This window comes from Narcine bancroftii, chromosome 6, assembly GCF_036971445.1.
Source record: "Narcine bancroftii isolate sNarBan1 chromosome 6, sNarBan1.hap1, whole genome shotgun sequence".
Taxonomy (NCBI): domain Eukaryota; kingdom Metazoa; phylum Chordata; class Chondrichthyes; order Torpediniformes; family Narcinidae; genus Narcine; species Narcine bancroftii.
This window is the reverse complement of record NC_091474.1, coordinates 227,370,395-227,886,311: the sequence shown is the minus strand read 5'-3', so window position 1 is coordinate 227,886,311 and position 515,917 is coordinate 227,370,395. Positions and strand designations below refer to the sequence as shown.

Genomic DNA, 515,917 nt, shown 5'->3' with positions numbered 1-515,917 from the left:
CTGATTGTGGAGGGGTAGCAGCTGCTCTTGAAACTGAGGCATGTACACTATTTTCCTGATGGGAGCAGCGAGAACAGAGCATGTACTGGGTGTATGAATCCTTGATGATTGCTGCTGCTCTCCAATGGTCACGTTCCCTGTAGATTTTCTCAGTGGTGGGGAGGGTTTTCCCTGTTCTGATGTACTGGGCTGTGTCCACTACCTTTTGCAGGGCTTTCTGCTTCGAAGTATATTCATCCTTATCAGGCTGTGATGCAACCAAACATCACACTTTCCACTACGCATCTGTCGAAGTTCACTATGGTTTCCGACATCATACTGAACCTCTGCAAACTCCTGAAAAAGTAAAGGTGCTGACATGCTTTATTCACAATGGCATTTGAATGTTGAATGCAGGAAAGGTCCAACACGAAAGTAACTCACAGGTATTTAAATTTGTTAACATTCTCCACCTCTGATCCCCCAATGATCACAGGATCATAGTCCTCTGGTTTTCCCCTCCAGAAATCCACAATCAGCTCCTTGGTTTTGGTGACATTGAATGAAAGGTTTTTAGTACACTGTTCAACCAAGTTTTCAATCTCCCTCTTGGATGCTGACTCATGCCCCCTTTTTATACAGCCCTCTACTGTAAATTTGAAAATTGCACTCAAATGTCACCAAAACTAAGGAGCTGATTGTTGATTTCAGGAAGGGAAAGCCAGGGGTATAAAATCCAGTGATCATTGGGGGATCAGAAGTGGAGAGGGTGAGCAAATTTAAGTTTTGGGAGTCACTATCTCAGAGGATCTTTCCTGGACCCAACACATAAATGGCATCGTGAAGAAAGCACGTCACTGCCTCTACTTCCTCAGGAGTTTGCGGAGGTTTTGTATGACGCCAGAAACTCTGGTAAATTTCTACAGATGTTTGGTGGAAAGTGTGACTGGCTGCATCACAGTCTGGTATGGGGAAATCAATATCCCTGAGCATAAAGCCCTCCAAATGGTAGTGGACACAGCTCAGGACATCATAGGCAAAACCCTCTCCACTGTTGAGAACATCTACAGGGAACACTGCTGGCGGAGAGCAGCAGCAAACATCAGGGATCTATACCACCCAGCACATGCTCTGTTCTCACTGCTGTCATCAGGTGCCGCAAGACTCGCACCACCAGGTTCAGGAACAGCTGCTACCCCTCCGCCATCAGACACCACAACAGAAAATTCAATCAGAGACTTATTTAAGGACTCTTACTTGTGCACTTTATCAATTTTTTTTATTCTCTCTGTATTGCACAGTCAGTTTGTTTACATTCATTATTTACAGTTCGTGTACAGTTTTTTTTGCACTACCAATAAGTGGTAATTCTACCTTGTCCACAGAAAAAAGAATCTCAAGGTTGTACAATGATGTCATGTATGAACTCTGTCAATAAATCCAAAATCTGATCTGAAATCTGAAATGGTGTTGTTGTTCTGAGCTACACAGTTGAAGATGTAAAGTGATTAGGGCAGGGGGCTAAAAATGCAGCTATCTGTTGCTCCAGTACTGATGGAGATTGTGAAAGAGATGTTCCTACCAATCCTCACTGATCGTGGTCTGGAGGTGATGCAATCCAGTATCCAATTACACAGTGGAGGTATTGAAGGACTGGTGTTAGTCAGTCCTCTTCATTTTAAACTAGACCATAGTGAGCAGATGGGACTTCAGTTTAACAGCCCATCCTGAAGAATGAATCCAGACAGTGTAAGGCAACCTCAGTACTTAATTCTATTGGCATTGAACTATTCCTCAGCGGTAACCATTTACATTTAAGCACCAGAGCCTGGTGAAAATTCATAAATGTTAAATTCTGTGCACAGTACAAGAATTGCCTGATACCGACCAGTGAACTTGGAGGAGTAAGAAGTGAATGTTTGGACTATTAAAGCAAAGAACTTTCTTGAACACATACACATTACATACACATGCACTTAGAATTAGAAGGGGGTTAAGTTGATAGTAATAAGTTAAAGTTTGATCCTGTTTATATGTTTAAAGAAAATTAAAAGCAACTTTTATTTCAGTAACTATTTGTCTTGGTGAATTTCTATTGCTACTGAATTTGAGGGTCCTCTGGGCTCGTAACAATTGCAATTGATGACTGTACATCATACATCAAAGAGGCAAGAGAAGCAAGGTCAGCTTCTCTTACGGGCTTCATGGACCCAAGCTGTCTGCCGTATTGCTGGACTCCAATCATAAACATTTGTTATGCTCCTCAAGAGATTAACATTGTTTTTAGCATTAATTGTAAGGAAAGTGTAGGTTGAACAAAGGAGAAAGAAATTAATAATAGAGTTACAGTAGAAATCCAAAAACCTCTATGCTAGAAATTTTTCAAAAACTCTCAAAAACTTTTAAAATTTAGCGGGCATTTGTGTGTGTGCAAGTGTAAGCGCCACAGATGCACAGCGGCAACAAGCGACTGTTTAAGTCGAGCTCCTGTCAAGCCACACAGTACAAAACTTTATTGAGTCTTCATTGAGTCACACTAGTGGGAATGAGTGGCACCAGTGGTGGGTAAACAGAGTCACCTCACTAGTACTGTTTGAACCTCATTCAAAAAACAGTCACAGGGTACAATATTCAAGACATTTTTCTGTATACAAATTGGATAACTTTCTTTGAAGGTATTGCTACAACTTACATTTTACATTTTGCAAATCCTCTTCCTAAAGACAGGGAAATGATTTGTTGTTGATCATTTACTCCCATGTACCAGTTGTAAGTAAGAACATTCTTCTGGTATACAAAAAATGAACAGAAGTCTGGAAGGGTTATTCACAGTACACATTAGTATCTATTCTCAGCCTGCCTGATGTCTGGTTTCCAATTTACACATGTAAATGGAAGGTTTCATAGTAATCTTAGATTCTTGAAGTTGAGGATGGTGGCCAACACTTCAAAGCAGAAACAATTCAGGGACTGAGTGGTGCTGGACACTTATTGCAGATGGTGTCTAACAGTAGTCAGTTAGCACTATTTTGTAAAAGAGATCAGGTATTAGAATATGGCTCAATAGAAGAGGTGAGAATTGATTCCTATCAGAGAGTTTGATAGCCTTAAGCTTGTACCCTCATAAACTCATAACGATTTCTGTGTGGCTATTTTCAAACACCATTTCTACTTTATTTTTCTTGAAAACTGCTTGTTTTGATAAATGAAGCATTTGATATTTAATAATGAATAAACTATCAAAATTTACCTGTTCATCTCTACTTTATTCCTCCTTAAATTTCAATTTTAAAAGTGCTGCCGAGAATCTGAAAATCTGGACTGACCCAATCTTTGAGCTGTCGAGATTTTTGGACTTCTACTGTCGAACCTTTAGTCAAAGATACAGGTCAAGCAACTGATGGCCAGATCATTCACATAGCAGATGCAACGAGGTTTACATTGTTCTAATACTGAGAAGCAATAATAAGGATTGGGTGTGACAGGAATAAAAAATCAACTTCATGTTCATGGGGCATCAGCAAAGATAGATAAGTAATGACAACTGGTTTGAGCCCTTGCATGCGGGAGTAGAAACCTATAAACTAACACACTTGAACTGCCACCAAGTTAAATAGAAGCAAGTGGGGCAGACATGCCCTCAGGCTGTTAAACAAGAAAGTCTGCAGTCCTGCTTGCTACGTGAGCTGCTGAGTTTCTCCACCAGCACATTTGTGTATTACACATGACCTCTTGCTACAACACACAAAAGTGCTAGAGAGACTCAGCAGGCTATATTGCATCAATAGAAAGCAGAAGGCAGTCCACTGTTTCAGCCCTGAGCCGTTCTGTAAGTGTCCATGAAGTACCCATGGAAATAAATGGCAATGTTTAGGGCCTGAGAATGGCAAAAATAGGTGTTAATGACCTCCATTTATTATCTATTGAATATTTCAACCAGTATCCCGCCACATAACTAATACAAAGCCAGACAGAATGGAGCCATGGTTTGCTTGGAATTCAAATTTCCCCCTGAAGTCATTATCCTTTGAAATGGATAGGAGTGGGCCTCCTGACTTGCCTGCTGGTGAGACTGGCCAGAAGAGGTGTTAATGACAACTTTTTATTATCAATAGAATATTTCAAACAGGTCCAGAAGACAAACAATACACAGCCAGACAGAATGGAGCCCTGATGCACTTGGAATTCACTTTTCTCCCTTAAGTCATGAATAGCAGTGGCCCTCCCATCCATTGATTGTTCAAAGCAAGAGGCCATAGGAGGAATATAACTTACTCTCCCCACCACCACCCTGTACCCAGCTGCAAGCAAGATCCACTCTGGTGGTCAGCAGCAAAAGGCTGTTTTAGTTCGGGCCTCCACCTGGAGACCGGCTACGAAGCAGATAGGAATCTGGAACTTACCATTCAGACTGCAACCCAAAAAGGCTGCTCCAGCGTCCCATTCAAAGGAGAGGCTCCTTGTAGCACCCTCCGGATCCCCGTGGAGGTGGGCCGACTGTTACCATAGTTGGTGCTCAGATTGAGACCCAGCACATCCTCAGTAAGGCCATTAATCCCATTAAAATTCTGATGTCCGTGAGGTCTGAGAATCATGTCATTGAGATAAGAAAATTATTCCTTCAGAGGTTATGGAGAAGCAGGAGACACTTTGAGCTGGCAAGGGAAGCAGAGTGTAGGTGCTGCAGATGAAGGCAAATGCTGCTTGTTAGCCGAATAGCTCTGATAACAAATTGGACTCTGCGGAGGTTGGACAGATTCCAGGGAGCTGAGATTTGGAGTGATGTCCTCACCAAATTTGATGATGAAGAGTGGAGGAGGCACTTTTTTATGTCGCATGGTGTCTTTCACTTCATGCTGGAACTCATAGAACCTCACCTAAGGCTTCAGCCAACAAACTGGCAGTGGCCAATCGAGCCTGGACTCCGAATGGGTGTTGCCTTATGGTGGTATGCCAGCCCTTGTGAATATCGATCTATCAGTACCATCTGTGGCATAGATGTCAGCTCTGTGTGCGTGGAGGTACGGCAGGTGACTGGAGCTTTGCAGAAAGTCCTCAGTTTCATCTCCCTGCAAGTGGAACGCGTCTCCAGGAGACAATTGATGGCTTCACAGAAAGGGGCTACCCAATGTGTGCTGGTGCCATTGTTGGGTCAAATATTCCCATTATTTTCCCCGTAGTGGAAGCTGCGGCCTACTACAATCACAAAGGGTGGCACTCCATTGTTCTGCAAGTGGTTGTTGACCACAAGTTCTGGTGAGTTGACGCCTTTGACGTTTCCCACTTCATGTTTCTCCATGTGGATAATTGCAGTCTGACTTTTGTACAGCTTCACAGATGTGTTCGTGGGGTGGCCCGGCCGCACACACGATGCACGAGTGCTAGCCAACTCTTCCCTGTACAGAAAGTCAGAGAACCATGGAGGATACCTCTTCCCACGTGATGTGAGCGTATTCCCTTCCAACCCCTTTACACCACCATTAATCAAGCTTCCAGCTCCCTCAGCAGTTTTCAGTGCACGGCTGCTGACCAGAGTGTGGGGCAAGTCTCACAAAGCACAAGCCTGCAGCGTGGAGAGCAGTGTGGCACCAGATAGGTGAACTGACATCATACCTGCATTGCTGTGACCACAGGTATCCAGAGATGTGAATGGAGTGGAGGTCCCAGCACACCTTGTGGGTAACACGGCATACCACCTCAGAACATGGCCAATAAAAGGATTCACGCAGCACCGCACACTGGATCCAGGACAGCAAAATTTTAACAAAGCCCTGAGTTCCGCAAGGATAGTGGTGGAATGTGCCCTCGGCTGTCTGAAAAGCCGATGGCGGTGCCTCTCCAAGCGCCTTGATATTGGTACCACTTTTGTTCCAGATGTTGTGTTTGCATGCTGTGTGCTCCACAATATATGTGAACACAACAAGGATCATTTTCAGCCAGAGTGGACGTCCGTTGTGACAGATCTCCCGGTGCTAAACAGTCAGGATTATAAAGATCAGCAGGCACATGGACACCAGGCCATCCGTTCAGCAATTATGTCCATCATATAAAGGGGAGGGGGGGGTCTCAGGTGTTATCAGTATCAACGGGATTTGTCCCTGCCACCCACCATCCCCACTTGTTCCCAAAGCGGTGCCATGAGTCTGCTGCATGGTGTGCTATCTGTACTTGTAAGCTCCTGATGCAAACAGAGAAAGAAATGAATCACAGGAGACAATATGACATTTTGGAAGCTAAATAAAAATTGTTTTCTATTGTACATGAATGGTTTTTTTAAAATATTCAAGTTACATAAATATGCTAAAGGCCACACATGACAGGACAAGGGAACACATGGCTGCCTTCTCCAATCACCTGTGCATTTCACGTGTATCGTTACAAATGACAGGTCATAGCTTAAAACCATCAAAGGTGACTACATATATAGTGCAAAAAGCTATCATCGTGACCCACCACCATGTTTTTGCACTCAAGAATGTTATTCCATTGAAAAGTGCACAGCGCATTGCACACATCAGTGTTTAATTCATAAAGTTATGCTCATTAAACACAAAGTGTCAAATACCTGAGTAGCATAAACATAATGCCCTTCCGTAGTCATTTCAGACCTACACATCAATTCAGCATGGGGTCGGGGGGGGGGATGACGACTCTCCAAATGACCCAGCCACCTCACTCGTCTCCATGTGGCCACGAAAGTAAAGTGTGAAATGAAACAGCATGTTGATGGCTGGTGGTTGGTATATGGCATTCGGGGGACTGTTCAGCTGTGGGAATGGCTGCTGCGGAGGGAAGCAATTCTCAAATCGAGCTACCATGTTGTGAAACATGGAGGACTGACTGCCTGTTCACTGCAGTGCTGTTCCCGCAAAGCAGATGACAAGGCATTCATGCCTGCGCCTGCCTGCCAACGTCAGCCCAGCGCACTGTATCCTCTTCCTTCGTAAGATTGGCAAGCAGAGCTCTCTCCTGCTGCAGCTGCATCTCAGCACACAGGCGATCACCCTCTCTGTCCTCCTCGTCCAGTGAAGTCATCATGGCCTCCTACTCCACTGAAAGAACCTGCGCCTTCATCAACCTCTGACGCTAGCGTCTCGGACAAGTTACTGCGGATCACATCAGGAAAAGGGGATCAACGGTGAAATTGCGTGCTTTTCCACACATGAAACATTGACGATACTATACCCATCTTATCGGGTATCCTTCCTACTTCGGCCTTCCAGTGCCATTGATTTCAGCCACCACCTCATCGAGTTTGGAGATGCCCATATCAACGCCCATAGAAACGTCAGAAGTGACTGGCCCTTCCTCGCCCGACGGGTCGCCACCATCAAAGCTACTAGTTGACGCTTGAGATAACTCAGGGATGAGCACTGGGGAATCAGGGCTCTCCCACGTACTAAATACATTCAGTGGTGTTGCTGAGCAGCTTGTTCCCCAGAGGTTGTGTCATTGCTCAAAACATAGCCAGTCCAAATGTCCGCTGCCGCTTCTCCTGTTATGATCCAGCACAGAGTGGAACTTCTTCCTCAGGCTCTCAAGATTTGTAACTCCCTGGACTTTACTACAGCTGTGACCACGTGCTGGAAGTGCACTGGCCAGTCGCTGACTGACCAACCTTCACTGTCCCTGTGAGCTCTCTTTTCTGGCCTTCCTCAAACAAGAGATCAAGTAAGGGAATATTGGATGTGGGAGTTGTTGAAGTATTTTATGTTTTAAATGTGTTGTCTTACATTGAGTTTAAACAGGGAAAACTGAGAGATGAAAATGGGGAAAAGGGTAATGGTGGTAGTGAGGAAGCGGAAATGAGGTGTAAACAGGGTATGAAATGGCCATGTTGAATTATATGAATTTAAACATTAATGGAATACATAACCAAATTAAATGGAAGAGGCTATTGAATTTATTGAAAAAAAATATAGACATAGCATTTGTGCAGGAAACGCATCTAACTGAAGTGGAACATAATAAATTAAAGAGAGACTGGGTAGGGCACGCAGTGGCAGCATCATATAATTCAAAAGCTAGAGGTGTAGCTATATTAATTAATAAAAATGTACCAATCAAAATAGAGGAGGAAATAATAGATCCAGCAGGAAGGTATGCAATGATAAAGTGTCAGATATATTCAGAATTTTGGAATTTGATCAACATATATGCACCTAATGAAGAGGATCAAAAGTTTATGCAAGATATTTTTTTGAAGATTGTGGATACGCAAGGGAATATATTGATAGGAGGGATTTTAACTTTAATTTGGATCCAATGTTGGATAAAACTGGACAAAAGACTAGCAAAAAGAATAAAGTGGCCAAATTTATGGTTAAATCAAATGCAGGAAATGAAACTTATGGATATATGGAGGAGGCAGCACCCAGGGGAGAAGGAATACTCATATTATTTGAGTAGGCATAAAACATACTCAAGGATTGATATGTTTATGTTGACGGCCCATATTCAAGGGAGAGTTAGGAAAACTGAATACAAAGCTAGATTACTATCTGATCATTCACCCCTGTTATTAGCAATAGAACTGGAGGACATCCCACCAAGAACATATCTTTCTCTCTTTTTGGCTTGGCTTCGCGGACGAAGATTTATGGAGGGGTAATGTCCTTGTCAGCTGCAGGCTCGTTTGTGGCTGATAAGTCCGATGCGGGACAGGCAGACACGGTTGCAGCGGTTGCAAGGGAAAATTGGTTGGTTGGGGTTGGGTGTTGGGTTTTTCCTCCTTTGTCTTTTGTCAGTGAGTTGGGCTCTGCGGTCTTCGTCAAAGGAGGTTGCTCCCCGCTGAACTGTGAGGTGCCAAGATGCACGGTTTGAGGCGATATCAGCCCACTGGCGGTGGTCAATGTGGCAGGCACCAAGAGATTTCTTTAGGCAGTCCTTGTATCTCTTCTTTGGTGCACCTCTGTCTCGGTGGCCAGTGGAGAGCTCGCCATATAACACGATCTTGGGAAGGCGATGGTCTTCCATTCTGGAGACGTGACCTACCCAGCGCAGTTGGATCTTCAGCAGCGTGAATTTGATGCTGTCGGCCTCTGCCATCTCGAGTACTTCGATGTTGGAGATGAAGTCGCTCCAATGAATATTGAGGATGAAGCGGAGACAACGCTGGTGGAAGATGATGCAAACAGAGGAACTACTGACATGGTCTTTGCCCTCAGACAGCTCCAAGAAAAGTGCAGAGAACAAAACAAAGGACTCTACATCACCTTTGTTGACCTCACCAAAGCCTTCGACACCGTGAGTAGGAAAGGGCTTTGGCAAATACTAGAGCGCCTCGGATGCCCCCCAAAGTTCCTCAACATGGTTATCCAATTGCACAAAAACCAACAAGGTCAGGTCAGAGACAGCAATGAGCTCTCTGAACCCTCCTCCATTAACAATGGCGTGAAGCAAGGCTGCGTTCTCGCACCAACCCTCTTTTCAATCTTCTTCGGCATGATGCTGAAACAAGCCATGAAAGACCCCAACAATGAAGACGCTGTTTACATCCAGTACCGCACGGATGGCAGTCTCTTCAATCTGAGGCGCCTCCAAGCTTACACCAAGACACAAGAGCAACTCGTCCGTGAACTACTCTTTGTAGACCAAGAACATATAGATGGAGGTTAAACTCCATGCTACTTAAAAGGCAGGAATTTAGAGTTTATTGAACGTCAAATTAAAACATACTTTGAAATAAATACAGAATCAGTGAAAGACAAATTTATATTATGGGACGCAATTAAAGCCTTCATTAGAGGGCAGATAATAAGTTATGTAACTAAGATGAAAAAGGACTACAATCGGGAAATAGAACAGTTGGAAAGGGAGATAGTAAGTACAGAAAAAGAACTAGCAACAAGGGATGATATAACAAAAAGAAGAGAATTGGCGGACAAAAAAATAAAATATGAAACATTACAAACGTATAAGGTGGAGAAGAACATAATGAAAATAAAGCAAAATTATTATGAGATAGGAGAAAAAATGCACAAAATATTAACCTGGCAACTAAAAACAGAACAAGCTAAAAGAACTGTATTGGCATCAAGGAAAAGGACAAACAAATTACATATAATCCAATGGAGATTAATGAGAACTTTAAGGAGTTTTATGAACAATTATACCAAATTGAGAATGAGGGGAAAGATAATAAAATAGAGTTTTTAGCTAAAACTGAACTGCCGAAATTGCAAGAGGAGCAAAACAAACTGATAAAAACATTTGAAATAGAGAAAGTACAGGATATATTAAAAAAAGCTTCCAAACAATAAAATGCCTGGAGAGGATGGATTCCCAATAGAATTCTATAAAACATTTAAAGAGTTATTAATCCTCTTGTCCTGGAAGTAATGAACCAGATAGAAGAAACACAAAACTTGCCAGATTAATGTTAGACTGCAATAATTACAGTAATACCAAAGACGGGGAAGGATCCACTAACACCAGCATCATATAGACCAATATCTCTACTTAATTCAGATTATGATTATTAGCAAACAGATTGGCCGACTGTGTACCAAAAATTGTAAAACAAGATCAAACTAGATTTATTAAGAAAAGACGAACAGCAAAGAATTCTAATTCATGCAGTACAAGGAAATAAGAAGACAACAATGGCTGTTGCTTTAGATGCAGAAAAAGCCTTTGACACGGTAGAATGGAATTATTCATTTGAAGTATTACAGAGGTTCAATCTACCAGAAAAATATATTGATTTGATTAAAGCATTATATAATGGACCATTGGTGAAGGTAACAGTAAATGGATATGTATCGAACCAATTTAAATTAAGTAGGTCAACTAGGCAGGGTTGTCCATTATCTCCCTCACTGTTCACTTTAGCAATAGAACCATTGGCAGAACTGATAAGAACAGAAAATAAAATAAAAGGGATAAAAATAAAGGAGAAGGAGTATAAAACCAGTTTATTTGCAGATGACATCATAGTATACTTAACAGAACCAGAAATATCAATAAAAGAACTACATAAGAAATTGAAGGAATATGGAGAAATATCAGGGTACAAGATGAATGCAAATAAAAGTGAAGTGATGCCAATGAGTAATGCGGATTATACAGAATTTTAAAAAGAATCACCGTTTAAATGGCAAACACAAGCAATCCAATACCTATGTACTAGGTTAGATAATAATTTAAGCCACTTGTATAAATTAAATTATCAGCCACTAATAAAGAAATTGCAGGAAGACTGAGAAGATTGGAAAGAATTACCCCTAACATTGATAGGGAGGGTAAATTGCATTAAAACTAATGTCTTCCGAAGGATACAATACTTATTTCAATCATTACCAATTCCCTTAACAGAGAAATTCTTTAATGAACTAAAGAGAATAATAAATAAATGTTTATGGAAAGGGGGGAAACCGAGGATAGCATTAGATAAATATTATAGAGCAACACAATTAAGGATTTTATCAGATAAGGGAAAAACCAGACTAGACTAAGATAGAACTAGATAAAATAGAGGAGATGGTATACTTTATAAGTGGGATGAAAAGCTGGTATGATACAAAAGCTCACCAATATTGCATCATTTACTCAATATATGGAAGAAGATTCACTTAGAAAGGAAAAAAACAAATTATCAAATACCAAAATTATTATTGACGCAAAACAGCTAATCCCTTTTACAATAGATAACCTTTCCTTTAGAGAATAGGAAAGAAAAGGAATTAAAAGAATAGAAAATTGTTTTTTGGGAAATAATTTATTAACATTTGAACAAATGAAGTACAAATATGGAATAACTCACGGTACATACCATCAACTGAAAGCTTACTTAAAGGATAAATTGGGAAAAAGACAGATTACCAGAAGGAAGTAGCTTTGAATATGTGATTACAGGCACAATGATAATTAAAAGATTTATAACAAACATGTACATGGGAGGAGTCACGTGATGGAGTAGTGGCCGGTCTGGGAATTCCAGCCCTCTCTGGAAAAGTTGAAAAAAAACACACAAAACACAAAGGTAGAAGAATAAAAATTAAAACAAAGTAAAAGTAAAGGTGAGAAGAAAATGGCAGCGAAGAGAGAAAAGTCGAAAGCAACGGGAAGAAGAGAAGAAGAAAGAACGTCGGAAGAAGGTGAAGGCCTTACCTGCCTGAGGAGGCCGTCGCGGAGAGAGAAGCCCGCTCCCTAAGGTCGGTGGAAGTCCCGAGCTTGGGACTACAAAAATGGCTCGCGGAGCTGAGTAAAAGTGCGCAACCGCGCATGAAAAAAAACACACTGACGGGAGGGGGGAACAGCTGAGGAGTCGATCTCCACAGCTGAGAGTGACAGCTGCAACACAGCAACAGAAAGAGAACACAGAAAACAACGAGAACAAGAAAGAAGAGAGCAAAAAGAAAACAAGGAAACAACAGATGGCCAACCCAGAGGAAGAAGAAGAAGAAGAACATAGAGAAATGGAAGAAGAAGGGAAAGGCAGGACAATAGATGTATTTTTTTTTAAATAATATATGGAATCAGTAAAAGAATGGCAATTACAAGAATTTAATGAAATAAAAAGAAGAATTAAGAGTGCAGAAGAAAAAATGAATAAAATAGAAATGGTCATATCAGAGATAGGAAAAAGAGTGGATAATGTGGAAGAACGAGAAATAATCGTAGAAATGGAAGTAGAGGAGTTAAAAGAGAAATTAGAACAATCTAATAAAAAAGTTAAAGAGGCACATGAGCTGTTAGTTCAGAAGACAGATATAATGGAAAACTATAATAGAAGAAATAATATAAAGATAGTGAGCCTTAAGGAAGATGAAGAAGGCAAGAATATGAGAGAATTTATAAAAGATTGGATCCCCAGGGTCCTAGGAAGACCAGAATGACAGGAAGAAATGGAAATAGAGAGGGCACATAGAACACTAGCCCCGAAACCACAACCGCAGCAAAAACCAAGATCCATTTTAGTAAAATTCTTATATACAACAAGAGAAAATATATTGGAGAAAGCAATGAAGAAAATAAGAGAAGACAAAAACCCACTGGAATACAAAGGTCAAAAAATTTTTTTCTATCCAGACAGAAGTTTTGAACTCGTGAAGAAGAGGAAGGGTTCAATACAGCAAAAACGATCCTATGGAAAAAAGAATATAAATTAATGTTAAAGTACCCAGCGGTACTTAAAATAGTTATTCCAGGGCAACAAAACAGACTATTCTCGCATCCGGAGGAAGCACGAAAATTTGCAGAACAACTACAAAACAAGCAGAGAGATGAAGACATGTAATGAGAGTAAAAATGACCATGAACTATATGTATGTGTGTATATGGGTGTGTGTATATATATATATATATATATATATATATAAATATATATATATATGTAGATAGATGTGTATGTATATATGTGTGTACATGAGTGTATCCATATTTAGAGGAAAATATAGAGAGTATAGATAAGAATTAATAAGGGAATGAAAGGGAACAGAGGAAATAAGGAGGGAATTAAAAGAGTGACCTTTGTTATATGTGAAAATTGAAATCTTTTCCGGGGGGTGGGGGCTGGGTGGGGAAGAGTTACAGTCACTGCAAAATCAGTTGACGCTTGCGAGTGAATTCGCAAATCCAAATGGAGAGGGGAGATGTGGTTGCCTGACAAGGGATAAAGGACAACTCAGGAGGGGGAGGGGAGAATGGGGTTAAAGAAGTTTTAGATAGGAGAATAAGGAAAATGTTTGATGTTTTAGAAATGTTGTCTTATAAAGTGTTCAAAACAAGAAAGCAGAAATGGATAAAAAGGAAAGGTGATGATGAGGAAACGGAAAGGGAAGATAAAGTATGAAATGGCTACGTTGAACTATATGACTTTAAATATTAATGGAGTACATAACCAAATCAAAAGGAAGAAACTGCTAAATTTACTGAAAAAAGAAAAAATTGATATAGCATTTGTGCAAGAAACACATTTAACTGAATTGGAGCACAAGAAATTAAAGAGAGATTGGGTAGGACATGTAACAGCAGCGTCGCATAATTCAAAAGCAAGAGGAGTAGCTATATTAATCAGTAAAAATGTACCAATTAAAATAGAAGAGGAAATAATAGATCCAGCAGGGAGATATGTAATGATAAAATGTCAGATATATTCGGAGTTTTGGAATCTACTCAATGTATATTCACCTAATGAAGATCAAAAGTTTATGCAAGATATTTTTTTGAAGATAGCAGATACGCAAGGGAACATATTAATAGGAGGGGATTTCAACCTTAATTTGGATTCAAATATGGATAAAACTGGGAAAAAAAATAACAGAAAGAACAAAGTAACCAAAGTTATAATTAAATCGATGGAAGAAATGCAACTTTTGGATATATGGAGGAAACAACACCCAAAGGAAAAGGAATATTCATATTATTCGGGTAGACATAAAACATACTCAAGAATAGACCTATTTTTGTTATCAGCTCGTATGCAAGATAGAGTAAGAAAAACAGAATATAAAGCTAGAATATTATCGGACCACTCACCCCTGATATTGACAATAGAGTTAGAGGACATCCCTCCAAGAATGTATAGATGGAGATTAAACTCCATGCTACTTAAAAGGCAGGATTTTAGAGAATTAATTGAAAGACAAATTAAAATGTACTTTGAAATAAATACGGAATCAGTGAAAGATAAGTTTATACTATGGAATGCAACGAAAGCGTTCATTAGAGGGCAAATAATAAATTATGTAACCAAGATGAAGAAGGACTATAATCAGGAAACAGAGCAGTTGGAAAAGGAAATAGTAAATATAGAAAAAGAATTAGCAATGAAGGAAGATACAACTAAAAGAAGAGAATTGGCGGATAAAAAAATAAAATATGAAACAGTACAAACATATAAGGTGGAGAAGAACATAATGAAGACAAAACAGAAACATTATGAACTAGGGGAAAAAACGCACAAAATTCTAGCATGGCAGCTTAAGACAGAACAAGCTAAGAAAATGGTATTGGCATCAAGGAAAAAAGACAAACAAATTACATATAATCCAACGGAGATCAATGAAAACTTTAGAGAATTCTATGAACAATTATACCAAACTGAAAACGAAGAGAAAAGGCAAAATAGATGAATTTTTAACTAAAATTGAACTACCAAAATTACAAATAGAGGAATAAAATAAATTAACGGAACCATTTGAAATAGTAGAAATACAAGAGATAATAAAAAAAACTACCAAATAATAAAACACCAGGAGAGGATGGATTCCCAATAGAATTCTATAAAACATTTAAAGATTTATTAATTCCTCCCCTCCTGGAAGTAATCAACCAGATTGACAAAACACAAAGCTTACCAGATTCATGTAAAACAGCAATAATTACAGTAATACCAAAGCAAGGGAAAGATCCACTCGCACCAGCGTCATATAGACCAATATCTCTGCTAAACACAGATTATAAGATAATAGCTAAATTATTAGCAAACAGATTAGCAGATTAAGTACCTAAAATGGTAAATCTAGACCAAACTGGATTTATTAAAAAAAGTCGAACAATAGGCAATATTTGTAAATTTATTAACTTAATTCATGCGCCAACAGTAGCAGTTGCTTTAGACGCAGAGAAGGCCTTTGACAGAGTAGAATGGAATTATTTATTCAAAGTATTGCAAAAATTCAGTTTACCAGAGAAGTATATTAATTGGATTAAAGCATTATATAAGGGGCCATTGACGAAAGTGACAGTAAATGGATATATATCAAAGCAATTTAACTTAAGCAGATCAACAAGGCAGGGATGCCCACTATCACCCTTATTGTTCGCGTTAGCTATAGAACCACTAGCAGAATTGATAAGAACAGAAAATAATATAAAAGGGATAAAAATAAAAGACAAGGAATGTAAAATCAGTTTATTTGCGGATGATGTTATAGTATACTTAACAGAACCAGAACTATCAATAAAAGAATTATATAAGAAATTGAAGGAATATGGAGAAGTGTCGGGTTACAAGATTAACGTAAATAAAAGTGAAGCAATGCCAATGAATAATGCGGATTTCTCAAAATTTAAGAAGGAATCACCATTCAGATGGCAAATGCAAGCAATAAGATACCTAGGTATACAAATAAATAAAAATCTCGGCCATCTATATAAACTCAATTATTATCCACTAATGAAAAAATTACAGGGCGATTTAGAGCATTGGAAAGATTTACCATTAACACTAATAGGAAGGATAAACTGTATTAAAATGAACATTTTTCCAAGGATATTACACCTATTTCAGGCATTGCCAATACACTTGACAGAGAAATTCTTCAAGGAGTTAAAGAAAATAATAAGGACATTTTTATGGAAAGAGGGGAAACCGAGGATAGCACTAGATAAATTAACAGAATGGTATAAACAAGGAGGCTTACAACTGCCAAACTTTAAAAATTATTATAGAGCCGCACAATTAAGATACCTATCAGATTTTTATCAAACAAGGGAAAACCCAGATTGGACTAGATTAGAACTAGATAAAATAGGGGAAAAGATACCTGAACACATATTATATAAATGGGATGAAAAATTGGAACAACTTAGGAGTTCTCCAGTATTACATCATCTGCTCAATATTTGGAAGAAGATTCATGTAGAAAACAAATTACCAATTACCAAAACTAATATTGATGCAAAATCAGTTACTCCCTTTTACAATAGATAACCTTTCCTTTAGAGAATGGGAGAAAAAAGGGATCAAAAGAATAGAAAATTGTTTTTCAGGAAATAGATTATTATCCTTTGAACAAATGAAAGGTAAATACAATATAACTCAAGATACAGTGCTGGCATATTACCAATTGAGATCCTACTTGAAGGACAAATTAGGAAGCAGTCTGAGTTTACCAGAGGGAAGTAAGTTTGAATATGTGATTACAGATACAATGATAATCAAAAGATTATAACAAATATGTATATTAAACTTCAAGAAAAGGAGAATGAGGAAACAAATGGTAAAACTAAACAAAAATGGGAACAAGATTTAAATATAAAGATAAAAAAGGAAACATGGGAGAAGTTATGTTCTGGAATGATGAGAAATACAATAAATACGAGGTTACTTATGATACAATATAACTGGATACACAGGCTATACATTACACCTCAAAAGTTAAATAAATGGGACCCAACAGTATCTGACAGATGTTTTCATTGTAAAAAAGAAATGGGGACAACAATTCATGCAATCTGGACATGTGAGAAAGTAGAAAAATTTTGGGAAGATCTAAACCAGATATTAAATAAAATTACAGAAAACAATATACCAAAAAACCCAGAGATTTTCCTCCTAAGTAACATAAAAAAACAAAGAATTTGGACTTGATTTGGATGGTGCACAAAAAAGATTTGTTAAGATAGCTCTAGCCGTAGCAAAAAAATTAGCAACCTGGAAATTGGAAGATAATTTGAGAATACAACAATGGTATATAGAAATGAATAAATGTATTCCATTAGAAAAAAATAACATATAGTTTAAGAAATAATATTGAAATATTTGAACAAATATGGGAGTCATACATGAAACACAATAGAGATAACCTACCGGGGACATTTACCACCTAAATTAACAAAAGGAGAAGGAAATGAAAAGAATTGACTCAGTGGAATTTCTTGTTTATTTTTATTGAATGACAACAGTGTTTGACTGGTTTAATGTATCTTAGATTTTGTACTTTAAATGGATGGGGGGGGAGGTAGGGAGGGTGGGATGGGAGGAGGGAGGGGGGAGAAAATGACACTGTATATATTTGAAAAGGAAAATGTATGTATCATGGTCAATGTGGTTTATGGTATGAAAAATAAAAAGTTTTAAAAAAAAGGAAGGAAAATGATGAAATAACCTATAATCCTAAGCAAAAGTGGGGAAAAGATTTAAACATAAAGATAAAAAATGAAACATGGGAAAAGTTGTGTTCTGTAACTATGAAGAATATAATAAACACAAGGTTATACATGATACAATATAATCAGTTACACAGGTTATATATCACGCCTCAAAAGCTTAAAAAATGGGATCAGATTATCAGATAGATGTTTTCCCTGTAAGAAGGAAATGAGAACAACAGTACATGCAATTTGGGCATGTGAGAAAGTGGAAAAGTTTTGGGAAGTTCTAAATCAGGTATTAAATAAAATCACAAAAAGCAACATGCCAAAAAATCCAGAGATCTTTCTTCTTCATAATAGAAGTAAAGAATTAGGCCTCAAACTGGCTGAAGTGCAAAAAAGATTTATTTCAATAGCCTTAGCTGTAATGTATAATGTCAACTTGGAAATCAGAAGAGAGCCTGAGAGCACAGCAATGGTACATGGATATGAATAAAGGTATTCCATTGGAAAAAATAACAATTTAAAAAATAAAGACACATTATTTGAACAAATTTGGGAACCGTACATGGAACATAACAGAGAGGGCCTATCACGGACCTCCACCCCCTAAAATGATAGAATGAGAAGCAGACAAAATGAACTGACCCAGTGTGTAAAAGTAGATGACACAATTTTCTTGTTTATTTTCATTGTGTGATGATACTGTTTAATGGGTTTATTGTATTATATATGTTGAACGTTTAGTGGGTAGGGAGGGGGGTGGGAAGGAGGGAGGGAAGGGAGGGGAAAAAGGGGAGAAAGTGACACTGTATATTCAAGAGGGAAATGTCTGTGTGCATTTTGGATAATATGGTTCATAGTGTGAAAAATTTTTAAAAATTAAAAACTGGATGAAGTGCAAAAAAGATTTATTATGATAGCCTTAGCTATAGCAAAAAAAATGTATAATGTCAACTTGGAAATCAGAAGAGAGCCTGAGAGTACAGCAATGGTACATGGAAATGAATAAATGTATTCCATTGGAAAAAATAACATAATTTAAAAAATAAAGTCACATTATTTGAACAAATTTGGGAACCGAACATGGAACACAACAGAGAGGGCCTACCGCGGACCTTCACCCCCTAAAATGATTAGAAGACAAAATGACTTGATCTAGTGTGTAAAAGTAGATGACATAATTTTCTTGTTTATTTTCATTGTGTGATGACATTATTTAATGGTTTTATTGTATTGTATATGTTGAATGTTTATTGGTTTTGGAGGGGGGTGGGAAGGGGGGAGGGAAGGAAGGGGGGATAAAGGGGGAGAAAATGCCACTGAGTATATTTAAGAAGGAAATGTTTGTATGTATTTTGATTGATATGGTTCACAGTGTAAAAAATAAAAAAATTATTAAAAAGAAAAAGAAGAAAGAAATTAATTTATAATGTAACAAGGTGTCTCCAAGCTTTATATAGGTTAGGGTCTTACCAAGTCTAAATCCGGTATTGCTGTACCACCACTTTTTTTTCTTTCTCCTGGTGACTGCGTGGGGTGGGTATTCCCTGGAGACAGGTGTGATGTCGGTGTATTGCCTGGGGCTGGGAAAGGGACAGGATTCAAGGTTGAGGCCCCAAGTCCCACCGCCGATATGTGGAACTCATGGCGGTAGTGTTGTGGACCAGAGCTCTTCAATTGATTGTCGTGCTACCACCAGTTATCCCTGTATCCAGCAACAATCTGTGGTGAAACTATTACTGTATGTACATTACATGACCTTCTTCTCAGTGGCTGGTTCGTGACTCCTCCCCTTTCTCCCCGATAAAGGCTGTCATACCACAACTCTGCCCCCAGTTTGAGACCAGGTCAGTGTGAGCCACCAACATAAGGGATGCTGTCCATCTCTTGCTCATAAAAGCCTTCAGTTCCAATAACTTCGGTCTTTGTGCAATTGATTGAGCATCAATTTTACTAGCAAGACTTGGATTTCCTCAGAACATGGACAAATCCTTGAATTTGGATCATTTAGAAATCGACCCGAAAGAACCAGAAGCAGCTGACAAATTCGTGCTCTGGCGCCGCTGTTTCAAAAAGTTCTTCACAGCCTCTTCAGCTGCGATCCAGGTCGACAAAGACAGACTCCGCCTGCTACTTTCGTACATCAGGCACTGAGTCTATCGAGTGGTCCAGGGCTGCCAGACATATGGAGATGCCATAGAACCCTAAAAGACCAGTACAAGGTACAGATGAATGAAGTCTATGCCCAGCACATACTCCGCTCGCACAGGCAGTGACCTGGGGAAACTTTCAATGACTTTGTCAGGGCCCTGCAGGAGCTTGCAAGGGATGTAATGGCCAGGCTGTGAGTGCTGAACAGCCCCAAACTCAATCACCATATTCGACATACGGCCACTCCATGCTCCAACCCCCCCTGCCCAGTTTGCTAATCTCACCCCTGACTGTAAGCCCATCACTACTAAAAGTTGGCGATATAGGGCATTTATTAAGTCAGAGGTGAGACGCCTCTTTGCTGAGGGGGTGATAGAACAGAGTATGTGCCCCTGGAGTGCCCAGGTAGTAGTGGTGAAGAATGGGGAGAAACACCAAATGGTCATAAATTACTCAATAGGTTCACCCGGTGTAGAGCTCGTCGAAAGAATCAAGGATTTGTTGATCCAAACCAAGGCTTTTATTAGCAAAAGACAGGAGCTCTTCACAGGTGGCCGACCAGTCCGGAATGATCCAACCTGGCTAGGGACACAACCCTTTAAGGCCCAGACAGTAGGCGTGGCTTAGCTCTCAGCCAATCGCTGTAAGCACAGTCTGGATACTGTAACTATATACACTATATACATTGGTGATAGATCTGTACTATCACACCCGGCTGGATGTATACCCCCTGCCCCGCATAACCAACATGGTGAAGCAGATTGCACAATATAGGGTGTTCTTGACTATAGTCCTTAAGTCTGCCTATCACCAGCTCCCCATTCACCCCGAAGACAGCCAGCATACTGCTTTCGAGGCAGATGGCCGACTGTACCATTTCCTTAGAGTCTCTTTTGGGGTCACATATGGAGTGCCTGTCTTAAAGGGAGAGGGATTGGATGTTGGACAAACGGGCTACGGGCCATTTTCCCATACCTCAACAAAGTCACCATCTCCAGCCATGATCAGCAGGACCATGATTGGAACTTCCACATTGCAAAACACCTCAACCTGACGTATAACACAGGGAAGTGTGTCTTCAGCACACGTCGCCTGGCTTTAGTAGGCTGTGTTGTGGAGAATGGAGTCAATCAGCCCCAGCCCCGACAGCATACGCCCCTGTTATAACTTCCACTCCCCTTGTGCCTGAAGGCCCCAAAAAGGTGCCTGAGATTTTTCTCTTATTACACCCACTGGGTTCCCAGCTATGTGGAGAAGGACCAACCCTCCATCAGGGCCACGGTTTTCCTCCTGTCGGCAGAAGCCTGCGAGGAATTCAACTGTAACAAAGCTGACATTGCAAAGCCCATGATGCACACAGTGGATGAGTCCATCCCGTTCCAGGTGGAGAGTGATGCATCAGACTTTGCCCTGGCCGCCACACTTAACCAGGCAGGCAGGCCCATGGCATTCTTTTCACTCACCCTCCAAGGCCCCGAGAAAGAGGTCCAGGCTATCATTGAAGCAGTATGCCACTGGAGGCACTACCTCGATGGTAAGCATTTTACGCTGCTGACTGTCCAATAAGCATTTGCCTTCATGTTCAACATCAGCAGTAGGGTAAAATCAAAAACGACAAAATCCTGAGGTGGAGAATCGAGCTCTCCCCCTACAATTATGACATACTGTACCGGCCCGGAAAGCTCAACGAGCCCTCGGATGCAGTCTTGGGGGACTTGTGCCAGTGCGCAGATGGACCGGTTGCAGGCACCGCATGACGGCTTTTGGCACCCAGGGATCACCCATTTTTATCACTTCATCAAGGTCCATAATCTCTTACTCCATAAAGGACATCAGAATGCTGACCAAAAATTGCCAGATCTGTTTGGTGTGCAAACTACACTTCGACCAGCCTGACAGGTTACATCTGATCAAGGCCACTCGCCCCTTTGAACGTCTGAGTATGGACTTCAAAGGACCTTTACCCTCCATGAACCGCAATGTGTACTTCATCAACATCATCGATGAGTACTCGCAGTTTCCCTTTGTCGTCCTCTGCCTGGACATGACCATAACTACCATTGTAAAGGCTCTGAACATCCGTTCACCATTTTCAGCTACCCCTGCTACATCCATAGTGATAGAGGTTCGTCCTTCATGAGCGATGGGCTGCATCAATATTTGGTGTCCAAGGGCCCTCGGCTCTAGTCAGACCACCAGCTATAACCCCAAAGGGAACGGCCAGGTGGAGCAGGAGAACGGCACGGTTGGAAGGCAGTACTACTGGCCTTAAAGCCCAAATATCTACCCATCCCTCACTGGCAAAAGGTCCTCCCAGAGACCCTCCATGCCATCTTGTCCCTTCTGTGTGCAGCCATCAATGAGAAACCTCACAAAAGACTCTTTACATTCCCCAGGAGATTGGCATTGGGAACCACCCTACCTACCTGGCTGACATTCCCTGGACCAGTCCTACTTCGCAGGCACGTGAGGACCTACAAGTCTGACTCTCTGATCGAGAGGGTTCAGCTGCTCCACACAAAGCCACAGTACATTTATGTGGCGTTCCGGATAGATGCGAAGACACAGTATCCATCCGGGACTTGGCAAATGTGGGAACATCTGGACCTCCTCCCCACACCCCCCAGCCAGCAACAGGTATAACCCACAGCTCTCCAGGTCCTTAGTTCCCTACCTCACCATCCCAGAAACCAATACAGCACTCCCATCCTCCCTAATCAACCAAGTGCCCCAGCCGGGCCATCAGAGATGTATTAGCCAGATTCGACAGAGACCCCCAGAAACCCCGGGACAGACACACGCCAGTCACAATGCAAAAGGAGGCCACTGAACAGACTGAACTTATGAGGTCACAACAACCACCGCACCCCCCCCTCCCGGACTTTTTAAAAAGAATATGGTGAAACCACTCTTGTATATTTAAAAATGACATGACCTTTTATGTTCGACCCTGCTCTCACTGACTTTCTCCCCCATAAAGGCATACCACAAGCCTGCTCCCGGTTCAAGTCAGGTCAGTGTGAGCCAGAACACACGGGATGCTGTCTATCTCTTGCTAATAAAAGCCTCCAGTTCCAGTAACTTCAGTCTTTGTGTAATTGATTGTGCATCACAATCTAAGAGGTTTAATTTGTGTACCATAAAGGTTGGTGGGGGGGGGGGGGTCGTCCTGAAATTCTAGGGGTTAGGAAGGTGTCAGGTCAGAAGACCTGTCGTCTTCCCTCAGACTCAATGGGGTTCACTCTGCCATTTAAGTATGCCTTGCTTTACTGTTCTCACTGGCCCATTTTCACAGTATGATGCGCTGCTGCAGCAGGAAGCAGGCACAAAACTCGAGAAAGACTGTACAACAGGCTTTATTCAGTTAAAAGTCTCTACTACAGTGGTCGCTGTACTGATGACTCCTGAGTGACTGGCTCGGGAGGGGCCAGCTCAGGATTATATCCCGGGTGGTTGATTGACAGCCGGCTGGGTGGAGTTAGGTCTTTTCAGGTCGGCTGATTGACAGCCAGCCAGGTGTGGCCTGTCCTCCGGTGATCTTCCTGCAGATACAGAGATCGCCCCCTGCAGTAGGCTAGTGGTGTATCGCCACACTCAGCTATTACCTTCTGGGCAGCCTGAACACTTACTGACTGAGGGCCATGACAGAGATAGAGCTAGACCCAAGGGCCTCTATTGCTTTCGTGGGATATCCAATCGTTATAACATTTGGGGTGGAACTGGAAACCATGTTCTATAGCAGCACAAGAGGCAAAACTACTTTAACTCCACTATTTTCCTGACCATGCCTTTCAGAGAACGATCCATTCATCCCACTGTCCCACTGGTTTGAGGGTAACAGGCTGTGTGGAATTTTTGGGTGGTGTCAAATAACATAATTTCCTCTTGCATTACTTGACCCGTCCTCAACATCCATTGGAGCGCTCACACCCCTAACGTCGAGGTACTCGAGATGGCAGAGGTCGACAGCATCGAGTCCACGCTGCTGAAGATCCAGCTGCGCTGGATGGGTCACGTCTCCAGAATGGAAGACCATCGCCTTCCCAAGATCGTATTATATGGCGAGCTCTCCACTGGCCACCGTGACAGAGGTGCACCAAAGAAAAGGTACAAGGACTGCCTAAAGAAATCTCTTGGTGCCTGCCACATTGACCACCGCCAGTGGGCTGATAACGCCTCAAACCGTGCATCTTGGCGCCTCACAGTTTGGCGGGCAGCAGCCTCCTTTGAAGAAGACCGCAGAGCCCACCTCACTGACAAAAGGCAAAGGAGGAAAAACCCAACACCCAACCCCAACCAACCAATTTTCCCTTGCAACCGCTGCAATCGTGTCTGCCTGTCCCGCATCGGACTGGTCAGCCACAAACGAGCCTGCAGCTGACGTGGACTTTTTACCCCCTCCATAAATCTTCGTCCGCGAAGCCAAGCCAAAGACTTGACCCGTGAATTGGGAACACTGATCTGACTCAATACTGCGGGGAAGGCCCCCAACTGGTGAAAAACCTGCCAGCTTAGGATCTCGGCCGTGGCCTTTGGAGTATTGGTTGGCTTTGGAAGAGTTTCTCCCCATTTTGCTGAAGGAGTTCACTGTCACAACAATGTAGTTAAACAAGCAAGTCTGCAGGTGCTGGGGTCGAGAGCAACACACAAACATGTTTGGAGAAACCTAGCAGGTCACACACAGGATCCAAAGGAAGTAAATGGTAACCATTGATTTGGGCCTGAGCCCTTTGTCAGATAGAGGCACATAGAGGCTCATTGTGGGAGGAGGAGAGAAGAGAGGAAAACAGCAATGGTAGCAGTGAGAGAGACTCTCACAGAACACCCTTCAAAGATAGGAGGAGAACCCCTTCAGGTTAGGCATCCCTGAAGAGACTTCTCAGTGCTGCAGCTGTTCAGGCTGGGAGGGTTCCAACCAAATCAATTTGTAAATTTGCCCAGGGACCCTCTGCAGGTTGGCTCTGCCCTATTTCACCCTTGTGTTCACGCGATTTCTGGAACTGCTCACGTCTCCTCTCATACCTGGCCATCATGGCTATTGTGAAACTGCTTGCGCACCTCACTCTTCTTTCAGTCCAAATTCTCCGGTGGAAGAGCAATCAATAAATGCAATTGCAATGTTCCACAAGCAGACACAATAGGAATTTCCAGGGCACAACAACAACGGGGGACTACGGTTGCGCCATTACTGAATTGATTTAATAATATGGATCGTTTTGTATATTGGGCTTGTATATGGCTATGTTGTGTACTGTACTATCTCTGGTCTCGGTTAAGCCCCCCCCCCATCTCCTTTTTCTTCCCTTGTCACCTTTCCCTCGCTCTCTCTCAGTCCCCCTCTTCCCTCTGTCTTCTTTCACAGAGCCAAAATTAATTCTCACCTTTCCTCTTATCATGTCCAATTAACACCTTGGTCTGGACTCCTCCCCCGGCCGTGATCAGTCTTGGTTCTTCAGCCTTCCTGTTCTTTGCTTATTTCTTGAAGAAGGGCTCAGGCCTGACACATGGGTGTAATGTGCGAGATGAGCTGAGTTCCTCCAGAATTTCTGTGTGCTTTTACAGGAAAGGGATGATACAGGAAAGGGATGATCAAATCTGCAAACACACAATCAGATCACGAAGAGGACAGTGGCCAACCAGAACGAGGAGCAGAGAATCATAGGATGGTAGACCAAACTGATCTCAGACACTAGTGGAAGTTTTCATCCACCATCTATCTGCGTCAGACAGTAGCTCAGGTTATTGAGACTGACAAGATTAGATGTTAGTGACCACCTTTCATTATCTATTGAACATTTCAAACAGGTATCACTGCACGTAGATACTAACAATACAAAGCCAGACAGAACGGAGCCATGGTTTGCTTGGAATTCCAGTGTCCTCCTCAAGTCATTATACTTTGAAATGCAGAGCAGTGGCCCTCCCTCCTTACCTCTGATTGTTCAAGCCAAGATAAAGTTCTGGAAGGCGAGAGCAGGAGTACCACTAACCCCACTAGCTTACCATCAGCAACCCAGGGAAGAGATGACCCTATTCTGGTGGTCAGTGAAGACAGAGGGAGCGATATCCACACCCCGGTGGTCAGTGAGGGAAGAGGGAGTGTTATCCCAACCCTGGTGGTCAGTGAAGACAGGGGAAGTGATAACCGCATCCCAGTGGTCAGTGAGGGCAGAGGGTGTGATAACTCCACCCTGATGGTCAGTGAAGACAGAGGAAGGGATAACCCCACCCTGGTGGTCAGTGAAGACAGAGGGAGTGATAACCCCACCTAGTCAGTCAGTGAGAACAGAGGGAGTGATAACTCCATCCTGTTGGTCAGTGAGGGCAGAGGCTGTGATAACCCCACTCTGGTGGTCAGTGAAGACAATGCTGAGAAACTCAGCAGATCAAACAGTGAGCTTTTTATAGCAAAGATAGATACATAACCAATGTTTTGGGCTTGAGCCCTTCATTCAGGTGTGGAAAAATGGCAGCAGGCATCCAAACAAAATTGTGGGATGGGGAGAGGTAGGGGAAAGAGCACAGACCTAAAGGCAGATGAAGATAAGCCTCTACTGAGGACTGAGTGCTCCGTCTCAGAAGGGATGGTAAAGACTAGGCAGGGGTTGGAGTAGGAATCAGAGTGGTAGAGGGAGTTGGGAGGTCAGAGGGTAGAGATAGAAGGAAGGGGAAGTCAGAGGGCATGGATAAGTTGCATCAAAAGGCTGTTCTGTTTTCCTGGGTCACGACTGGGAAGTTAAGAATCAATCATATCTAAACTTAGCAAGGCCATGACCTCCTGTAACCATTGGATATGAGTAGGTGGACTGTTGTCTTCCCATTTCATCAACTTTGCCCGTCCAGCTATCGTTGAGGTAAAAGCTAAAGTTCAATACTACTTCCTTTTCTGGAGAAAATCCAAATAGGGCAATTAAGAGCTAACATTAAAGATCAAAAAATGAATTTTCACAAGACCTGGGGGCCGTTCATGGAGCACTACCATAATTTAATGAATTAGCGTGTTTGGATGCTCCCAAACAGCCCTGTCTGGCTTCCAAATGCTGTCATTCATTTCCTAAATATTTTAGATATAGAAGCAAATCTTGTTAACAGGGAAAGGTTTAATTAATGGTGGGAGAGGTGGGGGTGTTTCCTTTCTTTTTCTTTTGAGATTTTATAAAAGGGGTTTGACCAAGAGGAGTACATACACTTTTCATAGGTATTATTGGAGGAGTACAAATTTTTTTTATCTTTTAATCTTTCAATCTAGCTTTTGGATCAATATGTATTTTTTAAAAATTAAACTCAATAAAGATATTTTAAAAAGAATCAATCATATCTTCAGAAAAGCACAAGAGTTTTCCTTTCTAAAATCTATTACTGAACCTGATGTGTTTTTTTAAATGATTGCATGTTGACAACTGGTCATAACAGGAGTTCATATAGCTACTACTCATTTCAAAATGTAATGTACTTAATTTTAATGCTGCAGCTGTCCCAGACAGATTGGCACTTGTATATCTTAATCATTACCACTCACTAATCCAGTAATTCAGCCATTATGTTACTGTGAGTTGTTTAGCTCCTTGATCACGAGGCTACAGATCTCCCTCCATTTTACATTCAGCCTCTTGGAAGCTCCTGGCAAGGGTTGAATGGGAAACTCAATGGAGTTCATGCGGAGTGAAAGTCTGCTTAGCACACTCTACCAAACTTTTATTATACCAGGTTATAAATCAGCTAGAAGGGTGCTGGGCCTACCAGGCGAGAGTAGAAATGAGTGCAGTTATGGTCAGGACAATGGTCATAGAATCAGAGCTGCTTTGCATAGAAACAGGCCCAGCAGCCCAACTCATCCATGTGTCTGTTGTCTACCTCAGCTAGTCCCATTTTCCTGGGTTTGGCCTATATCCCTCCAAACCTTTCCTATTCACGTACCAGTCTAAATGTATTTTAAACATCGTAATTATACCCATCTCTAGAGCTTCCTGTGGCACATATATGCACCACCCTTTGTGTGAACAAGTTGGTATGCAGGTCCCTTTTAAATCTTATTTTAAACTCGTGATAATTACATATCACCACAAGGTCCTTGCACTTGAAGGACCCACACAGGCAATGGGCTGCTGGATACGGGTTCCAGGGAACTAGGTATCGAAACTGGGATTCAAGAGGGTGCTGAGGGCAAGAAGGGCTCCCAAAGGGCCTTGAAGTCTTCCTGATCACATTGGAGGTTTGGACCTGGAACTCGGATTGCCTATGGTTTGAACGGGTGTCTATGCAGCTACAGGAGTCCTGGAGGTGATTCTTGGTACCTCTGAAGGGAATCTCTTTCGTTTCTCTTTCTGCTATGGATAGGAATGCAGGGCACTCTACCTTACAACAGACAAAAATGTAAATAGATTGTGTATTTTACATATTATTACATGGAACCGTGAATCTTGAAAATGCTCATTTCTATTTTCTCTCCCAACATGGATGACCTCATATTTTCTACATTATTTTCCATCTGCTGTGTATTTTACATATCACTTAGCCTCTCTGTATATTCCAAAGCCTCTATGAATTTCCTTCAAAACCCAGCTTTGTCTCTTAACCTTATCATCTTGCAAATCCAAACATTAAATTATAATTCAAATGAATAATGGAAATACTTCGAGTCTTTCCTCAGTACTGGTTTTAAGTATTATGGTTACAGAAGGGTGGATTCATAAATTTGCTATACGCCAATAGTCAAATGGAAGAATTATGATCATTACTGTTGTGTGACTCAGCTAATCTTCAGCTTTTGCTTTAATATTGTTTTTGTTATGGATTGGAAACAGTTTTCCTCATTGGTTGTGCTGGGTTCTGGCTGTATGGGCTGATGTTCCATGGATACATTCCTCTCCAAATCAATGCATTAAACAGGGCGGGGAATTTCGGTCTAGCTCCATCTGTTCCTACCATCAATGTTGCTAAAATCTCCTCTGTGAAGTCTGAGAAGAAGAAGCAGAGGAGACAACCAACCAGACAGATCAGTTTAGGGGGGACATCAGGCATAAGCTCTTTTTTTTTTGCACAGAGTTGTGGGTGCCTGCATCACCTAGCCAGGGGTGGTGTTGGAGGCTGAAATAGATCAATCCAGACAACGTTCTGGTAAAAATCCTCTGCACCCTCTCCATAGCGTCCACATCTTTACTGTAATTAAGTGACCAGAAGTGAATGCAATATTCTAAATGAGGTCTCAACAGAGATTTATAGAGCTGCAATATGACTCTATAAATCTCTATTGACTATAAATCTCTGTTGACTCCTGAACTCAATCCTCTGACTAATGAAGCCCAGCATACCATAGGGCTTCTTAACTATCCTATCTACCCATGAAGCAACCTTGAGAGATCTATGGATGATTTAAAAACTTCATGAATATTGAACAGAAAGGAGGTAAATGGATTCCTAGTCAGGCAATATCTGTGGAAAGTGAGAGAGAACCCAGTCTCAAATCCTTTGTCAAAACTGGAAAAGCAGAATGATCCAAAACTGATCACAGGTTCAGCAGTGTGCTTGATAAGCAAGGATGGAGCAGATTGGGCATGGGCTTCATTGCAGTTTGTTACTTTCAACAAGGCCTAACCACAAGGCTTAACCCCATTCTCCTCTTCATATATACCAGTTGAGCAGGTCATACCCGTTCCACTTCAATAGTACTTAAGGACTAGGCAAGTAAAAGATTATTGCTGCGTTGTTATCTGTTATCCGACCTCTGTTCTTTATCACTGACTAACAGTAGCTATCCAATTACCCTTTGTAATCTTGACATGATCTCAGTCTGGGTGACCTCAACCTCTTTAATTTCAATTGTTTGAACAATTGTTCTTACTCAAACTCTAAACATCGTCAGTGTTCACTTTCTTTGATATGAAACCAGCAAATTCAATTTACAGACTAATTAACGCTGGTACCAGGTCAACCCTCTTTCTCAGACTCTGTTTGGGCTTTTATTGGTTTTGTCTAGTACCAGCATTGGGTATCATTTGCAAAATAACTGCAGTTACTCACCAATGTCACCCAGACCTGAAACCTCCACTACCAAGATGATCAAAGAAGCCAGGACAATCATTTGCACAAAAGTTTGCAGATGCTGTGATTGTAGTAAAAACACACAGAAATGCTGGATGAATTCAACCAGTCTTGTAGTGACATAGGAGAGAAAGATATATTACCAATGTTTTGGGCCTGAGCTTTCAAGGTACAAGCACAAAACAGAAAGACATCTGAATAAAGATTGAAGGGGGAGGGGGAGGAGTCCAGATCAACTATCAAAAAATGTTAATTGCATATGATAAGACAGAAAGGTGAGAATTTATTTTGGCTCTGTGAAAGGAGACAGGGAAAAGGGAGGAGAGAATGATTTGTAGACACTGAACAGTAGTTTCTGCATCATTTACTGCATCAGGCACTCTCAATGCAGCCTTCTCTACATCGGGGAGACTGGACAAATCTGAGATCACTTTGTTGAGCACTCTGATGCAACTTTAAGGACCTCCCAGAGGCCAATCATTTTAATTCTACACTGATAGGTCTCTCCATGGCCTTGAGTACTGCCACCTGTAAAATGGAGGAACAACACCTTTGTATTTCAACTTGGTAGTCTCCAAGCAGACAGCATCAACACTGACCTCAAATTTAACCTCCTCCTCCCCCCCAGCCTCTCTCTTTCCTTCAATGCTTTATCTCCCTTCAGCTCCCAACCCCTTTCTCTCCCTTCTCTTCTCAGAACTATCTTGCTTTACTCTCTCCCTCACTTCTCAGCTTCTTTCTCTTCATCTTTTCTGCCTATTGTCTCTTATCTGTTAGCCTGGGTTCCTCCCCCTCACGAACTGCACCTCTTTATCTGTTAGCTTGGGTTCCTCCCCCTTCTCCCCCTCACGAACTGCGCCTTTTTATTCAACCGCCTCCCTGATTTTCAGCATTCCTGAAGAAGGGCTCAGGCTTGAAACCTCAACCGCTTTTAGCTACTATGGATCCAGCGTGACCTGCTGAGTTTCTCTGGCGTGTTTGTGCACTGGTTTATTCGTTAACCAGAATTAGTACAGAACCTCATTTGTAGCTTCACCTCCTTCATGCTGATTTGGAAACATGTCTGTTACTTTTTTTTAAAAATTGAGACATACAGCATGGTAACAGGCCCTTTCAGCCCACGCTACCCAATTCCACCCAAATGTTCAATAACCACCCCCCCCCCCCCCCATCCCCATACACTTTGTAGGAGGAAACTGGAGCACCCGGAAGAAACCCACACAGACATGGGACAAGGTGCAAATGCCTTAGAAAGAGCACAGGTTTTGAACCTGTAACAGTGTTGCTAACACCGCTAATGTTCCTGAGCACTGGACAATAGGACTGTGGGAATACCTTCACCAAACAGACTGCTACACTATTAAGAAAACAACTCACCTCCACCATCTGTAGAGAAAATTTTAAAAAGGCATTATCTAATTTCTCCTTGGTATGTGTAAAATGTACAACATCAACATGGTAATTGTAGGATTGGTAGTGAAGAAGGCCTTGTTGCAGTTGTTGTCTCTATTTCTGAGATAGGTAACTAGGTCAAGGGTCACAAGAGATAAAACATCATGAAGTGGCGCCACAGAAAGGATAGAACAATCCTGGGATAAGAATTAGGTTACATTATGAAGAATGTAAAATGTGAAGTTAAAATGTGTGATCCTTCCTAATTGTGTGACATGCAGACAATCTACCGCTAAAGCAATACAGCATCACACAACTAATGTGGATAGTTCAAAGACACAGGACAACTGAACATCTGATAAGAGACCACGGTTGAGCACATAACAGGGCATCTGAAGAAAGTAAAGGAAAGATTCAGCATTAGGATGCAGACCCATCAAGTAAAATTGGCACCATCAATCACTGCGCTTCAGCTCTGTCCATCACCTTAGCATGGATCTCCGAGTGGCCACCCATTTCAAATCAGTGCCCAGTTCCATTGCTGACAAGTCCATGGTTTCATGCACTGCCGGAATGAGACCACCACAAATTGGAGGAACAACACCTCATCTTCCTTCTGGGCACCCTCCATCTGGATGACATTAACATTGACCTCCCCATTTTCCATTAGTTTCCCCCCCCCCCACCACATCTTCCCCTCTGTCTCCCTTCACAGAACCAAAAACCATCCCCACCCTCATAGGAACATAGGAAGTAGGAACAGGAGTAGGCCAAAAATGGCCCATTGAGCCTGCACTGCCATTCAATACAATCATGGCTGATCTAATTTATGACCTAACTCCACCTACCTGCCTTCTCCCCATATCCCCTAATTCCTCTATCATGTAAAAATTTATCTAACTGAATTTTAAATATGTTTAATGAGGCAGCCTCAACCACTTACCCGATTAGAGAATTCCAAACATTCACTACTATCTGGGAAAAACTATTTTTCCTCATCTCTGTCCTAAATCTACTCCCCCGAATCCTGAGACTGTGTCCTCTCATTTTAGTTTCCCCGGCCAGCTCAAAAAACCTTCCTACATCTATCCTATCCATACCCTTCATAATCCTATATGTTTCTATAAGATCTCCTCTCATTCTTCTGAACTCGAGCGTATACAATCCTAGACAATTTAATCTTTCATCATAAGTCAACCCCTTCATCCCAGGGATCAACCTAGTAAACCTCCTCTGGACCGTCTCCAAAGCCAGTATATCCTTCCTCAAATATGGAGACCAGAACTGGACACAGTACTCCAGGTACGGTCTCACCTGTACCTTATACAGTTGCAACATTACCTCCCTACTCCTGAATTCAATTCCTCTAGCAATGAAGGCCAACATTCCATTTGCCTTCTTAATAACCTGCTGCACCTGCAACCTAACTTTTTACGATTCATGCACAAGCACTCCCAAGTCCCTCTGCACAACAGCATGCTGTAGTTTTTCACCCTTTAAATAATATTCAGCTCTTTTATTTTTCTTGCCAAAGTGGATAACCTCACACTTACTAACATTGTACTCCATCTGCCAGACCTTTGCCCACTCATCCAGCTTAACTATATCCCTCTGCAGACTCTCCACATCCTCATTACAATTTGCTCTTCCACTCAATTTGGTGTCATCCGCAAACTTGGCTACACCACATTTTGTCCCCTCCTCCAAGTCATCAATGTAAATGATGAACAGTTGTGGGCCTAACACTAACCCCTGCGGCACCCCACTCACCACCAACCTGAAAAACTCCCATTTATCCCGACTCTCTGCCTCCTGTCGTCAGACAACCAATTTTCAATCCAGGCCAATAAACTCCCCCAGTCAATTCTCACCTTTCCTCTCTCCTGCCCTCTTATTTGATCCAATTAATACCCTTTGTCTGCTGGTGTGTACTCCTCCCCCTCCAATTCTTCCTTTACCCCCCTAGCCTTTTAATTCAGACACCTATGTGGTTTTTTTTCATCATACCTTGAGAAAGGAATCAGGCCCAAAATGTCAGAGGTAATATCTTTACCTCCGGTGGATACTGCGAGACCGGCTGAGTTCTTTATACAACAATCATAGCATCTGAAGACTTTCTTGTTTCAGACTATCAATCGATGGGAAAGGTACTGGATGCAGACATTGTAGGAATTCTACCTTAGACTTGGAATAGTATGACAAGTGCGAAGAGTCAGTGCTAACAAGAGAGGGATAAGAGGCAGTTGGAGAAAGAAGGCTACTGAACAAGGGGCTCCCATAACAATGGAGTGGATAACAAGTATTTTGGTGAGCATTTGACGAGTGGTTTGATATTATCTTGGTCTAATCACAAAGTAATTTTTCATCTTTATCAAGTATATAATGGTTCCTTTTTGGCCTCTTGCTGCTGGATCAAAAAAGATCAAGGTTCGAAGGTTCCTTTAATTGTCATGTAATGATACACTCCGCAAAGTGTTTGGCCTGGAAGTCAGCCTGAAGAAAACTGAGGTCCTCCATCAGCCAGCTCCCCACCATGACTACCAGCCCCCCCACATCTCCATCGGGCACACAAAACTCAAAACGGTCAACCAGTTTACCTATCTCGGCTGCACCATTTCATCAGATGCAAGGATCGACAATGAGATAGACAACAGACTCGCCAAGGCAAATAGCGCCTTTGGAAGACTACACAAAAGAGTCTGGAAAAACAACCAACTGAAAAACCTCACAAAGATAAGCGTATACAGAGCCGTTGTCATACCCACACTCCTGTTCGGCTCCGAATCATGGGTCCTCTACTGGCACCACCTACGGCTCCTAGAACACTTCCACCAGCGTTGTCTCCGCTCCATCCTCAACATCCATTGGAGCGCTTTCATCCCTAACGTCGAAGTACTCGAGATGGCAGAGGTCGACAGCATCGAGTCCACGCTGCTGAAGATCCAGCTGCGCTGGATGGGTCACGTCTCCAGAATGGAGGACCATCGCCTTCCCAAGATCTTGTTATATGGCGAGCTCTCCACTGGCCACCGTGACAGAGGTGCACCAAAGAAAAGGTACAAGGACTGCCTAAAGAAATCTCTTGGTGCCTGCCACATTGACCACCGCCAGTGGGCTGATAACGCCTCAAACCGTGCATCTTGGCGCCTCACAGTTTGGCGGGCAGCAACCTCCTTTGAAGAAGACCGCAGAGCCCACCTCACTGACAAAAGGCAAAGGAGGAAAAACCCAACACCCAACCCCAACCAACCAATTTTCCCCTGCAACCGCTGCAACCGTGTCTGCCTGTCCCGCATCGTACTTGTCAGCCACAAACGAGCCTGCAGCTGACGTGGACTTTTTACCCCCTCCATAAATCTTTGTCCGCGAAGCCAAGCCAAAGAAAGAAGAGAAGAAGAATGATACACTAAAAATGTAATATCCATGATATACTTCAACTTTTTTCTGCCATAAGGTGAAGAGCATTGCCCCCCCCGGAGCCCCTAACAATAGGAGAAATGAAAGAAAAGGGGTCTTCCTTCAGAGATACTGAGTGTCCATGGATTCACCTCCAGCACTTCTGCAACCGTACATACTCCAGTTCAAACCATTGGCAACCCGAGCTCCAGAACCAAACCCCCAAAAAGATCAAGAAGCCTTCAGCATTCAAAGACCTTGCGAGCCCTTCTTGCCCTCAGTGCCTTCTCAAATCCCAGTTCGAATACCTGGTTCCAACGAGCCAGTCTCTGTCAGCCTGTGTGGGTCCTTAAGCCGCTGAACCCTCGCTGGTCTGTTGCCATGATCACCATCCTGTAGGTTCTCCTGTGTTTCTCCTTCTCAAACAAGGGGTGCTTTCCCCGTTTGTGGTGTCCTGCATCAATCTGCTGCTCCCCTGGAGTCCGCAAACCCTTGTGATAGGCTTCTTTGCATGGGTACTGCCATCTTAGGCATAGACCTCTGAGGTTGCAGGTTTATTTTTTATTCTTGAACAGGCTGCTTAAGCTTGTGCAGAGCCATTGGCATCAGAACCGGGCAGAAAGACCCTGCGGAGCAGCACTGCATCCCTGCTCTCCCAGGTCCGCAGCAGAGCTGCCGTTACAGCAGCTCTGGCAGGACCGAATTTTAAAATATCTTTGTTACATCTTCTCAATGGAATTTGGGAGGAGCAATACATGCTGACTTATCCATGCTGCCCAGATCAGAAAAAAACGAGCTAAAGAAAAATCTAACGCGCTTTGCACCTAAGCACCAAACTTCTCCTGCCCTGAGCTTCATTTTGTGTTTTCTCTTTGCAACTCGCTTGTTGTACATCGTTAGAGGTTTTCTTACTGTTTTTTTTTTTTTTTTTTTTTTTTTTTTTTTTTTTTTTTTTTTTTTTTAAATTTTTTTATTTTTCACACCATAAATCACATTAGCCATGATATACACTATTTCTTTTCACACATATACAGTGACTTTTTCTCCCCCCCCCCCTTTCCTCCCAAACCACCCCCCCACCCCCCCCTCTCATCCATTTTAGGTATACAATCTAGGTTGCATTAAGCCAGTCAGACAATGTTGTCATTCAACCAAATTACACCAGAAATTCTACTGAGTCCATTCTTTTCTTTCCTTCTCCTTCCATCAACTTAGGTAATGTTTGTCCCCGGTAGGTTTTTGCTATTGTATTTAATGTAAGGCTCCTATACTTGTTCGAATATTTCAATGTTATTTCTTAACCAATATGTTATTTTTTCTAATGGAATACATTTATTCATTTAAATTTGGTAGTTTCTTCCTTTTAATTTGGTTATGTATTCCATTAATATTTAAAGACATATAGTTCAGCGTAGCCCTTTTATATTTTGTTTATCTTCTCTTTCCGTTTTTCCATCATTACCTTTCCTCCTTTTCCATTTCTGTTTTCTTATTTTCAACTCTTTATAAGACAACATTCCTACAACATCTAACATTTTCCTTATTCTCCTATTTCTATCTTATTTATCCCCAATCTCCCCTTCACCTCCTGAGTTGTCCTTTATCCCTTGTCGGACAACCACATCTCCCCTCTCCATTTGGATTTGCGAATCCACTCGCAAGCGTCAACTGATTTTGCAGTGACCGCTATTTCCCCCCACCCCGCCTCCCCCAGAAAAGATTTCACTTTTCATATGTCACAAAGGTCCCTCTTTTAATTCCCTCCTTATTCTCTCTATTCCATTACCTTCCCTTATTAATTCTTGTCTATACTATCCATATTTTCCTCTAAGTACAGATACATTCATGTATGCTCATTGTCTCTATTCACTCTTATACCTCTTTACCTGCATACATATCAATCGTGATCATTTTTACTCTCATTACCCGTCTTCATCCCTCAGTCTATTTTTGTCTTTACCCACATACATATCAGTCGTGATCATTTTAACTCTCATTACCCGTCTTCCTCCCTCAGTCTATTTTTGTAATTGTTCTGCAAATTTTCGTGCTTCTTCTGGATCCGCGAATAGTCTGTTTTGTTTTCCTGGAATAAATATTTTCAATACCGCTGGATGCTTTAGTATAAATTTATACCCTTTCTTCCATAAAATCGCCTTTGCTGTATTGAACTCTTTTCTCTTCTTTAGGAGTTCAAAACTTATATCTGGATAAATGAAGATTTTTTGCCCTTTATACTCCAGTGGTTTGTTGCCCTCTCTTACTTTTTCCATTGTCTTCTCCAGTACCTTTTCTCTTGTAGTATATCTTAGGAATTTTACTACAATAGATCTTGGTTTTTGTTGTGGTTGTGGTTTAGAGGCCAATACTCTATGTGCCCTTTCTATTTCCATTTCATGCTGTAGTTCTGGACATCCTAGGGTCTTAGGGATCCACTCTTTTATAAACTCCCTCATATTCTTGCCTTCTTCATCTTCCTTAAGGCCCACTATCTTTATGTTATTTCTTCTGTTATGGTTTTCCATTGTATCTATTTTTTGAGCTAGTAGTTCTTGTGTCTCTTTAGTTTTTTTATTAGATTCCTCCAATTTCTTTTTTAAGTCTTCTACCTCCATTTCTGCTGCTACTGCCCGCTCTTCCATCTTGTCCATTTTCTTTCCCATTTCTGTTAAGGTCATCTCCATTTTATTTATTTTCTCTTCTGTGTTGTTTATTCTTTTTCTTAAATCCTTAAATTCCTGTGTTTGCCATTCTCTAAATGATTCCATGTATCCTCTAATAAGAGCAAGTATATCCTTTACCTTGCCTCTCTTTTCTTCTTCTATTTCACCATACTCTTCCTCTTCTTCTTCCTCTGGGTTGACCATCTGTTGTTTCTTTGCTGCCCTTTCCTCCTCTTCTATCTTGTTTCTATTGTCTTCTGTGGTCTCTTCTTGCTGCAGGTGTTCTGCAGCTGTCGTTGCCGGCTGTGGAGATCGACTCCCCAGCTGGTCCCCCCTCCCGTCGGTGTGTTTTTTTTCATTCGCATCGCGCATGCGCGAAACTTCGCGCATGCGCGGTTGCGCACTTTTGTTCGGCTCTGCGAGCCATTTTTGTAGTCCATTATTTACCGACCTGAGGGAGCGGGTTTCTCTCTCCGCAGCGGGCCTCTTCGGACAGGTAAGGCCTTCACCTTTTTCCTCCTTTGTCTTCTCTTCCTCTCTTCTTACCGTTGCTTTCGACTTTTCTTTTTTTGTCGCCATCTTCTTTCCACCTTTATACTCACTTTTCTGTAACTTTTATTTCTGTGCCTTTGTGTTTTCTCTTGTTTTTCCCGACTTTTCTGGAGAGGGCTGGAGTTCACCGTCCGGCCACTACTCCATCGCGTGACTCCCCCACCACAAACACATTGATGGAAATCAAGAGTCGATACCCACTGCACAGCAGTAGTGACGGAGCTGCAGCCTCATAGGTCCAGGGACCCATGCTGCAGCTTAAACTCCAGCACTGATCGTGTGGAGCTTGCACGTGCTCACCAGGTTTTCTTACTGTTCATACAAACTACTTTTCCTTCATCTCTTCTGATGCCATAGGTGCTCTGTGATTAGTAAAGGGTTACTTAAGGTGGTATGTTCAGAACAACTGTAAACAGAAAGGTTCCAGAAAAAAAATGCTGATACTGAACAGCCAGGAAATGTCCACGGAAAGAGAAGCAATGCTGTAATGTTTTCAACCTCAGAGCAGGCCAAAAAGCTCTTGGACCTGACTGACTGAATCACTGAATTTTTTGGGTATTTTCAGTTCTGTAACATGTATCCCAAGGATTTAATGACCTTTTCAGTGTTGCTTTCTTGCCATCTTTGTTCAAGGACCAATAATCATATATGGAGATTGACAAGCAAGAGCAGTCACTCTCAACCTTTCTCTTTAACCCAGACACCCTGTATTCGTTGAATTACTATGGATCACCCATAACAAAGCATAAACTACCATTGGCAGTGAGAGAGGTTGGCTTGGGGACTGAGCTCAAATCTCTTCTAGGATCACCAAGGGATTTTTGCTTTGGTGGGAAAACTGAAGAATTTAGGGGTTTTTTTGCTGTAAAATTTACCAAGTGTTTTACATTTTTTTTATTGGATCAGTAACATTTGGTTTGGCACTTGTCTGCAGACTACCAATAGCAAAACCACAGGCCACAGGTTGAGATTTGAGGAACTAGAGAAAGGATGGCCAAACTACGAACCCCGGGCCAATTGTAGCTTGTTGCCCATTTTTAAGTGCCCCAGGCTAACTTTTAAAACTAGAATGCTGTTTATTGCTAATTATTTCCCCTCTCTCTCTGCCACTGCAATTTTCCCACGATGAAGTTTATACCTTCATTTTAATCTTTACTTCCTTCAAGTTCCTGCACTCACACAGGGTCATTTCAATCCCACAATGCAAATGATTGTTTCACACTTGCCTGATTGCAGTGCCGGCGTCTGCAGAGGCTGGGATTGTACTAGGGGGCAAGGCCTTCAATCTCTGGCGTGAGTTGACATCATCTGACGCTGGCGTTGAGCTGATTTTGCTTTCACACTAAACACTTTAAAGGCTGATCGGCCATTAATTCCTGGAATCACTTGCAAGTGTGAAAGGGGCTTTTGATGGCTCAGAGGTCTTTAAAATTAAAGGTCTCAAAAGTCTAAAAACTCCGCTTTTCTTGATTAAGAACTGCCGGGCTTAATATTGTTTGGCCTGTGACTCCATATATTTTTCTATATGTGGCCCACAACCAAAAATGTTTGGTCATCCCTGACTAGAGGCTTGACTGACGAGGAGTTGAGTTTTGTTCTGCTCCTTCAGCTGCCCATTTCTCCACCAGTCTTTCCTACTTTAATTCCCACCTTAAAATATATCAATATTTTAGAAATGTGTAAAGAGCATGTTTTTCCCCCCAGACCTAAAGCTTGGAGGCAGAGTGAACTGGGTGGGGGATAGTAACAGCCTCTGAGGAGATACAGACTGGCTGGTGGAACAGGTGGAGATCCAAAGTATGATGCACTGCCGCAAAAGTAAGCAGGCACAAAACTCAAGAAAGACTGGACAACAGGCTTTATTCAGTTAAAAGTCTCTGCTACAGTGCTAGCTGTACTAGTGACTCCTGAGTGACTGACTTGGGAGGGGCCGGCTCAGGATTATATGCCGGGCGGTTGATTGACAGCTGGCCAGGAGTGGTCTGTCCTCCGGTGATCTTCCTGCAGGTACAGAGATCGCAGGATCGTAGAGGAATTTTAATCCTGAAAAATGGTAAATGAGCAGAGACAATAGAAAGCAGAGGGCACAATTCTAAAAGGAGCAAAGTAACACAGGGAGCTGGGGCTAAGGCACACAGCCGTTGAAAGTGGCAGGGCACGAAGAAAAAGCATATGGGTTTTATTATTAGAAACAGTATAGAATTGATGGTGAACTTTCATTAAATACTGGCTCAGTCACAAATGGAGTATTGTGTCTTATTCTACATGTGATAACTTTAAAGAGGGCTTGATTTTAGAAATTGGAGGGGCCTTGATCATGTGGATAGACTGCAGAGGATAGGGTTTTACTCCTGGGAACAGAGGCAGTTGCAAACAGGTCCAAAATAGATATTTAACATCTTGATAGGTATAGAGAGAGAAACTGCTCCCATTGACAGAGTTAAGAATCAGGAAAGTAGGAGGAATGGCAATAAAATCTGAAGTGTCACAGGGAATTAAAGAGCAAACATAGACTTGGGTTGAATGCTTTCTCCTGATATAAAAATGACCATGATTCTGGTACAAAGGTTCCATTGCATTACTCATGATGGCCAAGGGTGGAACTTAAACCTTTGACTTTCTGGCAAGTCTGCCTACAACAGAAAAATGTTTAACGAACATTAAAGTGTCATCCGTGTGAAGTAGCCCTCCTTAGTGGAGTTAAATAATGTTCTATTTTGTCTGCTTGTATGTTGTTTATGAGACTGTGCATTCTGCACTTACTTTGTGAGTGTTTTGACCTTCTAGGTTACTGTCTCGATTGTCAGAGAGGAAAAAAAATGAGGGAAAGACAATAGTAAAAAAGGAACAAAGTTTACATGAAGAACATTTCTTGTTATTAGAAAGGAGAAAACATAGGGACACATCAAAGCAGTCCTATTTCAATTATTGTACCTTCCCTGTGTGATGTGTTCATTGTGGTGGGATACAAAGGAGGCTTCTGAGAACTATTACTTGTATCCCTGATAATAATCTCAAAGTAACAATGGCAGGAGTTTTTGTACAAATGTGTCTGGGGACACGTAACAAATTCCAGTATGACAGAGAGTCAAGTCGTGTTTATTTGTCGTTCATACCATAAACCTTGCAGAGTACAGTGAAAATGAGAATGCGTTTCTCCAGACTGTGGAGCTGATGACTTACGTGGATAAATTACCTCAGAAACAATTTTTAGAAATAACATATCACATTAAATATCATGTTATATATGCTAGCCCCATTTCCCTGGAGTTCAGAAGCCTCATGGCTTGGGGGGGAAAAGCTGTCTTGTAATCTGGTTGTGAGGGCCCAAACGCTTCGGTACCTCTTCCTGGAATGGCAGGAGGGAGAACAGATTGTGGGAGGGGTGTGTGGAGTCCTTCACGATGTTTATGGCTTTCCACAAACAACGGCTGTTATAAATACCCATTGTGGCAGGGAGAGAGACCCCAATAATCCCCTCAGCAATCTTTACTATCCACTGCAGAGACTTGCGTTCTGAGATGGTGCAGTTCCTGAACCAGGCAGTGATGCAGTTACATAGGATGCTCTCAATGCATCCCCATGTGGAACGTAGTGAGGGTGGAGGATGGAAACTGAACTTTCCTCAACCTCCGCAGGAAGTAAAGGTGTTGCTTGGCCTTCTTGGCAATGGATCTGGTGTTGATGAACCAGGAGAGATCCTCTGCCTGGTGCAAGCCAAGGAATTTGGCACTCTTGACTACCTCGACAGTGGAGCCACTGATGGTCAGCATAGAGTGGTCCTCTCGGGCTCTCCTAATGTCGACCACCATCTCCTTTCTCTTGTTGACATTCAAGTGTAGGTTGTTGTATCTGCAGCAGTCTGTCAGTGATTTCACCTCCTCTCTGTAAGCTGACTCATTGTTCTTTCTGATGAGCCCTTCACGGTCGTGATGTCAGTAAACTTGATTAGAACTGTATCTTGCTGCACAATTGTAGGTCAGCTGGGTAAACAGCAGTGGGCTGAGCACACAGCCGAGGGGGCCCCCGTGCTCAGTGTATTTGGTATTGGACATGCTGTTTCCAATCCAGAATGACTGAGGTCCTCCAGTCAAAAAGTCAAGGATCCAGTCACAGGGAAAGGTGTTTAGGCCAAACAAGTTCAACTTCCTAATCAGGTGCTGCAGTATGAAAGTGTTGAATACTGAAATTCGCACCAACATCAGATTAAAACACGGTCCCAACAAAGGCCAAGACGGGTTCCTCAACAGCCCACACAGTTGTTTGAGTATTGATTAATTGCATTAGTGGAAGAATTTCTTCTAAATTCTATTGGGCAATATTTATACAATTTCTGCTCTTGACAGAAACCTGGCTGAACAGAGGCGAGACTGCCCCTCTACATGACCTCTGTCTGCAGAACTGTAACTTTCTCAGCACCCCAAGGCCCTCCAGATAGGGTGGGGGTCTAGCCATTGTATTTAAAGACAGATTCAACTGCTGCATAGTAAACCCCGGAGAATTTTCTACCTTAGAGGTCCAAATAATCAAACTGGGCCTAGTCAATCCCATCTTAATTGTTCTCTTATCCTACCCACCAAAAATACACAAAGACCTCATTATCCAATTTGCTGACTTCCTCTCTAACACCATGCAAAACTTTGAGTTCTGAATCTCAGAAACTTCAACATTCATGATTGTTGCCCATCTAAATCCCTGGTAGGTGAGTTTATGCATCTACTGGAATCCTTCAACCTAGGACTGCTGCCGACTATACCCACCCATAACCTAGGCCACACACTTGATTTAGTCCCGTCAGCTGACCTCATCATCAGCACCCAACATTGACACAGGTGTATTAGACCACACTGCCGTAACATTTGACCTTTACCTGCCCTCCCCCTGTCACTATTCCCAATGTATTAACTCTCAGACTGCTGGGGAGTTTGCATAGCTGCTCCAGGTACTCCCACCATTGAGGTGCCCCCTCCCCACTGAGGAGCTTACTTCCCTGTTCAATGCGAACTGCTCTTCAATCCTGGACGTATTGGCTCCATTCAAATAGAAAAAAACCCAAGCCCAAAATGGTGCTCTGGCTTAACAATGTGCCAAGGGCCCTAAGGAGAGAATGTAGGAAGGCGGAATGGAGGTGAAAGCGAGACAAACTCCATTTCTCCCTTGAGATCCTAACACACAACCTGAACACATATCAGGATACTGTGAAGGCCAAGAGAACAAAATACCTCACCAACCTAATTGCCAATAACTCCCATAATCCCTCCTTTTTAGTACCATAAACTCGGTTTTAGACCCTCCACCCACTACAAATCTGGACATATTCCCTGCCAAATGTGAAGAATTTTAAAAATTCTTCATCGACAAAGTTGAGAACATTAGGTAAAACATCCCTCACCCCACCACCGGTAACCTAACTGGACTGCAGCTCTGTCCACTTAACCTGGATGGTTTCAGTCCCATCACACTACCCACCCTCAGAAAGATGGCGCTTTCCATGAAACCTACAATCTAAACCCCTTGACACTATCCCTACCACCCTCCTGAAGGATGTCTTCAACATAGTGGGTCCAGCTCCCTAGCCTCTGGCTCTGTTCCAACCTGGTTCAAACATGCAGTGCTTCAGCCCCTTCTGAAAAAACCCAACCTTGATCCCATTATCCCCAAAAATTACAGATATGCTTTAAAATTACCTTTCCTCTCCAGAGTCTTTGAAAAAGTCATACTTAACCAATTATCTCACTACCTTCACCAAAATAAATTAATGGAAAAGTTTCAGTCAGGATACAAAGCCCACCACAGCATGGAGTTGGCCTAGCAGAGGATATACAATGACCTACTCCTCACCACAGACTTGGGTGGTACCGCTGTTCTAATGCTCTTAGACCTCAGTGCAGCAGTCGACAGTCGATCACACTATTCTGATAGATCATCTCCAGCAGGAGGTTGGCATCAATGGTGTCACCCAGTGCTAGTTCTTACCTCACACAGATAGGGCTTTCATAGTCAAGATGGGCAAATAAACATTGGCCTCAGCCACCCTCTCCTGCAGGGTTCTGCAAGGATCCATCCTTGGCCCCACTCTTTTCTTGCTGTACATGCTCCCCCTTAGCCATATCATGCAGAAACATGGCATCTCCTTCCATTGTTTCGCCGACGACACCCAGCTCTACCTTTCCTTAAAACCAGATGACCAGTCAAAAATCACTAACCTCACCAACCGTCTGGAAGACATAAACTGCTAAGTGCCACAACTTCCTTCAACTTAATGAGACAAAATCTGAGATCATCCGATTCAGCCCCCCTAATTTCACCAAAATGTTACACGACTCCCTAGGTAATCTATCCACTCTTATTGAACCCCATGTTAAATCCCTTGGGGATTCGACCTTGCCTTAAAATTTGACAAACAGGTCAATGCCATGGTGAAGGCCTGTTTTTTCCAGCTCCACACCATTGTTAAAATAAGACCACACTTCTCACTCACGGACCTCGAAAGTTATTCACGCCCATATCCTCTCATGTCTGGACTACACTAACTCAGCCAGTCCTCCCTATCCCGCCTCCAATTGGTTCAGAATGTTGCTGCTGGGGTCCTGACAGGTGCCAAGAATAGGGACCATATCATCCCAATTCTGGCCTCCCCCCCTCAGAATTGACTTCAACCTTGCCCACCCTTCTTCCCCCCCCCCCATATCTCCAATCTACTTATGCCCTCTACTCCACTCCTAAGCTGCTCAGGTCAGCTACCGCAGGATGCCTGACTATTCAATGCACTAAGCACACTGTAGAGCTCGTCGAAAGAACCAAAGACTTGTTGATCCAAACCAAGGCTTTTATTAGCAAAAGACAGGAGCTCTTCATAGGTGGCCGACCAGTCCAGAATGTTCCGACCTGGCTAGGGACACAACCCTTTAAGGCCCAGACAATAGGTGTGGCTTAGCTCTCAGCCAATCGCAGTAAGCACAGTCTAGATACAGTAACTATATACACTATGTACATTGGTGATAGATCTGTACTATCACACACACACACAAAGGGGAGGCCAGGCCTTCGTGGTTGCATCCCCTAAACTGTGGAACAGCATTCCCCTGTCCATTAAACTCACCCCCTCCCTCAACTGCTTTAAATCCAGGTTAAAAGCATAACTTCTGTCGTTAGCATTTAACATCTGAAACCCTTTGTATGTTCCTAACCTCTAACAGCACTGCACTATTCACTACAATTGTGGTCTATTTATAACGCTTTAATCTGTTGTTCTGTAAATAATTATACCAGTTTCGATTAATTGCCTTGATTTGTACAGCAGCTTGGTCAACGCAAGTTGAAAAACAAAAGGGCTACATAAATAAAGAACTTGAACTTCCCTGTAAAGAGATCGTAAACTGGTCTAGTTATACATTTCAGTTCTTGGAGCAGAGTTGAGGTTTCAGCACATGATGGGAACAGGAGTATCGGTAAAAAATATCTGTAGTATCTGGAAATAAATTTAGGTTCACATTAAATTAACTTTTAATTAGATAACCAAATTAAACTCTCATCTGGGTTCTGCAGGTGCTGGTGAGAAGGAACACAAAAGTACTAAAGGAACTCAGCAGGTCACGCAGAATCCATGGAAAGGAACGTAGGCAGCCTGAGGTTGAAAGTATTGAATACCTAATACATTCCATGGATGCTGCATTACCGTTTTTAAAACCAAAAATACATTTTATTCACAATAAATTATTTACAAAAAATAAAACTGTTCAAAGTCCTTTTACACTGTAAGGTAAAACATCATGAGATGGGAATGTGTAAGGAGTTACCCTGTGCAGGGCTGTAACAAGATGTGAATGCATCCTTGTACTTACGAGATAAGAGAGACATTGATGGATTGAGAGGCAGGAAGCTAGCAGGGAAAGGATAGCAACAGTTTTAGTCATTGGACAAGTAATGATATGATGATGTTCTAAGCATGTATCCAAGGGTATAAAAAATCACCATTTTGCTGATAACGGCAGAATGCATTCTCCGACTAACATTGTTAGTCGCAAGTGTTACAATCCGGTAATAAAGAACAAAGAACCCTGATTTCGACTCAGTCTGGTGTTTGTCTCACTCATTCATGAACAAAGCAGACCTAACAACACCCATAATGTCAGTTATAGCTATACATTCCCATCAATCTACAGGTACTTCTCTACATACGAAGGGATTGCATCGTAAGTGGAAAAAAATTGTAAGTCGAAAAAGAATAGGTACTGCACAGTGCCTGGTTTTGGTGGCGCTGCTGTCGCTTGATAACACTCACCATTAACGTACACAGCTGAAGCAGCTTTGATTCCCACTCGGATCTTGCAACCTCCTTGATTGCAGGCAACTACCCAAAACAAGGTGAACTGTAAAATGGAGTTCTTCCAGTAAGTCTACACACTGTATCACTAAGTACGTATGATTGAAATTATACACTTTAAATGGAATAGAAAATAAAGCTAATACCACCAATGTCCCACATTTGTGAACAGCGAAACAATTCCAGTGTCAACACTGAGTGCCTTATGGTTTTCTGCTTATCTGCTTGGGGTGGGGGTCCCCAAAGTAGTGGTAAAGAACTCACTGCACTTTCATGTCAAGAGATACACACGGTTTGATCTGCACTCAGTTGTCTGATATAGCGAAAACAAGTTCAAATGGCCTTTTAACTCACAGGAAGGCAGTTCCCTCATTGTCAGCTTCCTTTTACTTCAATAGAGTTCAAACTTGAAGTAAAACAGCTGACAAGAATTTGAGAGACATTAATCAAAGTCACTAATGTCACTTATATTTACAACAATTAAATCCATATAAAAAATGGAGTCTTTGAGCTGGCTGTTACAATAGCTGAACCCGAGTTCAGCTCAGAAAGTGTAAAATGCCTTCTGTGTTTCTCTTGAGAAACTCGGGTGTTGACATCATAACTTTGAAAAATCGAAACATTTGTATATTTTTACCTTTGTTCTCTCAATACAATGTTCACACCACTGTGGCACCTTGTCGTTTCTCCCCCCCCCTCTGTGGGTTGAGAGACGTTCCCTCAGTGTCAGCCTTTCAATACCCAGTAATGGAAGGACTCTAGACTGTGGTTCTTTCCCACAGTGCCCTCGCGTTGGCCGCACCAAGACCCAGTGTGTCCCTCAGCATGGAATGCGCCAATTGGCAGCATTTCTGGACCAACACCTCAGTATGCTGAAAGACCAACAGGTTTCGGGCAGACCAAAGTGTGTCTTCCAGCAGTTCTGGATGTCTGACTCAAAGTGTGCCCCCACCCCCCCACCCCTGGGAACAGCCCATAGGTCAGATGCTGCACGATCTGCTGAGTTCTTCCAGCACTTTCATGCATTGTTCCGAAACTCTCACCTGCCCACGTTTTAAGAGATGCTCTTTCCCCTGATGGAAAAGCAAGAATGAGATAATGTCATTTTAAGGTGAGTGGTAAAATAATTAAACATTATGCAGCATATTCAGCCCGAGAAGGTAAGTTACAAATATAAATGTAGTTTTGAGGAAGGAATAAGGGAAGTAAATGAAGCAAAAGAAACTGCAAGGCTAGCAGGAAAGGGACTGTTTGCACAGATCTTTCAAAGAGCCCGCATGGCCATCTAACAACAGTGTGATTGCTCGACTATGTTTGAAGAGGAGCGATCCACTATCAGCAACATTTTATCAGCTCTATTTGACAGCTTAAACGGAGAGCATTCCTCAGTTTGCTGTGCTCATGAAACATCATTATTCCTAATACAAGGCAACAGCTAATTAGAGAGCTGTGGAACTTCAGAAAGGGTTGGTTCTGGTGGAGACTTGCACGTAGACCGACAGACTGACAGGATCACAAGTGACCATGGATTCTCTACATTTTCAAAGGAAACAAGAATAAAACTGAAAGACCAAGAATCAGTTCTGTAGCAAACAGTGTCCCTTTAGGTTAATCAGAACCTCTATTGTGTGCTGGAGTTCAGAAGAATGAGGGGGGGGCGGGGGTGGGGGACTTTATAGAAGCATTTTGAATGTTGAAAAGTCTGAACAGAGTAGATGTGGCAAAGCTTTTCCCCAAGATAGAAGAATGAAGGAGAAGAGGGCACAACTTCAGGATTGAAGGACACCCATTCAAAACAGGGATGTGAAGGAATTTCTTTAGCCAGAGGGGTAAACCTCTGAAATTGGCTGTGGAGGCCAGGTCATTGGGTGTATTCAAGGCAGAGTTTGATAGTCAGGTATCAAAGATGATGGTCTGAGTAGGAGATGGAATGGCAGAGAGGACTCAACAGGCTGAATAGCCTACTTCTGCTCCGATATCTTATGGACTGATACATTTAATGGTTCAATGTACTGTAAATGTATGAAGATTGGAAGATGCCGGATAAATGAATTTTCTGGTTGCTTGAGATTGCATGATTGATGAACTGACCATAAGGGGGCACCAATTCAAAACCTGTATTTTTTTTTAAACCTGAAATTTTTTTTGCCGATTGCTTGAATTCCGGATAATGGGGATTTTACTGTGCATAATGTTAGGTTTTTGAAATTTAGCCCAGAAACCTTTTGCATAAGTGACCAGCTTCTATACACTTGGGCAAAATTTTTGGGAGTTTGCTGCCACCATCCAAGCTGTTATTGGTCACAGATGGAAACATTCTTCCTGCATCCACCTTGTTGGGCACGGTTAGGTTTTTGCAAGTTTCAATTCTGTCTCCTTCATTCCTTTAAACTCTAATGCATACATTCACAGTCTTCCCAATCTCATTTGTGACCAGCCCACCATTCCTGAAACAAATCCAGTTAACCTTCATTGCCCTTCCTCTATGGTAAGTACATTGGTTCTTTTTTTTTAAAATTTTTTTTATTTTTCACACCATAAATCACATTAGCCATGATATACACTATTTCTTTTTCACACATATACAGTGATTTTTTCTCCCCCCCCCTTTCCTCCCAAACCACCCCCCCACCACCCCCCTCTCATCCATTTTAGGTATACAATCTTGGTTGCATTAAGCCAGTCAGACAATGTTGTCATTCAACAAAATTACACCAGAAATTCTACTGAGTCCATTCTTTTCTTTCCTTCTCCTTCCATCAACTTAGGTAATGTTTGTCCCCGGTAGGTTTTCGCTATTGTATTTAATGTACGGCTCCTATACTTGTTCGAATATTTCAATATTATTTCTTAACCAATATGTTATTTTTTCTAATGGAATACATTTATTCATTTAAATTTGGTAGTTTCTTCCTTTTAATTTGGTTATGTATTCCATTAATATTTAAAGACATATAGTTCAGCGTAGCCCTTTTATATTTTGTTTATCTTCTCTTTCCGTTTTTCCATCATTACCTTTCCTCCTTTTCCATTTCTGTTTTCTTATTTTCAACTCTTTATAAGACAACATTCCTACAACATCAAACATTTTCCTTATTCTCCTATTTCTATCTTATTTATCCCCAATCTCCCCTTCACCTCCTGAGTTGTCCTTTATCCCTTGTCGGACAACCACATCTCCCCTCTCCATTTGGATTTGCGAATCCACTCACAAGCGTCAACTGATTTTGCAGTGACCGCTATTTCCCCCCACCCCGCCTCCCCCAGAAAAGATTTCACTTTTCATATGTCACAAAGGTCACTCTTTTAATTCCCTCCTTATTCTCTCTATTCCATTACCTTCCCTTATTAATTCTTGTCTATACTATCTATATTTTCCTCTAAGTACAGATACATTCATGTACGCTCATTGTCTCTATTCACTCTTATACCTCTTTACCCGCATACATATCAATCGTGATCATTTTTACTCTCATTACCCGTCTTCATCCCTCAGTCCATTTTTGTCTTTACCCACATACATATCAATCGTGATCATTTTAACTCTCATTACCCGTCTTCCTCCCTCAGTCTATTTTTGTAATTGTTCTGCAAATTTTCGTGCTTCTTCTGGATCCGAGAATAGTCTGTTTTGTTGTCCTGGAATAAATATTTTCAACACCGCTGGATGCTTTAGTATAAATTTATACCCTTTCTTCCATAAAATCGCCTTTGCTGTATTGAACTCTTTTCTCTTCTTTAGGAGTTCAAAACTTATATCTGGATAAATGAAGATTTTTTGCCCTTTATACTCCAGTGGTTTGTTGCCCTCTCTTACTTTTTCCATTGTCTTCTCCAGTACCTTTTCTCTTGTAGTATATCTTAGGAATTTTACTTCAATAGATCTTGGTTTTTGTTGTGGTTGTGGTTTAGAGGCCAATACTCTATGTGCCCTTTCTATTTCCAATTCTTGCTGTAGTTCTGGACATCCTAGGGTCTTAGGGATCCACTCTTTTATAAACTCCCTCATATTCTTGCCTTCTTCATCTTCCTTAAGGCCCACTATCTTTATGTTGTTTCTTCTGTTATGGTTTTCCATTGTATCTATTTTTTGAGCTAGTAGTTCTTGTGTCTCTTTAGTTTTTTTATTAGATTTCTCCAATTTCTTTTTTAAGTCTTCTACCTCCATTTCTGCTGCTACTGCCCGCTCTTCCATCTTGTCCATTTTTTTTTCCCCATTTCTGTTAAGGTCATCTCCATTTTATTTATTTTCTCTTCTGTGTTGTTTATTCTTTTTCTTAAATCCTTAAATTCCTGTGTTTGCCATTCTTTAAATGACTCCATGTATCCTTTAATAAGAGCAAGTATATCCTTTACCTTGCCTTTCTTTTCTTCTTCTAGTTCACCATACTCTTCCTCTTCTTCTTCCTCTGGGTTGACCATCTGTTGTTTCTTTGTTGCCCTTTCCTCCTCTTCTTTCCTGTTTCTATTGTCTTCTGTGGTCTCTTCTTGCTGCAGGTGTTCTGCAGCTGTCGTTGCCGGCTGTGGAGATCGACTCCCCGGCTGGTCCCCCCTCCCGTCGGTGTGTTTTTTTTCATGCGCGGTTGCGCACTTTTACTCGGCTCTGCGAGCCATTTTTGTAGTCCATTATTTACCGACCTGAGGGAGCGGGTTTCTCTCTCCACAGCGGGCCTCTTCGGACAGGTAAGGCCTTCACCTTTTTCCTCCTTTGTCTTCTCTTCCTCTCTTCTTACCGTTGCTTTCGATTTTTCTTTTTTTTGTCGCCATCTTCTTTCCACCTTTATACTCACTTTTCTGTAACTTTTATTTCTGTGCCTTTGTGTTTTCTCTTGTTTTTCCCGACTTTTCTGGAGAGGGCTGGAGTTCACCGTCCGGCCACTACTCCATCACGTGACTCCTCCCGCATTTCAAATACATTGGTTCTTGAGGAGAAGACAATACCAATGCTCACTCCATGGTGCTGTCTCACCATGGACCTGCTTGCAAAACCTCATTCTATCAGTAATATTTTGCTCTCAGTATAAAGGCTAACATAGCATTTGTCTTTGGAATGCATGAGAGACTGCAAGATGCTGGAATCTGGAGCAAAAAGCATTCACCTGGAGGAACTCAACATCATTAGGGAGGAAAAGGAGTCGTCAATGTTTTGGGCCAGAACCCTTCATCAAGGGAACAATAAATGGAGGACTGCTGATAAACTCAATGTTATTTCTGGCCACTATTGCCTTCCCTGCCGCACCTCCATTTGGCCTTCAGTGAATTGTATACGCACATCCAGGTCCCTTTGAATATCAACAACACTCAGTCTCTGAACATTTAACAACTGCTCAGATTTTTTGTTATGTTCTGCAAAGCAGCTTTTGCACGGAAGGGACAAGACTATATTGAACATTGTTTTAAAGTAACATTCAATTTAACTTAGTCAATCTACAAAGGAACAACTGATAAAATCAGAGCTTCTGGCAGCCATGCAATGTTCCATTAAATGTTATTTAGCTTCATTGCCATTGTTAATCTTTTTAGCCTGACATTACCATCACTGATTGGTCGAGGCAGATCCTGCAAGTGAAATCTTTGTGACCCCAGGCAAAATAAATACAAATCACAAAGTAAATATTACTGGAAGCCCAACATTCAATATGAACAAAAAGAAGTAGGGGTTAGCCACTTGCCTGCATCAACACCATAATTTCTGTTCACCTTATTGTAAAAAACAAAAATTAGTTCAAAAACAGTGGACCCAGCACTGGTCACAGGCCCCCAATCTCCCTCCACTAACATCTCAGCTGTTTGGCACCTCACATGTTGAATGGGATAGACTCCGGATAGATGAAACAAAGAAAGCAGGGAGCACAATTCTAAAGTAAGTGATGGACTATGGACCATTATCATCCAGCTGAAATGTACACTACCATCATTTGTAACCTATTAGCCCAGCGTATCCCTCATTCTTTATGCTGTTAAACAAGAAAACCTGCAGATCCTGGGGTCGAATGCAATACGCAAAAGTGCTGGAGAAACTCAGCAGGTCATGCAGTATCCATAATATTGATTGCTTTTTGGGGGATCGGAGGCAGAGAGGGTGAGCAAATTTAAATTCCTGGGAGTCACCATCTCAGAGCACATTTTGACAACTGAACTATGTTTGGGTTGACCAGCTGGACAACTCCCAAAACAAACTCTCTCAATACTTTGGTACATGTGATAATAAACTTGATATTTTCACAAAAAGCAGGATAAATTCAATCCAACTAATCACCACCCAATCAATTACTCTCAGTTATTTGCAAAAACATGCAATTGACAATGTTACCTAGCAGCAGTTACTCACTTATAATCTACTCATCCACATCTGGCTTGGTTCTTGACAAGTCTACCAGGCTCCACATCTTTTAAATTTAGATATATAGCACAGTAACAGGACCTTCCAACACACGAGGCCATGCTAACCACATCCCCCCCCCCCACCCATATCCCTGAAGGGTAGGAGGAATTCAGAGCACGCAGAGGAAATGGACACATATGGGGAGAATGCACAAACTCCTTAAAAAGCCGGATTCAAACCCAGGTCACTTGCTCTGTGATAGCATTGAGCTGACCACTAAGCTAACCATGCTGTGATCTCATCACAACCATTGGCAAAACATGGACGAAAGACCAAAATTACAGTCAAAAGCACCTGCCCTCAACATCAATACAGTATTTGACTGGGATTGGCGTCAAGAAGACTATGTCAAAATGAAAGTTGCATTTGTTAGGGATCAACCATTCCAACCCCAGGATATTACTGTAGGGGTTCCTCTGAGTAGGTTGCTATGGCCTACCATCTTCAATTGCTTCACCCATTACCTTCCTTCTCTCAATAATGTCAGAGGAGAAAATAAAGTATCAGTGCAGTGCAGTGGAAAGAAGCGCAGGCAACTGAATGCAGTGGAGTGCAGGCATCTGGATAAGGCAAGCTTGGCAGCTGAAGACCTCCGACTGAGAACAATGAGTAGGATCAACAGAAACAAGTAGTGGCGGCTCCAGCAGCAGCCATCTACTGGTGTGTTATGAGCACAGCAGCTGAGGAAGCAAGATTTTCGACCACTCACCATCTTCGAAGGGGCTTTCTTTCCTTGCAAAATGTCACTGGAGCACTGCGAATCTTTGCTGGCCTTTCTCAGTACATGTGACCCTAACAAATAAATCTATATACTGGTGATAACACAACGTTTAATCCTATTTGCTCAGCAAATGAAGTAGGCTTCGTCTCTACATGCAGCAAGATGCAGTCAAAATTCATACATGGATCAATTTGTGGCAAGTAAAAGTCACACCATATCAGGCAAGCAATGACCACCCCTGTAAAGAGATAGCCTAACTTCCTACCCATGATACCCAACACATTAATCGATGTTCACTATCAATGTTCGGGGTCTTGACCATGAACTCAACTAGAATAACCACATATGCTCTGGAGCTATAACTGCTAAAGGTGAAAGATAGGTTTTAACAAAAGCAAACAGCTAAAAGTTACTTTTGTAGATGGTAAGTGTTGGGGGTGGTGGTGGTGGTGGGGTGGGGCACATCATTTAGTACTCACCAGCATAATATTGAAGGGTCAGGAAACCAGTTAGGCAGTGATAAAAGGAGTAAAACACAAAAGTCTGCAGAGGCTGTGATTGTCGCCAAAACACAGCATCAATAGGAGGCAAAAAATATATTACTGACAGAAGGAGGTCTTTTCCATGGGAGAAGACAAATTATGTTAGCTGATGATGATGTACAGGGATGTCGTTTTTTTCCCATTAGTTAGGATTTCGAAGTGAGACGAGCAACTCATCAGGAAAGTCAGAAGAGACACAGATACAAGGAAGAGAAGAAGATACAAACACAGGTGCAGACATAGAAGAAGAGGAAGAAGACCAAGATCTGCACAGAGAAATAGAAGGTAAAATAGATGGACAGTATATAGATAAAAAAAATTTCAAGAACAAATGAGAGCATTAAAAGAATGGTTGACATTAGAATTTAGTGAAATGAAAAGAAAAATGTAAAGTACAGAAGAAGAAGTGAGTAGAAAAGAGCTGGTCATGACAGAAATAGGGAAAAGATTAGAAAATGTGGCTGTAGAAATGGAAGTGAATAACTTAAGAAGAAAATTGGAAGAAAGTGACAAATAAGTTCAAGTCACAAGAGTTGTTAGCTCAGAATATTGATATAATGGAAAACTATAGTAGGCGAAACAACATAAAGATAGTGGGCCTAAAGGAAGATGAAGAAGGCACAAATATGAAAGAATTTATAAAAGAATGGATCCCAAAAGTGCAAATACAGGAAGGAATGAAAATAGGAAGGGCACACAGAACACAAGCCCAGAAACCACAGTCACATCAAAAACCAAGATCCGTTTTAGTAGACATTTTGAGATGTACAACAAGAGAAAATATACTGGAGAGGGCAAGGAATAAAATTAGAGAAGACAAAAAACCATTGGAATACAAGAGTCAAAAAATATTTTTTTTATCCAGACATAAGTTTTGAACTCCTAAAGAGGAAGGAGTTTAATACAGCAAAATTGATCCTATGGAAAAAAGGTTATAAGTTTATGTTATGTATTTAAGCTGTGCTTAAAATATTTATCCCTGGAGTGTAAAACAGACTGTTCTCGGTTCCGGAGGAAGCATGAGAATTTGCAGAACGCCTGCAGGACAAAAGGAGAGATGAATAGATGTAACAAGAATGAAGAATGGCGATAAAATATATAAAAGGATGTAAAAATAATGCATATATAAGAACTAAAGAAGGGAAAGAAAAGGGAAGAAAGGAATTGAGTAAAAAAAGAGGGTGAGCTTTGTTATATGTGAAGAAAAAAGTCTTTTCTGGAGGGGGTTGGGTGGGAGAGAATAGCCGTCACTGCAAAATCAGTTGACGTTTGCGAGCGGGTTCACAATCGAAATGGAGAGGGGAGTTGTGGTTGCCTGGCAAGTGATAAGAGGCAACTCGGGGGGGGGGGGGGGAACATTTGGGGTTAAGAGAATATTAGATGTGGGAGTTGTTGAAGTATTTTATGTTTTAAATGTGTTGTCATACATTGAGTTCAAAAAGGGAAAACTGAGAGATGGAAATGGGGAAAAGGTGGTGAGGAAGCGGAAATGAGGTGTAAACAGGATAGGAGATGGCCATGTTGAACTACATGACTATAAATATTAATGGAATACATAACCAAATTAAATGAAAAATGCTATTAAATTTCCTGAAAAATGAAAAAATAGACATAGCATTTGTGCAGGAAACACATCTAACTGAAGTGGAACATAATAAATTAAAGAGAGACTGGGTAGGGCACATAGCGGCAGAATCATATAATTCAAAAGCTAGAGGTGTAGCTATATTAATTAATAAAAATGTACCAATCAAAATAGAGGAGGAAATAATAGATCCAGCAGGGAGGTATATAATGCTAAAGTGTCAGATATACTCAGAATTTTGGAATTTGATCAATATATATGCACCTAATGAAGAAGATAAAAAGTTTGTGCAAGATATTTTTTTGAAGATTGTAGATACACAAGGAAATATATTGAGAGGAGGGGATTTTAACCTTAATTTGGATCAAATGTTGGATAAAACTGGACAAAAGATGAGCAAAAAGATTTATGGTTAAATCAATGCAGGAAATGAAACATGGATATATGGAGGAGGCAGCACCCAAGGGAGAAGGAATACTCATATTATTCGAGTAGGCGTAAAACATACTCAAGGATTGATATGTTTTCGTTGTCGGCTCATATTCAAGGGAGAGTTATAAAAACTAAATATAAAGCTAGGTTGCTATCTGATCATTCACCCCTGTTATTAACAATAGAACTGGAGGACATCCCACCAAGAACATATAGATGGAGGTTAAACTCCATGTTACTTAAAAGGCAGGAATTTAGAGAGTTTATTGAACGCCAAATTAAAACGTACTTTGAAATAAATATGAAATCAGTGAATGACAAATTTATATTATGGGATGCAATGAAAGCCTTCATTAGAGGGCAGATAATAGGTTATGTAACTAAGATGAAAAAGGACTACAATCGGGAAATAGAACAGTTGGAAAGGGAGATAGTAAGAACAGAAAGAAAACTAGCAACAAGGGATGATATAACAAAAGGAAGAGAATTGGCGGACAAAAAAATAAAATATGAAACATTACAAACATACAAGATGGAGAAGAACAATGAAAATAAATCAAAATTATTATGAGATAGGAGAAAAAAAACACACAAAATATTAGCTTGGCAACTTAAAACAGAACAAGCTAAAAGAACTGTATTGGCATCAAGGAAAAAGGACAAACAAATTACATATAATCCAATGGAGATTAATGAGAACTTTAAGGAATTTTATGAACAATTATACCAAACTGAGAATGAGGGGAAAGAAGACAAAATAGAAAAGGTTTTAGCTAAAATTGAACTGTCGAAGTTGCAAGAAGAGGAGCAAAACAAACTGATAAAAACATATGAAATAGAGGAAGTACAAGATATATTAAAAAAGCTGCCGAACAATAAAACACCTGGAGAGGATGGATTCCCAATAGAATTCTATAAAACATTTAAAGAGTTATTAATTCCTCCTCTCCTGGAAGTAATGAACCAGATAGAAGAAACACAAAACTTGCCAGATTCATGTAAGACAGCAATAATTACAGTAATACCAAAGACAGGGAAGGATCAACTAACACCAGCATCAAATAGACCAATATCTCTACTTAATTCAGATTATAAGATAATAGCAAAATTATTAGCAAACAGATTGGCTGACTGTGTACCAAAAATAGTAAAACAAGATCAAAATGGATTTATTAAGAAAAGACGAATAGCGGATAATGTCTGTAAATTTATTAATTTAATTCATACAGTTCAAGGAAATAAGATGCCAACAGTGGCTGTTGCTTTCGATGCAGAAAAAGCCTTTGACAGGGTAGAATGGAATTATTCAAAGTATTACAGAGGTTCAATCTACTAGAAAAATATATTAATTGGATTAAAGCATTATATAATGGACCATTGGCAAAGGTGACAGTAAATGGATATGTATCGAACCAATTTAAATTAAGTTGATCAACTCGGCAGGGATGTCCATTATCTCCCTCATTGTTCGCTTTAGCAATAGAACAGAAAATAAAATAAAAGGGATAAAAATAAAGGAGAAGGAGTATAAAATCAGTTTATTTGCAGATGACATCATAGTATACTTAACAGAACCAGAAATAAAAGAACTACATAAGAAATTGAAGGAATATGGAGAAATATTGGGGTACAAGATGAATGCAAATAAAAGTGAAGTGATGCCAATGAGTAATGTGGATTATACATAATTTAAAAAAGAATCACCATTTAAATGGCAAACACAAGCAATCCAATACCTAGGTATTAGGTTAGATAATAATTTAAGCCACTTGTACAAATTAAATTATCAGCCACTAATAAAGAAATTGCAGGAAGACTTAGAACATTGGAAAGAATTACCCCTAACATTGATAGGGAGGGTAAATTGCATTAAAATGAATGTCTTCCTAAGGATACAATACTTATTTCAATCGTTACCAATTCCCTTAATAGAGAAATTCTTTATGAACTAAAGAGAATAATAAGGAAATTTTTATGGAAAGGGGGGGTAACAGAGGATAGCGTTAGATAAATTAACAGAATGGTACAAACAAGGTGGTTTGCAGCTACCAAATTTTAAAAATTATTATAGAGCAGCACAATTAAGGTACCTATCAGATTTTTATCAAACAAGGGAAAAACCAGATTGGACCAAGATAGAGTTAGATATAATAGGGGAGAAGGTACCAGAACATATACTTTATAAGTGGCATGAAATGCTGGTGCAATATAAAAGCTCATCAGTATTGCATCATTTACTCAATATATGGAAGAAGATCCACTTAGAAAGGAAAAAAAAGCAAATTACCAAATACCAAAATTATTTTTTTTTATTTTTTATTTTTTTTTAAAATTTTTTTATTTTTCACACCATAAATCACATTAGCCATGATATACACTATTTCTTTTCACACATATACAGTGACTTTTTCTCCCCCCCCCCTTTCCTCCCAAACCACCCCCCCACCCCCCCTCTCATCCATTTTAGGTATACAATCTAGGTTGCATTAAGCCAGTCAGACAATGTTGTCATTCAACAAAATTACACCAGAAATTCTACTGAGTCCATTCTTTTCTTTCCTTCTCCTTCCATCAACTTAGGTAATGTTTGTCCCCGGTAGGTTTTCGCTATTGTATTTAATGTAAGGCTCCTATACTTGTTCGAATATTTCAATGTTATTTCTTAACCAATATGTTATTTTTTCTAATGGAATACATTTATTCATTTAAATTTGGTAGTTTCTTCCTTTTAATTTGGTTATGTATTCCATTAATATTTAAAGACATATAGTTCAGCATAGCCCTTTTATATTTTGTTTATCTTCTCTTTCCGTTTTTCCATCATTACCTTTCCTCCTTTTCCATTTCTGTTTTCTTATTTTCAACTCTTTATAAGACAACATTCCTACAACATCTAACATTTTCCTTATTCTCCTATTTCTATCTTATTTATCCCCAATCTCCCCTTCACCTCCTGAGTTGTCCTTTATCCCTTGTCGGACAACCACATCTCCCCTCTCCATTTGGATTTGCGAATCCACTCGCAAGCGTCAACTGATTTTGCAGTGACCGCTATTTCCCCCCACCCCGCCTCCCCCAGAAAAGATTTCACTTTTCATATGTCACAAAGGTCCCTCTTTTAATTCCCTCCTTATTCTCTCTATTCCATTACCTTCCCTTATTAATTCTTGTCTATACTATCTATATTTTCCTCTAAGTACAGATACATTCATGTATGCTCATTGTCTCTATTCACTCTTATACCTCTTTACCTGCATACATATCAATCGTGATCCTTTTTACTCTCATTACCCGTCTTCATCCCTCAGTCTATTTTTGTCTTTACCCACATACATATCAGTCGTGATCATTTTAACTCTCATTACCCGTCTTCCTCCCTCAGTCTATTTTTGTAATTGTTCTGCAAATTTTCGTGCTTCCTCTGGATCCGCGAATAGTCTGTTTTGTTGTCCTGGAATAAATATTTTCAATACCGCTGGATGCTTTAGTATAAATTTATACCCTTTCTTCCATAAAATCGCCTTTGCTGTATTGAACTCTTTTCTCTTCTTTAGGAGTTCAAAACTTATATCTGGATAAATGAAGATTTTTTGCCCTTTATACTCCAGTGGTTTGTTGCCCTCTCTTACTTTTTCCATTGTCTTCTCCAGTACCTTTTCTCTTGTAGTATATCTTAGGAATTTTACTACAATAGATCTTGGTTTTTGTTGTGGTTGTGGTTTAGAGGCCAATACTCTATGTGCCCTTTCTATTTCCATTTCATGCTGTAGTTCTGGACATCCTAGGGTCTTAGGGATCCACTCTTTTATAAACTCCCTCATATTCTTGCCTTCTTCATCTTCCTTAAGGCCCACTATCTTTATGTTATTTCTTCTGTTATGGTTTTCCATTGTATCTATTTTTTGAGCTAGTAGTTCTTGTGTCTCTTTAGTTTTTTTATTAGATTTCTCCAATTTCTTTTTTAAGTCTTCTACCTCCATTTCTGCTGCTACTGCCCGCTCTTCCATCTTGTCCATTTTTTTTCCCATTTCTGTTAAGGTCATCTCCATTTTAATTATTTTCTCCTCTGTGTTGTTTATTCTTTTTCTTAAATCCTTAAATTCCTGTGTTTGCCATTCTTTAAATGATTCCATGTATCCTCTAATAAGAGCAAGTATATCCTTTACCTTGCCTCTCTTTTCTTCTTCTATTTCACCATACTCTTCCTCTTCTTCTTCCTCTGGGTTGACCATCTGTTGTTTCTTTGCTGCCCTTTCCTCCTCTTCTTTCTTGTTTCTATTGTCTTCTGTGGTCTCTTCTTGCTGCAGGTGTTCTGCAGCTGTCGTTGCCGGCTGTGGAGATCGACTCCCCAGCTGGTCCCCCCTCCCGTCGGTGTGTTTTTTTTCATTCGCATCGCGCATGCGCGAAACTTCGCGCATGCGCGGTTGCGCACTTTTGTTCGGCTCTGCGAGCCATTTTTGTAGTCCATTATTTACCGACCTGAGGGAGCGGGTTTCTCTCTCCGCAGCGGGCCTCTTCGGACAGGTAAGGCCTTCACCTTTTCCCTCCTTTGTCTTCTCTTCCTCTCTTCTTACCGTTGCTTTCGACTTTTCTTTTTTTGTCGCCATCTTCTTTCCACCTTTATACTCACTTTTCTGTAACTTTTATTTCTGTGCCTTTGTGTTTTCTCTTGTTTTTCCCGACTTTTCTGGAGAGGGCTGGAGTTCACCGTCCGGCCACTACTCCATCGCGTGACTCCTCATACCAAAATTATTATTGATGCAAAATCAGCTAATCCCTTTCACAATAGATAACCTTTCCTTTAGAGAATGGGAGAGAAAAGGAATTAAAAGAATAGAAAATTGTTTTTTTGGGAAATAATATATTAACATTTGAACAGTTGAAGTACAAATATGGAATAACTCATGGTACAATGTTTGCATACCACCAACTGAAAACCTACTTAAAGGACAAATTGGGAAACAGACTGAGATTACCAGAAGGAAGCAGCTTTGAATATGTGATTACAGACACAATGATAATTAAAAGATTTATAACGAACATGTACATCAAGCTGCAAGAGAAGGAAAATTATGAAATAAACTATAAACCCAAACAAAAGTGGGAAAAAGATTTAGACATAAAGATAAAAAAATGAAACAAGGGAAAAATTATGCTCTGGAACTATGAAGAATATAATAAACACGAGGTTACGCATGATACAGTATAATTGGTTATACAGGTTATATATCACACCCCAAAAGTTAAATAAATGAGACCCAACATTATCAGATAGATGTTTTCGCTGTAAGAAGGAAACGGGAACAACAGTACATGCAATTCGGGCATGTGAGAAAGTGGAAAAGTTTTGGGAAGATCTAAATCAGGTATTAAATAAAATCACAAAAAGCAACATACCAAAAAATCCAGAGATCTTTCTTCTAAGTAATATAAGAAGTAAAGAATTAGGCCTCAAACTGGATGAAGTGCAAAAATGATTTATTATGATAGCCTGAGGTGTAGCAAGAAAATGTATAATGTCAACTTGGAAATCAGAAGAGAGCCTGAGAGTACAGCAATGGTACATGGAAATGAATAAATGTATTCCATTGGAAAAAAATAACATAATTAAAAAAATAAAGTCACATTATTTGAGCAAATTTTGGAGCCGTAGATGGAACATAACAGAGAGGGCTTTCCTTGGACCTCCACCCCCTAAAATGATAAGACGACGAAATGAACTGATCCAGTGTGTAAAAGTAGATGACACATTTTTCTGGTTTATTTTCATTGTATGATGACATTGTTTAATGGTTTTATTGTATATGTTGAATGTTTAATGGGTTGGGGGGGGGGTGGGAAGGTAGGGGGAAAAAGGGGGAGAAAATGCCACTGTGTATATTTAAGAGGGAAATGTTTGTGTGTATTTTGATTGATATAGTTCACAGTGTGAAAAATAAAAAAAGTTAGGATTTCAATGAAGAATGGCCAACAAATTGGCACTAACTGAGGTCTCAAAATGTGTGAAAGTTCTGCTCTGTTTTGCTGAGCATACCAACGTGAAAAGTGATATGTATCTGGACAAAAGCTACACTAAACAAAAGAAGGCTCCTTCCTCTCAGGCCAATCATCAACGAGGCTAAAATTCAGATGACAGACAGACAGAATGCAAACCAGTTTTCTGATATTCCATTCCCTTTGAAAGCACCTCTGCAATTCTTCTTTAGCTTCTAATAAGGTCAGAGGCTGTAGTTGGTCAGGTCCTGGGGATTTATCAAGCTTAATATGCTCCAATGACACTACCATCTTCTGGAAATTCAAATGTGGACCAAGACTTTGCAACTCTTTGCTTCATCATTCAACTAGGGGCAATCAAGACTCTGTCACAAAGGACATAATTTTTTTTACTTCTTGTGGTCAAAATTAGAAAAATAAGTTGAAAAAAAATGCTTTTTCTTACCATCTTATATTTAAAAGATAGGTACACAGTTCAAAATGTAATATCATCTAGATGACCATCCTTCATAACAGTTCAAAGCCAATGCCTAGAAGTGATTTGATCCCCTTGCTCAGAAACTCAAGTGGATTATGACTGATGTGAATACAAAGTAATGATCCATGTTGGGGTTCAATGCCATAAACAGTCTTATGCAGTAAATGTCTTCATTCAAATTCATGAATAGGAACATCAATAAGGAAATGGTCTCAAGGCATTATTCACACCAACTTTTTAATAATTACCTTGTGGTGGCTCACCACTAGGCAGGCGAACCGGCCCCGCTTGTAAGCCACGCGGTGGGGCAGCCAGCCAAAATGGTGCCGTTGGGGGTTTTCTCTTCCTCTCAGCACGGGGCTCAGAAGCCCGCACTGGGGGACCACGTGATGCCCGGGTGACGTCAGCGCCCTCCAGCGCGGTTCTCAGCCAGGTCCGGGCTGGGAGTATAAGTGCAGGCCAGCAGCTGCAATAAACCAGTCTATTCACTGAGCTCAACCCATCTGGTTGTGTGTGTTATTGCAGGAACAGTGTAGCCACCACTACAATTGGTGACCCCGACTGGTTCAAACGTCTTTGAACCCATCATGAGCGAGCCTGGGATCAATGCTATAGCCATGAAACTGCCTGAATTCTGGGTTCAGGAGCCGAAGACCTGGTTCAGCCACGCGGAGGCTCAGTTTCACCTCCGCCACATTTCATCCAACAAATTCTACCATGTAGTCGCTGCCCTGGACCAGGCCACCGCCAGACACGTGCTGGACCTCATTCAGCACCCACCCGCCAAAGACAAATACGAGAACATCAAGCGAGTGCTTACCGGATCCCTCTGACTATCCAGACACCAGCGTGCCGCTCGGATGCTGCACTTCAACGCCCTGGGGGACAGGTCCCTGATGGAGCAGATGGACGAGAGGCTCGTGCTCATGGGTGAGCACACCAATTGCCCATTCTTCAAGCGCATTTTCCTTGACCACATGCCCGGGGACATCCGGTCGCTGCTGGTCCAGGAGAGCTTCACCGACCCAAGGAAGGTCGCCCAGAAGGCCCAAGAGCTATGGCTTGCACGATTCCCAGAGGGCTCAGCAGTCCAGCAGGTCATGAGGCATGGGCACGACCACGCCAAACCCACCCTAGTGCTGCGGTAGAGCATCTGGCCCCTGCAGGGCACCCCAAGAGCATAACCAAGGCCACAGCATCCACTCCAGGCCTCTGCTTCTACCACCAGCGCTGGGGAGCCAAGGCTCGGAAGTGTCGTTAGCCCTGCTTGTTCCAGGGAAACGACCAGGCTGGCTGCTGTTAATGGCTGTGACGGCCAAGGACACAGCTTCCTCTACCTGCGGGACTCCAGTCAGCTGGCAGTTCCTTGTTGACACTGGATCCCAGATCAGCGTCATCCAGGAACCGACCTCATGGACCTCCCCTCCGTGCGGCCAACGCAACAGAAATCCAGACATATGGAGACAAGTCCACTTCCAGATTGGCCAACGAAATTTCGCGTGGAAGTTCATCATCTCATCCCTCCCGACCACCATCCTGGGTGCAGACTTCCTCCTTGCACACGGGTTTCTGGAGGACATTCAAGGTAGGCGCCTGGTGGATGCCCATACCTTCCAGGCCATTCGCCTCGACGCCTCCCGCTCGGAGCATCCGCAGATGGCCACGATTAGCATGCCCAGAGATGAGTTCCAGCGAATCCTGGACAAGTTCCCGACATTCCTCAAGCTACAGTTCTCCGCTTATGCTCTGGAACGATGAGAAATACAATAAATACGAGGTTACGTATGATACAATATAACTGGATACACAGGCTATACATTACACCTCAAAAGTTAAATAAATGGGACCCAACAGTATCTGATAGATGTTTTCGATGTAAAAAAGAAATGGGAACAACAATTCATGCAATCTGGACATGTGAGAAAGTAGAAAAATTTTGGGAAGATCTAAATCAGATATTAAATAAAATAACAGAAAACAATATACCAAAGAATCCAGAGATCTTCCTTCTAAGTAACATAAAAAACAAAGAATTTGGAATTGATTTGGAGGATGCACAAAAAAGATTTGTTAAGATAGCTCTAGGCGTAGCAAAAAAATGTATTATGTCAACCTGGAAATTGGAAGATAATTTGAAAATACAACAATGGTATATAGAAATGAATAAATGTATTCCATTAGAAAAAAATAACATATAGTTTAAGAAATAATATTGAAATATTCAAACAAATATGGGAGCCATACATTAAATACAATAGCGAAAACCTACCGGGGACAATCATTACCTAAGTTGATGGAAGGAGAAGGAAAGAAAAGAATGGACTCAGTAGAATTTCTGGTGTATTTTTGTTGAGCGACATTGTCTGACTGGTTTAATGTAACCTAGATTGTATACCTTAAATGGACGGGAGGGGGGAGGTAGGGAGGGTGGGTTGGGAGGAGGTGGGGGGGGGAAGAAAATGGCACTGTATATGTGTGAAAAGGAAAAAGTGTGTACCATGGCTAATGTGATTTATGGTGTGAAAAATAAAAAATTAAATTAAAAAAAAGCTACAGTTCTCCGCTGCCTCGCCACGCCACGGGGTGTTCCACCACATCCCCACCAATGGCCCACCGGTTTATGCCAAGGCATGCCAGCTCCCGCGTGACAAGCTCCAGGTGGCGAAGGAGGAGTTTTCACACCTGTTGGAACTGGGGATTATTCGGCGGTCTGACAGCCCGTGGGCCTCACCGCTCCACCCGGTCCCAAAAGCCTCCGGCGGCTGGCGTCCCTGTGGAGACTACCGACGGCTCAACAAGGCAACCGTTCCTGACCATTACCCCATCCCTTACATACAAGACTTTACAGCCAACCTGCACAGTGTGAGGTTTAAGTTGACCTGGTGTATGGATATCACCAGATCCCAGTGCACACCCTGAGGACATACCCAAGAAGGCCATCATCACCCTCTTTGGCTTGTTCAAATTCCTGCTCATGCCGTTCGGGCTCAAGAATGCTGCTCAGACCTTCCAGCGCCTCATGGACTCTGTGGGCAGGGACTTGGATTTCATCTTTATTTATTTGGACGACATCCTCATCGCCAGCAAGGACCAGGCACAACACAAGGCCCACCTACGCACCCTTTTCTCATGGCTGGCTGATTTTGGCCTTACCATCAACCTGGCCAAGTGCCATTTCAGGAAAGAGTCCATGCAGTTCCTGGGCTATACTATCACAGCCGAAGGAGCCAAGCCCACCGCTGTGTAGGTCGCCGCTATCAGAGAGTTCCCACGCCCAGACATCCTCAAGGAGGTGTAGGAGTTCACGGGTATGATCAACTTTTACAACCACTTCATCCCAGGAGGTGCGCACATTATGCAGCCGCTATTCGCCCTCATTGCAGCCAAACACAAAACGCACGCTTGGAACTCAGAAGCCTGCACTGCATTCGAGGCCACCAAAGATGCCCTCGCAAAGGCCGCCATGCTCGCCTACCCGCACACCAACCTGCAATATGGCACTCTCTGTCAATGCCTCTGCCATAGCCGTCGATGCCGTCCTGGAGCAGCAGGTGAATGGACATTGGAAGCCACTGCCATCCTTCAGCCTCCTGCTCCACCTGCCGGAACGCAAGTATAGTGCCTTCGACTGCGATTTACTGGGCATGTACCTGGCAGTGCAGCATTTCTGCTATTTTTTGGAGGGGAGGACTTTTACCATCTTCACCGACCACAAACCCCTCACCCAGGCGCTCGCGATGGCAAAGGATCCCTGGTTGGCCAGCCAGCAGCATCACCTCTCCTTCCGGAGTTTACAATCAACATTTGGGACAAGGCGGGGAAGGACAATGTGGTTGCCGATGCACTCTCGCGACTGGCCATCTGCGCACTGACGCCCGGCCTCATCTTCGACCAGCTCGCCCTGGACCATAAGTCTGATGAGGAGACAAGGGCCTTCAAGACATCCATCACGGGCCTGCGGTTCTGAGACCTCCCGATTCCGAGCAGAGATGGCACCATCCAGTGCGATATCTCCATGGGTACCCCGCAAGCAGGGGTCTTCCGTCACATCCACGACCTTTCACATCCGTCCATCAGGTCCACGGTCCGGATGGTGGCAGAACAGTTTGTATGGCATGGGCCGCGGAAGCAGATCGCCGGCTGGGCCAGAACATGCACCCATTGCCAGACGTCCAAGGTGCACAAGCACACCAGGGCGCCCGTACAGGAGTTCAAGCACTTCCGGGAACAGTTCAGCCACATTCACGTGGATATCGTCGGGCCCTTACCCATTTCCCACGGCAACCATTACTTGTTTACGATGGTGGACCGCACCATTCACTGGCCCGAGACGATCCTGATGCCAGACGCCTCCACCAACTCCGGCTCCCGAGCACTGTTGCATGGTTGCGTCGCCTTGTTTGGGTCCCAGGTCACCTCACCAGCAATCGGGGCGCCCAGTTCACATCTGCACTCTGGGCACAGCTCGCCAACAGGTTGGGGATCCAGCTACACAGCACCACGGCCTACCACCCGCAAGCCAATGGACTGGTCAAACATCTGCATTGCCACCTTAAGTCAGCACTAATGGCCCGCCTCACCGTTCCCGACTGGGTGGACAAACTGCCTTGGGTGTTTCTGGGCATCCGCTCCACTCCCAAGGAAGATCTGCAGGTGTTATCTGCTGAGCTGGTCTACGGTGTGCCCCTGGCACTACCTGGTGAGTTCGTCAATGCACCTCACAATCCCCAGCGGTCACCGCACGAACTACTTCCTCACCTCAGGGATGCTTGGACTTGTTCGAACCCCCACCGCCGTCCAGGCATGGCACCCGCCCGTCTCACGTTCCTGGCAAACTGCTTTGCGCGGAGTAAGTTTTCGTTCGGTGGGGCCCGACTGTGGCACTTCTGCAGTGACTGTACGAGGGGCTGTACAGGGTTGTACAGTGTTCCTGCTCTATGTTCACACTGGACATTGGTGGCAGGTGGGTGCTGTTTACCGTGGACAGGCTGAAGCCAGCGCACCTCGATCCGACTGAGCCCGTGGTCGTAGCCCAGCCCAAGAAGCCACCTAGCGAAAAAGGACATTGGCACCGGTTCTTGTGGGGGGTGTGTGTGGCGGCTCACCACTAGGCAGGTGAACCGGCCCCGCTTGTAAGCCACGTGGCGGGGCAGCCGCCTAAAATGGCGCCGTCGGGGTTTTTCCCTTCTTCCCAGAACAGGGCTCAGAAGCCAGCGCTGGGGGACCATGTGTCGCCCAGGTGACATCAGCGCGCTACAGCGTGGTTCTCAGCCAGGTCTGGGTTAGGAGTATAAGTGCAGCCCAGCAGCCTGCAATAAACCAGTCTGCTCACTGAGCTCAACCCATCTGGTTGTGTGTGTTCTGTCAGGAGCCGCTACCTCATGCCTTTTCATCACTTGGGCAACCTCTTTGCTAAACATTCGGAAAGCTTTTGATTAACTGGCCACATTTAATCTGCATCAAGGCAATTCCTTATCAACTTGGAAGTTCAAATTCCCTGGAATGCACTTTACTCCTGATCACTTTAATTATTAATTACAGAATTAACCAATTACCTAATTAGCATCCTACTGCCCGACTCTCATGTAGACAGATTGCTATGGACTTAAAACCCCCTGTTAAATGAGTTGACTAAATAAAAATCCTGCAGCCATAGAGACTGTGCTCAAGATAGTGGCACCTGTGCCGGGCAGCATACCACGAGAGGTTGCAGACACTGGGGAGCAGCAGACTGGCACAGGGAACCAGAAATGGAGAGAGCACCTCCTGTTGAAAAGGAGAAGGATAGGTGACAACCCTACAGGGTGTTGACCACGCAGTGGACCAGTGAGGGGCTTAGTAGATGAAGGACCCAAGCAGGCTGTGAGCTGCTGGTGACTGGGTGATGGGAACCTGGTATTAGAACTGGGATTTGAGAGGGTGCTGAGAGCAAGAAGGCCTCAAGAGCTGAAGTCTTCTTGATCGTATATGAGATTTGGATCTGGAGCAGGGGTTGCCGATGGTTTGAACTGGAGTCTGTGTGGTTGCAGGGATTGTGGGAATCCACAGACACTCAGCATCTCTGAAGGGAGTCTTTTCGGCTTCCCTTACTCTTCTTGCTTAGGGCAATGCTCAAGGCGACTGTTTCCTTGCCTCATGGCAGATAAAAGTTGAAGTATATCATGTTTTATTACTTTTTGTACATGACAATAAAAGGTACCTTTGAACTTTGGGTTAATCACAATCTTATAAACAAAAAAAGGATGGAATTTCTCCAAGTTAAAATAAAGGTCCTCTTATCTCAATGTTGCCAGCCGTACATTCTCTGTAGATGTCGATAGAGATATGTAAGAAACATAATTGAAGATACATGAAGGTATTAAAAACATGCAACTTGCATAGCTGGATCCATGGAACAATAAAACGGTGTTTAATGTTGTTCAGAATACAAGTTATCTCTGGTCAATATATTCATGCATTTTGTTTCATATCAAGAAATATATTTCTTTGTTAGGAAAATCTGCTCAAAAGTTTTTAATTGTTTGTAGCTCAGAAAGTGGTGGCTCACCAAAAAAAAGGCTTCTTTCATCAAGTAGAATACAGCAGATGCTGGTAGTCTACAATAAAAAATATACTGGAATTTTGACCATTAAATCAGTCACGTTCATTGTGAGCAAGTACAACCTGACAAAACAGCGTTCTCTGGTCCCCGGTGCAACTTGCACAATCAGATGTCGATAAACTTGACTGATTTAATGGTCAAAATTCCAGTATTTTTTTCCATTGTAGCCTACTAGCACCTGCTGTATCTTACTTGTTGAGAGAACGGCCTGTTTTTTTTTCTTGGGCAATCACCATTTTCTGAACTCCAAGCAATTATGGACTGTTGAGCAGATCTGGAACATTATGACAACTCCAAATGATACCAATGGCAATTAAACTATTTTGACAAAAAGCTGACATTTAACATTAAACACCCCCCCACCCCCCAAAAAAAGAAAGATAAGGTCAACACTAGCTCTTGATGCAGAGATAACAACACGTTTACATGAAAGACAACGTGCAGGTCTGCATGAATGCATGTGACTCTTCACTTGGTCGTTCTTGCTGGAAGGGAAACTTGGTTTACTTTCATTCGCTATACAGTGGTAGCAGAGAATTCTCAAATTTCACTTTCCCAGCAGTCACTTCATTCCACTTTCAGATTTTTCGGGCTGCTCTCTGCCTCATCATCTTCCACCCTCTTCTCCCCTTTTCTCTTCAGTCCTTTCATTTTTCTGGTCTGCAATTTGCTCAAGTCTTGCTTCTCCATATGGATTCGACCATATCTTGTCCCAAATACATCCTGAGAAATATTCTTCTTCTTCGTCTTCTTTGCCTGAAGCAGAAAATACCAAAACTGAACCATGAAAGGAGAATTCCTTTCCAGATCAATATCTGGGACTGATAACAAAATCATTTTAAGCCATTGTGGGAATATCCAAACAGCAATGTCTTTGGAGCTCATTATACCTTTGATATGCCATGTATTTCTCAGACATTCCTTTCAGATATGGAACCATTGCAAACTACAGCACAGAAACAAGCCCTTTGACTCATTTAGTCTGTGCCGAACTACTTATTCTGCCCAGACCCATCGATCTGCACTCAGACCATAGCCCTGCAAACTCTTCCCATGTAACCATATAATCTTTCCTTAAATGTCGAAATCAAACCCACATCCACTGCTAGCAGCTCGTTCCACTCACTTCCTGAATGAAGAAATTCCTCCTAATATTCCCCTAAAACCTTTTACTCTTAACCCATATCCTCTAATACTTGTCTCACCAAAACTCAGTGAAAAAAGCCTGGTTGCATTTTATCTATACTTCTCATAATTTTGTATTTCTCCATCAAATTTCTTGTTATTCTCTTACACTCCAAAGAAGAAAGTCCTAACCTATTCAACTTTTCCCCATAATTCAGTCACAGCAACATCCTTGTAAATTTTCTCTGGACTCTCAATTTCATTGATATCTTTCCTGTAGATCAGTGACCAAAACTGAACAATACTCCAAATTTGGCATCATCTATGCATTTACAACCTCAACGTAACATCCCAACTCCTGTATTCAATATTTTGACTTATGAAGGCCAATGTGCCAAAAGCTTTCTTAACAACCTTATCTGCCTGTGACACCACTTTCAAGGAATTGTGTATCTATATTCCCAGATACCCTGGTTCATCCTCCAAAAGAGCAATACCTCACAGTATTCAGTGTTAAATTTAATATGCCATTTTGCAGCCCACTTTTCCTGCTCCAAGCTTTGAAAGTCTTCAGTGTTCTCCACTAACCCCCAATCTTAAGTGCTATCTGCAAATCTCCTGACTCAATTTACATTATCATCCCAATTTTTGATAGAGGACAAACAATGGACTCAGCACCGATCCCTGAGGCACAGAACCAGTCACAGGTCTCCAGTCAGAGAGGCAATCTCTATTACTATTCTCTGACTTCTCCCATAAAGCTATCATCTTATCCAATTTATCACCTCCTCCTGGATGTCAAGTGACTGAACCTTCTTGACGAAAGTCCATGCAGAAACACCCACTGCATTTCTTTCATCAACTTTGCTGGCAATCTCCTCGAGAAACTCTTAAAATTGTTTAGATGTGACCTACCATGCATAAAGCCATGTTGCCAATCCTTAATAAGTCTCTGTCTATTAAATGTACTTTTATATCCGGTTTCTTAGGATACCTTCCAACAATTTACCAACTATGAATCTCAAACTTGCTGGCCTTGAATCTCCCAGATTATTCTTAGACCCTTTCTTAAGCACAGAACAACATTAAATAGTCTCCAATCCTCCAGCACCTCACCCGAGGCCAAGGATGTTTTAAATACCTCTGCTCGGGCCCCAACAATTTCTGCACAAGCCTCCCTTAAAGTCCGAGGGAATATCTTGTCAGGACCTGGGAATTTATTCACCCTCATTTGACTCAAGACAGCAAGCACCTCATCCTCTTGTAATCTATATAGGGTTCATGACCGTACTGCTCTTTTGCTTCACTTCTATAGACTCCATGTCTGTCTCCCAAGTGAATACAGATGCAAACAATTCATTTTATATCTCCCTGATCTCATTTGTTTTGCTCTTAATATTTCTGCAAAAGCTCATCCCTTCTTTTAAGTTGGGGAGTACCTATATTAGGTGGTCTATAATATAATCTATAAACATGGCCATCCCTTTACCATTCATTCTTCAGTTCCACACATATAACCTCAGTAGATGAACCCTCTAATCTGTCCTGTCTGAGCACTACCGTGACATTTTCCCCCACCTCCCCTTTTCATCCTTCCCTCTCCATCATGCCTAAAACAAGAATACCTCGAACATCGAGCAGCTATTTTTCCCCTCCTGCAATCAAGTCTCATTAATGGTCAAAATGCCATAACTCCATGAGCTGATGATCCATGTTCTAAGATCATCTGCTTTTCTTACAATATTGTTTCCACTGAAAGAGATACAACTCAGAACATTAATCCCACCATGCTCAACCTTTCTATTTCTGTCTTTGCATGCTTAACAACATCATTTTCCACAATCACTCCACTTTCTGGCCTCTGGTTCCCATTGCCATGTATCACTAGTTTAAACCCCCCACCCCCTCCCCGAGCAGCACTAGCAAACCTTCTCACAAGGGTATTAGTCACCCTCCAGTTCAGAAGCAAACTGTCCTATTGGTACAGGTTCCACCTTCCTTAGAAGAGAGCCCAATGATCCTGAAAACTGAAGCCCTCAAGCCTACACCATCTCATTAGCCAAGTGTTAAGCTGTATTGCCCTATTTCTAACCTCACTAGCACTTGGGATGAGTTAGGATGTTGAGACGACATGTTAGCACGACTACACATGGAAAATTCAGCAATTGAGCTGGAGAGGGAAGCAGAAAAGATTCAAAAGAATATTGTCAGGACTGGAGAGGGCTTGGGTCGCAAGAGATTGGATAGGCTGGGACTGTTTTCCACGGAATGAAGGAGGCCAAAGAGTGACCCGAGAGAGGTTTCCAAATTCATGATGGGCACAGATAAGGTGGACTGTCATGATCTTTTTCTCAAGGTAGGGGAGTCGAAAACTAGAGACAAAAGTTTTACGGCGAGAAGGGAATGATTTAAAATGGACGTGAGAGGCAAGATTTTCAACATGGGGAAGGACCATATAAGGAAAAGGTTGGCAGAGGAAGTAATAGAAGTAGGTAGAGTTCCAAACTATTGCACACTGTTACCCGAAATGCAAGGAGCTGGAAGGAAAATAGAATTTCATCTACAAGATGCATTTAGAAGTGGCTGACAGCAAAAACAGACAAAGCCAGCAGGAGAGTTGCAGAGGTGTGGTGCTCAGAAATAAGTAGTAGAAATCTTAGAACTAAAAGGCTAGGAAATAAACTAAATTAGAAATATGAGAAAAAAAATCCTCTTGGTTGAAACGGAATCAAAATTCAAATAGAAATATGAGAAAAAAGTCCTCTTGATTGAAATTGAATCAAAATTCAAAGAGCACCTGAAGATCAAATGAAAAATCAGAAAGGTCTTAATAACCAAGATCAACAAGCAAATCTCCCAATAAAAGAAGGTTCATTCACAAGGCAGCAGTGAACCCTGTGCTACATTTGCAACTCTTCACATCAATTGCTATTGAGCTCTCAGTAAGTTCTCCAAGGTCTTATAGGCAAAAGGAAAATAGTTTCAGTTTTATGATATACCTACAAAAAGCCCTAAATTCAATTAATGTAACATCTCATTACTGCAATTGTAGTAAGATGTATGTTATGTCCCATAGATTAAAGGGCCACAGCACTTGAACTGTACTACCAAAAATAGCTTCATGTTTGCTAGGTATCTCCTGCAAATATTTACTCTCCCACTTAGAGTTCTAATATGTGAACATCACGTTTGATATACATATTATTAAAATGTCTTGGTCTTGTGCAACGCTGAATAAAAGAGCTTTAATTATTCAAAGAACATTTCACCATTATGCACTCAGCAGTGCCAAAAGGGCCCAAAGCACAGAAAGAATGATAGAATTTAAAATGGTTACAAAAGTCCAAAATTTCAGGACAAGTTTAACTATTACTAAAGTTAAATAAAATCCAACAATGTCCTGGTCTCTTAACTTAGATTACCTTCAGGGCCTTTGGTTGTTGTAGGGACTTTTTGTATAGGTCATCAGAAGCCAAGTGGGTTCTCCTTAGCACAAAATCAAAGGCAGGTCCCATTTCTTCCAGTTCTATCCTGGGTGTTCTGCAACCGGACTTCTTTAACAACACCCTATGAACAAGGAAGATGCTCATCATATAATGGAAACAGGCCATGCAGCCCACTGACTCTGTGCCAACCACAAGGCATCAATTTACACTAATCGTACAGCAATCTCATTTTATTCATCCCACATTTCTATAGATTTTCCCAGATTCTACCATTAATCTATACTCTAAGGGCAATCAACCTACCAGCCCAGGAGTTAAAACAAGAAAGTCTGCAGTTTGTACAATGCACAAATGTGCTGGAGAAACTCAGCAGGTCACACAGTGTCCATAAGATATAAAGGGTTACCAAGATTTTGGGCCTGGGCCCCTCATCAGGAATGAAACTTTGATTGTCCTTTAATTGCTATGGATGTTGAGTGTCTACAAAATATTTGTGTAATGGAATTTACCAACCCACTTGTCTTTGGGAGGCATGAGAAAACAGAGCACTAAAAGGAAACCCATAAGATTGCAAGATTAGAGGTCAAGATTGAATCTGGGTCGTTGGAACTCGGTGACAGTAGCTCTGACAGAGGTGCCATTAAGCTGTTTTATTAGTCAAGGTCTGCATCATTAATGCTTTAGTGCTCGATGCATGTTAGATTAGCACAAAGGCTAAAAGTAATTCCAATCGCCTATCAAACCCTTGGACAAAATCTTCCCTGCAAATCAGCAGGGAATTCCCTGCTACATTCAGGTAGGTCCTTTCATAAGAATAAAAAATAGGAACATGGGTATGTCATCTAGCCCTTCAAGCATGCTCCACCATCCATCAAGATCATGCCTGATCTTCTATCTCTGTACCATTTTCTTGCACTATCCCTGTATCTTTTAATTATGAAATCTGTTGACCTCCATCTTGATCCAGGGTTGAGAATCTCAATCTTTTATTCTTCCTTGTACTATGACATTCAGCCTGACGAGTCGACAGCAATACCGTTCCCTCAATTATTTCCTGCAACCCCCAACTCCTCGATGATTCTTCCCACCAGCCATCTACATGCATAAGCCAGTCAATCGACCAACTAGCTGGCTTTTGGGACGTATGATAATTGACCAGGCCCAAGTAAAGATATTTTCACTCAATATAGTCCAAAGTGCCTTACTCTCTTCTCCTGTGACGCAGTCTTTAGATTCCTCAGCTTCACGGTAGTGCCATAAAACATTTACATGTTCTCTAAACTGTAGAAAACATAGTCTACTAACATAATTATACTCATACAACATAGAATAGTCCCTTTGGCCCATTTGTCCATACCGATCAAGCTGGCATTCTGGGCTAATCTCATTTGAATCAATATATACATATAATACTTGATCAAGAAGACGCTGTTTACATCCAGTACCGCACGGATGGCAGTCTCTTCAATCTGACGCGCCTGCAAGCTCACACCAAGACACAAGAGAAACTTGTCCGTGAACTACTCTTTGCAGACGATGCCGCTTTAGTTGCCCATTCAGAGCCAGCTCTTCAGCGCTTGACGTCCTGCTTTGCGGAAACTGCCAAAATGTTTGGCCTGGAAGTCAGCCTGAAGAAAACTGAGGTCCTCCATCAGCCAGCTCCCCACCATGACTACCAGCCCCCCCACATCTCCATCGGGCACACAAAACTCAAAACGGTCAACCAGTTTACCTATCTCGGCTGCACCATTTCATCAGATGCAAGGATCGACAATGAGATAGACAACAGACTCGCCAAGGCAAATAGTGCCTTTGGAAGACTACACAAAAGAGTCTGGAAAAACAACCAACTGAAAAACCTCACAAAGATAAGCGTATACAGAGCCGTTGTCATACCCACACTCCTGTTCGGCTCCGAATCATGGGTCCTCTACCGGCATCACCTACGGCTCCTAGAACGCTTCCACCAGCGTTGTCTCCGCTCCATCCTCAACATCCATTGGAGCGCTTTCATCCCTAACGTCGAAGTACTCGAGATGGCAGAGGTCGACAGCATCGAGTCCACACTGCTGAAGATCCAGCTGCGCTGGATGGGTCACGTCTCCAGAATGGAGGACCATCGCCTTCCCAAGATCGTGTTATATGGCGAGCTCTCCACTGGCCACCGTGACAGAGGTGCACCAAAGAAAAGATACAAGGACTGCCTAAAGAAATCTCTTGGTGCCTGCCACATTGACCACCGCCAGTGGGCTGATATCGCCTCAAACCGTGCATCTTGGCGCCTCACAGTTTGGCGGGCAGCAACCTCCTTTGAAGAAGACCGCAGAGCCCACCTCACTGACAAAAGGCAAAGGAGGAAAAACCCAACATCTAACCCCAACCAACCAATTTTCCCCTGCAGCCGCTGCAACCGTGTCTGCCTGTCCCGCATCGGACTTGTCAGCCACAAACGAGCCTGCAGCTGACGTGGACTTTTACCCCCTCCATAAATCTTCGTCCGCGAAGCCAAAGAAAAAGAAGATATAATAATGTAATAAAAACGATACAAAATGATATATAATTTTTTCTTTTTACCCCCGTCCCTCAAAGAAAAAGAGGGAAAAAAATAAAACCCCTGAATTTATTAACATTCACTGTTCATATATTCTTAACATATTATTCGATCCTATACATATTAATTGGGAGGAGTAGGTGTTATGGATGATGTGAATGGACTCTCACTAATGAAATCCATATATGGTTTACAAATCATTTAAAATTTTCAGGTATATAACTTAAATTATAAGTAATCTTTTCCAATGGTATACAATTTTGAATTTCTGTATGCCATCTACCGAACCGTATAAAAGTATCTGCCATACTCAAATATTTTCGTTCATATTTGTCTAACTTCACTTTAGTATTAATGACACATAAATCACCAAGCAAAAATATTCTGGGATCTTTTGGTATCTGTATCTTTATAATTTGTCCCAATAATAATTCAAATCTTCCCAAAAATTTCCCATTTTTTCACAAGACCAAACTGCAGGAATAAGGTTCCTGTTTCTTTGTTACACCTGAAACATTTGTTAGAACAATTTGAATTAAGTCCATGTAATTTATATGGGGTGTAGTATAATTGGTGTAAAAAATTATATTGTACCATTTGATATCTAACATTAATTGTATTGCTTACACTCTCCTGGCACAATCTTGACCAGGCCTCATCATGAATTTGTATATTTATTTCCCATTTTAAAAAACTTAAATAGTTCCTTTTTCTGCATTCTGTCATATACATATTAGTAATAAATTTCTCAATAAATGTATAAATTATTAAATACTCAAATGGGCTCTGTTCCAGAAGTCTAAAATTCACACCCAAGTCTTTTTTAAAATATGAAAATTTCTTTTTAAACTTAAGACATACAGCATGGTAACAGGCCTTTCTGGTTCACCGGCCTGTGCCACCCAGATAACCTACCCTTCAAATGCCCATGTTTTGAACAGTGGGAGGAGACCAGAGCACCAGGAGGAAACCACATATACACGAAGAGAATGTAAAACTCCTTACACTCAGTGCCAGATTCAAACCAATGTCACTGGTGCTATAATAGTGTTATGCTAACTGCCAAGCTAACCATGCCATCCAAATGTCATTTGAATGTTGTTATGTTGGCTTCTAGTTTCCTCTGGCAGCTCATTCCAGATACAGACTCCCAATGAGTGAAAAAAAAAATCATGATCCTCCTAAACCTTTGCCTCTCACTTTTAACCTATACCTTCTAGTTCCAGAATCATCTATCCCAGGTAAAAGATTGAGTATTCACTTGATCCATACCCATCATGATTTTGTAAACTTCTACAGCAATGGTTCTCAACCTTTTTCTTTCCACTCACATTCCTCTTTAAGTAACCCTATGCCATTGGTGCTCATGGGATTGCTTAAGGTGGTATGTGAGTGGGAAGGGAAGGTTGAAAATCACTGCTCAAGACCCAATTTTTACTGAAATATTTTGCCTGAGAAAAATTGTCATTGGCCTATTTCCTTTCGAGTTAGGAAACCGTGCATATAATGAGTCAATTAGGTATAATCTAAAACAGTGGATTTCAACTTTTTTCTTTCCACCCACATACCACCTTAAGCAATCCCATACTAATTATAGAGTACCTATGGCATAGAGAATACTTAAAGAGGTATGTGAGTGGAAAGAAAAAGTTTGAGAAAAACTTATCCTTTGCTTTAGCGAATAAACTCAGTCTATCCCACCTTTGCCTGTAGCTCAAGCTCTGGAGTTCTGGTAACATCCTTCTGAAACATCTTTCCTCAAGCAGCAAATCTGCAATCCCTGGAACCAGTCTGGTGAATCTTTACTGCATTCCTTCAATATGTTCATCCTCTTTTAGGAAAGAAAACCATTAACTGTATACGAGACACCATTATCATAGAGAAGAATTCCACATCCTTCCTTTATCCCTGTAAAAGTGAGGTCTAACCCACATGATTTAATATGGAGTTCTCATACAAGTTTTTTCTTACCTTCATAAAAAAGTGGAACAACTTTAATTTGATGCCATTCTGATCACTGGTAACTCTCTTCAAATGAGAAGGGTAAGGAAGCCAAAACTAATTGAATCAACTCATCAATCTGCTGCATCAATTAATTGACAGCAAATGTAATTGACACATGTTGAAAACACATTTCCCAGTTGGGCACAGGAGAGAAACTCAGTTTCTACACAAAAGTGGTTCAATGGAATCGCTGACAAAGCTGCTTCTTCACAATGCCCCTGTCATCTACTACTGCGTGAAACTTGCAGGTTTTCCCTATAACTGGGTTTCATCAGGTGATCTACTTTCCTCCTGAGTGGGAAAGGGACGATCGATGGACAGAAGATTTAATATTGGTACATAATGGCAGGAAAATTGAATTTTATTAGTATCGATATTAATGGAATTCAGAAACAAATAAATAAGAAAAACTGTTAAATTATACAAAAATGATTAAAGTAGATAGAACTTGTTTGCAGAAACTCATTTGACTGAAATAGAATAAGCAAGTTAAAAAGAGATTGGGTTGAAGCTGTATAGGCTTCTTCATTTCATTCCAAGGCCAGAGGAGTAGCTATATTAATAAATCAAAAATTACCATTTAAAATATTGGATACATATGTAATGATTAATTGTCAAATTTATTCAGAATATTGGACATACGAGTATATTCACCAAATGTGGATGATCGGAAATTTATAAAAGATATTTTTATACAAATATCAAGTGCCCAGGGGAAAATAATAATGGGTTTTTACCCTCTACACAATTACAAGCTAGAGTTCAGAAGATTAAATATCGAGCAAGAATATTATCAGATCATTCACCTTTAGAACATGTACACGATCCTTTATCCGGAACTCTTGGTTCAGTGTGTTCTGAATTTCGGATTTTTTCCAGATTTCAGAAAGCCCACCTGAATTGTGCTGCTGTATCCACCCCCACCCCCTTCCCCTTCCAGTCGCCCAGCCATCTCCCCCGACCGCGGTCCCTCGACCGTATTCCCTGACCGTGGTCCCTCATCCGCCGTGCCGCCTCCCCCGACCGCCAATCCCTCGGCGGCCTCCTCCGACCGCTGGTCCCTCGGCCACCTCCTCCGACTGCCGGTCCCTCGTCCGCCTGGATGCCTCCCCCCGACCGCCAGACCCCCGGTTGTCTCCCCCGGCCACCTCCCCCCACTTGCCGGATTTTTGGAGATTTCCGGATTTTAGATATCCAGATAAAGGATTGTGTACCTGTAATGTCAATTGCATTGGAAGAAGAATAAAATGTAGGTTATAGATGGAGATTTAATGCAGTACTTTTAAAGAGGAAAGACTTGTGAATTTATGAGACAACAGATGGCGAGATGGCATAGGAAGACCATCTCTCCCCAGCTGAACTATTCAATGCCTGGAAAAAATTTCTGAAGATATTTGAAGACATAAGAATATAATAATGGCTACAGATGTGAAGAAAGCTAAAACTCAATCACAAAAGAAATTGCCTTTTAAAGGTGCTGAAAATTTGAGGCCTACTTACCAGAAAGAAGCCACGGAGTCGACTGAAATTGCTCCTAAACCGCAGGCCGAGTATTACGCCGGTGCTCATCTTGCAGCCACAAGATGGCGCTGGCTCTGTTGGCCATCCGGCTGAGTCGGAAACGCGCACCCATGTTACCAGGCGCATGGACGAGGCAGCCGAGTGGCGCCTTGCAACGTCCTCCGCTAACCAGTGCGAGCCCATTAGCGTGGCTGGCGGCTCAGCGGTCCGCAACGGTACACAGGAAGACGCATCTATGCGGGCGTCGGGGCTTCTGGGCATGTGTGGAAATACACACGTGCGCAAACTGCTGGAGCGAGTTTGGATTGTGGAGGGTACCCGACCAGCACCGTGTCGAGGAAGTCGGCAGGGGTCCATACCCACAGTCAGACAGCGTACCCAGCAGCGACTGCAGGTGAGGAGGGGAAGGAAATTCCTGCTCTGCTGCGGACACAGGAACAAGAAATTTTAACTGAAGCAACCACAGTTAAGGAAGGTAAAACTCAGAGAAGAAGAATCTGGAATTGAAGCTGATTTTACTGTTTTAGAAGGTATTGCTAAACAGATGGAGAATATGTTTTTTCAGGTGACTTCACAGATGAATCAAGGATTTATGGATATGAAGGGCAGAATGAACCATATTTGTTAAGAAGTGTCATCTGTAAAAAAGGATATGTCTACAGTGAAAACTGATTAATAAATGTCTGAAGGCAGTTGATACAGTGCAGAAAAAATTTAATTAAAGCGAAGATGGATTTCTTGAATGTAGAGATCAAGTGGAACAAAATAGAGAAAAAATGGAAAAAGTGCAAGATTCTTTCATGGCCTGGGAAATTCAGAAGAGAGAATTGTTGAAGATTGATTCTTTGGAAAATCAAAGTCGGCGTAATAATGTGAAGATATGGGACTTCCAGAAGATATTGAAGGCTTGGATCCAGTTAAGTTTTTTAAGAAGTGGATTCCAGATATTCTGGGTGCTGAATTTTTCCCGGACGGCTTGGAATTGGATAGAGCACACAAGGCATTAAGAAAGAAACCTTTCCCAAGTTTCTGTCTTAATTCAATGTTTGAGATACCAGGATAGGGAGATGATTTTTGCAGATGGCTGTTCAAAAAGCCCATCAAAATCAGGCTCCACTGATAGTTCAGGGCAATAGAGTATTCTTCTATGCAGATTTGAGCCAAGAGATAATTAAGAGACATAATTCAGCTAAAGAGGTATTGTGGAGAAAAGGGTATAAGTTTACCTTTCAGTATCCTGCCGTGTTGAAAGTTTTCTGTGGGAATGATCAATCTCAATTCTTTGAGAGCGATCATAATGCATTAATTTTTGCAAATTATTTGCCAGACGTGCTGTTCGATCTGATCAATCACAATCACCTAAGAGTATCTGACAAGAGGAATGGGAATGAGAACGGGAAGAAATGGGAAATGATGCAAAGTCTGCTTGATATCAAGTACCCAGAACAATCCTTGTCTGGACTGGAGTCAGTAGGATGAATTTGAACAGGACGATTAATTTTTAAGTAGCTCAGCTGGGGGTGGGGGTGGGGGTGGGGGTGGGGGTGGGGATGACTGATACTTCCGAAAGTCTCCTGCCACTATTGGCATTGTCCACACCCAGTTAATTGGGGACTTACTACATTTGTTGTAGTTTTGGGGAGGTTTTTTAATATAGTTTATTCTGGGGTTTTTTTTAATGTAGTTTTACAAAGGAATTTTTTATTTACGCAAGGGGAGCCTTTTTTTTTGGCTGTGTGAGTTGTTTCTTTTTTTAGTAAAATATGGCTAATTTGAATTTTGCAACTTTTAATGTTCAGGGTCAATAATCCGATTAAGCGTAAGTGTCTATTAAAAAGATGAAGGTTGATATTGCTTTTTTACAGGAACACACACTTGACTGAGAAAGAACATATGAAGTTGAAAAGGGATTGGGTTGGACATGTTGCTGCTTCTTTTAATTCTAAGGCACAAGGAGTGGCAATTTTGGTACAGAAGAAGATACCGTTTGAATTGGAATCATTTTCTGAAACAGCCAGCAGAGATCGTTAACCTTAAGTAATGTCAATTGCATTGGAAGAAGAATAAAATGTTGGCTATAGATGGAGATTTAATACAATACTTTTAAGACTTGTGAATTTATGAGACAACAGTTTTTTTCTACAAATTAATGAACATTTAGTAGGAAATAAATTTATTTTATAGGACCCGTTGAAAGCCTATTTAAGAGGACAAATAATGTTACATATCTAAAATAAAGGAATATGAAAGTAGATCAATTAGACAAAGGTATATTATATTTAGAAAAGGAATTGCATGTTCGTAAAAATGAAGAGAAATTAAGATTATTGGAATCAAAATAACTGAAACAATACAATCTTATAAAGTAGAAAGAGATGTACTGTGCACATGACAGAAATATTATGAATTAGGTGATAGAGCCCATAATGTTTTAACACGGCAACTCAAAGCAGAGCAATTATCAAGAACAATAATAGCAAGAAAAAGAGAAACTGGTCACAAATTACATATAAAATGCAAGAAATTAATGATGATTTTAGGAAGTTTTATAAGCAATCATATCAGTCCAAATCTTTAAAGGGCGAGGAAAAAAATCTATCAAAAGTTACAGGTGCAGTGGTGTCACCTTCTCTGATGTAGCCATGACCCTCGACCATACTGTCTCTGCAGGAACTTGCTTTATTTTACTTTTGTACTTTACTTTTGTTGCAAGATTGCATCAGAATGTGAATGCTCTTTGGTGGCCTTTGAATGCCAGGCAAATGAAAGCTTTTCACTGTATCTTGGAATATGTGACAATAATAACCAAATCGAAAAATTGTATAGGTGAGTGGTGGAATCTGGGTGAGTTGAGGGAAATGTGGGGAGAATATAGGATTAGTGCAGGTGAGTGCTTGGTGAATGGCAGGCCAAAGAACCCTTATCCATGTTTCGTGACTCTCGGACTCATGATGTGCATGACAGAAATTTAAGACAGATTCCAAATTAGGAAACTTGCTGGCCCAAAATGTCAAAGCTGAATTTCCAAATGGAGCACTCAGTTTTCAGAGATGTTGTTACAAAGGCAAAATGCTGCACATGGTGGAAAGGTGAAATAAGAAGAGGGCAAGGTTGGAAATGGCAATAGATTTGGCAGCATACAATAAGCTGTTTCAGGTAAGTTATCAACTTGAGATGCTAGGTGTTTGACTCTTCTCCAATGCTGCCCAGTCTGAGTAACAGTAAAACTGATCAGTAAAGCCGATCTTGCTGGGTTGCTGTATGGAGAGCACACAGTTGCTATAGCAGGCTCCAGCTCAGGCTTGACCACAAAAGGAATGGGGAGGAGTAACATTGATAGAATTTGCAAGATTCACAGCCGCTCAGTGTTTGACCACCCTCCTTTACTTCTTTTTTTGAATAAGGACAGTGAACTAGTTGAAATCTATCAGTTGAATCTAATATACAAAAATGCAGGACAAACTCAGCATTCTTTATGTAACAGATACAAATCAGGGCTTAAGACTGAGCCATCACTAAGGAATTTTTGAATCTAATCAAGTTACACTGCCTATGGATATTGGCTATGAAACTGGATTCTACATCCTATTTGACATTTTGGGCCATTGTGCAGGCTTGACTAGGTTCCCTGTTTTACAAACAAGCACCTTTAAACGTGTTTTGAAGGTTGGGAAAGCCCTCTGCTGGCAGTCCTTGGGCTTGCATGCTCCAAATCCTGCAAGCTCAAGCCATCCACGCAGCGCAGAGTTGTTATACCACCACCAATGGGTTTTGCAGAATCAACCCAAATCCTCATATTCACCTGGCAAAACAGCAACAGTCCAACAAAAAAAAGTCTCATTAGGTTTAGTTCCAAAGTTATAACAGTCGCACAGCTCTACAGTATGGAAACAAGCCCTTCAACCTAACTTGCCAGGTGGACCAAGTTGTGCACCTAAACTAGTCCCATTTGCCCTCTAAACCTTTCCTATCCATGTTAATATATTTTAAACAGTGCTATTAGACTGCACCTGCCTCAACCTGGTAGCTTATTCATCCAGTGCAACTCGTCCACACTGACCAAAATGTCCTGCCCATACTAGTCTCTCCTGCCCGTGCTTGGCCTATGTATCTCTCAACCCATTCTATATACAGAACATTATAGCAGAACAAACAGGCCCTTTGGCCCTTCCAGTCTGTGCCAAACTATTATTTTGCCTAGTCCCACTGACCTGCACCCAGTCCATAGCCCTCTATACCCCTCCCAGTAACGTACCTGCCCAATTTTTAAAAAAATATCAAAATTGAGCCAGCATTCACCACTTCAGTTGGCAGTTAGTTCCCCACTCCCACTACTCTCTGTGTGAAGAAGTTCCCTCTAATATTCCCCCTGAACCTTTCTCCTTAAACCCCAAAATCACATCCTCTGGTTTCTATCTCACCTAATCTCAGTGGGAGCATCGTCTCCCCTCTTTCTTCCACGCTCCTGGGAATAAAGTCCAAACCTGTTTAACCTTTCCATGTAATTCAGTTCCTGAAGTCCCAGCCACATCCAAATAAATAATTTTGCACTCTTTCAATCTTACTGATATCTTTCATGTAGTTAAGTGACCAAAACTGCACACAACTCCAAATTTGGCCTTAGCAATGTCTTACACAATTTAACTAGAACATCCCAACTCCTGTACTCAATACTTTGATTCATGAAGGCCAATATGCCAAAAGCCCACTTCACAACCCAATCTACCTGTAATGCCACTTTCAGGGAATTATGTATCTGCATTACCAGATCCCTCTGATCTACTACACTCCTCAGTGCCCTACAATTTACCGTGTATGTCCTATCTTGATTTGTCCTTCAAAAATGCAATATTTCACACATGTCTGCATTAAATTCCATCTGCCATTTTTCTAACTGGTCCAGACCCCTCTGCAAGCTTTGAAAATCTTCCTTACTGTGTACAATGCCTCCAATCTTTGTGTCATCTATAAACTTGCTGATCCAATTTACCATATCATCAAGCATATCATTGATATAGAAGATAAACAACAATGGTTCCAGCACTGATTGCTGAGGCACACCAATTGTCACAGGCCTCAAGTTTGAGAAACAATCATCCGCTATCACTCTGTGGCTTCTCCCGTTTAGCCAGTTTACTACTACACCATGAATATTGAATGTCTGAATATTCCTGACTAATCTCCATGTGGGACCTTGTCAAAGGCCTCACTAAAGTTCATGAAGACAACATCCACAGCCTTTCCTTCATCAACTTTCCTGCTAACCTCCTCAAAAAACTCAATAAGATTGGTTAAGCATGACCTTCCACACACAAAGTCATGCTGACTATCCCAAATCAGTCTTTCAAGATAGTTTCCAATAATTTACCTTCTACTGATGTCAGGCTCAATGGCCTATAACTTCCTGGGTTATTTTTGGAGCCTTTTAAACAACAAAACATGAGCTACCCTCCAATTCTCTAGCACCTTTCATAAACTTCTACAGGTGTACTGTGGAGAGTATTCTGGCTGGTTGCATCACTGCCTGGTATGGAGGAGACAACTCTCAGGACAAGAATAATCTCCAGAGGGTTGTTAGCTCAGCCTGACATCACAGGCACCAGACTTCACTCCATCGAGGGCATCTATATGAACCGGTGTCTTAAAAAAGCAGCCTCTATCCTCAAAGACCCCTACCACCCGGGTCATGCCCTCTTCACTCTACTACTATCGGGAAAAAGGTACAGGAGCCTAAAGACGAGTACTCAACAGCACAAGGACAGCTTCTTCCCTGCTGTCATCCGATTCCTGAGTAATCAATGAACCAAAGACACTGCCTTTACTGTTTGTGCACTGTTCTTTTTATTTTTATATAGTAATGTTGTTAGATGGCAACAAAATACCAAATTTCACGACTCGTTCATAACAATAAATTCTGATTCTGACCTGTGGCTAAAGACATTTTAAATATTTCTGCCAGGGCCCCTGAAATTTCTAGAGCAGCCTCCCTGGGGATATATTTACCATTATTTGCTTCAAGACAGAAACCACCTCCTACTCTTTATTTTCTTTTTAAAATATTTTTATTGAGTTTAACATATAAACTGACATACAAAATTTTAAGGAAAACACATTACAAGTTATCTCATTTACACACAAGTTTAAAAAAAATGGATGGAACTACATTAGACAATTATTTTATCCACACAAGAAACAAATTAATCCAAATAAAAATTGCTAAAAAGAAAACAAAATCTAAAAACTAAATCTAATCTATTCCCTCCCTCTAATCAAGGTAACCATTGTAAAAAAAAAGGGAAATTATGGACATCAGAGACTCTCCGGAACATTCAAAATTCTTAATTCTTCCCATCATGATAGTATTCTATGAATGGGTCTCCTCCTTTTTAATCTGTATAGGTTCCATGACCTCACTGCCTATTTTCTTTGCTTCCCCAGTCTTTTTCCAGTTTCCTGAGTAAATACTGATTAAAAAAAAAACCAAGATCTCCCCCATCTCTTGTGGCTCCATAAATAGCTGCCCACTCTTCAAGGGGTCCAATTTTGTCCCATACTATTGTTAGGTCTGCTTTGTTCATGAATGAGTGAGACAAACACCAGACTGAGTCGAAATCAGGGTTCTTTGTTCTTTATTACCGGATTGTAACACTTGCGACTAACCATGTTAGTCGGAGAATGCATTCTGCCGTTATCAGCAAAATGGTGATTTTTTATACCCTTGGATACGTGCTTAGAACATCATCATATCATTACTTGTCCAATGACTAAAACTGTTGCTATCCTTTCCCTGCTAGCTTCCTGCCTCTCAATCCATCAATGTCTCTCTTATCTTGTAAGTACAAGGATGCATTCACATCTTGTTACAGCCCTGTACAGGGTAACTCCTTACACATTCCCATCTCATGATGTTTTACCTTACACTATCCTTCTGTTCTGAATGTATCTGTAGAAATTCTTAAAATTTTCCTTCACATTGTCTGCCAAATCAACCTCGTGTATTATTTTAGCCCTGCTGATTTCCTCTTTTGTCTTGCTTTTTAAAAAAATTCCTCAAATACCTAATTTGTTCCAAGTAGCTTATATGTGCTGTAAACCTCTCTCTTCTTTATATCTCCAATATACCTAAAAAAGCAAGGTTCCCCATACCTATTATTCTTGACAGGAACATACAAAACTACCTACCAAGCTCCAAAGAATAAAGCCCGATCCCTAATGTTCAGACATGTGAGTCTTGACAACATTCTCATAAATTAGGATTTGGACAAAGGAAAAAGTTCAGATAGCAACGTTCAAGGTTTGGTTTCAAACTCATGAATACCAAAGGGGGTGGTCTTTTAAAAATAAAAACGCATTTCTGTGTATTCCCTGAAGAAATTAATTGGCATGAAAGGGCCACAGTGAATCCAGACAAGTATTTACACACAAACCTGCTGTGTGTTTTTAAAGTTCAAATTTACTATCAGAGTACACACATGACATCACATACAACCCTGAGATTCTTTTTCCCGTGGGCCAGGCAGAATTTGTACTCATCAGTAACTGTAAACTGAACACAAGAAAGATAAGTATACAAGAGAGAAATGTAAACAAAAACAAATGGCGGTGCTGCTGTTAAATGGAGACAGCACTCCCCTGCGGGGTCCTACCACTCAGTCCTATGTCGAGAGCACCATGCAGGCTTTAGATGGCCTGCTAAAGGAGAGGATGGTATTTTTTTTAAATCTAGCGATGCAGGGTCAGAGCCCAAGATGGCATCACCTGTGTTTGGCAGCATCCTTGAGAGGGGGTCGCAGGCTCCGGGGGAGCAGTGGACTGGCTCAGGGCACCAGAAATGGTAAGAAACACACCCCCATTGAGAAGGAATAGCAGAGGAGACAGCCCCAAAGACAGAACAGTGATCACGGTGGCAGACCAGTGAGGGGCTCTGCGGCTGAAGGGCACACACAGACGGTGCCCTGTTGATGGCTTGTGGGGGAGGAACCCGCGCATGATGCTAAAGGTAAGAAGGGCTCTGGGTGTTGAAGGGTTCCTCATCATGTGAAAGATTTGGATTTGGGCTCAGGTTGTTGATGGCTTGAACTGAACTGGAGTCCTGTGCAGCTGCGGGCACTCTCTTTTACTTCTAGTTCTCTGACTGTAAGGGGCACCAGCAATGCTGATGCCAATTTCCTGTAATATTACATTTGTCTTTTAACAGATGACAATAAATAGGATCTGATCTGACTTGATTAAAGAAAGAAATGTAAACAGATATAAAAAAATAAAGATTCAGTAATAAATAATGTGCAAACTCAGATTCCTTAAATCAGATCAAGTCTAATGGTGGAGGGGTAGCAGCTGGTTCGTGAACCTGGTGGTGTGAGTCATGTGCACCAATACCTCTTTCCTGGCAGGAAGAGTTTTACCTGTAATGTACTGGACTGTGTCCACTAGCTTTTGTAGGGCTTTCCGCTCAGAGGTATTGCTCCCCCATACCAGGCCGTGATACAGCTGGTCAGCACACCTTTTGCGACACATGTGTATATGTTTGGCAATGTCATTACAAACCTCCGCAAACTCCTGAGGAAGTAGAGGTGCTGATGTGCTTTCTTCATGGTGACATTAGTACGTTGGGTCCAGGAAAGGTCTTCCAAGGTAGTGGCTCCTAGGAATTTCAATTTGCTCTCCCTCTCTACCTCTGATCCCCCAATGATCACTGGATCATATACCTCTGGTTTTCCCTTCCTGAAGTCTACACTCAGCTCCTTAGTTTTGGTTACATTCAGTGGGAGGCTGACATTAGTAAAGTTTCAATCTCCCTTCTGTATGCTGACTTTCGGCCCTTTGATACTGTGGTATCATTAGCTATGTGCTGAGCCACATAATCATAATGTAAAGTGAGTAGAGCAGGGGTGGGGTGGGGGGGTGAAGAACGCAGTGGTGTGATGCTCCAGTGCTGATGGAAGATTATGGAGATGTTCTTGCCAATCCATACTGATTGTAATCTGAAGGTGATGAAATCACCTTGGGGCAGTGAGGCTCAGGCCTTGAAGTTTGCTGATTTGCTGAAGGGATGATGGTATTGAATGGCGAAATGTAGTCAATAAAGAGCATCCTGATGTACACATCTTTGCCGTCCAGGTGGTCCAGAGTTTTATGTAGAGCCAGTGCTGTAGACCTGTTGTTGTGGAATGCAAATTGGAACGGATCCATGTAGCTAATCAAACAGGATATGCTTTAGCACCAGCCTCTCAAAACACTTCATCAGTAGTCATTTACCACATTCTTCTTGGACACTGACAACCTTGAGGCCTGTTTGAAACCATATCCCATTGAAGTGAAGCACTGAAGATATCCGTGAATACATTGGCTAGATGGTCAGATTTTTTTACTCCTCTCAAAACACTTCATCAGTAGTCATTTACCACATTCTTCTTGGACACTGACAACATTGAGGCCTGTTTGAAACCATATCCCATTGAAGTGAAGCACTGAAGATATCCGTGAATACATTGGCTAGATGGTCAGATTTTTTAGTTCCTGGTTGGGTACTCCTTGGATTTACTCTTCCGAAGGCAGCTCACACATCATCTTTGGATACTGACAGTAGAGGATCATCAGAGGAGGTAGGAATGTGCAGAGTTTTTTCCTTGTTCTGGTGGTCAAATCTGACATAGAAGGCATCAAGCTCATCTGGGAGTGAAGCTTTGCTGTCTTCTATTGCACCAAATTTAGTTTTGTAGCAGATTATGCCAATTAGGCTTGCCACAGCTCTCAGATATCCTTTGTTGTTTCCATTCTCATCAGGAATTTCCATTTCACCCATGGATTAACTTTCTGAAGGTCCTTGGATCTGCCTCTCAGCAGGTTCTGGATTTCCCTTCCCCACCTCCCCCACCCTCTTTTAAGTTTACAATGTATTTCATACCTATTGCTTATTTTATTCTGCTATCAACTGCTCAGCCCTCTGGGATGACAGACATTTAAACTTAAGGCTCCCAATTATCCAAAGTCTCCAAAGATTGATCACAATTAATCCTAATTCCAATAACATTTTATTCAAACTCTGTATGTAACATTCTGCTAAATTCAGTAACATCTTAAACACCAGAATCACACACATGGAACTACATTAAAGAAACAAAAAAAACTGCAGATAAACTATGTAGGAATAATAGGGTGAATTGAAATGTTTGGCTAGAGGAAGTTCAAGCTTAGACCCACAGAGTTTAGGTGCAATATGCAGAATGTGTGACCGCTTTGCTAAACACTCGTGCTAGGTCGCTGGGTCTAAGTTTGAACTTCCTGCAGCCAACCATTCAATTCCCTTCACCATTCCTCCATAGACATGTCTGTCCTCAGTCTCATCTATTGTCAGGGCAAGGCCAAATGTAAATTTGAGAAACAACACATCATATTCCTCTTGGACCACCTTAAGTCTAACACCATAAACATTTAAAAAATAATTGATAAAGGGTCAAGTCTTGATAAAGGGTCCCAACCCAAAATATTGGTAGACTATTTCTACCCATAGATGCTGTTTGTTCACTGAGTTCCTTAACAACTCATGATTTTCTGGAAATTCACTAAACCTATGTGGATTATCAAAGACATAAACAAAGAGGAATTTCACCTCTGAGAAGTGTGGAGGCAGTGACTGGCAGGTATTTGAAATACAGGCAACTCCTATCATTGGGTTCACGTCCCACATCACAATTTTCCATGAAGTGGAATAGCACCATTTGCAAATGCATCAAGAAACACAAGTTGAAAAAATGTCTTATTTATTTACCTTTTCACATAAATTCTGCACAATTAATTTTATTCCATCTCTCAAACTTTTTGGGGGGTAATTTGTGAATTCCCTTAGGACAAATTTCCATGATCTGAGCAGCCAAAAAAATGAGGGTCATCTGTACATGAGAGTTGCTGGATACATTGAGGCCAAGATTAATCTGCTACACACTGACAAAATGGCAGAATAGGCTCAAAATGATTGTCTCACTTCTGCTCCTTGTGCTTAAATTCTTGTGTCTTTTGTTCAGCATAAAATGTCCTTTTGGCCCATATCATCCATGCAATCATGGTGCCCATCTACACCAATCCTGTAATTGTATTTGCCTCTTCCACTTCCTCAGCAAGCTCCTTATAAGTAAAGCCCTCCATTTAAGACAATCTTATGGTGAATCTCTTCTGCACTCCTTCCAATGCTACCCCATCTTTCCTGCATTATGGTGACCAGAATGCACACAATGCTCAAAGTGCAGCCTGGTGAATGCCTTGTTCAGCTACAACATAGCATCTCAACTCTTACACTCATTGCTTCAACCTATGAAGGCAAGACTGTAAATGTGTGAAAAAGAAAAAGTGTATATCATGGCTATTGCGATTTATGGTGTGAAAAATAAAAAATTTATTAAAAAAAAACCTATGAAGGCAAGCATGCTGAATGCCCTATTCACACTCTTATCCTCCTGTGTCATAATTTTTAAACAGCTAAGAAGTTTCATTCATTAACACTCCTGAAGTCCCTGCCATTTTATATAAATGTCCTGCTTGTATTTGCATCCCAAGATGCATTACCTCACACTTGGATTAAACTATCTGCCACTGCTCAACTTTGCAACTGATCTACGTTCCTTTGTATCCTTTACAACTGTCTTTGTTATCTACTATTCCCCATTTGCTACTAACCTTTCGCAATTATGCAGTGTTGACTTCAACTCCTCAGAGAAACATAGAACACTTCATACAGCACAGAAAGCAGGCCATTTGGCCCTTCTAGTCTATGCTGAAACATCATTCCGCAGGGCCCACCGACCTGCACCCAATCCATAACCCTCTAGACCACTCCCATCAATGCATCTACCCAATTTACACTTAAAAATTAAGAGTGAGCCCCCATTTACCACATCAGATGGAAGCTCGTTCCACACTCCCACCACTCTCTTATTGAAGAAGTTTCCCCTAATATTCCCCCTTTCACCATAAAGCTATGTCCTCTCATATTTATCTCTCCTAATCTAAGTGGAAAGAGCCTATTCACATTTACTCTGTCGATACACCTTATAATTTTGTAAACCTCTATCAAATCTCCCTTCATTCTTCTATACTCTAAGGAATAAAGTCCTAACCTGTTTAATCTTTCCCTGTAACTCTACTCAAGACCCAGCAACATCCTAGTAGATCTTCTCTGCATTCTCTCAATCTTACTAAATCCTTCCTGTAGTTTGGCAACCAGAACTGCACACAATACTCCAAATTTGACCTCACTAATGTCTTATACAACCTCACCATAATGTCCCAACTCCTGTATTCAATACTTTGATTTATGAAGGCCAAGATGTCAAAAGCTTTCTTTATAACCCTCTCTACCTGTGTATGTATCTGTATGGCCAAATCCCTTCATTCCTCAGGCACTCCTCAGTGCCCTACCATTTACTGTGTATGTCCTACCTTGGTTGGTCCTTCCAAAATTCAACACCTCACACTTGTCTGCAGTAAATTCTATTTGCCATTTTCTGTCCCATTTGTCCAGTTGGTCCAGATCCTTCTGCAAGCTATGAAAGCCTTCCTTGTTGGTCCAGATCACCATCAATGGGATCAGCAATTGTCCACAGCAATCATGAGTGGGTGACAATAAAAGTGAGAAATCAAAGATTTTGATCCCATTATAAAATTATTTCTGATGAAAGGTCATCCATCTGAAATATGAATTCTTTTTCTCCTTAGATCCTACCACACGTGCAAATATTTGCAGCATTTTGTTTTGAATTTGGATTTGAAATTATTTTCTGATTTTCATCCGATTAGGCTCTGCTATATTTAAATCTAAAGTGCAAATGCCCTCTCTGACATCTATTGTTCATTAATAATCTAGTTGAAGAATACTAACACCTAAGTGTTAGAAGGACATTCCTCAGGAATATGAAAAAGCCCAAAAAGTATGCTCATGCACCAGAGTCGAGAGATTGACTTTTAAACACATAAGAATAGAAACATTCTGCAGGACACTCACTTGTAACTGCGCATGAAGATCTTTCCCATAAAAGCTGTAAAATGCAGAACCACTTCCAGGCCACCTAAGCGAATACATGGCACCGTGGGTCCTCGAAAGAAATCTAAGAAGTGCATTGAAGGGGATTAACTCATTTCAATATTTAAGAAAGAAAGCAAAAGCAGCTCAACAGCAAAACATTAAACTTTGCTAAGTTTACACAACACTGATGAGGATTCCCAATATGCCAGGAGCTTAGATAGTTGGGACAGAATTTATTCAGTGTATCCAGGAGAGTTTCTTGAAACAATGTGCAGGTAGTCCAACTGGGACAGGGTAGTACTAGACCTTACACTGGAGAATGATCTCAGCCAGGAGATCTGAAGTTTCAGAGAGGGAACATTTTGGGAACAGAGACCAGAATTCTGCAAATTTTAAGGCAGTTCTTGATAATCATGTCTGATCCTTGGGTGAAAGTGCTGAAGTGGGGTAAGGCCATTTACAATAATATTAGGCAGGAAATGGAGAAAGTAGATAAGAAGAATGACTGCTTCAAGGTAGATTCTCATCTTACACTAGAGTCTCATTGTCATATGTACAAGTACAATAAGAGATGAATTACTTGCTTCAGCTTTCCAAGAACACAAAATGCACAACACATACGAGAGAAAAATAATAATATAAAAAGGAAGAAGAAAAAAATTCAGATCCTGATCTTGAAAAGAGATGGATATTAAGTTCAAGAACCCTGGAAGACAAGATGTTTAGCTCAAAAAGTAAAAGAAACCAAACAAGGTTTAGAAAGCTGAAATCAAAACTGCCCCTTGATGAAAATAAAGAGAGCAGGAAATATCAAACAAGAAATTAAGATGGCTAAAGGGGGCCATGAAATGTTTTTGGCAAGAAAGATTACCAAGGACATTTGGCAAGGATATTTTATGGAGAACCCCAGGGATATTATATGTAATATTGTATATCAGAAGCACGAGAGTAGAACCAGAGAAGATCACAGCACAGAAAACAAGCCCTTCTCATCTGTGCCAAACTATAATTCTGCCTAGTCTCAATGACTTACACCCAGTCCATAGCCCTCCATATCCTTCCCATCTATGTGCCTGTCCAATTTTTTCATAGTTAAAATTGAGCCTGCATTCACCATTGCAGCTGGTAGCTCGTTCAACACACCCATTAGTCTCTGTGTGAAGAAGCTTCCCCAATGTTCCCCCTAACCCACGTCCTTTGGTTTGTATCTCACCAAATCTCAGTGGAAAAAGCCTATTTGTATTTACTCTATGTCCCTCAAAATTTTGTACATCTCAATCAAATCTCCCTTAATTTTTCTTTGCTGCAGGGCATAACTTTTCCCAGTATGACAGATTAGATTATATTTATATTGTATATTGATATGTTTTAAAGGAGATAAATTGTGGAAATTTTCAAAACACTTCAGAACAGATCTCATTTTAAATGCCAGAGCTTGGCTCAAGCAGACAGTCCAGGCTCATTGTGCCTTTGCCAAAACTTTGAAGAATGCCTATAAGGTTTTCACAAGTAGGTGTTAATTGGACATGCTGTGGAGTAATGGATTATTGTTTTGGAAAGCAGATGATCAAACTCAGAAGATTAGGTCCGGAGCCACAGTCTGTCTGAGTGCAGTTGGCTGTTCTAAGAGGGTCATGTGGTTTTCTGTGTGTGTGTGTGAGAGAGAGAGAGAGAGAGAGAGAGAGAGAGAGAGAGTGAGAGAGAGAGAGAGAGAGAGAGAGAGAGAGAGAGAAAGAGAGAGAGAGAGAGAGAGAGAGAGAGAGAGAGAGAGAGAAAGAATACAGTTCAGCAGCAGCAGGGACTGGAACAGGACAAGCTGGAAAGCTTGTGGAAAAAATCTATTTTGAAGATGGGCCGTGAGTTCTGAGTTCAGCCTGGTCAAAGCCCTTGTGGTCTGTCCAAGAGGAGAGGATTGGCTGCCTAATGTTTCATTTGAAATAAGGGAAACAAAAAGGAACTCTGTGGTTATCTGGAAAACCCTGATGGGGCAAGTTTCTTTAGCAAGACACTGAAGTGGAAAATCTGAAGGAATCAATCGTGGGTGTCCAACGAGCAACAAATCTCTCTCTGAAAACCGACAAGAACCTTCATGAGCGGTAACCATTTACATTTCAAGCATCAAAGCCTGGTGAAATTCATAAATGTTAAATTATGTGCACAGTATAAGAATTGCCTGCAACCAGTGAACTTGGAGGAGTGAGATTGGACTGTGAATTAAAGAACTTTTCTGAATTCATACACACATTACATACAGATACACTACACTTAAAATCACCAATGCCTGAAGAGGGCGCACAAAATCAGTGAACCGGTGCGGACTCGAAAGGCCAACATGGCCTGTTTCCACTCCGTAAATGGTTATATGGTTATACGAGCGCTTAGAATTAGAAGTGGGTTAAGTTAGGTTATGTTAATAGTAATAAGTTAAAGGTTGATCCTGTTTTCATGTTTGAAGATAATTAAAAAAAACTTTTAAGTAACCATTTGTCTTGGTGAATTTCTATTGCTGCTGGGTTTTGGGTCCTCTGGGCTCCTAACACCATTAATTCAGTTCCTGAAGTCCCAGCAACATCCTAGCAAATCTCTGCACTCTTTCAATTTTATAGATATCTTTCCTACAGTTAGGTGGCCAAAATTGCACACAATATTCCAAATTTGGCCTCAACGATATCTTAAACAACTTAGGGAAGCTATAGAAAGAGTAGGCCCATTCAAGGACAAAGGAAGGGATTCATGTCTAGAGCCAGAGGAAGTGAGTTAGATCAATGGTGAGTACTTTGCATGGATAATTACCAAAATGTTGAGATTAGGAAGGGTTATGTTGATATTTAGGAGTTTTGTTGGATGCCTTAAAAAACATTTGCATGAATAAATCTCAAGGTCTGATGGGAAGCAAAGGAGAAATTGCTGAGGTCAAGACATAGATCTTTGTATCCTTTTTAGTCACAGGTTAGATACCAGAAGTCTGCAGAATAGCAAATAAAAGGGCAACAGGGATACACCCAGGAAATGATCAGTCCGAGGGAAATTATTGAAGATTCTTACTTTATTTGGAAAAGCATGGACTTATTAGGAACAGTCAGCATGGGTTTGTGAGCAGAGGTCCTGCTTAACCAATATGAATGGCGTTTTTCTGAGGATGCGATGAAAATGATTGCTGAGAGTACAACAGTGGATGTTGACAATGTAATGAACTTATTATTATCATCTTAACCTAACTTAACCCCCTTCTAATTCTAAGTGCACGTGTATGTAATGTATTGACAAGATTCTTCACAATAGGTTGGTCACTTGGAATCAGTGAGTTGGTAGATTGAATATAAAATTGGCTTGGTCATAGAATACAAAAGTCAGTCATAGAACGATATTTTTCTGATTTTTGAAGTGGTGATTCTCTGTGACCATGATGTTATGCAAGAATCCATGATGAGATCTCTTTATAATACATATTAATCATTTGGATGAAAACATAGGCAGTCCGTTTAGTAAGTTTGCAAATGACAGCAAGATTATTGGTAGAGTTGTGAGAAAGGTTGTCAATGGATAAAACAGGATATCCTGCCCTACCCCAGTGCATCCCAGTTTGATTTGGGGAAATGCTCTGCCCAAGACTGCGAGAAACAGGAGGAAGTGGTAAACACAGCTCAGGCCATCGAGCAACCCAACCTCCTCTCTATCAATTCTGTCCACACTTTCCATCATCTCATAAAAACTGCCAACATAATAAAGGACTCATTCCACCTCAGTCACACTTTCCTTTCTCCATTTCCATCAGGAAGAAGATACATGTGCTTGAAAAGACACTTGCCTACTGTTATCAGACTCTGAAATTGAGTGCACACTGGCAAAAGGCAGTACCTTTGCATTAATCGTTTTTAGGCTGTAATTTTCTCTATTTCCCCATACTATGTTTTTGTACCTTTCTGCATACCATCCACTATTTAACTTATTATAACACTCTGATCTTGTTAATTTGTTACTATTGCACTACCTGCTGTATGAGTTGACTTGCATGGATAGCATACAAAATGAAGTTTCTTTGCTGTACTTTGGAACTGGTCACAATAACACTGCTAAATGTACACGAGATTTTTATGTGGTGTGTATTATATGTATACGTGTATGCACCATGAATCAGAGAAACGCTGTTTCATCTGGTTATATTTGTAGTCAGATGATAATAAACTTAAATTTGAACAATTCAATATACAGCAACTGAAAATGTGAGGTGATTGGTTTTGGGAGGCCAAATACATAATAAATTACAGAACAAGAAGGAAAATCGAGATATAAAGGGATACTAGGTTGCAAGCCCACAACTCCTTAAATGTGGCAACACAGGTGGACAGCGGACAGTCTTCATCAGTTGGGCAATGAATTTAATTGTAAGGAAGTCCTGCTGCAACTTTACAAAACTTCAATTAGGCCATATTTGGAGTATTCAAGCAGTTCTGGTTGCCATGCTATATGCTTATACTGAGGACTTGGAGGACACAGAAGAGATTCACCAGGAAAATAGAGTGGTAGGTTCATGGAATGCATTTCAGGGGAGGTTTTGGAAGCAGATAAGATCCAACATTTAAGAAGCATTCAAAGGACACATGTAGAGGCAGAAGATAGAGGGATATAGACCAAGTGCAAGCAGAAGATATTTGTTTAGAGCACTGAAACGATGGTAGGAAACCAGCAATTTTGCACTACTCTTCTGATGGCCTGGTGTATCCCACAGCCTAAATTCATCTACTCCAGCCTACTGACTGAACACTGAATATATTCCAAGATACTTCTTACTATTTTTAGTTGCTCTCTGTTCTTCCTGATCCCTGACTGCCTTCCACCTATCAGCCAAAAAGAGTGCCTCAATAGCTAAGCTTGTGAATGGCCTCATGCTCTCATTTCTCAGCAATCTCCTAAGTGATGCTAAAAACCTGCTTAGGAATGTTCCCCAATAATGTAAATATCTGTCTGTCCATTTTCTTTTTGCTAGGAGCACTGACTAAACATATCATAGCTGATTGAATGAACAAAGATTAAGTGCTCAAGCACCAGTGTCAAGCTTTTAAATACAAATCAAAGAAATATTCTCCAGTCAACTCACTTGTAGATTCAAATAATAAAGCAGCAAACTGATGAAAAATTACCAGGCAATGAGTATGTAAACATCTAACTGTCCAACTGTTATCTACACAACTGACCCACAAAGAGACGCACGTCTCAGTTCATTTCTGAGCAGGCCCATTATTGTACCAAGCTATAAACATGAAGTGATACCTTTTAAAAATTCTCTTTATGATGACATAGCAATATCTAGCATGAAAGTCTGCAGACACTCTGGTTGAAGTAAAAACACAATGCTGAAGAAACTCAGCAGGTCAAAACAAAGATAAAGGTACTGTGACCAATTATATTATATTTTATATTATGTATGGATATGGGTTTGGAGGCAATAGATTGTGGGGGTTTCGTGTAGGTCACAAACAAACACTTCACAAAACAGATCTTATTTAAAATGCAAGAGCTTTGCTCAAACCAGTCCAGGCCCCGGTGCCTTTCTAGAGGTTTTCATAAGAAGGTGCAAATAGAAGAACCCGAGCTCAAGAGACTTCACAAGAAGGTTATAATTGGACATGCTGTGAAGTAATGGATTATTGCTTTGAAAGCAACAGATGAACGAACTCAGAAGTCTGGGATCGGTGGCACAATCAGACTGGTTGCAGTTTGCTGTTGTAAGGTCATGTGATTTTGCAAGGGGGGGGGGGAAGAGAGAAAGAACTGGTTTCTGCAGTCACGGCATGCTGGCAGCTTGTTGAAACCCCATTTTGAAGACGGGTTGTGAATTCTGAGTTCAGCCTGTTGAAAACCCTTGTGGTCCATACAAGAGGAAATGGCTGGCTAGAGTGCTTCACCTGAATAAGGGAAACAAAAGGAACTCTGTGGTGACCTGGAAGAAGAGGTGATCATTTGGAAAACCCTGATGGGGCACGTTTCTTCGGCAAGACATTGAAGTGACTGATGGAATTAAATCAGTTTGTGTGTGTCCAACGAGCAATGAATCTCTGAAACCCATAAGAACCTTCCTGAGCGGTAACCATTTAAGCACCAGAGCTTGGTGAAAATTCATAAATGTTAAATTCTGTGCACAGTATAAGAATTGCCTGATATCACTGAACTTGGAGGAGTGAGAAGTGAGATTGGACTGGGACTGGGAATCAATTAACTTTTCTGAACTTATACACATTACATACACGTGCCCTTAGAATTAGAAGGGGGTTAATTTAGGTTAAGTTGATTTAATAGTAATAAGTTAAAAGTTTGATCCTGTTTTCATGTTTAAAGAAAATTAAAAGTAACTTTTGTTTAAGTAACCATTTGCATCAGTGAATTTTTATTGCTGCTTGGCTTTGGGGTCCTCTGGGCCTGTAACAATACATAACTAATGTTTCGGGCTTGAGCCTTTCATCAAGACATTGAAAAATGTCAGTAGGTGTCTGAATAAAAAGGTAAGGGGGGGGGGTTGGTGAAGCATGGTCCCAAAGGCAAGAGGTTATAAGTGGAGAAGGGAGGGAGGGCACAAGCAGGAGGAGGGATGGCTAAATGAATAAGAGGAAGGGGGTGAAGAGCTGAGGGAAAGAAGACAAAGGGAAGGAAAGGGAAGGGATAGAGAATTGAGAGTAGGTTAGCAGAAACCAGAGAAGTTGATGTTAATCCCATCCAGTTGGAGAGTATCAAGATAGAAAATCAGGTATTCCTCCAATTTACTGCCATGGAGACATGTGAGCATGGGAGTAGGGCACAAAATTTAAGTGCCTGGCCACTGGGAGATACCTGTAACTTATGAAGACAGAGTGAAGGTGCTCAGCTAAGCGATCTCCCAGTGTGCGCCAAGTCTCTCCCATGTAAAGAAGGCCATATCTAACCCATCCATATTGTTGTGCCATATCACATTCTCCTAGCTAATTACAACTATTTAATTCCTTCATTATACTTACATTGGAAAACTTACCAATTAGGAGGTTTTTCAGTCTTTTGTGATCATTATCCATTTCAAATGAATCTCCAGCAAACACCAGCATGGGTTTGGATCCTTCTGCTGATTTGCTATTCTGGAGGGGGAAAAAAATCCTTTAAATACATTTCTGCTTCATTCCTTCCAGTACAGGTTCAGAAGGTTCAAAGGGAAACCCATTTTTCATTCAAACATTTTTTTAAATATATACTCAAAGTGCTGGAGAACACAGCATCCTGAGGAAGCAAAGATACATGAGCAATATTTCTGGCCTGATCCCACGTCAAGGTATGAGAAGAAAGCAGGCTGGGATCTGAAGAAAAAGGTAGGGAGAGGAGCACAGGGTCAACAGGAGAGTGGTGGAGGGCAGAAGAGAAAAAAGCTGAGAGGAAAGGAAGCAGAAGGAAAGAGAAAGAAGGAGGGGAGGGACCGAATGGAAACTGGAGAAGTCAATGTGAATGCCATCTGGTTGGAGAGTTCTGACAGAATATCCTTCCTAGCTAAATTCAGAGTTTTACTCAGTTATCTTTACCTTAAAATCACTCAAGCCACGAAACCTTTCAATTCCAAGTTCCATCATATCAAGAACATGGTAATCAAACATACGGCCTGCAAAAACGGAGCAATAAATTGTTAAAATGTTTTATTGGGAATAACAGAAAAAGCATCTATTCTTTGCTTATCCTAAATATTTAATGAAATTATCTTGTAAACTAAAAAAAACCTGAAAAACTGCCTCACAAATTAGCTAGTCAAAATCACAGATGTGGTTCTTTGTACTTTCTTTTTCATATTTAATAAATCTTAAATCTAAATGGATTTGTATAGAAATAAGAATTCTGTGCCCAAGAACTTTCTCATAGTAAAACAAATTAGCAGAAGAAAGAAAACAATAATAGAATTATTTTAAAATAAATGTAAATGCATTGTATGGAAGATGCGATTAAATCTAAAAATTACACTTCAATCTAAAGCAAAAATATATTAATGAACTGCTCCCACTTAATAGGATGCCTTCAACTGGGAACTTGGGTTAATATTTTCTATAACTTAAAAGTCTTTTCCCTGGTCTCTCGGCTGAATCCTTTTGCATTCAATGCTTCTTGCTGATATTTGGATTAATATTTATACATTCCCTCATTACTTTTTGAAAGATTTCAATGTCTGTTGCTCTTTTACATCAAGCCTAAATGATGTTTTACTTCTTTAGTCACACTCTGCTAGTTCGTCAGCTTCCATGTAGTTCTGAGGAAGCTCATTAATATGAAAAGCACTAATTGTCCCAAAACCAGTCCCAATGGCATATTAACTGCACTTGGTGTACAATGAAGAAAATGTAACATTATCAAATTTATTAGAAAGCACAACCACAGTTAAAAGGTATAAAACTATTAAACATTCATACTGAGAGATATTTGACAAATTCCACGGTAGATTAGTCTGAAATATTAAACCACATTGGATGCAAAACTGGCATGGTGGAAGGAGACAGAGGTAACAGTGGAAGAATGATTTTATGATTTGAAACCTGTATCCAAAGTTACTGTGCCCACAGGTGTTTGTCATCTACATTAATGATGTGGGTGGCAATGAAGTTAACTTGATCAGTACATTTGTGGATGACCATAACAAAAATTGGTAGTGCAATGCAGACATTCTCAAAGGGCCCCCGGAGGGGGGGGGGGGGGGGTCAGAGCACAGTTAAGTTTTCTTCTTAACTCACATAGAATAATTTTTTTAACAGAAGAAACCAGAACTTGAGTGCACAAGAAGGGGACTCACAAACTTAGTCCTTTGTGGGGGGTGGGAGCCGGGAACTCTGACGTACAATGTGTGGCTTGCGGAAATATATTGGCTGAGATAGAAATCGTATGAAGTGGTGCTCACAATGGTAGGTTTAGTGGGAGTGGCTTGTGATTGATTATTATATGGAATCATACGAGCCAGTGCTCACAACGGTAGTTCTAGTGGGCATGGTTTGCGATTTAAAGTATTTGGTATGTATACTGTATAATAACGACACCATGTAATGATCAATGATCCCCTATTTTTGGCTCCGGCTGCCCTCCCATCTGAGCATCAGGCGCTCCAACCACAGATACTTGCCCTGGCCTGGACCGCTCACCAATCAGAGCTTCCGACACCCCGTCCACAGTATGTGTATTTTTTGATTATTGAAACTAATAAAAATTAGTTGCTCTTTCCAGAATTCCAGATGGTAAGAAATAAAAAAAATGATTGCAAATACAGGTATTGTACATGTATTCTTGATTTTTTTTGAAAATGCTGTTTATAGTGAACTCCACTTTTTTCATAATGCGATTTTTTTGGACCCAAACTGTCATGTTATAATGGGGGTTCCACTGAATATGAATAATTGTATCAGAATTTCTCAATATGTATATAACATTTTTATTACAAAATGTGGAATTAAGAGTAAAAACGTGTATGTTATACTTTTTTCACGTCTTGCAGCTCTCAAACATCTGAAATTTATAATATGTAGCTCTTATGTTAAACAGGTTTGGCTTCCCCTGCACTATGGCAAGTCAACTCAGGCCCAAGTGTGGGTTGTAAAACAGAGAGACCTTGGGGTACGGGTGCATTGCTCCTTGAAAGTGGCAACTCAAGTGGATAAATTGGTGAAGGAGACATTAGGAATGTTGGCCTTCATTGGGAAGGGTACAGAGTACAGAAGTTGGGAACATTTGTGAGACCACATTTAAGAGTACTGTGCACTGTCTGGTTGTCCAGCTGTAGAAAAGACATCAATAAATTGGAAGGGGTGCAGAAGAGATTCACCAAGATGTTGCTGGGATTGGAGGGGTTGAGTTATATTGGGAGAGGTTGATCAGGCTGGGTCATTATTCCTTAGAGCACAGGATGCCAGTGAATAATTTTAAAGAAATTTATAAAATCATGAATAAAGTAAATGCTTACAATGTTTTTGCTAGGGTAGAGGATTCTAGAACTAGAGGGCATAGGTTTAAAAATAGAGGGGAAAGATTTAGGAGTCACCCATGAGACAATTACTCAGAGGATGGTCCTTATCTGGAATGAACTGCCAGGGAAAAGTGTATAAGCAAGCACAATAACAAAATTCTAAAGACATCCAGACAGATTTATGGATAGGATATAGACCAAATGCTGGCCAATGGGATTAGCTTAGAATGCCAAATTAGTCAGCATGGACTAGTTGGGCCTAAGGGCCTTTTCTTTATTGTTTGTCTCAATGACTCGATTTGAATGTCCTAATACAAGGAACAGTTATCATGCACCTTAACCAAGGATTAGAAAAAAATATGCATTTGCCTTTATTACAAGACAGATGGAGTACAAGATTAATAAAGTATTGATCAAGTAAGACCACCATGTAGTTTTGATCCCCTTATTTAAGAAAGTAGATAGTAATCTTGGAGCTGGAGCAGAATAATTCCAGGAATGAGGCCACAGATTTTTATAAACAAGTAGTTATTTCTTATGATCGATAGACACCTAACACCTTCCCCACAACTGATGGTTTTCAAGGTTTGTAAAAGCATTTCTGTATTCTTACCTATTATCAAATTGTGTGGTCGTTTCTTATTGTGAGAACCAAACATAAACAAAGAACAATCGGACTTCTTTGAAAAAAATTCCTGTTAATACAAAGAGAAAATGAACACTACAAATTTTACCTTACGATAAATCAATAATCCTTATATTTCTCAGCAATCTATTTTAGGAAAAGAACCTTTGTTAAAAAAAATGTAAGCATATACTGGCAGTAGAAATCCTTGCTTTATTGACCAAACTTTCATCATGATGGGAGTTTGAAACCATTGTGCAGCCAGGTGGCAATCGGCATCCTTCAACTATCCTTTCATCAGAAGTTGTAAAAGTAACGTGCTATCAAGTGAATGAACTGATCATTTGATGAAACTCTCATTAAATGCATCTTTAGTTACAATAAAGAACTACGTGACTGATGAGAGTCAGTCAGTGGTATAAATAAAGCAAGTCTATATTTGCTGGGCTATATCTAGGATAACTATTCTTTACACTTCGACATGACATTTGCCTCATAACAGTCTATTCACACAGCTAAACATGTCCAGCTCCCGTTCCTTCATTCTCATGACAACGATATCTTAGCAGGAACAACAGGCAAATGGAAATTTAAAATGTTTTTCAACCAAGGTGAACTTTCAATCCTAGAAAATTACAATGTAACCACATACAACACTACAGTATCAAAGATTTAAATAACGTCTACTCACCAATGATGTTTGATCTTCGAAAGGACGAGTGATATTTTTTCTGGTTAAAAATAAGTTTAAATGTTTAATAAAACGTTTTGCTCTAAACCGAAGCAAGATAGCTAAACCATCATGTTGCAAAACCTGCATTTACAGATCAATATTGCATATCAATATCACATTTCAAGTACATTCTCATGTGTGTCAATGCAGCACCACATTAAAACAGTCATGAAACAAATCATCCATTAATCTATTGATAATGGTCGAGAAAGAAATGGCAATTAGGACAGTTTCTGTGAATGATCCTGTGAGACTTTTATTATCTATGAAGGATAAAGTTTGGGTTAGGGCAACAATACAGTGGAATTCTGTATTAGTATCCCAAGTCCAGTTTAACCCCCCCAAAAAAGGAGCCAAGGGATGAAATGGAAAGGCAGATCTTCCACTATTCCTTGTCAGGACTATAAATGTCTAGCCCCTTTCACACTTGCAAGTGATCCCTGGAATCAAACACCAATCGGCCTTTAAAGAGCAAAGGGTGAAAGCAAAATCAGCTCAACGTGCCATCTCGCGCTGGGGATTGACGGCCTCAACCCCTAATACAATCCCCGGCGTCTGCAGACGCTGGCATTGCAATCAGGCAAGTGTAAAATGGGTAATTGCATTGTGGGATTGAAATGACCCATGTTTTTGCACGAGTGCAGGAAGAAAAGATTAAAATGAAGGTATAAACTTTGCCATGGGAAAGGGAAAGTCACAGTGAGGGGAGGGGGGGGAGGAAGAGAGAGAGAGAGAGAGAGAGAGAGAGAGAGAGGAAATAAATAGCAATAGCAGACAATTTTTAAACAGCGTAGGGAAATTAGTAGCGCAATAGCACACGATTTCCCACTCTGTTTAAAAATTGTTCACTATTGCTATTTATTGCTCGCACATAAAAGATTTATATAGGTCAGCACAACATCAACAGGGGCCGAAGGGGTCATATTGTGCAAAACATAAAGCTTAATTATGTTATATTATGGATGATTAATTTTGTTCAAATATAAGTTCAAAATACATTGATCAGGATTTAGGGCAGGTCCACCATCACTCGATGCGTCATGACGTCACCAGTAGAAGATAGAACAGTCTTAACCCTGGGGAATGGCTCCTTGCAAGTGTGAAAGCGTTCAGTGCCCCAGTTAGGAGTGGTCAAATGTGAAAAGCCAAACCCCCATTCCTATCCCAAGACACTGAATGGACAATTTAGTGGGATGCAAGTGTGAAAGGGGTTTTAGACATTTAACCTAAGTGCAACTCTAGCAGGTACAATTTTTAATGTGAATGAACTAATTTGGTTCTCTAAACCCAATTCAATTAAAATCAAAATAGATCAAACTATTCTATTTCATCCCCTGGGGCTCAACTCTGATTACAAATCCTCCTTCACCGGAGTAAAGAAAGTTTTCTAAAAATCTCAAATCATCAATGCTACCAAGCAAAACCACAACTATTCTTGGACCACAAACAACTTAGCTAAATGTCTCAAGGCGTTTTACTGGAGCTTTATCAAATTCACAGCGCTGAACCAGATATATCAAAACTTCAGAACCTCTTTGAAACCGAGATCTATTTTAAAAACTCCCTACCAGTCCTGCATTTAAACATGCCCATTCCTTCCCCAATCTCTAAATTCCTCATCAATCATTCGATAATCCAGATCATCATGAACTTTCTTAACTTCCTATAATTTCCCTAAAGCTTGCCCATTAATCAACGTTGGTGGACACCTTCTTATGAATAATTAAGAATGAAAAATGTATTCTGATTCTGAACATTTAAGACTGGATCCCACTGGTCAATCACTGGAAATGTCCACTAAATCCATCAATCTTGCTCTAAGGCAACAGTACATTTAATGTTCAATTCTAAATTCTTGCAACTATATGAATCCTTTATTTCCCCCGTTGTTATTCCCCCCCTCCTTTTCATCCACCAATTCATCATAGACTTCAGTAGCCTTAGCCTATAATCCACAGCATCCTGAAAAACTACTCTGCATCTTTATACCCTTCTCTTTAAAAGCATCTACTTAACCCACGTTTGGGTTCCCCTTACATCCCCTGTCAATTTTGACCTCCCAATTCTTCTCTTAGCTCATTCAGAACTGCTCAACATTTAATATCGATGCATGTGATTGGTGCTTTCAATCTGAAAACATCAGATTTAAATCTGAAAACATCAATGGGCATTGGAAGAAGATCAATATTTAAAGCAGACCTCAAAGTATGAATCTCGTTAAGGAAGAGCCTGAAACTAGAAAGCCACATTTTATGTCTCTATTCCATGGCCAACATGTACTGTAGCAGAAGTACCCTTGAGATGACCAATCTTATAAATAAAATTAGATACTTACTTCTTATAGAGAACAGCATTTGGCTTCTTTAAAGAATACTGAAAAAAAGAACAGGAACATGAGCAAGATGGTTCATAATGCACAAACCTTGACTCTGTTCATTTTAAAATTACAACCTTAATCCTTATTATCCTTAATGATAGATAATAACTATTGCTTTAGATCCAGCATCAAAGTATAAACAGATCGTTAACCTGGGTTGGGAAAGGTAAAGGATGAAGAATTTTTAATTGCACTTTTTAAATAATGCCAATTTCAAATATAGTGTTCATTTTAAATTTCACTTGGAATGAATGACTGCTGCAAACAAGAAACAAGAAAAAAATCTTACCACCTACTCTTGTTATTCAACAGCATTATCAACACCACACCTACTATCATCAATATCCTAGGGCTCATCACTGACTAGAAACTCGACTGACCAGGCATGAAAATATCATGACCCACATGATTCACCTCCTGAAATTCTTAGTCGTCCATCCATCTACAAGGCAAGGTGGGGAGTGCAACCTCCACTTGCAAACTCACATCACCCACGATAAAACAGTTCGCTTGTCCAGTACCCCGCCAGTACTGGTGCACAGTGTACTATCTACAAAATAGACGAGCTATGTCCTCGACTCTAGGAACGTGAAGGGTAGTAAATGTATGGAAACTCCACCACTTGCAGATTTTCCTCCAAGTCCCTGACTACTATGTCCTAGAAATATATTGTCATTTTATCAAACTTCTGCAGGTGCGTTATGTATAGTGGCTGGTTACATCAGAGTCTGGTTTGGCAATTCAAGAGTCCAGGAATGCAGAAGGTAGCTTCCATCATGGGCTCTGACCTCCCATCCATTGCAGATATTCATGGGTTGTACTGCCTCAGGAAGGCAGCCAACTTCATAAAGGATCCCAGTCACACTGGTCACAACCTCTTCTCACTGCTACCTTCAGGCAGGACGTGCACAAGTTGGAAAAACAGCACCTCTAGGTTCAAGAACAGTTTCAGACTCTTTTGACCTCCCCTTGGTCAACCCATCACAGACTGTTCCAAAAGGATTGCCTCCACTACTGGAAATCTTTTTTTTTTAACTGTAAATATTTATTATGCATCTTGTGTATTTATTGTCTCTTAACTTGTTCATTTAGTTTACTCTATTATAGATTTTCTTTACACGAACCTGATCTGCTACAGGAATTAAAAATGTCAATGATCATGTACATCATACAATGTACATGACAATAGATTCATTATCATTCACTCATCAATGGCACATCTCAATCCTAGAACTCCCTACCTCATAGAACTGGGAAAGTTCCTGCATCGCAAGGATTGCAGGCATTCATTTAGATATGGGCAATGATTGCAGCATTGCAAAGTGCTTAAAACAAAATAAACTTTATAATGTAAAGTGGTAATTAACACTAAAAAAAGAAATAAAATGGCAACACTGCTGCTGGTGTGGACCCAGGAGAGACACAGCGCTGCTCTGCAGGGTCCTTCTGTCCGGTTCTAATGCTGATAGCTGCATTTAGGCTTTAAAAAGCATGTTAAAGGAGTTCATGGTGTTTTTAATTAAAATCCTGCAACCTCAGGTCTGTGTCCAAGATGGTGGCGCCGATGCTCAGCAGGAGCCATGAGGGGTTGCAGACTCCAGGCGAACACCCGAGAACACCCTCCCCCCCACCACTGTTGAGGAGAGTAGGAGATGACCGTGGGAGTGGACAAGCAAGGGGCTCAACAGCTGAAGGACCTGTTATGAGCCCAAAGGACACCAAAACCCAGCAGCAATAGCAATTCACCAAGACAAATGGTTATTTAAACAAAAGTTGTTTTTAATCATCTGTAAACATGAAAACAGAATCAAACTTCACCTTATTACTACAGTAAAACCTTGTTAGAATGCGATTCATTAATCCACAGAATAACTTATAGCGCGGGTGTCTGCGGACCCCGAAGTCCCGCGCCGGCTGCCCCAGCCCCGACATCCCGCGCCAGGGGGCTGTCAGCAGCAGGGAGGGGAGGGGGTGCTGTTGGCAGTGGGGGGGGGGGGGGGCGCTGTCGGCGGTGGGGTGCTGTCGGCAGTGGGGGGGTCGCTGTCGGCAGTGGGGGGGGGGTCGCGGTTGGCAGTGGGGGGGGCGCTGTCGGCAGTGGGGGGGAGCTATTTGGGTTTGATTATCTGTGGGCACGGTGACATATATACATCTGTTCCGTGACTCGGCAGTAACACGGAATGAAATCTTGGACCCAAACTACTGCGTTCTAACGCGGTTTCACTGTATTAACTCCCTTCTAATTCTAATCATATGTGTATGTAATGTGTATACAAGTTGAACAAAAGTTCTTTGATTCACAGTCCAATCCCACTTCTCACTCCTCCAAGTTCACTGGTATCACACAATTTTTATACCGTGCACAGAATTTAACATTTATGAATTTCACCATGCTTTGGTGCTTGAAAGGTAAATGGTTACAGCTCAGGAAGGTTCTTGTTGGCTTTCAGAGAGAGATTTGTTGCTCGTTGGACATCATCCACAACTGATCTATTTCGATCAGCCACTTCAGTGTCTTGCTGAAGAAACTTGCCCCATCAGGGTTTTCCAGATGATAATCACTTTCTTTCAGGTCATCACAGAGTTCCTTTTCTGTTTCGCTTATTTCAAGTGAAACATTATGCAGCCAGTCCTCTCCTCTTCTATGGACCACAAGAGCTTTCACCAGGCTGAACTTAGAACTCACAACCCGTCTTTAAAATGGGGTTTTCCACAAGTTTGCCAGCTTGTCCTGTTCCAGTCACAGATGCTGCTGCTGAACTGTAGAACTGAATTCTCTCACTCAGAGAAAACCACATGACCCTCTTCGAACAGCCAACTGCAGACAGACTGGGGCTCCAGACCTAATCTTCCCAGTTCATTCATCTGCTGCTTTCAAAAACAATAATCCATTACTCCACAGCATGTCCAATTAACATCTACTCGTGAAGTACTTATAGGCATCCTTCAAAATTTTTGCAATGGCACCCGGAGCCTGAACTGTCTGGCTTGAGCAGAACTCTGGCATTTTAAAAGAGGTCTGTTTTGAAGTGTTTGTATGTGACCTACACTAAAAAACCTGCTACAATTTATTTCCTTTAAAACATGTCAATATATAAAATATAACATAATCTATCACAGACCTTACAGGACGGCGATCATGGCAGCAGACCAGCTAGGAGCACAGCAGCAGAGAATTCATATAAGCTGCAGGAAGTCAGCCAACTTGACTTTCAGTTAAGGGACTCATGGAACCAGGATTCATGTGAGCGCTGAGGGCAAGAAGGGCTGCCCAAGATGCTGAAGGCTTCCTAGTCATGTTGGAGCTATGGAACTGGGTCCTTGTTTGTGCTATGGAACCAAGTTGCTGATGGATTGAATAGGTCTGTGCCATTGCAGGGGCTGTGAGAGTGCTGGAGACAATTCCATAGACAGGTCTCTATGGATTTGCTACTTTTTCTCTCTTACTGCAAGGGGCGCTGGCAATACTCATGGCGACTTTGTCTGGCTTGCAGGAGGCAGAAGGAAATTTCATGTAATATTACACTTACTGTATTATTACATAACAATAAAGGAATCTTTGATCTTTAAAATCAATTACAACATTGTCACTTGGGTAAATACAGTCATGAAAAATAATATTTTACAAATATGTAGAGGTATTCTGTACTCACAATATCTTTCAAAGCACGAGTCACAATTTCACTGGTATTTCCTCCTTTTATAAGCATGGCATTCTTGGTATTTTCAACGATTTTGGGATCCCTCTTCTCAAGAAATCTCTTTGCCCGTTTGGTCTTGGGCTTGCTTCAGTTAAAAATACATTGAAAGCAGTAAATTAACAGCATTTACTTGTCAGCAACAACAAATGGATTAAAGTTACTTCTCCCGTCACCAAATAGAACAAAAGCTAGCTTAGCAAAGAAAAATAAACAGCTATTTCCAACAACAACGGGCTTGAGGGATATTTTAGCAAACGATTCAAGGGGGATACGATTTTACATACTAGGATCTGAAACTCACTTCCTGAAACACAAAGTGGAAACAGTATCAAGGAATTCAAGAGAATTAGATAGACACACGATAGAATAAATGGTAGGGCAATGGAGAAAGAATGAGAGAATGTGACTGACAAGCCAATTCTGCCCCAATGGATCAAATGACTTTATTTATAGCTACAATTTCAAAAGAACTGTTTTCGTGGAGGAGTAGCAAAGGGAGTAAATCCAATTGTAGGTTTCAAAATGGAGATGAATGTTCAATGAGAAAAGAATCTGAAGGACTACAGAGAAAAGTCAGAGAATAACTTTGATGAAGGGCTCAGGCCCGAAAAGTTGGTTACACAATGCTTCCTATAGATGCTGTGTGACTTGCTGAGTTTCTCCAGCATTTTTGTGTATTGCAGAGAATAACCTAGTCAGATTGATCTTAAATTGTTAAACAGAATGGTGGAGAAACTCAGCAGGTCAAACCATGTACTTCATAGAGTGAAGACACATTCTTGTCATCGGATTGTACAAGTACAACCCAACAGAACAAGAACAGTGTTCTCCCATCCTCAGTGCAAAAGCATGCACACAACACAACCAGACATGACACACATACAGATAAATAATACATATGCAGGATAAGTATTATATCTATAAAAATAAAGTGTTTTGTACAAATAGGTGTCTCGGATGGTTGGTATGAGCAGTTTTTTTGATCCTTCAGCAATTTCAATGCCGATGGGAAGCTGTTCCTTGGCCTGGTGGTCCTGGCTCTGTTATTCCTGTATCTTTTCCCCAACAGGAGGAGCTGAAAGGAGCCGTGTGCAGGGTGGAAGGAGCCCTCATGATTTTGTGCACCCTCTTCAGACAACGATCCCAGTTCGATCATGTAGATTGGAGTGAGAGGGGGAAGGGAGATTCCAATGATCCTCTCTGCCATTCTTATGGTCCTATGGATCGACCTCTGATCCATTTCTCTGCAGCAACCGTACCACACTGTGACGCTGCCAGGACATTCACGATGGTAAGGTTGACATAATGGTGCCAGTAGTCTTGTCTGTTTCAGTCTTCTCAAGTAGTGCAGTCACTGTTGCACTTTCTCGACAAGTAAGGAAATGGTGAGTGTACACAAAAGGTCAAATGTTAAGTGAACTCCAAGGAACTTTGTGCTCTCCACTCTCTCTTCCCCAAAGTTGTTGATATGTAGTGAAGGGTGCTCGTTCCTGGTCCATGATCATCTCCTTCGTCTTGTCCACGTTGAGACTCAGGCTGTTACTCGCACCATCTCACGCCATTTTCCACCTCTTCTCTGTAGTGTGACTTATCATTGATGTGACTGTTGTGTCATCTGCAAACTTTTTTTTGAATATTTAAAATTTTTCCATACATGTAGTATTCAAGAATTACTATAATACGTTTCAAAAGAAGACAAATTTAAAAATTACATAAAATGATTGTATTTACCCACCCAAACCCTCTCCCTCAAAGTAACCAGCATGAAGAATACAATATAGTTATACAAATTAAAAGAAGAAAAAAATAGACTTTCCAGATTGCAGAGAGGGATGTCATCTAACACACACGTTTAAAGACCTTCTCACAGATGCGGAGGCATTAAAAGGAAAATTTTACAAATTTAAACCTAATATTTGGGTGTTAGGGCACCAAATTTGTAGAGATGTAGCATATTTATTTCTCAAACTACAGGTAGTCCTCAACTTACGACCATAATAGGGACCGAAGGAGTGGTTGTATCTCAGATTTGGTTGTAAGTCAGGGAATGGGGATCTGGGGCTACCACGGGGAACAGGGACTTCAAACTGCCACCGGGAGCGGGGACTACTGTATATAGTGTAGCTAGATGCTACAAGCTCTGGCTCTGCAGAGCCTATAGTGCAGGAGAGGTTAAAGCTGCATGCAAGTTAGCTCAGAAAGAACACGCTGTTTCCAGAAAGAACGACACGAACCCCAGTTGAACTTTATTGGGCTCACAGCCCTGCTTTTATTCTCAAGCTGAGGAGCGTGGTCAAAGCCCCCTCAGCGCTGATTAGTGCGTTTGCGATCCGTTTTCCTTGATAGGCTAATTAGGCTCCTTTAGTTGTGGCCAATTGGAGAGCAGCGCTGTGGGTCTCATGTAGCCTGCTGGATTGTCGCGTTCGTCCTTCATCTTGCGAGGCACCCCGAGGGGCCACCACAATAGAACTTTTAATACACAATATGTACTTGTACATAGTTTTAATAAAGATTTTTTAAAATTTGGTTGAATGTGCGGGTGGACATAACTCGCGTAGGTCAGAAGTCAATGTGATTTTTTTTTCCAAAGGAATACAGCTTTAAATCTCTGCATTCCATATCGAGATATATATCTGATTTCCAAATAACTATATAATACCGCTAATGCAACTTAACAAATTCCAGGTGATCTATTGACAAATTTAATTTAGGTCTTGTTCATTCAATATTTCCTAATAGAAATAAATCTTGATTTTGCAAAAATACACCTGTAACTTGTTCCAAAAAATTCCCTAAATCCACCCAAAAAGATCTTACCTTAGGACAAGACCAAGTTGAATGCAAAAAAGTTCCTACATCTTCACCACATCTGATAAATCTGACTTCAATCAATTCAATTTCTGGGGTGTACTGAACTAATCTATTTTTTGTTAATAGCATTAATCATACAATCCTTACATAAATCTGCCCATCTTTTTTCATCAATTACAATGTTCAAATCTAGTTCCCACCTCAGTCTGGATTTATGAACTCCATACTTGGTTCTTGCTTATAGTATCATGGATATAAATTTCTTAAAAATTCTTAACAATTCCTCCCCTAATAAGAAATTCTACTTCAGTATAACAAGGAAACAACATGGTTGGTCCCACCTTATCCCTCAAATATGCTTTTAATTGAAAATAGCAAAAAAAGTGTCATGAGTTATTACATATTTATTTCTCAATTGCTCAAATGACATTAATTGATCCCTTTCATAACAATCTTCAACATAATCCCTTTATGAAACCAAACATCCAAAAATTGATTAGCAATATAAGAGAATTATGAATCAAAGGCATTTTAGGTGATACCTATCTTCTTGCACCAATTTTATCATTTATTTAATTCCAAATATTAATCGAATCACCATCATTTTTGCATCTCATTTATATATAAATTTTTCTGCTTTTCTCTCTCCTATTTTATTCAGTTCTAATTTAACCCATGCCAGCTTCTCTTTCAAACAAGTATTAAGAAATCTCATTTTTGCCACTCAATAATTTTTGAAATTAAGAAGTTGTAATTCTCCCAATTCATATTTCCATGTTAACCTCTATAGAGGAAGCCACATCAGGGGCACCACATGCGGAAAAAGGGCTCCTACAGATGCACAAGTAGTACTTCTTCACTTGAAAAGACTGCTCCAAAAAGTGATGAGGGGAGAGATACATACAACTGTACCACTGGGGTAGGTACCAAGAAGGCAATTGGTGAGAAGGGTTGAGTGCTTAAGGGAGTCACTAAGGGAGTGATCGCTACAGAAAGTGGAGAGGAGGAATAAAATGTGCCTGGTGGTAGGATCCCATTGTAGGTGGCAGAAATTGCAAAGAATAATATATTGGATGCAAAGGCTGATGGAGTGATAGAAAAGGACAAGGGGAACCCTGTCCTTGTTTTGTCGGAACATAATAGAAGGGAAGCCACGTGCCCTGAAGGACATCAAAGATATCCTAGAATGGAAGGTCTTATCCTGGGAGCACATGCAGCAGAAGTGGAGGAATTGCGAGAAAAGAATACAATCCTTAAAGGAGACAAGGAGGGAAGGGTAACCATGGGAATTATTGGGTTTATAGAAGATGTTTACAGAAAGTTTGTCTCCCAAGATGGAGATAGCGAGATCAAAAAAGGAAAGAGTTGTCACATATGCACCAAATGAATGAGGTCAAGGTGAAAGTTGGCAGCAAAGTGACAGTTAATGAGTTCATCACGGGTGCAGGAGGCAGCATCAATGTTACAGAGGAAGAGTTGAAGACCCTTGCTCCTGTAGGCTTGCAGCATGGATTTATCTACATACCCAACAAAAAAACAGACAGAGGTGGGACTCATTCAAGTACTTTCTCTTCTCACCCCACCTTTTCATTCAGGTGTTTTTCTCGATTCCCAATGTCTGAATAAGTTAATTACCTTTTACTTCCTCTCTATGCTCCGTGACCTACTGAATTTCTCCAGTGTAGTATAATCCCATTATTGTGATTACAATTTTCCTATTCCTGAGCTCCATCCATTCTGGCTCACTTGATAAACCCTCCAGATGTCCTCTCTGATCAACAACTCCTCCATCCATTTTACATCTCTCTATCTGATCTCAAATATCCAAATCTTTGAGCTGACCTTTTCTCAACCAAGTCTCTGTAATGACTACATTGTAGTCCTATGGACTAATCCATGCGCTATATTCATTGGCAATACCTGCAATAATCCTCGCCAAGAAATAAACATCACCCATGTGTTTATTGACATGGGTCTGCCTGTCCTATCTTTACTTGATGCAACCTCTTCCTTTCCCATAATCACTCCACTTGATCACCAACTATTCTTACTCCCATTGTAGAAAGAGAGATAAAGTTCTGCAAAGTGAGTTTAGGGAGTTATGCAAAATGCAAGAAATCTAAGATCTCAAGATTAGAACTTGTGCCAATGAAGGTAGAAATGGGAGGCTATGACTTGTAAGAGGAAGGGCTTTATGTATTTGGTATTACTTCTGAAGTAGGTGGTACCTGCACAAGAAGAATGAGTATTTTAAGAGAGGAGGAAAAATTCAGGTCAGCGAGTTCCTCTAAGGCACACATGTCAAACTCTGGCCCGCAGGCCAAATTTGGCCCGCGATATAATTATATTTGGCCCGCAAGATCATTTCAAAAATGTATTAGAGGTGGCCCGCTGGCCGCCGCGCCAGTATAGCGCATGCCCAGTAATACAACAAATCCCAGAATGCATTGGCATCAGCCTGCTAATCGCCCCCACCTCCTCTGTTTACGTTGCAGGGTCTCACCGCGGACTCTGGTTTTGGGGCCTGGCCGGTGTCAGGGGAAGTCAAGGCTGCTTCCCAGCACCCGTAACCGGAGGCCTCGGGCCTGACCTCGCCAGGACCGTTGCCCACTCCCCCTCCCTGCCGCAGGCTGATCCACGACTCACGGTGACGGGGCCGCTGATCCGCCGAGATGCCGCCCTGCAGCGGGAGCCGATGCCCCCGCACTGCTGTTGTCCAACCCGATCGCCCGCAAACCCCGCCCTCCCACACACAGGCCTGAGTAAGTATTATGAACTTTAATCTCAGGATAAAACGATCTTCCAATAGTTTCATGTCACAGTGATAAATATATTCCTGGTTAAAAATGGTCCTGCACCTGGATACAAGCTCATTAGGCATAAAACTTGAAAAGTGTGTAAATCAAAGGATATCTGTACCAATGGAAAAAGGGCATGGCAAATAACCCTGCTAAAGTGCATGCCCACAATCAGTCACCCATTTGATTGTTTCAGGAATCATGTTATTCTCCCACATTCTCAATAGCCCTCAGATTTTACTATTCGACAGCACACTAGCAACATTTGACAAATCCTCTATAGAGAAATATTATTTATTGAATATTTTATTTCTCATTTGTTAATGCTTCTGGAAAGAGTTTATCCAAAACTATTATTAAACATTTATTTTAACAAGAAAAAGTTTAACATTACATATGTTGAAAGAAGAGAAAACATGCAGATGTTGTTGAAAATTTTCAATCAGTATTTAGTTCGGCCCTCGACTTAGTCCAATTTTTTAATTTTGGCCCTCCGTGAATTTGAGTTTGACACCCCTGCTCTAAGGAAAAGATGACAAGGTAGGATGATGAAATACATTTAAGTTCTGATTAGGGAAAAGGAGATGTTTAGCATGTCCAGGCAACTGGAATCTAGGCAATGACTTGAGGGAAATAGAGTAGAAAAAAAACAAGAGATCAGAAGGACATCATTCCATCACAAAATATCCTTGACAAGTAGGATTAAAGAGAACACCAAGACATTCTGTAATGAATAAAAAATACCAGTGCTGCCATAGCAACTGTAAAGGCAGCACTGCCACTGGTGTGGATCTGCTTGGAGTGGTGACAGAGTACTCCCTTGCTGGGTCCAATCGCCCAGTACAACTGCTCCATACAGGCTCGTTAAAGGAGTCAACAGTGTTTTATTTCAAAATCCTGCAACCACATGGTCTGGACCCAAGATGGCAGTGCCTGTGTTCAGCAGTGGCCTCAATGGATTGCAGATTCTGGGAAAGCAGAGGACTGGCAGAGGGCATCAGAAAACAGCCCTCATATGAGAAGAAGCAGAGGAGATGACCCATGAGATGGTGACATGGCGGTGGACCAGGATGTCAGAGGTTTGGATCTGGAGCTCAGGCTGACGATGGTTTGGACTCAAGATGCCGTGACTGCAGAGGCTGGGCTGGGGTAGAGAGGTCATTGCTACGATCGGAGAGAGGTCGCTGTTGGGGGGGGGGGGGGGGGGTGGGGGGAGTTCACTGCCATGAATGAGTGGGGGAGGGGGAAGAAAGCTCACTGCCATGATCGGGTGGAGGGAGGGAGAGGCCACTGCCATGATCGGGTGGAGGGAGGGAGAGGCCACTGCCATGATCGGGTGGAGGGAGGAAGAGGCCACTGCCATGATCGGGTGGAGGGAGGGAGAGGCCACTGCCATGATCTGGTGGAGGGAGGGAGAGAGGTCACTGCCATGATCAGGTGGGGGGGGGGGCAAGATGAAAGGTCACTATCGTGATCGGGTGGGGGGGGGGAGAAGAGGGGTTACTTCAGCGATAGAGCAGGGGGTATGGAGGAGGAAAAGAGAACTCACTGCTGCGATTGGAGTGGGGGGGAGGAGAAGTCATTGCCGCAATCAAGGGGAGGAGAAAGGTCGCTGCCACGATATTGGGGGGGGGGGAGAGAGGTCGCTGCTGTGGTGGGGGGGGGGGAAAGAGATGTCGCCGCTGCGATGGAGGGGGGAAGAGAGGTCGCTGCTGCTATGGGAAGGGGGGGGGGGGAAGGTCGCTGCCGCGATGGGGGGGGAGAGAGGTCGCTGCCGCGATGGGGGGAGGGGGTGCAAAGAGGTGCCTTAGGAGCCAAAGGGTAATTTGCACAAAGAATCAGGGAATGCAGGCAAGGTCCAAAACGAATCATTCTCACCTGTATTCACCAAGGAGAAGAATATGCAAGATGGCGAGTTCAGGGAGGAATTTGTGGATAATGTGGAGAGGATCATTATGAAAAGATGTTAGCTATGAGGGTATGCACCAGGTGTGATAAATCCTCAGGGCCTGATATGACCTACCTCAGGGTTGCTATGGTAGTAAGGAAGATGACAACTTCAGACCCTCAAGAGAATATTTGCATCTCTGTTAGCCATGGGCAGGGTGTCAAGAGGACTGGAGGATAGCCAATGTTATTTCTTTATTTAAGAAGAGCAAAAGGGTCAAGTCTGGAAACAACAGTCTGCACCCAATGGTACAGACATGTCTGAAGAAAATCCCAAGGGAAAGGATTTATGTACCTTTTAGTAAAAGGGGGGCAGCGAGCAAGGAAAATCCTGCTTTGTTAAATTCATTAGAGGCTGATCAAGGAATACAAAATTACAAGAGACTTTGACAAAGTAGCTACACGGAATATTTTTTCCATCAAAATATCAAAAAAGTCACATAGGTCAAAAGGTTGGGGGATTCTTTTTTGTCATGAACAATTGAATGCATGTTTATTGTCAATATGTGCATGCACCATATTTCAGATTTGATGGATCCACGGGATGGAAGGAAGACCAACTTCAATGCTATTAAATTGCAAACCTGAAAATGTAGCAAAAGATACAAGCAGTGTTTGGGAAACTTTGCATGCATCCAGTTAAGTCAGTATGGGTCGGAACAGACCGAAAGCATGGTTGCAGAGAGCAGTATGGACGCGGTGGGGGCAAGGGCCCGCTTCTCCGTTACACCTCGCCATCAATGCACACCGAGTGAACTCCATTCTCCTCCTACTCGAGGAGGAAGGGCCCAGCCAACCGAATGCAACTTCCCCGGGGCTCCAGACCCTCACAGTACCCAGCAGCGACACGGGCCCACGCCGGTCCGGGAGAACGCGAGAGCGGCGCCCACCGGACGGACGGACCGCGACGGTCGACCTGAGGCACGAGCGGCGCACCGGTGTGGGGGAACGGCGAGCAGGAGGAAACTCACGTGACCCGGTCCAGGTGCGTCATCCCGGCACTCCAACAGACAGCCGATGACACGTGCAAGCGGGAACGGTCGGGAGCACCGAGACCCCGCCCCCTACTCCTCCGTCACTTCCTGTGAAGGAACAGACCGCTGGAGGTTGATGGCAAATATCGTCCACTGAGCAGAAGGGGTCCAGGGCCAGCTGTGCAAGCCGGAACGGTCGGGAACACCGAGACCCCGCCCCCACTCCTCCGTCACTTCCTGTGAAGCAACAGACTGCTGGAGGTTGATGGCGAATATCGTCCACTGAGCAGAAGGGGTCCAGGGCCAGCTGTGCAAGCAGGAACGGTCGGGAGCACCGAGACCCCGCCCCCTACTCCTCCGTCACTTCCTGTGAAGGAACAGACCGCTGGATGTTGATGGCGAATATCGTCCACTGAGCAGAAGGGGTCCAGGGCCAGCTGTGCAAGCCGGAACGGTCGGGAACACCGAGACCCCGCCCCCACTCCTCCGTCACTTCCTGTGAAGCAACAGACTGCTGGAGGTTGATGGCGAATATCGTCCACTGAGCAGAAGGGGTCCAGGGCCAGCTGTGCAAGCAGGAACGGTCGGGAGCACCGAGACCCCGCCCCCTACTCCTCCGTCACTTCCTGTGAAGGAACAGACCGCTGGATGTTGATGGCGAATATCGTCCACTGAGCAGAAGGGGTCCAGGGCCAGCTGTGCAAGCCGGAACGGTCGGGAACACCGAGACCCCGCCCCCACTCCTCCGTCACTTCCTGTGAAGCAACAGACTGCTGGAGGTTGATGGCGAATATCGTCCATTGAGCAGAAGGGGTCCAGGGCCAGCTGTGCAAGCGGGAACGGTCGGGAGCACCGAGACCCCGCCCCCTACTCCTCCGTCACTTCCTGTGAAGGAACAGACCGCTGGAGGTTGATGGCGAATATCGTCCACTGAGCAGAAGGGGTCCAGGGCCAGCTGTGCAAGCCGGAACGGTCGGGAACACCGAGACCCCGCCCCCACTCCTCCGTCACTTCCTGTGAAGCAACAGACTGCTGGAGGTTGATGGCGAATATCGTCCACTGAGCAGAAGGGGTCCAGGGCCAGCTGTGCAAGCAGGAACGGTCGGGAGCACCGAGACCCCGCCCCCACTCCTCCTTCACTTCCTGTGCAGGAACAGACCGCTGGAGGTTTTTTTAAAATTTTTTTATTTTTCACACCATAAACCACATTAACCATGATATACACTTTTTCCTTTTCACACATATACAGTGCCATTTTCTCCCCCCCCCTCCCTCCTCCCATCCCACTCCCCCCTCTCATCCATTTTAGGTATACAATCTAGGTTGCATTAATTCAATCAGACAATATTGTCATTCAACAAAAATACACCAGAAATTCTACAGAGTCCATTCTTTTCTTTCCTTCTCCTTCCATCAACTTAGGTAATGTTTGTCCCCGGTAGGTTTTCGCTATTGTATTTAATGTAAGGTTCCCATATTTGTTCCAATATTTCAATATTATTTCTTAAACTATATGTTATTTTTTCTAATGGAATACACTTATTCATTTCTATATACCATTGTTGTATTTTCAAATTATCTTCCAATTTCCAGGTTGACATAATACCTTTTTTTGCTACGGCTAGGGCTATCTTGACAAATCTTTTTTGTGCATCTTCCAAGTCAATTCCAAATTCTTTGTTTTTTATGTTACTTAGGAGAAAGATCTCTGGATTCTTTGGTATATTGTTTTCTGTTATTTTATTTAATATCTGATTGAGATCATCCCAAAATTTTTCTACTCTCTCACATGTCCAGATTGCATGAATTGTTGTTCCCCTTTCTTTTTTACATCGAAAACATCTATCAGATACTGTTGGGTCCCATTTATTTAACTTTTGCGGTGTAATGTATAGTCTGTGTAACCAATTATATTGTATCATACGCAGCCTCGTATTTATTGTATTTCTCATCATTCCAGAGCATAACTTCTCCCATGTTTCCTTTTTTATCTTTATATTTAAATCTTGTTCCCATTTTTGTTTAGTTTTACCATTTGTTTCCTCATTCTCCTTTTCTTGCAGTTTAATATACATATTTGTTGTAAATCTTTTGATTAACATTGTATCTGTAATCACATATTAAAAGTTACTTCCCTCAGGCAAACTCAAATTGCTTCCTAATTTATCTTTCAAGTAGGATCTGAGTTGGTAATATGCCAGCGCTGTATCTCCAGTTATATTGTACTTATCTCTCATTTGTTCAAAGGATAAGAATCTACTTCCTGAAAAACAATTCTCTATTCTTTTAATCCCTTTTTTTTCCCATTCTCTAAAGGAAAGGTTATCTATTGTAAAAGGGAGTAACTTGTTTTGCGTCAATATTAGTTTTGGCAATTGATAATTTGTTTTATTTCTTTCTACATGAATCTTCTTCCAAATATTGAGTACATGATGTAATACTGGAGAACTTCTATGTTGTACCAATTTTTCATCCCATTTATATAATATGTGTTCAGGTATCTTTTCCCCTATTTTATCTAATTCTAACCTAGTCCAATCTGGCTTTTCCCTTGTTTGATAAAAATCTGATAGGTATCTTAATTGTGCGGCTCTGTAATAATTTTTAAAGTTTGGTAGTTGTAAGCCTCCTTGTTTATACCATTCTGTTAATTTATCAAGTGCTATCCTCGGTTTCCCCCCTCTCAATAAAAATTTCCTTATTATTTTCTTTAACTCCTTGAAGAATTTCTCTGTCAGTTGTATTGGCAATGCCTGAAATAGGTATAATATCCTTGGAAAAATGTTCATTTTAATACAGTTTATCCTTCCTATTAGTGTTAGTGGTAGATCTTTCCAATGCTCTAAATCGTCCTGTAATTTTTTCATTAGTGGATAATAATTGAGTTTGTATAATTGGCCGAGATTTTTGTTTATTTGTACACCTAGGTATCTTATTGCCTGCATTTGCCATCTAAATGGAGATTCCTTCTTAAATTTTGAGAAATCCGCATTATTCATAGGCATTGCTTCACTTTTATTTACGTTGATCTTGTAACCCGACACTTCTCCATATTCCTTCAATTTCTTATATAATTCTTTTATTGATAGTTCTGGTTCTGTTAAGTACACTATAACATCGTCCGCAAATAGACTGATTTTGTATTCCTTGTCTTTTATTTTTATTCCTTTTATATTATTATCTATTCTTATCAATTCTGCTAGTGGTTCTATAGCTAACGCAAACAATAAAGGTGATAGTGGGCATCCCTGCCGCGTTGACCTGCTTAAGTTAAATTGCTTTGATACATGTCCATTTACTGTCACTTTCGCTAACGGTCTCTTATATAATGCTTTAATCCAATTAATATACTTCTCCGGTAAACTGAATTTTTGCAATACTTTCAACAAATAATTCCATTCTACTCTGTCGAAGGCCTTCTCTGCGTCTAAAGCAACTGCTACTGCAGGTGCTTTATTTCCTTCTACTGCATGAATTAAGTTAATAAATTTACAAATATTGTCTGTTGTGCGTCTTTTTTTGATAAATCCAGTTTGGTCTAAATTTACCATTTTCGGTACCTGCTCTGCTAATCTGTGTGCTAATAGTTTAGCTATTATCTTATAATCTGTGTTTAGTAAAGATATTGGTCTATATGACGCTGGTGAGAATGGATCTTTCCCTTGTTTTAGTATTACTGTAATTATTGCTGTTTTACATGAATCTGGTAAGCTTTGTGTTTCATCAATCTGGTTGATTACATCCAGGAGGGGCGGAATTAATAAGTCTTTAAATGTTTTGTAGAATTCTATTGGGAGTCCATCCTCTCCTGGTGTTTTATTATTTGGTAATTTTTTTATTATCTCTTGTAATTCTACTATTCCAAATGGCTCTGTTAATTTATTTTGTTCCTCTATTTGTAGTTTTGGTAGTTCAATTTTAGTTAGAAATTCATCTATTTTCCCTTCTTTCCCTTCATTTTCAGTTCGGTATAATTGTTCATAGAATTCTCTAAAGTTTTCCTTAATTTCTTTTGGATTATATGTAATTTGTTTGTCTTTTTTCAATGATGCCAATACCATTTTCTTAGCTTGTTCTGTCTTAAGCTGCCATGCTAGGATTTTGTGCGTTTTTTCACCCAGTTCATAATATTTCTGTTTTGTCTTCATTATATTCTTCTCTACCTTATATGTTTGTAATGTTTCATATTTTATTTTTTTATCTGCCAATTCTCTTCTTTTAGTTGTATCTTCCTTCATTGCTAATTTTTTTTCTATATTTACTATTTCCCTTTCCAACTGCTCTGTTTCCTGATTATAGTCCTTCTTCATCTTAGTTACATAACTTATTATTTGCCCTCTAATGAATGCTTTCATTGCATCCCATAGTATAAACTTATCTTCCACTGATTCCGTATTTATTTCAAAATACATTTTTAATTGTTTTTCAATAAATTCTCTAAAATCCTGCCTTTTAAGTAGCATGGGGTTTAATCTCCATCTATACATTCTTGGAGGGATGTCCTCTAGCTTTACTGTCAATATTAAGGGTGAATGGTCCGATAGTATTCTAGCTTTATATTCTGTTTTTCTTACTCTATCTTGCATACTAGCTGATAACAAAAATAGGTCTATTCTTGAGTATGTTTTATGTCTAGCCGAGTAATATGAATATTCCTTTTCTTTTGGGTTTTGTTTCCTCCATATATCCAAAAGTTTCATTTCTTGCATTGATTTAATTATAAATTTGGTGACTTTGTTCTTTCTGTTAATTTTTTCCCCAGTTTTATCCATATTTGAATCCAAATTCAGGTTGAAATCCCCTCCTATTAGTATGTTCCCTTGCGTATTAGCTACCTTCAAAAAGATATCTTGCATAAACTTTTGATCTTCTTCGTTAGGTGAATATACATTAAGTAGATTCCAAAACTCCGAATATATCTGACATTTTATCATTACATATCTCCCTGCTGGATCTATTATTTCCTCTTCTATTTTAAATGGCACATTTTTACTAATTAATATAGCCACTCCTCTTGCTTTTGAATTATACGATGCTGCTGTTACATGTCCTACCCAATCTCTCTTTAATTTCTTGTGCTCCAATTCAGTTAAGTGTGTTTCTTGGACAAATGCTATATCAATTTTTTCTTTTATCAGTAAATTTAGCAGTTTCTTCCTTTTAATTTGGTTATGTATTCCATTAATATTTAAAGTCATATAGTTCAACGTAGCCATTTTATACTTTGTTTATCTTCCCTTTCCGTTTTTCCATCATTACCTTTCCTCCTTTTCCATTTCTGTTTTCTTATTTTAAACCCTTTATAAGACAACATTCCTAAAACATCAAACATTTTCCTTATTCTCCCATTTATAACTTCTTTAGCCCCAATCTCCCCTTCCCCTCCTGAGTTGTCCTTTATCCCTTGTCGGACAACCACATCTCCCCTCTCCATTTGGGTTTGCAAATTCACTCGCAAGCGTCAACTGATTTTGCAGTGACCGCTATTCCCCCCCACCCAGCCCCCCCCAGAAAAGATTTCACTTTTCATATGTAACAAAGGTCACTCTTTTAATTCCCTCCTTATTCTCTCTATTCCATTACCTTCCCTTATTAATTCTTGTCTATACTATCTATATTTTCCTCTAAGTACCGATACATTCACGTATGCACATTATACCTATACACTCTTATACCTCTTTACCCACATACATATCAATCGTGATCATTTTTACTCTCATTACACGTCTTCATCTCTCCGTCTATTTTGTAGTTGTTCTGCAAATTTTCGTGCTTCTTCTGGATCCGAGAATGGTCTGTTTTGTTTTCCTGGAATAAATATTTTCAATACCGCTGGATGCTTTAGTATAAATTTATACCCTTTCTTCCATAAAATCGCCTTTGCTGTATTGAACTCCTTTCTCTTCATTAGGAGTTCAAAACTTATATCTGGATAAATGAAGATTTTTTGCCCTTTGTACTCCAGTGGCTTGTTGCCCTCTCTTTCTTTTTCCATTGTCTTCTCCAGTATCTTTTCTCTTGTAGTATATCTTAGGAATTTTACTAAAATAGATCTTGGTTTTTGTTGTGGTTGTGGTTTAAAGGCCAATGCTCTATGTGCCCTTTCTATTTCCATTTCTTGCTGTAGTTCTGGACATCCTAGGATCCTAGGGATCCAGTCTTTTATAAACTCCCTCATATTCTTGCCTTCTTCATCTTTCTTAAGGCCCACTATCTTTATGTTATTTCTTCTGTTATAATTTTCCATTATATCTATTTTCTGAACTAACAGATCTTGTGTCTCTATAGTTTTTTTATTAGATTCCTCTAATTTCTTTTTTAAGTCCTCTACCTCCATTTCTGCTGCTACTGCCCGCTCTTCCATCTTGTCCATTTTCTTTCCCATTTCTGTTAAGGTCATATCTATTTTGTTCATTTTCTCTTCTGTGTTGTTTATTCTTCTTCTTAAAAAATTAAATTCCTGTGTCTGCCATTCTTTAAATGACTCCATGTATCCTTTAACAAGAGAAAGTATATCCTTTATCTTGCCTTTCCCTTCTTCTTCTATTTCACTGTACTCTTCCTCTTCTTCCTCTGGGTTGGCCATCTGTTGTTTCTTTGTTGCCCTTTTCTTCTCTTCTTTCTTGTTTCCATTGTCTTCTGTGTTCTCTTCTTGCTGCAGGTGTTCTGCAGCTGTCGTTGCCGGCTGTGGAGATCGACTCCCCAGCTGGTCCCCCCTCCCGTCGGTGTGTTTTTTTTCATGCGCGGTTGCGCACTTTTACTCAGCTCAGCGAGCCATTTTTGTAGTCCAATTTCTACCGACCTGAGGAAGCGGGTTTCTCTCTCCACAGCGGGCCTCTTCGAACAGGTAAGGCCTTCTCCTTCTTCCTCCGTTGTCTTCTCTTCCTCTCTTCTTACCGTTGATTTTGATTTTTCTTTTTTTGTCGCCATCTTCTTTCCACCTTTATACTCACTTTTCTTTAACTTTTATTTCTGTGCCTTTGTTTTCCTTTGTTTTTTCCGACTTTTCTGGAGAGGCCTGGAGTTCACCGTCCGGCCACTACTCCATCACGTGACTCCTCCTAATTTATCCTTCAAGTAGGATCTCAACTGGTAATATGCCAGCACTGTATCTTGAGTTATATTGTATTTATCTTTCATTTGTTCAAAGGATAAGAATCTATTTCCTGAAAAACAATTTTCTATTCTTTTAATCCCTTTTTTCTCCCATTCTCTAAAGGAAAGGTTATCTATTGTAAAAGGGAGTAACTTGTTTTGCGTCAATATTAGTTTTGGCAATTGATAATTTGTTTTATTTCTTTCTACATGAATCTTCTTCCAAATATTAAGTACATGAAGGTAATACTGGAGAACTTCTATGTTGTACCAATTTTTCATCCCATTTATATAATATGTGTTCAGGTATCTTTTCCCCTATTTTATCTAATTCTAACCTAGTCCAATCTGGCTTTTCCCTTGTTTGATAAAAATCTGATAGGTATCTTAATTGTGCGGCTCTGTAATAATTTTTAAAGTTTGGCAGTTGTAAGCCTCCTTGTTTATACCATTCTGTTAATTTATCTAGTGCTATCCTCGGTTTCCCCCCTCTCCATACAAATTTCCTTATTATTTTCTTTAACTCCTTAAAGAATTTCTCTGTCAGTTGTATTGGCAATGCCTGAAATAGGTATAATATCCTTGGAAAAATGTTCATTTTAATACAGTTTATCCTTCCTATTAGTGTTAGTGGTAGATCTTTCCAATGCTCTAAATCGTCCTATAATTTTTTCATTAGTGGATAATAATTGAGTTTATATAGTTGGCCAAGATTTTTGTTTATTTGTACACCTAGGTATCTTATTGCTTGCATTTGCCATCTAAATGGTGATTCCTTCTTAAATTTTGAGAAATCCGCATTATTCATAGGCATTGCTTCACTTTTATTTACGTTGATCTTGTGACCCGACACTTCTCCATATTCCTTCAATTTCTTATATAATTTTTTTATTGATAGTTCTGGTTCTGTTCAGTATACTATAACATCATCCGCAAATAAACTGATTTTATATTCCTTGTCTTTTATTTTTATCCCTTTTATATTATTTTCTGTCCTTACCAATTCTGCTAGTGGTTCTATAGCTAACGCAAACAATAAAGGTGATAGTGGGCATCCCTGCCGTGTTGACCTGCGTAAGTTAAATTGCTTTGATACATGTCCATTTACTGTCACTTTCGCTAATGGTCCCTCATATAATGCTTTAATCCAATTAATATACTTCTCCGGTAAACTGAATTTTTGCAATACTTTCAACAAATAATTCCATTCTACACTGTCAAAGGCCTTCTCTGCGTCTAAAGCAACTGCTACTGCAGGTGCTTTATTTCCTTCTACTGCATGAATTAAGTTAATAAATTTACAAATATTGTCTGTTGTGCGTCTTTTTTTGATAAATCCAGTTTGGTCTAGATTTACCATTTTCGGTACATACTCTGCTAATCTGTTTGCTAATAGTTTAGCTATTATCTTATAATCTGTGTTAAGTAAAGATATTGGTCTATATGACGCTGGTGTGAGTTGCTTTAGTATTACTATAATTATTGCTGTTTTACATGAATCTGGTAAGCTTTGTGTTTTATCAATCTGGTTGATTCCTTCCAGGAGGGGCAGAATTAATAAGTCTTTAAATGTTTTATAAAATTCTATTGGGAATCCATCCTCTCCTGGTGTCTTATTATTTGGTAATTTTTTTATTATCTCTTGTATTTCTACTATTCCAAATTACTCTGTTAATTTACTTTGTTCCTCTATTTGTAGTTTTGGTAGTTCAATTTTAGTTAGAAATTCATCTATTTTCCCTTCTTTCCCTTCATTTTCAGTTCGGTATAATTGTTCATAGAATTCTCTAAAGTTTTCCTTAATTTCTTTTGGATTATATGTAATTTGTTTGTCTTTTTTCCTTGATGCCAATACCATTTTCTTAGCTTGTTCTGTCTTAAGCTGCCATGCTAGGATTTTGTGCATTTTTTCACCTAGTTCATAATATTTCTGTTTTGTCTTCATTATGTTCTTCTCCACCTTATATGTTTGTAGTGTTTCATATTTTATTTTTTTATCTGCCAATTCTCTTCTTTTAGTTGTATCTTCCTTCATTGCTAATTTTTCTATTTTTACTATTTCCCTTTCCAACTGCTCTGTTTCCTGATTATAGTCCTTCTTCATCTTGGTTACATAACTTATTATTTGCCCTCTAATGAATGCTTTCATTGCATCCCATAGTATAAACTTATCTTTCACTGATTTCGTATTTATTTCAAAATACATTTTAATTTGTTTTTCAATAAATTCTCTAAAATCCTGCCTTTTAAGTAACATGGGGTTTAATCTCCATCTATACATTCTTGGAGGGATGTCCTCTAACTTTACTGTCAATATTAAGGGTGAATGGTCCGATAGTATTCTAGCTTTATATTCTGTTTCTTTTACTGTATCTTGCATACGAGCTGATAACAAAAATAGGTCTATTCTTGAGTATGTTTTATGTCTAGCTGAGTAATATGAATACTCCTTTTCCTTTGGGTGTTGTTTCCTCCATATATCCAAAAGTTGCATTTCTTCCATCGATTTAATTATAAATTTGGTTACTTTGTTCTTTCTGTTAATTTTTTTCCCAGTTTTGTCCATATTTGAGTCCAAATTCAGGTTGAAATCCTCTCCTATTATCTTGCATAAACTTTTGATCTTCTTCGTTAGGCGAATATACATTGAGTAGATTCCAAAACTCCGAATATATCTGACATTTTATCATTACATATCTCCCTGCTGGATCTATTATTTCCTCTTCTATTTTAAATGGCACATTTTTACTAATTAATATAGCTACTCCTCTTGCTTTTGAATTATACGATGCTGCTGTTACATGTCCTACCCAATCTCTCTTTAATTTCTTGTGCTCCAATTCAGTTAAATGTGTTTCTTGCACAAATGCTATATCAATTTTTTCTTTTTTCAGTAAATTTAGCAGTTTCTTCCTTTTGATTTGGTTATGTATTCCGTTAATATTTAAAGTCATATAGTTCAACATAGCCATTTCATACTTTGTTTATCTTTCCTTTCCATTTCCTCATCATCACCTTTCCTTCTTATCCATTTGTTTTCTTGTTTTGAACACTTTATAAGACAACATTTCTAAAACATCAAACATTTCCCTTATTCTCCTATTTAAAACTTCTTTAACCCCATTCTCCCCTCCCCCTCCTGAGTTGCCCTTTATCCCTTGTCGGGCAACCACATCTCCCCTCTCCATTTGGGTTTGCTAATTCACTCGCAAGCGAGTTGATTTTGCAGTGACCTCAACTCCTCCACACCCAGCCTCCCCCCAGAAAAGATTTCACTTTTCATATGTAACAAAGGTCACTCTTTTAGTTCCCTCCTTATTCCCTCTATTCCATTTCCTTCCCTTATTAATTCTTGTCTATACTATCTATATTTTCCTCTAAATACGGATACATTCATGTATGCACATTATACATATACACACATATACTTCTTTACCCACATACATATAAATCGTGGTCATTTTTACTCTTATTACATATCTTCATCTCTCTGGTTGTTTTGTAGTTGTTCTGCAAATTTCCTTGCCTCCTCTGGATCCGAGAATAGTTTTTTTTTCCCCATAAGATCGTTTTCGATGTATTGAACTCCTTTCTCTTCTTCAGGAGTTCAAAACTTATGTGTCTTTTTAGTTCTCAGTCTTTTGTACTCTCGTTACACGTCTTCATCCCTCAGTCTATTTTGTAATTGTTCTGCAAATTTTCGTGCTTCCTCTCGATCCGAGAATAGTCTGTTTTGTTGTCCTGGAATAAATATTTTCAATATCGCTGGATGCTTTAGTATAAATTTATACCCTTTCTTCCATAAAATCGCCTTTGCTGTATTGAACTCCTTTCTCTTCTTCAGGAGTTCAAAACTTATATCTGGATAAATGAAGATTTTTTGCCCTTTGTACTCCAGTGGCTTGTTGCCCTCTCTTACTTTTTCCATTGTCTTCTCCAGTACCTTTTTTCTTGTAGTATATCTTAGGAATTTTACTAAAATAGATCTTGGCCTTTGTTGTGGTTGTGGTTTAAAGGCCAATGCTCTATGTGCCCTTTCTATTTCCATTTCTTGCTGTAGTTCTGGACATCCTAGGATCTTGGGGATCCAATCTTTTATAAACTCTCTCATATTCTTGCCTTCTTCATCTTCCTTAAGGCCCACTATCTTTATGTTATTTCTTCTGTTATAATTTCCATTTTATCTATTTTCTGAGCCAACAGTTCTTGTGTCTCTATAACTTTTTTATTAGATTCCTCTAATTTCTTTTTTAAGTCCTCTACCTCCATTTCTGCTGCTACTGCCCGCTCTTCCATCTTGTCCATTTTCTTTCCCATTTCTGTTAAGGTCATATCTATTTTATTCATTTTCTCTTCTGTATCGTTTATTCTTCTTCTTAAATCATTAAATTCTTGCGCTTGCCATTCTTTAAATGATTCCATGTATACTTTAATAAGAGAAAGTATATCCTTTATCTTGCCTTTCCCTTCTTCTTCTATTTCACTGTACTCTTCCTCTTCCTCTTCTTCTTCCTCTGGGTTGGCCATCTGTTGTTTCTTTGTTGCCCTTTTCTTCTTTCTTGTTTTCGTTGTCTTCTATGTTCTCCTCTTGCTGCAGGTGTTCTGCAGCTGTCATTGCTGGCTGTGGAGATCGACTCCCCAGCTGGTCACCCCTCCCGTCGGTGTGTTTTTTTGCATGCTTTTACTCGGCTCAGCGAGCCATTTTTGTAGTCCACTTTCTACCGACCTGAGGGAGCGGGTTTCTCTCTCCACCGTGGGCCTCTTCGAACAGGTAAGGCCTTCTCCTTCTTCCGTTGTCTTCTCTTCCTCTCTTCTTACCGTTGGTTTTGATTTTTCTTTTTTCGTCCCCATCTTCTTTCCACCTTTATACTCGCTTTACTTTAATTTTTATTTTTGTGCCTTTGTGTTTTCCTTTGTTTTTTCTGAATTTTCTGGAGAGGGCTGGAGTTCACCGTCCGGCCACTACTCCATCACGTGACTCCTCAGTCCGCTGGAGGTTGATGGCGAATGTTGTCCACTGAGCAGAAGGGGTCCAGGGCCAACTGTGCAAGCGGGAACGGTCGGGAGCAATGAGACCCCGCCCCCCTACTCCTCCGTCACTTCCTGTGAAGGAACAGACCGCTGGAGGTTGATGGCGAATATCGTCCACTGAGCAGAAGGGGTCCAGGGCCAGCTGTGCAAGCGGGAACCGTCGGGAGCACCGAGACCCCGCCCCACTCCTCCGTCACTTCCTGTGAAGGAACAGACTGCTGGAGGTTGATGGCGAATGTCGTCCACTGAGCAGAAGGGGTCCAGGGCTACCAGCTGTGCAAGCGAAGTCGTTGCAGAGATTGGCAGGTATTTGATGAGCCAGGGCATCAAGGGTGGCAGGGAGAAACCCGGGGAGTTGGGGCTGAGTGGGTGAATGGAGACATCAGCTCACTCGATGGGCACAGGTGATCTAATGGAATCTTTCGCCTGCTTCTTGCCCACACCTTGACAAAGGGCTCAGGCCCAAACCCTTTGCTTTTGAAGGATGACTCCCCAGCACTTTGGAGTATCGAACTGTTGTTTAACTCTGCCCGCAAACGACATTCGTCCTGTATTTCTCGGCTTCCTTTTTCACTTCGGCTCTTAACACCTGCCGGATGACTTCCTTCCTCCTTGAGGAGATTCGCATTCCACTGAAAACCTGTGCAGGTGTACCAGGGAGAGCATTCTGGCTGGTTGCAATCCCTGCCTGGTAATGAAGCAGCCAACTCAGGATAGGAAAGTACTTCAGGATAGGAAAGAACTCAGCCTGCGACTTCACGAGTATGAGACTTCACTCCATTGATGACATCTCCAAGAGGTGGTTTCAAAACACCCCCACCCAAGCCATGCCCTCTTCACTCTGCTACCGTCGGGTAAAAGCTTGAAAATGAGTGCCCAGCGGCACAAGAACAGCTTTTTTTCCCCTCTGCTATCATATTCCTGAATGAACAATGAACCACAGACATTGCCTGACTTTATTTTCTTTTTCTTGCATATTTTTATTTATTTTGTAAGGTGGTTTAGATAAATGTTTGCATTGTGTTACAAGATCAAGCCAGCAATCACAAAGAAGGCATGTCACTCGGGGATAAAGATGAACAATTACTTTATTAATAAAATTTCACCTTCAAAATTTAATTCAAAATCCACCCCCCCCCCGCCTTTTATAACAATGGCCACTGGTTAATGTACAAATTTCTATAACAGTGTAAAACTTAGAAATTCCCCAGCCTAAATATAACATATGTAATCAAAGTCTAAGTTATACGAGCCCACAGAAAAAACTTAAACACAAAACACATAAGACTCACAAAACTTTGATTTCAATTGAAGTAAAGATCGTAAACAAAATTCAGTTTGTTTGGTAAACTGAAGCCAAAAGATCTTTTAGAGAGAGAGCACAAAATTCGAAGTGGTCTTCTTGTGTTGCTTGCAGAGAGAGGAAGAATGGCTTGGTCTGGATCCTTCTGGCTGCCTTCGGAATGTTCCTCCCTTTTAAAATGGCCAACATTCTAAACTGCCTCCCAGACAATGACTCATGTTTTTGGCCTCCTTCCACTCCACAGCCACACCCAGTGGTGGTTTGTCTTCCAAGTCCAGAAATTTCTAAATGAGCTTATGTACATGCCCAGTCCATCTCCCACTCTCTGCAGTCCACCTTCACCTTGGCTCTCAAAGGCAAACTGTAACTTTTTAACATAAAACCACACAACACATAGGTCAATACACAACACAGAACTCCGTAACACCTCCCCTGCTTAAAAAAAAATTTGGTCCACAAGAACAAATTTTCAACAATTAATGGAAGTATTATATAAATAAAATAAAATAAGCACTCCATTTTAAAGTAAGTATGTGATCAGATTCATATCTACCCAGATTAACATCTTGACAATTTGCTATTACATTATCCTTCCCCTTTATGTGTGTAATAATTAAATCATACTCTTGTAACATCCAGTTCAATAACCGTCTGTTCTTATTTTTCATTTTAGACAGAAAAACGAATGGATTATGATCAGTATATATTATTAATGGTTTCTGAGCAGGACAAATATACACATCAAAATGTTGCAACGCTAAAATAAGCGCTAATAACTCCTTCTCAATGGTCGAGTAATTTCGTTGATGGTTGTTAAACTTTTTTGAGAAGTACGAAATAGGATGTTCTACTCAATCACCATCCTTCTTCTGTAACAGTACAGTACCAACCGCTTTGTCACTGGTGTCCATGGCTAAAGAGAATGGCTTTTCAAAGTTAGGGGACACAAGTACAGGCTGATGGCATAAAATGGCCTTTAACTTCAGAAACGCTTCCTGGCATGCATCTGACCAGATAAATTTTTCTTTCTTTCCAAGTAGTTTTCTTAATGGGAGTGCAATTTCTGCAAAGTTTTTACAAAATCGACAATAGTAGCCAATCATATCTAGAAATCTCTGAAGAGCTTTATTATTACCGGGGATAGGGGACACAGTGATAGCCAATACTTTCACTCCAACCGGTGCTACCTGTCCCTGTCCTACCACATAACCCAGATAAATTACAGTGGCATGTCCAAAGTCATTTATGCAAATTCACTGTGAGGTGCGCTTCCACTAATCTCTGAAATAACTGCTCTAATTCAAGCATGTGTTCTTCCCATAGATCCATACTAATTACTAAATCATCGATATAAGCTCCTGCTTGCTCCAAACCCTGAATTACTGCATTAATCATTCTCTGAAATGTGCCAGGTGCATTTTTCATACCAAAAGGCATAACATTATACTCATACAATCCTGAAGGTGAAACAAATGCAGAAATCTCCCTGCCTTTCTCTGTTAAATGAACACACCTTTTAAGAGATCAATCTTTGTAAGAAACTTAGCCTTCCCCACCTTATCCATACAATCATCTATTTTGGAAATAGGGAATGCATTAGTCTTTGTCACCATGTTTACCTTTCAATAATCTGTACAAAACCAAATTGAGCTATTTGGCTTAGGCACCAGAACAAAGGGTGAACTCCAATTTGAACTTGATTTTCGGATATTTGAGCATATAATCTACCTCTTGATCCAACAATCTGCCCTTTTCCTGATTAATAGGTTTAGCATCACCGACCTCCACATCATGACAAGCCACAGTAGTTATTTTTGGAATATCTGGGAATATATTCTTAAATTTCATAAGTAATGTCTTCATTTCTTCCCTTTCTGATTTAGTCAAATGCATTAAATTGGTTTCTAAGTTTTGCAAAACTGGAATTTTCCAGCCTGGGGCTTATCACTTTCTGTGCTTCATGACCTTCCACAAAACTTATCTCCTCCTACTTTCCTCTATAACTAGCAGCTTGGTTGGAATCCTAGTCTCCCCCTCAGTCATTTTCTCAAAGTAATGTTTAAGCATATTCATGTGACAGGCCTGTGTCTCTTTTCAACGTCAATGACATAGGTGACCTTGTAAATTTTTGATTTCATCTTATATGGTCCTGAAAACAGAGCTCTCAAAGGGTTTGACTACATTGGAAATAAAGCCACTACTTTGTCACCAGGTTTAATGTCCTTATTTTTGCTTTTTGATCATAACGAATTTTCATTTTTCCCTGAGCAGTTTTTAAATTTTTCCTTGCCAAATTGCAAGCCTGATGTAATCTGTTTTTAAATTTGAAAACATTAATTCAACAGATTTGATTGTATATCATTATGTATCCACTGTACCTTCAACAATAGTAATGGACCGAGGAGTCACGTGACGGAGTAGTGGCCGGTCGGGGAACTCCAGCCCTCTCCGGAAAAGTTTTAAAAAAACACAGAAAACACAAAGGCACAAACATAAAAATTAAAATAAAGTGAAAGTAAAGGTGGGAAGAAAATGGCAGCGAAGAAAGAAAAGTCGAAAGCAACGGGAAGAAGAAAGGACGTTGGAAGAAGAAGGTGAAGGCCTTACCTGTCCGAGGAGGCCCGCCGCGGAGAGAGAAGCCCGCTCCCTAAGGTCAGTTGAAGTCCTGAGCTCGGGACTACAAAAATGGCTCGCGGAGCCAAGCAAAAGTGCGCAACCGCGCATGTGCAACTCCTCGCGCATGCACGATGCGCATGACAAAAAAAACACTGACCGGAGGGGGGACCAGCTGAGGAGTCAATCTCCACAACTGAGAATGACAGCTACAACACAACAACAGGAAGAGAATATAGAAAACAAGAAGAGAGTAAAAAGAAATCAAGGAAACAACAGATGACCAACCCAGAGGAAGAAGAAGAACATAGAGAAATGGAAGAAGAAGGGAAAGGCAAGACAATGGATATTTATTTTTAAAGAATATATGGAATCAGTAAAAGAATGGCAATCACAAGAATTTAGTGAAATAAAAAAAAGAATTAAAAGTACAGAAGAAAAAATGAATAGATTAGAGATGGTCATGTCAGATATAGGACAAAGAGTGGACAAGGTGGAAGAATGAGAAACAGCCGTAGAAATGGAAGTTGAGGACTTAAAAAAGAAATTAGAAGAATCTAATAAAAAAGTTAAAGAGACACAAGAGCTGTTAGCTCAGAAGATAGATATAATGGAAAATTATAATAGAAGAAATAATATAAAGATAGTGGGCCTTAAGGAATTTGAAGAAAGCAAGAATATGAGAGAATTTATAAAAGATTGGATCCCTAGGGTCCTAGGAAGACCAGAATTACAGGAAGAAATGGAAATAGAAAGGGCACATAGAACATTAGTCCCGAAAACACAGCCACAACAAAAACCAAGATCCATTTTAGTAAAATTCCTAAGATATACAACAAGAGAAAATATATTGGAGAAAGCAATGAAGAAAATAAGAGAAGACAAAAAGCCACTGGAATACAAAGGTCAAAAAATTATTTTCTATCCAGACAGAAGTTTTGAACTCCTGAAGAAGAGGAAGGAGTTCAATACAGCAAAAACGATCCTATGGAAAAAAGGATATAAATTTATGTTAAAGTACCCAGCGGTACTTAAAATAGTTATTCCAGGGCAGCAAAACAGACTATTCTCGGATCCGGAGGAAGCACGAAAATTTGCAGAACAACTACAAAACAGAGAGATGGAGACATGTAACGAGAGCAAAAATGACCACGAACTATATGTATGTGTGTATATGGGTATATATATATATATAATATATATATGTGTGTGTGTGTATGGTGTGTATGTATATATGTGTGTACATAAGTGTATCCGTATTTAAAGGAAAATATATAGAGTATGGATAAGAATTAATAAGGGAGGGAAAGGGAATAGAGGGAATAAGGAGGGAATTAAAAGAGTGACCTTTGTTACATATGAAAATTGAAATCTTTTCCGGGGGGGGGCTGGGTGGGGAGGAGTTACGGTCACTGCAAAATCAGTTGACGTTTGCGAGTGAATTCGCAAATCCATATGGAGAGGGGAGATGTGGTTGCCCGACAAGGGATAAAGGGCAACTCAGGAGGGGGAGGGGAGAATGGGGTTAAAGAAGTTTTAAATAGGAGAATAAGGGAAATGTTTGATGTTTTAGAAATGTTGTCTTATAAAGTGTTCAAAACAAGAAAACAAATGGATAAGAAGGAAAGGTGATGATGAGGAAATGGAAAGGAAAGATAAACAAAGTATGAAATGGCTATGTTGAACTATATGACTTTAAATATTAACGGAATACATAACCAAATAAAAAGGAAGAAACTGCTAAATTTACTGAAAAAAGAAAAAATTGATATAGCATTCGTGTAACAAACACATTTAACTGAAATGAAGCACAAGAAATTAAAGAGAGATTGGGTAGGACATGTAACAGCAGCATCATATAATTCAAAAGCTAGAGGAGTAGCTATATTAATCAGTAAAAATGTACCAATTAAAATAAAGAGGAAATAATAGATCCAGCAGTGAGATATGTAATGATAAAATGACAGATATATTTGGAGTTTTAGAATCTACTCAATGTATATTCACCTAATGAAGAAGTTCAAAAGTTTATGCAAGATATTTTTTTGAAGATAGCAGACACGCAAGGGAACATATTAATAGGAGGGGATTTCAACCTTAATTTGGATTCAAACATGGATAAAACTGGGAAAAAAATTAACGGAAAGAACAAAGTTACCAAATTTATAATTAAATCGATGGAAGAAATGCAACTTTTGGATATATGGAGGAAACAACACCCAAAGGAAAAGGAATATTCATATTATTCGGGTATACATAAAACATACTCAAGAATAGACCTATTCCTGTTATCAGCTCGTATGCAAGACAGAGTAAGAAAAACAGAATATAAAGCTAGAATATTATCGGACCATTCACCCTTGATATTGACAATAGAGTTATAGGACATCCCTCCAAGAATGTATAGATGGAGATTAAACTCCATGTTACTTAAAAGGCAGGATTTTAGAGAATTCATTGAAAGACAAATTAAAATGTACTTTGAAATAAATACGGAATCAGTGAAAGATAAGTTTATACTATGGGACACAATGAAAGCGTTCATCAGAGGGCAAATAATAAGTTATGTAACCAAGATGAAGAAGGACTACAATCAGGAAACAGAGCAGTTGGAAAGTGTAAGGTAAAACATCATGAGATGGGAATGTGTAGGGAGTTACCCTGTACAGGGCAGTAACAAGAAGGGGAGGTGTCCTTGTACTCCTGTTAGGTAAAACATCATGAGATGGGACCGGAGAAGGAGTCACCCAGTACTAAGGAGTAACAGAATGCATCCTTGTACTTACAAGATAAGAGAGACATTGATGGATTGAGAGGCAGGAAGCTAGCAGGGAAAGGATAGCAACAGTTTTAGTCATTGGACAAGTAATGATATGATGATGTTCTAAGCACATATCCAAGGGTATAAAAAATCACCATTTTGCTGATAACGGCAGAATGCATTCTCCGGCTAACATCGTTAGTCGCAAGTGTTACAATCCGGTAATAAAGAACAAAGAACCCTGATTTCGACTCAGTCTGGTGTTTGTCTCACTCATTCATGAACAATGCAGACCTAACAATTTGGTGACCCCGACGTGATGGGTGAGTGAACACTGGACGACGGTTTCTGTTTTTTCTGACAATCATCTCAGCCGGCTGATAAAAAGGTCCAGAGAAGCCTGTTTTAACAAAATTCTCTTTTTTTTTAAATCTTTATGATTGTCAGTAAGAACTGGAGATCGGACAAATTAGACGACCACAATTGAAGGTCGCATGCCAGGATTGTAACACGTAAGTGATTACAGACAAGATAAAAGTCCTTAAGGTGTTTGAATGACATTTATTAAGTGCTTCGCAAGAAACTACTAGAGTTTAAAAGTCTTTATTGTGTCGTTGCAAAGTCCAATAGAGTGAGAAGGTGGTCTATAAACAATTGAGGACCTGAGTTTTCTGCCCTAAACTGGTTATTAAGAGGAGAAATCTCCCACGTGAAGGTTGGGCTTTGAAAGAAAACAAAGGTTCAGGCTTATTGGCCTCAATTGTATCTGAGAGACTGACTTATAAATGTCCGGTAGGTATGATAATGTCTGTACACTTGAGAAGTTAAGAATTTATTTCCCCAATTCGCCGTGGTGGAATACCACAGCAGACACTAGAGACCTTGAGACAACAAAAAAAGTACTCAGGGACGCCTGCCTGGTGAACAAGAACGACGACAGAAGGCTGCGACAGCTGTGTCCGGATCAGGTAGGAGATATTAATGAAAAAGTTGACAAACTCCTAAGAGACACCCAGTTTATTCGAAATACTTTTGATAAGTTAAATGAGGGTATTCCCAACATCACCAAGGAGATAAAGTTACGTAAATTCATAGATTGGTACAGGGAAACAGGACAAAAGTATAGCCCAAATATTTGGTTTTCTAGTTGTAATTTAACTTTCAGACCCCTTTGGGAAAACAGAGAGTGGAAAACGAGCAATCAGAGTATACAGGACAGTCTGAAGTCAATTGGAGGACAAGACTTAGAGACTGTTCCTTTAAAAGATATTAGTCATCCAGCTTGCAAGGAGACATTTTTAAAAGCAATTTTCGTTGACATAGATCCCCTAAACGGACAAAAACCTAAATTAAAACAGGCATTAGAAAGCGGTCCCGCAGCTATGGCTGTACAGTTGCCTGCTAAGACTTTTGACCAAGTTATTAAGGAAATTAATCAGGAATTAGAGGAGCGAAATACCAGTAATGCGGCATTGGAAAAACAAAAAAATGCTCCGAAAATGTGTAGACCGCTGGAGGAAGAGGGGTTGGTTACCCGGGGGCACTGAGATGTTCCTGACAGGTGAGGGAAACAAAAATTTTAAAACGTAGAGGCTTAGATAAGCTGGAAGAAACAAAACACAGAAGGGAAAGGAAAAGTGCCTGTTTCCAGTTTCCAGCCACGAAGTGTCCGGGTTTGCTCTCTCCCTCCCTCCTTTCACCCTCCCCCCTCTCTCTTCTCTCCCCCCCTCTCTCTTCTCTCCCCCTCTCTCTCTTCTCCCCCCCCTCCTCTCTCACCCACTCCCCCTCCCAATCCCAATCTGTGGCGGTGCTGCCCTGAAATCCCCAGGTTGGGCAGGGCAGAGAAATACAATTTGGTTTTAATTTTGTGCCCACAATTCCAGCTCCGCATCAAATGGGATCCTGTTTTATCCTCTCTCCCTCCCTTTTTCCCGCACCCCCACCATTGCGGGATCAGGGCAGACATTGTGGGCTGACGTGTAGCTCACTCGAGGTGGGAGGGAAGGAAGGAGTGATAGTTCCCAGTGGTGGGAGACCCAATCTGATCCAGACCAGTGATCACAGGATGAGAACCTTTTAAAACCTTTGAAACGAAAGTGTTAATCTGAAGACTTTTCTCCCAGTGGGGCCAGTGCAAGGCATTTTCTCTCTCTATCTCTTGTGCTCTGTGTATCTGCCTCTCTATCTCTTTCTCTCGCTATGCTCTCTCTCTCTCTCTCTCTCTCTCTCTCTCTCTCTCTCTCTCTCTCTCTGGCACCCCAGATGGGACACTGGAGTCACGTCCCTTATATTCAGATATTGAGACACTGGGGTGTGACAAGAACCACGGGAATAGGGACACATCAGACGAGGTACAGGCCCCTTTAATAAAAATAGAAGGGGGAGTAATAGATGTAGAGACCCCTCTGGAGTCCAAGAAAATAGAAAAGGAGTTAGAGATACAGAAATGGAACATGAAAAAGGTTCAGGATAACATTAAAAACTTAAACAGAGATATTAATGTGCTGGGGCAGATCAGTGAGGATCAAAAAGATTTAATGGTAGGTGTATTGAAGGAAGTGGAAAAGATAACTACAACACTGTCAGGAGAAATTAAAGCTGAAGGAATGGTAATAGGAGTAAAGGACGAAAAGTGTAGTACAGAAGAGGAAACGAGATACGATCCACCATGGGAGGAAAGTAGAAGGAAAAGACTCGGGAGGGAGAAAAATAGACATGCCTACCTGGACATAGTTAGGACAAAAGAGAAAGATGTGAAACAACTAAACTATGGCCGAAAAGATTATCTTAGAGATGAACGTGACCAATATACCTTTGACCCTGAGACATTGGAAGCTGATAGGGACAGTGACAGTGACGAAGAAGAGTCAGAACAAGGTGGGATAAATAAATGCATGCCAAGAGTAAAGAAGGAGCAGAAATCCCCAAAATTGAGATATCAATGCCCATTACTGATCACGGGACGGGGAACTCAAAAATATGTACCCTGGTCACGAATGGACGTAGAGAGTTTAATGAAAAAACTACCTCCGTTGAGTAATGGGGCTAGTCCATGGATTTCTTGTTTTGAGCGAGAAACCTGCCAAGAACAATTAGCACTCACAGATGTCAGAACTATCATGATAAAATTAAAGGCAGAAGGGGCCCTGAAGCAAATAGAGAAAATTGTAAGAAGCAGTAAATTGGGGGATGAAATAGAATTTAACCCACTTCGGAATAAATTTTGGGAAGCACTTAGAGAAACATTTCCTACACCCTATAGTTTGGATGCCTTGGTAACCCTTCAACTAAAGGAAGGAGAGACTGCACACGAGTATTTCACTCGAGCATGGGACTTATGGGAAACAGGGACTGGAGAAAGACCCGACCACAGCCCCTTAGGAAGGGCTCACTTTCGTAATGGGATAATAAACGGACTACCTGCTACGGTTCAAGCAAAATTAAGGGACATTGTGGGAGTAGAGACAATGTCAGAGGATTTGTGGAAAAGACACCTGACACATGCAATCAAACGACATCGTCAATCTGAGCATGCTAAGTCAGAAAGTGCATCCCAGAAGGAGGTGGACAAAACAACCGATAAATTGGTGAGAGCCATAGAACATATAGGGGTTAAATTAGCGGCCCAACAGATAGTCCCACAGGTCATGGGGCCAGTGATAAATCCGGGACCCCAAGTAAGAAATGGTTGGGAAAGACAGCTAGGTACAATGTATAGAGGGGAACATGCAGTATGCTGGTACTGCCAAAATCCTGGACACTACCAGCGGAACTGTCCGGAGGCTGGGAGAGCAAGGGGAAAAAGATTACCCTCTATGAGAGGCTATCGGGGAAGAGGAGGAAACTTAAGAGGACAAGCAAGGGGTAGGGGTGGACACATTGATGGGCCCCAGAGAATCGGGGGGTGGCAGAGTGATCAACAAGTCCAGGCACCTCAGTGTAATGACTATATTGAGGAAGGTGCTGAATTTGATTATTGAAGGTGCTCTGGAGAATCAAAAATCACGCCTCCCTGGGAGCCACCAAAAATTTGGGGGACGGTAAATGGAGAAAAAATTGAATTTATGGTTGACACAGGGGCAGCAGTTACGACAGTGATTAAAAAACCCCCAGGGAGCACATTTTCGGGCAAAACATTATCTACAATAGGATTCTCCGGGATAAGGGAAACACAGCCCTATACAGATAACATCGACATGACATTTGGACGACAAAGGGTTAAAACGCCTGTCCTGGTTGTGCCAAGTTGCCCCATTAATTTATTAGCAAGGGACATTCTTACCAAACTAGGAATAACCATACAATGTTCTGAGAAGGGCCTTCGGTTAACATACCCAGGGGATACAATAAGAAGGGGAGGACAGTTTATAGTAATGACCCCATCTAACGCTTCAGAAGTATTTTCTGGAGTCGGCTACTGTATGATGAACCAGGCCCAGGGCTGATTAAACAGTTTTTTGAGTGGAGGGCCAGTATTCCTCGGTATGGGGATTACCATTATCCACTAGATCCTATGCATGTTACATTAAACTACACCATCCACCCGGACCAGGAATATGAGGAGAGGTGGGACTCTCTAAAAGAAGGGAAGACAGAAACGATACATTGTCCATTTATCTTTGTAGGTAAGGAGCGAATAGCTGCTATGGTTGTCATGACAGAAGAACAAATGGAGTGGTTCTGCTTAGGAGTAGAAAGTGTGCCTCATGTGACCTTGGGTATTGCCAAAGATCATCACGCTCGACAGCTGGGTCCGATGGTAAAGGAAGCGATAGGGTGTGAATACAGGCAGACAGAAATCCCGGGATATTCCACCTCGGAGGGAGGAAAATTTGTCAGACTGAATATTGAAGCATGGGACCAGGTAGTGAATGAGAAAGTAGAAAGAGACCGAGCCATAGAAGGAGAAAATATTGATCACAGAGACTCAGACAAATATCTTTCTAATCTGAGTCCACATATATGGACAACGGGGCCCTATGATGTGGGAGTAATAAAAGGAGAGGTATTTCTAGAATTGGCCAACCCCGGGCAGAAACCAATATGGAGAAAACAATACCGCTTGTCGCCCAGTCAGGAGGAGGGTATTAAAGGAACGATAGAAGGGTTAATGGAGTCAGGGGTTTTAAGGGCGGCACCTGACAGTATGTGGAACACGCCCATCATGCCTGTTCCCAAACAGGGTAGAAAAGACTGGAGGATGGTACACGACCTCCGGGAGATTAACTTGGCTACCAAGACCATCGGGAGACCAGTCCCAGACCCATATGTAGCACTTAGGGCTCTGAGTCCGGAGCACGAATACTATACTGTCATTGATCTGGCAAACGCATTCTTCTGCTTGAAATTAGCTGAGGAATGCCAAGACTGGTTCACTTTCACTTACCAAGCACATCGGTACACATACACTAGATTACCTCAGGGTTATAAGGACAGTCCAGGACTGTTCAATCAGGCCCTTAGCGAAATCCTAATGAAATTAAAGCTCCCGGAAGATGTTACACTGATTCAGTATGTAGACGACCTACTATTAGCAGGGAAAACGCCACATGGGTGCCTGACAGGGCAGCCAAACAGGTTACTGGTTATCATGAACATATACAGGGGATGATTTTGAGGTCCCATAACAAAAAAAATGAATCTGAAACTAAGGAGACTTGTAGCAGATTGAATGACTACACAGATGAGTTTTGTGGAGGAAGAGTGCTGTACAACTGGCTCCCCGCTAACTGGGATGGTCGGTGTGCTCTAGTAACCCTTAATGCGCCAGTGCTGATTGTCAAAAGGCAGGAGGGAGACGAGGATTCCCTAGAATTGCGCCACACAGAGAGTTGGCTGTGGAGAAAAAGGAGGAGTGTTGGACTCTTGGGGCCGGGAGGAAGGAACCCTGATGGGGTATGGATTGATGCCATTGGCCAAGCCCGGAATATTCCGGACGAATTTAAATTAGCCGATGAGATTGCAGCTGGGTTTGAAAGCTTTCCTGTTTTTAGTGCAATATTTCCCATCACTGTAAATAAGAATGTTAATAGGATCAACCTTATTCACTATAATGTCCAGCGCCTTGCAAATTTGACCAGGGACGTTGTTGAGGCAATACATCAACAACTGTCAGAAACTTCCCTTATGACACTTCAGAATAGGATAGCGATTGATATGGTCCTGGCAGAGAAAGGTGGAGTGTGTGCTATGTTTGGAGATCTATGCTGCACTTCTATCTCTAATAACACAGGGCCAGATGGATAACTCACTAAGGGGTTAACGAAACTTAGGGCATTGGCGAAAGAATTAAAAGCCCAGTCTGGAGTCTCCAATCCTGTTTTATCCTGGTTACAGGGAGTGTTTGGGAGATGGAGCACATTGTTAGGACAACTTTTGCTGGGTTTGTTCATTTCTGTATCAATTTTTATCACTTGTGGCTGTTGTTGTATTCCATGCATTCGAACGCTGGTCACGAGGACCATAGAGACAGCCCTTGCTGACCGTGATGAACTGCCTCCGAAATATCAAGCTGTGCAGGCTGTGGAGCAAGACTATCTCACATTACAGGAGGCGGAGAAAGTTGCTGAGATCGATCTGGAGTCTGAAGGGGAATGTGATGGGAAGGAGAGATTGTGAATTAGATTGTTACACATATAATTTTAACCTTGCTTGTAACCCAAATATTATAACATTGATTGTAACACAAACATTATTAATCAGATTGTAGACCATATGTTAACTTGGGTATTTACTAATGTACGGGGGGTTAGCTAGTTTTTTGCTTGGGGGCAAATGGGATGAAACTTGTAAACGGGCAATGGGATCGGGGTGACGGATGGGGGGTGTACGCAAAGGAGGGTTGGGGGAGCCCTCGCCCACCAGCCGAACTACCCTGTGAACAGAACCCGTATAGAGCTTGGCAATAATAGGCGAACTAATGTAACGCGGTGGTAGCATAGTCAGGGCGAGATTGTCCTCTAAAGAGGACAAAGGAGGGATTGTAAGGTAAAACATCATGAGATGGGAATGTGTAGGGAGTTACCCTGTACAGGGCAGTAACAAGAAGGGGAGGTGTCCTTGTACTCCTGTTAGGTAAAACATCATGAGATGGGACCGGAGAAGGAGTCACCCAGTACTAAGGAGTAACAGAATGCATCCTTGTACTTACAAGATAAGAGAGACATTGATGGATTGAGAGGCAGGAAGCTAGCAGGGAAAGGATAGCAACAGTTTTAGTCATTGGACAAGTAATGATATGATGATGTTCTAAGCACATATCCAAGGGTATAAAAAATCACCATTTTGCTGATAACGGCAGAATGCATTCTCCGGCTAACATCGTTAGTCGCAAGTGTTACAATCCGGTAATAAAGAACAAAGAACCCTGATTTCGACTCAGTCTGGTGTTTGTCTCACTCATTCATGAACAATGCAGACCTAACAAAAGGGAAATAGCAAATATAGAAAAAGAATTAGCAATGAAGAAAGACACAACTAAAAGAAGAGAATTGGCAGATAAAAAATAAAATATGAAACACTACAAACATACAAGGTGGAGAAGAATATAATGGAGACAAAACAGAAATATTATGAACTAGAAGAAAAAATGCACAAAATTCTAGCATGGCAGCTTAAGACAGAACAAACTAAGAGAATGGTATTGGTATCAAAGAAAAAAGACAAACAAATCACATATAATCCAACGGAGATTAATGAAAACTTCAGAGAATTCTATGAACAATTATACCAAACTTAAAACGAAGGGAAAGAAGACAAAATAGATGAATTTTTAACTAAAATTGAACTACCAAAATTACAAATAGAGGAACAAAATAAATTAACAGAACCATTTGAAATAGTAGAAATACAAGAGATAATAAAAAAACTACCGAATAATAAAACACCAGGAGAGGATGGATTCCCAATAGAACTCTATAAAACATTTAAAGATTTATTAATTCCTTCCCTCCTGGAAGTAATCAACCAGATTGATAAAACACAAAGCTTACCAGATTCATGCAAAACAGCAATAATTACAGTAATACCAAAGACAGGGAAAGATCCACTCGACCCAGCATCATATAGACCAATATCTTTACTTAACACAGGTTATAAGATAATAGCTAAACTATTAGCAAACAGATTAGCCGACTATGTACCAAAAATAGTAAATCTAGAACAAACTGGATTTATTAAAAAAAGACGAACAACAGACAATATTTGTAAATTTATTAACTTAATTCATGCAGTAGAAGGAAATAAAACTCCAACAGTAGCGGTTGCTTTAGACGCAGAGAAGGCCTTTGACAGAGTAGAATGGAATTATTTATTCAAAGTACTACAAAAATTCAGTTTACCAGAGAAATATATTAATTGGCTTAAAGCATTATATAAGGGGCCATTGGCGAAAGTGACAGTAAATGGATATATATCAAAGCAATTTAACTTAAGCAGGTCAACACGGCAGGGATGCCCACTATCACCCTTATTGTTCGCGTTTGCTATAGAACCACTAGCAGAATTGATAAGAACAGAAAATAAAATAAAAGGGATAAAAATAGAAGACAAGGAATATAAAATCAGTTTATTTGCAGATAACGTTATAGTATACTTAACAGAACCAGAAATATCAATAAAGGAATTACATAAGAAATTGAAGGAATATGGAGAAGTGTCGGGATACATGATTAACGCAAATAAAAGTGAAGCAATGCCAATGAATAATGTGGATTTCTCAAAATTTAAGAAAGAATACCATTCAGATGGTAAATGCAAGCAATACGATACCTAGGTATACAAATAAATAAAAACCTCGGCCATCTATATAAACTCAATTATTATCCACTAATGAAAAAATTACAGGGCGACTTAGAGCATTGGAAAGACTTACTACTAACACTAATAGGAAGGAAAAACTGTGTTAAAATGAACATTTTCCCAAGGATATAATACCTATTTCAGGCATTGCCAATACACTTGACGGAGAAATTCTTCAAGGAGTTAAAGAAAATAATAAGGACATTTTTATGGAAAGGGGGGAAACTGAGGATAGCACTAGATAAATTAACAGAATGGTATGAACAAGGAGGCTTACAACTGCCAAACTTTAAAAATTATTATAGAGCCGCAAAAATTAAGATACCTATCAGATTTTTATCAAACAAGGGAAAAGCCAGATTGGACTAGATTAGAACTAGATAAAATAGGGGAGAAGATACCTGAACATATATTATACAAATGGGATGAAAAATTGGTACAATGTAGGAATTCTCCAGTATTACATCATCTGCTCAATATTTGGAAGAAGATTCATGTAGAAAGAAATAAAACAAATTACCAATTACCAAAACTAATACTAATGCAAAATCAGCTAATCTCTTTTACAATAGATAATCTTTCCTTTAGAGAATGGTAGAAAAAAGGGATCAAAAGAATAGAAAATTGTTTTTCAGGAAATAAATTATTATCCTTTGAACAAATGAAGGATAAATATAATATAACTCAAGATACAGTGTTGGCATACTACCAACTGAGATCCTACTTGAAGGACAAATTAGGAAGCAGTCTGAGGTTACCAGAGGGAAGTAATTTTGAATATGTGATTACAGACACAATGATAATCAAAAAATTTATAACAAATATCTATATTAAACTGCAAGAAAAGGAGAATGAGGAAACAAATGGTAAAACTAAACAAAAATGGGAAAAAGATTTAAACATAAAGATAAAGAAGGAAACATGGGAGAAGTTATGCTCTGGAACTATGAGAAATACAATAAACACGAGGTTACGTATGATACAATATAACTGGATACACAGGCTATACATTACACCTCAAAAGTTAAATAAATGGGACCCAACAGTATCTGATAGAATTTTTCGATGTAAAAAAGAAATGGGAACAACATTTCATGCAATCTGGACATGTGAGAAAGTGAAAAAATTTTGGGCAGATCTAAACCAGATATTAAATAAAATCACAAAAAGCAATATACCAAAAAACCCAGAGATCTTCCTCCTAAGTAACATAAAAAACAAAGAATTTGGACTTGATTTGGATGGTGCACAAAAAAGATTTGTTAGAATAGCCCTAGCTGTAGCAAAAAAATGTATTATGTCAGCCTGGAAATTAGAAGATAACTTGAGAATACAACAATGGTATATAGAAATGAATAAATGTATTCCATTAGAAAAAATAACATATAATTTAAGAAATAATATTGAAATATTTGAACAAATATGGGAGCCATACATGAAACACAATAGAGAAAACCTACCGGGGACACCTACCACCTAAAATGACAGAAGGAGAAGGAAATGAAAAGAATTGACTCAGTGGAATTTCTTGTTTATTTTTATTGAGTGACAACATTGTTTGACGGGTTTAATGTATCTTAGATTCTGAACTTTAAATGAATGGGAGGGGTGGTAGGGAGGGTGGGATGGGAAGAGGGAGGGGGTGGAGAAAACGACACTGTATATATTTGAAAAGAAAAATGTTTGTATCTTGATCAATGTGGTTTATAGTGTGAAAAATAAAAATTAAAAAAAAACAATAGTGATGGACCCCTGACTTCATGACCAAACACCAATTCAAATGGACTAAATCCAAGAGACTCCTGAGTTGCCTTTCCAACAGCAAACAATAACAAATGGATTCCTTCATCCCAATCCTTATTATTTTCCACACAATAAGCCCTCATCATATTTTTCACAGTTAAATGGAACCTTTCCAAGGCCCCTTTGACTTTCAGGATGATAGGCAGACTACACAATTTGATGGGGGCCCAATTCATACACCACCTGTTGAAATATTCCAGACATAAAATTACTCCCTTGGTCCGACTGAATTTACTTTGGTAGGCCAAACAGTGTTAAAAATTTTAGAATAGCCTTCACAATCGTCTTCGCTTTAATGTTTCTCAGGGGATAGCCTCTGGAAACCTTGAAGTTGTGCACGAATGTTAACAAATATTCATTTCCCGCCTTAGTTTTTGGCAATGGGCCAACACAATCCACTATCACTTTCGAGAAGGGCTCCCCGAAAGCAGGGATATGTTCTTGATTAGGCTTGCCCACCAGTTGACAAGTGTGACAGGTTCTACAAAAGTTCACAATATCCTTTCTTAATTTCGGCCAATAAAACTGTTTCCTTAACTTTTCTACCATCTTCTTCACTCCAAGATGACCTCCTAAAGGTTTATAATGAGCCAACTTTAATATTTCATTTCTGTAAGTTTTAGGAATTACAACTTGGCTTATTACCGCCCAGTTTTCACTGGCAGGAATCACTTGTGGTCTCCACTTTCTCATCAATATTCCAGCTTGAACAAAGTAACCTACTGGCACAGTTTCAATTTTCTGTTTAGATTGAATCTTATCTCTTATCCCAGCAAGATCAGGATCATGGTTTGGTCTAGCTATTAATTTTTCTCTTGACAACAGCAAAGCTGGATCTTTAGGTGTGTCCTCAATGCTTGCCTCCACTACAGGATCATCACGGACTTTCTCTACCTCTACCTTTTTTATAGACATGGCTCTACTAATAGCACACGCAGGGTAGATTTCCAAATCCTTTTCGGACTCATAAACCAATGGCTTACTTGTGAGTTTCACTCTAGGTATGATTTTACCCTCTGCTAAATAATTTCCTAACAAAAGAGAAACTCCATCCACCAGCAGATTTGATCTTATCCCTATTGTAACCGGGCCATTAACTAAGTCTGATTTCATCACTATTCTATGCAACGGTATAGGCTCTGCTTCACCACCAATGCCTTTAATTAAATTCATATCTCCAGTATCGGTCTCCTCACCAAAATTCAAAATATTGCTTAATACAAGCGATTGGGCTGCTCCAGTATCCTGCAGGATTTTAACTGGAGCTTGATTGGATCCTTCTTTAACCAAAATGAATCCTTCAGTCATGAATGGTTTAGAAATATGCCTAACTTTCTCACTCTGAACACAGGCAGTTGGTACCACCCCTTTCTCTTTCTTCCTTTTCAGTACAGGACAATTTGCTATTATGTGCACTGGCTTCTTACAATAGTGGCAAATAACACTCTAAAAATTTTCCTTCACCCATCTCTCTTCCTTTAACCTCACTTCCAGATTTTCTCTCTACTCTACTTGGATTATCAGCAGTATTACTTTGAAAGGTTTTCCCTGATGTCAACTTAGGCTTGTGGGTTAAAGCATATTCCTCTGCAAATTTAGCCAATTCTTGCCAAGTTTTTATATTCTATATTTTTCTCTACACTTGAATATCATCAGGAACACAATGAGAAAGAGTGAAAGAGAATGAATGAATGAAAGAATGAAAGGAAGAGAACGATAGAAAGAAAGTGAGACAGAGAGGGGGGCATGGCAAGATGGCATAAGGAACAGACGTGCCTTCCAGTCCTCTACTGACTCTAACTTATTGTTTTGTCTTTAAGTGCCCGTAAAAATTTTTTAAAAAGTTTATAAATAGTATGAGATGTTGAATTAATACCTAATGGTACATTTGTTTAAAAAAAAGTAAAAGGAAACATCAACAGATTGTTAAAAAATTATTTTTTCCGAAATTATCTGAGCCTGCTTGTTTACAAAAAGCCACGACTCAGCGTGAAATGGATCCAGGAAAACAAGCGAAGAATTCGGCCTTGGAGCTCCGTTCTGATTCCGTAAGTCTTTCTGAAGGTCATTTTCAGAAGCCTTTAGAACAAAGGGCTGGCCGGATGCCAGTATTTCAAACAACGTCTACTGAGACTTTGACTGCTGAATTAGCTGGGGCGCCACCAGTTGGAGAGTTAAAGAGTCATTATTTGACTGATATACCACCAGTTATAACAGCTCTTCCAGATACTGACGTAACGAAGCTTTTAAAGGAGGTTTGGATCAAAGATAACCCTGATCATCAGCCTCCTGATACTTCTGGGGGGTCTGTGGCAGGGGCTCTTACACGGAGTCAAACTGCAAGAAAAGCTACTAAATTAAAAGAAGGGATAGAAGGTCCTCTGATTCCACAAGAACAGCAGAATCCCACCATGTCTGGATCTACTGACATTGATATACTTTTCAAGAGTCTTGAACATAAGATATTTTCTTCAATGATGCATTTAGGTGATTCTATGAATAATTTTACATCTAAGATTAATGCATTGGTGGATGTCAATACTCAACAGATGGCTGATTATGGAGCTTTTAAAGTTGAAACTATTGAAAGACTTGAGATGTGTGATCAAGGATTATCTGATGTACAAGATCAATTGCAAGATGTGAATAAAACAATTGAAACGTAACAGATTCAGAATAAAAATTTATCAAAAAAGGTTGATTATTTGGAGAACCAATCCAGACGGAATAATGTGAAAATTGTCGGCTTGTCAGAAGGCATAGAAGGGCCAGATCCAAGAAAATTTTTCACTGAATGGATTCCACAAGTGTTCGGACAAGATAAGTTTTCTGAAGGTTTAATATTGGAACGGGCTCATAGAGCTTTGAGAAGGAGACCTTTTTCAGGACAGAATCCAAGACCTGTTCTGGTTCACTGTTTAAATTACTGTGATAGAGAGACTATTTTACGTATGGCTATTAGAAATGCACAGCAAAACAAATTTCCTTTGATGGTTCAGAGTAATCGTGTTTTCTTCTATCCGGATTTGAGTCAGGAAATTATGTTTCAACGACGTGAATTTAATTCTGTGAAAGAATTATTGTGGAAAAAAGGATATAAGGCAACATTTAGATACCCTGCGGTACTGAAGATTTTTCAGGATGGATATCAACCAAAGTTCTTTGATAATCCTAAAGAAGCTATGGATTTTGCTCAGTCTTTACCAATTACGCAATTCCAGGAACGACGTAGTCCTCCACGGTCTCCAAAGAGGGCAGAGCTGCAAGAAGGGAATTTGATTTCTGGAAGAAATGGAAGAAACGGTGGTCGCAATGGCAAAGGAAACTCATTTAATAGATAAGGAACATTTGAAACTCAAACGTGAATGGGTTGGGCACGTTTTTTTATTCTTCGTTTAATTCTAAGGCAAAAGGTGTGGCAACTTTGGTACATAAGAATCAACCATTTTAGTTACAGAGTGAAGAGAAAAATGGTGGAAGATTATTAAAATTAAATTGTACAATCTTTTTTTTTTAATTTTTTATTTTTCACACCATAAATCACAATAGCCATGATATACACTTTTTCTTTTCCACACATTTACAGTGACTTTTTCTCCCTCCCCCCTCCCTCCTCCCAAGCCACCCCCCCACCCCCCCCCCCTCTCATCCATTTTAGGTATACAATCTAGGTTGCATTAATTCAGTTAGACAATGTTGTCATTCAACAGAAATACACCAGAAATTCTACTGAGTCCATTCTTTTCTTTTCTTCTCCTTCCATCAACTTAGGTAATGTTTGTTCCCGGTAGGTTTTCGCTATTGTATTTAATGTAAGGCTCCCATACTTGTTCGAATATTTCAATATTATTTCTTAAACTATATGTTATTTTTTCTAATGGAATACATTTATTCATTTCTATATACCATTGTTGTATTTTCAAATTATCTTCCAATTTCCAGGTTGACATAATACATTTTTTTGCTACGGCTAGGGCTATCTTGACAAATCTTTTTTGTGCATCTTCCAAGTCAATTCCAAATTCTTTATTTTTTATGTTACTTAGGAGAAAGATCTCTGGATTCTTTGGTATATTGTTTTCTGTTATTTTATTTAATATCTGATTGAGATCATCCCAAAATTTTTCTACTCTCTCACATGTCCAGATTGCATGAATTGTTGTTCCCCTTTCTTTTTTACATCGAAAACATCTATCAGATACTGTTGGGTCCCATTTATTTAACTTTTGCGGTGTAATGTTTAGTCTGTGTAACCAATTATATTGTATCATACGCAGCCTCGTATTTATTGTATTTCTCATCGTTCCAGAGCATAACTTCTCCCATGTTTCCTTTTTTATCTTTATATTTAAATCTTGTTCCCATTTTTGTTTAGTTTTATCATTTGTTTCCTCATTCTCCTTTTCTTGCAGTTTAATATACATATTTTTTATAAATCTTTTGATTAACATTGTATCTGTAATCACATATTCAAGGTTACTTCCCTCTGGTAAACTCAAGTTGTTTCCTAATTTATCTTTCAAGTAGGATCTCAGTTGGTAATATGCCAGCGCTGTATCTCCAGTTATATTGTACTTATCTCTCATTTGTTCAAAGGATAAGAATCTACTTCCTGAAAAACAATTTTCTATTCTTTTAATCCCTTTTTTTTCCCATTTTCTAAAGGCAAGGTTGTCTATTGTAAAAGGGAGTAGCTTATTTTGCGTCAATATTAGTTTTGGTATTTGGTAATTTATTTTATTTCTTTCTACATGAATCTTCTTCCATATATTGAGGAGATGGTGTAATACTGGAGAAGTTCTATGTTGTACCAATTTTTCGTCCCATTTATATAATATGTGTTCAGGTATCTTTTCCCCTATTTTATCTAATTCTAGTCTCGTCCAGTCTGGTTTTTCCCTTGTTTGATAAAAATCTGATAGGTACCTTAATTGTGCGGCTCTATAATAATTTTTGAAGTTTGGCAATTGTAAGCCTCCTTGTTTATACCATTCTGTTAATTTATCTAGTGCTATCCTCGGTTTCCCCCCTCTCCATAAAAATCTCCTTATTATCTTCTTTAACTCTTTGAAGAATTTTTCTGTCAGTTGTATTGGCAATGCCTGAAATAAGTATAGTATCCTTGGAAAAATGTTCATTTTAATACAGTTTATCCTTCCTATCAGTGTTAGTGGTAGCTCTTTCCAATGCTCTAAATCGTCCTGTAATTTTTTCATTAGTGGATTGTAATTGAGTTTATATAATTGGCCTAGATTTTTGTTTATTTGCACACCTAGGTATCTTATTGCCTGCGTTTGCCATCTGAATGGGGATTCCTCCTTAAATTTTGAGAAATCCGCGTTATTTATAGGCATTGCTTCACTTTTATTTACGTTTATCTTGTATCCCGACACTTCTCCATATTCCTTCAATTTCTTATATAGTTCTTTTATTGATAGTTCTGGTTCTGTTAAGTACACTATCACATCATCCGCAAACAGACTGATTTTATATTCCCTGTCTTTTATTTTTATTCCTTTTATATTATTATCTCTTCTTATCGATTCTGCTAGTGGTTCTATAGCTAGCGCAAACAATAATGGTGATAGTGGGCATCCCTGCCGCGTTGACCTGCTTAAGTTAAATTGCTTTGATACATGTCCATTTACTGTCACTTTCGCTAACGGTCCCTTATATAATGCTTTAATCCAATTAATATACTTCTCCGGTAAACTGAATTTTTGCAATACTTTGAACAAGTAATTCCATTCTACTCTGTCGAAGGCCTTCTCTGCGTCTAAAGCAACTGCTACTGCCGGTGCTTTATTTCCTTCTACTGCATGAATTAAGTTAATAAATTTACAAATATTGTCTGTTGTGCGTCTTTTTTTGATAAATCCAGTTTGGTCTAAATTTACCATTTTCGGTACCTGTTCTGCTAATCTGTTCGCTAATAGTTTAGCTATTATCTTATAATCTGTGTTTAGCAGAGATATTGGTCTATATGACGCTGGTGAGAGTGGATCTTTCCCTTGTTTTAGTATCACTGTAATTATTGCTGTTTTACATGAATCTGGTAAGTTTTGTGTCTCATCAATCTGGTTGATTACATCCAGGAGGGGCGGTATTATTAGGTCTTTAAATGTTTTGTAGAATTCTATTGGGAGTCCATCCTCTCCTGGTGTCTTATTATTTGGTAAATTTTTTATTATCTCTTGTATTTCTACTGTTCCAAATGGTTCTGTTAATTTATTTTGTTCCTCTATTTGTAGTTTTGGTAGTTCAATTTTAGTCAAAAATTCATCTATTTTCCCTTCTTTCCCTTCGTTTTCGGTTCGGTATAATTGTTCATAGAATTCTCTGAAGTTTTCCTTAATTTCTTTTGGATTATATGTAATTTGTTTGTCTTTTTTCCTTGTTGCCAATACCATTTTCTTAGTTTGCTCTGTCTTAAGCTGCCATGCTAAGATTTTGTGTGTTTTTTCACCTAGTTCATAATATTTCTGTTTTGTCTTCATTATATTCTTCTCCACCTTATATGTTTGTAATGTTTCATATTTTATTTTTTTATCCGCCAATTCTCTTCTTTTGGTTGTATCTTCCTTTATTGCTAATTTTTTTTCTATGTTTATTATTTCCCTTTCCAACTGCTCTGTTTCCTGGTTATAGTCCTTCTTCATCTTGGTTGCATAACTTATTATTTGCCCTCTAATGAATGCTTTCATTGCGTCCCATAGTATAAACTTATCTTCCACTGATTCCGTATTTACTTCAAAGTACATTTTTAATTGTTTTTCAATAAATTCTCTAAAATCCTGTCTTTTAAGTAGCATGGGGTTTAATCTCCATCTATACATTCTTGGAGGGATGTCCTCTAGCTCTATTGCCAATAACAGGGGTGAGTGGTCCGATAATAGTCTAGCTTTATATTCCGTTTTCCTAACTCTCCCTTGAATGTGGGCTGATAACAGGAATAGGTCTATCCTTGAGTATGTTTTATGTCTAGTCGAGTAGTATGAGTATTCCTTTTCTTTTGGGTTTTGTTTCCTCCATATGTCCACAAGTTTCATTTCTTGCATTGATTTAATTATAAATTTGGTTACTTTGTTCTTCCTGTTAATTTTTTTCCCCGTTTTATCCATATTTGGATCCAAATTCAGATTGAAATCCCCTCCTATTAGTATGTTCCCTTGCGTATTAGCTACCTTCAAAAAGATATCTTGCATAAACTTTTGATCTTCTTCGTTAGGTGAATATATATTAAGTAGATTCCAAAGTTCTGAATATATCTGACATTTTATCATAACATATCTCCCTGCTGGATCTATTATTTCCTCTTCTATTTTAAATGGCACATTTTTGCTAATTAATATAGCCACTCCTCTTGCTTTTGAATTATACGATGCTGCTGTTACATGTCCTACCCAATCTCTCTTTAATTTCTTGTGCTCCAATTCAGTTAAGTGTGTTTCTTGGACAAATGCTATATCTATTTTTTCCTTTTTCAGTAAATTTAGTAGTTTCTTCCTTTTAATTTGGTTATGTATTCCATTAATATTTAGAGTCATATAGTTCAGCGTAGCCATTTTATATTTTGTTTATCTTCTCTTTCCGTTTTTCCATCATTACCTTTCCTCCTTTTCCATTTCTGTTTTCTTATTTTCAACTCTTTACCAGACAACATTCCTACAACATCCAACATTTTCCTTATTCTCCTATTTCTATCTTCTTTATCCCCAATCTCCCCTTCCCCTCCTGAGTTGCCCTTTATCCCTTGTCGGACAACCACATCTCCCCTCTCCATTTGGATTTGCGAATCCACTCGCAAGCGTCAACTGATTTTGCAGTGACCGCTCTTTTCCCCCACCCAGCCCCCCCCAGAAAAGATTTCGCTTTTTATATGTCACAAAGGTCACTCTTTTAATTCCCTCCTTATTCTCTCTATTCCATTACCTTCTCTTATTAATTCTTGTCTATACTCTCTATGTTTTCCTCTAATTCCAGATACTTTCACATATGCCCATTGTCTCTATTCACTCTTATACCTCTTTACCCGCATACATATCAATCGTGGTCATTTTTACCCTCCTTACCCTTCTTCATCCCTCAGTCTATTTTTGTCTTTACCCACATACATATCAATCGTGATAATTTTTGCTCTCATTACCCGTCTTCATCCCTCAGTCTATTTTTGTAATTGTTCTGCAAATTTTCGTGCTTCTTCTGGATCCGAGAATAGTCTGTTTTGTTGTCCTGGAATAAATATTTTCAATACCGCAGGATGCTTCAGTGTAAATTTATATCCTTTCTTCCATAAAATCGCTTTTGCTGTATTGAACTCTTTTCTCTTCTTTAGGAGTTCAAAGCTTATATCTGGATAAATGAAGATTTTTTGCCCTTTATACTCCAGTGGTTTGTTGCCCTCTCTTACTTTTTCCATTGTCTTCTCCAGTACCTTTTCTCTTGTAGTATATCTTAGGAATTTTACTACAATAGATCTTGGTTTTTGTTGTGGTTGTGGTTTAGGGGCCAATGCTCTATGTGCCCTTTCTATTTCCATTTCTTGCTGTAGTTCTGGGCATCCTAGGGCCTTAGGGATCCATTCTTTTATAAACTCCCTCATATTCTTGCCTTCTTCATCTTCCTTAAGGCCCACTATCTTTATGTTATTTCCTCTGTTATAATTTTCCATTATATCTATTTTTTGGGCTAGTAATTCTTGTGTCTCTTTAGTTTTTTTATTAGATTCCTCCAATTTCTTTTTTAAGTCTTCTACCTCCATTTCTGCTGCTATTGCCCGTTCTTCCATCTTGTCCATTTTTTTCCCCATTTCTGTTAAGGTCATATCCATTTTATTTATTTTGTCTTCTGTGTTGTTTATTCTTCTTCTTAAATCATTGAATTCCTGTGTTTGCCATTCTTTAAATGACTCCATGTATCCTCTAACAAGAGCAAGTATATCCTTTACCTTGCCTTTCCCTTTATCTATTTCACTGTACTCTTCCTCTTCTTCTTCCTCTGGGTTGACCATCTGTTGTTTCTTTGCTGCCCTTTCCTCCTCTTCTTTCTTGTTTCCATTGTCTTCTGTGGTCTCTTCTTGCTGCAGGTGTTCTGCAGCTGTCGTTGCCGGCTGTGGAGATCGACTCCCCAGCTGGTCCCCCCTCCCGTCGGTGTGTTTTTTTGCATGCGCATCGCGCATGCGCGACTCCTCGCGCATGCGCGGTTGCGCACTTTTACTCGGCTCTGTGAGCCATTGTTGTAGTTCTTTTTCTACCGACCTGAGGTAGTGGGGCCCTCTCTCCACAGCGGGCCTCTTCGGACAGGTAAGGCCTTCACCTTTTTCCTCCGTTGTCTTCTCTTCCTCTCTTCTTTCCGTTGATTTTGATTTTTCTCCTTTTGTCTCCATCTTCTTTCCACCTTTATACTCACTTTTCTTTAACTTGTATTTCTGTGCCTTTGTATTTTCTCTTGTTTTTCCCGACTTTTCTGGAGAGGGCTGGAGTTCACCGTCCGGCCACTACTCCATCACGTGACTCCTCTCAATTGTACAATCTTTAATGAGGCATGGACTTTGCTTGATGTTTATGCTCCTAATGTTGAGGATACAGCTTCAACATTCAGGTGTTCTGCGGTACTGAAGATTTTTTAGGATGGAAATTAGCCAAAATTCTTTGACAATCCTAAAGAGGTTATGGACTTTGCTTAGTCTCTACCAATCATGCAGTTTCAGGAACGATGTAGTCCTCCAATGTTTCCAAAGAGAGTAGAGATGTAAGGTGGTATCCAGATTTTTAAAAGAAATGGAAGCAATGGTGATCGAAGTGGTAATGTTGATTTAAAAAAATAAATCTTTTATCTTTTTTTTGAAAAGAGTTTAAATAGTTTAAATAATGATGATAGTTTAATGAAATGGGAGTTGGGAGAGGGAACTGGGTGGGCACTAGTTTCTAGAAGTCATCAGCTACCTGTGAGTTATCTCACACCCAATATTTTGGGGGAGTTACCGCTTTGGGTGGTTTAAACAGGAGGAGGTAGTTGTGACCTCCGACCTGTTTTTTTTTCTTTTTAATTTTTGGGTTAAGTAGTGAAGGTTTTTTTTATTATTTTTTAAAAATAAATAATTATTTTTTTCTTTAACTCTTTTTGTTTTGATTGTAATTGAGAGGGAATTAGGAGGTTTTTTTCTCTCCTTTTTTTTCTATTTTTTTTGGGGGGGTGTTTTTCTCTTTTTTCTTTCTTTTTTAAAAGGATGATGTCACAGAAGATAATAAGTCAAAAATTGAGGATGTTGAATTAGATGAAGAGGAAGATGAGGGGAAAGGGGAAAAGAAGAAGAAGAAAATTAAGTACAAATACATTGAGGGAGAAGAGTTTAATAAAATTAAGTTAATTTTGATAGAGAATTTTATAAGAGTTTGAACTTTTTTTTCTTTTTTTTTCTTTTTTATATAAGGGAAGGGGAAGGGAATAAAAAGTTTATCTGATTGTTTTTCTAAGGCATGTTTTTGTTCTCTCGATGAATTATAAAGGAAACTTGGTATGAATGGAAATTCTGTATTTATGTATTATTAATTATGATTTTTTGTATAACAGATATGTGGTTAATATATGATTTTAATATTTGAAATTAGTTTTAAAGTGGATTTCATTTGTTAAATACATGAATTATGTTTGATTTAAATATATGTTTAAGGGTATTATTTTAGGATTGATTTTTTTTGTTGTTAGTAATTTTTGTTGTTGTTAAGTTTTATCCTTTTTTTTGTAAGTGGGGTTTTTTCTATTTTATTTACAACATTGCTAATTAATTCTTCACTCTTTATTTTGCGGGGGAGGGTTGGATTAATTTTAAATTAAATGATTAATGTGTTATAGTTATTGGGGGGGTTAATTTATGTAGTTTAATGATGTAGTATTCTAATTTTTATTATCTTATTTTTTATTATTTCTTTAAATGTCAGATTTATTTTATTCATGTCATAAAATTTTAAATAAAGTTTAAAAAAAAAAGAAAGTGAGACAGAGAGATAAATCGAAAGAAAGAAAAATGGATGGGTGGTGAAAGCCAAAAGCCTATGGCACCTGGTATTCCCAGGGGCTCTCCCATCCAAGAACTGACCAGGCCTGAGCCTGGTAAGCTTCCGAGATCAGACGAGATCGGGCGTTTTCAGTCTAGTACGGCCGTAGGCAGCAGGTGCCTGCTTCTGACACCCCTTAACCAATTCACCAGCACACACACATGGCCGCTGCACACGCAGGACAAATGAGACAAGCAAAACATTTCAATAGAGCCAATCCAAGAGGAAGAGAAAGAGAAGTGAGGCAGAGAGCAACCGAGGGAGCGAGAGAGAGAGACAGAAAGAGAGAGAGAAGTGAGTGACAGAGCGACAGTGAGTGAGTGAGTATGAGTGAAAGAATGACAAAGACTGAAAGAGAATGAATGAAAGGAAGAGAAAGAAAGAAAGAAAGTGAGACAGATAGATAAATCGAAAGAAAGAAAAATGGGTGGGTGCTGAAAGCCAAAAGCCTATGGCACCTGGTATTCCCAGGCGCTCTCCCATCCAAGTACCGACCAGGCCTGAGCCTGGTAAGCTTCCGAGATCAGACGAGATCGGGCGTTTTCAGTCTAGTACGGCCGTAGGCAGCAGGTGCCTGCTTCTGACACCCCTTAACCAACTCACCAGCACACACACATATGCCACTGCACACTCAGGAACAATACAACAAATAAGACAAGCAAAACATTTCAATAGAGCCAATCCGAGAGGAGGAGAGAGAGAAGTGAGGCAGAGAGCGACCGAGGGAGAGAGAGAGCGAGTGAAAGACAGAGAGAGACAGAGCAACAGTGAGTGAGAGAGAGAAAAGTAAAGAGAGAGTGTGACAGATAGAAAATAGAGCAAAAGTGAGTGAGACAAGAAAGTAAGAGAGTGTGAAAGTAGATTAAAGAAAGAGATAGAATGATGCAGGATTACTTAAAGAATGAGAAGGATTAAAAGGGAAAGAATTAATGAAGGAATAAAAGAAAGAAAGAGTGAGAGTGACAGAGAGAGGAAAGAAAAGAGAGAGAGTATGAGAGATATAAAATAGAGAAAGAGTGAGTGAGAGAAAGAAAGCAAGAGTGCATCAAAGTAGGTTGAGAAATAGAATGAGGCATAATGTGAAAGAATGAGAAGAATTAAAGGAGAATGAATGATGGAATGAAAGGAAGAGAGAAAGAAAGAGAAAAAAGATATAGAGAAAGAGAGAGAGAGAGAAGCAGAATAGAAGAAAAATGGGTTGGTAGTGAGAGGCAAAAGCCTACGGCACCTGGTATTCCCAGGCGGTTTCACATCCAAGTACTGACCAGGCCTGAGCCTGCTTAGCTTCCGAGATCAGACGAGATCGGGCGTTTTCAGGCTAGTATGGCCGTAGGCGGTAGGTGTCTGCTTCTGACAACACTTAACCAATTCACCAGCACACACACATGTGCCGCTGCACACGCAGGACAAATAAGACAAGCAAAACATTTCAATAGAGCCAATCCAAGAGGAAGAGAAAGAGAAGTGAGGCAGAGAGCGACCGAGAGAGCGAGAGAGAGAGAGACAGAGAGAGATAGAGAAGTGAGTGACAGAGCGACAGTGAGTGAGTGAGTATGAGTGAAAGAATGACAAAGACTGAAAGAGAATGAATGAAAGGAAGAGAAAGAAAGAAAGAAAGTGAGACAGATAGATAAATCGAAAGAAAGAAAAATGGGTGGGTGCTGAAAGCCAAAAGCCTATGGCACCTGGTATTCCCAGGCGCTCTCCCATCCAAGTACCGACCAGGCCTGAGCCTGGTAAGCTTCCGAGATCAGACGAGATCGGGCGTTTTCAGTCTAGTACGGCCGTAGGCAGCAGGTGCCTGCTTCTGACACCCCTTAACCAACTCACCAGCACACACACATATGCCACTGCACACTCAGGAACAATACAACAAATAAGACAAGCAAAACATTTCAATAGAGCCAATCCGAGAGGAGGAGAGAGAGAATTGAGGCAGAGAGCGACCGAGGGAGAGAGAAAGCGAGTGAAAGACAGAGAGAGACAGACCAACAGTGAGTGAGAGAGAGAAAAGTAAAGAGAGAGTGTGACAGATAGAAAATAGAGCAAAAGTGAGTGAGACAAGAAAGTAAGAGAGTGTGAAAGTAGATTAAAGAAAGAGATAGAATGATGCAGGATTACTTAAAGAATGAGAAGGATTAAAAGGGAAAGAATTAATGAAGGAATAAAAGAAAGAAAGAGTGAGAGTGACAGAGAGAGGAAAGAAAAGAGAGAGAGTATGAGAGATATAAAATAGAGAAAGAGTGAGTGAGAGAAAGAAAGCAAGAGTGCATCAAAGTAGGTTGAGAAATAGAATGAGGCATAATGTGAAAGAATGAGAAGAATTAAAGGAGAATGAATGATGGAATGAAAGGAAGAGAGAAAGAAAGAGAAAAAAGAGATAGAGAAAGAGAGAGAGAGAGAAGCAGAATAGAAGAAAAATGGGTTGGTAGTGAGAGGCAAAAGCCTACGGCACCTGGTATTCCCATGCGGTCTCCCATCCAAGTACTGACCAGGCCTGAGCGTGCTTAGCTTCCGAGATCAGACGAGATCGGGCGTTTTCAGTCTAGTACGGCTGTAGGCAGCAGGTGCCTGCTTCTGACACCCCTTAACCAACTCACCAGCACACACACATTTGCCACTGCACACTCAGGAACAATACAACAAATAAGACAAGCAAAACATTTCAATAGAGCCAATCCGAGAGGAGGAGAGAGAGAAGTGAGGCAGAGAGCGACCGAGGGAGAGAGAGAGCGAGTGAAAGACAGAGAGAGACAGAGCAACAGTGAGTGAGAGAGAGAAAAGTAAAGAGAGAGTGTGACAGATAGAAAATAGAGCAAAAGTGAGTGAGACAAGAAAGTAAGAGAGTGTGAAAGTAGATTAAAGAAAGAGATAGAATGCAGGATTACTTAAAGAATGAGAAGGATTAAAAGGGAAAGAATTAATGAAGGAAAAAAAGAAAGAAAGAGTGAGAGTGACAGAGAGAAGAAAGAAAAGAGAGAGAGTATGAGAGATATAAAATAGAGAAAGAGTGAGTGAGAGAAAGAAAGCAAGAGTGCATCAAAGTAGGTTGAGAAATAGAATGAGGCATAATGTGAAAGAATGAGAAGAATTAAAGGAGAATGAATGATGGAATGAAAGGAAGAGAGAAAGAAAGAGAAAAAAGATATAGAGAAAGAGAGAGAGAGAGAAGCAGAATAGAAGAAAAATGGGTTGGTAGTGAGAGGCAAAAGCCTATGGCACCTGGTATTCCCAGGCGCTCTCCCATCCAAGTACCGACCAGGCCTGAGCCTGGTAAGCTTCCGAGATCAGACGAGATCGGGCGTTTTCAGTCTAGTACGGCCGTAGGCAGCAGGTGCCTGCTTCTGACACCCCTTAACCAACTCACCAGCACACACACATATGCCACTGCACACTCAGGAACAATACAACAAATAAGACAAGCAAAACATTTCAATAGAGCCAATCCGAGAGGAGGAGAGAGAGAAGTGAGGCAGAGAGCGACCGAGGGAGAGAGAGAGCGAGTGAAAGACAGAGAGAGACAGAGCAACAGTGAGTGAGAGAGAGAAAAGTAAAGAGAGAGTGTGACAGATAGAAAATAGAGCAAAAGTGAGTGAGACAAGAAAGTAAGAGAGTGTGAAAGTAGATTAAAGAAAGAGATAGAATGATGCAGGATTACTTAAAGAATGAGAAGGATTAAAAGGGAAAGAATTAATGAAGGAATAAAAGAAAGAAAGAGTGAGAGTGACAGAGAGAAGAAAGAAAAGAGAGAGAGTATGAGAGATATAAAATAGAGAAAGAGTGAGTGAGAGAAAGAAAGCAAGAGTGCATCAAAGTAGGTTGAGAAATAGAATGAGGCATAATGTGAAAGAATGAGAAGAATTAAAGGAGAATGAATGATGGAATGAAAGGAAGAGAGAAAGAAAGAGAAAAAAGATATAGAGAAAGAGAGAGAGAGAGAAGCAGAATAGAAGAAAAATGGGTTGGTAGTGAGAGGCAAAAGCCTATGGCACCTGGTATTCCCAGGCGCTCTCCCATCCAAGTACCGACCAGGCCTGAGCCTGGTAAGCTTCCGAGATCAGACGAGATCGGGCGTTTTCAGTCTAGTACGGCCGTAGGCAGCAGGTGCCTGCTTCTGACACCCCTTAACCAACTCACCAGCACACACACATATGCCACTGCACACTCAGGAACAATACAACAAATAAGACAAGCAAAACATTTAAATAGAGCCAATCCGAGAGGAGGAGAGAGAGAAGTGAGGCAGAGAGCGACCGAGGGAGAGAGAAAGCGAGTGAAAGACAGAGAGAGACAGAGCAACAGTGAGTGAGAGAGAGAAAAGTAAAGAGAGAGTGTGACAGATAGAAAATAGAGCAAAAGTGAGTGAGACAAGAAAGTAAGAGAGTGTGAAAGTAGATTAAAGAAAGAGATAGAATGATGCAGGATTACTTAAAGAATGAGAAGGATTAAAAGGGAAAGAATTAATGAAGGAATAAAAGAAAGAAAGAGTGAGAGTGACAGAGAGAGGAAAGAAAAGAGAGAGAGTATGAGAGATATAAAATAGAGAAAGAGTGAGTGAGAGAAAGAAAGCAAGAGTGCATCAAAGTAGGTTGAGAAATAGAATGAGGCATAATGTGAAAGAATGAGAAGAATTAAAGGAGAATGAATGATGGAATGAAAGGAAGAGAGAAAGAAAGAGAAAAAAGATATAGAGAAAGAGAGAGAGAGAGAAGCAGAGTAGAAGAAAAATGGGTTGGTAGTGAGAGGCAAAAGCCTACGGCACCTGGTATTCCCAGGCGGTCTCCCATCCAAGTACTGACCAGGACTGAGCGTGCTTAGCTTCCGAGATCAGACGAGATCGGGCGTTTTCAGGCTAGTATGGCCGTAGGCGGCAGGTGCCTGCTTCTGACACCCCTTAACCAACTCACCAGCACACACACATATGCCACTGCACACTCAGGAACAATACCACAAATAAGACAAGCAAAACATTTCAATATAGACAGTCCTAGAGAGAGAGAAGTGAAGCAGAGAGCGACAGAGGGAGAGAGGGAGCGAGTGAAAAACAGAGAGAGACAGAGCAACAGTGATTGAGAGAGATAAAAGTAAAAAGAGAGAGTGACAGATAGAAAATAGAGAAAAAGTGAGTGAGAGAAGAAAGTAAGAGAGTGTGAAAGTAGATCAAAGCAAGAGATAGAATGATGCAGGATTACTTAAAGAATGAGAAGGATTAAAAGGGAAAGAATTAATGAAGGAATAAAAGAAAGAAAGAGTGAGAGTGACAGAGATTGGAAAGAAAAGAGAGAGAGTATGAGAGATATAAAATAGAGAAAGAGTGAGTGAGAGAAAGAAAGCAAGAGTGCATCAAAGTAGGTTGAGAAATAGAATGAGGCATAATGTGAAAGAATGAGAAGAATTAAAGGAGAATGAATGATGGAATGAAAGGAAGAGAGAAAGAAATAGAAAAAAGATATAGAGAAAGAGAGAGAGAGAGAAGCAGAATAGAAGAAAAATGGGTTGGTAGTGAGAGGCAAAAGCCTACAGCACCTGGTATTCCCAGGCGGTCTCCCATCCAAGTACTGACCAGGCCTGAGCGTGCTTAGCTTCCGAGATCAGACGAGATCGGGCGTTTTCAGGCTAGTATGGCCATCGGCAGCAGGTGTCTGCTTCTGACAACACTTAACCAATTCACCAGCACACACACATGGCCGCTGCACACGCAGGACAAATGAGACAAGCAAAACATTTCAATAGAGCCAATCCAAGAGGAAGAGAAAGAGAAGTGAGGCAGAGAGCGACCGAGAGAGAGAGAGACAGAGAGAGATAGAGAAGTGAGTGACAGAGCGACAGTGAGTGAGTGAGTATGAGTGAAAGAATGACAAAGACTGAAAGAGAATGAATGAAAGGAAGAGAAAGAAAGAAAGAAAGTGAGACAGATAGATAAATCGAAAGAAAGAAAAATGGGTGGGTGCTGAAAGCCAAAAGCCTATGGCACCTGGTATTCCCAGGCGCTCTCCCATCCAAGTACCGACCAGGCCTGAGCCTGGTAAGCTTCCGAGATCAGACGAGATCGGGCGTTTTCAGTCTAGTACGGCCGTACGCAGCAGGTGCCTGCTTCTGACACCCCTTAACCAACTCACCAGCACACACACATATGCCACTGCACACTCAGGAACAATACAACAAATAAGACAAGCAAAACATTTCAATAGAGCCAATCCGAGAGGAGGAGAGAGAGAAGTGAGGCAGAGAGCGACCGAGGGAGAGAGAGAGCGAGTGAAAGACAGAGAGAGACAGAGCAACAGTGAGTGAGAGAGAGAAAAGTAAAGAGAGAGTGTGACAGATAGAAAATAGAGCAAAAGTGAGTGAGACAAGAAAGTAAGAGAGTGTGAAAGTAGATTAAAGAAAGAGATAGAATGATGCAGGATTACTTAAAGAATGAGAAGGATTAAAAGGGAAAGAATTAATGAAGGAATAAAAGAAAGAAAGAGTGAGAGTGACAGAGAGAGGAAAGAAAAGAGAGAGTGTATGAGAGATATAAAATAGAGAAAGAGTGAGTGAGAGAAAGAAAGCAAGAGTGCATCAAAGTAGGTTGAGAAATAGAATGAGGCATAATGTGAAAGAATGAGAAGAATTAAAGGAGAATGAATGATGGAATGAAAGGAAGAGAGAAAGAAAGAGTAAAAAGATATAGAGAAAGAGAGAGAGAGAGAAGCAGAATAGAAGAAAAATGGGTTGGTAGTGAGAGGCAAAAGCCTACGGCACCTGGTATTCCGAGGCGGTCTCCCATCCAAGTACTGACCAGGCCTGAGCGTGCTTAGCTTCCGAGATCAGACGAGATCGGGCGTTTTCAGGCTAGTATGGCCGTAGGCGGCAGGCGTCTACTTCTGACAACACTGAACCAATTCACCAGCACACACACATGTGCCGCTGCACACGCAGGACAAATAAGACAAGCAAAACATTTCAATAGAGCCAATCCAAGAGGAAGAGAAAGAGAAGTGAGGCAGAGAGCGACCGAGAGAGCGAGAGAGAGAGAGACAGAGAGAGATAGAGAAGTGAGTGACAGAGCGACAGTGAGTGAGTGAGTATGAGTGAAAGAATGACAAAGACTGAAAGAGAATGAATGAAAGGAAGAGAAAGAAAGAAAGAAAGTGAGACAGATAGATAAATCGAAAGAAAGAAAAATGGGTGGGTGCTGAAAGCCAAAAGCCTACAGCACATGGTATTCCCAGGCGCTCTCCCATCCAAGTACTGACCAGGCCTGAGCCTGGTAAGCTTCCGAGATCAGACGAGATCGGGCGTTTTCAGGCTAGTATGGCCGTAGGCGGCAGGTGTCTGCTTCTGACAACACTTAACCAATTCACCAGCACACACACATGTGCCGCTGCACACGCAGGACAAATAAGACAAGCAAAACATTTCAATAGATCCAATCCAAGAGGAAGAGAAAGAGAAGTGAGGCAGAGAGCGACCGAGGGAGCGAGAGAGAGAGACAGAGAGAGAGAGAGAGATAGAGAAGTGAGTGACAGAGCGACAGTGAGTGAGTGAGTATGAGTGAAAGAATGAGAAAGACTGAAAGAGAATGAATGAAAGGAAGAGAAAGAAAGAAAGAAAGTGAGACAGATAGATAAATCGAAAGAAAGAAAAATGGGTGGGTGCCGAAAGCCAAAAGCCTACGGCACCTGGTATTCCCAGGCGCTCTCCCATCCAAGTACCGACCAGGCCTGAGCCTGGTAAGCTTCCGAGATCAGACGAGAGGAGGAGAGAGAGAAGTGAAGCAGAGAGCGACAGAGGGAGAGAGAGAGCGAGTGAAAAACAGAGAGAGACAGAGCAACAGTGAGTGAGAGAGAGAAAAGTAAAGAGAGAGTGTGACAGATAGAAAATAGAGAAAAAGTGAGTGAGAGAAGAAAGTAAGAGAGTGTGAAAGTAGATCAAAGAAAGAGATAGAATGATGCAGGATTACTTAAAGAATGAGAAGGATTAAAAGGGAAAGAATTAATGAAGGAATAAAAGAAAGAAAGAGTGAGAGTGACAGAGAGAGGAAAGAAAAGAGAGAGAGTATGAGAGATATAAAATAGAGAAAGAGTAGGTGAGAGAAAGAAAGCAAGAGTGCATCAAAGTAGGTTGAGAAATAGAATGAGGCATAATGTGAAAGAATGAGAAGAATTAAAGGAGAATGAATGATGGAATGAAAGGAAGAGAGAAAGAAAGAGAAAAAAGAGATAGAGAAAGAGAGAGAGAGAGAAGCAGAATAGAAGAAAAATGGGTTGGTAGTGAGAGGCAAAAGCCTACGGCACCTGGTATTCCGAGGCGGTCTCCCATCCAAGTACTGACCAGGCCTGAGCGTGCTTAGCTTCCGAGATCAGACGAGATCGGGCGTTTTCAGGCTAGTATGGCCATAGGCGGCAGGTGTCTGCTTCTGACAACACTTAACCAATTCACCAGCACACACACATGTGCCGCTGCACACGCAGGACAAATAAGACAAGCAAAACATTTCAATAGAGCCAATCCAAGAGGAAGAGAAAGAGAAGTGAGGCAGAGAGCGACCGAGAGAGCGAGAGAGAGAGAGACAGAGAGAGATAGAGAAGTGAGTGACAGAGCGACAGTGAGTGAGTGAGTATGAGTGAAAGAATGACAAAGACAGAAAGAGAATGAATGAAAGGAAGAGAAAGAAAGAAAGAAAGTGAGACAGATAGATAAATCGAAAGAAAGAAAAATGGGTGGGTGCTGAAAGCCAAAAGCCTACAGCACATGGTATTCCCAGGCGCTCTCCCATCCAAGTACTGACCAGGCCTGAGCCTGGTAAGCTTCCGAGATCAGACGAGATCGGGCGTTTTCAGGCTAGTATGGCCGTAGGCGGCAGGTGTCTGCTTCTGACAACACTTAACCAATTCACCAGCACACACACATGTGCCGCTGCACACGCAGGACAAATAAGACAAGCAAAACATTTCAATAGATCCAATCCAAGAGGAAGAGAAAGAGAAGTGAGGCAGAGAGCGACCGAGGGAGCGAGAGAGAGAGACAGAGAGAGAGAGAGAGATAGAGAAGTGAGTGACAGAGCGACAGTGAGTGAGTGAGTATGAGTGAAAGAATGAGAAAGACTGAAAGAGAATGAATGAAAGGAAGAGAAAGAAAGAAAGAAAGTGAGACAGATAGATAAATCGAAAGAAAGAAAAATGGGTGGGTGCTGAAAGCCAAAAGCCTACGGCACCTGGTATTCCCAGGCGCTCTCCCATCCAAGTACCGACCAGGCCTGAGCCTGGTAAGCTTCCGAGATCAGACGAGAGGAGGAGAGAGAGAAGTGAAGCAGAGAGCGACAGAGGGAGAGAGAGAGCGAGTGAAAAACAGAGAGAGACAGAGCAACAGTGAGTGAGAGGGAGAAAAGTAAAGAGAGAGTGTGACAGATAGAAAATAGAGAAAAAGTGAGTGAGAGAAGAAAGTAAGAGAGTGTGAAAGTAGATCAAAGAAAGAGATAGAATGATGCAGGATTACTTAAAGAATGAGAAGGATTAAAAGGGAAAGAATTAATGAAGGAATAAAAGAAAGAAAGAGTGAGAGTGACAGAGAGAGGAAAGAAAAGAGAGAGAGTATGAGAGATATAAAATAGAGAAAGAGTGAGTGAGAGAAAGAAAGCAAGAGTGCATCAAAGTAGGTTGAGAAATAGAATGAGGCATAATGTGAAAGAATGAGAAGAATTAAAGGAGAATGAATGATGGAATGAAAGGAAGAGAGAAAGAAAGAGAAAAAAGAGATAGAGAAAGAGAGAGAGAGAGAAGCAGAATAGAAGAAAAATGGGTTGGTAGTGAGAGGCAAAAGCCTATGGCACCTGGTATTCCCAGGCGCTCTCCCATCCAAGTACCGACCAGGCCTGAGCCTGGTAAGCTTCCGAGATCAGACGAGATCGGGCGTTTTCAGTCTAGTACGGCCGAAGGCAGCAGGTGCCTGCTTCTGACACCCCTTAACCAACTCACCAGCACACACACATATGCCACTGCACACTCAGGAACAATACAACAAATAAGACAAGCAAAACATTTCAATAGAGCCAATCCGAGAGGAGGAGAGAGAGAAGTGAGGCAGAGAGCGACCGAGGGAGAGAGAAAGCGAGTGAAAGACAGAGAGAGACAGAGCAACAGTGAGTGAGAGAGAGAAAAGTAAAGAGAGAGTGTGACAGATAGAAAATAGAGCAAAAGTGAGTGAGACAAGAAAGTAAGAGAGTGTGAAAGTAGATTAAAGAAAGAGATAGAATGATGCAGGATTACTTAAAGAATGAGAAGGATTAAAAGGGAAAGAATTAATGAAGGAATAAAAGAAAGAAAGAGTGAGAGTGACAGAGAGAGGAAAGAAAAGAGAGAGAGTATGAGAGATATAAAATAGAGAAAGAGTGAGTGAGAGAAAGAAAGCAAGAGTGCATCAAAGTAGGTTGAGAAATAGAATGAGGCATAATGTGAAAGAATGAGAAGAATTAAAGGAGAATGAATGATGGAATGAAAGGAAGAGAGAAAGAAAGAGAAAAAAGATATAGAGAAAGAGAGAGAGAGAGAAGCAGAGTAGAAGAAAAATGGGTTGGTAGTGAGAGGCAAAAGCCTACGGCACCTGGTATTCCCAGGCGGTCTCCCATCCAAGTACTGACCAGGACTGAGCGTGCTTAGCTTCCGAGATCAGACGAGATCGGGCGTTTTCAGGCTAGTATGGCCGTAGGCGGCAGGTGCCTGCTTCTGACACCCCTTAACCAACTCACCAGCACACACACATATGCCACTGCACACTCAGGAACAATACCACAAATAAGACAAGCAAAACATTTCAATATAGACAGTCCTAGAGAGAGAGAAGTGAAGCAGAGAGCGACAGAGGGAGAGAGGGAGCGAGTGAAAAACAGAGAGAGACAGAGCAACAGTGATTGAGAGAGATAAAAGTAAAAAGAGAGAGTGACAGATAGAAAATAGAGAAAAAGTGAGTGAGAGAAGAAAGTAAGAGAGTGTGAAAGTAGATCAAAGCAAGAGATAGAATGATGCAGGATTACTTAAAGAATGAGAAGGATTAAAAGGGAAAGAATTAATGAAGGAATAAAAGAAAGAAAGAGTGAGAGTGACAGAGATTGGAAAGAAAAGAGAGAGAGTATGAGAGATATAAAATAGAGAAAGAGTGAGTGAGAGAAAGAAAGCAAGAGTGCATCAAAGTAGGTTGAGAAATAGAATGAGGCATAATGTGAAAGAATGAGAAGAATTAAAGGAGAATGAATGATGGAATGAAAGGAAGAGAGAAAGAAATAGAAAAAAGATATAGAGAAAGAGAGAGAGAGAGAAGCAGAATAGAAGAAAAATGGGTTGGTAGTGAGAGGCAAAAGCCTACAGCACCTGGTATTCCCAGGCGCTCTCCCATCCAAGTACTGACCAGGCCTGAGCCTGGTAAGCTTCCGAGATCAGACGAGATCGGGCGTTTTCAGGCTAGTATGGCCATCGGCAGCAGGTGTCTGCTTCTGACAACACTTAACCAATTCACCAGCACACACACATGGCCGCTGCACACGCAGGACAAATGAGACAAGCAAAACATTTCAATAGAGCCAATCCAAGAGGAAGAGAAAGAGAAGTGAGGCAGAGAGCGACCGAGAGAGAGAGAGACAGAGAGAGATAGAGAAGTGAGTGACAGAGCGACAGTGAGTGAGTGAGTATGAGTGAAAGAATGACAAAGACTGAAAGAGAATGAATGAAAGGAAGAGAAAGAAAGAAAGAAAGTGAGACAGATAGATAAATCGAAAGAAAGAAAAATGGGTGGGTGCTGAAAGCCAAAAGCCTATGGCACCTGGTATTCCCAGGCGCTCTCCCATCCAAGTACCGACCAGGCCTGAGCCTGGTAAGCTTCCGAGATCAGACGAGATCGGGCGTTTTCAGTCTAGTACGGCCGTACGCAGCAGGTGCCTGCTTCTGACACCCCTTAACCAACTCACCAGCACACACACATATGCCACTGCACACTCAGGAACAATACAACAAATAAGACAAGCAAAACATTTCAATAGAGCCAATCCGAGAGGAGGAGAGAGAGAAGTGAGGCAGAGAGCGACCGAGGGAGAGAGAGAGCGAGTGAAAGACAGAGAGAGACAGAGCAACAGTGAGTGAGAGAGAGAAAAGTAAAGAGAGAGTGTGACAGATAGAAAATAGAGCAAAAGTGAGTGAGACAAGAAAGTAAGAGAGTGTGAAAGTAGATTAAAGAAAGAGATAGAATGATGCAGGATTACTTAAAGAATGAGAAGGATTAAAAGGGAAAGAATTAATGAAGGAATAAAAGAAAGAAAGAGTGAGAGTGACAGAGAGAGGAAAGAAAAGAGAGAGTGTATGAGAGATATAAAATAGAGAAAGAGTGAGTGAGAGAAAGAAAGCAAGAGTGCATCAAAGTAGGTTGAGAAATAGAATGAGGCATAATGTGAAAGAATGAGAAGAATTAAAGGAGAATGAATGATGGAATGAAAGGAAGAGAGAAAGAAAGAGTAAAAAGATATAGAGAAAGAGAGAGAGAGAGAAGCAGAATAGAAGAAAAATGGGTTGGTAGTGAGAGGCAAAAGCCTACGGCACCTGGTATTCCGAGGCGGTCTCCCATCCAAGTACTGACCAGGCCTGAGCGTGCTTAGCTTCCGAGATCAGACGAGATCGGGCGTTTTCAGGCTAGTATGGCCGTAGGCGGCAGGCGTCTACTTCTGACAACACTGAACCAATTCACCAGCACACACACATGTGCCGCTGCACACGCAGGACAAATAAGACAAGCAAAACATTTCAATAGAGCCAATCCAAGAGGAAGAGAAAGAGAAGTGAGGCAGAGAGCGACCGAGAGAGCGAGAGAGAGAGAGACAGAGAGAGATAGAGAAGTGAGTGACAGAGCGACAGTGAGTGAGTGAGTATGAGTGAAAGAATGACAAAGACTGAAAGAGAATGAATGAAAGGAAGAGAAAGAAAGAAAGAAAGTGAGACAGATAGATAAATCGAAAGAAAGAAAAATGGGTGGGTGCTGAAAGCCAAAAGCCTACAGCACATGGTATTCCCAGGCGCTCTCCCATCCAAGTACTGACCAGGCCTGAGCCTGGTAAGCTTCCGAGATCAGACGAGATCGGGCGTTTTCAGGCTAGTATGGCCGTAGGCGGCAGGTGTCTGCTTCTGACAACACTTAACCAATTCACCAGCACACACACATGTGCCGCTGCACACGCAGGACAAATAAGACAAGCAAAACATTTCAATAGATCCAATCCAAGAGGAAGAGAAAGAGAAGTGAGGCAGAGAGCGACCGAGGGAGCGAGAGAGAGAGACAGAGAGAGAGAGAGAGATAGAGAAGTGAGTGACAGAGCGACAGTGAGTGAGTGAGTATGAGTGAAAGAATGAGAAAGACTGAAAGAGAATGAATGAAAGGAAGAGAAAGAAAGAAAGAAAGTGAGACAGATAGATAAATCGAAAGAAAGAAAAATGGGTGGGTGCCGAAAGCCAAAAGCCTATGGCACCTGGTATTCCCAGGCGCTCTCCCATCCAAGTACCGACCAGGCCTGAGCCTGGTAAGCTTCCGAGATCAGACGAGAGGAGGAGAGAGAGAAGTGAAGCAGAGAGCGACAGAGGGAGAGAGAGAGCGAGTGAAAAACAGAGAGAGACAGAGCAACAGTGAGTGAGAGAGAGAAAAGTAAAGAGAGAGTGTGACAGATAGAAAATAGAGAAAAAGTGAGTGAGAGAAGAAAGTAAGAGAGTGTGAAAGTAGATCAAAGAAAGAGATAGAATGATGCAGGATTACTTAAAGAATGAGAAGGATTAAAAGGGAAAGAATTAATGAAGGAATAAAAGAAAGAAAGAGTGAGAGTGACAGAGAGAGGAAAGAAAAGAGAGAGAGTATGAGAGATATAAAATAGAGAAAGAGTAGGTGAGAGAAAGAAAGCAAGAGTGCATCAAAGTAGGTTGAGAAATAGAATGAGGCATAATGTGAAAGAATGAGAAGAATTAAAGGAGAATGAATGATGGAATGAAAGGAAGAGAGAAAGAAAGAGAAAAAAGAGATAGAGAAAGAGAGAGAGAGAGAAGCAGAATAGAAGAAAAATGGGTTGGTAGTGAGAGGCAAAAGCCTACGGCACCTGGTATTCCGAGGCGGTCTCCCATCCAAGTACTGACCAGGCCTGAGCGTGCTTAGCTTCCGAGATCAGACGAGATCGGGCGTTTTCAGGCTAGTATGGCCGTAGGCGGCAGGTGTCTGCTTCTGACAACACTTAACCAATTCACCAGCACACACACATGTGCCGCTGCACACGCAGGACAAATAAGACAAGCAAAACATTTCAATAGAGCCAATCCAAGAGGAAGAGAAAGAGAAGTGAGGCAGAGAGCGACCGAGAGAGCGAGAGAGAGAGAGACAGAGAGAGATAGAGAAGTGAGTGACAGAGCGACAGTGAGTGAGTGAGTATGAGTGAAAGAATGACAAAGACAGAAAGAGAATGAATGAAAGGAAGAGAAAGAAAGAAAGAAAGTGAGACAGATAGATAAATCGAAAGAAAGAAAAATGGGTGGGTGCTGAAAGCCAAAAGCCTACAGCACATGGTATTCCCAGGCGCTCTCCCATCCAAGTACTGACCAGGCCTGAGCCTGGTAAGCTTCCGAGATCAGACGAGATCGGGCGTTTTCAGGCTAGTATGGCCGTAGGCGGCAGGTGTCTGCTTCTGACAACACTTAACCAATTCACCAGCACACACACATGTGCCGCTGCACACGCAGGACAAATAAGACAAGCAAAACATTTCAATAGATCCAATCCAAGAGGAAGAGAAAGAGAAGTGAGGCAGAGAGCGACCGAGGGAGCGAGAGAGAGAGACAGAGAGAGAGAGAGAGATAGAGAAGTGAGTGACAGAGCGACAGTGAGTGAGTGAGTATGAGTGAAAGAATGAGAAAGACTGAAAGAGAATGAATGAAAGGAAGAGAAAGAAAGAAAGAAAGTGAGACAGATAGATAAATCGAAAGAAAGAAAAATGGGTGGGTGCTGAAAGCCAAAAGCCTACGGCACCTGGTATTCCCAGGCGCTCTCCCATCCAAGTACCGACCAGGCCTGAGCCTGGTAAGCTTCCGAGATCAGACGAGAGGAGGAGAGAGAGAAGTGAAGCAGAGAGCGACAGAGGGAGAGAGAGAGCGAGTGAAAAACAGAGAGAGACAGAGCAACAGTGAGTGAGAGGGAGAAAAGTAAAGAGAGAGTGTGACAGATAGAAAATAGAGAAAAAGTGAGTGAGAGAAGAAAGTAAGAGAGTGTGAAAGTAGATCAAAGAAAGAGATAGAATGATGCAGGATTACTTAAAGAATGAGAAGGATTAAAAGGGAAAGAATTAATGAAGGAATAAAAGAAAGAAAGAGTGAGAGTGACAGAGAGAGGAAAGAAAAGAGAGAGAGTATGAGAGATATAAAATAGAGAAAGAGTAGGTGAGAGAAAGAAAGCAAGAGTGCATCAAAGTAGGTTGAGAAATAGAATGAGGCATAATGTGAAAGAATGAGAAGAATTAAAGGAGAATGAATGATGGAATGAAAGGAAGAGAGAAAGAAAGAGAAAAAAGAGATAGAGAAAGAGAGAGAGAGAGAAGCAGAATAGAAGAAAAATGGGTTGGTAGTGAGAGGCAAAAGCCTACGGCACCTGGTATTCCGAGGCGGTCTCCCATCCAAGTACTGACCAGGCCTGAGCGTGCTTAGCTTCCGAGATCAGACGAGATCGGGCGTTTTCAGGCTAGTATGGCCGTAGGCGGCAGGTGTCTGCTTCTGACAACACTTAACCAATTCACCAGCACACACACATGTGCCGCTGCACACGCAGGACAAATAAGACAAGCAAAACATTTCAATAGAGCCAATCCAAGAGGAAGAGAAAGAGAAGTGAGGCAGAGAGCGACCGAGAGAGCGAGAGAGAGAGAGACAGAGAGAGATAGAGAAGTGAGTGACAGAGCGACAGTGAGTGAGTGAGTATGAGTGAAAGAATGACAAAGACTGAAAGAGAATGAATGAAAGGAAGAGAAAGAAAGAAAGAAAGTGAGACAGATAGATAAATCGAAAGAAAGAAAAATGGGTGGGTGCTGAAAGCCAAAAGCCTACAGCACATGGTATTCCCAGGCGCTCTCCCATCCAAGTACTGACCAGGCCTGAGCCTGGTAAGCTTCCGAGATCAGACGAGATCGGGCGTTTTCAGGCTAGTATGGCCGTAGGCGGCAGGTGTCTGCTTCTGACAACACTTAACCAATTCACCAGCACACACACATGTGCCGCTGCACACGCAGGACAAATAAGACAAGCAAAACATTTCAATAGATCCAATCCAAGAGGAAGAGAAAGAGAAGTGAGGCAGAGAGCGACCGAGGGAGCGAGAGAGAGAGACAGAGAGAGAGAGAGAGATAGAGAAGTGAGTGACAGAGCGACAGTGAGTGAGTGAGTATGAGTGAAAGAATGAGAAAGACTGAAAGAGAATGAATGAAAGGAAGAGAAAGAAAGAAAGAAAGTGAGACAGATAGATAAATCGAAAGAAAGAAAAATGGGTGGGTGCTGAAAGCCAAAAGCCTACGGCACCTGGTATTCCCAGGCGCTCTCCCATCCAAGTACCGACCAGGCCTGAGCCTGGTAAGCTTCCGAGATCAGACGAGAGGAGGAGAGAGAGAAGTGAAGCAGAGAGCGACAGAGGGAGAGAGAGAGCGAGTGAAAGACAGAGAGAGACAGAGCAACAGTGAGTGAGAGAGAGAAAAGTAAAGAGAGAGTGTGACAGATAGAAAATAGAGCAAAAGTGAGTGAGACAAGAAAGTAAGAGAGTGTGAAAGTAGATTAAAGAAAGAGATAGAATGCAGGATTACTTAAAGAATGAGAAGGATTAAAAGGGAAAGAATTAATGAAGGAAAAAAAGAAAGAAAGAGTGAGAGTGACAGAGAGAAGAAAGAAAAGAGAGAGAGTATGAGAGATATAAAATAGAGAAAGAGTGAGTGAGAGAAAGAAAGCAAGAGTGCATCAAAGTAGGTTGAGAAATAGAATGAGGCATAATGTGAAAGAATGAGAAGAATTAAAGGAGAATGAATGATGGAATGAAAGGAAGAGAGAAAGAAAGAGAAAAAAGATATAGAGAAAGAGAGAGAGAGAGAAGCAGAATAGAAGAAAAATGGGTTGGTAGTGAGAGGCAAAAGCCTATGGCACCTGGTATTCCCAGGCGCTCTCCCATCCAAGTACCGACCAGGCCTGAGCCTGGTAAGCTTCCGAGATCAGACGAGATCGGGCGTTTTCAGTCTAGTACGGCCGTAGGCAGCAGGTGCCTGCTTCTGACACCCCTTAACCAACTCACCAGCACACACACATATGCCACTGCACACTCAGGAACAATACAACAAATAAGACAAGCAAAACATTTCAATAGAGCCAATCCGAGAGGAGGAGAGAGAGAAGTGAGGCAGAGAGCGACCGAGGGAGAGAGAGAGCGAGTGAAAGACAGAGAGAGACAGAGCAACAGTGAGTGAGAGAGAGAAAAGTAAAGAGAGAGTGTGACAGATAGAAAATAGAGCAAAAGTGAGTGAGACAAGAAAGTAAGAGAGTGTGAAAGTAGATTAAAGAAAGAGATAGAATGATGCAGGATTACTTAAAGAATGAGAAGGATTAAAAGGGAAAGAATTAATGAAGGAATAAAAGAAAGAAAGAGTGAGAGTGACAGAGAGAAGAAAGAAAAGAGAGAGAGTATGAGAGATATAAAATAGAGAAAGAGTGAGTGAGAGAAAGAAAGCAAGAGTGCATCAAAGTAGGTTGAGAAATAGAATGAGGCATAATGTGAAAGAATGAGAAGAATTAAAGGAGAATGAATGATGGAATGAAAGGAAGAGAGAAAGAAAGAGAAAAAAGATATAGAGAAAGAGAGAGAGAGAGAAGCAGAATAGAAGAAAAATGGGTTGGTAGTGAGAGGCAAAAGCCTATGGCACCTGGTATTCCCAGGCGCTCTCCCATCCAAGTACCGACCAGGCCTGAGCCTGGTAAGCTTCCGAGATCAGACGAGATCGGGCGTTTTCAGTCTAGTACGGCCGTAGGCAGCAGGTGCCTGCTTCTGACACCCCTTAACCAACTCACCAGCACACACACATATGCCACTGCACACTCAGGAACAATACAACAAATAAGACAAGCAAAACATTTAAATAGAGCCAATCCGAGAGGAGGAGAGAGAGAAGTGAGGCAGAGAGCGACCGAGGGAGAGAGAAAGCGAGTGAAAGACAGAGAGAGACAGAGCAACAGTGAGTGAGAGAGAGAAAAGTAAAGAGAGAGTGTGACAGATAGAAAATAGAGCAAAAGTGAGTGAGACAAGAAAGTAAGAGAGTGTGAAAGTAGATTAAAGAAAGAGATAGAATGATGCAGGATTACTTAAAGAATGAGAAGGATTAAAAGGGAAAGAATTAATGAAGGAATAAAAGAAAGAAAGAGTGAGAGTGACAGAGAGAGGAAAGAAAAGAGAGAGAGTATGAGAGATATAAAATAGAGAAAGAGTGAGTGAGAGAAAGAAAGCAAGAGTGCATCAAAGTAGGTTGAGAAATAGAATGAGGCATAATGTGAAAGAATGAGAAGAATTAAAGGAGAATGAATGATGGAATGAAAGGAAGAGAGAAAGAAAGAGAAAAAAGATATAGAGAAAGAGAGAGAGAGAGAAGCAGAGTAGAAGAAAAATGGGTTGGTAGTGAGAGGCAAAAGCCTACGGCACCTGGTATTCCCAGGCGGTCTCCCATCCAAGTACTGACCAGGACTGAGCGTGCTTAGCTTCCGAGATCAGACGAGATCGGGCGTTTTCAGGCTAGTATGGCCGTAGGCGGCAGGTGCCTGCTTCTGACACCCCTTAACCAACTCACCAGCACACACACATATGCCACTGCACACTCAGGAACAATACCACAAATAAGACAAGCAAAACATTTCAATATAGACAGTCCTAGAGAGAGAGAAGTGAAGCAGAGAGCGACAGAGGGAGAGAGGGAGCGAGTGAAAAACAGAGAGAGACAGAGCAACAGTGATTGAGAGAGATAAAAGTAAAAAGAGAGAGTGACAGATAGAAAATAGAGAAAAAGTGAGTGAGAGAAGAAAGTAAGAGAGTGTGAAAGTAGATCAAAGCAAGAGATAGAATGATGCAGGATTACTTAAAGAATGAGAAGGATTAAAAGGGAAAGAATTAATGAAGGAATAAAAGAAAGAAAGAGTGAGAGTGACAGAGATTGGAAAGAAAAGAGAGAGAGTATGAGAGATATAAAATAGAGAAAGAGTGAGTGAGAGAAAGAAAGCAAGAGTGCATCAAAGTAGGTTGAGAAATAGAATGAGGCATAATGTGAAAGAATGAGAAGAATTAAAGGAGAATGAATGATGGAATGAAAGGAAGAGAGAAAGAAATAGAAAAAAGATATAGAGAAAGAGAGAGAGAGAGAAGCAGAATAGAAGAAAAATGGGTTGGTAGTGAGAGGCAAAAGCCTACAGCACCTGGTATTCCCAGGCGGTCTCCCATCCAAGTACTGACCAGGCCTGAGCGTGCTTAGCTTCCGAGATCAGACGAGATCGGGCGTTTTCAGGCTAGTATGGCCATCGGCAGCAGGTGTCTGCTTCTGACAACACTTAACCAATTCACCAGCACACACACATGGCCGCTGCACACGCAGGACAAATGAGACAAGCAAAACATTTCAATAGAGCCAATCCAAGAGGAAGAGAAAGAGAAGTGAGGCAGAGAGCGACCGAGAGAGAGAGAGACAGAGAGAGATAGAGAAGTGAGTGACAGAGCGACAGTGAGTGAGTGAGTATGAGTGAAAGAATGACAAAGACTGAAAGAGAATGAATGAAAGGAAGAGAAAGAAAGAAAGAAAGTGAGACAGATAGATAAATCGAAAGAAAGAAAAATGGGTGGGTGCTGAAAGCCAAAAGCCTATGGCACCTGGTATTCCCAGGCGCTCTCCCATCCAAGTACCGACCAGGCCTGAGCCTGGTAAGCTTCCGAGATCAGACGAGATCGGGCGTTTTCAGTCTAGTACGGCCGTACGCAGCAGGTGCCTGCTTCTGACACCCCTTAACCAACTCACCAGCACACACACATATGCCACTGCACACTCAGGAACAATACAACAAATAAGACAAGCAAAACATTTCAATAGAGCCAATCCGAGAGGAGGAGAGAGAGAAGTGAGGCAGAGAGCGACCGAGGGAGAGAGAGAGCGAGTGAAAGACAGAGAGAGACAGAGCAACAGTGAGTGAGAGAGAGAAAAGTAAAGAGAGAGTGTGACAGATAGAAAATAGAGCAAAAGTGAGTGAGACAAGAAAGTAAGAGAGTGTGAAAGTAGATTAAAGAAAGAGATAGAATGATGCAGGATTACTTAAAGAATGAGAAGGATTAAAAGGGAAAGAATTAATGAAGGAATAAAAGAAAGAAAGAGTGAGAGTGACAGAGAGAGGAAAGAAAAGAGAGAGTGTATGAGAGATATAAAATAGAGAAAGAGTGAGTGAGAGAAAGAAAGCAAGAGTGCATCAAAGTAGGTTGAGAAATAGAATGAGGCATAATGTGAAAGAATGAGAAGAATTAAAGGAGAATGAATGATGGAATGAAAGGAAGAGAGAAAGAAAGAGTAAAAAGATATAGAGAAAGAGAGAGAGAGAGAAGCAGAATAGAAGAAAAATGGGTTGGTAGTGAGAGGCAAAAGCCTACGGCACCTGGTATTCCGAGGCGGTCTCCCATCCAAGTACTGACCAGGCCTGAGCGTGCTTAGCTTCCGAGATCAGACGAGATCGGGCGTTTTCAGGCTAGTATGGCCGTAGGCGGCAGGCGTCTACTTCTGACAACACTGAACCAATTCACCAGCACACACACATGTGCCGCTGCACACGCAGGACAAATAAGACAAGCAAAACATTTCAATAGAGCCAATCCAAGAGGAAGAGAAAGAGAAGTGAGGCAGAGAGCGACCGAGAGAGCGAGAGAGAGAGAGACAGAGAGAGATAGAGAAGTGAGTGACAGAGCGACAGTGAGTGAGTGAGTATGAGTGAAAGAATGACAAAGACTGAAAGAGAATGAATGAAAGGAAGAGAAAGAAAGAAAGAAAGTGAGACAGATAGATAAATCGAAAGAAAGAAAAATGGGTGGGTGCTGAAAGCCAAAAGCCTACAGCACATGGTATTCCCAGGCGCTCTCCCATCCAAGTACTGACCAGGCCTGAGCCTGGTAAGCTTCCGAGATCAGACGAGATCGGGCGTTTTCAGGCTAGTATGGCCGTAGGCGGCAGGTGTCTGCTTCTGACAACACTTAACCAATTCACCAGCACACACACATGTGCCGCTGCACACGCAGGACAAATAAGACAAGCAAAACATTTCAATAGATCCAATCCAAGAGGAAGAGAAAGAGAAGTGAGGCAGAGAGCGACCGAGGGAGCGAGAGAGAGAGACAGAGAGAGAGAGAGAGATAGAGAAGTGAGTGACAGAGCGACAGTGAGTGAGTGAGTATGAGTGAAAGAATGAGAAAGACTGAAAGAGAATGAATGAAAGGAAGAGAAAGAAAGAAAGAAAGTGAGACAGATAGATAAATCGAAAGAAAGAAAAATGGGTGGGTGCCGAAAGCCAAAAGCCTACGGCACCTGGTATTCCCAGGCGCTCTCCCATCCAAGTACCGACCAGGCCTGAGCCTGGTAAGCTTCCGAGATCAGACGAGAGGAGGAGAGAGAGAAGTGAAGCAGAGAGCGACAGAGGGAGAGAGAGAGCGAGTGAAAAACAGAGAGAGACAGAGCAACAGTGAGTGAGAGAGAGAAAAGTAAAGAGAGAGTGTGACAGATAGAAAATAGAGAAAAAGTGAGTGAGAGAAGAAAGTAAGAGAGTGTGAAAGTAGATCAAAGAAAGAGATAGAATGATGCAGGATTACTTAAAGAATGAGAAGGATTAAAAGGGAAAGAATTAATGAAGGAATAAAAGAAAGAAAGAGTGAGAGTGACAGAGAGAGGAAAGAAAAGAGAGAGAGTATGAGAGATATAAAATAGAGAAAGAGTAGGTGAGAGAAAGAAAGCAAGAGTGCATCAAAGTAGGTTGAGAAATAGAATGAGGCATAATGTGAAAGAATGAGAAGAATTAAAGGAGAATGAATGATGGAATGAAAGGAAGAGAGAAAGAAAGAGAAAAAAGAGATAGAGAAAGAGAGAGAGAGAGAAGCAGAATAGAAGAAAAATGGGTTGGTAGTGAGAGGCAAAAGCCTACGGCACCTGGTATTCCGAGGCGGTCTCCCATCCAAGTACTGACCAGGCCTGAGCGTGCTTAGCTTCCGAGATCAGACGAGATCGGGCGTTTTCAGGCTAGTATGGCCATAGGCGGCAGGTGTCTGCTTCTGACAACACTTAACCAATTCACCAGCACACACACATGTGCCGCTGCACACGCAGGACAAATAAGACAAGCAAAACATTTCAATAGAGCCAATCCAAGAGGAAGAGAAAGAGAAGTGAGGCAGAGAGCGACCGAGAGAGCGAGAGAGAGAGAGACAGAGAGAGATAGAGAAGTGAGTGACAGAGCGACAGTGAGTGAGTGAGTATGAGTGAAAGAATGACAAAGACAGAAAGAGAATGAATGAAAGGAAGAGAAAGAAAGAAAGAAAGTGAGACAGATAGATAAATCGAAAGAAAGAAAAATGGGTGGGTGCTGAAAGCCAAAAGCCTACAGCACATGGTATTCCCAGGCGCTCTCCCATCCAAGTACTGACCAGGCCTGAGCCTGGTAAGCTTCCGAGATCAGACGAGATCGGGCGTTTTCAGGCTAGTATGGCCGTAGGCGGCAGGTGTCTGCTTCTGACAACACTTAACCAATTCACCAGCACACACACATGTGCCGCTGCACACGCAGGACAAATAAGACAAGCAAAACATTTCAATAGATCCAATCCAAGAGGAAGAGAAAGAGAAGTGAGGCAGAGAGCGACCGAGGGAGCGAGAGAGAGAGACAGAGAGAGAGAGAGAGATAGAGAAGTGAGTGACAGAGCGACAGTGAGTGAGTGAGTATGAGTGAAAGAATGAGAAAGACTGAAAGAGAATGAATGAAAGGAAGAGAAAGAAAGAAAGAAAGTGAGACAGATAGATAAATCGAAAGAAAGAAAAATGGGTGGGTGCTGAAAGCCAAAAGCCTACGGCACCTGGTATTCCCAGGCGCTCTCCCATCCAAGTACCGACCAGGCCTGAGCCTGGTAAGCTTCCGAGATCAGACGAGAGGAGGAGAGAGAGAAGTGAAGCAGAGAGCGACAGAGGGAGAGAGAGAGCGAGTGAAAAACAGAGAGAGACAGAGCAACAGTGAGTGAGAGGGAGAAAAGTAAAGAGAGAGTGTGACAGATAGAAAATAGAGAAAAAGTGAGTGAGAGAAGAAAGTAAGAGAGTGTGAAAGTAGATCAAAGAAAGAGATAGAATGATGCAGGATTACTTAAAGAATGAGAAGGATTAAAAGGGAAAGAATTAATGAAGGAATAAAAGAAAGAAAGAGTGAGAGTGACAGAGAGAGGAAAGAAAAGAGAGAGAGTATGAGAGATATAAAATAGAGAAAGAGTGAGTGAGAGAAAGAAAGCAAGAGTGCATCAAAGTAGGTTGAGAAATAGAATGAGGCATAATGTGAAAGAATGAGAAGAATTAAAGGAGAATGAATGATGGAATGAAAGGAAGAGAGAAAGAAAGAGAAAAAAGAGATAGAGAAAGAGAGAGAGAGAGAAGCAGAATAGAAGAAAAATGGGTTGGTAGTGAGAGGCAAAAGCCTATGGCACCTGGTATTCCCAGGCGCTCTCCCATCCAAGTACCGACCAGGCCTGAGCCTGGTAAGCTTCCGAGATCAGACGAGATCGGGCGTTTTCAGTCTAGTACGGCCGAAGGCAGCAGGTGCCTGCTTCTGACACCCCTTAACCAACTCACCAGCACACACACATATGCCACTGCACACTCAGGAACAATACAACAAATAAGACAAGCAAAACATTTCAATAGAGCCAATCCGAGAGGAGGAGAGAGAGAAGTGAGGCAGAGAGCGACCGAGGGAGAGAGAAAGCGAGTGAAAGACAGAGAGAGACAGAGCAACAGTGAGTGAGAGAGAGAAAAGTAAAGAGAGAGTGTGACAGATAGAAAATAGAGCAAAAGTGAGTGAGACAAGAAAGTAAGAGAGTGTGAAAGTAGATTAAAGAAAGAGATAGAATGATGCAGGATTACTTAAAGAATGAGAAGGATTAAAAGGGAAAGAATTAATGAAGGAATAAAAGAAAGAAAGAGTGAGAGTGACAGAGAGAGGAAAGAAAAGAGAGAGAGTATGAGAGATATAAAATAGAGAAAGAGTGAGTGAGAGAAAGAAAGCAAGAGTGCATCAAAGTAGGTTGAGAAATAGAATGAGGCATAATGTGAAAGAATGAGAAGAATTAAAGGAGAATGAATGATGGAATGAAAGGAAGAGAGAAAGAAAGAGAAAAAAGATATAGAGAAAGAGAGAGAGAGAGAAGCAGAGTAGAAGAAAAATGGGTTGGTAGTGAGAGGCAAAAGCCTACGGCACCTGGTATTCCCAGGCGGTCTCCCATCCAAGTACTGACCAGGACTGAGCGTGCTTAGCTTCCGAGATCAGACGAGATCGGGCGTTTTCAGGCTAGTATGGCCGTAGGCGGCAGGTGCCTGCTTCTGACACCCCTTAACCAACTCACCAGCACACACACATATGCCACTGCACACTCAGGAACAATACCACAAATAAGACAAGCAAAACATTTCAATATAGACAGTCCTAGAGAGAGAGAAGTGAAGCAGAGAGCGACAGAGGGAGAGAGGGAGCGAGTGAAAAACAGAGAGAGACAGAGCAACAGTGATTGAGAGAGATAAAAGTAAAAAGAGAGAGTGACAGATAGAAAATAGAGAAAAAGTGAGTGAGAGAAGAAAGTAAGAGAGTGTGAAAGTAGATCAAAGCAAGAGATAGAATGATGCAGGATTACTTAAAGAATGAGAAGGATTAAAAGGGAAAGAATTAATGAAGGAATAAAAGAAAGAAAGAGTGAGAGTGACAGAGATTGGAAAGAAAAGAGAGAGAGTATGAGAGATATAAAATAGAGAAAGAGTGAGTGAGAGAAAGAAAGCAAGAGTGCATCAAAGTAGGTTGAGAAATAGAATGAGGCATAATGTGAAAGAATGAGAAGAATTAAAGGAGAATGAATGATGGAATGAAAGGAAGAGAGAAAGAAATAGAAAAAAGATATAGAGAAAGAGAGAGAGAGAGAAGCAGAATAGAAGAAAAATGGGTTGGTAGTGAGAGGCAAAAGCCTACAGCACCTGGTATTCCCAGGCGCTCTCCCATCCAAGTACTGACCAGGCCTGAGCCTGGTAAGCTTCCGAGATCAGACGAGATCGGGCGTTTTCAGGCTAGTATGGCCATCGGCAGCAGGTGTCTGCTTCTGACAACACTTAACCAATTCACCAGCACACACACATGGCCGCTGCACACGCAGGACAAATGAGACAAGCAAAACATTTCAATAGAGCCAATCCAAGAGGAAGAGAAAGAGAAGTGAGGCAGAGAGCGACCGAGAGAGAGAGAGACAGAGAGAGATAGAGAAGTGAGTGACAGAGCGACAGTGAGTGAGTGAGTATGAGTGAAAGAATGACAAAGACTGAAAGAGAATGAATGAAAGGAAGAGAAAGAAAGAAAGAAAGTGAGACAGATAGATAAATCGAAAGAAAGAAAAATGGGTGGGTGCTGAAAGCCAAAAGCCTATGGCACCTGGTATTCCCAGGCGCTCTCCCATCCAAGTACCGACCAGGCCTGAGCCTGGTAAGCTTCCGAGATCAGACGAGATCGGGCGTTTTCAGTCTAGTACGGCCGTACGCAGCAGGTGCCTGCTTCTGACACCCCTTAACCAACTCACCAGCACACACACATATGCCACTGCACACTCAGGAACAATACAACAAATAAGACAAGCAAAACATTTCAATAGAGCCAATCCGAGAGGAGGAGAGAGAGAAGTGAGGCAGAGAGCGACCGAGGGAGAGAGAGAGCGAGTGAAAGACAGAGAGAGACAGAGCAACAGTGAGTGAGAGAGAGAAAAGTAAAGAGAGAGTGTGACAGATAGAAAATAGAGCAAAAGTGAGTGAGACAAGAAAGTAAGAGAGTGTGAAAGTAGATTAAAGAAAGAGATAGAATGATGCAGGATTACTTAAAGAATGAGAAGGATTAAAAGGGAAAGAATTAATGAAGGAATAAAAGAAAGAAAGAGTGAGAGTGACAGAGAGAGGAAAGAAAAGAGAGAGTGTATGAGAGATATAAAATAGAGAAAGAGTGAGTGAGAGAAAGAAAGCAAGAGTGCATCAAAGTAGGTTGAGAAATAGAATGAGGCATAATGTGAAAGAATGAGAAGAATTAAAGGAGAATGAATGATGGAATGAAAGGAAGAGAGAAAGAAAGAGTAAAAAGATATAGAGAAAGAGAGAGAGAGAGAAGCAGAATAGAAGAAAAATGGGTTGGTAGTGAGAGGCAAAAGCCTACGGCACCTGGTATTCCGAGGCGGTCTCCCATCCAAGTACTGACCAGGCCTGAGCGTGCTTAGCTTCCGAGATCAGACGAGATCGGGCGTTTTCAGGCTAGTATGGCCGTAGGCGGCAGGCGTCTACTTCTGACAACACTGAACCAATTCACCAGCACACACACATGTGCCGCTGCACACGCAGGACAAATAAGACAAGCAAAACATTTCAATAGAGCCAATCCAAGAGGAAGAGAAAGAGAAGTGAGGCAGAGAGCGACCGAGAGAGCGAGAGAGAGAGAGACAGAGAGAGATAGAGAAGTGAGTGACAGAGCGACAGTGAGTGAGTGAGTATGAGTGAAAGAATGACAAAGACTGAAAGAGAATGAATGAAAGGAAGAGAAAGAAAGAAAGAAAGTGAGACAGATAGATAAATCGAAAGAAAGAAAAATGGGTGGGTGCTGAAAGCCAAAAGCCTACAGCACATGGTATTCCCAGGCGCTCTCCCATCCAAGTACTGACCAGGCCTGAGCCTGGTAAGCTTCCGAGATCAGACGAGATCGGGCGTTTTCAGGCTAGTATGGCCGTAGGCGGCAGGTGTCTGCTTCTGACAACACTTAACCAATTCACCAGCACACACACATGTGCCGCTGCACACGCAGGACAAATAAGACAAGCAAAACATTTCAATAGATCCAATCCAAGAGGAAGAGAAAGAGAAGTGAGGCAGAGAGCGACCGAGGGAGCGAGAGAGAGAGACAGAGAGAGAGAGAGAGATAGAGAAGTGAGTGACAGAGCGACAGTGAGTGAGTGAGTATGAGTGAAAGAATGAGAAAGACTGAAAGAGAATGAATGAAAGGAAGAGAAAGAAAGAAAGAAAGTGAGACAGATAGATAAATCGAAAGAAAGAAAAATGGGTGGGTGCCGAAAGCCAAAAGCCTACGGCACCTGGTATTCCCAGGCGCTCTCCCATCCAAGTACCGACCAGGCCTGAGCCTGGTAAGCTTCCGAGATCAGACGAGAGGAGGAGAGAGAGAAGTGAAGCAGAGAGCGACAGAGGGAGAGAGAGAGCGAGTGAAAAACAGAGAGAGACAGAGCAACAGTGAGTGAGAGAGAGAAAAGTAAAGAGAGAGTGTGACAGATAGAAAATAGAGAAAAAGTGAGTGAGAGAAGAAAGTAAGAGAGTGTGAAAGTAGATCAAAGAAAGAGATAGAATGATGCAGGATTACTTAAAGAATGAGAAGGATTAAAAGGGAAAGAATTAATGAAGGAATAAAAGAAAGAAAGAGTGAGAGTGACAGAGAGAGGAAAGAAAAGAGAGAGAGTATGAGAGATATAAAATAGAGAAAGAGTAGGTGAGAGAAAGAAAGCAAGAGTGCATCAAAGTAGGTTGAGAAATAGAATGAGGCATAATGTGAAAGAATGAGAAGAATTAAAGGAGAATGAATGATGGAATGAAAGGAAGAGAGAAAGAAAGAGAAAAAAGAGATAGAGAAAGAGAGAGAGAGAGAAGCAGAATAGAAGAAAAATGGGTTGGTAGTGAGAGGCAAAAGCCTACGGCACCTGGTATTCCGAGGCGGTCTCCCATCCAAGTACTGACCAGGCCTGAGCGTGCTTAGCTTCCGAGATCAGACGAGATCGGGCGTTTTCAGGCTAGTATGGCCGTAGGCGGCAGGTGTCTGCTTCTGACAACACTTAACCAATTCACCAGCACACACACATGTGCCGCTGCACACGCAGGACAAATAAGACAAGCAAAACATTTCAATAGAGCCAATCCAAGAGGAAGAGAAAGAGAAGTGAGGCAGAGAGCGACCGAGAGAGCGAGAGAGAGAGAGACAGAGAGAGATAGAGAAGTGAGTGACAGAGCGACAGTGAGTGAGTGAGTATGAGTGAAAGAATGACAAAGACAGAAAGAGAATGAATGAAAGGAAGAGAAAGAAAGAAAGAAAGTGAGACAGATAGATAAATCGAAAGAAAGAAAAATGGGTGGGTGCTGAAAGCCAAAAGCCTACAGCACATGGTATTCCCAGGCGCTCTCCCATCCAAGTACTGACCAGGCCTGAGCCTGGTAAGCTTCCGAGATCAGACGAGATCGGGCGTTTTCAGGCTAGTATGGCCGTAGGCGGCAGGTGTCTGCTTCTGACAACACTTAACCAATTCACCAGCACACACACATGTGCCGCTGCACACGCAGGACAAATAAGACAAGCAAAACATTTCAATAGATCCAATCCAAGAGGAAGAGAAAGAGAAGTGAGGCAGAGAGCGACCGAGGGAGCGAGAGAGAGAGACAGAGAGAGAGAGAGAGATAGAGAAGTGAGTGACAGAGCGACAGTGAGTGAGTGAGTATGAGTGAAAGAATGAGAAAGACTGAAAGAGAATGAATGAAAGGAAGAGAAAGAAAGAAAGAAAGTGAGACAGATAGATAAATCGAAAGAAAGAAAAATGGGTGGGTGCTGAAAGCCAAAAGCCTACGGCACCTGGTATTCCCAGGCGCTCTCCCATCCAAGTACCGACCAGGCCTGAGCCTGGTAAGCTTCCGAGATCAGACGAGAGGAGGAGAGAGAGAAGTGAAGCAGAGAGCGACAGAGGGAGAGAGAGAGCGAGTGAAAAACAGAGAGAGACAGAGCAACAGTGAGTGAGAGGGAGAAAAGTAAAGAGAGAGTGTGACAGATAGAAAATAGAGAAAAAGTGAGTGAGAGAAGAAAGTAAGAGAGTGTGAAAGTAGATCAAAGAAAGAGATAGAATGATGCAGGATTACTTAAAGAATGAGAAGGATTAAAAGGGAAAGAATTAATGAAGGAATAAAAGAAAGAAAGAGTGAGAGTGACAGAGAGAGGAAAGAAAAGAGAGAGAGTATGAGAGATATAAAATAGAGAAAGAGTAGGTGAGAGAAAGAAAGCAAGAGTGCATCAAAGTAGGTTGAGAAATAGAATGAGGCATAATGTGAAAGAATGAGAAGAATTAAAGGAGAATGAATGATGGAATGAAAGGAAGAGAGAAAGAAAGAGAAAAAAGAGATAGAGAAAGAGAGAGAGAGAGAAGCAGAATAGAAGAAAAATGGGTTGGTAGTGAGAGGCAAAAGCCTACGGCACCTGGTATTCCGAGGCGGTCTCCCATCCAAGTACTGACCAGGCCTGAGCGTGCTTAGCTTCCGAGATCAGACGAGATCGGGCGTTTTCAGGCTAGTATGGCCGTAGGCGGCAGGTGTCTGCTTCTGACAACACTTAACCAATTCACCAGCACACACACATGTGCCGCTGCACACGCAGGACAAATAAGACAAGCAAAACATTTCAATAGAGCCAATCCAAGAGGAAGAGAAAGAGAAGTGAGGCAGAGAGCGACCGAGAGAGCGAGAGAGAGAGAGACAGAGAGAGATAGAGAAGTGAGTGACAGAGCGACAGTGAGTGAGTGAGTATGAGTGAAAGAATGACAAAGACTGAAAGAGAATGAATGAAAGGAAGAGAAAGAAAGAAAGAAAGTGAGACAGATAGATAAATCGAAAGAAAGAAAAATGGGTGGGTGCTGAAAGCCAAAAGCCTACAGCACATGGTATTCCCAGGCGCTCTCCCATCCAAGTACTGACCAGGCCTGAGCCTGGTAAGCTTCCGAGATCAGACGAGATCGGGCGTTTTCAGGCTAGTATGGCCGTAGGCGGCAGGTGTCTGCTTCTGACAACACTTAACCAATTCACCAGCACACACACATGTGCCGCTGCACACGCAGGACAAATAAGACAAGCAAAACATTTCAATAGATCCAATCCAAGAGGAAGAGAAAGAGAAGTGAGGCAGAGAGCGACCGAGGGAGCGAGAGAGAGAGACAGAGAGAGAGAGAGAGATAGAGAAGTGAGTGACAGAGCGACAGTGAGTGAGTGAGTATGAGTGAAAGAATGAGAAAGACTGAAAGAGAATGAATGAAAGGAAGAGAAAGAAAGAAAGAAAGTGAGACAGATAGATAAATCGAAAGAAAGAAAAATGGGTGGGTGCTGAAAGCCAAAAGCCTACGGCACCTGGTATTCCCAGGCGCTCTCCCATCCAAGTACCGACCAGGCCTGAGCCTGGTAAGCTTCCGAGATCAGACGAGAGGAGGAGAGAGAGAAGTGAAGCAGAGAGCGACAGAGGGAGAGAGAGAGCGAGTGAAAAACAGAGAGAGACAGAGCAACAGTGAGTGAGAGAGAGAAAAGTAAAGAGAGAGTGTGACAGATAGAAAATAGAGAAAAAGTGAGTGAGAGAAGAAAGTAAGAGAGTGTGAAAGTAGATCAAAGAAAGAGATAGAATGATGCAGGATTACTTAAAGAATGAGAAGGATTAAAAGGGAAAGAATTAATGAAGGAATAAAAGAAAGAAAGAGTGAGAGTGACAGAGAGAGGAAAGAAAAGAGAGAGAGTATGAGAGATATAAAATAGAGAAAGAGTAGGTGAGAGAAAGAAAGCAAGAGTGCATCAAAGTAGGTTGAGAAATAGAATGAGGCATAATGTGAAAGAATGAGAAGAATTAAAGGAGAATGAATGATGGAATGAAAGGAAGAGAGAAAGAAAGAGAAAAAAGATATAGAGAAAGAGAGAGAGAGAGAAGCAGAATAGAAGAAAAATGGGTTGGTAGTGAGAGGCAAAAGCCTACGGCACCTGGTATTCCCAGGTGGTCTCCCATCCAAGTACTGACCAGGACTGAGCGTGCTTAGCTTCCGAGATCAGACGAGATCGGGCGTTTTCAGGCTAGTATGGCCGTAGGCGGCAGGTGCCTGCTTCTGACACCCCTTAACCAACTCACCAGCACACACATATATGCCACTGCACACTCAGGAACAATACAACAAATAAGACAAGCAAAACATTTCAATAGAGCCAATCCGAGAGGAGGAGAGAGAGAAGTGAGGCAGAGAGCGACCGAGGGAGAGAGAAAGCGAGTGAAAGACAGAGAGAGACAGAGCAACAGTGAGTGAGAGAGAGAAAAGTAAAGAGAGAGTGTGACAGATAGAAAATAGAGCAAAAGTGAGTGAGACAAGAAAGTAAGAGAGTGTGAAAGTAGATTAAAGAAAGAGATAGAATGATGCAGGATTACTTAAAGAATGAGAAGGATTAAAAGGGAAAGAATTAATGAAGGAATAAAAGAAAGAAAGAGTGAGAGTGACAGAGAGAGGAAAGAAAAGAGAGAGAGTATGAGAGATATAAAATAGAGAAAGAGTGAGTGAGAGAAAGAAAGCAAGAGTGCATCAAAGTAGGTTGAGAAATAGAATGAGGCATAATGTGAAAGAATGAGAAGAATTAAAGGAGAATGAATGATGGAATGAAAGGAAGAGAGAAAGAAAGAGAAAAAAGATATAGAGAAAGAGAGAGAGAGAGAAGCAGAGTAGAAGAAAAATGGGTTGGTAGTGAGAGGCAAAAGCCTACGGCACCTGGTATTCCCAGGCGGTCTCCCATCCAAGTACTGACCAGGACTGAGCGTGCTTAGCTTCCGAGATCAGACGAGATCGGGCGTTTTCAGGCTAGTATGGCCGTAGGCGGCAGGTGCCTGCTTCTGACACCCCTTAACCAACTCACCAGCACACACACATATGCCACTGCACACTCAGGAACAATACCACAAATAAGACAAGCAAAACATTTCAATATAGACAGTCCTAGAGAGAGAGAAGTGAAGCAGAGAGCGACAGAGGGAGAGAGGGAGCGAGTGAAAAACAGAGAGAGACAGAGCAACAGTGATTGAGAGAGATAAAAGTAAAAAGAGAGAGTGACAGATAGAAAATAGAGAAAAAGTGAGTGAGAGAAGAAAGTAAGAGAGTGTGAAAGTAGATCAAAGCAAGAGATAGAATGATGCAGGATTACTTAAAGAATGAGAAGGATTAAAAGGGAAAGAATTAATGAAGGAATAAAAGAAAGAAAGAGTGAGAGTGACAGAGATTGGAAAGAAAAGAGAGAGAGTATGAGAGATATAAAATAGAGAAAGAGTGAGTGAGAGAAAGAAAGCAAGAGTGCATCAAAGTAGGTTGAGAAATAGAATGAGGCATAATGTGAAAGAATGAGAAGAATTAAAGGAGAATGAATGATGGAATGAAAGGAAGAGAGAAAGAAATAGAAAAAAGATATAGAGAAAGAGAGAGAGAGAGAAGCAGAATAGAAGAAAAATGGGTTGGTAGTGAGAGGCAAAAGCCTACAGCACCTGGTATTCCCAGGCGCTCTCCCATCCAAGTACTGACCAGGCCTGAGCCTGGTAAGCTTCCGAGATCAGACGAGATCGGGCGTTTTCAGGCTAGTATGGCCATCGGCAGCAGGTGTCTGCTTCTGACAACACTTAACCAATTCACCAGCACACACACATGGCCGCTGCACACGCAGGACAAATGAGACAAGCAAAACATTTCAATAGAGCCAATCCAAGAGGAAGAGAAAGAGAAGTGAGGCAGAGAGCGACCGAGAGAGAGAGAGACAGAGAGAGATAGAGAAGTGAGTGACAGAGCGACAGTGAGTGAGTGAGTATGAGTGAAAGAATGACAAAGACTGAAAGAGAATGAATGAAAGGAAGAGAAAGAAAGAAAGAAAGTGAGACAGATAGATAAATCGAAAGAAAGAAAAATGGGTGGGTGCTGAAAGCCAAAAGCCTATGGCACCTGGTATTCCCAGGCGCTCTCCCATCCAAGTACCGACCAGGCCTGAGCCTGGTAAGCTTCCGAGATCAGACGAGATCGGGCGTTTTCAGTCTAGTACGGCCGTACGCAGCAGGTGCCTGCTTCTGACACCCCTTAACCAACTCACCAGCACACACACATATGCCACTGCACACTCAGGAACAATACAACAAATAAGACAAGCAAAACATTTCAATAGAGCCAATCCGAGAGGAGGAGAGAGAGAAGTGAGGCAGAGAGCGACCGAGGGAGAGAGAGAGCGAGTGAAAGACAGAGAGAGACAGAGCAACAGTGAGTGAGAGAGAGAAAAGTAAAGAGAGAGTGTGACAGATAGAAAATAGAGCAAAAGTGAGTGAGACAAGAAAGTAAGAGAGTGTGAAAGTAGATTAAAGAAAGAGATAGAATGATGCAGGATTACTTAAAGAATGAGAAGGATTAAAAGGGAAAGAATTAATGAAGGAATAAAAGAAAGAAAGAGTGAGAGTGACAGAGAGAGGAAAGAAAAGAGAGAGTGTATGAGAGATATAAAATAGAGAAAGAGTGAGTGAGAGAAAGAAAGCAAGAGTGCATCAAAGTAGGTTGAGAAATAGAATGAGGCATAATGTGAAAGAATGAGAAGAATTAAAGGAGAATGAATGATGGAATGAAAGGAAGAGAGAAAGAAAGAGTAAAAAGATATAGAGAAAGAGAGAGAGAGAGAAGCAGAATAGAAGAAAAATGGGTTGGTAGTGAGAGGCAAAAGCCTACGGCACCTGGTATTCCGAGGCGGTCTCCCATCCAAGTACTGACCAGGCCTGAGCGTGCTTAGCTTCCGAGATCAGACGAGATCGGGCGTTTTCAGGCTAGTATGGCCGTAGGCGGCAGGCGTCTACTTCTGACAACACTGAACCAATTCACCAGCACACACACATGTGCCGCTGCACACGCAGGACAAATAAGACAAGCAAAACATTTCAATAGAGCCAATCCAAGAGGAAGAGAAAGAGAAGTGAGGCAGAGAGCGACCGAGAGAGCGAGAGAGAGAGAGACAGAGAGAGATAGAGAAGTGAGTGACAGAGCGACAGTGAGTGAGTGAGTATGAGTGAAAGAATGACAAAGACTGAAAGAGAATGAATGAAAGGAAGAGAAAGAAAGAAAGAAAGTGAGACAGATAGATAAATCGAAAGAAAGAAAAATGGGTGGGTGCTGAAAGCCAAAAGCCTACAGCACATGGTATTCCCAGGCGCTCTCCCATCCAAGTACTGACCAGGCCTGAGCCTGGTAAGCTTCCGAGATCAGACGAGATCGGGCGTTTTCAGGCTAGTATGGCCGTAGGCGGCAGGTGTCTGCTTCTGACAACACTTAACCAATTCACCAGCACACACACATGTGCCGCTGCACACGCAGGACAAATAAGACAAGCAAAACATTTCAATAGATCCAATCCAAGAGGAAGAGAAAGAGAAGTGAGGCAGAGAGCGACCGAGGGAGCGAGAGAGAGAGACAGAGAGAGAGAGAGAGATAGAGAAGTGAGTGACAGAGCGACAGTGAGTGAGTGAGTATGAGTGAAAGAATGAGAAAGACTGAAAGAGAATGAATGAAAGGAAGAGAAAGAAAGAAAGAAAGTGAGACAGATAGATAAATCGAAAGAAAGAAAAATGGGTGGGTGCCGAAAGCCAAAAGCCTACGGCACCTGGTATTCCCAGGCGCTCTCCCATCCAAGTACCGACCAGGCCTGAGCCTGGTAAGCTTCCGAGATCAGACGAGAGGAGGAGAGAGAGAAGTGAAGCAGAGAGCGACAGAGGGAGAGAGAGAGCGAGTGAAAAACAGAGAGAGACAGAGCAACAGTGAGTGAGAGAGAGAAAAGTAAAGAGAGAGTGTGACAGATAGAAAATAGAGAAAAAGTGAGTGAGAGAAGAAAGTAAGAGAGTGTGAAAGTAGATCAAAGAAAGAGATAGAATGATGCAGGATTACTTAAAGAATGAGAAGGATTAAAAGGGAAAGAATTAATGAAGGAATAAAAGAAAGAAAGAGTGAGAGTGACAGAGAGAGGAAAGAAAAGAGAGAGAGTATGAGAGATATAAAATAGAGAAAGAGTAGGTGAGAGAAAGAAAGCAAGAGTGCATCAAAGTAGGTTGAGAAATAGAATGAGGCATAATGTGAAAGAATGAGAAGAATTAAAGGAGAATGAATGATGGAATGAAAGGAAGAGAGAAAGAAAGAGAAAAAAGAGATAGAGAAAGAGAGAGAGAGAGAAGCAGAATAGAAGAAAAATGGGTTGGTAGTGAGAGGCAAAAGCCTACGGCACCTGGTATTCCGAGGCGGTCTCCCATCCAAGTACTGACCAGGCCTGAGCGTGCTTAGCTTCCGAGATCAGACGAGATCGGGCGTTTTCAGGCTAGTATGGCCGTAGGCGGCAGGTGTCTGCTTCTGACAACACTTAACCAATTCACCAGCACACACACATGTGCCGCTGCACACGCAGGACAAATAAGACAAGCAAAACATTTCAATAGAGCCAATCCAAGAGGAAGAGAAAGAGAAGTGAGGCAGAGAGCGACCGAGAGAGCGAGAGAGAGAGAGACAGAGAGAGATAGAGAAGTGAGTGACAGAGCGACAGTGAGTGAGTGAGTATGAGTGAAAGAATGACAAAGACAGAAAGAGAATGAATGAAAGGAAGAGAAAGAAAGAAAGAAAGTGAGACAGATAGATAAATCGAAAGAAAGAAAAATGGGTGGGTGCTGAAAGCCAAAAGCCTACAGCACATGGTATTCCCAGGCGCTCTCCCATCCAAGTACTGACCAGGCCTGAGCCTGGTAAGCTTCCGAGATCAGACGAGATCGGGCGTTTTCAGGCTAGTATGGCCGTAGGCGGCAGGTGTCTGCTTCTGACAACACTTAACCAATTCACCAGCACACACACATGTGCCGCTGCACACGCAGGACAAATAAGACAAGCAAAACATTTCAATAGATCCAATCCAAGAGGAAGAGAAAGAGAAGTGAGGCAGAGAGCGACCGAGGGAGCGAGAGAGAGAGACAGAGAGAGAGAGAGAGATAGAGAAGTGAGTGACAGAGCGACAGTGAGTGAGTGAGTATGAGTGAAAGAATGAGAAAGACTGAAAGAGAATGAATGAAAGGAAGAGAAAGAAAGAAAGAAAGTGAGACAGATAGATAAATCGAAAGAAAGAAAAATGGGTGGGTGCTGAAAGCCAAAAGCCTACGGCACCTGGTATTCCCAGGCGCTCTCCCATCCAAGTACCGACCAGGCCTGAGCCTGGTAAGCTTCCGAGATCAGACGAGAGGAGGAGAGAGAGAAGTGAAGCAGAGAGCGACAGAGGGAGAGAGAGAGCGAGTGAAAAACAGAGAGAGACAGAGCAACAGTGAGTGAGAGGGAGAAAAGTAAAGAGAGAGTGTGACAGATAGAAAATAGAGAAAAAGTGAGTGAGAGAAGAAAGTAAGAGAGTGTGAAAGTAGATCAAAGAAAGAGATAGAATGATGCAGGATTACTTAAAGAATGAGAAGGATTAAAAGGGAAAGAATTAATGAAGGAATAAAAGAAAGAAAGAGTGAGAGTGACAGAGAGAGGAAAGAAAAGAGAGAGAGTATGAGAGATATAAAATAGAGAAAGAGTAGGTGAGAGAAAGAAAGCAAGAGTGCATCAAAGTAGGTTGAGAAATAGAATGAGGCATAATGTGAAAGAATGAGAAGAATTAAAGGAGAATGAATGATGGAATGAAAGGAAGAGAGAAAGAAAGAGAAAAAAGAGATAGAGAAAGAGAGAGAGAGAGAAGCAGAATAGAAGAAAAATGGGTTGGTAGTGAGAGGCAAAAGCCTACGGCACCTGGTATTCCGAGGCGGTCTCCCATCCAAGTACTGACCAGGCCTGAGCGTGCTTAGCTTCCGAGATCAGACGAGATCGGGCGTTTTCAGGCTAGTATGGCCGTAGGCGGCAGGTGTCTGCTTCTGACAACACTTAACCAATTCACCAGCACACACACATGTGCCGCTGCACACGCAGGACAAATAAGACAAGCAAAACATTTCAATAGAGCCAATCCAAGAGGAAGAGAAAGAGAAGTGAGGCAGAGAGCGACCGAGAGAGCGAGAGAGAGAGAGACAGAGAGAGATAGAGAAGTGAGTGACAGAGCGACAGTGAGTGAGTGAGTATGAGTGAAAGAATGACAAAGACTGAAAGAGAATGAATGAAAGGAAGAGAAAGAAAGAAAGAAAGTGAGACAGATAGATAAATCGAAAGAAAGAAAAATGGGTGGGTGCTGAAAGCCAAAAGCCTACAGCACATGGTATTCCCAGGCGCTCTCCCATCCAAGTACTGACCAGGCCTGAGCCTGGTAAGCTTCCGAGATCAGACGAGATCGGGCGTTTTCAGGCTAGTATGGCCGTAGGCGGCAGGTGTCTGCTTCTGACAACACTTAACCAATTCACCAGCACACACACATGTGCCGCTGCACACGCAGGACAAATAAGACAAGCAAAACATTTCAATAGATCCAATCCAAGAGGAAGAGAAAGAGAAGTGAGGCAGAGAGCGACCGAGGGAGCGAGAGAGAGAGACAGAGAGAGAGAGAGAGATAGAGAAGTGAGTGACAGAGCGACAGTGAGTGAGTGAGTATGAGTGAAAGAATGAGAAAGACTGAAAGAGAATGAATGAAAGGAAGAGAAAGAAAGAAAGAAAGTGAGACAGATAGATAAATCGAAAGAAAGAAAAATGGGTGGGTGCTGAAAGCCAAAAGCCTACGGCACCTGGTATTCCCAGGCGCTCTCCCATCCAAGTACCGACCAGGCCTGAGCCTGGTAAGCTTCCGAGATCAGACGAGAGGAGGAGAGAGAGAAGTGAAGCAGAGAGCGACAGAGGGAGAGAGAGAGCGAGTGAAAAACAGAGAGAGACAGAGCAACAGTGAGTGAGAGAGAGAAAAGTAAAGAGAGAGTGTGACAGATAGAAAATAGAGAAAAAGTGAGTGAGAGAAGAAAGTAAGAGAGTGTGAAAGTAGATCAAAGAAAGAGATAGAATGATGCAGGATTACTTAAAGAATGAGAAGGATTAAAAGGGAAAGAATTAATGAAGGAATAAAAGAAAGAAAGAGTGAGAGTGACAGAGAGAGGAAAGAAAAGAGAGAGAGTATGAGAGATATAAAATAGAGAAAGAGTAGGTGAGAGAAAGAAAGCAAGAGTGCATCAAAGTAGGTTGAGAAATAGAATGAGGCATAATGTGAAAGAATGAGAAGAATTAAAGGAGAATGAATGATGGAATGAAAGGAAGAGAGAAAGAAAGAGAAAAAAGATATAGAGAAAGAGAGAGAGAGAGAAGCAGAATAGAAGAAAAATGGGTTGGTAGTGAGAGGCAAAAGCCTACGGCACCTGGTATTCCCAGGTGGTCTCCCATCCAAGTACTGACCAGGACTGAGCGTGCTTAGCTTCCGAGATCAGACGAGATCGGGCGTTTTCAGGCTAGTATGGCCGTAGGCGGCAGGTGCCTGCTTCTGACACCCCTTAACCAACTCACCAGCACACACATATATGCCACTGCACACTCAGGAACAATACAACAAATAAGACAAGCAAAACATTTCAATAGAGCCAATCCGAGAGGAGGAGAGAGAGAAGTGAGGCAGAGAGCGACCGAGGGAGAGAGAGAGCGAGTGAAAGACAGAGAGAGACAGAGTAACAGTGAGTGAGAGAGAGAAAAGTAAAGAGAGAGTGTGACAGATAGAAAATAGAGCAAAAGTGAGTGAGACAAGAAAGTAAGAGAGTGTGAAAGTAGATTAAAGAAAGAGATAGAATGATGCAGGATTACTTAAAGAATGAGAAGGATTAAAAGGGAAAGAATTAATGAAGGAATAAAAGAAAGAAAGAGTGAGAGTGACAGAGAGAGGAAAGAAAAGACAGAGAGTATGAGAGATATAAAATAAAGAAAGAGTGAGTGAGAGAAAGAAAGCAAGAGTGCATCAAAGTAGCTTGAGAAATAGAATGAGGCATAATGTGAAAGAATGAGAAGAATTAAAGGAGAATGAATGATGGAATGAAAGGAAGAGAGAAAGAAAGAGAAAAAAGATATAGAGAAAGAGAGAGAGAGAGAAGCAGAATAGAAGAAAAATGGGTTGGTAGTGAGAGGCAAAAGCCTACGGCACCTGGTATTCCCAGGCGGTCTCCCATCCAAGTACTGACCAGGACTGAGCGTGCTTAGATTCCGAGATCAGACGAGATCGGGCGTTTTCAGGCTAGTATGGCCGTAGGCGGCAGGTGCCTGCTTCTGACACCCCTTAACCAACTCACCAGCACACACACATATGCCACTGCACACTCAGGAACAATACAACAAATAAGACAAGCAAAACATTTCAATGGAGCCAATCCGAGAGGAGGAGAGAGAGAAGTGAGGCAGAGAGCGACCGAGGGAGAGAGAGAGCGAGTGAAAGACAGAGAGAGACAGAGCAACAGTGAGTGAGAGAGAGAAAAGTAAAGAGAGAGTGTGACAGATAGAAAATAGAGCAAAAGTGAGTGAGACAAGAAAGTAAGAGAGTGTGAAAGTAGATTAAAGAAAGAGATAGAATGATGCTGGATTACTTAAAGAATGAGAAGGATTAAAAGGGAAAGAATTAATGAAGGAATAAAAGAAAGAAAGAGTGAGAGTGACAGAGAGAGGAAAGAAAAGAGAGAGAGTATGAGAGATATAAAATAGAGAAAGAGTGAGTGAGAGAAAGAAAGCAAGAGTGCATCAAAGTAGGTTGAGAAATAGAATGAGGCATAATGTGAAAGAATGAGAAGAATTAAAGGAGAATGAATGATGGAATGAAAGGAAGAGAGAAAGAAAGAGAAAAAAGATATAGAGAAAGAGAGAGAGAGAGAGAAGCAGAATAGAAGAAAAATGGGTTGGTAGTGAGAGGCAAAAGCCTACGGCACCTGGTATTCCCAGGCGGTCTCCCATCCAAGTACTGACCAGGACTGAGCGTGCTTAGCTTCCGAGATCAGACGAGATCGGGCGTTTTCAGGCTAGTATGGCCGTAGGCAGCAGGTGCCTGCTTCTGACACCCCTTAACCAACTCACCAGCACACACACATATGCCACTGCACACTCAGGAACAATACAACAAATAAGACAAGCAAAACATTTCAATATAGACAGTCCTAGAGAGAGAGAAGTGAAGCAGAGAGCGACAGAGGGAGAGAGAGAGCGAGTGAAAAACAGAGAGAGACAGAGCAACAGTGATTGAGAGAGATAAAAGTAAAGAGAGAGTGTGACAGATAGAAAATAGAGAAAAAGTGAGTGAGACAAGAAAGTAAGACAGTGTGAAAGTAGATCAAAGCAAGAGATAGAATGATGCAGGATTACTTAAAGAATGAGAAGGATTAAAAGGGAAAGAATTAATGAAGGAATAAAAGAAAGAAAGAGTGAGAGTGACAGAGATTGGAAAGAAAAGAGAGAGAGTATGAGAGATATAAAATAGAGAAAGAGTGAGTGAGAGAAAGAAAGCAAGAGTGCATCAAAGTAGGTTGAGAAATAGAATGAGGCATAATGTGAAAGAATGAGAAGGATTAAAGGAGAATGAATGATGGAATGAAAGGAAGAGAGAAAGAAAGAGAAAAAAGATATAGAGAAAGAGAGAGAGAGAGAGAAGCAGAATAGAAGAAAAATGGGTTGGTAGTGAGAGGCAAAAGCCTACGGCACCTGGTATTCCCAGGCGGTCTCCCATCCAAGTACTGACCAGGACTGAGCGTGCTTAGCTTCAAAGATCAGACGAGATCGGGCGTTTTCAGGCTAGTATGGCCGTAGGCGGCAGCTGTCTGCTTCTGACAACACTTAACCAATTCACCAGAACACACACATGTGCCGCTGCACACGCAGGACAAATGAGACAAGCAAAACATTTCAATAGAGCCAATCCAAGAGGAAGAGAAAAAGAAGTGAGGCACAGAGCGACCGAGGGAGCGAGAGAGAGAGACAGAGAGAGATAGAGAAGTGAGTGACAGAGCGACAGTGAGTGAGTGAGTATGAGTGAAAGAATGACAAAGACTGAAAGAGAATGAATGAAAGGAAGAGAAAGAAAGAAAGAAAGTGAGACAGATAGATAAATCGAAAGAAAGAAAAATGGGTGGGTGCTGAAAGCCAAAAGCCTACAGCACATGGTATTCCCAGGCGCTCTCCCATCCAAGTACTGACCAGGCCTGAGCCTGGTAAGCTTCCGAGATCAGACGAGATCGGGCGTTTTCAGGCTAGTATGGCCATAGGCGGCAGGTGTCTACTTCCAACAACACTTAACCAATTCACCAGCACACACACATGTGCCGCTGCACACGCAGGACAAATAAGACAAGCAAAACATTTCAATAGATCCAATCCAAGAGGAAGAGAAAGAGAAGTGAGGCAGAGAGCGACCGAGGGAGCGAGAGAGAGAGACAGAGAGAGAGATAGAGAAGTGAGTGACAGAGCGACAGTGACTGAGTGAGTATGACTGAAAGAATGAGAAAGACTGAAAGAGAATGAATGAAAGGAAGAGAAAGAAAGAAAGAAAGTGAGACAGATAGATAAATCGAAAGAAAGAAAAATGGGTGGGTGCTGAAAGCCAAAAGCCTATGGCACCTGGTATTCCCAGGCGCTCTCCCATCCAAGTACCGACCAGGCCTGAGCCTGGTAAGCTTCCGAGATCAGACGAGATCGGGCGTTTTCAGTCTAGTACGGCCGTAGGCAGCAGGTACCTGCTTCTGACACCCCTTAACCAACTCACCAGCACACACACATATGCCACTGCACACTCAGGAAGAATACAACAAATAAGACAAGCAAAACATTTCAATAGAGCCAATCCGAGAGGAGGAGAGAGAGAAGTGAGGCAGAGAGCGACCGAGGGAGAGAGAGAGCGAGTGAAAGACAGAGAGAGACAGAGCAACAGTGAGTGAGAGAGAGAAAAGTAAAGAGAGAGTGTGACAGATAGAAAATAGAGCAAAAGTGAGTGAGACAAGAAAGTAAGAGAGTGTGAAAGTAGATTAAAGAAAGAGATAGAATGATGCAGGATTACTTAAAGAATGAGAAGGATTAAAAGGGAAAGTATTAATGAAGGAATAAAAGAAAGAAAGAGTGAGAGTGACAGAGAGAGGAAAGAAAAGAGAGAGTGTATGAGAGATATAAAATAGAGAAAGAGTGAGTGAGAGAAGAAAGCAAGAGTGCATCAAAGTAGGTTGAGAAATAGAATGAGGCATAATGTGAAAGAATGAGAAGGATTAAAGGAGAATGAATGATGGAATGAAAGGAAGAGAGAAAGAAAGAGAAAAAAGATATAGAGAAAGAGAGAGAGAGAGAAGCAGAATAGAAGAAAAATGGGTTGGTAGTGAGAGGCAAAAGCCTACGGCACCTGGTATTCCCAGGCGGACTCCCATCCAAGTACTGACCAGGACTGAGCGTGCTTAGCTTCAAAGATCAGACGAGATCGGGCATTTTCAGGCTAGTATGGCCGTAGGCGGCAGGTGCCTGCTTCTGACACCCCTTAACCAACTCACCAGCACACACACATATGCCACTGCACACTCAGGAACAATACAACAAATAAGACAAGCAAAACATTTCAATATAGACAGTCCTAGAGAGAGAGAAGTGAAGCAGAGAGCGACAGAGGGAGAGAGAGAGCGAGTGAAAAACTGTGAGAGACAGAGCAACAGTGATTGAGAGAGATAAAAGTAAAGAGAGAGTGTGACAGATAGAAAATAGAGAAAAAGTGAGTGAGAGAAGAAAGTAAGAGAGTGTGAAAGTAGATTAAAGAAAGAGATAGAATGATGCTGGATTACTTAAAGAATGAGAAGGATTAAAAGGGAAAGAATTAATGAAGGAATAAAAGAAAGAAAGAGTGAGAGTGACAGAGAGAGGAAAGAAAAGACAGAGAGTATGAGAGATATAAAATAAAGAAAGAGTGAGTGAGAGAAAGAAAGCAAGAGTGCATCAAAGTAGGTTGAGAAATAGAATGAGGCATAATGTGAAAGAATGAGAAGAATTAAAGGAGAATGAATGATGGAATGAAAGGAAGAGAGAAAGAAAGAGAAAAAAGATATAGAGAAAGAGAGAGAGAGAGAAGCAGAATAGAAGAAAAATGGGTTGGTAGTGAGAGGCAAAAGCCTACGGCACCTGGTATTCCCAGGCGGTCTCCCATCCAAGTACTGACCAGGACTGAGCGTGCTTAGATTCCGAGATCAGACGAGATCGGGCGTTTTCAGGCTAGTATGGCCGTAGGCGGCAGGTGCCTGCTTCTGACACCCCTTAACCAACTCACCAGCACACACACATATGCCACTGCACACTCAGGAACAATACAACAAATAAGACAAGCAAAACATTTCAATATAGACAGTCCTAGAGAGAGAGAAGTGAAGCAGAGAGCGACAGAGGGAGAGAGAGAGCGAGTGAAAAACTGAGAGAGACAGAGCAACAGTGATTGAGAGAGATAAAAGTAAAGAGAGAGTGTGACAGATAGAAAATAGAGAAAAAGTGAGTGAGAGAAGAAAGTAAGAGGGTGTGAAAGTAGATCAAAGCAAGAGATAGAATGATGCAGGATTACTTAAAGAATTAGAAGGATTAAAAGGGAAAGAATTAATGAAGGAATAAAAGAAAGAAAGAGTGAGAGTGACAGAGATTGGAAAGAAAAGAGAGAGAGTATGAGAGATATAAAATAGAGAAAGAGTGAGTGAGAGAAGAAAGCAAGAGTGCATCAAAGTAGGTTGAGAAATAGAATGAGGCATAATGTGAAAGAATGAGAAGGATTAAAGGAGAATGAATGATGGAATGAAAGGAAGAGAGAAAGAAAGAGAAAAAAGATATAGAGAAAGAGAGAGAGAGAGAAGCAGAATAGAAGAAAAATGGGTTGGTAGTGAGAGGCAAAAGCCTACGGCACCTGGTATTCCCAGGCGGTCTCCCATCCAAGTACTGACCAGGCCTGAGCGTGCTTAGCTTCCGAGATCAGACGAGATCGGGCGTTTTCAGATTAGTATGGCCGTAGGCAGCAGGTGTCTGCTTCTGACAACACTTAACCAATTCACCAGCACACACACATGTGCCACTGCACACGCAGGACAAATAAGACAAGCAAAACATTTCAATAGATCCAATCCAAGAGGAAGAGAAAGAGAAGTGAGGCAGAGAGCGACCGAGAGAGCGAGAGAGAGAGAGACACAGAGAGATAGAGAAGTGAGTGACAGAGCGACAGTGAGTGAGTGAGTATGAGTGAAAGAATGACAAAGACTGAAAGAGAATGAATGAAAGGAAGAGAAAGAAAGAAAGTGAGACAGATAGATAAATCGAAAGAAAGAAAAATGGGTGGGAGCTGAAAGCCAAAAGCCTACAGCACATGGTATTCCCAGGCGCTCTCCCATCCAAGTACTGACCAGGCCTGAGCCTGGTAAGCTTCCGAGATCAGACGAGATCGGGCGTTTTCAGGCTAGTATGGCCGTAGGCGGCAGGTGTCTACTTCTGACAACACTTAACCAATTCACCAGCACACACACATGTGCCGCTGCACACGCAGGACAAATAAGACAAGCAAAACATTTCAATAGATCCAATCCAAGAGGAAGAGAAAGAGAAGTGAGGCAGAGAGCGACCGAGGGAGCGAGAGAGAGAGACAGAGAGAGAGAGAGATAGAGAAGTGAGTGACAGAGCGACAGTGACTGAGTGAGTATGACTGAAAGAATGAGAAAGACTGAAAGAGAATGAATGAAAGGAAGAGAAAGAAAGAAAGAAAGTGAGACAGATAGATAAATCGAAAGAAAGAAAAATGGGTGGGTGCTGAAAGCCAAAAGCCTACGGCACCTGGTATTCCCAGGCGCTCTCCCTTCCAAGTACCGACCAGGCCAAAGCCTGGTAAGCTTCCGAGATCAGACGAGATCGGGCGTTTTCAGTTTAGTACGGCCGTAGGCAGCAGGTGCCTGCTTCTGACACCCCTTAACCAACTCACCAGCACACACACATATGCCACTGCACACTCAGGAACAATACAACAAATAAGACAAGCAAAACATTTCAATAGAGCCAATCCGAGAGGAGGAGAGAGAGAAGTGAGGCAGAGAGCGACCGAGGGAGAGAGAGAGCGAGTGAAAGACAGAGAGAGACAGAGCAACAGTGAGTGAGAGAGAGAAAAGTAAAGAGAGAGTGTGACAGATAGAAAATAGAGCAAAAGTGAGTGAGACAAGAAAGTAAGAGAGTGTGAAAGTAGATTAAAGAAAGAGATAGAATGATGCAGGATTACTTAAAGAATGAGAAGGATTAAAAGGGAAAGAATTAATGAAGGAATAAAAGAAAGAAAGAGTGAGAGTGACAGTGAGAGGAAAGAAAAGAGAGAGAGTATGAGAGATATAAAATAGAGAAAGAGTGAGTGAGAGAAAGAAAGCAAGAGTGCATCAAAGTAGGTTGAGAAATAGAATGAGCCATAATGTGAAAGAATGAGAAGAATTAAAGGAGAATGAATGATGGAATGAAAGGAAGAGAGAAAGAAAGAGAAAAAAGATATAGAGAAAGAGAGAGAGAGAGAGAAGCAGAATAGAAGAAAAATGGGTTGGTAGTGAGAGGCAAAAGCCTACGGCACCTGGTATTCCCAGGCGGTCTCCCATCCAAGTACTGACCAGGACTGAGCGTGCTTAGCTTCCGAGATCAGACGAGATCGGGCGTTTTCAGGCTAGTATGGCCGTAGGCGGCAGGTGCCTGCTTCTGACACCCCTTAACCAACTCACCAGCACACACATATATGCCACTGCACACTCAGGAACAATACAACAAATAAGACAAGCAAAACATTTCAATAGAGCCAATCCGAGAGGAGGAGGAGAGAGAGAAGTGAGGCAGAGAGCGACCGAGGGAGAGAGAGAGCGAGTGAAAGACAGAGAGAGACAGAGCAACAGTGAGTGAGAGAGAGAAAAGTAAAGAGAGAGTGTGACAGATAGAAAATAGAGCAAAAGTGAGTGAGACAAGAAAGTAAGAGAGTGTGAAAGTAGATTAAAGAAAGAGATAGAATGATGCAGGATTACTTAAAGAATGAGAAGGATTAAAAGGGAAAGAATTAATGAAGGAATAAAAGAAAGAAAGAGTGAGAGTGACAGAGAGAGGAAAGAAAAGAGAGAGAGTATGAGAGATATAAAATAAAGAAAGAGTGAGTGAGAGAAAGAAAGCAAGAGTGCATCAAAGTAGCTTGAGAAATAGAATGAGGCATAATGTGAAAGAATGAGAAGAATTAAAGGAGAATGAATGATGGAATGAAAGGAAGAGAGAAAGAAAGAGAAAAAAGATATAGAGAAAGAGAGAGAGAGAGAAGCAGAATAGAAGAAAAATGGGTTGGTAGTGAGAGGCAAAAGCCTACGGCACCTGGTATTCCCAGGCGGTCTCCCATCCAAATACTGACCAGGACTGAGCGTGCTTAGATTCCGAGATCAGACGAGATCGGGCGTTTTCAGGCTAGTATGGCCGTAGGCGGCAGGTGCCTGCTTCTGACACCCCTTAACCAACTCACCAGCACACACACATATGCCACTGCACACTCAGGAACAATACAACAAATAAGACAAGCAAAACATTTCAATATAGACAGTCCTAGAGAGAGAGAAGTGAAGCAGAGAGCGACAGAGGGAGAGAGAGAGCGAGTGAAAAACAGAGAGAGACAGAGCAACAGTGATTGAGAGAGATAAAAGTAAAGAGAGAGTGTGACAGATAGAAAATAGAGAAAAAGTGAGTGAGACAAGAAAGTAAGACAGTGTGAAAGTAGATCAAAGCAAGAGATAGAATGATGCAGGATTACTTAAAGAATGAGAAGGATTAAAAGGGAAAGAATTAATGAAGGAATAAAAGAAAGAAAGAGTGAGAGTGACAGAGATTGGAAAGAAAAGAGAGAGAGTATGAGAGATATAAAATAGAGAAAGAGTGAGTGAGAGAAAGAAAGCAAGAGTGCATCAAAGTAGGTTGAGAAATAGAATGAGGCATAATGTGAAAGAATGAGAAGAATTAAAGGAGAATGAATGATGGAATGAAAGGAAGAGAGAAAGAAAGAGAAAAAAGATATAGAGAAAGAGAGAGAGAGAGAAGCAGAATAGAAGAAAAATGGGTTGGTAGTGAGAGGCAAAAGCCTACGGCACCTGGTATTCCCAGGCGGTCTCCCATCCAAATACTGACCAGGACTGAGCGTGCTTAGATTCCGAGATCAGACGAGATCGGGCGTTTTCAGGCTAGTATGGCCGTAGGCGGCAGGTGCCTGCTTCTGACACCCCTTAACCAACTCACCAGCACACACACATATGCCACTGCACACTCAGGAACAATACAACAAATAAGACAAGCAAAACATTTCAATATAGACAGTCCTAGAGAGAGAGAAGTGAAGCAGAGAGCGACAGAGGGAGAGAGAGAGCGAGTGAAAAACAGAGAGAGACAGAGCAACAGTGATTGAGAGAGATAAAAGTAAAGAGAGAGTGTGACAGATAGAAAATAGAGAAAAAGTGAGTGAGACAAGAAAGTAAGAGAGTGTGAAAGTAGATCAAAGCAAGAGATAGAATGATGCAGGATTACTTAAAGAATGAGAAGGATTAAAAGGGAAAGAATTAATGAAGGAATAAAAGAAAGAAAGAGTGAGAGTGACAGAGATTGGAAAGAAAAGAGAGAGAGTATGAGAGATATAAAATAGAGAAAGAGTGAGTGAGAGAAAGAAAGCAAGAGTGCATCAAAGTAGGTTGAGAAATAGAATGAGGCATAATGTGAAAGAATGAGAAGAATTAAAGGAGAATGAATGATGGAATGAAAGGAAGAGAGAAAGAAAGAGAAAAAAGATATAGAGAAAGAGAGAGAGAGAGAAGCAGAATAGAAGAAAAATGGGTTGGTAGTGAGAGGCAAAAGCCTACGGCACCTGGTATTCCCAGGCGGTCTCCCATCCAAATACTGACCAGGACTGAGCGTGCTTAGATTCCGAGATCAGACGAGATCGGGCGTTTTCAGGCTAGTATGGCCGTAGGCAGCAGGTGCCTGCTTCTGACAACACTTAACCAATTCACCAGCACACACACATGTGCCGCTGCACACGCAGGACAAATAAGACAAGCAAAACATTTCAATAGAGCCAATCCAAGAGGAAGAGAAAGAGAAGTGAGGCACAGAGCGACCGAGAGAGCGAGAGAGAGAGAGACACAGAGAGATAGAGAAGTGAGTGACAGAGCGACAGTGAGTGAGTGAGTATGAGTGAAAGAATGAGAAAGACTGAAAGAGAATGAATGAAAGGAAGAGAAAGAAAGAAAGAAAGTGAGACAGATAGATAAATCGAAAGAAAGAAAAATGGGTGGGTGCTGAAAGCCAAATGCCTATGGCACCTGGTATTCCCAGGCGCTCTCCCATCCAAGTACCGACCAGGCCTGAGCCTGGTAAGCTTCCGAGATCAGACGAGATCGGGCGTTTTCAGGCTAGTATGGCCGTAGGCGGCAGCTGTCTGCTTCTGACAACACTTAACCAATTCACCAGAACACACACATGGCCGCTGCACACGCAGGACAAATGAGACAAGCAAAACATTTCAATAGAGCCAATCCAAGAGGAAGAGAAAAAGAAGTGAGGCAGAGAGCGACCGAGGGAGCGAGAGAGAGAGACAGAGAGAGATAGAGAAGTGAGTGACAGAGCGACAGTGAGTGAGTGAGTATGAGTGAAAGAATGACAAAGACTGAAAGAGAATGAATGAAAGGAAGAGAAAGAAAGAAAAAAGTGAGACAGATAGATAAATCGAAAGAAAGAAAAATGGGTGGGTGCTGAAAGCCAAAAGCCTACAGCACATGGTATTCCCAGGCGCTCTCCCATCCAAGTACTGACCAGGCCTGAGCCTGGTAAGCTTCCGAGATCAGACGAGATCGGGCGTTTTCAGGCTAGTATGGCCGTAGGCGGCAGGTGTCTACTTCTGACAACACTTAACCAATTCACCAGCACACACACATGTGCCGCTGCACACGCAGGACAAATAAGACAAGCAAAACATTTCAATAGATCCAATCCAAGAGGAAGAGAAAGAGAAGTGAGGCAGAGAGCGACCGAGGGAGAGAGAGAGCGAGTGAAAGACAGAGAGAGACAGAGCAACAGTGAGTGAGAGAGATAAAAGTAAAGAGATAGTGTGACAGATAGAAAATAGAGAAAAAGTGAGTGAGAGAAGAAAGTAAGAGGGTGTGAAAGTAGATCAAAGCAAGAGATAGAATGATGCAGGATTACTTAAAGAATGAGAAGGATTAAAAGGGAAAGTATTAATGAAGGAATAAAAGAAAGAAAGAGTGAGAGTGACAGAGAGAGGAAAGAAAAGAGAGAGAGTATGAGAGATATAAAATAGAGAAAGAGTGAGTGAGAGAAGAAAGCAAGAGTGCATCAAAGTAGGTTGAGAAATAGAATGAGGCATAATGTGAAAGAATGAGAAGGATTAAAGGAGAATGAATGATGGAATGAAAGGAAGAGAGAAAGAAAGAGAAAAAAGATATAGAGAAAGAGAGAGAGAGAGAAGCAGAATAGAAGAAAAATGGGTTGGTAGTGAGAGGCAAAAGCCTACGGCACCTGGTATTCCCAGGCGGTCTCCCATCCAAGTACTGACCAGGACTGAGCGTGCTTAGCTTCCGAGATCAGACGAGATCGGGCATTTTCAGGCTAGTATGGCCGTAGGTGGCAGGTGCCTGCTTCTGACACCCCTTAACCAACTCACCAGCACACACACATATGCCACTGCACACTCAGGAACAATACAACAAATAAGACAAGCAAAACATTTCAATATAGACAGTCCTAGAGAGAGAGAAGTGAAGCAGAGAGCGACAGAGGGGGAGAGAGAGCGAGTGAAAAACAGAGAGAGACAGAGCAACAGTGATTGAGAGAGATAAAAGTAAAGAGAGAGTGTGACAGATAGAAAATAGAGAAAAAGTGAGTGAGACAAGAAAGTAAGAGAGTGTGAAAGTAGATCAAAGCAAGAGATAGAATGATGCAGGATTACTTAAAGAATGAGAAGGATTAAAAGGGAAAGAATTAATGAAGGAATAAAAGAAAGAAAGAGTGAGAGTGACAGAGATTGGAAAGAAAAGAGAGAGAGTATGAGAGATATAAAATAGAGAAAGAGTGAGTGAGAGAAAGAAAGCAAGAGTGCATCAAAGTAGGTTGAGAAATAGAATGAGGCATAATGTGAAAGAATGAGAAGAATTAAAGGAGAATGAATGATGGAATGAAAGGAAGAGAGAAAGAAAGAGAAAAATGATATAGAGAAAGAGAGAGAGAGAGAAGCAGAATAGAAGAAAAATGGGTTGGTAGTGAGAGGCAAAAGCCTACGGCATCTGGTATTCCCAGGCGGTCTCCCATCCAAGTACTGACCAGGCCTGAGCCTGCTTAGCTTCCGAGATCAGACGAGATCGGGCGTTTTCAGGCTAGTATGGCCGTAGGCGGCAGGTGTCTGCTTCTGACAACACTTAACCAATTCACCAGCACACACACATGTGCCGCTGCACACGCAGGACAAATGAGACAAGCAAAACATTTCAATAGAGCCAATCCAAGAGGAAGAGAAAGAGAAGTGAGGCACAGAGCGACCGAGGGAGCGAGAGAGAGAGACAGAGAGAGATAGAGAAGTGAGTGACAGAGCGACAGTGAGTGAGTGAGTATGAGTGAAAGAATGAGAAAGACTGAAAGAGAATGAATGAAAGGAAGAGAAAGAAAGAAAGAAAGTGAGACAGATAGATAAATCGAAAGAAAGAAAAATGGGTGGGTGCTGAAAGCCAAAAGCCTACGGCACCTGGTATTCCCAGGCGCTCTCCCATCCAAGTACCGACCAGGCCTGAGCCTGGTAAGCTTCCGAGATCAGACGAGATCGGGCGTTTTCAGGCTAGTACGGCCGTAGGCAGCAGGTGCCTGCTTCTGACACCCCTTAACCAACTCACCAGCACACACACATATGCCACTGCACACTCAGGAACAATACAACAAATAAGACAAGCAAAACATTTCAATATACAGTCCTAGAGAGAGAGAAGTGAAGCAGAGAGCGACAGAGGGAGAGAGAGAGCGAGTGAAAAACAGAGAAAGACAGAGCAACAGTGATTGAGAGAGATAAAAGTAAAGAGAGAGTGTGACAGATAGAAAATAGAGAAAAAGTGAGTGAGAGAAGAAAGTAAGAGGGTGTGAAAGTAGATCAAAGCAAGAGATAGAATGATGCAGGATTACTTAAAGAATGAGAAGGATTAAAAGGGAAAGAATTAATGAAGGAATAAAAGAAAGAAAGAGTGAGAGTGACAGAGAGAGGAAAGAAAAGAGAGAGAGTATGAGAGATATAAAATAGAGAAAGAGTGAGTGAGAGAAAGAAAGCAAGAGTGCATCAAAGTAGGTTGAGAAATAGAATGAGGCATAATGTGAAAGAATGAGAAGAATTAAAAGAGAATGAATGATGGAATGAAAGGAAGAGAGAAAGAAAGAGAAAAAAGATATAGAGAAAGAGAGAGAGAGAGAAGCAGAATAGAAGAAAAATGGGTTGGTAGTGAGAGGCAAAAGCCTACGACACCTGGTATTCCCAGGCGGTCTCCCATCCAAGTACTGACCAGGCCTGAGCGTGCTTAGCTTCCGAGATCAGACGAGATCGGGCGTTTTCAGGCTAGTATGGCCGTAGGCGGCAGGTGTCTGCTTCTGACAACACTTAACCAATTCACCAGCACACACACATGTGCCACTGCACACGCAGGACAAATAAGACAAGCAAAACATTTCAATAGAGCCAATCCAAGAGGAAGAGAAAGAGAAGTGAGGCAGAGAGCGACCGAGAGAGCGAGAGAGAGAGAGACAGAGAGAGATAGAGAAGTGAGTGACAGAGCGACAGTGAGTGAGTGAGTATGAGTGAAAGAATGACAAAGACTGAAAGAGAATGAATGAAAGGAAGAGAAAGAAAGAAAGAAAGTGAGACAGATAGATAAATCGAAAGAAAGAAAAATGGGTGGGTGCTGAAAGCCAAAAGCCTATGGCACCTGGTATTCCCAGGCGCTCTCCCATACAAGTACCGACCAGGCCTGAGGCTGGTAAGCTTCCGAGATCAGACGAGATCGGGCGTTTTCAGGCTAGTATGGCCATAGGCGGCAGGTGTCTGCTTCTGACAACACTTAACCAATTCACCAGCACACACACATGTGCCGCTGCACACGCAGGACAAATAAGACAAGCAAAACATTTCAATAGATCCAATCCAAGAGGAAGAGAAAGAGAAGTGAGGCAGAGAGCGACCGAGGGAGAGAGAGAGCGAGTGAAAGACAGAGAGAGACAGAGCAACAGTGAGTGAGAGAGATAAAAGTAAAGAGATAGTGTGACAGATAGAAAATAGAGAAAAAGTGAGTGAGAGAAGAAAGTAAGAGGGTGTGAAAGTAGATCAAAGCAAGAGATAGAATGATGCAGGATTACTTAAAGAATGAGAAGGATTAAAAGGGAAAGTATTAATGAAGGAATAAAAGAAAGAAAGAGTGAGAGTGACAGAGAGAGGAAAGAAAAGAGAGAGGGTATGAGAGATATAAAATAGAGAAAGAGTGAGTGAGAGAAGAAAGCAAGAGTGCATCAAAGTAGGTTGAGAAATAGAATGAGGCATAATGTGAAAGAATGAGAAGGATTAAAGGAGAATGAATGATGGAATGAAAGGAAGAGAGAAAGAAAGAGAAAAAAGATATAGAGAAAGAGAGAGAGAGAGAAGCAGAATAGAAGAAAAATGGGTTGGTAGTGAGAGGCAAAAGCCTACGGCACCTGGTATTCCCAGGCGGTCTCCCATCCAAGTACTGACCAGGACTGAGCGTGCTTAGCTTCCGAGATCAGACGAGATCGGGCATTTTCAGGCTAGTATGGCCGTAGGCGGCAGGTGCCTGCTTCTGACACCCCTTAACCAACTCACCAGCACACACACATATGCCACTGCACACTCAGGAACAATACAACAAATAAGACAAGCAAAACATTTCAATATAGACAGTCCTAGAGAGAGAGAAGTGAAGCAGAGAGCGACAGAGGGGGAGAGAGAGCGAGTGAAAAACAGAGAGAGACAGAGCAACAGTGATTGAGAGAGATAAAAGTAAAGAGAGAGTGTGACAGATAGAAAATAGAGAAAAAGTGAGTGAGACAAGAAAGTAAGAGAGTGTGAAAGTAGATCAAAGAAAGAGATAGAATGATGCAGGATTACTTAAAGAATGAGAAGGATTAAAAGGGAAAGAATTAATGAAGGAATAAAAGAAAGAAAGAGTGAGAGTGACAGAGAGAGGAAAGAAAAGAGAGAGAGTATGAGAGATATAAAATAGAGAAAGAGTAGGTGAGAGAAAGAAAGCAAGAGTGCATCAAAGTAGGTTGAGAAATAGAATGAGGCATAATGTGAAAGAATGAGAAGAATTAAAGGAGAATGAATGATGGAATGAAAGGAAGAGAGAAAGAAAGAGAAAAAAGATATAGAGAAAGAGAGAGAGAGAGAAGCAGAATAGAAGAAAAATGGGTTGGTAGTGAGAGGCAAAAGCCTACGGCACCTGGTATTCCCAGGTGGTCTCCCATCCAAGTACTGACCAGGACTGAGCGTGCTTAGCTTCCGAGATCAGACGAGATCGGGCGTTTTCAGGCTAGTATGGCCGTAGGCGGCAGGTGCCTGCTTCTGACACCCCTTAACCAACTCACCAGCACACACATATATGCCACTGCACACTCAGGAACAATACAACAAATAAGACAAGCAAAACATTTCAATAGAGCCAATCCGAGAGGAGGAGAGAGAGAAGTGAGGCAGAGAGCGACCGAGGGAGAGAGAGAGCGAGTGAAAGACAGAGAGAGACAGAGTAACAGTGAGTGAGAGAGAGAAAAGTAAAGAGAGAGTGTGACAGATAGAAAATAGAGCAAAAGTGAGTGAGACAAGAAAGTAAGAGAGTGTGAAAGTAGATTAAAGAAAGAGATAGAATGATGCAGGATTACTTAAAGAATGAGAAGGATTAAAAGGGAAAGAATTAATGAAGGAATAAAAGAAAGAAAGAGTGAGAGTGACAGAGAGAGGAAAGAAAAGACAGAGAGTATGAGAGATATAAAATAAAGAAAGAGTGAGTGAGAGAAAGAAAGCAAGAGTGCATCAAAGTAGCTTGAGAAATAGAATGAGGCATAATGTGAAAGAATGAGAAGAATTAAAGGAGAATGAATGATGGAATGAAAGGAAGAGAGAAAGAAAGAGAAAAAAGATATAGAGAAAGAGAGAGAGAGAGAAGCAGAATAGAAGAAAAATGGGTTGGTAGTGAGAGGCAAAAGCCTACGGCACCTGGTATTCCCAGGCGGTCTCCCATCCAAGTACTGACCAGGACTGAGCGTGCTTAGATTCCGAGATCAGACGAGATCGGGCGTTTTCAGGCTAGTATGGCCGTAGGCGGCAGGTGCCTGCTTCTGACACCCCTTAACCAACTCACCAGCACACACACATATGCCACTGCACACTCAGGAACAATACAACAAATAAGACAAGCAAAACATTTCAATATAGACAGTCCTAGAGAGAGAGAAGTGAAGCAGAGAGCGACAGAGGGGGAGAGAGAGCGAGTGAAAAACAGAGAGAGACAGAGCAACAGTGATTGAGAGAGATAAAAGTAAAGAGAGAGTGTGACAGATAGAAAATAGAGAAAAAGTGAGTGAGACAAGAAAGTAAGAGAGTGTGAAAGTAGATCAAAGCAAGAGATAGAATGATGCAGGATTACTTAAAGAATGAGAAGGATTAAAAGGGAAAGAATTAATGAAGGAATAAAAGAAAGAAAGAGTGAGAGTGACAGAGATTGGAAAGAAAAGAGAGAGAGTATGAGAGATATAAAATAGAGAAAGAGTGAGTGAGAGAAAGAAAGCAAGAGTGCATCAAAGTAGGTTGAGAAATAGAATGAGGCATAATGTGAAAGAATGAGAAGAATTAAAGGAGAATGAATGATGGAATGAAAGGAAGAGAGAAAGAAAGAGAAAAATGATATAGAGAAAGAGAGAGAGAGAGAAGCAGAATAGAAGAAAAATGGGTTGGTAGTGAGAGGCAAAAGCCTACGGCACCTGGTATTCCCAGGCTGTCTCCCATCCAAGTACTGACCAGGCCTGAGCCTGCTTAGCTTCCGAGATCAGACGAGATCGGGCGTTTTCAGGCTAGTATGGCCGTAGGTGGCAGGTGTCTGCTTCTGACAACACTTAACCAATTCACCAGCACACACACATGTGCCGCTGCACACGCAGGACAAATGAGACAAGCAAAACATTTCAATAGAGCCAATCCAAGAGGAAGAGAAAGAGAAGTGAGGCACAGAGCGACCGAGGGAGCGAGAGAGAGAGACAGAGAGAGATAGAGAAGTGAGTGACAGAGCGACAGTGAGTGAGTGAGTATGAGTGAAAGAATGAGAAAGACTGAAAGAGAATGAATGAAAGGAAGAGAAAGAAAGAAAGAAAGTGAGACAGATAGATAAATCGAAAGAAAGAAAAATGGGTGGGTGCTGAAAGCCAAAAGCCTACGGCACCTGGTATTCCCAGGCGCTCTCCCATCCAAGTACCGACCAGGCCTGAGCCTGGTAAGCTTCCGAGATCAGACGAGATCGGGCGTTTTCAGGCTAGTACGGCCGTAGGCAGCAGGTGCCTGCTTCTGACACCCCTTAACCAACTCACCAGCACACACACATATGCCACTGCACACTCAGGAACAATACAACAAATAAGACAAGCAAAACATTTCAATATACAGTCCTAGAGAGAGAGAAGTGAAGCAGAGAGCGACAGAGGGAGAGAGAGAGCGAGTGAAAAACAGAGAAAGACAGAGCAACAGTGATTGAGAGAGATAAAAGTAAAGAGAGAGTGTGACAGATAGAAAATAGAGAAAAAGTGAGTGAGACAAGAAAGTAAGAGGGTGTGAAAGTAGATCAAAGCAAGAGATAGAATGATGCAGGATTACTTAAAGAATGAGAAGGATTAAAAGGGAAAGAATTAATGAAGGAATAAAAGAAAGAAAGAGTGAGAGTGACAGAGAGAGGAAAGAAAAGAGAGAGAGTATGAGAGATATAAAATAGAGAAAGAGTGAGTGAGAGAAAGAAAGCAAGAGTGCATCAAAGTAGGTTGAGAAATAGAATGAGGCATAATGTGAAAGAATGAGAAGAATTAAAAGAGAATGAATGATGGAATGAAAGGAAGAGAGAAAGAAAGAGAAAAAAGATATAGAGAAAGAGAGAGAGAGAGAAGCAGAATAGAAGAAAAATGGGTTGGTAGTGAGAGGCAAAAGCCTACGACACCTGGTATTCCCAGGCGGTCTCCCATCCAAGTACTGACCAGGCCTGAGCGTGCTTAGCTTCCGAGATCAGACGAGATCGGGCGTTTTCAGGCTAGTATGGCCGTAGGCGGCAGGTGTCTGCTTCTGACAACACTTAACCAATTCACCAGCACACACACATGTGCCACTGCACACGCAGGACAAATAAGACAAGCAAAACATTTCAATAGAGCCAATCCAAGAGGAAGAGAAAGAGAAGTGAGGCAGAGAGCGACCGAGAGAGCGAGAGAGAGAGAGACAGAGAGAGATAGAGAAGTGAGTGACAGAGCGACAGTGAGTGAGTGAGTATGAGTGAAAGAATGACAAAGACTGAAAGAGAATGAATGAAAGGAAGAGAAAGAAAGAAAGAAAGTGAGACAGATAGATAAATCGAAAGAAAGAAAAATGGGTGGGTGCTGAAAGCCAAAAGCCTATGGCACCTGGTATTCCCAGGCGCTCTCCCATACAAGTACCGACCAGGCCTGAGGCTGGTAAGCTTCCGAGATCAGACGAGATCGGGCGTTTTCAGGCTAGTATGGCCATAGGCGGCAGGTGTCTGCTTCTGACAACACTTAACCAATTCACCAGCACACACACATGTGCCGCTGCACACGCAGGACAAATAAGACAAGCAAAACATTTCAATAGATCCAATCCAAGAGGAAGAGAAAGAGAAGTGAGGCAGAGAGCGACCGAGGGAGAGAGAGAGCGAGTGAAAGACAGAGAGAGACAGAGCAACAGTGAGTGAGAGAGATAAAAGTAAAGAGATAGTGTGACAGATAGAAAATAGAGAAAAAGTGAGTGAGAGAAGAAAGTAAGAGGGTGTGAAAGTAGATCAAAGCAAGAGATAGAATGATGCAGGATTACTTAAAGAATGAGAAGGATTAAAAGGGAAAGTATTAATGAAGGAATAAAAGAAAGAAAGAGTGAGAGTGACAGAGAGAGGAAAGAAAAGAGAGAGGGTATGAGAGATATAAAATAGAGAAAGAGTGAGTGAGAGAAGAAAGCAAGAGTGCATCAAAGTAGGTTGAGAAATAGAATGAGGCATAATGTGAAAGAATGAGAAGGATTAAAGGAGAATGAATGATGGAATGAAAGGAAGAGAGAAAGAAAGAGAAAAAAGATATAGAGAAAGAGAGAGAGAGAGAAGCAGAATAGAAGAAAAATGGGTTGGTAGTGAGAGGCAAAAGCCTACGGCACCTGGTATTCCCAGGCGGTCTCCCATCCAAGTACTGACCAGGACTGAGCGTGCTTAGCTTCCGAGATCAGACGAGATCGGGCATTTTCAGGCTAGTATGGCCGTAGGCGGCAGGTGCCTGCTTCTGACACCCCTTAACCAACTCACCAGCACACACACATATGCCACTGCACACTCAGGAACAATACAACAAATAAGACAAGCAAAACATTTCAATATAGACAGTCCTAGAGAGAGAGAAGTGAAGCAGAGAGCGACAGAGGGGGAGAGAGAGCGAGTGAAAAACAGAGAGAGACAGAGCAACAGTGATTGAGAGAGATAAAAGTAAAGAGAGAGTGTGACAGATAGAAAATAGAGAAAAAGTGAGTGAGACAAGAAAGTAAGAGAGTGTGAAAGTAGATCAAAGAAAGAGATAGAATGATGCAGGATTACTTAAAGAATGAGAAGGATTAAAAGGGAAAGAATTAATGAAGGAATAAAAGAAAGAAAGAGTGAGAGTGACAGAGAGAGGAAAGAAAAGAGAGAGAGTATGAGAGATATAAAATAGAGAAAGAGTAGGTGAGAGAAAGAAAGCAAGAGTGCATCAAAGTAGGTTGAGAAATAGAATGAGGCATAATGTGAAAGAATGAGAAGAATTAAAGGAGAATGAATGATGGAATGAAAGGAAGAGAGAAAGAAAGAGAAAAAAGATATAGAGAAAGAGAGAGAGAGAGAAGCAGAATAGAAGAAAAATGGGTTGGTAGTGAGAGGCAAAAGCCTACGGCACCTGGTATTCCCAGGTGGTCTCCCATCCAAGTACTGACCAGGACTGAGCGTGCTTAGCTTCCGAGATCAGACGAGATCGGGCGTTTTCAGGCTAGTATGGCCGTAGGCGGCAGGTGCCTGCTTCTGACACCCCTTAACCAACTCACCAGCACACACATATATGCCACTGCACACTCAGGAACAATACAACAAATAAGACAAGCAAAACATTTCAATAGAGCCAATCCGAGAGGAGGAGAGAGAGAAGTGAGGCAGAGAGCGACCGAGGGAGAGAGAGAGCGAGTGAAAGACAGAGAGAGACAGAGTAACAGTGAGTGAGAGAGAGAAAAGTAAAGAGAGAGTGTGACAGATAGAAAATAGAGCAAAAGTGAGTGAGACAAGAAAGTAAGAGAGTGTGAAAGTAGATTAAAGAAAGAGATAGAATGATGCAGGATTACTTAAAGAATGAGAAGGATTAAAAGGGAAAGAATTAATGAAGGAATAAAAGAAAGAAAGAGTGAGAGTGACAGAGAGAGGAAAGAAAAGACAGAGAGTATGAGAGATATAAAATAAAGAAAGAGTGAGTGAGAGAAAGAAAGCAAGAGTGCATCAAAGTAGCTTGAGAAATAGAATGAGGCATAATGTGAAAGAATGAGAAGAATTAAAGGAGAATGAATGATGGAATGAAAGGAAGAGAGAAAGAAAGAGAAAAAAGATATAGAGAAAGAGAGAGAGAGAGAAGCAGAATAGAAGAAAAATGGGTTGGTAGTGAGAGGCAAAAGCCTACGGCACCTGGTATTCCCAGGCGGTCTCCCATCCAAGTACTGACCAGGACTGAGCGTGCTTAGATTCCGAGATCAGACGAGATCGGGCGTTTTCAGGCTAGTATGGCCGTAGGCGGCAGGTGCCTGCTTCTGACACCCCTTAACCAACTCACCAGCACACACACATATGCCACTGCACACTCAGGAACAATACAACAAATAAGACAAGCAAAACATTTCAATAGAGCCAATCCGAGAGGAGGAGAGAGAGAAGTGAGGCAGAGAGCGACCGAGGGAGAGAGAGAGCGAGTGAAAGACAGAGAGAGACAGAGCAACAGTGAGTGAGAGAGAGAAAAGTAAAGAGAGAGTGTGACAGATAGAAAATAGAGCAAAAGTGAGTGAGACAAGAAAGTAAGAGAGTGTGAAAGTAGATTAAAGAAAGAGATAGAATGATGCTGGATTACTTAAAGAATGAGAAGGATTAAAAGGGAAAGAATTAATGAAGGAATAAAAGAAAGAAAGAGTGAGAGTGACAGAGAGAGGAAAGAAAAGAGAGAGAGTATGAGAGATATAAAATAGAGAAAGAGTGAGTGAGAGAAAGAAAGCAAGAGTGCATCAAAGTAGGTTGAGAAATAGAATGAGGCATAATGTGAAAGAATGAGAAGAATTAAAGGAGAATGAATGATGGAATGAAAGGAAGAGAGAAAGAAAGAGAAAAAAGATATAGAGAAAGAGAGAGAGAGAGAGAAGCAGAATAGAAGAAAAATGGGTTGGTAGTGAGAGGCAAAAGCCTACGGCACCTGGTATTCCCAGGCGGTCTCCCATCCAAGTACTGACCAGGACTGAGCGTGCTTAGCTTCCGAGATCAGACGAGATCGGGCGTTTTCAGGCTAGTATGGCCGTAGGCAGCAGGTGCCTGCTTCTGACACCCCTTAACCAACTCACCAGCACACACACATATGCCACTGCACACTCAGGAACAATACAACAAATAAGACAAGCAAAACATTTCAATATAGACAGTCCTAGAGAGAGAGAAGTGAAGCAGAGAGCGACAGAGGGAGAGAGAGAGCGAGTGAAAAACAGAGAGAGACAGAGCAACAGTGATTGAGAGAGATAAAAGTAAAGAGAGAGTGTGACAGATAGAAAATAGAGAAAAAGTGAGTGAGACAAGAAAGTAAGACAGTGTGAAAGTAGATCAAAGCAAGAGATAGAATGATGCAGGATTACTTAAAGAATGAGAAGGATTAAAAGGGAAAGAATTAATGAAGGAATAAAAGAAAGAAAGAGTGAGAGTGACAGAGATTGGAAAGAAAAGAGAGAGAGTATGAGAGATATAAAATAGAGAAAGAGTGAGTGAGAGAAAGAAAGCAAGAGTGCATCAAAGTAGGTTGAGAAATAGAATGAGGCATAATGTGAAAGAATGAGAAGGATTAAAGGAGAATGAATGATGGAATGAAAGGAAGAGAGAAAGAAAGAGAAAAAAGATATAGAGAAAGAGAGAGAGAGAGAGAAGCAGAATAGAAGAAAAATGGGTTGGTAGTGAGAGGCAAAAGCCTACGGCACCTGGTATTCCCAGGCGGTCTCCCATCCAAGTACTGACCAGGACTGAGCGTGCTTAGCTTCAAAGATCAGACGAGATCGGGCGTTTTCAGGCTAGTATGGCCGTAGGCGGCAGCTGTCTGCTTCTGACAACACTTAACCAATTCACCAGAACACACACATGTGCCGCTGCACACGCAGGACAAATGAGACAAGCAAAACATTTCAATAGAGCCAATCCAAGAGGAAGAGAAAAAGAAGTGAGGCACAGAGCGACCGAGGGAGCGAGAGAGAGAGACAGAGAGAGATAGAGAAGTGAGTGACAGAGCGACAGTGAGTGAGTGAGTATGAGTGAAAGAATGACAAAGACTGAAAGAGAATGAATGAAAGGAAGAGAAAGAAAGAAAGAAAGTGAGACAGATAGATAAATCGAAAGAAAGAAAAATGGGTGGGTGCTGAAAGCCAAAAGCCTACAGCACATGGTATTCCCAGGCGCTCTCCCATCCAAGTACTGACCAGGCCTGAGCCTGGTAAGCTTCCGAGATCAGACGAGATCGGGCGTTTTCAGGCTAGTATGGCCATAGGCGGCAGGTGTCTACTTCCAACAACACTTAACCAATTCACCAGCACACACACATGTGCCGCTGCACACGCAGGACAAATAAGACAAGCAAAACATTTCAATAGATCCAATCCAAGAGGAAGAGAAAGAGAAGTGAGGCAGAGAGCGACCGAGGGAGCGAGAGAGAGAGACAGAGAGAGAGATAGAGAAGTGAGTGACAGAGCGACAGTGACTGAGTGAGTATGACTGAAAGAATGAGAAAGACTGAAAGAGAATGAATGAAAGGAAGAGAAAGAAAGAAAGAAAGTGAGACAGATAGATAAATCGAAAGAAAGAAAAATGGGTGGGTGCTGAAAGCCAAAAGCCTATGGCACCTGGTATTCCCAGGCGCTCTCCCATCCAAGTACCGACCAGGCCTGAGCCTGGTAAGCTTCCGAGATCAGACGAGATCGGGCGTTTTCAGTCTAGTACGGCCGTAGGCAGCAGGTACCTGCTTCTGACACCCCTTAACCAACTCACCAGCACACACACATATGCCACTGCACACTCAGGAAGAATACAACAAATAAGACAAGCAAAACATTTCAATAGAGCCAATCCGAGAGGAGGAGAGAGAGAAGTGAGGCAGAGAGCGACCGAGGGAGAGAGAGAGCGAGTGAAAGACAGAGAGAGACAGAGCAACAGTGAGTGAGAGAGAGAAAAGTAAAGAGAGAGTGTGACAGATAGAAAATAGAGCAAAAGTGAGTGAGACAAGAAAGTAAGAGAGTGTGAAAGTAGATTAAAGAAAGAGATAGAATGATGCAGGATTACTTAAAGAATGAGAAGGATTAAAAGGGAAAGTATTAATGAAGGAATAAAAGAAAGAAAGAGTGAGAGTGACAGAGAGAGGAAAGAAAAGAGAGAGTGTATGAGAGATATAAAATAGAGAAAGAGTGAGTGAGAGAAGAAAGCAAGAGTGCATCAAAGTAGGTTGAGAAATAGAATGAGGCATAATGTGAAAGAATGAGAAGGATTAAAGGAGAATGAATGATGGAATGAAAGGAAGAGAGAAAGAAAGAGAAAAAAGATATAGAGAAAGAGAGAGAGAGAGAAGCAGAATAGAAGAAAAATGGGTTGGTAGTGAGAGGCAAAAGCCTACGGCACCTGGTATTCCCAGGCGGACTCCCATCCAAGTACTGACCAGGACTGAGCGTGCTTAGCTTCAAAGATCAGACGAGATCGGGCATTTTCAGGCTAGTATGGCCGTAGGCGGCAGGTGCCTGCTTCTGACACCCCTTAACCAACTCACCAGCACACACACATATGCCACTGCACACTCAGGAACAATACAACAAATAAGACAAGCAAAACATTTCAATATAGACAGTCCTAGAGAGAGAGAAGTGAAGCAGAGAGCGACAGAGGGAGAGAGAGAGCGAGTGAAAAACTGTGAGAGACAGAGCAACAGTGATTGAGAGAGATAAAAGTAAAGAGAGAGTGTGACAGATAGAAAATAGAGAAAAAGTGAGTGAGAGAAGAAAGTAAGAGAGTGTGAAAGTAGATTAAAGAAAGAGATAGAATGATGCTGGATTACTTAAAGAATGAGAAGGATTAAAAGGGAAAGAATTAATGAAGGAATAAAAGAAAGAAAGAGTGAGAGTGACAGAGAGAGGAAAGAAAAGACAGAGAGTATGAGAGATATAAAATAAAGAAAGAGTGAGTGAGAGAAAGAAAGCAAGAGTGCATCAAAGTAGGTTGAGAAATAGAATGAGGCATAATGTGAAAGAATGAGAAGAATTAAAGGAGAATGAATGATGGAATGAAAGGAAGAGAGAAAGAAAGAGAAAAAAGATATAGAGAAAGAGAGAGAGAGAGAAGCAGAATAGAAGAAAAATGGGTTGGTAGTGAGAGGCAAAAGCCTACGGCACCTGGTATTCCCAGGCGGTCTCCCATCCAAGTACTGACCAGGACTGAGCGTGCTTAGATTCCGAGATCAGACGAGATCGGGCGTTTTCAGGCTAGTATGGCCGTAGGCGGCAGGTGCCTGCTTCTGACACCCCTTAACCAACTCACCAGCACACACACATATGCCACTGCACACTCAGGAACAATACAACAAATAAGACAAGCAAAACATTTCAATATAGACAGTCCTAGAGAGAGAGAAGTGAAGCAGAGAGCGACAGAGGGAGAGAGAGAGCGAGTGAAAAACTGAGAGAGACAGAGCAACAGTGATTGAGAGAGATAAAAGTAAAGAGAGAGTGTGACAGATAGAAAATAGAGAAAAAGTGAGTGAGAGAAGAAAGTAAGAGGGTGTGAAAGTAGATCAAAGCAAGAGATAGAATGATGCAGGATTACTTAAAGAATTAGAAGGATTAAAAGGGAAAGAATTAATGAAGGAATAAAAGAAAGAAAGAGTGAGAGTGACAGAGATTGGAAAGAAAAGAGAGAGAGTATGAGAGATATAAAATAGAGAAAGAGTGAGTGAGAGAAGAAAGCAAGAGTGCATCAAAGTAGGTTGAGAAATAGAATGAGGCATAATGTGAAAGAATGAGAAGGATTAAAGGAGAATGAATGATGGAATGAAAGGAAGAGAGAAAGAAAGAGAAAAAAGATATAGAGAAAGAGAGAGAGAGAGAAGCAGAATAGAAGAAAAATGGGTTGGTAGTGAGAGGCAAAAGCCTACGGCACCTGGTATTCCCAGGCGGTCTCCCATCCAAGTACTGACCAGGCCTGAGCGTGCTTAGCTTCCGAGATCAGACGAGATCGGGCGTTTTCAGATTAGTATGGCCGTAGGCAGCAGGTGTCTGCTTCTGACAACACTTAACCAATTCACCAGCACACACACATGTGCCACTGCACACGCAGGACAAATAAGACAAGCAAAACATTTCAATAGATCCAATCCAAGAGGAAGAGAAAGAGAAGTGAGGCAGAGAGCGACCGAGAGAGCGAGAGAGAGAGAGACACAGAGAGATAGAGAAGTGAGTGACAGAGCGACAGTGAGTGAGTGAGTATGAGTGAAAGAATGACAAAGACTGAAAGAGAATGAATGAAAGGAAGAGAAAGAAAGAAAGTGAGACAGATAGATAAATCGAAAGAAAGAAAAATGGGTGGGAGCTGAAAGCCAAAAGCCTACAGCACATGGTATTCCCAGGCGCTCTCCCATCCAAGTACTGACCAGGCCTGAGCCTGGTAAGCTTCCGAGATCAGACGAGATCGGGCGTTTTCAGGCTAGTATGGCCGTAGGCGGCAGGTGTCTACTTCTGACAACACTTAACCAATTCACCAGCACACACACATGTGCCGCTGCACACGCAGGACAAATAAGACAAGCAAAACATTTCAATAGATCCAATCCAAGAGGAAGAGAAAGAGAAGTGAGGCAGAGAGCGACCGAGGGAGCGAGAGAGAGAGACAGAGAGAGAGAGAGATAGAGAAGTGAGTGACAGAGCGACAGTGACTGAGTGAGTATGACTGAAAGAATGAGAAAGACTGAAAGAGAATGAATGAAAGGAAGAGAAAGAAAGAAAGAAAGTGAGACAGATAGATAAATCGAAAGAAAGAAAAATGGGTGGGTGCTGAAAGCCAAAAGCCTACGGCACCTGGTATTCCCAGGCGCTCTCCCTTCCAAGTACCGACCAGGCCAAAGCCTGGTAAGCTTCCGAGATCAGACGAGATCGGGCGTTTTCAGTTTAGTACGGCCGTAGGCAGCAGGTGCCTGCTTCTGACACCCCTTAACCAACTCACCAGCACACACACATATGCCACTGCACACTCAGGAACAATACAACAAATAAGACAAGCAAAACATTTCAATAAAGCCAATCCGAGAGGAGGAGAGAGAGAAGTGAGGCAGAGAGCGACCGAGGGAGAGAGAGAGCGAGTGAAAGACAGAGAGAGACAGAGCAACAGTGAGTGAGAGAGAGAAAAGTAAAGAGAGAGTGTGACAGATAGAAAATAGAGCAAAAGTGAGTGAGACAAGAAAGTAAGAGAGTGTGAAAGTAGATTAAAGAAAGAGATAGAATGATGCAGGATTACTTAAAGAATGAGAAGGATTAAAAGGGAAAGAATTAATGAAGGAATAAAAGAAAGAAAGAGTGAGAGTGACAGAGAGAGGAAAGAAAAGAGAGAGAGTATGAGAGATATAAAATAGAGAAAGAGTGAGTGAGAGAAAGAAAGCAAGAGTGCATCAAAGTAGGTTGAGAAATAGAATGAGGCATAATGTGAAAGAATGAGAAGAATTAAAGGAGAATGAATGATGGAATGAAAGGAAGAGAGAAAGAAAGAGAAAAAAGATATAGAGAAAGAGAGAGAGAGAGAAGCAGAATAGAAGAAAAATGGGTTGGTAGTGAGAGGCAAAAGCCTACGGCACCTGGTATTCCCAGGCGGTCTCCCATCCAAGTACTGACCAGGCCTGAGCGTGCTTAGCTTCCGAGATCAGACGAGATCGGGCGTTTTCAGGCTAGTATGGCCGTAGGCGGCAGGTGTCTGCTTCTGACAACACTTAACCAATTCACCAGCACACACACATGTGCCACTGCACACGCAGGACAAATAAGACAAGCAAAACATTTCAATAGAGCCAATCCAAGAGGAAGAGAAAGAGAAGTGAGGCAGAGAGCGACCGAGAGAGCGAGAGAGAGAGAGACAGAGAGAGATAGAGAAGTGAGTGACAGAGCGACAGTGAGTGAGTGAGTATGAGTGAAAGAATGACAAAGACTGAAAGAGAATGAATGAAAGGAAGAGAAAGAAAGAAAGAAAGTGAGACAGATAGATAAATCGAAAGAAAGAAAAATGGGTGGGTGCTGAAAGCCAAAAGCCTATGGCACCTGGTATTCCCAGGCGCTCTCCCATACAAGTACCGACCAGGCCTGAGCCTGGTAAGCTTCCGAGATCAGACGAGATCGGGCGTTTTCAGGCTAGTATGGCCATAGGCGGCAGGTGTCTGCTTCTGACAACACTTAACCAATTCACCAGCACACACACATGTGCCGCTGCACACGCAGGACAAATAAGACAAGCAAAACATTTCAATAGAGCCAATCCAAGAGGAAGAGAAAGAGAAGTGAGGCAGAGAGCGACCGAGAGAGAGAGAGAGACAGAGAGAGATAGAGAAGTGAGTGACAGAGCGACAGTGAGTGAGTGAGTATGAGTGAAAGAATGACAAAGACAGAAAGAGAATGAATGAAAGGAAGAGAAAGAAAGAAAGAAAGTGAGACAGATAGATAAATCGAAAGAAAGAAAAATGGGTGGGTGCTGAAAGCCAAAAGCCTACAGCACATGGTATTCCCAGGCGCTCTCCCATCCAAGTACTGACCAGGCCTGAGCCTGGTAAGCTTCCGAGATCAGACGAGATCGGGCGTTTTCAGGCTAGTATGGCCGTAGGCGGCAGGTGTCTACTTCCAACAACACTTAACCAATTCACCAGCACACACACATGTGCCGCTGCACACGCAGGACAAATAAGACAAGCAAAACATTTCAATAGATCCAATCCAAGAGGAAGAGAAAGAGAAGTGAGGCAGAGAGCGACCGAGGGAGAGAGAGAGCGAGTGAAAGACAGAGAGAGACAGAGCAACAGTGAGTGAGAGAGATAAAAGTAAAGAGATAGTGTGACAGATAGAAAATAGAGAAAAAGTGAGTGAGAGAAGAAAGTAAGAGGGTGTGAAAGTAGATCAAAGCAAGAGATAGAATGATGCAGGATTACTTAAAGAATTAGAAGGATTAAAAGGGAAAGAATTAATGAAGGAATAAAAGAAAGAAAGAGTGAGAGTGACAGAGATTGGAAAGAAAAGAGAGAGAGTATGAGAGATATAAAATAGAGAAAGAGTGAGTGAGAGAAAGAAAGCAAGAGTGCATCAAAGTAGGTTGAGAAATAGAATGAGGCATAATGTGAAAGAATGAGAAGAATTAAAGGAGAATGAATGATGGAATGAAAGGAAGAGAGAAAGAAAGAGAAAAAAGATATAGAGAAAGAGAGAGAGAGAGAAGCAGAATAGAAGAAAAATGGGTTGGTAGTGAGAGGCAAAAGCCTACGGCACCTGGTATTCCCAGGCGGTCTCCCATCCAAGTACTGACCAGGCCTGAGCCTGCTTAGCTTCCGAGATCAGACGAGATCGGGCGTTTTCAGGCTAGTATGGCCGTAGGCGGCAGGTGTCTGCTTCTGACAACACTTAACCAATTCACCAGCACACACACATGTGCCGCTGCACACGCAGGACAAATAAGACAAGCAAAACATTTCAATAGAGCCAATCCAAGAGGAAGAGAAAGAGAAGTGAGGCAGAGAGCGACCGAGAGAGCGAGAGAGAGAGAGACAGAGAGAGATAGAGAAGTGAGTGACAGAGCGACAGTGAGTGAGTGAGTATGAGTGAAAGAATGACAAAGACAGAAAGAGAATGAATGAAAGGAAGAGAAAGAAAGAAAGAAAGTGAGACAGATAGATAAATCGAAAGAAAGAAAAATGGGTGGGTGCTGAAGCCAAAAGCCTACAGCACATGGTATTCCCAGGCGCTCTCCCATCCAAGTACTGACCAGGCCTGAGCCTGGTAAGCTTCCGAGATCAGACGAGATCGGGCGTTTTCAGGCTAGTATGGCCGTAGGCGGCAGGTGTCTACTTCTGACAACACTTAACCAATTCACCAGCACACACACATGTGCCGCTGCACACGCAGGACAAATAAGACAAGCAAAACATTTCAATAGATCCAATCCAAGAGGAAGAGAAAGAGAAGTGAGGCAGAGAGCGACCGAGGGAGAGAGAGAGCGAGTGAAAGACAGAGAGAGACAGAGCAACAGTGAGTGAGAGAGATAAAAGTAAAGAGATAGTGTGACAGATAGAAAATAGAGAAAAAGTGAGTGAGAGAAGAAAGTAAGAGGGTGTGAAAGTAGATCAAAGCAAGAGATAGAATGATGCAGGATTACTTAAAGAATGAGAAGGATTAAAAGGGAAAGTATTAATGAAGGAATAAAAGAAAGAAAGAGTGAGAGTGACAGAGAGAGGAAAGAAAAGAGAGAGAGTATGAGAGATATAAAATAGAGAAAGAGTGAGTGAGAGAAGAAAGCAAGAGTGCATCAAAGTAGGTTGAGAAATAGAATGAGGCATAATGTGAAAGAATGAGAAGGATTAAAGGAGAATGAATGATGGAATGAAAGGAAGAGAGAAAGAAAGAGAAAAAAGATATAGAGAAAGAGAGAGAGAGAGAAGCAGAATAGAAGAAAAATGGGTTGGTAGTGAGAGGCAAAAGCCTACGGCACCTGGTATTCCCAGGCGGTCTCCCATCCAAGTACTGACCAGGACTGAGCGTGCTTAGCTTCCGAGATCAGACGAGATCGGGCGTTTTCAGGCTAGTATGGCCGTAGGCGGCAGGTGTCTGCTTCTGACAACACTTAACCAATTCACCAGCACACACACATGGCCGCTGCACACGCAGGACAAATGAGACAAGCAAAACATTTCAATAGAGGCAATCCAAGAGGAAGAGAAAGAGAAGTGAGGCACAGAGCGACCGAGGGAGCGAGAGAGAGAGACAGAGAGAGAGAGAGAAGTGAGTGACAGAGCGACAGTGAGTGAGTGAGTATGAGTGAAAGAATGACAAAGACTGAAAGAGAATGAATGAAAGGAAGAGAAAGAAAGAAAGAAAGTGAGACAGATAGATAAATCGAAAGAAAGAAAAATGGGTGGGTGCTGAAAGCCAAAAGCCTATGGCACCTGGTATTCCCAGGCGCTCTCCCATACAAGTACCGACCAGGCCTGAGCCTGGTAAGCTTCCGAGATCAGACGAGATCGGGCGTTTTCAGGCTAGTATGGCCATAGGCGGCAGGTGTCTGCTTCTGACAACACTTAACCAATTCACCAGCACACACACATGTGCCGCTGCACACGCAGGACAAATAAGACAAGCAAAACATTTCAATAGATCCAATCCAAGAGGAAGAGAAAGAGAAGTGAGGCAGAGAGCGACCGAGGGAGCGAGAGAGAGAGACAGAGAGAGAGAGAGATAGAGAAGTGAGTGACAGAGCGACAGTGAGTGAGTGAGTATGAGTGAAAGAATGAGAAAGACTGAAAGAGAATGAATGAAAGGAAGAGAAAGAAAGAAAGAAAGTGAGACAGATAGATAAATCGAAAGAAAGAAAAATGGGTGGGTGCTGAAAGCCAAAAGCCTACGGCACCTGGTATTCCCAGGCGCTCTCCCATCCAAGTACTGACCAGGCCTGAGCCTGGTAAGCTTCCGAGATCAGACGAGATCGGGCGTTTTCAGTCTAGTACGGCCGTAGGCAGCAGGTGCCTGCTTCTGACACCCCTTAACCAACTCACCAGCACACACACATATGCCACTGCACACTCAGGAACAATACAACAAATAAGACAAGCAAAACATTTCAATAGAGCCAATCCGAGAGGAGGAGAGAGAGAAGTGAGGCAGAGAGCGACCGAGGGAGAGAGAGAGCGAGTGAAAGACAGAGAGAGACAGAGCAACAGTGAGTGAGAGAGAGAAAAGTAAAGAGAGAGTGTGACAGATAGAAAATGGAGCAAAAGTGAGTGAGACAAGAAAGTAAGAGAGTGTGAAAGTAGATTAAAGAAAGAGATAGAATGATGCAGGATTACTTAAAGAATGAAAAGGATTAAAAGGGAAAGTATTAATGAAGGAATAAAAGAAAGAAAGAGTGAGAGTGACAGAGAGAGGAAAGAAAAGAGAGAGAGTATGAGAGATATAAAATAGAGAAAGAGTGAGTGAGAGAAGAAAGCAAGAGTGCATCAAAGTAGGTTGAGAAATAGAATGAGGCATAATGTGAAAGAATGAGAAGGATTAAAGGAGAATGAATGATGGAATGAAAGGAAGAGAGAAAGAAAGAGAAAAAAGATATAGAGAAAGAGAGAGAGAGAGAAGCAGAATAGAAGAAAAATGGGTTGGTAGTGAGAGGCAAAAGCCTACGGCACCTGGTATTCCCAGGCGGTCTCCCATCCAAGTACTGACCAGGACTGAGCGTGCTTAGCTTCCGAGATCAGACGAGATCGGGCGTTTTCAGGCTAGTATGGCCGTAGGCGACAGGTGCCTGCTTCTGACACCCCTTAACCAACTCACCAGCACACACACATATGCCACTGCACACTCAGGAACAATACAACAAATAAGACAAGCAAAACATTTCAATATAGACAGTCCTAGAGAGAGAGAAGTGAAGCAGAGAGCGACAGAGGGACAGAGAGAGTGAGTGAAAAACAGAGAGAGACAGAGCAACAGTGATTGAGAGAGATAAAAGTAAAGAGAGAGTGTGACAGATAGAAAATAGAGAAAAAGTGAGTGAGAGAAGAAAGTAAGAGAGTGTGAAAGTAGATCAAAGCAAGAGATAGAATGATGCAGGATTACTTAAAGAATGAGAAGGATTAAAAGGGAAAGAATTAATGAAGGAATAAAAGAAAGAAAGAGTGAGAGTGACAGAGATTGGAAAGAAAAGAGAGAGTGTATGAGAGATATAAAATAGAGAAAGAGTGAGTGAGAGAAAGAAAGCAAGAGTGCATCAAAGTAGGTTGAGAAATAGAATGAGGCATAATGTGAAAGAATGAGAAGGATTAAAGGAGAATGAATGATGGAATGAAAGGAAGAGAGAAAGAAAGAGAAAAAAGATATAGAGAAAGAGAGAGAGAGAGAAGCAGAATAGAAGAAAAATGGGTTGGTAGTGAGAGGCAAAAGCCTACGGCACCTGGTATTCCCAGGCGGTCTCCCATCCAAGTACTGACCAGGACTGAGCGTGCTTAGCTTCCGAGATCAGACGAGATCGGGCGTTTTCAGGCTAGTATGGCCGTAGGCGGCAGGTGTCTGCTTCTGACAACACTTAACCAATTCACCAGCACACACACATGGCCGCTGCACACGCAGGACAAATGAGACAAGCAAAACATTTCAATAGAGCCAATCCAAGAGGAAGAGAAAGAGAAGTGAGGCACAGAGCGACCGAGGGAGCGAGAGAGAGAGACAGAGAGAGAGAGTGATAGAGAAGTGAGTGACAGAGCGACAGTGAGTGAGTGAGTATGAGTGAAAGAATGAGAAAGACTGAAAGAGAATGAATGAAAGGAAGAGAAAGAAAGAAAGAAAGTGAGACAGATAGATAAATTGAAAGAAAGAAAAATGGGTGGGTGCTGAAAGCCAAAAGCCTATGGCACCTGGTATTCCCAGGCGCTCTCCCATCCAAGTACCGACCAGGCCTGAGCCTGGTAAGCTTCCGAGATCAGACGAGATCGGGCGTTTTCAGGCTAGTATGGCCGTAGGCGGCAGCTGTCTGCTTCTGACAACACTTAACCAATTCACCAGAACACACACATGGCCGCTGCACACGCAGGACAAATGAGACAAGCAAAACATTTCAATAGAGCCAATCCAAGAGGAAGAGAAAAAGAAGTGAGGCAGAGAGCGACCGAGGGAGCGAGAGAGAGAGACAGAGAGAGATAGAGAAGTGAGTGACAGAGCGACAGTGAGTGAGTGAGTATGAGTGAAAGAATGACAAAGACTGAAAGAGAATGAATGAAAGGAAGAGAAAGAAAGAAAAAAGTGAGACAGATAGATAAATCGAAAGAAAGAAAAATGGGTGGGTGCTGAAAGCCAAAAGCCTACAGCACATGGTATTCCCAGGCGCTCTCCCATCCAAGTACTGACCAGGCCTGAGCCTGGTAAGCTTCCGAGATCAGACGAGATCGGGCGTTTTCAGGCTAGTATGGCCGTAGGCGGCAGGTGTCTACTTCTGACAACACTTAACCAATTCACCAGCACACACACATGTGCCGCTGCACACGCAGGACAAATAAGACAAGCAAAACATTTCAATAGATCCAATCCAAGAGGAAGAGAAAGAGAAGTGAGGCAGAGAGCGACCGAGGGAGAGAGAGAGCGAGTGAAAGACAGAGAGAGACAGAGCAACAGTGAGTGAGAGAGATAAAAGTAAAGAGATAGTGTGACAGATAGAAAATAGAGAAAAAGTGAGTGAGAGAAGAAAGTAAGAGGGTGTGAAAGTAGATCAAAGCAAGAGATAGAATGATGCAGGATTACTTAAAGAATGAGAAGGATTAAAAGGGAAAGTATTAATGAAGGAATAAAAGAAAGAAAGAGTGAGAGTGACAGAGAGAGGACAGAAAAGAGAGAGGGTATGAGAGATATAAAATAGAGAAAGAGTGAGTGAGAGAAGAAAGCAAGAGTGCATCAAAGTAGGTTGAGAAATAGAATGAGGCATAATGTGAAAGAATGAGAAGGATTAAAGGAGAATGAATGATGGAATGAAAGGAAGAGAGAAAGAAAGAGAAAAAAGATATAGAGAAAGAGAGAGAGAGAGAAGCAGAATAGAAGAAAAATGGGTTGGTAGTGAGAGGCAAAAGCCTACGGCACCTGGTATTCCCAGGCGGTCTCCCATCCAAGTACTGACCAGGACTGAGCGTGCTTAGCTTCCGAGATCAGACGAGATCGGGCATTTTCAGGCTAGTATGGCCGTAGGCGGCAGGTGCCTGCTTCTGACACCCCTTAACCAACTCACCAGCACACACACATATGCCACTGCACACTCAGGAACAATACAACAAATAAGACAAGCAAAACATTTCAATATAGACAGTCCTAGAGAGAGAGAAGTGAAGCAGAGAGCGACAGAGGGGGAGAGAGAGCGAGTGAAAAACAGAGAGAGACAGAGCAACAGTGATTGAGAGAGATAAAAGTAAAGAGAGAGTGTGACAGATAGAAAATGGAGAAAAAGTGAGTGAGACAAGAAAGTAAGAGAGTGTGAAAGTAGATCAAAGCAAGAGATAGAATGATGCAGGATTACTTAAAGAATGAGAAGGATTAAAAGGGAAAGAATTAATGAAGGAATAAAAGAAAGAAAGAGTGAGAGTGACAGAGATTGGAAAGAAAAGAGAGAGAGTATGAGAGATATAAAATAGAGAAAGAGTGAGTGAGAGAAAGAAAGCAAGAGTGCATCAAAGTAGGTTGAGAAATAGAATGAGGCATAATGTGAAAGAATGAGAAGAATTAAAGGAGAATGAATGATGGAATGAAAGGAAGAGAGAAAGAAAGAGAAAAATGATATAGAGAAAGAGAGAGAGAGAGAAGCAGAATAGAAGAAAAATGGGTTGGTAGTGAGAGGCAAAAGCCTACGGCACCTGGTATTCCCAGGCGGTCTCCCATCCAAGTACTGACCAGGCCTGAGCCTGCTTAGCTTCCGAGATCAGACGAGATCGGGCGTTTTCAGGCTAGTATGGCCGTAGGCGGCAGGTGTCTGCTTCTGACAACACTTAACCAATTCACCAGCACACACACATGTGCCGCTGCACACGCAGGACAAATGAGACAAGCAAAACATTTCAATAGAGCCAATCCAAGAGGAAGAGAAAGAGAAGTGAGGCACAGAGCGACCGAGGGAGCGAGAGAGAGAGACAGAGAGAGAGAGTGATAGAGAAGTGAGTGACAGAGCGACAGTGAGTGAGTGAGTATGAGTGAAAGAATGACAAAGACTGAAAGAGAATGAATGAAAGGAAGAGAAAGAAAGAAAGAAAGTGAGACAGATAGATAAATCGAAAGAAAGAAAAATGGGTGGGTGCTGAAAGCCAAAAGCCTATGGCACCTGGTATTCCCAGGCGCTCTCCCATCCAAGTACCGACCAGGCCTGAGCCTGGTAAGCTTCCGAGATCAGACGAGATCGGGCGTTTTCAGGCTAGTACGGCCGTAGGCAGCAGGTGCCTGCTTCTGACACCCCTTAACCAACTCACCAGCACACACACATATGCCACTGCACACTCAGGAACAATACAACAAATAAGACAAGCAAAACATTTCAATATAGACAGTCCTAGAGAGAGAGAAGTGAAGCAGAGAGCGACAGAGGGAGAGAGAGAGCGAGTGAAAAACAGAGAAAGACAGAGCAACAGTGATTGAGAGAGATAAAAGTAAAGAGAGAGTGTGACAGATAGAAAATAGAGAAAAAGTGAGTGAGAGAAGAAAGTAAGAGGGTGTGAAAGTAGATCAAAGCAAGAGATAGAATGATGCAGGATTACTTAAAGAATGAGAAGGATTAAAAGGGAAAGAATTAATGAAGGAATAAAAGAAAGAAAGAGTGAGAGTGACAGAGAGAGGAAAGAAAAGAGAGAGAGTATGAGAGATATAAAATAGAGAAAGAGTGAGTGAGAGAAAGAAAGCAAGAGTGCATCAAAGTAGGTTGAGAAATAGAATGAGGCATAATGTGAAAGAATGAGAAGAATTAAAGGAGAATGAATGATGGAATGAAAGGAAGAGAGAAAGAAAGAGAAAAAAGATATAGAGAAAGAGAGAGAGAGAGAAGCAGAATAGAAGAAAAATGGGTTGGTAGTGAGAGGCAAAAGCCTACGGCACCTGGTATTCCCAGGCGGTCTCCCATCCAAGTACTGACCAGGCCTGAGCGTGCTTAGCTTCCGAGATCAGACGAGATCGGGCGTTTTCAGGCTAGTATGGCCGTAGGCGGCAGGTGTCTGCTTCTGACAACACTTAACCAATTCACCAGCACACACACATGTGCCACTGCACACGCAGGACAAATAAGACAAGCAAAACATTTCAATAGAGCCAATCCAAGAGGAAGAGAAAGAGAAGTGAGGCAGAGAGCGACCGAGAGAGCGAGAGAGAGAGAGACAGAGAGAGATAGAGAAGTGAGTGACAGAGCGACAGTGAGTGAGTGAGTATGAGTGAAAGAATGACAAAGACTGATAGAGAATGAATGAAAGGAAGAGAAAGAAAGAAAGAAAGTGAGACAGATAGATAAATCGAAAGAAAGAAAAATGGGTGGGTGCTGAAAGCCAAAAGCCTATGGCACCTGGTATTCCCAGGCGCTCTCCCATACAAGTACCGACCAGGCCTGAGCCTGGTAAGCTTCCGAGATCAGACGAGATCGGGCGTTTTCAGGCTAGTATGGCCATAGGCGGCAGGTGTCTGCTTCTGACAACACTTAACCAATTCACCAGCACACACACATGTGCCGCTGCACACGCAGGACAAATAAGACAAGCAAAACATTTCAATAGAGCCAATCCAAGAGGAAGAGAAAGAGAAGTGAGGCAGAGAGCGACCGAGAGAGAGAGAGAGACAGAGAGAGATAGAGAAGTGAGTGACAGAGCGACAGTGAGTGAGTGAGTATGAGTGAAAGAATGACAAAGACAGAAAGAGAATGAATGAAAGGAAGAGAAAGAAAGAAAGAAAGTGAGACAGATAGATAAATCGAAAGAAAGAAAAATGGGTGGGTGCTGAAAGCCAAAAGCCTACAGCACATGGTATTCCCAGGCGCTCTCCCATCCAAGTACTGACCAGGCCTGAGCCTGGTAAGCTTCCGAGATCAGACGAGATCGGGCGTTTTCAGGCTAGTATGGCCGTAGGCGGCAGGTGTCTACTTCCAACAACACTTAACCAATTCACCAGCACACACACATGTGCCGCTGCACACGCAGGACAAATAAGACAAGCAAAACATTTCAATAGATCCAATCCAAGAGGAAGAGAAAGAGAAGTGAGGCAGAGAGCGACCGAGGGAGAGAGAGAGCGAGTGAAAGACAGAGAGAGACAGAGCAACAGTGAGTGAGAGAGATAAAAGTAAAGAGATAGTGTGACAGATAGAAAATAGAGAAAAAGTGAGTGAGAGAAGAAAGTAAGAGGGTGTGAAAGTAGATCAAAGCAAGAGATAGAATGATGCAGGATTACTTAAAGAATTAGAAGGATTAAAAGGGAAAGAATTAATGAAGGAATAAAAGAAAGAAAGAGTGAGAGTGACAGAGATTGGAAAGAAAAGAGAGAGAGTATGAGAGATATAAAATAGAGAAAGAGTGAGTGAGAGAAAGAAAGCAAGAGTGCATCAAAGTAGGTTGAGAAATAGAATGAGGCATAATGTGAAAGAATGAGAAGAATTAAAGGAGAATGAATGATGGAATGAAAGGAAGAGAGAAAGAAAGAGAAAAAAGATATAGAGAAAGAGAGAGAGAGAGAAGCAGAATAGAAGAAAAATGGGTTGGTAGTGAGAGGCAAAAGCCTACGGCACCTGGTATTCCCAGGCGGTCTCCCATCCAAGTACTGACCAGGCCTGAGCCTGCTTAGCTTCCGAGATCAGACGAGATCGGGCGTTTTCAGGCTAGTATGGCCGTAGGCGGCAGGTGTCTGCTTCTGACAACACTTAACCAATTCACCAGCACACACACATGTGCCGCTGCACACGCAGGACAAATGAGACAAGCAAAACATTTCAATAGAGCCAATCCAAGAGGAAGAGAAAGAGAAGTGAGGCAGAGAGCGACCGAGAGAGAGAGAGAGACAGAGAGAGATAGAGAAGTGAGTGACAGAGCGACAGTGAGTGAGTGAGTATGAGTGAAAGAATGACAAAGACAGAAAGAGAATGAATGAAAGGAAGAGAAAGAAAGAAAGAAAGTGAGACAGATAGATAAATCGAAAGAAAGAAAAATGGGTGGGTGCTGAAGCCAAAAGCCTACAGCACATGGTATTCCCAGGCGCTCTCCCATCCAAGTACTGACCAGGCCTGAGCCTGGTAAGCTTCCGAGATCAGACGAGATCGGGCGTTTTCAGGCTAGTATGGCCGTAGGCGGCAGGTGTCTACTTCTGACAACACTTAACCAATTCACCAGCACACACACATGTGCCGCTGCACACGCAGGACAAATAAGACAAGCAAAACATTTCAATAGATCCAATCCAAGAGGAAGAGAAAGAGAAGTGAGGCAGAGAGCGACCGAGGGAGAGAGAGAGCGAGTGAAAGACAGAGAGAGACAGAGCAACAGTGAGTGAGAGAGATAAAAGTAAAGAGATAGTGTGACAGATAGAAAATAGAGAAAAAGTGAGTGAGAGAAGAAAGTAAGAGGGTGTGAAAGTAGATCAAAGCAAGAGATAGAATGATGCAGGATTACTTAAAGAATGAGAAGGATTAAAAGGGAAAGTATTAATGAAGGAATAAAAGAAAGAAAGAGTGAGAGTGACAGAGAGAGGAAAGAAAAGAGAGAGGGTATGAGAGATATAAAATAGAGAAAGAGTGAGTGAGAGAAGAAAGCAAGAGTGCATCAAAGTAGGTTGAGAAATAGAATGAGGCATAATGTGAAAGAATGAGAAGGATTAAAGGAGAATGAATGATGGAATGAAAGGAAGAGAGAAAGAAAGAGAAAAAAGATATAGAGAAAGAGAGAGAGAGAGAAGCAGAATAGAAGAAAAATGGGTTGGTAGTGAGAGGCAAAAGCCTACGGCACCTGGTATTCCCAGGCGGTCTCCCATCCAAGTACTGACCAGGACTGAGCGTGCTTAGCTTCCGAGATCAGACGAGATCGGGCGTTTTCAGGCTAGTATGGCCGTAGGCGGCAGGTGTCTGCTTCTGACAACACTTAACCAATTCACCAGCACACACACATGGCCGCTGCACACGCAGGACAAATGAGACAAGCAAAACATTTCAATAGAGGCAATCCAAGAGGAAGAGAAAGAGAAGTGAGGCACAGAGCGACCGAGGGAGCGAGAGAGAGAGACAGAGAGAGAGAGAGAAGTGAGTGACAGAGCGACAGTGAGTGAGTGAGTATGAGTGAAAGAATGACAAAGACTGAAAGAGAATGAATGAAAGGAAGAGAAAGAAAGAAAGAAAGTGAGACAGATAGATAAATCGAAAGAAAGAAAAATGGGTGGGTGCTGAAAGCCAAAAGCCTATGGCACCTGGTATTCCCAGGCGCTCTCCCATACAAGTACCGACCAGGCCTGAGCCTGGTAAGCTTCCGAGATCAGACGAGATCGGGCGTTTTCAGGCTAGTATGGCCATAGGCGGCAGGTGTCTGCTTCTGACAACACTTAACCAATTCACCAGCACACACACATGTGCCGCTGCACACGCAGGACAAATAAGACAAGCAAAACATTTCAATAGATCCAATCCAAGAGGAAGAGAAAGAGAAGTGAGGCAGAGAGCGACCGAGGGAGCGAGAGAGAGAGACAGAGAGAGAGAGAGATAGAGAAGTGAGTGACAGAGCGACAGTGAGTGAGTGAGTATGAGTGAAAGAATGAGAAAGACTGAAAGAGAATGAATGAAAGGAAGAGAAAGAAAGAAAGAAAGTGAGACAGATAGATAAATCGAAAGAAAGAAAAATGGGTGGGTGCTGAAAGCCAAAAGCCTACGGCACCTGGTATTCCCAGGCGCTCTCCCATCCAAGTACTGACCAGGCCTGAGCCTGGTAAGCTTCCGAGATCAGACGAGATCGGGCGTTTTCAGTCTAGTACGGCCGTAGGCAGCAGGTGCCTGCTTCTGACACCCCTTAACCAACTCACCAGCACACACACATATGCCACTGCACACTCAGGAACAATACAACAAATAAGACAAGCAAAACATTTCAATAGAGCCAATCCGAGAGGAGGAGAGAGAGAAGTGAGGCAGAGAGCGACCGAGGGAGAGAGAGAGCGAGTGAAAGACAGAGAGAGACAGAGCAACAGTGAGTGAGAGAGAGAAAAGTAAAGAGAGAGTGTGACAGATAGAAAATGGAGCAAAAGTGAGTGAGACAAGAAAGTAAGAGAGTGTGAAAGTAGATTAAAGAAAGAGATAGAATGATGCAGGATTACTTAAAGAATGAGAAGGATTAAAAGGGAAAGTATTAATGAAGGAATAAAAGAAAGAAAGAGTGAGAGTGACAGAGAGAGGAAAGAAAAGAGAGAGAGTATGAGAGATATAAAATAGAGAAAGAGTGAGTGAGAGAAGAAAGCAAGAGTGCATCAAAGTAGGTTGAGAAATAGAATGAGGCATAATGTGAAAGAATGAGAAGGATTAAAGGAGAATGAATGATGGAATGAAAGGAAGAGAGAAAGAAAGAGAAAAAAGATATAGAGAAAGAGAGAGAGAGAGAAGCAGAATAGAAGAAAAATGGGTTGGTAGTGAGAGGCAAAAGCCTACGGCACCTGGTATTCCCAGGCGGTCTCCCATCCAAGTACTGACCAGGACTGAGCGTGCTTAGCTTCCGAGATCAGACGAGATCGGGCGTTTTCAGGCTAGTATGGCCGTAGGCGACAGGTGCCTGCTTCTGACACCCCTTAACCAACTCACCAGCACACACACATATGCCACTGCACACTCAGGAACAATACAACAAATAAGACAAGCAAAACATTTCAATATAGACAGTCCTAGAGAGAGAGAAGTGAAGCAGAGAGCGACAGAGGGACAGAGAGAGTGAGTGAAAAACAGAGAGAGACAGAGCAACAGTGATTGAGAGAGATAAAAGTAAAGAGAGAGTGTGACAGATAGAAAATAGAGAAAAAGTGAGTGAGAGAAGAAAGTAAGAGAGTGTGAAAGTAGATCAAAGCAAGAGATAGAATGATGCAGGATTACTTAAAGAATGAGAAGGATTAAAAGGGAAAGAATTAATGAAGGAATAAAAGAAAGAAAGAGTGAGAGTGACAGAGATTGGAAAGAAAAGAGAGAGGGTATGAGAGATATAAAATAGAGAAAGAGTGAGTGAGAGAAAGAAAGCAAGAGTGCATCAAAGTAGGTTGAGAAATAGAATGAGGCATAATGTGAAAGAATGAGAAGGATTAAAGGAGAATGAATGATGGAATGAAAGGAAGAGAGAAAGAAAGAGAAAAAAGATATAGAGAAAGAGAGAGAGAGAGAAGCAGAATAGAAGAAAAATGGGTTGGTAGTGAGAGGCAAAAGCCTACGGCACCTGGTATTCCCAGGCGGTCTCCCATCCAAGTACTGACCAGGACTGAGCGTGCTTAGCTTCCGAGATCAGACGAGATCGGGCGTTTTCAGGCTAGTATGGCCGTAGGCGGCAGGTGTCTGCTTCTGACAACACTTAACCAATTCACCAGCACACACACATGGCCGCTGCACACGCAGGACAAATGAGACAAGCAAAACATTTCAATAGAGCCAATCCAAGAGGAAGAGAAAGAGAAGTGAGGCACAGAGCGACCGAGGGAGCGAGAGAGAGAGACAGAGAGAGAGAGTGATAGAGAAGTGAGTGACAGAGCGACAGTGAGTGAGTGAGTATGAGTGAAAGAATGAGAAAGACTGAAAGAGAATGAATGAAAGGAAGAGAACGAAAGAAAGAAAGTGAGACAGATAGATAAATCGAAAGAAAGAAAAATGGGTGGGTGCTGAAAGCCAAAAGCCTATGGCACCTGGTATTCCCAGGCGCTCTCCCATCCAAGTACCGACCAGGCCTGAGCCTGGTAAGCTTCCGAGATCAGACGAGATCGGGCGTTTTCAGGCTAGTATGGCCGTAGGCGGCAGCTGTCTGCTTCTGACAACACTTAACCAATTCACCAGAACACACACATGGCCGCTGCACACGCAGGACAAATGAGACAAGCAAAACATTTCAATAGAGCCAATCCAAGAGGAAGAGAAAAAGAAGTGAGGCAGAGAGCGACCGAGGGAGCGAGAGAGAGAGACAGAGAGAGATAGAGAAGTGAGTGACAGAGCGACAGTGAGTGAGTGAGTATGAGTGAAAGAATGACAAAGACTGAAAGAGAATGAATGAAAGGAAGAGAAAGAAAGAAAAAAGTGAGACAGATAGATAAATCGAAAGAAAGAAAAATGGGTGGGTGCTGAAAGCCAAAAGCCTACAGCACATGGTATTCCCAGGCGCTCTCCCATCCAAGTACTGACCAGGCCTGAGCCTGGTAAGCTTCCGAGATCAGACGAGATCGGGCGTTTTCAGGCTAGTATGGCCGTAGGCGGCAGGTGTCTACTTCTGACAACACTTAACCAATTCACCAGCACACACACATGTGCCGCTGCACACGCAGGACAAATAAGACAAGCAAAACATTTCAATAGATCCAATCCAAGAGGAAGAGAAAGAGAAGTGAGGCAGAGAGCGACCGAGGGAGAGAGAGAGCGAGTGAAAGACAGAGAGAGACAGAGCAACAGTGAGTGAGAGAGATAAAAGTAAAGAGATAGTGTGACAGATAGAAAATAGAGAAAAAGTGAGTGAGAGAAGAAAGTAAGAGGGTGTGAAAGTAGATCAAAGCAAGAGATAGAATGATGCAGGATTACTTAAAGAATGAGAAGGATTAAAAGGGAAAGTATTAATGAAGGAATAAAAGAAAGAAAGAGTGAGAGTGACAGAGAGAGGAAAGAAAAGAGAGAGGGTATGAGAGATATAAAATAGAGAAAGAGTGAGTGAGAGAAGAAAGCAAGAGTGCATCAAAGTAGGTTGAGAAATAGAATGAGGCATAATGTGAAAGAATGAGAAGGATTAAAGGAGAATGAATGATGGAATGAAAGGAAGAGAGAAAGAAAGAGAAAAAAGATATAGAGAAAGAGAGAGAGAGAGAAGCAGAATAGAAGAAAAATGGGTTGGTAGTGAGAGGCAAAAGCCTACGGCACCTGGTATTCCCAGGCGGTCTCCCATCCAAGTACTGACCAGGACTGAGCGTGCTTAGCTTCCGAGATCAGACGAGATCGGGCATTTTCAGGCTAGTATGGCCGTAGGCGGCAGGTGCCTGCTTCTGACACCCCTTAACCAACTCACCAGCACACACACATATGCCACTGCACACTCAGGAACAATACAACAAATAAGACAAGCAAAACATTTCAATATAGACAGTCCTAGAGAGAGAGAAGTGAAGCAGAGAGCGACAGAGGGGGAGAGAGAGCGAGTGAAAAACAGAGAGAGACAGAGCAACAGTGATTGAGAGAGATAAAAGTAAAGAGAGAGTGTGACAGATAGAAAATAGAGAAAAAGTGAGTGAGACAAGAAAGTAAGAGAGTGTGAAAGTAGATCAAAGCAAGAGATAGAATGATGCAGGATTACTTAAAGAATGAGAAGGATTAAAAGGGAAAGAATTAATGAAGGAATAAAAGAAAGAAAGAGTGAGAGTGACAGAGATTGGAAAGAAAAGAGAGAGAGTATGAGAGATATAAAATAGAGAAAGAGTGAGTGAGAGAAAGAAAGCAAGAGTGCATCAAAGTAGGTTGAGAAATAGAATGAGGCATAATGTGAAAGAATGAGAAGAATTAAAGGAGAATGAATGATGGAATGAAAGGAAGAGAGAAAGAAAGAGAAAAATGATATAGAGAAAGAGAGAGAGAGAGAAGCAGAATAGAAGAAAAATGGGTTGGTAGTGAGAGGCAAAAGCCTACGGCACCTGGTATTCCCAGGCGGTCTCCCATCCAAGTACTGACCAGGACTGAGCGTGCTTAGCTTCCGAGATCAGACGAGATCGGGCATTTTCAGGCTAGTATGGCCGTAGGCGGCAGGTGCCTGCTTCTGACACCCCTTAACCAACTCACCAGCACACACACATATGCCACTGCACACTCAGGAACAATACAACAAATAAGACAAGCAAAACATTTCAATATAGACAGTCCTAGAGAGAGAGAAGTGAAGCAGAGAGCGACAGAGGGGGAGAGAGAGCGAGTTAAAAACAGAGAGAGACAGAGCAACAGTGATTGAGAGAGATAAAAGTAAAGAGATAGTGTGACAGATAGAAAATAGAGAAAAAGTGAGTGAGAGAAGAAAGTAAGAGGGTGTGAAAGTAGATCAAAGCAAGAGATAGAATGATGCAGGATTACTTAAAGAATGAGAAGGATTAAAAGGGAAAGAATTAATGAAGGAATAAAAGAAAGAAAGAGTGAGAGTGACAGAGATTGGAAAGAAAAGAGAGAGAGTATGAGAGATATAAAATAGAGAAAGAGTGAGTGAGAGAAAGAAAGCAAGAGTGCATCAAAGTAGGTTGAGAAATAGAATGAGGCATAATGTGAAAGAATGAGAAGAATTAAAGGAGAATGAATGATGGAATGAAAGGAAGAGAGAAAGAAAGAGAAAAAAGATATAGAGAAAGAGAGAGAGAGAGAGAAGCAGAATAGAAGAAAAATGGGTTGGTAGTGAGAGGCAAAAGCCTACGGCACCTGGTATTCCCAGGCGGTCTCCCATCCAAGTACTGACCAGGCCTGAGCCTGCTTAGCTTCCGAGATCAGACGAGATCGGGGGTTTTCAGGCTAGTATGGCCGTAGGCAGCAGGTGTCTGCTTCTGACAACACTTAACCAATTCACCAGCACACACACATGTGCCGCTGCACACGCAGGACAAATGAGACAAGCAAAACATTTCAATAGAGCCAATCCAAGAGGAAGAGAAAGAGAAGTGAGGCAGAGAGCGACCGAGAGAGAGAGAGAGACAGAGAGAGATAGAGAAGTGAGTGACAGAGCGACAGTGAGTGAGTGAGTATGAGTGAAAGAATGACAAAGACAGAAAGAGAATGAATGAAAGGAAGAGAAAGAAAGAAAGAAAGTGAGACAGATAGATAAATCGAAAGAAAGAAAAATGGGTGGGTGCTGAAGCCAAAAGCCTACAGCACATGGTATTCCCAGGCGCTCTCCCATCCAAGTACTGACCAGGCCTGAGCCTGCTTAGCTTCCGAGATCAGACGAGATCGGGCGTTTTCAGGCTAGTATGGCCGTAGGCGGCAGGTGTCTACTTCTGACAACACTTAACCAATTCACCAGCACACACACATGTGCCGCTGCACACGCAGGACAAATAAGACAAGCAAAACATTTCAATAGATCCAATCCAAGAGGAAGAGAAAGAGAAGTGAGGCAGAGAGCGACCGAGAGAGCGAGAGAGAGAGAGACAGAGAGAGATAGAGAAGTGAGTGACAGAGCGACAGTGAGTGAGTGAGTATGAGTGAAAGAATGACAAAGACAGAAAGAGAATGAATGAAAGGAAGAGAAAGAAAGAAAGAAAGTGAGACAGATAGATAAATCGAAAGAAAGAAAAATGGGTGGGTGCTGAAAGCCAAAAGCCTACAGCACATGGTATTCCCAGGCGCTCTCCCATCCAAGTACTGACCAGGCCTGAGCCTGGTAAGCTTCCGAGATCAGACGAGATCGGGCGTTTTCAGGCTAGTATGGCCGTAGGCGGCAGGTGTCTACTTCCGACAACACTTAACCAATTCACCAGCACACACACATGTGCCGCTGCACACGCAGGACAAATAAGACAAGCAAAACATTTCAATAGATCCAATCCAAGAGGAAGAGAAAGAGAAGTGAGGCAGAGAGCGACCGAGGGAGAGAGAGAGCGAGTGAAAGACAGAGAGAGACAGAGCAACAGTGAGTGAGAGAGATAAAAGTAAAGAGATAGTGTGACAGATAGAAAATAGAGAAAAAGTGAGTGAGAGAAGAAAGTAAGAGGGTGTGAAAGTAGATCAAAGCAAGAGATAGAATGATGGAGGATTACTTAAAGAATGAGAAGGATTAAAAGGGAAAGTATTAATGAAGGAATAAAAGAAAGAAAGAGTGAGAGTGACAGAGAGAGGAAAGAAAAGAGAGAGGGTATGAGAGATATAAAATAGAGAAAGAGTGAGTGAGAGAAGAAAGCAAGAGTGCATCAAAGTAGGTTGAGAAATAGAATGAGGCATAATGTGAAAGAATGAGAAGGATTAAAGGAGAATGAATGATGGAATGAAAGGAAGAGAGAAAGAAAGAGAAAAAAGATATAGAGAAAGAGAGAGAGAGAGAAGCAGAATAGAAGAAAAATGGATTGGTAGTGAGAGGCAAAAGCCTACGGCACCTGGTATTCCCAGGCAGTCTCCCATCCAAGTACTGACCAGGACTGAGCGTGCTTAGCTTCCGAGATCAGACGAGATCGGGCGTTTTCAGGCTAGTATGGCCGTAGGCGGCAGGTGTCTGCTTCTGACAACACTTAACCAATTCACCAGCACACACACATGGCCGCTGCACACGCAGGACAAATGAGACAAGCAAAACATTTCAATAGAGGCAATCCAAGAGGAAGAGAAAGAGAAGTGAGGCACAGAGCGACCGAGGGAGCGAGAGAGAGAGACAGAGAGAGAGAGAGAAGTGAGTGACAGAGCGACAGTGAGTGAGTGAGTATGAGTGAAAGAATGACAAAGACTGAAAGAGAATGAATGAAAGGAAGAGAAAGAAAGAAAGAAAGTGAGACAGATAGATAAATCGAAAGAAAGAAAAATGGGTGGGTGCTGAAAGCCAAAAGCCTATGGCACCTGGTATTCCCAGGCGCTCTCCCATACAAGTACCGACCAGGCCTGAGCCTGGTAAGCTTCCGAGATCAGACGAGATCGGGCGTTTTCAGGCTAGTATGGCCATAGGCGGCAGGTGTCTGCTTCTGACAACACTTAACCAATTCACCAGCACACACACATGTGCCGCTGCACACGCAGGACAAATAAGACAAGCAAAACATTTCAATAGATCCAATCCAAGAGGAAGAGAAAGAGAAGTGAGGCAGAGAGCGACCGAGGGAGCGAGAGAGAGAGACAGAGAGAGAGAGAGATAGAGAAGTGAGTGACAGAGCGACAGTGAGTGAGTGAGTATGAGTGAAAGAATGAGAAAGACTGAAAGAGAATGAATGAAAGGAAGAGAAAGAAAGAAAGAAAGTGAGACAGATAGATAAATCGAAAGAAAGAAAAATGGGTGGGTGCTGAAAGCCAAAAGCCTACGGCACCTGGTATTCCCAGGCGCTCTCCCATCCAAGTACCGACCAGGCCTGAGCCTGGTAAGCTTCCGAGATCAGACGAGATCGGGCGTTTTCAGTCTAGTACGGCCGTAGGCAGCAGGTGCCTGCTTCTGACACCCCTTAACCAACTCACCAGCACACACACATATGCCACTGCACACTCAGGAACAATACAACAAATAAGACAAGCAAAATATTTCAATAGAGCCAATCCGAGAGGAGGAGAGAGAGAAGTGAGGCAGAGAGCGACCGAGGGAGAGAGAGAGCGAGTGAAAGACAGAGAGAGACAGAGCAACAGTGAGTGAGAGAGAGAAAAGTAAAGAGAGAGTGTGACAGATAGAAAATAGAGCAAAAGTGAGTGAGACAAGAAAGTAAGAGAGTGTGAAAGTAGATTAAAGAAAGAGATAGAATGATGCAGGATTACTTAAAGAATGAGAAGGATTAAAAGGGAAAGTATTAATGAAGGAATAAAAGAAAGAAAGAGTGAGAGTGACAGAGAGAGGAAAGAAAAGAGAGAAAGTATGAGAGATATAAAATAGAGAAAGAGTGAGTGAGAGAAGAAAGCAAGAGTGCATCAAAGTAGGTTGAGAAATAGAATGAGGCATAATGTGAAAGAATGAGAAGGATTAAAGGAGAATGAATGATGGAATGAAAGGAAGAGAGAAAGAAAGAGAAAAAAGATATAGAGAAAGAGAGAGAGAGAGAAGCAGAATAGAAGAAAAATGGGTTGGTAGTGAGAGGCAAAAGCCTACGGCACCTGGTATTCCCAGGCGGTCTCCCATCCAAGTACTGACCAGGCCTGAGCGTGCTTAGCTTCCGAGATCAGACGAGATCGGGCGTTTTCAGGCTAGTATGGCCGTAGGCGGCAGGTGTCTGCTTCTGACAACACTTAACCAATTCACCAGCACACACACATGTGCCACTGCACACGCAGGACAAATAAGACAAGCAAAACATTTCAATAGAGCCAATCCAAGAGGAAGAGAAAGAGAAGTGAGGCAGAGAGCGACCGAGAGAGCGAGAGAGAGAGAGACAGAGAGAGATAGAGAAGTGAGTGACAGAGCGACAGTGAGTGAGTGAGTATGAGTGAAAGAATGACAAAGACTGAAAGAGAATGAATGAAAGGAAGAGAAAGAAAGAAAGAAAGTGAGACAGATAGATAAATCGAAAGAAAGAAAAATGGGTGGGTGCTGAAAGCCAAAAACCTACGGCACCTGGTCTTCCCAGACGCTCTCCCATCCAAGTACCGACCAGGCCTGAGCCTGGTAAGCTTCCGAGATCAGACGAGATCGGGCGTTTTCAGTCTAGTACGGCCGTAGGCAGCAGGTGCCTGCTTCTGACACCCCTTAACCAACTCACCAGCACACACACATATGCCACTGCACACTCAGGAACAATACAACAAATAAGACAAGCAAAACATTTCAATAGAGCCAATCCGAGAGGAGGAGAGAGAGAAGTGAGGCAGAGAGCGACCGATGGAGAGAGAGAGCGAGTGAAAGACAGAGAGAGACAGAGCAACAGTGAGTGAGAGAGAGAAAAGTAAAGAGAGAGTGTGACAGATAGAAAATAGAGCAAAAGTGAGTGAGAGAAGAAAGTAAGAGAGTGTAAAAGTAGATAAAAGAAAGAGATAGAATGATGCAGGATTACTTGAAGAATGAGAAGAATACTTTCACATATGCCCATTGTCTCTATTCACTCTTATACCTCTTTTCCCGCATACATATCAATTGTGGTCGTTTTTACCCTCCTTACCCGTCTTCATCCCTCAGTCTATTTTTGTCTTTACCCACATACATATCACTAGTCCGGCCTTAGGCAGCAGGTGCCTGCTTCCAACAACACTTAACCAATTCACAAGCACACACACATGTACCGCTGCACACTCAGGACAAATAAGACAAGCAAAACATTTCAATAGAGCCAATCCAAGAGGAAGAGAAAGAGAAGTGAGGCAGAGAGCGACCGAGGGAGTGAGAGAGAGAGACAGAGAGAGAGAGAGCGATTGACAGAGAGATAGAGAAGTGAGTGACAGAGCGACAGTGAGTGAGTGAGAATGAGTGAAAGAATGAGAAAGACTGAAAGAGAATGAATGAAAGGAAGAGAAAGAAAGAAAGAAAGAAAGTGAGACAGATAGATAAATCGAAAGAAAGAAAAATAGGTGGGTGGTGAAAGCCAAAAGCCTACGGCACATGGTATTCCCAGGCGCTCTCCCATCCAAGTACTGACCAGGCCTGAGCCTGGTAAGCTTCCGAGATCAGACGAGATCAGGCGTTTTCAGTCTAGTACAGCTGTAGGCAGCAGGTGGCTGCTTCTGACAACACTTAACCAATTCACCAGCACACACACATATGCCACTGCACACTCAGGAACAATACAACAAATAAGACAAGCAAAACATTTCAATAGAGCCAATCCAAGAGGAAGAGAAAGAGAAGTGAGGCAGAGAGCGACCGAGGGAGCGAGAGAGAGAGACAGAGAGAGAGAGAGATAGAGAAGTGAGTGACAGAGCGACAGTGAGTGAGTGAGTATGAGTGAAAGAATGAGAAAGACTGAAAGAGAATGAATGGAAGAGAAAGAAAGAAAGGAAGTGAGACAGATAGATAAATCGAAAGAAAGGAAAATGGGTGGGTGCTGAAAGCCAAAAGCCTACGGCACATGGTATTCCCAGGCGCTCTCCCATCCATTACTGACCAGGCCTGAGCCTGCTTAGCTTCCGAGATCATACGAGATCGGGCGTTTTCAGTCTAGTCCAGCCGTAGGCAGCAGGTGCCTGCTTCCAACAACACTTAACCAATTCACAAGCACACACACATGTGCCGCTGCACACTCAGGACTAATAAGACAAGCAAAACATTTCAATAGAGCCAATCCAAGAGGAAGAGAATGAGAAGTGAGGCAGAGAGCAACAGAGGGAGCGAGAGAGAGAGAGAGAGAGAGAGAGAGAGATAGAGAAGTGAGTGACAGAGCGACAATGAGTGAGTGAGTATGAGTGAAAGAATGAGAAAGACTGAAAGAGAATGAATGAATGGAGGAATGAAAGGAAGAGAAAGAAAGAAAGAAAGAAAGTGAGACAAATAGATAAATCGAAAGAAAGAAAAATGGGTGGGTGCTGAAAGCCAAAAGCCTATGGCACCTGGTATTCCCAGGCGCTCTCCCATCCAAGTACCGACCAGGCCTGAGCCTGGTAAGCTTCCGAGATCAGACGAGATCGGGCGTTTTCAGTCTAGTACGGCCGTAGGCAGCAGGTGCCTGCTTCTGACACCCCTTAACCAACTCACCAGCACACACACATATGCCACTGCACACTCAGGAACAATACAACAAATAAGACAAGCAAAACATTTCAATATAGACAGTCCTAGAGAGAGAGAAGTGAAGCAGAGAGCGACAGAGGGAGAGAGAGAGCGAGTGAAAAACAGAGAAAGACAGAGCAACAGTGATTGAGAGAGATAAAAGTAAAGAGAGAGTGTGACAGATAGAAAATAGAGAAAAAGTGAGTGAGAGAAGAAAGTAAGAGGGTGTGAAAGTAGATCAAAGCAAGAGATAGAATGATGCAGGATTACTTAAAGAATGAGAAGGATTAAAAGGGAAAGAATTAAGGAAGGAATAAAAGAAAGAAAGAGTGAGAGTGACAGAGAGAGGAAAGAAAAGAGAGAGAGTATGAGAGATATAAAATAGAGAAAGAGTGAGTGAGAGAAAGAAAGCAAGAGTGCATCAAAGTAGGTTGAGAAATAGAATGAGGCATAATGTGAAAGAATGAGAAGAATTAAAGGAGAATGAATGATGGAATGAAAGGAAGAGAGAAAGAAAGAGAAAAAAGATATAGAGAAAGAGAGAGAGAGAGAAGCAGAATAGAAGAAAAATGGGTTGGTAGTGAGAGGCAAAAGCCTACGGCACCTGGTATTCCCAGGCGGTCTCCCATCCAAGTACTGACCAGGCCTGAGCCTGCTTAGCTTCCGAGATCAGACGAGATCGGGCGTTTTCAGGCTAGTATGGCCGTAGGCGGCAGGTGTCTACTTCTGACAACACTTAACCAATTCACCAGCACACACACATGTGCCGCTGCACACGCAGGACAAATAAGACAAGCAAAACATTTCAATAGATCCAATCCAAGAGGAAGAGAAAGAGAAGTGAGGCAGAGAGCGACCGAGGGAGAGAGAGAGCGAGTGAAAGACAGAGAGAGACAGAGCAACAGTGAGTGAGAGAGATAAAAGTAAAGAGATAGTGTGACAGATAGAAAATAGAGAAAAAGTGAGTGAGAGAAGAAAGTAAGAGGGTGTGAAAGTAGATCAAAGCAAGAGATAGAATGATGCAGGATTACTTAAAGAATGAGAAGGATTAAAAGGGAAAGAATTAATGAAGGAATAAAAGAAAGAAAGAGTGAGAGTGACAGAGATTGGAAAGAAAAGAGAGAGAGTATGAGAGATATAAAATAGAGAAAGAGTGAGTGAGAGAAAGAAAGCAAGAGTGCATCAAAGTAGGTTGAGAAATAGAATGAGGCATAATGTGAAAGAATGAGAAGAATTAAAGGAGAATGAATGATGGAATGAAAGGAAGAGAGAAAGAAAGAGAAAAAAGATATAGAGAAAGAGAGAGAGAGAGAAGCAGAATAGAAGAAAAATGGGTTGGTAGTGAGAGGCAAAAGCCTACGGCACCTGGTATTCCCAGGCGGTCTCCCATCTAAGTACTGACCAGGCCTGAGCCTGCTTAGCTTCCGAGATCAGACGAGATCGGGCGTTTTCAGGCTAGTATGGCCGTAGGCGGCAGGTGTCTGCTTCTGACAACACTTAACCAATTCACCAGCACACACACATGGCCGCTGCACACGCAGGACAAATGAGACAAGCAAAACATTTCAATAGAGCCAATCCAAGAGGAAGAGAAAGAGAAGTGAGGCAGAGAGCGACCGAGGGAGCGAGAGAGAGACACAGAGAGAGAGAGATAGAGAAGTGAGTGACAGAGCGACAGTGAGTGAGTGAGTATGAGTGAAAGAATGAGAAAGACTGAAAGAGAATGAATGAAAGGAAGAGAAAGAAAGAAAGAAAGTGAGACAGATAGATAAATCGAAAGAAAGAAAAATGGGTGGGTGCTGAAAGCCAAAAGCCTACGGCACCTGGTATTCCCAGGCGCTCTCCCATCCAAGTACCGACCAGGCCTGAGCCTGGTAAGCTTCCGAGATCAGACGAGATCGGGCGTTTTCAGTCTAGTACGGCCGTAGGCAGCAGGTGCCTGCTTCTGACACCCCTTAACCAACTCACCAGCACACACACATATGCCACTGCACACTCAGGAACAATACAACAAATAAGACAAGCAAAATATTTCAATAGAGCCAATCCGAGAGGAGGAGAGAGAGAAGTGAGGCAGAGAGCGACCGAGGGAGAGAGAGAGCGAGTGAAAGACAGAGAGAGACAGAGCAACAGTGAGTGAGAGAGAGAAAAGCAAAGAGAGAGTGTGACAGATAGAAAATAGAGCAAAAGTGAGTGAGACAAGAAAGTAAGAGAGTGTGAAAGTAGATTAAAGAAAGAGATAGAATGATGCAGGATTACTTAAAGAATGAGAAGGATTAGATAGAAATAGGAGAATAAGGAAAATGTTGGATGTTGTAGGAATGTTGTCTGGTAAAGAGTTGAAAATAAGAAAACAGAAATGGAAAAGGAGGAAAGGTAATGATGGAAAAACGGAAAGAGAAGATAAACAAAATATAAAATGGCTACGCTGAACTATATGACTCTAAATATTAATGGAATACATAACCAAATTAAAAGGAAGAAACTACTAAATTTACTGAAAAAGGAAAAAATAGATATAGCATTTGTCCAAGAAACACATTTAACTGAATTGGAGCACAAGAAATTAAAGAGAGATTGGGTAGGACATGTAACAGCAGCATCGTATAATTCAAAAGCAAGAGGAGTGGCTATATTAATTAGCAAAAATGTGCCATTTAAAATAGAAGAGGAAATAATAGATCCAGCAGGGAGATATGTTATGATAAAATGTCAGATATATTCAGAGCTTTGGAATCTACTTAATATATATTCACCTAACGAAGAAGATCAAAAGTTTATGCAAGATATCTTTTTGAAGGTAGCTAATACGCAAGGGAACATACTAATAGGAGGGGATTTCAATCTGAATTTGGATCCAAATATGGATAAAACGGGGAAAAAAATTAACAGGAAGAACAAAGTAACCAAATTTATAATTAAATCAATGCAAGAAATGAAACTTGTGGACATATGGAGGAAACAAAACCCAAAAGAAAAGGAATACTCATACTACTCGACTAGACATAAAACATACTCAAGGATAGACCTATTCCTGTTATCAGCCCACATACAAGGGAGAGTTAGGAAAACGGAATATAAAGCTAGACTATTATCGGACCACTCACCCCTGTTATTGGCAATAGAGCTAGAAGACATCCCTCCAAGAATGTATAGATGGAGATTAAACCCCATGCTACTTAAAAGACAGGATTTTAGAGAATTTATTGAAAAACAATTAAAAATGTACTTTGAAGTAAATACGGAATCAGTGGAAGATAAGTTTATACTATGGGACGCAATGAAAGCATTCATTAGAGGGCAAATAATAAGTTATGCAACCAAGATGAAGAAGGACTATAATCAGGAAACAGAGCAGTTGGAAAGGGAAATAATAAACATAGAAAAAAAATTAGCAATAAAGGAAGATACAACCAAAAGAAGAGAATTGGCGGATAAAAAAATAAAATATGAAACATTACAAACATATAAGGTGGAGAAGAATATAATGAAGACAAAACAGAAATATTATGAACTAGGGGAAAAAACACACAAAATCCTAGCATGGCAGCTTAAGACAGAGCAAACTAAGAAAACGGTATTGGCAACAAGGAAAAAAGACAAACAAATTACATATAATCCAAAAGAAATTAAGGAAAACTTCAGAGAATTCTATGAACAATTATACCGAACCGAAAACGAAGGGAAAGAAGGGAAAATAGATGAATTTTTGACTAAAATTGAACTACCAAAACTACAAATAGAGGAACAAAATAAATTAACAGAACCATTTGGAACAGTAGAAATACAAGAGATAATAAAAAATTTACCAAATAATAAGACACCAGGAGAGGATGGACTCCCAATAGAATTCTACAAAACATTTAAAGACCTAATAATACCGCCCCTCCTGGATGTAATCAACCAGATTGATGAGACACAAAACTTACCAGATTCATGTAAAACAGCAATAATTACAGTGATACTAAAACAAGGGAAAGATCCACTCTCACCAGCGTCATATAGACCAATATCTTTGCTAAACACAGATTATAAGATAATAGCTAAACTATTAGCGAACAGATTAGCAGAACAGGTACCGAAAATGGTAAATTTAGACCAAACTGGATTTATCAAAAAAAGACGCACAACAGACAATATTTGTAAATTTATTAACTTAATTCATGCAGTAGAAGGAAATAAAGCACCGGCAGTAGCAGTTGCTTTAGACGCAGAGAAGGCCTTCGACAGAGTAGAATGGAATTACTTGTTCAAAGTATTGCAAAAATTCAGTTTACCGGAGAAGTATATTAATTGGATTAAAGCATTATATAAGGGACCGTTAGCGAAAGTGACAGTAAATGGACATGTATCAAAGCAATTTAACTTAAGCAGGTCAACGCGGCAGGGATGCCCACTATCACCATTATTGTTTGCGCTAGCTATAGAACCACTAGCAGAATCGATAAGAAGAGATAATAATATAAAAGGAATAAAAATAAAAGACAGGGAATATAAACTCAGTCTGTTTGCGGATGATGTGATAGTGTACTTAACAGAACCAGAACTATCAATAAAAGAACTATATAAGAAATTGAAGGAATATGGAGAAGTGTCGGGATACAAGATAAACGTAAATAAAAGTGAAGCAATGCCTATGAATAACGCGGATTTCTCAAAATTTAAGGAGGAATCCCCATTCAGATGGCAAACGCAGGCAATAAGATACCTAGGTGTGCAAATAAACAAAAATCTAGGCCAATTATATAAACTCAATTACAATCCACTAATGAAAAAACTACAGGACGATTTAGAGCATTGGAAAGAGCTACCACTAACACTGATAGGAAGGATAAACTGTATTAAAATGAACATTTTTCCAAGGATACTATACTTATTTCAGGCATTGCCAATACAACTGACAGAAAAATTCTTCAAAGAGTTAAAGAAAATAATAAGGAGATTTTTATGGAGAGGGGGGAAACCGAGGATAGCACTAGACAAATTAACAGAATGGTATAAACAAGGAGGCTTACAATTGCCAAACTTCAAAAATTATTATAGAGCCGCACAATTAAGGTACCTATCAGATTTTTATCAAACAAGGGAAAAACCAGACTGGACGAGACTAGAATTAGATAAAATAGGGGAAAAGATACCTGAACACATATTATATAAATGGGACGAAAAATTGGTACAACATAGAACTTCTCCAGTATTACACCATCTCCTCAATATATGGAAGAAGATACATGTAGAAAGAAATAAAATAAATTACCAAATACCAAAACTAATATTGACGCAAAATAAGCTACTCCCTTTTACAATAGACAACCTTGCCTTTAGAAAATGGGAAAAAAAAGGGATTAAAAGAATAGAAAATTGTTTTTCAGGAAGTAGATTCTTATCCTTTGAACAAATGAGAGATAAGTACAATATAACGGGAGATACAGCGCTGGCATATTACCAACTGAGATCCTACTTGAAAGATAAATTAGGAAGCAACTTGAGTTTACCAGAGGGAAGTAACCTTGAATATGTGATTACAGATACAATGTTAATCAAAAGATTTATAAAAAATATGTATATTAAACTGCAAGAAAAGGAAAATGAGGAAACAAATGGTAAAACTAAACAAAAATGGGAACAAGATTTAAATATAAAGATAAAAAAGGAAACATGGGAGAAGTTATGCTCTGGAACGATGAGAAATACAATAAATACGAGGCTGCGTATGATACAATATAATTGGTTACACAGACTATACATTACACCGCAAAAGTTAAATAAATGGGACCCAACAGTATCTGATAGATGTTTTCGATGTAAAAAAGAAAGGGGAACAACAATTCATGCAATCTGGACATGTGAGAGAGTAGAAAAATTTTGGGATGATCTCAATCAGATATTAAATAAAATAACAGAAAACAATATACCAAAGAATCCAGAGATCTTTCTCCTAAGTAACATAAAAAATAAAGAATTTGGAATTGACTTGGAGGATGCACAAAAAAGATTTGTTAAGATAGCCCTAGCTGTAGCAAAAAAATGTATTATGTCAACCTGGAAATTGGAAGATAATTTGAAAATACAACAATGGTATATAGAAATGAATAAATGTATTCCATTAGAAAAAATAACATATAGTTTAAGAAATAATATTGAAATATTCGAACAAGTATGGGAGCCTTACATTAAATACAATAGCGAAAACCTACCGGGAACAAACATTACCTAAGTTGATGGAAGGAGAAGAGAAGAAAAAAATGGACTCAGTAGAATTTCTGGTGTATTTTTGTTGAATGACAACATTGTCTAACTGAATTAATGCAACCTAGATTGTATAACTAAAATGGATGAGAGGGGGGAGGGATGGGGGGGTGGCTTGGGAGGAGGGAGGGGGGAGGGAGAAAAAGTCACTGTAAATGTGTGGAAAAGAAAAAGTGTATATCATGGCTATTGTGATTTATGGTGTGAAAAAAAAAAAATTAAAAAAAAAAAAAAAAAAAAAAAAAAAAAAAAAAAAAGAATGAGAAGGATTAAAAGGGAAAGTATTAATGAAGGAATAAAAGAAAGAAAGAGTGAGAGTGACAGAGAGAGGAAAGAAAAGAGAGAGGGTATGAGAGATATAAAATAGAGAAAGAGTGAGTGAGAGAAGAAAGCAAGAGTGCATCAAAGTAGGTTGAGAAATAGAATGAGGCATAATGTGAAAGAATGAGAAGGATTAAAGGAGAATGAATGATGGAATGAAAGGAAGAGAGAAAGAAAGAGAAAAAAGATATAGAGAAAGAGAGAGAGAGAGAAGCAGAATAGAAGAAAAATGGGTTGGTAGTGAGAGGCAAAAGCCTACGGCACCTGGTATTCCCAGGCGGTCTCCCATCCAAGTACTGACCAGGACTGAGCGTGCTTAGCTTCCGAGATCAGACGAGATCGGGCGTTTTCAGGCTAGTATGGCCGTAGGCGGCAGGTGCCTGCTTCTGACACCCCTTAACCAACTCACCAGCACACACACATATGCCACTGCACACTCAGGAACAATACAACAAATAAGACAAGCAAAACATTTCAATATAGACAGTCCTAGAGAGAGAGAAGTGAAGCAGAGAGCGACAGAGGGAGAGAGAGAGTGAGTGAAAAACAGAGAGAGACAGAGCAACAGTGATTGAGAGAGATAAAAGTAAAGAGAGAGTGTGACAGATAGAAAATAGAGAAAAAGTGAGTGAGAGAAGAAAGTAAGAGAGTGTGAAAGTAGATCAAAGCAAGAGATAGAATGATGCAGGATTACTTAAAGATTGAGAAGGATTAAAAGGGAAAGAATTAATGAAGGAATAAAAGAAAGAAAGAGTGAGAGTGACAGAGATTGGAAAGAAAAGAGAGAGAGTATGAGAGATATAAAATAGAGAAAGAGTGAGTGAGAGAAAGAAAGCAAGAGTGCATCAAAGTAGGTTGAGAAATAGAATGAGGCATAATGTGAAAGAATGAGAAGAATTAAAGGAGAATGAATGATGGAATGAAAGGAAGAGAGAAAGAAAGAGAAAAAAGATATAGAGAAAGAGAGAGAGAGAGAAGCAGAATAGAAGAAAAATGGGTTGGTAGTGAGAGGCAAAAGCCTACGGCACCTGGTATTCCCAGGCGGTCTCCCATCCAAGTACTGACCAGGCCTGAGCATGCTTAGCTTCCGAGATCAGACGAGATCGGGCGTTTTCAGGCTAGTATGGCCGTAGGCAGCAGGTGTCTGCTTCTGACAACACTTAACCAATTCACCAGCACACACACATGTGCCGCTGCACACGCAGGAGAAATGAGACAAGCAAAACATTTCAATAGAGCCAATCCAAGAGGAAGAGAAAGAGAAGTGAGGCAGAGAGCGACCGAGGGAGCGAGAGAGAGAGACAGAGAGAGAGAGATAGAGAAGTGAGTGACAGAGCGACAGTGAGTGAGTGAGTATGAGTGAAAGAATGAGAAAGACTGAAAGAGAATGAATGAAAGGAAGAGAAAGAAAGAAAGAAAGTGAGACAGATAGATAAATCGAAAGAAAGAAAAATGGGTGGGTGCTGAAAGCCAAAAGCCTATGGCACCTGGTATTCCCAGGCGCTCTCCCATCCAAGTACCGACCAGGCCTGAGCCTGGTAAGCTTCCGAGATCAGACGAGATCGGGCGTTTTCAGTCTAGTACGGCCGTAGGCAGCAGGTGCCTGCTTCTGACACCCCTTAACCAACTCACCAGCACACACACATATGCCACTGCACACTCAGGAACAATACAACAAATAAGACAAGCAAAACATTTCAATAGAGCCAATCCGAGAGGAGGAGAGAGAGAAGTGAGGCAGAGAGCGACCGAGGGAGAGAGAGAGCGAGTGAAAGACAGAGAGAGACAGAGCAACAGTGAGTGAGAGAGAGAAAAGTAAAGAGATAGTGTGACAGATAGAAAATAGAGCAAAAGTGAGTGAGACAAGAAAGTTAGAGAGTGTGAAAGTAGATTAAAGAAAGAGATAGAATGATGCAGGATTACTTAAAGAATGAGAAGGATTAAAAGGGAAAGTATTAATGAAGGAATAAAAGAAAGAAAGAGTGAGAGTGACAGAGAGAGGAAAGAAAAGAGAGAGAGTATGAGAGATATAAAATAGAGAAAGAGTGAGTGAGAGAAGAAAGCAAGAGTGCATCAAAGTAGGTTGAGAAATAGAATGAGGCATAATGTGAAAGAATGAGAAGGATTAAAGGAGAATGAATGATGGAATGAAAGGAAGAGAGAAAGAAAGAGAAAAAAGATATAGAGAAAGAGAGAGAGAGAGAAGCAGAATAGAAGAAAAATGGGTTGGTAGTGAGAGGCAAAAGCCTACGGCACCTGGTATTCCCAGGCGGTCTCCCATCCAAGTACTGACCAGGACTGAGCGTGCTTAGCTTCCGAGATCAGACGAGATCGGGCGTTTTCAGGCTAGTATGGCCGTAGGCGGCAGGTGCCTGCTTCTGACACCCCTTAACCAACTCACCAGCACACACACATATGCCACTGCACACTCAGTAACAATACAACAAATAAGACAAGCAAAACATTTCAATATAGACAGTCCTAGAGAGAGAGAAGTGAAGCAGAGAGCGACAGAGGGAGAGAGAGAGTGAGTGAAAAACAGAGAGAGACAGAGCAACAGTGATTGAGAGAGATAAAAGTAAAGAGAGAGTGTGACAGATAGAAAATAGAGAAAAAGTGAGTGAGAGAAGAAAGTAAGAGAGTGTGAAAGTAGATCAAAGCAAGAGATAGAATGATGCAGGATTACTTAAAGATTGAGAAGGATTAAAAGGGAAAGAATTAATGAAGGAATAAAAGAAAGAAAGAGTGAGAGTGACAGAGATTGGAAAGAAAAGAGAGAGAGTATGAGAGATATAAAATAGAGAAAGAGTGAGTGAGAGAAAGAAAGCAAGAGTGCATCAAAGTAGGTTGAGAAATAGAATGAGGCATAATGTGAAAGAATGAGAAGAATTAAAGGAGAATGAATGATGGAATGAAAGGAAGAGAGAAAGAAAGAGAAAAAAGATATAGAGAAAGAGAGAGAGAGAGAAGCAGAATAGAAGAAAAATGGGTTGGTAGTGAGAGGCAAAAGCCTACGGCACCTGGTATTCCCAGGCGGTCTCCCATCCAAGTACTGACCAGGACTGAGCCTGCTTAGCTTCCGAGATCAGACGAGATCGGGCGTTTTCAGGCTAGTATGGCCGAAGGCGGCAGGTGTCTACTTCTGACAACACTTAACCAATTCACCAGCACACACACATGTGCCGCTGCACACGCAGGACAAATAAGACAAGCAAAACATTTCAATAGATCCAATCCAAGAGGAAGAGAAAGAGAAGTGAGGCAGAGAGCGACCGAGGGAGAGAGAGAGCGAGTGAAAGACAGAGAGAGACAGAGCAACAGTGAGTGAGAGAGATAAAAGTAAAGAGATAGTGTGACAGATAGAAAATAGAGAAAAAGTGAGTGAGAGAAGAAAGTAAGAGGGTGTGAAAGTAGATCAAAGCAAGAGATAGAATGATGCAGGATTACTTAAAGAATGAGAAGGATTAAAAGGGAAAGAATTAATGAAGGAATAAAAGAAAGAAAGAGTGAGAGTGACAGAGATTGGAAAGAAAAGAGAGAGAGTATGAGAGATATAAAATAGAGAAAGAGTGAGTGAGAGAAAGAAAGCAAGAGTGCATCAAAGTAGGTTGAGAAATAGAATGAGGCATAATGTGAAAGAATGAGAAGAATTAAAGGAGAATGAATGATGGAATGAAAGGAAGAGAGAAAGAAAGAGAAAAAAGATATAGAGAAAGAGAGAGAGAGAGAGAAGCAGAATAGAAGAAAAATGGGTTGGTAGTGAGAGGCAAAAGCCTACGGCACCTGGTATTCCCAGGCGGTCTCCCATCCAAGTACTGACCAGGCCTGAGCCTGCTTAGCTTCCGAGATCAGACGAGATCGGGGGTTTTCAGGCTAGTATGGCCGTAGGCAGCAGGTGTCTGCTTCTGACAACACTTAACCAATTCACCAGCACACACACATGTGCCACTGCACACGCAGGACAAATGAGACAAGCAAAACATTTCAATAGAGCCAATCCAAGAGGAAGAGAAAGAGAAGTGAGGCAGAGAGCGACCGAGAGAGAGAGAGAGACAGAGAGAGATAGAGAAGTGAGTGACAGAGCGACAGTGAGTGAGTGAGTATGAGTGAAAGAATGACAAAGACAGAAAGAGAATGAATGAAAGGAAGAGAAAGAAAGAAAGAAAGTGAGACAGATAGATAAATCGAAAGAAAGAAAAATGGGTGGGTGCTGAAGCCAAAAGCCTACAGCACATGGTATTCCCAGGCGCTCTCCCATCCAAGTACTGACCAGGCCTGAGCCTGCTTAGCTTCCGAGATCAGACGAGATCGGGCGTTTTCAGGCTAGTATGGCCGTAGGCGGCAGGTGTCTACTTCTGACAACACTTAACCAATTCACCAGCACACACACATGTGCCGCTGCACACGCAGGACAAATAAGACAAGCAAAACATTTCAATAGATCCAATCCAAGAGGAAGAGAAAGAGAAGTGAGGCAGAGAGCGACCGAGGGAGAGAGAGAGCGAGTGAAAGACAGAGAGAGACAGAGCAACAGTGAGTGAGAGAGATAAAAGTAAAGAGATAGTGTGACAGATAGAAAATAGAGAAAAAGTGAGTGAGAGAAGAAAGTAAGAGGGTGTGAAAGTAGATCAAAGCAAGAGATAGAATGATGGAGGATTACTTAAAGAATGAGAAGGATTAAAAGGGAAAGTATTAATGAAGGAATAAAAGAAAGAAAGAGTGAGAGTGACAGAGAGAGGAAAGAAAAGAGAGAGGGTATGAGAGATATAAAATAGAGAAAGAGTGAGTGAGAGAAGAAAGCAAGAGTGCATCAAAGTAGGTTGAGAAATAGAATGAGGCATAATGTGAAAGAATGAGAAGGATTAAAGGAGAATGAATGATGGAATGAAAGGAAGAGAGAAAGAAAGAGAAAAAAGATATAGAGAAAGAGAGAGAGAGAGAAGCAGAATAGAAGAAAAATGGATTGGTAGTGAGAGGCAAAAGCCTACGGCACCTGGTATTCCCAGGCGGTCTCCCATCCAAGTACTGACCAGGACTGAGCGTGCTTAGCTTCCGAGATCAGACGAGATCGGGCGTTTTCAGGCTAGTATGGCCGTAGGCGGCAGGTGTCTGCTTCTGACAACACTTAACCAATTCACCAGCACACACACATGGCCGCTGCACACGCAGGACAAATGAGACAAGCAAAACATTTCAATAGAGGCAATCCAAGAGGAAGAGAAAGAGAAGTGAGGCACAGAGCGACCGAGGGAGCGAGAGAGAGAGACAGAGAGAGAGAGAGAAGTGAGTGACAGAGCGACAGTGAGTGAGTGAGTATGAGTGAAAGAATGACAAAGACTGAAAGAGAATGAATGAAAGGAAGAGAAAGAAAGAAAGAAAGTGAGACAGATAGATAAATCGAAAGAAAGAAAAATGGGTGGGTGCTGAAAGCCAAAAGCCTATGGCACCTGGTATTCCCAGGCGCTCTCCCATACAAGTACCGACCAGGCCTGAGCCTGGTAAGCTTCCGAGATCAGACGAGATCGGGCGTTTTCAGGCTAGTATGGCCATAGGCGGCAGGTGTCTGCTTCTGACAACACTTAACCAATTCACCAGCACACACACATGTGCCGCTGCACACGCAGGACAAATAAGACAAGCAAAACATTTCAATAGATCCAATCCAAGAGGAAGAGAAAGAGAAGTGAGGCAGAGAGCGACCGAGGGAGCGAGAGAGAGAGACAGAGAGAGAGAGAGATAGAGAAGTGAGTGACAGAGCGACAGTGAGTGAGTGAGTATGAGTGAAAGAATGAGAAAGACTGAAAGAGAATGAATGAAAGGAAGAGAAAGAAAGAAAGAAAGTGAGACAGATAGATAAATCGAAAGAAAGAAAAATGGGTGGGTGCTGAAAGCCAAAAGCCTACGGCACCTGGTATTCCCAGGCGCTCTCCCATCCAAGTACCGACCAGGCCTGAGCCTGGTAAGCTTCCGAGATCAGACGAGATCGGGCGTTTTCAGTCTAGTACGGCCGTAGGCAGCAGGTGCCTGCTTCTGACACCCCTTAACCAACTCACCAGCACACACACATATGCCACTGCACACTCAGGAACAATACAACAAATAAGACAAGCAAAATATTTCAATAGAGCCAATCCGAGAGGAGGAGAGAGAGAAGTGAGGCAGAGAGCGACCGAGGGAGAGAGAGAGCGAGTGAAAGACAGAGAGAGACAGAGCAACAGTGAGTGAGAGAGAGAAAAGTAAAGAGAGAGTGTGACAGATAGAAAATAGAGCAAAAGTGAGTGAGACAAGAAAGTAAGAGAGTGTGAAAGTAGATTAAAGAAAGAGATAGAATGATGCAGGATTACTTAAAGAATGAGAAGGATTAAAAGGGAAAGTATTAATGAAGGAATAAAAGAAAGAAAGAGTGAGAGTGACAGAGAGAGGAAAGAAAAGAGAGAAAGTATGAGAGATATAAAATAGAGAAAGAGTGAGTGAGAGAAGAAAGCAAGAGTGCATCAAAGTAGGTTGAGAAATAGAATGAGGCATAATGTGAAAGAATGAGAAGGATTAAAGGAGAATGAATGATGGAATGAAAGGAAGAGAGAAAGAAAGAGAAAAAAGATATAGAGAAAGAGAGAGAGAGAGAAGCAGAATAGAAGAAAAATGGGTTGGTAGTGAGAGGCAAAAGCCTACGGCACCTGGTATTCCCAGGCGGTCTCCCATCCAAGTACTGACCAGGCCTGAGCGTGCTTAGCTTCCGAGATCAGACGAGATCGGGCGTTTTCAGGCTAGTATGGCCGTAGGCGGCAGGTGTCTGCTTCTGACAACACTTAACCAATTCACCAGCACACACACATGTGCCACTGCACACGCAGGACAAATAAGACAAGCAAAACATTTCAATAGAGCCAATCCAAGAGGAAGAGAAAGAGAAGTGAGGCAGAGAGCGACCGAGAGAGCGAGAGAGAGAGAGACAGAGAGAGATAGAGAAGTGAGTGACAGAGCGACAGTGAGTGAGTGAGTATGAGTGAAAGAATGACAAAGACTGAAAGAGAATGAATGAAAGGAAGAGAAAGAAAGAAAGAAAGTGAGACAGATAGATAAATCGAAAGAAAGAAAAATGGGTGGGTGCTGAAAGCCAAAAACCTACGGCACCTGGTCTTCCCAGACGCTCTCCCATCCAAGTACCGACCAGGCCTGAGCCTGGTAAGCTTCCGAGATCAGACGAGATCGGGCGTTTTCAGTCTAGTACGGCCGTAGGCAGCAGGTGCCTGCTTCTGACACCCCTTAACCAACTCACCAGCACACACACATATGCCACTGCACACTCAGGAACAATACAACAAATAAGACAAGCAAAACATTTCAATAGAGCCAATCCGAGAGGAGGAGAGAGAGAAGTGAGGCAGAGAGCGACCGATGGAGAGAGAGAGCGAGTGAAAGACAGAGAGAGACAGAGCAACAGTGAGTGAGAGAGAGAAAAGTAAAGAGAGAGTGTGACAGATAGAAAATAGAGCAAAAGTGAGTGAGAGAAGAAAGTAAGAGAGTGTAAAAGTAGATAAAAGAAAGAGATAGAATGATGCAGGATTACTTGAAGAATGAGAAGAATACTTTCACATATGCCCATTGTCTCTATTCACTCTTATACCTCTTTTCCCGCATACATATCAATTGTGGTCGTTTTTACCCTCCTTACCCGTCTTCATCCCTCAGTCTATTTTTGTCTTTACCCACATACATATCACTAGTCCGGCCTTAGGCAGCAGGTGCCTGCTTCCAACAACACTTAACCAATTCACAAGCACACACACATGTACCGCTGCACACTCAGGACAAATAAGACAAGCAAAACATTTCAATAGAGCCAATCCAAGAGGAAGAGAAAGAGAAGTGAGGCAGAGAGCGACCGAGGGAGTGAGAGAGAGAGACAGAGAGAGAGAGAGCGATTGACAGAGAGATAGAGAAGTGAGTGACAGAGCGACAGTGAGTGAGTGAGAATGAGTGAAAGAATGAGAAAGACTGAAAGAGAATGAATGAAAGGAAGAGAAAGAAAGAAAGAAAGAAAGTGAGACAGATAGATAAATCGAAAGAAAGAAAAATAGGTGGGTGGTGAAAGCCAAAAGCCTACGGCACATGGTATTCCCAGGCGCTCTCCCATCCAAGTACTGACCAGGCCTGAGCCTGGTAAGCTTCCGAGATCAGACGAGATCAGGCGTTTTCAGTCTAGTACAGCTGTAGGCAGCAGGTGGCTGCTTCTGACAACACTTAACCAATTCACCAGCACACACACATATGCCACTGCACACTCAGGAACAATACAACAAATAAGACAAGCAAAACATTTCAATAGAGCCAATCCAAGAGGAAGAGAAAGAGAAGTGAGGCAGAGAGCGACCGAGGGAGCGAGAGAGAGAGACAGAGAGAGAGAGAGATAGAGAAGTGAGTGACAGAGCGACAGTGAGTGAGTGAGTATGAGTGAAAGAATGAGAAAGACTGAAAGAGAATGAATGGAAGAGAAAGAAAGAAAGGAAGTGAGACAGATAGATAAATCGAAAGAAAGGAAAATGGGTGGGTGCTGAAAGCCAAAAGCCTACGGCACATGGTATTCCCAGGCGCTCTCCCATCCATTACTGACCAGGCCTGAGCCTGCTTAGCTTCCGAGATCATACGAGATCGGGCGTTTTCAGTCTAGTCCAGCCGTAGGCAGCAGGTGCCTGCTTCCAACAACACTTAACCAATTCACAAGCACACACACATGTGCCGCTGCACACTCAGGACTAATAAGACAAGCAAAACATTTCAATAGAGCCAATCCAAGAGGAAGAGAATGAGAAGTGAGGCAGAGAGCAACAGAGGGAGCGAGAGAGAGAGAGAGAGAGAGAGAGAGAGATAGAGAAGTGAGTGACAGAGCGACAATGAGTGAGTGAGTATGAGTGAAAGAATGAGAAAGACTGAAAGAGAATGAATGAATGGAGGAATGAAAGGAAGAGAAAGAAAGAAAGAAAGAAAGTGAGACAAATAGATAAATCGAAAGAAAGAAAAATGGGTGGGTGCTGAAAGCCAAAAGCCTATGGCACCTGGTATTCCCAGGCGCTCTCCCATCCAAGTACCGACCAGGCCTGAGCCTGGTAAGCTTCCGAGATCAGACGAGATCGGGCGTTTTCAGTCTAGTACGGCCGTAGGCAGCAGGTGCCTGCTTCTGACACCCCTTAACCAACTCACCAGCACACACACATATGCCACTGCACACTCAGGAACAATACAACAAATAAGACAAGCAAAACATTTCAATATAGACAGTCCTAGAGAGAGAGAAGTGAAGCAGAGAGCGACAGAGGGAGAGAGAGAGCGAGTGAAAAACAGAGAAAGACAGAGCAACAGTGATTGAGAGAGATAAAAGTAAAGAGAGAGTGTGACAGATAGAAAATAGAGAAAAAGTGAGTGAGAGAAGAAAGTAAGAGGGTGTGAAAGTAGATCAAAGCAAGAGATAGAATGATGCAGGATTACTTAAAGAATGAGAAGGATTAAAAGGGAAAGAATTAAGGAAGGAATAAAAGAAAGAAAGAGTGAGAGTGACAGAGAGAGGAAAGAAAAGAGAGAGAGTATGAGAGATATAAAATAGAGAAAGAGTGAGTGAGAGAAAGAAAGCAAGAGTGCATCAAAGTAGGTTGAGAAATAGAATGAGGCATAATGTGAAAGAATGAGAAGAATTAAAGGAGAATGAATGATGGAATGAAAGGAAGAGAGAAAGAAAGAGAAAAAAGATATAGAGAAAGAGAGAGAGAGAGAAGCAGAATAGAAGAAAAATGGGTTGGTAGTGAGAGGCAAAAGCCTACGGCACCTGGTATTCCCAGGCGGTCTCCCATCCAAGTACTGACCAGGCCTGAGCCTGCTTAGCTTCCGAGATCAGACGAGATCGGGCGTTTTCAGGCTAGTATGGCCGTAGGCGGCAGGTGTCTACTTCTGACAACACTTAACCAATTCACCAGCACACACACATGTGCCGCTGCACACGCAGGACAAATAAGACAAGCAAAACATTTCAATAGATCCAATCCAAGAGGAAGAGAAAGAGAAGTGAGGCAGAGAGCGACCGAGGGAGAGAGAGAGCGAGTGAAAGACAGAGAGAGACAGAGCAACAGTGAGTGAGAGAGATAAAAGTAAAGAGATAGTGTGACAGATAGAAAATAGAGAAAAAGTGAGTGAGAGAAGAAAGTAAGAGGGTGTGAAAGTAGATCAAAGCAAGAGATAGAATGATGCAGGATTACTTAAAGAATGAGAAGGATTAAAAGGGAAAGAATTAATGAAGGAATAAAAGAAAGAAAGAGTGAGAGTGACAGAGATTGGAAAGAAAAGAGAGAGAGTATGAGAGATATAAAATAGAGAAAGAGTGAGTGAGAGAAAGAAAGCAAGAGTGCATCAAAGTAGGTTGAGAAATAGAATGAGGCATAATGTGAAAGAATGAGAAGAATTAAAGGAGAATGAATGATGGAATGAAAGGAAGAGAGAAAGAAAGAGAAAAAAGATATAGAGAAAGAGAGAGAGAGAGAAGCAGAATAGAAGAAAAATGGGTTGGTAGTGAGAGGCAAAAGCCTACGGCACCTGGTATTCCCAGGCGGTCTCCCATCTAAGTACTGACCAGGCCTGAGCCTGCTTAGCTTCCGAGATCAGACGAGATCGGGCGTTTTCAGGCTAGTATGGCCGTAGGCGGCAGGTGTCTGCTTCTGACAACACTTAACCAATTCACCAGCACACACACATGGCCGCTGCACACGCAGGACAAATGAGACAAGCAAAACATTTCAATAGAGCCAATCCAAGAGGAAGAGAAAGAGAAGTGAGGCAGAGAGCGACCGAGGGAGCGAGAGAGAGACACAGAGAGAGAGAGATAGAGAAGTGAGTGACAGAGCGACAGTGAGTGAGTGAGTATGAGTGAAAGAATGAGAAAGACTGAAAGAGAATGAATGAAAGGAAGAGAAAGAAAGAAAGAAAGTGAGACAGATAGATAAATCGAAAGAAAGAAAAATGGGTGGGTGCTGAAAGCCAAAAGCCTACGGCACCTGGTATTCCCAGGCGCTCTCCCATCCAAGTACCGACCAGGCCTGAGCCTGGTAAGCTTCCGAGATCAGACGAGATCGGGCGTTTTCAGTCTAGTACGGCCGTAGGCAGCAGGTGCCTGCTTCTGACACCCCTTAACCAACTCACCAGCACACACACATATGCCACTGCACACTCAGGAACAATACAACAAATAAGACAAGCAAAATATTTCAATAGAGCCAATCCGAGAGGAGGAGAGAGAGAAGTGAGGCAGAGAGCGACCGAGGGAGAGAGAGAGCGAGTGAAAGACAGAGAGAGACAGAGCAACAGTGAGTGAGAGAGAGAAAAGCAAAGAGAGAGTGTGACAGATAGAAAATAGAGCAAAAGTGAGTGAGACAAGAAAGTAAGAGAGTGTGAAAGTAGATTAAAGAAAGAGATAGAATGATGCAGGATTACTTAAAGAATGAGAAGGATTAGATAGAAATAGGAGAATAAGGAAAATGTTGGATGTTGTAGGAATGTTGTCTGGTAAAGAGTTGAAAATAAGAAAACAGAAATGGAAAAGGAGGAAAGGTAATGATGGAAAAACGGAAAGAGAAGATAAACAAAATATAAAATGGCTACGCTGAACTATATGACTCTAAATATTAATGGAATACATAACCAAATTAAAAGGAAGAAACTACTAAATTTACTGAAAAAGGAAAAAATAGATATAGCATTTGTCCAAGAAACACATTTAACTGAATTGGAGCACAAGAAATTAAAGAGAGATTGGGTAGGACATGTAACAGCAGCATCGTATAATTCAAAAGCAAGAGGAGTGGCTATATTAATTAGCAAAAATGTGCCATTTAAAATAGAAGAGGAAATAATAGATCCAGCAGGGAGATATGTTATGATAAAATGTCAGATATATTCAGAGCTTTGGAATCTACTTAATATATATTCACCTAACGAAGAAGATCAAAAGTTTATGCAAGATATCTTTTTGAAGGTAGCTAATACGCAAGGGAACATACTAATAGGAGGGGATTTCAATCTGAATTTGGATCCAAATATGGATAAAACGGGGAAAAAAATTAACAGGAAGAACAAAGTAACCAAATTTATAATTAAATCAATGCAAGAAATGAAACTTGTGGACATATGGAGGAAACAAAACCCAAAAGAAAAGGAATACTCATACTACTCGACTAGACATAAAACATACTCAAGGATAGACCTATTCCTGTTATCAGCCCACATACAAGGGAGAGTTAGGAAAACGGAATATAAAGCTAGACTATTATCGGACCACTCACCCCTGTTATTGGCAATAGAGCTAGAAGACATCCCTCCAAGAATGTATAGATGGAGATTAAACCCCATGCTACTTAAAAGACAGGATTTTAGAGAATTTATTGAAAAACAATTAAAAATGTACTTTGAAGTAAATACGGAATCAGTGGAAGATAAGTTTATACTATGGGACGCAATGAAAGCATTCATTAGAGGGCAAATAATAAGTTATGCAACCAAGATGAAGAAGGACTATAATCAGGAAACAGAGCAGTTGGAAAGGGAAATAATAAACATAGAAAAAAAATTAGCAATAAAGGAAGATACAACCAAAAGAAGAGAATTGGCGGATAAAAAAATAAAATATGAAACATTACAAACATATAAGGTGGAGAAGAATATAATGAAGACAAAACAGAAATATTATGAACTAGGGGAAAAAACACACAAAATCCTAGCATGGCAGCTTAAGACAGAGCAAACTAAGAAAACGGTATTGGCAACAAGGAAAAAAGACAAACAAATTACATATAATCCAAAAGAAATTAAGGAAAACTTCAGAGAATTCTATGAACAATTATACCGAACCGAAAACGAAGGGAAAGAAGGGAAAATAGATGAATTTTTGACTAAAATTGAACTACCAAAACTACAAATAGAGGAACAAAATAAATTAACAGAACCATTTGGAACAGTAGAAATACAAGAGATAATAAAAAATTTACCAAATAATAAGACACCAGGAGAGGATGGACTCCCAATAGAATTCTACAAAACATTTAAAGACCTAATAATACCGCCCCTCCTGGATGTAATCAACCAGATTGATGAGACACAAAACTTACCAGATTCATGTAAAACAGCAATAATTACAGTGATACTAAAACAAGGGAAAGATCCACTCTCACCAGCGTCATATAGACCAATATCTTTGCTAAACACAGATTATAAGATAATAGCTAAACTATTAGCGAACAGATTAGCAGAACAGGTACCGAAAATGGTAAATTTAGACCAAACTGGATTTATCAAAAAAAGACGCACAACAGACAATATTTGTAAATTTATTAACTTAATTCATGCAGTAGAAGGAAATAAAGCACCGGCAGTAGCAGTTGCTTTAGACGCAGAGAAGGCCTTCGACAGAGTAGAATGGAATTACTTGTTCAAAGTATTGCAAAAATTCAGTTTACCGGAGAAGTATATTAATTGGATTAAAGCATTATATAAGGGACCGTTAGCGAAAGTGACAGTAAATGGACATGTATCAAAGCAATTTAACTTAAGCAGGTCAACGCGGCAGGGATGCCCACTATCACCATTATTGTTTGCGCTAGCTATAGAACCACTAGCAGAATCGATAAGAAGAGATAATAATATAAAAGGAATAAAAATAAAAGACAGGGAATATAAACTCAGTCTGTTTGCGGATGATGTGATAGTGTACTTAACAGAACCAGAACTATCAATAAAAGAACTATATAAGAAATTGAAGGAATATGGAGAAGTGTCGGGATACAAGATAAACGTAAATAAAAGTGAAGCAATGCCTATGAATAACGCGGATTTCTCAAAATTTAAGGAGGAATCCCCATTCAGATGGCAAACGCAGGCAATAAGATACCTAGGTGTGCAAATAAACAAAAATCTAGGCCAATTATATAAACTCAATTACAATCCACTAATGAAAAAACTACAGGACGATTTAGAGCATTGGAAAGAGCTACCACTAACACTGATAGGAAGGATAAACTGTATTAAAATGAACATTTTTCCAAGGATACTATACTTATTTCAGGCATTGCCAATACAACTGACAGAAAAATTCTTCAAAGAGTTAAAGAAAATAATAAGGAGATTTTTATGGAGAGGGGGGAAACCGAGGATAGCACTAGACAAATTAACAGAATGGTATAAACAAGGAGGCTTACAATTGCCAAACTTCAAAAATTATTATAGAGCCGCACAATTAAGGTACCTATCAGATTTTTATCAAACAAGGGAAAAACCAGACTGGACGAGACTAGAATTAGATAAAATAGGGGAAAAGATACCTGAACACATATTATATAAATGGGACGAAAAATTGGTACAACATAGAACTTCTCCAGTATTACACCATCTCCTCAATATATGGAAGAAGATACATGTAGAAAGAAATAAAATAAATTACCAAATACCAAAACTAATATTGACGCAAAATAAGCTACTCCCTTTTACAATAGACAACCTTGCCTTTAGAAAATGGGAAAAAAAAGGGATTAAAAGAATAGAAAATTGTTTTTCAGGAAGTAGATTCTTATCCTTTGAACAAATGAGAGATAAGTACAATATAACGGGAGATACAGCGCTGGCATATTACCAACTGAGATCCTACTTGAAAGATAAATTAGGAAGCAACTTGAGTTTACCAGAGGGAAGTAACCTTGAATATGTGATTACAGATACAATGTTAATCAAAAGATTTATAAAAAATATGTATATTAAACTGCAAGAAAAGGAAAATGAGGAAACAAATGGTAAAACTAAACAAAAATGGGAACAAGATTTAAATATAAAGATAAAAAAGGAAACATGGGAGAAGTTATGCTCTGGAACGATGAGAAATACAATAAATACGAGGCTGCGTATGATACAATATAATTGGTTACACAGACTATACATTACACCGCAAAAGTTAAATAAATGGGACCCAACAGTATCTGATAGATGTTTTCGATGTAAAAAAGAAAGGGGAACAACAATTCATGCAATCTGGACATGTGAGAGAGTAGAAAAATTTTGGGATGATCTCAATCAGATATTAAATAAAATAACAGAAAACAATATACCAAAGAATCCAGAGATCTTTCTCCTAAGTAACATAAAAAATAAAGAATTTGGAATTGACTTGGAGGATGCACAAAAAAGATTTGTTAAGATAGCCCTAGCTGTAGCAAAAAAATGTATTATGTCAACCTGGAAATTGGAAGATAATTTGAAAATACAACAATGGTATATAGAAATGAATAAATGTATTCCATTAGAAAAAATAACATATAGTTTAAGAAATAATATTGAAATATTCGAACAAGTATGGGAGCCTTACATTAAATACAATAGCGAAAACCTACCGGGAACAAACATTACCTAAGTTGATGGAAGGAGAAGAGAAGAAAAAAATGGACTCAGTAGAATTTCTGGTGTATTTTTGTTGAATGACAACATTGTCTAACTGAATTAATGCAACCTAGATTGTATAACTAAAATGGATGAGAGGGGGGAGGGATGGGGGGGTGGCTTGGGAGGAGGGAGGGGGGAGGGAGAAAAAGTCACTGTAAATGTGTGGAAAAGAAAAAGTGTATATCATGGCTATTGTGATTTATGGTGTGAAAAATAAAAAATTTAAAAAAAAAAAAAAAAAAAAAAAAAAAAGAATGAGAAGGATTAAAAGGGAAAGTATTAATGAAGGAATAAAAGAAAGAAAGAGTGAGAGTGACAGAGAGAGGAAAGAAAAGAGAGAGGGTATGAGAGATATAAAATAGAGAAAGAGTGAGTGAGAGAAGAAAGCAAGAGTGCATCAAAGTAGGTTGAGAAATAGAATGAGGCATAATGTGAAAGAATGAGAAGGATTAAAGGAGAATGAATGATGGAATGAAAGGAAGAGAGAAAGAAAGAGAAAAAAGATATAGAGAAAGAGAGAGAGAGAGAAGCAGAATAGAAGAAAAATGGGTTGGTAGTGAGAGGCAAAAGCCTACGGCACCTGGTATTCCCAGGCGGTCTCCCATCCAAGTACTGACCAGGACTGAGCGTGCTTAGCTTCCGAGATCAGACGAGATCGGGCGTTTTCAGGCTAGTATGGCCGTAGGCGGCAGGTGCCTGCTTCTGACACCCCTTAACCAACTCACCAGCACACACACATATGCCACTGCACACTCAGGAACAATACAACAAATAAGACAAGCAAAACATTTCAATATAGACAGTCCTAGAGAGAGAGAAGTGAAGCAGAGAGCGACAGAGGGAGAGAGAGAGTGAGTGAAAAACAGAGAGAGACAGAGCAACAGTGATTGAGAGAGATAAAAGTAAAGAGAGAGTGTGACAGATAGAAAATAGAGAAAAAGTGAGTGAGAGAAGAAAGTAAGAGAGTGTGAAAGTAGATCAAAGCAAGAGATAGAATGATGCAGGATTACTTAAAGATTGAGAAGGATTAAAAGGGAAAGAATTAATGAAGGAATAAAAGAAAGAAAGAGTGAGAGTGACAGAGATTGGAAAGAAAAGAGAGAGAGTATGAGAGATATAAAATAGAGAAAGAGTGAGTGAGAGAAAGAAAGCAAGAGTGCATCAAAGTAGGTTGAGAAATAGAATGAGGCATAATGTGAAAGAATGAGAAGAATTAAAGGAGAATGAATGATGGAATGAAAGGAAGAGAGAAAGAAAGAGAAAAAAGATATAGAGAAAGAGAGAGAGAGAGAAGCAGAATAGAAGAAAAATGGGTTGGTAGTGAGAGGCAAAAGCCTACGGCACCTGGTATTCCCAGGCGGTCTCCCATCCAAGTACTGACCAGGCCTGAGCATGCTTAGCTTCCGAGATCAGACGAGATCGGGCGTTTTCAGGCTAGTATGGCCGTAGGCAGCAGGTGTCTGCTTCTGACAACACTTAACCAATTCACCAGCACACACACATGTGCCGCTGCACACGCAGGAGAAATGAGACAAGCAAAACATTTCAATAGAGCCAATCCAAGAGGAAGAGAAAGAGAAGTGAGGCAGAGAGCGACCGAGGGAGCGAGAGAGAGAGACAGAGAGAGAGAGATAGAGAAGTGAGTGACAGAGCGACAGTGAGTGAGTGAGTATGAGTGAAAGAATGAGAAAGACTGAAAGAGAATGAATGAAAGGAAGAGAAAGAAAGAAAGAAAGTGAGACAGATAGATAAATCGAAAGAAAGAAAAATGGGTGGGTGCTGAAAGCCAAAAGCCTATGGCACCTGGTATTCCCAGGCGCTCTCCCATCCAAGTACCGACCAGGCCTGAGCCTGGTAAGCTTCCGAGATCAGACGAGATCGGGCGTTTTCAGTCTAGTACGGCCGTAGGCAGCAGGTGCCTGCTTCTGACACCCCTTAACCAACTCACCAGCACACACACATATGCCACTGCACACTCAGGAACAATACAACAAATAAGACAAGCAAAACATTTCAATAGAGCCAATCCGAGAGGAGGAGAGAGAGAAGTGAGGCAGAGAGCGACCGAGGGAGAGAGAGAGCGAGTGAAAGACAGAGAGAGACAGAGCAACAGTGAGTGAGAGAGAGAAAAGTAAAGAGATAGTGTGACAGATAGAAAATAGAGCAAAAGTGAGTGAGACAAGAAAGTTAGAGAGTGTGAAAGTAGATTAAAGAAAGAGATAGAATGATGCAGGATTACTTAAAGAATGAGAAGGATTAAAAGGGAAAGTATTAATGAAGGAATAAAAGAAAGAAAGAGTGAGAGTGACAGAGAGAGGAAAGAAAAGAGAGAGAGTATGAGAGATATAAAATAGAGAAAGAGTGAGTGAGAGAAGAAAGCAAGAGTGCATCAAAGTAGGTTGAGAAATAGAATGAGGCATAATGTGAAAGAATGAGAAGGATTAAAGGAGAATGAATGATGGAATGAAAGGAAGAGAGAAAGAAAGAGAAAAAAGATATAGAGAAAGAGAGAGAGAGAGAAGCAGAATAGAAGAAAAATGGGTTGGTAGTGAGAGGCAAAAGCCTACGGCACCTGGTATTCCCAGGCGGTCTCCCATCCAAGTACTGACCAGGACTGAGCGTGCTTAGCTTCCGAGATCAGACGAGATCGGGCGTTTTCAGGCTAGTATGGCCGTAGGCGGCAGGTGCCTGCTTCTGACACCCCTTAACCAACTCACCAGCACACACACATATGCCACTGCACACTCAGTAACAATACAACAAATAAGACAAGCAAAACATTTCAATATAGACAGTCCTAGAGAGAGAGAAGTGAAGCAGAGAGCGACAGAGGGAGAGAGAGAGTGAGTGAAAAACAGAGAGAGACAGAGCAACAGTGATTGAGAGAGATAAAAGTAAAGAGAGAGTGTGACAGATAGAAAATAGAGAAAAAGTGAGTGAGAGAAGAAAGTAAGAGAGTGTGAAAGTAGATCAAAGCAAGAGATAGAATGATGCAGGATTACTTAAAGATTGAGAAGGATTAAAAGGGAAAGAATTAATGAAGGAATAAAAGAAAGAAAGAGTGAGAGTGACAGAGATTGGAAAGAAAAGAGAGAGAGTATGAGAGATATAAAATAGAGAAAGAGTGAGTGAGAGAAAGAAAGCAAGAGTGCATCAAAGTAGGTTGAGAAATAGAATGAGGCATAATGTGAAAGAATGAGAAGAATTAAAGGAGAATGAATGATGGAATGAAAGGAAGAGAGAAAGAAAGAGAAAAAAGATATAGAGAAAGAGAGAGAGAGAGAAGCAGAATAGAAGAAAAATGGGTTGGTAGTGAGAGGCAAAAGCCTACGGCACCTGGTATTCCCAGGCGGTCTCCCATCCAAGTACTGACCAGGACTGAGCCTGCTTAGCTTCCGAGATCAGACGAGATCGGGCGTTTTCAGGCTAGTATGGCCGAAGGCGGCAGGTGTCTACTTCTGACAACACTTAACCAATTCACCAGAACACACACATGGCCGCTGCACACGCAGGACAAATGAGACAAGCAAAACATTTCAATAGAGCCAATCCAAGAGGAAGAGAAAAAGAAGTGAGGCAGAGAGCGACCGAGGGAGCGAGAGAGAGAGACAGAGAGAGATAGAGAAGTGAGTGACAGAGCGACAGTGAGTGAGTGAGTATGAGTGAAAGAATGACAAAGACTGAAAGAGAATGAATGAAAGGAAGAGAAAGAAAGAAAAAAGTGAGACAGATAGATAAATCGAAAGAAAGAAAAATGGGTGGGTGCTGAAAGCCAAAAGCCTACAGCACATGGTATTCCCAGGCGCTCTCCCATCCAAGTACTGACCAGGCCTGAGCCTGGTAAGCTTCCGAGATCAGACGAGATCGGGCGTTTTCAGGCTAGTATGGCCGTAGGCGGCAGGTGTCTACTTCTGACAACACTTAACCAATTCACCAGCACACACACATGTGCCGCTGCACACGCAGGACAAATAAGACAAGCAAAACATTTCAATAGATCCAATCCAAGAGGAAGAGAAAGAGAAGTGAGGCAGAGAGCGACCGAGGGAGAGAGAGAGCGAGTGAAAGACAGAGAGAGACAGAGCAACAGTGAGTGAGAGAGATAAAAGTAAAGAGATAGTGTGACAGATAGAAAATAGAGAAAAAGTGAGTGAGAGAAGAAAGTAAGAGGGTGTGAAAGTAGATCAAAGCAAGAGATAGAATGATGCAGGATTACTTAAAGAATGAGAAGGATTAAAAGGGAAAGTATTAATGAAGGAATAAAAGAAAGAAAGAGTGAGAGTGACAGAGAGAGGAAAGAAAAGAGAGAGGGTATGAGAGATATAAAATAGAGAAAGAGTGAGTGAGAGAAGAAAGCAAGAGTGCATCAAAGTAGGTTGAGAAATAGAATGAGGCATAATGTGAAAGAATGAGAAGGATTAAAGGAGAATGAATGATGGAATGAAAGGAAGAGAGAAAGAAAGAGAAAAAAGATATAGAGAAAGAGAGAGAGAGAGAAGCAGAATAGAAGAAAAATGGGTTGGTAGTGAGAGGCAAAAGCCTACGGCACCTGGTATTCCCAGGCGGTCTCCCATCCAAGTACTGACCAGGACTGAGCGTGCTTAGCTTCCGAGATCAGACGAGATCGGGCATTTTCAGGCTAGTATGGCCGTAGGCGGCAGGTGCCTGCTTCTGACACCCCTTAACCAACTCACCAGCACACACACATATGCCACTGCACACTCAGGAACAATACAACAAATAAGACAAGCAAAACATTTCAATATAGACAGTCCTAGAGAGAGAGAAGTGAAGCAGAGAGCGACAGAGGGAGAGAGAGAGCGAGTGAAAAACAGAGAAAGACAGAGCAACAGTGATTGAGAGAGATAAAAGTAAAGAGAGAGTGTGACAGATAGAAAATAGAGAAAAAGTGAGTGAGAGAAGAAAGTAAGAGGGTGTGAAAGTAGATCAAAGCAAGAGATAGAATGATGCAGGATTACTTAAAGAATGAGAAGGATTAAAAGGGAAAGAATTAATGAAGGAATAAAAGAAAGAAAGAGTGAGAGTGACAGAGAGAGGAAAGAAAAGAGAGAGAGTATGAGAGATATAAAATAGAGAAAGAGTGAGTGAGAGAAAGAAAGCAAGAGTGCATCAAAGTAGGTTGAGAAATAGAATGAGGCATAATGTGAAAGAATGAGAAGAATTAAAGGAGAATGAATGATGGAATGAAAGGAAGAGAGAAAGAAAGAGAAAAAAGATATAGAGAAAGAGAGAGAGAGAGAAGCAGAATAGAAGAAAAATGGGTTGGTAGTGAGAGGCAAAAGCCTACGGCACCTGGTATTCCCAGGCGGTCTCCCATCCAAGTACTGACCAGGCCTGAGCGTGCTTAGCTTCCGAGATCAGACGAGATCGGGCGTTTTCAGGCTAGTATGGCCGTAGGCGGCAGGTGTCTGCTTCTGACAACACTTAACCAATTCACCAGCACACACACATGTGCCACTGCACACGCAGGACAAATAAGACAAGCAAAACATTTCAATAGAGCCAATCCAAGAGGAAGAGAAAGAGAAGTGAGGCAGAGAGCGACCGAGAGAGCGAGAGAGAGAGAGACAGAGAGAGATAGAGAAGTGAGTGACAGAGCGACAGTGAGTGAGTGAGTATGAGTGAAAGAATGACAAAGACTGAAAGAGAATGAATGAAAGGAAGAGAAAGAAAGAAAGAAAGTGAGACAGATAGATAAATCGAAAGAAAGAAAAATGGGTGGGTGCTGAAAGCCAAAAACCTACGGCACCTGGTCTTCCCAGACGCTCTCCCATCCAAGTACCGACCAGGCCTGAGCCTGGTAAGCTTCCGAGATCAGACGAGATCGGGCGTTTTCAGTCTAGTACGGCCGTAGGCAGCAGGTGCCTGCTTCTGACACCCCTTAACCAACTCACCAGCACACACACATATGCCACTGCACACTCAGGAACAATACAACAAATAAGACAAGCAAAACATTTCAATAGAGCCAATCCGAGAGGAGGAGAGAGAGAAGTGAGGCAGAGAGCGACCGATGGAGAGAGAGAGCGAGTGAAAGACAGAGAGAGACAGAGCAACAGTGAGTGAGAGAGAGAAAAGTAAAGAGAGAGTGTGACAGATAGAAAATAGAGCAAAAGTGAGTGAGAGAAGAAAGTAAGAGAGTGTAAAAGTAGATAAAAGAAAGAGATAGAATGATGCAGGATTACTTGAAGAATGAGAAGAATACTTTCACATATGCCCATTGTCTCTATTCACTCTTATACCTCTTTTCCCGCATACATATCAATTGTGGTCGTTTTTACCCTCCTTACCCGTCTTCATCCCTCAGTCTATTTTTGTCTTTACCCACATACATATCACTAGTCCGGCCTTAGGCAGCAGGTGCCTGCTTCCAACAACACTTAACCAATTCACAAGCACACACACATGTACCGCTGCACACTCAGGACAAATAAGACAAGCAAAACATTTCAATAGAGCCAATCCAAGAGGAAGAGAAAGAGAAGTGAGGCAGAGAGCGACCGAGGGAGTGAGAGAGAGAGACAGAGAGAGAGAGAGCGATTGACAGAGAGATAGAGAAGTGAGTGACAGAGCGACAGTGAGTGAGTGAGAATGAGTGAAAGAATGAGAAAGACTGAAAGAGAATGAATGAAAGGAAGAGAAAGAAAGAAAGAAAGAAAGTGAGACAGATAGATAAATCGAAAGAAAGAAAAATAGGTGGGTGGTGAAAGCCAAAAGCCTACGGCACATGGTATTCCCAGGCGCTCTCCCATCCAAGTACTGACCAGGCCTGAGCCTGGTAAGCTTCCGAGATCAGACGAGATCAGGCGTTTTCAGTCTAGTACAGCTGTAGGCAGCAGGTGGCTGCTTCTGACAACACTTAACCAATTCACCAGCACACACACATATGCCACTGCACACTCAGGAACAATACAACAAATAAGACAAGCAAAACATTTCAATAGAGCCAATCCAAGAGGAAGAGAAAGAGAAGTGAGGCAGAGAGCGACCGAGGGAGCGAGAGAGAGAGACAGAGAGAGAGAGAGATAGAGAAGTGAGTGACAGAGCGACAGTGAGTGAGTGAGTATGAGTGAAAGAATGAGAAAGACTGAAAGAGAATGAATGGAAGAGAAAGAAAGAAAGGAAGTGAGACAGATAGATAAATCGAAAGAAAGGAAAATGGGTGGGTGCTGAAAGCCAAAAGCCTACGGCACATGGTATTCCCAGGCGCTCTCCCATCCATTACTGACCAGGCCTGAGCCTGCTTAGCTTCCGAGATCATACGAGATCGGGCGTTTTCAGTCTAGTCCAGCCGTAGGCAGCAGGTGCCTGCTTCCAACAACACTTAACCAATTCACAAGCACACACACATGTGCCGCTGCACACGCAGGACAAATAAGACAAGCAAAACATTTCAATAGATCCAATCCAAGAGGAAGAGAAAGAGAAGTGAGGCAGAGAGCGACCGAGGGAGAGAGAGAGCGAGTGAAAGACAGAGAGAGACAGAGCAACAGTGAGTGAGAGAGATAAAAGTAAAGAGATAGTGTGACAGATAGAAAATAGAGAAAAAGTGAGTGAGAGAAGAAAGTAAGAGGGTGTGAAAGTAGATCAAAGCAAGAGATAGAATGATGCAGGATTACTTAAAGAATGAGAAGGATTAAAAGGGAAAGTATTAATGAAGGAATAAAAGAAAGAAAGAGTGAGAGTGACAGAGAGAGGAAAGAAAAGAGAGAGGGTATGAGAGATATAAAATAGAGAAAGAGTGAGTGAGAGAAGAAAGCAAGAGTGCATCAAAGTAGGTTGAGAAATAGAATGAGGCATAATGTGAAAGAATGAGAAGGATTAAAGGAGAATGAATGATGGAATGAAAGGAAGAGAGAAAGAAAGAGAAAAAAGATATAGAGAAAGAGAGAGAGAGAGAAGCAGAATAGAAGAAAAATGGGTTGGTAGTGAGAGGCAAAAGCCTACGGCACCTGGTATTCCCAGGCGGTCTCCCATCCAAGTACTGACCAGGACTGAGCGTGCTTAGCTTCCGAGATCAGACGAGATCGGGCATTTTCAGGCTAGTATGGCCGTAGGCGGCAGGTGCCTGCTTCTGACACCCCTTAACCAACTCACCAGCACACACACATATGCCACTGCACACTCAGGAACAATACAACAAATAAGACAAGCAAAACATTTCAATATAGACAGTCCTAGAGAGAGAGAAGTGAAGCAGAGAGCGACAGAGGGAGAGAGAGAGCGAGTGAAAAACAGAGAAAGACAGAGCAACAGTGATTGAGAGAGATAAAAGTAAAGAGAGAGTGTGACAGATAGAAAATAGAGAAAAAGTGAGTGAGAGAAGAAAGTAAGAGGGTGTGAAAGTAGATCAAAGCAAGAGATAGAATGATGCAGGATTACTTAAAGAATGAGAAGGATTAAAAGGGAAAGAATTAATGAAGGAATAAAAGAAAGAAAGAGTGAGAGTGACAGAGAGAGGAAAGAAAAGAGAGAGAGTATGAGAGATATAAAATAGAGAAAGAGTGAGTGAGAGAAAGAAAGCAAGAGTGCATCAAAGTAGGTTGAGAAATAGAATGAGGCATAATGTGAAAGAATGAGAAGAATTAAAGGAGAATGAATGATGGAATGAAAGGAAGAGAGAAAGAAAGAGAAAAAAGATATAGAGAAAGAGAGAGAGAGAGAAGCAGAATAGAAGAAAAATGGGTTGGTAGTGAGAGGCAAAAGCCTACGGCACCTGGTATTCCCAGGCGGTCTCCCATCCAAGTACTGACCAGGCCTGAGCGTGCTTAGCTTCCGAGATCAGACGAGATCGGGCGTTTTCAGGCTAGTATGGCCGTAGGCGGCAGGTGTCTGCTTCTGACAACACTTAACCAATTCACCAGCACACACACATGTGCCACTGCACACGCAGGACAAATAAGACAAGCAAAACATTTCAATAGAGCCAATCCAAGAGGAAGAGAAAGAGAAGTGAGGCAGAGAGCGACCGAGAGAGCGAGAGAGAGAGAGACAGAGAGAGATAGAGAAGTGAGTGACAGAGCGACAGTGAGTGAGTGAGTATGAGTGAAAGAATGACAAAGACTGAAAGAGAATGAATGAAAGGAAGAGAAAGAAAGAAAGAAAGTGAGACAGATAGATAAATCGAAAGAAAGAAAAATGGGTGGGTGCTGAAAGCCAAAAACCTACGGCACCTGGTCTTCCCAGACGCTCTCCCATCCAAGTACCGACCAGGCCTGAGCCTGGTAAGCTTCCGAGATCAGACGAGATCGGGCGTTTTCAGTCTAGTACGGCCGTAGGCAGCAGGTGCCTGCTTCTGACACCCCTTAACCAACTCACCAGCACACACACATATGCCACTGCACACTCAGGAACAATACAACAAATAAGACAAGCAAAACATTTCAATAGAGCCAATCCGAGAGGAGGAGAGAGAGAAGTGAGGCAGAGAGCGACCGATGGAGAGAGAGAGCGAGTGAAAGACAGAGAGAGACAGAGCAACAGTGAGTGAGAGAGAGAAAAGTAAAGAGAGAGTGTGACAGATAGAAAATAGAGCAAAAGTGAGTGAGAGAAGAAAGTAAGAGAGTGTAAAAGTAGATAAAAGAAAGAGATAGAATGATGCAGGATTACTTGAAGAATGAGAAGAATACTTTCACATATGCCCATTGTCTCTATTCACTCTTATACCTCTTTTCCCGCATACATATCAATTGTGGTCGTTTTTACCCTCCTTACCCGTCTTCATCCCTCAGTCTATTTTTGTCTTTACCCACATACATATCACTAGTCCGGCCTTAGGCAGCAGGTGCCTGCTTCCAACAACACTTAACCAATTCACAAGCACACACACATGTACCGCTGCACACTCAGGACAAATAAGACAAGCAAAACATTTCAATAGAGCCAATCCAAGAGGAAGAGAAAGAGAAGTGAGGCAGAGAGCGACCGAGGGAGTGAGAGAGAGAGACAGAGAGAGAGAGAGCGATTGACAGAGAGATAGAGAAGTGAGTGACAGAGCGACAGTGAGTGAGTGAGAATGAGTGAAAGAATGAGAAAGACTGAAAGAGAATGAATGAAAGGAAGAGAAAGAAAGAAAGAAAGAAAGTGAGACAGATAGATAAATCGAAAGAAAGAAAAATAGGTGGGTGGTGAAAGCCAAAAGCCTACGGCACATGGTATTCCCAGGCGCTCTCCCATCCAAGTACTGACCAGGCCTGAGCCTGGTAAGCTTCCGAGATCAGACGAGATCAGGCGTTTTCAGTCTAGTACAGCTGTAGGCAGCAGGTGGCTGCTTCTGACAACACTTAACCAATTCACCAGCACACACACATATGCCACTGCACACTCAGGAACAATACAACAAATAAGACAAGCAAAACATTTCAATAGAGCCAATCCAAGAGGAAGAGAAAGAGAAGTGAGGCAGAGAGCGACCGAGGGAGCGAGAGAGAGAGACAGAGAGAGAGAGAGATAGAGAAGTGAGTGACAGAGCGACAGTGAGTGAGTGAGTATGAGTGAAAGAATGAGAAAGACTGAAAGAGAATGAATGGAAGAGAAAGAAAGAAAGGAAGTGAGACAGATAGATAAATCGAAAGAAAGGAAAATGGGTGGGTGCTGAAAGCCAAAAGCCTACGGCACATGGTATTCCCAGGCGCTCTCCCATCCATTACTGACCAGGCCTGAGCCTGCTTAGCTTCCGAGATCATACGAGATCGGGCGTTTTCAGTCTAGTCCAGCCGTAGGCAGCAGGTGCCTGCTTCCAACAACACTTAACCAATTCACAAGCACACACACATGTGCCGCTGCACACGCAGGACAAATAAGACAAGCAAAACATTTCAATAGATCCAATCCAAGAGGAAGAGAAAGAGAAGTGAGGCAGAGAGCGACCGAGGGAGAGAGAGAGCGAGTGAAAGACAGAGAGAGACAGAGCAACAGTGAGTGAGAGAGATAAAAGTAAAGAGATAGTGTGACAGATAGAAAATAGAGAAAAAGTGAGTGAGAGAAGAAAGTAAGAGGGTGTGAAAGTAGATCAAAGCAAGAGATAGAATGATGCAGGATTACTTAAAGAATGAGAAGGATTAAAAGGGAAAGTATTAATGAAGGAATAAAAGAAAGAAAGAGTGAGAGTGACAGAGAGAGGAAAGAAAAGAGAGAGGGTATGTGAGATATAAAATAGAGAAAGAGTGAGTGAGAGAAGAAAGCAAGAGTGCATCAAAGTAGGTTGAGAAATAGAATGAGGCATAATGTGAAAGAATGAGAAGGATTAAAGGAGAATGAATGATGGAATGAAAGGAAGAGAGAAAGAAAGAGAAAAAAGATATAGAGAAAGAGAGAGAGAGAGAAGCAGAATAGAAGAAAAATGGGTTGGTAGTGAGAGGCAAAAGCCTACGGCACCTGGTATTCCCAGGCGGTCTCCCATCCAAGTACTGACCAGGACTGAGCGTGCTTAGCTTCCGAGATCAGACGAGATCGGGCATTTTCAGGCTAGTATGGCCGTAGGCGGCAGGTGCCTGCTTCTGACACCCCTTAACCAACTCACCAGCACACACACATATGCCACTGCACACTCAGGAACAATACAACAAATAAGACAAGCAAAACATTTCAATATAGACAGTCCTAGAGAGAGAGAAGTGAAGCAGAGAGCGACAGAGGGAGAGAGAGAGCGAGTGAAAAACAGAGAAAGACAGAGCAACAGTGATTGAGAGAGATAAAAGTAAAGAGAGAGTGTGACAGATAGAAAATAGAGAAAAAGTGAGTGAGAGAAGAAAGTAAGAGGGTGTGAAAGTAGATCAAAGCAAGAGATAGAATGATGCAGGATTACTTAAAGAATGAGAAGGATTAAAAGGGAAAGAATTAATGAAGGAATAAAAGAAAGAAAGAGTGAGAGTGACAGAGAGAGGAAAGAAAAGAGAGAGAGTATGAGAGATATAAAATAGAGAAAGAGTGAGTGAGAGAAAGAAAGCAAGAGTGCATCAAAGTAGGTTGAGAAATAGAATGAGGCATAATGTGAAAGAATGAGAAGAATTAAAGGAGAATGAATGATGGAATGAAAGGAAGAGAGAAAGAAAGAGAAAAAAGATATAGAGAAAGAGAGAGAGAGAGAAGCAGAATAGAAGAAAAATGGGTTGGTAGTGAGAGGCAAAAGCCTACGGCACCTGGTATTCCCAGGCGGTCTCCCATCCAAGTACTGACCAGGCCTGAGCGTGCTTAGCTTCCGAGATCAGACGAGATCGGGCGTTTTCAGGCTAGTATGGCCGTAGGCGGCAGGTGTCTGCTTCTGACAACACTTAACCAATTCACCAGCACACACACATGTGCCACTGCACACGCAGGACAAATAAGACAAGCAAAACATTTCAATAGAGCCAATCCAAGAGGAAGAGAAAGAGAAGTGAGGCAGAGAGCGACCGAGAGAGCGAGAGAGAGAGAGACAGAGAGAGATAGAGAAGTGAGTGACAGAGCGACAGTGAGTGAGTGAGTATGAGTGAAAGAATGACAAAGACTGAAAGAGAATGAATGAAAGGAAGAGAAAGAAAGAAAGAAAGTGAGACAGATAGATAAATCGAAAGAAAGAAAAATGGGTGGGTGCTGAAAGCCAAAAACCTACGGCACCTGGTCTTCCCAGACGCTCTCCCATCCAAGTACCGACCAGGCCTGAGCCTGGTAAGCTTCCGAGATCAGACGAGATCGGGCGTTTTCAGTCTAGTACGGCCGTAGGCAGCAGGTGCCTGCTTCTGACACCCCTTAACCAACTCACCAGCACACACACATATGCCACTGCACACTCAGGAACAATACAACAAATAAGACAAGCAAAACATTTCAATAGAGCCAATCCGAGAGGAGGAGAGAGAGAAGTGAGGCAGAGAGCGACCGATGGAGAGAGAGAGCGAGTGAAAGACAGAGAGAGACAGAGCAACAGTGAGTGAGAGAGAGAAAAGTAAAGAGAGAGTGTGACAGATAGAAAATAGAGCAAAAGTGAGTGAGAGAAGAAAGTAAGAGAGTGTAAAAGTAGATAAAAGAAAGAGATAGAATGATGCAGGATTACTTGAAGAATGAGAAGAATACTTTCACATATGCCCATTGTCTCTATTCACTCTTATACCTCTTTTCCCGCATACATATCAATTGTGGTCGTTTTTACCCTCCTTACCCGTCTTCATCCCTCAGTCTATTTTTGTCTTTACCCACATACATATCACTAGTCCGGCCTTAGGCAGCAGGTGCCTGCTTCCAACAACACTTAACCAATTCACAAGCACACACACATGTACCGCTGCACACTCAGGACAAATAAGACAAGCAAAACATTTCAATAGAGCCAATCCAAGAGGAAGAGAAAGAGAAGTGAGGCAGAGAGCGACCGAGGGAGTGAGAGAGAGAGACAGAGAGAGAGAGAGCGATTGACAGAGAGATAGAGAAGTGAGTGACAGAGCGACAGTGAGTGAGTGAGAATGAGTGAAAGAATGAGAAAGACTGAAAGAGAATGAATGAAAGGAAGAGAAAGAAAGAAAGAAAGAAAGTGAGACAGATAGATAAATCGAAAGAAAGAAAAATAGGTGGGTGGTGAAAGCCAAAAGCCTACGGCACATGGTATTCCCAGGCGCTCTCCCATCCAAGTACTGACCAGGCCTGAGCCTGGTAAGCTTCCGAGATCAGACGAGATCAGGCGTTTTCAGTCTAGTACAGCTGTAGGCAGCAGGTGGCTGCTTCTGACAACACTTAACCAATTCACCAGCACACACACATATGCCACTGCACACTCAGGAACAATACAACAAATAAGACAAGCAAAACATTTCAATAGAGCCAATCCAAGAGGAAGAGAAAGAGAAGTGAGGCAGAGAGCGACCGAGGGAGCGAGAGAGAGAGACAGAGAGAGAGAGAGATAGAGAAGTGAGTGACAGAGCGACAGTGAGTGAGTGAGTATGAGTGAAAGAATGAGAAAGACTGAAAGAGAATGAATGGAAGAGAAAGAAAGAAAGGAAGTGAGACAGATAGATAAATCGAAAGAAAGGAAAATGGGTGGGTGCTGAAAGCCAAAAGCCTACGGCACATGGTATTCCCAGGCGCTCTCCCATCCATTACTGACCAGGCCTGAGCCTGCTTAGCTTCCGAGATCATACGAGATCGGGCGTTTTCAGTCTAGTCCAGCCGTAGGCAGCAGGTGCCTGCTTCCAACAACACTTAACCAATTCACAAGCACACACACATGTGCCGCTGCACACTCAGGACTAATAAGACAAGCAAAACATTTCAATAGAGCCAATCCAAGAGGAAGAGAATGAGAAGTGAGGCAGAGAGCAACAGAGGGAGCGAGAGAGAGAGAGAGAGAGAGAGAGAGAGATAGAGAAGTGAGTGACAGAGCGACAATGAGTGAGTGAGTATGAGTGAAAGAATGAGAAAGACTGAAAGAGAATGAATGAATGGAGGAATGAAAGGAAGAGAAAGAAAGAAAGAAAGAAAGTGAGACAAATAGATAAATCGAAAGAAAGAAAAATGGGTGGGTGCTGAAAGCCAAAAGCCTATGGCACCTGGTATTCCCAGGCGCTCTCCCATCCAAGTACCGACCAGGCCTGAGCCTGGTAAGCTTCCGAGATCAGACGAGATCGGGCGTTTTCAGTCTAGTACGGCCGTAGGCAGCAGGTGCCTGCTTCTGACACCCCTTAACCAACTCACCAGCACACACACATATGCCACTGCACACTCAGGAACAATACAACAAATAAGACAAGCAAAACATTTCAATATAGACAGTCCTAGAGAGAGAGAAGTGAAGCAGAGAGCGACAGAGGGAGAGAGAGAGCGAGTGAAAAACAGAGAAAGACAGAGCAACAGTGATTGAGAGAGATAAAAGTAAAGAGAGAGTGTGACAGATAGAAAATAGAGAAAAAGTGAGTGAGAGAAGAAAGTAAGAGGGTGTGAAAGTAGATCAAAGCAAGAGATAGAATGATGCAGGATTACTTAAAGAATGAGAAGGATTAAAAGGGAAAGAATTAAGGAAGGAATAAAAGAAAGAAAGAGTGAGAGTGACAGAGAGAGGAAAGAAAAGAGAGAGAGTATGAGAGATATAAAATAGAGAAAGAGTGAGTGAGAGAAAGAAAGCAAGAGTGCATCAAAGTAGGTTGAGAAATAGAATGAGGCATAATGTGAAAGAATGAGAAGAATTAAAGGAGAATGAATGATGGAATGAAAGGAAGAGAGAAAGAAAGAGAAAAAAGATATAGAGAAAGAGAGAGAGAGAGAAGCAGAATAGAAGAAAAATGGGTTGGTAGTGAGAGGCAAAAGCCTACGGCACCTGGTATTCCCAGGCGGTCTCCCATCCAAGTACTGACCAGGCCTGAGCCTGCTTAGCTTCCGAGATCAGACGAGATCGGGCGTTTTCAGGCTAGTATGGCCGTAGGCGGCAGGTGTCTACTTCTGACAACACTTAACCAATTCACCAGCACACACACATGTGCCGCTGCACACGCAGGACAAATAAGACAAGCAAAACATTTCAATAGATCCAATCCAAGAGGAAGAGAAAGAGAAGTGAGGCAGAGAGCGACCGAGGGAGAGAGAGAGCGAGTGAAAGACAGAGAGAGACAGAGCAACAGTGAGTGAGAGAGATAAAAGTAAAGAGATAGTGTGACAGATAGAAAATAGAGAAAAAGTGAGTGAGAGAAGAAAGTAAGAGGGTGTGAAAGTAGATCAAAGCAAGAGATAGAATGATGCAGGATTACTTAAAGAATGAGAAGGATTAAAAGGGAAAGAATTAATGAAGGAATAAAAGAAAGAAAGAGTGAGAGTGACAGAGATTGGAAAGAAAAGAGAGAGAGTATGAGAGATATAAAATAGAGAAAGAGTGAGTGAGAGAAAGAAAGCAAGAGTGCATCAAAGTAGGTTGAGAAATAGAATGAGGCATAATGTGAAAGAATGAGAAGAATTAAAGGAGAATGAATGATGGAATGAAAGGAAGAGAGAAAGAAAGAGAAAAAAGATATAGAGAAAGAGAGAGAGAGAGAAGCAGAATAGAAGAAAAATGGGTTGGTAGTGAGAGGCAAAAGCCTACGGCACCTGGTATTCCCAGGCGGTCTCCCATCTAAGTACTGACCAGGCCTGAGCCTGCTTAGCTTCCGAGATCAGACGAGATCGGGCGTTTTCAGGCTAGTATGGCCGTAGGCGGCAGGTGTCTGCTTCTGACAACACTTAACCAATTCACCAGCACACACACATGGCCGCTGCACACGCAGGACAAATGAGACAAGCAAAACATTTCAATAGAGCCAATCCAAGAGGAAGAGAAAGAGAAGTGAGGCAGAGAGCGACCGAGGGAGCGAGAGAGAGACACAGAGAGAGAGAGATAGAGAAGTGAGTGACAGAGCGACAGTGAGTGAGTGAGTATGAGTGAAAGAATGAGAAAGACTGAAAGAGAATGAATGAAAGGAAGAGAAAGAAAGAAAGAAAGTGAGACAGATAGATAAATCGAAAGAAAGAAAAATGGGTGGGTGCTGAAAGCCAAAAGCCTACGGCACCTGGTATTCCCAGGCGCTCTCCCATCCAAGTACCGACCAGGCCTGAGCCTGGTAAGCTTCCGAGATCAGACGAGATCGGGCGTTTTCAGTCTAGTACGGCCGTAGGCAGCAGGTGCCTGCTTCTGACACCCCTTAACCAACTCACCAGCACACACACATATGCCACTGCACACTCAGGAACAATACAACAAATAAGACAAGCAAAATATTTCAATAGAGCCAATCCGAGAGGAGGAGAGAGAGAAGTGAGGCAGAGAGCGACCGAGGGAGAGAGAGAGCGAGTGAAAGACAGAGAGAGACAGAGCAACAGTGAGTGAGAGAGAGAAAAGCAAAGAGAGAGTGTGACAGATAGAAAATAGAGCAAAAGTGAGTGAGACAAGAAAGTAAGAGAGTGTGAAAGTAGATTAAAGAAAGAGATAGAATGATGCAGGATTACTTAAAGAATGAGAAGGATTAAAAGGGAAAGTATTAATGAAGGAATAAAAGAAAGAAAGAGTGAGAGTGACAGAGAGAGGAAAGAAAAGAGAGAGGGTATGAGAGATATAAAATAGAGAAAGAGTGAGTGAGAGAAGAAAGCAAGAGTGCATCAAAGTAGGTTGAGAAATAGAATGAGGCATAATGTGAAAGAATGAGAAGGATTAAAGGAGAATGAATGATGGAATGAAAGGAAGAGAGAAAGAAAGAGAAAAAAGATATAGAGAAAGAGAGAGAGAGAGAAGCAGAATAGAAGAAAAATGGGTTGGTAGTGAGAGGCAAAAGCCTACGGCACCTGGTATTCCCAGGCGGTCTCCCATCCAAGTACTGACCAGGACTGAGCGTGCTTAGCTTCCGAGATCAGACGAGATCGGGCGTTTTCAGGCTAGTATTGCCGTAGGCGGCAGGTGCCTGCTTCTGACACCCCTTAACCAACTCACCAGCACACACACATATGCCACTGCACACTCAGGAACAATACAACAAATAAGACAATCAAAACATTTCAATATAGACAGTCCTAGAGAGAGAGAAGTGAAGCAGAGAGCGACAGAGGGAGAGAGAGAGTGAGTGAAAAACAGAGAGAGACAGAGCAACAGTGATTGAGAGAGATAAAAGTAAAGAGAGAGTGTGACAGATAGAAAATAGAGAAAAAGTGAGTGAGAGAAGAAAGTAAGAGAGTGTGAAAGTAGATCAAAGCAAGAGATAGAATGATGCAGGATTACTTAAAGATTGAGAAGGATTAAAAGGGAAAGAATTAATGAAGGAATAAAAGAAAGAAAGAGTGAGAGTGACAGAGATTGGAAAGAAAAGAGAGAGAGTATGAGAGATATAAAATAGAGAAAGAGTGAGTGAGAGAAAGAAAGCAAGAGTGCATCAAAGTAGGTTGAGAAATAGAATGAGGCATAATGTGAAAGAATGAGAAGAATTAAAGGAGAATGAATGATGGAATGAAAGGAAGAGAGAAAGAAAGAGAAAAAAGATATAGAGAAAGAGAGAGAGAGAGAAGCAGAATAGAAGAAAAATGGGTTGGTAGTGAGAGGCAAAAGCCTACGGCACCTGGTATTCCCAGGCGGTCTCCCATCCAAGTACTGACCAGGCCTGAGCATGCTTAGCTTCCGAGATCAGACGAGATCGGGCGTTTTCAGGCTAGTATGGCCGTAGGCAGCAGGTGTCTGCTTCTGACAACACTTAACCAATTCACCAGCACACACACATGTGCCGCTGCACACGCAGGAGAAATGAGACAAGCAAAACATTTCAATAGAGCCAATCCAAGAGGAAGAGAAAGAGAAGTGAGGCAGAGAGCGACCGAGGGAGCGAGAGAGAGACACAGAGAGAGAGAGATAGAGAAGTGAGTGACAGAGCGACAGTGAGTGAGTGAGTATGAGTGAAAGAATGAGAAAGACTGAAAGAGAATGAATGAAAGGAAGAGAAAGAAAGAAAGAAAGTGAGACAGATAGATAAATCGAAAGAAAGAAAAATGGGTGGGTGCTGAAAGCCAAAAGCCTATGGCACCTGGTATTCCCAGGCGCTCTCCCATCCAAGTACCGACCAGGCCTGAGCCTGGTAAGCTTCCGAGATCAGACGAGATCGGGCGTTTTCAGTCTAGTACGGCCGTAGGCAGCAGGTGCCTGCTTCTGACACCCCTTAACCAACTCACCAGCACACACACATATGCCACTGCACACTCAGGAACAATACAACAAATAAGACAAGCAAAACATTTCAATAGAGCCAATCCGAGAGGAGGAGAGAGAGAAGTGAGGCAGAGAGCGACCGAGGGAGAGAGAGAGCGAGTGAAAGACAGAGAGAGACAGAGCAACAGTGAGTGAGAGAGAGAAAAGTAAAGAGATAGTGTGACAGATAGAAAATAGAGCAAAAGTGAGTGAGACAAGAAAGTTAGAGAGTGTGAAAGTAGATTAAAGAAAGAGATAGAATGATGCAGGATTACTTAAAGAATGAGAAGGATTAAAAGGGAAAGTATTAATGAAGGAATAAAAGAAAGAAAGAGTGAGAGTGACAGAGAGAGGAAAGAAAAGAGAGAGAGTATGAGAGATATAAAATAGAGAAAGAGTGAGTGAGAGAAGAAAGCAAGAGTGCATCAAAGTAGGTTGAGAAATAGAATGAGGCATAATGTGAAAGAATGAGAAGGATTAAAGGAGAATGAATGATGGAATGAAAGGAAGAGAGAAAGAAAGAGAAAAAAGATATAGAGAAAGAGAGAGAGAGAGAAGCAGAATAGAAGAAAAATGGGTTGGTAGTGAGAGGCAAAAGCCTACGGCACCTGGTATTCCCAGGCGGTCTCCCATCCAAGTACTGACCAGGACTGAGCGTGCTTAGCTTCCGAGATCAGACGAGATCGGGCGTTTTCAGGCTAGTATGGCCGTAGGCGGCAGGTGCCTGCTTCTGACACCCCTTAACCAACTCACCAGCACACACACATATGCCACTGCACACTCAGTAACAATACAACAAATAAGACAAGCAAAACATTTCAATATAGACAGTCCTAGAGAGAGAGAAGTGAAGCAGAGAGCGACAGAGGGAGAGAGAGAGTGAGTGAAAAACAGAGAGAGACAGAGCAACAGTGATTGAGAGAGATAAAAGTAAAGAGAGAGTGTGACAGATAGAAAATAGAGAAAAAGTGAGTGAGAGAAGAAAGTAAGAGAGTGTGAAAGTAGATCAAAGCAAGAGATAGAATGATGCAGGATTACTTAAAGATTGAGAAGGATTAAAAGGGAAAGAATTAATGAAGGAATAAAAGAAAGAAAGAGTGAGAGTGACAGAGATTGGAAAGAAAAGAGAGAGAGTATGAGAGATATAAAATAGAGAAAGAGTGAGTGAGAGAAAGAAAGCAAGAGTGCATCAAAGTAGGTTGAGAAATAGAATGAGGCATAATGTGAAAGAATGAGAAGAATTAAAGGAGAATGAATGATGGAATGAAAGGAAGAGAGAAAGAAAGAGAAAAAAGATATAGAGAAAGAGAGAGAGAGAGAAGCAGAATAGAAGAAAAATGGGTTGGTAGTGAGAGGCAAAAGCCTACGGCACCTGGTATTCCCAGGCGGTCTCCCATCCAAGTACTGACCAGGACTGAGCCTGCTTAGCTTCCGAGATCAGACGAGATCGGGCGTTTTCAGGCTAGTATGGCCGAAGGCAGCAGGTGTCTGCTTCTGACAACACTTAACCAATTCACCAGCACACACACATGTGCCACTGCACACGCAGGACAAATAAGACAAGCAAAACATTTCAATAGAGCCAATCCAAGAGGAAGAGAAAGAGAAGTGAGGCAGAGAGCGACCGAGAGAGAGAGAGACAGAGAGAGATAGAGAAGTGAGTGACAGAGCGACAGTGAGTGAGTGAGTATGAGTGAAAGAATGACAAAGACAGAAAGAGAATGAATGAAAGGAAGAGAAAGAAAGAAAGAAAGTGAGACAGATAGATAAATCGAAAGAAAGAAAAATGGGTGGGTGCTGAAAGCCAAAAGCCTACAGCACATGGTATTCCCAGGCGCTCTCCCATCCAAGTACTGACCAGGCCTGAGCCTGGTAAGCTTCCGAGATCAGACGAGATCGGGCGTTTTCAGGCTAGTATGGCCGTAGGCGGCAGGTGTCTACTTCCGACAACACTTAACCAATTCACCAGCACACACACATGTGCCTCTGCACACGCAGGACAAATAAGACAAGCAAAACATTTCAATAGATCCAATCCAAGAGGAAGAGAAAGAGAAGTGAGGCAGAGAGCGACCGAGGGAGAGAGAGAGCGAGTGAAAGACAGAGAGAGACAGAGCAACAGTGAGTGAGAGAGATAAAAGTAAAGAGATAGTGTGACAGATAGAAAATAGAGAAAAAGTGAGTGAGAGAAGAAAGTAAGAGGGTGTGAAAGTAGATCAAAGCAAGAGATAGAATGATGCAGGATTACTTAAAGAATTAGAAGGATTAAAAGGGAAAGAATTAATGAAGGAATAAAAGAAAGAAAGAGTGAGAGTGACAGAGATTGGAAAGAAAAGAGAGAGAGTATGAGAGATATAAAATAGAGAAAGAGTGAGTGAGAGAAAGAAAGCAAGAGTGCATCAAAGTAGGTTGAGAAATAGAATGAGGCATAATGTGAAAGAATGAGAAGAATTAAAGGAGAATGAATGATGGAATGAAAGGAAGAGAGAAAGAAAGAGAAAAAAGATATAGAGAAAGAGAGAGAGAGAGAAGCAGAATAGAAGAAAAATGGGTTGGTAGTGAGAGGCAAAAGCCTACGGCACCTGGTATTCCCAGGCGGTCTCCCATCCAAGTACTGACCAGGCCTGAGCCTGCTTAGCTTCCGAGATCAGACGAGATCGGGCGTTTTCAGGCTAGTATGGCCGTAGGCAGCAGATGTCTGCTTCTGACAACACTTAACCAATTCACCAGCACACACACATGTTTCACTGCACACGCAGGACAAATAAGACAAGCAAAACATTTCAATAGAGCCAATCCAAGAGGAAGAGAAAGAGAAGTGAGGCAGAGAGCGACCGAGAGAGAGAGAGACAGAGAGAGATAGAGAAGTGAGTGACAGAGCGACAGTGAGTGAGTGAGTATGAGTGAAAGAATGACAAAGACAGAAAGAGAATGAATGAAAGGAAGAGAAAGAAAGAAAGTGAGACAGATAGATAAATCGAAAGAAAGAAAAATGGGTGGGTGCTGAAAGCCAAAAGCCTACAGCACATGGTATTCCCAGGCGCTCTCCCATCCAAGTACTGACCAGGCCTGAGCCTGGTAAGCTTCCGAGATCAGACGAGATCGGGCGTTTTCAGGCTAGTATGGCCGTAGGCGGCAGGTGTCTACTTCTGACAACATTTAACCAATTCACCAGCACACACACATGTGCCGCTGCACACGCAGGACAAATAAGACAAGCAAAACATTTCAATAGATCCAATCCAAGAGGAAGAGAAAGAGAAGTGAGGCAGAGAGCGACCGAGAGAGAGAGAGACAGAGAGAGATAGAGAAGTGAGTGACAGAGCGACAGTGAGTGAGTGAGTATGAGTGAAAGAATGACAAAGACAGAAAGAGAATGAATGAAAGGAAGAGAAAGAAAGAAAGAAAGTGAGACAGATAGATAAATCGAAAGAAAGAAAAATGGGTGGGTGCTGAAAGCCAAAAGCCTACAGCACATGGTATTCCCAGGCGCTCTCCCATCCAAGTACTGACCAGGCCTGAGCCTGGTAAGCTTCCGAGATCAGACGAGATCGGGCGTTTTCAGGCTAGTATGGCCGTAGGCGGCAGGTGTCTACTTCTGACAACACTTAACCAATTCACCAGCACACACACATGTGCCGCTGCACACGCAGGACAAATAAGACAAGCAAAACATTTCAATAGATCCAATCCAAGAGGAAGAGAAAGAGAAGTGAGGCAGAGAGCGACCGAGGGAGAGAGAGAGCGAGTGAAAGACAGAGAGAGACAGAGCAACAGTGAGTGAGAGAGATAAAAGTAAAGAGATAGTGTGACAGATAGAAAATAGAGAAAAAGTGAGTGAGAGAAGAAAGTAAGAGGGTGTGAAAGTAGATCAAAGCAAGAGATAGAATGATGCAGGATTACTTAAAGAATTAGAAGGATTAAAAGGGAAAGAATTAATGAAGGAATAAAAGAAAGAAAGAGTGAGAGTGACAGAGATTGGAAAGAAAAGAGAGAGAGTATGAGAGATATAAAATAGAGAAAGAGTGAGTGAGAGAAAGAAAGCAAGAGTGCATCAAAGTAGGTTGAGAAATAGAATGAGGCATAATGTGAAAGAATGAGAAGAATTAAAGGAGAATGAATGATGGAATGAAAGGAAGAGAGAAAGAAAGAGAAAAAAGATATAGAGAAAGAGAGAGAGAGAGAAGCAGAATAGAAGAAAAATGGGTTGGTAGTGAGAGGCAAAAGCCTACGGCACCTGGTATTCCCAGGCGGTCTCCCATCCAAGTACTGACCAGGCCTGAGCCTGCTTAGCTTCCGAGATCAGACGAGATCGGGCGTTTTCAGGCTTGTATGACCGGAGGCAGCAGATGTCTGCTTCTGACAACACTTAACCAATTCACCAGCACACACACATGTGCCACTGCACACGCAGGACAAATAAGACAAGCAAAACATTTCAATAGAGCCAATCCAAGAGGAAGAGAAAGAGAAGTGAGGCAGAGAGCGACCGAGAGAGAGAGAGACAGAGAGAGATAGAGAAGTGAGTGACAGAGCGACAGTGAGTGAGTGAGTATGAGTGAAAGAATGACAAAGACAGAAAGAGAATGAATGAAAGGAAGAGAAAGAAAGAAAGAAAGTGAGACAGATAGATAAATCGAAAGAAAGAAAAATGGGTGGGTGCTGAAAGCCAAAAGCCTACAGCACATGGTATTCCCAGGCGCTCTCCCATCCAAGTACTGACCAGGCCTGAGCCTGGTAAGCTTCCGAGATCAGACGAGATCGGGCGTTTTCAGGCTAGTATGGCCGTAGGCGGCAGGTGTCTACTTCCGACAACACTTAACCAATTCACCAGCACACACACATGTGCCGCTGCACACGCAGGACAAATAAGACAAGCAAAACATTTCAATAGATCCAATCCAAGAGGAAGAGAAAGAGAAGTGAGGCAGAGAGCGACCGTGGGAGAGAGAGAGCGAGTGAAAGACAGAGAGAGACAGAGCAACAGTGAGTGAGAGAGAGAAAAGTAAAGAGAGAGTGTGACAGATAGAAAATAGAGCAAAAGTGAGTGAGACAAGAAAGTAAGAGAGTGTGAAAGTAGATTAAAGAAAGAGATAGAATGATGCAGGATTACTTAAAGAATGAGAAGGATTAAAAGGGAAAGTATTAATGAAGGAATAAAAGAAAGAAAGAGTGAGAGTGACAGAGAGAGGAAAGAAAAGAGAGAGAGTATGAGAGATATAAAATAGAGAAAGAGTGAGTGAGAGAAGAAAGCAAGAGTGCATCAAAGTAGGTTGAGAAATAGAATGAGGCATAATGTGAAAGAATGAGAAGGATTAAAGGAGAATGAATGATGGAATGAAAGGAAGAGAGAAAGAAAGAGAAAAAAGATAGAGAAAGAGAGAGAGAGAGAAGCAGAATAGAAGAAAAATGGGTTGGTAGTGAGAGGCAAAAGCCTACGGCACCTGGTATTCCCAGGCGGTCTCCCATCCAAGTACTGACCAGGACTGAGCGTGCTTAGCTTCCGAGATCAGACGAGATCGGGCGTTTTCAGGCTAGTATGGCCGTAGGCGGCAGGTGCCTGCTTCTGACACCCCTTAACCAACTCACCAGCACACACACATATGCCACTGCACACTCAGGAACAATACAACAAATAAGACAAGCAAAACATTTCAATATAGACAGTCCTAGAGATAGAGAAGTGAAGCAGAGAGCGACAGAGGGAGAGAGAGAGCGAGTGAAAAACAGAGAAAGACAGAGCAACAGTGATTGAGAGAGATAAAAGTAAAGAGAGAGTGTGACAGATAGAAAATAGAGAAAAAGTGAGTGAGAGAAGAAAGTAAGAGGGTGTGAAAGTAGATCAAAGCAAGAGATAGAATGATGCAGGATTACTTAAAGAATGAGAAGGATTAAAAGGGAAAGAATTAATGAAGGAATAAAAGAAAGAAAGAGTGAGAGTGACAGAGAGAGGAAAGAAAAGAGAGAGAGTATGAGAGATATAAAATAGAGAAAGAGTGAGTGAGAGAAAGAAAGCAAGAGTGCATCAAAGTAGGTTGAGAAATAGAATGAGGCATAATGTGAAAGAATGAGAAGAATTAAAGGAGAATGAATGATGGAATGAAAGGAAGAGAGAAAGAAAGAGAAAAAAGATATAGAGAAAGAGAGAGAGAGAGAAGCAGAATAGAAGAAAAATGGGTTGGTAGTGAGAGGCAAAAGCCTACGGCACCTGGTATTCCCAGGCGGTCTCCCATCCAAGTACTGACCAGGCCTGAGCGTGCTTAGCTTCCGAGATCAGACGAGATCGGGCGTTTTCAGGCTAGTATGGCCGTAGGCGGCAGGTGTCTGCTTCTGACAACACTTAACCAATTCACCAGCACACACACATGTGCCACTGCACACGCAGGACAAATAAGACAAGCAAAACATTTCAATAGAGCCAATCCAAGAGGAAGAGAAAGAGAAGTGAGGCAGAGAGCGACCGAGAGAGCGAGAGAGAGAGAGACAGAGAGAGATAGAGAAGTGAGTGACAGAGCGACAGTGAGTGAGTGAGTATGAGTGAAAGAATGACAAAGACTGAAAGAGAATGAATGAAAGGAAGAGAAAGAAAGAAAGAAAGTGAGACAGATAGATAAATCGAAAGAAAGAAAAATGGGTGGGTGCTGAAAGCCAAAAACCTACGGCACCTGGTCTTCCCAGACGCTCTCCCATCCAAGTACCGACCAGGCCTGAGCCTGGTAAGCTTCCGAGATCAGACGAGATCGGGCGTTTTCAGTCTAGTACGGCCGTAGGCAGCAGGTGCCTGCTTCTGACACCCCTTAACCAACTCACCAGCACACACACATATGCCACTGCACACTCAGGAACAATACAACAAATAAGACAAGCAAAACATTTCAATAGAGCCAATCCGAGAGGAGGAGAGAGAGAAGTGAGGCAGAGAGCGACCGATGGAGAGAGAGAGCGAGTGAAAGACAGAGAGAGACAGAGCAACAGTGAGTGAGAGAGAGAAAAGTAAAGAGAGAGTGTGACAGATAGAAAATAGAGCAAAAGTGAGTGAGAGAAGAAAGTAAGAGAGTGTAAAAGTAGATAAAAGAAAGAGATAGAATGATGCAGGATTACTTGAAGAATGAGAAGAATACTTTCACATATGCCCATTGTCTCTATTCACTCTTATACCTCTTTTAACGCATACATATCAATTGTGGTCGTTTTTACCCTCCTTACCCGTCTTCATCCCTCAGTCTATTTTTGTCTTTACCCACATACATATCACTAGTCCGGCCTTAGGCAGCAGGTGCCTGCTTCCAACAACACTTAACCAATTCACAAGCACACACACATGTACCGCTGCACACTCAGGACAAATAAGACAAGCAAAACATTTCAATAGAGCCAATCCAAGAGGAAGAGAAAGAGAAGTGAGGCAGAGAGCGACCGAGGGAGTGAGAGAGAGAGACAGAGAGAGAGAGAGCGATTGACAGAGAGATAGAGAAGTGAGTGACAGAGCGACAGTGAGTGAGTGAGAATGAGTGAAAGAATGAGAAAGACTGAAAGAGAATGAATGAAAGGAAGAGAAAGAAAGAAAGAAAGAAAGTGAGACAGATAGATAAATCGAAAGAAAGAAAAATAGGTGGGTGGTGAAAGCCAAAAGCCTACGGCACATGGTATTCCCAGGCGCTCTCCCATCCAAGTACTGACCAGGCCTGAGCCTGGTAAGCTTCCGAGATCAGACGAGATCAGGCGTTTTCAGTCTAGTACAGCTGTAGGCAGCAGGTGGCTGCTTCTGACAACACTTAACCAATTCACCAGCACACACACATATGCCACTGCACAGTCAGGAACAATACAACAAATAAGACAAGCAAAACATTTCAATAGAGCCAATCCAAGAGGAAGAGAAAGAGAAGTGAGGCAGAGAGCGACCGAGGGAGCGAGAGAGAGAGACAGAGAGAGAGAGAGATAGAGAAGTGAGTGACAGAGCGACAGTGAGTGAGTGAGTATGAGTGAAAGAATGAGAAAGACTGAAAGAGAATGAATGGAAGAGAAAGAAAGAAAGGAAGTGAGACAGATAGATAAATCGAAAGAAAGGAAAATGGGTGGGTGCTGAAAGCCAAAAGCCTACGGCACATGGTATTCCCAGGCGCTCTCCCATCCATTACTGACCAGGCCTGAGCCTGCTTAGCTTCCGAGATCATACGAGATCGGGCGTTTTCAGTCTAGTCCAGCCGTAGGCAGCAGGTGCCTGCTTCCAACAACACTTAACCAATTCACAAGCACACACACATGTGCCGCTGCACACTCAGGACTAATAAGACAAGCAAAACATTTCAATAGAGCCAATCCAAGAGGAAGAGAATGAGAAGTGAGGCAGAGAGCAACAGAGGGAGCGAGAGAGAGAGAGAGAGAGAGAGAGAGAGATAGAGAAGTGAGTGACAGAGCGACAATGAGTGAGTGAGTATGAGTGAAAGAATGAGAAAGACTGAAAGAGAATGAATGAATGGAGGAATGAAAGGAAGAGAAAGAAAGAAAGAAAGAAAGTGAGACAAATAGATAAATCGAAAGAAAGAAAAATGGGTGGGTGCTGAAAGCCAAAAGCCTATGGCACCTGGTATTCCCAGGCGCTCTCCCATCCAAGTACCGACCAGGCCTGAGCCTGGTAAGCTTCCGATATCAGACGAGATCGGGCGTTTTCAGTCTAGTACGGCCGTAGGCAGCAGGTGCCTGCTTCTGACACCCCTTAACCAACTCACCAGCACACACACATATGCCACTGCACACTCAGGAACAATACAACAAATAAGACAAGCAAAACATTTCAATATAGACAGTCCTAGAGAGAGAGAAGTGAAGCAGAGAGCGACAGAGGGAGAGAGAGAGCGAGTGAAAAACAGAGAAAGACAGAGCAACAGTGATTGAGAGAGATAAAAGTAAAGAGATAGTGTGACAGATAGAAAATAGAGAAAAAGTGAGTGAGACAAGAAAGTAAGAGAGTGTGAAAGTAGATTAAAGAAAGAGATAGAATGATGCAGGATTACTTAAAGAATGAGAAGGATTAAAAGGGAAAGTATTAATGAAGGAATAAAAGAAAGAAAGAGTGAGAGTGACAGAGAGAGGAAAGAAAAGAGAGAGAGTATGAGAGATATAAAATAGAGAAAGAGTGAGTGAGAGAAGAAAGCAAGAGTGCATCAAAGTAGGTTGAGAAATAGAATGAGGCATAATGTGAAAGAATGAGAAGGATTAAAGGAGAATGAATGATGGAATGAAAGGAAGAGAGAAAGAAAGAGAAAAAAGATATAGAGAAAGAGAGAGAGAGAGAAGCAGAATAGAAGAAAAATGGGTTGGTAGTGAGAGGCAAAAGCCTACGGCACCTGGTATTCCCAGGCGGTCTCCCATCCAAGTACTGACCAGGACTGAGCGTGCTTAGCTTCCGAGATCAGACGAGATCGGGCGTTTTCAGGCTAGTATGGCCGTAGGCGGCAGGTGCCTGCTTCTGACACCCCTTAACCAACTCACCAGCACACACACATATGCCACTGCACACTCAGGAACAATACAACAAATAAGACAAGCAAAACATTTCAATATAGACAGTCCTAGAGAGAGAGAAGTGAAGCAGAGAGCGACAGAGGGAGAGAGAGAGTGAGTGAAAAACAGAGAGAGACAGAGCAACAGTGATTGAGAGAGATAAAAGTAAAGAGAGAGTGTGACAGATAGAAAATAGAGAAAAAGTGAGTGAGAGAAGAAAGTAAGAGAGTGTGAAAGTAGATCAAAGCAAGAGATAGAATGATGCAGGATTACTTAAAGATTGAGAAGGATTAAAAGGGAAAGAATTAATGAAGGAATAAAAGAAAGAAAGAGTGAGAGTGACAGAGATTGGAAAGAAAAGAGAGAGAGTATGAGAGATATAAAATAGAGAAAGAGTGAGTGAGAGAAAGAAAGCAAGAGTGCATCAAAGTAGGTTGAGAAATAGAATGAGGCATAATGTGAAAGAATGAGAAGAATTAAAGGAGAATGAATGATGGAATGAAAGGAAGAGAGAAAGAAAGAGAAAAAAGATATAGAGAAAGAGAGAGAGAGAGAAGCAGAATAGAAGAAAAATGGGTTGGTAGTGAGAGGCAAAAGCCTACGGCACCTGGTATTCCCAGGCGGTCTCCCATCTAAGTACTGACCAGGCCTGAGCCTGCTTAGCTTCCGAGATCAGACGAGATCGGGCGTTTTCAGGCTAGTATGGCCGTAGGCGGCAGGTGTCTGCTTCTGACAACACTTAACCAATTCACCAGCACACACACATGGCCGCTGCACACGCAGGACAAATGAGACAAGCAAAACATTTCAATAGAGCCAATCCAAGAGGAAGAGAAAGAGAAGTGAGGCAGAGAGCGACCGAGGGAGCGAGAGAGAGAGACAGAGAGAGAGAGATAGAGAAGTGAGTGACAGAGCGACAGTGAGTGAGTGAGTATGAGTGAAAGAATGAGAAAGACTGAAAGAGAATGAATGAAAGGAAGAGAAAGAAAGAAAGAAAGTGAGACAGATAGATAAATCGAAAGAAAGAAAAATGGGTGGGTGCTGAAAGCCAAAAGCCTACGGCACCTGGTATTCCCAGGCGCTCTCCCATCCAAGTACTGACCAGGCCTGAGCCTGCTTAGCTTCCGAGATCAGACGAGATCGGGCGTTTTCAGGCTAGTATGGCCGTAGGCGGCAGGTGTCTACTTCTGACAACACTTAACCAATTCACCAGCACACACACATGTGCCGCTGCACACGCAGGACAAATAAGACAAGCAAAACATTTCAATAGATCCAATCCAAGAGGAAGAGAAAGAGAAGTGAGGCAGAGAGCGACCGAGGGAGAGAGAGAGCGAGTGAAAGACAGAGAGAGACAGAGCAACAGTGAGTGAGAGAGATAAAAGTAAAGAGATAGTGTGACAGATAGAAAATAGAGAAAAAGTGAGTGAGAGAAGAAAGTAAGAGGGTGTGAAAGTAGATCAAAGCAAGAGATAGAATGATGGAGGATTACTTAAAGAATGAGAAGGATTAAAAGGGAAAGTATTAATGAAGGAATAAAAGAAAGAAAGAGTGAGAGTGACAGAGAGAGGAAAGAAAAGAGAGAGGGTATGAGAGATATAAAATAGAGAAAGAGTGAGTGAGAGAAGAAAGCAAGAGTGCATCAAAGTAGGTTGAGAAATAGAATGAGGCATAATGTGAAAGAATGAGAAGGATTAAAGGAGAATGAATGATGGAATGAAAGGAAGAGAGAAAGAAAGAGAAAAAAGATATAGAGAAAGAGAGAGAGAGAGAAGCAGAATAGAAGAAAAATGGGTTGGTAGTGAGAGGCAAAAGCCTACGGCACCTGGTATTCCCAGGCGGTCTCCCATCCAAGTACTGACCAGGACTGAGCGTGCTTAGCTTCCGAGATCAGACGAGATCGGGCGTTTTCAGGCTAGTATGGCCGTAGGCGGCAGGTGTCTGCTTCTGACAACACTTAACCAATTCACCAGCACACACACATGGCCGCTGCACACGCAGGACAAATGAGACAAGCAAAACATTTCAATAGAGGCAATCCAAGAGGAAGAGAAAGAGAAGTGAGGCACAGAGCGACCGAGGGAGCGAGAGAGAGAGACAGAGAGAGAGAGAGAAGTGAGTGACAGAGCGACAGTGAGTGAGTGAGTATGAGTGAAAGAATGACAAAGACTGAAAGAGAATGAATGAAAGGAAGAGAAAGAAAGAAAGAAAGTGAGACAGATAGATAAATCGAAAGAAAGAAAAATGGGTGGGTGCTGAAAGCCAAAAGCCTATGGCACCTGGTATTCCCAGGCGCTCTCCCATACAAGTACCGACCAGGCCTGAGCCTGGTAAGCTTCCGAGATCAGACGAGATCGGGCGTTTTCAGGCTAGTATGGCCATAGGCGGCAGGTGTCTGCTTCTGACAACACTTAACCAATTCACCAGCACACACACATGTGCCGCTGCACACGCAGGACAAATAAGACAAGCAAAACATTTCAATAGATCCAATCCAAGAGGAAGAGAAAGAGAAGTGAGGCAGAGAGCGACCGAGGGAGCGAGAGAGAGAGACAGAGAGAGAGAGTGATAGAGAAGTGAGTGACAGAGCGACAGTGAGTGAGTGAGTATGAGTGAAAGAATGAGAAAGACTGAAAGAGAATGAATGAAAGGAAGAGAAAGAAAGAAAGAAAGTGAGACAGATAGATAAATCGAAAGAAAGAAAAATGGGTGGGTGCTGAAAGCCAAAAGCCTATGGCACCTGGTATTCCCAGGCGCTCTCCCATCCAAGTACCGACCAGGCCTGAGCCTGGTAAGCTTCCGAGATCAAACGAGATCGGGCGTTTTCAGGCTAGTATGGCCGTAGGCGGCAGCTGTCTGCTTCTGACAACACTTAACCAATTCACCAGAACACACACATGGCCGCTGCACACGCAGGACAAATGAGACAAGCAAAACATTTCAATAGAGCCAATCCAAGAGGAAGAGAAAAAGAAGTGAGGCAGAGAGCGACCGAGGGAGCGAGAGAGAGAGACAGAGAGAGATAGAGAAGTGAGTGACAGAGCGACAGTGAGTGAGTGAGTATGAGTGAAAGAATGACAAAGACTGAAAGAGAATGAATGAAAGGAAGAGAAAGAAAGAAAAAAGTGAGACAGATAGATAAATCGAAAGAAAGAAAAATGGGTGGGTGCTGAAAGCCAAAAGCCTACAGCACATGGTATTCCCAGGCGCTCTCCCATCCAAGTACTGACCAGGCCTGAGCCTGGTAAGCTTCCGAGATCAGACGAGATCGGGCGTTTTCAGGCTAGTATGGCCGTAGGCGGCAGGTGTCTACTTCTGACAACACTTAACCAATTCACCAGCACACACACATGTGCCGCTGCACACGCAGGACAAATAAGACAAGCAAAACATTTCAATAGATCCAATCCAAGAGGAAGAGAAAGAGAAGTGAGGCAGAGAGCGACCGAGGGAGAGAGAGAGCGAGTGAAAGACAGAGAGAGACAGAGCAACAGTGAGTGAGAGAGATAAAAGTAAAGAGATAGTGTGACAGATAGAAAATAGAGAAAAAGTGAGTGAGAGAAGAAAGTAAGAGGGTGTGAAAGTAGATCAAAGCAAGAGATAGAATGATGCAGGATTACTTAAAGAATGAGAAGGATTAAAAGGGAAAGTATTAATGAAGGAATAAAAGAAAGAAAGAGTGAGAGTGACAGAGAGAGGAAAGAAAAGAGAGAGGGTATGAGAGATATAAAATAGAGAAAGAGTGAGTGAGAGAAGAAAGCAAGAGTGCATCAAAGTAGGTTGAGAAATAGAATGAGGCATAATGTGAAAGAATGAGAAGGATTAAAGGAGAATGAATGATGGAATGAAAGGAAGAGAGAAAGAAAGAGAAAAAAGATATAGAGAAAGAGAGAGAGAGAGAAGCAGAATAGAAGAAAAATGGGTTGGTAGTGAGAGGCAAAAGCCTACGGCACCTGGTATTCCCAGGCGGTCTCCCATCCAAGTACTGACCAGGACTGAGCGTGCTTAGCTTCCGAGATCAGACGAGATCGGGCATTTTCAGGCTAGTATGGCCGTAGGCGGCAGGTGCCTGCTTCTGACACCCCTTAACCAACTCACCAGCACACACACATATGCCACTGCACACTCAGGAACAATACAACAAATAAGACAAGCAAAACATTTCAATATAGACAGTCCTAGAGAGAGAGAAGTGAAGCAGAGAGCGACAGAGGGAGAGAGAGAGCGAGTGAAAAACAGAGAAAGACAGAGCAACAGTGATTGAGAGAGATAAAAGTAAAGAGAGAGTGTGACAGATAGAAAATAGAGAAAAAGTGAGTGAGAGAAGAAAGTAAGAGGGTGTGAAAGTAGATCAAAGCAAGAGATAGAATGATGCAGGATTACTTAAAGAATGAGAAGGATTAAAAGGGAAAGAATTAATGAAGGAATAAAAGAAAGAAAGAGTGAGAGTGACAGAGAGAGGAAAGAAAAGAGAGAGAGTATGAGAGATATAAAATAGAGAAAGAGTGAGTGAGAGAAAGAAAGCAAGAGTGCATCAAAGTAGGTTGAGAAATAGAATGAGGCATAATGTGAAAGAATGAGAAGAATTAAAGGAGAATGAATGATGGAATGAAAGGAAGAGAGAAAGAAAGAGAAAAAAGATATAGAGAAAGAGAGAGAGAGAGAAGCAGAATAGAAGAAAAATGGGTTGGTAGTGAGAGGCAAAAGCCTACGGCACCTGGTATTCCCAGGCGGTCTCCCATCCAAGTACTGACCAGGCCTGAGCGTGCTTAGCTTCCGAGATCAGACGAGATCGGGCGTTTTCAGGCTAGTATGGCCGTAGGCGGCAGGTGTCTGCTTCTGACAACACTTAACCAATTCACCAGCACACACACATGTGCCACTGCACACGCAGGACAAATAAGACAAGCAAAACATTTCAATAGAGCCAATCCAAGAGGAAGAGAAAGAGAAGTGAGGCAGAGAGCGACCGAGAGAGCGAGAGAGAGAGAGACAGAGAGAGATAGAGAAGTGAGTGACAGAGCGACAGTGAGTGAGTGAGTATGAGTGAAAGAATGACAAAGACTGAAAGAGAATGAATGAAAGGAAGAGAAAGAAAGAAAGAAAGTGAGACAGATAGATAAATCGAAAGAAAGAAAAATGGGTGGGTGCTGAAAGCCAAAAACCTACGGCACCTGGTCTTCCCAGACGCTCTCCCATCCAAGTACCGACCAGGCCTGAGCCTGGTAAGCTTCCGAGATCAGACGAGATCGGGCGTTTTCAGTCTAGTACGGCCGTAGGCAGCAGGTGCCTGCTTCTGACACCCCTTAACCAACTCACCAGCACACACACATATGCCACTGCACACTCAGGAACAATACAACAAATAAGACAAGCAAAACATTTCAATAGAGCCAATCCGAGAGGAGGAGAGAGAGAAGTGAGGCAGAGAGCGACCGATGGAGAGAGAGAGCGAGTGAAAGACAGAGAGAGACAGAGCAACAGTGAGTGAGAGAGAGAAAAGTAAAGAGAGAGTGTGACAGATAGAAAATAGAGCAAAAGTGAGTGAGAGAAGAAAGTAAGAGAGTGTAAAAGTAGATAAAAGAAAGAGATAGAATGATGCAGGATTACTTGAAGAATGAGAAGAATACTTTCACATATGCCCATTGTCTCTATTCACTCTTATACCTCTTTTCCCGCATACATATCAATTGTGGTCGTTTTTACCCTCCTTACCCGTCTTCATCCCTCAGTCTATTTTTGTCTTTACCCACATACATATCACTAGTCCGGCCTTAGGCAGCAGGTGCCTGCTTCCAACAACACTTAACCAATTCACAAGCACACACACATGTACCGCTGCACACTCAGGACAAATAAGACAAGCAAAACATTTCAATAGAGCCAATCCAAGAGGAAGAGAAAGAGAAGTGAGGCAGAGAGCGACCGAGGGAGTGAGAGAGAGAGACAGAGAGAGAGAGAGCGATTGACAGAGAGATAGAGAAGTGAGTGACAGAGCGACAGTGAGTGAGTGAGAATGAGTGAAAGAATGAGAAAGACTGAAAGAGAATGAATGAAAGGAAGAGAAAGAAAGAAAGAAAGAAAGTGAGACAGATAGATAAATCGAAAGAAAGAAAAATAGGTGGGTGGTGAAAGCCAAAAGCCTACGGCACATGGTATTCCCAGGCGCTCTCCCATCCAAGTACTGACCAGGCCTGAGCCTGGTAAGCTTCCGAGATCAGACGAGATCAGGCGTTTTCAGTCTAGTACAGCTGTAGGCAGCAGGTGGCTGCTTCTGACAACACTTAACCAATTCACCAGCACACACACATATGCCACTGCACACTCAGGAACAATACAACAAATAAGACAAGCAAAACATTTCAATAGAGCCAATCCAAGAGGAAGAGAAAGAGAAGTGAGGCAGAGAGCGACCGAGGGAGCGAGAGAGAGAGACAGAGAGAGAGAGAGATAGAGAAGTGAGTGACAGAGCGACAGTGAGTGAGTGAGTATGAGTGAAAGAATGAGAAAGACTGAAAGAGAATGAATGGAAGAGAAAGAAAGAAAGGAAGTGAGACAGATAGATAAATCGAAAGAAAGGAAAATGGGTGGGTGCTGAAAGCCAAAAGCCTACGGCACATGGTATTCCCAGGCGCTCTCCCATCCATTACTGACCAGGCCTGAGCCTGCTTAGCTTCCGAGATCATACGAGATCGGGCGTTTTCAGTCTAGTCCAGCCGTAGGCAGCAGGTGCCTGCTTCCAACAACACTTAACCAATTCACAAGCACACACACATGTGCCGCTGCACACTCAGGACTAATAAGACAAGGAAAACATTTCAATAGAGCCAATCCAAGAGGAAGAGAATGAGAAGTGAGGCAGAGAGCAACAGAGGGAGCGAGAGAGAGAGAGAGAGAGAGAGAGAGAGATAGAGAAGTGAGTGACAGAGCGACAATGAGTGAGTGAGTATGAGTGAAAGAATGAGAAAGACTGAAAGAGAATGAATGAATGGAGGAATGAAAGGAAGAGAAAGAAAGAAAGAAAGAAAGTGAGACAAATAGATAAATCGAAAGAAAGAAAAATGGGTGGGTGCTGAAAGCCAAAAGCCTATGGCACCTGGTATTCCCAGGCGCTCTCCCATCCAAGTACCGACCAGGCCTGAGCCTGGTAAGCTTCCGAGATCAGACGAGATCGGGCGTTTTCAGTCTAGTACGGCCGTAGGCAGCAGGTGCCTGCTTCTGACACCCCTTAACCAACTCACCAGCACACACACATATGCCACTGCACACTCAGGAACAATACAACAAATAAGACAAGCAAAACATTTCAATATAGACAGTCCTAGAGAGAGAGAAGTGAAGCAGAGAGCGACAGAGGGAGAGAGAGAGCGAGTGAAAAACAGAGAAAGACAGAGCAACAGTGATTGAGAGAGATAAAAGTAAAGAGAGAGTGTGACAGATAGAAAATAGAGAAAAAGTGAGTGAGAGAAGAAAGTAAGAGGGTGTGAAAGTAGATCAAAGCAAGAGATAGAATGATGCAGGATTACTTAAAGAATGAGAAGGATTAAAAGGGAAAGAATTAAGGAAGGAATAAAAGAAAGAAAGAGTGAGAGTGACAGAGAGAGGAAAGAAAAGAGAGAGAGTATGAGAGATATAAAATAGAGAAAGAGTGAGTGAGAGAAAGAAAGCAAGAGTGCATCAAAGTAGGTTGAGAAATAGAATGAGGCATAATGTGAAAGAATGAGAAGAATTAAAGGAGAATGAATGATGGAATGAAAGGAAGAGAGAAAGAAAGAGAAAAAAGATATAGAGAAAGAGAGAGAGAGAGAAGCAGAATAGAAGAAAAATGGGTTGGTAGTGAGAGGCAAAAGCCTACGGCACCTGGTATTCCCAGGCGGTCTCCCATCCAAGTACTGACCAGGCCTGAGCCTGCTTAGCTTCCGAGATCAGACGAGATCGGGCGTTTTCAGGCTAGTATGGCCGTAGGCGGCAGGTGTCTACTTCTGACAACACTTAACCAATTCACCAGCACACACACATGTGCCGCTGCACACGCAGGACAAATAAGACAAGCAAAACATTTCAATAGATCCAATCCAAGAGGAAGAGAAAGAGAAGTGAGGCAGAGAGCGACCGAGGGAGAGAGAGAGCGAGTGAAAGACAGAGAGAGACAGAGCAACAGTGAGTGAGAGAGATAAAAGTAAAGAGATAGTGTGACAGATAGAAAATAGAGAAAAAGTGAGTGAGAGAAGAAAGTAAGAGGGTGTGAAAGTAGATCAAAGCAAGAGATAGAATGATGCAGGATTACTTAAAGAATGAGAAGGATTAAAAGGGAAAGAATTAATGAAGGAATAAAAGAAAGAAAGAGTGAGAGTGACAGAGATTGGAAAGAAAAGAGAGAGAGTATGAGAGATATAAAATAGAGAAAGAGTGAGTGAGAGAAAGAAAGCAAGAGTGCATCAAAGTAGGTTGAGAAATAGAATGAGGCATAATGTGAAAGAATGAGAAGAATTAAAGGAGAATGAATGATGGAATGAAAGGAAGAGAGAAAGAAAGAGAAAAAAGATATAGAGAAAGAGAGAGAGAGAGAAGCAGAATAGAAGAAAAATGGGTTGGTAGTGAGAGGCAAAAGCCTACGGCACCTGGTATTCCCAGGCGGTCTCCCATCTAAGTACTGACCAGGCCTGAGCCTGCTTAGCTTCCGAGATCAGACGAGATCGGGCGTTTTCAGGCTAGTATGGCCGTAGGCGGCAGGTGTCTGCTTCTGACAACACTTAACCAATTCACCAGCACACACACATGGCCGCTGCACACGCAGGACAAATGAGACAAGCAAAACATTTCAATAGAGCCAATCCAAGAGGAAGAGAAAGAGAAGTGAGGCAGAGAGCGACCGAGGGAGCGAGAGAGAGACACAGAGAGAGAGAGATAGAGAAGTGAGTGACAGAGCGACAGTGAGTGAGTGAGTATGAGTGAAAGAATGAGAAAGACTGAAAGAGAATGAATGAAAGGAAGAGAAAGAAAGAAAGAAAGTGAGACAGATAGATAAATCGAAAGAAAGAAAAATGGGTGGGTGCTGAAAGCCAAAAGCCTACGGCACCTGGTATTCCCAGGCGCTCTCCCATCCAAGTACCGACCAGGCCTGAGCCTGGTAAGCTTCCGAGATCAGACGAGATCGGGCGTTTTCAGTCTAGTACGGCCGTAGGCAGCAGGTGCCTGCTTCTGACACCCCTTAACCAACTCACCAGCACACACACATATGCCACTGCACACTCAGGAACAATACAACAAATAAGACAAGCAAAATATTTCAATAGAGCCAATCCGAGAGGAGGAGAGAGAGAAGTGAGGCAGAGAGCGACCGAGGGAGAGAGAGAGCGAGTGAAAGACAGAGAGAGACAGAGCAACAGTGAGTGAGAGAGAGAAAAGCAAAGAGAGAGTGTGACAGATAGAAAATAGAGCAAAAGTGAGTGAGACAAGAAAGTAAGAGAGTGTGAAAGTAGATTAAAGAAAGAGATAGAATGATGCAGGATTACTTAAAGAATGAGAAGGATTAAAAGGGAAAGTATTAATGAAGGAATAAAAGAAAGAAAGAGTGAGAGTGACAGAGAGAGGAAAGAAAAGAGAGAGGGTATGAGAGATATAAAATAGAGAAAGAGTGAGTGAGAGAAGAAAGCAAGAGTGCATCAAAGTAGGTTGAGAAATAGAATGAGGCATAATGTGAAAGAATGAGAAGGATTAAAGGAGAATGAATGATGGAATGAAAGGAAGAGAGAAAGAAAGAGAAAAAAGATATAGAGAAAGAGAGAGAGAGAGAAGCAGAATAGAAGAAAAATGGGTTGGTAGTGAGAGGCAAAAGCCTACGGCACCTGGTATTCCCAGGCGGTCTCCCATCCAAGTACTGACCAGGACTGAGCGTGCTTAGCTTCCGAGATCAGACGAGATCGGGCGTTTTCAGGCTAGTATGGCCGTAGGCGGCAGGTGCCTGCTTCTGACACCCCTTAACCAACTCACCAGCACACACACATATGCCACTGCACACTCAGGAACAATACAACAAATAAGACAAGCAAAACATTTCAATATAGACAGTCCTAGAGAGAGAGAAGTGAAGCAGAGAGCGACAGAGGGAGAGAGAGAGTGAGTGAAAAACAGAGAGAGACAGAGCAACAGTGATTGAGAGAGATAAAAGTAAAGAGAGAGTGTGACAGATAGAAAATAGAGAAAAAGTGAGTGAGAGAAGAAAGTAAGAGAGTGTGAAAGTAGATCAAAGCAAGAGATAGAATGATGCAGGATTACTTAAAGATTGAGAAGGATTAAAAGGGAAAGAATTAATGAAGGAATAAAAGAAAGAAAGAGTGAGAGTGACAGAGATTGGAAAGAAAAGAGAGAGAGTATGAGAGATATAAAATAGAGAAAGAGTGAGTGAGAGAAAGAAAGCAAGAGTGCATCAAAGTAGGTTGAGAAATAGAATGAGGCATAATGTGAAAGAATGAGAAGAATTAAAGGAGAATGAATGATGGAATGAAAGGAAGAGAGAAAGAAAGAGAAAAAAGATATAGAGAAAGAGAGAGAGAGAGAAGCAGAATAGAAGAAAAATAGGTTGGTAGTGAGAGGCAAAAGCCTACGGCACCTGGTATTCCCAGGCGGTCTCCCATCCAAGTACTGACCAGGCCTGAGCATGCTTAGCTTCCGAGATCAGACGAGATCGGGCGTTTTCAGGCTAGTATGGCCGTAGGCAGCAGGTGTCTGCTTCTGACAACACTTAACCAATTCACCAGCACACACACATGTGCCGCTGCACACGCAGGAGAAATGAGACAAGCAAAACATTTCAATAGAGCCAATCCAAGAGGAAGAGAAAGAGAAGTGAGGCAGAGAGCGACCGAGGGAGCGAGAGAGAGAGACAGAGAGAGAGAGATAGAGAAGTGAGTGACAGAGCGACAGTGAGTGAGTGAGTATGAGTGAAAGAATGAGAAAGACTGAAAGAGAATGAATGAAAGGAAGAGAAAGAAAGAAAGAAAGTGAGACAGATAGATAAATCGAAAGAAAGAAAAATGGGTGGGTGCTGAAAGCCAAAAGCCTATGGCACCTGGTATTCCCAGGCGCTCTCCCATCCAAGTACCGACCAGGCCTGAGCCTGGTAAGCTTCCGAGATCAGACGAGATCGGGCGTTTTCAGTCTAGTACGGCCGTAGGCAGCAGGTGCCTGCTTCTGACACCCCTTAACCAACTCACCAGCACACACACATATGCCACTGCACACTCAGGAACAATACAACAAATAAGACAAGCAAAACATTTCAATAGAGCCAATCCGAGAGGAGGAGAGAGAGAAGTGAGGCAGAGAGCGACCGAGGGAGAGAGAGAGCGAGTGAAAGACAGAGAGAGACAGAGCAACAGTGAGTGAGAGAGAGAAAAGTAAAGAGATAGTGTGACAGATAGAAAATAGAGCAAAAGTGAGTGAGACAAGAAAGTTAGAGAGTGTGAAAGTAGATTAAAGAAAGAGATAGAATGATGCAGGATTACTTAAAGAATGAGAAGGATTAAAAGGGAAAGTATTAATGAAGGAATAAAAGAAAGAAAGAGTGAGAGTGACAGAGAGAGGAAAGAAAAGAGAGAGAGTATGAGAGATATAAAATAGAGAAAGAGTGAGTGAGAGAAGAAAGCAAGAGTGCATCAAAGTAGGTTGAGAAATAGAATGAGGCATAATGTGAAAGAATGAGAAGGATTAAAGGAGAATGAATGATGGAATGAAAGGAAGAGAGAAAGAAAGAGAAAAAAGATATAGAGAAAGAGAGAGAGAGAGAAGCAGAATAGAAGAAAAATGGGTTGGTAGTGAGAGGCAAAAGCCTACGGCACCTGGTATTCCCAGGCGGTCTCCCATCCAAGTACTGACCAGGACTGAGCGTGCTTAGCTTCCGAGATCAGACGAGATCGGGCGTTTTCAGGCTAGTATGGCCGTAGGCGGCAGGTGCCTGCTTCTGACACCCCTTAACCAACTCACCAGCACACACACATATGCCACTGCACACTCAGTAACAATACAACAAATAAGACAAGCAAAACATTTCAATATAGACAGTCCTAGAGAGAGAGAAGTGAAGCAGAGAGCGACAGAGGGAGAGAGAGAGTGAGTGAAAAACAGAGAGAGACAGAGCAACAGTGATTGAGAGAGATAAAAGTAAAGAGAGAGTGTGACAGATAGAAAATAGAGAAAAAGTGAGTGAGAGAAGAAAGTAAGAGAGTGTGAAAGTAGATCAAAGCAAGAGATAGAATGATGCAGGATTACTTAAAGATTGAGAAGGATTAAAAGGGAAAGAATTAATGAAGGAATAAAAGAAAGAAAGAGTGAGAGTGACAGAGATTGGAAAGAAAAGAGAGAGAGTATGAGAGATATAAAATAGAGAAAGAGTGAGTGAGAGAAAGAAAGCAAGAGTGCATCAAAGTAGGTTGAGAAATAGAATGAGGCATAATGTGAAAGAATGAGAAGAATTAAAGGAGAATGAATGATGGAATGAAAGGAAGAGAGAAAGAAAGAGAAAAAAGATATAGAGAAAGAGAGAGAGAGAGAAGCAGAATAGAAGAAAAATGGGTTGGTAGTGAGAGGCAAAAGCCTACGGCACCTGGTATTCCCAGGCGGTCTCCCATCCAAGTACTGACCAGGACTGAGCCTGCTTAGCTTCCGAGATCAGACGAGATCGGGCGTTTTCAGGCTAGTATGGCCGAAGGCGGCAGGTGTCTACTTCTGACAACACTTAACCAATTCACCAGCACACACACATGTGCCGCTGCACACGCAGGACAAATAAGACAAGCAAAACATTTCAATAGATCCAATCCAAGAGGAAGAGAAAGAGAAGTGAGGCAGAGAGCGACCGAGGGAGAGAGAGAGCGAGTGAAAGACAGAGAGAGACAGAGCAACAGTGAGTGAGAGAGATAAAAGTAAAGAGATAGTGTGACAGATAGAAAATAGAGAAAAAGTGAGTGAGAGAAGAAAGTAAGAGGGTGTGAAAGTAGATCAAAGCAAGAGATAGAATGATGCAGGATTACTTAAAGAATGAGAAGGATTAAAAGGGAAAGAATTAATGAAGGAATAAAAGAAAGAAAGAGTGAGAGTGACAGAGATTGGAAAGAAAAGAGAGAGAGTATGAGAGATATAAAATAGAGAAAGAGTGAGTGAGAGAAAGAAAGCAAGAGTGCATCAAAGTAGGTTGAGAAATAGAATGAGGCATAATGTGAAAGAATGAGAAGAATTAAAGGAGAATGAATGATGGAATGAAAGGAAGAGAGAAAGAAAGAGAAAAAAGATATAGAGAAAGAGAGAGAGAGAGAGAAGCAGAATAGAAGAAAAATGGGTTGGTAGTGAGAGGCAAAAGCCTACGGCACCTGGTATTCCCAGGCGGTCTCCCATCCAAGTACTGACCAGGCCTGAGCCTGCTTAGCTTCCGAGATCAGACGAGATCGGGGGTTTTCAGGCTAGTATGGCCGTAGGCAGCAGGTGTCTGCTTCTGACAACACTTAACCAATTCACCAGCACACACACATGTGCCACTGCACACGCAGGACAAATGAGACAAGCAAAACATTTCAATAGAGCCAATCCAAGAGGAAGAGAAAGAGAAGTGAGGCAGAGAGCGACCGAGAGAGAGAGAGAGACAGAGAGAGATAGAGAAGTGAGTGACAGAGCGACAGTGAGTGAGTGAGTATGAGTGAAAGAATGACAAAGACAGAAAGAGAATGAATGAAAGGAAGAGAAAGAAAGAAAGAAAGTGAGACAGATAGATAAATCGAAAGAAAGAAAAATGGGTGGGTGCTGAAGCCAAAAGCCTACAGCACATGGTATTCCCAGGCGCTCTCCCATCCAAGTACTGACCAGGCCTGAGCCTGCTTAGCTTCCGAGATCAGACGAGATCGGGCGTTTTCAGGCTAGTATGGCCGTAGGCGGCAGGTGTCTACTTCTGACAACACTTAACCAATTCACCAGCACACACACATGTGCCGCTGCACACGCAGGACAAATAAGACAAGCAAAACATTTCAATAGATCCAATCCAAGAGGAAGAGAAAGAGAAGTGAGGCAGAGAGCGACCGAGGGAGAGAGAGAGCGAGTGAAAGACAGAGAGAGACAGAGCAACAGTGAGTGAGAGAGATAAAAGTAAAGAGATAGTGTGACAGATAGAAAATAGAGAAAAAGTGAGTGAGAGAAGAAAGTAAGAGGGTGTGAAAGTAGATCAAAGCAAGAGATAGAATGATGGAGGATTACTTAAAGAATGAGAAGGATTAAAAGGGAAAGTATTAATGAAGGAATAAAAGAAAGAAAGAGTGAGAGTGACAGAGAGAGGAAAGAAAAGAGAGAGGGTATGAGAGATATAAAATAGAGAAAGAGTGAGTGAGAGAAGAAAGCAAGAGTGCATCAAAGTAGGTTGAGAAATAGAATGAGGCATAATGTGAAAGAATGAGAAGGATTAAAGGAGAATGAATGATGGAATGAAAGGAAGAGAGAAAGAAAGAGAAAAAAGATATAGAGAAAGAGAGAGAGAGAGAAGCAGAATAGAAGAAAAATGGATTGGTAGTGAGAGGCAAAAGCCTACGGCACCTGGTATTCCCAGGCGGTCTCCCATCCAAGTACTGACCAGGACTGAGCGTGCTTAGCTTCCGAGATCAGACGAGATCGGGCGTTTTCAGGCTAGTATGGCCGTAGGCGGCAGGTGTCTGCTTCTGACAACACTTAACCAATTCACCAGCACACACACATGGCCGCTGCACACGCAGGACAAATGAGACAAGCAAAACATTTCAATAGAGGCAATCCAAGAGGAAGAGAAAGAGAAGTGAGGCACAGAGCGACCGAGGGAGCGAGAGAGAGAGACAGAGAGAGAGAGAGAAGTGAGTGACAGAGCGACAGTGAGTGAGTGAGTATGAGTGAAAGAATGACAAAGACTGAAAGAGAATGAATGAAAGGAAGAGAAAGAAAGAAAGAAAGTGAGACAGATAGATAAATCGAAAGAAAGAAAAATGGGTGGGTGCTGAAAGCCAAAAGCCTATGGCACCTGGTATTCCCAGGCGCTCTCCCATACAAGTACCGACCAGGCCTGAGCCTGGTAAGCTTCCGAGATCAGACGAGATCGGGCGTTTTCAGGCTAGTATGGCCATAGGCGGCAGGTGTCTGCTTCTGACAACACTTAACCAATTCACCAGCACACACACATGTGCCGCTGCACACGCAGGACAAATAAGACAAGCAAAACATTTCAATAGATCCAATCCAAGAGGAAGAGAAAGAGAAGTGAGGCAGAGAGCGACCGAGGGAGCGAGAGAGAGAGACAGAGAGAGAGAGAGATAGAGAAGTGAGTGACAGAGCGACAGTGAGTGAGTGAGTATGAGTGAAAGAATGAGAAAGACTGAAAGAGAATGAATGAAAGGAAGAGAAAGAAAGAAAGAAAGTGAGACAGATAGATAAATCGAAAGAAAGAAAAATGGGTGGGTGCTGAAAGCCAAAAGCCTACGGCACCTGGTATTCCCAGGCGCTCTCCCATCCAAGTACCGACCAGGCCTGAGCCTGGTAAGCTTCCGAGATCAGACGAGATCGGGCGTTTTCAGTCTAGTACGGCCGTAGGCAGCAGGTGCCTGCTTCTGACACCCCTTAACCAACTCACCAGCACACACACATATGCCACTGCACACTCAGGAACAATACAACAAATAAGACAAGCAAAATATTTCAATAGAGCCAATCCGAGAGGAGGAGAGAGAGAAGTGAGGCAGAGAGCGACCGAGGGAGAGAGAGAGCGAGTGAAAGACAGAGAGAGACAGAGCAACAGTGAGTGAGAGAGAGAAAAGTAAAGAGAGAGTGTGACAGATAGAAAATAGAGCAAAAGTGAGTGAGACAAGAAAGTAAGAGAGTGTGAAAGTAGATTAAAGAAAGAGATAGAATGATGCAGGATTACTTAAAGAATGAGAAGGATTAAAAGGGAAAGTATTAATGAAGGAATAAAAGAAAGAAAGAGTGAGAGTGACAGAGAGAGGAAAGAAAAGAGAGAAAGTATGAGAGATATAAAATAGAGAAAGAGTGAGTGAGAGAAGAAAGCAAGAGTGCATCAAAGTAGGTTGAGAAATAGAATGAGGCATAATGTGAAAGAATGAGAAGGATTAAAGGAGAATGAATGATGGAATGAAAGGAAGAGAGAAAGAAAGAGAAAAAAGATATAGAGAAAGAGAGAGAGAGAGAAGCAGAATAGAAGAAAAATGGGTTGGTAGTGAGAGGCAAAAGCCTACGGCACCTGGTATTCCCAGGCGGTCTCCCATCCAAGTACTGACCAGGCCTGAGCGTGCTTAGCTTCCGAGATCAGACGAGATCGGGCGTTTTCAGGCTAGTATGGCCGTAGGCGGCAGGTGTCTGCTTCTGACAACACTTAACCAATTCACCAGCACACACACATGTGCCACTGCACACGCAGGACAAATAAGACAAGCAAAACATTTCAATAGAGCCAATCCAAGAGGAAGAGAAAGAGAAGTGAGGCAGAGAGCGACCGAGAGAGCGAGAGAGAGAGAGACAGAGAGAGATAGAGAAGTGAGTGACAGAGCGACAGTGAGTGAGTGAGTATGAGTGAAAGAATGACAAAGACTGAAAGAGAATGAATGAAAGGAAGAGAAAGAAAGAAAGAAAGTGAGACAGATAGATAAATCGAAAGAAAGAAAAATGGGTGGGTGCTGAAAGCCAAAAACCTACGGCACCTGGTCTTCCCAGACGCTCTCCCATCCAAGTACCGACCAGGCCTGAGCCTGGTAAGCTTCCGAGATCAGACGAGATCGGGCGTTTTCAGTCTAGTACGGCCGTAGGCAGCAGGTGCCTGCTTCTGACACCCCTTAACCAACTCACCAGCACACACACATATGCCACTGCACACTCAGGAACAATACAACAAATAAGACAAGCAAAACATTTCAATAGAGCCAATCCGAGAGGAGGAGAGAGAGAAGTGAGGCAGAGAGCGACCGATGGAGAGAGAGAGCGAGTGAAAGACAGAGAGAGACAGAGCAACAGTGAGTGAGAGAGAGAAAAGTAAAGAGAGAGTGTGACAGATAGAAAATAGAGCAAAAGTGAGTGAGAGAAGAAAGTAAGAGAGTGTAAAAGTAGATAAAAGAAAGAGATAGAATGATGCAGGATTACTTGAAGAATGAGAAGAATACTTTCACATATGCCCATTGTCTCTATTCACTCTTATACCTCTTTTCCCGCATACATATCAATTGTGGTCGTTTTTACCCTCCTTACCCGTCTTCATCCCTCAGTCTATTTTTGTCTTTACCCACATACATATCACTAGTCCGGCCTTAGGCAGCAGGTGCCTGCTTCCAACAACACTTAACCAATTCACAAGCACACACACATGTACCGCTGCACACTCAGGACAAATAAGACAAGCAAAACATTTCAATAGAGCCAATCCAAGAGGAAGAGAAAGAGAAGTGAGGCAGAGAGCGACCGAGGGAGTGAGAGAGAGAGACAGAGAGAGAGAGAGCGATTGACAGAGAGATAGAGAAGTGAGTGACAGAGCGACAGTGAGTGAGTGAGAATGAGTGAAAGAATGAGAAAGACTGAAAGAGAATGAATGAAAGGAAGAGAAAGAAAGAAAGAAAGAAAGTGAGACAGATAGATAAATCGAAAGAAAGAAAAATAGGTGGGTGGTGAAAGCCAAAAGCCTACGGCACATGGTATTCCCAGGCGCTCTCCCATCCAAGTACTGACCAGGCCTGAGCCTGGTAAGCTTCCGAGATCAGACGAGATCAGGCGTTTTCAGTCTAGTACAGCTGTAGGCAGCAGGTGGCTGCTTCTGACAACACTTAACCAATTCACCAGCACACACACATATGCCACTGCACACTCAGGAACAATACAACAAATAAGACAAGCAAAACATTTCAATAGAGCCAATCCAAGAGGAAGAGAAAGAGAAGTGAGGCAGAGAGCGACCGAGGGAGCGAGAGAGAGAGACAGAGAGAGAGAGAGATAGAGAAGTGAGTGACAGAGCGACAGTGAGTGAGTGAGTATGAGTGAAAGAATGAGAAAGACTGAAAGAGAATGAATGGAAGAGAAAGAAAGAAAGGAAGTGAGACAGATAGATAAATCGAAAGAAAGGAAAATGGGTGGGTGCTGAAAGCCAAAAGCCTACGGCACATGGTATTCCCAGGCGCTCTCCCATCCATTACTGACCAGGCCTGAGCCTGCTTAGCTTCCGAGATCATACGAGATCGGGCGTTTTCAGTCTAGTCCAGCCGTAGGCAGCAGGTGCCTGCTTCCAACAACACTTAACCAATTCACAAGCACACACACATGTGCCGCTGCACACTCAGGACTAATAAGACAAGCAAAACATTTCAATAGAGCCAATCCAAGAGGAAGAGAATGAGAAGTGAGGCAGAGAGCAACAGAGGGAGCGAGAGAGAGAGAGAGAGAGAGAGAGAGAGATAGAGAAGTGAGTGACAGAGCGACAATGAGTGAGTGAGTATGAGTGAAAGAATGAGAAAGACTGAAAGAGAATGAATGAATGGAGGAATGAAAGGAAGAGAAAGAAAGAAAGAAAGAAAGTGAGACAAATAGATAAATCGAAAGAAAGAAAAATGGGTGGGTGCTGAAAGCCAAAAGCCTATGGCACCTGGTATTCCCAGGCGCTCTCCCATCCAAGTACCGACCAGGCCTGAGCCTGGTAAGCTTCCGAGATCAGACGAGATCGGGCGTTTTCAGTCTAGTACGGCCGTAGGCAGCAGGTGCCTGCTTCTGACACCCCTTAACCAACTCACCAGCACACACACATATGCCACTGCACACTCAGGAACAATACAACAAATAAGACAAGCAAAACATTTCAATATAGACAGTCCTAGAGAGAGAGAAGTGAAGCAGAGAGCGACAGAGGGAGAGAGAGAGCGAGTGAAAAACAGAGAAAGACAGAGCAACAGTGATTGAGAGAGATAAAAGTAAAGAGAGAGTGTGACAGATAGAAAATAGAGAAAAAGTGAGTGAGAGAAGAAAGTAAGAGGGTGTGAAAGTAGATCAAAGCAAGAGATAGAATGATGCAGGATTACTTAAAGAATGAGAAGGATTAAAAGGGAAAGAATTAAGGAAGGAATAAAAGAAAGAAAGAGTGAGAGTGACAGAGAGAGGAAAGAAAAGAGAGAGAGTATGAGAGATATAAAATAGAGAAAGAGTGAGTGAGAGAAAGAAAGCAAGAGTGCATCAAAGTAGGTTGAGAAATAGAATGAGGCATAATGTGAAAGAATGAGAAGAATTAAAGGAGAATGAATGATGGAATGAAAGGAAGAGAGAAAGAAAGAGAAAAAAGATATAGAGAAAGAGAGAGAGAGAGAAGCAGAATAGAAGAAAAATGGGTTGGTAGTGAGAGGCAAAAGCCTACGGCACCTGGTATTCCCAGGCGGTCTCCCATCCAAGTACTGACCAGGCCTGAGCCTGCTTAGCTTCCGAGATCAGACGAGATCGGGCGTTTTCAGGCTAGTATGGCCGTAGGCGGCAGGTGTCTACTTCTGACAACACTTAACCAATTCACCAGCACACACACATGTGCCGCTGCACACGCAGGACAAATAAGACAAGCAAAACATTTCAATAGATCCAATCCAAGAGGAAGAGAAAGAGAAGTGAGGCAGAGAGCGACCGAGGGAGAGAGAGAGCGAGTGAAAGACAGAGAGAGACAGAGCAACAGTGAGTGAGAGAGATAAAAGTAAAGAGATAGTGTGACAGATAGAAAATAGAGAAAAAGTGAGTGAGAGAAGAAAGTAAGAGGGTGTGAAAGTAGATCAAAGCAAGAGATAGAATGATGCAGGATTACTTAAAGAATGAGAAGGATTAAAAGGGAAAGAATTAATGAAGGAATAAAAGAAAGAAAGAGTGAGAGTGACAGAGATTGGAAAGAAAAGAGAGAGAGTATGAGAGATATAAAATAGAGAAAGAGTGAGTGAGAGAAAGAAAGCAAGAGTGCATCAAAGTAGGTTGAGAAATAGAATGAGGCATAATGTGAAAGAATGAGAAGAATTAAAGGAGAATGAATGATGGAATGAAAGGAAGAGAGAAAGAAAGAGAAAAAAGATATAGAGAAAGAGAGAGAGAGAGAAGCAGAATAGAAGAAAAATGGGTTGGTAGTGAGAGGCAAAAGCCTACGGCACCTGGTATTCCCAGGCGGTCTCCCATCTAAGTACTGACCAGGCCTGAGCCTGCTTAGCTTCCGAGATCAGACGAGATCGGGCGTTTTCAGGCTAGTATGGCCGTAGGCGGCAGGTGTCTGCTTCTGACAACACTTAACCAATTCACCAGCACACACACATGGCCGCTGCACACGCAGGACAAATGAGACAAGCAAAACATTTCAATAGAGCCAATCCAAGAGGAAGAGAAAGAGAAGTGAGGCAGAGAGCGACCGAGGGAGCGAGAGAGAGACACAGAGAGAGAGAGATAGAGAAGTGAGTGACAGAGCGACAGTGAGTGAGTGAGTATGAGTGAAAGAATGAGAAAGACTGAAAGAGAATGAATGAAAGGAAGAGAAAGAAAGAAAGAAAGTGAGACAGATAGATAAATCGAAAGAAAGAAAAATGGGTGGGTGCTGAAAGCCAAAAGCCTACGGCACCTGGTATTCCCAGGCGCTCTCCCATCCAAGTACCGACCAGGCCTGAGCCTGGTAAGCTTCCGAGATCAGACGAGATCGGGCGTTTTCAGTCTAGTACGGCCGTAGGCAGCAGGTGCCTGCTTCTGACACCCCTTAACCAACTCACCAGCACACACACATATGCCACTGCACACTCAGGAACAATACAACAAATAAGACAAGCAAAATATTTCAATAGAGCCAATCCGAGAGGAGGAGAGAGAGAAGTGAGGCAGAGAGCGACCGAGGGAGAGAGAGAGCGAGTGAAAGACAGAGAGAGACAGAGCAACAGTGAGTGAGAGAGAGAAAAGCAAAGAGAGAGTGTGACAGATAGAAAATAGAGCAAAAGTGAGTGAGACAAGAAAGTAAGAGAGTGTGAAAGTAGATTAAAGAAAGAGATAGAATGATGCAGGATTACTTAAAGAATGAGAAGGATTAGATAGAAATAGGAGAATAAGGAAAATGTTGGATGTTGTAGGAATGTTGTCTGGTAAAGAGTTGAAAATAAGAAAACAGAAATGGAAAAGGAGGAAAGGTAATGATGGAAAAACGGAAAGAGAAGATAAACAAAATATAAAATGGCTACGCTGAACTATATGACTCTAAATATTAATGGAATACATAACCAAATTAAAAGGAAGAAACTACTAAATTTACTGAAAAAGGAAAAAATAGATATAGCATTTGTCCAAGAAACACATTTAACTGAATTGGAGCACAAGAAATTAAAGAGAGATTGGGTAGGACATGTAACAGCAGCATCGTATAATTCAAAAGCAAGAGGAGTGGCTATATTAATTAGCAAAAATGTGCCATTTAAAATAGAAGAGGAAATAATAGATCCAGCAGGGAGATATGTTATGATAAAATGTCAGATATATTCAGAGCTTTGGAATCTACTTAATATATATTCACCTAACGAAGAAGATCAAAAGTTTATGCAAGATATCTTTTTGAAGGTAGCTAATACGCAAGGGAACATACTAATAGGAGGGGATTTCAATCTGAATTTGGATCCAAATATGGATAAAACGGGGAAAAAAATTAACAGGAAGAACAAAGTAACCAAATTTATAATTAAATCAATGCAAGAAATGAAACTTGTGGACATATGGAGGAAACAAAACCCAAAAGAAAAGGAATACTCATACTACTCGACTAGACATAAAACATACTCAAGGATAGACCTATTCCTGTTATCAGCCCACATACAAGGGAGAGTTAGGAAAACGGAATATAAAGCTAGACTATTATCGGACCACTCACCCCTGTTATTGGCAATAGAGCTAGAAGACATCCCTCCAAGAATGTATAGATGGAGATTAAACCCCATGCTACTTAAAAGACAGGATTTTAGAGAATTTATTGAAAAACAATTAAAAATGTACTTTGAAGTAAATACGGAATCAGTGGAAGATAAGTTTATACTATGGGACGCAATGAAAGCATTCATTAGAGGGCAAATAATAAGTTATGCAACCAAGATGAAGAAGGACTATAATCAGGAAACAGAGCAGTTGGAAAGGGAAATAATAAACATAGAAAAAAAATTAGCAATAAAGGAAGATACAACCAAAAGAAGAGAATTGGCGGATAAAAAAATAAAATATGAAACATTACAAACATATAAGGTGGAGAAGAATATAATGAAGACAAAACAGAAATATTATGAACTAGGGGAAAAAACACACAAAATCCTAGCATGGCAGCTTAAGACAGAGCAAACTAAGAAAACGGTATTGGCAACAAGGAAAAAAGACAAACAAATTACATATAATCCAAAAGAAATTAAGGAAAACTTCAGAGAATTCTATGAACAATTATACCGAACCGAAAACGAAGGGAAAGAAGGGAAAATAGATGAATTTTTGACTAAAATTGAACTACCAAAACTACAAATAGAGGAACAAAATAAATTAACAGAACCATTTGGAACAGTAGAAATACAAGAGATAATAAAAAATTTACCAAATAATAAGACACCAGGAGAGGATGGACTCCCAATAGAATTCTACAAAACATTTAAAGACCTAATAATACCGCCCCTCCTGGATGTAATCAACCAGATTGATGAGACACAAAACTTACCAGATTCATGTAAAACAGCAATAATTACAGTGATACTAAAACAAGGGAAAGATCCACTCTCACCAGCGTCATATAGACCAATATCTTTGCTAAACACAGATTATAAGATAATAGCTAAACTATTAGCGAACAGATTAGCAGAACAGGTACCGAAAATGGTAAATTTAGACCAAACTGGATTTATCAAAAAAAGACGCACAACAGACAATATTTGTAAATTTATTAACTTAATTCATGCAGTAGAAGGAAATAAAGCACCGGCAGTAGCAGTTGCTTTAGACGCAGAGAAGGCCTTCGACAGAGTAGAATGGAATTACTTGTTCAAAGTATTGCAAAAATTCAGTTTACCGGAGAAGTATATTAATTGGATTAAAGCATTATATAAGGGACCGTTAGCGAAAGTGACAGTAAATGGACATGTATCAAAGCAATTTAACTTAAGCAGGTCAACGCGGCAGGGATGCCCACTATCACCATTATTGTTTGCGCTAGCTATAGAACCACTAGCAGAATCGATAAGAAGAGATAATAATATAAAAGGAATAAAAATAAAAGACAGGGAATATAAACTCAGTCTGTTTGCGGATGATGTGATAGTGTACTTAACAGAACCAGAACTATCAATAAAAGAACTATATAAGAAATTGAAGGAATATGGAGAAGTGTCGGGATACAAGATAAACGTAAATAAAAGTGAAGCAATGCCTATGAATAACGCGGATTTCTCAAAATTTAAGGAGGAATCCCCATTCAGATGGCAAACGCAGGCAATAAGATACCTAGGTGTGCAAATAAACAAAAATCTAGGCCAATTATATAAACTCAATTACAATCCACTAATGAAAAAACTACAGGACGATTTAGAGCATTGGAAAGAGCTACCACTAACACTGATAGGAAGGATAAACTGTATTAAAATGAACATTTTTCCAAGGATACTATACTTATTTCAGGCATTGCCAATACAACTGACAGAAAAATTCTTCAAAGAGTTAAAGAAAATAATAAGGAGATTTTTATGGAGAGGGGGGAAACCGAGGATAGCACTAGACAAATTAACAGAATGGTATAAACAAGGAGGCTTACAATTGCCAAACTTCAAAAATTATTATAGAGCCGCACAATTAAGGTACCTATCAGATTTTTATCAAACAAGGGAAAAACCAGACTGGACGAGACTAGAATTAGATAAAATAGGGGAAAAGATACCTGAACACATATTATATAAATGGGACGAAAAATTGGTACAACATAGAACTTCTCCAGTATTACACCATCTCCTCAATATATGGAAGAAGATACATGTAGAAAGAAATAAAATAAATTACCAAATACCAAAACTAATATTGACGCAAAATAAGCTACTCCCTTTTACAATAGACAACCTTGCCTTTAGAAAATGGGAAAAAAAAGGGATTAAAAGAATAGAAAATTGTTTTTCAGGAAGTAGATTCTTATCCTTTGAACAAATGAGAGATAAGTACAATATAACGGGAGATACAGCGCTGGCATATTACCAACTGAGATCCTACTTGAAAGATAAATTAGGAAGCAACTTGAGTTTACCAGAGGGAAGTAACCTTGAATATGTGATTACAGATACAATGTTAATCAAAAGATTTATAAAAAATATGTATATTAAACTGCAAGAAAAGGAAAATGAGGAAACAAATGGTAAAACTAAACAAAAATGGGAACAAGATTTAAATATAAAGATAAAAAAGGAAACATGGGAGAAGTTATGCTCTGGAACGATGAGAAATACAATAAATACGAGGCTGCGTATGATACAATATAATTGGTTACACAGACTATACATTACACCGCAAAAGTTAAATAAATGGGACCCAACAGTATCTGATAGATGTTTTCGATGTAAAAAAGAAAGGGGAACAACAATTCATGCAATCTGGACATGTGAGAGAGTAGAAAAATTTTGGGATGATCTCAATCAGATATTAAATAAAATAACAGAAAACAATATACCAAAGAATCCAGAGATCTTTCTCCTAAGTAACATAAAAAATAAAGAATTTGGAATTGACTTGGAGGATGCACAAAAAAGATTTGTTAAGATAGCCCTAGCTGTAGCAAAAAAATGTATTATGTCAACCTGGAAATTGGAAGATAATTTGAAAATACAACAATGGTATATAGAAATGAATAAATGTATTCCATTAGAAAAAATAACATATAGTTTAAGAAATAATATTGAAATATTCGAACAAGTATGGGAGCCTTACATTAAATACAATAGCGAAAACCTACCGGGAACAAACATTACCTAAGTTGATGGAAGGAGAAGAGAAGAAAAAAATGGACTCAGTAGAATTTCTGGTGTATTTTTGTTGAATGACAACATTGTCTAACTGAATTAATGCAACCTAGATTGTATAACTAAAATGGATGAGAGGGGGGAGGGATGGGGGGGTGGCTTGGGAGGAGGGAGGGGGGAGGGAGAAAAAGTCACTGTAAATGTGTGGAAAAGAAAAAGTGTATATCATGGCTATTGTGATTTATGGTGTGAAAAAAAAAAAATTAAAAAAAAAAAAAAAAAAAAAAAAAAAAAAAAAGAATGAGAAGGATTAAAAGGGAAAGTATTAATGAAGGAATAAAAGAAAGAAAGAGTGAGAGTGACAGAGAGAGGAAAGAAAAGAGAGAGGGTATGAGAGATATAAAATAGAGAAAGAGTGAGTGAGAGAAGAAAGCAAGAGTGCATCAAAGTAGGTTGAGAAATAGAATGAGGCATAATGTGAAAGAATGAGAAGGATTAAAGGAGAATGAATGATGGAATGAAAGGAAGAGAGAAAGAAAGAGAAAAAAGATATAGAGAAAGAGAGAGAGAGAGAAGCAGAATAGAAGAAAAATGGGTTGGTAGTGAGAGGCAAAAGCCTACGGCACCTGGTATTCCCAGGCGGTCTCCCATCCAAGTACTGACCAGGACTGAGCGTGCTTAGCTTCCGAGATCAGACGAGATCGGGCGTTTTCAGGCTAGTATGGCCGTAGGCGGCAGGTGCCTGCTTCTGACACCCCTTAACCAACTCACCAGCACACACACATATGCCACTGCACACTCAGGAACAATACAACAAATAAGACAAGCAAAACATTTCAATATAGACAGTCCTAGAGAGAGAGAAGTGAAGCAGAGAGCGACAGAGGGAGAGAGAGAGTGAGTGAAAAACAGAGAGAGACAGAGCAACAGTGATTGAGAGAGATAAAAGTAAAGAGAGAGTGTGACAGATAGAAAATAGAGAAAAAGTGAGTGAGAGAAGAAAGTAAGAGAGTGTGAAAGTAGATCAAAGCAAGAGATAGAATGATGCAGGATTACTTAAAGATTGAGAAGGATTAAAAGGGAAAGAATTAATGAAGGAATAAAAGAAAGAAAGAGTGAGAGTGACAGAGATTGGAAAGAAAAGAGAGAGAGTATGAGAGATATAAAATAGAGAAAGAGTGAGTGAGAGAAAGAAAGCAAGAGTGCATCAAAGTAGGTTGAGAAATAGAATGAGGCATAATGTGAAAGAATGAGAAGAATTAAAGGAGAATGAATGATGGAATGAAAGGAAGAGAGAAAGAAAGAGAAAAAAGATATAGAGAAAGAGAGAGAGAGAGAAGCAGAATAGAAGAAAAATGGGTTGGTAGTGAGAGGCAAAAGCCTACGGCACCTGGTATTCCCAGGCGGTCTCCCATCCAAGTACTGACCAGGCCTGAGCATGCTTAGCTTCCGAGATCAGACGAGATCGGGCGTTTTCAGGCTAGTATGGCCGTAGGCAGCAGGTGTCTGCTTCTGACAACACTTAACCAATTCACCAGCACACACACATGTGCCGCTGCACACGCAGGAGAAATGAGACAAGCAAAACATTTCAATAGAGCCAATCCAAGAGGAAGAGAAAGAGAAGTGAGGCAGAGAGCGACCGAGGGAGCGAGAGAGAGAGACAGAGAGAGAGAGATAGAGAAGTGAGTGACAGAGCGACAGTGAGTGAGTGAGTATGAGTGAAAGAATGAGAAAGACTGAAAGAGAATGAATGAAAGGAAGAGAAAGAAAGAAAGAAAGTGAGACAGATAGATAAATCGAAAGAAAGAAAAATGGGTGGGTGCTGAAAGCCAAAAGCCTATGGCACCTGGTATTCCCAGGCGCTCTCCCATCCAAGTACCGACCAGGCCTGAGCCTGGTAAGCTTCCGAGATCAGACGAGATCGGGCGTTTTCAGTCTAGTACGGCCGTAGGCAGCAGGTGCCTGCTTCTGACACCCCTTAACCAACTCACCAGCACACACACATATGCCACTGCACACTCAGGAACAATACAACAAATAAGACAAGCAAAACATTTCAATAGAGCCAATCCGAGAGGAGGAGAGAGAGAAGTGAGGCAGAGAGCGACCGAGGGAGAGAGAGAGCGAGTGAAAGACAGAGAGAGACAGAGCAACAGTGAGTGAGAGAGAGAAAAGTAAAGAGATAGTGTGACAGATAGAAAATAGAGCAAAAGTGAGTGAGACAAGAAAGTTAGAGAGTGTGAAAGTAGATTAAAGAAAGAGATAGAATGATGCAGGATTACTTAAAGAATGAGAAGGATTAAAAGGGAAAGTATTAATGAAGGAATAAAAGAAAGAAAGAGTGAGAGTGACAGAGAGAGGAAAGAAAAGAGAGAGAGTATGAGAGATATAAAATAGAGAAAGAGTGAGTGAGAGAAGAAAGCAAGAGTGCATCAAAGTAGGTTGAGAAATAGAATGAGGCATAATGTGAAAGAATGAGAAGGATTAAAGGAGAATGAATGATGGAATGAAAGGAAGAGAGAAAGAAAGAGAAAAAAGATATAGAGAAAGAGAGAGAGAGAGAAGCAGAATAGAAGAAAAATGGGTTGGTAGTGAGAGGCAAAAGCCTACGGCACCTGGTATTCCCAGGCGGTCTCCCATCCAAGTACTGACCAGGACTGAGCGTGCTTAGCTTCCGAGATCAGACGAGATCGGGCGTTTTCAGGCTAGTATGGCCGTAGGCGGCAGGTGCCTGCTTCTGACACCCCTTAACCAACTCACCAGCACACACACATATGCCACTGCACACTCAGTAACAATACAACAAATAAGACAAGCAAAACATTTCAATATAGACAGTCCTAGAGAGAGAGAAGTGAAGCAGAGAGCGACAGAGGGAGAGAGAGAGTGAGTGAAAAACAGAGAGAGACAGAGCAACAGTGATTGAGAGAGATAAAAGTAAAGAGAGAGTGTGACAGATAGAAAATAGAGAAAAAGTGAGTGAGAGAAGAAAGTAAGAGAGTGTGAAAGTAGATCAAAGCAAGAGATAGAATGATGCAGGATTACTTAAAGATTGAGAAGGATTAAAAGGGAAAGAATTAATGAAGGAATAAAAGAAAGAAAGAGTGAGAGTGACAGAGATTGGAAAGAAAAGAGAGAGAGTATGAGAGATATAAAATAGAGAAAGAGTGAGTGAGAGAAAGAAAGCAAGAGTGCATCAAAGTAGGTTGAGAAATAGAATGAGGCATAATGTGAAAGAATGAGAAGAATTAAAGGAGAATGAATGATGGAATGAAAGGAAGAGAGAAAGAAAGAGAAAAAAGATATAGAGAAAGAGAGAGAGAGAGAAGCAGAATAGAAGAAAAATGGGTTGGTAGTGAGAGGCAAAAGCCTACGGCACCTGGTATTCCCAGGCGGTCTCCCATCCAAGTACTGACCAGGACTGAGCCTGCTTAGCTTCCGAGATCAGACGAGATCGGGCGTTTTCAGGCTAGTATGGCCGAAGGCGGCAGGTGTCTACTTCTGACAACACTTAACCAATTCACCAGCACACACACATGTGCCGCTGCACACGCAGGACAAATAAGACAAGCAAAACATTTCAATAGATCCAATCCAAGAGGAAGAGAAAGAGAAGTGAGGCAGAGAGCGACCGAGGGAGAGAGAGAGCGAGTGAAAGACAGAGAGAGACAGAGCAACAGTGAGTGAGAGAGATAAAAGTAAAGAGATAGTGTGACAGATAGAAAATAGAGAAAAAGTGAGTGAGAGAAGAAAGTAAGAGGGTGTGAAAGTAGATCAAAGCAAGAGATAGAATGATGCAGGATTACTTAAAGAATGAGAAGGATTAAAAGGGAAAGAATTAATGAAGGAATAAAAGAAAGAAAGAGTGAGAGTGACAGAGATTGGAAAGAAAAGAGAGAGAGTATGAGAGATATAAAATAGAGAAAGAGTGAGTGAGAGAAAGAAAGCAAGAGTGCATCAAAGTAGGTTGAGAAATAGAATGAGGCATAATGTGAAAGAATGAGAAGAATTAAAGGAGAATGAATGATGGAATGAAAGGAAGAGAGAAAGAAAGAGAAAAAAGATATAGAGAAAGAGAGAGAGAGAGAGAAGCAGAATAGAAGAAAAATGGGTTGGTAGTGAGAGGCAAAAGCCTACGGCACCTGGTATTCCCAGGCGGTCTCCCATCCAAGTACTGACCAGGCCTGAGCCTGCTTAGCTTCCGAGATCAGACGAGATCGGGGGTTTTCAGGCTAGTATGGCCGTAGGCAGCAGGTGTCTGCTTCTGAGAACACTTAACCAATTCACCAGCACACACACATGTGCCACTGCACACGCAGGACAAATGAGACAAGCAAAACATTTCAATAGAGCCAATCCAAGAGGAAGAGAAAGAGAAGTGAGGCAGAGAGCGACCGAGAGAGAGAGAGAGACAGAGAGAGATAGAGAAGTGAGTGACAGAGCGACAGTGAGTGAGTGAGTATGAGTGAAAGAATGACAAAGACAGAAAGAGAATGAATGAAAGGAAGAGAAAGAAAGAAAGAAAGTGAGACAGATAGATAAATCGAAAGAAAGAAAAATGGGTGGGTGCTGAAGCCAAAAGCCTACAGCACATGGTATTCCCAGGCGCTCTCCCATCCAAGTACTGACCAGGCCTGAGCCTGCTTAGCTTCCGAGATCAGACGAGATCGGGCGTTTTCAGGCTAGTATGGCCGTAGGCGGCAGGTGTCTACTTCTGACAACACTTAACCAATTCACCAGCACACACACATGTGCCGCTGCACACGCAGGACAAATAAGACAAGCAAAACATTTCAATAGATCCAATCCAAGAGGAAGAGAAAGAGAAGTGAGGCAGAGAGCGACCGAGGGAGAGAGAGAGCGAGTGAAAGACAGAGAGAGACAGAGCAACAGTGAGTGAGAGAGATAAAAGTAAAGAGATAGTGTGACAGATAGAAAATAGAGAAAAAGTGAGTGAGAGAAGAAAGTAAGAGGGTGTGAAAGTAGATCAAAGCAAGAGATAGAATGATGGAGGATTACTTAAAGAATGAGAAGGATTAAAAGGGAAAGTATTAATGAAGGAATAAAAGAAAGAAAGAGTGAGAGTGACAGAGAGAGGAAAGAAAAGAGAGAGGGTATGAGAGATATAAAATAGAGAAAGAGTGAGTGAGAGAAGAAAGCAAGAGTGCATCAAAGTAGGTTGAGAAATAGAATGAGGCATAATGTGAAAGAATGAGAAGGATTAAAGGAGAATGAATGATGGAATGAAAGGAAGAGAGAAAGAAAGAGAAAAAAGATATAGAGAAAGAGAGAGAGAGAGAAGCAGAATAGAAGAAAAATGGATTGGTAGTGAGAGGCAAAAGCCTACGGCACCTGGTATTCCCAGGCGGTCTCCCATCCAAGTACTGACCAGGACTGAGCGTGCTTAGCTTCCGAGATCAGACGAGATCGGGCGTTTTCAGGCTAGTATGGCCGTAGGCGGCAGGTGTCTGCTTCTGACAACACTTAACCAATTCACCAGCACACACACATGGCCGCTGCACACGCAGGACAAATGAGACAAGCAAAACATTTCAATAGAGGCAATCCAAGAGGAAGAGAAAGAGAAGTGAGGCACAGAGCGACCGAGGGAGCGAGAGAGAGAGACAGAGAGAGAGAGAGAAGTGAGTGACAGAGCGACAGTGAGTGAGTGAGTATGAGTGAAAGAATGACAAAGACTGAAAGAGAATGAATGAAAGGAAGAGAAAGAAAGAAAGAAAGTGAGACAGATAGATAAATCGAAAGAAAGAAAAATGGGTGGGTGCTGAAAGCCAAAAGCCTATGGCACCTGGTATTCCCAGGCGCTCTCCCATACAAGTACCGACCAGGCCTGAGCCTGGTAAGCTTCCGAGATCAGACGAGATCGGGCGTTTTCAGGCTAGTATGGCCATAGGCGGCAGGTGTCTGCTTCTGACAACACTTAACCAATTCACCAGCACACACACATGTGCCGCTGCACACGCAGGACAAATAAGACAAGCAAAACATTTCAATAGATCCAATCCAAGAGGAAGAGAAAGAGAAGTGAGGCAGAGAGCGACCGAGGGAGCGAGAGAGAGAGACAGAGAGAGAGAGAGATAGAGAAGTGAGTGACAGAGCGACAGTGAGTGAGTGAGTATGAGTGAAAGAATGAGAAAGACTGAAAGAGAATGAATGAAAGGAAGAGAAAGAAAGAAAGAAAGTGAGACAGATAGATAAATCGAAAGAAAGAAAAATGGGTGGGTGCTGAAAGCCAAAAGCCTACGGCACCTGGTATTCCCAGGCGCTCTCCCATCCAAGTACCGACCAGGCCTGAGCCTGGTAAGCTTCCGAGATCAGACGAGATCGGGCGTTTTCAGTCTAGTACGGCCGTAGGCAGCAGGTGCCTGCTTCTGACACCCCTTAACCAACTCACCAGCACACACACATATGCCACTGCACACTCAGGAACAATACAACAAATAAGACAAGCAAAATATTTCAATAGAGCCAATCCGAGAGGAGGAGAGAGAGAAGTGAGGCAGAGAGCGACCGAGGGAGAGAGAGAGCGAGTGAAAGACAGAGAGAGACAGAGCAACAGTGAGTGAGAGAGAGAAAAGTAAAGAGAGAGTGTGACAGATAGAAAATAGAGCAAAAGTGAGTGAGACAAGAAAGTAAGAGAGTGTGAAAGTAGATTAAAGAAAGAGATAGAATGATGCAGGATTACTTAAAGAATGAGAAGGATTAAAAGGGAAAGTATTAATGAAGGAATAAAAGAAAGAAAGAGTGAGAGTGACAGAGAGAGGAAAGAAAAGAGAGAAAGTATGAGAGATATAAAATAGAGAAAGAGTGAGTGAGAGAAGAAAGCAAGAGTGCATCAAAGTAGGTTGAGAAATAGAATGAGGCATAATGTGAAAGAATGAGAAGGATTAAAGGAGAATGAATGATGGAATGAAAGGAAGAGAGAAAGAAAGAGAAAAAAGATATAGAGAAAGAGAGAGAGAGAGAAGCAGAATAGAAGAAAAATGGGTTGGTAGTGAGAGGCAAAAGCCTACGGCACCTGGTATTCCCAGGCGGTCTCCCATCCAAGTACTGACCAGGCCTGAGCGTGCTTAGCTTCCGAGATCAGACGAGATCGGGCGTTTTCAGGCTAGTATGGCCGTAGGCGGCAGGTGTCTGCTTCTGACAACACTTAACCAATTCACCAGCACACACACATGTGCCACTGCACACGCAGGACAAATAAGACAAGCAAAACATTTCAATAGAGCCAATCCAAGAGGAAGAGAAAGAGAAGTGAGGCAGAGAGCGACCGAGAGAGCGAGAGAGAGAGAGACAGAGAGAGATAGAGAAGTGAGTGACAGAGCGACAGTGAGTGAGTGAGTATGAGTGAAAGAATGACAAAGACTGAAAGAGAATGAATGAAAGGAAGAGAAAGAAAGAAAGAAAGTGAGACAGATAGATAAATCGAAAGAAAGAAAAATGGGTGGGTGCTGAAAGCCAAAAACCTACGGCACCTGGTCTTCCCAGACGCTCTCCCATCCAAGTACCGACCAGGCCTGAGCCTGGTAAGCTTCCGAGATCAGACGAGATCGGGCGTTTTCAGTCTAGTACGGCCGTAGGCAGCAGGTGCCTGCTTCTGACACCCCTTAACCAACTCACCAGCACACACACATATGCCACTGCACACTCAGGAACAATACAACAAATAAGACAAGCAAAACATTTCAATAGAGCCAATCCGAGAGGAGGAGAGAGAGAAGTGAGGCAGAGAGCGACCGATGGAGAGAGAGAGCGAGTGAAAGACAGAGAGAGACAGAGCAACAGTGAGTGAGAGAGAGAAAAGTAAAGAGAGAGTGTGACAGATAGAAAATAGAGCAAAAGTGAGTGAGAGAAGAAAGTAAGAGAGTGTAAAAGTAGATAAAAGAAAGAGATAGAATGATGCAGGATTACTTGAAGAATGAGAAGAATACTTTCACATATGCCCATTGTCTCTATTCACTCTTATACCTCTTTTCCCGCATACATATCAATTGTGGTCGTTTTTACCCTCCTTACCCGTCTTCATCCCTCAGTCTATTTTTGTCTTTACCCACATACATATCACTAGTCCGGCCTTAGGCAGCAGGTGCCTGCTTCCAACAACACTTAACCAATTCACAAGCACACACACATGTACCGCTGCACACTCAGGACAAATAAGACAAGCAAAACATTTCAATAGAGCCAATCCAAGAGGAAGAGAAAGAGAAGTGAGGCAGAGAGCGACCGAGGGAGTGAGAGAGAGAGACAGAGAGAGAGAGAGCGATTGACAGAGAGATAGAGAAGTGAGTGACAGAGCGACAGTGAGTGAGTGAGAATGAGTGAAAGAATGAGAAAGACTGAAAGAGAATGAATGAAAGGAAGAGAAAGAAAGAAAGAAAGAAAGTGAGACAGATAGATAAATCGAAAGAAAGAAAAATAGGTGGGTGGTGAAAGCCAAAAGCCTACGGCACATGGTATTCCCAGGCGCTCTCCCATCCAAGTACTGACCAGGCCTGAGCCTGGTAAGCTTCCGAGATCAGACGAGATCAGGCGTTTTCAGTCTAGTACAGCTGTAGGCAGCAGGTGGCTGCTTCTGACAACACTTAACCAATTCACCAGCACACACACATATGCCACTGCACACTCAGGAACAATACAACAAATAAGACAAGCAAAACATTTCAATAGAGCCAATCCAAGAGGAAGAGAAAGAGAAGTGAGGCAGAGAGCGACCGAGGGAGCGAGAGAGAGAGACAGAGAGAGAGAGAGATAGAGAAGTGAGTGACAGAGCGACAGTGAGTGAGTGAGTATGAGTGAAAGAATGAGAAAGACTGAAAGAGAATGAATGGAAGAGAAAGAAAGAAAGGAAGTGAGACAGATAGATAAATCGAAAGAAAGGAAAATGGGTGGGTGCTGAAAGCCAAAAGCCTACGGCACATGGTATTCCCAGGCGCTCTCCCATCCATTACTGACCAGGCCTGAGCCTGCTTAGCTTCCGAGATCATACGAGATCGGGCGTTTTCAGTCTAGTCCAGCCGTAGGCAGCAGGTGCCTGCTTCCAACAACACTTAACCAATTCACAAGCACACACACATGTGCCGCTGCACACTCAGGACTAATAAGACAAGCAAAACATTTCAATAGAGCCAATCCAAGAGGAAGAGAATGAGAAGTGAGGCAGAGAGCAACAGAGGGAGCGAGAGAGAGAGAGAGAGAGAGAGAGAGAGATAGAGAAGTGAGTGACAGAGCGACAATGAGTGAGTGAGTATGAGTGAAAGAATGAGAAAGACTGAAAGAGAATGAATGAATGGAGGAATGAAAGGAAGAGAAAGAAAGAAAGAAAGAAAGTGAGACAAATAGATAAATCGAAAGAAAGAAAAATGGGTGGGTGCTGAAAGCCAAAAGCCTATGGCACCTGGTATTCCCAGGCGCTCTCCCATCCAAGTACCGACCAGGCCTGAGCCTGGTAAGCTTCCGAGATCAGACGAGATCGGGCGTTTTCAGTCTAGTACGGCCGTAGGCAGCAGGTGCCTGCTTCTGACACCCCTTAACCAACTCACCAGCACACACACATATGCCACTGCACACTCAGGAACAATACAACAAATAAGACAAGCAAAACATTTCAATATAGACAGTCCTAGAGAGAGAGAAGTGAAGCAGAGAGCGACAGAGGGAGAGAGAGAGCGAGTGAAAAACAGAGAAAGACAGAGCAACAGTGATTGAGAGAGATAAAAGTAAAGAGAGAGTGTGACAGATAGAAAATAGAGAAAAAGTGAGTGAGAGAAGAAAGTAAGAGGGTGTGAAAGTAGATCAAAGCAAGAGATAGAATGATGCAGGATTACTTAAAGAATGAGAAGGATTAAAAGGGAAAGAATTAAGGAAGGAATAAAAGAAAGAAAGAGTGAGAGTGACAGAGAGAGGAAAGAAAAGAGAGAGAGTATGAGAGATATAAAATAGAGAAAGAGTGAGTGAGAGAAAGAAAGCAAGAGTGCATCAAAGTAGGTTGAGAAATAGAATGAGGCATAATGTGAAAGAATGAGAAGAATTAAAGGAGAATGAATGATGGAATGAAAGGAAGAGAGAAAGAAAGAGAAAAAAGATATAGAGAAAGAGAGAGAGAGAGAAGCAGAATAGAAGAAAAATGGGTTGGTAGTGAGAGGCAAAAGCCTACGGCACCTGGTATTCCCAGGCGGTCTCCCATCCAAGTACTGACCAGGCCTGAGCCTGCTTAGCTTCCGAGATCAGACGAGATCGGGCGTTTTCAGGCTAGTATGGCCGTAGGCGGCAGGTGTCTACTTCTGACAACACTTAACCAATTCACCAGCACACACACATGTGCCGCTGCACACGCAGGACAAATAAGACAAGCAAAACATTTCAATAGATCCAATCCAAGAGGAAGAGAAAGAGAAGTGAGGCAGAGAGCGACCGAGGGAGAGAGAGAGCGAGTGAAAGACAGAGAGAGACAGAGCAACAGTGAGTGAGAGAGATAAAAGTAAAGAGATAGTGTGACAGATAGAAAATAGAGAAAAAGTGAGTGAGAGAAGAAAGTAAGAGGGTGTGAAAGTAGATCAAAGCAAGAGATAGAATGATGCAGGATTACTTAAAGAATGAGAAGGATTAAAAGGGAAAGAATTAATGAAGGAATAAAAGAAAGAAAGAGTGAGAGTGACAGAGATTGGAAAGAAAAGAGAGAGAGTATGAGAGATATAAAATAGAGAAAGAGTGAGTGAGAGAAAGAAAGCAAGAGTGCATCAAAGTAGGTTGAGAAATAGAATGAGGCATAATGTGAAAGAATGAGAAGAATTAAAGGAGAATGAATGATGGAATGAAAGGAAGAGAGAAAGAAAGAGAAAAAAGATATAGAGAAAGAGAGAGAGAGAGAAGCAGAATAGAAGAAAAATGGGTTGGTAGTGAGAGGCAAAAGCCTACGGCACCTGGTATTCCCAGGCGGTCTCCCATCTAAGTACTGACCAGGCCTGAGCCTGCTTAGCTTCCGAGATCAGACGAGATCGGGCGTTTTCAGGCTAGTATGGCCGTAGGCGGCAGGTGTCTGCTTCTGACAACACTTAACCAATTCACCAGCACACACACATGGCCGCTGCACACGCAGGACAAATGAGACAAGCAAAACATTTCAATAGAGCCAATCCAAGAGGAAGAGAAAGAGAAGTGAGGCAGAGAGCGACCGAGGGAGCGAGAGAGAGACACAGAGAGAGAGAGATAGAGAAGTGAGTGACAGAGCGACAGTGAGTGAGTGAGTATGAGTGAAAGAATGAGAAAGACTGAAAGAGAATGAATGAAAGGAAGAGAAAGAAAGAAAGAAAGTGAGACAGATAGATAAATCGAAAGAAAGAAAAATGGGTGGGTGCTGAAAGCCAAAAGCCTACGGCACCTGGTATTCCCAGGCGCTCTCCCATCCAAGTACCGACCAGGCCTGAGCCTGGTAAGCTTCCGAGATCAGACGAGATCGGGCGTTTTCAGTCTAGTACGGCCGTAGGCAGCAGGTGCCTGCTTCTGACACCCCTTAACCAACTCACCAGCACACACACATATGCCACTGCACACTCAGGAACAATACAACAAATAAGACAAGCAAAATATTTCAATAGAGCCAATCCGAGAGGAGGAGAGAGAGAAGTGAGGCAGAGAGCGACCGAGGGAGAGAGAGAGCGAGTGAAAGACAGAGAGAGACAGAGCAACAGTGAGTGAGAGAGAGAAAAGCAAAGAGAGAGTGTGACAGATAGAAAATAGAGCAAAAGTGAGTGAGACAAGAAAGTAAGAGAGTGTGAAAGTAGATTAAAGAAAGAGATAGAATGATGCAGGATTACTTAAAGAATGAGAAGGATTAGATAGAAATAGGAGAATAAGGAAAATGTTGGATGTTGTAGGAATGTTGTCTGGTAAAGAGTTGAAAATAAGAAAACAGAAATGGAAAAGGAGGAAAGGTAATGATGGAAAAACGGAAAGAGAAGATAAACAAAATATAAAATGGCTACGCTGAACTATATGACTCTAAATATTAATGGAATACATAACCAAATTAAAAGGAAGAAACTACTAAATTTACTGAAAAAGGAAAAAATAGATATAGCATTTGTCCAAGAAACACATTTAACTGAATTGGAGCACAAGAAATTAAAGAGAGATTGGGTAGGACATGTAACAGCAGCATCGTATAATTCAAAAGCAAGAGGAGTGGCTATATTAATTAGCAAAAATGTGCCATTTAAAATAGAAGAGGAAATAATAGATCCAGCAGGGAGATATGTTATGATAAAATGTCAGATATATTCAGAGCTTTGGAATCTACTTAATATATATTCACCTAACGAAGAAGATCAAAAGTTTATGCAAGATATCTTTTTGAAGGTAGCTAATACGCAAGGGAACATACTAATAGGAGGGGATTTCAATCTGAATTTGGATCCAAATATGGATAAAACGGGGAAAAAAATTAACAGGAAGAACAAAGTAACCAAATTTATAATTAAATCAATGCAAGAAATGAAACTTGTGGACATATGGAGGAAACAAAACCCAAAAGAAAAGGAATACTCATACTACTCGACTAGACATAAAACATACTCAAGGATAGACCTATTCCTGTTATCAGCCCACATACAAGGGAGAGTTAGGAAAACGGAATATAAAGCTAGACTATTATCGGACCACTCACCCCTGTTATTGGCAATAGAGCTAGAAGACATCCCTCCAAGAATGTATAGATGGAGATTAAACCCCATGCTACTTAAAAGACAGGATTTTAGAGAATTTATTGAAAAACAATTAAAAATGTACTTTGAAGTAAATACGGAATCAGTGGAAGATAAGTTTATACTATGGGACGCAATGAAAGCATTCATTAGAGGGCAAATAATAAGTTATGCAACCAAGATGAAGAAGGACTATAATCAGGAAACAGAGCAGTTGGAAAGGGAAATAATAAACATAGAAAAAAAATTAGCAATAAAGGAAGATACAACCAAAAGAAGAGAATTGGCGGATAAAAAAATAAAATATGAAACATTACAAACATATAAGGTGGAGAAGAATATAATGAAGACAAAACAGAAATATTATGAACTAGGGGAAAAAACACACAAAATCCTAGCATGGCAGCTTAAGACAGAGCAAACTAAGAAAACGGTATTGGCAACAAGGAAAAAAGACAAACAAATTACATATAATCCAAAAGAAATTAAGGAAAACTTCAGAGAATTCTATGAACAATTATACCGAACCGAAAACGAAGGGAAAGAAGGGAAAATAGATGAATTTTTGACTAAAATTGAACTACCAAAACTACAAATAGAGGAACAAAATAAATTAACAGAACCATTTGGAACAGTAGAAATACAAGAGATAATAAAAAATTTACCAAATAATAAGACACCAGGAGAGGATGGACTCCCAATAGAATTCTACAAAACATTTAAAGACCTAATAATACCGCCCCTCCTGGATGTAATCAACCAGATTGATGAGACACAAAACTTACCAGATTCATGTAAAACAGCAATAATTACAGTGATACTAAAACAAGGGAAAGATCCACTCTCACCAGCGTCATATAGACCAATATCTTTGCTAAACACAGATTATAAGATAATAGCTAAACTATTAGCGAACAGATTAGCAGAACAGGTACCGAAAATGGTAAATTTAGACCAAACTGGATTTATCAAAAAAAGACGCACAACAGACAATATTTGTAAATTTATTAACTTAATTCATGCAGTAGAAGGAAATAAAGCACCGGCAGTAGCAGTTGCTTTAGACGCAGAGAAGGCCTTCGACAGAGTAGAATGGAATTACTTGTTCAAAGTATTGCAAAAATTCAGTTTACCGGAGAAGTATATTAATTGGATTAAAGCATTATATAAGGGACCGTTAGCGAAAGTGACAGTAAATGGACATGTATCAAAGCAATTTAACTTAAGCAGGTCAACGCGGCAGGGATGCCCACTATCACCATTATTGTTTGCGCTAGCTATAGAACCACTAGCAGAATCGATAAGAAGAGATAATAATATAAAAGGAATAAAAATAAAAGACAGGGAATATAAACTCAGTCTGTTTGCGGATGATGTGATAGTGTACTTAACAGAACCAGAACTATCAATAAAAGAACTATATAAGAAATTGAAGGAATATGGAGAAGTGTCGGGATACAAGATAAACGTAAATAAAAGTGAAGCAATGCCTATGAATAACGCGGATTTCTCAAAATTTAAGGAGGAATCCCCATTCAGATGGCAAACGCAGGCAATAAGATACCTAGGTGTGCAAATAAACAAAAATCTAGGCCAATTATATAAACTCAATTACAATCCACTAATGAAAAAACTACAGGACGATTTAGAGCATTGGAAAGAGCTACCACTAACACTGATAGGAAGGATAAACTGTATTAAAATGAACATTTTTCCAAGGATACTATACTTATTTCAGGCATTGCCAATACAACTGACAGAAAAATTCTTCAAAGAGTTAAAGAAAATAATAAGGAGATTTTTATGGAGAGGGGGGAAACCGAGGATAGCACTAGACAAATTAACAGAATGGTATAAACAAGGAGGCTTACAATTGCCAAACTTCAAAAATTATTATAGAGCCGCACAATTAAGGTACCTATCAGATTTTTATCAAACAAGGGAAAAACCAGACTGGACGAGACTAGAATTAGATAAAATAGGGGAAAAGATACCTGAACACATATTATATAAATGGGACGAAAAATTGGTACAACATAGAACTTCTCCAGTATTACACCATCTCCTCAATATATGGAAGAAGATACATGTAGAAAGAAATAAAATAAATTACCAAATACCAAAACTAATATTGACGCAAAATAAGCTACTCCCTTTTACAATAGACAACCTTGCCTTTAGAAAATGGGAAAAAAAAGGGATTAAAAGAATAGAAAATTGTTTTTCAGGAAGTAGATTCTTATCCTTTGAACAAATGAGAGATAAGTACAATATAACGGGAGATACAGCGCTGGCATATTACCAACTGAGATCCTACTTGAAAGATAAATTAGGAAGCAACTTGAGTTTACCAGAGGGAAGTAACCTTGAATATGTGATTACAGATACAATGTTAATCAAAAGATTTATAAAAAATATGTATATTAAACTGCAAGAAAAGGAAAATGAGGAAACAAATGGTAAAACTAAACAAAAATGGGAACAAGATTTAAATATAAAGATAAAAAAGGAAACATGGGAGAAGTTATGCTCTGGAACGATGAGAAATACAATAAATACGAGGCTGCGTATGATACAATATAATTGGTTACACAGACTATACATTACACCGCAAAAGTTAAATAAATGGGACCCAACAGTATCTGATAGATGTTTTCGATGTAAAAAAGAAAGGGGAACAACAATTCATGCAATCTGGACATGTGAGAGAGTAGAAAAATTTTGGGATGATCTCAATCAGATATTAAATAAAATAACAGAAAACAATATACCAAAGAATCCAGAGATCTTTCTCCTAAGTAACATAAAAAATAAAGAATTTGGAATTGACTTGGAGGATGCACAAAAAAGATTTGTTAAGATAGCCCTAGCTGTAGCAAAAAAATGTATTATGTCAACCTGGAAATTGGAAGATAATTTGAAAATACAACAATGGTATATAGAAATGAATAAATGTATTCCATTAGAAAAAATAACATATAGTTTAAGAAATAATATTGAAATATTCGAACAAGTATGGGAGCCTTACATTAAATACAATAGCGAAAACCTACCGGGAACAAACATTACCTAAGTTGATGGAAGGAGAAGAGAAGAAAAAAATGGACTCAGTAGAATTTCTGGTGTATTTTTGTTGAATGACAACATTGTCTAACTGAATTAATGCAACCTAGATTGTATAACTAAAATGGATGAGAGGGGGGAGGGATGGGGGGGTGGCTTGGGAGGAGGGAGGGGGGAGGGAGAAAAAGTCACTGTAAATGTGTGGAAAAGAAAAAGTGTATATCATGGCTATTGTGATTTATGGTGTGAAAAATAAAAAATTTAAAAAAAAAAAAAAAAAAAAAAAAAAAAGAATGAGAAGGATTAAAAGGGAAAGTATTAATGAAGGAATAAAAGAAAGAAAGAGTGAGAGTGACAGAGAGAGGAAAGAAAAGAGAGAGGGTATGAGAGATATAAAATAGAGAAAGAGTGAGTGAGAGAAGAAAGCAAGAGTGCATCAAAGTAGGTTGAGAAATAGAATGAGGCATAATGTGAAAGAATGAGAAGGATTAAAGGAGAATGAATGATGGAATGAAAGGAAGAGAGAAAGAAAGAGAAAAAAGATATAGAGAAAGAGAGAGAGAGAGAAGCAGAATAGAAGAAAAATGGGTTGGTAGTGAGAGGCAAAAGCCTACGGCACCTGGTATTCCCAGGCGGTCTCCCATCCAAGTACTGACCAGGACTGAGCGTGCTTAGCTTCCGAGATCAGACGAGATCGGGCGTTTTCAGGCTAGTATGGCCGTAGGCGGCAGGTGCCTGCTTCTGACACCCCTTAACCAACTCACCAGCACACACACATATGCCACTGCACACTCAGGAACAATACAACAAATAAGACAAGCAAAACATTTCAATATAGACAGTCCTAGAGAGAGAGAAGTGAAGCAGAGAGCGACAGAGGGAGAGAGAGAGTGAGTGAAAAACAGAGAGAGACAGAGCAACAGTGATTGAGAGAGATAAAAGTAAAGAGAGAGTGTGACAGATAGAAAATAGAGAAAAAGTGAGTGAGAGAAGAAAGTAAGAGAGTGTGAAAGTAGATCAAAGCAAGAGATAGAATGATGCAGGATTACTTAAAGATTGAGAAGGATTAAAAGGGAAAGAATTAATGAAGGAATAAAAGAAAGAAAGAGTGAGAGTGACAGAGATTGGAAAGAAAAGAGAGAGAGTATGAGAGATATAAAATAGAGAAAGAGTGAGTGAGAGAAAGAAAGCAAGAGTGCATCAAAGTAGGTTGAGAAATAGAATGAGGCATAATGTGAAAGAATGAGAAGAATTAAAGGAGAATGAATGATGGAATGAAAGGAAGAGAGAAAGAAAGAGAAAAAAGATATAGAGAAAGAGAGAGAGAGAGAAGCAGAATAGAAGAAAAATGGGTTGGTAGTGAGAGGCAAAAGCCTACGGCACCTGGTATTCCCAGGCGGTCTCCCATCCAAGTACTGACCAGGCCTGAGCATGCTTAGCTTCCGAGATCAGACGAGATCGGGCGTTTTCAGGCTAGTATGGCCGTAGGCAGCAGGTGTCTGCTTCTGACAACACTTAACCAATTCACCAGCACACACACATGTGCCGCTGCACACGCAGGAGAAATGAGACAAGCAAAACATTTCAATAGAGCCAATCCAAGAGGAAGAGAAAGAGAAGTGAGGCAGAGAGCGACCGAGGGAGCGAGAGAGAGAGACAGAGAGAGAGAGATAGAGAAGTGAGTGACAGAGCGACAGTGAGTGAGTGAGTATGAGTGAAAGAATGAGAAAGACTGAAAGAGAATGAATGAAAGGAAGAGAAAGAAAGAAAGAAAGTGAGACAGATAGATAAATCGAAAGAAAGAAAAATGGGTGGGTGCTGAAAGCCAAAAGCCTATGGCACCTGGTATTCCCAGGCGCTCTCCCATCCAAGTACCGACCAGGCCTGAGCCTGGTAAGCTTCCGAGATCAGACGAGATCGGGCGTTTTCAGTCTAGTACGGCCGTAGGCAGCAGGTGCCTGCTTCTGACACCCCTTAACCAACTCACCAGCACACACACATATGCCACTGCACACTCAGGAACAATACAACAAATAAGACAAGCAAAACATTTCAATAGAGCCAATCCGAGAGGAGGAGAGAGAGAAGTGAGGCAGAGAGCGACCGAGGGAGAGAGAGAGCGAGTGAAAGACAGAGAGAGACAGAGCAACAGTGAGTGAGAGAGAGAAAAGTAAAGAGATAGTGTGACAGATAGAAAATAGAGCAAAAGTGAGTGAGACAAGAAAGTTAGAGAGTGTGAAAGTAGATTAAAGAAAGAGATAGAATGATGCAGGATTACTTAAAGAATGAGAAGGATTAAAAGGGAAAGTATTAATGAAGGAATAAAAGAAAGAAAGAGTGAGAGTGACAGAGAGAGGAAAGAAAAGAGAGAGAGTATGAGAGATATAAAATAGAGAAAGAGTGAGTGAGAGAAGAAAGCAAGAGTGCATCAAAGTAGGTTGAGAAATAGAATGAGGCATAATGTGAAAGAATGAGAAGGATTAAAGGAGAATGAATGATGGAATGAAAGGAAGAGAGAAAGAAAGAGAAAAAAGATATAGAGAAAGAGAGAGAGAGAGAAGCAGAATAGAAGAAAAATGGGTTGGTAGTGAGAGGCAAAAGCCTACGGCACCTGGTATTCCCAGGCGGTCTCCCATCCAAGTACTGACCAGGACTGAGCGTGCTTAGCTTCCGAGATCAGACGAGATCGGGCGTTTTCAGGCTAGTATGGCCGTAGGCGGCAGGTGCCTGCTTCTGACACCCCTTAACCAACTCACCAGCACACACACATATGCCACTGCACACTCAGTAACAATACAACAAATAAGACAAGCAAAACATTTCAATATAGACAGTCCTAGAGAGAGAGAAGTGAAGCAGAGAGCGACAGAGGGAGAGAGAGAGTGAGTGAAAAACAGAGAGAGACAGAGCAACAGTGATTGAGAGAGATAAAAGTAAAGAGAGAGTGTGACAGATAGAAAATAGAGAAAAAGTGAGTGAGAGAAGAAAGTAAGAGAGTGTGAAAGTAGATCAAAGCAAGAGATAGAATGATGCAGGATTACTTAAAGATTGAGAAGGATTAAAAGGGAAAGAATTAATGAAGGAATAAAAGAAAGAAAGAGTGAGAGTGACAGAGATTGGAAAGAAAAGAGAGAGAGTATGAGAGATATAAAATAGAGAAAGAGTGAGTGAGAGAAAGAAAGCAAGAGTGCATCAAAGTAGGTTGAGAAATAGAATGAGGCATAATGTGAAAGAATGAGAAGAATTAAAGGAGAATGAATGATGGAATGAAAGGAAGAGAGAAAGAAAGAGAAAAAAGATATAGAGAAAGAGAGAGAGAGAGAAGCAGAATAGAAGAAAAATGGGTTGGTAGTGAGAGGCAAAAGCCTACGGCACCTGGTATTCCCAGGCGGTCTCCCATCCAAGTACTGACCAGGACTGAGCCTGCTTAGCTTCCGAGATCAGACGAGATCGGGCGTTTTCAGGCTAGTATGGCCGAAGGCGGCAGGTGTCTACTTCTGACAACACTTAACCAATTCACCAGAACACACACATGGCCGCTGCACACGCAGGACAAATGAGACAAGCAAAACATTTCAATAGAGCCAATCCAAGAGGAAGAGAAAAAGAAGTGAGGCAGAGAGCGACCGAGGGAGCGAGAGAGAGAGACAGAGAGAGATAGAGAAGTGAGTGACAGAGCGACAGTGAGTGAGTGAGTATGAGTGAAAGAATGACAAAGACTGAAAGAGAATGAATGAAAGGAAGAGAAAGAAAGAAAAAAGTGAGACAGATAGATAAATCGAAAGAAAGAAAAATGGGTGGGTGCTGAAAGCCAAAAGCCTACAGCACATGGTATTCCCAGGCGCTCTCCCATCCAAGTACTGACCAGGCCTGAGCCTGGTAAGCTTCCGAGATCAGACGAGATCGGGCGTTTTCAGGCTAGTATGGCCGTAGGCGGCAGGTGTCTACTTCTGACAACACTTAACCAATTCACCAGCACACACACATGTGCCGCTGCACACGCAGGACAAATAAGACAAGCAAAACATTTCAATAGATCCAATCCAAGAGGAAGAGAAAGAGAAGTGAGGCAGAGAGCGACCGAGGGAGAGAGAGAGCGAGTGAAAGACAGAGAGAGACAGAGCAACAGTGAGTGAGAGAGATAAAAGTAAAGAGATAGTGTGACAGATAGAAAATAGAGAAAAAGTGAGTGAGAGAAGAAAGTAAGAGGGTGTGAAAGTAGATCAAAGCAAGAGATAGAATGATGCAGGATTACTTAAAGAATGAGAAGGATTAAAAGGGAAAGTATTAATGAAGGAATAAAAGAAAGAAAGAGTGAGAGTGACAGAGAGAGGAAAGAAAAGAGAGAGGGTATGAGAGATATAAAATAGAGAAAGAGTGAGTGAGAGAAGAAAGCAAGAGTGCATCAAAGTAGGTTGAGAAATAGAATGAGGCATAATGTGAAAGAATGAGAAGGATTAAAGGAGAATGAATGATGGAATGAAAGGAAGAGAGAAAGAAAGAGAAAAAAGATATAGAGAAAGAGAGAGAGAGAGAAGCAGAATAGAAGAAAAATGGGTTGGTAGTGAGAGGCAAAAGCCTACGGCACCTGGTATTCCCAGGCGGTCTCCCATCCAAGTACTGACCAGGACTGAGCGTGCTTAGCTTCCGAGATCAGACGAGATCGGGCATTTTCAGGCTAGTATGGCCGTAGGCGGCAGGTGCCTGCTTCTGACACCCCTTAACCAACTCACCAGCACACACACATATGCCACTGCACACTCAGGAACAATACAACAAATAAGACAAGCAAAACATTTCAATATAGACAGTCCTAGAGAGAGAGAAGTGAAGCAGAGAGCGACAGAGGGAGAGAGAGAGCGAGTGAAAAACAGAGAAAGACAGAGCAACAGTGATTGAGAGAGATAAAAGTAAAGAGAGAGTGTGACAGATAGAAAATAGAGAAAAAGTGAGTGAGAGAAGAAAGTAAGAGGGTGTGAAAGTAGATCAAAGCAAGAGATAGAATGATGCAGGATTACTTAAAGAATGAGAAGGATTAAAAGGGAAAGAATTAATGAAGGAATAAAAGAAAGAAAGAGTGAGAGTGACAGAGAGAGGAAAGAAAAGAGAGAGAGTATGAGAGATATAAAATAGAGAAAGAGTGAGTGAGAGAAAGAAAGCAAGAGTGCATCAAAGTAGGTTGAGAAATAGAATGAGGCATAATGTGAAAGAATGAGAAGAATTAAAGGAGAATGAATGATGGAATGAAAGGAAGAGAGAAAGAAAGAGAAAAAAGATATAGAGAAAGAGAGAGAGAGAGAAGCAGAATAGAAGAAAAATGGGTTGGTAGTGAGAGGCAAAAGCCTACGGCACCTGGTATTCCCAGGCGGTCTCCCATCCAAGTACTGACCAGGCCTGAGCGTGCTTAGCTTCCGAGATCAGACGAGATCGGGCGTTTTCAGGCTAGTATGGCCGTAGGCGGCAGGTGTCTGCTTCTGACAACACTTAACCAATTCACCAGCACACACACATGTGCCACTGCACACGCAGGACAAATAAGACAAGCAAAACATTTCAATAGAGCCAATCCAAGAGGAAGAGAAAGAGAAGTGAGGCAGAGAGCGACCGAGAGAGCGAGAGAGAGAGAGACAGAGAGAGATAGAGAAGTGAGTGACAGAGCGACAGTGAGTGAGTGAGTATGAGTGAAAGAATGACAAAGACTGAAAGAGAATGAATGAAAGGAAGAGAAAGAAAGAAAGAAAGTGAGACAGATAGATAAATCGAAAGAAAGAAAAATGGGTGGGTGCTGAAAGCCAAAAACCTACGGCACCTGGTCTTCCCAGACGCTCTCCCATCCAAGTACCGACCAGGCCTGAGCCTGGTAAGCTTCCGAGATCAGACGAGATCGGGCGTTTTCAGTCTAGTACGGCCGTAGGCAGCAGGTGCCTGCTTCTGACACCCCTTAACCAACTCACCAGCACACACACATATGCCACTGCACACTCAGGAACAATACAACAAATAAGACAAGCAAAACATTTCAATAGAGCCAATCCGAGAGGAGGAGAGAGAGAAGTGAGGCAGAGAGCGACCGATGGAGAGAGAGAGCGAGTGAAAGACAGAGAGAGACAGAGCAACAGTGAGTGAGAGAGAGAAAAGTAAAGAGAGAGTGTGACAGATAGAAAATAGAGCAAAAGTGAGTGAGAGAAGAAAGTAAGAGAGTGTAAAAGTAGATAAAAGAAAGAGATAGAATGATGCAGGATTACTTGAAGAATGAGAAGAATACTTTCACATATGCCCATTGTCTCTATTCACTCTTATACCTCTTTTCCCGCATACATATCAATTGTGGTCGTTTTTACCCTCCTTACCCGTCTTCATCCCTCAGTCTATTTTTGTCTTTACCCACATACATATCACTAGTCCGGCCTTAGGCAGCAGGTGCCTGCTTCCAACAACACTTAACCAATTCACAAGCACACACACATGTACCGCTGCACACTCAGGACAAATAAGACAAGCAAAACATTTCAATAGAGCCAATCCAAGAGGAAGAGAAAGAGAAGTGAGGCAGAGAGCGACCGAGGGAGTGAGAGAGAGAGACAGAGAGAGAGAGAGCGATTGACAGAGAGATAGAGAAGTGAGTGACAGAGCGACAGTGAGTGAGTGAGAATGAGTGAAAGAATGAGAAAGACTGAAAGAGAATGAATGAAAGGAAGAGAAAGAAAGAAAGAAAGAAAGTGAGACAGATAGATAAATCGAAAGAAAGAAAAATAGGTGGGTGGTGAAAGCCAAAAGCCTACGGCACATGGTATTCCCAGGCGCTCTCCCATCCAAGTACTGACCAGGCCTGAGCCTGGTAAGCTTCCGAGATCAGACGAGATCAGGCGTTTTCAGTCTAGTACAGCTGTAGGCAGCAGGTGGCTGCTTCTGACAACACTTAACCAATTCACCAGCACACACACATATGCCACTGCACACTCAGGAACAATACAACAAATAAGACAAGCAAAACATTTCAATAGAGCCAATCCAAGAGGAAGAGAAAGAGAAGTGAGGCAGAGAGCGACCGAGGGAGCGAGAGAGAGAGACAGAGAGAGAGAGAGATAGAGAAGTGAGTGACAGAGCGACAGTGAGTGAGTGAGTATGAGTGAAAGAATGAGAAAGACTGAAAGAGAATGAATGGAAGAGAAAGAAAGAAAGGAAGTGAGACAGATAGATAAATCGAAAGAAAGGAAAATGGGTGGGTGCTGAAAGCCAAAAGCCTACGGCACATGGTATTCCCAGGCGCTCTCCCATCCATTACTGACCAGGCCTGAGCCTGCTTAGCTTCCGAGATCATACGAGATCGGGCGTTTTCAGTCTAGTCCAGCCGTAGGCAGCAGGTGCCTGCTTCCAACAACACTTAACCAATTCACAAGCACACACACATGTGCCGCTGCACACGCAGGACAAATAAGACAAGCAAAACATTTCAATAGATCCAATCCAAGAGGAAGAGAAAGAGAAGTGAGGCAGAGAGCGACCGAGGGAGAGAGAGAGCGAGTGAAAGACAGAGAGAGACAGAGCAACAGTGAGTGAGAGAGATAAAAGTAAAGAGATAGTGTGACAGATAGAAAATAGAGAAAAAGTGAGTGAGAGAAGAAAGTAAGAGGGTGTGAAAGTAGATCAAAGCAAGAGATAGAATGATGCAGGATTACTTAAAGAATGAGAAGGATTAAAAGGGAAAGTATTAATGAAGGAATAAAAGAAAGAAAGAGTGAGAGTGACAGAGAGAGGAAAGAAAAGAGAGAGGGTATGAGAGATATAAAATAGAGAAAGAGTGAGTGAGAGAAGAAAGCAAGAGTGCATCAAAGTAGGTTGAGAAATAGAATGAGGCATAATGTGAAAGAATGAGAAGGATTAAAGGAGAATGAATGATGGAATGAAAGGAAGAGAGAAAGAAAGAGAAAAAAGATATAGAGAAAGAGAGAGAGAGAGAAGCAGAATAGAAGAAAAATGGGTTGGTAGTGAGAGGCAAAAGCCTACGGCACCTGGTATTCCCAGGCGGTCTCCCATCCAAGTACTGACCAGGACTGAGCGTGCTTAGCTTCCGAGATCAGACGAGATCGGGCATTTTCAGGCTAGTATGGCCGTAGGCGGCAGGTGCCTGCTTCTGACACCCCTTAACCAACTCACCAGCACACACACATATGCCACTGCACACTCAGGAACAATACAACAAATAAGACAAGCAAAACATTTCAATATAGACAGTCCTAGAGAGAGAGAAGTGAAGCAGAGAGCGACAGAGGGAGAGAGAGAGCGAGTGAAAAACAGAGAAAGACAGAGCAACAGTGATTGAGAGAGATAAAAGTAAAGAGAGAGTGTGACAGATAGAAAATAGAGAAAAAGTGAGTGAGAGAAGAAAGTAAGAGGGTGTGAAAGTAGATCAAAGCAAGAGATAGAATGATGCAGGATTACTTAAAGAATGAGAAGGATTAAAAGGGAAAGAATTAATGAAGGAATAAAAGAAAGAAAGAGTGAGAGTGACAGAGAGAGGAAAGAAAAGAGAGAGAGTATGAGAGATATAAAATAGAGAAAGAGTGAGTGAGAGAAAGAAAGCAAGAGTGCATCAAAGTAGGTTGAGAAATAGAATGAGGCATAATGTGAAAGAATGAGAAGAATTAAAGGAGAATGAATGATGGAATGAAAGGAAGAGAGAAAGAAAGAGAAAAAAGATATAGAGAAAGAGAGAGAGAGAGAAGCAGAATAGAAGAAAAATGGGTTGGTAGTGAGAGGCAAAAGCCTACGGCACCTGGTATTCCCAGGCGGTCTCCCATCCAAGTACTGACCAGGCCTGAGCGTGCTTAGCTTCCGAGATCAGACGAGATCGGGCGTTTTCAGGCTAGTATGGCCGTAGGCGGCAGGTGTCTGCTTCTGACAACACTTAACCAATTCACCAGCACACACACATGTGCCACTGCACACGCAGGACAAATAAGACAAGCAAAACATTTCAATAGAGCCAATCCAAGAGGAAGAGAAAGAGAAGTGAGGCAGAGAGCGACCGAGAGAGCGAGAGAGAGAGAGACAGAGAGAGATAGAGAAGTGAGTGACAGAGCGACAGTGAGTGAGTGAGTATGAGTGAAAGAATGACAAAGACTGAAAGAGAATGAATGAAAGGAAGAGAAAGAAAGAAAGAAAGTGAGACAGATAGATAAATCGAAAGAAAGAAAAATGGGTGGGTGCTGAAAGCCAAAAACCTACGGCACCTGGTCTTCCCAGACGCTCTCCCATCCAAGTACCGACCAGGCCTGAGCCTGGTAAGCTTCCGAGATCAGACGAGATCGGGCGTTTTCAGTCTAGTACGGCCGTAGGCAGCAGGTGCCTGCTTCTGACACCCCTTAACCAACTCACCAGCACACACACATATGCCACTGCACACTCAGGAACAATACAACAAATAAGACAAGCAAAACATTTCAATAGAGCCAATCCGAGAGGAGGAGAGAGAGAAGTGAGGCAGAGAGCGACCGATGGAGAGAGAGAGCGAGTGAAAGACAGAGAGAGACAGAGCAACAGTGAGTGAGAGAGAGAAAAGTAAAGAGAGAGTGTGACAGATAGAAAATAGAGCAAAAGTGAGTGAGAGAAGAAAGTAAGAGAGTGTAAAAGTAGATAAAAGAAAGAGATAGAATGATGCAGGATTACTTGAAGAATGAGAAGAATACTTTCACATATGCCCATTGTCTCTATTCACTCTTATACCTCTTTTCCCGCATACATATCAATTGTGGTCGTTTTTACCCTCCTTACCCGTCTTCATCCCTCAGTCTATTTTTGTCTTTACCCACATACATATCACTAGTCCGGCCTTAGGCAGCAGGTGCCTGCTTCCAACAACACTTAACCAATTCACAAGCACACACACATGTACCGCTGCACACTCAGGACAAATAAGACAAGCAAAACATTTCAATAGAGCCAATCCAAGAGGAAGAGAAAGAGAAGTGAGGCAGAGAGCGACCGAGGGAGTGAGAGAGAGAGACAGAGAGAGAGAGAGCGATTGACAGAGAGATAGAGAAGTGAGTGACAGAGCGACAGTGAGTGAGTGAGAATGAGTGAAAGAATGAGAAAGACTGAAAGAGAATGAATGAAAGGAAGAGAAAGAAAGAAAGAAAGAAAGTGAGACAGATAGATAAATCGAAAGAAAGAAAAATAGGTGGGTGGTGAAAGCCAAAAGCCTACGGCACATGGTATTCCCAGGCGCTCTCCCATCCAAGTACTGACCAGGCCTGAGCCTGGTAAGCTTCCGAGATCAGACGAGATCAGGCGTTTTCAGTCTAGTACAGCTGTAGGCAGCAGGTGGCTGCTTCTGACAACACTTAACCAATTCACCAGCACACACACATATGCCACTGCACACTCAGGAACAATACAACAAATAAGACAAGCAAAACATTTCAATAGAGCCAATCCAAGAGGAAGAGAAAGAGAAGTGAGGCAGAGAGCGACCGAGGGAGCGAGAGAGAGAGACAGAGAGAGAGAGAGATAGAGAAGTGAGTGACAGAGCGACAGTGAGTGAGTGAGTATGAGTGAAAGAATGAGAAAGACTGAAAGAGAATGAATGGAAGAGAAAGAAAGAAAGGAAGTGAGACAGATAGATAAATCGAAAGAAAGGAAAATGGGTGGGTGCTGAAAGCCAAAAGCCTACGGCACATGGTATTCCCAGGCGCTCTCCCATCCATTACTGACCAGGCCTGAGCCTGCTTAGCTTCCGAGATCATACGAGATCGGGCGTTTTCAGTCTAGTCCAGCCGTAGGCAGCAGGTGCCTGCTTCCAACAACACTTAACCAATTCACAAGCACACACACATGTGCCGCTGCACACGCAGGACAAATAAGACAAGCAAAACATTTCAATAGATCCAATCCAAGAGGAAGAGAAAGAGAAGTGAGGCAGAGAGCGACCGAGGGAGAGAGAGAGCGAGTGAAAGACAGAGAGAGACAGAGCAACAGTGAGTGAGAGAGATAAAAGTAAAGAGATAGTGTGACAGATAGAAAATAGAGAAAAAGTGAGTGAGAGAAGAAAGTAAGAGGGTGTGAAAGTAGATCAAAGCAAGAGATAGAATGATGCAGGATTACTTAAAGAATGAGAAGGATTAAAAGGGAAAGTATTAATGAAGGAATAAAAGAAAGAAAGAGTGAGAGTGACAGAGAGAGGAAAGAAAAGAGAGAGGGTATGTGAGATATAAAATAGAGAAAGAGTGAGTGAGAGAAGAAAGCAAGAGTGCATCAAAGTAGGTTGAGAAATAGAATGAGGCATAATGTGAAAGAATGAGAAGGATTAAAGGAGAATGAATGATGGAATGAAAGGAAGAGAGAAAGAAAGAGAAAAAAGATATAGAGAAAGAGAGAGAGAGAGAAGCAGAATAGAAGAAAAATGGGTTGGTAGTGAGAGGCAAAAGCCTACGGCACCTGGTATTCCCAGGCGGTCTCCCATCCAAGTACTGACCAGGACTGAGCGTGCTTAGCTTCCGAGATCAGACGAGATCGGGCATTTTCAGGCTAGTATGGCCGTAGGCGGCAGGTGCCTGCTTCTGACACCCCTTAACCAACTCACCAGCACACACACATATGCCACTGCACACTCAGGAACAATACAACAAATAAGACAAGCAAAACATTTCAATATAGACAGTCCTAGAGAGAGAGAAGTGAAGCAGAGAGCGACAGAGGGAGAGAGAGAGCGAGTGAAAAACAGAGAAAGACAGAGCAACAGTGATTGAGAGAGATAAAAGTAAAGAGAGAGTGTGACAGATAGAAAATAGAGAAAAAGTGAGTGAGAGAAGAAAGTAAGAGGGTGTGAAAGTAGATCAAAGCAAGAGATAGAATGATGCAGGATTACTTAAAGAATGAGAAGGATTAAAAGGGAAAGAATTAATGAAGGAATAAAAGAAAGAAAGAGTGAGAGTGACAGAGAGAGGAAAGAAAAGAGAGAGAGTATGAGAGATATAAAATAGAGAAAGAGTGAGTGAGAGAAAGAAAGCAAGAGTGCATCAAAGTAGGTTGAGAAATAGAATGAGGCATAATGTGAAAGAATGAGAAGAATTAAAGGAGAATGAATGATGGAATGAAAGGAAGAGAGAAAGAAAGAGAAAAAAGATATAGAGAAAGAGAGAGAGAGAGAAGCAGAATAGAAGAAAAATGGGTTGGTAGTGAGAGGCAAAAGCCTACGGCACCTGGTATTCCCAGGCGGTCTCCCATCCAAGTACTGACCAGGCCTGAGCGTGCTTAGCTTCCGAGATCAGACGAGATCGGGCGTTTTCAGGCTAGTATGGCCGTAGGCGGCAGGTGTCTGCTTCTGACAACACTTAACCAATTCACCAGCACACACACATGTGCCACTGCACACGCAGGACAAATAAGACAAGCAAAACATTTCAATAGAGCCAATCCAAGAGGAAGAGAAAGAGAAGTGAGGCAGAGAGCGACCGAGAGAGCGAGAGAGAGAGAGACAGAGAGAGATAGAGAAGTGAGTGACAGAGCGACAGTGAGTGAGTGAGTATGAGTGAAAGAATGACAAAGACTGAAAGAGAATGAATGAAAGGAAGAGAAAGAAAGAAAGAAAGTGAGACAGATAGATAAATCGAAAGAAAGAAAAATGGGTGGGTGCTGAAAGCCAAAAACCTACGGCACCTGGTCTTCCCAGACGCTCTCCCATCCAAGTACCGACCAGGCCTGAGCCTGGTAAGCTTCCGAGATCAGACGAGATCGGGCGTTTTCAGTCTAGTACGGCCGTAGGCAGCAGGTGCCTGCTTCTGACACCCCTTAACCAACTCACCAGCACACACACATATGCCACTGCACACTCAGGAACAATACAACAAATAAGACAAGCAAAACATTTCAATAGAGCCAATCCGAGAGGAGGAGAGAGAGAAGTGAGGCAGAGAGCGACCGATGGAGAGAGAGAGCGAGTGAAAGACAGAGAGAGACAGAGCAACAGTGAGTGAGAGAGAGAAAAGTAAAGAGAGAGTGTGACAGATAGAAAATAGAGCAAAAGTGAGTGAGAGAAGAAAGTAAGAGAGTGTAAAAGTAGATAAAAGAAAGAGATAGAATGATGCAGGATTACTTGAAGAATGAGAAGAATACTTTCACATATGCCCATTGTCTCTATTCACTCTTATACCTCTTTTCCCGCATACATATCAATTGTGGTCGTTTTTACCCTCCTTACCCGTCTTCATCCCTCAGTCTATTTTTGTCTTTACCCACATACATATCACTAGTCCGGCCTTAGGCAGCAGGTGCCTGCTTCCAACAACACTTAACCAATTCACAAGCACACACACATGTACCGCTGCACACTCAGGACAAATAAGACAAGCAAAACATTTCAATAGAGCCAATCCAAGAGGAAGAGAAAGAGAAGTGAGGCAGAGAGCGACCGAGGGAGTGAGAGAGAGAGACAGAGAGAGAGAGAGCGATTGACAGAGAGATAGAGAAGTGAGTGACAGAGCGACAGTGAGTGAGTGAGAATGAGTGAAAGAATGAGAAAGACTGAAAGAGAATGAATGAAAGGAAGAGAAAGAAAGAAAGAAAGAAAGTGAGACAGATAGATAAATCGAAAGAAAGAAAAATAGGTGGGTGGTGAAAGCCAAAAGCCTACGGCACATGGTATTCCCAGGCGCTCTCCCATCCAAGTACTGACCAGGCCTGAGCCTGGTAAGCTTCCGAGATCAGACGAGATCAGGCGTTTTCAGTCTAGTACAGCTGTAGGCAGCAGGTGGCTGCTTCTGACAACACTTAACCAATTCACCAGCACACACACATATGCCACTGCACACTCAGGAACAATACAACAAATAAGACAAGCAAAACATTTCAATAGAGCCAATCCAAGAGGAAGAGAAAGAGAAGTGAGGCAGAGAGCGACCGAGGGAGCGAGAGAGAGAGACAGAGAGAGAGAGAGATAGAGAAGTGAGTGACAGAGCGACAGTGAGTGAGTGAGTATGAGTGAAAGAATGAGAAAGACTGAAAGAGAATGAATGGAAGAGAAAGAAAGAAAGGAAGTGAGACAGATAGATAAATCGAAAGAAAGGAAAATGGGTGGGTGCTGAAAGCCAAAAGCCTACGGCACATGGTATTCCCAGGCGCTCTCCCATCCATTACTGACCAGGCCTGAGCCTGCTTAGCTTCCGAGATCATACGAGATCGGGCGTTTTCAGTCTAGTCCAGCCGTAGGCAGCAGGTGCCTGCTTCCAACAACACTTAACCAATTCACAAGCACACACACATGTGCCGCTGCACACTCAGGACTAATAAGACAAGCAAAACATTTCAATAGAGCCAATCCAAGAGGAAGAGAATGAGAAGTGAGGCAGAGAGCAACAGAGGGAGCGAGAGAGAGAGAGAGAGAGAGAGAGAGAGATAGAGAAGTGAGTGACAGAGCGACAATGAGTGAGTGAGTATGAGTGAAAGAATGAGAAAGACTGAAAGAGAATGAATGAATGGAGGAATGAAAGGAAGAGAAAGAAAGAAAGAAAGAAAGTGAGACAAATAGATAAATCGAAAGAAAGAAAAATGGGTGGGTGCTGAAAGCCAAAAGCCTATGGCACCTGGTATTCCCAGGCGCTCTCCCATCCAAGTACCGACCAGGCCTGAGCCTGGTAAGCTTCCGAGATCAGACGAGATCGGGCGTTTTCAGTCTAGTACGGCCGTAGGCAGCAGGTGCCTGCTTCTGACACCCCTTAACCAACTCACCAGCACACACACATATGCCACTGCACACTCAGGAACAATACAACAAATAAGACAAGCAAAACATTTCAATATAGACAGTCCTAGAGAGAGAGAAGTGAAGCAGAGAGCGACAGAGGGAGAGAGAGAGCGAGTGAAAAACAGAGAAAGACAGAGCAACAGTGATTGAGAGAGATAAAAGTAAAGAGAGAGTGTGACAGATAGAAAATAGAGAAAAAGTGAGTGAGAGAAGAAAGTAAGAGGGTGTGAAAGTAGATCAAAGCAAGAGATAGAATGATGCAGGATTACTTAAAGAATGAGAAGGATTAAAAGGGAAAGAATTAAGGAAGGAATAAAAGAAAGAAAGAGTGAGAGTGACAGAGAGAGGAAAGAAAAGAGAGAGAGTATGAGAGATATAAAATAGAGAAAGAGTGAGTGAGAGAAAGAAAGCAAGAGTGCATCAAAGTAGGTTGAGAAATAGAATGAGGCATAATGTGAAAGAATGAGAAGAATTAAAGGAGAATGAATGATGGAATGAAAGGAAGAGAGAAAGAAAGAGAAAAAAGATATAGAGAAAGAGAGAGAGAGAGAAGCAGAATAGAAGAAAAATGGGTTGGTAGTGAGAGGCAAAAGCCTACGGCACCTGGTATTCCCAGGCGGTCTCCCATCCAAGTACTGACCAGGCCTGAGCCTGCTTAGCTTCCGAGATCAGACGAGATCGGGCGTTTTCAGGCTAGTATGGCCGTAGGCGGCAGGTGTCTACTTCTGACAACACTTAACCAATTCACCAGCACACACACATGTGCCGCTGCACACGCAGGACAAATAAGACAAGCAAAACATTTCAATAGATCCAATCCAAGAGGAAGAGAAAGAGAAGTGAGGCAGAGAGCGACCGAGGGAGAGAGAGAGCGAGTGAAAGACAGAGAGAGACAGAGCAACAGTGAGTGAGAGAGATAAAAGTAAAGAGATAGTGTGACAGATAGAAAATAGAGAAAAAGTGAGTGAGAGAAGAAAGTAAGAGGGTGTGAAAGTAGATCAAAGCAAGAGATAGAATGATGCAGGATTACTTAAAGAATGAGAAGGATTAAAAGGGAAAGAATTAATGAAGGAATAAAAGAAAGAAAGAGTGAGAGTGACAGAGATTGGAAAGAAAAGAGAGAGAGTATGAGAGATATAAAATAGAGAAAGAGTGAGTGAGAGAAAGAAAGCAAGAGTGCATCAAAGTAGGTTGAGAAATAGAATGAGGCATAATGTGAAAGAATGAGAAGAATTAAAGGAGAATGAATGATGGAATGAAAGGAAGAGAGAAAGAAAGAGAAAAAAGATATAGAGAAAGAGAGAGAGAGAGAAGCAGAATAGAAGAAAAATGGGTTGGTAGTGAGAGGCAAAAGCCTACGGCACCTGGTATTCCCAGGCGGTCTCCCATCTAAGTACTGACCAGGCCTGAGCCTGCTTAGCTTCCGAGATCAGACGAGATCGGGCGTTTTCAGGCTAGTATGGCCGTAGGCGGCAGGTGTCTGCTTCTGACAACACTTAACCAATTCACCAGCACACACACATGGCCGCTGCACACGCAGGACAAATGAGACAAGCAAAACATTTCAATAGAGCCAATCCAAGAGGAAGAGAAAGAGAAGTGAGGCAGAGAGCGACCGAGGGAGCGAGAGAGAGACACAGAGAGAGAGAGATAGAGAAGTGAGTGACAGAGCGACAGTGAGTGAGTGAGTATGAGTGAAAGAATGAGAAAGACTGAAAGAGAATGAATGAAAGGAAGAGAAAGAAAGAAAGAAAGTGAGACAGATAGATAAATCGAAAGAAAGAAAAATGGGTGGGTGCTGAAAGCCAAAAGCCTACGGCACCTGGTATTCCCAGGCGCTCTCCCATCCAAGTACCGACCAGGCCTGAGCCTGGTAAGCTTCCGAGATCAGACGAGATCGGGCGTTTTCAGTCTAGTACGGCCGTAGGCAGCAGGTGCCTGCTTCTGACACCCCTTAACCAACTCACCAGCACACACACATATGCCACTGCACACTCAGGAACAATACAACAAATAAGACAAGCAAAATATTTCAATAGAGCCAATCCGAGAGGAGGAGAGAGAGAAGTGAGGCAGAGAGCGACCGAGGGAGAGAGAGAGCGAGTGAAAGACAGAGAGAGACAGAGCAACAGTGAGTGAGAGAGAGAAAAGCAAAGAGAGAGTGTGACAGATAGAAAATAGAGCAAAAGTGAGTGAGACAAGAAAGTAAGAGAGTGTGAAAGTAGATTAAAGAAAGAGATAGAATGATGCAGGATTACTTAAAGAATGAGAAGGATTAAAAGGGAAAGTATTAATGAAGGAATAAAAGAAAGAAAGAGTGAGAGTGACAGAGAGAGGAAAGAAAAGAGAGAGGGTATGAGAGATATAAAATAGAGAAAGAGTGAGTGAGAGAAGAAAGCAAGAGTGCATCAAAGTAGGTTGAGAAATAGAATGAGGCATAATGTGAAAGAATGAGAAGGATTAAAGGAGAATGAATGATGGAATGAAAGGAAGAGAGAAAGAAAGAGAAAAAAGATATAGAGAAAGAGAGAGAGAGAGAAGCAGAATAGAAGAAAAATGGGTTGGTAGTGAGAGGCAAAAGCCTACGGCACCTGGTATTCCCAGGCGGTCTCCCATCCAAGTACTGACCAGGACTGAGCGTGCTTAGCTTCCGAGATCAGACGAGATCGGGCGTTTTCAGGCTAGTATTGCCGTAGGCGGCAGGTGCCTGCTTCTGACACCCCTTAACCAACTCACCAGCACACACACATATGCCACTGCACACTCAGGAACAATACAACAAATAAGACAATCAAAACATTTCAATATAGACAGTCCTAGAGAGAGAGAAGTGAAGCAGAGAGCGACAGAGGGAGAGAGAGAGTGAGTGAAAAACAGAGAGAGACAGAGCAACAGTGATTGAGAGAGATAAAAGTAAAGAGAGAGTGTGACAGATAGAAAATAGAGAAAAAGTGAGTGAGAGAAGAAAGTAAGAGAGTGTGAAAGTAGATCAAAGCAAGAGATAGAATGATGCAGGATTACTTAAAGATTGAGAAGGATTAAAAGGGAAAGAATTAATGAAGGAATAAAAGAAAGAAAGAGTGAGAGTGACAGAGATTGGAAAGAAAAGAGAGAGAGTATGAGAGATATAAAATAGAGAAAGAGTGAGTGAGAGAAAGAAAGCAAGAGTGCATCAAAGTAGGTTGAGAAATAGAATGAGGCATAATGTGAAAGAATGAGAAGAATTAAAGGAGAATGAATGATGGAATGAAAGGAAGAGAGAAAGAAAGAGAAAAAAGATATAGAGAAAGAGAGAGAGAGAGAAGCAGAATAGAAGAAAAATGGGTTGGTAGTGAGAGGCAAAAGCCTACGGCACCTGGTATTCCCAGGCGGTCTCCCATCCAAGTACTGACCAGGCCTGAGCATGCTTAGCTTCCGAGATCAGACGAGATCGGGCGTTTTCAGGCTAGTATGGCCGTAGGCAGCAGGTGTCTGCTTCTGACAACACTTAACCAATTCACCAGCACACACACATGTGCCGCTGCACACGCAGGAGAAATGAGACAAGCAAAACATTTCAATAGAGCCAATCCAAGAGGAAGAGAAAGAGAAGTGAGGCAGAGAGCGACCGAGGGAGCGAGAGAGAGACACAGAGAGAGAGAGATAGAGAAGTGAGTGACAGAGCGACAGTGAGTGAGTGAGTATGAGTGAAAGAATGAGAAAGACTGAAAGAGAATGAATGAAAGGAAGAGAAAGAAAGAAAGAAAGTGAGACAGATAGATAAATCGAAAGAAAGAAAAATGGGTGGGTGCTGAAAGCCAAAAGCCTATGGCACCTGGTATTCCCAGGCGCTCTCCCATCCAAGTACCGACCAGGCCTGAGCCTGGTAAGCTTCCGAGATCAGACGAGATCGGGCGTTTTCAGTCTAGTACGGCCGTAGGCAGCAGGTGCCTGCTTCTGACACCCCTTAACCAACTCACCAGCACACACACATATGCCACTGCACACTCAGGAACAATACAACAAATAAGACAAGCAAAACATTTCAATAGAGCCAATCCGAGAGGAGGAGAGAGAGAAGTGAGGCAGAGAGCGACCGAGGGAGAGAGAGAGCGAGTGAAAGACAGAGAGAGACAGAGCAACAGTGAGTGAGAGAGAGAAAAGTAAAGAGATAGTGTGACAGATAGAAAATAGAGCAAAAGTGAGTGAGACAAGAAAGTTAGAGAGTGTGAAAGTAGATTAAAGAAAGAGATAGAATGATGCAGGATTACTTAAAGAATGAGAAGGATTAAAAGGGAAAGTATTAATGAAGGAATAAAAGAAAGAAAGAGTGAGAGTGACAGAGAGAGGAAAGAAAAGAGAGAGAGTATGAGAGATATAAAATAGAGAAAGAGTGAGTGAGAGAAGAAAGCAAGAGTGCATCAAAGTAGGTTGAGAAATAGAATGAGGCATAATGTGAAAGAATGAGAAGGATTAAAGGAGAATGAATGATGGAATGAAAGGAAGAGAGAAAGAAAGAGAAAAAAGATATAGAGAAAGAGAGAGAGAGAGAAGCAGAATAGAAGAAAAATGGGTTGGTAGTGAGAGGCAAAAGCCTACGGCACCTGGTATTCCCAGGCGGTCTCCCATCCAAGTACTGACCAGGACTGAGCGTGCTTAGCTTCCGAGATCAGACGAGATCGGGCGTTTTCAGGCTAGTATGGCCGTAGGCGGCAGGTGCCTGCTTCTGACACCCCTTAACCAACTCACCAGCACACACACATATGCCACTGCACACTCAGTAACAATACAACAAATAAGACAAGCAAAACATTTCAATATAGACAGTCCTAGAGAGAGAGAAGTGAAGCAGAGAGCGACAGAGGGAGAGAGAGAGTGAGTGAAAAACAGAGAGAGACAGAGCAACAGTGATTGAGAGAGATAAAAGTAAAGAGAGAGTGTGACAGATAGAAAATAGAGAAAAAGTGAGTGAGAGAAGAAAGTAAGAGAGTGTGAAAGTAGATCAAAGCAAGAGATAGAATGATGCAGGATTACTTAAAGATTGAGAAGGATTAAAAGGGAAAGAATTAATGAAGGAATAAAAGAAAGAAAGAGTGAGAGTGACAGAGATTGGAAAGAAAAGAGAGAGAGTATGAGAGATATAAAATAGAGAAAGAGTGAGTGAGAGAAAGAAAGCAAGAGTGCATCAAAGTAGGTTGAGAAATAGAATGAGGCATAATGTGAAAGAATGAGAAGAATTAAAGGAGAATGAATGATGGAATGAAAGGAAGAGAGAAAGAAAGAGAAAAAAGATATAGAGAAAGAGAGAGAGAGAGAAGCAGAATAGAAGAAAAATGGGTTGGTAGTGAGAGGCAAAAGCCTACGGCACCTGGTATTCCCAGGCGGTCTCCCATCCAAGTACTGACCAGGACTGAGCCTGCTTAGCTTCCGAGATCAGACGAGATCGGGCGTTTTCAGGCTAGTATGGCCGAAGGCAGCAGGTGTCTGCTTCTGACAACACTTAACCAATTCACCAGCACACACACATGTGCCACTGCACACGCAGGACAAATAAGACAAGCAAAACATTTCAATAGAGCCAATCCAAGAGGAAGAGAAAGAGAAGTGAGGCAGAGAGCGACCGAGAGAGAGAGAGACAGAGAGAGATAGAGAAGTGAGTGACAGAGCGACAGTGAGTGAGTGAGTATGAGTGAAAGAATGACAAAGACAGAAAGAGAATGAATGAAAGGAAGAGAAAGAAAGAAAGAAAGTGAGACAGATAGATAAATCGAAAGAAAGAAAAATGGGTGGGTGCTGAAAGCCAAAAGCCTACAGCACATGGTATTCCCAGGCGCTCTCCCATCCAAGTACTGACCAGGCCTGAGCCTGGTAAGCTTCCGAGATCAGACGAGATCGGGCGTTTTCAGGCTAGTATGGCCGTAGGCGGCAGGTGTCTACTTCCGACAACACTTAACCAATTCACCAGCACACACACATGTGCCTCTGCACACGCAGGACAAATAAGACAAGCAAAACATTTCAATAGATCCAATCCAAGAGGAAGAGAAAGAGAAGTGAGGCAGAGAGCGACCGAGGGAGAGAGAGAGCGAGTGAAAGACAGAGAGAGACAGAGCAACAGTGAGTGAGAGAGATAAAAGTAAAGAGATAGTGTGACAGATAGAAAATAGAGAAAAAGTGAGTGAGAGAAGAAAGTAAGAGGGTGTGAAAGTAGATCAAAGCAAGAGATAGAATGATGCAGGATTACTTAAAGAATTAGAAGGATTAAAAGGGAAAGAATTAATGAAGGAATAAAAGAAAGAAAGAGTGAGAGTGACAGAGATTGGAAAGAAAAGAGAGAGAGTATGAGAGATATAAAATAGAGAAAGAGTGAGTGAGAGAAAGAAAGCAAGAGTGCATCAAAGTAGGTTGAGAAATAGAATGAGGCATAATGTGAAAGAATGAGAAGAATTAAAGGAGAATGAATGATGGAATGAAAGGAAGAGAGAAAGAAAGAGAAAAAAGATATAGAGAAAGAGAGAGAGAGAGAAGCAGAATAGAAGAAAAATGGGTTGGTAGTGAGAGGCAAAAGCCTACGGCACCTGGTATTCCCAGGCGGTCTCCCATCCAAGTACTGACCAGGCCTGAGCCTGCTTAGCTTCCGAGATCAGACGAGATCGGGCGTTTTCAGGCTAGTATGGCCGTAGGCAGCAGATGTCTGCTTCTGACAACACTTAACCAATTCACCAGCACACACACATGTTTCACTGCACACGCAGGACAAATAAGACAAGCAAAACATTTCAATAGAGCCAATCCAAGAGGAAGAGAAAGAGAAGTGAGGCAGAGAGCGACCGAGAGAGAGAGAGACAGAGAGAGATAGAGAAGTGAGTGACAGAGCGACAGTGAGTGAGTGAGTATGAGTGAAAGAATGACAAAGACAGAAAGAGAATGAATGAAAGGAAGAGAAAGAAAGAAAGTGAGACAGATAGATAAATCGAAAGAAAGAAAAATGGGTGGGTGCTGAAAGCCAAAAGCCTACAGCACATGGTATTCCCAGGCGCTCTCCCATCCAAGTACTGACCAGGCCTGAGCCTGGTAAGCTTCCGAGATCAGACGAGATCGGGCGTTTTCAGGCTAGTATGGCCGTAGGCGGCAGGTGTCTACTTCTGACAACATTTAACCAATTCACCAGCACACACACATGTGCCGCTGCACACGCAGGACAAATAAGACAAGCAAAACATTTCAATAGATCCAATCCAAGAGGAAGAGAAAGAGAAGTGAGGCAGAGAGCGACCGAGAGAGAGAGAGACAGAGAGAGATAGAGAAGTGAGTGACAGAGCGACAGTGAGTGAGTGAGTATGAGTGAAAGAATGACAAAGACAGAAAGAGAATGAATGAAAGGAAGAGAAAGAAAGAAAGAAAGTGAGACAGATAGATAAATCGAAAGAAAGAAAAATGGGTGGGTGCTGAAAGCCAAAAGCCTACAGCACATGGTATTCCCAGGCGCTCTCCCATCCAAGTACTGACCAGGCCTGAGCCTGGTAAGCTTCCGAGATCAGACGAGATCGGGCGTTTTCAGGCTAGTATGGCCGTAGGCGGCAGGTGTCTACTTCTGACAACACTTAACCAATTCACCAGCACACACACATGTGCCGCTGCACACGCAGGACAAATAAGACAAGCAAAACATTTCAATAGATCCAATCCAAGAGGAAGAGAAAGAGAAGTGAGGCAGAGAGCGACCGAGGGAGAGAGAGAGCGAGTGAAAGACAGAGAGAGACAGAGCAACAGTGAGTGAGAGAGATAAAAGTAAAGAGATAGTGTGACAGATAGAAAATAGAGAAAAAGTGAGTGAGAGAAGAAAGTAAGAGGGTGTGAAAGTAGATCAAAGCAAGAGATAGAATGATGCAGGATTACTTAAAGAATTAGAAGGATTAAAAGGGAAAGAATTAATGAAGGAATAAAAGAAAGAAAGAGTGAGAGTGACAGAGATTGGAAAGAAAAGAGAGAGAGTATGAGAGATATAAAATAGAGAAAGAGTGAGTGAGAGAAAGAAAGCAAGAGTGCATCAAAGTAGGTTGAGAAATAGAATGAGGCATAATGTGAAAGAATGAGAAGAATTAAAGGAGAATGAATGATGGAATGAAAGGAAGAGAGAAAGAAAGAGAAAAAAGATATAGAGAAAGAGAGAGAGAGAGAAGCAGAATAGAAGAAAAATGGGTTGGTAGTGAGAGGCAAAAGCCTACGGCACCTGGTATTCCCAGGCGGTCTCCCATCCAAGTACTGACCAGGCCTGAGCCTGCTTAGCTTCCGAGATCAGACGAGATCGGGCGTTTTCAGGCTTGTATGACCGGAGGCAGCAGATGTCTGCTTCTGACAACACTTAACCAATTCACCAGCACACACACATGTGCCACTGCACACGCAGGACAAATAAGACAAGCAAAACATTTCAATAGAGCCAATCCAAGAGGAAGAGAAAGAGAAGTGAGGCAGAGAGCGACCGAGAGAGAGAGAGACAGAGAGAGATAGAGAAGTGAGTGACAGAGCGACAGTGAGTGAGTGAGTATGAGTGAAAGAATGACAAAGACAGAAAGAGAATGAATGAAAGGAAGAGAAAGAAAGAAAGAAAGTGAGACAGATAGATAAATCGAAAGAAAGAAAAATGGGTGGGTGCTGAAAGCCAAAAGCCTACAGCACATGGTATTCCCAGGCGCTCTCCCATCCAAGTACTGACCAGGCCTGAGCCTGGTAAGCTTCCGAGATCAGACGAGATCGGGCGTTTTCAGGCTAGTATGGCCGTAGGCGGCAGGTGTCTACTTCCGACAACACTTAACCAATTCACCAGCACACACACATGTGCCGCTGCACACGCAGGACAAATAAGACAAGCAAAACATTTCAATAGATCCAATCCAAGAGGAAGAGAAAGAGAAGTGAGGCAGAGAGCGACCGAGGGAGAGAGAGAGCGAGTGAAAGACAGAGAGAGACAGAGCAACAGTGAGTGAGAGAGAGAAAAGTAAAGAGAGAGTGTGACAGATAGAAAATAGAGCAAAAGTGAGTGAGACAAGAAAGTAAGAGAGTGTGAAAGTAGATTAAAGAAAGAGATAGAATGATGCAGGATTACTTAAAGAATGAGAAGGATTAAAAGGGAAAGTATTAATGAAGGAATAAAAGAAAGAAAGAGTGAGAGTGACAGAGAGAGGAAAGAAAAGAGAGAGAGTATGAGAGATATAAAATAGAGAAAGAGTGAGTGAGAGAAGAAAGCAAGAGTGCATCAAAGTAGGTTGAGAAATAGAATGAGGCATAATGTGAAAGAATGAGAAGGATTAAAGGAGAATGAATGATGGAATGAAAGGAAGAGAGAAAGAAAGAGAAAAAAGATAGAGAAAGAGAGAGAGAGAGAAGCAGAATAGAAGAAAAATGGGTTGGTAGTGAGAGGCAAAAGCCTACGGCACCTGGTATTCCCAGGCGGTCTCCCATCCAAGTACTGACCAGGACTGAGCGTGCTTAGCTTCCGAGATCAGACGAGATCGGGCGTTTTCAGGCTAGTATGGCCGTAGGCGGCAGGTGCCTGCTTCTGACACCCCTTAACCAACTCACCAGCACACACACATATGCCACTGCACACTCAGGAACAATACAACAAATAAGACAAGCAAAACATTTCAATATAGACAGTCCTAGAGATAGAGAAGTGAAGCAGAGAGCGACAGAGGGAGAGAGAGAGCGAGTGAAAAACAGAGAAAGACAGAGCAACAGTGATTGAGAGAGATAAAAGTAAAGAGAGAGTGTGACAGATAGAAAATAGAGAAAAAGTGAGTGAGAGAAGAAAGTAAGAGGGTGTGAAAGTAGATCAAAGCAAGAGATAGAATGATGCAGGATTACTTAAAGAATGAGAAGGATTAAAAGGGAAAGAATTAATGAAGGAATAAAAGAAAGAAAGAGTGAGAGTGACAGAGAGAGGAAAGAAAAGAGAGAGAGTATGAGAGATATAAAATAGAGAAAGAGTGAGTGAGAGAAAGAAAGCAAGAGTGCATCAAAGTAGGTTGAGAAATAGAATGAGGCATAATGTGAAAGAATGAGAAGAATTAAAGGAGAATGAATGATGGAATGAAAGGAAGAGAGAAAGAAAGAGAAAAAAGATATAGAGAAAGAGAGAGAGAGAGAAGCAGAATAGAAGAAAAATGGGTTGGTAGTGAGAGGCAAAAGCCTACGGCACCTGGTATTCCCAGGCGGTCTCCCATCCAAGTACTGACCAGGCCTGAGCGTGCTTAGCTTCCGAGATCAGACGAGATCGGGCGTTTTCAGGCTAGTATGGCCGTAGGCGGCAGGTGTCTGCTTCTGACAACACTTAACCAATTCACCAGCACACACACATGTGCCACTGCACACGCAGGACAAATAAGACAAGCAAAACATTTCAATAGAGCCAATCCAAGAGGAAGAGAAAGAGAAGTGAGGCAGAGAGCGACCGAGAGAGCGAGAGAGAGAGAGACAGAGAGAGATAGAGAAGTGAGTGACAGAGCGACAGTGAGTGAGTGAGTATGAGTGAAAGAATGACAAAGACTGAAAGAGAATGAATGAAAGGAAGAGAAAGAAAGAAAGAAAGTGAGACAGATAGATAAATCGAAAGAAAGAAAAATGGGTGGGTGCTGAAAGCCAAAAACCTACGGCACCTGGTCTTCCCAGACGCTCTCCCATCCAAGTACCGACCAGGCCTGAGCCTGGTAAGCTTCCGAGATCAGACGAGATCGGGCGTTTTCAGTCTAGTACGGCCGTAGGCAGCAGGTGCCTGCTTCTGACACCCCTTAACCAACTCACCAGCACACACACATATGCCACTGCACACTCAGGAACAATACAACAAATAAGACAAGCAAAACATTTCAATAGAGCCAATCCGAGAGGAGGAGAGAGAGAAGTGAGGCAGAGAGCGACCGATGGAGAGAGAGAGCGAGTGAAAGACAGAGAGAGACAGAGCAACAGTGAGTGAGAGAGAGAAAAGTAAAGAGAGAGTGTGACAGATAGAAAATAGAGCAAAAGTGAGTGAGAGAAGAAAGTAAGAGAGTGTAAAAGTAGATAAAAGAAAGAGATAGAATGATGCAGGATTACTTGAAGAATGAGAAGAATACTTTCACATATGCCCATTGTCTCTATTCACTCTTATACCTCTTTTAACGCATACATATCAATTGTGGTCGTTTTTACCCTCCTTACCCGTCTTCATCCCTCAGTCTATTTTTGTCTTTACCCACATACATATCACTAGTCCGGCCTTAGGCAGCAGGTGCCTGCTTCCAACAACACTTAACCAATTCACAAGCACACACACATGTACCGCTGCACACTCAGGACAAATAAGACAAGCAAAACATTTCAATAGAGCCAATCCAAGAGGAAGAGAAAGAGAAGTGAGGCAGAGAGCGACCGAGGGAGTGAGAGAGAGAGACAGAGAGAGAGAGAGCGATTGACAGAGAGATAGAGAAGTGAGTGACAGAGCGACAGTGAGTGAGTGAGAATGAGTGAAAGAATGAGAAAGACTGAAAGAGAATGAATGAAAGGAAGAGAAAGAAAGAAAGAAAGAAAGTGAGACAGATAGATAAATCGAAAGAAAGAAAAATAGGTGGGTGGTGAAAGCCAAAAGCCTACGGCACATGGTATTCCCAGGCGCTCTCCCATCCAAGTACTGACCAGGCCTGAGCCTGGTAAGCTTCCGAGATCAGACGAGATCAGGCGTTTTCAGTCTAGTACAGCTGTAGGCAGCAGGTGGCTGCTTCTGACAACACTTAACCAATTCACCAGCACACACACATATGCCACTGCACAGTCAGGAACAATACAACAAATAAGACAAGCAAAACATTTCAATAGAGCCAATCCAAGAGGAAGAGAAAGAGAAGTGAGGCAGAGAGCGACCGAGGGAGCGAGAGAGAGAGACAGAGAGAGAGAGAGATAGAGAAGTGAGTGACAGAGCGACAGTGAGTGAGTGAGTATGAGTGAAAGAATGAGAAAGACTGAAAGAGAATGAATGGAAGAGAAAGAAAGAAAGGAAGTGAGACAGATAGATAAATCGAAAGAAAGGAAAATGGGTGGGTGCTGAAAGCCAAAAGCCTACGGCACATGGTATTCCCAGGCGCTCTCCCATCCATTACTGACCAGGCCTGAGCCTGCTTAGCTTCCGAGATCATACGAGATCGGGCGTTTTCAGTCTAGTCCAGCCGTAGGCAGCAGGTGCCTGCTTCCAACAACACTTAACCAATTCACAAGCACACACACATGTGCCGCTGCACACTCAGGACTAATAAGACAAGCAAAACATTTCAATAGAGCCAATCCAAGAGGAAGAGAATGAGAAGTGAGGCAGAGAGCAACAGAGGGAGCGAGAGAGAGAGAGAGAGAGAGAGAGAGAGATAGAGAAGTGAGTGACAGAGCGACAATGAGTGAGTGAGTATGAGTGAAAGAATGAGAAAGACTGAAAGAGAATGAATGAATGGAGGAATGAAAGGAAGAGAAAGAAAGAAAGAAAGAAAGTGAGACAAATAGATAAATCGAAAGAAAGAAAAATGGGTGGGTGCTGAAAGCCAAAAGCCTATGGCACCTGGTATTCCCAGGCGCTCTCCCATCCAAGTACCGACCAGGCCTGAGCCTGGTAAGCTTCCGATATCAGACGAGATCGGGCGTTTTCAGTCTAGTACGGCCGTAGGCAGCAGGTGCCTGCTTCTGACACCCCTTAACCAACTCACCAGCACACACACATATGCCACTGCACACTCAGGAACAATACAACAAATAAGACAAGCAAAACATTTCAATATAGACAGTCCTAGAGAGAGAGAAGTGAAGCAGAGAGCGACAGAGGGAGAGAGAGAGCGAGTGAAAAACAGAGAAAGACAGAGCAACAGTGATTGAGAGAGATAAAAGTAAAGAGATAGTGTGACAGATAGAAAATAGAGAAAAAGTGAGTGAGACAAGAAAGTAAGAGAGTGTGAAAGTAGATTAAAGAAAGAGATAGAATGATGCAGGATTACTTAAAGAATGAGAAGGATTAAAAGGGAAAGTATTAATGAAGGAATAAAAGAAAGAAAGAGTGAGAGTGACAGAGAGAGGAAAGAAAAGAGAGAGAGTATGAGAGATATAAAATAGAGAAAGAGTGAGTGAGAGAAGAAAGCAAGAGTGCATCAAAGTAGGTTGAGAAATAGAATGAGGCATAATGTGAAAGAATGAGAAGGATTAAAGGAGAATGAATGATGGAATGAAAGGAAGAGAGAAAGAAAGAGAAAAAAGATATAGAGAAAGAGAGAGAGAGAGAAGCAGAATAGAAGAAAAATGGGTTGGTAGTGAGAGGCAAAAGCCTACGGCACCTGGTATTCCCAGGCGGTCTCCCATCCAAGTACTGACCAGGACTGAGCGTGCTTAGCTTCCGAGATCAGACGAGATCGGGCGTTTTCAGGCTAGTATGGCCGTAGGCGGCAGGTGCCTGCTTCTGACACCCCTTAACCAACTCACCAGCACACACACATATGCCACTGCACACTCAGGAACAATACAACAAATAAGACAAGCAAAACATTTCAATATAGACAGTCCTAGAGAGAGAGAAGTGAAGCAGAGAGCGACAGAGGGAGAGAGAGAGTGAGTGAAAAACAGAGAGAGACAGAGCAACAGTGATTGAGAGAGATAAAAGTAAAGAGAGAGTGTGACAGATAGAAAATAGAGAAAAAGTGAGTGAGAGAAGAAAGTAAGAGAGTGTGAAAGTAGATCAAAGCAAGAGATAGAATGATGCAGGATTACTTAAAGATTGAGAAGGATTAAAAGGGAAAGAATTAATGAAGGAATAAAAGAAAGAAAGAGTGAGAGTGACAGAGATTGGAAAGAAAAGAGAGAGAGTATGAGAGATATAAAATAGAGAAAGAGTGAGTGAGAGAAAGAAAGCAAGAGTGCATCAAAGTAGGTTGAGAAATAGAATGAGGCATAATGTGAAAGAATGAGAAGAATTAAAGGAGAATGAATGATGGAATGAAAGGAAGAGAGAAAGAAAGAGAAAAAAGATATAGAGAAAGAGAGAGAGAGAGAAGCAGAATAGAAGAAAAATGGGTTGGTAGTGAGAGGCAAAAGCCTACGGCACCTGGTATTCCCAGGCGGTCTCCCATCTAAGTACTGACCAGGCCTGAGCCTGCTTAGCTTCCGAGATCAGACGAGATCGGGCGTTTTCAGGCTAGTATGGCCGTAGGCGGCAGGTGTCTGCTTCTGACAACACTTAACCAATTCACCAGCACACACACATGGCCGCTGCACACGCAGGACAAATGAGACAAGCAAAACATTTCAATAGAGCCAATCCAAGAGGAAGAGAAAGAGAAGTGAGGCAGAGAGCGACCGAGGGAGCGAGAGAGAGAGACAGAGAGAGAGAGATAGAGAAGTGAGTGACAGAGCGACAGTGAGTGAGTGAGTATGAGTGAAAGAATGAGAAAGACTGAAAGAGAATGAATGAAAGGAAGAGAAAGAAAGAAAGAAAGTGAGACAGATAGATAAATCGAAAGAAAGAAAAATGGGTGGGTGCTGAAAGCCAAAAGCCTACGGCACCTGGTATTCCCAGGCGCTCTCCCATCCAAGTACTGACCAGGCCTGAGCCTGCTTAGCTTCCGAGATCAGACGAGATCGGGCGTTTTCAGGCTAGTATGGCCGTAGGCGGCAGGTGTCTACTTCTGACAACACTTAACCAATTCACCAGCACACACACATGTGCCGCTGCACACGCAGGACAAATAAGACAAGCAAAACATTTCAATAGATCCAATCCAAGAGGAAGAGAAAGAGAAGTGAGGCAGAGAGCGACCGAGGGAGAGAGAGAGCGAGTGAAAGACAGAGAGAGACAGAGCAACAGTGAGTGAGAGAGATAAAAGTAAAGAGATAGTGTGACAGATAGAAAATAGAGAAAAAGTGAGTGAGAGAAGAAAGTAAGAGGGTGTGAAAGTAGATCAAAGCAAGAGATAGAATGATGGAGGATTACTTAAAGAATGAGAAGGATTAAAAGGGAAAGTATTAATGAAGGAATAAAAGAAAGAAAGAGTGAGAGTGACAGAGAGAGGAAAGAAAAGAGAGAGGGTATGAGAGATATAAAATAGAGAAAGAGTGAGTGAGAGAAGAAAGCAAGAGTGCATCAAAGTAGGTTGAGAAATAGAATGAGGCATAATGTGAAAGAATGAGAAGGATTAAAGGAGAATGAATGATGGAATGAAAGGAAGAGAGAAAGAAAGAGAAAAAAGATATAGAGAAAGAGAGAGAGAGAGAAGCAGAATAGAAGAAAAATGGGTTGGTAGTGAGAGGCAAAAGCCTACGGCACCTGGTATTCCCAGGCGGTCTCCCATCCAAGTACTGACCAGGACTGAGCGTGCTTAGCTTCCGAGATCAGACGAGATCGGGCGTTTTCAGGCTAGTATGGCCGTAGGCGGCAGGTGTCTGCTTCTGACAACACTTAACCAATTCACCAGCACACACACATGGCCGCTGCACACGCAGGACAAATGAGACAAGCAAAACATTTCAATAGAGGCAATCCAAGAGGAAGAGAAAGAGAAGTGAGGCACAGAGCGACCGAGGGAGCGAGAGAGAGAGACAGAGAGAGAGAGAGAAGTGAGTGACAGAGCGACAGTGAGTGAGTGAGTATGAGTGAAAGAATGACAAAGACTGAAAGAGAATGAATGAAAGGAAGAGAAAGAAAGAAAGAAAGTGAGACAGATAGATAAATCGAAAGAAAGAAAAATGGGTGGGTGCTGAAAGCCAAAAGCCTATGGCACCTGGTATTCCCAGGCGCTCTCCCATACAAGTACCGACCAGGCCTGAGCCTGGTAAGCTTCCGAGATCAGACGAGATCGGGCGTTTTCAGGCTAGTATGGCCATAGGCGGCAGGTGTCTGCTTCTGACAACACTTAACCAATTCACCAGCACACACACATGTGCCGCTGCACACGCAGGACAAATAAGACAAGCAAAACATTTCAATAGATCCAATCCAAGAGGAAGAGAAAGAGAAGTGAGGCAGAGAGCGACCGAGGGAGCGAGAGAGAGAGACAGAGAGAGAGAGTGATAGAGAAGTGAGTGACAGAGCGACAGTGAGTGAGTGAGTATGAGTGAAAGAATGAGAAAGACTGAAAGAGAATGAATGAAAGGAAGAGAAAGAAAGAAAGAAAGTGAGACAGATAGATAAATCGAAAGAAAGAAAAATGGGTGGGTGCTGAAAGCCAAAAGCCTATGGCACCTGGTATTCCCAGGCGCTCTCCCATCCAAGTACCGACCAGGCCTGAGCCTGGTAAGCTTCCGAGATCAAACGAGATCGGGCGTTTTCAGGCTAGTATGGCCGTAGGCGGCAGCTGTCTGCTTCTGACAACACTTAACCAATTCACCAGAACACACACATGGCCGCTGCACACGCAGGACAAATGAGACAAGCAAAACATTTCAATAGAGCCAATCCAAGAGGAAGAGAAAAAGAAGTGAGGCAGAGAGCGACCGAGGGAGCGAGAGAGAGAGACAGAGAGAGATAGAGAAGTGAGTGACAGAGCGACAGTGAGTGAGTGAGTATGAGTGAAAGAATGACAAAGACTGAAAGAGAATGAATGAAAGGAAGAGAAAGAAAGAAAAAAGTGAGACAGATAGATAAATCGAAAGAAAGAAAAATGGGTGGGTGCTGAAAGCCAAAAGCCTACAGCACATGGTATTCCCAGGCGCTCTCCCATCCAAGTACTGACCAGGCCTGAGCCTGGTAAGCTTCCGAGATCAGACGAGATCGGGCGTTTTCAGGCTAGTATGGCCGTAGGCGGCAGGTGTCTACTTCTGACAACACTTAACCAATTCACCAGCACACACACATGTGCCGCTGCACACGCAGGACAAATAAGACAAGCAAAACATTTCAATAGATCCAATCCAAGAGGAAGAGAAAGAGAAGTGAGGCAGAGAGCGACCGAGGGAGAGAGAGAGCGAGTGAAAGACAGAGAGAGACAGAGCAACAGTGAGTGAGAGAGATAAAAGTAAAGAGATAGTGTGACAGATAGAAAATAGAGAAAAAGTGAGTGAGAGAAGAAAGTAAGAGGGTGTGAAAGTAGATCAAAGCAAGAGATAGAATGATGCAGGATTACTTAAAGAATGAGAAGGATTAAAAGGGAAAGTATTAATGAAGGAATAAAAGAAAGAAAGAGTGAGAGTGACAGAGAGAGGAAAGAAAAGAGAGAGGGTATGAGAGATATAAAATAGAGAAAGAGTGAGTGAGAGAAGAAAGCAAGAGTGCATCAAAGTAGGTTGAGAAATAGAATGAGGCATAATGTGAAAGAATGAGAAGGATTAAAGGAGAATGAATGATGGAATGAAAGGAAGAGAGAAAGAAAGAGAAAAAAGATATAGAGAAAGAGAGAGAGAGAGAAGCAGAATAGAAGAAAAATGGGTTGGTAGTGAGAGGCAAAAGCCTACGGCACCTGGTATTCCCAGGCGGTCTCCCATCCAAGTACTGACCAGGACTGAGCGTGCTTAGCTTCCGAGATCAGACGAGATCGGGCATTTTCAGGCTAGTATGGCCGTAGGCGGCAGGTGCCTGCTTCTGACACCCCTTAACCAACTCACCAGCACACACACATATGCCACTGCACACTCAGGAACAATACAACAAATAAGACAAGCAAAACATTTCAATATAGACAGTCCTAGAGAGAGAGAAGTGAAGCAGAGAGCGACAGAGGGAGAGAGAGAGCGAGTGAAAAACAGAGAAAGACAGAGCAACAGTGATTGAGAGAGATAAAAGTAAAGAGAGAGTGTGACAGATAGAAAATAGAGAAAAAGTGAGTGAGAGAAGAAAGTAAGAGGGTGTGAAAGTAGATCAAAGCAAGAGATAGAATGATGCAGGATTACTTAAAGAATGAGAAGGATTAAAAGGGAAAGAATTAATGAAGGAATAAAAGAAAGAAAGAGTGAGAGTGACAGAGAGAGGAAAGAAAAGAGAGAGAGTATGAGAGATATAAAATAGAGAAAGAGTGAGTGAGAGAAAGAAAGCAAGAGTGCATCAAAGTAGGTTGAGAAATAGAATGAGGCATAATGTGAAAGAATGAGAAGAATTAAAGGAGAATGAATGATGGAATGAAAGGAAGAGAGAAAGAAAGAGAAAAAAGATATAGAGAAAGAGAGAGAGAGAGAAGCAGAATAGAAGAAAAATGGGTTGGTAGTGAGAGGCAAAAGCCTACGGCACCTGGTATTCCCAGGCGGTCTCCCATCCAAGTACTGACCAGGCCTGAGCGTGCTTAGCTTCCGAGATCAGACGAGATCGGGCGTTTTCAGGCTAGTATGGCCGTAGGCGGCAGGTGTCTGCTTCTGACAACACTTAACCAATTCACCAGCACACACACATGTGCCACTGCACACGCAGGACAAATAAGACAAGCAAAACATTTCAATAGAGCCAATCCAAGAGGAAGAGAAAGAGAAGTGAGGCAGAGAGCGACCGAGAGAGCGAGAGAGAGAGAGACAGAGAGAGATAGAGAAGTGAGTGACAGAGCGACAGTGAGTGAGTGAGTATGAGTGAAAGAATGACAAAGACTGAAAGAGAATGAATGAAAGGAAGAGAAAGAAAGAAAGAAAGTGAGACAGATAGATAAATCGAAAGAAAGAAAAATGGGTGGGTGCTGAAAGCCAAAAACCTACGGCACCTGGTCTTCCCAGACGCTCTCCCATCCAAGTACCGACCAGGCCTGAGCCTGGTAAGCTTCCGAGATCAGACGAGATCGGGCGTTTTCAGTCTAGTACGGCCGTAGGCAGCAGGTGCCTGCTTCTGACACCCCTTAACCAACTCACCAGCACACACACATATGCCACTGCACACTCAGGAACAATACAACAAATAAGACAAGCAAAACATTTCAATAGAGCCAATCCGAGAGGAGGAGAGAGAGAAGTGAGGCAGAGAGCGACCGATGGAGAGAGAGAGCGAGTGAAAGACAGAGAGAGACAGAGCAACAGTGAGTGAGAGAGAGAAAAGTAAAGAGAGAGTGTGACAGATAGAAAATAGAGCAAAAGTGAGTGAGAGAAGAAAGTAAGAGAGTGTAAAAGTAGATAAAAGAAAGAGATAGAATGATGCAGGATTACTTGAAGAATGAGAAGAATACTTTCACATATGCCCATTGTCTCTATTCACTCTTATACCTCTTTTAACGCATACATATCAATTGTGGTCGTTTTTACCCTCCTTACCCGTCTTCATCCCTCAGTCTATTTTTGTCTTTACCCACATACATATCACTAGTCCGGCCTTAGGCAGCAGGTGCCTGCTTCCAACAACACTTAACCAATTCACAAGCACACACACATGTACCGCTGCACACTCAGGACAAATAAGACAAGCAAAACATTTCAATAGAGCCAATCCAAGAGGAAGAGAAAGAGAAGTGAGGCAGAGAGCGACCGAGGGAGTGAGAGAGAGAGACAGAGAGAGAGAGAGCGATTGACAGAGAGATAGAGAAGTGAGTGACAGAGCGACAGTGAGTGAGTGAGAATGAGTGAAAGAATGAGAAAGACTGAAAGAGAATGAATGAAAGGAAGAGAAAGAAAGAAAGAAAGAAAGTGAGACAGATAGATAAATCGAAAGAAAGAAAAATAGGTGGGTGGTGAAAGCCAAAAGCCTACGGCACATGGTATTCCCAGGCGCTCTCCCATCCAAGTACTGACCAGGCCTGAGCCTGGTAAGCTTCCGAGATCAGACGAGATCAGGCGTTTTCAGTCTAGTACAGCTGTAGGCAGCAGGTGGCTGCTTCTGACAACACTTAACCAATTCACCAGCACACACACATATGCCACTGCACAGTCAGGAACAATACAACAAATAAGACAAGCAAAACATTTCAATAGAGCCAATCCAAGAGGAAGAGAAAGAGAAGTGAGGCAGAGAGCGACCGAGGGAGCGAGAGAGAGAGACAGAGAGAGAGAGAGATAGAGAAGTGAGTGACAGAGCGACAGTGAGTGAGTGAGTATGAGTGAAAGAATGAGAAAGACTGAAAGAGAATGAATGGAAGAGAAAGAAAGAAAGGAAGTGAGACAGATAGATAAATCGAAAGAAAGGAAAATGGGTGGGTGCTGAAAGCCAAAAGCCTACGGCACATGGTATTCCCAGGCGCTCTCCCATCCATTACTGACCAGGCCTGAGCCTGCTTAGCTTCCGAGATCATACGAGATCGGGCGTTTTCAGTCTAGTCCAGCCGTAGGCAGCAGGTGCCTGCTTCCAACAACACTTAACCAATTCACAAGCACACACACATGTGCCGCTGCACACTCAGGACTAATAAGACAAGCAAAACATTTCAATAGAGCCAATCCAAGAGGAAGAGAATGAGAAGTGAGGCAGAGAGCAACAGAGGGAGCGAGAGAGAGAGAGAGAGAGAGAGAGAGAGATAGAGAAGTGAGTGACAGAGCGACAATGAGTGAGTGAGTATGAGTGAAAGAATGAGAAAGACTGAAAGAGAATGAATGAATGGAGGAATGAAAGGAAGAGAAAGAAAGAAAGAAAGAAAGTGAGACAAATAGATAAATCGAAAGAAAGAAAAATGGGTGGGTGCTGAAAGCCAAAAGCCTATGGCACCTGGTATTCCCAGGCGCTCTCCCATCCAAGTACCGACCAGGCCTGAGCCTGGTAAGCTTCCGATATCAGACGAGATCGGGCGTTTTCAGTCTAGTACGGCCGTAGGCAGCAGGTGCCTGCTTCTGACACCCCTTAACCAACTCACCAGCACACACACATATGCCACTGCACACTCAGGAACAATACAACAAATAAGACAAGCAAAACATTTCAATATAGACAGTCCTAGAGAGAGAGAAGTGAAGCAGAGAGCGACAGAGGGAGAGAGAGAGCGAGTGAAAAACAGAGAAAGACAGAGCAACAGTGATTGAGAGAGATAAAAGTAAAGAGATAGTGTGACAGATAGAAAATAGAGAAAAAGTGAGTGAGACAAGAAAGTAAGAGAGTGTGAAAGTAGATTAAAGAAAGAGATAGAATGATGCAGGATTACTTAAAGAATGAGAAGGATTAAAAGGGAAAGTATTAATGAAGGAATAAAAGAAAGAAAGAGTGAGAGTGACAGAGAGAGGAAAGAAAAGAGAGAGAGTATGAGAGATATAAAATAGAGAAAGAGTGAGTGAGAGAAGAAAGCAAGAGTGCATCAAAGTAGGTTGAGAAATAGAATGAGGCATAATGTGAAAGAATGAGAAGGATTAAAGGAGAATGAATGATGGAATGAAAGGAAGAGAGAAAGAAAGAGAAAAAAGATATAGAGAAAGAGAGAGAGAGAGAAGCAGAATAGAAGAAAAATGGGTTGGTAGTGAGAGGCAAAAGCCTACGGCACCTGGTATTCCCAGGCGGTCTCCCATCCAAGTACTGACCAGGACTGAGCGTGCTTAGCTTCCGAGATCAGACGAGATCGGGCGTTTTCAGGCTAGTATGGCCGTAGGCGGCAGGTGCCTGCTTCTGACACCCCTTAACCAACTCACCAGCACACACACATATGCCACTGCACACTCAGGAACAATACAACAAATAAGACAAGCAAAACATTTCAATATAGACAGTCCTAGAGAGAGAGAAGTGAAGCAGAGAGCGACAGAGGGAGAGAGAGAGTGAGTGAAAAACAGAGAGAGACAGAGCAACAGTGATTGAGAGAGATAAAAGTAAAGAGAGAGTGTGACAGATAGAAAATAGAGAAAAAGTGAGTGAGAGAAGAAAGTAAGAGAGTGTGAAAGTAGATCAAAGCAAGAGATAGAATGATGCAGGATTACTTAAAGATTGAGAAGGATTAAAAGGGAAAGAATTAATGAAGGAATAAAAGAAAGAAAGAGTGAGAGTGACAGAGATTGGAAAGAAAAGAGAGAGAGTATGAGAGATATAAAATAGAGAAAGAGTGAGTGAGAGAAAGAAAGCAAGAGTGCATCAAAGTAGGTTGAGAAATAGAATGAGGCATAATGTGAAAGAATGAGAAGAATTAAAGGAGAATGAATGATGGAATGAAAGGAAGAGAGAAAGAAAGAGAAAAAAGATATAGAGAAAGAGAGAGAGAGAGAAGCAGAATAGAAGAAAAATGGGTTGGTAGTGAGAGGCAAAAGCCTACGGCACCTGGTATTCCCAGGCGGTCTCCCATCTAAGTACTGACCAGGCCTGAGCCTGCTTAGCTTCCGAGATCAGACGAGATCGGGCGTTTTCAGGCTAGTATGGCCGTAGGCGGCAGGTGTCTGCTTCTGACAACACTTAACCAATTCACCAGCACACACACATGGCCGCTGCACACGCAGGACAAATGAGACAAGCAAAACATTTCAATAGAGCCAATCCAAGAGGAAGAGAAAGAGAAGTGAGGCAGAGAGCGACCGAGGGAGCGAGAGAGAGAGACAGAGAGAGAGAGATAGAGAAGTGAGTGACAGAGCGACAGTGAGTGAGTGAGTATGAGTGAAAGAATGAGAAAGACTGAAAGAGAATGAATGAAAGGAAGAGAAAGAAAGAAAGAAAGTGAGACAGATAGATAAATCGAAAGAAAGAAAAATGGGTGGGTGCTGAAAGCCAAAAGCCTACGGCACCTGGTATTCCCAGGCGCTCTCCCATCCAAGTACTGACCAGGCCTGAGCCTGCTTAGCTTCCGAGATCAGACGAGATCGGGCGTTTTCAGGCTAGTATGGCCGTAGGCGGCAGGTGTCTACTTCTGACAACACTTAACCAATTCACCAGCACACACACATGTGCCGCTGCACACGCAGGACAAATAAGACAAGCAAAACATTTCAATAGATCCAATCCAAGAGGAAGAGAAAGAGAAGTGAGGCAGAGAGCGACCGAGGGAGAGAGAGAGCGAGTGAAAGACAGAGAGAGACAGAGCAACAGTGAGTGAGAGAGATAAAAGTAAAGAGATAGTGTGACAGATAGAAAATAGAGAAAAAGTGAGTGAGAGAAGAAAGTAAGAGGGTGTGAAAGTAGATCAAAGCAAGAGATAGAATGATGGAGGATTACTTAAAGAATGAGAAGGATTAAAAGGGAAAGTATTAATGAAGGAATAAAAGAAAGAAAGAGTGAGAGTGACAGAGAGAGGAAAGAAAAGAGAGAGGGTATGAGAGATATAAAATAGAGAAAGAGTGAGTGAGAGAAGAAAGCAAGAGTGCATCAAAGTAGGTTGAGAAATAGAATGAGGCATAATGTGAAAGAATGAGAAGGATTAAAGGAGAATGAATGATGGAATGAAAGGAAGAGAGAAAGAAAGAGAAAAAAGATATAGAGAAAGAGAGAGAGAGAGAAGCAGAATAGAAGAAAAATGGGTTGGTAGTGAGAGGCAAAAGCCTACGGCACCTGGTATTCCCAGGCGGTCTCCCATCCAAGTACTGACCAGGACTGAGCGTGCTTAGCTTCCGAGATCAGACGAGATCGGGCGTTTTCAGGCTAGTATGGCCGTAGGCGGCAGGTGTCTGCTTCTGACAACACTTAACCAATTCACCAGCACACACACATGGCCGCTGCACACGCAGGACAAATGAGACAAGCAAAACATTTCAATAGAGGCAATCCAAGAGGAAGAGAAAGAGAAGTGAGGCACAGAGCGACCGAGGGAGCGAGAGAGAGAGACAGAGAGAGAGAGAGAAGTGAGTGACAGAGCGACAGTGAGTGAGTGAGTATGAGTGAAAGAATGACAAAGACTGAAAGAGAATGAATGAAAGGAAGAGAAAGAAAGAAAGAAAGTGAGACAGATAGATAAATCGAAAGAAAGAAAAATGGGTGGGTGCTGAAAGCCAAAAGCCTATGGCACCTGGTATTCCCAGGCGCTCTCCCATACAAGTACCGACCAGGCCTGAGCCTGGTAAGCTTCCGAGATCAGACGAGATCGGGCGTTTTCAGGCTAGTATGGCCATAGGCGGCAGGTGTCTGCTTCTGACAACACTTAACCAATTCACCAGCACACACACATGTGCCGCTGCACACGCAGGACAAATAAGACAAGCAAAACATTTCAATAGATCCAATCCAAGAGGAAGAGAAAGAGAAGTGAGGCAGAGAGCGACCGAGGGAGCGAGAGAGAGAGACAGAGAGAGAGAGTGATAGAGAAGTGAGTGACAGAGCGACAGTGAGTGAGTGAGTATGAGTGAAAGAATGAGAAAGACTGAAAGAGAATGAATGAAAGGAAGAGAAAGAAAGAAAGAAAGTGAGACAGATAGATAAATCGAAAGAAAGAAAAATGGGTGGGTGCTGAAAGCCAAAAGCCTATGGCACCTGGTATTCCCAGGCGCTCTCCCATCCAAGTACCGACCAGGCCTGAGCCTGGTAAGCTTCCGAGATCAAACGAGATCGGGCGTTTTCAGGCTAGTATGGCCGTAGGCGGCAGCTGTCTGCTTCTGACAACACTTAACCAATTCACCAGAACACACACATGGCCGCTGCACACGCAGGACAAATGAGACAAGCAAAACATTTCAATAGAGCCAATCCAAGAGGAAGAGAAAAAGAAGTGAGGCAGAGAGCGACCGAGGGAGCGAGAGAGAGAGACAGAGAGAGATAGAGAAGTGAGTGACAGAGCGACAGTGAGTGAGTGAGTATGAGTGAAAGAATGACAAAGACTGAAAGAGAATGAATGAAAGGAAGAGAAAGAAAGAAAAAAGTGAGACAGATAGATAAATCGAAAGAAAGAAAAATGGGTGGGTGCTGAAAGCCAAAAGCCTACAGCACATGGTATTCCCAGGCGCTCTCCCATCCAAGTACTGACCAGGCCTGAGCCTGGTAAGCTTCCGAGATCAGACGAGATCGGGCGTTTTCAGGCTAGTATGGCCGTAGGCGGCAGGTGTCTACTTCTGACAACACTTAACCAATTCACCAGCACACACACATGTGCCGCTGCACACGCAGGACAAATAAGACAAGCAAAACATTTCAATAGATCCAATCCAAGAGGAAGAGAAAGAGAAGTGAGGCAGAGAGCGACCGAGGGAGAGAGAGAGCGAGTGAAAGACAGAGAGAGACAGAGCAACAGTGAGTGAGAGAGATAAAAGTAAAGAGATAGTGTGACAGATAGAAAATAGAGAAAAAGTGAGTGAGAGAAGAAAGTAAGAGGGTGTGAAAGTAGATCAAAGCAAGAGATAGAATGATGCAGGATTACTTAAAGAATGAGAAGGATTAAAAGGGAAAGTATTAATGAAGGAATAAAAGAAAGAAAGAGTGAGAGTGACAGAGAGAGGAAAGAAAAGAGAGAGGGTATGAGAGATATAAAATAGAGAAAGAGTGAGTGAGAGAAGAAAGCAAGAGTGCATCAAAGTAGGTTGAGAAATAGAATGAGGCATAATGTGAAAGAATGAGAAGGATTAAAGGAGAATGAATGATGGAATGAAAGGAAGAGAGAAAGAAAGAGAAAAAAGATATAGAGAAAGAGAGAGAGAGAGAAGCAGAATAGAAGAAAAATGGGTTGGTAGTGAGAGGCAAAAGCCTACGGCACCTGGTATTCCCAGGCGGTCTCCCATCCAAGTACTGACCAGGACTGAGCGTGCTTAGCTTCCGAGATCAGACGAGATCGGGCATTTTCAGGCTAGTATGGCCGTAGGCGGCAGGTGCCTGCTTCTGACACCCCTTAACCAACTCACCAGCACACACACATATGCCACTGCACACTCAGGAACAATACAACAAATAAGACAAGCAAAACATTTCAATATAGACAGTCCTAGAGAGAGAGAAGTGAAGCAGAGAGCGACAGAGGGAGAGAGAGAGCGAGTGAAAAACAGAGAAAGACAGAGCAACAGTGATTGAGAGAGATAAAAGTAAAGAGAGAGTGTGACAGATAGAAAATAGAGAAAAAGTGAGTGAGAGAAGAAAGTAAGAGGGTGTGAAAGTAGATCAAAGCAAGAGATAGAATGATGCAGGATTACTTAAAGAATGAGAAGGATTAAAAGGGAAAGAATTAATGAAGGAATAAAAGAAAGAAAGAGTGAGAGTGACAGAGAGAGGAAAGAAAAGAGAGAGAGTATGAGAGATATAAAATAGAGAAAGAGTGAGTGAGAGAAAGAAAGCAAGAGTGCATCAAAGTAGGTTGAGAAATAGAATGAGGCATAATGTGAAAGAATGAGAAGAATTAAAGGAGAATGAATGATGGAATGAAAGGAAGAGAGAAAGAAAGAGAAAAAAGATATAGAGAAAGAGAGAGAGAGAGAAGCAGAATAGAAGAAAAATGGGTTGGTAGTGAGAGGCAAAAGCCTACGGCACCTGGTATTCCCAGGCGGTCTCCCATCCAAGTACTGACCAGGCCTGAGCGTGCTTAGCTTCCGAGATCAGACGAGATCGGGCGTTTTCAGGCTAGTATGGCCGTAGGCGGCAGGTGTCTGCTTCTGACAACACTTAACCAATTCACCAGCACACACACATGTGCCACTGCACACGCAGGACAAATAAGACAAGCAAAACATTTCAATAGAGCCAATCCAAGAGGAAGAGAAAGAGAAGTGAGGCAGAGAGCGACCGAGAGAGCGAGAGAGAGAGAGACAGAGAGAGATAGAGAAGTGAGTGACAGAGCGACAGTGAGTGAGTGAGTATGAGTGAAAGAATGACAAAGACTGAAAGAGAATGAATGAAAGGAAGAGAAAGAAAGAAAGAAAGTGAGACAGATAGATAAATCGAAAGAAAGAAAAATGGGTGGGTGCTGAAAGCCAAAAACCTACGGCACCTGGTCTTCCCAGACGCTCTCCCATCCAAGTACCGACCAGGCCTGAGCCTGGTAAGCTTCCGAGATCAGACGAGATCGGGCGTTTTCAGTCTAGTACGGCCGTAGGCAGCAGGTGCCTGCTTCTGACACCCCTTAACCAACTCACCAGCACACACACATATGCCACTGCACACTCAGGAACAATACAACAAATAAGACAAGCAAAACATTTCAATAGAGCCAATCCGAGAGGAGGAGAGAGAGAAGTGAGGCAGAGAGCGACCGATGGAGAGAGAGAGCGAGTGAAAGACAGAGAGAGACAGAGCAACAGTGAGTGAGAGAGAGAAAAGTAAAGAGAGAGTGTGACAGATAGAAAATAGAGCAAAAGTGAGTGAGAGAAGAAAGTAAGAGAGTGTAAAAGTAGATAAAAGAAAGAGATAGAATGATGCAGGATTACTTGAAGAATGAGAAGAATACTTTCACATATGCCCATTGTCTCTATTCACTCTTATACCTCTTTTCCCGCATACATATCAATTGTGGTCGTTTTTACCCTCCTTACCCGTCTTCATCCCTCAGTCTATTTTTGTCTTTACCCACATACATATCACTAGTCCGGCCTTAGGCAGCAGGTGCCTGCTTCCAACAACACTTAACCAATTCACAAGCACACACACATGTACCGCTGCACACTCAGGACAAATAAGACAAGCAAAACATTTCAATAGAGCCAATCCAAGAGGAAGAGAAAGAGAAGTGAGGCAGAGAGCGACCGAGGGAGTGAGAGAGAGAGACAGAGAGAGAGAGAGCGATTGACAGAGAGATAGAGAAGTGAGTGACAGAGCGACAGTGAGTGAGTGAGAATGAGTGAAAGAATGAGAAAGACTGAAAGAGAATGAATGAAAGGAAGAGAAAGAAAGAAAGAAAGAAAGTGAGACAGATAGATAAATCGAAAGAAAGAAAAATAGGTGGGTGGTGAAAGCCAAAAGCCTACGGCACATGGTATTCCCAGGCGCTCTCCCATCCAAGTACTGACCAGGCCTGAGCCTGGTAAGCTTCCGAGATCAGACGAGATCAGGCGTTTTCAGTCTAGTACAGCTGTAGGCAGCAGGTGGCTGCTTCTGACAACACTTAACCAATTCACCAGCACACACACATATGCCACTGCACACTCAGGAACAATACAACAAATAAGACAAGCAAAACATTTCAATAGAGCCAATCCAAGAGGAAGAGAAAGAGAAGTGAGGCAGAGAGCGACCGAGGGAGCGAGAGAGAGAGACAGAGAGAGAGAGAGATAGAGAAGTGAGTGACAGAGCGACAGTGAGTGAGTGAGTATGAGTGAAAGAATGAGAAAGACTGAAAGAGAATGAATGGAAGAGAAAGAAAGAAAGGAAGTGAGACAGATAGATAAATCGAAAGAAAGGAAAATGGGTGGGTGCTGAAAGCCAAAAGCCTACGGCACATGGTATTCCCAGGCGCTCTCCCATCCATTACTGACCAGGCCTGAGCCTGCTTAGCTTCCGAGATCATACGAGATCGGGCGTTTTCAGTCTAGTCCAGCCGTAGGCAGCAGGTGCCTGCTTCCAACAACACTTAACCAATTCACAAGCACACACACATGTGCCGCTGCACACTCAGGACTAATAAGACAAGGAAAACATTTCAATAGAGCCAATCCAAGAGGAAGAGAATGAGAAGTGAGGCAGAGAGCAACAGAGGGAGCGAGAGAGAGAGAGAGAGAGAGAGAGAGAGATAGAGAAGTGAGTGACAGAGCGACAATGAGTGAGTGAGTATGAGTGAAAGAATGAGAAAGACTGAAAGAGAATGAATGAATGGAGGAATGAAAGGAAGAGAAAGAAAGAAAGAAAGAAAGTGAGACAAATAGATAAATCGAAAGAAAGAAAAATGGGTGGGTGCTGAAAGCCAAAAGCCTATGGCACCTGGTATTCCCAGGCGCTCTCCCATCCAAGTACCGACCAGGCCTGAGCCTGGTAAGCTTCCGAGATCAGACGAGATCGGGCGTTTTCAGTCTAGTACGGCCGTAGGCAGCAGGTGCCTGCTTCTGACACCCCTTAACCAACTCACCAGCACACACACATATGCCACTGCACACTCAGGAACAATACAACAAATAAGACAAGCAAAACATTTCAATATAGACAGTCCTAGAGAGAGAGAAGTGAAGCAGAGAGCGACAGAGGGAGAGAGAGAGCGAGTGAAAAACAGAGAAAGACAGAGCAACAGTGATTGAGAGAGATAAAAGTAAAGAGAGAGTGTGACAGATAGAAAATAGAGAAAAAGTGAGTGAGAGAAGAAAGTAAGAGGGTGTGAAAGTAGATCAAAGCAAGAGATAGAATGATGCAGGATTACTTAAAGAATGAGAAGGATTAAAAGGGAAAGAATTAAGGAAGGAATAAAAGAAAGAAAGAGTGAGAGTGACAGAGAGAGGAAAGAAAAGAGAGAGAGTATGAGAGATATAAAATAGAGAAAGAGTGAGTGAGAGAAAGAAAGCAAGAGTGCATCAAAGTAGGTTGAGAAATAGAATGAGGCATAATGTGAAAGAATGAGAAGAATTAAAGGAGAATGAATGATGGAATGAAAGGAAGAGAGAAAGAAAGAGAAAAAAGATATAGAGAAAGAGAGAGAGAGAGAAGCAGAATAGAAGAAAAATGGGTTGGTAGTGAGAGGCAAAAGCCTACGGCACCTGGTATTCCCAGGCGGTCTCCCATCCAAGTACTGACCAGGCCTGAGCCTGCTTAGCTTCCGAGATCAGACGAGATCGGGCGTTTTCAGGCTAGTATGGCCGTAGGCGGCAGGTGTCTACTTCTGACAACACTTAACCAATTCACCAGCACACACACATGTGCCGCTGCACACGCAGGAGAAATAAGACAAGCAAAACATTTCAATAGATCCAATCCAAGAGGAAGAGAAAGAGAAGTGAGGCAGAGAGCGACCGAGGGAGAGAGAGAGCGAGTGAAAGACAGAGAGAGACAGAGCAACAGTGAGTGAGAGAGATAAAAGTAAAGAGATAGTGTGACAGATAGAAAATAGAGAAAAAGTGAGTGAGAGAAGAAAGTAAGAGGGTGTGAAAGTAGATCAAAGCAAGAGATAGAATGATGCAGGATTACTTAAAGAATGAGAAGGATTAAAAGGGAAAGAATTAATGAAGGAATAAAAGAAAGAAAGAGTGAGAGTGACAGAGATTGGAAAGAAAAGAGAGAGAGTATGAGAGATATAAAATAGAGAAAGAGTGAGTGAGAGAAAGAAAGCAAGAGTGCATCAAAGTAGGTTGAGAAATAGAATGAGGCATAATGTGAAAGAATGAGAAGAATTAAAGGAGAATGAATGATGGAATGAAAGGAAGAGAGAAAGAAAGAGAAAAAAGATATAGAGAAAGAGAGAGAGAGAGAAGCAGAATAGAAGAAAAATGGGTTGGTAGTGAGAGGCAAAAGCCTACGGCACCTGGTATTCCCAGGCGGTCTCCCATCTAAGTACTGACCAGGCCTGAGCCTGCTTAGCTTCCGAGATCAGACGAGATCGGGCGTTTTCAGGCTAGTATGGCCGTAGGCGGCAGGTGTCTGCTTCTGACAACACTTAACCAATTCACCAGCACACACACATGGCCGCTGCACACGCAGGACAAATGAGACAAGCAAAACATTTCAATAGAGCCAATCCAAGAGGAAGAGAAAGAGAAGTGAGGCAGAGAGCGACCGAGGGAGCGAGAGAGAGACACAGAGAGAGAGAGATAGAGAAGTGAGTGACAGAGCGACAGTGAGTGAGTGAGTATGAGTGAAAGAATGAGAAAGACTGAAAGAGAATGAATGAAAGGAAGAGAAAGAAAGAAAGAAAGTGAGACAGATAGATAAATCGAAAGAAAGAAAAATGGGTGGGTGCTGAAAGCCAAAAGCCTACGGCACCTGGTATTCCCAGGCGCTCTCCCATCCAAGTACCGACCAGGCCTGAGCCTGGTAAGCTTCCGAGATCAGACGAGATCGGGCGTTTTCAGTCTAGTACGGCCGTAGGCAGCAGGTGCCTGCTTCTGACACCCCTTAACCAACTCACCAGCACACACACATATGCCACTGCACACTCAGGAACAATACAACAAATAAGACAAGCAAAATATTTCAATAGAGCCAATCCGAGAGGAGGAGAGAGAGAAGTGAGGCAGAGAGCGACCGAGGGAGAGAGAGAGCGAGTGAAAGACAGAGAGAGACAGAGCAACAGTGAGTGAGAGAGAGAAAAGCAAAGAGAGAGTGTGACAGATAGAAAATAGAGCAAAAGTGAGTGAGACAAGAAAGTAAGAGAGTGTGAAAGTAGATTAAAGAAAGAGATAGAATGATGCAGGATTACTTAAAGAATGAGAAGGATTAAAAGGGAAAGTATTAATGAAGGAATAAAAGAAAGAAAGAGTGAGAGTGACAGAGAGAGGAAAGAAAAGAGAGAGGGTATGAGAGATATAAAATAGAGAAAGAGTGAGTGAGAGAAGAAAGCAAGAGTGCATCAAAGTAGGTTGAGAAATAGAATGAGGCATAATGTGAAAGAATGAGAAGGATTAAAGGAGAATGAATGATGGAATGAAAGGAAGAGAGAAAGAAAGAGAAAAAAGATATAGAGAAAGAGAGAGAGAGAGAAGCAGAATAGAAGAAAAATGGGTTGGTAGTGAGAGGCAAAAGCCTACGGCACCTGGTATTCCCAGGCGGTCTCCCATCCAAGTACTGACCAGGACTGAGCGTGCTTAGCTTCCGAGATCAGACGAGATCGGGCGTTTTCAGGCTAGTATGGCCGTAGGCGGCAGGTGCCTGCTTCTGACACCCCTTAACCAACTCACCAGCACACACACATATGCCACTGCACACTCAGGAACAATACAACAAATAAGACAAGCAAAACATTTCAATATAGACAGTCCTAGAGAGAGAGAAGTGAAGCAGAGAGCGACAGAGGGAGAGAGAGAGTGAGTGAAAAACAGAGAGAGACAGAGCAACAGTGATTGAGAGAGATAAAAGTAAAGAGAGAGTGTGACAGATAGAAAATAGAGAAAAAGTGAGTGAGAGAAGAAAGTAAGAGAGTGTGAAAGTAGATCAAAGCAAGAGATAGAATGATGCAGGATTACTTAAAGATTGAGAAGGATTAAAAGGGAAAGAATTAATGAAGGAATAAAAGAAAGAAAGAGTGAGAGTGACAGAGATTGGAAAGAAAAGAGAGAGAGTATGAGAGATATAAAATAGAGAAAGAGTGAGTGAGAGAAAGAAAGCAAGAGTGCATCAAAGTAGGTTGAGAAATAGAATGAGGCATAATGTGAAAGAATGAGAAGAATTAAAGGAGAATGAATGATGGAATGAAAGGAAGAGAGAAAGAAAGAGAAAAAAGATATAGAGAAAGAGAGAGAGAGAGAAGCAGAATAGAAGAAAAATAGGTTGGTAGTGAGAGGCAAAAGCCTACGGCACCTGGTATTCCCAGGCGGTCTCCCATCCAAGTACTGACCAGGCCTGAGCATGCTTAGCTTCCGAGATCAGACGAGATCGGGCGTTTTCAGGCTAGTATGGCCGTAGGCAGCAGGTGTCTGCTTCTGACAACACTTAACCAATTCACCAGCACACACACATGTGCCGCTGCACACGCAGGAGAAATGAGACAAGCAAAACATTTCAATAGAGCCAATCCAAGAGGAAGAGAAAGAGAAGTGAGGCAGAGAGCGACCGAGGGAGCGAGAGAGAGAGACAGAGAGAGAGAGATAGAGAAGTGAGTGACAGAGCGACAGTGAGTGAGTGAGTATGAGTGAAAGAATGAGAAAGACTGAAAGAGAATGAATGAAAGGAAGAGAAAGAAAGAAAGAAAGTGAGACAGATAGATAAATCGAAAGAAAGAAAAATGGGTGGGTGCTGAAAGCCAAAAGCCTATGGCACCTGGTATTCCCAGGCGCTCTCCCATCCAAGTACCGACCAGGCCTGAGCCTGGTAAGCTTCCGAGATCAGACGAGATCGGGCGTTTTCAGTCTAGTACGGCCGTAGGCAGCAGGTGCCTGCTTCTGACACCCCTTAACCAACTCACCAGCACACACACATATGCCACTGCACACTCAGGAACAATACAACAAATAAGACAAGCAAAACATTTCAATAGAGCCAATCCGAGAGGAGGAGAGAGAGAAGTGAGGCAGAGAGCGACCGAGGGAGAGAGAGAGCGAGTGAAAGACAGAGAGAGACAGAGCAACAGTGAGTGAGAGAGAGAAAAGTAAAGAGATAGTGTGACAGATAGAAAATAGAGCAAAAGTGAGTGAGACAAGAAAGTTAGAGAGTGTGAAAGTAGATTAAAGAAAGAGATAGAATGATGCAGGATTACTTAAAGAATGAGAAGGATTAAAAGGGAAAGTATTAATGAAGGAATAAAAGAAAGAAAGAGTGAGAGTGACAGAGAGAGGAAAGAAAAGAGAGAGAGTATGAGAGATATAAAATAGAGAAAGAGTGAGTGAGAGAAGAAAGCAAGAGTGCATCAAAGTAGGTTGAGAAATAGAATGAGGCATAATGTGAAAGAATGAGAAGGATTAAAGGAGAATGAATGATGGAATGAAAGGAAGAGAGAAAGAAAGAGAAAAAAGATATAGAGAAAGAGAGAGAGAGAGAAGCAGAATAGAAGAAAAATGGGTTGGTAGTGAGAGGCAAAAGCCTACGGCACCTGGTATTCCCAGGCGGTCTCCCATCCAAGTACTGACCAGGACTGAGCGTGCTTAGCTTCCGAGATCAGACGAGATCGGGCGTTTTCAGGCTAGTATGGCCGTAGGCGGCAGGTGCCTGCTTCTGACACCCCTTAACCAACTCACCAGCACACACACATATGCCACTGCACACTCAGTAACAATACAACAAATAAGACAAGCAAAACATTTCAATATAGACAGTCCTAGAGAGAGAGAAGTGAAGCAGAGAGCGACAGAGGGAGAGAGAGAGTGAGTGAAAAACAGAGAGAGACAGAGCAACAGTGATTGAGAGAGATAAAAGTAAAGAGAGAGTGTGACAGATAGAAAATAGAGAAAAAGTGAGTGAGAGAAGAAAGTAAGAGAGTGTGAAAGTAGATCAAAGCAAGAGATAGAATGATGCAGGATTACTTAAAGATTGAGAAGGATTAAAAGGGAAAGAATTAATGAAGGAATAAAAGAAAGAAAGAGTGAGAGTGACAGAGATTGGAAAGAAAAGAGAGAGAGTATGAGAGATATAAAATAGAGAAAGAGTGAGTGAGAGAAAGAAAGCAAGAGTGCATCAAAGTAGGTTGAGAAATAGAATGAGGCATAATGTGAAAGAATGAGAAGAATTAAAGGAGAATGAATGATGGAATGAAAGGAAGAGAGAAAGAAAGAGAAAAAAGATATAGAGAAAGAGAGAGAGAGAGAAGCAGAATAGAAGAAAAATGGGTTGGTAGTGAGAGGCAAAAGCCTACGGCACCTGGTATTCCCAGGCGGTCTCCCATCCAAGTACTGACCAGGACTGAGCCTGCTTAGCTTCCGAGATCAGACGAGATCGGGCGTTTTCAGGCTAGTATGGCCGAAGGCAGCAGGTGTCTGCTTCTGACAACACTTAACCAATTCACCAGCACACACACATGTGCCACTGCACACGCAGGACAAATAAGACAAGCAAAACATTTCAATAGAGCCAATCCAAGAGGAAGAGAAAGAGAAGTGAGGCAGAGAGCGACCGAGAGAGAGAGAGACAGAGAGAGATAGAGAAGTGAGTGACAGAGCGACAGTGAGTGAGTGAGTATGAGTGAAAGAATGACAAAGACAGAAAGAGAATGAATGAAAGGAAGAGAAAGAAAGAAAGAAAGTGAGACAGATAGATAAATCGAAAGAAAGAAAAATGGGTGGGTGCTGAAAGCCAAAAGCCTACAGCACATGGTATTCCCAGGCGCTCTCCCATCCAAGTACTGACCAGGCCTGAGCCTGGTAAGCTTCCGAGATCAGACGAGATCGGGCGTTTTCAGGCTAGTATGGCCGTAGGCGGCAGGTGTCTACTTCCGACAACACTTAACCAATTCACCAGCACACACACATGTGCCTCTGCACACGCAGGACAAATAAGACAAGCAAAACATTTCAATAGATCCAATCCAAGAGGAAGAGAAAGAGAAGTGAGGCAGAGAGCGACCGAGGGAGAGAGAGAGCGAGTGAAAGACAGAGAGAGACAGAGCAACAGTGAGTGAGAGAGATAAAAGTAAAGAGATAGTGTGACAGATAGAAAATAGAGAAAAAGTGAGTGAGAGAAGAAAGTAAGAGGGTGTGAAAGTAGATCAAAGCAAGAGATAGAATGATGCAGGATTACTTAAAGAATTAGAAGGATTAAAAGGGAAAGAATTAATGAAGGAATAAAAGAAAGAAAGAGTGAGAGTGACAGAGATTGGAAAGAAAAGAGAGAGAGTATGAGAGATATAAAATAGAGAAAGAGTGAGTGAGAGAAAGAAAGCAAGAGTGCATCAAAGTAGGTTGAGAAATAGAATGAGGCATAATGTGAAAGAATGAGAAGAATTAAAGGAGAATGAATGATGGAATGAAAGGAAGAGAGAAAGAAAGAGAAAAAAGATATAGAGAAAGAGAGAGAGAGAGAAGCAGAATAGAAGAAAAATGGGTTGGTAGTGAGAGGCAAAAGCCTACGGCACCTGGTATTCCCAGGCGGTCTCCCATCCAAGTACTGACCAGGCCTGAGCCTGCTTAGCTTCCGAGATCAGACGAGATCGGGCGTTTTCAGGCTAGTATGGCCGTAGGCAGCAGATGTCTGCTTCTGACAACACTTAACCAATTCACCAGCACACACACATGTTTCACTGCACACGCAGGACAAATAAGACAAGCAAAACATTTCAATAGAGCCAATCCAAGAGGAAGAGAAAGAGAAGTGAGGCAGAGAGCGACCGAGAGAGAGAGAGACAGAGAGAGATAGAGAAGTGAGTGACAGAGCGACAGTGAGTGAGTGAGTATGAGTGAAAGAATGACAAAGACAGAAAGAGAATGAATGAAAGGAAGAGAAAGAAAGAAAGTGAGACAGATAGATAAATCGAAAGAAAGAAAAATGGGTGGGTGCTGAAAGCCAAAAGCCTACAGCACATGGTATTCCCAGGCGCTCTCCCATCCAAGTACTGACCAGGCCTGAGCCTGGTAAGCTTCCGAGATCAGACGAGATCGGGCGTTTTCAGGCTAGTATGGCCGTAGGCGGCAGGTGTCTACTTCTGACAACATTTAACCAATTCACCAGCACACACACATGTGCCGCTGCACACGCAGGACAAATAAGACAAGCAAAACATTTCAATAGATCCAATCCAAGAGGAAGAGAAAGAGAAGTGAGGCAGAGAGCGACCGAGAGAGAGAGAGACAGAGAGAGATAGAGAAGTGAGTGACAGAGCGACAGTGAGTGAGTGAGTATGAGTGAAAGAATGACAAAGACAGAAAGAGAATGAATGAAAGGAAGAGAAAGAAAGAAAGAAAGTGAGACAGATAGATAAATCGAAAGAAAGAAAAATGGGTGGGTGCTGAAAGCCAAAAGCCTACAGCACATGGTATTCCCAGGCGCTCTCCCATCCAAGTACTGACCAGGCCTGAGCCTGGTAAGCTTCCGAGATCAGACGAGATCGGGCGTTTTCAGGCTAGTATGGCCGTAGGCGGCAGGTGTCTACTTCTGACAACACTTAACCAATTCACCAGCACACACACATGTGCCGCTGCACACGCAGGACAAATAAGACAAGCAAAACATTTCAATAGATCCAATCCAAGAGGAAGAGAAAGAGAAGTGAGGCAGAGAGCGACCGAGGGAGAGAGAGAGCGAGTGAAAGACAGAGAGAGACAGAGCAACAGTGAGTGAGAGAGATAAAAGTAAAGAGATAGTGTGACAGATAGAAAATAGAGAAAAAGTGAGTGAGAGAAGAAAGTAAGAGGGTGTGAAAGTAGATCAAAGCAAGAGATAGAATGATGCAGGATTACTTAAAGAATTAGAAGGATTAAAAGGGAAAGAATTAATGAAGGAATAAAAGAAAGAAAGAGTGAGAGTGACAGAGATTGGAAAGAAAAGAGAGAGAGTATGAGAGATATAAAATAGAGAAAGAGTGAGTGAGAGAAAGAAAGCAAGAGTGCATCAAAGTAGGTTGAGAAATAGAATGAGGCATAATGTGAAAGAATGAGAAGAATTAAAGGAGAATGAATGATGGAATGAAAGGAAGAGAGAAAGAAAGAGAAAAAAGATATAGAGAAAGAGAGAGAGAGAGAAGCAGAATAGAAGAAAAATGGGTTGGTAGTGAGAGGCAAAAGCCTACTGCACCTGGTATTCCCAGGCGGTCTCCCATCCAAGTACTGACCAGGCCTGAGCCTGCTTAGCTTCCGAGATCAGACGAGATCGGGCGTTTTCAGGCTTGTATGACCAGAGGCAGCAGATGTCTGCTTCTGACAACACTTAACCAATTCACCAGCACACACACATGTGCCACTGCACACGCAGGACAAATAAGACAAGCAAAACATTTCAATAGAGCCAATCCAAGAGGAAGAGAAAGAGAAGTGAGGCAGAGAGCGACCGAGAGAGAGAGAGACAGAGAGAGATAGAGAAGTGAGTGACAGAGCGACAGTGAGTGAGTGAGTATGAGTGAAAGAATGACAAAGACAGAAAGAGAATGAATGAAAGGAAGAGAAAGAAAGAAAGAAAGTGAGACAGATAGATAAATCGAAAGAAAGAAAAATGGGTGGGTGCTGAAAGCCAAAAGCCTACAGCACATGGTATTCCCAGGCGCTCTCCCATCCAAGTACTGACCAGGCCTGAGCCTGGTAAGCTTCCGAGATCAGACGAGATCGGGCGTTTTCAGGCTAGTATGGCCGTAGGCGGCAGGTGTCTACTTCCGACAACACTTAACCAATTCACCAGCACACACACATGTGCCGCTGCACACGCAGGACAAATAAGACAAGCAAAACATTTCAATAGATCCAATCCAAGAGGAAGAGAAAGAGATGTGAGGCAGAGAGCGACCGAGGGAGAGAGAGAGCGAGTGAAAGACAGAGAGAGACAGAGCAACAGTGAGTGAGAGAGAGAAAAGTAAAGAGAGAGTGTGACAGATAGAAAATAGAGCAAAAGTGAGTGAGACAAGAAAGTAAGAGAGTGTGAAAGTAGATTAAAGAAAGAGATAGAATGATGCAGGATTACTTAAAGAATGAGAAGGATTAAAAGGGAAAGTATTAATGAAGGAATAAAAGAAAGAAAGAGTGAGAGTGACAGAGAGAGGAAAGAAAAGAGAGAGAGTATGAGAGATATAAAATAGAGAAAGAGTGAGTGAGAGAAGAAAGCAAGAGTGCATCAAAGTAGGTTGAGAAATAGAATGAGGCATAATGTGAAAGAATGAGAAGGATTAAAGGAGAATGAATGATGGAATGAAAGGAAGAGAGAAAGAAAGAGAAAAAAGATAGAGAAAGAGAGAGAGAGAGAAGCAGAATAGAAGAAAAATGGGTTGGTAGTGAGAGGCAAAAGCCTACGGCACCTGGTATTCCCAGGCGGTCTCCCATCCAAGTACTGACCAGGACTGAGCGTGCTTAGCTTCCGAGATCAGACGAGATCGGGCGTTTTCAGGCTAGTATGGCCGTAGGCGGCAGGTGCCTGCTTCTGACACCCCTTAACCAACTCACCAGCACACACACATATGCCACTGCACACTCAGGAACAATACAACAAATAAGACAAGCAAAACATTTCAATATAGACAGTCCTAGAGATAGAGAAGTGAAGCAGAGAGCGACAGAGGGAGAGAGAGAGCGAGTGAAAAACAGAGAAAGACAGAGCAACAGTGATTGAGAGAGATAAAAGTAAAGAGAGAGTGTGACAGATAGAAAATAGAGAAAAAGTGAGTGAGAGAAGAAAGTAAGAGGGTGTGAAAGTAGATCAAAGCAAGAGATAGAATGATGCAGGATTACTTAAAGAATGAGAAGGATTAAAAGGGAAAGAATTAATGAAGGAATAAAAGAAAGAAAGAGTGAGAGTGACAGAGAGAGGAAAGAAAAGAGAGAGAGTATGAGAGATATAAAATAGAGAAAGAGTGAGTGAGAGAAAGAAAGCAAGAGTGCATCAAAGTAGGTTGAGAAATAGAATGAGGCATAATGTGAAAGAATGAGAAGAATTAAAGGAGAATGAATGATGGAATGAAAGGAAGAGAGAAAGAAAGAGAAAAAAGATATAGAGAAAGAGAGAGAGAGAGAAGCAGAATAGAAGAAAAATGGGTTGGTAGTGAGAGGCAAAAGCCTACGGCACCTGGTATTCCCAGGCGGTCTCCCATCCAAGTACTGACCAGGCCTGAGCGTGCTTAGCTTCCGAGATCAGACGAGATCGGGCGTTTTCAGGCTAGTATGGCCGTAGGCGGCAGGTGTCTGCTTCTGACAACACTTAACCAATTCACCAGCACACACACATGTGCCACTGCACACGCAGGACAAATAAGACAAGCAAAACATTTCAATACAGCCAATCCAAGAGGAAGAGAAAGAGAAGTGAGGCAGAGAGCGACCGAGAGAGCGAGAGAGAGAGAGACAGAGAGAGATAGAGAAGTGAGTGACAGAGCGACAGTGAGTGAGTGAGTATGAGTGAAAGAATGACAAAGACTGAAAGAGAATGAATGAAAGGAAGAGAAAGAAAGAAAGAAAGTGAGACAGATAGATAAATCGAAAGAAAGAAAAATGGGTGGGTGCTGAAAGCCAAAAACCTACGGCACCTGGTCTTCCCAGACGCTCTCCCATCCAAGTACCGACCAGGCCTGAGCCTGGTAAGCTTCCGAGATCAGACGAGATCGGGCGTTTTCAGTCTAGTACGGCCGTAGGCAGCAGGTGCCTGCTTCTGACACCCCTTAACCAACTCACCAGCACACACACATATGCCACTGCACACTCAGGAACAATACAACAAATAAGACAAGCAAAACATTTCAATAGAGCCAATCCGAGAGGAGGAGAGAGAGAAGTGAGGCAGAGAGCGACCGATGGAGAGAGAGAGCGAGTGAAAGACAGAGAGAGACAGAGCAACAGTGAGTGAGAGAGAGAAAAGTAAAGAGAGAGTGTGACAGATAGAAAATAGAGCAAAAGTGAGTGAGAGAAGAAAGTAAGAGAGTGTAAAAGTAGATAAAAGAAAGAGATAGAATGATGCAGGATTACTTGAAGAATGAGAAGAATACTTTCACATATGCCCATTGTCTCTATTCACTCTTATACCTCTTTTAACGCATACATATCAATTGTGGTCGTTTTTACCCTCCTTACCCGTCTTCATCCCTCAGTCTATTTTTGTCTTTACCCACATACATATCACTAGTCCGGCCTTAGGCAGCAGGTGCCTGCTTCCAACAACACTTAACCAATTCACAAGCACACACACATGTACCGCTGCACACTCAGGACAAATAAGACAAGCAAAACATTTCAATAGAGCCAATCCAAGAGGAAGAGAAAGAGAAGTGAGGCAGAGAGCGACTGAGGGAGTGAGAGAGAGAGACAGAGAGAGAGAGAGCGATTGACAGAGAGATAGAGAAGTGAGTGACAGAGCGACAGTGAGTGAGTGAGAATGAGTGAAAGAATGAGAAAGACTGAAAGAGAATGAATGAAAGGAAGAGAAAGAAAGAAAGAAAGAAAGTGAGACAGATAGATAAATCGAAAGAAAGAAAAATAGGTGGGTGGTGAAAGCCAAAAGCCTACGGCACATGGTATTCCCAGGCGCTCTCCCATCCAAGTACTGACCAGGCCTGAGCCTGGTAAGCTTCCGAGATCAGACGAGATCAGGCGTTTTCAGTCTAGTACAGCTGTAGGCAGCAGGTGGCTGCTTCTGACAACACTTAACCAATTCACCAGCACACACACATATGCCACTGCACAGTCAGGAACAATACAACAAATAAGACAAGCAAAACATTTCAATAGAGCCAATCCAAGAGCAAGAGAAAGAGAAGTGAGGCAGAGAGCGACCGAGGGAGCGAGAGAGAGAGACAGAGAGAGAGAGAGATAGAGAAGTGAGTGACAGAGCGACAGTGAGTGAGTGAGTATGAGTGAAAGAATGAGAAAGACTGAAAGAGAATGAATGGAAGAGAAAGAAAGAAAGGAAGTGAGACAGATAGATAAATCGAAAGAAAGGAAAATGGGTGGGTGCTGAAAGCCAAAAGCCTACGGCACATGGTATTCCCAGGCGCTCTCCCATCCATTACTGACCAGGCCTGAGCCTGCTTAGCTTCCGAGATCATACGAGATCGGGCGTTTTCAGTCTAGTCCAGCCGTAGGCAGCAGGTGCCTGCTTCCAACAACACTTAACCAATTCACAAGCACACACACATGTGCCGCTGCACACTCAGGACTAATAAGACAAGCAAAACATTTCAATAGAGCCAATCCAAGAGGAAGAGAATGAGAAGTGAGGCAGAGAGCAACAGAGGGAGCGAGAGAGAGAGAGAGAGAGAGAGAGAGAGATAGAGAAGTGAGTGACAGAGCGACAATGAGTGAGTGAGTATGAGTGAAAGAATGAGAAAGACTGAAAGAGAATGAATGAATGGAGGAATGAAAGGAAGAGAAAGAAAGAAAGAAAGAAAGTGAGACAAATAGATAAATCGAAAGAAAGAAAAATGGGTGGGTGCTGAAAGCCAAAAGCCTATGGCACCTGGTATTCCCAGGCGCTCTCCCATCCAAGTACCGACCAGGCCTGAGCCTGGTAAGCTTCCGAGATCAGACGAGATCGGGCGTTTTCAGTCTAGTACGGCCGTAGGCAGCAGGTGCCTGCTTCTGACACCCCTTAACCAACTCACCAGCACACACACATATGCCACTGCACACTCAGGAACAATACAACAAATAAGACAAGCAAAACATTTCAATATAGACAGTCCTAGAGAGAGAGAAGTGAAGCAGAGAGCGACAGAGGGAGAGAGAGAGCGAGTGAAAAACAGAGACAGACAGAGCAACAGTGATTGAGAGAGATAAAAGTAAAGAGATAGTGTGACAGATAGAAAATAGAGAAAAAGTGAGTGAGACAAGAAAGTAAGAGAGTGTGAAAGTAGATTAAAGAAAGAGATAGAATGATGCAGGATTACTTAAAGAATGAGAAGGATTAAAAGGGAAAGTATTAATGAAGGAATAAAAGAAAGAAAGAGTGAGAGTGACAGAGAGAGGAAAGAAAAGAGAGAGAGTATGAGAGATATAAAATAGAGAAAGAGTGAGTGAGAGAAGAAAGCAAGAGTGCATCAAAGTAGGTTGAGAAATAGAATGAGGCATAATGTGAAAGAATGAGAAGGATTAAAGGAGAATGAATGATGGAATGAAAGGAAGAGAGAAAGAAAGAGAAAAAAGATAGAGAAAGAGAGAGAGAGAGAAGCAGAATAGAAGAAAAATGGGTTGGTAGTGAGAGGCAAAAGCCTACGGCACCTGGTATTCCCAGGCGGTCTCCCATCCAAGTACTGACCAGGACTGAGCGTGCTTAGCTTCCGAGATCAGACGAGATCGGGCGTTTTCAGGCTAGTATGGCCGTAGGCGGCAGGTGCCTGCTTCTGACACCCCTTAACCAACTCACCAGCACACACACATATGCCACTGCACACTCAGGAACAATACAACAAATAAGACAAGCAAAACATTTCAATATAGACAGTCCTAGAGAGAGAGAAGTGAAGCAGAGAGCGACAGAGGGAGAGAGAGAGTGAGTGAAAAACAGAGAGAGACAGAGCAACAGTGATTGAGAGAGATAAAAGTAAAGAGAGAGTGTGACAGATAGAAAATAGAGAAAAAGTGAGTGAGACAAGAAAGTAAGAGAGTGTGAAAGTAGATCAAAGCAAGAGATAGAATGATGCAGGATTACTTAAAGATTGAGAAGGATTAAAAGGGAAAGAATTAATGAAGGAATAAAAGAAAGAAAGAGTGAGAGTGACAGAGATTGGAAAGAAAAGAGAGAGAGTATGAGAGATATAAAATAGAGAAAGAGTGAGTGAGAGAAAGAAAGCAAGAGTGCATCAAAGTAGGTTGAGAAATAGAATGAGGCATAATGTGAAAGAATGAGAAGAATTAAAGGAGAATGAATGATGGAATGAAAGGAAGAGAGAAAGAAAGAGAAAAAAGATATAGAGAAAGAGAGAGAGAGAGAAGCAGAATAGAAGAAAAATGGGTTGGTATTGAGAGGCAAAAGCCTACGGCACCTGGTATTCCCAGGCGGTCTCCCATCCAAGTACTGACCAGGCCTGAGCCTGCTTAGCTTCCGAGATCAGACGAGATCGGGTGTTTTCAGGCTAGTATGGCCGTAGGCAGCAGTTGTCTGCTTCTGACAACACTTAACCAATTCACCAGCAGACACACATGTGCCACTGCACACGCAGGACAAATAAGACAAGCAAAACATTTCAATAGAGCCAATCCAAGAGGAAGAGAAAGAGAAGTGAGGCAGAGAGCGACCGAGAGAGAGAGAGACAGAGAGAGATAGAGAAGTGAGTGACAGAGCGACAGTGAGTGAGTGAGTATGAGTGAAAGAATGACAAAGACAGAAAGAGAATGAATGAAAGGAAGAGAAAGAAAGAAAGAAAGTGAGACAGATAGATAAATCGAAAGAAAGAAAAATGGGTGGGTGCTGAAAGCCAAAAGCCTACAGCACATGGTATTCCCAGGCGCTCTCCCATCCAAGTACTGACCAGGCCTGAGCCTGGTAAGCTTCCGAGATCAGACGAGATCGGGCGTTTTCAGGCTAGTATGGCCGTAGGCGGCAGGTGTCTACTTCTGACAACACTTAACCAATTCACCAGCACACACACATGTGCCGCTGCACACGCAGGACAAATAAGACAAGCAAAACATTTCAATAGAGCCAATCCAAGAGGAAGAGAAAGAGAAGTGAGGCAGAGAGCGACCGAGAGAGAGAGAGACAGAGAGAGATAGAGAAGTGAGTGACAGAGCGACAGTGAGTGAGTGAGTATGAGTGAAAGAATGACAAAGACAGAAAGAGAATGAATGAAAGGAAGAGAAAGAAAGAAAGAAAGTGAGACAGATAGATAAATCGAAAGAAAGAAAAATGGGTGGGTGCTGAAAGCCAAAAGCCTACAGCACATGGTATTCCCAGGCGCTCTCCCATCCAAGTACTGACCAGGCCTGAGCCTGGTAAGCTTCCGAGATCAGACGAGATCGGGCGTTTTCAGGCTAGTATGGCCGTAGGCGGCAGGTGTCTACTTCCGACAACACTTAACCAATTCACCAGCACACACACATGTGCCGCTGCACACGCAGGACAAATAAGACAAGCAAAACATTTCAATAGATCCAATCCAAGAGGAAGAGAAAGAGAAGTGAGGCAGAGAGCGACCGAGGGAGAGAGAGAGCGAGTGAAAGACAGAGAGAGACAGAGCAACAGTGAGTGAGAGAGATAAAAGTAAAGAGATAGTGTGACAGATAGAAAATAGAGAAAAAGTGAGTGAGAGAAGAAAGTAAGAGGGTGTGAAAGTAGATCAAAGCAAGAGATAGAATGATGCAGGATTACTTAAAGATTGAGAAGGATTAAAAGGGAAAGAATTAATGAAGGAATAAAAGAAAGAAAGAGTGAGAGTGACAGAGATTGGAAAGAAAAGAGAGAGAGTATGAGAGATATAAAATAGAGAAAGAGTGAGTGAGAGAAAGAAAGCAAGAGTGCATCAAAGTAGGTTGAGAAATAGAATGAGGCATAATGTGAAAGAATGAGAAGAATTAAAGGAGAATGAATGATGGAATGAAAGGAAGAGAGAAAGAAAGAGAAAAAAGATATAGAGAAAGAGAGAGAGAGAGAAGCAGAATAGAAGAAAAATGGGTTGGTAGTGAGAGGCAAAAGCCTACGGCACCTGGTATTCCCAGGCGGTCTCCCATCCAAGTACTGACCAGGCCTGAGCCTGCTTAGCTTCCGAGATCAGACGAGATCGGGCGTTTTCAGGCTAGTATGGCCGTAGGCAGCAGGTGTCTGCTTCTGACAACACTTAACCAATTCACCAGCACACACACATGTGCCACTGCACACGCAGGACAAATAAGACAAGCAAAACATTTCAATAGAGCAAATCCAAGAGGAAGAGAAAGAGAAGTGAGGCAGAGAGCGACCGAGAGAGAGAGAGACAGAGAGAGATAGAGAAGTGAGTGACAGAGCGACAGTGAGTGAGTGAGTATGAGTGAAAGAATGACAAAGACAGAAAGAGAATGAATGAAAGGAAGAGAAAGAAAGAAAGAAAGTGAGACAGATAGATAAATCGAAAGAAAGAAAAATGGGTGGGTGCTGAAAGCCAATAGCCTACAGCACATGGTATTCCCAGGCGCTCTCCCATCCAAGTACTGACCAGGCCTGAGCCTGGTAAGCTTCCGAGATCAGACGAGATCGGGCGTTTTCAGGCTAGTATGGCCGTAGGCGGCAGGTGTCTACTTCTGACAACACTTAACCAATTCACCAGCACACACACATGTGCCGCTGCACACGCAGGACAAATAAGACAAGCAAAACATTTCAATAGATCCAATCCAAGAGGAAGAGAAAGAGAAGTGAGGCAGAGAGCGACCGAGGGAGAGAGAGAGCGAGTGAAAGACAGAGAGAGACAGAGCAACAGTGAGTGAGAGAGATAAAAGTAAAGAGATAGTGTGACAGATAGAAAATAGAGAAAAAGTGAGTGAGAGAAGAAAGTAAGAGGGTGTGAAAGTAGATCAAAGCAAGAGATAGAATGATGCAGGATTACTTAAAGAATTAGAAGGATTAAAAGGGAAAGAATTAATGAAGGAATAAAAGAAAGAAAGAGTGAGAGTGACAGAGATTGGAAAGAAAAGAGAGAGAGTATGAGAGATATAAAATAGAGAAAGAGTGAGTGAGAGAAAGAAAGCAAGAGTGCATCAAAGTAGGTTGAGAAATAGAATGAGGCATAATGTGAAAGAATGAGAAGAATTAAAGGAGAATGAATGATGGAATGAAAGGAAGAGAGAAAGAAAGAGAAAAAAGATATAGAGAAAGAGAGAGAGAGAGAAGCAGAATAGAAGAAAAATGGGTTGGTAGTGAGAGGCAAAAGCCTACGGCACCTGGTATTCCCAGGCGGTCTCCCATCCAAGTACTGACCAGGCCTGAGCCTGCTTAGCTTCCGAGATCAGACGAGATCGGGCGTTTTCAGGCTTGTATGACCGTAGGCAGCAGATGTCTGCTTCTGACAACACTTAACCAATTCACCAGCACACACACATGTGCCACTGCACACGCAGGACAAATAAGACAAGCAAAACATTTCAATAGAGCCAATCCAAGAGGAAGAGAAAGAGAAGTGAGGCAGAGAGCGACCGAGAGAGAGAGAGACAGAGAGAGATAGAGAAGTGAGTGACAGAGCGACAGTGAGTGAGTGAGTATGAGTGAAAGAATGACAAAGACAGAAAGAGAATGAATGAAAGGAAGAGAAAGAAAGAAAGAAAGTGAGACAGATAGATAAATCGAAAGAAAGAAAAATGGGTGGGTGCTGAAAGCCAAAAGCCTACAGCACATGGTATTCCCAGGCGCTCTCCCATCCAAGTACTGACCAGGCCTGAGCCTGGTAAGCTTCCGAGATCAGACGAGATCGGGCGTTTTCAGGCTAGTATGGCCGTAGGCGGCAGGTGTCTACTTCCGACAACACTTAACCAATTCACCAGCACACACACATGTGCCGCTGCACACGCAGGACAAATAAGACAAGCAAAACATTTCAATAGATCCAATCCAAGAGGAAGAGAAAGAGAAGTGAGGCAGAGAGCGACCGAGGGAGAGAGAGAGCGAGTGAAAGACAGAGAGAGACAGAGCAACAGTGAGTGAGAGAGATAAAAGTAAAGAGAGAGTGTGACAGATAGAAAATAGAGAAAAAGTGAGTGAGAGAAGAAAGTAAGAGGGTGTGAAAGTAGATCAAAGCAAGAGATAGAATGATGCAGGATTACTTAAAGAATTAGAAGGATTAAAAGGGAAAGAATTAATGAAGGAATAAAAGAAAGAAAGAGTGAGAGTGACAGAGATTGGAAAGAAAAGAGAGAGAGTATGAGAGATATAAAATAGAGAAAGAGTGAGTGAGAGAAAGAAAGCAAGAGTGCATCAAAGTAGGTTGAGAAATAGAATGAGGCATAATGTGAAAGAATGAGAAGAATTAAAGGAGAATGAATGATGGAATGAAAGGAAGAGAGAAAGAAAGAGAAAAAAGATATAGAGAAAGAGAGAGAGAGAGAAGCAGAATAGAAGAAAAATGGGTTGGTAGTGAGAGGCAAAAGCCTACGGCACCTGGTATTCCCAGGCGGTCTCCCATCTAAGTACTGACCAGGCCTGAGCCTGCTTAGCTTCCGAGATCAGACGAGATCGGGCGTTTTCAGGCTAGTATGGCCGTAGGAGGCAGGTGTCTGCTTCTGACAACACTTAACCAATTCACCAGCACACACACATGGCCGCTGCACACGCAGGACAAATGAGACAAGCAAAACATTTCAATAGAGCCAATCCAAGAGGAAGAGAAAGAGAAGTGAGGCAGAGAGCGACCGAGGGAGCGAGAGAGAGAGACAGAGAGAGAGAGATAGAGAAGTGAGTGACAGAGCGACAGTGAGTGAGTGAGTATGAGTGAAAGAATGAGAAAGACTGAAAGAGAATGAATGAAAGGAAGAGAAAGAAAGAAAGAAAGTGAGACAGATAGATAAATCGAAAGAAAGAAAAATGGGTGGGTGCTGAAAGCCAAAAGCCTACGGCACCTGGTATTCCCAGGCGCTCTCCCATCCAAGTACCGACCAGGCCTGAGCCTGGTAAGCTTCCGAGATCAGACGAGATCGGGCGTTTTCAGTCTAGTACGGCCGTAGGCAGCAGGTGCCTGCTTCTGACACCCCTTAACCAACTCACCAGCACACACACATATGCCACTGCACACTCAGGAACAATACAACAAATAAGACAAGCAAAATATTTCAATAGAGCCAATCCGAGAGGAGGAGAGAGAGAAGTGAGGCAGAGAGCGACCGAGGGAGAGAGAGAGCGAGTGAAAGACAGAGAGAGACAGAGCAACAGTGAGTGAGAGAGAGAAAAGTAAAGAGAGAGTGTGACAGATAGAAAATAGAGCAAAAGTGAGTGAGACAAGAAAGTAAGAGAGTGTGAAAGTAGATTAAAGAAAGAGATAGAATGATGCAGGATTACTTAAAGAATGAGAAGGATTAAAAGGGAAAGTATTAATGAAGGAATAAAAGAAAGAAAGAGTGAGAGTGACAGAGAGAGGAAAGAAAAGAGAGAGAGTATGAGAGATATAAAATAGAGAAAGAGTGAGTGAGAGAAGAAAGCAAGAGTGCATCAAAGTAGGTTGAGAAATAGAATGAGGCATAATGTGAAAGAATGAGAAGGATTAAAGGAGAATGAATGATGGAATGAAAGGAAGAGAGAAAGAAAGAGAAAAAAGATAGAGAAAGAGAGAGAGAGAGAAGCAGAATAGAAGAAAAATGGGTTGGTAGTGAGAGGCAAAAGCCTACGGCACCTGGTATTCCCAGGCGGTCTCCCATCCAAGTACTGACCAGGACTGAGCGTGCTTAGCTTCCGAGATCAGACGAGATCGGGCGTTTTCAGGCTAGTATGGCCGTAGGCGGCAGGTGCCTGCTTCTGACACCCCTTAACCAACTCACCAGCACACACACATATGCCACTGCACACTCAGGAACAATACAACAAATAAGACAAGCAAAACATTTCAATATAGACAGTCCTAGAGAGAGAGAAGTGAAGCAGAGAGCGACAGAGGGAGAGAGAGAGTGAGTGAAAAACAGAGAGAGACAGAGCAACAGTGATTGAGAGAGATAAAAGTAAAGAGAGAGTGTGACAGATAGAAAATAGAGAAAAAGTGAGTGAGACAAGAAAGTAAGAGAGTGTGAAAGTAGATCAAAGCAAGAGATAGAATGATGCAGGATTACTTAAAGATTGAGAAGGATTAAAAGGGAAAGAATTAATGAAGGAATAAAAGAAAGAAAGAGTGAGAGTGACAGAGATTGGAAAGAAAAGAGAGAGAGTATGAGAGATATAAAATAGAGAAAGAGTGAGTGAGAGAAAGAAAGCAAGAGTGCATCAAAGTAGGTTGAGAAATAGAATGAGGCATAATGTGAAAGAATGAGAAGAATTAAAGGAGAATGAATGATGGAATGAAAGGAAGAGAGAAAGAAAGAGAAAAAAGATATAGAGAAAGAGAGAGAGAGAGAAGCAGAATAGAAGAAAAATGGGTTGGTAGTGAGAGGCAAAAGCCTACGGCACCTGGTATTCCCAGGCGGTCTCCCATCTAAGTACTGACCAGGCCTGAGCCTGCTTAGCTTCCGAGATCAGACGAGATCGGGCGTTTTCAGGCTAGTATGGCCGTAGGCGGCAGGTGTCTGCTTCTGACAACACTTAACCAATTCACCAGCACACACACATGGCCGCTGCACACGCAGGACAAATGAGACAAGCAAAACATTTCAATAGAGCCAATCCAAGAGGAAGAGAAAGAGAAGTGAGGCAGAGAGCGACCGAGGGAGCGAGAGAGAGAGACAGAGAGAGAGAGAGATAGAGAAGTGAGTGACAGAGCGACAGTGAGTGAGTGAGTATGAGTGAAAGAATGACAAAGACTGAAAGAGAATGAATGAAAGGAAGAGAAAGAAAGAAAGAAAGTGAGACAGATAGATAAATCGAAAGAAAGAAAAATGGGTGGGTGCTGAAAGCCAAAAGCCTACGGCACCTGGTATTCCCAGGCGCTCTCCCATCCAAGTACCGACCAGGCCTGAGCCTGGTAAGCTTCCGAGATCAGACGAGATCGGGCGTTTTCAGGCTAGTATGGCCGTAGGCGGCAGGTGTCTACTTCCGACAACACTTAACCAATTCACCAGCACACACACATGTGCCGCTGCACACGCAGGACAAATAAGACAAGCAAAACATTTCAATAGATCCAATCCAAGAGGAAGAGAAAGAGAAGTGAGGCAGAGAGCGACCGAGGGAGAGAGAGAGCGAGTGAAAGACAGAGAGAGACAGAGCAACAGTGAGTGAGAGAGATAAAAGTAAAGAGAGAGTGTGACAGATAGAAAATAGAGAAAAAGTGAGTGAGAGAAGAAAGTAAGAGGGTGTGAAAGTAGATCAAAGCAAGAGATAGAATGATGCAGGATTACTTAAAGAATTAGAAGGATTAAAAGGGAAAGAATTAATGAAGGAATAAAAGAAAGAAAGAGTGAGAGTGACAGAGATTGGAAAGAAAAGAGAGAGAGTATGAGAGATATAAAATAGAGAAAGAGTGAGTGAGAGAAAGAAAGCAAGAGTGCATCAAAGTAGGTTGAGAAATAGAATGAGGCATAATGTGAAAGAATGAGAAGAATTAAAGGAGAATGAATGATGGAATGAAAGGAAGAGAGAAAGAAAGAGAAAAAAGATATAGAGAAAGAGAGAGAGAGAGAAGCAGAATAGAAGAAAAATGGGTTGGTAGTGAGAGGCAAAAGCCTACGGCACCTGGTATTCCCAGGCGGTCTCCCATCTAAGTACTGACCAGGCCTGAGCCTGCTTAGCTTCCGAGATCAGACGAGATCGGGCGTTTTCAGGCTAGTATGGCCGTAGGAGGCAGGTGTCTGCTTCTGACAACACTTAACCAATTCACCAGCACACACACATGGCCGCTGCACACGCAGGACAAATGAGACAAGCAAAACATTTCAATAGAGCCAATCCAAGAGGAAGAGAAAGAGAAGTGAGGCAGAGAGCGACCGAGGGAGCGAGAGAGAGAGACAGAGAGAGAGAGATAGAGAAGTGAGTGACAGAGCGACAGTGAGTGAGTGAGTATGAGTGAAAGAATGAGAAAGACTGAAAGAGAATGAATGAAAGGAAGAGAAAGAAAGAAAGAAAGTGAGACAGATAGATAAATCGAAAGAAAGAAAAATGGGTGGGTGCTGAAAGCCAAAAGCCTACGGCACCTGGTATTCCCAGGCGCTCTCCCATCCAAGTACCGACCAGGCCTGAGCCTGGTAAGCTTCCGAGATCAGACGAGATCGGGCGTTTTCAGTCTAGTACGGCCGTAGGCAGCAGGTGCCTGCTTCTGACACCCCTTAACCAACTCACCAGCACACACACATATGCCACTGCACACTCAGGAACAATACAACAAATAAGACAAGCAAAACATTTCAATAGAGCCAATCCGAGAGGAGGAGAGAGAGAAGTGAGGCAGAGAGCGACCGAGGGAGAGAGAGAGCGAGTGAAAGACAGAGAGAGACAGAGCAACAGTGAGTGAGAGAGAGAAAAGTAAAGAGAGAGTGTGACAGATAGAAAATAGAGCAAAAGTGAGTGAGACAAGAAAGTAAGAGAGTGTGAAAGTAGATTAAAGAAAGAGATAGAATGATGCAGGATTACTTAAAGAATGAGAAGGATTAAAAGGGAAAGTATTAATGAAGGAATAAAAGAAAGAAAGAGTGAGAGTGACAGAGAGAGGAAAGAAAAGAGAGAGAGTATGAGAGATATAAAATAGAGAAAGAGTGAGTGAGAGAAGAAAGCAAGAGTGCATCAAAGTAGGTTGAGAAATAGAATGAGGCATAATGTGAAAGAATGAGAAGGATTAAAGGAGAATGAATGATGGAATGAAAGGAAGAGAGAAAGAAAGAGAAAAAAGATATAGAGAAAGAGAGAGAGAGAGAAGCAGAATAGAAGAAAAATGGGTTGGTAGTGAGAGGCAAAAGCCTACGGCACCTGGTATTCCCAGGCGGTCTCCCATCCAAGTACTGACCAGGACTGAGCGTGCTTAGCTTCCGAGATCAGACGAGATCGGGCGTTTTCAGGCTAGTATGGCCGTAGGCGGCAGGTGCCTGCTTCTGACACCCCTTAACCAACTCACCAGCACACACACATATGCCACTGCACACTCAGGAACAATACAACAAATAAGACAAGCAAAACATTTCAATATAGACAGTCCTAGAGAGAGAGAAGTGAAGCAGAGAGCGACAGAGGGAGAGAGAGAGTGAGTGAAAAACAGAGAGAGACAGAGCAACAGTGATTGAGAGAGATAAAAGTAAAGAGAGAGTGTGACAGATAGAAAATAGAGAAAAAGTGAGTGAGACAAGAAAGTAAGAGAGTGTGAAAGTAGATCAAAGCAAGAGATAGAATGATGCAGGATTACTTAAAGATTGAGAAGGATTAAAAGGGAAAGAATTAATGAAGGAATAAAAGAAAGAAAGAGTGAGAGTGACAGAGATTGGAAAGAAAAGAGAGAGAGTATGAGAGATATAAAATAGAGAAAGAGTGAGTGAGAGAAAGAAAGCAAGAGTGCATCAAAGTAGGTTGAGAAATACAATGAGGCATAATGTGAAAGAATGAGAAGAATTAAAGGAGAATGAATGATGGAATGAAAGGAAGAGAGAAAGAAAGAGAAAAAAGATATAGAGAAAGAGAGAGAGAGAGAAGCAGAATAGAAGAAAAATGGGTTGGTAGTGAGAGGCAAAAGCCTACGGCACCTGGTATTCCCAGGCGGTCTCCCATCTAAGTACTGACCAGGCCTGAGCCTGCTTAGCTTCCGAGATCAGACGAGATCGGGCGTTTTAAGGCTAGTATGGCCGTAGGCGGCAGGTGTCTGCTTCTGACAACACTTAACCAATTCACCAGCACACACACATGTGCCACTGCACACGCAGGACAAATAAGACAAGCAAAACATTTCAATAGAGCCAATCCAAGAGGAAGAGAAAGAGAAGTGAGGCAGAGAGCGACCGAGAGAGCGAGAGAGAGAGAGACAGAGAGAGATAGAGAAGTGAGTGACAGAGCGACAGTGAGTGAGTGAGTATGAGTGAAAGAATGACAAAGACTGAAAGAGAATGAATGAAAGGAAGAGAAAGAAAGAAAGAAAGTGAGACAGATAGATAAATCGAAAGAAAGAAAAATGGGTGGGTGCTGAAAGCCAAAAACCTACGGCACCTGGTCTTCCCAGACGCTCTCCCATCCAAGTACCGACCAGGCCTGAGCCTGGTAAGCTTCCGAGATCAGACGAGATCGGGCGTTTTCAGTCTAGTACGGCCGTAGGCAGCAGGTGCCTGCTTCTGACACCCCTTAACCAACTCACCAGCACACACACATATGCCACTGCACACTCAGGAACAATACAACAAATAAGACAAGCAAAACATTTCAATAGAGCCAATCCGAGAGGAGGAGAGAGAGAAGTGAGGCAGAGAGCGACCGATGGAGAGAGAGAGCGAGTGAAAGACAGAGAGAGACAGAGCAACAGTGAGTGAGAGAGAGAAAAGTAAAGAGAGAGTGTGACAGATAGAAAATAGAGCAAAAGTGAGTGAGAGAAGAAAGTAAGAGAGTGTAAAAGTAGATAAAAGAAAGAGATAGAATGATGCAGGATTACTTGAAGAATGAGAAGAATACTTTCACATATGCCCATTGTCTCTATTCACTCTTATACCTCTTTTCCCGCATACATATCAATTGTGGTCGTTTTTACCCTCCTTACCCGTCTTCATCCCTCAGTCTATTTTTGTCTTTACCCACATACATATCACTAGTCCGGCCTTAGGCAGCAGGTGCCTGCTTCCAACAACACTTAACCAATTCACAAGCACACACACATGTACCGCTGCACACTCAGGACAAATAAGACAAGCAAAACATTTCAATAGAGCCAATCCAAGAGGAAGAGAAAGAGAAGTGAGGCAGAGAGCGACCGAGGGAGTGAGAGAGAGAGACAGAGAGAGAGAGAGCGATTGACAGAGAGATAGAGAAGTGAGTGACAGAGCGACAGTGAGTGAGTGAGAATGAGTGAAAGAATGAGAAAGACTGAAAGAGAATGAATGAAAGGAAGAGAAAGAAAGAAAGAAAGAAAGTGAGACAGATAGATAAATCGAAAGAAAGAAAAATAGGTGGGTGGTGAAAGCCAAAAGCCTACGGCACATGGTATTCCCAGGCGCTCTCCCATCCAAGTACTGACCAGGCCTGAGCCTGGTAAGCTTCCGAGATCAGACGAGATCAGGCGTTTTCAGTCTAGTACAGCTGTAGGCAGCAGGTGGCTGCTTCTGACAACACTTAACCAATTCACCAGCACACACACATATGCCACTGCACACTCAGGAACAATACAACAAATAAGACAAGCAAAACATTTCAATAGAGCCAATCCAAGAGGAAGAGAAAGAGAAGTGAGGCAGAGAGCGACCGAGGGAGCGAGAGAGAGAGACAGAGAGAGAGAGAGATAGAGAAGTGAGTGACAGAGCGACAGTGAGTGAGTGAGTATGAGTGAAAGAATGAGAAAGACTGAAAGAGAATGAATGGAAGAGAAAGAAAGAAAGGAAGTGAGACAGATAGATAAATCGAAAGAAAGGAAAATGGGTGGGTGCTGAAAGCCAAAAGCCTACGGCACATGGTATTCCCAGGCGCTCTCCCATCCATTACTGACCAGGCCTGAGCCTGCTTAGCTTCCGAGATCATACGAGATCGGGCGTTTTCAGTCTAGTCCAGCCGTAGGCAGCAGGTGCCTGCTTCCAACAACACTTAACCAATTCACAAGCACACACACATGTGCCGCTGCACACTCAGGACTAATAAGACAAGCAAAACATTTCAATAGAGCCAATCCAAGAGGAAGAGAATGAGAAGTGAGGCAGAGAGCAACAGAGGGAGTGAGAGAGAGAGAGAGAGAGAGAGAGAGAGATAGAGAAGTGAGTGACAGAGCGACAATGAGTGAGTGAGTATGAGTGAAAGAATGAGAAAGACTGAAAGAGAATGAATGAATGGAGGAATGAAAGGAAGAGAAAGAAAGAAAGAAAGAAAGTGAGACAAATAGATAAATCGAAAGAAAGAAAAATGGGTGGGTGCTGAAAGCCAAAAGCCTATGGCACCTGGTATTCCCAGGCGCTCTCCCATCCAAGTACCGACCAGGCCTGAGCCTGGTAAGCTTCCGAGATCAGACGAGATCGGGCGTTTTCAGTCTAGTACGGCCGTAGGCAGCAGGTGCCTGCTTCTGACACCCCTTAACCAACTCACCAGCACACACACATATGCCACTGCACACTCAGGAACAATACAACAAATAAGACAAGCAAAACATTTCAATATAGACAGTCCTAGAGAGAGAGAAGTGAAGCAGAGAGCGACAGAGGGTGAGAGAGAGCGAGTGAAAAACAGAGAAAGACAGAGCAACAGTGATTGAGAGAGATAAAAGTAAAGAGATAGTGTGACAGATAGAAAATAGAGAAAAAGTGAGTGAGACAAGAAAGTAAGAGAGTGTGAAAGTAGATTAAAGAAAGAGATAGAATGATGCAGGATTACTTAAAGAATGAGAAGGATTAAAAGGGAAAGTATTAATGAAGGAATAAAAGAAAGAAAGAGTGAGAGTGACAGAGAGAGGAAAGAAAAGAGAGAGAGTATGAGAGATATAAAATAGAGAAAGAGTGAGTGAGAGAAGAAAGCAAGAGTGCATCAAAGTAGGTTGAGAAATAGAATGAGGCATAATGTGAAAGAATGAGAAGGATTAAAGGAGAATGAATGATGGAATGAAAGGAAGAGAGAAAGAAAGAGAAAAAAGATATAGAGAAAGAGAGAGAGAGAGAAGCAGAATAGAAGAAAAATGGGTTGGTAGTGAGAGGCAAAAGCCTACGGCACCTGGTATTCCCAGGCGGTCTCCCATCCAAGTACTGACCAGGACTGAGCGTGCTTAGCTTCCGAGATCAGACGAGATCGGGCGTTTTCAGGCTAGTATGGCCGTAGGCGGCAGGTGCCTGCTTCTGACACCCCTTAACCAACTCACCAGCACACACACATATGCCACTGCACACTCAGGAACAATACAACAAATAAGACAAGCAAAACATTTCAATATAGACAGTCCTAGAGAGAGAGAAGTGAAGCAGAGAGCGACAGAGGGAGAGAGAGAGTGAGTGAAAAACAGAGAGAGACAGAGCAACAGTGATTGAGAGAGATAAAAGTAAAGAGAGAGTGTGACAGATAGAAAATAGAGAAAAAGTGAGTGAGAGAAGAAAGTAAGAGAGTGTGAAAGTAGATCAAAGCAAGAGATAGAATGATGCAGGATTACTTAAAGATTGAGAAGGATTAAAAGGGAAAGAATTAATGAAGGAATAAAAGAAAGAAAGAGTGAGAGTGACAGAGATTGGAAAGAAAAGAGAGAGAGTATGAGAGATATAAAATAGAGAAAGAGTGAGTGAGAGAAAGAAAGCAAGAGTGCATCAAAGTAGGTTGAGAAATAGAATGAGGCATAATGTGAAAGAATGAGAAGAATTAAAGGAGAATGAATGATGGAATGAAAGGAAGAGAGAAAGAAAGAGAAAAAAGATATAGAGAAAGAGAGAGAGAGAGAAGCAGAATAGAAGAAAAATGGGTTGGTAGTGAGAGGCAAAAGCCTACGGCACCTGGTATTCCCAGGCAGTCTCCCATCCAAGTACTGACCAGGCCTGAGCCTGCTTAGCTTCCGAGATCAGACAAGATCGGGCGTTTTCAGGCTAGTATGGCCGTAGGCGGCAGATGTCTGCTTCTGACAACACTTAACCAATTCACCAGCACACACACATGTGCCACTGCACACGCAGGACAAATAAGACAAGCAAAACATTTCAATAGAGCCAATCCAAGAGGAAGAGAAAGAGAAGTGAGGCAGAGAGCGACCGAGAGAGAGAGAGACAGAGAGAGATAGAGAAGTGAGTGACAGAGCGACAGTGAGTGAGTGAGTATGAGTGAAAGAATGACAAAGACAGAAAGAGAATGAATGAAAGGAAGAGAAAGAAAGAAAGAAAGTGAGACAGATAGATAAATCGAAAGAAAGAAAAATGGGTGGGTGCTGAAAGCCAAAAGCCTACAGCACATGGTATTCCCAGGCGCTCTCCCATCCAAGTACTGACCAGGCCTGAGCCTGGTAAGCTTCCGAGATCAGACGAGATCGGGCGTTTTCAGGCTAGTATGGCCGTAGGCGGCAGGTGTCTACTTCCGACAACACTTAACCAATTCACCAGCACACACACATGTGCCGCTGCACACGCAGGACAAATAAGACAAGCAAAACATTTCAATAGATCCAATCCAAGAGGAAGAGAAAGAGAAGTGAGGCAGAGAGCGACCGAGGGAGAGAGAGAGCGAGTGAAAGACAGAGAGAGACAGAGCAACAGTGAGTGAGAGAGATAAAAGTAAAGAGATAGTGTGACAGATAGAAAATAGAGAAAAAGTGAGTGAGAGAAGAAAGTAAGAGGGTGTGAAAGTAGATCAAAGCAAGAGATAGAATGATGCAGGATTACTTAAAGAATTAGAAGGATTAAAAGGGAAAGAATTAATGAAGGAATAAAAGAAAGAAAGAGTGAGAGTGACAGAGATTGGAAAGAAAAGAGAGAGAGTATGAGAGATATAAAATAGAGAAAGAGTGAGTGAGAGAAAGAAAGCAAGAGTGCATCAAAGTAGGTTGAGAAATAGAATGAGGCATAATGTGAAAGAATGAGAAGAATTAAAGGAGAATGAATGATGGAATGAAAGGAAGAGAGAAAGAAAGAGAAAAAAGATATAGAGAAAGAGAGAGAGAGAGAAGCAGAATAGAAGAAAAATGGGTTGGTAGTGAGAGGCAAAAGCCTACGGCACCTGGTATTCCCAGGCGGTCTCCCATCTAAGTACTGACCAGGCCTGAGCCTGCTTAGCTTCCGAGATCAGACGAGATCGGGCGTTTTCAGGCTAGTATGGCCGTAGGCGGCAGGTGTCTGCTTCTGACAACACTTAACCAATTCACCAGCACACACACATGGCCGCTGCACACGCAGGACAAATGAGACAAGCAAAACATTTCAATAGAGCCAATCCAAGAGGAAGAGAAAGAGAAGTGAGGCAGAGAGCGACCGAGGGAGCGAGAGAGAGAGACAGAGAGAGAGAGATAGAGAAGTGAGTGACAGAGCGACAGTGAGTGAGTGAGTATGAGTGAAAGAATGACAAAGACTGAAAGAGAATGAATGAAAGGAAGAGAAAGAAAGAAAGAAAGTGAGACAGATAGATAAATCGAAAGAAAGAAAAATGGGTGGGTGCTGAAAGCCAAAAGCCTACGGCACCTGGTATTCCCAGGCGCTCTCCCATCCAAGTACCGACCAGGCCTGAGCCTGGTAAGCTTCCGAGATCAGACGAGATCGGGCGTTTTCAGTCTAGTACGGCCGTAGGCAGCAGGTGCCTGCTTCTGACACCCCTTAACCAACTCACCAGCACACACACATATGCCACTGCACACTCAGGAACAATACAACAAATAAGACAAGCAAAACATTTCAATAGAGCCAATCCGAGAGGAGGAGAGAGAGAAGTGAGGCAGAGAGCGACCGAGGGAGAGAGAGAGCGAGTGAAAGACAGAGAGAGACAGAGCAACAGTGAGTGAGAGAGAGAAAAGTAAAGAGAGAGTGTGACAGATAGAAAATAGAGCAAAAGTGAGTGAGACAAGAAAGTAAGAGAGTGTGAAAGTAGATTAAAGAAAGAGATAGAATGATGCAGGATTACTTAAAGAATGAGAAGGATTAAAAGGGAAAGTATTAATGAAGGAATAAAAGAAAGAAAGAGTGAGAGTGACAGAGAGAGGAAAGAAAAGAGAGAGAGTATGAGAGATATAAAATAGAGAAAGAGTGAGTGAGAGAAGAAAGCAAGAGTGCATCAAAGTAGGTTGAGAAATAGAATGAGGCATAATGTGAAAGAATGAGAAGGATTAAAGGAGAATGAATGATGGAATGAAAGGAAGAGAGAAAGAAAGAGAAAAAAGATAGAGAAAGAGAGAGAGAGAGAAGCAGAATAGAAGAAAAATGGGTTGGTAGTGAGAGGCAAAAGCCTACGGCACCTGGTATTCCCAGGCGGTCTCCCATCCAAGTACTGACCAGGACTGAGCGTGCTTAGCTTCCGAGATCAGACGAGATCGGGCGTTTTCAGGCTAGTATGGCCGTAGGCGGCAGGTGCCTGCTTCTGACACCCCTTAACCAACTCACCAGCACACACACATATGCCACTGCACACTCAGGAACAATACAACAAATAAGACAAGCAAAACATTTCAATATAGACAGTCCTAGAGAGAGAGAAGTGAAGCAGAGAGCGACAGAGGGAGAGAGAGAGTGAGTGAAAAACAGAGAGAGACAGAGCAACAGTGATTGAGAGAGATAAAAGTAAAGAGAGAGTGTGACAGATAGAAAATAGAGAAAAAGTGAGTGAGACAAGAAAGTAAGAGAGTGTGAAAGTAGATCAAAGCAAGAGATAGAATGATGCAGGATTACTTAAAGATTGAGAAGGATTAAAAGGGAAAGAATTAATGAAGGAATAAAAGAAAGAAAGAGTGAGAGTGACAGAGAGAGGAAAGAAAAGAGAGAGAGTATGAGAGATATAAAATAGAGAAAGAGTGAGTGAGAGAAAGAAAGCAAGAGTGCATCAAAGTAGGTTGAGAAATAGAATGAGGCATAATGTGAAAGAATGAGAAGAATTAAAGGAGAATGAATGATGGAATGAAAGGAAGAGAGAAAGAAAGAGAAAAAAGATATAGAGAAAGAGAGAGAGAGAGAAGCAGAATAGAAGAAAAATGGGTTGGTAGTGAGAGGCAAAAGCCTACGGCACCTGGTATTCCCAGGCGGTCTCCCATCCAAGTACTGACCAGGCCTGAGCCTGCTTAGCTTCCGAGATCAGACGAGATCGGGCGTTTTCAGGCTAGTATGGCCGTAGGCGGCAGTTGTCTGCTTCTGACAACACTTAACCAATTCACCAGCACACACACATGTGCCACTGCACACGCAGGACAAATAAGACAAGCAAAACATTTCAATAGAGCCAATCCAAGAGGAAGAGAAAGAGAAGTGAGGCAGAGAGCGACCGAGAGAGAGAGAGACAGAGAGAGATAGAGAAGTGAGTGACAGAGCGACAGTGAGTGAGTGAGTATGAGTGAAAGAATGACAAAGACAGAAAGAGAATGAATGAAAGGAAGAGAAAGAAAGAAAGAAAGTGAGACAGATAGATAAATCGAAAGAAAGAAAAATGGGTGGGTGCTGAAAGCCAAAAGCCTACAGCACATGGTATTCCCAGGCGCTCTCCCATCCAAGTACTGACCAGGCCTGAGCCTGGTAAGCTTCCGAGATCAGACGAGATCGGGCGTTTTCAGGCTAGTATGGCCGTAGGCGGCAGGTGTCTACTTCCAACAACACTTAACCAATTCACCAGCACACACACATGTGCCGCTGCACACGCAGGACAAATAAGACAAGCAAAACATTTCAATAGATCCAATCCAAGAGGAAGAGAAAGAGAAGTGAGGCAGAGAGCGACCGAGGGAGAGAGAGAGCGAGTGAAAGACAGAGAGAGACAGAGCAACAGTGAGTGAGAGAGATAAAAGTAAAGAGATAGTGTGACAGATAGAAAATAGAGAAAAAGTGAGTGAGAGAAGAAAGTAAGAGGGTGTGAAAGTAGATCAAAGCAAGAGATAGAATGATGCAGGATTACTTAAAGAATGAGAAGGATTAAAAGGGAAAGAATTAATGAAGGAATAAAAGAAAGAAAGAGTGAGAGTGACAGAGATTGGAAAGAAAAGAGAGAGAGTATGAGAGATATAAAATAGAGAAAGAGTGAGTGAGAGAAAGAAAGCAAGAGTGCATCAAAGTAGGTTGAGAAATAGAATGAGGCATAATGTGAAAGAATGAGAAGAATTAAAGGAGAATGAATGATGGAATGAAAGGAAGAGAGAAAGAAAGAGAAAAAAGATATAGAGAAAGAGAGAGAGAGAGAAGCAGAATAGAAGAAAAATGGGTTGGTAGTGAGAGGCAAAAGCCTACGGCACCTGGTATTCCCAGGCAGTCTCCCATCCAAGTACTGACCAGGCCTGAGCCTGCTTAGCTTCCGAGATCAGACGAGATCGGGCGTTTTCAGGCTAGTATGGCCGTAGGCGGCAGATGTCTGCTTCTGACAACACTTAACCAATTCACCAGCACACACACATGTGCCACTGCACACGCAGGACAAATAAGACAAGCAAAACATTTCAATAGAGCCAATCCAAGAGGAAGAGAAAGAGAAGTGAGGCAGAGAGCGACCGAGAGAGAGAGAGACAGAGAGAGATAGAGAAGTGAGTGACAGAGCGACAGTGAGTGAGTGAGTATGAGTGAAAGAATGACAAAGACAGAAAGAGAATGAATGAAAGGAAGAGAAAGAAAGAAAGAAAGTGAGACAGATAGATAAATCGAAAGAAAGAAAAATGGGTGGGTGCTGAAAGCCAAAAGCCTACAGCACATGGTATTCCCAGGCGCTCTCCCATCCAAGTACTGACCAGGCCTGAGCCTGGTAAGCTTCCGAGATCAGACGAGATCGGGCGTTTTCAGGCTAGTATGGCCGTAGGCGGCAGGTGTCTACTTCTGACAACACTTAACCAATTCACCAGCACACACACATGTGCCGCTGCACACGCAGGACAAATAAGACAAGCAAAACATTTCAATAGAGCCAATCCAAGAGGAAGAGAAAGAGAAGTGAGGCAGAGAGCGACCGAGAGAGAGAGAGACAGAGAGAGATAGAGAAGTGAGTGACAGAGCGACAGTGAGTGAGTGAGTATGAGTGAAAGAATGACAAAGACAGAAAGAGAATGAATGAAAGGAAGAGAAAGAAAGAAAGAAAGTGAGACAGATAGATAAATCGAAAGAAAGAAAAATGGGTGGGTGCTGAAAGCCAAAAGCCTACAGCACATGGTATTCCCAGGCGCTCTCCCATCCAAGTACTGACCAGGCCTGAGCCTGGTAAGCTTCCGAGATCAGACGAGATCGGGCGTTTTCAGGCTAGTATGGCCGTAGGCGGCAGGTGTCTACTTCCGACAACACTTAACCAATTCACCAGCACACACACATGTGCCGCTGCACACGCAGGACAAATAAGACAAGCAAAACATTTCAATAGATCCAATCCAAGAGGAAGAGAAAGAGAAGTGAGGCAGAGAGCGACCGAGGGAGAGAGAGAGCGAGTGAAAGACAGAGAGAGACAGAGCAACAGTGAGTGAGAGAGATAAAAGTAAAGAGATAGTGTGACAGATAGAAAATAGAGAAAAAGTGAGTGAGAGAAGAAAGTAAGAGGGTGTGAAAGTAGATCAAAGCAAGAGATAGAATGATGCAGGATTACTTAAAGAATTAGAAGGATTAAAAGGGAAAGAATTAATGAAGGAATAAAAGAAAGAAAGAGTGAGAGTGACAGAGATTGGAAAGAAAAGAGAGAGAGTATGAGAGATATAAAATAGAGAAAGAGTGAGTGAGAGAAAGAAAGCAAGAGTGCATCAAAGTAGGTTGAGAAATAGAATGAGGCATAATGTGAAAGAATGAGAAGAATTAAAGGAGAATGAATGATGGAATGAAAGGAAGAGAGAAAGAAAGAGAAAAAAGATATAGAGAAAGAGAGAGAGAGAGAAGCAGAATAGAAGAAAAATGGGTTGGTAGTGAGAGGCAAAAGCCGACGGCACCTGGTATTCCCAGGCGGTCTCCCATCCAAGTACTGACCAGGCCTGAGCCTGCTTAGCTTCCGAGATCAGACGAGATCGGGCGTTTTCAGGCTAGTATGGCCGTAGGCAGCAGGTGTCTGCTTCTGACAACACTTAACCAATTCACCAGCACACACACATGTGCCACTGCACACGCAGGACAAATAAGACAAGCAAAACATTTCAATAGAGCCAATCCAAGAGGAAGAGAAAGAGAAGTGAGGCAGAGAGCGACCGAGAGAGAGAGAGACAGAGAGAGATAGAGAAGTGAGTGACAGAGCGACAGTGAGTGAGTGAGTATGAGTGAAAGAATGACAAAGACAGAAAGAGAATGAATGAAAGGAAGAGAAAGAAAGAAAGAAAGTGAGACAGATAGATAAATCGAAAGAAAGAAAAATGGGTGGGTGCTGAAAGCCAATAGCCTACAGCACATGGTATTCCCAGGCGCTCTCCCATCCAAGTACTGACCAGGCCTGAGCCTGGTAAGCTTCCGAGATCAGACGAGATCGGGCGTTTTCAGGCTAGTATGGCCGTAGGCGGCAGGTGTCTACTTCTGACAACACTTAACCAATTCACCAGCACACACACATGTGCCGCTGCACACGCAGGACAAATAAGACAAGCAAAACATTTCAATAGATCCAATCCAAGAGGAAGAGAAAGAGAAGTGAGGCAGAGAGCGACCGAGGGAGAGAGAGAGCGAGTGAAAGACAGAGAGAGACAGAGCAACAGTGAGTGAGAGAGATAAAAGTAAAGAGATAGTGTGACAGATAGAAAATAGAGAAAAAGTGAGTGAGAGAAGAAAGTAAGAGGGTGTGAAAGTAGATCAAAGCAAGAGATAGAATGATGCAGGATTACTTAAAGAATGAGAAGGATTAAAAGGGAAAGAATTAATGAAGGAATAAAAGAAAGAAAGAGTGAGAGTGACAGAGATTGGAAAGAAAAGAGAGAGAGTATGAGAGATATAAAATAGAGAAAGAGTGAGTGAGAGAAAGAAAGCAAGAGTGCATCAAAGTAGGTTGAGAAATAGAATGAGGCATAATGTGAAAGAATGAGAAGAATTAAAGGAGAATGAATGATGGAATGAAAGGAAGAGAGAAAGAAAGAGAAAAAAGATATAGAGAAAGAGAGAGAGAGAGAAGCAGAATAGAAGAAAAATGGGTTGGTAGTGAGAGGCAAAAGCCTACGGCACCTGGTATTCCCAGGCGGTCTCTCATCCAAGTACTGACCAGGCCTGAGCCTGCTTAGCTTCCGAGATCAGACGAGATTGGGCGTTTTCAGGCTTGTATGACCGTAGGCAGCAGATGTCTGCTTCTGACAACACTTAACCAATTCACCAGCACACACACATGTGCCACTGCACACGCAGGACAAATAAGACAAGCAAAACATTTCAATAGAGCCAATCCAAGAGGAAGAGAAAGAGAAGTGAGGCAGAGAGCGACCGAGAGAGAGAGAGACAGAGAGAGATAGAGAAGTGAGTGACAGAGCGACAGTGAGTGAGTGAGTATGAGTGAAAGAATGACAAAGACAGAAAGAGAATGAATGAAAGGAAGAGAAAGAATGAAAGAAAGTGAGACAGATAGATAAATCGAAAGAAAGAAAAATGGGTGGGTGCTGAAAGCCAAAAGCCTACAGCACATGGTATTCCCAGGCGCTCTCCCATCCAAGTACTGACCAGGCCTGAGCCTGGTAAGCTTCCGAGATCAGACGAGATCGGGCGTTTTCAGGCTAGTATGGCCGTAGGCGGCAGGTGTCTACTTCCGACAACACTTAACCAATTCACCAGCACACACACATGTGCCGCTGCACACGCAGGACAAATAAGACAAGCAAAACATTTCAATAGATCCAATCCAAGAGGAAGAGAAAGAGAAGTGAGGCAGAGAGCGACCGAGGGAGAGAGAGAGCGAGTGAAAGACAGAGAGAGACAGAGCAACAGTGAGTGAGAGAGATAAAAGTAAAGAGAGAGTGTGACAGATAGATAATAGAGAAAAAGTGAGTGAGACAAGAAAGTAAGAGAGTGTGAAAGTAGATCAAAGCAAGAGATAGAATGATGCAGGATTACTTAAAGATTGAGAAGGATTAAAAGGGAAAGAATTAATGAAGGAATAAAAGAAAGAAAGAGTGAGAGTGACAGAGATTGGAAAGAAAAGAGAGAGAGTATGAGAGATATAAAATAGAGAAAGAGTGAGTGAGAGAAAGAAAGCAAGAGTGCATCAAAGTAGGTTGAGAAATAGAATGAGGCATAATGTGAAAGAATGAGAAGAATTAAAGGAGAATGAATGATGGAATGAAAGGAAGAGAGAAAGAAAGAGAAAAAAGATATAGAGAAAGAGAGAGAGAGAGAAGCAGAATAGAAGAAAAATGGGTTGGTAGTGAGAGGCAAAAGCCTACGGCACCTGGTATTCCCAGGCGGTCTCCCATCTAAGTACTGACCAGGCCTGAGCCTGCTTAGCTTCCGAGATCAGACGAGATCGGGCGTTTTCAGGCTAGTATGGCCGTAGGCGGCAGGTGTCTGCTTCTGACAACACTTAACCAATTCACCAGCACACACACATGGCCGCTGCACACGCAGGACAAATGAGACAAGCAAAACATTTCAATAGAGCCAATCCAAGAGGAAGAGAAAGAGAAGTGAGGCAGAGAGCGACCGAGGGAGCGAGAGAGAGAGACAGAGAGAGAGAGAGATAGAGAAGTGAGTGACAGAGCGACAGTGAGTGAGTGAGTATGAGTGAAAGAATGACAAAGACTGAAAGAGAATGAATGAAAGGAAGAGAAAGAAAGAAAGAAAGTGAGACAGATAGATAAATCGAAAGAAAGAAAAATGGGTGGGTGCTGAAAGCCAAAAGCCTACGGCACCTGGTATTCCCAGGCGCTCTCCCATCCAAGTACCGACCAGGCCTGAGCCTGGTAAGCTTCCGAGATCAGACGAGATCGGGCGTTTTCAGTCTAGTACGGCCGTAGGCAGCAGGTGCCTGCTTCTGACACCCCTTAACCAACTCACCAGCACACACACATATGCCACTGCACACTCAGGAACAATACAACAAATAAGACAAGCAAAATATTTCAATAGAGCCAATCCGAGAGGAGGAGAGAGAGAAGTGAGGCAGAGAGCGACCGAGGGAGAGAGAGAGCGAGTGAAAGACAGAGAGAGACAGAGCAACAGTGAGTGAGAGAGAGAAAAGTAAAGAGAGAGTGTGACAGATAGAAAATAGAGCAAAAGTGAGTGAGACAAGAAAGTAAGAGAGTGTGAAAGTAGATTAAAGAAAGAGATAGAATGATGCAGGATTACTTAAAGAATGAGAAGGATTAAAAGGGAAAGTATTAATGAAGGAATAAAAGAAAGAAAGAGTGAGAGTGACAGAGAGAGGAAAGAAAAGAGAGAGAGTATGAGAGATATAAAATAGAGAAAGAGTGAGTGAGAGAAGAAAGCAAGAGTGCATCAAAGTAGGTTGAGAAATAGAATGAGGCATAATGTGAAAGAATGAGAAGGATTAAAGGAGAATGAATGATGGAATGAAAGGAAGAGAGAAAGAAAGAGAAAAAAGATAGAGAAAGAGAGAGAGAGAGAAGCAGAATAGAAGAAAAATGGGTTGGTAGTGAGAGGCAAAAGCCTACGGCACCTGGTATTCCCAGGCGGTCTCCCATCCAAGTACTGACCAGGACTGAGCGTGCTTAGCTTCCGAGATCAGACGAGATCGGGCGTTTTCAGGCTAGTATGGCCGTAGGCGGCAGGTGCCTGCTTCTGACACCCCTTAACCAACTCACCAGCACACACACATATGCCACTGCACACTCAGGAACAATACAACAAATAAGACAAGCAAAACATTTCAATATAGACAGTCCTAGAGAGAGAGAAGTGAAGCAGAGAGCGACAGAGGGAGAGAGAGAGTGAGTGAAAAACAGAGAGAGACAGAGCAACAGTGATTGAGAGAGATAAAAGTAAAGAGAGAGTGTGACAGATAGAAAATAGAGAAAAAGTGAGTGAGACAAGAAAGTAAGAGAGTGTGAAAGTAGATCAAAGCAAGAGATAGAATGATGCAGGATTACTTAAAGATTGAGAAGGATTAAAAGGGAAAGAATTAATGAAGGAATAAAAGAAAGAAAGAGTGAGAGTGACAGAGATTGGAAAGAAAAGAGAGAGAGTATGAGAGATATAAAATAGAGAAAGAGTGAGTGAGAGAAAGAAAGCAAGAGTGCATCAAAGTAGGTTGAGAAATAGAATGAGGCATAATGTGAAAGAATGAGAAGAATTAAAGGAGAATGAATGATGGAATGAAAGGAAGAGAGAAAGAAAGAGAAAAAAGATATAGAGAAAGAGAGAGAGAGAGAAGCAGAATAGAAGAAAAATGGGTTGGTAGTGAGAGGCAAAAACCTACGGCACCTGGTATTCCCAGGCGGTCTCCCATCTAAGTACTGACCAGGCCTGAGCCTGCTTAGCTTCCGAGATCAGACGAGATCGGGCGTTTTCAGGCTAGTATGGCCGTAGGCGGCAGGTGTCTGCTTCTGACAACACTTAACCAATTCACCAGCACACACACATGGCCGCTGCACACGCAGGACAAATGAGACAAGCAAAACATTTCAATAGAGCCAATCCAAGAGGAAGAGAAAGAGAAGTGAGGCAGAGAGCGACCGAGGGAGCGAGAGAGAGAGACAGAGAGAGAGAGAGATAGAGAAGTGAGTGACAGAGCGACAGTGAGTGAGTGAGTATGAGTGAAAGAATGACAAAGACTGAAAGAGAATGAATGAAAGGAAGAGAAAGAAAGAAAGAAAGTGAGACAGATAGATAAATCGAAAGAAAGAAAAATGGGTGGGTGCTGAAAGCCAAAAGCCTACGGCACCTGGTATTCCCAGGCGCTCTCCCATCCAAGTACCGACCAGGCCTGAGCCTGGTAAGCTTCCGAGATCAGACGAGATCGGGCGTTTTCAGTCTAGTACGGCCGTAGGCAGCAGGTGCCTGCTTCTGACACCCCTTAACCAACTCACCAGCACACACACATATGCCACTGCACACTCAGGAACAATACAACAAATAAGACAAGCAAAATATTTCAATAGAGCCAATCCGAGAGGAGGAGAGAGAGAAGTGAGGCAGAGAGCGACCGAGGGAGAGAGAGAGCGAGTGAAAGACAGAGAGAGACAGAGCAACAGTGAGTGAGAGAGAGAAAAGTAAAGAGAGAGTGTGACAGATAGAAAATAGAGCAAAAGTGAGTGAGACAAGAAAGTAAGAGAGTGTGAAAGTAGATTAAAGAAAGAGATAGAATGATGCAGGATTACTTAAAGAATGAGAAGGATTAAAAGGGAAAGTATTAATGAAGGAATAAAAGAAAGAAAGAGTGAGAGTGACAGAGAGAGGAATGAAAAGAGAGAGAGTATGAGAGATATAAAATAGAGAAAGAGTGAGTGAGAGAAGAAAGCAAGAGTGCATCAAAGTAGGTTGAGAAATAGAATGAGGCATAATGTGAAAGAATGAGAAGGATTAAAGGAGAATGAATGATGGAATGAAAGGAAGAGAGAAAGAAAGAGAAAAAAGATAGAGAAAGAGAGAGAGAGAGAAGCAGAATAGAAGAAAAATGGGTTGGTAGTGAGAGGCAAAAGCCTACGGCACCTGGTATTCCCAGGCGGTCTCCCATCCAAGTACTGACCAGGACTGAGCGTGCTTAGCTTCCGAGATCAGACGAGATCGGGCGTTTTCAGGCTAGTATGGCCGTAGGCGGCAGGTGCCTGCTTCTGACACCCCTTAACCAACTCACCGGCACACACACATATGCCACTGCACACTCAGGAACAATACAACAAATAAGACAAGCAAAACATTTCAATATAGACAGTCCTAGAGAGAGAGAAGTGAAGCAGAGAGCGACAGAGGGAGAGAGAGAGTGAGTGAAAAACAGAGAGAGACAGAGCAACAGTGATTGAGAGAGATAAAAGTAAAGAGAGAGTGTGACAGATAGAAAATAGAGAAAAAGTGAGTGAGAGAAGAAAGTAAGAGAGTGTGAAAGTAGATCAAAGCAAGAGATAGAATGATGCAGGATTACTTAAAGATTGAGAAGGATTAAAAGGGAAAGAATTAATGAAGGAATAAAAGAAAGAAAGAGTGAGAGTGACAGAGATTGGAAAGAAAAGAGAGAGAGTATGAGAGATATAAAATAGAGAAAGAGTGAGTGAGAGAAAGAAAGCAAGAGTGCATCAAAGTAGGTTGAGAAATAGAATGAGGCATAATGTGAAAGAATGAGAAGAATTAAAGGAGAATGAATGATGGAATGAAAGGAAGAGAGAAAGAAAGAGAAAAAAGATATAGAGAAAGAGAGAGAGAGAGAAGCAGAATAGAAGAAAAATGGGTTGGTATTGAGAGGCAAAAGCCTACGGCACCTGGTATTCCCAGGCGGTCTCCATCCAAGTACTGACCATGCCTGAGCCTGCTTAGCTTCCGAGATCAGACGAGATCAGGCGTTTTCAGGCTAGTATGGCCGTAGGCAGCAGTTGTCTGCTTCTGACAACACTTAACCAATTCACCAGCACACACACATGTGCCACTGCACACGCAGGACAAATAAGACAAGCAAAACATTTCAACAGAGCCAATCCAAGAGGAAGAGAAAGAGAAGTGAGGCAGAGAGCGACCGAGAGAGAGAGAGACAGAGAGAGATAGAGAAGTGAGTGACAGAGCGACAGTGAGTGAGTGAGTATGAGTGAAAGAATGACAAAGACAGAAAGAGAATGAATGAAAGGAAGAGAAAGAAAGAAAGAAAGTGAGACAGATAGATAAATCGAAAGAAAGAAAAATGGGTGGGTGCTGAAAGCCAAAAGCCTACAGCACATGGTATTCCCAGGCGCTCTCCCATCCAAGTACTGACCAGGCCTGAGCCTGGTAAGCTTCCGAGATCAGACGAGATCGGGCGTTTTCAGGCTAGTATGGCCGTAGGCGGCAGGTGTCTACTTCCAACAACACTTAACCAATTCACCAGCACACACACATGTGCCGCTGCACACGCAGGACAAATAAGACAAGCAAAACATTTCAATAGATCCAATCCAAGAGGAAGAGAAAGAGAAGTGAGGCAGAGAGCGACCGAGGGAGAGAGAGAGCGAGTGAAAGACAGAGAGAGACAGAGCAACAGTGAGTGAGAGAGATAAAAGTAAAGAGATAGTGTGACAGATAGAAAATAGAGAAAAAGTGAGTGAGAGAAGAAAGTAAGAGGGTGTGAAAGTAGATCAAAGCAAGAGATAGAATGATGCAGGATTACTTAAAGAATGAGAAGGATTAAAAGGGAAAGAATTAATGAAGGAATAAAAGAAAGAAAGAGTGAGAGTGACAGAGATTGGAAAGAAAAGAGAGAGAGTATGAGAGATATAAAATAGAGAAAGAGTGAGTGAGAGAAAGAAAGCAAGAGTGCATCAAAGTAGGTTGAGAAATAGAATGAGGCATAATGTGAAAGAATGAGAAGAATTAAAGGAGAATGAATGATGGAATGAAAGGAAGAGAGAAAGAAAGAGAAAAAAGATATAGAGAAAGAGAGAGAGAGAGAAGCAGAATAGAAGAAAAATGGGTTGGTAGTGAGAGGCAAAAGCCTACGGCACCTGGTATTCCCAGGCAGTCTCCCATCCAAGTACTGACCAGGCCTGAGCCTGCTTAGCTTCCGAGATCAGACGAGATCGGGCGTTTTCAGGCTAGTATGGCCGTAGGCAGCAGTTGTCTGCTTCTGACAACACTTAACCAATTCACCAGCACACACACATGTGCCACTGCACACGCAGGACAAATAAGACAAGCAAAACATTTCAATAGAGCCAATCCAAGAGGAAGAGAAAGAGAAGTGAGGCAGAGAGCGACCGAGAGAGAGAGAGACAGAGAGAGATAGAGAAGTGAGTGACAGAGCGACAGTGAGTGAGTGAGTATGAGTGAAAGAATGACAAAGACAGAAAGAGAATGAATGAAAGGAAGAGAAAGAAAGAAAGAAAGTGAGACAGATAGATAAATCGAAAGAAAGAAAAATGGGTGGGTGCTGAAAGCCAAAAGCCTACAGCACATGGTATTCCCAGGCGCTCTCCCATCCAAGTACTGACCAGGCCTGAGCCTGGTAAGCTTCCGAGATCAGACGAGATCGGGCGTTTTCAGGCTAGTATGGCCGTAGGCGGCAGGTGTCTACTTCCAACAACACTTAACCAATTCACCAGCACACACACATGTGCCGCTGCACACGCAGGACAAATAAGACAAGCAAAACATTTCAATAGATCCAATCCAAGAGGAAGAGAAAGAGAAGTGAGGCAGAGAGCGACCGAGGGAGAGAGAGAGCGAGTGAAAGACAGAGAGAGACAGAGCAACAGTGAGTGAGAGAGATAAAAGTAAAGAGATAGTGTGACAGATAGAAAATAGAGAAAAAGTGAGTGAGAGAAGAAAGTAAGAGGGTGTGAAAGTAGATCAAAGCAAGAGATAGAATGATGCAGGATTACTTAAAGAATGAGAAGGATTAAAAGGGAAAGAATTAATGAAGGAATAAAAGAAAGAAAGAGTGAGAGTGACAGAGATTGGAAAGAAAAGAGAGAGAGTATGAGAGATATAAAATAGAGAAAGAGTGAGTGAGAGAAAGAAAGCAAGAGTGCATCAAAGTAGGTTGAGAAATAGAATGAGGCATAATGTGAAAGAATGAGAAGAATTAAAGGAGAATGAATGATGGAATGAAAGGAAGAGAGAAAGAAAGAGAAAAAAGATATAGAGAAAGAGAGAGAGAGAGAAGCAGAATAGAAGAAAAATGGGTTGGTAGTGAGAGGCAAAAGCCTACGGCACCTGGTATTCCCAGGCAGTCTCCCATCCAAGTACTGACCAGGCCTGAGCCTGCTTAGCTTCCGAGATCAGACAAGATCGGGCGTTTTCAGGCTAGTATGGCCGTAGGCGGCAGATGTCTGCTTCTGACAACACTTAACCAATTCACCAGCACACACACATGTGCCACTGCACACGCAGGACAAATAAGACAAGCAAAACATTTCAATAGAGCCAATCCAAGAGGAAGAGAAAGAGAAGTGAGGCAGAGAGCGACCGAGAGAGAGAGAGACAGAGAGAGATAGAGAAGTGAGTGACAGAGCGACAGTGAGTGAGTGAGTATGAGTGAAAGAATGACAAAGACAGAAAGAGAATGAATGAAAGGAAGAGAAAGAAAGAAAGAAAGTGAGACAGATAGATAAATCGAAAGAAAGAAAAATGGGTGGGTGCTGAAAGCCAAAAGCCTACAGCACATGGTATTCCCAGGCGCTCTCCCATCCAAGTACTGACCAGGCCTGAGCCTGGTAAGCTTCCGAGATCAGACGAGATCGGGCGTTTTCAGGCTAGTATGGCCGTAGGCGGCAGGTGTCTACTTCTGACAACACTTAACCAATTCACCAGCACACACACATGTGCCGCTGCACACGCAGGACAAATAAGACAAGCAAAACATTTCAATAGAGCCAATCCAAGAGGAAGAGAAAGAGAAGTGAGGCAGAGAGCGACCGAGAGAGAGAGAGACAGAGAGAGATAGAGAAGTGAGTGACAGAGCGACAGTGAGTGAGTGAGTATGAGTGAAAGAATGACAAAGACAGAAAGAGAATGAATGAAAGGAAGAGAAAGAAAGAAAGAAAGTGAGACAGATAGATAAATCGAAAGAAAGAAAAATGGGTGGGTGCTGAAAGCCAAAAGCCTACAGCACATGGTATTCCCAGGCGCTCTCCCATCCAAGTACTGACCAGGCCTGAGCCTGGTAAGCTTCCGAGATCAGACGAGATCGGGCGTTTTCAGGCTAGTATGGCCGTAGGCGGCAGGTGTCTACTTCCGACAACACTTAACCAATTCACCAGCACACACACATGTGCCGCTGCACACGCAGGACAAATAAGACAAGCAAAACATTTCAATAGATCCAATCCAAGAGGAAGAGAAAGAGAAGTGAGGCAGAGAGCGACCGAGGGAGAGAGAGAGCGAGTGAAAGACAGAGAGAGACAGAGCAACAGTGAGTGAGAGAGATAAAAGTAAAGAGATAGTGTGACAGATAGAAAATAGAGAAAAAGTGAGTGAGAGAAGAAAGTAAGAGGGTGTGAAAGTAGATCAAAGCAAGAGATAGAATGATGCAGGATTACTTAAAGAATTAGAAGGATTAAAAGGGAAAGAATTAATGAAGGAATAAAAGAAAGAAAGAGTGAGAGTGACAGAGATTGGAAAGAAAAGAGAGAGAGTATGAGAGATATAAAATAGAGAAAGAGTGAGTGAGAGAAAGAAAGCAAGAGTGCATCAAAGTAGGTTGAGAAATAGAATGAGGCATAATGTGAAAGAATGAGAAGAATTAAAGGAGAATGAATGATGGAATGAAAGGAAGAGAGAAAGAAAGAGAAAAAAGATATAGAGAAAGAGAGAGAGAGAGAAGCAGAATAGAAGAAAAATGGGTTGGTAGTGAGAGGCAAAAGCCTACGGCACCTGGTATTCCCAGGCGGTCTCCCATCCAAGTACTGACCAGGCCTGAGCCTGCTTAGCTTCCGAGATCAGACGAGATCGGGCGTTTTCAGGCTAGTATGGCCGTAGGCAGCAGGTGTCTGCTTCTGACAACACTTAACCAATTCACCAGCACACACACATGTGCCACTGCACACGCAGGACAAATAAGACAAGCAAAACATTTCAATAGAGCCAATCCAAGAGGAAGAGAAAGAGAAGTGAGGCAGAGAGCGACCGAGAGAGAGAGAGACAGAGAGAGATAGAGAAGTGAGTGACAGAGCGACAGTGAGTGAGTGAGTATGAGTGAAAGAATGACAAAGACAGAAAGAGAATGAATGAAAGGAAGAGAAAGAAAGAAAGAAAGTGAGACAGATAGATAAATCGAAAGAAAGAAAAATGGGTGGGTGCTGAAAGCCAATAGCCTACAGCACATGGTATTCCCAGGCGCTCTCCCATCCAAGTACTGACCAGGCCTGAGCCTGGTAAGCTTCCGAGATCAGACGAGATCGGGCGTTTTCAGGCTAGTATGGCCGTAGGCGGCAGGTGTCTACTTCTGACAACACTTAACCAATTCACCAGCACACACACATGTGCCGCTGCACACGCAGGACAAATAAGACAAGCAAAACATTTCAATAGATCCAATCCAAGAGGAAGAGAAAGAGAAGTGAGGCAGAGAGCGACCGAGGGAGAGAGAGAGCGAGTGAAAGACAGAGAGAGACAGAGCAACAGTGAGTGAGAGAGATAAAAGTAAAGAGATAGTGTGACAGATAGAAAATAGAGAAAAAGTGAGTGAGAGAAGAAAGTAAGAGGGTGTGAAAGTAGATCAAAGCAAGAGATAGAATGATGCAGGATTACTTAAAGAATTAGAAGGATTAAAAGGGAAAGAATTAATGAAGGAATAAAAGAAAGAAAGAGTGAGAGTGACAGAGATTGGAAAGAAAAGAGAGAGAGTATGAGAGATATAAAATAGAGAAAGAGTGAGTGAGAGAAAGAAAGCAAGAGTGCATCAAAGTAGGTTGAGAAATAGAATGAGGCATAATGTGAAAGAATGAGAAGAATTAAAGGAGAATGAATGATGGAATGAAAGGAAGAGAGAAAGAAAGAGAAAAAAGATATAGAGAAAGAGAGAGAGAGAGAAGCAGAATAGAAGAAAAATGGGTTGGTAGTGAGAGGCAAAAGCCTACGGCACCTGGTATTCCCAGGCGGTCTCCCATCCAAGTACTGACCAGGCCTGAGCCTGCTTAGCTTCCGAGATCAGACGAGATCGGGCGTTTTCAGGCTTGTATGACCGTACGCAGCAGATGTCTGCTTCTGACAACACTTAACCAATTCACCAGCACACACACATGTGCCACTGCACACGCAGGACAAATAAGACAAGCAAAACATTTCAATAGAGCCAATCCAAGAGGAAGAGAAAGAGAAGTGAGGCAGAGAGCGACCGAGAGAGAGAGAGACAGAGAGAGATAGAGAAGTGAGTGACAGAGCGACAGTGAGTGAGTGAGTATGAGTGAAAGAATGACAAAGACAGAAAGAGAATGAATGAAAGGAAGAGAAAGAAAGAAAGAAAGTGAGACAGATAGATAAATCGAAAGAAAGAAAAATGGGTGGGTGCTGAAAGCCAAAAGCCTACAGCACATGGTATTCCCAGGCGCTCTCCCATCCAAGTACTGACCAGGCCTGAGCCTGGTAAGCTTCCGAGATCAGACGAGATCGGGCGTTTTCAGGCTAGTATGGCCGTAGGCGGCAGGTGTCTACTTCCGACAACACTTAACCAATTCACCAGCACACACACATGTGCCGCTGCACACGCAGGACAAATAAGACAAGCAAAACATTTCAATAGATCCAATCCAAGAGGAAGAGAAAGAGAAGTGAGGCAGAGAGCGACCGAGGGAGAGAGAGAGCGAGTGAAAGACAGAGAGAGACAGAGCAACAGTGAGTGAGAGAGATAAAAGTAAAGAGAGAGTGTGACAGATAGAAAATAGAGAAAAAGTGAGTGAGAGAAGAAAGTAAGAGGGTGTGAAAGTAGATCAAAGCAAGAGATAGAATGATGCAGGATTACTTAAAGAATTAGAAGGATTAAAAGGGAAAGAATTAATGAAGGAATAAAAGAAAGAAAGAGTGAGAGTGACAGAGATTGGAAAGAAAAGAGAGAGAGTATGAGAGATATAAAATAGAGAAAGAGTGAGTGAGAGAAAGAAAGCAAGAGTGCATCAAAGTAGGTTGAGAAATAGAATGAGGCATAATGTGAAAGAATGAGAAGAATTAAAGGAGAATGAATGATGGAATGAAAGGAAGAGAGAAAGAAAGAGAAAAAAGATATAGAGAAAGAGAGAGAGAGAGAAGCAGAATAGAAGAAAAATGGGTTGGTAGTGAGAGGCAAAAGCCTACGGCACCTGGTATTCCCAGGCGGTCTCCCATCTAAGTACTGACCAGGCCTGAGCCTGCTTAGCTTCCGAGATCAGACGAGATCGGGCGTTTTCAGGCTAGTATGGCCGTAGGCGGCAGGTGTCTGCTTCTGACAACACTTAACCAATTCACCAGCACACACACATGGCCGCTGCACACGCAGGACAAATGAGACAAGCAAAACATTTCAATAGAGCCAATCCAAGAGGAAGAGAAAGAGAAGTGAGGCAGAGAGCGACCGAGGGAGCGAGAGAGAGAGACAGAGAGAGAGAGATAGAGAAGTGAGTGACAGAGCGACAGTGAGTGAGTGAGTATGAGTGAAAGAATGAGAAAGACTGAAAGAGAATGAATGAAAGGAAGAGAAAGAAAGAAAGAAAGTGAGACAGATAGATAAATCGAAAGAAAGAAAAATGGGTGGGTGCTGAAAGCCAAAAGCCTACGGCACCTGGTATTCCCAGGCGCTCTCCCATCCAAGTACCGACCAGGCCTGAGCCTGGTAAGCTTCCGAGATCAGACGAGATCGGGCGTTTTCAGTCTAGTACGGCCGTAGGCAGCAGGTGCCTGCTTCTGACACCCCTTAACCAACTCACCAGCACACACACATATGCCACTGCACACTCAGGAACAATACAACAAATAAGACAAGCAAAACATTTCAATAGAGCCAATCCGAGAGGAGGAGAGAGAGAAGTGAGGCAGAGAGCGACCGAGGGAGAGAGAGAGCGAGTGAAAGACAGAGAGAGACAGAGCAACAGTGAGTGAGAGAGATAAAAGTAAAGAGAGAGTGTGACAGATAGATAATAGAGAAAAAGTGAGTGAGAGAAGAAAGTAAGAGGGTGTGAAAGTAGATCAAAGCAAGAGATAGAATGATGCAGGATTACTTAAAGAATTAGAAGGATTAAAAGGGAAAGAATTAATGAAGGAATAAAAGAAAGAAAGAGTGAGAGTGACAGAGATTGGAAAGAAAAGAGAGAGAGTATGAGAGATATAAAATAGAGAAAGAGTGAGTGAGAGAAAGAAAGCAAGAGTGCATCAAAGTAGGTTGAGAAATAGAATGAGGCATAATGTGAAAGAATGAGAAGAATTAAAGGAGAATGAATGATGGAATGAAAGGAAGAGAGAAAGAAAGAGAAAAAAGATATAGAGAAAGAGAGAGAGAGAGAAGCAGAATAGAAGAAAAATGGGTTGGTAGTGAGAGGCAAAAGCCTACGGCACCTGGTATTCCCAGGCGGTCTCCCATCCAAGTACTGACCAGGCCTGAGCCTGCTTAGCTTCCGAGATCAGACGAGATCGGGCGTTTTCAGGCTTGTATGACCGTACGCAGCAGATGTCTGCTTCTGACAACACTTAACCAATTCACCAGCACACACACATGTGCCACTGCACACGCAGGACAAATAAGACAAGCAAAACATTTCAATAGAGCCAATCCAAGAGGAAGAGAAAGAGAAGTGAGGCAGAGAGCGACCGAGAGAGAGAGAGACAGAGAGAGATAGAGAAGTGAGTGACAGAGCGACAGTGAGTGAGTGAGTATGAGTGAAAGAATGACAAAGACAGAAAGAGAATGAATGAAAGGAAGAGAAAGAAAGAAAGAAAGTGAGACAGATAGATAAATCGAAAGAAAGAAAAATGGGTGGGTGCTGAAAGCCAAAAGCCTACAGCACATGGTATTCCCAGGCGCTCTCCCATCCAAGTACTGACCAGGCCTGAGCCTGGTAAGCTTCCGAGATCAGACGAGATCGGGCGTTTTCAGGCTAGTATGGCCGTAGGCGGCAGGTGTCTACTTCTGACAACACTTAACCAATTCACCAGCACACACACATGTGCCGCTGCACACGCAGGACAAATAAGACAAGCAAAACATTTCAATAGAGCCAATCCAAGAGGAAGAGAAAGAGAAGTGAGGCAGAGAGCGACCGAGAGAGAGAGAGACAGAGAGAGATAGAGAAGTGAGTGACAGAGCGACAGTGAGTGAGTGAGTATGAGTGAAAGAATGACAAAGACAGAAAGAGAATGAATGAAAGGAAGAGAAAGAAAGAAAGAAAGTGAGACAGATAGATAAATCGAAAGAAAGAAAAATGGGTGGGTGCTGAAAGCCAAAAGCCTACAGCACATGGTATTCCCAGGCGCTCTCCCATCCAAGTACTGACCAGGCCTGAGCCTGGTAAGCTTCCGAGATCAGACGAGATCGGGCGTTTTCAGGCTAGTATGGCCGTAGGCGGCAGGTGTCTACTTCCGACAACACTTAACCAATTCACCAGCACACACACATGTGCCGCTGCACACGCAGGACAAATAAGACAAGCAAAACATTTCAATAGATCCAATCCAAGAGGAAGAGAAAGAGAAGTGAGGCAGAGAGCGACCGAGGGAGAGAGAGAGCGAGTGAAAGACAGAGAGAGACAGAGCAACAGTGAGTGAGAGAGATAAAAGTAAAGAGATAGTGTGACAGATAGAAAATAGAGAAAAAGTGAGTGAGAGAAGAAAGTAAGAGGGTGTGAAAGTAGATCAAAGCAAGAGATAGAATGATGCAGGATTACTTAAAGAATTAGAAGGATTAAAAGGGAAAGAATTAATGAAGGAATAAAAGAAAGAAAGAGTGAGAGTGACAGAGATTGGAAAGAAAAGAGAGAGAGTATGAGAGATATAAAATAGAGAAAGAGTGAGTGAGAGAAAGAAAGCAAGAGTGCATCAAAGTAGGTTGAGAAATAGAATGAGGCATAATGTGAAAGAATGAGAAGAATTAAAGGAGAATGAATGATGGAATGAAAGGAAGAGAGAAAGAAAGAGAAAAAAGATATAGAGAAAGAGAGAGAGAGAGAAGCAGAATAGAAGAAAAATGGGTTGGTAGTGAGAGGCAAAAGCCGACGGCACCTGGTATTCCCAGGCGGTCTCCCATCCAAGTACTGACCAGGCCTGAGCCTGCTTAGCTTCCGAGATCAGACGAGATCGGGCGTTTTCAGGCTAGTATGGCCGTAGGCAGCAGGTGTCTGCTTCTGACAACACTTAACCAATTCACCAGCACACACACATGTGCCACTGCACACGCAGGACAAATAAGACAAGCAAAACATTTCAATAGAGCCAATCCAAGAGGAAGAGAAAGAGAAGTGAGGCAGAGAGCGACCGAGAGAGAGAGAGACAGAGAGAGATAGAGAAGTGAGTGACAGAGCGACAGTGAGTGAGTGAGTATGAGTGAAAGAATGACAAAGACAGAAAGAGAATGAATGAAAGGAAGAGAAAGAAAGAAAGAAAGTGAGACAGATAGATAAATCGAAAGAAAGAAAAATGGGTGGGTGCTGAAAGCCAATAGCCTACAGCACATGGTATTCCCAGGCGCTCTCCCATCCAAGTACTGACCAGGCCTGAGCCTGGTAAGCTTCCGAGATCAGACGAGATCGGGCGTTTTCAGGCTAGTATGGCCGTAGGCGGCAGGTGTCTACTTCTGACAACACTTAACCAATTCACCAGCACACACACATGTGCCGCTGCACACGCAGGACAAATAAGACAAGCAAAACATTTCAATAGATCCAATCCAAGAGGAAGAGAAAGAGAAGTGAGGCAGAGAGCGACCGAGGGAGAGAGAGAGCGAGTGAAAGACAGAGAGAGACAGAGCAACAGTGAGTGAGAGAGATAAAAGTAAAGAGATAGTGTGACAGATAGAAAATAGAGAAAAAGTGAGTGAGAGAAGAAAGTAAGAGGGTGTGAAAGTAGATCAAAGCAAGAGATAGAATGATGCAGGATTACTTAAAGAATGAGAAGGATTAAAAGGGAAAGAATTAATGAAGGAATAAAAGAAAGAAAGAGTGAGAGTGACAGAGATTGGAAAGAAAAGAGAGAGAGTATGAGAGATATAAAATAGAGAAAGAGTGAGTGAGAGAAAGAAAGCAAGAGTGCATCAAAGTAGGTTGAGAAATAGAATGAGGCATAATGTGAAAGAATGAGAAGAATTAAAGGAGAATGAATGATGGAATGAAAGGAAGAGAGAAAGAAAGAGAAAAAAGATATAGAGAAAGAGAGAGAGAGAGAAGCAGAATAGAAGAAAAATGGGTTGGTAGTGAGAGGCAAAAGCCTACGGCACCTGGTATTCCCAGGCGGTCTCTCATCCAAGTACTGACCAGGCCTGAGCCTGCTTAGCTTCCGAGATCAGACGAGATTGGGCGTTTTCAGGCTTGTATGACCGTAGGCAGCAGATGTCTGCTTCTGACAACACTTAACCAATTCACCAGCACACACACATGTGCCACTGCACACGCAGGACAAATAAGACAAGCAAAACATTTCAATAGAGCCAATCCAAGAGGAAGAGAAAGAGAAGTGAGGCAGAGAGCGACCGAGAGAGAGAGAGACAGAGAGAGATAGAGAAGTGAGTGACAGAGCGACAGTGAGTGAGTGAGTATGAGTGAAAGAATGACAAAGACAGAAAGAGAATGAATGAAAGGAAGAGAAAGAATGAAAGAAAGTGAGACAGATAGATAAATCGAAAGAAAGAAAAATGGGTGGGTGCTGAAAGCCAAAAGCCTACAGCACATGGTATTCCCAGGCGCTCTCCCATCCAAGTACTGACCAGGCCTGAGCCTGGTAAGCTTCCGAGATCAGACGAGATCGGTCGTTTTCAGGCTAGTATGGCCGTAGGCGGCAGGTGTCTACTTCCGACAACACTTAACCAATTCACCAGCACACACACATGTGCCGCTGCACACGCAGGACAAATAAGACAAGCAAAACATTTCAATAGATCCAATCCAAGAGGAAGAGAAAGAGAAGTGAGGCAGAGAGCGACCGAGGGAGAGAGAGAGCGAGTGAAAGACAGAGAGAGACAGAGCAACAGTGAGTGAGAGAGATAAAAGTAAAGAGAGAGTGTGACAGATAGATAATAGAGAAAAAGTGAGTGAGAGAAGAAAGTAAGAGGGTGTGAAAGTAGATCAAAGCAAGAGATAGAATGATGCAGGATTACTTAAAGAATTAGAAGGATTAAAAGGGAAAGAATTAATGAAGGAATAAAAGAAAGAAAGAGTGAGAGTGACAGAGATTGGAAAGAAAAGAGAGAGAGTATGAGAGATATAAAATAGAGAAAGAGTGAGTGAGAGAAAGAAAGCAAGAGTGCATCAAAGTAGGTTGAGAAATAGAATGAGGCATAATGTGAAAGAATGAGAAGAATTAAAGGAGAATGAATGATGGAATGAAAGGAAGAGAGAAAGAAAGAGAAAAAAGATATAGAGAAAGAGAGAGAGAGAGAAGCAGAATAGAAGAAAAATGGGTTGGTAGTGAGAGGCAAAAGCCTACGGCACCTGGTATTCCCAGGCGGTCTCCCATCTAAGTACTGACCAGGCCTGAGCCTGCTTAGCTTCCGAGATCAGACGAGATCGGGCGTTTTCAGGCTAGTATGGCCGTAGGCGGCAGGTGTCTGCTTCTGACAACACTTAACCAATTCACCAGCACACACACATGGCCGCTGCACACGCAGGACAAATGAGACAAGCAAAACATTTCAATAGAGCCAATCCAAGAGGAAGAGAAAGAGAAGTGAGGCAGAGAGCGACCGAGGGAGCGAGAGAGAGAGACAGAGAGAGAGAGATAGAGAAGTGAGTGACAGAGCGACAGTGAGTGAGTGAGTATGAGTGAAAGAATGAGAAAGACTGAAAGAGAATGAATGAAAGGAAGAGAAAGAAAGAAAGAAAGTGAGACAGATAGATAAATCGAAAGAAAGAAAAATGGGTGGGTGCTGAAAGCCAAAAGCCTACGGCACCTGGTATTCCCAGGCGCTCTCCCATCCAAGTACCGACCAGGCCTGAGCCTGGTAAGCTTCCGAGATCAGACGAGATCGGGCGTTTTCAGTCTAGTACGGCCGTAGGCAGCAGGTGCCTGCTTCTGACACCCCTTAACCAACTCACCAGCACACACACATATGCCACTGCACACTCAGGAACAATACAACAAATAAGACAAGCAAAACATTTCAATAGAGCCAATCCGAGAGGAGGAGAGAGAGAAGTGAGGCAGAGAGCGACCGAGGGAGAGAGAGAGCGAGTGAAAGACAGAGAGAGACAGAGCAACAGTGAGTGAGAGAGAGAAAAGTAAAGAGAGAGTGTGACAGATAGAAAATAGAGCAAAAGTGAGTGAGACAAGAAAGTAAGAGAGTGTGAAAGTAGATTAAAGAAAGAGATAGAATGATGCAGGATTACTTAAAGAATGAGAAGGATTAAAAGGGAAAGTATTAATGAAGGAATAAAAGAAAGAAAGAGTGAGAGTGACAGAGAGAGGAAAGAAAAGAGAGAGAGTATGAGAGATATAAAATAGAGAAAGAGTGAGTGAGAGAAGAAAGCAAGAGTGCATCAAAGTAGGTTGAGAAATAGAATGAGGCATAATGTGAAAGAATGAGAAGGATTAAAGGAGAATGAATGATGGAATGAAAGGAAGAGAGAAAGAAAGAGAAAAAAGATATAGAGAAAGAGAGAGAGAGAGAAGCAGAATAGAAGAAAAATGGGTTGGTAGTGAGAGGCAAAAGCCTACGGCACCTGGTATTCCCAGGCGGTCTCCCATCCAAGTACTGACCAGGACTGAGCGTGCTTAGCTTCCGAGATCAGACGAGATCGGGCGTTTTCAGGCTAGTATGGCCGTAGGCGGCAGGTGCCTGCTTCTGACACCCCTTAACCAACTCACCAGCACACACACATATGCCACTGCACACTCAGGAACAATACAACAAATAAGACAAGCAAAACATTTCAATATAGACAGTCCTAGAGAGAGAGAAGTGAAGCAGAGAGCGACAGAGGGAGAGAGAGAGTGAGTGAAAAACAGAGAGAGACAGAGCAACAGTGATTGAGAGAGATAAAAGTAAAGAGAGAGTGTGACAGATAGAAAATAGAGAAAAAGTGAGTGAGACAAGAAAGTAAGAGAGTGTGAAAGTAGATCAAAGCAAGAGATAGAATGATGCAGGATTACTTAAAGATTGAGAAGGATTAAAAGGGAAAGAATTAATGAAGGAATAAAAGAAAGAAAGAGTGAGAGTGACAGAGATTGGAAAGAAAAGAGAGAGAGTATGAGAGATATAAAATAGAGAAAGAGTGAGTGAGAGAAAGAAAGCAAGAGTGCATCAAAGTAGGTTGAGAAATAGAATGAGGCATAATGTGAAAGAATGAGAAGAATTAAAGGAGAATGAATGATGGAATGAAAGGAAGAGAGAAAGAAAGAGAAAAAAGATATAGAGAAAGAGAGAGAGAGAGAAGCAGAATAGAAGAAAAATGGGTTGGTAGTGAGAGGCAAAAGCCTACGGCACCTGGTATTCCCAGGCGGTCTCCCATCTAAGTACTGACCAGGCCTGAGCCTGCTTAGCTTCCGAGATCAGACGAGATCGGGCGTTTTCAGGCTAGTATGGCCGTAGGCGGCAGGTGTCTGCTTCTGACAACACTTAACCAATTCACCAGCACACACACATGGCCGCTGCACACGCAGGACAAATGAGACAAGCAAAACATTTCAATAGAGCCAATCCAAGAGGAAGAGAAAGAGAAGTGAGGCAGAGAGCGACCGAGGGAGCGAGAGAGAGAGACAGAGAGAGAGAGAGATAGAGAAGTGAGTGACAGAGCGACAGTGAGTGAGTGAGTATGAGTGAAAGAATGACAAAGACTGAAAGAGAATGAATGAAAGGAAGAGAAAGAAAGAAAGAAAGTGAGACAGATAGATAAATCGAAAGAAAGAAAAATGGGTGGGTGCTGAAAGCCAAAAGCCTACGGCACCTGGTATTCCCAGGCGCTCTCCCATCCAAGTACCGACCAGGCCTGAGCCTGGTAAGCTTCCGAGATCAGACGAGATCGGGCGTTTTCAGTCTAGTACGGCCGTAGGCAGCAGGTGCCTGCTTCTGACACCCCTTAACCAACTCACCAGCACACACACATATGCCACTGCACACTCAGGAACAATACAACAAATAAGACAAGCAAAATATTTCAATAGAGCCAATCCGAGAGGAGGAGAGAGAGAAGTGAGGCAGAGAGCGACCGAGGGAGAGAGAGAGCGAGTGAAAGACAGAGAGAGACAGAGCAACAGTGAGTGAGAGAGAGAAAAGTAAAGAGAGAGTGTGACAGATAGAAAATAGAGCAAAAGTGAGTGAGACAAGAAAGTAAGAGAGTGTGAAAGTAGATTAAAGAAAGAGATAGAATGATGCAGGATTACTTAAAGAATGAGAAGGATTAAAAGGGAAAGTATTAATGAAGGAATAAAAGAAAGAAAGAGTGAGAGTGACAGAGAGAGGAATGAAAAGAGAGAGAGTATGAGAGATATAAAATAGAGAAAGAGTGAGTGAGAGAAGAAAGCAAGAGTGCATCAAAGTAGGTTGAGAAATAGAATGAGGCATAATGTGAAAGAATGAGAAGGATTAAAGGAGAATGAATGATGGAATGAAAGGAAGAGAGAAAGAAAGAGAAAAAAGATAGAGAAAGAGAGAGAGAGAGAAGCAGAATAGAAGAAAAATGGGTTGGTAGTGAGAGGCAAAAGCCTACGGCACCTGGTATTCCCAGGCGGTCTCCCATCCAAGTACTGACCAGGACTGAGCGTGCTTAGCTTCCGAGATCAGACGAGATCGGGCGTTTTCAGGCTAGTATGGCCGTAGGCGGCAGGTGCCTGCTTCTGACACCCCTTAACCAACTCACCGGCACACACACATATGCCACTGCACACTCAGGAACAATACAACAAATAAGACAAGCAAAACATTTCAATATAGACAGTCCTAGAGAGAGAGAAGTGAAGCAGAGAGCGACAGAGGGAGAGAGAGAGTGAGTGAAAAACAGAGAGAGACAGAGCAACAGTGATTGAGAGAGATAAAAGTAAAGAGAGAGTGTGACAGATAGAAAATAGAGAAAAAGTGAGTGAGAGAAGAAAGTAAGAGAGTGTGAAAGTAGATCAAAGCAAGAGATAGAATGATGCAGGATTACTTAAAGATTGAGAAGGATTAAAAGGGAAAGAATTAATGAAGGAATAAAAGAAAGAAAGAGTGAGAGTGACAGAGATTGGAAAGAAAAGAGAGAGAGTATGAGAGATATAAAATAGAGAAAGAGTGAGTGAGAGAAAGAAAGCAAGAGTGCATCAAAGTAGGTTGAGAAATAGAATGAGGCATAATGTGAAAGAATGAGAAGAATTAAAGGAGAATGAATGATGGAATGAAAGGAAGAGAGAAAGAAAGAGAAAAAAGATATAGAAAAAGAGAGAGAGAGAGAAGCAGAATAGAAGAAAAATGGGTTGGTATTGAGAGGCAAAAGCCTACGGCACCTGGTATTCCCAGGCGGTCTCCCATCCAAGTACTGACCATGCCTGAGCCTGCTTAGCTTCCGAGATCAGACGAGATCAGGCGTTTTCAGGCTAGTATGGCCGTAGGCAGCAGTTGTCTGCTTCTGACAACACTTAACCAATTCACCAGCACACACACATGTGCCACTGCACACGCAGGACAAATAAGACAAGCAAAACATTTCAACAGAGCCAATCCAAGAGGAAGAGAAAGAGAAGTGAGGCAGAGAGCGACCGAGAGAGAGAGAGACAGAGAGAGATAGAGAAGTGAGTGACAGAGCGACAGTGAGTGAGTGAGTATGAGTGAAAGAATGACAAAGACAGAAAGAGAATGAATGAAAGGAAGAGAAAGAAAGAAAGAAAGTGAGACAGATAGATAAATCGAAAGAAAGAAAAATGGGTGGGTGCTGAAAGCCAAAAGCCTACAGCACATGGTATTCCCAGGCGCTCTCCCATCCAAGTACTGACCAGGCCTGAGCCTGGTAAGCTTCCGAGATCAGACGAGATCGGGCGTTTTCAGGCTAGTATGGCCGTAGGCGGCAGGTGTCTACTTCCGACAACACTTAACCAATTCACCAGCACACACACATGTGCCGCTGCACACGCAGGACAAATAAGACAAGCAAAACATTTCAATAGATCCAATCCAAGAGGAAGAGAAAGAGAAGTGAGGCAGAGAGCGACCGAGGGAGAGAGAGAGCGAGTGAAAGACAGAGAGAGACAGAGCAACAGTGAGTGAGAGAGATAAAAGTAAAGAGATAGTGTGACAGATAGAAAATAGAGAAAAAGTGAGTGAGAGAAGAAAGTAAGAGGGTGTGAAAGTAGATCAAAGCAAGAGATAGAATGATGCAGGATTACTTAAAGAATGAGAAGGATTAAAAGGGAAAGAATTAATGAAGGAATAAAAGAAAGAAAGAGTGAGAGTGACAGAGATTGGAAAGAAAAGAGAGAGAGTATGAGAGATATAAAATAGAGAAAGAGTGAGTGAGAGAAAGAAAGCAAGAGTGCATCAAAGTAGGTTGAGAAATAGAATGAGGCATAATGTGAAAGAATGAGAAGAATTAAAGGAGAATGAATGATGGAATGAAAGGAAGAGAGAAAGAAAGAGAAAAAAGATATAGAGAAAGAGAGAGAGAGAGAAGCAGAATAGAAGAAAAATGGGTTGGTAGTGAGAGGCAAAAGCCTACGGCACCTGGTATTCCCAGGCAGTCTCCCATCCAAGTACTGACCAGGCCTGAGCCTGCTTAGCTTCCGAGATCAGACGAGATCGGGCGTTTTCAGGCTAGTATGGCCGTAGGCGGCAGATGTCTGCTTCTGACAACACTTAACCAATTCACCAGCACACACACATGTGCCACTGCACACGCAGGACAAATAAGACAAGCAAAACATTTCAATAGAGCCAATCGAAGAGGAAGAGAAAGAGAAGTGAGGCAGAGAGCGACCGAGAGAGAGAGAGACAGAGAGAGATAGAGAAGTGAGTGACAGAGCGACAGTGAGTGAGTGAGTATGAGTGAAAGAATGACAAAGACAGAAAGAGAATGAATGAAAGGAAGAGAAAGAAAGAAAGAAAGTGAGACAGATAGATAAATCGAAAGAAAGAAAAATGGGTGGGTGCTGAAAGCCAAAAGCCTACAGCACATGGTATTCCCAGGCGCTCTCCCATCCAAGTACTGACCAGGCCTGAGCCTGGTAAGCTTCCGAGATCAGACGAGATCGGGCGTTTTCAGGCTAGTATGGCCGTAGGCGGCAGGTGTCTACTTCTGACAACACTTAACCAATTCACCAGCACACACACATGTGCCGCTGCACACGCAGGACAAATAAGACAAGCAAAACATTTCAATAGAGCCAATCCAAGAGGAAGAGAAAGAGAAGTGAGGCAGAGAGCGACCGAGAGAGAGAGAGACAGAGAGAGATAGAGAAGTGAGTGACAGAGCGACAGTGAGTGAGTGAGTATGAGTGAAAGAATGACAAAGACAGAAAGAGAATGAATGAAAGGAAGAGAAAGAAAGAAAGAAAGTGAGACAGATAGATAAATCGAAAGAAAGAAAAATGGGTGGGTGCTGAAAGCCAAAAGCCTACAGCACATGGTATTCCCAGGCGCTCTCCCATCCAAGTACTGACCAGGCCTGAGCCTGGTAAGCTTCCGAGATCAGACGAGATCGGGCGTTTTCAGGCTAGTATGGCCGTAGGCGGCAGGTGTCTACTTCCGACAACACTTAACCAATTCACCAGCACACACACATGTGCCGCTGCACACGCAGGACAAATAAGACAAGCAAAACATTTCAATAGATCCAATCCAAGAGGAAGAGAAAGAGAAGTGAGGCAGAGAGCGACCGAGGGAGAGAGAGAGCGAGTGAAAGACAGAGAGAGACAGAGCAACAGTGAGTGAGAGAGATAAAAGTAAAGAGATAGTGTGACAGATAGAAAATAGAGAAAAAGTGAGTGAGAGAAGAAAGTAAGAGGGTGTGAAAGTAGATCAAAGCAAGAGATAGAATGATGCAGGATTACTTAAAGAATTAGAAGGATTAAAAGGGAAAGAATTAATGAAGGAATAAAAGAAAGAAAGAGTGAGAGTGACAGAGATTGGAAAGAAAAGAGAGAGAGTATGAGAGATATAAAATAGAGAAAGAGTGAGTGAGAGAAAGAAAGCAAGAGTGCATCAAAGTAGGTTGAGAAATAGAATGAGGCATAATGTGAAAGAATGAGAAGAATTAAAGGAGAATGAATGATGGAATGAAAGGAAGAGAGAAAGAAAGAGAAAAAAGATATAGAGAAAGAGAGAGAGAGAGAAGCAGAATAGAAGAAAAATGGGTTGGTAGTGAGAGGCAAAAGCCTACGGCACCTGGTATTCCCAGGCGGTCTCCCATCCAAGTACTGACCAGGCCTGAGCCTGCTTAGCTTCCGAGATCAGACGAGATCGGGCGTTTTCAGGCTAGTATGGCCGTAGGCATCAGGTGTCTGCTTCTGACAACACTTAACCAATTCACCAGCACACACACATGTGCCACTGCACACGCAGGACAAATAAGACAAGCAAAACATTTCAATAGAGCCAATCCAAGAGGAAGAGAAAGAGAAGTGAGGCAGAGAGCGACCGAGAGAGAGAGAGACAGAGAGAGATAGAGAAGTGAGTGACAGAGCGACAGTGAGTGAGTGAGTATGAGTGAAAGAATGACAAAGACAGAAAGAGAATGAATGAAAGGAAGAGAAAGAAAGAAAGAAAGTGAGACAGATAGATAAATCGAAAGAAAGAAAAATGGGTGGGTGCTGAAAGCCAATAGCCTACAGCACATGGTATTCCCAGGCGCTCTCCCATCCAAGTACTGACCAGGCCTGAGCCTGGTAAGCTTCCGAGATCAGACGAGATCGGGCGTTTTCAGGCTAGTATGGCCGTAGGCGGCAGGTGTCTACTTCTGACAACACTTAACCAATTCACCAGCACACACACATGTGCCGCTGCACACGCAGGACAAATAAGACAAGCAAAACATTTCAATAGATCCAATCCAAGAGGAAGAGAAAGAGAAGTGAGGCAGAGAGCGACCGAGGGAGAGAGAGAGCGAGTGAAAGACAGAGAGAGACAGAGCAACAGTGAGTGAGAGAGATAAAAGTAAAGAGATAGTGTGACAGATAGAAAATAGAGAAAAAGTGAGTGAGAGAAGAAAGTAAGAGGGTGTGAAAGTAGATCAAAGCAAGAGATAGAATGATGCAGGATTACTTAAAGAATTAGAAGGATTAAAAGGGAAAGAATTAATGAAGGAATAAAAGAAAGAAAGAGTGAGAGTGACAGAGATTGGAAAGAAAAGAGAGAGAGTATGAGAGATATAAAATAGAGAAAGAGTGAGTGAGAGAAAGAAAGCAAGAGTGCATCAAAGTAGGTTGAGAAATAGAATGAGGCATAATGTGAAAGAATGAGAAGAATTAAAGGAGAATGAATGATGGAATGAAAGGAAGAGAGAAAGAAAGAGAAAAAAGATATAGAGAAAGAGAGAGAGAGAGAAGCAGAATAGAAGAAAAATGGGTTGGTAGTGAGAGGCAAAAGCCTACGGCACCTGGTATTCCCAGGCGGTCTCCCATCCAAGTACTGACCAGGCCTGAGCCTGCTTAGCTTCCGAGATCAGACGAGATCGGGCGTTTTCAGGCTTGTATGACCGTACGCAGCAGATGTCTGCTTCTGACAACACTTAACCAATTCACCAGCACACACACATGTGCCACTGCACACGCAGGACAAATAAGACAAGCAAAACATTTCAATAGAGCCAATCCAAGAGGAAGAGAAAGAGAAGTGAGGCAGAGAGCGACCGAGAGAGAGAGAGACAGAGAGAGATAGAGAAGTGAGTGACAGAGCGACAGTGAGTGAGTGAGTATGAGTGAAAGAATGACAAAGACAGAAAGAGAATGAATGAAAGGAAGAGAAAGAAAGAAAGAAAGTGAGACAGATAGATAAATCGAAAGAAAGAAAAATGGGTGGGTGCTGAAAGCCAAAAGCCTACAGCACATGGTATTCCCAGGCGCTCTCCCATCCAAGTACTGACCAGGCCTGAGCCTGGTAAGCTTCCGAGATCAGACGAGATCGGGCGTTTTCAGGCTAGTATGGCCGTAGGCGGCAGGTGTCTACTTCCGACAACACTTAACCAATTCACCAGCACACACACATGTGCCGCTGCACACGCAGGACAAATAAGACAAGCAAAACATTTCAATAGATCCAATCCAAGAGGAAGAGAAAGAGAAGTGAGGCAGAGAGCGACCGAGGGAGAGAGAGAGCGAGTGAAAGACAGAGAGAGACAGAGCAACAGTGAGTGAGAGAGATAAAAGTAAAGAGAGAGTGTGACAGATAGAAAATAGAGAAAAAGTGAGTGAGAGAAGAAAGTAAGAGGGTGTGAAAGTAGATCAAAGCAAGAGATAGAATGATGCAGGATTACTTAAAGAATTAGAAGGATTAAAAGGGAAAGAATTAATGAAGGAATAAAAGAAAGAAAGAGTGAGAGTGACAGAGATTGGAAAGAAAAGAGAGAGAGTATGAGAGATATAAAATAGAGAAAGAGTGAGTGAGAGAAAGAAAGCAAGAGTGCATCAAAGTAGGTTGAGAAATAGAATGAGGCATAATGTGAAAGAATGAGAAGAATTAAAGGAGAATGAATGATGGAATGAAAGGAAGAGAGAAAGAAAGAGAAAAAAGATATAGAGAAAGAGAGAGAGAGAGAAGCAGAATAGAAGAAAAATGGGTTGGTAGTGAGAGGCAAAAGCCTACGGCACCTGGTATTCCCAGGCGGTCTCCCATCTAAGTACTGACCAGGCCTGAGCCTGCTTAGCTTCCGAGATCAGACGAGATCGGGCGTTTTCAGGCTAGTATGGCCGTAGGCGGCAGGTGTCTGCTTCTGACAACACTTAACCAATTCACCAGCACACACACATGGCCGCTGCACACGCAGGACAAATGAGACAAGCAAAACATTTCAATAGAGCCAATCCAAGAGGAAGAGAAAGAGAAGTGAGGCAGAGAGCGACCGAGGGAGCGAGAGAGAGAGACAGAGAGAGAGAGATAGAGAAGTGAGTGACAGAGCGACAGTGAGTGAGTGAGTATGAGTGAAAGAATGAGAAAGACTGAAAGAGAATGAATGAAAGGAAGAGAAAGAAAGAAAGAAAGTGAGACAGATAGATAAATCGAAAGAAAGAAAAATGGGTGGGTGCTGAAAGCCAAAAGCCTACGGCACCTGGTATTCCCAGGCGCTCTCCCATCCAAGTACCGACCAGGCCTGAGCCTGGTAAGCTTCCGAGATCAGACGAGATCGGGCGTTTTCAGTCTAGTACGGCCGTAGGCAGCAGGTGCCTGCTTCTGACACCCCTTAACCAACTCACCAGCACACACACATATGCCACTGCACACTCAGGAACAATACAACAAATAAGACAAGCAAAACATTTCAATAGAGCCAATCCGAGAGGAGGAGAGAGAGAAGTGAGGCAGAGAGCGACCGAGGGAGAGAGAGAGCGAGTGAAAGACAGAGAGAGACAGAGCAACAGTGAGTGAGAGAGAGAAAAGTAAAGAGAGAGTGTGACAGATAGAAAATAGAGCAAAAGTGAGTGAGACAAGAAAGTAAGAGAGTGTGAAAGTAGATTAAAGAAAGAGATAGAATGATGCAGGATTACTTAAAGAATGAGAAGGATTAAAAGGGAAAGTATTAATGAAGGAATAAAAGAAAGAAAGAGTGAGAGTGACAGAGAGAGGAAAGAAAAGAGAGAGAGTATGAGAGATATAAAATAGAGAAAGAGTGAGTGAGAGAAGAAAGCAAGAGTGCATCAAAGTAGGTTGAGAAATAGAATGAGGCATAATGTGAAAGAATGAGAAGGATTAAAGGAGAATGAATGATGGAATGAAAGGAAGAGAGAAAGAAAGAGAAAAAAGATATAGAGAAAGAGAGAGAGAGAGAAGCAGAATAGAAGAAAAATGGGTTGGTAGTGAGAGGCAAAAGCCTACGGCACCTGGTATTCCCAGGCGGTCTCCCATCCAAGTACTGACCAGGACTGAGCGTGCTTAGCTTCCGAGATCAGACGAGATCGGGCGTTTTCAGGCTAGTATGGCCGTAGGCGGCAGGTGCCTGCTTCTGACACCCCTTAACCAACTCACCAGCACACACACATATGCCACTGCACACTCAGGAACAATACAACAAATAAGACAAGCAAAACATTTCAATATAGACAGTCCTAGAGAGAGAGAAGTGAAGCAGAGAGCGACAGAGGGAGAGAGAGAGTGAGTGAAAAACAGAGAGAGACAGAGCAACAGTGATTGAGAGAGATAAAAGTAAAGAGAGAGTGTGACAGATAGAAAATAGAGAAAAAGTGAGTGAGACAAGAAAGTAAGAGAGTGTGAAAGTAGATCAAAGCAAGAGATAGAATGATGCAGGATTACTTAAAGATTGAGAAGGATTAAAAGGGAAAGAATTAATGAAGGAATAAAAGAAAGAAAGAGTGAGAGTGACAGAGATTGGAAAGAAAAGAGAGAGAGTATGAGAGATATAAAATAGAGAAAGAGTGAGTGAGAGAAAGAAAGCAAGAGTGCATCAAAGTAGGTTGAGAAATAGAATGAGGCATAATGTGAAAGAATGAGAAGAATTAAAGGAGAATGAATGATGGAATGAAAGGAAGAGAGAAAGAAAGAGAAAAAAGATATAGAGAAAGAGAGAGAGAGAGAAGCAGAATAGAAGAAAAATGGGTTGGTAGTGAGAGGCAAAAGCCTACGGCACCTGGTATTCCCAGGCGGTCTCCCATCTAAGTACTGACCAGGCCTGAGCCTGCTTAGCTTCCGAGATCAGACGAGATCGGGCGTTTTCAGGCTAGTATGGCCGTAGGCGGCAGGTGTCTGCTTCTGACAACACTTAACCAATTCACCAGCACACACACATGTGCCACTGCACACGCAGGACAAATAAGACAAGCAAAACATTTCAATAGAGCCAATCCAAGAGGAAGAGAAAGAGAAGTGAGGCAGAGAGCGACCGAGAGAGCGAGAGAGAGAGAGACAGAGAGAGATAGAGAAGTGAGTGACAGAGCGACAGTGAGTGAGTGAGTATGAGTGAAAGAATGACAAAGACTGAAAGAGAATGAATGAAAGGAAGAGAAAGAAAGAAAGAAAGTGAGACAGATAGATAAATCGAAAGAAAGAAAAATGGGTGGGTGCTGAAAGCCAAAAACCTACGGCACCTGGTCTTCCCAGACGCTCTCCCATCCAAGTACCGACCAGGCCTGAGCCTGGTAAGCTTCCGAGATCAGACGAGATCGGGCGTTTTCAGTCTAGTACGGCCGTAGGCAGCAGGTGCCTGCTTCTGACACCCCTTAACCAACTCACCAGCACACACACATATGCCACTGCACACTCAGGAACAATACAACAAATAAGACAAGCAAAACATTTCAATAGAGCCAATCCGAGAGGAGGAGAGAGAGAAGTGAGGCAGAGAGCGACCGATGGAGAGAGAGAGCGAGTGAAAGACAGAGAGAGACAGAGCAACAGTGAGTGAGAGAGAGAAAAGTAAAGACAGAGTGTGACAGATAGAAAATAGAGCAAAAGTGAGTGAGAGAAGAAAGTAAGAGAGTGTAAAAGTAGATAAAAGAAAGAGATAGAATGATGCAGGATTACTTGAAGAATGAGAAGAATACTTTCACATATGCCCATTGTCTCTATTCACTCTTATACCTCTTTTAACGCATACATATCAATTGTGGTCGTTTTTACCCTCCTTACCCGTCTTCATCCCTCAGTCTATTTTTGTCTTTACCCACATACATATCACTAGTCCGGCCTTAGGCAGCAGGTGCCTGCTTCCAACAACACTTAACCAATTCACAAGCACACACACATGTACCGCTGCACACTCAGGACAAATAAGACAAGCAAAACATTTCAATAGAGCCAATCCAAGAGGAAGAGAAAGAGAAGTGAGGCAGAGAGCGACCGAGGGAGCGAGAGAGAGAGACAGAGAGAGAGAGAGATAGAGAAGTGAGTGACAGAGCGACAGTGAGTGAGTGAGTATGAGTGAAAGAATGAGAAAGACTGAAAGAGAATGAATGGAAGAGAAAGAAAGAAAGGAAGTGAGACAGATAGATAAATCGAAAGAAAGGAAAATGGGTGGGTGCTGAAAGCCAAAAGCCTACGGCACATGGTATTCCCAGGCGCTCTCCCATCCATTACTGACCAGGCCTGAGCCTGCTTAGCTTCCGAGATCATACGAGATCGGGCGTTTTCAGTCTAGTCCAGCCGTAGGCAGCAGGTGCCTGCTTCCAACAACACTTAACCAATTCACAAGCACACACACATGTGCCGCTGCACACTCAGGACTAATAAGACAAGCAAAACATTTCAATAGAGCCAATCCAAGAGGAAGAGAATGAGAAGTGAGGCAGAGAGCAACAGAGGGAGTGAGAGAGAGAGAGAGAGAGAGAGAGAGAGATAGAGAAGTGAGTGACAGAGCGACAATGAGTGAGTGAGTATGAGTGAAAGAATGAGAAAGACTGAAAGAGAATGAATGAATGGAGGAATGAAAGGAAGAGAAAGAAAGAAAGAAAGAAAGTGAGACAAATAGATAAATCGAAAGAAAGAAAAATGGGTGGGTGCTGAAAGCCAAAAGCCTATGGCACCTGGTATTCCCAGGCGCTCTCCCATCCAAGTACCGACCAGGCCTGAGCCTGGTAAGCTTCCGAGATCAGACGAGATCGGGCGTTTTCAGTCTAGTACGGCCGTAGGCAGCAGGTGCCTGCTTCTGACACCCCTTAACCAACTCACCAGCACACACACATATGCCACTGCACACTCAGGAACAATACAACAAATAAGACAAGCAAAACATTTCAATATAGACAGTCCTAGAGAGAGAGAAGTGAAGCAGAGAGCGACAGAGGGAGAGAGAGAGCGAGTGAAAAACAGAGAAAGACAGAGCAACAGTGATTGAGAGAGATAAAAGTAAAGAGATAGTGTGACAGATAGAAAATAGAGAAAAAGTGAGTGAGACAAGAAAGTAAGAGAGTGTGAAAGTAGATTAAAGAAAGAGATAGAATGATGCAGGATTACTTAAAGAATGAGAAGGATTAAAAGGGAAAGTATTAATGAAGGAATAAAAGAAAGAAAGAGTGAGAGTGACAGAGAGAGGAAAGAAAAGAGAGAGAGTATGAGAGATATAAAATAGAGAAAGAGTGAGTGAGAGAAGAAAGCAAGAGTGCATCAAAGTAGGTTGAGAAATAGAATGAGGCATAATGTGAAAGAATGAGAAGGATTAAAGGAGAATGAATGATGGAATGAAAGGAAGAGAGAAAGAAAGAGAAAAAAGATATAGAGAAAGAGAGAGAGAGAGAAGCAGAATAGAAGAAAAATGGGTTGGTAGTGAGAGGCAAAAGCCTACGGCACCTGGTATTCCCAGGCGGTCTCCCATCCAAGTACTGACCAGGACTGAGCGTGCTTAGCTTCCGAGATCAGACGAGATCGGGCGTTTTCAGGCTAGTATGGCCGTAGGCGGCAGGTGCCTGCTTCTGACACCCCTTAACCAACTCACCAGCACACACACATATGCCACTGCACACTCAGGAACAATACAACAAATAAGACAAGCAAAACATTTCAATATAGACAGTCCTAGAGAGAGAGAAGTGAAGCAGAGAGCGACAGAGGGAGAGAGAGAGTGAGTGAAAAACAGAGAGAGACAGAGCAACAGTGATTGAGAGAGATAAAAGTAAAGAGAGAGTGTGACAGATAGAAAATAGAGAAAAAGTGAGTGAGAGAAGAAAGTAAGAGAGTGTGAAAGTAGATCAAAGCAAGAGATAGAATGATGCAGGATTACTTAAAGATTGAGAAGGATTAAAAGGGAAAGAATTAATGAAGGAATAAAAGAAAGAAAGAGTGAGAGTGACAGAGATTGGAAAGAAAAGAGAGAGAGTATGAGAGATATAAAATAGAGAAAGAGTGAGTGAGAGAAAGAAAGCAAGAGTGCATCAAAGTAGGTTGAGAAATAGAATGAGGCATAATGTGAAAGAATGAGAAGAATTAAAGGAGAATGAATGATGGAATGAAAGGAAGAGAGAAAGAAAGAGAAAAAAGATATAGAGAAAGAGAGAGAGAGAGAAGCAGAATAGAAGAAAAATGGGTTGGTAGTGAGAGGCAAAAGCCTACGGCACCTGGTATTCCCAGGCGGTCTCCCATCTAAGTACTGACCAGGCCTGAGCCTGCTTAGCTTCCGAGATCAGACGAGATCGGGCGTTTTCAGGCTAGTATGGCCGTAGGCGGCAGGTGTCTGCTTCTGACAACACTTAACCAATTCACCAGCACACACACATGGCCGCTGCACACGCAGGACAAATGAGACAAGCAAAACATTTCAATAGAGCCAATCCAAGAGGAAGAGAAAGAGAAGTGAGGCAGAGAGCGACCGAGGGAGCGAGAGAGAGAGACAGAGAGAGAGAGATAGAGAAGTGAGTGACAGAGCGACAGTGAGTGAGTGAGTATGAGTGAAAGAATGAGAAAGACTGAAAGAGAATGAATGAAAGGAAGAGAAAGAAAGAAAGAAAGTGAGACAGATAGATAAATCGAAAGAAAGAAAAATGGGTGGGTGCTGAAAGCCAAAAGCCTACGGCACCTGGTATTCCCAGGCGCTCTCCCATCCAAGTACCGACCAGGCCTGAGCCTGGTAAGCTTCCGAGATCAGACGAGATCGGGCGTTTTCAGTCTAGTACGGCCGTAGGCAGCAGGTGCCTGCTTCTGACACCCCTTAACCAACTCACCAGCACACACACATATGCCACTGCACACTCAGGAACAATACAACAAATAAGACAAGCAAAACATTTCAATAGAGCCAATCCGAGAGGAGGAGAGAGAGAAGTGAGGCAGAGAGCGACCGAGGGAGAGAGAGAGCGAGTGAAAGACAGAGAGAGACAGAGCAACAGTGAGTGAGAGAGAGAAAAGTAAAGAGAGAGTGTGACAGATAGAAAATAGAGCAAAAGTGAGTGAGACAAGAAAGTAAGAGAGTGTGAAAGTAGATTAAAGAAAGAGATAGAATGATGCAGGATTACTTAAAGAATGAGAAGGATTAAAAGGGAAAGTATTAATGAAGGAATAAAAGAAAGAAAGAGTGAGAGTGACAGAGAGAGGAAAGAAAAGAGAGAGAGTATGAGAGATATAAAATAGAGAAAGAGTGAGTGAGAGAAGAAAGCAAGAGTGCATCAAAGTAGGTTGAGAAATAGAATGAGGCATAATGTGAAAGAATGAGAAGGATTAAAGGAGAATGAATGATGGAATGAAAGGAAGAGAGAAAGAAAGAGAAAAAAGATAGAGAAAGAGAGAGAGAGAGAAGCAGAATAGAAGAAAAATGGGTTGGTAGTGAGAGGCAAAAGCCTACGGCACCTGGTATTCCCAGGCGGTCTCCCATCCAAGTACTGACCAGGACTGAGCGTGCTTAGCTTCCGAGATCAGACGAGATCGGGCGTTTTCAGGCTAGTATGGCCGTAGGCGGCAGGTGCCTGCTTCTGACACCCCTTAACCAACTCACCAGCACACACACATATGCCACTGCACACTCAGGAACAATACAACAAATAAGACAAGCAAAACATTTCAATATAGACAGTCCTAGAGAGAGAGAAGTGAAGCAGAGAGCGACAGAGGGAGAGAGAGAGTGAGTGAAAAACAGAGAGAGACAGAGCAACAGTGATTGAGAGAGATAAAAGTAAAGAGAGAGTGTGACAGATAGAAAATAGAGAAAAAGTGAGTGAGACAAGAAAGTAAGAGAGTGTGAAAGTAGATCAAAGCAAGAGATAGAATGATGCAGGATTACTTAAAGATTGAGAAGGATTAAAAGGGAAAGAATTAATGAAGGAATAAAAGAAAGAAAGAGTGAGAGTGACAGAGAGAGGAAAGAAAAGAGAGAGAGTATGAGAGATATAAAATAGAGAAAGAGTGAGTGAGAGAAAGAAAGCAAGAGTGCATCAAAGTAGGTTGAGAAATAGAATGAGGCATAATGTGAAAGAATGAGAAGAATTAAAGGAGAATGAATGATGGAATGAAAGGAAGAGAGAAAGAAAGAGAAAAAAGATATAGAGAAAGAGAGAGAGAGAGAAGCAGAATAGAAGAAAAATGGGTTGGTAGTGAGAGGCAAAAGCCTACGGCACCTGGTATTCCCAGGCGGTCTCCCATCCAAGTACTGACCAGGCCTGAGCCTGCTTAGCTTCCGAGATCAGACGAGATCGGGCGTTTTCAGGCTAGTATGGCCGTAGGCAGCAGTTGTCTGCTTCTGACAACACTTAACCAATTCACCAGCACACACACATGTGCCACTGCACACGCAGGACAAATAAGACAAGCAAAACATTTCAATAGAGCCAATCCAAGAGGAAGAGAAAGAGAAGTGAGGCAGAGAGCGACCGAGAGAGAGAGAGACAGAGAGAGATAGAGAAGTGAGTGACAGAGCGACAGTGAGTGAGTGAGTATGAGTGAAAGAATGACAAAGACAGAAAGAGAATGAATGAAAGGAAGAGAAAGAAAGAAAGAAAGTGAGACAGATAGATAAATCGAAAGAAAGAAAAATGGGTGGGTGCTGAAAGCCAAAAGCCTACAGCACATGGTATTCCCAGGCGCTCTCCCATCCAAGTACTGACCAGGCCTGAGCCTGGTAAGCTTCCGAGATCAGACGAGATCGGGCGTTTTCAGGCTAGTATGGCCGTAGGCGGCAGGTGTCTACTTCCAACAACACTTAACCAATTCACCAGCACACACACATGTGCCGCTGCACACGCAGGACAAATAAGACAAGCAAAACATTTCAATAGATCCAATCCAAGAGGAAGAGAAAGAGAAGTGAGGCAGAGAGCGACCGAGGGAGAGAGAGAGCGAGTGAAAGACAGAGAGAGACAGAGCAACAGTGAGTGAGAGAGATAAAAGTAAAGAGATAGTGTGACAGATAGAAAATAGAGAAAAAGTGAGTGAGAGAAGAAAGTAAGAGGGTGTGAAAGTAGATCAAAGCAAGAGATAGAATGATGCAGGATTACTTAAAGAATGAGAAGGATTAAAAGGGAAAGAATTAATGAAGGAATAAAAGAAAGAAAGAGTGAGAGTGACAGAGATTGGAAAGAAAAGAGAGAGAGTATGAGAGATATAAAATAGAGAAAGAGTGAGTGAGAGAAAGAAAGCAAGAGTGCATCAAAGTAGGTTGAGAAATAGAATGAGGCATAATGTGAAAGAATGAGAAGAATTAAAGGAGAATGAATGATGGAATGAAAGGAAGAGAGAAAGAAAGAGAAAAAAGATATAGAGAAAGAGAGAGAGAGAGAAGCAGAATAGAAGAAAAATGGGTTGGTAGTGAGAGGCAAAAGCCTACGGCACCTGGTATTCCCAGGCAGTCTCCCATCCAAGTACTGACCAGGCCTGAGCCTGCTTAGCTTCCGAGATCAGACGAGATCGGGCGTTTTCAGGCTAGTATGGCCGTAGGCGGCAGATGTCTGCTTCTGACAACACTTAACCAATTCACCAGCACACACACATGTGCCACTGCACACGCAGGACAAATAAGACAAGCAAAACATTTCAATAGAGCCAATCGAAGAGGAAGAGAAAGAGAAGTGAGGCAGAGAGCGACCGAGAGAGAGAGAGACAGAGAGAGATAGAGAAGTGAGTGACAGAGCGACAGTGAGTGAGTGAGTATGAGTGAAAGAATGACAAAGACAGAAAGAGAATGAATGAAAGGAAGAGAAAGAAAGAAAGAAAGTGAGACAGATAGATAAATCGAAAGAAAGAAAAATGGGTGGGTGCTGAAAGCCAAAAGCCTACAGCACATGGTATTCCCAGGCGCTCTCCCATCCAAGTACTGACCAGGCCTGAGCCTGGTAAGCTTCCGAGATCAGACGAGATCGGGCGTTTTCAGGCTAGTATGGCCGTAGGCGGCAGGTGTCTACTTCTGACAACACTTAACCAATTCACCAGCACACACACATGTGCCGCTGCACACGCAGGACAAATAAGACAAGCAAAACATTTCAATAGAGCCAATCCAAGAGGAAGAGAAAGAGAAGTGAGGCAGAGAGCGACCGAGAGAGAGAGAGACAGAGAGAGATAGAGAAGTGAGTGACAGAGCGACAGTGAGTGAGTGAGTATGAGTGAAAGAATGACAAAGACAGAAAGAGAATGAATGAAAGGAAGAGAAAGAAAGAAAGAAAGTGAGACAGATAGATAAATCGAAAGAAAGAAAAATGGGTGGGTGCTGAAAGCCAAAAGCCTACAGCACATGGTATTCCCAGGCGCTCTCCCATCCAAGTACTGACCAGGCCTGAGCCTGGTAAGCTTCCGAGATCAGACGAGATCGGGCGTTTTCAGGCTAGTATGGCCGTAGGCGGCAGGTGTCTACTTCCGACAACACTTAACCAATTCACCAGCACACACACATGTGCCGCTGCACACGCAGGACAAATAAGACAAGCAAAACATTTCAATAGATCCAATCCAAGAGGAAGAGAAAGAGAAGTGAGGCAGAGAGCGACCGAGGGAGAGAGAGAGCGAGTGAAAGACAGAGAGAGACAGAGCAACAGTGAGTGAGAGAGATAAAAGTAAAGAGATAGTGTGACAGATAGAAAATAGAGAAAAAGTGAGTGAGAGAAGAAAGTAAGAGGGTGTGAAAGTAGATCAAAGCAAGAGATAGAATGATGCAGGATTACTTAAAGAATTAGAAGGATTAAAAGGGAAAGAATTAATGAAGGAATAAAAGAAAGAAAGAGTGAGAGTGACAGAGATTGGAAAGAAAAGAGAGAGAGTATGAGAGATATAAAATAGAGAAAGAGTGAGTGAGAGAAAGAAAGCAAGAGTGTATCAAAGTAGGTTGAGAAATAGAATGAGGCATAATGTGAAAGAATGAGAAGAATTAAAGGAGAATGAATGATGGAATGAAAGGAAGAGAGAAAGAAAGAGAAAAAAGATATAGAGAAAGAGAGAGAGAGAGAAGCAGAATAGAAGAAAAATGGGTTGGTAGTGAGAGGCAAAAGCCGACGGCACCTGGTATTCCCAGGCGGTCTCCCATCCAAGTACTGACCAGGCCTGAGCCTGCTTAGCTTCCGAGATCAGACGAGATCGGGCGTTTTCAGGCTAGTATGGCCGTAGGCAGCAGGTGTCTGCTTCTGACAACACTTAACCAATTCACCAGCACACACACATGTGCCACTGCACACGCAGGACAAATAAGACAAGCAAAACATTTCAATAGAGCCAATCCAAGAGGAAGAGAAAGAGAAGTGAGGCAGAGAGCGACCGAGAGAGAGAGAGACAGAGAGAGATAGAGAAGTGAGTGACAGAGCGACAGTGAGTGAGTGAGTATGAGTGAAAGAATGACAAAGACAGAAAGAGAATGAATGAAAGGAAGAGAAAGAAAGAAAGAAAGTGAGACAGATAGATAAATCGAAAGAAAGAAAAATGGGTGGGTGCTGAAAGCCAATAGCCTACAGCACATGGTATTCCCAGGCGCTCTCCCATCCAAGTACTGACCAGGCCTGAGCCTGGTAAGCTTCCGAGATCAGACGAGATCGGGCGTTTTCAGGCTAGTATGGCCGTAGGCGGCAGGTGTCTACTTCTGACAACACTTAACCAATTCACCAGCACACACACATGTGCCGCTGCACACGCAGGACAAATAAGACAAGCAAAACATTTCAATAGATCCAATCCAAGAGGAAGAGAAAGAGAAGTGAGGCAGAGAGCGACCGAGGGAGAGAGAGAGCGAGTGAAAGACAGAGAGAGACAGAGCAACAGTGAGTGAGAGAGATAAAAGTAAAGAGATAGTGTGACAGATAGAAAATAGAGAAAAAGTGAGTGAGAGAAGAAAGTAAGAGGGTGTGAAAGTAGATCAAAGCAAGAGATAGAATGATGCAGGATTACTTAAAGAATGAGAAGGATTAAAAGGGAAAGAATTAATGAAGGAATAAAAGAAAGAAAGAGTGAGAGTGACAGAGATTGGAAAGAAAAGAGAGAGAGTATGAGAGATATAAAATAGAGAAAGAGTGAGTGAGAGAAAGAAAGCAAGAGTGCATCAAAGTAGGTTGAGAAATAGAATGAGGCATAATGTGAAAGAATGAGAAGAATTAAAGGAGAATGAATGATGGAATGAAAGGAAGAGAGAAAGAAAGAGAAAAAAGATATAGAGAAAGAGAGAGAGAGAGAAGCAGAATAGAAGAAAAATGGGTTGGTAGTGAGAGGCAAAAGCCTACGGCACCTGGTATTCCCAGGCGGTCTCTCATCCAAGTACTGACCAGGCCTGAGCCTGCTTAGCTTCCGAGATCAGACGAGATTGGGCGTTTTCAGGCTTGTATGACCGTAGGCAGCAGATGTCTGCTTCTGACAACACTTAACCAATTCACCAGCACACACACATGTGCCACTGCACACGCAGGACAAATAAGACAAGCAAAACATTTCAATAGAGCCAATCCAAGAGGAAGAGAAAGAGAAGTGAGGCAGAGAGCGACCGAGAGAGAGAGAGACAGAGAGAGATAGAGAAGTGAGTGACAGAGCGACAGTGAGTGAGTGAGTATGAGTGAAAGAATGACAAAGACAGAAAGAGAATGAATGAAAGGAAGAGAAAGAATGAAAGAAAGTGAGACAGATAGATAAATCGAAAGAAAGAAAAATGGGTGGGTGCTGAAAGCCAAAAGCCTACAGCACATGGTATTCCCAGGCGCTCTCCCATCCAAGTACTGACCAGGCCTGAGCCTGGTAAGCTTCCGAGATCAGACGAGATCGGGCGTTTTCAGGCTAGTATGGCCGTAGGCGGCAGGTGTCTACTTCCGACAACACTTAACCAATTCACCAGCACACACACATGTGCCGCTGCACACGCAGGACAAATAAGACAAGCAAAACATTTCAATAGATCCAATCCAAGAGGAAGAGAAAGAGAAGTGAGGCAGAGAGCGACCGAGGGAGAGAGAGAGCGAGTGAAAGACAGAGAGAGACAGAGCAACAGTGAGTGAGAGAGATAAAAGTAAAGAGAGAGTGTGACAGATAGATAATAGAGAAAAAGTGAGTGAGAGAAGAAAGTAAGAGGGTGTGAAAGTAGATCAAAGCAAGAGATAGAATGATGCAGGATTACTTAAAGAATTAGAAGGATTAAAAGGGAAAGAATTAATGAAGGAATAAAAGAAAGAAAGAGTGAGAGTGACAGAGATTGGAAAGAAAAGAGAGAGAGTATGAGAGATATAAAATAGAGAAAGAGTGAGTGAGAGAAAGAAAGCAAGAGTGCATCAAAGTAGGTTGAGAAATAGAATGAGGCATAATGTGAAAGAATGAGAAGAATTAAAGGAGAATGAATGATGGAATGAAAGGAAGAGAGAAAGAAAGAGAAAAAAGATATAGAGAAAGAGAGAGAGAGAGAAGCAGAATAGAAGAAAAATGGGTTGGTAGTGAGAGGCAAAAGCCTACGGCACCTGGTATTCCCAGGCGGTCTCCCATCTAAGTACTGACCAGGCCTGAGCCTGCTTAGCTTCCGAGATCAGACGAGATCGGGCGTTTTCAGGCTAGTATGGCCGTAGGCGGCAGGTGTCTGCTTCTGACAACACTTAACCAATTCACCAGCACACACACATGGCCGCTGCACACGCAGGACAAATGAGACAAGCAAAACATTTCAATAGAGCCAATCCAAGAGGAAGAGAAAGAGAAGTGAGGCAGAGAGCGACCGAGGGAGCGAGAGAGAGAGACAGAGAGAGAGAGATAGAGAAGTGAGTGACAGAGCGACAGTGAGTGAGTGAGTATGAGTGAAAGAATGAGAAAGACTGAAAGAGAATGAATGAAAGGAAGAGAAAGAAAGAAAGAAAGTGAGACAGATAGATAAATCGAAAGAAAGAAAAATGGGTGGGTGCTGAAAGCCAAAAGCCTACGGCACCTGGTATTCCCAGGCGCTCTCCCATCCAAGTACCGACCAGGCCTGAGCCTGGTAAGCTTCCGAGATCAGACGAGATCGGGCGTTTTCAGTCTAGTACGGCCGTAGGCAGCAGGTGCCTGCTTCTGACACCCCTTAACCAACTCACCAGCACACACACATATGCCACTGCACACTCAGGAACAATACAACAAATAAGACAAGCAAAACATTTCAATAGAGCCAATCCGAGAGGAGGAGAGAGAGAAGTGAGGCAGAGAGCGACCGAGGGAGAGAGAGAGCGAGTGAAAGACAGAGAGAGACAGAGCAACAGTGAGTGAGAGAGAGAAAAGTAAAGAGAGAGTGTGACAGATAGAAAATAGAGCAAAAGTGAGTGAGACAAGAAAGTAAGAGAGTGTGAAAGTAGATTAAAGAAAGAGATAGAATGATGCAGGATTACTTAAAGAATGAGAAGGATTAAAAGGGAAAGTATTAATGAAGGAATAAAAGAAAGAAAGAGTGAGAGTGACAGAGAGAGGAAAGAAAAGAGAGAGAGTATGAGAGATATAAAATAGAGAAAGAGTGAGTGAGAGAAGAAAGCAAGAGTGCATCAAAGTAGGTTGAGAAATAGAATGAGGCATAATGTGAAAGAATGAGAAGGATTAAAGGAGAATGAATGATGGAATGAAAGGAAGAGAGAAAGAAAGAGAAAAAAGATATAGAGAAAGAGAGAGAGAGAGAAGCAGAATAGAAGAAAAATGGGTTGGTAGTGAGAGGCAAAAGCCTACGGCACCTGGTATTCCCAGGCGGTCTCCCATCCAAGTACTGACCAGGACTGAGCGTGCTTAGCTTCCGAGATCAGACGAGATCGGGCGTTTTCAGGCTAGTATGGCCGTAGGCGGCAGGTGCCTGCTTCTGACACCCCTTAACCAACTCACCAGCACACACACATATGCCACTGCACACTCAGGAACAATACAACAAATAAGACAAGCAAAACATTTCAATATAGACAGTCCTAGAGAGAGAGAAGTGAAGCAGAGAGCGACAGAGGGAGAGAGAGAGTGAGTGAAAAACAGAGAGAGACAGAGCAACAGTGATTGAGAGAGATAAAAGTAAAGAGAGAGTGTGACAGATAGAAAATAGAGAAAAAGTGAGTGAGACAAGAAAGTAAGAGAGTGTGAAAGTAGATCAAAGCAAGAGATAGAATGATGCAGGATTACTTAAAGATTGAGAAGGATTAAAAGGGAAAGAATTAATGAAGGAATAAAAGAAAGAAAGAGTGAGAGTGACAGAGATTGGAAAGAAAAGAGAGAGAGTATGAGAGATATAAAATAGAGAAAGAGTGAGTGAGAGAAAGAAAGCAAGAGTGCATCAAAGTAGGTTGAGAAATAGAATGAGGCATAATGTGAAAGAATGAGAAGAATTAAAGGAGAATGAATGATGGAATGAAAGGAAGAGAGAAAGAAAGAGAAAAAAGATATAGAGAAAGAGAGAGAGAGAGAAGCAGAATAGAAGAAAAATGGGTTGGTAGTGAGAGGCAAAAGCCTACGGCACCTGGTATTCCCAGGCGGTCTCCCATCTAAGTACTGACCAGGCCTGAGCCTGCTTAGCTTCCGAGATCAGACGAGATCGGGCGTTTTCAGGCTAGTATGGCCGTAGGCGGCAGGTGTCTGCTTCTGACAACACTTAACCAATTCACCAGCACACACACATGGCCGCTGCACACGCAGGACAAATGAGACAAGCAAAACATTTCAATAGAGCCAATCCAAGAGGAAGAGAAAGAGAAGTGAGGCAGAGAGCGACCGAGGGAGCGAGAGAGAGAGACAGAGAGAGAGAGAGATAGAGAAGTGAGTGACAGAGCGACAGTGAGTGAGTGAGTATGAGTGAAAGAATGACAAAGACTGAAAGAGAATGAATGAAAGGAAGAGAAAGAAAGAAAGAAAGTGAGACAGATAGATAAATCGAAAGAAAGAAAAATGGGTGGGTGCTGAAAGCCAAAAGCCTACGGCACCTGGTATTCCCAGGCGCTCTCCCATCCAAGTACCGACCAGGCCTGAGCCTGGTAAGCTTCCGAGATCAGACGAGATCGGGCGTTTTCAGTCTAGTACGGCCGTAGGCAGCAGGTGCCTGCTTCTGACACCCCTTAACCAACTCACCAGCACACACACATATGCCACTGCACACTCAGGAACAATACAACAAATAAGACAAGCAAAATATTTCAATAGAGCCAATCCGAGAGGAGGAGAGAGAGAAGTGAGGCAGAGAGCGACCGAGGGAGAGAGAGAGCGAGTGAAAGACAGAGAGAGACAGAGCAACAGTGAGTGAGAGAGAGAAAAGTAAAGAGAGAGTGTGACAGATAGAAAATAGAGCAAAAGTGAGTGAGACAAGAAAGTAAGAGAGTGTGAAAGTAGATTAAAGAAAGAGATAGAATGATGCAGGATTACTTAAAGAATGAGAAGGATTAAAAGGGAAAGTATTAATGAAGGAATAAAAGAAAGAAAGAGTGAGAGTGACAGAGAGAGGAATGAAAAGAGAGAGAGTATGAGAGATATAAAATAGAGAAAGAGTGAGTGAGAGAAGAAAGCAAGAGTGCATCAAAGTAGGTTGAGAAATAGAATGAGGCATAATGTGAAAGAATGAGAAGGATTAAAGGAGAATGAATGATGGAATGAAAGGAAGAGAGAAAGAAAGAGAAAAAAGATAGAGAAAGAGAGAGAGAGAGAAGCAGAATAGAAGAAAAATGGGTTGGTAGTGAGAGGCAAAAGCCTACGGCACCTGGTATTCCCAGGCGGTCTCCCATCCAAGTACTGACCAGGACTGAGCGTGCTTAGCTTCCGAGATCAGACGAGATCGGGCGTTTTCAGGCTAGTATGGCCGTAGGCGGCAGGTGCCTGCTTCTGACACCCCTTAACCAACTCACCGGCACACACACATATGCCACTGCACACTCAGGAACAATACAACAAATAAGACAAGCAAAACATTTCAATATAGACAGTCCTAGAGAGAGAGAAGTGAAGCAGAGAGCGACAGAGGGAGAGAGAGAGTGAGTGAAAAACAGAGAGAGACAGAGCAACAGTGATTGAGAGAGATAAAAGTAAAGAGAGAGTGTGACAGATAGAAAATAGAGAAAAAGTGAGTGAGAGAAGAAAGTAAGAGAGTGTGAAAGTAGATCAAAGCAAGAGATAGAATGATGCAGGATTACTTAAAGATTGAGAAGGATTAAAAGGGAAAGAATTAATGAAGGAATAAAAGAAAGAAAGAGTGAGAGTGACAGAGATTGGAAAGAAAAGAGAGAGAGTATGAGAGATATAAAATAGAGAAAGAGTGAGTGAGAGAAAGAAAGCAAGAGTGCATCAAAGTAGGTTGAGAAATAGAATGAGGCATAATGTGAAAGAATGAGAAGAATTAAAGGAGAATGAATGATGGAATGAAAGGAAGAGAGAAAGAAAGAGAAAAAAGATATAGAAAAAGAGAGAGAGAGAGAAGCAGAATAGAAGAAAAATGGGTTGGTATTGAGAGGCAAAAGCCTACAGCACCTGGTATTCCCAGGCGGTCTCCCATCCAAGTACTGACCATGCCTGAGCCTGCTTAGCTTCCGAGATCAGACGAGATCAGGCGTTTTCAGGCTAGTATGGCCGTAGGCAGCAGTTGTCTGCTTCTGACAACACTTAACCAATTCACCAGCACACACACATGTGCCACTGCACACGCAGGACAAATAAGACAAGCAAAACATTTCAACAGAGCCAATCCAAGAGGAAGAGAAAGAGAAGTGAGGCAGAGAGCGACCGAGAGAGAGAGAGACAGAGAGAGATAGAGAAGTGAGTGACAGAGCGACAGTGAGTGAGTGAGTATGAGTGAAAGAATGACAAAGACAGAAAGAGAATGAATGAAAGGAAGAGAAAGAAAGAAAGAAAGTGAGACAGATAGATAAATCGAAAGAAAGAAAAATGGGTGGGTGCTGAAAGCCAAAAGCCTACAGCACATGGTATTCCCAGGCGCTCTCCCATCCAAGTACTGACCAGGCCTGAGCCTGGTAAGCTTCCGAGATCAGACGAGATCGGGCGTTTTCAGGCTAGTATGGCCGTAGGCGGCAGGTGTCTACTTCCAACAACACTTAACCAATTCACCAGCACACACACATGTGCCGCTGCACACGCAGGACAAATAAGACAAGCAAAACATTTCAATAGATCCAATCCAAGAGGAAGAGAAAGAGAAGTGAGGCAGAGAGCGACCGAGGGAGAGAGAGAGCGAGTGAAAGACAGAGAGAGACAGAGCAACAGTGAGTGAGAGAGATAAAAGTAAAGAGATAGTGTGACAGATAGAAAATAGAGAAAAAGTGAGTGAGAGAAGAAAGTAAGAGGGTGTGAAAGTAGATCAAAGCAAGAGATAGAATGATGCAGGATTACTTAAAGAATGAGAAGGATTAAAAGGGAAAGAATTAATGAAGGAATAAAAGAAAGAAAGAGTGAGAGTGACAGAGATTGGAAAGAAAAGAGAGAGAGTATGAGAGATATAAAATAGAGAAAGAGTGAGTGAGAGAAAGAAAGCAAGAGTGCATCAAAGTAGGTTGAGAAATAGAATGAGGCATAATGTGAAAGAATGAGAAGAATTAAAGGAGAATGAATGATGGAATGAAAGGAAGAGAGAAAGAAAGAGAAAAAAGATATAGAGAAAGAGAGAGAGAGAGAAGCAGAATAGAAGAAAAATGGGTTGGTAGTGAGAGGCAAAAGCCTACGGCACCTGGTATTCCCAGGCAGTCTCCCATCCAAGTACTGACCAGGCCTGAGCCTGCTTAGCTTCCGAGATCAGACGAGATCGGGCGTTTTCAGGCTAGTATGGCCGTAGGCAGCAGTTGTCTGCTTCTGACAACACTTAACCAATTCACCAGCACACACACATGTGCCACTGCACACGCAGGACAAATAAGACAAGCAAAACATTTCAATAGAGCCAATCCAAGAGGAAGAGAAAGAGAAGTGAGGCAGAGAGCGACCGAGAGAGAGAGAGACAGAGAGAGATAGAGAAGTGAGTGACAGAGCGACAGTGAGTGAGTGAGTATGAGTGAAAGAATGAGAAAGACTGAAAGAGAATGAATGAAAGGAAGAGAAAGAAAGAAAGAAAGTGAGACAGATAGATAAATCGAAAGAAAGAAAAATGGGTGGGTGCTGAAAGCCAAAAGCCTACGGCACCTGGTATTCCCAGGCGCTCTCCCATCCAAGTACCGACCAGGCCTGAGCCTGGTAAGCTTCCGAGATCAGACGAGATCGGGCGTTTTCAGTCTAGTACGGCCGTAGGCAGCAGGTGCCTGCTTCTGACACCCCTTAACCAACTCACCAGCACACACACATATGCCACTGCACACTCAGGAACAATACAACAAATAAGACAAGCAAAACATTTCAATAGAGCCAATCCGAGAGGAGGAGAGAGAGAAGTGAGGCAGAGAGCGACCGAGGGAGAGAGAGAGCGAGTGAAAGACAGAGAGAGACAGAGCAACAGTGAGTGAGAGAGAGAAAAGTAAAGAGAGAGTGTGACAGATAGAAAATAGAGCAAAAGTGAGTGAGACAAGAAAGTAAGAGAGTGTGAAAGTAGATTAAAGAAAGAGATAGAATGATGCAGGATTACTTAAAGAATGAGAAGGATTAAAAGGGAAAGTATTAATGAAGGAATAAAAGAAAGAAAGAGTGAGAGTGACAGAGAGAGGAAAGAAAAGAGAGAGAGTATGAGAGATATAAAATAGAGAAAGAGTGAGTGAGAGAAGAAAGCAAGAGTGCATCAAAGTAGGTTGAGAAATAGAATGAGGCATAATGTGAAAGAATGAGAAGGATTAAAGGAGAATGAATGATGGAATGAAAGGAAGAGAGAAAGAAAGAGAAAAAAGATATAGAGAAAGAGAGAGAGAGAGAAGCAGAATAGAAGAAAAATGGGTTGGTAGTGAGAGGCAAAAGCCTACGGCACCTGGTATTCCCAGGCGGTCTCCCATCCAAGTACTGACCAGGACTGAGCGTGCTTAGCTTCCGAGATCAGACGAGATCGGGCGTTTTCAGGCTAGTATGGCCGTAGGCGGCAGGTGCCTGCTTCTGACACCCCTTAACCAACTCACCAGCACACACACATATGCCACTGCACACTCAGGAACAATACAACAAATAAGACAAGCAAAACATTTCAATATAGACAGTCCTAGAGAGAGAGAAGTGAAGCAGAGAGCGACAGAGGGAGAGAGAGAGTGAGTGAAAAACAGAGAGAGACAGAGCAACAGTGATTGAGAGAGATAAAAGTAAAGAGAGAGTGTGACAGATAGAAAATAGAGAAAAAGTGAGTGAGACAAGAAAGTAAGAGAGTGTGAAAGTAGATCAAAGCAAGAGATAGAATGATGCAGGATTACTTAAAGATTGAGAAGGATTAAAAGGGAAAGAATTAATGAAGGAATAAAAGAAAGAAAGAGTGAGAGTGACAGAGATTGGAAAGAAAAGAGAGAGAGTATGAGAGATATAAAATAGAGAAAGAGTGAGTGAGAGAAAGAAAGCAAGAGTGCATCAAAGTAGGTTGAGAAATAGAATGAGGCATAATGTGAAAGAATGAGAAGAATTAAAGGAGAATGAATGATGGAATGAAAGGAAGAGAGAAAGAAAGAGAAAAAAGATATAGAGAAAGAGAGAGAGAGAGAAGCAGAATAGAAGAAAAATGGGTTGGTAGTGAGAGGCAAAAGCCTACGGCACCTGGTATTCCCAGGCGGTCTCCCATCTAAGTACTGACCAGGCCTGAGCCTGCTTAGCTTCCGAGATCAGACGAGATCGGGCGTTTTCAGGCTAGTATGGCCGTAGGCGGCAGGTGTCTGCTTCTGACAACACTTAACCAATTCACCAGCACACACACATGGCCGCTGCACACGCAGGACAAATGAGACAAGCAAAACATTTCAATAGAGCCAATCCAAGAGGAAGAGAAAGAGAAGTGAGGCAGAGAGCGACCGAGGGAGCGAGAGAGAGAGACAGAGAGAGAGAGAGATAGAGAAGTGAGTGACAGAGCGACAGTGAGTGAGTGAGTATGAGTGAAAGAATGACAAAGACTGAAAGAGAATGAATGAAAGGAAGAGAAAGAAAGAAAGAAAGTGAGACAGATAGATAAATCGAAAGAAAGAAAAATGGGTGGGTGCTGAAAGCCAAAAGCCTACGGCACCTGGTATTCCCAGGCGCTCTCCCATCCAAGTACCGACCAGGCCTGAGCCTGGTAAGCTTCCGAGATCAGACGAGATCGGGCGTTTTCAGTCTAGTACGGCCGTAGGCAGCAGGTGCCTGCTTCTGACACCCCTTAACCAACTCACCAGCACACACACATATGCCACTGCACACTCAGGAACAATACAACAAATAAGACAAGCAAAATATTTCAATAGAGCCAATCCGAGAGGAGGAGAGAGAGAAGTGAGGCAGAGAGCGACCGAGGGAGAGAGAGAGCGAGTGAAAGACAGAGAGAGACAGAGCAACAGTGAGTGAGAGAGAGAAAAGTAAAGAGAGAGTGTGACAGATAGAAAATAGAGCAAAAGTGAGTGAGACAAGAAAGTAAGAGAGTGTGAAAGTAGATTAAAGAAAGAGATAGAATGATGCAGGATTACTTAAAGAATGAGAAGGATTAAAAGGGAAAGTATTAATGAAGGAATAAAAGAAAGAAAGAGTGAGAGTGACAGAGAGAGGAATGAAAAGAGAGAGAGTATGAGAGATATAAAATAGAGAAAGAGTGAGTGAGAGAAGAAAGCAAGAGTGCATCAAAGTAGGTTGAGAAATAGAATGAGGCATAATGTGAAAGAATGAGAAGGATTAAAGGAGAATGAATGATGGAATGAAAGGAAGAGAGAAAGAAAGAGAAAAAAGATAGAGAAAGAGAGAGAGAGAGAAGCAGAATAGAAGAAAAATGGGTTGGTAGTGAGAGGCAAAAGCCTACGGCACCTGGTATTCCCAGGCGGTCTCCCATCCAAGTACTGACCAGGACTGAGCGTGCTTAGCTTCCGAGATCAGACGAGATCGGGCGTTTTCAGGCTAGTATGGCCGTAGGCGGCAGGTGCCTGCTTCTGACACCCCTTAACCAACTCACCGGCACACACACATATGCCACTGCACACTCAGGAACAATACAACAAATAAGACAAGCAAAACATTTCAATATAGACAGTCCTAGAGAGAGAGAAGTGAAGCAGAGAGCGACAGAGGGAGAGAGAGAGTGAGTGAAAAACAGAGAGAGACAGAGCAACAGTGATTGAGAGAGATAAAAGTAAAGAGAGAGTGTGACAGATAGAAAATAGAGAAAAAGTGAGTGAGAGAAGAAAGTAAGAGAGTGTGAAAGTAGATCAAAGCAAGAGATAGAATGATGCAGGATTACTTAAAGATTGAGAAGGATTAAAAGGGAAAGAATTAATGAAGGAATAAAAGAAAGAAAGAGTGAGAGTGACAGAGATTGGAAAGAAAAGAGAGAGAGTATGAGAGATATAAAATAGAGAAAGAGTGAGTGAGAGAAAGAAAGCAAGAGTGCATCAAAGTAGGTTGAGAAATAGAATGAGGCATAATGTGAAAGAATGAGAAGAATTAAAGGAGAATGAATGATGGAATGAAAGGAAGAGAGAAAGAAAGAGAAAAAAGATATAGAGAAAGAGAGAGAGAGAGAAGCAGAATAGAAGAAAAATGGGTTGGTAGTGAGAGGCAAAAGCCTACGGCACCTGGTATTCCCAGGCGGTCTCCCATCCAAGTACTGACCAGGCCTGAGCCTGCTTAGCTTCCGAGATCAGACGAGATCGGGCGTTTTCAGGCTTGTATGACCGTAGGCAGCAGATGTCTGCTTCTGACAACACTTAACCAATTCACCAGCACACACACATGTGCCACTGCACACGCAGGACAAATAAGACAAGCAAAACATTTCAATAGAGCCAATCCAAGAGGAAGAGAAAGAGAAGTGAGGCAGAGAGCGACCGAGAGAGAGAGAGACAGAGAGAGATAGAGAAGTGAGTGACAGAGCGACAGTGAGTGAGTGAGTATGAGTGAAAGAATGACAAAGACAGAAAGAGAATGAATGAAAGGAAGAGAAAGAAAGAAAGAAAGTGAGACAGATAGATAAATCGAAAGAAAGAAAAATGGGTGGGTGCTGAAAGCCAAAAGCCTACAGCACATGGTATTCCCAGGCGCTCTCCCATCCAAGTACTGACCAGGCCTGAGCCTGGTAAGCTTCCGAGATCAGACGAGATCGGGCGTTTTCAGGCTAGTATGGCCGTAGGCGGCAGGTGTCTACTTCCGACAACACTTAACCAATTCACCAGCACACACACATGTGCCGCTGCACACGCAGGACAAATAAGACAAGCAAAACATTTCAATAGATCCAATCCAAGAGGAAGAGAAAGAGAAGTGAGGCAGAGAGCGACCGAGGGAGAGAGAGAGCGAGTGAAAGACAGAGAGAGACAGAGCAACAGTGAGTGAGAGAGATAAAAGTAAAGAGAGAGTGTGACAGATAGAAAATAGAGAAAAAGTGAGTGAGAGAAGAAAGTAAGAGGGTGTGAAAGTAGATCAAAGCAAGAGATAGAATGATGCAGGATTACTTAAAGAATGAGAAGGATTAAAAGGGAAAGAATTAATGAAGGAATAAAAGAAAGAAAGAGTGAGAGTGACAGAGATTGGAAAGAAAAGAGAGAGAGTATGAGAGATATAAAATAGAGAAAGAGTGAGTGAGAGAAAGAAAGCAAGAGTGCATCAAAGTAGGTTGAGAAATAGAATGAGGCATAATGTGAAAGAATGAGAAGAATTAAAGGAGAATGAATGATGGAATGAAAGGAAGAGAGAAAGAAAGAGAAAAAAGATATAGAGAAAGAGAGAGAGAGAGAAGCAGAATAGAAGAAAAATGGGTTGGTAGTGAGAGGCAAAAGCCTACGGCACCTGGTATTCCCAGGCAGTCTCCCATCCAAGTACTGACCAGGCCTGAGCCTGCTTAGCTTCCGAGATCAGACGAGATCGGGCGTTTTCAGGCTAGTATGGCCGTAGGCAGCAGTTGTCTGCTTCTGACAACACTTAACCAATTCACCAGCACACACACATGTGCCACTGCACACGCAGGACAAATAAGACAAGCAAAACATTTCAATAGAGCCAATCCAAGAGGAAGAGAAAGAGAAGTGAGGCAGAGAGCGACCGAGAGAGAGAGAGACAGAGAGAGATAGAGAAGTGAGTGACAGAGCGACAGTGAGTGAGTGAGTATGAGTGAAAGAATGACAAAGACAGAAAGAGAATGAATGAAAGGAAGAGAAAGAAAGAAAGAAAGTGAGACAGATAGATAAATCAAAAGAAAGAAAAATGGGTGGGTGCTGAAAGCCAAAAGCCTACAGCACATGGTATTCCCAGGCGCTCTCCCATCCAAGTACTGACCAGGCCTGAGCCTGGTAAGCTTCCGAGATCAGACGAGATCGGGCGTTTTCAGGCTAGTATGGCCGTAGGCGGCAGGTGTCTACTTCCAACAACACTTAACCAATTCACCAGCACACACACATGTGCCGCTGCACACGCAGGACAAATAAGACAAGCAAAACATTTCAATAGATCCAATCCAAGAGGAAGAGAAAGAGAAGTGAGGCAGAGAGCGACCGAGGGAGAGAGAGAGCGAGTGAAAGACAGAGAGAGACAGAGCAACAGTGAGTGAGAGAGATAAAAGTAAAGAGATAGTGTGACAGATAGAAAATAGAGAAAAAGTGAGTGAGAGAAGAAAGTAAGAGGGTGTGAAAGTAGATCAAAGCAAGAGATAGAATGATGCAGGATTACTTAAAGAATGAGAAGGATTAAAAGGGAAAGAATTAATGAAGGAATAAAAGAAAGAAAGAGTGAGAGTGACAGAGATTGGAAAGAAAAGAGAGAGAGTATGAGAGATATAAAATAGAGAAAGAGTGAGTGAGAGAAAGAAAGCAAGAGTGCATCAAAGTAGGTTGAGAAATAGAATGAGGCATAATGTGAAAGAATGAGAAGAATTAAAGGAGAATGAATGATGGAATGAAAGGAAGAGAGAAAGAAAGAGAAAAAAGATATAGAGAAAGAGAGAGAGAGAGAAGCAGAATAGAAGAAAAATGGGTTGGTAGTGAGAGGCAAAAGCCTACGGCACCTGGTATTCCCAGGCAGTCTCCCATCCAAGTACTGACCAGGCCTGAGCCTGCTTAGCTTCCGAGATCAGACGAGATCGGGCGTTTTCAGGCTAGTATGGCCGTAGGCGGCAGATGTCTGCTTCTGACAACACTTAACCAATTCACCAGCACACACATATGTGCCACTGCACACGCAGGACAAATAAGACAAGCAAAACATTTCAATAGAGCCAATCCAAGAGGAAGAGAAAGAGAAGTGAGGCAGAGAGCGACCGAGAGAGAGAGAGACAGAGAGAGATAGAGAAGTGAGTGACAGAGCGACAGTGAGTGAGTGAGTATGAGTGAAAGAATGACAAAGACAGAAAGAGAATGAATGAAAGGAAGAGAAAGAAAGAAAGAAAGTGAGACAGATAGATAAATCGAAAGAAAGAAAAATGGGTGGGTGCTGAAAGCCAAAAGCCTACAGCACATGGTATTCCCAGGCGCTCTCCCATCCAAGTACTGACCAGGCCTGAGCCTGGTAAGCTTCCGAGATCAGACGAGATCGGGCGTTTTCAGGCTAGTATGGCCGTAGGCGGCAGGTGTCTACTTCTGACAACACTTAACCAATTCACCAGCACACACACATGTGCCGCTGCACACGCAGGACAAATAAGACAAGCAAAACATTTCAATAGAGCCAATCCAAGAGGAAGAGAAAGAGAAGTGAGGCAGAGAGCGACCGAGAGAGAGAGAGACAGAGAGAGATAGAGAAGTGAGTGACAGAGCGACAGTGAGTGAGTGAGTATGAGTGAAAGAATGACAAAGACAGAAAGAGAATGAATGAAAGGAAGAGAAAGAAAGAAAGAAAGTGAGACAGATAGATAAATCGAAAGAAAGAAAAATGGGTGGGTGCTGAAAGCCAAAAGCCTACAGCACATGGTATTCCCAGGCGCTCTCCCATCCAAGTACTGACCAGGCCTGAGCCTGGTAAGCTTCCGAGATCAGACGAGATCGGGCGTTTTCAGGCTAGTATGGCCGTAGGCGGCAGGTGTCTACTTCCGACAACACTTAACCAATTCACCAGCACACACACATGTGCCGCTGCACACGCAGGACAAATAAGACAAGCAAAACATTTCAATAGATCCAATCCAAGAGGAAGAGAAAGAGAAGTGAGGCAGAGAGCGACCGAGGGAGAGAGAGAGCGAGTGAAAGACAGAGAGAGACAGAGCAACAGTGAGTGAGAGAGATAAAAGTAAAGAGATAGTGTGACAGATAGAAAATAGAGAAAAAGTGAGTGAGAGAAGAAAGTAAGAGGGTGTGAAAGTAGATCAAAGCAAGAGATAGAATGATGCAGGATTACTTAAAGAATTAGAAGGATTAAAAGGGAAAGAATTAATGAAGGAATAAAAGAAAGAAAGAGTGAGAGTGACAGAGATTGGAAAGAAAAGAGAGAGAGTATGAGAGATATAAAATAGAGAAAGAGTGAGTGAGAGAAAGAAAGCAAGAGTGCATCAAAGTAGGTTGAGAAATAGAATGAGGCATAATGTGAAAGAATGAGAAGAATTAAAGGAGAATGAATGATGGAATGAAAGGAAGAGAGAAAGAAAGAGAAAAAAGATATAGAGAAAGAGAGAGAGAGAGAAGCAGAATAGAAGAAAAATGGGTTGGTAGTGAGAGGCAAAAGCCTACGGCACCTGGTATTCCCAGGCGGTCTCCCATCCAAGTACTAACCAGGCCTGAGCCTGCTTAGCTTCCGAGATCAGACGAGATCGGGCGTTTTCAGGCTAGTATGGCCGTAGGCAGCAGGTGTCTGCTTCTGACAACACTTAACCAATTCACCAGCACACACACATGTGCCACTGCACACGCAGGACAAATAAGACAAGCAAAACATTTCAATAGAGCCAATCCAAGAGGAAGAGAAAGAGAAGTGAGGCAGAGAGCGACCGAGAGAGAGAGAGACAGAGAGAGATAGAGAAGTGAGTGACAGAGCGACAGTGAGTGAGTGAGTATGAGTGAAAGAATGACAAAGACAGAAAGAGAATGAATGAAAGGAAGAGAAAGAAAGAAAGAAAGTGAGACAGATAGATAAATCGAAAGAAAGAAAAATGGGTGGGTGCTGAAAGCCAATAGCCTACAGCACATGGTATTCCCAGGCGCTCTCCCATCCAAGTACTGACCAGGCCTGAGCCTGGTAAGCTTCCGAGATCAGACGAGATCGGGCGTTTTCAGGCTAGTATGGCCGTAGGCGGCAGGTGTCTACTTCTGACAACACTTAACCAATTCACCAGCACACACACATGTGCCGCTGCACACGCAGGACAAATAAGACAAGCAAAACATTTCAATAGATCCAATCCAAGAGGAAGAGAAAGAGAAGTGAGGCAGAGAGCGACCGAGGGAGAGAGAGAGCGAGTGAAAGACAGAGAGAGACAGAGCAACAGTGAGTGAGAGAGATAAAAGTAAAGAGATAGTGTGACAGATAGAAAATAGAGAAAAAGTGAGTGAGAGAAGAAAGTAAGAGGGTGTGAAAGTAGATCAAAGCAAGAGATAGAATGATGCAGGATTACTTAAAGAATTAGAAGGATTAAAAGGGAAAGAATTAATGAAGGAATAAAAGAAAGAAAGAGTGAGAGTGACAGAGATTGGAAAGAAAAGAGAGAGAGTATGAGAGATATAAAATAGAGAAAGAGTGAGTGAGAGAAAGAAAGCAAGAGTGCATCAAAGTAGGTTGAGAAATAGAATGAGGCATAATGTGAAAGAATGAGAAGAATTAAAGGAGAATGAATGATGGAATGAAAGGAAGAGAGAAAGAAAGAGAAAAAAGATATAGAGAAAGAGAGAGAGAGAGAAGCAGAATAGAAGAAAAATGGGTTGGTAGTGAGAGGCAAAAGCCTACGGCACCTGGTATTCCCAGGCGGTCTCCCATCCAAGTACTGACCAGGCCTGAGCCTGCTTAGCTTCCGAGATCAGACGAGATCGGGCGTTTTCAGGCTTGTATGACCGTACGCAGCAGATGTCTGCTTCTGACAACACTTAACCAATTCACCAGCACACACACATGTGCCACTGCACACGCAGGACAAATAAGACAAGCAAAACATTTCAATAGAGCCAATCCAAGAGGAAGAGAAAGAGAAGTGAGGCAGAGAGCGACCGAGAGAGAGAGAGACAGAGAGAGATAGAGAAGTGAGTGACAGAGCGACAGTGAGTGAGTGAGTATGAGTGAAAGAATGACAAAGACAGAAAGAGAATGAATGAAAGGAAGAGAAAGAAAGAAAGAAAGTGAGACAGATAGATAAATCGAAAGAAAGAAAAATGGGTGGGTGCTGAAAGCCAAAAGCCTACAGCACATGGTATTCCCAGGCGCTCTCCCATCCAAGTACTGACCAGGCCTGAGCCTGGTAAGCTTCCGAGATCAGACGAGATCGGGCGTTTTCAGGCTAGTATGGCCGTAGGCGGCAGGTGTCTACTTCCGACAACACTTAACCAATTCACCAGCACACACACATGTGCCGCTGCACACGCAGGACAAATAAGACAAGCAAAACATTTCAATAGATCCAATCCAAGAGGAAGAGAAAGAGAAGTGAGGCAGAGAGCGACCGAGGGAGAGAGAGAGCGAGTGAAAGACAGAGAGAGACAGAGCAACAGTGAGTGAGAGAGATAAAAGTAAAGAGAGAGTGTGACAGATAGAAAATAGAGAAAAAGTGAGTGAGAGAAGAAAGTAAGAGGGTGTGAAAGTAGATCAAAGCAAGAGATAGAATGATGCAGGATTACTTAAAGAATTAGAAGGATTAAAAGGGAAAGAATTAATGAAGGAATAAAAGAAAGAAAGAGTGAGAGTGACAGAGATTGGAAAGAAAAGAGAGAGAGTATGAGAGATATAAAATAGAGAAAGAGTGAGTGAGAGAAAGAAAGCAAGAGTGCATCAAAGTAGGTTGAGAAATAGAATGAGGCATAATGTGAAAGAATGAGAAGAATTAAAGGAGAATGAATGATGGAATGAAAGGAAGAGAGAAAGAAAGAGAAAAAAGATATAGAGAAAGAGAGAGAGAGAGAAGCAGAATAGAAGAAAAATGGGTTGGTAGTGAGAGGCAAAAGCCTACGGCACCTGGTATTCCCAGGCGGTCTCCCATCTAAGTACTGACCAGGCCTGAGCCTGCTTAGCTTCCGAGATCAGACGAGATCGGGCATTTTCAGGCTAGTATGGCCGTAGGCGGCAGGTGTCTGCTTCTGACAACACTTAACCAATTCACCAGCACACACACATGGCCGCTGCACACGCAGGACAAATGAGACAAGCAAAACATTTCAATAGAGCCAATCCAAGAGGAAGAGAAAGAGAAGTGAGGCAGAGAGCGACCGAGGGAGCGAGAGAGAGAGACAGAGAGAGAGAGATAGAGAAGTGAGTGACAGAGCGACAGTGAGTGAGTGAGTATGAGTGAAAGAATGAGAAAGACTGAAAGAGAATGAATGAAAGGAAGAGAAAGAAAGAAAGAAAGTGAGACAGATAGATAAATCGAAAGAAAGAAAAATGGGTGGGTGCTGAAAGCCAAAAGCCTACGGCACCTGGTATTCCCAGGCGCTCTCCCATCCAAGTACCGACCAGGCCTGAGCCTGGTAAGCTTCCGAGATCAGACGAGATCGGGCGTTTTCAGTCTAGTACGGCCGTAGGCAGCAGGTGCCTGCTTCTGACACCCCTTAACCAACTCACCAGCACACACACATATGCCACTGCACACTCAGGAACAATACAACAAATAAGACAAGCAAAACATTTCAATAGAGCCAATCCGAGAGGAGGAGAGAGAGAAGTGAGGCAGAGAGCGACCGAGGGAGAGAGAGAGCGAGTGAAAGACAGAGAGAGACAGAGCAACAGTGAGTGAGAGAGAGAAAAGTAAAGAGAGAGTGTGACAGATAGAAAATAGAGCAAAAGTGAGTGAGACAAGAAAGTAAGAGAGTGTGAAAGTAGATTAAAGAAAGAGATAGAATGATGCAGGATTACTTAAAGAATGAGAAGGATTAAAAGGGAAAGTATTAATGAAGGAATAAAAGAAAGAAAGAGTGAGAGTGACAGAGAGAGGAAAGAAAAGAGAGAGAGTATGAGAGATATAAAATAGAGAAAGAGTGAGTGAGAGAAGAAAGCAAGAGTGCATCAAAGTAGGTTGAGAAATAGAATGAGGCATAATGTGAAAGAATGAGAAGGATTAAAGGAGAATGAATGATGGAATGAAAGGAAGAGAGAAAGAAAGAGAAAAAAGATATAGAGAAAGAGAGAGAGAGAGAAGCAGAATAGAAGAAAAATGGGTTGGTAGTGAGAGGCAAAAGCCTACGGCACCTGGTATTCCCAGGCGGTCTCCCATCCAAGTACTGACCAGGACTGAGCGTACTTAGCTTCCGAGATCAGACGAGATCGGGCGTTTTCAGGCTAGTATGGCCGTAGGCGGCAGGTGCCTGCTTCTGACACCCCTTAACCAACTCACCAGCACACACACATATGCCACTGCACACTCAGGAACAATACAACAAATAAGACAAGCAAAACATTTCAATATAGACAGTCCTAGAGAGAGAGAAGTGAAGCAGAGAGCGACGGAGGGAGAGAGAGAGTGAGTGAAAAACAGAGAGAGACAGAGCAACAGTGATTGAGAGAGATAAAAGTAAAGAGAGAGTGTGACAGATAGAAAATAGAGAAAAAGTGAGTGAGACAAGAAAGTAAGAGAGTGTGAAAGTAGATCAAAGCAAGAGATAGAATGATGCAGGATTACTTAAAGATTGAGAAGGATTAAAAGGGAAAGAATTAATGAAGGAATAAAAGAAAGAAAGAGTGAGAGTGACAGAGATTGGAAAGAAAAGAGAGAGAGTATGAGAGATATAAAATAGAGAAAGAGTGAGTGAGAGAAAGAAAGCAAGAGTGCATCAAAGTAGGTTGAGAAATAGAATGAGGCATAATGTGAAAGAATGAGAAGAATTAAAGGAGAATGAATGATGGAATGAAAGGAAGAGAGAAAGAAAGAGAAAAAAGATATAGAGAAAGAGAGAGAGAGAGAAGCAGAATAGAAGAAAAATGGGTTGGTAGTGAGAGGCAAAAGCCTACGGCACCAGGTATTCCCAGGCGGTCTCCCATCTAAGTACTGACCAGGCCTGAGCCTGCTTAGCTTCCGAGATCAGACGAGATCGGGCGTTTTCAGGCTAGTATGGCCGTAGGCGGCAGGTGTCTGCTTCTGACAACACTTAACCAATTCACCAGCACACACACATGGCCGCTGCACACGCAGGACAAATGAGACAAGCAAAACATTTCAATAGAGCCAATCCAAGAGGAAGAGAAAGAGAAGTGAGGCAGAGAGCGACCGAGGGAGCGAGAGAGAGAGACAGAGAGAGAGAGAGATAGAGAAGTGAGTGACAGAGCGACAGTGAGTGAGTGAGTATGAGTGAAAGAATGACAAAGACTGAAAGAGAATGAATGAAAGGAAGAGAAAGAAAGAAAGAAAGTGAGACAGATAGATAAATCGAAAGAAAGAAAAATGGGTGGGTGCTGAAAGCCAAAAGCCTACGGCACCTGGTATTCCCAGGCGCTCTCCCATCCAAGTACCGACCAGGCCTGAGCCTGGTAAGCTTCCGAGATCAGACGAGATCGGGCGTTTTCAGTCTAGTACGGCCGTAGGCAGCAGGTGCCTGCTTCTGACACCCCTTAACCAACTCACCAGCACACACACATATGCCACTGCACACTCAGGAACAATACAACAAATAAGACAAGCAAAATATTTCAATAGAGCCAATCCGAGAGGAGGAGAGAGAGAAGTGAGGCAGAGAGCGACCGAGGGAGAGAGAGAGCGAGTGAAAGACAGAGAGAGACAGAGCAACAGTGAGTGAGAGAGAGAAAAGTAAAGAGAGAGTGTGACAGATAGAAAATAGAGCAAAAGTGAGTGAGACAAGAAAGTAAGAGGGTGTGAAAGTAGATCAAAGCAAGAGATAGAATGATGCAGGATTACTTAAAGAATGAGAAGGATTAAAAGGGAAAGAATTAATGAAGGAATAAAAGAAAGAAAGAGTGAGAGTGACAGAGATTGGAAAGAAAAGAGAGAGAGTATGAGAGATATAAAATAGAGAAAGAGTGAGTGAGAGAAAGAAAGCAAGAGTGCATCAAAGTAGGTTGAGAAATAGAATGAGGCATAATGTGAAAGAATGAGAAGAATTAAAGGAGAATGAATGATGGAATGAAAGGAAGAGAGAAAGAAAGAGAAAAAAGATATAGAGAAAGAGAGAGAGAGAGAAGCAGAATAGAAGAAAAATGGGTTGGTAGTGAGAGGCAAAAGCCTACGGCACCTGGTATTCCCAGGCAGTCTCCCATCCAAGTACTGACCAGGCCTGAGCCTGCTTAGCTTCCGAGATCAGACGAGATCGGGCGTTTTCAGGCTAGTATGGCCGTAGGCGGCAGATGTCTGCTTCTGACAACACTTAACCAATTCACCAGCACACACACATGTGCCACTGCACATGCAGGACAAATAAGACAAGCAAAACATTTCAATAGAGCCAATCCAAGAGGAAGAGAAAGAGAAGTGAGGCAGAGAGCGACCGAGAGAGAGAGAGACAGAGAGAGATAGAGAAGTGAGTGACAGAGCGACAGTGAGTGAGTGAGTATGAGTGAAAGAATGACAAAGACAGAAAGAGAATGAATGAAAGGAAGAGAAAGAAAGAAAGTGAGACAGATAGATAAATCGAAAGAAAGAAAAATGGGTGGGTGCTGAAAGCCAAAAGCCTACAGCACATGGTATTCCCAGGCGCTCTCCCATCCAAGTACTGACCAGGCCTGAGCCTGGTAAGCTTCCGAGATCAGACGAGATCGGGCGTTTTCAGGCTAGTATGGCTGTAGGCGGCAGGTGTCTACTTCTGACAACACTTAACCAATTCACCAGCACACACACATGTGCCGCTGCACACGCAGGACAAATAAGACAAGCAAAACATTTCAATAGATCCAATCCAAGAGGAAGAGAAAGAGAAGTGAGGCAGAGAGCGACCGAGGGAGAGAGAGAGCGAGTGAAAGACAGAGAGAGACAGAGCAACAGTGAGTGAGAGAGATAAAAGTAAAGAGATAGTGTGACAGATAGAAAATAGAGAAAAAGTGAGTGAGAGAAGAAAGTAAGAGGGTGTGAAAGTAGATCAAAGCAAGAGATAGAATGATGCAGGATTACTTAAAGAATGAGAAGGATTAAAAGGGAAAGAATTAATGAAGGAATAAAAGAAAGAAAGAGTGAGAGTGACAGAGATTGGAAAGAAAAGAGAGAGAGTATGAGAGATATAAAATAGAGAAAGAGTGAGTGAGAGAAAGAAAGCAAGAGTGCATCAAAGTAGGTTGAGAAATAGAATGAGGCATAATGTGAAAGAATGAGAAGAATTAAAGGAGAATGAATGATGGAATGAAAGGAAGAGAGAAAGAAAGAGAAAAAAGATATAGAGAAAGAGAGAGAGAGAGAAGCAGAATAGAAGAAAAATGGGTTGGTAGTGAGAGGCAAAAGCCTACGGCACCTGGTATTCCCAGGCGGTCTCCCATCTAAGTACTGACCAGGCCTGAGCCTGCTTAGCTTCCGAGAACAGACAAGATCGGGCGTTTTCAGGCTAGTATGGCCGTAGGCGGCAGGTGTCTGCTTCTGACAACACTTAACCAATTCACCAGCACACACACATGGCCGCTGCACACGCAGGACAAATGAGACAAGCAAAACATTTCAATAGAGCCAATCCAAGAGGAAGAGAAAGAGAAGTGAGGCAGAGAGCGACCGAGGGAGCGAGAGAGAGAGACAGAGAGAGAGAGAGATAGAGAAGTGAGTGACAGAGCGACAGTGAGTGAGTGAGTATGAGTGAAAGAATGACAAAGACTGAAAGAGAATGAATGAAAGGAAGAGAAAGAAAGAAAGAAAGTGAGACAGATAGATAAATCGAAAGAAAGAAAAATGGGTGGGTGCTGAAAGCCAAAAGCCTACGGCACCTGGTATTCCCAGGCGCTCTCCCATCCAAGTACCGACCAGGCCTGAGCCTGGTAAGCTTCCGAGATCAGACGAGATCGGGCGTTTTCAGTCTAGTACGGCCGTAGGCAGCAGGTGCCTGCTTCTGACACCCCTTAACCAACTCACCAGCACACACACATATGCCACTGCACACTCAGGAACAATACAACAAATAAGACAAGCAAAACATTTCAATAGAGCCAATCCGAGAGGAGGAGAGAGAGAAGTGAGGCAGAGAGCGACCGAGGGAGAGAGAGAGCGAGTGAAAGACAGAGAGAGACAGAGCAACAGTGAGTGAGAGAGAGAAAAGTAAAGAGAGAGTGTGACAGATAGAAAATAGAGCAAAAGTGAGTGAGACAAGAAAGTAAGAGAGTGTGAAAGTAGATTAAAGAAAGAGATAGAATGATGCAGGATTACTTAAAGAATGAGAAGGATTAAAAGGGAAAGTATTAATGAAGGAATAAAAGAAAGAAAGAGTGAGAGTGACAGAGAGAGGAAAGAAAAGAGAGAAAGTATGAGAGATATAAAATAGAGAAAGAGTGAGTGAGAGAAGAAAGCAAGAGTGCATCAAAGTAGGTTGAGAAATAGAATGAGGCATAATGTGAAAGAATGAGAAGGATTAAAGGAGAATGAATGATGGAATGAAAGGAAGAGAGAAAGAAAGAGAAAAAAGATAGAGAAAGAGAGAGAGAGAGAAGCAGAATAGAAGAAAAATGGGTTGGTAGTGAGAGGCAAAAGCCTACGGCACCTGGTATTCCCAGGCGGTCTCCCATCCAAGTACTGACCAGGACTGAGCGTGCTTAGCTTCCGAGATCAGACGAGATCGGGCGTTTTCAGGCTAGTATGGCCGTAGGCGGCAGGTGCCTGCTTCTGACACCCCTTAACCAACTCACCAGCACACACACATATGCCACTGCACACTCAGGAACAATACAACAAATAAGACAAGCAAAACATTTCAATATAGACAGTCCTAGAGAGAGAGAAGTGAAGCAGAGAGCGACAGAGGGAGAGAGAGAGCGAGTGAAAAACAGAGAAAGACAGAGCAACAGTGATTGAGAGAGATAAAAGTAAAGAGAGAGTGTGACAGATAGAAAATAGAGAAAAAGTGAGTGAGAGAAGAAAGTAAGAGGGTGTGAAAGTAGATCAAAGCAAGAGATAGAATGATGCAGGATTATTTAAAGAATGAGAAGGATTAAAAGGGAAAGAATTAATGAAGGAATAAAAGAAAGAAAGAGTGAGAGTGACAGAGAGAGGAAAGAAAAGAGAGAGAGTATGAGAGATATAAAATAGAGAAAGAGTGAGTGAGAGAAAGAAAGCAAGAGTGCATCAAAGTAGGTTGAGAAATAGAATGAGGCATAATGTGAAAGAATGAGAAGAATTAAAGGAGAATGAATGATGGAATGAAAGGAAGAGAGAAAGAAAGAGAAAAAAGATATAGAGAAAGAGAGAGAGAGAGAAGCAGAATAGAAGAAAAATGGGTTGGTAGTGAGAGGCAAAAGCCTACGGCACCTGGTATTCCCAGGCGGTCTCCCATCCAAGTACTGACCAGGCCTGAGCGTGCTTAGCTTCCGAGATCAGACGAGATCGGGCGTTTTCAGGCTAGTATGGCCGTAGGCGGCAGGTGTCTGCTTCTGACAACACTTAACCAATTCACCAGCACACACACATGTGCCACTGCACACGCAGGACAAATAAGACAAGCAAAACATTTCAATAGAGCCAATCCAAGAGGAAGAGAAAGAGAAGTGAGGCAGAGAGCGACCGAGAGAGCGAGAGAGAGAGAGACAGAGAGAGATAGAGAAGTGAGTGACAGAGCGACAGTGAGTGAGTGAGTATGAGTGAAAGAATGACAAAGACTGAAAGAGAATGAATGAAAGGAAGAGAAAGAAAGAAAGAAAGTGAGACAGATAGATAAATCGAAAGAAAGAAAAATGGGTGGGTGCTGAAAGCCAAAAACCTACGGCACCTGGTCTTCCCAGACGCTCTCCCATCCAAGTACCGACCAGGCCTGAGCCTGGTAAGCTTCCGAGATCAGACGAGATCGGGCGTTTTCAGTCTAGTACGGCCGTAGGCAGCAGGTGCCTGCTTCTGACACCCCTTAACCAACTCACCAGCACACACACATATGCCACTGCACACTCAGGAACAATACAACAAATAAGACAAGCAAAACATTTCAATAGAGCCAATCCGAGAGGAGGAGAGAGAGAAGTGAGGCAGAGAGCGACCGATGGAGAGAGAGAGCGAGTGAAAGACAGAGAGAGACAGAGCAACAGTGAGTGAGAGAGAGAAAAGTAAAGACAGAGTGTGACAGATAGAAAATAGAGCAAAAGTGAGTGAGAGAAGAAAGTAAGAGAGTGTAAAAGTAGATAAAAGAAAGAGATAGAATGATGCAGGATTACTTGAAGAATGAGAAGAATACTTTCACATATGCCCATTGTCTCTATTCACTCTTATACCTCTTTTCCCGCATACATATCAATTGTGGTCGTTTTTACCCTCCTTACCCGTCTTCATCCCTCAGTCTATTTTTGTCTTTACCCACATACATATCACTAGTCCGGCCTTAGGCAGCAGGTGCCTGCTTCCAACAACACTTAACCAATTCACAAGCACACACACATGTACCGCTGCACACTCAGGACAAATAAGACAAGCAAAACATTTCAATAGAGCCAATCCAAGAGGAAGAGAAAGAGAAGTGAGGCAGAGAGCGACCGAGGGAGTGAGAGAGAGAGACAGAGAGAGAGAGAGAGAGAGAGAGCGATTGACAGAGAGATAGAGAAGTGAGTGACAGAGCGACAGTGAGTGAGTGAGTATGAGTGAAAGAATGAGAAAGACTGAAAGAGAATGAATGGAAGAGAAAGAAAGAAAGAAAGTGAGACAGATAGATAAATCGAAAGAAAGGAAAATGGGTGGGTGCTGAAAGCCAAAAGCCTACGGCACATGGTATTCCCAGGCGCTCTCCCATCCATTACTGACCAGGCCTGAGCCTGCTTAGCTTCCGAGATCATACGAGATCGGGCGTTTTCAGTCTAGTCCAGCCGTAGGCAGCAGGTGCCTGCTTCCAACAACACTTAACCAATTCACAAGCACACACACATGTGCCGCTGCACACTCAGGACTAATAAGACAAGCAAAACATTTCAATAGAGCCAATCCAAGAGGAAGAGAATGAGAAGTGAGGCAGAGAGCAACAGAGGGAGCGAGAGAGAGAGAGAGAGAGAGAGAGAGATAGAGAAGTGAGTGACAGAGCGACAATGAGTGAGTGAGTATGAGTGAAAGAATGAGAAAGACTGAAAGAGAATGAATGAATGGAGGAATGAAAGGAAGAGAAAGAAAGAAAGAAAGAAAGTGAGACAAATAGATAAATCGAAAGAAAGAAAAATGGGTGGGTGCTGAAAGCCAAAAGCCTATGGCACCTGGTATTCCCAGGCGCTCTCCCATCCAAGTACCGACCAGGCCTGAGCCTGGTAAGCTTCCGAGATCAGACGAGATCGGGCGTTTTCAGTCTAGTACGGCCGTAGGCAGCAGGTGCCTGCTTCTGACACCCCTTAACCAACTCACCAGCACACACACATATGCCACTGCACACTCAGGAACAATACAACAAATAAGACAAGCAAAACATTTCAATATAGACAGTCCTAGAGAGAGAGAAGTGAAGCAGAGAGCGACAGAGGGAGAGAGAGAGCGAGTGAAAAACAGAGAAAGACAGAGCAACAGTGATTGAGAGAGATAAAAGTAAAGAGAGAGTGTGACAGATAGAAAATAGAGAAAAAGTGAGTGAGAGAAGAAAGTAAGAGGGTGTGAAAGTAGATCAAAGCAAGAGATAGAATGATGCAGGATTACTTAAAGAATGAGAAGGATTAAAAGGGAAAGAATTAAGGAAGGAATAAAAGAAAGAAAGAGTGAGAGTGACAGAGAGAGGAAAGAAAAGAGAGAGAGTATGAGAGATATAAAATAGAGAAAGAGTGAGTGAGAGAAAGAAAGCAAGAGTGCATCAAAGTAGGTTGAGAAATAGAATGAGGCATAATGTGAAAGAATGAGAAGAATTAAAGGAGAATGAATGATGGAATGAAAGGAAGAGAGAAAGAAAGAGAAAAAAGATATAGAGAAAGAGAGAGAGAGAGAAGCAGAATAGAAGAAAAATGGGTTGGTAGTGAGAGGCAAAAGCCTACGGCACCTGGTATTCCCAGGCGGTCTCCCATCCAAGTACTGACCAGGCCTGAGCCTGCTTAGCTTCCGAGATCAGACGAGATCGGGCGTTTTCAGGCTAGTATGACCGTAGGCGGCAGGTGTCTACTTCTGACAACACTTAACCAATTCAACAGCACACACACATGTGCTGCTGCACACGCAGGACAAATAAGACAAGCAAAACATTTCAATAGAGCCAATCCAAGAGGAAGAGAAAGAGAAGTGAGGCAGAGAGCGACCGAGGGAGCGAGAGAGAGAGACAGAGAGAGAGAGAGATAGAGAAGTGAGTGACAGAGCGACAGTGAGTGAGTGAGTATGAGTGAAAGAATGAGAAAGACTGAAAGAGAATGAATGAAAGGAAGAGAAAGAAAGAAAGAAAGTGAGACAGATAGATAAATCGAAAGAAAGAAAAATGGGTGGGTGCTGAAAGCCAAAAGCCTACGGCACCTGGTATTCCCAGGCGCTCTCCCATCCAAGTACCGACCAGGCCTGAGCCTGGTAAGCTTCCGAGATCAGACGAGATCGGGCGTTTTCAGTCTAGTACGGCCGTAGGCAGCAGGTGCCTGCTTCTGACACCCCTTAACCAACTCACCAGCACACACACATATGCCACTGCACACTCAGGAACAATACAACAAATAAGACAAGCAAAACATTTCAATAGAGCCAATCCGAGAGGAGGAGAGAGAGAAGTGAGGCAGAGAGCGACCGAGGGAGAGAGAGAGCGAGTGAAAGACAGAGAGAGACAGAGCAACAGTGAGTGAGAGAGAGAAAAGTAAAGAGAGAGTGTGACAGATAGAAAATAGAGCAAAAGTGAGTGAGACAAGAAAGTAAGAGAGTGTGAAAGTAGATTAAAGAAAGAGATAGAATGATGCAGGATTACTTAAAGAATGAGAAGGATTAAAAGGGAAAGTATTAATGAAGGAATAAAAGAAAGAAAGAGTGAGAGTGACAGAGAGAGGAAAGAAAAGAGAGAGAGTATGAGAGATATAAAATAGAGAAAGAGTGAGTGAGAGAAGAAAGCAAGAGTGCATCAAAGTAGGTTGAGAAATAGAATGAGGCATAATGTGAAAGAATGAGAAGGATTAAAGGAGAATGAATGATGGAATGAAAGGAAGAGAGAAGGAAAGAGAAAAAAGATATAGGGAAAGAGAGAGAGAGAGAAGCAGAATAGAAGAAAAATGGGTTGGTAGTGAGAGGCAAAAGCCTACGGCACCTGGTATTCCCAGGCGGTCTCCCATCCAAGTACTGACCAGGACTGAGCGTGCTTAGCTTCCGAGATCAGACGAGATCAGGCGTTTTCAGGCTAGTATGGCCGTAGGCGGCAGGTGCCTGCTTCTGACACCCCTTAACCAACTCACCAGCACACACACATATGCCACTGCACACTCAGGAACAATACAACAAATAAGACAAGCAAAACATTTCAATATAGACAGTCCTAGAGAGAGAGAAGTGAAGCAGAGAGCGACAGAGGGAGAGAGAGAGTGAGTGAAAAACAGAGAGAGACAGAGCAACAGTGATTGAGAGAGATAAAAGTAAAGAGAGAGTGTGACAGATAGAAAATAGAGAAAAAGTGAGTGAGAGAAGAAAGTAAGAGAGTGTGAAAGTAGATCAAAGCAAGAGATAGAATGATGCAGGATTACTTAAAGAATGAGAAGGATTAAAAGGGAAAGAATTAATGAAGGAATAAAAGAAAGAAAGAGTGAGAGTGACAGAGATTGGAAAGAAAAGAGAGAGAGTATGAGAGATATAAAATAGAGAAAGAGTGAGTGAGAGAAAGAAAGCAAGAGTGCATCAAAGTAGGTTGAGAAATAGAATGAGGCATAATGTGAAAGAATGAGAAGAATTAAAGGAGAATGAATGATGGAATGAAAGGAAGAGAGAAAGAAAGAGAAAAAAGATATAGAGAAAGAGAGAGAGAGAGAAGCAGAATAGAAGAAAAATGGGTTGGTAGTGAGAGGCAAAAGCCTACGGCACCTGGTATTCCCAGGCGGTCTCCCATCCAAGTACTGACCAGGCCTGAGCGTGCTTAGCTTCCGAGATCAGACGAGATCAGGCGTTTTCAGGCTAGTATGGCCGTAGGCGGCAGGTGCCTGCTTCTGACACCCCTTAACCAACTCACCAGCACACACACATATGCCACTGCACACTCAGGAACAATACAACAAATAAGACAAGCAAAACATTTCAATATAGACAGTCCTAGAGAGAGAGAAGTGAAGCAGAGAGCGACAGAGGGAGAGAGAGAGTGAGTGAAAAACAGAGAGAGACAGAGCAACAGTGATTGAGAGAGATAAAAGTAAAGAGAGAGTGTGACAGATAGAAAATAGAGAAAAAGTGAGTGAGAGAAGAAAGTAAGAGAGTGTGAAAGTAGATCAAAGCAAGAGATAGAATGATGCAGGATTACTTAAAGAATGAGAAGGATTAAAAGGGAAAGAATTAATGAAGGAATAAAAGAAAGAAAGAGTGAGAGTGACAGAGATTGGAAAGAAAAGAGAGAGAGTATGAGAGATATAAAATAGAGAAAGAGTGAGTGAGAGAAAGAAAGCAAGAGTGCATCAAAGTAGGTTGAGAAATAGAATGAGGCATAATGTGAAAGAATGAGAAGAATTAAAGGAGAATGAATGATGGAATGAAAGGAAGAGAGAAAGAAAGAGAAAAAAGATATAGAGAAAGAGAGAGAGAGAGAAGCAGAATAGAAGAAAAATGGGTTGGTAGTGAGAGGCAAAAGCCTACGGCACCTGGTATTCCCAGGCGGTCTCCCATCCAAGTACTGACCAGGCCTGAGCCTGCTTAGCTTCCGAGATCAGACGAGATCGGGCGTTTTCAGGCTAGTATGGCCGTAGGCAGCAGGTGTCTGCTTCTGACAACACTTAACCAATTCACCAGCACACACACATGGCCGCTGCACACGCAGGACAAATGAGACAAGCAAAACATTTCAATAGAGCCAATCCAAGAGGAAGAGAAAGAGAAGTGAGGCAGTGAGCGACCGATGGAGAGAGAGAGCGAGTGAAAGACAGAGAGAGACAGAGCAACAGTGAGTGAGAGAGAGAAAAGTAAAGAGAGAGTGTGACAGATAGAAAATAGAGCAAAAGTGAGTGAGAGAAGAAAGTAAGAGAGTGTAAAAGTAGATAAAAGAAAGAGATAGAATGATGCAGGATTACTTGAAGAATGAGAAGAATACTTTCACATATGCCCATTGTCTCTATTCACTCTTATACTTCTTTTCCCGCATACATATCAATTGTGGTCGTTTTTACCCTCCTTACCCGTCTTCATCCCTCAGTCCATTTTTGTCTTTACCCACATACATATCACTAGTCCGGCCTTAGGCAGCAGGTGCCTGCTTCCAACAACACTTAACCAATTCACAAGCACACACACATGTACCGCTGCACACTCAGGACAAATAAGACAAGCAAAACATTTCAATAGAGCCAATCCAAGAGGAAGAGAAAGAGAAGTGAGGCAGAGAGCGACCGAGGGAGTGAGAGAGAGAGACAGAGAGAGAGAGAGATAGAGAAGTGAGTGACAGAGCGACAGTGAGTGAGTGAGTATGAGTGAAAGAATGAGAAAGACTGAAAGAGAATGAATGGAAGGAAGAGAAAGAAAGAAAGAAAGTGAGACAGATAGATAAATCGAAAGAAAGGAAAATGGGTGGGTGCTGAAAGCCAAAAGCCTACGGCACATGGTATTCCCAGGCGCTCTCCCATCCATTACTGACCAGGCCTGAGCCTGCTTAGCTTCCGAGATCATACGAGATCGGGCGTTTTCAGTCTAGTCCAGCCGTAGGCAGCAGGTGCCTGCTTCCAACAACACTTAACCAATTCACAAGCACACACACATGTGCCGCTGCACACTCAGGACTAATAAGACAAGCAAAACATTTCAATAGAGCCAATCCAAGAGGAAGAGAATGAGAAGTGAGGCAGAGAGCAACAGAGGGAGCGAGAGAGAGAGAGAGAGAGAGAGAGAGATAGAGAAGTGAGTGACAGAGCGACAATGAGTGAGTGAGTATGAGTGAAAGAATGAGAAAGACTGAAAGAGAATGAATGAATGGAGGAATGAAAGGAAGAGAAAGAAAGAAAGAAAGAAAGTGAGACAAATAGATAAATCGAAAGAAAGAAAAATGGGTGGGTGCTGAAAGCCAAAAGCCTATGGCACCTGGTATTCCCAGGCGCTCTCCCATCCAAGTACCGACCAGGCCTGAGCCTGGTAAGCTTCCGAGATCAGACGAGATCGGGCGTTTTCAGGCTAGTACGGCCGTAGGCAGCAGGTGCCTGCTTCTGACACCCCTTAACCAACTCACCAGCACACACACATATGCCACTGCACACTCAGGAACAATACAACAAATAAGACAAGCAAAACATTTCAATATAGACAGTCCTAGAGAGAGAGAAGTGAAGCAGAGAGCGACAGAGGGAGAGAGAGAGCGAGTGAAAAACAGAGAAAGACAGAGCAACAGTGATTGAGAGAGATAAAAGTAAAGAGAGAGTGTGACAGATAGAAAATAGAGAAAAAGTGAGTGAGAGAAGAAAGTAAGAGGGTGTGAAAGTAGATCAAAGCAAGAGATAGAATGATGCAGGATTACTTAAAGAATGAGAAGGATTAAAAGGGAAAGAATTAATGAAGGAATAAAAGAAAGAAAGAGTGAGAGTGACAGAGAGAGGAAAGAAAAGAGAGAGAGTATGAGAGATATAAAATAGAGAAAGAGTGAGTGAGAGAAAGAAAGCAAGAGTGCATCAAAGTAGGTTGAGAAATAGAATGAGGCATAATGTGAAAGAATGAGAAGAATTAAAGGAGAATGAATGATGGAATGAAAGGAAGAGAGAAAGAAAGAGAAAAAAGATATAGAGAAAGAGAGAGAGAGAGAAGCAGAATAGAAGAAAAATGGGTTGGTAGTGGGAGGCAAAAGCCTACGGCACCTGGTATTCCCAGGCGGTCTCCCAACCAAGTACCGACCAGGCCTGAGCCTGGTAAGCTTCCGAGATCAGACGAGATCGGGCGTTTTCAGTCTAGTACGGCCGTAGGCAGCAGGTGCCTGCTTCTGACACCCCTTAACCAACTCACCAGCACACACACATATGCCACTGCACACTCAGGAACAATACAACAAATAAGACAAGCAAAACATTTCAATAGAGCCAATCCGAGAGGAGGAGAGAGAGAAGTGAGGCAGAGAGCGACCGAGGGAGAGAGAAAGCGAGTGAAAGACAGAGAGAGACAGAGCAACAGTGAGTGAGAGAGAGAAAAGTAAAGAGACAGTGTGACAGATAGAAAATAGAGCAAAAGTGAGTGAGACAAGAAATTAAGAGAGTGTGAAAGTAGATTAAAGAAAGAGATAGAATGATGCAGGATTACTTAAAGAATGAGAAGGATTAAAAGGGAAAGAATTAATGAAGGAATAAAAGAAAGAAAGAGTGAGAGTGACAGAGAGAGGAAAGAAAAGAGAGAGAGTATGAGAGATATAAAATAGAGTAAGAGTGAGTGAGAGAAAGAAAGCAAGAGTGCATCAAAGTAGGTTGAGAAATAGAATGAGGCATAATGTGAAAGAATGAGAAGAATTAAAGGAGAATGAATGATGGAATGAAAGGAAGAGAGAAAGAAAGAGAAAAAAGATATAGAGAAAGAGAGAGAGAGAGAAGCAGAATAGAAGAAAAATGGGTTGGTAGTGAGAGGCAAAAGCCTACGGCACCTGGTATTCCCAGGCGGTCTCCCAACCAAGTACTGATCAGGCCTGAGCCTGCTTAGCTTCCAAGATCAGACGAGATCGGGCGTTTTCAGGCTAGTATGGCCATAGGCGGCAGGTGTCTGCTTCTGACAACACTTAACCAATTTACCAGCACACACACATGGCCGCTGCACACGCAGGACAAATGAGACAAGCAAAACATTTCAATAGAGCCAATCCAAGAGGAAGAGAAAGAGAAGTGAGGCAGAGAGCGACCGAGGGAGCGAGATAGAGAGACAGAGAGAGAGAGAGATAGAGAAGTGAGTGACAGAGCGACAGTGAGTGAGTGAGTATGAGTGAAAGAATGAGAAAGACTGAAAGAGAATGAATGAAAGGAAGAGAAAGAAAGAAAGAAAGTGAGACAGATAGATAAATCGAAAGAAAGAAAAATGGGTGGGTGCTGAAAGCCAAAAGCCTACGGCACCTGGTATTCCCAGGCACTCTCCCTTCCAAGTACCGACCAGGCCTGAGCCTGGTAAGCTTCCGAGATCAGACGAGATCGGGCGTTTTCAGTCTAGTACGGCCGTAGGCAGCAGGTGCCTGCTTCTGACACCCCTTAACCAACTCACCAGCACACACACATATGCCACTGCACACTCAGGAACAATACAACAAATAAGACAAGCAAAACATTTCAATAGAGCCAATCCGAGAGGAGGAGAGAGAGAAGTGAGGCAGAGAGCGACCGAGGGAGAGAGAGAGCGAGTGAAAGACAGAGAGAGACAGAGCAACAGTGAGTGAGAGAGAGAAAAGTAAAGTGAGAGTGTGACAGATAGAAAATAGAGAAAAAGTGAGTGAGACAAGAAAGTCAGAGAGTGTGAAAGTAGATAAAAGAAAGAGATAGAATGATGCAGGATTACTTAAAGAATGAGAAGGATTAAAAGGGAAAGAATTAATGAAGGAATAAAAGAAAGAAAGAGTGAGAGTGACAGAGAGTGGAAAGAAAAGAGAGAGAGTATGAGAGATATAAAATAGAGAAAGAGTGAGTGAGAGAAAGAAAGCAAGAGTGCATCAAAGTAGGTTGAGAAATAGAATGAGGCATAATGTGAAAGAATGAGAAGAATTAAAGGAGAATGAATGATGGAATGAAAGGAAGAGAGAAAGAAAGAGAAAAAAGAGATAGAGAAAGAGAGAGAGAGAGAAGCAGAATAGAAGAAAAATGGGTTGGTAGTGAGAGGCAAAAGCCTACGGCACCTGGTATTCCCAGGCGGTCTCCCAACCAAGTACTGACCAGGCCTGAGCCTGCTTAGCTTCCGAGATCAGACGAGATCGGGCGTTTTCAGGCTAGTATGGCCGTAGGCGGCAGGTGTCTGCTTCTGACAACACTTAACCAATTCACCAGCACACACACATGGCCGCTGCACACGCAGGACAAATGAGACAAGCAAAACATTTCAATAGAGCCAATCCAAGAGGAAGAGAAAGAGAAGTGAGGCAGAGAGCGACCGAGGGAGCGAGAGAGAGAGACAGAGAGAGAGAGAGATAGAGAAGTGAGTGACAGAGCGACAGTGAGTGAGTGAGTATGAGTGAAAGAATGAGAAAGACTGAAAGAGAATGAATGAAAGGAAGAGAAAGAAAGAAAGAAAGTGAGACAGATAGATAAATCGAAAGAAAGAAAAATGGGTGGGTGCTGAAAGCCAAAAGCCTACGGCACCTGGTATTCCCAGGCGCTCTCCCTTCCAAGTACCGACCAGGCCTGAGCCTGGTAAGCTTCCGAGATCAGACGAGATCGGGCGTTTTCAGTCTAGTACGGCCGTAGGCAGCAGGTGCCTGCTTCTGACACCCCTTAACCAACTCACCAGCACACACACATATGCCACTGCACACTCAGGAACAATACAACAAATAAGACAAGCAAAACATTTCAATAGAGCCAATCCGAGAGGAGGAGAGAGAGAAGTGAGGCAGAGAGCGACCGAGGGAGAGAGAGAGCGAGTGAAAGACAGAGAGAGACAGAGCAACAGTGAGTGAGAGAGAGAAAAGTAAAGTGAGAGTGTGACAGATAGAAAATAGAGAAAAAGTGAGTGAGACAAGAAAGTCAGAGAGTGTGAAAGTAGATAAAAGAAAGAGATAGAATGATGCAGGATTACTTAAAGAATGAGAAGGATTAAAAGGGAAAGAATTAATGAAGGAATAAAAGAAAGAAAGAGTGAGAGTGACAGAGAGTGGAAAGAAAAGAGAGAGAGTATGAGAGATATAAAATAGAGAAAGAGTGAGTGAGAGAAAGAAAGCAAGAGTGCATCAAAGTAGGTTGAGAAATAGAATGAGGCATAATGTGAAAGAATGAGAAGAATTAAAGGAGAATGAATGATGGAATGAAAGGAAGAGAGAAAGAAAGAGAAAAAAGAGATAGAGAAAGAGAGAGAGAGAGAAGCAGAATAGAAGAAAAATGGGTTGGTAGTGAGAGGCAAAAGCCTACGGCACCTGGTATTCCCAGGCGGTCTCCCATCCAAGTACTGACCAGGCCTGAGCGTGCTTAGCTTCCGAGATCAGACGAGATCGGGCGTTTTCAGGCTAGTATGGCAGTAGGCAGCAGATGCCTGCTTCCAAAAATACTTAACCAATTCACCAGCACACACACATGGCCGCTGCACACGCAGGACAAATGAGACAAGCAAAACATTTCAATAGAGCCAATCCAAGAGGAAGAGAATGAGAAGTGAGGCAGAGATCGACCGAGGGAGCGAGAGAGAGAGACAGAGAGAGAGAGATAGAGAAGTGAGTGACAGAGCGACAGTGAGTGAGTGAGTATGAGTGAAAGAATGAGAAAGCCTGAAAGAGAATGAATGAAAGGAAGAGAAAGAAAGAAAGAAAGTGAGACAGATAGATAAATCGAAAGAAAGAAAAATGGGTGGGTGGTGAAAGCCAAAAGCCTACGTCACTTGGTATTCCCAGGTGGTCTCCCATCCAAGTACTGACCAGGCCTGAGCGTGCTTAGCTTCCGAGATCAGACGAGATCGGGCGTTTTCAGGCTAGTATGGCAGTAGGCAGCAGATGCCTGCTTCCAAAAATACTTAACCAATTCACCAGCACACACACATGGCCGCTGCACACGCAGGACAAATGAGACAAGCAAAACATTTCAATAGAGCCAATCCAAGAGGAAGAGAATGAGAAGTGAGGCAGAGATCGACCGAGGGAGCGAGAGAGAGAGACAGAGAGAGAGAGATAGAGAAGTGAGTGACAGAGCGACAGTGAGTGAGTGAGTATGAGTGAAAGAATGAGAAAGCCTGAAAGAGAATGAATGAAAGGAAGAGAAAGAAAGAAAGAAAGTGAGACAGATAGATAAATCGAAAGAAAGAAAAATGGGTGGGTGGTGAAAGCCAAAAGCCTACGTCACTTGGTATTCCCAGGTGGTCTCCCATCCAAGTACTGACCAGGCCTGAGCCAACTTAGCTTCTGAGATCAGACAAGATCTGCCATTTTCATGCTAGTATGGTTGTAGGCAGTCAGACTCTGGCTTTACCCTACCCTCAATTTAGTCCATGTGTCGTTTGACTGAAGGTATTCAGTTTAACAATCAGTTTATTACACAGTAGAAGAATATAGCTTAATAGAGCTCTGGTTCAGTTGTTAGTTCATAGGTCACCTGCACAGTGAGCTATTCCCCAAGACTGACCTCTACTGTCCAGTCTCTCCAGTTTTATTGGTCAAACTTATCATACAGAACAAAAGTTGGCTTCCTTTGCTAGATTTCTTGCATAAGATTTATCACAAGCAATTTCCTGCTCTGCAGATATCTTGGGTTATAGAGCTCCCATCTTAATCCTCAAGGCCAGAATATCCTGTTATTTTGATCAAAAATCAATTCTTGCCGCAGATATTTCTAATTATTTTTTTATTCTCATTTGGCCATGTTCTTCTGTTCTACTCAACACCTCCTTCTGCCTTCTTACTGAGTTATTCCATTCTCTTTGTTTCTGACAGTCTCTGTCAGGATTCTCTTTGTTCTTGTCTGGCCATCTAATCAACACCTCCTTTTAACCTTCCTACTAAATTGTTTCATACATATCCTCTCTTTTGTATTTTGGGAGCAGGCAATTCTAAACCTACTGTAATCAGCCAACTTTGCTACATACTGTGGCTGCCCCTTACTTACATTACTCTTTCCCTTCACCATGAACTAAATATTAAATTGTTACATAGTACTGTATTCATGTATACAAAATGAATAGTACATAAGCATATATTCCACATATTTTCTTTTTTTTAAATTTTTTTATTTTTCACACTATAAACCACATTGTTCAAGATACATACATTTTCCTTTTCAAATCTATGCAGTGTTGTTTTCTACCCCCCTTCCCTCTTCCCATCCCACCCTCCCTACCTCCCCTCCCATTCATTTAAATTTCAGAATCTAAGATACATTAAACCCGTCCAACGGAGAGGAGTCACGTGATGGAGTAGTGGCCGGACGGTGAACTCCAGCCCTCTCCAGAAAAGTCGGGAAAAACAAGAGAAAATACAAAGGCACAGAAATACAAGTTAAAGAAAAGTGAGTATAAAGGTGGAAAGAAGATGGAGACAAAAGGAGAAAAATCAAAATCAACGGAAAGAAGAGGGGAAGAGAAGACAACGGAGGAAAAAGGTGAAGGCCTTACCTGTCCGAAGAGGCCCGCTGTGGAGAGAGGAGCCCACTACCTCAGGTCGGTAGAAAAAGAACTACAACAATGGCTCACAGAGCCGAGTAAAAGTGCGCAACCGCGCATGAAAAAAAACACACCGACGGGAGGGGGGACCAGCTGGGGAGTCGATCTCCACAGCCGGCAACGACAGCTGCAGAACACCTGCAGCAAGAAGAGACCACAGAAGACAATGGAAACAAGAAAGAAGAGGAGGAAAGGGCATCAAAGAAACAACAGATGGCCAACCCAGAGGAAGAAGAAGAGGAAGAATACAGTGAAATAGATAAAGGGAAAGGCAAGGTAAAGGATATACTTGCTCTTGTTAGAGGATACATGGAGTCATTTAAAGAATGGCAAACACAGGAATTCAATGATTTAAGAAGAAGAATAAACAACACAGAAAAGAAAATAAATAAAATGGATATGACCTGAACAGAAATGGGGAAAAAAATGGACAAGATGGAAGAACAGGCAATAGCAGCAGAAATGGAGGTAGAAGACTTAAAAAAGAAATTGGAGGAATCTAATAAAAAAACTAAAGAGACACAAGAATTACTAGCTCAAAAAATAGATATAATGGAAAATTATAACAGAAGAAATAACATAAAGATTGTGGGCCTTAAGGAAGATGAAGAAGGTAAGAATATGAGGGAGTTTATAAAAGAATGGATCCCTAAGGCCCTAGGATGTCCAGAACTACAGCAAGAAATGGAAATAGAAAGGGCACATAGAGCATTGGCCCCTAAACCACAACCACAACAAAAACCAAGATCTATTGTAGTAAAATTCCTAAGATATACTACAAGAGAAAAGGTACTGGAGAAGACAATGGAAAAAGTAAGAGAGGGCAACAAACCACTGGAGTATAAAGGGCAAAAAATCTTCATCTATCCAGATATAAGTTTTGAACTCCTAAAGAAGAGAAAAGAGTTCAATACAGCAAAGGCGATTTTATGGAAGAAAGGATATAAATTTACACTGAAGCATCCTGCGGTATTGAAAATATTTATTCCAGGACAAGGGAAAGATCCACTCTCACCAGCATCATATAGACCAATATCTCTGCTAAACACAGATTATAAGATAATAGCTAAACTATTAGCAAACAGATTAGCAGAACAGGTACCGAAAATGGTAAATTTAGACCAAACTGGATTTATCAAAAAAAGACGCACAACAGACAATATTTGTAAATTTATTAACTTAATTCATGCAGTAGAAGGAAATAAAGCACCGGCAGTAGCAGTTGCTTTAGACGCAGAGAAGGCCTTCGACAGAGTAGAATGGAATTACCTGTTCAAAGTATTGCAAAAATTCAGTTTACCGGAGAAATATATTAATTGGATTAAAGCATTATATAAGGGACCGTTAGCGAAAGTGACAGTAAATGGACATGTATCAAAGCAATTTAACTTAAGCAGGTCAACGCGGCAGGGATGCCCACTATCACCATTATTGTTTGCGCTAGCTATAGAACCACTAGCAGAATCGATAAGAATAGATAATAATATAAAAGGAATAAAAATAAAAGACAGGGAATATAAAATCAGTCTATTTGCGGATGATGTGATAGTGTACTTAACAGAACCAGAACTATCAATAAAAGAACTATATAAGAAATTGAAGGAATATGGAGAAGTGTCGGGATACAAGATAAACGTAAATAAAAGTGAAGCAATGCCTATGAATAACGCGGATTTCTCAAAATTTAAGGAGGAATCCCCATTCAGATGGCAAATGCAGGCAATAAGATACCTAGGTGTGCAAATAAACAAAAATCTAGGCCAATTATATAAACTCAATTACAATCCACTAATGAAAAAATTACAGGACGATTTAGAGCTTTGGAAAGAGCTACCACTAACACTGATAGGAAGGATAAACTGTATTAAAATGAACATTTTTCCAAGGATACTATACTTATTTCAGGCATTGCCAATACAACTGACAGAAAAATTCTTCAATGAGTTAAAGAAAATAATAAGGAAATTTTTATGGAGAGGGGGGAAACCGAGAGGAGTCACGTGATGGAGTAGTGGCCGGACGGTGAACTCCAGCCCTCTCCAGAAAAGTCGGGAAAAACAAGAGAAAATACAAAGGCACAGAAATACAAGTTAAAGAAAAGTGAGTATAAAGGTGGAAAGAAGATGGAGACAAAAGGAGAAAAATCAAAATCAACAGAAAGAAGAGAGGAAGAGAAGACAACGGAGGAAAAAGGTGAAGGCCTTACCTGTCCGAAGAGGCCCGCTGTGGAGAGAAGACCCCACTACCTCAGGTCGGTAGAAAGAGAACTACAACAATGGCTCACAGAGCCGAGTAAAAGTGCGCAACCGCGCATGCGCGACTCCTCGCGCATGCGCGATGCGCATACAAAAAAACACACCGACGGGAGGGGGGACCAGCTGGGGAGTCGATCTCCACAGCCGGCAACGACAGCTGCAGAACACCTGCAGCAAGAAGAGACCACAGAAGACAATAGAAACAAGAAAGAAGAGGAGGAAAGGGCAGCAAAGAAACAACAGATGGTCAACCTAGAGGAAGAAGAAGAGGAAGAGGAAGAGTACAGGGAAATAGAAGAAGAAAAGATAGGCAAGGTAAAGGAGGTACTTGCTCTTGTTAGAGGATACATGGAGTCATTTAAAGAATGGCAAACACAGGAATTCAATGATTTAAGAAGAAGAATAAACAACACAGAAAAGAAAATAAATAAAATGGATATGACCTTAACAGAAATGGGGAAAAAAATGGACAAGATGGAAGAACGGGCAATAGCAGCAGAAATGGAGGTAGAAGACTTAAAAAAGAAATTGGAGGAATCTAATAAAAAAACTAAAGAGACACAAGAATTACTAGCCCAAAAAATAGATATAATGGAAAATTATAACAGAAGAAATAACATAAAGATAGTGGGCCTTAAGGAAGATGTAGAAGGCAAGAATATGAGGGAGTTTATAAAAGAATGGATCCCTAAGGCCCTAGGATGTCCAGAACTACAGCAAGAAATGGAAATAGAAAGGGCACATAGAGCATTGGCCCCTAAACCACAACCACAACAAAAACCAAGATCTATTGTAGTAAAATTCCTAAGATATACTACAAGAGAAAAGGTACTGGAGAAGACAATGGAAAAAGTAAGAGAGGGCAACAAACCACTGGAGTATAAAGGGCAAAAAATCTTCATTTATCCAGATATAAGCTTTGAACTCCTAAAGAAGAGAAAAGAGTTCAATGCAGCAAAAGCGATTTTATGGAAGAAAGGATATAAATTTACACTGAAGCATCCTGCGGTATTGAAAATATTTATTCCAGGACAACAAAACAGACTATTCTCGGATCCAGAAGAAGCACGAAAATTTGCAGAACAATTACAAAAATAGACTGAGGGATGAAGACGGGTAATGAGAGCAAAAATTATCACGATTGATATGTATGTGGGTAAAGACAAAAATAGACTGAGGGATGAAGACGGGTAAGGAGGGTAAAAATGACCACGATTGATATGTATGCGGGTAAAGAGGTATAAGAGTGAATAGAGACAATGGGCATATGTGAAAGTATCTGTAATTAGAGGAAAACATAGAAAGTATAGACAAGAATTAATAAGGGAAGGTAATGGAATAGAGAGAATAAGGAGGGAACTAAAAGAGTGACCTTTGTGACATATAAAAAACGAAATCTTTTCTGGGGGGGGCTGGGTGGGGGGAAAAGAGCGGTCACTGCAAAATCAGTTGACGCTTGCGAGTGGATTCGCAAATCCAAATGGAGAGGGGAGATGTGGTTGTCCGACAAGGGATAAAGGGCAACTCAGGAGGGGAAGGGGAGATTGGGGATAAAGAAGATAGAAATAGGAGAATAAGGAAAATGTTGGATGTTGTAGGAATGTTGTCTGGTAAAGAGTTGAAAATAAGAAAACAGAAATGGAAAAGGAGGAAAGGTAATGATGGAAAAACGGAAAGAGAAGATAAACAAAATATAAAATGGCTACGCTGAACTATATGACTCTAAATATTAATGGAATACATAACCAAATTAAAAGGAAGAAACTACTAAATTTACTGAAAAAGGAAAAAATAGATATAGCATTTGTCCAAGAAACACATTTAACTGAATTGGAGCACAAGAAATTAAAGAGAGATTGGGTAGGACATGTAACAGCAGCATCGTATAATTCAAAAGCAAGAGGAGTGGCTATATTAATTAGCAAAAATGTGCCATTTAAAATAGAAGAGGAAATAATAGATCCAGCAGGGAGATATGTTATGATAAAATGTCAGATATATTCAGAGCTTTGGAATCTACTTAATATATATTCACCTAACGAAGAAGATCAAAAGTTTATGCAAGATATCTTTTTGAAGGTAGCTAATACGCAAGGGAACATACTAATAGGAGGGGATTTCAATCTGAATTTGGATCCAAATATGGATAAAACGGGGAAAAAAATTAACAGGAAGAACAAAGTAACCAAATTTATAATTAAATCAATGCAAGAAATGAAACTTGTGGACATATGGAGGAAACAAAACCCAAAAGAAAAGGAATACTCATACTACTCGACTAGACATAAAACATACTCAAGGATAGACCTATTCCTGTTATCAGCCCACATACAAGGGAGAGTTAGGAAAACGGAATATAAAGCTAGACTATTATCGGACCACTCACCCCTGTTATTGGCAATAGAGCTAGAAGACATCCCTCCAAGAATGTATAGATGGAGATTAAACCCCATGCTACTTAAAAGACAGGATTTTAGAGAATTTATTGAAAAACAATTAAAAATGTACTTTGAAGTAAATACGGAATCAGTGGAAGATAAGTTTATACTATGGGACGCAATGAAAGCATTCATTAGAGGGCAAATAATAAGTTATGCAACCAAGATGAAGAAGGACTATAATCAGGAAACAGAGCAGTTGGAAAGGGAAATAATAAACATAGAAAAAAAATTAGCAATAAAGGAAGATACAACCAAAAGAAGAGAATTGGCGGATAAAAAAATAAAATATGAAACATTACAAACATATAAGGTGGAGAAGAATATAATGAAGACAAAACAGAAATATTATGAACTAGGGGAAAAAACACACAAAATCCTAGCATGGCAGCTTAAGACAGAGCAAACTAAGAAAATGGTATTGGCAACAAGGAAAAAAGACAAACAAATTACATATAATCCAAAAGAAATTAAGGAAAACTTCAGAGAATTCTATGAACAATTATACCGAACCGAAAACGAAGGGAAAGAAGGGAAAATAGATGAATTTTTGACTAAAATTGAACTACCAAAACTACAAATAGAGGAACAAAATAAATTAACAGAACCATTTGGAACAGTAGAAATACAAGAGATAATAAAAAATTTACCAAATAATAAGACACCAGGAGAGGATGGACTCCCAATAGAATTCTACAAAACATTTAAAGACCTAATAATACCGCCCCTCCTGGATGTAATCAACCAGATTGATGAGACACAAAACTTACCAGATTCATGTAAAACAGCAATAATTACAGTGATACTAAAACAAGGGAAAGATCCACTCTCACCAGCGTCATATAGACCAATATCTTTGCTAAACACAGATTATAAGATAATAGCTAAACTATTAGCGAACAGATTAGCAGAACAGGTACCGAAAATGGTAAATTTAGACCAAACTGGATTTATCAAAAAAAGACGCACAACAGACAATATTTGTAAATTTATTAACTTAATTCATGCAGTAGAAGGAAATAAAGCACCGGCAGTAGCAGTTGCTTTAGACGCAGAGAAGGCCTTCGACAGAGTAGAATGGAATTACTTGTTCAAAGTATTGCAAAAATTCAGTTTACCGGAGAAGTATATTAATTGGATTAAAGCATTATATAAGGGACCGTTAGCGAAAGTGACAGTAAATGGACATGTATCAAAGCAATTTAACTTAAGCAGGTCAACGCGGCAGGGATGCCCACTATCACCATTATTGTTTGCGCTAGCTATAGAACCACTAGCAGAATCGATAAGAAGAGATAATAATATAAAAGGAATAAAAATAAAAGACAGGGAATATAAAATCAGTCTGTTTGCGGATGATGTGATAGTGTACTTAACAGAACCAGAACTATCAATAAAAGAACTATATAAGAAATTGAAGGAATATGGAGAAGTGTCGGGATACAAGATAAACGTAAATAAAAGTGAAGCAATGCCTATGAATAACGCGGATTTCTCAAAATTTAAGGAGGAATCCCCATTCAGATGGCAAACGCAGGCAATAAGATACCTAGGTGTGCAAATAAACAAAAATCTAGGCCAATTATATAAACTCAATTACAATCCACTAATGAAAAAATTACAGGACGATTTAGAGCATTGGAAAGAGCTACCACTAACACTGATAGGAAGGATAAACTGTATTAAAATGAACATTTTTCCAAGGATACTATACTTATTTCAGGCATTGCCAATACAACTGACAGAAAAATTCTTCAAAGAGTTAAAGAAAATAATAAGGAGATTTTTATGGAGAGGGGGGAAACCGAGGATAGCACTAGACAAATTAACAGAATGGTATAAACAAGGAGGCTTACAATTGCCAAACTTCAAAAATTATTATAGAGCCGCACAATTAAGGTACCTATCAGATTTTTATCAAACAAGGGAAAAACCAGACTGGACGAGACTAGAATTAGATAAAATAGGGGAAAAGATACCTGAACACATATTATATAAATGGGACGAAAAATTGGTACAACATAGAACTTCTCCAGTATTACACCATCTCCTCAATATATGGAAGAAGATTCATGTAGAAAGAAATAAAATAAATTACCAAATACCAAAACTAATATTGACGCAAAATAAGCTACTCCCTTTTACAATAGACAACCTTGCCTTTAGAAAATGGGAAAAAAAAGGGATTAAAAGAATAGAAAATTGTTTTTCAGGAAGTAGATTCTTATCCTTTGAACAAATGAGAGATAAGTACAATATAACGGGAGATACAGCGCTGGCATATTACCAACTGAGATCCTACTTGAAAGATAAATTAGGAAGCAACTTGAGTTTACCAGAGGGAAGTAACCTTGAATATGTGATTACAGATACAATGTTAATCAAAAGATTTATAAAAAATATGTATATTAAACTGCAAGAAAAGGAAAATGAGGAAACAAATGGTAAAACTAAACAAAAATGGGAACAAGATTTAAATATAAAGATAAAAAAGGAAACATGGGAGAAGTTATGCTCTGGAACGATGAGAAATACAATAAATACGAGGCTGCGTATGATACAATATAATTGGTTACACAGACTATACATTACACCGCAAAAGTTAAATAAATGGGACCCAACAGTATCTGATAGATGTTTTCGATGTAAAAAAGAAAGGGGAACAACAATTCATGCAATCTGGACATGTGAGAGAGTAGAAAAATTTTGGGATGATCTCAATCAGATATTAAATAAAATAACAGAAAACAATATACCAAAGAATCCAGAGATCTTTCTCCTAAGTAACATAAAAAATAAAGAATTTGGAATTGACTTGGAGGATGCACAAAAAAGATTTGTTAAGATAGCCCTAGCTGTAGCAAAAAAATGTATTATGTCAACCTGGAAATTGGAAGATAATTTGAAAATACAACAATGGTATATAGAAATGAATAAATGTATTCCATTAGAAAAAATAACATATAGTTTAAGAAATAATATTGAAATATTCGAACAAGTATGGGAGCCTTACATTAAATACAATAGCGAAAACCTACCGGGAACAAACATTACCTAAGTTGATGGAAGGAGAAGAGAAGAAAAGAATGGACTCAGTAGAATTTCTGGTGTATTTTTGTTGAATGACAACATTGTCTAACTGAATTAATGCAACCTAGATTGTATAACTAAAATGGATGAGAGGGGGGGGGGATGGGGGGGTGGCTTGGGAGGAGGGAGGGGGGAGGGAGAAAAAGTCACTGTAAATGTGTGGAAAAGAAAAAGTGTATATCATGGCTATTGTGATTTATGGTGTGAAAAATAAAAAAAAAAAAAAAAAAAAAAAAAGAGAGAGAGAGGGGGGAAACCGAGAATAGCACTAGATAAATTAACAGAATGGTATAAACAAGAAGGCTTACAATTGCCAAACTTCAAAAATTATTATAGAGCCGCACAATTAAGGTACCTATCAGATTTTTATCAAGCAAGGGAAAAACCAGATTGGACGAGACTAGAATTAGATAAAATAGGGGAAAAGATACCTGAACACATATTATATAAATGGGACGAAAAATTGGTACAACATAGAACTTCTCCAGTATTACACCATCTCCTCAATATATGGAAGAAGATTCATGTAGAAAGAAATAAAACAAATTATCAAATACCAAAACTAATATTGACGCAAAATAAGCTACTCCCTTTTACAATAGACAACCTTTCCTTTAGAAAATGGGAAAAAAAAGGTATTAAAAGAATAGAAAATTGTTTTTCAGGAAGTAGATTCTTATCCTTTGAACAAATGAGAGATAAGTACAATATAACTGGAGATACAGCGCTGGCATATTACCAACTGAGATCCTACTTGAAAGATAAATTAGGAAGCAATTTGAGTTTACCAGAGGGAAGTAACCTTGAATATGTGATTACAGATACAATGTTAATCAAAAGATTTATAACAAATACGTATATTAAACTGCAAGAAAAGGAGAATGAGGAAACAAATGGTAAAACTAAACAAAAATGGGAACAAGATCTAAATATAAAGATAAAAAAGGAAACATGGGAGAAATTATGTTCTGGAACGATGAGAAATACAATAAATACGAGGCTGCGTATGATACAATATAATTGGTTACACAGACTATACATTACTCCGCAAAATTTAAATAAATGGGACCCAACAGTATCTGATAGATGTTTTCGATGTAATAAAGAAAGGGGAACAACAATTCATGCAATCTGGACATGTGAGAGAGTAGAAAAATTTTGGGATGATCTCAATCAGATATTAACAGAAAACAATATACCAAAGAATCCAGAGGTCTTTCTCCTAAGTAACATAAAAAATAAAGAATTTGGAATTGACTTGGAAGATGCACAAAAAAGATTTGTTAAGATAGCCCTAGCCGTAGCAAAAAAATGTATTATGTCAACCTGGAAATTGGAAGATAATTTGAAAATACAACAATGGTATATAGAAATGAATAAATGTATTCCATTAGAAAAAATAACATATAGTTTAAGAAATAATATTGAAATATTCGAACAAGTATGGGAGCCTTACATTAAATACAATAGCGAAAACCTACCGGGGACAAACATTACCTAAGTTGATGCAAGGAGAAGGAAAGAAAAGAATGGACTCTGTAGAATTTCTGGTGTATTTTTGTTGATTGACAACATTGTCTGACTGAATTAATGCAACCTAGATTGTATACCTAAAATGGATGAGGGGGGGGTGGGGGGGTGGCTTGGGAGGAGGGAGGGGGGGGGGAGAAAAAGTCACTGTAAATGTGTGAAAAAGAAAAAGTGTATATCATGGCTATTGTGATTTATGGTGTGAAAAATAAAAATTAAAAAAAAACCGTCAAACAATGTTGTCACTCAATAAAAACAAACAAGAAATTCCACTGAGTCAGTTCTTTTCATTCCCTTCTCCTTCTGTCATTTTAGGTGGTATATGTCCCCGGTAGATTTTTTCTATTGTGTTTCATGTATGGCTCCCATATTTGTTCAAATATTGTAATATTATTTTTTAAATTATATGTTATTTTTTTCTAATGGAATACATTTATTCATTTCTATATACCATTGTTGTATTCTCAAGTTATCTTCTAATTTCCAGGCTGACATAATACATTTTTTTGCAACAGCTAGGGCTATCCTAACAAATCTTTTTTGTGCACCATCCAAATCAAGTCCAAATTCTTTGTTTTTTATGTTACTTAGGAGGAAGATCTCTGGGTTTTTTGGTATATTGCATTTTGTGATTTTATTTAATATCTGGTTTAGATCTTCCCAAAGTTTTTTCACTTTCTCACATGTCCAGATTGCATGAATTGTTGTTCCCATTTCCTTTTTACAGCAAAAATATCTGTCAGATACTGTTGGGTCCCATTTATTTAACTTTTGAGGTGTAATATATAGCCTGTGTATCCAGTTATATTGTATCATACGTAACCTCGTATTTATTGTATTTCTCATAGTTCCTGAGCATAACTTCTCCCATGTTTCCTTCTTTATCTTTAGATCTTGTTCCCATTTTTGTTTAGTTTTACCATTTGTTTCCTCATTCTCCTTTTCTTGTAGTTTAATATACATGTTTGTTATAAATTTTTTGATTATCATTGTGTCTGTAATCACATATTCAAAGTTACTTCCCTCTGGTAAACTCAGACTGCTTCCCAATTTGTCCTTCAAGTAGGATTTCAGTTGGTAGTATGCCAACAATGTATCGTGAGTTATATTATATTTATCCTTCATTTGTTCAAAGGATAATAATTTATTTCCTGAAAAGCAATTTTCTATTCTTTTGATCCCTTTTTTCTCCCATTCTCTAAAGGAAAAGTTATCTATTGTAAAAGGGAGTAACTGATTTTGCGTCAGTATTAGTTTTGGTAGTTGGTAATTTGTTTTATTCCTTTCTACATGAATCTTCTTCCAAATATTGAGTAGATGATGTAATACTGGAGAACTCCTATGTTGTACCAATTTTTCATCCCATTTATATAATATGTGTTCAGGTATCTTTTCCCCTATTTTATCTAGTTCTAATCTAGTCCAATCTGGCTTTTCCCTTGTTTGATAAAAATCTGATAGGTATCTTAATTGTGCGGCTCTATAATAATTTTTAAAGTTTGGCAGTTGTAAGCCTCCTTGTTTATACCATTCTGTTAATTTATCTAGTGCTATCCTAGGTATCTTATTGCTTGCATTTGCCATCTGAATGGTGATTCCTTCTTAAATTTTGAGAAATCCGCATTATTCATTGGCATTGCTTCACTTTTATTTACGTTAATCTTGTAACCCAACACTTCTCCATATTCCTTCAATTTCTTATTTAATTCTTTTTTTGATAGTTCTGGTTCTGTTAAGTATACTATAACATCACCCGCAAATAAACTGATTTTATATTCCTTGTCTTTTATTTTTATCCCTTTTATATTATTTTCTGTTCTTATCAATTCTGCTAGTGGTTCTATAGCTAACGCGAACAATAAGGGTGATAGTGGGCATCCCTGCCGTGCTGACCTGCTTAAGTTAAATTGCTTTGATATATATCCATTTACTGTCACTTTCGCCAATGGTCCCTTATATAATGCTTTAATCCAATTAATATACTTCTCCGGTAAACTGAATTTTTGCAATACTTTGAATAAATAATTCCATTCTACTCTGTCAAAGGCCTTCTCTGCGTCTAAAGAAACTGCTACTGTTGGCGCTTTACTCCCTTCTACTGCATGAATTAAGTTAATAAATTTACAAATATTGTCTGTTGTGCGTCTTTTTTTAATAAATCCAGTTTGGTCTAGATTTACCATTTTAGGTACATACTCTGCTAATCTGTTTGCTAATAGTTTAGCTATTATCTTATAATCTGTGTTAAGTAATGATATTGGTCTATATGACGCTGGTGCGAGTGGATCTTTCCCTTGCTTTAGTATTACTGTAATTATTGCTGTTTTACATGAATCTGGTAAGCTTTGTGTTTTATCAATCTAGTTGATTACTTCCAGGAGGGGAGGAATTAATAAATCTTTAAATGTTTTATAGAATTCTATTGGGAATCCATCCTCTCCTGGTGTTTTATTATTTGGTAATTATTTTATTATCTCTTGTATTTCTACTATTTCAAATGGTTCTTTTAATTTATTTTGTTCCTCTATTTGTAATTTTGGTAGTTCAATTTTAGTTAAAAATTCATCTATTTTCCCTTCTTTCCCTTCGTTTTCAGTTTGGTATAATTGTTCATAGAATTCTCTAAAGTTTTCCTTGATCTCCTTTGGATTATATGTAATTTGTTTGTCTTTTTTCCTTGATGCCAATGCCATTCTCTTAGTTTGTTCTGTCTTAAGCTGCCATGCTAGAATTTTGTGCGTTTTTTCCCCCAATTCATAATATTTCTGTTTTGTCTTCATTATGTTCTTCTCCACCTTATATGTTTGTAGTGTTTCATATTTTATTTTTTTATCTGCCAATATTCTTCTTTTAGTTGTATCTTCCTTCATTGCTAATTCTTTTTCTATATTTACTATTTCCCTTTCCAACTGCTCTGTTTCCTGATTGTAGTCCTTCTTCATCTTGGTTACATAACTTATTATTTGCCCTCTAATGAACGCTTTCATTGCATCCCATAGTATAAACTTATCTTTCACTGATTCCGTATTTATTTCAAAGTACATTTTAATTTGTCTTTCAATGAATTCTCTAAAATCTTGCCTTTTAAGTAGCATGGAGTTTAATCTCCATCTATACATTCTTGGAGGGATGTCCTCTAACTCTATTGTCAATATCAAGGGTGAATGGTCCGACAATATTCTATCTTTCTATTATTTCTTCTATTATAGTTTTCTATTAAATCTATCTTCTGAGCTAACAGCTCATGTGCCTCTAACTTTTTTATTAGATTCTTCTAATTTCTCTTTTAATTCCTCTACTTCCATTTCTACAATTGTTTCTCGTTCTTCCATATTTTCCACTCTTTTTCCTATCTCTGACATGGCCATTTCCATTTTATTCATTTTTTCTTCTGCATCCTTAATTCTTTTTATCTCATTAAATTCTTGTAATTGCCATTCTTTCACTGATTCCATATATTCTTTAAAAAAAGATACATCCATTGTCTTGCCTTTCTCTTTTTCTTCCACTTCTTTCTGTTCTTCTTCTTCTTCTTCCTCTGGGTTGACCATCTGTTGTTTCCTTGTTTTCTTTTTACCCTCTTCTTTCTTGTTGTCGTTATTGTCTGTGTTCTGCACCTGCTGCTGTGCTGCAGGTGTCTCTCTCAGCTGTGGAGATCGACTCCGCAGCTGTTCCCCCCTCCCGTCAGAATGTGTTTTCTTTCATGCGCATGCGCGGTTGCGCTCTTTTACTCGGCTCTGCGAGCCATTTTTGTAGTCCCGAGCCCGGGACTTCCACTGACCTGAGGGAGCGGGATTCTCTCTCCGCGGCGGGCCTCTTCGGACAGGTAAGGCCTTCACCTTCTTCCGACATTCTTTCTTCCTCTTTTCTTCCCGTTGTTTTCGACTTTTCTTTCTTCGCTGCCATTTTCTGCTCACCTTTATTTTTATTTTATTATAAATTTTAATCTTGCTTTGTGTGTTTTTTTTTAACTTTTCGGGAGAGGGCTGGAATTCCCTGACCAGCCACTACTCCATCACGTGACTCCACCCGACAGAATATATTGATGTGTGAAAGTCTGTCCTGCCACAGAAGTGACTCGTGGTGTATAAAACGGCAGATTTTCTGGTGTACCCGAGAACCCTATCAACTGGATGCTAGAGGATGAGTTTTTAGATTGAAACTCAGCGCCGGTAGTTGTTGAAAATCTGGCACCCATATCTACTAAAAAAGATACTTCCATGTCCATCACTTTAATCTGCAGGAAGGGGTCTGCCAACCTTACCTGCTTTTGGGTGCTTGGGCCCCGACACTGCTGGTAACATTGCTCCTCCTCCGTCAGCAATGGGAATTGCCCCATCGGAGCGAGAGCCGCATGGGGTGCCTGATGTACCGGGGGTGGCACTGACAATCTCTGGGGCTGGACCCAAGGCTCATATTGTGGTGGTCCATATCCCCTTCCCCCAGTGCCCTGAGGACCCAATGCTAGGGGGAAGTCTCTCTTCCAGTGTCCTGGCTGACCACATCCTAAACATCTGGCTGGCTACATTCGTGGAACACCCCGACCTCTCCCTCTAACTCAGAATTCCCCCAGTGGACCTCCAGTCCTGCCCCCATAGGTGTGACCCGGTGCCCAATGTGGGGTTGGGTGCCAATTCGTATTATTCCCTTGTGGTGGCTGCGGTGGCTGCTGAATCATCTGGTTTGCACACATTGAGGGATTCTTTTTTGCCTCATTGGCCTTTTTCCTAGCCTCTTCCAATTGGAGCTTAAGGAGTTGCACTTGTGCAGACTCTGTAATTTGTTTGTCCTCCTCTTGCTTAGCCCTATAACGCTTCATGTGATGGGTCAAATGTTTTTCCCATTGCTTAGTCGAGCAACCAGGAATATCAGGGTTATTCTCTAATGCCTCCCTGACTACAGCTGGCAACCCGCTCGTTACAGCAGACCTAAATAGTGTAGTTTGCAAGGGTCCTGTGGCTGGGTGTACTCCGGCTTTATCCATCCAACTCTCTTTACACTGACTTAAAAAGGTTGAGATCTCCTCATCCTCCTTAATGGAAAATGTCAAGAGGAGTCACGTGATGGAGTAGTGGCCGGTCAGGGAATTCCAGCCCTCTCTGGAAAAGTTAAAAAAAAACGCACAAAACACAAAGGTACAAGATTAAAATTTAAAACAAAGTAAAAATAAAGGTGAGAAGAAAATGGCAGCGAAGAGAGAAAAGTTTAAAACAACGGGAAGAAGAGTAGAAGAAAGAACGTCGGAAGAAGAAGGTGAAGGCCTTACCCGTCCGAGGAGGCCAGCCAAGGAGAGAGAAGCCTGCTCCCTCAGGTCAGTGGAAGTCCCGGGCTCGGGACTACAAAAATGGCTCGTAGAGCCGAGTAAAAGTGCGCAACCGCGCATGAAAGAAAACACACTGACGGGAGGGGGGAACAGCTGCGGAGTCGATCTCCGCAGCTGAGAAAGACACCTGCAACACAGCAGCAGGTGCAGAACAGAGAAAATAACGACAACAAGAAAGAAGAGGGTAAAAAGAAAACAAGGAAACAACAGATGACCAACCTAGAAGAAGAAGAAGATATATATATATATATATATATATATATATAGATGTGTATGTATATGTGTGTATACATGAATGTATCTGTATTTAGAGGAAAATATATAGAGTATAGATAAGAATTAATATGGGAATGAAAGGGAATAGAGGGAATAAGGAGGGAATTAAAAGAGTGACCTTTGTTATATATGAAAATTGAAATCTTTTCCGGGGGGGGGGACTGGGTGGGGAGGAGTTACAGTCACTGCAAAATCAGTTGACGTTTGCGAGTGAATTCGCAAATCCAAATGGAGAGGCGAGATGTGGTTGCCCGACAAGGGATAATGGGCAACTCAGGAGGGGGAGGGGAGAATGGGGTTAAAGAAGTTTTAAATAGGAGAATCAGGAAAATGTTTGATGTTTTAGAAATGTTGTCTTATAAAGTGTTCAAAACAAGAAAGCAGAAAAGGATAAGAAGGAAAGGTGATGATGGAGAAACGGAAAGGAAAGATAAACAAAGTATGAAATGGCTACGTTGAACTATATGACTTTAAATATTAATGGAATACATAACCAAATCAAAAGGAAGAAACTGCTAAATTTACTGAAAAAAGAAAAAATTGATATAGTATTTGTGCAAGAAACACATTTAACTGAATTGGAGCACAAGAAATTAAAGAGAGATTGGGTAGGACATGTAACAGCAGTGTCGTATAATTCAAAAGCAAGAGGAGTAGCTATATTAATCAGTAAAAATGTACCAATTAAAATAGAAGAGGAAATAATAGATCCAGCAGGGAGATATGTAATGATAAAATGTCAGATATATTCGGAGTTTTGAAATCTACTCAATGTATATTCACCTAACGAAGAAGATCAAAAGTTTATGCAAGATATTTTTTTGAAGATAGCAGATACGCAAGGGAACATATTAATAGGAGGGGATTTCAACCTTAATTTGGATTCAAATATGGATAAAACTGGGAAGAAAATTAACAGAAAGAACAAAGTAACCAAATTTATAATTAAATCGATGGAAGAAATGCAACTTTTGGATATATGGAGGAAACAACACCCAAAGGAAAAGGAATATTCATATTATTCGGGTAGACATAAAACATACTCAAGAATAGACCTATTTCTGTTATCAGCTCATATGCAAGATAGAGTAAGAAAAACAAAATATAAAGCTAGAATAGTATCGGACCATTCACCCTTGATATTGACAATAGAGTTAGAGGACATCCCTCCAAGAATGTATAGATGGAGATTAAACTCCATGCTACTTAAAAGGCAGGATTTTAGAGAATCCATTGAAAGACAAATTAAAATGTTATTTGAAATAAATACGGAATCAATGAAAGATAAGTTTATACTATGGGATGCAATGAAAGCGTTCATTAGAGGGCAAATAATAAGTTATGTAACCAAGATGAAGAAGGACTATAATCAGGAAACAAAGCAGTTGGAAAGGGAAATAATAAATATAGAAAAAGAATGAGCAATGAAGGAAGATAGAACTAAAAGAAGAGAATTGGCAGATAAAAAAATAAAACATGAAACACTACAAACATACAAGGTGGAGAAGAACATAATGAAGACAAAACAGAAATATTATGAACTAGGGGAAAAAACGCACAAAATTCTAGCATGGCAGCTTAAGACAGAACAAGCTAAGAAAATGGTATTGGCATCAAGGGAAAAAGCACAAAAAAATCACATATAATCCAAAGAAGATCAAGGAAAACTTTAGAGAATTCTATGAACAATTATACCAAACTGAAAACGAAGGGAAAGAAGGGAAAATAGATGAATTTTTAACTAAAATTGAACTACCAAAATTACAAATAGAGGAACAAAATAAATTAACAGAACCATTTAAAATAGTAGAAATACAAGAGATAATAAAAAAACTACCAAATAATAAAACACCAGGAGAGAATGGATTCCCAATAGAATTCTATAAAACATTTAAAGATTTATTCATTCCTCCCCTCCTGGAAGTAATCAACCAGACTGATAAAACACAAAGCTTACCAGATTCATGTAAAACAGCAATAATTACAGTAATACTAAAGCAAGGGAAAAATCCACTCGCACCAGCGTCATATAAACCAATATCATTACTTAACACAGATTATAAGATTATAGCTAAACTATTAGCAAACAGATTAGCAGAGTATGTACCTAAAATGGTAAATCTGGACCAAACTGGATTTATTAAAAAAAGACGCACAACAGATAATATTTGTAAATTTATTAACTTAATTCATGCAGTAGAAGGGAGTAAAGCGCCAACAGTAGCAGTTGCTTGAGATGCAGAGAAGGCCTTTGACAGAGTAGAATGGAATTTTTTATTCAAAGTATTGCAAAAATTCAGTTTACCAGAGAAGTATATTAATTGAATTAAAGCATTATATAAGGGGCCATTGGCGAAAGTGACAGTAAATGGATATATATCAAAGCAATTTAGCTTAAGCAGGTCAGCACGGCAGGGATGCCCACTATCACCCTTATTGTTCGCGTTAGCTATAGAACCACTAGCAGAATTGATAAGAACAGAAAATAATATAAAAGGGATACAAATAAAAGACAAGGAATATAAAATCAGTTTATTTGCGGATGATGTTATAGTATACTTAACAGAACCAGAACTATCAAAAAAAGAATTAAATAAGAAATTGAAGGAATATGGAGAAGTGTTGGGTTACAAGATTAACGTAAATAAAAGTGAAGCAATGCCAATGAATAATGCGGATTTCTCAAAATTTAAGAAGGAATCACCATTCAGATGGCAAATGCAAGCAATAAGATACCTAGGTATACAAATAAATAAAAATCTTGGCCATCTATATAAACTCAATTATTATCCACTAATGAAAAAATTACAGGGCGAATTAGAGCATTGGAAAGATTTACCATTAACACTAATAGGAAGGATAAACTGTATTAAAATGAACATTTTCCCAAGGATATTATACCTATTTCAGGCATTGCCAATACACTTGACACAGAAATTCTTCAAGGAGTTAAAGAAAATAATAAGGACATTTTTATGGAAAGTGGGGAAACCGAGGATAGGACTAGATAAATTAACAGAATGGTATAAACAAGGAGGCTTACAACTGCCAAACTTTAAAAATTATTATAGAGCCGCACAATTAAGATACCTATCAGATTTTTACCAAACAAGGGAAAAGCCAGGTTGGACTAAATTAGAACTAGATAAAATAGGGGAAAAGATACCTGAACACATATTATATAAATGGGATGAAAAATTGGTACAACGTAGGATTTCTCCAGTATTATATCATCTACTCAATATTTGGAAGAAGATTCATGTAGAAAGGAATAAAACAAATTACCAATTACCAAAACTAATATTGATGCAAAATCAGTTACTCCCTTTTACAATAGATAACCTTTCCTTTTGAGAATGGGAGAAAAAAGGGATCAAAAGAATAGAAAATTGTTTTTCAGGAAATAGATTCTTATCCTTTGAACAAATGAAAGATAAATACAATGTAACTCAAGATACAGTGCTGGCATATTACCAATTGAGATCCTACTTGAAGGACAAATTAGGAAGCAGTCTGAGTTTACCAGAGGGAAGTAACTTTGAATATGTGATTACAGATACAATGATAATCAAAAGATTTATAACAAATATGTATATTAAACTGCAAGAAAAGGAGAATGAGGAAACAAATGGTAAAACTAAACAAAAATGGGAACAAGATTTAAATATAAAGATAAAAAAGGAAACATGGGAGAAGTTATGTTCTGGAATGATGAGAAATACAATAAATACGAGGTTACATATGATAGAATATAACTGGATACACAGGCTATACATTGCACCTCAAAAGTTAAATAAACGGGACCCAACAGTATCTGACAAATGTTTTCGTTGTGAAAAAGAAATGGGAACAACAATTCATGCAATCTGGACATGTGAGAAAGTAGAAAAATTTTGGGAAGATCTAAACCAGATATTAAATAAAATTACAGAAAACAATATACCAAAAAACCCAGAGATCTTCCTCCTAAGTAACATAAAAAACAAAGAATTTGGACTTGATTTGGATGGTGCACAAAAAAGATTTGTTAAGATAGCTCTAACTGTAGCAAAAAATGTATTATGTCAACCTGGAAATTGGAAGATAATTTGAGAATACAACAATGGTATATAGAAATGAATAAATGTATTCCATTAGAAAAAATAACATATGGTTTAAGAAATAATATTGAAATATTTGAACAAATATGGGAGCCATACATGAAACACAATAGAGAAAACCTACCGGGGACATTTACCACCTAAATTAATGAAAGGAGAAGGAAATGAAAAGAATTGACTCAGTGGAATTTCTTGTTTATTTTTATTGAATGACAACATTGTTTGACTGGTTTAATGTATCTTAGATTTTGTACTTTAAATGGATGGGGGGGAGGGAGGTGCGGAGGGTGGGATGGGAGGAGGGGGGGGGAGAAAATGACACTATATATTTGGAAAGGAAAATGTATGTATCATGGTCAATGTGGTTTATGGTGTGAAAAATAAAAAATTTAAAAAAAAAGGAAAATGTCAGGGACTACATGACACCGGGGCGAACGGGAAACTTATCCCACATTGCACCTCCTAGTGCCGTAGCATGTTTTGCAAATGGTTCGACATCAGGGCACCTCGTGGTTCCTGCGACCATTTCTCACTGCTGTATTTCCCGCAGCCCAAGCTGTTTGCCAAATAATGCCCTCCAGTCTCCCATTGCTATCCTATGTCCCATCGTATGTTGGCAGAACTTTCACATCCACGCTCCGCCTCCCTCAGTAGGAGGTGGCATTTTATCCAAAACACAATTCATATCGGTGAACGAGAAGGGTTGATACATTTCCCCAACTTGCAGTCCCTTATAAATTAGCAGCATCTGTCTATATCTTTCTGGGAGACGTAATTCCTCCTAGCTTCGCAACTTATATCCCGAAGAGGAGCAAGTGCTTCCCTGACCCTGTCTTTTGCGTGTGATCATTCTTCCCCTAATAGTGACCGGCTGTTCCTCATCCTCGCTCTCCACACTTACATTCGCTATTTTACTTTCCTCGTTCCGAACTCTCTCCCGCTGCCATCGTACACTCACTGGGTCACCTCCCCTCATTGCCTCCTCTTCTTCCTGTTGTCTATTGTGAGGAGTGGGGATGGAGCGATCCTCTGACATTCCTTACGAGAAGGCATTCTCAAGTGTCTGTTCTTGCTCTCTCTCATTTGATTTTTCCAGTCGCATACTATTTTCCCTTACTTTACATACATCGTTGCAAGGGAAACCGCTTGCAACCGCTGCAATCGTGTCTGCCTGTCCCGCATCGGACTGGTCAGCCACAAACGAGCCTGCAGCTGACGTGGACTTTTTACCCCCTCCATAAATCTTCGTCCGCGAAGCCAAGTCAAAGAAGACATACATCGTTCTCTATTCCCTTCATCAATTCCTTTATTGTCTCCACACTTTCCTGCACAACTACTTTAAGTCTCTCTTTTACCTCCTGAAGTTCTTGTCCTGTTAATTCAGTGACATTCACTATTCCCTAATTTATCTGCATCGTTGGAATCTGGGGAATCGGATAAGGTGGTGACCACGTCTCTGGTAACTTTGGATAGAGCGGGGCTGATGGCTTAACCTCCCCTGTCACCTCTTTCCCTTTTTCCTCCTTTTGGATAGGGGATGTCTTTTTTAGTAGAATGCTGAAGGTTTGTTTCCACAGCCATGTAAGCCAATGTCATATTATGTAAATTTGCCCTCTGTTCCTTCACTTCCTTCTGTTGTTTAAATTTTCTTCTATTCAAGATAGATCCTTGTCCCTTTTTCTCATGTTCCTGTACCTCCTTTGTCGCCTCCCTTTCGGCTTCTCCTAGATACCATACAAGCCTGATTTTTTCTAATCCTATCGGCACCTTCCCCTGACTCTGCAGCTCTTTCCATATCTGATCGTACCGTTTCATAGCCTTTACTTCCTCTCCCTTCGGTAGTCCTCCCATTAATTGACTCCTTGTTTTTTCCCACTGCTGGTTCACAGATGGAGGAATCCATAAACATCCCCCATACTCCCGACATTCCCCTAATTCTCCTTCCATCTTTCATTCCTATCTTTTTTCCTTTGGACTCATTGAATTATATGAGTCTCTCACCTGGTAGAATTTCACCGTCCTTCAACCTACTGTGAACCTTAACGCTTTCTCGTAACCACAAAAGAAAAACTTAACACAATACTCAACCAAATAACTCTTATGCAATACTAAAACAAATAACTTTTATACAATATGTTAACTAAATGGCCAAGACCTTTAACTTTTATATCTATGACTCTACTAGGGGACTCTAACCCCTGGATTTTTAAGCTTTATTCCTTGGCTTCCACTAGGACTTTTGCAGAGTAGTGACAACACAGAATTTTATCGTTGCCAATAGCAGAACTTCATTTAAACAGGTGTCTGCTTACCTCCTTTTGTTGAGTGGCCACTTGTTGTTATCACCACACCACAATCGACCGGTGTTTCGTCTCTTTGTCTTCCGTCACTTCTCCATCTTCATCACGTCGGGGTCACCAAATTGTTGGACTCTGGCTTTACCCTACCCTCAGTTTAGTCTATGTGTTGTCTGAGTCCAGCGTGCTCGTTGAATGAAGTGATAGGAGAAGGTATTCGGTTCAACAATCAGTTTATTACACAGCACAAGAATAAAGCTTAACAGAGCTCAGGTTCAGTCGTTAGTTCATAGGCCACCTGCTCAGTGAGCTATTCCCCAAGACTGACTCCTACGGTCCAGTCTCTTCTGTTTATATAGATCAACATTATTACACTGAACAAAAGTTGGCTTTCTTTGCTAGATTCCTTGCATAAGATTTATCTCAAGCAATTTCCTGCTCTGCAGTTATCTAGGGTTTAGACCTCCCATCTTAATCCTCAGGCCAGAACATCCTGTTGTCTTGATCAGAAATCAATTCTTACCCCATATATTTCTAATTATTTATTTGTACTCATCTGGCCATCGCCTTCTGTTCTACTCAACACCTCCTTATGCCTTAACCTTCCTACTGAATTGGTTTATACATTTTCTTTGTCTCCGACATTCTCAGCATGGTACTCTTTGTTCTCGTTTGGCCAATCTTCACATGTCTTAGCATTCCTCCTAGATTGGTTCATACATTTTCTCTCTTTTGTGTTTGGAGACAGCAAATTCTGCACGTACTATACTCAGCCAACTTTGCTACATACTGTGGCTGTTACTTAATTGCATTCCTATTTCCCTTAAACAGTATACTTGAAGTAAATAGTAAATTGTTACATAGTACTGGATTAATACATAATGAATAGTACATAGGCATATTTTCTATGATTACTTAACCCCTTGGTTCCAACAGCATCCAATTCCGTGTATTGACTGTGAATAATCCACACACATTCGCTTCCTGTTGGTGGGTAGGGGATCCTTCACCACTACCACTTGGGCTCTCCATAGTGATATGCACGTCTCATTGATGCCTTCTGAAAGTAATTGGCAATTTCCTCTGCAACGAAGTCCTCATCATCTTTGATAAAAAGTTTCAATTTGGCAGCAATTAATTTACAGCTTGGTGATAAGTTGGGAAAAAGGGATAGCTCTTCTATTTTTGCTGCTGTCAGAGCACACTAGTGATCAGCACTGTGGCGGCCCGCAATTGCGGAGATCGGGCCGGCATATCGCGCGGCAGCAGATGCAGCCAGAGCTCGCTAAAGCGACTCCCAGGACAATGAACCGGCGGGGGTAGAAGCTGGGGCAGCATCAGACCAACAGCCCTAAAATGGCGTTGGTTAAGGCGCCCAGCTAACTCAGCAGAAACAGGCTGGGGAAGGGCATTCATATGCATGGATATTCCCACCCGCTATTTATAATTCATATGGCTGACTCAAAATCAGCAAAAATGGAAGGAACTTGAACAGTATAAAAGCAGCCTTTCCAGCCCTAATAAAGGAGTGAGCTTCTTTGAAGTGGTCAGCTCCAGCACCATTCAGTTAGCTCAGACAAGGGTCCTCCATATTCAAATTTCACACTGGAAACCCTGACCACATATTTAACTCAAAACATAGGTCCTTCAATACATCAAGTCACATGGTAACATATAACTGGCTATTAAAAATAAGAGTTAAGTCAATAACATATCCTTGGGAACTAGTGTTTAAAGATGTCCGAGCCAGTTACGTCTTTACTGAATTGGTGAACCTTTAGTTTTAGTTCGCATGTGACTTTCTCAGAATCCAAAAGAGCACTTAACCTTTTACTATTCAGTCACAAAGTTTGCAGCTTGAGCGAGTCCTTGTGACACATTAGTAAGTGTAATGTTACGGGCCCAGAGGACCCCAAATCCAGCAATAGAAATTCACCAAGACAAATGGTTACTTAAACAAAAGTCATTTTTAATTTTCTTTAAACATTAAAAACAGGATCCAACTTTAACTTATGACTATAGGATCAAACTTTAACTTGTGACTATCAACTTAACCCTCTTCCAATTCTAAGCCCACGCATATGTAATGTGTACAAGTTTAGAAAAGTTATTTGATTCACAATCCAATCTCACTTCTTACTCCTCCAAGTTCATTAGTATCCAGCAATTCTTATACTGTTCATAGACTAACATTTATGAATTTTCACCAAGCTCTGGTGCTTAAAGGTAATTGGTTTCTGCTCAGGAAGGTTCTCATTGGTTTCAGAAAGAGATTTGCTGCTCTTTGGACACACACAAACCAATTCCCCCTGACCGGGTACTTCAATGTCTTGCCGAAGCAAGTCGCCCCATCAGGGTTTTCCAAATGGTAACCCTTTCTTCTACAAGTCACCACGGAGTTCCTTTTGTTTCCCTTATTTCAGGTAAAAGATTCTAGCCTGCCATTTCCTCTTGTATGGATCGCAAGTGCTTTCAACAGCACTCACAACCAGTCTTCAAATCAAGTTGTTGCAGCCTCCAAAAGCTGCTGCAGAAACTAGTTCTCTCTCACTCCTACAGAAAGCCTGTTTGACCCTCTCTCTCTCTCTCTCGGTTTGCAAAACCACAGGACTTTCTTAGAACAGCAAACTGCAACCAGAAGATTGCGGCACTGGACACAATCTTCTGAGCCGGTTCATCTGTTGCTTTCAAAACAATATCCATTTACATCTGCTTTTGAAATGTTTCAGCAGTCTCATTTTATTCTTTGCGAAGGCTCTCAGTGCCTGAATGACTGGCGTCAGCTATGCTCTTGCATTTTAAATGAGATGTTTTGTGAAATGACCTACACTAACCCTCCCCACAATCTAACTCCTTTAAAAACATTGATATACAAGATATCCATCACAGTTGCCAGTCCCTGAGAATTGACCACTGTTGCCACTGAGCTTGGTCAGGCCTTGGATTTGCATACCTGGGCATAATGTACCTTTTTGGCACATTTATTACAAGTAGTCTCATGTGCTGGACAGTTATCTCGTGAATGGTAAATGTCAAAACCTCTCTATTTTGTATTATAAGTGGTAGCCACAGCTGGTTTCTCAAGGGCCACTGTAAGGTTATCAGGCAGCCCTGCTAAAGAATCCTTCTCACATACCTGTGCTAGTTCAGAGTTTACTACTGCAGCTGCATGGCTGCCAGGGTAGTGTATGAATCATTATTGTATTGAGCTTTGAAGACCGCAGAGCCCACCTCACTGACAAAAGGCAAAGGAGGAAAAACCCAACACCCAACCCCAACCAACCAATTTTCCCCTGCAACCGCGTCTGCCTGTCCCGCATCGGACTTGTCAGCCACAAACGACCTGCAGCTGACGTGGACATTTACCCCCTCCATAAAT

The 515,917-nt window shown here is 42.1% G+C and overlaps 2 protein-coding genes, 247 non-coding genes and 241 pseudogenes across 251 annotated transcripts; 1 reads left to right on the top strand and 489 right to left on the bottom strand.

Moving 5' to 3' along the window:
• Positions 1–68,849: 68,849 nt before the first annotated feature.
• On the bottom strand, positions 68,850–119,749 carry rpf2 (ribosome production factor 2 homolog). 2 transcript variants are annotated; one of them, XM_069887624.1, is made up of 10 exons: positions 118,639–119,749; positions 110,064–110,196; positions 106,372–106,409; positions 103,995–104,034; positions 103,292–103,373; positions 100,268–100,344; positions 99,733–99,832; positions 92,709–92,811; positions 73,612–73,756; positions 68,850–69,820 (listed from the first exon to the last, which is right to left on the bottom strand). In XM_069887624.1, exons 1-10 carry the CDS (start codon positions 118,659–118,661, stop codon positions 69,632–69,634), a joined length of 930 nt encoding a protein of 309 aa, XP_069743725.1. In that variant the 5' UTR covers positions 118,662–119,749; the 3' UTR covers positions 68,850–69,631. The 2 variants fall into 2 exon arrangements, with proteins under 2 accessions (XP_069743725.1, XP_069743724.1); XM_069887623.1 differs by lacking the exon at positions 118,639–119,749 and adding an exon at positions 118,252–118,590.
• A 17,493-nt stretch (positions 119,750–137,242) lies between these two features.
• LOC138737105 (uncharacterized) lies at positions 137,243–144,840 on the top strand. 2 transcript variants are annotated; one of them, XM_069887622.1, is made up of 2 exons: positions 137,243–137,767; positions 137,892–144,840. In XM_069887622.1, exon 2 carries the CDS (start codon positions 141,958–141,960, stop codon positions 143,053–143,055), a length of 1,098 nt encoding a protein of 365 aa, XP_069743723.1. In that variant the 5' UTR covers positions 137,243–137,767; positions 137,892–141,957; the 3' UTR covers positions 143,056–144,840. The 2 variants fall into 2 exon arrangements, with proteins under 2 accessions (XP_069743723.1, XP_069743722.1); XM_069887621.1 differs by having other exon boundaries at positions 137,260–137,767.
• Positions 144,841–159,095: 14,255 nt separating this feature from the next.
• LOC138738266 (5S ribosomal RNA) lies at positions 159,096–159,214 on the bottom strand (annotated as a pseudogene).
• A 335-nt stretch (positions 159,215–159,549) lies between these two features.
• On the bottom strand, positions 159,550–159,668 carry LOC138738265 (5S ribosomal RNA; annotated as a pseudogene).
• A 651-nt stretch (positions 159,669–160,319) lies between these two features.
• Positions 160,320–160,438, bottom strand: LOC138737978 (5S ribosomal RNA). The gene has a single exon (XR_011341407.1). It is a non-coding gene; the product is annotated as a 5S ribosomal RNA (ribosomal RNA).
• A 338-nt stretch (positions 160,439–160,776) lies between these two features.
• LOC138738264 (5S ribosomal RNA) lies at positions 160,777–160,895 on the bottom strand (annotated as a pseudogene).
• Positions 160,896–161,546: 651 nt separating this feature from the next.
• Positions 161,547–161,665, bottom strand: LOC138738037 (5S ribosomal RNA). The gene has a single exon (XR_011341466.1). It is a non-coding gene; the product is annotated as a 5S ribosomal RNA (ribosomal RNA).
• Positions 161,666–162,313: 648 nt separating this feature from the next.
• LOC138738263 (5S ribosomal RNA) lies at positions 162,314–162,432 on the bottom strand (annotated as a pseudogene).
• Positions 162,433–163,083: 651 nt separating this feature from the next.
• LOC138738262 (5S ribosomal RNA) lies at positions 163,084–163,202 on the bottom strand (annotated as a pseudogene).
• A 651-nt stretch (positions 163,203–163,853) lies between these two features.
• On the bottom strand, positions 163,854–163,972 carry LOC138737976 (5S ribosomal RNA). Its single transcript, XR_011341405.1, has one exon. It is a non-coding gene; the product is annotated as a 5S ribosomal RNA (ribosomal RNA).
• Positions 163,973–164,617: 645 nt separating this feature from the next.
• On the bottom strand, positions 164,618–164,736 carry LOC138737986 (5S ribosomal RNA). Its single transcript, XR_011341415.1, has one exon. It is a non-coding gene; the product is annotated as a 5S ribosomal RNA (ribosomal RNA).
• A 329-nt stretch (positions 164,737–165,065) lies between these two features.
• LOC138738275 (5S ribosomal RNA) lies at positions 165,066–165,184 on the bottom strand (annotated as a pseudogene).
• Positions 165,185–165,835: 651 nt separating this feature from the next.
• On the bottom strand, positions 165,836–165,954 carry LOC138737902 (5S ribosomal RNA). The gene has a single exon (XR_011341331.1). It is a non-coding gene; the product is annotated as a 5S ribosomal RNA (ribosomal RNA).
• A 338-nt stretch (positions 165,955–166,292) lies between these two features.
• Positions 166,293–166,411, bottom strand: LOC138738138 (5S ribosomal RNA; annotated as a pseudogene).
• Positions 166,412–167,370: 959 nt separating this feature from the next.
• LOC138737981 (5S ribosomal RNA) lies at positions 167,371–167,489 on the bottom strand. The gene has a single exon (XR_011341410.1). It is a non-coding gene; the product is annotated as a 5S ribosomal RNA (ribosomal RNA).
• Positions 167,490–167,827: 338 nt separating this feature from the next.
• Positions 167,828–167,946, bottom strand: LOC138738137 (5S ribosomal RNA; annotated as a pseudogene).
• Positions 167,947–168,905: 959 nt separating this feature from the next.
• On the bottom strand, positions 168,906–169,024 carry LOC138738269 (5S ribosomal RNA; annotated as a pseudogene).
• A 651-nt stretch (positions 169,025–169,675) lies between these two features.
• LOC138737975 (5S ribosomal RNA) lies at positions 169,676–169,794 on the bottom strand. Its single transcript, XR_011341404.1, has one exon. It is a non-coding gene; the product is annotated as a 5S ribosomal RNA (ribosomal RNA).
• Positions 169,795–170,439: 645 nt separating this feature from the next.
• LOC138738050 (5S ribosomal RNA) lies at positions 170,440–170,558 on the bottom strand (annotated as a pseudogene).
• Positions 170,559–170,887: 329 nt separating this feature from the next.
• Positions 170,888–171,006, bottom strand: LOC138738274 (5S ribosomal RNA; annotated as a pseudogene).
• A 651-nt stretch (positions 171,007–171,657) lies between these two features.
• Positions 171,658–171,776, bottom strand: LOC138737901 (5S ribosomal RNA). The gene has a single exon (XR_011341330.1). It is a non-coding gene; the product is annotated as a 5S ribosomal RNA (ribosomal RNA).
• Positions 171,777–172,114: 338 nt separating this feature from the next.
• Positions 172,115–172,233, bottom strand: LOC138738136 (5S ribosomal RNA; annotated as a pseudogene).
• Positions 172,234–173,192: 959 nt separating this feature from the next.
• On the bottom strand, positions 173,193–173,311 carry LOC138737900 (5S ribosomal RNA). The gene has a single exon (XR_011341329.1). It is a non-coding gene; the product is annotated as a 5S ribosomal RNA (ribosomal RNA).
• Positions 173,312–173,649: 338 nt separating this feature from the next.
• On the bottom strand, positions 173,650–173,768 carry LOC138738135 (5S ribosomal RNA; annotated as a pseudogene).
• A 959-nt stretch (positions 173,769–174,727) lies between these two features.
• On the bottom strand, positions 174,728–174,846 carry LOC138737899 (5S ribosomal RNA). The gene has a single exon (XR_011341328.1). It is a non-coding gene; the product is annotated as a 5S ribosomal RNA (ribosomal RNA).
• Positions 174,847–175,184: 338 nt separating this feature from the next.
• On the bottom strand, positions 175,185–175,303 carry LOC138738134 (5S ribosomal RNA; annotated as a pseudogene).
• A 956-nt stretch (positions 175,304–176,259) lies between these two features.
• On the bottom strand, positions 176,260–176,378 carry LOC138738261 (5S ribosomal RNA; annotated as a pseudogene).
• Positions 176,379–177,029: 651 nt separating this feature from the next.
• Positions 177,030–177,148, bottom strand: LOC138738259 (5S ribosomal RNA; annotated as a pseudogene).
• A 651-nt stretch (positions 177,149–177,799) lies between these two features.
• On the bottom strand, positions 177,800–177,918 carry LOC138737974 (5S ribosomal RNA). The gene has a single exon (XR_011341403.1). It is a non-coding gene; the product is annotated as a 5S ribosomal RNA (ribosomal RNA).
• A 645-nt stretch (positions 177,919–178,563) lies between these two features.
• LOC138737985 (5S ribosomal RNA) lies at positions 178,564–178,682 on the bottom strand. The gene has a single exon (XR_011341414.1). It is a non-coding gene; the product is annotated as a 5S ribosomal RNA (ribosomal RNA).
• A 329-nt stretch (positions 178,683–179,011) lies between these two features.
• LOC138738273 (5S ribosomal RNA) lies at positions 179,012–179,130 on the bottom strand (annotated as a pseudogene).
• A 651-nt stretch (positions 179,131–179,781) lies between these two features.
• Positions 179,782–179,900, bottom strand: LOC138737898 (5S ribosomal RNA). Its single transcript, XR_011341327.1, has one exon. It is a non-coding gene; the product is annotated as a 5S ribosomal RNA (ribosomal RNA).
• A 338-nt stretch (positions 179,901–180,238) lies between these two features.
• LOC138738132 (5S ribosomal RNA) lies at positions 180,239–180,357 on the bottom strand (annotated as a pseudogene).
• A 959-nt stretch (positions 180,358–181,316) lies between these two features.
• On the bottom strand, positions 181,317–181,435 carry LOC138737980 (5S ribosomal RNA). The gene has a single exon (XR_011341409.1). It is a non-coding gene; the product is annotated as a 5S ribosomal RNA (ribosomal RNA).
• Positions 181,436–181,773: 338 nt separating this feature from the next.
• Positions 181,774–181,892, bottom strand: LOC138738131 (5S ribosomal RNA; annotated as a pseudogene).
• Positions 181,893–182,851: 959 nt separating this feature from the next.
• Positions 182,852–182,970, bottom strand: LOC138738268 (5S ribosomal RNA; annotated as a pseudogene).
• A 651-nt stretch (positions 182,971–183,621) lies between these two features.
• On the bottom strand, positions 183,622–183,740 carry LOC138737972 (5S ribosomal RNA). Its single transcript, XR_011341401.1, has one exon. It is a non-coding gene; the product is annotated as a 5S ribosomal RNA (ribosomal RNA).
• Positions 183,741–184,385: 645 nt separating this feature from the next.
• LOC138738049 (5S ribosomal RNA) lies at positions 184,386–184,504 on the bottom strand (annotated as a pseudogene).
• Positions 184,505–184,833: 329 nt separating this feature from the next.
• LOC138738272 (5S ribosomal RNA) lies at positions 184,834–184,952 on the bottom strand (annotated as a pseudogene).
• A 651-nt stretch (positions 184,953–185,603) lies between these two features.
• Positions 185,604–185,722, bottom strand: LOC138737897 (5S ribosomal RNA). The gene has a single exon (XR_011341326.1). It is a non-coding gene; the product is annotated as a 5S ribosomal RNA (ribosomal RNA).
• A 338-nt stretch (positions 185,723–186,060) lies between these two features.
• On the bottom strand, positions 186,061–186,179 carry LOC138738130 (5S ribosomal RNA; annotated as a pseudogene).
• A 959-nt stretch (positions 186,180–187,138) lies between these two features.
• On the bottom strand, positions 187,139–187,257 carry LOC138737896 (5S ribosomal RNA). Its single transcript, XR_011341325.1, has one exon. It is a non-coding gene; the product is annotated as a 5S ribosomal RNA (ribosomal RNA).
• Positions 187,258–187,595: 338 nt separating this feature from the next.
• LOC138738129 (5S ribosomal RNA) lies at positions 187,596–187,714 on the bottom strand (annotated as a pseudogene).
• Positions 187,715–188,673: 959 nt separating this feature from the next.
• LOC138737895 (5S ribosomal RNA) lies at positions 188,674–188,792 on the bottom strand. Its single transcript, XR_011341324.1, has one exon. It is a non-coding gene; the product is annotated as a 5S ribosomal RNA (ribosomal RNA).
• A 338-nt stretch (positions 188,793–189,130) lies between these two features.
• LOC138738128 (5S ribosomal RNA) lies at positions 189,131–189,249 on the bottom strand (annotated as a pseudogene).
• Positions 189,250–190,208: 959 nt separating this feature from the next.
• Positions 190,209–190,327, bottom strand: LOC138737909 (5S ribosomal RNA). Its single transcript, XR_011341338.1, has one exon. It is a non-coding gene; the product is annotated as a 5S ribosomal RNA (ribosomal RNA).
• A 651-nt stretch (positions 190,328–190,978) lies between these two features.
• On the bottom strand, positions 190,979–191,097 carry LOC138737971 (5S ribosomal RNA). Its single transcript, XR_011341400.1, has one exon. It is a non-coding gene; the product is annotated as a 5S ribosomal RNA (ribosomal RNA).
• Positions 191,098–191,742: 645 nt separating this feature from the next.
• LOC138738048 (5S ribosomal RNA) lies at positions 191,743–191,861 on the bottom strand (annotated as a pseudogene).
• A 329-nt stretch (positions 191,862–192,190) lies between these two features.
• LOC138738270 (5S ribosomal RNA) lies at positions 192,191–192,309 on the bottom strand (annotated as a pseudogene).
• A 651-nt stretch (positions 192,310–192,960) lies between these two features.
• On the bottom strand, positions 192,961–193,079 carry LOC138737893 (5S ribosomal RNA). The gene has a single exon (XR_011341322.1). It is a non-coding gene; the product is annotated as a 5S ribosomal RNA (ribosomal RNA).
• Positions 193,080–193,417: 338 nt separating this feature from the next.
• Positions 193,418–193,536, bottom strand: LOC138738127 (5S ribosomal RNA; annotated as a pseudogene).
• Positions 193,537–194,495: 959 nt separating this feature from the next.
• On the bottom strand, positions 194,496–194,614 carry LOC138737892 (5S ribosomal RNA). Its single transcript, XR_011341321.1, has one exon. It is a non-coding gene; the product is annotated as a 5S ribosomal RNA (ribosomal RNA).
• Positions 194,615–194,952: 338 nt separating this feature from the next.
• Positions 194,953–195,071, bottom strand: LOC138738126 (5S ribosomal RNA; annotated as a pseudogene).
• Positions 195,072–196,030: 959 nt separating this feature from the next.
• On the bottom strand, positions 196,031–196,149 carry LOC138737890 (5S ribosomal RNA). The gene has a single exon (XR_011341320.1). It is a non-coding gene; the product is annotated as a 5S ribosomal RNA (ribosomal RNA).
• Positions 196,150–196,487: 338 nt separating this feature from the next.
• On the bottom strand, positions 196,488–196,606 carry LOC138738125 (5S ribosomal RNA; annotated as a pseudogene).
• A 959-nt stretch (positions 196,607–197,565) lies between these two features.
• On the bottom strand, positions 197,566–197,684 carry LOC138737908 (5S ribosomal RNA). The gene has a single exon (XR_011341337.1). It is a non-coding gene; the product is annotated as a 5S ribosomal RNA (ribosomal RNA).
• Positions 197,685–198,335: 651 nt separating this feature from the next.
• On the bottom strand, positions 198,336–198,454 carry LOC138738029 (5S ribosomal RNA). The gene has a single exon (XR_011341459.1). It is a non-coding gene; the product is annotated as a 5S ribosomal RNA (ribosomal RNA).
• A 653-nt stretch (positions 198,455–199,107) lies between these two features.
• LOC138737970 (5S ribosomal RNA) lies at positions 199,108–199,226 on the bottom strand. Its single transcript, XR_011341399.1, has one exon. It is a non-coding gene; the product is annotated as a 5S ribosomal RNA (ribosomal RNA).
• A 647-nt stretch (positions 199,227–199,873) lies between these two features.
• Positions 199,874–199,992, bottom strand: LOC138738036 (5S ribosomal RNA). Its single transcript, XR_011341465.1, has one exon. It is a non-coding gene; the product is annotated as a 5S ribosomal RNA (ribosomal RNA).
• Positions 199,993–200,328: 336 nt separating this feature from the next.
• Positions 200,329–200,447, bottom strand: LOC138738150 (5S ribosomal RNA; annotated as a pseudogene).
• Positions 200,448–200,785: 338 nt separating this feature from the next.
• Positions 200,786–200,904, bottom strand: LOC138738258 (5S ribosomal RNA; annotated as a pseudogene).
• A 650-nt stretch (positions 200,905–201,554) lies between these two features.
• Positions 201,555–201,673, bottom strand: LOC138738142 (5S ribosomal RNA; annotated as a pseudogene).
• A 645-nt stretch (positions 201,674–202,318) lies between these two features.
• LOC138738027 (5S ribosomal RNA) lies at positions 202,319–202,437 on the bottom strand. Its single transcript, XR_011341457.1, has one exon. It is a non-coding gene; the product is annotated as a 5S ribosomal RNA (ribosomal RNA).
• Positions 202,438–203,081: 644 nt separating this feature from the next.
• Positions 203,082–203,200, bottom strand: LOC138738015 (5S ribosomal RNA). The gene has a single exon (XR_011341445.1). It is a non-coding gene; the product is annotated as a 5S ribosomal RNA (ribosomal RNA).
• A 334-nt stretch (positions 203,201–203,534) lies between these two features.
• LOC138738124 (5S ribosomal RNA) lies at positions 203,535–203,653 on the bottom strand (annotated as a pseudogene).
• A 342-nt stretch (positions 203,654–203,995) lies between these two features.
• On the bottom strand, positions 203,996–204,114 carry LOC138738284 (5S ribosomal RNA; annotated as a pseudogene).
• A 653-nt stretch (positions 204,115–204,767) lies between these two features.
• On the bottom strand, positions 204,768–204,886 carry LOC138737969 (5S ribosomal RNA). The gene has a single exon (XR_011341398.1). It is a non-coding gene; the product is annotated as a 5S ribosomal RNA (ribosomal RNA).
• A 654-nt stretch (positions 204,887–205,540) lies between these two features.
• Positions 205,541–205,659, bottom strand: LOC138738041 (5S ribosomal RNA). The gene has a single exon (XR_011341470.1). It is a non-coding gene; the product is annotated as a 5S ribosomal RNA (ribosomal RNA).
• A 645-nt stretch (positions 205,660–206,304) lies between these two features.
• LOC138738039 (5S ribosomal RNA) lies at positions 206,305–206,423 on the bottom strand. The gene has a single exon (XR_011341468.1). It is a non-coding gene; the product is annotated as a 5S ribosomal RNA (ribosomal RNA).
• Positions 206,424–207,068: 645 nt separating this feature from the next.
• LOC138738038 (5S ribosomal RNA) lies at positions 207,069–207,187 on the bottom strand. Its single transcript, XR_011341467.1, has one exon. It is a non-coding gene; the product is annotated as a 5S ribosomal RNA (ribosomal RNA).
• Positions 207,188–207,525: 338 nt separating this feature from the next.
• Positions 207,526–207,644, bottom strand: LOC138738164 (5S ribosomal RNA; annotated as a pseudogene).
• Positions 207,645–207,978: 334 nt separating this feature from the next.
• LOC138738123 (5S ribosomal RNA) lies at positions 207,979–208,097 on the bottom strand (annotated as a pseudogene).
• A 641-nt stretch (positions 208,098–208,738) lies between these two features.
• LOC138738023 (5S ribosomal RNA) lies at positions 208,739–208,857 on the bottom strand. Its single transcript, XR_011341453.1, has one exon. It is a non-coding gene; the product is annotated as a 5S ribosomal RNA (ribosomal RNA).
• Positions 208,858–209,502: 645 nt separating this feature from the next.
• Positions 209,503–209,621, bottom strand: LOC138737872 (5S ribosomal RNA). The gene has a single exon (XR_011341302.1). It is a non-coding gene; the product is annotated as a 5S ribosomal RNA (ribosomal RNA).
• A 336-nt stretch (positions 209,622–209,957) lies between these two features.
• On the bottom strand, positions 209,958–210,076 carry LOC138738140 (5S ribosomal RNA; annotated as a pseudogene).
• Positions 210,077–210,719: 643 nt separating this feature from the next.
• On the bottom strand, positions 210,720–210,838 carry LOC138737876 (5S ribosomal RNA). The gene has a single exon (XR_011341306.1). It is a non-coding gene; the product is annotated as a 5S ribosomal RNA (ribosomal RNA).
• Positions 210,839–211,176: 338 nt separating this feature from the next.
• On the bottom strand, positions 211,177–211,295 carry LOC138738209 (5S ribosomal RNA; annotated as a pseudogene).
• Positions 211,296–211,936: 641 nt separating this feature from the next.
• On the bottom strand, positions 211,937–212,055 carry LOC138738007 (5S ribosomal RNA). The gene has a single exon (XR_011341437.1). It is a non-coding gene; the product is annotated as a 5S ribosomal RNA (ribosomal RNA).
• Positions 212,056–212,700: 645 nt separating this feature from the next.
• Positions 212,701–212,819, bottom strand: LOC138737907 (5S ribosomal RNA). Its single transcript, XR_011341336.1, has one exon. It is a non-coding gene; the product is annotated as a 5S ribosomal RNA (ribosomal RNA).
• A 651-nt stretch (positions 212,820–213,470) lies between these two features.
• On the bottom strand, positions 213,471–213,589 carry LOC138738026 (5S ribosomal RNA). The gene has a single exon (XR_011341456.1). It is a non-coding gene; the product is annotated as a 5S ribosomal RNA (ribosomal RNA).
• A 645-nt stretch (positions 213,590–214,234) lies between these two features.
• Positions 214,235–214,353, bottom strand: LOC138737991 (5S ribosomal RNA). Its single transcript, XR_011341420.1, has one exon. It is a non-coding gene; the product is annotated as a 5S ribosomal RNA (ribosomal RNA).
• Positions 214,354–214,689: 336 nt separating this feature from the next.
• On the bottom strand, positions 214,690–214,808 carry LOC138738139 (5S ribosomal RNA; annotated as a pseudogene).
• Positions 214,809–215,451: 643 nt separating this feature from the next.
• On the bottom strand, positions 215,452–215,570 carry LOC138737875 (5S ribosomal RNA). Its single transcript, XR_011341305.1, has one exon. It is a non-coding gene; the product is annotated as a 5S ribosomal RNA (ribosomal RNA).
• Positions 215,571–215,908: 338 nt separating this feature from the next.
• Positions 215,909–216,027, bottom strand: LOC138738208 (5S ribosomal RNA; annotated as a pseudogene).
• A 641-nt stretch (positions 216,028–216,668) lies between these two features.
• On the bottom strand, positions 216,669–216,787 carry LOC138738005 (5S ribosomal RNA). Its single transcript, XR_011341435.1, has one exon. It is a non-coding gene; the product is annotated as a 5S ribosomal RNA (ribosomal RNA).
• A 645-nt stretch (positions 216,788–217,432) lies between these two features.
• LOC138737906 (5S ribosomal RNA) lies at positions 217,433–217,551 on the bottom strand. Its single transcript, XR_011341335.1, has one exon. It is a non-coding gene; the product is annotated as a 5S ribosomal RNA (ribosomal RNA).
• Positions 217,552–218,202: 651 nt separating this feature from the next.
• On the bottom strand, positions 218,203–218,321 carry LOC138738025 (5S ribosomal RNA). The gene has a single exon (XR_011341455.1). It is a non-coding gene; the product is annotated as a 5S ribosomal RNA (ribosomal RNA).
• A 653-nt stretch (positions 218,322–218,974) lies between these two features.
• LOC138737968 (5S ribosomal RNA) lies at positions 218,975–219,093 on the bottom strand. Its single transcript, XR_011341397.1, has one exon. It is a non-coding gene; the product is annotated as a 5S ribosomal RNA (ribosomal RNA).
• A 647-nt stretch (positions 219,094–219,740) lies between these two features.
• Positions 219,741–219,859, bottom strand: LOC138738035 (5S ribosomal RNA). Its single transcript, XR_011341464.1, has one exon. It is a non-coding gene; the product is annotated as a 5S ribosomal RNA (ribosomal RNA).
• Positions 219,860–220,195: 336 nt separating this feature from the next.
• On the bottom strand, positions 220,196–220,314 carry LOC138738149 (5S ribosomal RNA; annotated as a pseudogene).
• A 338-nt stretch (positions 220,315–220,652) lies between these two features.
• Positions 220,653–220,771, bottom strand: LOC138738257 (5S ribosomal RNA; annotated as a pseudogene).
• A 650-nt stretch (positions 220,772–221,421) lies between these two features.
• LOC138738141 (5S ribosomal RNA) lies at positions 221,422–221,540 on the bottom strand (annotated as a pseudogene).
• Positions 221,541–222,185: 645 nt separating this feature from the next.
• Positions 222,186–222,304, bottom strand: LOC138738024 (5S ribosomal RNA). The gene has a single exon (XR_011341454.1). It is a non-coding gene; the product is annotated as a 5S ribosomal RNA (ribosomal RNA).
• A 644-nt stretch (positions 222,305–222,948) lies between these two features.
• On the bottom strand, positions 222,949–223,067 carry LOC138738014 (5S ribosomal RNA). The gene has a single exon (XR_011341444.1). It is a non-coding gene; the product is annotated as a 5S ribosomal RNA (ribosomal RNA).
• Positions 223,068–223,401: 334 nt separating this feature from the next.
• LOC138738121 (5S ribosomal RNA) lies at positions 223,402–223,520 on the bottom strand (annotated as a pseudogene).
• Positions 223,521–223,862: 342 nt separating this feature from the next.
• Positions 223,863–223,981, bottom strand: LOC138738282 (5S ribosomal RNA; annotated as a pseudogene).
• A 651-nt stretch (positions 223,982–224,632) lies between these two features.
• LOC138737862 (5S ribosomal RNA) lies at positions 224,633–224,751 on the bottom strand. The gene has a single exon (XR_011341292.1). It is a non-coding gene; the product is annotated as a 5S ribosomal RNA (ribosomal RNA).
• A 338-nt stretch (positions 224,752–225,089) lies between these two features.
• Positions 225,090–225,208, bottom strand: LOC138738163 (5S ribosomal RNA; annotated as a pseudogene).
• Positions 225,209–225,540: 332 nt separating this feature from the next.
• On the bottom strand, positions 225,541–225,659 carry LOC138738120 (5S ribosomal RNA; annotated as a pseudogene).
• Positions 225,660–226,301: 642 nt separating this feature from the next.
• On the bottom strand, positions 226,302–226,420 carry LOC138738006 (5S ribosomal RNA). The gene has a single exon (XR_011341436.1). It is a non-coding gene; the product is annotated as a 5S ribosomal RNA (ribosomal RNA).
• A 337-nt stretch (positions 226,421–226,757) lies between these two features.
• Positions 226,758–226,876, bottom strand: LOC138738119 (5S ribosomal RNA; annotated as a pseudogene).
• Positions 226,877–227,517: 641 nt separating this feature from the next.
• LOC138737967 (5S ribosomal RNA) lies at positions 227,518–227,636 on the bottom strand. Its single transcript, XR_011341396.1, has one exon. It is a non-coding gene; the product is annotated as a 5S ribosomal RNA (ribosomal RNA).
• A 335-nt stretch (positions 227,637–227,971) lies between these two features.
• LOC138738162 (5S ribosomal RNA) lies at positions 227,972–228,090 on the bottom strand (annotated as a pseudogene).
• Positions 228,091–228,432: 342 nt separating this feature from the next.
• LOC138738148 (5S ribosomal RNA) lies at positions 228,433–228,551 on the bottom strand (annotated as a pseudogene).
• A 650-nt stretch (positions 228,552–229,201) lies between these two features.
• Positions 229,202–229,320, bottom strand: LOC138737966 (5S ribosomal RNA). The gene has a single exon (XR_011341395.1). It is a non-coding gene; the product is annotated as a 5S ribosomal RNA (ribosomal RNA).
• Positions 229,321–229,965: 645 nt separating this feature from the next.
• Positions 229,966–230,084, bottom strand: LOC138737965 (5S ribosomal RNA). Its single transcript, XR_011341394.1, has one exon. It is a non-coding gene; the product is annotated as a 5S ribosomal RNA (ribosomal RNA).
• Positions 230,085–230,425: 341 nt separating this feature from the next.
• LOC138738146 (5S ribosomal RNA) lies at positions 230,426–230,544 on the bottom strand (annotated as a pseudogene).
• A 334-nt stretch (positions 230,545–230,878) lies between these two features.
• LOC138738118 (5S ribosomal RNA) lies at positions 230,879–230,997 on the bottom strand (annotated as a pseudogene).
• A 641-nt stretch (positions 230,998–231,638) lies between these two features.
• LOC138738004 (5S ribosomal RNA) lies at positions 231,639–231,757 on the bottom strand. Its single transcript, XR_011341434.1, has one exon. It is a non-coding gene; the product is annotated as a 5S ribosomal RNA (ribosomal RNA).
• A 645-nt stretch (positions 231,758–232,402) lies between these two features.
• LOC138737995 (5S ribosomal RNA) lies at positions 232,403–232,521 on the bottom strand. The gene has a single exon (XR_011341425.1). It is a non-coding gene; the product is annotated as a 5S ribosomal RNA (ribosomal RNA).
• A 342-nt stretch (positions 232,522–232,863) lies between these two features.
• Positions 232,864–232,982, bottom strand: LOC138738170 (5S ribosomal RNA; annotated as a pseudogene).
• Positions 232,983–233,627: 645 nt separating this feature from the next.
• Positions 233,628–233,746, bottom strand: LOC138737861 (5S ribosomal RNA). The gene has a single exon (XR_011341291.1). It is a non-coding gene; the product is annotated as a 5S ribosomal RNA (ribosomal RNA).
• A 338-nt stretch (positions 233,747–234,084) lies between these two features.
• LOC138738160 (5S ribosomal RNA) lies at positions 234,085–234,203 on the bottom strand (annotated as a pseudogene).
• A 332-nt stretch (positions 234,204–234,535) lies between these two features.
• Positions 234,536–234,654, bottom strand: LOC138738117 (5S ribosomal RNA; annotated as a pseudogene).
• A 642-nt stretch (positions 234,655–235,296) lies between these two features.
• Positions 235,297–235,415, bottom strand: LOC138737984 (5S ribosomal RNA). The gene has a single exon (XR_011341413.1). It is a non-coding gene; the product is annotated as a 5S ribosomal RNA (ribosomal RNA).
• Positions 235,416–235,746: 331 nt separating this feature from the next.
• Positions 235,747–235,865, bottom strand: LOC138738116 (5S ribosomal RNA; annotated as a pseudogene).
• A 641-nt stretch (positions 235,866–236,506) lies between these two features.
• On the bottom strand, positions 236,507–236,625 carry LOC138737964 (5S ribosomal RNA). The gene has a single exon (XR_011341393.1). It is a non-coding gene; the product is annotated as a 5S ribosomal RNA (ribosomal RNA).
• A 335-nt stretch (positions 236,626–236,960) lies between these two features.
• On the bottom strand, positions 236,961–237,079 carry LOC138738159 (5S ribosomal RNA; annotated as a pseudogene).
• A 342-nt stretch (positions 237,080–237,421) lies between these two features.
• On the bottom strand, positions 237,422–237,540 carry LOC138738147 (5S ribosomal RNA; annotated as a pseudogene).
• A 650-nt stretch (positions 237,541–238,190) lies between these two features.
• Positions 238,191–238,309, bottom strand: LOC138737963 (5S ribosomal RNA). Its single transcript, XR_011341392.1, has one exon. It is a non-coding gene; the product is annotated as a 5S ribosomal RNA (ribosomal RNA).
• A 645-nt stretch (positions 238,310–238,954) lies between these two features.
• On the bottom strand, positions 238,955–239,073 carry LOC138737961 (5S ribosomal RNA). Its single transcript, XR_011341390.1, has one exon. It is a non-coding gene; the product is annotated as a 5S ribosomal RNA (ribosomal RNA).
• A 341-nt stretch (positions 239,074–239,414) lies between these two features.
• Positions 239,415–239,533, bottom strand: LOC138738145 (5S ribosomal RNA; annotated as a pseudogene).
• Positions 239,534–239,867: 334 nt separating this feature from the next.
• On the bottom strand, positions 239,868–239,986 carry LOC138738115 (5S ribosomal RNA; annotated as a pseudogene).
• Positions 239,987–240,627: 641 nt separating this feature from the next.
• Positions 240,628–240,746, bottom strand: LOC138738003 (5S ribosomal RNA). Its single transcript, XR_011341433.1, has one exon. It is a non-coding gene; the product is annotated as a 5S ribosomal RNA (ribosomal RNA).
• Positions 240,747–241,391: 645 nt separating this feature from the next.
• Positions 241,392–241,510, bottom strand: LOC138738002 (5S ribosomal RNA). Its single transcript, XR_011341432.1, has one exon. It is a non-coding gene; the product is annotated as a 5S ribosomal RNA (ribosomal RNA).
• Positions 241,511–242,157: 647 nt separating this feature from the next.
• On the bottom strand, positions 242,158–242,276 carry LOC138737752 (5S ribosomal RNA). The gene has a single exon (XR_011341204.1). It is a non-coding gene; the product is annotated as a 5S ribosomal RNA (ribosomal RNA).
• A 331-nt stretch (positions 242,277–242,607) lies between these two features.
• LOC138738022 (5S ribosomal RNA) lies at positions 242,608–242,726 on the bottom strand. The gene has a single exon (XR_011341452.1). It is a non-coding gene; the product is annotated as a 5S ribosomal RNA (ribosomal RNA).
• A 338-nt stretch (positions 242,727–243,064) lies between these two features.
• LOC138738114 (5S ribosomal RNA) lies at positions 243,065–243,183 on the bottom strand (annotated as a pseudogene).
• A 641-nt stretch (positions 243,184–243,824) lies between these two features.
• Positions 243,825–243,943, bottom strand: LOC138738016 (5S ribosomal RNA). The gene has a single exon (XR_011341446.1). It is a non-coding gene; the product is annotated as a 5S ribosomal RNA (ribosomal RNA).
• Positions 243,944–244,278: 335 nt separating this feature from the next.
• Positions 244,279–244,397, bottom strand: LOC138738158 (5S ribosomal RNA; annotated as a pseudogene).
• Positions 244,398–244,739: 342 nt separating this feature from the next.
• LOC138738206 (5S ribosomal RNA) lies at positions 244,740–244,858 on the bottom strand (annotated as a pseudogene).
• Positions 244,859–245,508: 650 nt separating this feature from the next.
• Positions 245,509–245,627, bottom strand: LOC138737859 (5S ribosomal RNA). Its single transcript, XR_011341289.1, has one exon. It is a non-coding gene; the product is annotated as a 5S ribosomal RNA (ribosomal RNA).
• A 338-nt stretch (positions 245,628–245,965) lies between these two features.
• LOC138738232 (5S ribosomal RNA) lies at positions 245,966–246,084 on the bottom strand (annotated as a pseudogene).
• An 859-nt stretch (positions 246,085–246,943) lies between these two features.
• On the bottom strand, positions 246,944–247,062 carry LOC138738302 (5S ribosomal RNA; annotated as a pseudogene).
• Positions 247,063–247,409: 347 nt separating this feature from the next.
• LOC138738324 (5S ribosomal RNA) lies at positions 247,410–247,527 on the bottom strand (annotated as a pseudogene).
• A 360-nt stretch (positions 247,528–247,887) lies between these two features.
• Positions 247,888–248,006, bottom strand: LOC138738256 (5S ribosomal RNA; annotated as a pseudogene).
• Positions 248,007–248,651: 645 nt separating this feature from the next.
• On the bottom strand, positions 248,652–248,770 carry LOC138737973 (5S ribosomal RNA). Its single transcript, XR_011341402.1, has one exon. It is a non-coding gene; the product is annotated as a 5S ribosomal RNA (ribosomal RNA).
• Positions 248,771–249,412: 642 nt separating this feature from the next.
• Positions 249,413–249,531, bottom strand: LOC138738283 (5S ribosomal RNA). The gene has a single exon (XR_011341504.1). It is a non-coding gene; the product is annotated as a 5S ribosomal RNA (ribosomal RNA).
• A 339-nt stretch (positions 249,532–249,870) lies between these two features.
• On the bottom strand, positions 249,871–249,989 carry LOC138738205 (5S ribosomal RNA; annotated as a pseudogene).
• Positions 249,990–254,881: 4,892 nt separating this feature from the next.
• On the bottom strand, positions 254,882–255,000 carry LOC138737960 (5S ribosomal RNA). The gene has a single exon (XR_011341389.1). It is a non-coding gene; the product is annotated as a 5S ribosomal RNA (ribosomal RNA).
• Positions 255,001–255,645: 645 nt separating this feature from the next.
• Positions 255,646–255,764, bottom strand: LOC138737870 (5S ribosomal RNA). Its single transcript, XR_011341300.1, has one exon. It is a non-coding gene; the product is annotated as a 5S ribosomal RNA (ribosomal RNA).
• A 340-nt stretch (positions 255,765–256,104) lies between these two features.
• LOC138738255 (5S ribosomal RNA) lies at positions 256,105–256,223 on the bottom strand (annotated as a pseudogene).
• Positions 256,224–256,873: 650 nt separating this feature from the next.
• LOC138737959 (5S ribosomal RNA) lies at positions 256,874–256,992 on the bottom strand. The gene has a single exon (XR_011341388.1). It is a non-coding gene; the product is annotated as a 5S ribosomal RNA (ribosomal RNA).
• A 645-nt stretch (positions 256,993–257,637) lies between these two features.
• On the bottom strand, positions 257,638–257,756 carry LOC138737889 (5S ribosomal RNA). Its single transcript, XR_011341319.1, has one exon. It is a non-coding gene; the product is annotated as a 5S ribosomal RNA (ribosomal RNA).
• A 644-nt stretch (positions 257,757–258,400) lies between these two features.
• On the bottom strand, positions 258,401–258,519 carry LOC138738327 (5S ribosomal RNA). Its single transcript, XR_011341508.1, has one exon. It is a non-coding gene; the product is annotated as a 5S ribosomal RNA (ribosomal RNA).
• Positions 258,520–258,850: 331 nt separating this feature from the next.
• LOC138738021 (5S ribosomal RNA) lies at positions 258,851–258,969 on the bottom strand. The gene has a single exon (XR_011341451.1). It is a non-coding gene; the product is annotated as a 5S ribosomal RNA (ribosomal RNA).
• A 641-nt stretch (positions 258,970–259,610) lies between these two features.
• LOC138737958 (5S ribosomal RNA) lies at positions 259,611–259,729 on the bottom strand. The gene has a single exon (XR_011341387.1). It is a non-coding gene; the product is annotated as a 5S ribosomal RNA (ribosomal RNA).
• A 335-nt stretch (positions 259,730–260,064) lies between these two features.
• On the bottom strand, positions 260,065–260,183 carry LOC138738157 (5S ribosomal RNA; annotated as a pseudogene).
• A 342-nt stretch (positions 260,184–260,525) lies between these two features.
• Positions 260,526–260,644, bottom strand: LOC138738204 (5S ribosomal RNA; annotated as a pseudogene).
• A 650-nt stretch (positions 260,645–261,294) lies between these two features.
• Positions 261,295–261,413, bottom strand: LOC138737858 (5S ribosomal RNA). Its single transcript, XR_011341288.1, has one exon. It is a non-coding gene; the product is annotated as a 5S ribosomal RNA (ribosomal RNA).
• Positions 261,414–261,751: 338 nt separating this feature from the next.
• LOC138738231 (5S ribosomal RNA) lies at positions 261,752–261,870 on the bottom strand (annotated as a pseudogene).
• An 859-nt stretch (positions 261,871–262,729) lies between these two features.
• LOC138738301 (5S ribosomal RNA) lies at positions 262,730–262,848 on the bottom strand (annotated as a pseudogene).
• A 347-nt stretch (positions 262,849–263,195) lies between these two features.
• On the bottom strand, positions 263,196–263,313 carry LOC138738323 (5S ribosomal RNA; annotated as a pseudogene).
• Positions 263,314–263,673: 360 nt separating this feature from the next.
• Positions 263,674–263,792, bottom strand: LOC138738254 (5S ribosomal RNA; annotated as a pseudogene).
• A 645-nt stretch (positions 263,793–264,437) lies between these two features.
• Positions 264,438–264,556, bottom strand: LOC138737962 (5S ribosomal RNA). Its single transcript, XR_011341391.1, has one exon. It is a non-coding gene; the product is annotated as a 5S ribosomal RNA (ribosomal RNA).
• Positions 264,557–265,198: 642 nt separating this feature from the next.
• Positions 265,199–265,317, bottom strand: LOC138738271 (5S ribosomal RNA). The gene has a single exon (XR_011341502.1). It is a non-coding gene; the product is annotated as a 5S ribosomal RNA (ribosomal RNA).
• Positions 265,318–265,656: 339 nt separating this feature from the next.
• Positions 265,657–265,775, bottom strand: LOC138738203 (5S ribosomal RNA; annotated as a pseudogene).
• A 4,884-nt stretch (positions 265,776–270,659) lies between these two features.
• Positions 270,660–270,778, bottom strand: LOC138737957 (5S ribosomal RNA). Its single transcript, XR_011341386.1, has one exon. It is a non-coding gene; the product is annotated as a 5S ribosomal RNA (ribosomal RNA).
• A 645-nt stretch (positions 270,779–271,423) lies between these two features.
• LOC138737869 (5S ribosomal RNA) lies at positions 271,424–271,542 on the bottom strand. The gene has a single exon (XR_011341299.1). It is a non-coding gene; the product is annotated as a 5S ribosomal RNA (ribosomal RNA).
• A 340-nt stretch (positions 271,543–271,882) lies between these two features.
• On the bottom strand, positions 271,883–272,001 carry LOC138738253 (5S ribosomal RNA; annotated as a pseudogene).
• A 650-nt stretch (positions 272,002–272,651) lies between these two features.
• LOC138737956 (5S ribosomal RNA) lies at positions 272,652–272,770 on the bottom strand. The gene has a single exon (XR_011341385.1). It is a non-coding gene; the product is annotated as a 5S ribosomal RNA (ribosomal RNA).
• A 645-nt stretch (positions 272,771–273,415) lies between these two features.
• LOC138737888 (5S ribosomal RNA) lies at positions 273,416–273,534 on the bottom strand. The gene has a single exon (XR_011341318.1). It is a non-coding gene; the product is annotated as a 5S ribosomal RNA (ribosomal RNA).
• A 334-nt stretch (positions 273,535–273,868) lies between these two features.
• Positions 273,869–273,987, bottom strand: LOC138738113 (5S ribosomal RNA; annotated as a pseudogene).
• Positions 273,988–274,628: 641 nt separating this feature from the next.
• LOC138738001 (5S ribosomal RNA) lies at positions 274,629–274,747 on the bottom strand. Its single transcript, XR_011341431.1, has one exon. It is a non-coding gene; the product is annotated as a 5S ribosomal RNA (ribosomal RNA).
• A 645-nt stretch (positions 274,748–275,392) lies between these two features.
• Positions 275,393–275,511, bottom strand: LOC138737857 (5S ribosomal RNA). The gene has a single exon (XR_011341287.1). It is a non-coding gene; the product is annotated as a 5S ribosomal RNA (ribosomal RNA).
• A 338-nt stretch (positions 275,512–275,849) lies between these two features.
• LOC138738230 (5S ribosomal RNA) lies at positions 275,850–275,968 on the bottom strand (annotated as a pseudogene).
• An 859-nt stretch (positions 275,969–276,827) lies between these two features.
• LOC138738300 (5S ribosomal RNA) lies at positions 276,828–276,946 on the bottom strand (annotated as a pseudogene).
• Positions 276,947–277,293: 347 nt separating this feature from the next.
• On the bottom strand, positions 277,294–277,411 carry LOC138738322 (5S ribosomal RNA; annotated as a pseudogene).
• A 641-nt stretch (positions 277,412–278,052) lies between these two features.
• Positions 278,053–278,171, bottom strand: LOC138738000 (5S ribosomal RNA). Its single transcript, XR_011341430.1, has one exon. It is a non-coding gene; the product is annotated as a 5S ribosomal RNA (ribosomal RNA).
• Positions 278,172–278,816: 645 nt separating this feature from the next.
• Positions 278,817–278,935, bottom strand: LOC138737856 (5S ribosomal RNA). Its single transcript, XR_011341286.1, has one exon. It is a non-coding gene; the product is annotated as a 5S ribosomal RNA (ribosomal RNA).
• Positions 278,936–279,273: 338 nt separating this feature from the next.
• LOC138738229 (5S ribosomal RNA) lies at positions 279,274–279,392 on the bottom strand (annotated as a pseudogene).
• An 859-nt stretch (positions 279,393–280,251) lies between these two features.
• On the bottom strand, positions 280,252–280,370 carry LOC138738299 (5S ribosomal RNA; annotated as a pseudogene).
• A 347-nt stretch (positions 280,371–280,717) lies between these two features.
• Positions 280,718–280,835, bottom strand: LOC138738321 (5S ribosomal RNA; annotated as a pseudogene).
• Positions 280,836–281,476: 641 nt separating this feature from the next.
• Positions 281,477–281,595, bottom strand: LOC138737999 (5S ribosomal RNA). The gene has a single exon (XR_011341429.1). It is a non-coding gene; the product is annotated as a 5S ribosomal RNA (ribosomal RNA).
• A 645-nt stretch (positions 281,596–282,240) lies between these two features.
• LOC138737855 (5S ribosomal RNA) lies at positions 282,241–282,359 on the bottom strand. The gene has a single exon (XR_011341285.1). It is a non-coding gene; the product is annotated as a 5S ribosomal RNA (ribosomal RNA).
• Positions 282,360–282,697: 338 nt separating this feature from the next.
• On the bottom strand, positions 282,698–282,816 carry LOC138738228 (5S ribosomal RNA; annotated as a pseudogene).
• An 859-nt stretch (positions 282,817–283,675) lies between these two features.
• Positions 283,676–283,794, bottom strand: LOC138738298 (5S ribosomal RNA; annotated as a pseudogene).
• A 347-nt stretch (positions 283,795–284,141) lies between these two features.
• On the bottom strand, positions 284,142–284,259 carry LOC138738320 (5S ribosomal RNA; annotated as a pseudogene).
• A 360-nt stretch (positions 284,260–284,619) lies between these two features.
• Positions 284,620–284,738, bottom strand: LOC138738251 (5S ribosomal RNA; annotated as a pseudogene).
• A 645-nt stretch (positions 284,739–285,383) lies between these two features.
• Positions 285,384–285,502, bottom strand: LOC138737951 (5S ribosomal RNA). Its single transcript, XR_011341380.1, has one exon. It is a non-coding gene; the product is annotated as a 5S ribosomal RNA (ribosomal RNA).
• Positions 285,503–286,144: 642 nt separating this feature from the next.
• On the bottom strand, positions 286,145–286,263 carry LOC138738260 (5S ribosomal RNA). Its single transcript, XR_011341501.1, has one exon. It is a non-coding gene; the product is annotated as a 5S ribosomal RNA (ribosomal RNA).
• A 339-nt stretch (positions 286,264–286,602) lies between these two features.
• Positions 286,603–286,721, bottom strand: LOC138738201 (5S ribosomal RNA; annotated as a pseudogene).
• Positions 286,722–287,371: 650 nt separating this feature from the next.
• Positions 287,372–287,490, bottom strand: LOC138738009 (5S ribosomal RNA). Its single transcript, XR_011341439.1, has one exon. It is a non-coding gene; the product is annotated as a 5S ribosomal RNA (ribosomal RNA).
• Positions 287,491–288,135: 645 nt separating this feature from the next.
• LOC138737868 (5S ribosomal RNA) lies at positions 288,136–288,254 on the bottom strand. The gene has a single exon (XR_011341298.1). It is a non-coding gene; the product is annotated as a 5S ribosomal RNA (ribosomal RNA).
• Positions 288,255–288,594: 340 nt separating this feature from the next.
• On the bottom strand, positions 288,595–288,713 carry LOC138738250 (5S ribosomal RNA; annotated as a pseudogene).
• A 650-nt stretch (positions 288,714–289,363) lies between these two features.
• Positions 289,364–289,482, bottom strand: LOC138737955 (5S ribosomal RNA). Its single transcript, XR_011341384.1, has one exon. It is a non-coding gene; the product is annotated as a 5S ribosomal RNA (ribosomal RNA).
• A 645-nt stretch (positions 289,483–290,127) lies between these two features.
• On the bottom strand, positions 290,128–290,246 carry LOC138737887 (5S ribosomal RNA). Its single transcript, XR_011341317.1, has one exon. It is a non-coding gene; the product is annotated as a 5S ribosomal RNA (ribosomal RNA).
• A 330-nt stretch (positions 290,247–290,576) lies between these two features.
• On the bottom strand, positions 290,577–290,695 carry LOC138738112 (5S ribosomal RNA; annotated as a pseudogene).
• A 642-nt stretch (positions 290,696–291,337) lies between these two features.
• LOC138737939 (5S ribosomal RNA) lies at positions 291,338–291,456 on the bottom strand. Its single transcript, XR_011341368.1, has one exon. It is a non-coding gene; the product is annotated as a 5S ribosomal RNA (ribosomal RNA).
• Positions 291,457–291,782: 326 nt separating this feature from the next.
• Positions 291,783–291,901, bottom strand: LOC138738110 (5S ribosomal RNA; annotated as a pseudogene).
• Positions 291,902–292,231: 330 nt separating this feature from the next.
• On the bottom strand, positions 292,232–292,350 carry LOC138738109 (5S ribosomal RNA; annotated as a pseudogene).
• A 642-nt stretch (positions 292,351–292,992) lies between these two features.
• On the bottom strand, positions 292,993–293,111 carry LOC138738013 (5S ribosomal RNA). The gene has a single exon (XR_011341443.1). It is a non-coding gene; the product is annotated as a 5S ribosomal RNA (ribosomal RNA).
• Positions 293,112–293,441: 330 nt separating this feature from the next.
• LOC138738108 (5S ribosomal RNA) lies at positions 293,442–293,560 on the bottom strand (annotated as a pseudogene).
• Positions 293,561–294,199: 639 nt separating this feature from the next.
• On the bottom strand, positions 294,200–294,318 carry LOC138737954 (5S ribosomal RNA). The gene has a single exon (XR_011341383.1). It is a non-coding gene; the product is annotated as a 5S ribosomal RNA (ribosomal RNA).
• A 645-nt stretch (positions 294,319–294,963) lies between these two features.
• Positions 294,964–295,082, bottom strand: LOC138737854 (5S ribosomal RNA). The gene has a single exon (XR_011341284.1). It is a non-coding gene; the product is annotated as a 5S ribosomal RNA (ribosomal RNA).
• Positions 295,083–295,420: 338 nt separating this feature from the next.
• LOC138738227 (5S ribosomal RNA) lies at positions 295,421–295,539 on the bottom strand (annotated as a pseudogene).
• An 859-nt stretch (positions 295,540–296,398) lies between these two features.
• Positions 296,399–296,517, bottom strand: LOC138738297 (5S ribosomal RNA; annotated as a pseudogene).
• A 347-nt stretch (positions 296,518–296,864) lies between these two features.
• On the bottom strand, positions 296,865–296,982 carry LOC138738319 (5S ribosomal RNA; annotated as a pseudogene).
• Positions 296,983–297,342: 360 nt separating this feature from the next.
• On the bottom strand, positions 297,343–297,461 carry LOC138738279 (5S ribosomal RNA; annotated as a pseudogene).
• Positions 297,462–298,105: 644 nt separating this feature from the next.
• On the bottom strand, positions 298,106–298,224 carry LOC138737953 (5S ribosomal RNA). The gene has a single exon (XR_011341382.1). It is a non-coding gene; the product is annotated as a 5S ribosomal RNA (ribosomal RNA).
• A 645-nt stretch (positions 298,225–298,869) lies between these two features.
• On the bottom strand, positions 298,870–298,988 carry LOC138738248 (5S ribosomal RNA). Its single transcript, XR_011341500.1, has one exon. It is a non-coding gene; the product is annotated as a 5S ribosomal RNA (ribosomal RNA).
• Positions 298,989–299,327: 339 nt separating this feature from the next.
• Positions 299,328–299,446, bottom strand: LOC138737879 (5S ribosomal RNA). Its single transcript, XR_011341309.1, has one exon. It is a non-coding gene; the product is annotated as a 5S ribosomal RNA (ribosomal RNA).
• Positions 299,447–300,087: 641 nt separating this feature from the next.
• LOC138737952 (5S ribosomal RNA) lies at positions 300,088–300,206 on the bottom strand. Its single transcript, XR_011341381.1, has one exon. It is a non-coding gene; the product is annotated as a 5S ribosomal RNA (ribosomal RNA).
• A 335-nt stretch (positions 300,207–300,541) lies between these two features.
• Positions 300,542–300,660, bottom strand: LOC138738156 (5S ribosomal RNA; annotated as a pseudogene).
• A 342-nt stretch (positions 300,661–301,002) lies between these two features.
• LOC138738168 (5S ribosomal RNA) lies at positions 301,003–301,121 on the bottom strand (annotated as a pseudogene).
• A 334-nt stretch (positions 301,122–301,455) lies between these two features.
• On the bottom strand, positions 301,456–301,574 carry LOC138738107 (5S ribosomal RNA; annotated as a pseudogene).
• A 641-nt stretch (positions 301,575–302,215) lies between these two features.
• LOC138737998 (5S ribosomal RNA) lies at positions 302,216–302,334 on the bottom strand. Its single transcript, XR_011341428.1, has one exon. It is a non-coding gene; the product is annotated as a 5S ribosomal RNA (ribosomal RNA).
• Positions 302,335–302,979: 645 nt separating this feature from the next.
• Positions 302,980–303,098, bottom strand: LOC138737853 (5S ribosomal RNA). The gene has a single exon (XR_011341283.1). It is a non-coding gene; the product is annotated as a 5S ribosomal RNA (ribosomal RNA).
• A 338-nt stretch (positions 303,099–303,436) lies between these two features.
• LOC138738224 (5S ribosomal RNA) lies at positions 303,437–303,555 on the bottom strand (annotated as a pseudogene).
• Positions 303,556–304,414: 859 nt separating this feature from the next.
• Positions 304,415–304,533, bottom strand: LOC138738296 (5S ribosomal RNA; annotated as a pseudogene).
• A 347-nt stretch (positions 304,534–304,880) lies between these two features.
• Positions 304,881–304,998, bottom strand: LOC138738318 (5S ribosomal RNA; annotated as a pseudogene).
• Positions 304,999–305,358: 360 nt separating this feature from the next.
• On the bottom strand, positions 305,359–305,477 carry LOC138738249 (5S ribosomal RNA; annotated as a pseudogene).
• A 645-nt stretch (positions 305,478–306,122) lies between these two features.
• Positions 306,123–306,241, bottom strand: LOC138737927 (5S ribosomal RNA). The gene has a single exon (XR_011341356.1). It is a non-coding gene; the product is annotated as a 5S ribosomal RNA (ribosomal RNA).
• A 642-nt stretch (positions 306,242–306,883) lies between these two features.
• Positions 306,884–307,002, bottom strand: LOC138738237 (5S ribosomal RNA). Its single transcript, XR_011341499.1, has one exon. It is a non-coding gene; the product is annotated as a 5S ribosomal RNA (ribosomal RNA).
• Positions 307,003–307,341: 339 nt separating this feature from the next.
• On the bottom strand, positions 307,342–307,460 carry LOC138738200 (5S ribosomal RNA; annotated as a pseudogene).
• A 650-nt stretch (positions 307,461–308,110) lies between these two features.
• Positions 308,111–308,229, bottom strand: LOC138737950 (5S ribosomal RNA). Its single transcript, XR_011341379.1, has one exon. It is a non-coding gene; the product is annotated as a 5S ribosomal RNA (ribosomal RNA).
• A 645-nt stretch (positions 308,230–308,874) lies between these two features.
• LOC138737867 (5S ribosomal RNA) lies at positions 308,875–308,993 on the bottom strand. The gene has a single exon (XR_011341297.1). It is a non-coding gene; the product is annotated as a 5S ribosomal RNA (ribosomal RNA).
• Positions 308,994–309,333: 340 nt separating this feature from the next.
• Positions 309,334–309,452, bottom strand: LOC138738247 (5S ribosomal RNA; annotated as a pseudogene).
• A 650-nt stretch (positions 309,453–310,102) lies between these two features.
• On the bottom strand, positions 310,103–310,221 carry LOC138737949 (5S ribosomal RNA). Its single transcript, XR_011341378.1, has one exon. It is a non-coding gene; the product is annotated as a 5S ribosomal RNA (ribosomal RNA).
• Positions 310,222–310,866: 645 nt separating this feature from the next.
• On the bottom strand, positions 310,867–310,985 carry LOC138737886 (5S ribosomal RNA). Its single transcript, XR_011341316.1, has one exon. It is a non-coding gene; the product is annotated as a 5S ribosomal RNA (ribosomal RNA).
• Positions 310,986–311,629: 644 nt separating this feature from the next.
• LOC138738316 (5S ribosomal RNA) lies at positions 311,630–311,748 on the bottom strand. The gene has a single exon (XR_011341507.1). It is a non-coding gene; the product is annotated as a 5S ribosomal RNA (ribosomal RNA).
• A 331-nt stretch (positions 311,749–312,079) lies between these two features.
• LOC138738020 (5S ribosomal RNA) lies at positions 312,080–312,198 on the bottom strand. Its single transcript, XR_011341450.1, has one exon. It is a non-coding gene; the product is annotated as a 5S ribosomal RNA (ribosomal RNA).
• Positions 312,199–312,839: 641 nt separating this feature from the next.
• On the bottom strand, positions 312,840–312,958 carry LOC138737948 (5S ribosomal RNA). The gene has a single exon (XR_011341377.1). It is a non-coding gene; the product is annotated as a 5S ribosomal RNA (ribosomal RNA).
• Positions 312,959–313,293: 335 nt separating this feature from the next.
• LOC138738154 (5S ribosomal RNA) lies at positions 313,294–313,412 on the bottom strand (annotated as a pseudogene).
• A 342-nt stretch (positions 313,413–313,754) lies between these two features.
• Positions 313,755–313,873, bottom strand: LOC138738198 (5S ribosomal RNA; annotated as a pseudogene).
• Positions 313,874–314,523: 650 nt separating this feature from the next.
• Positions 314,524–314,642, bottom strand: LOC138737852 (5S ribosomal RNA). The gene has a single exon (XR_011341282.1). It is a non-coding gene; the product is annotated as a 5S ribosomal RNA (ribosomal RNA).
• A 338-nt stretch (positions 314,643–314,980) lies between these two features.
• On the bottom strand, positions 314,981–315,099 carry LOC138738223 (5S ribosomal RNA; annotated as a pseudogene).
• Positions 315,100–315,958: 859 nt separating this feature from the next.
• On the bottom strand, positions 315,959–316,077 carry LOC138738295 (5S ribosomal RNA; annotated as a pseudogene).
• Positions 316,078–316,424: 347 nt separating this feature from the next.
• LOC138738317 (5S ribosomal RNA) lies at positions 316,425–316,542 on the bottom strand (annotated as a pseudogene).
• A 360-nt stretch (positions 316,543–316,902) lies between these two features.
• Positions 316,903–317,021, bottom strand: LOC138738246 (5S ribosomal RNA; annotated as a pseudogene).
• A 645-nt stretch (positions 317,022–317,666) lies between these two features.
• Positions 317,667–317,785, bottom strand: LOC138737916 (5S ribosomal RNA). Its single transcript, XR_011341345.1, has one exon. It is a non-coding gene; the product is annotated as a 5S ribosomal RNA (ribosomal RNA).
• A 642-nt stretch (positions 317,786–318,427) lies between these two features.
• Positions 318,428–318,546, bottom strand: LOC138738225 (5S ribosomal RNA). Its single transcript, XR_011341498.1, has one exon. It is a non-coding gene; the product is annotated as a 5S ribosomal RNA (ribosomal RNA).
• Positions 318,547–318,885: 339 nt separating this feature from the next.
• Positions 318,886–319,004, bottom strand: LOC138738197 (5S ribosomal RNA; annotated as a pseudogene).
• A 4,888-nt stretch (positions 319,005–323,892) lies between these two features.
• LOC138737946 (5S ribosomal RNA) lies at positions 323,893–324,011 on the bottom strand. Its single transcript, XR_011341376.1, has one exon. It is a non-coding gene; the product is annotated as a 5S ribosomal RNA (ribosomal RNA).
• Positions 324,012–324,656: 645 nt separating this feature from the next.
• LOC138737866 (5S ribosomal RNA) lies at positions 324,657–324,775 on the bottom strand. Its single transcript, XR_011341296.1, has one exon. It is a non-coding gene; the product is annotated as a 5S ribosomal RNA (ribosomal RNA).
• A 340-nt stretch (positions 324,776–325,115) lies between these two features.
• Positions 325,116–325,234, bottom strand: LOC138738245 (5S ribosomal RNA; annotated as a pseudogene).
• A 650-nt stretch (positions 325,235–325,884) lies between these two features.
• Positions 325,885–326,003, bottom strand: LOC138737945 (5S ribosomal RNA). The gene has a single exon (XR_011341375.1). It is a non-coding gene; the product is annotated as a 5S ribosomal RNA (ribosomal RNA).
• Positions 326,004–326,648: 645 nt separating this feature from the next.
• Positions 326,649–326,767, bottom strand: LOC138737885 (5S ribosomal RNA). The gene has a single exon (XR_011341315.1). It is a non-coding gene; the product is annotated as a 5S ribosomal RNA (ribosomal RNA).
• Positions 326,768–327,411: 644 nt separating this feature from the next.
• LOC138738305 (5S ribosomal RNA) lies at positions 327,412–327,530 on the bottom strand. Its single transcript, XR_011341506.1, has one exon. It is a non-coding gene; the product is annotated as a 5S ribosomal RNA (ribosomal RNA).
• A 331-nt stretch (positions 327,531–327,861) lies between these two features.
• LOC138738019 (5S ribosomal RNA) lies at positions 327,862–327,980 on the bottom strand. The gene has a single exon (XR_011341449.1). It is a non-coding gene; the product is annotated as a 5S ribosomal RNA (ribosomal RNA).
• Positions 327,981–328,621: 641 nt separating this feature from the next.
• LOC138737944 (5S ribosomal RNA) lies at positions 328,622–328,740 on the bottom strand. The gene has a single exon (XR_011341374.1). It is a non-coding gene; the product is annotated as a 5S ribosomal RNA (ribosomal RNA).
• A 335-nt stretch (positions 328,741–329,075) lies between these two features.
• LOC138738153 (5S ribosomal RNA) lies at positions 329,076–329,194 on the bottom strand (annotated as a pseudogene).
• Positions 329,195–329,536: 342 nt separating this feature from the next.
• LOC138738196 (5S ribosomal RNA) lies at positions 329,537–329,655 on the bottom strand (annotated as a pseudogene).
• A 650-nt stretch (positions 329,656–330,305) lies between these two features.
• LOC138737851 (5S ribosomal RNA) lies at positions 330,306–330,424 on the bottom strand. Its single transcript, XR_011341281.1, has one exon. It is a non-coding gene; the product is annotated as a 5S ribosomal RNA (ribosomal RNA).
• Positions 330,425–330,762: 338 nt separating this feature from the next.
• LOC138738222 (5S ribosomal RNA) lies at positions 330,763–330,881 on the bottom strand (annotated as a pseudogene).
• Positions 330,882–331,740: 859 nt separating this feature from the next.
• Positions 331,741–331,859, bottom strand: LOC138738293 (5S ribosomal RNA; annotated as a pseudogene).
• Positions 331,860–332,206: 347 nt separating this feature from the next.
• Positions 332,207–332,324, bottom strand: LOC138738315 (5S ribosomal RNA; annotated as a pseudogene).
• Positions 332,325–332,684: 360 nt separating this feature from the next.
• On the bottom strand, positions 332,685–332,803 carry LOC138738244 (5S ribosomal RNA; annotated as a pseudogene).
• Positions 332,804–333,448: 645 nt separating this feature from the next.
• Positions 333,449–333,567, bottom strand: LOC138737905 (5S ribosomal RNA). Its single transcript, XR_011341334.1, has one exon. It is a non-coding gene; the product is annotated as a 5S ribosomal RNA (ribosomal RNA).
• A 642-nt stretch (positions 333,568–334,209) lies between these two features.
• On the bottom strand, positions 334,210–334,328 carry LOC138738214 (5S ribosomal RNA). The gene has a single exon (XR_011341495.1). It is a non-coding gene; the product is annotated as a 5S ribosomal RNA (ribosomal RNA).
• A 339-nt stretch (positions 334,329–334,667) lies between these two features.
• Positions 334,668–334,786, bottom strand: LOC138738195 (5S ribosomal RNA; annotated as a pseudogene).
• Positions 334,787–339,670: 4,884 nt separating this feature from the next.
• LOC138737943 (5S ribosomal RNA) lies at positions 339,671–339,789 on the bottom strand. The gene has a single exon (XR_011341373.1). It is a non-coding gene; the product is annotated as a 5S ribosomal RNA (ribosomal RNA).
• A 645-nt stretch (positions 339,790–340,434) lies between these two features.
• LOC138737865 (5S ribosomal RNA) lies at positions 340,435–340,553 on the bottom strand. The gene has a single exon (XR_011341295.1). It is a non-coding gene; the product is annotated as a 5S ribosomal RNA (ribosomal RNA).
• Positions 340,554–340,893: 340 nt separating this feature from the next.
• On the bottom strand, positions 340,894–341,012 carry LOC138738243 (5S ribosomal RNA; annotated as a pseudogene).
• A 650-nt stretch (positions 341,013–341,662) lies between these two features.
• Positions 341,663–341,781, bottom strand: LOC138737942 (5S ribosomal RNA). Its single transcript, XR_011341372.1, has one exon. It is a non-coding gene; the product is annotated as a 5S ribosomal RNA (ribosomal RNA).
• Positions 341,782–342,426: 645 nt separating this feature from the next.
• On the bottom strand, positions 342,427–342,545 carry LOC138737884 (5S ribosomal RNA). Its single transcript, XR_011341314.1, has one exon. It is a non-coding gene; the product is annotated as a 5S ribosomal RNA (ribosomal RNA).
• Positions 342,546–342,879: 334 nt separating this feature from the next.
• On the bottom strand, positions 342,880–342,998 carry LOC138738106 (5S ribosomal RNA; annotated as a pseudogene).
• A 641-nt stretch (positions 342,999–343,639) lies between these two features.
• Positions 343,640–343,758, bottom strand: LOC138737997 (5S ribosomal RNA). The gene has a single exon (XR_011341427.1). It is a non-coding gene; the product is annotated as a 5S ribosomal RNA (ribosomal RNA).
• A 645-nt stretch (positions 343,759–344,403) lies between these two features.
• LOC138737848 (5S ribosomal RNA) lies at positions 344,404–344,522 on the bottom strand. The gene has a single exon (XR_011341279.1). It is a non-coding gene; the product is annotated as a 5S ribosomal RNA (ribosomal RNA).
• A 338-nt stretch (positions 344,523–344,860) lies between these two features.
• On the bottom strand, positions 344,861–344,979 carry LOC138738221 (5S ribosomal RNA; annotated as a pseudogene).
• An 859-nt stretch (positions 344,980–345,838) lies between these two features.
• LOC138738292 (5S ribosomal RNA) lies at positions 345,839–345,957 on the bottom strand (annotated as a pseudogene).
• A 347-nt stretch (positions 345,958–346,304) lies between these two features.
• LOC138738314 (5S ribosomal RNA) lies at positions 346,305–346,422 on the bottom strand (annotated as a pseudogene).
• A 641-nt stretch (positions 346,423–347,063) lies between these two features.
• LOC138737996 (5S ribosomal RNA) lies at positions 347,064–347,182 on the bottom strand. The gene has a single exon (XR_011341426.1). It is a non-coding gene; the product is annotated as a 5S ribosomal RNA (ribosomal RNA).
• Positions 347,183–347,827: 645 nt separating this feature from the next.
• Positions 347,828–347,946, bottom strand: LOC138737836 (5S ribosomal RNA). Its single transcript, XR_011341266.1, has one exon. It is a non-coding gene; the product is annotated as a 5S ribosomal RNA (ribosomal RNA).
• Positions 347,947–348,284: 338 nt separating this feature from the next.
• LOC138738220 (5S ribosomal RNA) lies at positions 348,285–348,403 on the bottom strand (annotated as a pseudogene).
• Positions 348,404–349,262: 859 nt separating this feature from the next.
• Positions 349,263–349,381, bottom strand: LOC138738291 (5S ribosomal RNA; annotated as a pseudogene).
• Positions 349,382–349,728: 347 nt separating this feature from the next.
• Positions 349,729–349,846, bottom strand: LOC138738313 (5S ribosomal RNA; annotated as a pseudogene).
• A 641-nt stretch (positions 349,847–350,487) lies between these two features.
• On the bottom strand, positions 350,488–350,606 carry LOC138737994 (5S ribosomal RNA). Its single transcript, XR_011341424.1, has one exon. It is a non-coding gene; the product is annotated as a 5S ribosomal RNA (ribosomal RNA).
• Positions 350,607–351,251: 645 nt separating this feature from the next.
• On the bottom strand, positions 351,252–351,370 carry LOC138737824 (5S ribosomal RNA). Its single transcript, XR_011341262.1, has one exon. It is a non-coding gene; the product is annotated as a 5S ribosomal RNA (ribosomal RNA).
• A 338-nt stretch (positions 351,371–351,708) lies between these two features.
• LOC138738219 (5S ribosomal RNA) lies at positions 351,709–351,827 on the bottom strand (annotated as a pseudogene).
• An 859-nt stretch (positions 351,828–352,686) lies between these two features.
• LOC138738290 (5S ribosomal RNA) lies at positions 352,687–352,805 on the bottom strand (annotated as a pseudogene).
• A 347-nt stretch (positions 352,806–353,152) lies between these two features.
• Positions 353,153–353,270, bottom strand: LOC138738312 (5S ribosomal RNA; annotated as a pseudogene).
• A 360-nt stretch (positions 353,271–353,630) lies between these two features.
• Positions 353,631–353,749, bottom strand: LOC138738242 (5S ribosomal RNA; annotated as a pseudogene).
• Positions 353,750–354,394: 645 nt separating this feature from the next.
• On the bottom strand, positions 354,395–354,513 carry LOC138737894 (5S ribosomal RNA). The gene has a single exon (XR_011341323.1). It is a non-coding gene; the product is annotated as a 5S ribosomal RNA (ribosomal RNA).
• A 642-nt stretch (positions 354,514–355,155) lies between these two features.
• LOC138738202 (5S ribosomal RNA) lies at positions 355,156–355,274 on the bottom strand. The gene has a single exon (XR_011341493.1). It is a non-coding gene; the product is annotated as a 5S ribosomal RNA (ribosomal RNA).
• Positions 355,275–355,613: 339 nt separating this feature from the next.
• On the bottom strand, positions 355,614–355,732 carry LOC138738194 (5S ribosomal RNA; annotated as a pseudogene).
• A 650-nt stretch (positions 355,733–356,382) lies between these two features.
• On the bottom strand, positions 356,383–356,501 carry LOC138738008 (5S ribosomal RNA). The gene has a single exon (XR_011341438.1). It is a non-coding gene; the product is annotated as a 5S ribosomal RNA (ribosomal RNA).
• Positions 356,502–357,146: 645 nt separating this feature from the next.
• On the bottom strand, positions 357,147–357,265 carry LOC138737864 (5S ribosomal RNA). Its single transcript, XR_011341294.1, has one exon. It is a non-coding gene; the product is annotated as a 5S ribosomal RNA (ribosomal RNA).
• A 340-nt stretch (positions 357,266–357,605) lies between these two features.
• On the bottom strand, positions 357,606–357,724 carry LOC138738241 (5S ribosomal RNA; annotated as a pseudogene).
• Positions 357,725–358,374: 650 nt separating this feature from the next.
• Positions 358,375–358,493, bottom strand: LOC138737941 (5S ribosomal RNA). Its single transcript, XR_011341371.1, has one exon. It is a non-coding gene; the product is annotated as a 5S ribosomal RNA (ribosomal RNA).
• Positions 358,494–359,138: 645 nt separating this feature from the next.
• On the bottom strand, positions 359,139–359,257 carry LOC138737883 (5S ribosomal RNA). Its single transcript, XR_011341313.1, has one exon. It is a non-coding gene; the product is annotated as a 5S ribosomal RNA (ribosomal RNA).
• Positions 359,258–359,587: 330 nt separating this feature from the next.
• On the bottom strand, positions 359,588–359,706 carry LOC138738105 (5S ribosomal RNA; annotated as a pseudogene).
• Positions 359,707–360,348: 642 nt separating this feature from the next.
• LOC138737882 (5S ribosomal RNA) lies at positions 360,349–360,467 on the bottom strand. Its single transcript, XR_011341312.1, has one exon. It is a non-coding gene; the product is annotated as a 5S ribosomal RNA (ribosomal RNA).
• A 326-nt stretch (positions 360,468–360,793) lies between these two features.
• LOC138738104 (5S ribosomal RNA) lies at positions 360,794–360,912 on the bottom strand (annotated as a pseudogene).
• Positions 360,913–361,242: 330 nt separating this feature from the next.
• Positions 361,243–361,361, bottom strand: LOC138738103 (5S ribosomal RNA; annotated as a pseudogene).
• Positions 361,362–362,003: 642 nt separating this feature from the next.
• On the bottom strand, positions 362,004–362,122 carry LOC138738012 (5S ribosomal RNA). The gene has a single exon (XR_011341442.1). It is a non-coding gene; the product is annotated as a 5S ribosomal RNA (ribosomal RNA).
• Positions 362,123–362,452: 330 nt separating this feature from the next.
• Positions 362,453–362,571, bottom strand: LOC138738101 (5S ribosomal RNA; annotated as a pseudogene).
• A 639-nt stretch (positions 362,572–363,210) lies between these two features.
• Positions 363,211–363,329, bottom strand: LOC138737940 (5S ribosomal RNA). The gene has a single exon (XR_011341369.1). It is a non-coding gene; the product is annotated as a 5S ribosomal RNA (ribosomal RNA).
• A 645-nt stretch (positions 363,330–363,974) lies between these two features.
• On the bottom strand, positions 363,975–364,093 carry LOC138737813 (5S ribosomal RNA). Its single transcript, XR_011341255.1, has one exon. It is a non-coding gene; the product is annotated as a 5S ribosomal RNA (ribosomal RNA).
• Positions 364,094–364,431: 338 nt separating this feature from the next.
• Positions 364,432–364,550, bottom strand: LOC138738218 (5S ribosomal RNA; annotated as a pseudogene).
• An 859-nt stretch (positions 364,551–365,409) lies between these two features.
• Positions 365,410–365,528, bottom strand: LOC138738289 (5S ribosomal RNA; annotated as a pseudogene).
• Positions 365,529–365,875: 347 nt separating this feature from the next.
• LOC138738311 (5S ribosomal RNA) lies at positions 365,876–365,993 on the bottom strand (annotated as a pseudogene).
• Positions 365,994–366,353: 360 nt separating this feature from the next.
• LOC138738278 (5S ribosomal RNA) lies at positions 366,354–366,472 on the bottom strand (annotated as a pseudogene).
• Positions 366,473–367,116: 644 nt separating this feature from the next.
• On the bottom strand, positions 367,117–367,235 carry LOC138737938 (5S ribosomal RNA). Its single transcript, XR_011341367.1, has one exon. It is a non-coding gene; the product is annotated as a 5S ribosomal RNA (ribosomal RNA).
• A 645-nt stretch (positions 367,236–367,880) lies between these two features.
• On the bottom strand, positions 367,881–367,999 carry LOC138738189 (5S ribosomal RNA). Its single transcript, XR_011341491.1, has one exon. It is a non-coding gene; the product is annotated as a 5S ribosomal RNA (ribosomal RNA).
• A 339-nt stretch (positions 368,000–368,338) lies between these two features.
• On the bottom strand, positions 368,339–368,457 carry LOC138737878 (5S ribosomal RNA). Its single transcript, XR_011341308.1, has one exon. It is a non-coding gene; the product is annotated as a 5S ribosomal RNA (ribosomal RNA).
• Positions 368,458–369,098: 641 nt separating this feature from the next.
• On the bottom strand, positions 369,099–369,217 carry LOC138737937 (5S ribosomal RNA). The gene has a single exon (XR_011341366.1). It is a non-coding gene; the product is annotated as a 5S ribosomal RNA (ribosomal RNA).
• Positions 369,218–369,552: 335 nt separating this feature from the next.
• On the bottom strand, positions 369,553–369,671 carry LOC138738152 (5S ribosomal RNA; annotated as a pseudogene).
• A 342-nt stretch (positions 369,672–370,013) lies between these two features.
• On the bottom strand, positions 370,014–370,132 carry LOC138738166 (5S ribosomal RNA; annotated as a pseudogene).
• Positions 370,133–370,466: 334 nt separating this feature from the next.
• On the bottom strand, positions 370,467–370,585 carry LOC138738100 (5S ribosomal RNA; annotated as a pseudogene).
• A 641-nt stretch (positions 370,586–371,226) lies between these two features.
• On the bottom strand, positions 371,227–371,345 carry LOC138737993 (5S ribosomal RNA). Its single transcript, XR_011341423.1, has one exon. It is a non-coding gene; the product is annotated as a 5S ribosomal RNA (ribosomal RNA).
• A 645-nt stretch (positions 371,346–371,990) lies between these two features.
• On the bottom strand, positions 371,991–372,109 carry LOC138737802 (5S ribosomal RNA). Its single transcript, XR_011341244.1, has one exon. It is a non-coding gene; the product is annotated as a 5S ribosomal RNA (ribosomal RNA).
• Positions 372,110–372,447: 338 nt separating this feature from the next.
• LOC138738217 (5S ribosomal RNA) lies at positions 372,448–372,566 on the bottom strand (annotated as a pseudogene).
• Positions 372,567–373,425: 859 nt separating this feature from the next.
• On the bottom strand, positions 373,426–373,544 carry LOC138738288 (5S ribosomal RNA; annotated as a pseudogene).
• Positions 373,545–373,891: 347 nt separating this feature from the next.
• LOC138738310 (5S ribosomal RNA) lies at positions 373,892–374,009 on the bottom strand (annotated as a pseudogene).
• A 360-nt stretch (positions 374,010–374,369) lies between these two features.
• LOC138738276 (5S ribosomal RNA) lies at positions 374,370–374,488 on the bottom strand (annotated as a pseudogene).
• Positions 374,489–375,132: 644 nt separating this feature from the next.
• On the bottom strand, positions 375,133–375,251 carry LOC138737936 (5S ribosomal RNA). The gene has a single exon (XR_011341365.1). It is a non-coding gene; the product is annotated as a 5S ribosomal RNA (ribosomal RNA).
• A 645-nt stretch (positions 375,252–375,896) lies between these two features.
• LOC138738178 (5S ribosomal RNA) lies at positions 375,897–376,015 on the bottom strand. The gene has a single exon (XR_011341490.1). It is a non-coding gene; the product is annotated as a 5S ribosomal RNA (ribosomal RNA).
• Positions 376,016–376,354: 339 nt separating this feature from the next.
• Positions 376,355–376,473, bottom strand: LOC138737877 (5S ribosomal RNA). Its single transcript, XR_011341307.1, has one exon. It is a non-coding gene; the product is annotated as a 5S ribosomal RNA (ribosomal RNA).
• A 641-nt stretch (positions 376,474–377,114) lies between these two features.
• On the bottom strand, positions 377,115–377,233 carry LOC138737935 (5S ribosomal RNA). The gene has a single exon (XR_011341364.1). It is a non-coding gene; the product is annotated as a 5S ribosomal RNA (ribosomal RNA).
• A 335-nt stretch (positions 377,234–377,568) lies between these two features.
• On the bottom strand, positions 377,569–377,687 carry LOC138738151 (5S ribosomal RNA; annotated as a pseudogene).
• A 342-nt stretch (positions 377,688–378,029) lies between these two features.
• Positions 378,030–378,148, bottom strand: LOC138738165 (5S ribosomal RNA; annotated as a pseudogene).
• Positions 378,149–378,482: 334 nt separating this feature from the next.
• LOC138738098 (5S ribosomal RNA) lies at positions 378,483–378,601 on the bottom strand (annotated as a pseudogene).
• A 641-nt stretch (positions 378,602–379,242) lies between these two features.
• Positions 379,243–379,361, bottom strand: LOC138737992 (5S ribosomal RNA). The gene has a single exon (XR_011341422.1). It is a non-coding gene; the product is annotated as a 5S ribosomal RNA (ribosomal RNA).
• Positions 379,362–380,006: 645 nt separating this feature from the next.
• On the bottom strand, positions 380,007–380,125 carry LOC138737791 (5S ribosomal RNA). The gene has a single exon (XR_011341233.1). It is a non-coding gene; the product is annotated as a 5S ribosomal RNA (ribosomal RNA).
• Positions 380,126–380,463: 338 nt separating this feature from the next.
• LOC138738216 (5S ribosomal RNA) lies at positions 380,464–380,582 on the bottom strand (annotated as a pseudogene).
• An 859-nt stretch (positions 380,583–381,441) lies between these two features.
• LOC138738287 (5S ribosomal RNA) lies at positions 381,442–381,560 on the bottom strand (annotated as a pseudogene).
• Positions 381,561–381,907: 347 nt separating this feature from the next.
• LOC138738309 (5S ribosomal RNA) lies at positions 381,908–382,025 on the bottom strand (annotated as a pseudogene).
• Positions 382,026–382,385: 360 nt separating this feature from the next.
• On the bottom strand, positions 382,386–382,504 carry LOC138738240 (5S ribosomal RNA; annotated as a pseudogene).
• Positions 382,505–383,149: 645 nt separating this feature from the next.
• On the bottom strand, positions 383,150–383,268 carry LOC138737871 (5S ribosomal RNA). Its single transcript, XR_011341301.1, has one exon. It is a non-coding gene; the product is annotated as a 5S ribosomal RNA (ribosomal RNA).
• A 642-nt stretch (positions 383,269–383,910) lies between these two features.
• LOC138738167 (5S ribosomal RNA) lies at positions 383,911–384,029 on the bottom strand. The gene has a single exon (XR_011341489.1). It is a non-coding gene; the product is annotated as a 5S ribosomal RNA (ribosomal RNA).
• Positions 384,030–384,368: 339 nt separating this feature from the next.
• LOC138738192 (5S ribosomal RNA) lies at positions 384,369–384,487 on the bottom strand (annotated as a pseudogene).
• A 650-nt stretch (positions 384,488–385,137) lies between these two features.
• Positions 385,138–385,256, bottom strand: LOC138737934 (5S ribosomal RNA). The gene has a single exon (XR_011341363.1). It is a non-coding gene; the product is annotated as a 5S ribosomal RNA (ribosomal RNA).
• A 645-nt stretch (positions 385,257–385,901) lies between these two features.
• On the bottom strand, positions 385,902–386,020 carry LOC138737863 (5S ribosomal RNA). Its single transcript, XR_011341293.1, has one exon. It is a non-coding gene; the product is annotated as a 5S ribosomal RNA (ribosomal RNA).
• Positions 386,021–386,360: 340 nt separating this feature from the next.
• On the bottom strand, positions 386,361–386,479 carry LOC138738239 (5S ribosomal RNA; annotated as a pseudogene).
• Positions 386,480–387,129: 650 nt separating this feature from the next.
• LOC138737932 (5S ribosomal RNA) lies at positions 387,130–387,248 on the bottom strand. Its single transcript, XR_011341361.1, has one exon. It is a non-coding gene; the product is annotated as a 5S ribosomal RNA (ribosomal RNA).
• Positions 387,249–387,893: 645 nt separating this feature from the next.
• LOC138737881 (5S ribosomal RNA) lies at positions 387,894–388,012 on the bottom strand. Its single transcript, XR_011341311.1, has one exon. It is a non-coding gene; the product is annotated as a 5S ribosomal RNA (ribosomal RNA).
• Positions 388,013–388,342: 330 nt separating this feature from the next.
• On the bottom strand, positions 388,343–388,461 carry LOC138738097 (5S ribosomal RNA; annotated as a pseudogene).
• A 642-nt stretch (positions 388,462–389,103) lies between these two features.
• On the bottom strand, positions 389,104–389,222 carry LOC138737860 (5S ribosomal RNA). Its single transcript, XR_011341290.1, has one exon. It is a non-coding gene; the product is annotated as a 5S ribosomal RNA (ribosomal RNA).
• A 326-nt stretch (positions 389,223–389,548) lies between these two features.
• Positions 389,549–389,667, bottom strand: LOC138738095 (5S ribosomal RNA; annotated as a pseudogene).
• A 330-nt stretch (positions 389,668–389,997) lies between these two features.
• LOC138738094 (5S ribosomal RNA) lies at positions 389,998–390,116 on the bottom strand (annotated as a pseudogene).
• Positions 390,117–390,758: 642 nt separating this feature from the next.
• Positions 390,759–390,877, bottom strand: LOC138738042 (5S ribosomal RNA). The gene has a single exon (XR_011341471.1). It is a non-coding gene; the product is annotated as a 5S ribosomal RNA (ribosomal RNA).
• Positions 390,878–391,207: 330 nt separating this feature from the next.
• On the bottom strand, positions 391,208–391,326 carry LOC138738093 (5S ribosomal RNA; annotated as a pseudogene).
• A 639-nt stretch (positions 391,327–391,965) lies between these two features.
• On the bottom strand, positions 391,966–392,084 carry LOC138737931 (5S ribosomal RNA). The gene has a single exon (XR_011341360.1). It is a non-coding gene; the product is annotated as a 5S ribosomal RNA (ribosomal RNA).
• A 645-nt stretch (positions 392,085–392,729) lies between these two features.
• Positions 392,730–392,848, bottom strand: LOC138737779 (5S ribosomal RNA). The gene has a single exon (XR_011341229.1). It is a non-coding gene; the product is annotated as a 5S ribosomal RNA (ribosomal RNA).
• Positions 392,849–393,186: 338 nt separating this feature from the next.
• Positions 393,187–393,305, bottom strand: LOC138738215 (5S ribosomal RNA; annotated as a pseudogene).
• An 859-nt stretch (positions 393,306–394,164) lies between these two features.
• Positions 394,165–394,283, bottom strand: LOC138738286 (5S ribosomal RNA; annotated as a pseudogene).
• Positions 394,284–394,630: 347 nt separating this feature from the next.
• On the bottom strand, positions 394,631–394,748 carry LOC138738308 (5S ribosomal RNA; annotated as a pseudogene).
• A 360-nt stretch (positions 394,749–395,108) lies between these two features.
• On the bottom strand, positions 395,109–395,227 carry LOC138738238 (5S ribosomal RNA; annotated as a pseudogene).
• Positions 395,228–395,869: 642 nt separating this feature from the next.
• LOC138737930 (5S ribosomal RNA) lies at positions 395,870–395,988 on the bottom strand. The gene has a single exon (XR_011341359.1). It is a non-coding gene; the product is annotated as a 5S ribosomal RNA (ribosomal RNA).
• Positions 395,989–396,633: 645 nt separating this feature from the next.
• Positions 396,634–396,752, bottom strand: LOC138737933 (5S ribosomal RNA). The gene has a single exon (XR_011341362.1). It is a non-coding gene; the product is annotated as a 5S ribosomal RNA (ribosomal RNA).
• A 330-nt stretch (positions 396,753–397,082) lies between these two features.
• LOC138738092 (5S ribosomal RNA) lies at positions 397,083–397,201 on the bottom strand (annotated as a pseudogene).
• Positions 397,202–397,531: 330 nt separating this feature from the next.
• Positions 397,532–397,650, bottom strand: LOC138738091 (5S ribosomal RNA; annotated as a pseudogene).
• A 642-nt stretch (positions 397,651–398,292) lies between these two features.
• Positions 398,293–398,411, bottom strand: LOC138737842 (5S ribosomal RNA). The gene has a single exon (XR_011341273.1). It is a non-coding gene; the product is annotated as a 5S ribosomal RNA (ribosomal RNA).
• A 330-nt stretch (positions 398,412–398,741) lies between these two features.
• LOC138738090 (5S ribosomal RNA) lies at positions 398,742–398,860 on the bottom strand (annotated as a pseudogene).
• A 642-nt stretch (positions 398,861–399,502) lies between these two features.
• Positions 399,503–399,621, bottom strand: LOC138737874 (5S ribosomal RNA). Its single transcript, XR_011341304.1, has one exon. It is a non-coding gene; the product is annotated as a 5S ribosomal RNA (ribosomal RNA).
• A 330-nt stretch (positions 399,622–399,951) lies between these two features.
• LOC138738089 (5S ribosomal RNA) lies at positions 399,952–400,070 on the bottom strand (annotated as a pseudogene).
• Positions 400,071–400,712: 642 nt separating this feature from the next.
• On the bottom strand, positions 400,713–400,831 carry LOC138737771 (5S ribosomal RNA). Its single transcript, XR_011341223.1, has one exon. It is a non-coding gene; the product is annotated as a 5S ribosomal RNA (ribosomal RNA).
• Positions 400,832–401,170: 339 nt separating this feature from the next.
• Positions 401,171–401,289, bottom strand: LOC138738191 (5S ribosomal RNA; annotated as a pseudogene).
• A 648-nt stretch (positions 401,290–401,937) lies between these two features.
• Positions 401,938–402,056, bottom strand: LOC138737929 (5S ribosomal RNA). Its single transcript, XR_011341358.1, has one exon. It is a non-coding gene; the product is annotated as a 5S ribosomal RNA (ribosomal RNA).
• Positions 402,057–402,701: 645 nt separating this feature from the next.
• LOC138738155 (5S ribosomal RNA) lies at positions 402,702–402,820 on the bottom strand. Its single transcript, XR_011341487.1, has one exon. It is a non-coding gene; the product is annotated as a 5S ribosomal RNA (ribosomal RNA).
• Positions 402,821–403,161: 341 nt separating this feature from the next.
• On the bottom strand, positions 403,162–403,280 carry LOC138738044 (5S ribosomal RNA). The gene has a single exon (XR_011341474.1). It is a non-coding gene; the product is annotated as a 5S ribosomal RNA (ribosomal RNA).
• Positions 403,281–403,922: 642 nt separating this feature from the next.
• LOC138737770 (5S ribosomal RNA) lies at positions 403,923–404,041 on the bottom strand. The gene has a single exon (XR_011341222.1). It is a non-coding gene; the product is annotated as a 5S ribosomal RNA (ribosomal RNA).
• A 339-nt stretch (positions 404,042–404,380) lies between these two features.
• On the bottom strand, positions 404,381–404,499 carry LOC138738190 (5S ribosomal RNA; annotated as a pseudogene).
• Positions 404,500–405,149: 650 nt separating this feature from the next.
• LOC138737928 (5S ribosomal RNA) lies at positions 405,150–405,268 on the bottom strand. The gene has a single exon (XR_011341357.1). It is a non-coding gene; the product is annotated as a 5S ribosomal RNA (ribosomal RNA).
• Positions 405,269–405,913: 645 nt separating this feature from the next.
• Positions 405,914–406,032, bottom strand: LOC138737764 (5S ribosomal RNA). The gene has a single exon (XR_011341216.1). It is a non-coding gene; the product is annotated as a 5S ribosomal RNA (ribosomal RNA).
• A 338-nt stretch (positions 406,033–406,370) lies between these two features.
• On the bottom strand, positions 406,371–406,489 carry LOC138738213 (5S ribosomal RNA; annotated as a pseudogene).
• Positions 406,490–407,348: 859 nt separating this feature from the next.
• On the bottom strand, positions 407,349–407,467 carry LOC138738285 (5S ribosomal RNA; annotated as a pseudogene).
• A 347-nt stretch (positions 407,468–407,814) lies between these two features.
• LOC138738307 (5S ribosomal RNA) lies at positions 407,815–407,932 on the bottom strand (annotated as a pseudogene).
• Positions 407,933–408,292: 360 nt separating this feature from the next.
• On the bottom strand, positions 408,293–408,411 carry LOC138738236 (5S ribosomal RNA; annotated as a pseudogene).
• Positions 408,412–409,055: 644 nt separating this feature from the next.
• LOC138737926 (5S ribosomal RNA) lies at positions 409,056–409,174 on the bottom strand. The gene has a single exon (XR_011341355.1). It is a non-coding gene; the product is annotated as a 5S ribosomal RNA (ribosomal RNA).
• A 645-nt stretch (positions 409,175–409,819) lies between these two features.
• Positions 409,820–409,938, bottom strand: LOC138737904 (5S ribosomal RNA). The gene has a single exon (XR_011341333.1). It is a non-coding gene; the product is annotated as a 5S ribosomal RNA (ribosomal RNA).
• Positions 409,939–410,268: 330 nt separating this feature from the next.
• On the bottom strand, positions 410,269–410,387 carry LOC138738088 (5S ribosomal RNA; annotated as a pseudogene).
• Positions 410,388–411,029: 642 nt separating this feature from the next.
• Positions 411,030–411,148, bottom strand: LOC138738144 (5S ribosomal RNA). The gene has a single exon (XR_011341485.1). It is a non-coding gene; the product is annotated as a 5S ribosomal RNA (ribosomal RNA).
• Positions 411,149–411,487: 339 nt separating this feature from the next.
• LOC138738188 (5S ribosomal RNA) lies at positions 411,488–411,606 on the bottom strand (annotated as a pseudogene).
• A 648-nt stretch (positions 411,607–412,254) lies between these two features.
• On the bottom strand, positions 412,255–412,373 carry LOC138737925 (5S ribosomal RNA). Its single transcript, XR_011341354.1, has one exon. It is a non-coding gene; the product is annotated as a 5S ribosomal RNA (ribosomal RNA).
• A 645-nt stretch (positions 412,374–413,018) lies between these two features.
• On the bottom strand, positions 413,019–413,137 carry LOC138737768 (5S ribosomal RNA). The gene has a single exon (XR_011341220.1). It is a non-coding gene; the product is annotated as a 5S ribosomal RNA (ribosomal RNA).
• Positions 413,138–413,467: 330 nt separating this feature from the next.
• On the bottom strand, positions 413,468–413,586 carry LOC138738086 (5S ribosomal RNA; annotated as a pseudogene).
• A 642-nt stretch (positions 413,587–414,228) lies between these two features.
• Positions 414,229–414,347, bottom strand: LOC138737762 (5S ribosomal RNA). The gene has a single exon (XR_011341214.1). It is a non-coding gene; the product is annotated as a 5S ribosomal RNA (ribosomal RNA).
• A 330-nt stretch (positions 414,348–414,677) lies between these two features.
• Positions 414,678–414,796, bottom strand: LOC138738085 (5S ribosomal RNA; annotated as a pseudogene).
• A 330-nt stretch (positions 414,797–415,126) lies between these two features.
• Positions 415,127–415,245, bottom strand: LOC138738084 (5S ribosomal RNA; annotated as a pseudogene).
• Positions 415,246–415,887: 642 nt separating this feature from the next.
• On the bottom strand, positions 415,888–416,006 carry LOC138737769 (5S ribosomal RNA). Its single transcript, XR_011341221.1, has one exon. It is a non-coding gene; the product is annotated as a 5S ribosomal RNA (ribosomal RNA).
• Positions 416,007–416,336: 330 nt separating this feature from the next.
• On the bottom strand, positions 416,337–416,455 carry LOC138738083 (5S ribosomal RNA; annotated as a pseudogene).
• A 642-nt stretch (positions 416,456–417,097) lies between these two features.
• Positions 417,098–417,216, bottom strand: LOC138738034 (5S ribosomal RNA). Its single transcript, XR_011341463.1, has one exon. It is a non-coding gene; the product is annotated as a 5S ribosomal RNA (ribosomal RNA).
• Positions 417,217–417,546: 330 nt separating this feature from the next.
• On the bottom strand, positions 417,547–417,665 carry LOC138738082 (5S ribosomal RNA; annotated as a pseudogene).
• A 642-nt stretch (positions 417,666–418,307) lies between these two features.
• LOC138738133 (5S ribosomal RNA) lies at positions 418,308–418,426 on the bottom strand. The gene has a single exon (XR_011341484.1). It is a non-coding gene; the product is annotated as a 5S ribosomal RNA (ribosomal RNA).
• Positions 418,427–418,767: 341 nt separating this feature from the next.
• Positions 418,768–418,886, bottom strand: LOC138738187 (5S ribosomal RNA; annotated as a pseudogene).
• Positions 418,887–419,534: 648 nt separating this feature from the next.
• On the bottom strand, positions 419,535–419,653 carry LOC138737924 (5S ribosomal RNA). The gene has a single exon (XR_011341353.1). It is a non-coding gene; the product is annotated as a 5S ribosomal RNA (ribosomal RNA).
• A 645-nt stretch (positions 419,654–420,298) lies between these two features.
• On the bottom strand, positions 420,299–420,417 carry LOC138737763 (5S ribosomal RNA). Its single transcript, XR_011341215.1, has one exon. It is a non-coding gene; the product is annotated as a 5S ribosomal RNA (ribosomal RNA).
• Positions 420,418–420,758: 341 nt separating this feature from the next.
• Positions 420,759–420,877, bottom strand: LOC138738186 (5S ribosomal RNA; annotated as a pseudogene).
• Positions 420,878–421,525: 648 nt separating this feature from the next.
• LOC138737923 (5S ribosomal RNA) lies at positions 421,526–421,644 on the bottom strand. The gene has a single exon (XR_011341352.1). It is a non-coding gene; the product is annotated as a 5S ribosomal RNA (ribosomal RNA).
• Positions 421,645–422,289: 645 nt separating this feature from the next.
• Positions 422,290–422,407, bottom strand: LOC138738030 (5S ribosomal RNA). Its single transcript, XR_011341460.1, has one exon. It is a non-coding gene; the product is annotated as a 5S ribosomal RNA (ribosomal RNA).
• A 330-nt stretch (positions 422,408–422,737) lies between these two features.
• On the bottom strand, positions 422,738–422,856 carry LOC138738081 (5S ribosomal RNA; annotated as a pseudogene).
• Positions 422,857–423,498: 642 nt separating this feature from the next.
• On the bottom strand, positions 423,499–423,617 carry LOC138737761 (5S ribosomal RNA). Its single transcript, XR_011341213.1, has one exon. It is a non-coding gene; the product is annotated as a 5S ribosomal RNA (ribosomal RNA).
• Positions 423,618–423,947: 330 nt separating this feature from the next.
• LOC138738080 (5S ribosomal RNA) lies at positions 423,948–424,066 on the bottom strand (annotated as a pseudogene).
• Positions 424,067–424,708: 642 nt separating this feature from the next.
• On the bottom strand, positions 424,709–424,827 carry LOC138737903 (5S ribosomal RNA). Its single transcript, XR_011341332.1, has one exon. It is a non-coding gene; the product is annotated as a 5S ribosomal RNA (ribosomal RNA).
• A 330-nt stretch (positions 424,828–425,157) lies between these two features.
• Positions 425,158–425,276, bottom strand: LOC138738079 (5S ribosomal RNA; annotated as a pseudogene).
• A 330-nt stretch (positions 425,277–425,606) lies between these two features.
• Positions 425,607–425,725, bottom strand: LOC138738078 (5S ribosomal RNA; annotated as a pseudogene).
• Positions 425,726–426,367: 642 nt separating this feature from the next.
• LOC138737757 (5S ribosomal RNA) lies at positions 426,368–426,486 on the bottom strand. Its single transcript, XR_011341209.1, has one exon. It is a non-coding gene; the product is annotated as a 5S ribosomal RNA (ribosomal RNA).
• A 330-nt stretch (positions 426,487–426,816) lies between these two features.
• On the bottom strand, positions 426,817–426,935 carry LOC138738077 (5S ribosomal RNA; annotated as a pseudogene).
• A 642-nt stretch (positions 426,936–427,577) lies between these two features.
• Positions 427,578–427,696, bottom strand: LOC138737990 (5S ribosomal RNA). Its single transcript, XR_011341419.1, has one exon. It is a non-coding gene; the product is annotated as a 5S ribosomal RNA (ribosomal RNA).
• A 330-nt stretch (positions 427,697–428,026) lies between these two features.
• On the bottom strand, positions 428,027–428,145 carry LOC138738074 (5S ribosomal RNA; annotated as a pseudogene).
• Positions 428,146–428,787: 642 nt separating this feature from the next.
• Positions 428,788–428,906, bottom strand: LOC138738122 (5S ribosomal RNA). Its single transcript, XR_011341483.1, has one exon. It is a non-coding gene; the product is annotated as a 5S ribosomal RNA (ribosomal RNA).
• A 339-nt stretch (positions 428,907–429,245) lies between these two features.
• LOC138738185 (5S ribosomal RNA) lies at positions 429,246–429,364 on the bottom strand (annotated as a pseudogene).
• Positions 429,365–430,015: 651 nt separating this feature from the next.
• Positions 430,016–430,134, bottom strand: LOC138737989 (5S ribosomal RNA). The gene has a single exon (XR_011341418.1). It is a non-coding gene; the product is annotated as a 5S ribosomal RNA (ribosomal RNA).
• A 330-nt stretch (positions 430,135–430,464) lies between these two features.
• On the bottom strand, positions 430,465–430,583 carry LOC138738073 (5S ribosomal RNA; annotated as a pseudogene).
• Positions 430,584–430,913: 330 nt separating this feature from the next.
• LOC138738072 (5S ribosomal RNA) lies at positions 430,914–431,032 on the bottom strand (annotated as a pseudogene).
• Positions 431,033–431,674: 642 nt separating this feature from the next.
• On the bottom strand, positions 431,675–431,793 carry LOC138737767 (5S ribosomal RNA). Its single transcript, XR_011341219.1, has one exon. It is a non-coding gene; the product is annotated as a 5S ribosomal RNA (ribosomal RNA).
• Positions 431,794–432,123: 330 nt separating this feature from the next.
• Positions 432,124–432,242, bottom strand: LOC138738071 (5S ribosomal RNA; annotated as a pseudogene).
• Positions 432,243–432,884: 642 nt separating this feature from the next.
• On the bottom strand, positions 432,885–433,003 carry LOC138738032 (5S ribosomal RNA). Its single transcript, XR_011341462.1, has one exon. It is a non-coding gene; the product is annotated as a 5S ribosomal RNA (ribosomal RNA).
• Positions 433,004–433,333: 330 nt separating this feature from the next.
• LOC138738207 (5S ribosomal RNA) lies at positions 433,334–433,452 on the bottom strand (annotated as a pseudogene).
• A 642-nt stretch (positions 433,453–434,094) lies between these two features.
• LOC138738111 (5S ribosomal RNA) lies at positions 434,095–434,213 on the bottom strand. The gene has a single exon (XR_011341482.1). It is a non-coding gene; the product is annotated as a 5S ribosomal RNA (ribosomal RNA).
• A 339-nt stretch (positions 434,214–434,552) lies between these two features.
• LOC138738184 (5S ribosomal RNA) lies at positions 434,553–434,671 on the bottom strand (annotated as a pseudogene).
• A 650-nt stretch (positions 434,672–435,321) lies between these two features.
• Positions 435,322–435,440, bottom strand: LOC138737922 (5S ribosomal RNA). The gene has a single exon (XR_011341351.1). It is a non-coding gene; the product is annotated as a 5S ribosomal RNA (ribosomal RNA).
• Positions 435,441–436,085: 645 nt separating this feature from the next.
• Positions 436,086–436,204, bottom strand: LOC138738099 (5S ribosomal RNA). The gene has a single exon (XR_011341481.1). It is a non-coding gene; the product is annotated as a 5S ribosomal RNA (ribosomal RNA).
• A 341-nt stretch (positions 436,205–436,545) lies between these two features.
• LOC138738183 (5S ribosomal RNA) lies at positions 436,546–436,664 on the bottom strand (annotated as a pseudogene).
• A 648-nt stretch (positions 436,665–437,312) lies between these two features.
• On the bottom strand, positions 437,313–437,431 carry LOC138737921 (5S ribosomal RNA). Its single transcript, XR_011341350.1, has one exon. It is a non-coding gene; the product is annotated as a 5S ribosomal RNA (ribosomal RNA).
• Positions 437,432–438,076: 645 nt separating this feature from the next.
• LOC138737910 (5S ribosomal RNA) lies at positions 438,077–438,195 on the bottom strand. Its single transcript, XR_011341339.1, has one exon. It is a non-coding gene; the product is annotated as a 5S ribosomal RNA (ribosomal RNA).
• A 330-nt stretch (positions 438,196–438,525) lies between these two features.
• LOC138738070 (5S ribosomal RNA) lies at positions 438,526–438,644 on the bottom strand (annotated as a pseudogene).
• A 642-nt stretch (positions 438,645–439,286) lies between these two features.
• Positions 439,287–439,405, bottom strand: LOC138737760 (5S ribosomal RNA). The gene has a single exon (XR_011341212.1). It is a non-coding gene; the product is annotated as a 5S ribosomal RNA (ribosomal RNA).
• A 330-nt stretch (positions 439,406–439,735) lies between these two features.
• Positions 439,736–439,854, bottom strand: LOC138738069 (5S ribosomal RNA; annotated as a pseudogene).
• A 330-nt stretch (positions 439,855–440,184) lies between these two features.
• Positions 440,185–440,303, bottom strand: LOC138738068 (5S ribosomal RNA; annotated as a pseudogene).
• Positions 440,304–440,945: 642 nt separating this feature from the next.
• Positions 440,946–441,064, bottom strand: LOC138738277 (5S ribosomal RNA). Its single transcript, XR_011341503.1, has one exon. It is a non-coding gene; the product is annotated as a 5S ribosomal RNA (ribosomal RNA).
• A 330-nt stretch (positions 441,065–441,394) lies between these two features.
• Positions 441,395–441,513, bottom strand: LOC138738067 (5S ribosomal RNA; annotated as a pseudogene).
• Positions 441,514–442,155: 642 nt separating this feature from the next.
• On the bottom strand, positions 442,156–442,274 carry LOC138737988 (5S ribosomal RNA). The gene has a single exon (XR_011341417.1). It is a non-coding gene; the product is annotated as a 5S ribosomal RNA (ribosomal RNA).
• A 330-nt stretch (positions 442,275–442,604) lies between these two features.
• LOC138738066 (5S ribosomal RNA) lies at positions 442,605–442,723 on the bottom strand (annotated as a pseudogene).
• A 642-nt stretch (positions 442,724–443,365) lies between these two features.
• Positions 443,366–443,484, bottom strand: LOC138738087 (5S ribosomal RNA). The gene has a single exon (XR_011341480.1). It is a non-coding gene; the product is annotated as a 5S ribosomal RNA (ribosomal RNA).
• Positions 443,485–443,823: 339 nt separating this feature from the next.
• LOC138738182 (5S ribosomal RNA) lies at positions 443,824–443,942 on the bottom strand (annotated as a pseudogene).
• A 650-nt stretch (positions 443,943–444,592) lies between these two features.
• On the bottom strand, positions 444,593–444,711 carry LOC138737920 (5S ribosomal RNA). The gene has a single exon (XR_011341349.1). It is a non-coding gene; the product is annotated as a 5S ribosomal RNA (ribosomal RNA).
• A 645-nt stretch (positions 444,712–445,356) lies between these two features.
• Positions 445,357–445,475, bottom strand: LOC138738076 (5S ribosomal RNA). The gene has a single exon (XR_011341479.1). It is a non-coding gene; the product is annotated as a 5S ribosomal RNA (ribosomal RNA).
• Positions 445,476–445,813: 338 nt separating this feature from the next.
• Positions 445,814–445,932, bottom strand: LOC138738212 (5S ribosomal RNA; annotated as a pseudogene).
• An 837-nt stretch (positions 445,933–446,769) lies between these two features.
• Positions 446,770–446,887, bottom strand: LOC138738306 (5S ribosomal RNA; annotated as a pseudogene).
• A 360-nt stretch (positions 446,888–447,247) lies between these two features.
• Positions 447,248–447,366, bottom strand: LOC138738235 (5S ribosomal RNA; annotated as a pseudogene).
• A 644-nt stretch (positions 447,367–448,010) lies between these two features.
• LOC138737919 (5S ribosomal RNA) lies at positions 448,011–448,129 on the bottom strand. Its single transcript, XR_011341348.1, has one exon. It is a non-coding gene; the product is annotated as a 5S ribosomal RNA (ribosomal RNA).
• Positions 448,130–448,774: 645 nt separating this feature from the next.
• LOC138738064 (5S ribosomal RNA) lies at positions 448,775–448,893 on the bottom strand. The gene has a single exon (XR_011341478.1). It is a non-coding gene; the product is annotated as a 5S ribosomal RNA (ribosomal RNA).
• Positions 448,894–449,232: 339 nt separating this feature from the next.
• LOC138738181 (5S ribosomal RNA) lies at positions 449,233–449,351 on the bottom strand (annotated as a pseudogene).
• Positions 449,352–449,999: 648 nt separating this feature from the next.
• LOC138737918 (5S ribosomal RNA) lies at positions 450,000–450,118 on the bottom strand. The gene has a single exon (XR_011341347.1). It is a non-coding gene; the product is annotated as a 5S ribosomal RNA (ribosomal RNA).
• Positions 450,119–450,763: 645 nt separating this feature from the next.
• On the bottom strand, positions 450,764–450,882 carry LOC138738161 (5S ribosomal RNA). The gene has a single exon (XR_011341488.1). It is a non-coding gene; the product is annotated as a 5S ribosomal RNA (ribosomal RNA).
• A 330-nt stretch (positions 450,883–451,212) lies between these two features.
• LOC138738065 (5S ribosomal RNA) lies at positions 451,213–451,331 on the bottom strand (annotated as a pseudogene).
• A 642-nt stretch (positions 451,332–451,973) lies between these two features.
• LOC138737759 (5S ribosomal RNA) lies at positions 451,974–452,092 on the bottom strand. Its single transcript, XR_011341211.1, has one exon. It is a non-coding gene; the product is annotated as a 5S ribosomal RNA (ribosomal RNA).
• Positions 452,093–452,422: 330 nt separating this feature from the next.
• Positions 452,423–452,541, bottom strand: LOC138738063 (5S ribosomal RNA; annotated as a pseudogene).
• A 330-nt stretch (positions 452,542–452,871) lies between these two features.
• Positions 452,872–452,990, bottom strand: LOC138738062 (5S ribosomal RNA; annotated as a pseudogene).
• A 642-nt stretch (positions 452,991–453,632) lies between these two features.
• On the bottom strand, positions 453,633–453,751 carry LOC138737766 (5S ribosomal RNA). The gene has a single exon (XR_011341218.1). It is a non-coding gene; the product is annotated as a 5S ribosomal RNA (ribosomal RNA).
• A 330-nt stretch (positions 453,752–454,081) lies between these two features.
• On the bottom strand, positions 454,082–454,200 carry LOC138738061 (5S ribosomal RNA; annotated as a pseudogene).
• A 642-nt stretch (positions 454,201–454,842) lies between these two features.
• LOC138738031 (5S ribosomal RNA) lies at positions 454,843–454,961 on the bottom strand. Its single transcript, XR_011341461.1, has one exon. It is a non-coding gene; the product is annotated as a 5S ribosomal RNA (ribosomal RNA).
• Positions 454,962–455,291: 330 nt separating this feature from the next.
• On the bottom strand, positions 455,292–455,410 carry LOC138738060 (5S ribosomal RNA; annotated as a pseudogene).
• Positions 455,411–456,052: 642 nt separating this feature from the next.
• Positions 456,053–456,171, bottom strand: LOC138738052 (5S ribosomal RNA). Its single transcript, XR_011341477.1, has one exon. It is a non-coding gene; the product is annotated as a 5S ribosomal RNA (ribosomal RNA).
• Positions 456,172–456,510: 339 nt separating this feature from the next.
• Positions 456,511–456,629, bottom strand: LOC138738180 (5S ribosomal RNA; annotated as a pseudogene).
• Positions 456,630–457,279: 650 nt separating this feature from the next.
• Positions 457,280–457,398, bottom strand: LOC138737917 (5S ribosomal RNA). Its single transcript, XR_011341346.1, has one exon. It is a non-coding gene; the product is annotated as a 5S ribosomal RNA (ribosomal RNA).
• A 645-nt stretch (positions 457,399–458,043) lies between these two features.
• On the bottom strand, positions 458,044–458,162 carry LOC138738040 (5S ribosomal RNA). Its single transcript, XR_011341469.1, has one exon. It is a non-coding gene; the product is annotated as a 5S ribosomal RNA (ribosomal RNA).
• Positions 458,163–458,503: 341 nt separating this feature from the next.
• Positions 458,504–458,622, bottom strand: LOC138738179 (5S ribosomal RNA; annotated as a pseudogene).
• A 648-nt stretch (positions 458,623–459,270) lies between these two features.
• On the bottom strand, positions 459,271–459,389 carry LOC138737915 (5S ribosomal RNA). The gene has a single exon (XR_011341344.1). It is a non-coding gene; the product is annotated as a 5S ribosomal RNA (ribosomal RNA).
• Positions 459,390–460,034: 645 nt separating this feature from the next.
• On the bottom strand, positions 460,035–460,153 carry LOC138737979 (5S ribosomal RNA). The gene has a single exon (XR_011341408.1). It is a non-coding gene; the product is annotated as a 5S ribosomal RNA (ribosomal RNA).
• Positions 460,154–460,483: 330 nt separating this feature from the next.
• Positions 460,484–460,602, bottom strand: LOC138738058 (5S ribosomal RNA; annotated as a pseudogene).
• A 642-nt stretch (positions 460,603–461,244) lies between these two features.
• LOC138737758 (5S ribosomal RNA) lies at positions 461,245–461,363 on the bottom strand. The gene has a single exon (XR_011341210.1). It is a non-coding gene; the product is annotated as a 5S ribosomal RNA (ribosomal RNA).
• Positions 461,364–461,693: 330 nt separating this feature from the next.
• On the bottom strand, positions 461,694–461,812 carry LOC138738177 (5S ribosomal RNA; annotated as a pseudogene).
• Positions 461,813–462,462: 650 nt separating this feature from the next.
• Positions 462,463–462,581, bottom strand: LOC138737914 (5S ribosomal RNA). Its single transcript, XR_011341343.1, has one exon. It is a non-coding gene; the product is annotated as a 5S ribosomal RNA (ribosomal RNA).
• Positions 462,582–463,226: 645 nt separating this feature from the next.
• On the bottom strand, positions 463,227–463,345 carry LOC138738028 (5S ribosomal RNA). The gene has a single exon (XR_011341458.1). It is a non-coding gene; the product is annotated as a 5S ribosomal RNA (ribosomal RNA).
• A 341-nt stretch (positions 463,346–463,686) lies between these two features.
• On the bottom strand, positions 463,687–463,805 carry LOC138738176 (5S ribosomal RNA; annotated as a pseudogene).
• Positions 463,806–464,453: 648 nt separating this feature from the next.
• LOC138737913 (5S ribosomal RNA) lies at positions 464,454–464,572 on the bottom strand. The gene has a single exon (XR_011341342.1). It is a non-coding gene; the product is annotated as a 5S ribosomal RNA (ribosomal RNA).
• A 645-nt stretch (positions 464,573–465,217) lies between these two features.
• Positions 465,218–465,336, bottom strand: LOC138737873 (5S ribosomal RNA). The gene has a single exon (XR_011341303.1). It is a non-coding gene; the product is annotated as a 5S ribosomal RNA (ribosomal RNA).
• Positions 465,337–465,666: 330 nt separating this feature from the next.
• LOC138738057 (5S ribosomal RNA) lies at positions 465,667–465,785 on the bottom strand (annotated as a pseudogene).
• A 642-nt stretch (positions 465,786–466,427) lies between these two features.
• On the bottom strand, positions 466,428–466,546 carry LOC138737756 (5S ribosomal RNA). Its single transcript, XR_011341208.1, has one exon. It is a non-coding gene; the product is annotated as a 5S ribosomal RNA (ribosomal RNA).
• A 330-nt stretch (positions 466,547–466,876) lies between these two features.
• On the bottom strand, positions 466,877–466,995 carry LOC138738056 (5S ribosomal RNA; annotated as a pseudogene).
• A 642-nt stretch (positions 466,996–467,637) lies between these two features.
• LOC138737755 (5S ribosomal RNA) lies at positions 467,638–467,756 on the bottom strand. Its single transcript, XR_011341207.1, has one exon. It is a non-coding gene; the product is annotated as a 5S ribosomal RNA (ribosomal RNA).
• A 330-nt stretch (positions 467,757–468,086) lies between these two features.
• Positions 468,087–468,205, bottom strand: LOC138738055 (5S ribosomal RNA; annotated as a pseudogene).
• A 330-nt stretch (positions 468,206–468,535) lies between these two features.
• LOC138738054 (5S ribosomal RNA) lies at positions 468,536–468,654 on the bottom strand (annotated as a pseudogene).
• A 642-nt stretch (positions 468,655–469,296) lies between these two features.
• On the bottom strand, positions 469,297–469,415 carry LOC138737751 (5S ribosomal RNA). Its single transcript, XR_011341203.1, has one exon. It is a non-coding gene; the product is annotated as a 5S ribosomal RNA (ribosomal RNA).
• A 330-nt stretch (positions 469,416–469,745) lies between these two features.
• On the bottom strand, positions 469,746–469,864 carry LOC138738053 (5S ribosomal RNA; annotated as a pseudogene).
• A 642-nt stretch (positions 469,865–470,506) lies between these two features.
• On the bottom strand, positions 470,507–470,625 carry LOC138737987 (5S ribosomal RNA). The gene has a single exon (XR_011341416.1). It is a non-coding gene; the product is annotated as a 5S ribosomal RNA (ribosomal RNA).
• A 330-nt stretch (positions 470,626–470,955) lies between these two features.
• On the bottom strand, positions 470,956–471,074 carry LOC138738051 (5S ribosomal RNA; annotated as a pseudogene).
• A 642-nt stretch (positions 471,075–471,716) lies between these two features.
• On the bottom strand, positions 471,717–471,835 carry LOC138737765 (5S ribosomal RNA). Its single transcript, XR_011341217.1, has one exon. It is a non-coding gene; the product is annotated as a 5S ribosomal RNA (ribosomal RNA).
• Positions 471,836–472,174: 339 nt separating this feature from the next.
• Positions 472,175–472,293, bottom strand: LOC138738175 (5S ribosomal RNA; annotated as a pseudogene).
• A 650-nt stretch (positions 472,294–472,943) lies between these two features.
• Positions 472,944–473,062, bottom strand: LOC138738011 (5S ribosomal RNA). Its single transcript, XR_011341441.1, has one exon. It is a non-coding gene; the product is annotated as a 5S ribosomal RNA (ribosomal RNA).
• A 645-nt stretch (positions 473,063–473,707) lies between these two features.
• On the bottom strand, positions 473,708–473,826 carry LOC138738294 (5S ribosomal RNA). The gene has a single exon (XR_011341505.1). It is a non-coding gene; the product is annotated as a 5S ribosomal RNA (ribosomal RNA).
• Positions 473,827–474,167: 341 nt separating this feature from the next.
• On the bottom strand, positions 474,168–474,286 carry LOC138738174 (5S ribosomal RNA; annotated as a pseudogene).
• Positions 474,287–474,937: 651 nt separating this feature from the next.
• LOC138737754 (5S ribosomal RNA) lies at positions 474,938–475,056 on the bottom strand. The gene has a single exon (XR_011341206.1). It is a non-coding gene; the product is annotated as a 5S ribosomal RNA (ribosomal RNA).
• Positions 475,057–475,382: 326 nt separating this feature from the next.
• LOC138738143 (5S ribosomal RNA) lies at positions 475,383–475,501 on the bottom strand (annotated as a pseudogene).
• A 642-nt stretch (positions 475,502–476,143) lies between these two features.
• Positions 476,144–476,262, bottom strand: LOC138737982 (5S ribosomal RNA). Its single transcript, XR_011341411.1, has one exon. It is a non-coding gene; the product is annotated as a 5S ribosomal RNA (ribosomal RNA).
• Positions 476,263–476,603: 341 nt separating this feature from the next.
• LOC138738173 (5S ribosomal RNA) lies at positions 476,604–476,722 on the bottom strand (annotated as a pseudogene).
• Positions 476,723–477,370: 648 nt separating this feature from the next.
• On the bottom strand, positions 477,371–477,489 carry LOC138737912 (5S ribosomal RNA). Its single transcript, XR_011341341.1, has one exon. It is a non-coding gene; the product is annotated as a 5S ribosomal RNA (ribosomal RNA).
• Positions 477,490–478,134: 645 nt separating this feature from the next.
• Positions 478,135–478,253, bottom strand: LOC138737772 (5S ribosomal RNA). The gene has a single exon (XR_011341224.1). It is a non-coding gene; the product is annotated as a 5S ribosomal RNA (ribosomal RNA).
• A 338-nt stretch (positions 478,254–478,591) lies between these two features.
• On the bottom strand, positions 478,592–478,710 carry LOC138738211 (5S ribosomal RNA; annotated as a pseudogene).
• An 861-nt stretch (positions 478,711–479,571) lies between these two features.
• On the bottom strand, positions 479,572–479,689 carry LOC138738304 (5S ribosomal RNA; annotated as a pseudogene).
• Positions 479,690–480,047: 358 nt separating this feature from the next.
• Positions 480,048–480,166, bottom strand: LOC138738234 (5S ribosomal RNA; annotated as a pseudogene).
• Positions 480,167–480,811: 645 nt separating this feature from the next.
• Positions 480,812–480,930, bottom strand: LOC138738017 (5S ribosomal RNA). The gene has a single exon (XR_011341447.1). It is a non-coding gene; the product is annotated as a 5S ribosomal RNA (ribosomal RNA).
• A 342-nt stretch (positions 480,931–481,272) lies between these two features.
• On the bottom strand, positions 481,273–481,391 carry LOC138738172 (5S ribosomal RNA; annotated as a pseudogene).
• Positions 481,392–482,041: 650 nt separating this feature from the next.
• Positions 482,042–482,160, bottom strand: LOC138738010 (5S ribosomal RNA). Its single transcript, XR_011341440.1, has one exon. It is a non-coding gene; the product is annotated as a 5S ribosomal RNA (ribosomal RNA).
• A 645-nt stretch (positions 482,161–482,805) lies between these two features.
• On the bottom strand, positions 482,806–482,924 carry LOC138737880 (5S ribosomal RNA). The gene has a single exon (XR_011341310.1). It is a non-coding gene; the product is annotated as a 5S ribosomal RNA (ribosomal RNA).
• Positions 482,925–483,569: 645 nt separating this feature from the next.
• Positions 483,570–483,688, bottom strand: LOC138738046 (5S ribosomal RNA). The gene has a single exon (XR_011341476.1). It is a non-coding gene; the product is annotated as a 5S ribosomal RNA (ribosomal RNA).
• An 831-nt stretch (positions 483,689–484,519) lies between these two features.
• LOC138738303 (5S ribosomal RNA) lies at positions 484,520–484,637 on the bottom strand (annotated as a pseudogene).
• A 358-nt stretch (positions 484,638–484,995) lies between these two features.
• LOC138738169 (5S ribosomal RNA) lies at positions 484,996–485,114 on the bottom strand (annotated as a pseudogene).
• A 645-nt stretch (positions 485,115–485,759) lies between these two features.
• Positions 485,760–485,878, bottom strand: LOC138738047 (5S ribosomal RNA; annotated as a pseudogene).
• Positions 485,879–486,529: 651 nt separating this feature from the next.
• Positions 486,530–486,648, bottom strand: LOC138737911 (5S ribosomal RNA). Its single transcript, XR_011341340.1, has one exon. It is a non-coding gene; the product is annotated as a 5S ribosomal RNA (ribosomal RNA).
• Positions 486,649–486,989: 341 nt separating this feature from the next.
• LOC138738267 (5S ribosomal RNA) lies at positions 486,990–487,108 on the bottom strand (annotated as a pseudogene).
• A 651-nt stretch (positions 487,109–487,759) lies between these two features.
• Positions 487,760–487,878, bottom strand: LOC138737753 (5S ribosomal RNA). Its single transcript, XR_011341205.1, has one exon. It is a non-coding gene; the product is annotated as a 5S ribosomal RNA (ribosomal RNA).
• A 341-nt stretch (positions 487,879–488,219) lies between these two features.
• LOC138738233 (5S ribosomal RNA) lies at positions 488,220–488,338 on the bottom strand (annotated as a pseudogene).
• A 651-nt stretch (positions 488,339–488,989) lies between these two features.
• LOC138737983 (5S ribosomal RNA) lies at positions 488,990–489,108 on the bottom strand. Its single transcript, XR_011341412.1, has one exon. It is a non-coding gene; the product is annotated as a 5S ribosomal RNA (ribosomal RNA).
• A 339-nt stretch (positions 489,109–489,447) lies between these two features.
• On the bottom strand, positions 489,448–489,566 carry LOC138738045 (5S ribosomal RNA). Its single transcript, XR_011341475.1, has one exon. It is a non-coding gene; the product is annotated as a 5S ribosomal RNA (ribosomal RNA).
• A 339-nt stretch (positions 489,567–489,905) lies between these two features.
• LOC138738326 (5S ribosomal RNA) lies at positions 489,906–490,024 on the bottom strand (annotated as a pseudogene).
• Positions 490,025–515,917: the final 25,893 nt, after the last annotated feature.

What these genes read in the sequence shown, in the direction of transcription:
- LOC138737105 (XM_069887621.1), top strand. Translation starts at nt 139,898, where the DNA reads ATGAAAAAGGTTCAGGATAACATTAAAAACTTAAACAGAGATATTAAT.
- rpf2 (XM_069887623.1), bottom strand. Translation starts at nt 118,298, where the DNA reads ATGCAAAGTTTCCCAAACACTGCTTGTATCTTTTGCTACATTTTCAG. An exon ending in ATCTTCATGCGCAGTTACAA is followed by an intron (nt 73,757 to 92,708) that starts GTGAGTGTCCTG and finishes CCTTGTTCATAG; the next exon opens with GGTGTTGTTAAAGAAGTCCG. An exon ending in AACAACCAAAGGCCCTGAAG is followed by an intron (nt 69,821 to 73,611) that starts GTAATCTAAGTT and finishes TTTCTGCTTCAG; the next exon opens with GCAAAGAAGACGAAGAAGAA.